The sequence below is a fragment of the Halictus rubicundus genome, chromosome 13, assembly GCF_050948215.1.
Source record: "Halictus rubicundus isolate RS-2024b chromosome 13, iyHalRubi1_principal, whole genome shotgun sequence".
In the NCBI taxonomy this organism is placed as follows: Eukaryota; Metazoa; Arthropoda; class Insecta; order Hymenoptera; family Halictidae; genus Halictus; species Halictus rubicundus.
In genome coordinates, this window is record NC_135161.1 from 6,616,940 (window position 1) to 7,162,269 (window position 545,330).

The following is a 545,330-nucleotide window of genomic DNA, read 5'->3' on the forward strand; positions in this document are numbered from 1 at the left end:
AATGACCGGTTCCAGATTTTGTATTTTACAATTACTCAAATTATAAAGATGATTTCGTGGGAAACGACTAACTGCTAACACTAATTTAGTAGAGCATGGATTATATTAGGTCGTCCCATAAGTTCGTGCCGTGGATATGTTTATATTATTCACCGTTGAAAAGTAATTTTAATGAAAAACCGCAGATATTTTGTAGTGACGCCAAAAAGGTCAGAAGAGGAATGAAAGGGTGATTACATATTTTATTTTTAGAATTTCAACGGCACAAACTTATGGGACGACCTAATAGTACGAACCGCACAAAATCCAAATAAATTCAATCTAATTTTTATAATACAACATGTTACTTTTAAGGCTCGGTAGGTTTAGTGTTAATACACGCTAGGGCCTCGAGTCGCGCGAGTAAGAGAACACGAGGTTTTTAGTTTTGGGTGACCCAGAACCGGAAACGGTTTTCCTTCAACGCTTTCTCCTTGAAGGTTCTCTCGGAATAGCCTTGCCTTTCGTGGAACGACCTGTACCAGCGGGTAAATCCTTCGGTCACGGAAGCGGGCATTCCGATCGCATGCGACTCTGCGGTAAGAGGGATTAGGCCCGCGGACTTCTCCTCGCTGAAGTCAAATTTTTGCGCGCACGATTCCACGATTCTCGGTTATGCAATCGCGCGAGTCGTGCAAACGGAAGAACGAACAGCAAATCGTTCTCGTGGAAACAACGGTGGGACAGATACGTTCACCGAAATAGCGGGTCCCCCACGAGAACGATCGTGCTCAATGATCGAATGATCGCGCGACCCTTCCGCAAACGCCGCGCGTCTTCTTTGGGGAGCCGCGCACGCGAACGGCAACGAAATTAATTGCCCAATTGTAAACAATGTCTCGTTATTAATAAAGTTCGCGAATGAGGATGTGACGTTAGACGCTCGACGAGAGGGCTGCGCGAGAGCAGCACGCTTATGCCCGGCCGCTGCTTCCGTTTATTCGATAATTTATTTATCAATCGTTCCATGACCGAGTTCTTCCCGTAGAACCGTGGACAGGCCGGGACGCCTGGCCATCGAACGATAACAAAGTCAGAAAGCCAAAAGCTCTCCGATGATTCGCAACATGTATGTTTACGCATTCCGTAAGGAATTACTTTTTCTACGTTTCAGTTTTCCGCCTGTGCCTATTCCGAGAATTTCTAGATTGAAAAATAAAATCTCTACTCTTTTTAAAATCATACATTTTCATAAAAACCGTCGATTTTCCAAAACTGTGCGGTGACGGAGCAATTCTGCCGGATTTGATTATACCAGGTCTATACTAGTCTATAGTCTACTAGGATTATACTAGGAAACTTTATAAACTGTTTCATTCAAGAAATACTATTACTAAATAGTATAGTATATTTTTATAGTATATTTTTTTACTAGGAATACTATTATAATCTACAGGTTTATTATGTATACCAATTGAAGGTACAAACCAAACATTTCAAGTCCTACCTTCAGTTTGTATCTGTATATCCAACTACGCTTTTAAATGAAATTTTGTTTCATCATCGGTCAAAGTGACCGACGTGTATTCTGTTTATATCAGCGAAAGAGCAAACGTATTGACGACGACATATTATGAAATGGTTTGCCAAAATGTTTGCAAAAATATAGATCATAATCTAATAAACGAGGAATAATAATATGGTATAATCTAGTATGTAGTAATCTAATATATAGTAATCTAGTATATAGTATAATCTAGTATATAGTATAATCTAGTATATAGTATAATCTAGTGTATAGTATAATCTAGTATATAGTATAATCTAGTGTATAGTATAATCTAGTATATAGTATAATCTAGTGTATAGTATAATGTAGTATATAGTATAATCTAGTATATAGAATAACCTAGTATATAGTATAATCTAGTTTATAGTATAATCTAGTATATAGTATAACCTAGTATATAGTATAATCTAGTATCTAATAATCTAGTATATAGTATAATCTAGTGTATAGTATAATCTAGTATATAGTATAATCTAGTGTATAGTATAATGTAGTATATAGTATAATCTAGTATATAGAATAACCTAGTATATAGTATAATCTAGTTTATAGTATAATCTAGTATATAGTATAACCTAGTATATAGTATAATCTAGTATCTAATAATCTAGTATATAGTATAATCTAGTATCTAATAATCTAGTATATAGTATAAAATAGTATAAACGAAAAACTTGTCATTTTTTGGCAGAATATAACAACGACCTAACAGAATGAGAAACTCTACAAGACTCAGCCAGTGAAAAATTTGCAATATTCAAGTGGTATTAACACTAGGTTTACGGAGCACTAAAAGTGAATATTTTGCATCATAAAAATAACAAGAACGTGCTACCCAAAATTTTAGCAATATTTTTAAAGTAATATATACCCAAAGAAACAAAGTACTAAATAATTTCTTATCTATACATCCTTACAATCTTAATATTTTTAAATTAAAAATATTAAAACCCGTCATTTTGACGGGTCCCGTAAACCTAGTGTTAAAGTTAAGTTATTACTAGACTGCGGATGTTTATGCACAAAAATTTTCTATCCTGCACACATTACACCTACTCATTTTTGTCATAAATGCAGAAAATCCGCAGTCTAGTTATCACAGTCGTTATTATAGTTAAGTAGTAGTTTTTGTAGTACTCAAGTTTGCAATATTTGTACGTTCTGAGAACGTGCAAATCTGTAACTTTGCTGCGACTGAGAAGCTGCGACAAATTTTCGAGAGAAATTAGACCCAAGTAGGGTTGTCGGCGTAGAAGGGTTGAAGTTACCGATTTCCAGGGCAAGAGGAGAACGCAGCGAACGCGAGGATCGTGGAAGCAATACTGGTAGCGGAACGAGGTGCAGATACACAGAATTGCAGAATGAAAAGGCAATCCGCCTTTATCGGCTGGTAAATAGGCAACAAACGAGGGGAAAATGAGCCGCGACAGCCAAGGCTAATTTGTGCGGCAATTGCGTAGGAACGCGCGTCGGAATCGGCTGTGCCGCGATAGCTACGTGCACGGAGACATTCGACCGGCGAATATTTATTAAACAGGTTGATTTCTTCGCAGTGATTCGACACGATTCAACGCGATTCGACACGATTCGCCCTTGACATCGTTGTACCGACACGATGATGGTTCTCATGGAGCGATCGCGCCGCGTAACAAGGAAGAACGGACGCTCTCTCGGAAACCTGTCGCTCAGTCCTCGACAATGCTACTCGCGGACAAGTATACGACCCTTAAAACCATCGAGCCGGACGGCGTGGCCGCACGATAACTGGATGAGAATGAATTAAGACGAGATCGCAGCCAAACGGGTCAGAGTGCGACCGATACCGACGCTATTTCCGAGCTGTTGCTGCTAGTTCATGGTCCCGCGAGTTATGGAAACGGTCTTCCTGTCTTATTTATAGCCTGTGGGAACACGCTTCCTAGTTACTGTCTCGGCATACATAGCTTTTAATTAGTAGACTGCGGATAACGCGCGTAAACAGATGATCCACAACGCTGGGACGGTTCTGATCCAAGGTACCAAGCGGTTATCATACGGAAAACGTTATGAATACCATCATTTCACTATGAGATTGTGGCAACTACAGTGAATTCTCATTACGAGTCAGTGCCAACCTTACAATTTGGAGTCAGTGGAGCTACCCATACCACCGCGGCGAGAAAGACATTTTCTCAGTCTTCTTGTCACTATCGCTCAGTAGTCGTAGGCTTTTATGACTTGTAGACGGATATGACTCTTAGGTTTCCAGCGTGCACAACCTCAGATTTCGTCTAAGAGTCAGTCACCAGAACGGCGCAACCGACTCGTAACGAGAATTCACTGTGTTGATGGATCGGTTGGTGCATTGATGTAAATCTGTTGCAAACGTGTGTACCGAGCGTGGCTCGACGCAGGGCCGGAAAGGGCGAAGAGGATTCCGGTCAAGCCGAGTCCGGTAAAAAGAAGAAAAATACAGAATTATTGCTTACAGCTTGCATAATAAAGGTCATACTGGAAATGTTAAAACTTGATTTTCACGCAAGACAATATTGCGATTCTTTTATGAGTCTAGCTGAAGCTAATCTAACCCCGCAAGAAGATCCGTTTGATCGTTCGATAGCGATGACAAGCAGAATTTGTGACAGAGGGTGAGAACAGCGCGCGAGGGAGGATGTAGTCGCGCGAGATCGTGCGGCAATCGCGTCAGGGACGCGAATGCCGTGGATTGGCCGGCGGGTAGATCGATGTGCAGGAGACGGCCGCGCGTGCTCTCCGCAGGACACAGTCGTCATCGTTGTGCAGGGCAGAAGAGGGAAGAAGACCCTCGGTTAGAGAGGGATGAGCGTACGAACAGCGGGAGCGAGCGATTTGCCAGCTCTTCGAGGTCAGAAGAGATCCGAAAAGGGCAGAAGACGATCATCTGGCCCGCTATAGGGGGATGTTTACGAACAGCGGGTTGGATTATGCCAGTTATCCGGTTTCGGATGTACATTCGGCTTCTAGGACCGACGAATTCCTGTCAGTGGAAATTCGAGCGCGGCAGGGGCTCGCAGGGTATGGTTGTTGCGAGGCGAGTAGGCTCGCGCGCCATATGCTGGCAATTACACCGGCCAATCGGGGATTGAAAGCGGCGGAAAGCTTTGCCGTGCCGCGTCGCAAGTTCCAGGGCCCGCTTCGACGGTTGGTCGACTTCTGCATGCGTGCGCGAGGCCGCTCCGAGTCGAGTAGAGTCGCGTATGGTCGCTTCGAATCGCGTCGCGTCGCGTCGCTCGTCGAATCGAGTAGAGAGACGAGAGAGAGAGAGAGAGAGAGAGAGACGAGTAAAAGACGCGCGCGCGCACACACGGCCGCGCAACGGTGGTTGGGTTCAGTTGGATATCGACGTTCGCATGCACGGGGCGCGTAGCCGAGGCTCTGTTCAAGCCAGTAGGGTTCTTCGGCGCAAGAGACAGCGTAGCAGAACGTAGCAGAGCGTACGACACCGAGCGAAACGATTCGCGCGAATCTACTCTCGGTACGCGATCGAACGACAACAAATCACGGTTGGGACGAACGAACGCGACGAATCTCCAGGACGCGACGACGTGCGAGGAAATCGAGAGCGCAGAAAAAATAGCCGTTCGTCGTAGAGGAGGGAGGCTACGGGAGCCGAGGCTACATGGCTCCGAGGCTCGATCGGTCCCTTCGCCGTCCACGCGCCTCCTGTCCACGTTTCAACGATCAGCGGACCCTCGGATCGAAATAATTCCGTCCGATACATGTACAGCGGGGCTGTCGGTCGCGGAACGAGCGCGCTCATAGTCGGCCACCAACGTGACAGAGAAACGACACACGAGACGAGAACGATGCCGTTCCGATAAGTCTCTGCTGCTGCTGATCATCTCCGGATCTATTCGCCGTTTTCGAAACACGTCACGCCACGAGGCTTATGTCCGACGAGTCCCGGAGGACCGTCAGCATCTACGTAAGACGCAAGAGGAGGAAAGAGAAAGAGCGAGAGAGAGAGAGAGGGAGAAAGAGAGTGTCGAACAGCGTCGCGGCGAGTCGACAGAGGGTTGAACGGAGTCAGCGAAGGGATGCTCCATGAACGACGCTCCTGCCGCGCGTCGACGTGAAACGTGAGCTTCCTGCGAGTCGCCCAGTGATCCTAATACTCTGTGCATCGTGGTGGCCTCCTCGACGATTAGTTCCACGGGGAACCGACTAATGCTCGCGCGGACGCTCCCCTCGCACCCATCTTCCTGCGATCGGTCCCCTGCACCCTTGTCTCCCTTCGGAGACGTCTCGCGCCACCCTCGCGTCCCCCTCGCCCCGTTAACGAACCACGCGGCGAGGAACAATCGATACCGATCGATCCTCTGCTAAATTAGATCGATCTCTCTGTGCTAACCCCGGGAACGACCTTCGTGAACGCGTACAACCGCGTCTACGTCGTCTACGTCGTCGTCCGGCCTTTCCGTTTGTTCGGCCCGCGCGATTTTTACCGTTGGAACGCGCGATCGATCGGGACTCGGCAGGCGAGAACAATAAGAACATTCGGCAACGCGAGCGTGAGCAGGGTGGCAGAATAGGCCGGCGATCCGTTCGTCGGGTTGCGGGCTTGCGACAAGCGCGTCGTCACCCGTTACCGTTCGCTCGGTTCGCAGAAAACGTGATCCTGAGCCCGCGTGGGTGACGCGAATCGACGCGTACACGGGACACGCACGCATACAGAGACGGGCACGTATATAACGCGTTCCTCCTCGCACCACATATGCCTTCCGCGTTACCCTAACGAATTTTCGTCTATCCGACCGCGATTACACCGCTTCCGTCGGCCCGCCTTTCGCCGAACTGCCGTCGTCGATCGACGAATAGTCGCATCCGTCTTCGTTTCTTCTTGTTGTCGCTGCTGCTACCGCTGCTGATATTTCTACCGCTGTTGTTGTTGTTGTTGTTGCTGTTGTTCTTGTCGCCGTCGTGACCGGTTCGATTCATTCCACGCGTCCGTTCGAATCCAGGATCGAGTCCAGGGGAAATCGTGCGCCCCGATAACCTGAGGAACAGGGGAGAAGGTGAATAGAGGAAAGAGAGAGAGAGAGTAGATAGAACGGAAGTTGAGAGAGGTTTCCGCGTGAACCGGGAACACCGGCGCGAAGAATGGTAGTCAAGAACGAGACCGCGAGGAATGGGCACGAGCTGGCTCCGTTGAACGAGAACCGTCAGCCAGGCCAGAACGTGACGATCGTCGTCTCCGGGACGCAAAATGCCGCCGGAAGCCAGGAGACCAAGGAGGACAACAGGGCAGCATGGAGCGGGAAGATGCAGTTCTTCCTCAGCATCATCGGCTACAGCGTGGGCCTCGGCAACATTTGGAGGTTCCCCTACCTGTGCCAACAGAACGGAGGAGGTAAACAATCCGCGACACCCTTTCGCGCCCTAACTTGCGACGATAATCCGTTTCAACTCATTGCCGGCTATAATGGGCGCGCATAGTTGGAGCGAATGCTCGGCCGCTTCGAAAAAATTCGTAACACGAGACGAGCTCTTACGGTGCGTTTAGACCAACCGAACGAATGCTCGCTCGACCCCCACTCCGTTTACGCTCTTAAAGTATTCGCCGAACGTTCGGAATATACTCGAAGAATGCTTACACGAGTTTATAAATATAAAATATGCTACGTTCGCCGAACGTCACGGTATTTCGACATACCGCGAATACAGCGATTTATTATAATTATGTTGTATTAACAGTTTCACACGTGATCGTTATTTGACACTGAATGTACCGAGATATAAAAGTAACCAGGTACATGTTGCCTTATGAAAATGACAAGATTTCATTTATTTAGACTTTGCGCTAGATATCGTTGCTCATGAAAGCATCTTCACAATTTCAAAAATTGGCAAATAAAAAATGTAGAACCGGTCATTTGACCGGCGGTGGTACGTTTGGTGTTAAACTAGAATTTTTTGAAGTGGCGGGCGAAGGAGCATTCGTTCGTTTGATCTAACCGCACCATTATACTTCTAGTGCTAACACATTCGCGACCGGTGTTTATTCTAGCAGTCGCCGCAGTCATGGTTGAAATAATTTGTTTAATGCAACGTGCTCTTTTGTGAAGTATTTTGTACTTTATGTTGCAAGTATTGAAATATGTCTTGCGGACGCGCTTTTATTTCATCGGGCGTGTTTCGTAAAAGCAATTATGCCATATAATATAATTAACACTTTGACTGCCAAACTAGAAACCTCAAAGATTCCATAAAATCAACGTAAGTTATTTAATGAAATAAAAATTGAAAAAAATTAAATGTATGATATTGAGTAGTCGTCCAACTGTCTTGCATTTTATAGATCCTAATTAAATTTTGTACAATGAATATATTAACGTAAAAATTCATTTTAAAACATGGACAAATATTTCCGTCACCCACATATGGGTGACATGGCGGTCAACGTGTTAAAAGGCAATACCGATTAGCCAGCTTTTTAATGCTCTGTTAGTCTAACGCTAATAATCGCTTACACAGGTTTCGTGGCGATTTTGATTATGCGTACGTCGCTCGTAATAGGTTTACGCAGCGCTAAAAGTGTTTTACATTACTTTATAAAAATAACAAGGCTGTGTCTATCCAAATTTTCAGCCATTCCTGCTACAATATATACCCAAATAGTTGAATAATTCCTCTTGGATGCGTCTTTACAATAATAGTAAATTAAATATATTAGAACCGTCATTAAACCTATTGTTAATAGAACTCGAAGAATTTCGAGAATCGGCGAATTTTTTTAAAGCGAAGAAAGGCGCCATTAAAGTCGATAACGATCCCCTGCGATAACTTTTAACACTCCGATGGCGGAGTCCGGGCCTGCGTTGACCCAGGGTATCAAAATCGACATTTAATTATACTGAATTTCCGGCGAGCTACCTGAACGAACAGATTAACTACGCGCCTTTGAAAAATTGACGAATAAAGCAGCGAATTAGTTATAAAAATGGTCCGCCGTTCGAGGGTCAAGCTGTGCCCGATGTCGTTGCTATGTCGCGATGAACTGGAGCTGGCCGTAGGAGTGCGGGGGATTAAAAGAATACTCCGATCGGCTGATAGAAGCCTTAGTGGGTTCGGGAAGATCCGGTGGTCGTCCGCCGGGATGATCTCTTGGCCAGTGGCGCTTATTACAGCCGTGGTTCTGCGAAAGTAGGAGCCAGAGGTTAATTAGGTGGTTTCAATGTCGCCCAAAATGAAACAGCGATCGTCGCCGGCGACCGAGTAAAATGTTGGACGCTATTTTCGTCGGCCGTGAGCGCCGCTTAAAAATATATGTCTTCGCGCAACATCTCGGAAATTCCATGGCAGCCGAGTCATCTCCTCCGGCTAAAAGGGGATACTTCCGGTTGTTCGAGCTGGTCCCCTCCCCCCCCCTCGTTTCCCGCCCCTTCGTCCGTCCGGCGGAAATCCAAGGAAACCTGGGCAAACGGTAAAATCCTATAAAATTCGGCCTTGAACCCCGCGGCGGCTGCCATCTTCGCCGCGACCTATACCACACGACGATCGCGGTAACTCGATTACATTCCGACGGGAACGTCGCGAGCGGGGATCGTGTTATACTGGCAAGGTAAAACACGAGTGATCCGCTTGCATTCGATACGAGCGACTATAGCCGGCGAGATAGCCAGTCGACGCGTTCGTTTCGCTCCGGATAGAACTATAGCTTTCATAGCCTATAGAGTTCATAGAAAAGACTGCTGACCCCCCGCCCCATAGTCCACGGCGCCATACCATTATCTGCTAAACCGGAATCGAATTCCGGCTCCCTGTTATCAGTAGACTGGGGATCTTTATGCAAAATAAACATTGTCGATTACAAGAAATATAAATCAAGTGGAATGTTGGTTCTTCACTTGCTGATTATAATAGATGAGAAATCGACGTTTGAGATTTTTAAAATTTTCCTACAATCTCCAATTTTATCTACTCAATTTTATCATAAATGTACGAAGACCCGGAGTCTGGTTATCGGTTATCGATAGATTGCAGATTTTATGCATTTATGATAAAACTGAGTAGATGCAATTCAAAACAGTAGACAGATTTAACAAATTTAAGAACATCAATGTACTAGTTCCAGCTTGTGAGCATCATTAAAGAATGAAACAAATTTTTATGCGACCCTTGTTTGCTGTGGTTGATGCAAACAATGTTTACTTTGCATACAGATCCGCGGTCTGGTCATCAGTTATCGATAGACTGCAGATTTTATGCATTTATGATAGAAATGAGTAGATGCAATTCAAAACAGTAGACAGATTTAACAAATTTAAGAACATCAATGTATTAGTTCCAGCTTATGAGCATCATTAATCCATTTGCATCATTAGCGTACATATACGCTCAATTTTCCTGGTCACTATCACCGGAGCGTATATACAGGGTGAGTCACCAAACGTTAGCACCTCAAATATCTTTGTTGTTTCTAAAGATACGTAAAATATGGTAAGGACAAAGTTAAATGGTACAATGGGGCTGAAACGATGCAAAAAAAAATTTTGTTTTTATGTCATTTTTTTGGAGATATCAAGGTCACCTTGACTTTTTAAAATGGAACCACCCTTTTTTAAACACCTACAATGATAGTCCCTTTCATTAGGAATTCAATGACTATAATTAGTCCAAGGTCATTCAAGGTCAAGGACAGAAAAAACTTATAAAATATAATATGGAAGCAGAATACGTTTATCACGGTTGAGACTTGTAGGAAATAGTAAACATACTATGGTCGTAGTTAAAGTAAACATACTAAGGTCCTTCAATATTATTCAGCATTCTTATTTACTATCAGTATGTTTCCAAACGCGATTCCGCTATGTTATATTCGATGACTGAAAAGTGTGATATGATCACGATTTACTGTGAATGTAGAAAAAATGCTACTTTATGAAGAAAAGTACCCCGATCGAAACACTCCTTCTAGACATACTTTCACTAATACGTACCGGTTGTTTCGAAGTACTGGAAGTGTACATGCTAGACAGTACAAACGGAAGAATCCCACGACTAACGAAGACAATGAAATTAATATTTTAGCAGCTATAGCTGTCAATCCTCACGTGAGTACGAGAAAAATTGCCCGGGAAGCAGGCATAAGTTAAAGTAGCGTAATCGTAATACGAATTCTGGCCCGACATCATCCGTTCCACATATCGCTCCATCAAGAATTGCACGGGAATGATTTTCAAAATAGAATTAACTTTTGTCAATGGGGATTGCTTCAAAATCATTCATTTTTTTCTAATGTCTTGTTTACGGACGAAGCAACATTTACTAATCATGGCTCAATTAATCTACGGAACGCCCATTATTGGTCTGTGGATAATCCGCACTGGCTGCGAGAAATTGATCATCAAAGACAATGGAGCGTAAACATGTGGTTTGGTATTTTGAACGACAAAGTAATTGGACCATATTTCGTTAACGGAATGATGACGGGACAGAAATACGCTCAATTTTTGCAAGAAGATCTGCCAATTTTGTTAGAAGATGTCCCTTTACAAAATCGCTACGATATGTGGTACCAACATGACGGTTGTCCTCCTCATTATGCACGAGTAGCAAGAGAAACGTTGGATTCTCGATATCCTAACCGATGGATGGGACGAGGCGGAACAGTTTCATGGCCAGCACGTTCGCCTGATTTAAATCCACTGGATTTCTTTTTATGGGCTCTGCTAAAAGAGACCGTGTACACGGATGCTCCAACAACAGTTGAAGATATGCGTCAGCGTATCATCACAGCATGTACGAATATCACGTCGGATACACTTATCAGAGTTCGACATTCCTTCAGAGCTCGTTTACAACAATGTATCGACGCAGACGGCCATCATTTCGAACATTTATAAAATACAGGTATTCTGCTTCCATATTTTAGTTTTATACGTTTTTTCTGTCCTTGACCTTGAATGACCTTGGACTAATTATAGTCATTGAATTCCTAATGAAAGGGACTATCATTGTAGGTGTTTAAAAAAGGGTGGTTCCATTTTAAAAAGTCAAGGTGACCTTGATATCTCCAAAAAAATGACATAAAAACAAAATTTTTTTTTGCATCGGGTCAGCCCCATTGTACCATTTAACTTTGTCCTTACCATATTTTACGTATCTTTAGAAACAACAAAGATATTTGAGGTGCTAACGTTTGGTGACTCACCCTGTATACGCTCAATTGATTTTTTCCCATAATGCTGAAATATGAAGTTCTTTTACGTGTAGTCACTTTTGTACTTAACACTAGAACGACCGAGCAATAAATGCGACTGACGTATATTGCTTTGTAACAGTGACAAGACTGTACCCATTCAGACTTCATACAACTTTTATTGTAATATGTGCTTCAATGAAGAGGTTCATTAAAGAATTTCCGATGAAAACATTTTTACAATTTCAGTAATTGTAAAAGAAAAAATTAGGAACCAGTCATTTTGACTGCTCCGGTCGTTCTAGTGTTAAATAAAAAAAAAAGTTCGGTGACAAAGGCCTTCTTTTCATATTTCCTTATGATGCAAATGGTTTAAAGAACGAGACAAATTTTTATAAGACCCTCGTTTGTTGCAGTTGATGCAAACAATGTCTATTTTGCATACAGCTCCGCAGTCTAGTTATCAGTGTTTAATTATTGGATCAAATTGGACCAAGCGCGGGTTTTTACAAGTCTTCTGGAAGCTAGACGAGGTGTAAGGGACTAACAAAGGTTGCTGATAATGGCCAGATAAAATAACAGGACCTGCTTCTTTGTGTCAAATCATGGACAGAGAAGTTCTGACGGTTGTAGGCGTAGATCGCAGTGCAGGGGGTGGGACACGCTTTTGCTAAATGCTGGAAGATCCACTGCGCCCCCGGAGTCCTCGTAGTCTCTTCATCCGAAGATCCCCTATCACTCCCACGCGCGCAAGTGGGGGTTGGCATGACTGAATGGTGGAAACAACGAGGACACCGTGTAGAGCGCGGCTAGCTGCTCTTGGGGTGGGTGGTGGATCAAGAAAGAGAGAGAGAGAGAGAGAGAGAGAGAGAGAGAGAGGAGGGTGGCGAATCCCGGTGCGAATGAAATCGCGACCGTCATACGTTACGTCATAGACCAGCCGTGAGGTTTACGCGACCGCTAAATCCGAGCACGCCCCCGCGAATTTTCGCCGCGGAAGTTTCCACCGTTCTCTCTTTCTACAAAGAGAGAGAGAGAGAGAGAGAGAGAGAGAGAGAGAGAGAAAGAGAGAGATGGGCGCCCACTGCGCAGAACCCGCGACTCAATTCGTTTCTGGCCGGCTGATCACGTCAGTGATTCGCTGAAATGACCCCCTATCGATACTAGAGCTGACCGGGTACCCGCGTTTCATCTTCCTCTTCGTCCCCCTCTCCTAACTCAAGAAACATATTCGCGTATTCTTTTTTTAAAGACGCTTTAGAACAGGTACAGTGATTCCTCTATATACAGGGTGGCCCACATAACTCTGAACAGCTCAATATCTCGAAAACTATGCCATCGATTTTAAAGTTCTTAGTCTTAAATTGCATGGAACTGAAGGGCCTTTCTGACTACATAAACGTGAAGTGGCCTCCCTTCCCCTTTAACGGGGGAGGGGAGGTACCTTTGTAATTTTAAATGGAACCCCCTATAAAATGTTACATATTTAGATTCTACCGGAAAAAACAAGTCAATTTTGTCTGAAACATTTTTTTGTCAGATACTTCCATGATGAGGTATAACAGTTTGAAGTTTCGAGTTGTAGGTACTTGAAGCGCTCGGAAATAGCGTTATGGAATTATACGCGCTTGAGTCCTTTGCTTATTCCTGAAGAAACACAAACAATAATATTTACAATTCTTGAGTTTGACTCACTTATCTATGAAAACGTTTTCTGTTTAGAGCTGTTATTCAAGCAGTAACATTGTGATTATGGCTACTTTTGACACAGAAGTGAATATGTTATTAACGTTAGGTGAATGCCAAAAAAATTATCGGCGTGCAGCAGTGATGTTTTTTGAACGTTATGGGATCAAAAAATGTCATGCAACATTTCATAATTTAGAAAAGCGGCTTCGCGAGCACGGTGAATTGTGTAAAAAAACTCACAATAAACCTAAAGCTGTCACCAATGAAAATAATAGTGCCAGTATTCTTGCTGCAATTACATTAAATCCTCATATTAGTCAACGTACACTTGCACAAACATCACATATTAGTCGTTCATCAATTCAACGAATTTTGAAACGGCAAAAGTATCATCCATATCACATGGTTTTATCACAAGAGCTTTCGATAGCAGATTACGATCACCGCGTAAGATTTTGTGAGCGGCTGCAGGGTGTTGTGGAAAATGACTTTTTGTGCAAAATACTTTTTTCCGATGAGGCCACTTTTATGAATTCAGGGCATGTAAATAGACATAATCTGCATTATTGGGCCGTGGAAAACCCAAATTGGATGCGATGTGTTCCCTTTCAACATCGATGGTCTTTAAATGTTTGGTGTGGCCTAATAGGAGATTTTGTGATTGGACCTTATTTTTTTCAAGAAACTGTAACATCTGCAAGTTATTGTGATTTCTTAAAAAATCATTTGCCTGCGCTTTTGGAAGATGTGCCACTGCACGTTAGAAGAGAAATGTGGTTCCAACAAGACAGCGCTCCCCCACATTTTGCAATCATCACCAGGCAAATTTTGAACGAAAAATTTGGGAACAAATGGATAGGTCGTGGGGGACCTCGTCAATGGCCTCCTCGATCCCCCGATCTAACAAGATTAGATTTTTTCTTATGGGGATATGTAAAGGACAAAGTTATGTTTGAACCACCGACGACAAAAGAGGATATGAAACAAAGAATACGTGACGCTTGCGCTTCAGTGACTCCCGAAATGTTAAAAAATGTTAGAACAACTTTGATGTTTCGAGTAAATAAATGTTTACAAGCCCGTGGTGGACATTTTGAACATTAAATTTAAAGTACATTTTATTTCTTCACGAATAAGCAAAGGACTCAAGCGCGTATAATTCCATAACGCTATTTCCGAGCGCTTCAAGTACCTACAACTCGAAACTTCAAACTGTTATACCTCATCATGGAAGTATCTGACAAAAAAATGTTTCAGACAAAATTGACTTGTTTTTTCCGGTAGAATCTAAATATGTAACATTTTATAGGGGGTTCCATTTAAAATTACAAAGGTACCTCCCCTCCCCCGTTAAAGGGGAAGGGAGGCCACTTCACGTTTATGTAGTCAGAAAGGCCCTTCAGTTCCATGCAATTTAAGACTAAGAACTTTAAAATCGATGGCATAGTTTTCGAGATATTGAGCTGTTCAGAGTTATGTGGGCCACCCTGTATGTCGCCAAGGCCTGAATGACAAACGTCGCGGAATTATTCCCACTACCGCGGGGTATACCCCTAAGAGAGGTCTCGGACGCAGAGGAGTGTGAACGTAACACGGCTATGTCTCCTGGACGATATACGACGCTGGCAAGAGCCGTGTTGTTGACATATATCGAGAATTCACTGTACCCCGTTACGAAAACGCTTTCTCTGCTCGGGACGCGTTATCATCGGTCCGTATCACGCGCTGAGCCATTGCTTCTCCGGCATTACCCGCTCTACAATTGAAGATACATGGTCAGTGTCGGACGCGAGCTATGCGCTTGACCTCACGGCAATCAAACGCAGCGATCGCGCAACGGTCCACGCAATTGGGCCGCGAGATAATGCCTCGACGAAATGGCCACAGGTGACCGAGCCTCGGCCATCCACGGTTCTACAGAGACTCGGTTCCATCCGAGATTCGCGGCTTTCACCCCGGTGGTGGGCTGCGTGCTTGCGACACGTTGGGAAACAGTTCCAAAAGGTCACGGTTTCGAGCGTCCTCGCGTTGTCTGTAGATGGAGGAACGTTGCCCGATTACCAGATACGACACCAGTTTTCTGCTACACTTGGTGTTAACACTAGATTGCCGGATGATAAAGAAGGTATCAGTTAGTGATTCCCTCTGACTGATTGGTGGTATTGTATGATAACGAGGGTGATCAGTAGACTGCGAATATTTATGCAAAGTAAAAACCTGAATTGAAACAAACTAGGGTAAAATAAATATTTAATTTCCTGCTTAATGTGTTTTATAGGTCGGAAATAATATAATAGTATATCAAAATACTTCAAATGCTTTTGCTGTATTAAATTGGGCCCACCCATTTTTATCATAAATGCATAAAATCCGCAGTGATCTATCTTCATAATTCTATTAAAAACTAAAATATGTTTTAAAAAGAATGATTTAAGTTATATATATATAGCAATAAAATCGTAAGTGAGTCAAATTGGCTCGCTCCGGCAATCTAGTGTTAATTAAGCGCATAATCGGGTAGCATTAACCCCCCGAGGACGACGGCCGATCGTACATTTAGACTCTCCGACATTTCCCATAACTATGTTCAAATAGACTGCGGGTTCTTATGCAAAATAAACATTTTTCTCCTGAATTGCAACAAACTGAGATAGAAATCTTCGTTTCATAGATTGAAAAAAGTATAGAATTAATGTTTGTACCATTTTACACCTATTAATTTCTGTCATAAATCCGCAGTCTAGTGATACAGTACAAAAGTGTCTAATTATAACTTCTAACTATTCGTGAGAGAGGGGAGAAAAGAAAACAGACAATACGGAAACGCTCGTTACAGAGGCTGATCGTTTAAGATCAAGATTAGACGGCGGGTCTTCGCAGAAGATGAAGGGTGGTTCGCATATCGATCGCTGGAAGCAGGAGGCGAACAGAAATGTTTCTCGAGGAGCGTTAGGCCGCGGGTAGCAAAAATTCGGGCGGAAAAGTAGGAATCTATTCCGGTCCCGCTCGATATCGCGGGCACCGTGTTCGGCGTTTGCCTCCTTGTTCGCGTCTCCGCGGGGATATCTCGGGTTCCCGGTTCGCGAATCAATAGCCGTGCCCCGCGTCGAAATCAATCAGCCGGGGTCTCCTCAACTTTCAATGGAATTTTCCCCTGTGCCACGCGACATGGCACGACGCGGACGCGGACGTCGAGGCCGACACGTTCAGAACCGACGCCGACGTCCGACGCGCGCATCGATCGATTTTTACCATTCTGTCGCGGCGGAGGAACAGGGAGAACATACACGTAACCGTTTAGCATCCGTAACGCGTTGATGACGGTCTCCGCCGTTCACGAACCGTGCCTTCCCATCGATACCGCATCGCGATTATCTACTGAAAAATATCGCGCGATTCCTCACGGGAACAACAAGGGTGCGAACGATCGTAACGCCGTCTCACGATCGTGTACATTTACAAATTATCTTTATCATCGATTTCGATACGACTCCGCAATTATCTGTAGTCAAATATCACGCAGGAACATTATATTAACCCATTAAGTACCAAATCTTGATTTTTAAATCTGTGTTCTAAATGATAAGCATTTGGGGCGATTTGTGCCAAAAGTTGTATTAATTATTGTTATGACCAATTGAGAAAATATACCCGTTCAGAGATAGTGGCATTGCACTCCTTAGTGCATTCCATGTGCCTGATCCCAAATTGAGATTATGGTGCGTAATGGGTTAATGGGAAAGTATTCAAACCGAGTTACATTCACAGATTTTGTCTTCCCATCAATTCTGACGCGACTTTGCGATTATCTACAGTCAAATATCACGCTAGAAACATTATTTTAACGCATTAAACACCAAATTTTTATTTCTAAATGTTTCCTCTAAATGATTAGTATTTAGGGAGATTTATGCCAATAGTTAAATTGTATTGTATTGCACTCCTTAGTGTAATCCATGTGCATGATCCCAAATTGAGATTATGGTGCGTAATGGGTTAATGGGAAAGTATTCAAACCGAGTTACATTCACAGATTTTGTCTTCCCATCAATTCTGACGCGACTTTGCGATTATCTACAGTCAAATATCACGCTAGAAACATTATTTTAACGCATTAAACACCAAATTTTTATTTCTAAATGTTTCCTCTAAATGATTAGTATTTAGGGAGATTTATGCCAATAGTTAAATTGTATTGTATTGCACTCCTTAGTGTAATCCATGTGCATGATCCCAAATTGAGATTATGGTGCGTAATGGGTTAATGGGAAAGTATTCAAAACGAGTTACATTCACAGATTTTGTCTTCCCATAAATTCTGACACGACTTTGCGATTATCTACAGTGAAATATCACGCTAGGAACATTATCTTAACCCATTAAGCACCAAATTTTAGGGCGATTTATGCCAAAAGCTAATTATTGTTATGACCAATTGAAAAAATATACGCATTTAGGGATGGTGGCATTTGGTGTGTATTGCACTCATTAGTGTAATCCAAATGCATGATGCGAAATTGAGATTATGGTGCGTAATGGGTTAATGGGAAAGCAGGGGTTGAACATTCGCAATGAGTTGCATTCACAAATCTTCCCATCAATTCTGGCACGACTTTGCGATTATCTGCAGACAGACATCAAGAAGATTGTCCACATAATGGGAAAGCAGGGGTTCAACTTGCATTCGTGTCTTCGCCAACAATTTTGATATTACCTATAACTTTGAAATTGAAACTTTGAAATTACCTAGAAGAACATTCCACGTCGGATAAATTGTTTGCTTAGAATTCTTGGGAAGACAGAGGTGCAGCAGTCGCGTCGAAATTATGAAGCGGAACGGCCGGGGGAATTTCCATCGGATTAATTTAGGTTGGGCGTCAGCCATGTTGCAGCCCTGCACCCTCGCCCTTGCGCGACGTTGCATAAAGACGTTGCACCGGCTATCGCTTCGGTTATCGCCGTAATGAGGACTGAAGGGTTGATAAAAACGCTCGGTGTCTGTCCGGTAATCGATCCCGGCGACGAGGAATCGCATTCATGGATGAAACATGGACTCTGTTACCCTAATTACCATAGGCAGCGTCATAGTTAGCCTCGACCTTTCCGTATCCGTAGAGGAATCTACCGCTCGACGTTCAGAAGGTCTAAATACTTTAAAGATCGAAGGGGTCCCTCTTCTGCGATCGTTTCGCGCTGTTTTCCTGATGCCTCGCGATGCTATCATTCCACGGAGTATGCACTCTGAAACATAGTAAAACACTTCAGTTATACTTCGATTAGAATGATTCAATTTGCGTTTCTAACACTTAACCCTTAGGATAGCATCGGTGACCACAATCACTCATCTTTGCACGCTCGCTGCACGCCATCGGTGGTTGTTGTTAAACTGCGGACCTTTATGCAAAATAGAAATATTATTCACCAATTGCGACAAGTAGAAACCAAATAGAAAATTCTCTTTGATAATTTTGATAAATTGAAGTATCGCTTCAGGCCTTGTAATATTCCCAAATTTTGTGATAAACACGTAAAATCCGCGGTCCAGTGATTATAGTCAGCTGTTCGAATTTCACAGTGATTCGCAACTGTGGTCGATTACGGCACAGCTATAGTTATTATTCCCATGGTTACCGAGTCGTATTTGATATCTTTATAGCCACCGATTCGTATCAAACAACCTATTCACAGGCCAAAGCGATTAACCGCCTCTCGAGGTTTCTTACATTGTGTTGCTGAGGCAGTCGATCGATTCTTAACTTTTCCCATTTAAAATAAACTCCCTTAACCAGTTGGCTGCCTTTGACGAGTATAATCGTCACGAAGAAATGGCAATATTTTGACGAGTATACTCGTCATAACAGCTGACTGGTTCATTTTTGCGACGCAATTTAGGTACACATTTTTCGCAGAGGTCGCAACACCTAACTGGTTAATATCAGGTCGTTGCATATGAAACGTCCGATTCGTAACAGTAACTCTAAACAAACATAATTTTCTCTAAATAAAACTTATTGATTACAGAGAGCATCACTGTAGTCGTCATTTTCGATTATACTATTTTATACTATATATTAGATTATACTATATACTAGATTATACTATATACTAGATTATACTATATAGTAGATTACTATATACTACATTATACTATATAGTAGATTACTATATACTAGATTATACTATATACTAGATTATATTATATAGTAGATTACTATATATTAGATTATACTAGATACTAGGTTATACTATATAGTAGATTACTATATACTAGATTATACTATATACTAGATTATACTATATACTAGATTATACTATATACTAGATTATACTATATACTAGATTATACTATATAGTAGATTACTATATACTAGATTATACCATATTATTCCTCGTTTATAAGATTATCATCTATATTTTTGAGCTTTTTCTGTCATTGACTACTAGTGCGTTTATTTACTACCACAGTTTGGCAAACCATTGCACAATATGTTGTCGTCAATATGTTTGCTTTTTCGCTGATGTAAACAGAATACAAGTCGGTCTCATTGACCGATGTCGAAATAAATTTCATTTAAAAGTAAAGTGGTATGTACAGTTAGAAACTGAAGAAAGTTCTAGAATGATTAGGTTTGTACCTTTAAATGACATACATAATATGTAAACCTGTAGATTATAATAGTGTATCTTGACTGAAACAGTTTATAAAATTTGCATTCTGAAATCGGTCATTTCATATGCAGCGAACTAATAGCTAGACTGAAGGGGGAGTCTCGTGCGACTGGTCCAAAAAATCGATTTTCTATAAATCGTATTTTTCCAAAGTGGATCGAACCTTGAAGATACTTTTCCAAACTCCATACGCATAAAAGAATGAATACAGAATTTCTTCACGCTAAACCTACCAAGCCCAAAACATACAAAAGTGCCCTGTAGAAGAGTGCCTTACAGAAGGTAGAAGATTGAGTTTACATAAACTTTGTACGATTTTCATTATAATGTGCGCTTAACACTTTGACTGTCAAACTAGAAACCTAAAAAATTCCATGAAATCAAAGCAAGTTATTTAATGAAATAAAAATTGAAAAAAATTAAATGTATGATATTGAGTAGTCCTCCAGCTTTCTTGTATTTTACAGATCCTAATTAAATTCGGTACAGTGAATGTATTAACGTAAAAATTCACTTTAAAACCAGGACAAATAATTCCGTCACCCACATGTGGGTGACGTGGCAGTTAACGTGTTAAATAAAGAAGTCAATTCAATAATTCCCTATGGAAACGTTTCTATACTTTCAATAATTGTGAAACAGAAAACCGGGCATTTTGACCGTGGTAGGTTTAGCGTTACATAATAAAATGTCTAAAACTAATTAGCCTAGTTTGGAGTAAATTGCGTGCGTCGTAGGCATCCGGTAGAGAAAGTGTCAACGCCGAATGACAGAGCTTGGCGTACACTATCTCATCAATATCCTCTGTCTTTTACTTTCTGTAGTTAATCGATGTGGCAAAATTAGGGCCAAGAAAAAGACACGTATCCAGCATATCGAAAGGGTTGGAAAGGACGGTTCGGGTATGAATCGGGATGTGCAAGGGTCGGTTGGCAAGGTATCAGGGAGTCGTTCGGTCGCGGGATCGAGGCCTTGATGGAACGGCTGGGCGAAGCAGTTTCCTCGGTTTCGCCAGAGCAGAAAACAAGGCTCTCTCGGTGCACGTCGTGGCACGCGTCGCGTCGCGTCGTTTAGGAAAATTGCGACACGGCGTGCGTCGCGGTTGATCGATATCAGGGACGATGCTTGCGAAACGACGCTCGCTTCCTCGACGGGAGGAGGAAGAAGGAAAGACGAACGTGGACCGAGCAAGATCGGAAGGGTACGTACGGTACGGTACGGTACGGTACGTACCGTACGTAGAGCAGGCACCGCACGGCACGGCACGAGATATACGAGATACGAGGGTATGTCCGTGTACGTGCACGCGTCACACGATCAATACCGAACCAGACACTCGGGCTGCGGCGGTCGCGAACTAGATTGCCACGAAAAAACGGGGCGGGGGGGGAGAGAAACATTCTCTCTTAAACAGAGACACGGCGAGAACGAGAGCAAGACAGTCCGAGAGAGAGAGAGATTCAAAAAGTTTCAGGGAGAAAAAGAGATAGAACACCCCTGGGGACGGGGGGATCAAAAGGGAACGGTAGCCCGCGTATTCATTCGATAATAAGGGGTCCGAGGAACAAGAGAGGAGCTTTCCGGACCCCCATATTATTTTCCATGAATGAATCCAACGAATCGCTTTTGATAAATAAATTTGTACAGACGGGTCCGAGGAGAGAGCAAGTTTTTTAAGGGGCCCCCGCGGGACTTTGTTCGTTCCAGGTGCCTTTCTCATCCCCTTTTTCGTGATGCTAATCCTAGAGGGTGTGCCCCTCTTTCTGATCGAGCTGGGCCTCGGTCAACGGATGCGCCAAGGCGCCCTCGGCGTCTGGAACACGATACACCCGTGGCTCGGCGGCATCGGCATCGCCTCCTGCATCGTCACCTTCTTCGTCGCACTATACTACAACGTGATCATCACATGGTGCTTCTTCTACCTGTTCAACTCGCTCGAGGTGCGTGTCCGACCACGCGGTGCATACCACTTTGCGGCAACACGACCGCGGGACTATTAACATTAGACTGCGGATTTTTATGCGGAATATGAATTTGTTGCATCCACTGCAAGATACAGAAGTTATCTGTTTTCTCAAGTGTTGCAATTAAACGGAAATAATAGCTTTCTTCGATTTTTTGAACGTCTTTCTCTGTTTTGCTATTCGATCTATTCATTTTTAACACGTTGAACGCCACGTCAGCCATATGTGGCTGACGGAATTATTTGTGCAGGTTTTAAAATGAATTTTTACGTCGATATATTCATTGTACTAAACTTAATTAGGATCTGTAACATGCAAGAATGTTGGAGGATTACTCTGTATCGTACATTTAATTTTTTGCAATTTTTATTCCATTAAATAACTTACTTTGATTTTATGGAATTTTTGGAGTTTCTAGTTTGGCGTTCAAAGTGTTAATTGTAAATGCATTAAATCCGCAGACTACTGATTAACACGGGACACGTCCGTGCCGCTTACTCGCCGAACGATTAACAACCTTTTCTGTCTTTTTAGGTAGTAGTTCTTTGTAAATGTTGATGAAATTCTCAAAGCAAGAGCCGTTATTGTTAACACTAGGTTTACGGAGCAGTAAAAGTGGCCAGTTTGGATCATTTTATAAGAATATTAAGAATATATCCAGCCAGATTTTTAGCAGCTTTTACCATCTGTTCCAAAGAATAAACGTGTTAAATAAATTTCCTATAAATATACTTTTACAAGCACAGTAATTGTAAATTAAAGAATGTACAACCCGTCATTTGGACGGGTCCCGTAAATCTAGTGTTAATTATGTTTCATCGACGAATTGTAAATTTCGAAATTGTATTACGGTACAAGTTGAGATTTTTTGGTCAGAACAGTTGTCACGTTATTCGTTTACAAGATCGGCATTTTCAGTTTTCAGTATTAGACGCGGTACCAGCGAAAGACAAAAATGGAATTCATGGAAGAAGTTCATGTACAATAATTTCTCTGTATATGTCGCCAAGACCTGGATGATAAACGTCGCGGAATTATCCCCACTACTGCGAGGTACACCCCGTGAGGAGCCATAAAGCTTGTATGTCTCCTGGACGATACACGACTCTGGCAAGACCCGTGTTGTTGACATATATCGAGAATTCACTGTACACTGTTCTGTCAATCTTCTGTATTTTTTATTCGGCGTTGTTAATCGATTTCGCAAATGAGCGGCACGTTCAATCCTGCAATGACACGCTGTCCTTCGAACTGCAGCGAGTTTACTGTCATCTTTCGCCTTGTCAAATAATTGCAAATATTCTAAGAAATTTTGTAGGACATTTTTCGAAGACAGTGTGCTTTATGCAGGGTCGAACGAGATCTATTCCGCCGGCAACGGTCCAAATCCCGATCCATAGATCACGATCGTCGGCGGAATACGCGTGACGTGTTTGGTCGAAACCTTCCTGACAGTTTTACGAGACTGGTTCCAATAACTATATACAATTTGTGTTTCACGCTGCCCGCTCGATTAGGCCGTCACGATTAAACTCGGCGTAAGTTACTCCACGACTATTCGGACTGCGGATGTTTATGCGAGCGGCGCGGTAAAGCAAGAGCACCGTCGCGTCGGTTTAATTAAATATTGTTTTTGGAAGTAGTCGGTGCCCGCGCGGTATAAAGATCCACAGTTTTGTTATTGTTCCACTGCGTTATCACGGTGTGTACGATTTGCATGCGGCAACCATCACGTAGAGAAAGATAGATTGCTCGAACGCGGGCACTTCTGGTGACAGCATGCGTACAATAATGTATATACATATCCTTCGAGCGATAATCACGGACGCCTCGAATAGAATCATGTGCTCGAACAGCTTCGAACGAGGGTAGATCCGTAGACTGCGATCTTTATGCAATAATAAACTGCCCGGGTCGATTCCAGGAAACAGAACTGGACGGATCGGAAATGTTTTCACGGTTTTGGGAAAATTGCATGGAGTTCGTAGTCTGAAGATCTCTAGCGGAATGATCCTCGCAAGTCTCTACAGGTTTTGCACTCCAAATGAATCCGTTTGTAGATCATATTCACCTATTTGCACGCCAAATGAACTCTTTTGCAAATCAAATTCGCCTTATCACGGGTCAAATTAAGTGAACCATTCGCTGGGACACGCAATATAATTGAAATAAATTTAAGGGAACAAATTTGTAGGAAAACCTGAGTTCTGCACATCACCAGGGTGCATTTAGTCAGCAAAAAGGGCGAACTTGGTTTGCGGAAAGGGTGAATTTGGTTAGCAAAAAGTTTGCAAAATGGTGAGCTCGGAACGCAAAACCTGTGGTATTGGCGCGCCTCTAATTGGATAATTTGACCGCGCAGGACCCGTTGCCTTGGGCGAAATGTCCGGAACTCGACGGCAAGCCGGTCGAGGAGTGTGTGAAAAGCTCCGAGACCGCTTACTTCTGGTACAGAACGACGCTGGACGCGGCGCCCTCGATCGAGGACGGTCAAGGCCTCAAGTGGTGGATCGTGCTTTGTCTACTGCTCAGCTGGATCGTCGTCTTCTTCATCGTGATGAAGGGAATACAGTCCTCGGGAAAGGTAAAGGGACGCGGGGCGATCCGTTCGCTTCTTTCTTTTCCTCGCGCGTTTGCTTTCTCGAACCGCCCACGCCTCTTCTCCCTCCAATAGCGGTCGTGCCGAGTCAGAAATTCTGAAAAATCCGATTTTTGTCAGTATAGAAAAATGATACATAAACGCTCAACAGTCGGTGCTCCGAACGAGCTACAAAGCAACAACAAAAATTTTAATACAATACAGTGTCTCTACGAGGATCAGTTTGACTCCACGGACCGGTTAAACACGTTCGCTAACAGCGTCACACATGTATAGAACTCTTATGCAAAATAGAAATTCTCTTACATAAACAGCAGCCATATTAGAGCTTTAATGTTTCTGTTTTAAATTGTCTGCACATGTGAGATGGCCACGATTTTGTTTAGCACATAAGAAAAATCAGATTGGCTTTGTGCTTGCCGTCTTTACAGAATTTGTAACTTTTCTGTAACAATTTTCTATTGTATTGTATTGTAATTGTGAAGGCTGTTGCTGAGATAAATGCCGGTAGCGGACGTGTTGACCAGCGTTTTTGAGGCACCGAACGATCAACAGTTGCGACAGATAAAGATCTATCGATCGGAGCAGCCCGTTGCCAAATTGTACGGCGGGTCAGAGCTAAAGTTCGCAAAAATCCAATTTTTTCGCGCTTCCTGACCGAGCACGGCCGCCGAACAAACTTCTCCACGTAAACGTGGCCTTAGTCAGATACTGTGTCAACGACTTATTTCTTTGCTTGATTTAAAGGTGGTATATTTTACATCCATGTTCCCGTATTTGGTGCTTACTATCTTTTTTATTCGTGGAATAACGTTAAAAGGTGCCAGCGCTGGATTGGCCCATATGTACACGCCAAAGGTAACCGGACCACTCCTACTTCCTCTAATTTCGCCTGGCTGGTGTTGACCTAATTCTAATTCGCTTTTGTTCGGACCGTAGATCGAGAAACTGTTAGAGCCGACGGTCTGGCTCGACGCAGCGACGCAGGTTTTTTACAGTTTCGGACTAGCGTTTGGCTCGTTGATCGCGTTCGGTTCGTACAACACGCCGGACAACAACTGCGTCCGGGACGTGATCCTGGTCAGCGTTTGTAACGCCTTCACCGCGATTTACGCGAGCGTCGTCATTTTCGCCATTCTCGGCTTCAAGGCGATGACCAACGTCGACAAGTGTCTCGCAGGGTAGGCGAACGATTCGTCCTAAGTCATCGGCAAACTCCGGATCATTATGCAACATTTAAACTTCATCGCTTACTCTTGAGAACCTAGAACAATCAACTAGTTCAAGTTATCAGTTAGAAAATTCCCTCGAGCAAAGATGTCATCGATAGACTGCGGATCTTTATGCAAAATAAAAATGGTCTGCGATAATTCTTCCTTTGATAATTCCGACAAGATGAAAATAATACAGTCATTTTTTAAATAAATGGTATATAACGGCATAACGGCATAAAGATCCGCAACCTGTTCATCAACCGCATAGATGAAGCGCTAATTCCGACCTTGCAAAGATCCACGCTTAACAAGCGCTATTTCCCCGCAGCAACAAGGACTTATTGTACGAGAACGGGTATATAATGCACACGAACATCACCACGGACGAGTACGAGAACGTTATGAAGAAGTTGAACATGTCCGCGCTGAACTTCACGCTAGGCAGGTGCAGCCTGAGCGAGCAGCTGGACAACGTGAGTACTCGGCCTCTTCGTCGTTAACCCTGGGAAGATTGATATTTATCTTTATCGTCGCAGGCCGCCGAAGGAACGGGACTGGCGTTCATAGTGTTCACGCAGGCGATCGTCGAGCTGCCCGGCGCGCCATTTTGGTCCTGCATCTTTTTCATGATGCTGCTCGCCCTCGGTCTGGGCTCCCAGATCGGTATACTGGAGGGTATGCTATGCGTTATCTTCGACATCGACCTGTTCAAACGAATCAAGAAGCAGTACATGACAGGTACCGAGGTCCTTCGATAGATAATTTACACTAACAAGGAACAAAGTGACGTCACCGGATTTTAGGGAAACTGTGGGAGGGTTCTTGCCAGAGCTACCATCTTTAACCCTTTGTATGTCTGCTCCCAGCCACCACAGCAAAGAACCATACTGATCTTATATTACATTAAGTCGACAAGCTTCGGAGATACGTAGAAATAATATTTTACAACTTGTGTCTAAGTGTAATTAGCCATTTTCGCGTCCTCCCACCAGCATGACACCTATGTGTAAACTTAGTACGACTGCAAAGGGTTAATACTCGAAATTGTCAGTGATGTCACTTCGGGACCGTCCGTAGTAAGCGGAATTTTCATCTTGAGCGATCATGTGTCATCGTGATCATCGTGTCTCAGGGGTGGTCTGCACCGTCTGCTTCTTCGTCGGGCTGATCTTCTGCACCGGCGCCGGAGAGTACTGGCTGAAGATGTTCGACAGCTTCGCCGGCACCATAGGCCTGGTGATGGTCGCGCTCATGGAAATGCTCTCGGTGGTCTTCATCTACGGCCATGAAAAGTAATGTTTACTTCCAGCACGAACACTATTAGGTCCGATTTTAAGCAGTTAACATTTCTTACAGATTTTTACCAAAGATCAGCTTTGTTTCTTAAAGTGGTCTGAACATAATGGTGTAAATATAAAGGGCACAATGGGCTTCTTAACGTTCGCGTTCTAAAATCGGACATTCCGTCAACCTAATGCAAGACTTTCTGGAAATTGTTAATCGAATGCTCCTGTTGCTCGTTCAGGTTCAGCAAGGACATCGAAGAGATGACAGGGTATAGACCAGGGCCGTATTGGCAGGTGACTTGGCGGTTCCTCGCTCCCATAATCATGGTGTGCATCCTGGTGTCCAGTATAGCGTCGATGTTCATCAAGAAACCTCAGTATTCCGCGTGGGATCCCAACCTGGTGAGAATAAATTACAAATCCTGCTGAGAGCTATTCGTATCGAGTTGGTTATAATGATTTTCTTTTTTCTCGTACGTTTCAGGGAATGGCCGTGCCCACTAATTATCCCAGCTGGGTGCTGGCCATAGCGGCGATAATTATTTTCGCGGGCATTGCGCCAATACCGATCGTCTTTCTCCTGAGGCGGTTCCAATGCGTCAAACTCGACGTGGACATCCATCAGGGCAGTATACGACGCATCGACACCACGGTCTCCACCAAGGAAATGATGGGCGACGTCGATGTGAGTCGAGCCAAAACGAAACTCGCTTCGCTCCGCTCTCGTTTCACCGACATCGATCACCAGCTCCTCTCATCGCTCCGCTCATCGCAACGGTTTCCGCTTAACGACGCAGCTAAACGATCAATGCCAAGTGGAGATGACTCGGCGAATATTAAGCCTTGCAACATTTTCCCAAAGTGTCTTCAACATTCTACAGCTTTTACGAGAAACGTATTTTTAGAGATACTTTACGTAAACGCGTCCCTAAGCTGAAACCGCTGTGTCTGGTACACGATTCTAGCGATAGAGCGAGGCAGTGAACCGAAGGTCACCATAAACAAGGGTTCACTGCCTTGCTTTATCGTTTCAACCCTCGGACGGTGGAGGTTCTTCAGTAATAGTGATCTTACATTTTTCTCCGTTTCACCTTTCATAAAGTTCATAGAATCATAAAATGAATTCATAAAATCCTTAGTTTACTGAATTCACTTGGTATACCTATCCGAGGGTTGATCACACGTTTCTGTACACGCATCGATTTGCTTTCTATCCCGATGTCCCGCGGCTTCTGTGCCTCCACCAAAGGGATCTTACGAGTGAAATGTATGCTGGTTGGTCCAACTGTGTAGAGGAATCGTGTCGTGTCGCTGTTCACGTTGTACCTTGTCTATGATCACACACGATCCGCAACGACGGTAGAACCGCAAAGCAACCACGGTCTTTCCGGTTCTATCGTAATCGCCGAGCAAATTCTTCGGCAACTGCTATCGCAGGACACACAAAGCACGCTCATCAGCTGTCTTAGACATTGTAGCGATCATGGGAAACGACTCGATCCGATTGGCGCACTCCGAGCCATCGAAACGCATTGATTACAGTTTCGTCGCAGGCTCGGACAAAAAAGTTGACGAAATTCTACTTCTTATCTCGCAACTCCGACCAGTAGCAATCTTTTCAAAATTTTGGATAACCGTTGTTCAGTAAACTGGTTCTTCTAATATGTCAAGAAAACTGAACTCGTTTGGTTGAATTTGAAATCTGGTCGAATACCTTTTGCTAGGGCTTGTAGAATTTTATAAAAAGGAGTATATACTGATCAGTAGACAGCTGAATTTTGTCTCAGTGCAAAATAAAAATTGTCTGCATAAATGACAAGAAACAGGAGTTGAATAGAAAATTGTTTCTTTCTTGAATAAATTGGAAATATATCGATACTCTTAACTTTACTTAATCTTTTCAGTATTTGAAATTTTATTCTCTACTGATCAGCCTCGTTTGATTCTCCAAGCTTATCCAACGTTCTAGCGTTGATTAATGGGACCGGAAGGGTCTCGCGAATGCGTCTTCCCTTCTCGAACGTACCCAGCGTAATAGTGGGAGATCATGGTGCCTCGGGGTGCGCCGATTCGGATCGGACGTGCACAAAAGTGACTCACGTTGGACGTACCGGCAGTTATAGGTAACCGTCCGTTCGGTGTGCGGTAACGTCGATTAAATCGCTTCTTCCGTAGCTACCCTACACACGTGAGTCCGTAGAAACTACTACGTATTACGGAATGCCTGTAGCTTCTGTGTGCGCGCGCTTCGCACTATGTCGTTCGCACTGTCGCGGAGCTGTTCGTATTCGTGCACGGGAGCGACTCCGTCTCCATAGAGCTTCAGTGTTTCGAAGGAACGACGTACGCAAGCCTGCGATTCCACTCGCAATTTTCGATCGAAACATGTTAACCACTGGACGCTTAGAGACTCTACTTTCTCGAAACGAGACTCACCGATTTAAACCATCGAGTATCAAATTTTTGTTCTTTTGCTCTAAGTGCTCTACCAATTGAAAAGATATCCCCATTTGATCATAAAATGAATGGCATTGAGCATTACTTGATTGTTACCAAAATTAAGCAGATTATAAAGTGGGGACTTGGTTATCCAGTAACTAACGATTGTCTTCAACACTAGGTTTACGGAGCATTAAAAGCGAGTATTTTACATTACTTTATAAAAATAAGAAGTATGTGTCTATCCAAGTTTTCAGCCATTTTTTAAAATAATATATACCTAAGGAAATAAGTTTGTTGAGTAATTCCACGTAGATGGATCTTCACAATCTCAATAATCGTAAATTAAAAATATTAAAACCCGTCATTTTGACGGGTCCCGTAAACCTAGTGTTAGCACTAGAACTACCGGATGAGTCAAAACGACTTGCTCCTAGTTTCTTCTTTTAGAAATTTTGTTGTTATTATAAGGCAATGTATGCGAGTTGCGTCCAGTGCTTGGGGTAGTTCCAGCGTTAAAGATGCATTGGAACAAGCGCGGCGACCAGTAGAGTGTCGCAGCGATCGAAAATCGGGTGCAGTGGAGCCGCAGTCTCTGTCGCAGCAGATATGTTCATCGCCTGCAAGATTAAAGGAGAAGGAATAGAGAGATATCTGTATAGAGGGAGATTAACAAAGGAGAAAGAGTTTCCAAATCACAAAGCTTCCAGCTTCAATTTCTCACCGGCACCGCGCTATATATTGTTCTCTCACCGGCAAACGCTAGCTCGGCCTCGTTTCGAAAACGATCTCACGCCCTAGACTTTGTTTAGCTGAGTTTTGTTCTGGTTCACGGAATCGATCGGCCTGAAACGAAAAAAAAAAAAAAAAGAGAACAGTGAACGGGTTAGGAAGACGATCGCCGTAGATTAATCGTTACGTGAATCTGTTCTTCCAGCTGGACGAGTATCACGACAGGCTCGAGGACTTCCCGGAGGAGGACGAGGACATCAACAGCGACGACGACAACAACAGCGCGCCGCCGATCACGAAGATCGTGTCGAACAAGCTGCAGGGTAAACCGTTCAAGATGGAGGTGATGGACTTCTGAGCGGGCGAACCGAGTCGATGGGTCCGCAGTCTTCTCTCGCGCGGTGGCCAGCAGCGACCGGCGGAAATCGAATGATCAAAAAATCGACGACAAAGCGCGATGGGTGTGCGATGGCGTGTGTGGCAAGCGCGCGAGTTAAATACCAACCGACAGACGGCAGCCGACACGGGATCGGCGCTCTGTTCCGAAAGCAATACTTCACCTTCCGTACGGAGGCCGTGCGAATCAAAACGCCGAGTAAAAACGGGCCGAGTACAAACGGAGAGTAATCGAGCGTGGACGAAACTAAGAGGAGACACAGAGTAACGCGGGAAACCACTACGGCGCGGCAAGCAGAACGCGTTATGGTCGATTTATCACCGATTTATACCATCCGCGCAGACACGGATCCTCGATCCATTTGAATACAGTGAATTCTCGATATATGTCAACAACACGGGTCTTGCCAGCGTCGTGTATCGTCCAGGAGACTAGCGGTGTATACCCCGCGGTAGTCGGGATAATTCCGCGACATTTATCATCGAGGTCTTGGCGACGTATATAGAGAAATCATTGTACCACGAATTTTCCTCTCCATCGAGACGTTGCGAGAAGACCGGCGAAGTTTCAGAATTTTTTTAAGAGAGACCGTCGAATGTATCAGTTGCAAACTTTGTGAACTTTGTTGGTACATGTTCCGAGACTATACATGATTTTTTTCAAGGGAAAGTAACCATTCGACGGGGAGTTATAGTGACTCTTTGGGAGTACAGTGAATTCTCGATATATGTCAACAACACGGGCCTTGCCAGCGTCGTGTATCGTCCAGGAGACGAGCGGTGTATACCCCGCGGTAGACGGGATAATTCCGCGACATTTATCATCTAGGTCTTGGCGACATATATGCAGAAATCACTGTATTACGTAATACAGACGCATATCGTAAACCAGGCGAAAAAGGTATTATTAATGTACAGACTGCGGATCTTCGTGCGAAAGAAAAATTGTCTGCATTTGTTATAAGATGTAGGAAAAGGACGCTGATGTAGTCGCTTAACCGTTTAAGCACTGTACGCCACTATAGAGGCTTCCATCGAAAGCATTTTGGGATTTTTTCTCATTTGATTCGCCTGAACCACATTCTCTGACAATATCTAAGCTGTCGTTGAAAAGTACACGTGTCAGAGATTAGGGCGCGCCGTCCCTGATAGACAAAGTTGCGGACGACGCGCCAAGGACGCTTTCCTTTCTTTAATACATATATATTGAAGTTAACATGAATACATCATATTGAAATTAATTACCAGTATATTGATTCAATTCTTTCGATCTTAACACCGTGTCAAATTGCAGCTACTCGTTGTCATAAACGCATAAAATCCGCAGTCTATCAGTGTATACTGGAACCGTTCCGTGTCTGTGCGGATGGTTTAAATCTGCGTTTACCCGTTCGAGTGCCACGGGTCGACGCGAAAACACTTTCACCCGCGGTAAAAATGAGCGAGTACAATAGCAAGTGACTTGCGACCTTCCTTGCAAAATCAAGAAACAGCTGAGACAGCGGCCAGCAAGTTGAAGATATTTATAATATTTGAGGACATGTGGACTACGCTCCCGGAAGTTGCTCTCGCTGGAGAATGTGTCGCGAGTCACTCGCGCTAGTGTACTCGCACCGCAAACGTTTCAGACAGATAGCGCTTTTCCAGTGGGCCATCGAACGCGCCAAACAAGCTGCGACAGTACAAATTTCAGTTAACTTCTGTAAACGATACCGATAATGACGAGCATTGACAAAACCCGGACCGACGGTCATGTTGAACACTTCAGCCAACCGGAAGTCTGTTAACAAAAATGTTTGAACGACATCACTCCAGATTGTTTATCGGTGTGAATTGAACGCGCCGTCGCAACTGTAAAAATCCGCTAGAAACTCCACACTAATCCTCGATTCTCGAGGGATTATTAAGTCAACAGATAAAGCGTTAAGCACCAAACAGAAGATACGCGATCGCGCCGCGTGGTACTCGGAACGAGCGTTCTCGCATTGTTCAGTTTTCTCAGTTCGATCGACCAATCAATTTTGGCGAATCGCCAGCCGGTGTTATGCTCGTTCTCGACTTTCCTGTCTATTCTTTTTACTATGCATCCTCGATTGTACGCGGAATTAACAAAGTGGAGAGCTGGCTTTAACGCTCCGTCTTGTCCCTATTCATTGCACAGTCGTTAAGTATTTCTTTCCTTCCAGGTTCAGGGACCCGATAACTGTGTGGGTACCAATTACTGTGCCTATAATAACTACAAGGTGGTCCACCTAAATATTTTCTTTATTTTTGATAACGTAACAAATGTTTTTAATGGAATGTAAATGGTATCACAAGGTGAATGCTTTGCACATGTTATTTTTTTCTCAAGGTCATTTTGTCCGGAGTTTCGAGATTATCGATATTTTTTATCCTTGTACATTCTAGTTGCCATTAAAACGCACTTAGACATATTTATAATACGACCTTGAAGTAACCTCTAACTTCTAAAATTGAAGCTCGACATGATACTCATTTCCATCGATATCACTGACGTTAGTAGCGGTCACAGTTTTATCACTGACATTGTTACAGTTTTATTGTTACAATATTACCAGTTTCGCGACAGGTTTTCACAACTTTTGACCACTTTTCGCGAAATTTTTGTCAGTAAATTCGAATTGCTTGACTTTGACCATAAATAAGAACCATATCAATTAGTGTCACGTATTCAGGTGGACCACCCTGTATACTTATTTTTGAGGCGTAATGAATATTGAAAAAGAGATATATAACATATATATATTAACTGATTTCAATGGAAAAAGATTTAATATCTCCTCTTTAGTATTATGATTAATATAGGAACAGTAATTGGTACCCCCACAGTAATTTGATCCCTGCAATAACTTCAAGAAGCTAAAACTTTTTTCCGTTTTGCATTGCAACTTATCATTGGGCGAGCAAAAGGGACGATAAGATGGAGCGCGTGGTGATCGACCAACGTTTGTCAACCGGACAATGCGAAAACGGTCTTTACAAAGCAGGGGGAGGAGTGTGCTAACACAGCTCCGCTTCGTCGATTCGTTTGCTCAACTGTAGGCGAGACGCGACACGTTTCCAACCGGCCTGAACGTGATCCACGGTTCGTTCTCTCGCGATCGTGCGATGTTCTCGATCGCTCGGATCCGATGATTACGATAAAACGTCCTGACCAGTTGTTCGTTCTACTTGATTTCCAATTGGATCGGTCCACTTGCCGTACGAATTGTTACGCAGTACACTTCCCCGTGAAATTAATTTTCTGTCTCTATTAGGTTGTCGCATATGACGCGTCCAATTATGAACAGCAACTTTGAATAAACATATAATTCCAAATGAGCTCATGGATCACAGTAAGCATTGTTCTAACCAACTTATTCGGTCAAAATTGATTCTTATTCGATAGAAATTGAATTTTCTTCATTTAAAGTATTGTCATCTCTATTTTGCGTTCGAAGAACAGTGTGTTAAAATTATTGACAGGAAAAGTATATTTTTATTTCGTTTCTGGTTCCTACAAACGACTTGAGAAATTTTATATTTTGCATAAAAATGCGTAGTCTTACAATGAACCGTTGTAATATGTACTGTTCCGTAATTATCGAATTTCCATTCTGAAATCAGACATGTCATATGCGACGACCTAATGATTAAATTCTGTTCAAAGTGCGTTTCGACTGTATGGCTTTACATTGTATACGGCAAGCGATTAAATTCGAGTTCGTTCGAACGCGAATTCATTTTACATTGAAATTCGAACGTCGATCTTTCTTTTTTCGAGAAAAGCGCCGTCTGCGTTCATGTGCCGATGAAAACGACACGTTTCGCTCGGTCTTCCGCGTTGTCCCGATTCAGTGGCTCGAAATGCACAGGATGCAAAGCGTTTTAGGGCTGGGAAAGCCGCGGCGAAACGTCCAAGGAGTGACGAATTACCGTTCGGGAGAACGAGCTGCGCTGCAGCTTTCCCAAGCCTGGTCCCACCGTTGGAAGATCGACTCGTAAACGACGCGACGGTGCCCAACGTTCCTAATTGCTTCCAAACCTCAGGGGTAACAGAGACGTCAGAGACGACAACCTAAGCTAGAGGCGAACTCGCCTGCTCGTCTAATAGCGTTGTACGAGTAGGGCATAGAATACGATAGACGGTATCTCGTTGCGACTACGTATTCGTAGTGATAGTCGGTGGAGGCGGTTACAGTGTGCGATCCCGAATTCGCGCTCGTCTTTGCAGAAATATTTCACCGCTGATTCCCAATTCTACTTGAATCCTCTCAGACAGCTCCATCTCTTCTTCATCTTCTTCTTCTCTTCACATTCCATTTTTTTTCTGAAATGCATGGTCGAAGCTGAGAAACATTTTCCGAGCGACGGCGCTAACGTCGAACGGACTTCGACGAGTTTCTTTGTAGCCTTTGTCTAAATATTTCACCGCTGATTTCCTATTCTACTGAAATCTTCTCGGACAGCTCCATCTCTTCTTCGATGTCCCACGTGCACCCCCTTACCTTCGCTTCTTCGTCTCTCTACCTTCATTCGATTTTGTTTTCTTCTGAAACAAATAGTCGAAGCTGTGAAACATTTTTGGATCGACGGCGCGAACGTCGAACGAACCCCGAGGAATTTGTTTGTAGCCTTTGCACGTTGCTTTTAGCAGCGAGAGCTCTCGCCGAATTTCTAGAGAATTACAAACGCGGTTTATACGAAAGCAACCGAGCCGAACCGGTTCGTGGAGACGTTATACGTATATAGTTTGATTACGTCGGGCTTTTAGACGAACGGCAATTGTTTCTATGTAGGTGTAGCAACACACACATATATCCGTTGTCGATATTGTTACGGTACTGCGAATATTACCAAGCCGAGCGAGTAAACGCCTCGTAAAAATTCCATTAGCGTCCCAGGTCCGATCCCCAAAACGAGCACACTGTACGCCGTCCTTGTCCGCCGAGAGTACTTCCGACTCGCTAGAAGAAACAAAAGTAAAATGAGAAAAAAGAAAAAAACCCGATTACTTAAAAAAGAAAAAGGAGAAAAAAAGGCGATGGTAGACCGCGAAAATGTTCCGTCGAATTTTCGAAGATCGCCGTACTTAAAAACGAGAACGAACGAGAGAGAGAGAGAGAGAGAGAGAGAGAGAGAGAGAGAGAGAGAGAGAGAGAGATTGAGAGAGAGAGAGATTGAGAGAGAGAGAGAGAGGTCTTCGCGGAAACGTTTCTCCGTTCGGCAAACCGGAGATAAAACGGACGGGTCGACGTTTTGCAGTCCTATCGAGAGCCGTTGCGCTCTTCTGTTCCGATAACCTGTACGAAACTTTGTTGTTTATACCCTATACATACCACTGTAAAAAGATGCTACTAAAGTTAAGAGTTACCGAACTGCGTTTTAATTGTTGCGTTCACCGAAAAGACAACTCTCCTTCACAGACGACGCTCTCGCTGCTCGCTTTTCCTCCGGTCGTTTCACCAGTTCGCATCCTAAGCGGACATTTAATTACATTCGAGAGGAACAATTTCGAAGACATTTCATTATACAGGGTGTTCCAAAAATGTTCTACTTCCTTGAAAGGCCTGATTCCTGAGGTGATTTGAAGCAACTTTTTCCTTTGCGGAAATGTTCTCCGTGGCTTCGTTAAGGAGTTATTAGCTAAAAACACGGACCAATCAGGGCGCGGCAATGCGCGTTAAGCGTAAGTCCCGCTGAGCGTGGCGTTGCCATTGGCCGACCCGCAATCGGTCCGCCATCGCCGCGCCCTGATTGGTCCGTGTTTTTAATTAATAACTCTTTAACGGAGCCGCGGAGAACAATTCCGCAAAGGAAAAAGTTACTTGAAATCACCTCAGGAATCACCCCTTTAAAGGAAGTACAACATTTTTAGGACATCCTGTACCTCAGTGGTTTCTATATGTTTGTTATATTCATATTAAGCAATATCGGTCATCCTGTATTTCAGTGCTTTCTATATATTTGTTATATTCGTATTCCAGAAGTCAAACTCTATTTTGCTCCATCAAACACGGTCGTACAATACAAACACGATGATACAATTATTATCAAAGCTGCCAGATAAATTGTACGATTCTCTGAAAGTCCGCTGAAATGCTTCGGTACGAATTTAAAGCCGTAATATCGCAGCTTAATTTCGGGAACCGATAAGAGGTATTGATTACGTGGAATTGAAGTGGGAGAGCGAGAGCGTCGACGGGCCGCAAAGCGTTCGAAATTCGGTCTCGAACATCCTGTTCGAACAAACGACGAGATAAGAGAGACAGAGAGGGAGAGAGAGCGAGAGAGAGAGAAAAGCGAGAGAGATAAACCAAAGAAATGGCCGCGAATTTCCGTCGAGAACGGCGCACGCTCGGCCGTCGATACTTCGACGGCGTTTTCCGCCCCGTTCACAGAGAAACACCGGAAAGTTGCACGTCCCGTCCTGACGACGACGACGACGACGACGAAGACGACGATTACGCTCGAAGAAACGCTATATTTTTGGCAGCGCGAATGCTCGGGACTACGCTCAGAACCACCGTGTCCTCTTGCCATTTCCGCATCCGTGGGTCATTCGCCGGAGAAGGAACGAAGCACGACCGCTGCCGCGTTTGTAGACTTTAACACATAGATCGTATACATAGCGGTGTATTGTATACACGATTATCCAGAAAGAAAACAAAAAAAAAATACGTTTAAATAAAAGCTTATTTATTGCCGAGTACGAGGAAGATCTCTACGATCGATCGATCCCGTTATCCCCGTTATCAATTCACGCGACGCACACTGGTCCAGATCGAGGGATTAGCTGTTCGCAAAAATTTTAGCATTGTCTCAAGACTTAAGGCCATTGTACAGTAGGTCATTGGATTCGTCTTGACGTCAGCTATAACATTATTAAGTAAAAAATATATAGTCACAATTAAAAAATGAAGGTGACATTAATGTTTCATTTACAAAAAAATTTTTTTTTAATTTTTTATATTTAAATTCTTGGAAGACTGATTCATTTTTGTTTGAAACATTTTCTTGTCGGAGCACCGGGAATGCCCGAGAGATTGCGATAACATGTGAATAATGAATGATATTTAGTATATTATTGAAACAAATGGTGGTATTTGAAATCTGTCTTCGCAGGTGTATTTCTTATAAAAAGACACACAATTTTGCCATGTACACCATTTTCCTACGTGCAGTAGTTTCCAAGATATTCGTGGAAAATGTTCTTTACCCTCGACTTTAGCTGTTGCCGGGTTATGAAATAACAAAATAATTTTTAATTCTGGAGATAATGTACTTTTTTATCTGAAATTGCGATTATTTCGCCGTCTTATCGTAAAAGAATCATACGACAACCTTAAGAACCTCTTAACGCTCCGTGCGGTTCCGGTCACAGAGGCGGTTTAAACAATAATAACTTTTGTACCGAGACCGAATGGGATATGAATCTTGCATGATTTTATAGAGAAAAGTGTACTGAAAATAATGCACTTTGGTACAACGCGGAACTATATGGAACTCAAAACATATCCTTTACCAATGATAGAGAACTTTGAAGATTCTCTGTAGTTTACCAAGCATTGTTATGTCAAGAAATTATAAATATTAAACACTATTCATTTGAAACAAAAATGAACGCGTAATATTAAATCGGTTCTCCAGGTTTTCAATAAGAATTGAGGTAATTTTTTCGAAAAACAGGGTTCATAAAGTGTTGATTTTTAAATGCCTGTTCTAATCAAAATTTTGAATAAATCAGACATTTAGGAAGCAATATATATTCGACAAGCATCGATATTAGCAAGCTTCTTTTTTATCAAATGGACAGCTATTGTAATTCCTCGATCTGGACCACTGTGCGACGTCCCGCGTCTACCGCAGGTAAACCAGGAAAGAAAGCCGACGGAAACAGGTAAGTCGTGGCAAGATAACAATACCAGTACACCCCTGTCCATAAGTATTCCGACACTCTTCAAAATACGAATAACTTTTTTCGAAAACGATTTCTTTCTCTAAAACGGCTAGAATGACAATATCATTGTTTTGAAGATGACACAGTTTAAGGTGAGTCAAGGATGAAGTCACGCGTTTGTAGAGTATTTTGAGAAGCAGGAAGCCGGGCATCTGTGTGCAACAAATAATGACGTTGGTATACAAGATTCCCGTTGTACCGTGTAATAACATTTACCGATTCCGGATAAAAAACCAGAGGAAAAAGGTTCGACGATGGTGTCACCGTATAGACAGAAACTTATCGGCGTAGATAACAGTTTTCAAAAGCGATACACATCGTCGGACTATTCGCATAGTGCTCGCACGTCGTTCGTCGGCGGAATCTTATCAAAAAGATTCGAAGTGGGCTACGATAAAGCGTCGTTCGAATCGTCGGCTCGTTCCGAACAATTCGCTTTTTGTCGCGGCACCGATTCGGGCAGCGTTCGATCGCCGTGATAACCGGTGCGATGGGCGAACCAGTGATGAACGGTGATCGTCGATCGGCGACCGCCTCGGACCGATCGAACGTCGGCGAGAACGAGTTCTTAGTGAAATATCGGGACCGGTCCTACAACATCGGCCAGTTCCTCAGGCATCATCCTGGCGGGAAACGAGTGCTCGACCACTTTGAAAATCGGAGCCTGGACAAAGCTTTCGCGGAGAACCCGCACTCGAAAGCCGCCTTCCACATGTTCGAGGAGTTCACTGTCAACGCGAAAGAGAAGTACCAGGAGTACGAAGTGAGTGACTCGGGGCCGTTCCTTCGCGACGTTTCCGGGACCGTTTCAACCCCCGTTCAACGCTCCTATATGGTTGCGTTTACGTTGGAGCTGCGGTAGACGATCAAAGCCAGAATGAAATAGAATCGTCCGGATACAGCACCCTCTAAAATAGAATAACATTATTCAAATGGACCCCCACAAGTTCAGAATTCTACCGTATGAAAGTGTTTACAAATAAATGTATACTAAATATTCCCTTCTCTTCGCTACTATCGTGGTTTCTATCACTGACTCGTAATCCTATTGGCGAAAGATATAGATAAACTAATCACGAAACTATTACTAGCGTGTTACGCTACAAATTATAAATACACCAATGATATTCTGACGAAGCTTTTACCGCTTCTACCGTGGCTCGAACGTAAACGTGTTTCCAGGTGCACACGATACACTGGTCCCATTGTCTAGCCAAATAATCCGTGACATCGAAAATGTTAATTGATATCTTGCGTTTCCGGAAATCGCGGCAGACGCAGAGATAACGGTGCGGGATGCGGCGATTAGTGTCCGTGGATCGATAAACGATAGCGTGATAGTGGCGATAATTCTCGCGACCGCGATTCTTTTAGAAAAAACAAAAAATTCGTTTAAATAAACATCCGCTGTCCGGCGATAAGAATTGCAAAGTTTGTGCTGTCGTACTGCCGGCCTTCGCGCGGAAGGTCCCGCGTTATCGTTATCGGACCTTGAACCGCTCGCTCTTCCCCAAAGGTATTCCTCTAAATTCCGATTCTTCAGCTTCGGTAAGCCCGGATTTGACGCGGGCTCCGCGCAAACACCGTGAATTCGCTATTCATCGTGAATTACGCGCTCTCGGCTTCCAAAGAAATACTTATTAGAATCCGATTGTAATGTTTCTTGGAAGCAACCAGCCGGCTATCTTCAACGGTAATCGCTCCGACGGTAATCTTAGCCAGGTGACAAATCGTGCCAACACTTGTTTCGAATTTCTGGTACGATCGATCTCCTCGAGTTTCCTTCTTACGCGACGTTTCCCCGTTAATCGTTCGTTATCGCAACGAGATCGTTCCTGTGAAATAACGATAATGATAATTAAGAATGTCGTCTTTATTACACAACAAAGTAAAATCAGTGAGAGAAAGTAACGGGAGGACGGTTCCTCGACCTCCTTTGCCTTCGCGCAAAGAGAGTACCTTCGATTCTTGGAACAAGAATGGATCCTTCGCGATTCACGTGCGACCACCTGATGATTTGATAGGATCTCATCGATTGGGACGCGGCTATACTTGGACAAGTAGGAGAATTGGGTGATCGGTACTGGGAATGGGCGAACCTGCCGGTGAACCGTGAGATTCGAATGTTCAAGTCGGCCCTGTTGGAGGTCCTGTCGATCACTCCATGGTACCTGATCCCGATCGTATGGATCCCGGTGTGCGTCTACTTTCTTTGTTGCGGCCTCGCGAACATGGCCGGCCATTACACTGGTAATTATTATCTCTTTTCATTATTCCTGACTCATTTGTCACGCCCGCGATTATCTAATCTCCGACTTACACGCAACGCGAGCGTAAACATTCTCCATGCTCTCGACCGGCGTTACACAATTGTTATCTGCTCGAAGATTTCACGCTTCCGCGTAATTCCTCGAGACGTTTCCGTGCATCCGAGGTCGCGTAGTATCAATAACGCGTCATGCAGTTCCCGCGTCGCGTTAGAATCGTTCACAGTGAAATACACCGGGGAGAGTAGGTCTTGGAAAAATGTTTCACGCGTGTTTCCTCTTTGTGTCGGGAAACGTCCATGTTAGAGGGATGAAAACAGCAAAGTTCAGGACGGAAAGCGTACTTTCTTGGAGATATTTTTCCGAGAACTATCTCTCCCATAGTTTCATCTAAATCGGTATGTCTAGGTCCCCGGCATGCTCATTGTAAGGCAAACCAACGTTCGAACTTTCAGGACACGCGGTAGCCGAAGCTTTCGTCTCGTACGCATTCGGTATCATGCTATGGACTATACTGGAGTACGTGCTTCACCGGAAACTGTTTCATTTTAAGCCGCCGGCCACGTCGAGACTACTTATTTCCCTGCACTTCATACTTCACGGTATCCATCACAAGGTAAGTACTCTGAAAAGTAATTGTTACATGTGTATAATCATTCGCTCTGTAGCCAGAAAAAGGAAAAGAAAAATCTGGTGTCGGTGTCTGTGGCTCTGATTACATCATCTAATCAATTTCCCTTTTATTTCCTTCCACAAGGCTCCGTTCGACAACAGGAGGCTAGTATTCCCGCCAGTGATCGGTCTGCTTATAGCTAAACTATTGTGGAACATTTACCAAGCAACATTTCCTTCGACAGTGGTTTATTTCCTCGCCGCCGGTACTACAACAGGTACTTCTCGCAGACATGTTTTGCCTCTAATGTAAATTACCGTGTTCTAATACAATAAGTTAATTTCGTTCGCAGGGTACCTCTGTTACGACTTAATTCATTATTATTTACATTATGGAGCACCGAACAGCAGTTCCTATTTCTACACCTTGAAAAGGAATCACAATTATCATCATTTCTCGCATCACGAGCTAGGTAATGATTCGTTTACCTTCAAACACTGCTCTAATTGTCATTGAATGCTAACGAAAGGGTTGCTCCTACAGGTTTCGGTATCAGCAGCAAGCTATGGGACCACGCGTTCGGAACGAACATTTGCTTGCGGAAATTAACAAAACCCATAGAATGGTGACAAACAACGTGTCGCTGTTGCTTGTATTTGTACCAATAGTCGCTTCTTCTCATCGATCTCGTCTCTGTCCAATGGACAATATTTAAGTACAAAAAGAAGGAACAGAAGACGCACGAGATCTCAGCATGAGAGAGAGAGAGAAGGAAACGATGAGAACGACTCATGTTCGTGCGTTTCGTTACTACTAGATATTAAGTACTGAACAAAAGGGACCGGTACTCCAGTTACCGGACAGTAAATAAATAAGTTTAAGGCGCATCGACTTTGACATTCTTTCTACCCATGCTCAGCTGTGGGAAAGTGCTCTTATTCGCGGGAGGATTCAATCGAGAAGACAGATGAACGAACGCTTCGAACAAGCTGGTTCTGTCCATGACATTTAGTTCATAGTGTTTCAGTTTCTCTCTGGTACACCAGTTGGCTGCTTTGCTGGCCGTGTTCTCCAAACTGTGAGATTCTTCCTCCTTGGTCCGGTTACCAACAACGATCACCGTTATCTCTTTCTTGTCCTTGTTCCGGTCGATGTCCTTCTTCAACGGGAACAGTACATCCAAGGATTCTGGCTTAGCTGTGTCGTAAACCAGAACATAGCCATCCGCGAAACCGAGATAGTGTCGTGGCATTTGTTGATTATTCGCGTTGTTTTGCAGAGATTCCAGTCCAGCTGTGTCGTAAAACCGCACTTTTTCTTTGGTGCCGCGATCCGTTTCAATGTTCGCGACATAAATGTCCTCGATAGTAGGATGTATTTCCTGTCGCATCGAATATTAATCTTTTATACAATTGAAGGATAAATGTACACGTTAAGTTATATTGTTATGTGTCAATAATACACGAACGCATTTCCTTCCGAAACATTTGAAACGAACATAACCTCTAAACGCTTACTGTTTTGGCGTTGATGGTCCCGTAAATGAGTTGTTCCAACAACGCTGTTTTTCCCACGCCTTTCATTCCGCAGACAACCACCTTCGTTGTTTTTCCCATATTCGATTCTTGTATTTCGAGAACACTGCTAAACTATTGTCATTCGAACGTAAACGTCAAAAGTAACGTGCAGGCGGAAAATATGACATTTTTCTATGTGTCATGTCACCGAGGTCAACACTGAGTCTAGTGACTCGATAGTGACCGACACGTTTCTAGGGGAAAAAGTGTTACTTTCGATCGAATTAATTAATATTCATTTCATTCGATTTATTTGATTTACAAATTCTTTCGATAGCTTAAAAATATCGAATCTCTTAACAGATATTTTCTGTTAGTTTTGCACTTCTGTAAAATGTTTGTACGTGTTTCCTACTTCCAGTCCTAACGTATCTGTGCAGAGACGTTGTAATGTAAAAACGTCTAACAAGTGGAAAGCTAAATTGGAATGATTCGAGCAAAGCTGTTATAAACAATTCTAGCAAGTGGTGTCAGCATTTACCCAAACTGTATTTACTGTTAATTAAAATGTCTTCACTGTCCGGTCATAGTGTCTGATGTTATGAATAGTTCTGAATGTGTCACTCTCCCTTTTGTCCACCATTCTGCTCCCCTTCCCAAGCAGTGTATGTACAAAATTTACATTTGTATTATACTCTACTGTCATTGTGATTCGGTCTTCTCGCAATTATATAATAATCATTCACATTTTCAATTTTGTACACTTTCACGCTCGTTACCCCAAATTTAAATGTTGGTAAATCTTTTAGCACGACAAGGTGCATGTAAGATCTCCATACAAGTTTTTATGAATCAATTATAGATAGATATCTTTCCAAGATATCTATTTTAATGATGGAATTAGACGAACCAACATCTTCATCTCAAATTTGATCTGTACCACGTTGCTTCTCTACGTGGAACTTACTGTAGCCTATAGTTCAGATCCATCCTTTTGTTCTTCCGATTTTGAGTCATCAGCCAGAAGAGCATTCAAATCTATATCTTGAAAGTTTATAGAATGTTGACTGGATCCTGAAATAATAAATGCTTCATGTATTATATCCATTATACATAATGGAAAATAAAATATGTAGAGGTATGCAGACATACCAGCATGCGCAAGAAACAGATCTTTCAAAAATCCAAGTTCTTTGGTGAGCATCTTAATTTTTTCTTCGAGCAACTCATTCTCTGTCTTCAACTGGTTCACCCGTTCTAAAGTCTGCTGAGTACGTAATTTGCTTTTGACCCTAGAACGTTTTACAGCCTATAACAGTACCAAAGAATTACGTAAAATAATACTAAAATACATGATAACTAACTTACGCAGTATACAGAATATAGATTCAATTCCGCTACCTGATTATTTCGATCCCTCCTCCTTCGATAATCTTCATCGTCCTCTTCTTCAGAAATTTGCCGCTTCTTTTTGTTTTCCTTATTTTTCGGTGCCATCTAAACATATTCAACAGCGCATTAAGTTTACAGCTTCTTTACATAGTTGCGCATATTTACTTGATGAATTATTCGTTTTGTATTGCTTTTCAACGTTGTTTTGTGATTACTTTTTATCATTATGTTTACGTAGCAGCTCGCGTAATATACGTCACGTCACAACGCATTTGTATGCAATGCATACTATGCACACGGTGTGTAGTACACCCACTAATGCAACGGATAAGTCAGGGTCAATGTTTTTACAGCGTGTAGTATGATTCGAACGTTTAGAATACCGAGAAACACCGTCGAATGTCGAGAGATGTCGTATTTCGTACGCGTCAATTTAACTTACATCATACGTTTCATGAAAATCCTTACATTCACGAATCAGTGTTTCCGTGGAATCCTCTAAACTGACACTTTTACACTCGGTGAACCACCACAGGTGACACAGTAGAATATAATTCAGTTACGTCCTGTAGATGATGAAATGCTATTTAAAGCGAGCTTGCAGGTGATCTGCGATGTGTAGTGGTGGAGAACAGTCGATTGTGCTATCGATAGTTATCGGTGATCATCGCTATCGAGACCTATCGATGATCATCGCTATCGAGACCTATCGATAGTCTATTTGCACTATCGATAATTATCGATGATCATCGCTATCGAGACCTATCGATAGTCTACTTGCACTATCGATAGTTATCGATACTCGCAATTATCGCGCATGCGCAACTAATTTATCCTCGGAAAATTAAATATTTCGATCAAATGGGGTACCTACATAATTTTGCGAAAGTTGTTATGATTTCATTGTGAAAAATGAATGTATAACATGCGTATGTGCATATATATCGTATATTTATTGTATATCATATCGTATACGAATATATTTGTATAATTCTATTCGAATTTGAATGCATTTGAATTCGCGCGGCTGCAGACCTGCGTACGGCGCGTCATTATGTGACGTTTTCATTTATCCGATTTGTGGAGGGGCGAGGCCATTGAACATTCTGGGATTTAATATACGAGCAGCATGATGGCCGTCATGTTGTTATGACAAGGGATACGTCAAATGTGTATCGTTTTTTGTAAATAAACTGGACCGGCGCCCATCGTATCCTCCGATCTGACTTCGGTAATTAAAATCGTTTTTGGGACTTTCATGTACACACAGACAGTAAAAATGCCGGTCCAGAAGGATTCGAACATTGTGAAAATTGCTGTGGAGATGACGGATCAAGTTGCACAACTTATTGAATTTAATCAAAAGCATCCACTGACCGGAATCATTCAAGTACGTAGAACAATCTTTCTGATCACTACATTGTAAAAATCGAATTGTTACAAGGTTTTCTTTCTGTTTCTCTTGGTGATTGTTGGTCGAAAAATAACGGAGCAATTGTTCTCCAAACACAAAGTTGCACTGCCGATTAATTGAATTTTTTACTAGGAATTATGCAATGGATGGGGTCTATCAGATCCTGAGACATACTCGTTACAATTTAATGAAAGTAACAATCAAAATTATATCACGGAGAAAAATCGTAATGAGGTAAAGAACGGCAGTATTTTGAAATTGGAGTTCTCCCCTTCCAAAACAGCCAGCGACATTTTGGCAAAGCTTAATAATGGAACTCCGGAAGAAAAAAATACTGCTTTACAAAAGTTAAGCACACTTAGCACAGACATGACATTCGCCCTAGAATTTATTAACAAGCAAGGACTAGCTTTGATCATATCGCAGGTAATCAATATCGTAGCAAACATTTACTTCCTTCGAATTGCATTGCTATGTACACTCCCCTGCTTTCTGTCCCTTTAACAGGTAGAAGGAGAGAAATATAAAGGTAGCGCACTCGCCTATTCGCTTCAGTCGTTTGTTGAACTGATGGACCATGGAATTGTTTCATGGGACATTCTGGAAACACCATTTATCAATAAAGTGGCAAGCTATGTAAACAACCAGGCTATAACTCAAGACATCAGTATTGTTGAAGCTTCTCTTAGCATCCTTGAAAACATAGTACTCAATTCTTCTGGAAAGTATGCCCAAGTTGAGAAAGAAGTAACATTCCAAAACTTAGTAAATCATTTGCAAAGCATCAGCCCACAGATTCAACAGAATGCAATAGCCTTAATAAACGCTTTGTTCTTAAAGGCTGATTTATCCAAACGCAAATCAGTTGCACTGATCCTCCAGTCAAAGCACGTTAGAAATATTTTTTTAACAAACATTATTGCCGAGTCCACCTCCCAGGTATCAAATACAGATTATTAATTCTTTTTATAACACTCTTTGAATAATTTTCTAGAGGATTAATTAATACTAGAGTTAATGAATTATTCAGGTCGGTGCTGAAATGGCACATCAGCTGTACGTATTGCAAACGTTAATGTTAAGTCTATGGGAACAACGAATGATGACAAAGATGGATCCCCAAGATCAAGATGCGCACGATAAAATCAAAGAACTTCGAAAAATAGCTTTCGACACTGAAGGAGCGCTCAGCGTAGACGTAACTGCTCGCAAGCAGGGTTTATATGCCAAAGATTATAAGAAATTAGGCTTCAAGTACGACATCAATCCTGCTCTGGATTTTACTGAAACACCTCCAGGAATGCTTGCTCTGGATTGCATGATTTATTTTGCGCGTAATCACACCGAAGGTTACACAAAAGTTGTTCTCGAGAATTCTTGTAGAGCGGATGAACACGAATGTCCATTCGGTAGGACAAGCGTGGAGCTCGTTAAGCTGCTCTGCCAGGTATTACGTATTGGAGAAGCACCCAGTGAACAGGGTCAATCGTATCATCCTATGTTCTTCACTCACGATCATCCGTTCGAGGAGTTCTACTGCGTGTGCATAGTCCTTTTGAACAAAACTTGGAAGGAGATGAGAGCCACTACCGAAGACTTTGTTAAAGTATTTTCGGTTGTAAGGGAACAGATCACTCGAGCGCTTCAGAGCAAACCCACAGGATTGGACAAATTCAAAAATAAGCTGCAACAGTTGACCTACTCGACGATCACTAATCTTTGGCAACAAGAAAGAACTAACAGGGAGGAGGGCGAGAGTCACGCAAGACCGATAGTCGAGCTCAGGGAACAAATTACACCGGAGATTCTGGAGCTGATTGAACAACAGCGCTTAGGGTTTTTGGTAGAAGGCACTAGATTTATGAAATACAGCGCCAGAGGACAAAGAATCAAAGATAAATTTTGGTACGTTCGATTGTCGCCCAATCATAAAGTATTTCATTACGGGGACTGCGATGAAAAGTCGGTGCCGACGATCGACGAGCTCCCCACGAAATTAGCTGTCGTTGAAGTCCGTAGTTTGCTCACTGGGAAAGACTGTCCTCACATGAAAGACGTACAACGACGGAAAAACACGCACCATTTAGCCTTTTCCTTGATCTTGGATTCCGTAGATGTTAGCAGCTTGGATTTCGTTGCTCCGGATGAACAAGTTTTCGATTACTGGACCGATGGCATTAATGCTTTACTGGGTATGTGATAACTCATTACTACATCATTGGTTTTCGCCGTTTCTTACGGAATTAGAAAAGCAATCATTTCTTTCAGGTAAGAAAATGACCAGTAAAGAGGCGGAGAACGATTTGGAAACATTATTATCCATGGATATTAAATTGAGACTTCTGGATGCAGAAGGAATCGATATTCCTCAAGATCCACCTGCTATTCCAGATCCACCACCGAATTACGATTTTTGTTACGAATTGAAGTGAGAACTTCTTCTCGTTTTTAAATGGTATTTTAATAATTCGATGAGAGTCTATGCGAGTTCAGGCTTGAATATCTGCCATTATTAGGACTACAATCGCAATTTTTATACAGCTAATGAACGTTAGCATTTTTTACTGATATATTGACTGTACCGTACACACGGTTTTCGTATTAGATTGAACCGTGTTAGTATTGTAGCTGAATTATACAAGGAAACGCAGTGCATTTTGCCAAAGATATATTTTAAATTTTACATACAAACAGATTCTCAAAAAATCTTTTAAAATTATTTGTATATATGAATTTGATATAAAAGCTAACACTGCTTCTTTACCAACGCTTCTGATAATTTCACTGTAATTAATAATGAATTGTAATGCAACATTATTTAAAGTCACGTTTTATAGTACGATCATTTTATAGATATTTTATAAAGATTATTATATACATATTAGAGGTGTAATAAATTAAAATGTGTAAGTTAATAAATTATTTATTGAAACATGTTTCATGAATAATATTATAGATAAAAAGTGATAATATTAGAAGCAGTAACGATGTAGATCGTGTGCAGGTACATACGTTGTAATTAGTCCAAAAAATAGTACGGATTGTATAATTAAGAATATTTCTCATTTTCTAAGCGTGCAAAGGCGCTGTAAAATTGTGATCACAATTTGCAATATCTCACATGATATCTTCTGAAAGTATATGATAACTTTGGGGGTCGTTTGTTTGATGATTTGGTGAGCAAAAGAAGAATTCGATAAAATTGAGTACTGGGCCCCTGCTAAATGGATTCAAGTATCTGCCCTTCTTGTCTCTCAAATACGAATACCGTTTGTAATTAAACATTTCGTTTGTAGTTAAATTCATACACGCGTGCAACACCTGGATAAATGAAACACGGGTCATTCGTCTTATTCGATACAATCGGATAGAAGTTGGTATATTTTATATTTACCGAAGTGCACGTCAATATCCATCCGAGTCCACAGAACACTAAAGCTTCTAGCACACCTAATACATATAGCAATTGAATTCCTTCCATCGCCATACAGTAACAAGCGAAGTAAATGGAAAACGAACAATTTATCGCTACGCACATAACAAACAGAAAAAACCACATCCTGGAACAAAGAATTATCGTTCAATGAAAAATTGATTTACGTGCAGATTCGAAAAGGGACTCTCCGTGAATTACCGATTTCTTAAACCAACACAATTGTATATAAAGGGGCAATGATGGTCAAAATACGTGACACATCTATTGCAGATTCTGCAGTGCTTCGCTCTCAATGGTCTGAAACATCTGCAACTGTGACACAATCGAGACAGCAACACGTTTCTTTTTTTCCATTTATCAAAATACGGAATCTGCAAAAGAACATAATCTCATTGAAAACTGTGTATGTAATATTTTTCAACGAAACATTCTCAAATTCCAAAGCTGTACTTGTTTAATGGCCCTATAGTAAGTCTCGCTGTTTTGAGGTACGTAGCCGGGATCCCTTCTGTTCGCTACAATCCAGGAGATCCACATAACAACGTTCCAATAAATAAAGCAATAATGACTGCCGCGTAAAAGATTCCACGTCAGTGGAATACATTTTAATAGATACATCGGATATCCCCATAGTAAAACGGATATCATAAAGAGCAGTATAGGACCTTTACTGTTTCCAGCTCCGCCGAATAGTAGTGCCCTGTGAAAAAAATAAACGGTCGATAAATTAATAAATCGATGACAAGCGACATGAATGATTTGTACCAAAGTTCGTTGATAGGAGGAATCCATCTAGCCCGTCGTTTCTGTTCAGCCTGAAGTATTCGAACGATTTCCGAATGCCTGTGACTCTTCGCCAGCTGCAACGGTGTCTTCCCGTTCTTGTCGCGAGGCTCTAATTCGATTTTACTTTTCTCACATAATATCTTAACGCAACTAATATTGCCGGAAAGGCACGCTAAATGCAATGGAGTGGACCCAAAGTAATCTGGCTTTTGTAGATCTACTCCACTGTATATAAGTAATCTGATTAATTCCGCATGGCCCTTGTAAGCTGCCCAATGCAGAGCAGTATCACCGTTTATATCTGTTAAATGTCCCAGCGCGCCAGACCCTAACAGAAATGCGGCTGTCGCAAATTTCCCAAACATACAAGCAGTCATCAAGGGTGTTAAACCTTTGAAGTCCGCTGCGTTCACAGCAACTCCTGCCTATAAAGCAAAAACAATGCGAACTTGATTAAGTTACATATTATAAATCTATAGACATTCGTCTCGTTAAGTTGTGTATACCTTTAACAGCAATTGGACTATGGCACTGTGACCTTTTCTGCAAGCCCAGTGTATTGGTCTAGGTCCTTGTGTTCCGAGGCAGGAAAGATCAACTGGTCCATTTCTTTCTATCAAATATCTCATCACCTATTGAACAAATCAGAGATCTTAAAGATAGCCAACGCAGTTTATACCTTTCTTCTTCTTTTATTTAATCAGAATATGAGAACCGACCTCCATGTTTCCATCCAATGCGGCCCAATGGGCAGGAGTATAGCCCCATTCATCTCTTGCGCTTAATACACACAATCCATTTTTGTCTACTAATTCGTCGACTGCTCCAATCTCGCTGTAATGATCGATTTTCGTTATTTATATAATCGAGATCAAAATAGTGAGAGTGACTGTGTTTTTGACAGTGAATCGTCTCACCCAGATCTGAGAAGTTCAAAGATCCTTCTAGTTTCGTCGGATGGTGTCTGACCTGACGCATGTTCGTCGGCATAAATATTGTCATCGGGGCCGTTTCTTGGTTGTAAATCGGTGCCCTTCGACGATCCATGGCTTTGATGAGCGGTGCTAGAAATTGGAGTGTTTGGTAGATGCCCGACCATGTCGGGATCGGGACTTAGTTCCCATACGGACCTCGCTGCACCGGGCCCTGTTACAGGGCTCACAGGATACACCTAAATCAGTCCAAACAGTTGATTTATAACTTCAACGATTGACATTCATATCTAGGTAATGCTGGAAGCTCGATCGCCGAGAAACGTTAACAAGATTTAATATCAAATATACAGAATGACACGCGTCCAATTCATTTGATCCGCATTCGTTTTTCGAACCCGCCAAAAATTCGAAACTTGGCGGTAATTTCGAAGGTGCTATTATTCGCATTATATGTCGCCAAACTTCCCGCAACTGGTACTCAATGATATCCAGATTTCCAATGATGTTCTTACGATTTGTAATTATTGCATTGTTCGGAGAAATCTGTTCCGTTTCGGTTTACCTTGCAAAGCGTCGCGAGTTCCGTATTTGCACGTTCGTGTTCGGAAGGTGTCCTGAAGGATGCGCCCTGCGTGGAGGTTGACCCACCTTCCGGAACGGTTAGTCACAAGGAAATGTTCGGTCCAACCATTTTTACCGATTCTTTTCGCTCTGTACAGCCTTTTCTTTATGGTGAACACGATTTTTCGACGGATAGCCTGGTTACTGGGCGACGCGACCAGACACGGGCACCAACGTCCGCATTTCCGAATGGGACCAACTATCGTTATTTGGCATTGCGCATTCAAATCAATACCGTGGTTGAATGAACGCCTGCGTACTAAAACCGTGCAACACGCGAAACCTTAGGCATTAACTACGATCATTTCTGCAAAAACATAACATAGAATAATTATTCTATACAGGGTGGGGCAATAACTAATGTCCACTTTGAATATTGTCGTTATTTGTAATAATATGAAAAAATGTTATATAGAAAACTTACACGGTATAGAGGGGGACATTTTGTGACACAAACATTTTCTGCGTGGGTGGAGGCATAGAGGAGATTTCAAGGTCAACTCTATTTTTTTAAATGGAATGCTATGTTTTTTTTTATCACGATGTGATAGCCAATGTTGAGACGAATTCAGCGAGTTATCATTGAAGTTCATGCAAGGTCAAATATGGTAGTAAAATAAACTATAGTTAGTTAACAGTCTCTCAAAATGTAGATCGCTATATTATTAAGAGCGATTTTATTCGTAAATCTCTTTCGAAGAATATAGCTTAATATTTTCGAACTTACTTACTTCCTTTTATATATGATACAGACATTAAGGAACTTGTTAATATTGACAAGTAAAGTATTCAGAACAAACCGAAAATTTCATATATAGGATTACGTATAATAACTAAAGCTACGCTACATTGGAGTACTCTTTTTGCTCACATGAAAGATCATTTTATATAAATTTCGAGTGTAAAGAATTGTTTGAAAAATAAATCGTAGGGCTTTTTGAACATATATTGAATTAGCGCTTAAAATGAAAATACATGTGCGAAACTATGTATACATGTGTATGTAATTAAATAACCAACTAGATGGCGCCAAAACTTTCATACACAAAGTGTGGTTTACGCTGGCAAGTTACGGTGTCGACAGATAATTTGCTGTGATGTTTAAAATATTGTGTTTTATTCATTAACGTGACATGGCTCCTACAATTCAAACAAATGGCAGCACAACAGACAGAGATAAACGGACCGCTAGACCGGCAGAGAAAAGGTAAATTATTGTTCCATGTTATAACCTAAAAATTGAATGGTACAGTGCGTTCGGACACTTCTTAATTATTTTAATTTTAGGTCTGAGCTAATCTGCCGAGTGAAATATTGTAACACGCTGCCCGATATACCGTTCGATCCAAAATTTATTACATATCCTTTCGAATCCACTAGGTAGGTCTTGAATATATTAACCCTTTGCACTCGAGTGGTGACTCTGAAGCACTACTAGAAATTGTTGTGGCATTATTTCAAAGAAATTACAAAAAAATATTACAAAATATTTGTTACATTACAAAATTTGTATTTAATAGATCACTAAACATTTAAATATTATATGTGGAAATCGTATCAGTTTCGTATGAATAAAATGAAAATATTCCAAGACGAAAGAAAAATTTAGTTTTAGAATGAAAATAGCGGCGAGTGCAAAGGATTAATGTGTGTTCGCGTAATTTTTCGAACAGCGTATAACGAAACGATATTTTTCAGGTTTATACAGTATAACCCAACCTCCCTAGAACGTAATTATAAATACGAAGTATTGACAGAGCATGATCTAGGTGTGGAAATTGATTTGATAAACAAAGACACTTATGCCGGAGATGTTAATGCTCAGTTGGATCCAGCCGACGAGAAACTCTTGGAAGAAGATGTTCTTACTCCGCAAGATTCCAAGAGATCTAGACATCATGCCAGAAGCGTTTCATGGCTCAGACGTACAGAATATATTTCTACAGAACAAACCAGGTTTCAACCACAAACCGTGGATAAAGTCGAGGCGAAAGTTGGCTACAGTATTAAGAAGAACTTTAAAGTATGTTCACATTGTTGTAGCTGTTATTTATTTTACGTTGTGATTGTACGTTGGAACGCTAATTATTTATTTTCACATTTAGGAAGAAACGTTGTACATGGATCGCGAGAGTCAGATAAAAGCTATTGAAAAGACCTTCGAAGATAACAAGAAACAAATCGAGAAGCACTACAGTAAACCCAATGTGGTGCCCGTTGAAATTTTACCAGTATTTCCTGACTTTAAGGTATTTCTATATTATTTGGACAACGAAGTTGTTAAATGTTGTATTTTATTAACACGATTCTTCACTACTTTCAGTTATGGAAATATCCTTGTGCACAAGTCATATTCGACTCGGATCCTGCTCCAGCAGGACGTTCGGTGCCTGCTCAAATTGAAGAGATGTCCCAAGCTATGATCCGGTAAGTTATCAATAACCTCACGGTTGCGCTAATCGAATTACACTGTAATCTATATCTCCGTAATACTGCGCAACTTTACATTGCACACGTTGCTTATAGATAGTCCTAGACGTTACAACATCGGTATTTTTTCAGGGGTGTAATGGACGAGAGCGGTGAACAATTTGTTGCCTACTTTTTGCCGCTCGAAGAAACGCTGGACAAACGTAGACGTGACTTCGTGGCTGGAATCGATTACGCTGACGACGAAGAATACGAATATAAAATGGCTAGGGAATATAATTGGAACGTTAAGAGTAAAGCTTCCAAAGGATACGAGGAGAATTACTTCCTTGTTATGAGACAAGACGGAGTATATTACAACGAGCTGGAGACGCGTGTGCGGCTTAGTAAACGTCGTCAGAAGGCAGGACAGCAGCCAAATAATACGAGACTAATTGTGAGACACCGGCCACTCAACGCAAACGAGTTCAAAATGCAGAGGTACAGAGAGAAACAATTGGAACCACCTGGAGAAGAAGATGAGGAGGAAGAAGAAGAGGAAGAGGAGGAGGAGGAAGAAGAACCTCAGCAAGAAACTGAGAAAGCAGATGATAAAGGTCAGTAGTGTATGCTAAAATTTGAACACGAGTTGCTCACAGTTTTCAGGAACGACTAAATTCTATCATTTCAACAGGATCTGAAAACGAAGCTGAATCCAGAGCATCGTCCAGAGCTTCCTCTCGAGCATCCAGCAGGAAATCTAGATCCCGTTCGAAGTCTGCCTCCAGATCGAAGTCTCGATCTCGTTCACCAACCAAATCTAGATCTGCTTCTCGTTCACGCTCCGAATCACGATCTCCCTCGAGGTCTCGCAGTAAATCGAAATCGAAATCAAGATCAAGATCTGGCAGTCCACAGTCAAGGAACTCTTCTAAATCGAGATCCCGGTCAAAATCGGTCTCCAGATCTCGGTCTAGGACTCCGGCTAAATCTCGATCAGGATCTCCGTCGAGTACAAAATCGAGATCAAAGTCAAGGTCACGATCAAGGTCTAGATCGAGGTCGGGCAGCGGTAGCAGCAGTGGATCTGGCAGCGGCAGCGGTGAAAGTGGTTCCGAAAGTGAATAAGTATTAGAAGACTTTCTAATTAAATCGCGGAAACGAAAGTTTTTCTGAGGCCCACAATCGGATTGTTATAGTCCTGAAAATATTCGACACTTGTATGTATATAATGATGAATATCATAAATGTACGGTTTATTTCGATACGATTAAAAAGTTGACTTTAATAAGAAATAATGTGTCGACAGGGAGCGAAAGTGTTCATTTCCAGATCGGGTTTTAAACAGTTTTGTACAGCTCGCGCGTGATTGTAATTAAATTAGTTAGGTGAAGAGGGAATAGGAGCAGTTAAAGAAACTTCAGAATCAAGTATTATTCTCATATTTAATGAATTCGTTTTAGAAAATATTTCTATTCTTCCATATCAATCGTTTATATTGAAAATTGATATACAATGTATCAATAATAGTCATATAATATTCATAACTTGCAAATACTCTGTATAAAGTAGAATGCAAATCGACCTATCAAGAACTAATTATTTGTTTTGAACTATTAACTATTTTGTTTTTTCCTTATTCTCGGTCCATTCAAACTTGTCAGAAAAATATCATGTATCATTTTATATCGTTACTTCATCATCTGTACAATACATATTAACTTTACTTTGTACAATCGTTCGATGCAGTTATTCTAATAATTGGTACAAAGTTAAAAGTATGACAAGAAAACGCTCGCGAACATTTTCAATTGGAACTCAGAGTTTCCAGTCCCAGGGTATACATAAGACACCATCGCTCATAACAGAGTAATAGTGCGTTACCCAAAGCATCACGCCTTCTAATAGAGGAGCTAACACACCTTTGTGCAATAATAAACGTTCACAGCATTGTATCATCAGATCTGGAGTAATACTATCATCCTTATTAAGATCGATTAAGCCTAATTCTTTCACAGCTTTATCATGAAGCGCACGTTCTACGTATTTTATACTGAAAAAAAAAAAAAATCTTGTATATTTATATCTAACAAAAAAAAAAAATAACGCTTTAAGGCCACCTGATAAGACAATCTTACTTGTTATAGTGATGTAATCTTTTAGTAGCTTCTTCTAAGTTTTCTGTAATAAAGTTGACTAACAGAAAACTTGGACACGAGGATGGTACTATAAATTGTCCAGTAGGAGAAAGCATTAAAGGACCAGCTTCCCTGCAAAACAAAGTTTCTTTCAGTGTTTAGATTTTCGTTGAATTTTGCGCTATAGCATACTCACAAGCAATGTAATTGAGTTTACCTGATACTTACGTAGGAACCAAAAGTTAATATATTACATAGAAAATGTTAAGTATTGCAGATAATACTAACGCTTCAATGACTATTTCGTAAGATGACAAACTGGTCGGCCACACCTTCGGATAGCTTCTTCTCCCGCGATAGTCCGAGAGGGTTGTTGTTAGCTGACGAAGTTGTTGCTCATACTGGCTAACCATTACCTTGGGCATGAATTTCCTGCACATATAGAGCACCCTGAGCCTTACCGTCACTCAATAAATATTTTGTATTACGCACCGTCGACCAACTTTTATGTCAAGAAGTACTTGTGAAACTGCCTTCTCGAAAGCTGGTAATCTCAACAGTACAACATCGTGCTTTTGAACATTTTTGATTAGCTATAAAAAAAGACTCTTTTTAATAAGCAGAACACGATCGCACTACGGAATTTTTGTTTTTTTTTTAGCTCAGCTACAGATCCTTACATCGAGCCAATTGTGTCTGACTTCGCCGGAATTTAACATAACGCTTCCCTCTAGACTAATCCCTGTGTCATTGGCGAATACTAGCGTCCTATCTCTTAATACTTCCATCGGCAGAGGATGATGTTCGGCTAACGCCTTGAAGGCTAACAAACAGCCTCTATAATGAGCTATATTCCATCCGCAATCCCATGTAATATTTTTTAAACCTAATTCTGAGCATAATATTCTTTCTAGCTTTTGTACTTCCTCTCTCATCGGCCTACATGCTTCCAACTTCACATGTACTTCGTTAATATGTTTATCTAAATATGCCCTAATCAACAATATTCAATTAAAATCCCTGTAACAAAGTTGCGACTATGGAAATGAAAGAAAAAAAAACACATTCAATGTTCGTCTTACTTAAGAGTGTCGGGCTCTATATTAATCTTTCTTTTCATCAAAATAGACGCGTAGATAGGATCGTCTTCTAATTCAGAAAAATCTATGTTTTCACCCGCGTATCCTTTTCTTTGCCAGAACCTTGATTTATATTTTGCATCTATGCTTGTCGGCTTTTCCTCCTCAATTTTGTCTACGAACGTGGTCGGTAGATCGCACGTTTTCAAAATCGAAAGGATTGTCTGCTTCAGATCTCTTTCTTTCAATTGTATCTGCACTAGAGTGAATTTACCAGCCTTAACTTCTTTCTCGTCTTTCGAGCGTAAATAAAACGGTAACGTGGTGGGCCTTATGGGTCTGTGTTGCTGCAAACATTCTATGATCGAGCTTAGCTGCTTTAACGAATTTTCATTCACTGTCTGGAAAATCGAAAGTAACATTCGAGGTAAAACTTAGTTCAGCTCCGGATCCATAGAAATCGAAATCAATGCGAGCAGATATCTAATTGCAACACAGCTGTTTGTATAATAATCATTGCATTTTCTTCGTTCTAAAAATACTCTCCGAGTATAATCGGACTGAACTGCGTTGCCGATGACGTTCGGAACCGTGCACGGTACATATAAATACATAAGAGTATTATTTAACAGTTGAACATACTCACTCTTTGCGTTGGATATTGACCGAAAAGGTCCGGATGAACCGTAAAATAAAAGGGTCGAAGTGCAGTTGACACTTCGCCCGTGCTCAGTGCTCTCACAGCATCCTTTTTGCATAAGCTGTCAAAGAAACGAGCCCGTTACGTTATACGATTTAGTTGTGTTGTTGTAATTCGACGAAACCGACCAACTCACCATCTTCCCAGCGCACAAAACATTCTTGCGGCTCACCGTAATGTCATCACACGTCTGTACCGCGCGCAAGTTTACCAGCTAAAACCCGATAAACATCACATTTATCACAGATCCAGCTTACCAAAACATCCTACTGTATCATGCGAATAACAACTCCGTAACTGTCCGTAACTCATCAGCCGTGGAACACGACGCTTCAGACATATAATCCTCGTAAAGTATTCAACGCGGAACCTGCTAGCAACGACCGCGTTCGTTCAATGTCTATATGCAAACTCGATGTAACATTGGACTTGAACCTCTTTCTTTTTGTCTAATCGATGGCAGGACCTATTGTGGTGTGCGTGCACGTACACGGTGTCCTAGTATTCGTAGTAAAACTGAATGGGGATTTCAGGTGAAAAACCAAGCGGAAACTGTAGAGTCAAATTTTTTCGCACGAGGATGCGTTTCTCGGAAAATCGAATTCGAAGATTTGTCGAACGAAAGCCAGGAAATACTGTCGGCCATGAACAGACAGAACTCGTTTTTCTTGAAAATAAAATTTATACTCACACCTTGTACATTAATTGTTAAAAATAAAGGCACGAAACAATTGCGCTTCATTAGTCCGGTCGTATTTTTTTTTTAGTAGGTTGCGTTTGCTCGAAACGGAATAATACATTTATATGTATCTTATTCGAGGTCATATCCCGTCATATCATATTATTTTACACAAAACATTGACGCTCATATATGTAAAAAGCAATAAAAAAAAAGGAGCGATACAACTTATGGGAAAGTCTAATATTAGTCGAAGTGTCATTTTGTTTACAATTTGATAACGCCGTCAATAAACTCGTTTTTGATATCGTTTATCGTAAATACGTCAACAAAGATCTACATTTGGAAAAACATCCGTGATGTATATATATATATTCGTGATAATCCCGAATTGCGATTTTGAGTCCAATCTCGATCCGAGCATACAATAGATACGATGCATCGCTGTGCATCAGCAACACGTCATGCACTAGCGCCTCGCATTCGATTGTGTAGGACGCCAGCTGTTTCCGCGTCTGTATGCGTGAGAACGGAATGGAGAAAGGAGTCGATTAGGATTACTGTAATACTACTGACGCGGTACTGTGTTTTTCTATCTGCGTTTAGTCACAGATGGCCAGCGAGATGATTAATGCATAATGTAGAGTCTCTTGGGACTCTGAAACAATAGAAGATTTGGAACAACTCTGTCATCACTCCTTTCGCAGTTGTCGTTCGTAGAAGATGCTCTACACAGGATTCAGTATACAAGTGACACGTGGTAACATTTAATACTAGTTGCTGTCAAAATGTAAAGATTTATTTGTCCTCCAAGCACAAGGAAAATAATTAATCGACGACTGTGGGGATCTCTTTGTACAATTTCGTAAGTGATCACGATACGTCTGATCAGTTTTAATCGATCGGAGGATTGCTGAAATTTTTCGCGTGGAAAATGACGAAAGAATTTTTGTGCTAATGACTGTTCTCGTTTTTGTAGTATTATAATGTCGTACTCCATCAATCGACGTCCCTTATTGGGAGGAGCATCTGACAGTGAGTTCGAAGATGATTTGGAAACCGAAGTTGACGACCTCACTGTTTCTGTCCCAGATGAGAAACCATTTTTAAAACAACACGAACCTCGCGATAGGTAACAGATTGTTTACTTCAAACGAAACGATAATTCGTGTTGTTTCATTCACTTTTCGTCTCTGCAGGTATAATCTTGCGTACATAGTCTTTTATTTACTTGGAATAAACACATTGATACCATGGAGTTTTTTTATTACTGCCGATGATGTGAGTAATGTATATATTATTCTTCGATTGAATTAATGATGTTAATCTCTACGAATGTGTTTTCTAGTATTGGATGTACAAGTTCAGAGAAATATCACAGAACTCGACGAGTCACTTGAACTATACCCATTTAGAGAATTTAGAAAAAAGAACCGACTTGCAAGCCAGTTTCACATCGTACTTAAATGTGGCGAGCGCATTTCCGAACACATTTTTTTTAATTATAAATGCATTTATTAGTAAAAGGTAGGCGAAAGTATAAGGTTCTCAATGGAACCGCAAAACAATTCTTCTCTGAGTTACAAAGTAATTCGATTAGCAACATATTTGTATTGGCAGAGTTCCTCTGACGATACGAATGGTGGGATCTCAATGCACAATCTTGCTGCTCTTCATTATGACAACAGCGTTTGTTAAGATAAACACGGACGTATGTAAGTTGTAAGAGAGACAAGAATGTTATCTGAATTCAAGAAATCTTTGTATTATTTTGGTAAAGTGAAGAACGCATATCTTTTCAGGGCAAGACAGATTTTTAGCAATCACCTTGACCACGGTGGCATTTGTAAATGGTATGTACTTAACACTTAAAGTACTAGAAAATAAAAAAATTTAGGGCTTAACAAGAGAGGGTGAGAAAGAGAGAATGAATGATAAGAATGCGCGAGGTAAAATATGTACATGGTAGGGGCATTGTAAACGAAGTCAAAATTTCATGGCTGCAAGGCTGAAATGAAGTATATTCTAATCTAATGTAAGCACTAGAAAATATTGTAATAGCTGTATAACGATTTTGCATTGCAGCTGCGAGTGCAATATTCGGAGGTAGCTTAATGGGAATTGTCGGTCGTTTTTCCCCGAAGTACATAACTGCTATGCAAAGTGGCCAAGCTCTAGGAGGAATTTTTACAGCCATAACAGAGATATGTTCACTGTGGATCGGTGCTAGTCCTGTACTCTCAGGCTTAGTTTATTTCATCATAGGAGATATTATTTTATTTTTATCTTTGATCGCATACATCATTTTAGAAAAGGCAGTGAGTATCATCAATCTAATGAATACAAAGTCGCTTGCGATACAGCTGTTTTGTAACATATGATAAGTAGCTTATGATAATGACTCTGACACTCGATAAATTGCCTTTGTGTAGGCATTTTTTAAATATCATATGTTGGAAAAATCATCCGGAGCTATAGAGAGAGAATACACTGTCACTGGAGAAGTAGCTTTTCCTCAAGGCACTACAATTTCCTATACTCGTATTCTCAAAAGGATTTGGCCGTACGGTGTTAGTTTATTTTTGGTATTCTTTATATCTCTTTCTGTGTATCCAGCAGTCACTGTGTTAGTGGAAAGTCAGTACAAAGGAAAGGGTCACGCATGGAACGGTGAGTTTAATTCAATAGAGAATTCCATTGAAGGATCTCAATGATTAATACTTTCGAATATATCTTGCAGATATCTACTTTGTGCCTGTGGTCACTTACCTCACTTTTAGCATGGGAGACTATGTTGGCAGAATATTGGCTGGAATTTTTCAATGGGTTTGTAGAATATGCATACTGTAATTCTATATCTTTCATGATTCAATAATTAATATCGCATTATTTTTCTAGCCAAGAAATAAACCATGGTATGTCATGCTTCTAAGTTTGATAAGGGCAGTCTTCGTGCCCGCTCTAATGTTTTGTAATGCGCAACCCAGACATCATCTTCCCGTTTATATTAAGAACGATCTTTGTTATATTTTATTAACTATCGTATTTGCCGTTAGTAACGGCTATCTGTGCAATTTGACATTTGTTCTAACTCCTGTGTAAGTATTGCTGCTTCAACTGGAGATATTTTATGTTCGCACGATTTAACACGTATTTCGAGCGTAATTCTTTTTTTTTTTACAGAGTCGTGGAGTCTCAAGAAAGGGAGATTGCATCTGCTATGATGGGTGCTTTCCTTGGACTGGGATTAACATCGGGTGCTGCACTGAGTCTAGTCATGGTTAAAACACTTTAATCTGTGTTATGAAAAGAGAACAGATACTATACAAGCGTTGATCTCACTGCCGGTTATACAGTTGGAGATAAATAGGACCACGGGACGCAAGGAGTTTAAATGATATTAAACCGATAAGTAATGGATTTACTTGATATCTTGCGACGGACTTTGCAAATGTGACGTTTGAGACATCACATAAAATTATTTTCTACATATTCTTTTTATGAATTATGTAATTTATATTTTAACATTCCATGAACGTATAAAATGTTTTTAGCATAAAATAAAGATTGTATGTTAAATTGTATCACAGATCTGAAATGACTATGTAAACATGCATAAAGAATTAACTGATTAGATACGAGATTAGCGGTGATACAGTTTAAGAATCTTTTTATTTTTAAGGACTCGGAAGTACAATAAATTATAGCGCATATTTTAACATTCGTGAAAAATAATTGAGGAGATTTCATAAACTGTAGTACAATACAATATTTTACGACTAGAGATGCGTTACTTTTCTAACACGATATATATTCGTTTGTACAATTGTTCAACTTTAATGCAAGAAAAAACAAGTTTCTCCAATTATACAATGATTTGTCAGTTGTGCAAACATGCTATGTTCTAGCAATAACGCACTTAAAATTATGTCAACATCGGGTACTTGGTTGCGATAATATCCGAAGAAACGATGCTCCCTTATTGGAGCAAGCATGAATCTCATGAAGGATATTGCTTATTTTTACTAGTGAGTGGTACAAACACAACACTAGTAAGAGACCTTTTCTTAATCTTTCCATCCATTGTCTTATCGATTTGTACTAATGTTTGATCTGAGTTTTCTGGGCCCATTGGCAATACTAACCGTCCTCCTGGAGCTAGCTGGTCTACCAGCTGCAAAGATAATATACGATAAATTTAGGAAATACAAATAGAATTAGTTTCTTATTTTAAAAAACTTTTCTTACAGCCTGTGGCATTTCTTTAGCTGCTGCCCCTACATGAATAGCATTGTACGGTGCTTTCTCAGGGTATCCCAATCTTCCATCTCCAACTAGAATATTGCATAGTATTTAATATAACAAGAAGAGAATGTCTTCAACATATTCATGAATCGCTTGAATTGTAATTACCAACTAATTCAAGATGACCGCTTCCAAGAAGTTCTGGTTGATCCTTCCTAATGTTTTCTTCGGCATATGCTTTAAGTTCAGGAATATGTTCAATACCTACAACTATTCCATCCGGCTCTATCATCATTGCCATGCATGCGCTCAGATATCCAGAGCCAGATCCGACATCTAATGCTCTGGCACCGCTTTTTAATTTGTCTTCGAGTAACTCTAATGCATATGCATGCTAAGGTGTTTTAATCCATTTCATCATATCAGTGATATGCAACAGGTAAACACGAGAGAAGTAAAAACATTTAAATGTAAATGAATATTAACAGTAAAATTTTTAAAATTGTGTACGGTTATACCATATGAGGAGCACTTATAGTTGCACCGTATCCAATTCCTTGTGGAGAATCAACATATGCATAACTCGGATGGGTATAGTTCCCTCTGTCTACAGCAGACATTGCTTCATAAACTCTGTCAGATTTAATTATTCTTGATTCTAACGCAAAAATCGAAATATGTATATTGAGATTCTTGGTTACGCCTATCTGCAACAATTCTGTTTATACAACTTACGTTTAAGATGCTGTACAAGTTCTTTATTGTTTCTTGCATGAAATCTTCCAGACCAAGCCATTTCGTATGCATTCGCCGAAAACAATAAACTTGTTAGAATGCAAATAAGATATGTCGAGCAGTGGGGCTGAATTTTGAGGCCGTGCGTTACAACTTATTAAAACACCGGGCAACCGGTCCTCGCAAGTGTTCACAATACAATCGAAAATTGTTACTGTAACGAAATGCTGTTAACGAGTTCTTAATACGAAATATTTATCGTATTTTAACAAGAATTCATTTGGAATTACGATACGATACGACTAACAGTAGAACTGCAGCGTGAACGTTGTATGTACACAAGGTTTTGCAGAAACGATATTCGCAACGTTAGCGTTAACGTAACTATTGCGTTGCCTGTTGCAAACGATATAGTATGTATAAGCAGCTATTTTACGATCACGCTAACATACGCTTTATTCCCGCAACGACTGACCAAATTGAACGGACTGCAATAGACTGTCATGTGTATATAGCGAACTGCAATTTAGTAAATTGTCGATTGAACTTGATTGACCAGCACCCCTTGTTGCATGTATCCCGTTATACTCATTTATACTGTTATTATTACAACCTGTTACAACAGAAACCAGATGCAATACTAGACCTACAATCTTATCCGCTTTCGTAGCTGAGTTGATCTTCTTATCGACATAGAAATTCGAGCTCGGGAAAGGGTAGGAGTAGATCAGTCTCTTACTATATTTTTTAAGGAATACAACGATAGGGCAGGAAGAAAAGGTTGACGGACTTCAGGATACTGATAATGACAGTGCAACTGTGCTCATAAAATTGATCGCATAAATTAGATCGATACTCTGCAAACTGAACGGATTGCATTAATTCTGTGCAATCTTTTGCAGTTTTGTGCGTAACATTTTAGCGCAGTTTTGTGAGCATCTTTGTTGCGCAGATTTGTGAGCATCTTTTTTGCGCATGTCAAAAATGGATGCGCAGAAACCTGTGCAAAAATCTAGCAGTGATGGGATATTGTGTGGTTTTGTGGCGCATATAAAAAAACAGAATTATAAACGCGTATAGAAGATTATTTATTATTAAATAAAAGATCCGACTTATCAGATTACAACACTGACACTTGTTCCGATGATACTGAAGATGAAGTATTGTAGTGCCTACACATATTATTTAATTATATGTTAATTAATCTATTAATTAGTTCATTTTATTTATTTTTAGGTAAACAAAAGGAATTCTTAAGGATCCCTAAGTTTTGATGCCTTCGCCTGAAGATTTAGACAAACAATAAATCAGATCCTACAATTTTTACCTAAGTTTGTTTTATACATTTTCGTTATGAATTCAAAAAATTTCACGAAGCCCCCTCTAAGTGATTGATCAATTCAAAAATTCGCGGTGTTTTCAAATAAGATACTCTGCTGGTAACACAGCTAGAAATATTACATCGATTATCGTATCTATTCCCATGCATAGTTCATGGTGATAATCAGCGGGTGGTTCGAACAAGACCTTCCTTATCGACAAGAAGCATCTGCTGTACCGGCCGGCGTGGACGCAGCTTGATCCATCTGGCGGAGAAAATGCGTTCGAACAGGGCGTACTCGCCTGATTGCGTCATAAGAGAAACTGATTTTCCTAGGCGGTCGGCCATATTGACTCCGCGCGTAAGAACATCGAAAGCAGTCCCGTGTTCGGTGTGCCAGCGGCTCGTATTAAATGCTCCGTTATTATCGCGAGGATTCTCGTGGACGGCCGCATTTTCCATGAGCTGTGATTGATCGTCGCGCGAGGGATTCAACGAAACAAGAAGGTAGGCAATACAGATTTTTATGGCAGCGCGAAGGGACTATTTGGAAAAACGATGTGCGCGAGTATGGGCCGTGGCCGCATCCAGCGTCGCCCCGCGATTCGACGGACCTGTTTCGTGTTCGTGGTCGTAGCCGTCGGCGGAATTGGAACGAGAGTTGTTTACGTGCTCGCAGTAGGAAGTTCTCCGTTACTCGCTCGGGAGAAAAATACGGTCGGCGTTTCGCGGCCCTGTGCGTTCTCTCCAGTTCGAATTCTCGTTTGATACGCGTATTTTTTTATTTTTGTTTCAATCGCGTACCGTGGTGCGTTATCCAAGGGAACGTCGGCGCGTCTGCATCCGTAGGTGAGTTTACTACTTTTCCCATTTCACCAACAACCTCCGGTCGTGTGACACGCTCCACCGAGATTTCGGTCGAATTTTCACCGAGCACCCATTCTTTTTTATTCAAACAAATCACGAACAGCACAGAGTGTTCGGTGCGCTTTCGAGTTTTCCCGATGGAATGGACACGACGTAAATACCGTCGGTGGTGTACTTGTAAATAGGAAAGTGTACGGTCACAACAATAATGTTGTTTGGATTTCGATTGTTAATATTATTCTAGAACGTTTGAGGGACGTTACGTCGCATGAGAGAATTTTCTGTCGTTCGTTTAACCTACAGCAAAAATCAACCGAAGTAAATATCCCGATGTTGTATTCACGGTTGCACGTATCGAATTACTGGAAGCTGTGTAATGTAAAACTAGCGTGTTACGAGTCGTAACTTGTTACGTATTGCTGATCAAGTATTCACGGAAACATCTGTTTGGCCCGGTTTGACAGAACTCGTTTCAATGCATCGTGTCGTGTTTGTTCGTGAATTTGCATGTATGTTACAGCGAATGTACTCTACGATTTTCACCGAGATTCAATGACGACTGTTTGACACAAGTCGAACATTTGTACCAGAATAGAATCGGCGTAGTCCTGATCGAACTTCTCGATGCATACCCCGCGTACCATGTATCATATTTCATTGGAGGGAGAGAGACAGACGGAGAGAAAGAGTATCTCCCATTCCCTGAAGCGAGACGCATAAAGAGACGCGCAGAATCCGTTAAAAAACGAAAACGGAAACAAATAGAAAGACCGGCCGACGCGAGGGGAAACAATCGACAAATTTGACGGGACGCGTTTTCGCTGTTCCCAGTCTATACGACCCTGAAGGTGTTGCTGCGAAGTGTGCCACACGCTCTCTCCTTATACATTCGAATCAGTCTCTCGGCGGAGAATCTACAGAATGATTTATCGCATTTTAACCTTCTCGACCGGCTCGTGAATCGATCGAGTGTTCAACAAGGTTCAAGATCGTGCTCGATTCGTACGTGTCACGCGTTGCCCCGGGACAGAGAAGTATTTGGTGGGTCGAAACGGACCCGGCTGACCGACGGTACGGTGTAGGTTATGTCAACATTCGTGTTTTATCCTCGCCGAAAGTAATCACCTGACAACGCCGGCTACACGTAATCCGGATTTTGTCATACTTCTCGCGAACACGCTTATTACGATCAATTAGGTCAATTATGTGGTTCGCCACGAAGATTCCAGCATTTTCGAAAGACGCGTCAGCCGGGTCGCGCGCTTCTGCCCACTGACAATCGATAAAACAGTTTTTTCTTCGTCTGCCCCGGCGCTTTTATCACTTTTCTCGGGAAACACTCGCGAAGCGTTTCAGTTATTTGTTGCGTCACTCGAGGTACTCCGGATTCCAGGCGTTCCGAAACCATTACTGCAGTTGAAATTTCAATCTTCGATATTTAATCGCGGATTAGGGATTCCAACCACAGACTTTTTATTTTCGAATTTCTGCGAAATACGCTGTAGATCAGGATAGTATTAAAATCTAGCAAATGAGCGTTTCAATGTGTCACAAATACGTGACGCTCGGCTCTCAACGGACATCGGTGACGTCATGTGTCGCTGGTACGCGTTAACACTTTGAGTGCCAAGCTGGAAACCTAGAAAATTCCATAAAATCAAAGTAAATTATTTAATGAAATGAAAATTGAAAAAAATTAAATGTGTGATATTGAGTAGTCCCCCAACTTTTTTACATTTTACCGATACTAATCAAATTTGGTACAATGAATATATTAACATAAAAATTCATTTTAATACCTGGACAAATAATTCCGTCACCACGTATGGGTGACATGGCAGTGAACGTGTTAATATTTCATTCGTTGTAGGAACATATCTGAAATGGGTAACCATAACTTCTAAGATGTAGCGAGTCTGAAGCGATAACATAATAGAGTTCTGGCAAGTAGAGCGTTAATAATGCGATTGCTATTTTCTCTGCAATCTAATCGTGTTTTGGTCGGTTTTAGCGATTGTCCTGCGAACGTCCCGCGAAATAAGCGAAAAGGGAACGCTGCGGACCGGAAATCGTTAAGAACTGGAGGTCTCCGCGGACAAAAGCGGAACGGAATGAAATTGAAAATGATCGCAGGGAAGGTTAGGCGCGAGAAGCTCGGCCCAGGTGTAGATCGACCGGCGAGCAGATAGCGTGTATTCGAGATTATGATTACAAAAGGGTGTAGTGTTAACCAGGACAAGGAAGTGTACCTATGGTCGTGTGTCCAGAGAGGCGTGGTGTTGATAGCAGTTGATGCCACGATATCGCCGAAGTTACAATGAACTTGGGGGAGCATGCTCGCCGGTGCAATAACGCGCCTTTCACCGTTTCACCTACCGGGAACCTGCGTACTCTGTGAACTATGACACGAGTACCGCTGGGATTCTCTAGCCCCTTTACAAACCGAACTTCGTTCGCTCCACGGACAAGCACCGGTATCCGAATTAATCCAGCAAACGCAATTAACGGCAGGGATTCTTTATACTTGCCGTAGGTTGCGTGCGAGCAAGAAAAATGGCGGAAATAGAAAATAGGAACGGCCGGAACTCCGGAGGAAGGTTAAAACGATCCTTTTCATATTAAAAACGAGATATTAACCGTTAAGTTATACAATCCCGCAGAAATTATTAGATGAGGTTGCTGGTTGCGACTCGTTGGCTCACGATTGAAATGGTCATTGTTATTAATGAAGAAGAATATAACTGCAAGGAAAAAGGAAAAATCGAAGGCTTAAGAATGGCAGCCCACACAAAAACGGAACATAAATGGAATTTTAGTAGGTTGCGTGCGAGCGGACCGGAGCGGTCGGAAAAATGGCGGAAATAGAAAATAGGAACGGCCGGAATTCCGGAGGAAGTTTGCAACGATCCTTTTCATATTAAAAACGAGATTAACCGTTAGTTAAGTTATACAATCCCCGTAGAAATGATTAGACGAGGTTGCTGGTTGCGACTCGTTGTCTCGCGGTTGAAATTGTCATTGTTATTAATGAAGAATATTCTTGAAGAATATAGTTGGAAGGAAAAAGGAAAAATCGAAGGCTTAAGAATGGCATCCCACACAAAAACGGAATATAAATGGAATAAATATGAAAAGATGATTTCAGTGTTAATTTATTCGGAAGCCCTAGAGCTACGAAGATTTTTGGAAACCGTGTAAGTAACGCCGCCGATCACTCGGATGCTTAATGCATATCCGTTATTTATTTGAACGCAGAAACGCAATTCATATTTCGAATTCGATTTTTTCTTCACAGGATAATAATTCGAAATCTAGAGGAATCGTAGACTGGCCATCGGAACCGCAAAATGTTTACCCGCCTACCGGTATATTATTTTCGGAATGAGGGGATCCGTTCCCGTGGGCGAATTAACAAATATAATAATCAACGGCGTAAAAAAGACCGGGGATTCGCCGTTGCGTAGAGAAACCACGCGGCCTACCGACGATTACGGCCGTCAAGCGGCCGTGACGGAAATAGAAAAACCGTGGAAAAAGGAGTAAAAAGAAAAAAAGAATAGAAATCACGTTGATTACATGCATGATTTAATCGAGGCACGAGTGCCCGGCACAGTTACAATCCGCGAACACGAACACGAACGCGGACACGAACGCGAACGCGGCTATAAAACAGTTTCGGCCGTAAAGACCAGCACGGCTGGATGCCAACGGGAATTAAACGAGGAACGCGATATACACCCGGTACTCCCTCGATATATGTGTACACGCTATACTATACTTTCTTTCGGGATTTCTTGTAATATCGATCCGGAAAGTGGTAACGCAGGATACGAGGAGCAGAGCCGGTTAATCAGACTGTGACGATTTGCATTTGATTTACAACGGAAGACCCTGCACGCGGAACCTCGGAGAATTATGTGAAACTTTGGGGCTCTCGGAGCATGCGTAGATAGAATCGCGCAGTTTTCCTCGCTGCCCAAATTCGGTTTCACGCGGTCGCTGCAACCTGGGAATTTCTTTCTAATATTCATTTTTTCCCAGTAACTCCTTCCACTACATGTTGTAGTTATGATGGATTGAAATTCTTCATCGTTCAGAATTTCATAGAAAAGGAAAGATAGTTTATCTATTGTATGCCACTGTTTTCTCCAAAGGATATATATCAACTACAACAAAATAGAATTTTATTCCGGTTTAAAGGAAATTAATAATATACATATTTATTAGACCGTTCAGAATCTTCATCACGAATTTTGATATTGTAGGGCAAGGGATTAGTGCAATATTCCAGAAATTAGTGTGAACATAAACGACCCAGTCGCATACGACTGACAGTGATTTTTGACTGGGTTTTGAAATTCATTTTTATTATGAGATACCCAGATAAACCGAATTTCATTTGAGTCTTTAGAATTCAAAAGGATTGAGACAGCATCCCCTATAATACATTCTAAATTTCTAGTTTTGGTTTCATTAATTAAATTAATTTGTAAGAATCTCTGGGGCTGATATTTGGCATTCCGTATAATACATTTTATATTTCTAGTTTTGGTTTCATTGATTACATTAATTTGCAAGAATCTCTGGGGCTGATATTTGGCATTCCGTATAATACATTTTATATTTCTAGTTTTGGTTTCATTAATTAAATTAATTTGTAAGAATCTCTGGGGCTGATATTTGGCATTCCGTATAATACATTTTATATTTCTAGTTTTGGTTTCATTAATTGCATTAACTTGCAAGAATCTCTGGGGCTAAATTACTACCCTTTGGATTTGCCAGATACTGAACGAATTGATAGACAATTCTCGATAATTTTCCGAGTTTCCGGGTTGCTGTTCCCTTGCGAGCGGAGCGGAGGACGTGTCAGGATCTTGGACAGGCCGGGGCAGGTCCTTGTTAAGTCAAATTTAGGCCAGATTAGATATACAATTAGATTAGGTCTGCAGCTCGGCCTCCCTTGCGTTGCGTTTGAATTTCAGATTGATTTTAGGTCCCGATAGACCGTTGAATTCTAAAATTAGAAGGCCAAGGGGGAACGAGCATCTCGAGAGAGTCAGGTTGAATTTAACCATGAATGGAGAAAGTAACGCGCTCGGACACACCCACGCGTCCCGTTCGCATCCATCTTCCGAGTTTCGCATGCGGCGCCCGGCGCATTATCGATACTTCCGGTCTGCGGGCAGACACCGGCAGCCCGGGTAGGGTGCACATCAACGGCTACGGGGGAACAATAAAATTTCACGTGAATTAAACTCGCCTCGTGCAGGCCAGATACGCTTACTACGCTAACAGGTGTCGATGTCTCTCGCCGCGTTTTAATTCGCCTCGGACTCGGCCCTCGATAACGCTATCGATACAGTTATCACCGTCTATTTACAGTCCCCGGAAACTGAAGCAGATCAGATAGAAACGGCTGGAATCGTCGCGAACTATACTCCAACGAGCCTGCGCGCGAACGGCGATTGTTGTTCGCGAGGTTGACAATTTCGTTCAGTATGCAGCATTCGAAGCGTTTTCTTCCGTGTCGTTTAATACAACTGTTTCTGAATGTTTGAACTTGCACCAGTGGGCCACAATACGAATGTCATATTTGAAACTTTATAATGGCAAGGAACTGCGAAATATATTAACCCTTTGCGCTCGAAGCTACTTGAATTCTAAAACTAAATTTTTCATTCGTTTTAGAATATTTTAATTTTATTCATACGAAACTGATCCGAGTTCCACGTATAATGTTTAACACTAGGTTTACGGAGCATTAAAAGCGAGTATTTTACATTACTTTATAAAAATAAGAAGAATGTGTCTATCCAAGTTTTCAGCCATTCTTTAAATAATATATACCTGAGGAAATAAGTTTGTTGAGTAATTCCACGTAGATGGATCTTCACAATCTCAATAATCGTAAATTAAAAATATTAGAATCCGTCATTTTGACGGGTCCCGTAAACCTAGTGTTAAATGTTTAGTAATCTATTGAATCAAAATTTTGTAATGTAACAAATATTTTGTAATATTTTTTGTAATTTCTTTGAAATAATGCCAGAACAATTTTTAGTGTCGCTTCAGAGTCGCCACTCGAGTGCAAAGGGTTAAAATAATGGTCCCATGGGACCACCATGGCAGCGCAAGGGTTAAACTGGCATTCATGCTACACAGGGTGTCCCGCCATCTTGATTCAGCGAATGGTAACAATGACAATAAGTTGGCAATACCTGGCGAGACACCCAGTATAATTTGTAGCACGAATGCTAGTCTAACCCTCGGACTCCTGCGAGTTCTAGGCCTATGCCGGAGTCATTTCTGACCCACGCCGATATTTCAATTTTCTTTCGATATAAGGCGATGGCTCGGGACCGACTTTCGTCGAATTTCGGATGAAGAAGGAACAGAGGGGATAGCGATTTTCTTATTTCGAAATAAAAAGCGCCATCTTGTATTGCACTAAAATTATACATATGGTCGCGCTTATTCCCGCGACGGGTCAAGAATGACTCCGGCATAGCATACCGAGAGTTAATGCTAAACCTATCAAGCACAAAACATATGAAAATGAAACATCTCATAGAAGGGAGAAGATTGAATTTATTTAACCATTAGTAAGGCGCCAGTAAAAATTGCTGTATCGTTATTAAAAATATTTTTTACAGTATTAAATTTGTTTGTATGTAATAAAGTACTAAACACTTCGGTATTGTACGAGTAAATCGTACAACCATTTTCATATGTATAACATATAAAAAATATATACAAGGGAAACATTCTAAGTCGGAGGAAATGTTTCGTTTTGGAGTTAAAATATCTTCGAGTACAAAGGGTTAAACTTTGTACGATTCTCGTTATAATATGTGCTTAACACGTTCGCGGACGTGAATGCTATAGCATTCATTTTTACAGTGATACAAAATGACATGAATCCTATTGCATTCAAATTATAAAGCCAATTTTTATTCATTTAATTTTATACAGCCTTAAGTTTCTGTAATTAATATACATTTCAAAGTAATGACCAACTGTCATTACTAATGACAGTTAACTTATTATTGTCGTTTATGTCTAATCAGATTTCGGATAGTACAACTAGTTTCACGAAAAATTGCCTGTCTATTTATGCAGCTCACTGAAATTTTTATTGTCCGTGAACGTGTTAAATAAGCCAGTCAATTCAGTAATTTCCTGTGAAAACGTTTTTATAATTTCAATGCAGTGATTTCTCTCTATATGTCGCCAAGGCCTGGATGACAAACGTCGCGGAATTATCCCCACTACCGCGGGGTATACCCGTTGAAGGGCCGCGAAGCTCGAGAGGCCTCGGACGCCGAGGAATGTAAACATAACTGGCGTGTTGTTGACATAAATCAAGAATTCGCTGTAACTGTGAAATAGAAAACCGGTCATTTTGACCGTGGTAGGATTAGTGTTAACAGATTCGCGACCGGCAAATTTTTTCCGTTTCTAACACTGAGTACCGGCGAAAACAATAAAATTCTCAAGCTGGTTGCCGCAAACTTGTATCGCTAAAGCATTATTAAATTAATTAATGATTTAAATTTAAATCCAACCCCATTAATGCGCCGCATTCAGAAACAATAATTGCAGGACGTGAATTCACGTCAGCGGTAATCAGGAATAGAATTTAAAATGACGTGAATTCACGTCAGCGGTCGCGAATGTGTTAACCCTTAGCACTCGAGTGGCGACTCTGAAGCACCACTAGAAACTGTTGTGGCATGATTTCAAAGAAATTGCAAAATATATTACAAAATATTTGTTCCATTAAAAAATTTGCCTGTAATAGACTACTAAACATTTAAATATTATATATGAGCCGTTCAGTGCACACATCGATTAACTCCATAAAACAAAAAGTTGAGAAATGCGATGAAGTAATGTATATTGTTTTTTAAAATTCCTGTTATAATATAAATTCAAATATATAATGTAGAATGCATAAATACAGTTAATACAAAATTAATAAGAAAGAATAGCCAAAAAATAATCGTCAGTAAGGTTACAGTTTTTATGTGACTGGTGGAGTTAACCGATTTGGCAACTGAAAAAAGTAATAAAGTTAAATTCATTCAGTCTTTAAATTTTTAAGTTTTTTATTACAGAAAAAGTTAGTTATTATATATTTTTATTACAGCTTTTCCATAAAAATGAATGTTGACAGTTCTGTTATAATATATTTTTTGTGATTAATTCATAGCAGATTTATTTTAGCAGCATTATACTTTGGGATAATTCAGCAATATTATAAATAATGTCTTCTTCATCAGCTGTATGTGAGGATTCGTCATTTCGATTTGTTGTCAAGTTTTTATAGTAATCATGTTTAACAGGAGGAATGAATTTTAGCAGGTCCATCATGTCTCTCCATTTTTCCCTTGTCACGGTTCTACCTTTAGGATATAATAAAGGCTGATCTATATTTTTCAAACTTTGCGGCCTACCTACTACAGATTTTCTTATATTAATGGCTTTAAATTCTGTATCTTCATTATAGTCACATTTGAATTGCATGAGATGGGGTTTGGACCTTTCTAACTTTATCCAGCGTATTTTAAGCCAATTTACTGGAAGCCCTGTGACGGTTACTTTTCTGTTAATGATTGATTGTCCTAAAGGTTTTGTTGACAAAAAATCTTGGTGGGTCATTTGGATTAAGCGTTGATGCACGGCCGGAACAGATACAGCGTCATTGAAACGATTTACATTAGAGTATGGAGTTAATCAAAATGGCTTCTGAAATAAATTACTTATTATTCAATGGCCAACAAAATTTTGCCGTTTAACGGTGCTAATCTTTATTATTCAGGAAAGTTATTATAAATATAAAAAGTTATGACTATACCAAGTGCTTTGACACTTAAATTTAAGACTTTTCAAAAAGTGGAGTTAATCGATGTGCGCACTGAGCGGCTCATATATGGAAATCGGATCAGTTTCGTATGGATAAAATGAAAATATTCTAAGACGGAGGAAAAATTTCGTTTTAGAATGAAAATAGCACCGAATGCAAAGGGTTAATGTCTGCGCCGATGCTTCTGTTCTTGAGGATGTAAAATTCGGAAAATTTCTATGGTGGTCCCCCTCCACCGAAGAGCGTGCTTACGTTGCTTATTGATCCAGAAGAGAGTGGGGGTAGCATTGTTTATTAGGCGATCAATCGCACCGTAATTTGGTGGTAGGAGCCGCGCAAGTACATTTGATTTTCGTTTCCCTTGGCACGCGATGCTCGCGTTTTCCACGTTGTTGCGCGGGTTACGAGCACGGGATCTGCGAGTTTAAGGACGATTTTCACGAACGAACGGAACGGAACGGAACGAAACGGCGAGTCGTAGGAGCGGCCACGCAACGGGAACAAAACGATTTAGCCATGAAAAAGCAGAGCGCAATAACAACTCGCTCTCGGACTCGGCGTGCACGTACTATGTACGTATGTACGCGGTGTGCCGTGTGTTACGGTAGGACACGGCCAATTATCTCGGTCCGAGCGGTGAAAAACTGCTCGTAAAACGTCGCTCCATTGTTATCCGTTGTTGGATCGCAGCGGGAGACGCTCGACCGCGAAAAGAATGTTCCACGTTTGTTATTTGTTCGCTCGTCCCTGGCTGGAAAGAACAAAATCGTCTGCTCTTTTGCAGCGAGCTTTCCCACCGTCCAGTGAAAACGCGTTGCGCGACGTTTCCCTTTTTTTCCCCGACGCTGGATGGAAACGGACCGAGGGAGGAAAAAATTCGGAAAAAATCGGGAAATCTCGAGAAGGGTTGCTTAACACCTTCATAATTTCAAAACCAGCATTTAAACAAAATTATTTACGTTTCTCCGTATATACAGGGTGTTCGACTACCGGCGGAAGAAAATTTAAGGAGTGGTTCTCCGTGACGATGTAGGACGAAAATGAAGAGTAAAGAAATGATGATTTCGGCTTCGTTTTTTAGTTATTAACCCTTAACGGTCCGGAAGTATTTCGAATTTACTCCCCACCAGGTCCAAGCTATTTTTCATACGAAGAGAAACTGTGGACTCGACATTTTTATATCAAGTGTAGAAACGAAAATATTGATATTTCATTTTATTTTTTATTTTTGCCGCCATATACGCGGCATTCGATCCAGTAAGTAAAAGTGCCATGCCGTTTACAAGACGGCATTGGTCCGTTTAGGTTTAACAATTAAAAATCCGCCTGAATGCGGCAACCCGACCAACGTGTACGTCATAGAGGCGCGCGACAGTGACGTATCAAGTGACAAATACTCCTCCTGCCTCGCAGGAAGTCAAGAACTCGTAAACCGTCCGATTGGGTCATTCCACGCGCATTTTCGGTCCTAGTCGAATTATTGTCCAAAGTGTGTGACGTCAAACCCTAATCATTGGGTGGATCGAGCGAGGGCCCCCTTTGATACGTTACTGTCGCGCGCCTTTATGACGTAAGCAACGTACACCTCTGTCGGCCGGGTTGCCGCATTTCAGGCGATTTTTCAACTGATAATAACTAAGAAATGAAGCCGAAATCGCAATATTTTTATTCTTCATTTTCGTCTCGTATTGTCTCGGCGAACCACCCCTTAAATTTTCTCCCACCAATTTTTCCCACCTTACTCGAACACCCTGTATAGCAATAAAATCGTAAATGAGTGTTTTTCAAATCTAGTGTTTTTTTTTTGTTATTCAGGAAATCTCATAAGAGATTTATTACAACTTTAGGAACAAAACAAAATATACAGAGCAAGGAATCTATACAAACTAAAACTAAGGGTACACATATCACTTTTTTCGCTACTTGCTTTTTCTCAAACACGCAGGTTACAGTTTTTAAAAAATGGCAAAATATGAAGGCTGTGACATTGGGGCCAGCCGGAACAGATTTTCAGATTTAAACAGATTTTCCAATAATAGTGTTCTTTGAGTGTCGGTAAAGATACAATCTAGTGCTAATGGTTGTTTGTATAGTAATTGCCCCCTTCGTTCGTTCTCTTTCTGTTCGACCAGTTCTACCCTCAGCGGCTCGATCGGGTGGCAATTAAACAATACAAGGAGGAGCGAACGGTGAAAAAAAAAGCAAGAAGAAAGCGTATCGCTAGCGAAATCGAGCAGACTGCTCTCTATAATTGCCTGGTTGAGCCGGAGTGGCGGGACTACGCGAGACTATAGAAAGGAAATACGGTGCTCTCGATGGTATCGGTGGCTCTCCAAGCGCCGCCCTTCGAATTGTTATAAATTATAAAGTAGTCGGTGTGAGTCACGGTGCGTGCCGCGATCGAAGCCTGCGATCTCGAAACCGCCGCGCCCGACGGACTCTATCTTCATCTTTCGAGCTTGCAACCTGTTAATCGACGAATTTTCCAATCGCCAACGCTCGGTGCCAGGCCCTTTAACGATACTCGAACTAATAAACTGTTGGGAAATTAGGGGAGGGATAGGGGGGACGTCGTTATAACTTGATTCCCCAATCCTTGTCGCCGTTTTCGCTCGCGACAACTCGGAACAGCCTCCCTCTTCCCCCCTGGCACTCGCGGATGCATCCTAGCGTTAAATGCGCGGCTTAATTAATGCTGCGAACCGCTTCGACACTTCCGGCTCGGTGCTCGCGTATCGTCGGCGTGATTCGCGTATCAACGCGTTGACCGCCCCGCCCCGCCGACTCTGCAATCGCTGAGTTTTACGCATTTTACGCGTGAAAGAGAAATTTATTTCTAGTTATTAAAAGAGAGTTTAATTATTTTTTAACACGTTGAACGCCACGTCAGCCATATGTGGCTGACGGAATTATTTGTGCAGGTTTTAAAATGAATTTTTACGTTGTATTAATATTCATTGTAGGATCTGTAACATGCAAGAAAGTTGGAGGATTACTCAGTATCGTGCATTTAATTTTTTGCAATTTTTATTTCATTAAATAACTTACTTTGATTTTATGGAATTTTTGGGGTTTCTAGTTTGGCGTTCAAAGTGTTAATAGAGGATTTTATGGATTTATAAAAAGAAATTGATTTATTAACACTGAACCTACCACCTGGTCGGTCAAATTGAGCTTTTCCATACTTCTGCGTACAATTTCGTGCACACAACATTATCGCATCGCTATTTATCTTTACGACTTTCCTTGAAATATGTGTACAATATGTTGTTCAGTATATTCATTTCTCGTTTTATTTTCTTTCCAAGAAATGTTTGTAGCCTGTTCTGCCTACCGCGGCCGGTCAATTTGACCGCACGAGATAATATATGATATTCACTCTTCTGAACCTGAACAATCAGTATGACAGAAGGGCTATTGTCAATGTGGCAAAATAAATGAGCCGCCTTATTGTATGAGACGCTATCAAATTACGCGCATGCCTGGTTGATAATACTGTATCATGGCAAATACAGTGATTTCTCTATATATGTCGCCGAGGCCTCGACGATAAACGTCGCGGAATTATCCCCACCGTACATCCGAACCGCAAAGGTGGACGACACAGTACAATTTTGTAAATCGAGGAGAGAGCATCGCAGTATTTTTCTTTAAATTATATAAAAAGGAATTTGTTCATATAGTAATTCATTCAGCAACAAATTGACTCTTACCTACGTTTAATTATATTAACAATAACTTTTTTTAAGTACCGCTCACGGTAGGAATAGGCATACAAGTGTCGGTAGGTTTAGTATCGTAGTTTTATGGAAATTGTCCATCTAGTAACTCATTCAGCAACAAATTGACTCTTATCTACGTTTAATTATATTAACAATAACTGTTTTTAAGGACCGCTCACGGTAGGAATAGATATACAAGTGTCGGTAGGTTTAGTATCGTCATTTCATGGAAGTTGTCCATCTACTAACTCATTCAGCAAACAAATTGACCATTATCTACGTTTAATTAACAATAACTTCTTTCAAGGACCGGTCATTTTGACCACGGTAGGAATAGGTATACAAGAAGCGTCGGTAGGTTTAGTATTAATGTTACTTTTTATTTTTTAAAGAGAAGTATCATATTTCTGACACGACGTTAACTAGTGATTTACTTCAAGGATCTTGGGACCTCGAGATCCTGAAGGACCATAAGCAAACCTCGGTGAAGGTTACTCGACGAGACAGAGTTCCTTCGGAGTATGATTTTTGGTCGAAGAGAATGCAAATGATTGCGTCGCAAAATAAGGGTAACTCCGAGACCGTCGATTCTATTATGCACGCGTACTCGCCGAGCAAATCTTCAAGTATTATGCAACTCAACAGGTTAGCTAGACTATCGATTACCTCTTGGGCTATCGATATGGCTCTCATTTCCGGGGAGCAGCAACTTTCCTCGAGGCTGTGCTTCGCATCCAGGACTATACGAGCCCATTTGCATCGCTAATGTACGTGCTATTTTCCTACTCGGTATCAGCCGGAGTGCCATTTCCCTGGTGATTGTTTCCAAAGCGCATTGTTGACTGACATTGCGAACAGTTGTTTCTGGAAAGAATTAGTCTATGCAGCAAGTACAAATGATTGAAATACTAAGTTCCCTTCAGCTGGAACGTAATAAGAAAGAGAAATGGTACCGCTCTATCTTGATTCAGCGAATGGTAACAATGACAGTAAGTTGGTAATATCTGGCGAGACAGCCAGTATAATTTGCAGCACGAATGCTAGTCTAACCCTCGGTCTCCTGCGAGTTCTAGGCCTATGCCGGAGTCATTTCTGACCCACGCCGATATTTCAATTTTCTTTCGATATAAGGCGATGGCTCGGGACCGACTTTCGTCGTATTTCGGATGAAGAAGGAATAGAGGGGATAGCGATTTTCTTATTTCGAAATAAAATTGTTGACTGACATTGCGAACAGTTGTTTCTGGAAAGAATTAGTCTATGCAGCAAGTACAAATTATTGAAATACTAAGTTCCCTTCAGCTGGAACGTAATAAGAAAGAGAAATGGTACCGCTCTATCTTGATTCAGCGAATGGTAACAATGACAGTAAGTTGGTAATATCTGGCGAGACACCCAGTATAATTTGCAGCACGAATGCTAGTCTAACCCTCGGTCTCCTGCGAGTTCTAGGCCTATGCCGGAGTCATTTCTGACCCACGCCGATATTTCAATTTTCTTTCGATATAAGGCGATGGCTCGGGACCGACTTTCGTCGTATTTCGGATGAAGGAATAGAGGGAATAGGGATTTTCTTATTTCGAAATAAAATTGTTGACTGACATTGCGAACAGTTGTTTCTGGAAAGAATTAGTCTATGCAGCCAGTACAAATGATTGAAATACTAAGTTCCCTTCAGCTGGAGCGTAATAAGAAGGAGAAACGGTACCGCTTTAATTTTTCATTGTTCCTTCCGACGCAGGCGGTCTGAAAGCCCTGTCCGCGTAAATGAATTCCGTACAATTCATTTCCGCCGACAAATGGGACTCTGGAACCGTTAAAACGACGACGTGGACGGCGAGTCCGCGTGGGTCAGAGTCGCAGAAAGCTGGGCGAAGTTCGTGTCTCCGTTAATTATACATTATCCGTTAGAAACGGAGCTTTAGGGGTCGTAGAATTGAATTCTGGCATTTCTATTTTATAGAAACGGTCCACCGCGCCGGAGCCGTTTGTTGGCGCAGAATTATCGCTCGCGCGTCGCCCCCGCGATAAATTCCGTCCCGCAATCAGCGAAATGAAACAACGTCCGCGTCGACGGGAGGATGAAGAGGGCGAGAGAAAGAGAGAGAGAGAGAGAGAGAAAGGACGGATAACGAGCACGAGAAATCGGTCGGTCTCGAGCTTGTGCTCCCACGAAAATCTGCGGGGGCGGTTTTCGCAGCTTCGAAACCCTTTAATTTCACGCGTCGAGGAATCCTCTTCGCCACCCCCGTGCCACCCCCGTGTTACACTCTCGGGTTCTCCCGCAGCTCGAACCCTCGCGGAAGACCCGCGTTTTCAATGGAATCGCTGCACGCGCGATGAAAGAAAGGGTTCAACGACAAAAAGAAACGGTCCCCTCGCCCCCGGCCCTCGGCAACCCCCTTTGATTGGTAGCGACGCGTCTGCAACCGACGATAAAAAACGCGCGGAATCACGGTGTTTGCTCAGCCAGGAGAATCAAGGCGGAAGGGTCCCCGGGGCACCTCGGGATTCTCTCGTTTTCATGCTGACGCGATCCTCCGACGACGGGGGGTGGTTTCATTCCGATTGATCGAGTTGCCTTCTGCTATCCGCCTAACGAGAACCGTTTCACTTTTGAATATTCTCCGGGACGAAGCATCCGACGAGTGCCGTCTCAGACGTTCGCAGATTAGAGCGAGCACATCCTCCTTCAACGCAAAGATCCTCAAGTCCTGAAACGTTCGAAAATTCTAAACCTAAACACGACTCGAGGAACCCTCCCAAATTCGAGTCAACTTTGACCGAGTTAACAGTCTAATTTTTTCAAGTATAATTTCGAATCACTCTATTCTCAACACCGTTAACACTAGCACTGGCAAGCCTCGAGCCGTCACGCGGATTCCAGGGGGTGGGGGCTCCTCGAATACATATTCTTCTTTACTCATTTCCCCAAAAAAAATTGTTTTTTAAAGAAAGTTTTGTAATATTTAAGTGCCTGTTACTTTATGAAAATTTTACATTGCATTCAGATGTATACAGTAATTTCTCTGTATATGACGCCAAGACCTGGATGATAAACGTCGCGGAATTATATTCAAAGTCATTCGAAGGTCATGCTACACTAGGTCGTTGAATTCGTCTATATACGGACTATAATACTGTTAAGTCAAAGATACAAAGTGCCATTTAAAAAACTGAAGGTGACCTTAACAATACTAAAAAAAATTTTTTTCGAACTTTTTTTATTGCAATGTATAGCCAATCGAAAACTGATCAACTTTTGTTTAAAATATTTGTTTGTCAGATTATCGCAAGTACTTGAGAAATCGTGAAAAGTGTTACGTGGGACACTCTGTATATGTCGTCAAGGCCTGGGTGATAAACGTCGCGAAATTATCCCCACTACCGCGAGGTATACCCCGTGAGGGGCCACGAAGCTCGAGAAGTCTAGGACGCCGGGGAGTGTAAACATAACACTGATCGGGTATGTTTCCTGGACGATACTTGACGCTGGCAAGACCCGAGTTGTTGACATATATCGAGAATTCGCTGTATATATAAAATGTAGATACACTACCGCTCGAAAGTATCCGGACACTCCGCGGTGGATATGTCGATGAATCTCGTATTTAATTTTAGTGTAGTATTGGTAAGTTCCACATACCTAATTTTTAATTTAAAACGTTAGATATTTCATAAGAAACTAATAAAAATCGATTTTTAGTCACTATTTTAGGCACTGAAATAACTTTTATAATACATATTTTGCAAGTGTCCGGATACTTTTGAGCGGTAGTGTATATAACTCTCTTCTGTCGGAATAAAGATTCACTTCTGACTGCATTGGATGCTTGACTGTAACTGAAAATGCTGCATCGTTCGTTGCCAATCAGTTCTGTGATTCAATTCTTAGTTCTGGGATTATTTGTTATTCTTTGGAGATAATTGCGCCGCGATGCGTAGTCTAGTTTTTCCTTTCTGCAATTCTTCTCCTATAGCAACGGGACTTCGGAATATTAAACTTAAATGTCCAAACGACGGTAAATAATTTTTTGAGAATTTTTCATCCAAGAAAAATGCAGTGAATTCTCGATATATGTCAAAAACATGTCCAGGAGACATATCCGAGCTGTGTTATGTTTATACTCCTCGGCGTGCGATGCATCCGAGCTTCGGTAGTGGGGATAATTTCGCGACGTTTATCATCCAGGCCTTGGCGACATACATAGAGAAATCGCTGTAGTCCCAATTTAAAGTTTTCCAAGCTATGGGTTCGAGGATCCTCACTCGGGAATGTTAACCGTTGTCCATTTACCATTGTACCATTTACCGGATTTCTTTCAACAATTGTTTAACATTCCTCCAGAAAACAAAACTGCTATGAATGTCCATTGTTCCTTCACATGTGGATTTATAGTCTCGAAATCGAAATTTGGGCAAACAGTGTTAAATGCTGAAGTGTAACAATGATCCATGCAATCTAGAGTGAGTTCCCGATATAAGTCCCTACAATCCCAGCGTTTAAAGGTTCCTGGAACTACCCACACCACCGCTATATATATATATCAAGTATATTGGACCATAAGACCACTACTAATCCAATAACAAAACTTCTTTATTTTCCATAATTTTCTTATGGGACTCTCACCAACGTGGCATTTTTGTCATGAAAATGATACCAATGATGTTCGGAGCATATAGACGAGTGGGGTCATTTACGTTTCCAGCGTGCACCGTGCACTTGAAATGCAACGTTCGGCGGGAACCGCAGATTTCGCCTAAATGTCCCTCGCCAGAACCGCGCAAGTGACTTATATCGGGAATTCACTGTACACGATCAATTTCTTCTCACAGAGTATGCTCGTTTCGCGGAGTAGTCGAACAAACATCCGTGGTCGGAGGATTAACGGCGGTAGAGCCGGTGTCGTAACAGTTTGGCGGGCCGGTTGCAGGCGGCGTGCATTCGTCGCACGTGCAGGTCGTTGGCCCTGCAACCCGGAGTAAACGCGACGTCCCGATACGACGCCAATGAAGCGCCGATATTTCTTACCGGCGGGCGGCGTCGCGCTGAAAATACCGCAGGTGAAAATACACCAGGTGTATTACTGGACGTTAGCGCCGCTATAAAAATACAATGGCGACAGCATCGACCCGTTCGACGTCGGCGACACGGAAGGGAACCTGGGGGGAAACGTGCTCGATTCCTCGAAACTCCGAACAATCGCCTCGGCCGAGGAGGAAACTTTCGACCGGAGAAATTACAACGGCCCTGACCGACACGCTCTCTGACAACACACCGGCGCGGCGGATTATTCAAATCGAGTCGCCGCCTGTCCGCTGGTGTGCGCGAGCAAACGCCTTACGCAACCACACCCGGGCAAATAGTAATTCAACCTCAATTGCGCGGAATCAAAGCCGGCACGGGATGCTGTTCAAACAGCATTAAGGCTCGCGGCTCTCGGAGCAACCGGTCGAACGAATCGATTCTCTTTGTCTTTTTATTGCACCCATGAATCGATGCTGTGCCAGCAATAGAGTCCGCCGGCTGCGCGAAAAGGAGCTTTAGGGGCCACAATAGGGACGGAAAAACCGGAGAATCGCGGAACGGAAATCATTGTTCAGCCGGTCCAATCGGCCGCGGCACGCAACCGATGATTGCCGAGATCGTTGTGCAACTCGTGATCGAATCGAAACGACACGAAGCGTTCCTGTCGGAGTCTACGATTTTTTATGCTTACCAAAGCTGTTGCAAAGTGGTTACATAGGCCCACGCGCCGAATATTTCACGGTAACGTACGATACTACAGTGAATTCTCGTTACTAGTCTGTTGCAAGGTTCTGGCGACTGACTCTTAGACGAAATCTGAGGTTCTCACTGAGCATCGCATTTGAAATGCATAGGGTACGCTGGAAACCTAAGACTCACATCCGTCTATAAGTCATAAGGCTATGACTACTAGCCGATAGTGACAAGAAGACTGAGAAAATGTCTTTCTCCGATACAATGCCGCACGTAGAAACGAACAGCGAAGCTCCAGAGCGGGGTATACCCCGCGAAGGTTGGGGTAGTGCCACTGACTCCAAATCGTAAGGTTGGCACTGACTCGAAACGAGAATTCACTGTACATAGGCCCACGCGCCGAATATTTCACGTTACCGTACGATTCTTCAGTGAATTCTCGTTACTAGTCTGTTGCAAGGTTCTGGCGACTGACTCTTAGACGAAATCTGAGGTTCTCACTGAGCATCGCATTTGAAATGCACAGGGTACGCTGGAAACCTAAGACTCACATCCGTCTATAAGTCATAAGGCTATGACTACTAGCCGATAGTGACAAGAAGACTGAGAAAATGTCTTTCTCCGTTACAATCTTGCACGTAGAACGTAGCTATCGAGCTTCCGGCCCCTCGCCGCGGTGGTGTGGGTAGTGCCACTGACTTCAAATCGTAAGGTTGGCACTGACTCGAAACGAGAATTCACTCTACATAGGCCCACGCGCCGAATATTTCACGTTACCGTACGATACTACAGTGAATTCTCGTTACTAGTCTGTTGCAAGGTTCTGGCGACTGACTCTTAGACGAAATCTGAGGTTCTCACTGAGCATCGCATTTGAAATGCATAGGGTACGCTGGAAACCTAAGACTCACATCCGTCTATAAGTCATAAGGCTATGACTACTAGCCGATAGTGACAAGAAGACTGAGAAAATGTCTTTCTCCGATACAATGCCGCACGTAGAAACGAACAGCGAAGCTCCAGAGCGGGGTATACCCCGCGAAGGTGGGGGGATTGCCACTGACTCCAAATCGTGAGGTTGGCACTGACTCGAAACGAGAATTCACTGTACATAGGCCCACGCGCCGAATATTTCACGTTACCGTACGATACTACAGTGAATTCTCGTTACTAGTCTGTTGCAAGGTTCTGGCGACTGACTCTTAGACGAAATCTGAGGTTCTCACTGAGCATCGCATTTGAAATGCATAGGGTACGCTGGAAACCTAAGACTCACATCCGTCTATAAGTCATAAGGCTATGACTACTAGCCGATAGTGACAAGAAGACTGAGAAAATGTCTTTCTCCGATACAATGCCGCACGTAGAAACGAACAGCGAAGCTCCAGAGCGGGGTATACCCCGCGAAGGTTGGGGTAGTGCCACTGACTCCAAATCGTAAGGTTGGCACTGACTCGAAACGAGAATTCACTGTACATAGGCCCACGCGCCGAATATTTCACGTTACCGTACGATTCTTCAGTGAATTCTCGTTACTAGTCTGTTGCAAGGTTCTGGCGACTGACTCTTAGACGAAATCTGAGGTTCTCACTGAGCATCGCATTTGAAATGCACAGGGTACGCTGGAAACCTAAGACTCACATCCGTCTATAAGTCATAAGACTATGACTACTAGCCGATAGTGACAAGAAGACTGAGAAAATGTCTTTCTCCGATACAATGCCGCACGTAGAAACGAACAGCGAAGCTCCAGAGCGGGGTATACCCCGCGAAGGTGGGGGGATTGCCACTGACTCCAAATCGTGAGGTTGGCACTGACTCGAAACGAGAATTCACTGTACATAGGCCCACGCGCCGAATATTTCACGTTACCGTACGATACTACAGTGAATTCTCGTCACTAGTCTGTTGCAAGGTTCTGGCGACTGACTCTTAGACGAAATCTGAGGTTCTCACTGAGCATCGCATTTGAAATGCATAGGGTACGCTGGAAACCTAAGACTCACATCCGTCTATAAGTCATAAGGCTATGACTACTAGCCGATAGTGACAAGAAGACTGAGAAAATGTCTTTCTCCGATACAATGCCGCACGTAGAAACGAACAGCGAAGCTCCAGAGCGGGGTATACCCCGCGAAGGTGGGGGGATTGCCACTGACTCCAAATCGTGAGGTTGGCACTGACTCGAAACGAGAATTCACTGTACATAGGCCCACGCGCCGAATATTTCACGTTACCGTACGATACTACAGTGAATTCTCGTTACTAGTCTGTTGCAAGGTTCTGGCGACTGACTCTTAGACGAAATCTGAGGTTCTCACTGAGCATCGCATTTGAAATGCATAGGGTACGCTGGAAACCTAAGACTCACATCCGTCTATAAGTCATAAGGCTATGACTACTAGCCGATAGTGACAAGAAGACTGAGAAAATGTCTTACTCCGATACAATGCCGCACGTAGAAACGAACAGCGAAGCTCCAGAGCGGGGTATACCCCGCGAAGGTTGGGGTAGTGCCACTGACTCCAAATCGTAAGGTTGGCACTGACTCGAAACGAGAATTCACTGTACATAGGCCCACGCGCCGAATATTTCACGTTACCGTACGATACTACAGTGAATTCTCGTTACTAGTCTGTTGCAAGGTTCTGGCGACTGACTCTTAGACGAAATCTGAGGTTCTCACTGAGCATCGCATTTGAAATGCATAGGGTACGCTGGAAACCTAAGAGTCACATCCGTCTATAAGTCATAAGCCTATGACTACTAGCCGATAGTGACAAGAAGACTGAGAAAATGTCTTTCTCCGATACAATCTTGCACGTAGAACGTAGCTATCGAGCTTCCGGCCCCTCACCGCGGTGGTGTGGGTAGTGCCACTGACTTCAAATCGTGAGGTTGGCACTGACTCGAAACGAGAATTCACCGTACATAGGCCCACGCGCCGAATATTTCACGTTACCGTACGATACTACAGCGAATGTACCGAGTATCGTTGCGAAATCAGCTTGCAGATTGTCGCGGTAATTTCAAGTTCTGCTCGAGTCTGGGTCAGGCGGATTCGCGTCCCGCGAACCTCTAATCGGACACTCCGACTGCTGGAATGCCGGCGAGATCCTCGAAACGGCAATCCAGTTTGTCCGCTGGGGCTAACTCGATTCGTTGCATTAGCGTCGCGTACATGTATGTACCGTGCATATCATGTGTGTACGATATTGGCGGTCGCGTCATCGTGCCTCCTAATCGGCGTATTACTTCATCGTCGCCGGAGACCGCGGCCGCGGCAAAGGACGTCTGCTTACGGCGATGACGGCATCCTACATTCGGCTGGAAGTTCTCGCAAACACGCGAGGACAACAGTTCCTGAATTCAACTACAGCGAATTCGAGCTGTAAATCCTTTGCTCGGTTCTGGCGAAAGACATTTAGATGAAATCGTTGCATTTGAAATACATAGTGCACGCTGGAAATGATCCTGGCTTCTATATGACCAAAACTAGGGACATATAGACGGATAGGGACAGGAAGGCTGAGAAAATGTTTTTCTCTGATACAATATTGCACGTAGAAACGGACAACGAAGCTAGTGAGCGGGGTGTACCCCGCCGGTGGTGGGGGTATTTCCAGGGACCGGTAAACGCGAGGCTTGTAGCGACTTATAGCGGAAATTCACTGTAATCGCCATTCAAGTTTTCTTATATTTTCCTGTCAAAGAACTTGATTCTTGCTTAACTCTTTGTATCTTAAAACAAATTTAATTATTACGCTTCAACGACCGAATCAAAAAGATTGAAAGAACTTCGAAAAATGCTTACTATTATTTCATCAATTTGTTCTGGTTTTATTTCTTGGGGTTAATCGATTTGGCAAACGGACGGATCAAATTATGTTCGGAATATGTATAATTGATCTGCGGAACGTATTTTCCAAAGGGTTGTGAAGCTAAGAAATTACATACACGCGGCCGCACGGGACACCGTTTCTTTTTTGTTAACAAATTCGTGAGAGTTTTCTCGCAACTTATATTTTTCGACTCGAGTTTGAGCGCCCCAAAATTTTTACCGCTCGGGGCCACCGCTTGACTTGAGCCGCCACTGCGTACACGGACCTCTATACAGGGTGTCCGGATATTGCTGGTACAATCGCGAAGGGGGTGATACTACATGAGAAAATGAGTCGAGAATAAAGAATAAAATGTTTTCAAGTGTCGTTTTCGAGAAAATCGAGTTTGAAAATGCAGCGAGTACGCGTGTTATTTGATAGGAATCGTCTGACGCGTCTGATCATGACCAACCAATTCTACTTCCGGCATATACTAAATATAAATGATGAATAAATTCAAGCAGACTGTCATTTCTTGTTGAAATTTCCATTTCTTTGTCTTCAAGGTCATCCAAAGGTCATGGTATACTAGGTCGTTGAATTCGTCTTGATACAGGCTATAATACTGTTAAGTAAAAAATTCAAAGTTCCATTAAAAGAAATGAAGGTGACCTTGACAATACTTTAAAAAAATTGTTTTCGAACTTTTTTTATTGCAATGTATAGCCAAACGAAAGCTGATGAACTTTTGTTTAAAATATTTGTCAGATTATCGCAAGTACTTGAAAAATCGTGAAAAGTATTACGTGGCGACACCCTCTACATTATTTAAATAAAAAATGGCTAAAAACTTGGATAGACACATTCTTATTTTTATAAAGTAACTGTAAAATACTCGCTTTTAGTGCTCCGTGAACCTAGTGTTAAAAACCCGGATCCTCAATTCGCGGATACACGATTCACGGATTGCGTCTACACGGTGTCCTTTCAGTATAAAAATCCAGAATCGACTCTAGCGTGGAGGCTGAATATTTAAGAATTTCTAAAAGCTCCCGTGGCTTGGTGATGCAGCGTGCGGGAGAGGGGACGATCCTGGTTTCGCGAATGACTCGCCGGTGTTAAAGTTTAAAGAGCCTGGAGCCGTGGTGAATGAGGCGAGCCGGTCTGAAAGAATCTGTTTTTTCCGTCGCCGGGAGGTGATCCTTTCAAAGGGAAAGAGAGAGAAAGAGAGACAGGGAGAACGCGCGTGGGTTTTCGTTTGTTCGTGTGTCAAAGGGCTGATTGTGAGCGGGGGTCGCGTGATCCATGGCACACGCCCACGCGTGTCCGTATACGCACACGGGACGCGAGCCGGCGTGAATCGTGATCGTGGATCTTGGATCGAGGCCCGTCGCTCTGCCAATGGATGAATTTCTGCCTCGAGATCCAACGGATCTTGTTGCCAGATTCTGCAAACGAGCTTTACAAGCGTTCTTAACATTGGGTTTATTACTGGACCCGTCTAAATGACGGGTTCTAGTATTCTTCGTTCACAATTATCGAAATTGTAAAGGTGCACGAATGAGAAATTGTTCAACAAATTTATTTCTTAGGGTATACAGTGGTTTCTCTATATATGTCGCCATGAAGTAGGTTAACCCTAGCACTCCCAAGGTGGGGCCCCTCGAACCCATAAGTTGGAAAACTGTAAATTGGGACTACAGTGATTTCTCTATATATGTCGCCACTAGGTTTTGCCTAGCACTCTCAAGGCAGGGCTACTCGAACCCATAAGTTGGAAAACTGTAAATTAGAACTACGGTGATTTCTCTATATATGTCGCCATGAACTGGGTTAACCCTATCACTCCCAAGGTGGGGCCCCTCGAATCCATAGGCTGGAAAACTGTAAATTGGGACTACAGTGATTTCTCTGTATATGTCGCCAAGGCCTGGATGATGAACGTCGCGGAATTATCCCCACTACCGCGGGGTATACCCCGTCAGGGGCCACATACCGAAGCCCCTAACTGTCTTTTCAGCGTGAATCGGTGAATAGTATCTCCTGGCCGATATATGTCCTCGGCTAGACCCGTGTTTTGAACATATATCGAGTAGATACTGTACATTGTAAAATAAATGGCTAAAAATTCGAGTAGATACATTTTCGTTATTTTTATAAAGTAATGCCCCGTGAACCTAGTGTTAAGAACTATTCAGCTCTAAACAAGATTGTATATTCCTCTGCAATAATAACAGGATCGAGTTTGTTCAGGTATCATAGGATTTCCTACTCAAAAAAGTCATGTGAAAAGTTTCTGTGACTTCAAAAATTCTGAAAAACAAAATTCGTCGGAGCTCTGTGGTTCCAGCGATGAGAGGGCTTGTGACACGGGGTCAGTGGTAGCACGATTAACATTTTCTGAGCGATAAAAATCTGGCAACTCAGCATGACGCTTTGAAAACGTCGAGTCGGCAGTTATGTCGGAAAATGTTGATCGCGCTAGAACTACCCGTGTCTCCCCTACGCTCGGACAAAAGCTTGGAAAACTTGACTGGTTTGAGTGAAAGGTTCCAGCGCACGTCCAGGTCGCTGACATAACAGTTAGTAAAATTACAGCCGGGCCGTCCAGTCGTGTTAGAAGTAACTTGTACCATTAGCGCTGTGGAAATTGGCCGGAAGACGGGTGGAAGATGCAACGTGTTCGCGCCACTATGCCAGGACTTCGCGACGCGAATTAAGTTAATGAACTTGGAGCAAGCTCTCGCCGCGTTCCTTTTCCCGTTGATAACGAGATAGGAGCCGCGTAGTCTGCGAAGGGTACGAGCAACACCGACGGAGCCAGGCAAATATTGATTATTTCTCTGCATGGCACCGTCCAGTCTAGACAGGATCTATACTATACGCTGGAGAGACACGCGATCATTCGACGACGCGCGAATCATTCAGAAAATAGACTCTTTAGCAAGGCTAGCTAGCTCAGCTATTCTTCTCGAAAATCGTGCGCGGAATGTTGTTCGTCCAACTGATGATTTTTCATTGTTTCATTTTCAGCACAGGGCTGGGACATGCCGGAGGAACAGAAGTCTGCTGGCGGCCCACCGGAAGTTGCCGCGGAAAATGGGACCGGAACGAACTCGCCCACGAAGAGTCCGGTTAGCAGGGGCAAAATGGCCGTTGCGAACATCACTCTTCTCGACGGGACCGTCAAAGATTTCCACATCGACGTGAGTAACTATCGCTGATGTTTCACGACAACGATTCTTTGAGATTTCATAATTCGAAAGTTGTAGCATTGTCTCGAACACTGAATCCGCTGATCGAACGAATCCTTTTACAGAGAAAGGCGAAGGGCCAGGATCTGCTCGACATGATCTGCCAGAGCATGAACCTCCTGGAGAAGGACTACTTCGGCCTCATCTACGAGGACAGACACGACCCGCGAAACTGGCTGGACCTCGACAAGAGGATTGCAAAGTTCATAAAAAGTACCGATCCGCCGTGCATATAGAATCAATGCGAATTTTCCTCCATGTTATTCCAATGGCGGTGCAGCACAAAACGTACAATTAATTTGTACCGTTTCCGTGTTTCGTCTTTGAAAAATATTAACGCATCAGTTAGAGACCGATTGAAAATCTGTGGTACACGGTCACGGATCTTTTAACCAGTTAACTGTGTTTGACGAATATGCTCGTCATGAAGAAATGGCAATATTTTGTGTCACGACGAGTATACTCGTCAAAACAGCTATAATTCAGACAGCGGTTAATTTTTGCGACGCAACTTAGGTACACATTTTTCGAAGAGGTCGCAACAGCTGACTGGTTAACAGATTCTTTAGCAATAGTAACTAGACTGCGGGGCTTCGTGCAAAATGAAGCGTTTACATTGGTTGCAAGAGATAGTAGCCAAATAAAAATTTCTTTCACGAAAGAGTTAGTTTGGAGTGCAAACCCTGTACTCTGCGTGACTCACAAGAAGTCCCCTGGCAGGAATGCGGCTGTAAGCCGTCCGATTAGGTCATTTCACATGTATTTCCTGTTGCAGTTGAAGTAGGGTCAGATTATACTACGTCAGGCGCTGAGGGTGTATAAACGGTAGATACAAAAACAGGGTAACCAAATTTTGTCGGCAGAATTCGTCTGACCTGCCTAGTACAATCTGACCCTTATTGGTAAAGTGTGTGGCCCTTCGAGCGAGTTCTTGCGAGGCAGGGACAGTACATGCTTTTGCACTGATACTATGTTTAACGTGCTAATAGACAGATAAAGCGTTGAATGGAAATTCGCATTGTTTCTAAGATACATTTTGCGTTGTCTCTCTCTGTTTTACGCCTCCGGGTGGTTGTTCGTTCAATTGCAGACGAACCGTGGAAGTTCAATTTCGAGGTGAAGTTTTATCCGCCGGACCCGGCCCAGTTGCAGGAGGACATAACGCGTTACCAGTTATGCCTTCAGATACGAAACGACATAATCACGGGGCGATTGCCCTGCTCGTTCGTAACTCACGCCCTCCTCGGCTCGTATCTAGTGCAGTCCGAGGTCGGGGATTACGACGCGGACGCGCACGGTCGCACCTACTTGAAGGACTTCAAGTTCGCCCCGAACCAGACGCCAGAATTAGTGGAAAAAGTAATGGAGCTGCATAAAACGCATAAGTCAGTCTCCCAACTGTTAATCCGTTCGCTTCGCATCCGAGAGCGGCGTGCGAACCTCTGCGTTCCCTAAAATTGATCGACGATCACGAACGATGGATTTTCAGGGGTCAGACGCCTGCCGAAGCGGAGCTCCACTATCTCGAGAACGCGAAGAAGCTGGCGATGTACGGCGTCGATCTTCACCCGGCTAAAGACTCCGAGGGAGTCGATATAATGCTAGGCGTATGCTCGTCGGGCCTGCTCGTCTACAGGGATCGATTGCGGATCAACAGGTTCGCCTGGCCGAAGATCCTGAAGATCTCTTACAAGAGACACAATTTTTATATAAAAATCAGACCGGGCGAGTTCGAGCAGTTCGAGTCGACGATCGGCTTCAAACTAGCGAATCACAGGGCGGCGAAGAAGCTGTGGAAAGTTTGCGTCGAGCACCACACTTTCTTCAGGTACGCATCAGACAGCGGATCTTCGTGGGAAAGGATAAATTTTTAACTAATGTCATTGGAATTGTTTGTAGGCTCATGAGTCCGGAGCCTGTTAAGAAAGTAGGTCTAATACCGCACTTGGGATCCCGTTTCCGGTACTCCGGGAGAACCCATTACGAAACGAAAAAAACCCCGATCGACAGGCAACCCCCGCAATTCGAGAGATCATTGAGCGGTCGTCGGCCGACGTCTCGCAGCATGGACGGTAACAATAGTTTTCTTCCTCTACTTCTTCCTTAACACTCTTCGAGGTATTGCCTTTGATTTTCTCCTGACCGACTTTATGGGAATCGCTCGTTCGGTGCTTACGTGTGCATGAAGACCGTTTAATAACGCGACTGCTTTACACAGCGTTAGGCGGACCTAAACAAGTCGAGAGTTACGGTTCCGAACCCAGCAAGAGACACACGATGAGCTATGAACCGGAAATGATTCCCGATATGGAGCATATAGATCAACGGCCTAGTCCAATTAAAAAGCAAAAGGAAAAGGTAAAACGAAAAGTGTATATTTCTTTGTCTACTTTTCTTTTCTTTTCTATTTTCTTTTCTTCTTTTTGTTCTTCATTATTGAATCGATATACATAGCGATAGTTCGTAGTACGTGCATGAATTGTTCATGCAGATTGAGAGATTTATTTCACGAAGAGTCCATCTGAAGGAATCTCCGATTTTTACCTGCGGTCTACGCTTTCAAACGAAACTGATTCTCGAAACTAAAAATCCAACTAATTAATTCAGTCGTACCATAATCATGAGATTAGTAACATTACCATGTCGAGAATGCCATACCATGAAACCGGGAAATTGTGGAACACCAATTGGATCACTCTGACAAAAGCAAGATTAGAAAATATTTCCTAGACATTGCAGGATCGATCACTAGTACACACTATGAAAATTGAACAGACTCGTAGCCGTAGCATGTTAATGATTCACTGTGTACCATGTATTAGACGTGGTTCGTATGCATTAGATATTTTAACGTATCCGAAATTGTTCAGACCATATAATTCGAATGCAAGTTAATTAACAACCGGTACGATTGGTATCCTGGAGAAAAAAAAGGATAAAAATTGCAGGGGATACCGGTCGATGCTTCGTCCTGTTTTTTTCTTTTCACTCGGAGAACAAATATCGACGACTCGTTAATTAACTTGTATAAGATTCTGAAGACTTGATCGAACATCCCCACATGCAAGAAACGTAGAGACTCGTAGACTTCTCCAATACATTGTCCGATTGATTTTTGTCAGAACGCGTGAACACATTGGCATTTTGTATGGCTCGAATTCAATTGTCACGACTTAACGCTTCTTTATCATGAGAGAAAGAGAGAAAAAAAAGAAACTAACTGACACCATTAACCTAACACCGGTAGCTCACACGCAAAACAAGTGCTGGAACAACATCAGCTAGCAGTACCAGTAGCCTGGAAGGAGAGTACGATGCAGATCGTGGCAAAAAGGTATAGAAACTCACCTGGGACCATTCTATCGTACATTTAACAGCAGACACCCACCTCCGCTGGTCTTGTTGTATGTGACCATTTGGTGTTTTCCTCTATTCGATATATGCATGCTGCTATCTTTTTTTTTTCTCTATTATTTTGCGAGCATCATACGGCCATCGCCTCAAAGCTGATAAATCATTCGAGTTATCCCCGACGACGATAATCATCCGCAGCGCAAGCATGTGCAAAGAACTCTGTCGCAAACATTAATGCAAATTACGCCAACGATTCTCATATATATACATATCTACATATAGAATTAAATATTTTTCTATCTTCACCGTACACCGATTTGTCCGCATGTAAAATAAATAACCATCGTGAGCGGCACGTTGTTGCGAGGAGTGCTATTGGAAGAGAAAAAACCAAAAAAAAAAAAAAAAAAGAATCAGAGTACATAGAAAAAATACACAACCAGGGAAGTATGCTCGTCGTAACCGATTCTAACCGATCAACGACTATACATTATATAATACTATTTTGAGAGCGCAGACCGTACTTAGTTGTCAAGCATGAAACATATGCCGGCAGACCGTGATACTATATTTATGATTATACATATCTATTGTGTACAGTAGACCGTAGCTTAGCCGATAGAGTTTTCCATTCGTGCTTATTGCATGAAGCGATGTGTGACTATAAATTTACTTATAGAAACCGGTCGGAGGAATCGCGGTCCTACCGCCCGGTGGTCTATCTAAGAAGAAAAAGGATAAGCAAAACGAGAATGAGAAGGAGAATCATAACGATCTAAACAACTCCGATCTGATTAACGAAAACGCTGTCCTCGACAGCAACGACGTAAAGTCGCCGAGTAAAAAAGAACTGAAAAAGAAAGACAAGGAAACGCCCGAGAAAAAAGATAAAGAAAAGAAAGAGAAAATAAAGGTAAGTGCTTTCAAACGTTCAGGTACCGACGCGCTGTGCTAACGCAGTGGTCTATCACTGATTAGAGAGAGAAAGAACCAAAAAAAAAAAAAGTTAGTCGTAATGGGATGAGATACATTCATTTGAAAACGATCACAATCGATAGAAACTGTTCACCTTTGTTATACGCATTCCTACATTTCAAGTATATACATACGTATAGCTATCTGCACGATCGTTAGTTTGCTCTATAGTGAGAGAGAGAGAGAGAATAGCAATGCATCGACGTATCTACGTAGTTTCTTCTTAGCTTCGTTAGTTTCTTTTCTGGCGTACAGGGTGTCCCAAAAATGTACTTGTTCGAAATGGGAGATTCCCGACAAACTTTTTCCTTTGCGAAAAGTTATTGAAACAACCTCGGAAATCATCGGTTTCGAGGAAGCGCAACATTTCTGGGACAACCTGTATATTTTCACAGTGTACGGAGTCTCGAGAAACCGCCTGTGCCGTTTCTCGCGACTCACCCCTGTGTATTCAGATAGATGCAGTGGATCGAAAATGATTGGCACACTCAGTTTTTCTATCGTAGAAAATTGTTGTCGACCGATTCGTTCGGTACGTTCTTTCTAATCCACTGTGTTCGGCATGTTTCTGGAATTTTGCATGTTTTTGTTTGCCACGAAAGAGCTCGGTCGGTGGCTTCCTATTCGGCAAAAGGGAAAAGGACACGAAGCAGAAGAAACAGAAGAAGAACAAGGAGCTGGAGGAATCTCTGGAGAAGAGCGACGCGGAGTCGAATCTCTCGAAGTCGGAGAAGCAGCCGGCGAAACCGTTGACCGAGACGTCGAACATCGAGAAATCGAAAACCGCCCCGGAATCGCCGCAGCCGCCGGGTTACACGAAGCCGTACGACTACGAGGAGACGGAGACCTCACCGACGAGGAAACCGTTCACGCCGCACGGGTTCTCGTACGAGGACAGGCCGGCGTCGTCCGGAGTGCAGAGCCAACAATCGCCGACCGCCGCGAGTCGCAAGGCCACGGGCCTGGCCTTTAATTACGCCCCTGGCGAGGAGAAGAAGGTGGCGGAATCAGCGGAAAAGAGGAAAACCAAAGAAGCGGACGCGACCAAGCCCGGATTAAAGACTCCGGGTCTGAATTACGTGGAATCGGCCGGATTAAAGGAACAACAGAAAGCTGTTTCCCGGCCGGAAGTAGCGGAGAAAGATCTATCGGCAGCCCTGATCATTGCTGAAAGGCAACAAGGACAAGCGGATTGTGCCGGCGCCGTTCCACCGTCGTCTGCGACGGAGTCGAAACCGGAGCACCACGTTCTACCGCTGCCGGATGGATCGAAAGTTATCGGAGGTGTGATTTATACCAAAGATGGCAAACCGGTGGATCAGCACAGCATTCGTCCGGACAGTAGCAGAGCGATCAACGACAAGATGGTGCGGTACGGATTGGTGTGCGGCAACGACGGTAAACCGTTGAAACATGGTAATTTCGATTCGAACGGCAACGTCGTGAAAAACGGAAGGATTTACGACCGCGCCGGGCAGCCCCTGAACCAGGCAAACTATAAAAACGACGGCAGCTATGTGAAGGATGGCCTGATCTACGGGAGCAACGGGAAACCAGCGACGCATGGTGTGTTACCATCGGAGACCGGTTTCATCAGGAACGGAAAGATCCACGATTCGAATGGACAACCGCTTACACAGGAAGCATTCGGTCCGGAGGGTTTGAAGGTAGAGAAGGGCGTGGTGGTTGATAAAGCAGGAAAACCACTGAAACAGGCAACCTTCGACTCCGATGGGAACGTCGTGAAAGATGGCGTTGTTTGCTCGGCGGCTGGCAAGCCTGTCGATAAATACTTCACCGTGATCACCATCACTTCGGTGCGCAAAGGGTTGCTGTGCGACAGGGACGGCAAGCCGGTAAGTCAGGCAGCGTTCTCGAACGACGGTAGTTACGTCAAGGATGGGAAGATCTACGACAAGTCCGGTAAACCGATGAACCAAGAGATCTTCGGGGAGGAGGGCGCGTTCGTGAAGGACGGCATGGTGTTCGCCAGCACCGGGCAACCGTTGAACAGCGAAACGATCATGAAAGAAGTACAGGACGCCAACAAAGTCGTTGCCGTCTCGAAAACGAAGAAACCGCCGGCGCTTCCGAGCACCGCTCCGACCATTGTGAAGACAACGACCAAGCAATCGGTGGTGAAGGATCAGGAAGGCGTCACGCAAAATATAGAGGAGAAAATCGAGGATCTGACGCCAGGAGGGACAGGCCAAGTAACCGTTTCCACGCAGATTAACAAGGTGATATAATTTTGTCAAGTAACACGAGATACTCTAAAGCCCAAATCACACTTCTGCACTGATCACAGAAGGTAAAAACGGAACGATCCGAACGAGAGGGGGTTGAACCGACTGACGACTTTACTTGGGACGCGTTCAATTACACAGTTTTGCCCCACCCACCTACCGTTTGAATTTTTGAAAGATATTTGAATATTCGTTGTGTAGCGTATTTACTTAGTTCGACGGAGATATATATATATATGTATCTGTGTGTGTTGCAATGTTGATCCCTCCAGTAGTATTTGTGTACCGCATGCTGTAAATGTTTATTCGTCGGTATAAGTTGCAAATCGAAAATCGTACACCTGTAAAAAGCTGCAATCATCTTGAAACCAGTGCATAAGAAAGAAAAAAAAAAAACGTTCGATCGAACATGTACACGTTCTCCTTATATCCGTTTCGAGTTTTCATATGCACACACATGTCGTATCATATGTACCGGTTCTGTTATTATGAGACACTAGTCACCTTGTAGTTGTATTTAGGCAGAGGCACCGGATGACGGTAGAGCTCCCTACATGACAGCGACCGCTGTCACCACGCGTACCGCTACCATGCACGAGGACCTCGAAAAGAACCAAAAGACCAGCCAGGTTTGTACCAATTGTTCACGCACTCTACGTACCGTACACTTGACCGACCGTTCGGTCACCGAGAACCTCTTTCACGGTACTCTCGGAAAAATTCGTCTACAGAGTTGCTGCGAGATTTACCGTTTTTTTTTACAATTTTTTTTTGTCACATCAGGTAGAAGAAAAGACTGTAGCGCACACGACTGCGACCAGCGCGACCCGACAGGAGCAGAGAGTGGTCACTCAAGAGGTTCGAACGACGAGCCACGTTCTTTCCGGTGAACAGGTAATTTGCGGACTCTGAACTCTGCGATAGCGTACATAGCTCACTAATAATGGTCGAAGCATGTAAGCATTCATGGAATACACCACCATATATATATATACAGGGTGAGTCACCTAACGTTTGCACCTAAAATATCTTTGTTGTTTCTAAAGATACGTAAAATATGGTAAGGACAAAGTTGAATGGTACAATGGGGCTGACACGATGCCAAATTTTGTTTTTATGTCATTTTTTTAGAGATATCAAGGTGACCTTGACTTTTTTAAATAGAACCACCCTTTTTTAAACACCTACAATGATAGTCCCTTTCATTAGGAATTCACTGACAATAATTATTCCAAGATCATTCCAGGTCACAGACAGAGAAAACGTATAAGATTTAGAATATGAAAGCAGAATACGTTTATCACGGTTGAGACTTGTAGTAAATAGTAAACATAGTATGGTCGTAGTTAAAGTAAACGTACTAAGGTCCTTCAATGTTATTGTTATTCAGCATTCTTATCTACTATCAGTATGTTCCCAAATGCGATTCCGTCTTATTCAATGACTGAAAAGTGTGATATGATCACGATTTACCGTGAATGTAGACAAAATGCAGTGCAGGCCCGATTACTTTATGAAGAAAGGTACTCCGAGCGAAACACTCCTTCTAGACAGGCTTTCATTAATACGTACAGGTTGTTTCGAAGTACTGGAAGTGTACATGCAAGACAGCACAAACGGAAGAATCCCTCGACTAATGAAGACAATGAAATTAATATTTTAGCAGCTGCAGCTGTCGATCCTCACGCGAGTACGAGAAAAATTTCCCGGGAAGCAGGCATAAGTCAAAGTAGCGTAATACGATTTCTGGCCCGACATAAATTTCATCCGTTCCACATATCGCTCCATCAAGAATTGCACGGGAATGATTTTCAAAATAGAATTAACTTTTGTCAATGTGGATTGCTTCAAAGTCATTCATTTTTTTCTAACGTCTTGTTTACGGACGAAGCAGCATTCACTAATCATGGCCCAATTATACATTTATAAAATACAGGTATTCTGCTTCCATATTATAGTTTCATACGTTTTTTCTGTCCTTGACCTTGAATGACCTTGGAATCATATAGTCACTGCATTCCTAATGAAAGGGACTATCATTGTAGGTGTTTAAAAAAGGGTGGTTCCATTTAAAAATGTCAAGGTGACCTTGATATCTCTAAAAAAAATTACATAAAAACAAAATTTTTTTATGGCGTCGTGTCAGCCTCATTGTACCATTCAACTTTGTCCTTACCATATTTTACGTATCTTTAGAAACAACAAAGATATTTGAGGTGCAAACGTTAGGTGACTCACCCTGTATAAACAAATACAGTGTTTACTCGATATATGTCCAAAACACGGGTCTGGACAGGGACCTATATCGGGAGGTACTATTCTTCTTTTCACGCCGAACGTAGAAAACCTCGGTTCAAAACCTGCGGCAGTGGGGATAGTTCTGGGACTTTTATCGACTAGGCATGTAGGACATATATAGAGTAAACACTGTACACATCATATTGTTTTGGTTGTGATCGGCGCAAGAATAATGACCGAATTCTCTTATTGCTTTATCTTATGGTAAAGAACCTAATTTCTGTTATTCTTTCGCCGATCAAACAGGAGGATATCATTCGTACAGTGTTGCGTCGTTAGGTGTACAAGTTCCAACAGAATTAATTATTTTACGAGTGGATTACCAGCGTGTACTATCAGTAATACTCATTCATAACGCTGATTAATTGATTAAATTTAACCCATGCTATGTATCATTCGATTTAATTTTTTTTTTTATTTATTTTTGTAATTAATTTTTGCCGGCTTGGTTAACACATTGCATGGTGTAGCTGTTCTCACGAAGGCTCAGTACATCCAGTTCAAGCAGCGATGATTCAGGTACTCCAATTGACCTTGAAGATGATCAGCAGGCTTTCTACAATCAATATTATCAGGTAAATCTTCAAGGATCGTATAATTTTATTAGCGGATCTTGTCGAAAGTTTTGTCAGAGATGTTTGTTTTTTTATTTCTGCGAGATTAAACGTTGAAATATAGTCGCAAGAACGTTTTAAATTGTGTTTCTGAGTGGATCAGCGTTCAGGTACATGTTTTCTTTTTCCATCTATTCTCATATCGCACAACGTGTAACATATGTCTAAAACATTACTAAAAAAGAAAAAGAAAAAAAGAAACGATTGAGAATTATCGTACAGACGCTATTACCGCTGATTGGATTGATTGTTTCAAATGTGTTTGTCCCATTGGTTCTCATCGGTTAACATTCATCGATACTAAAATTAAAAAAAAAAACATAACATTCCCATAAACAGTCGAGAAAAAGTGTAACGTATCATTATCTCGAAGGCACTGGTTTTAAGGTATTAATTAATTAATATTTCACGAGAATAACAAGAAACTTACAATACTGAAAACTTTGGTTCATCGTTTGTCGTCTATGTCTCTTCCTAGCGCATTAATCGTTATCTGTACATTGTAATATATCGTGTACAGTGTTTACTCGATATATGTCTATAACACGGGTCTAGCCACGGACATGTATCGTCCAGGTGATACAATTCTTTGATCCACGCGACCTTACACTTCTCGGTGAAGTGTCCCCGCGACAGTGGGGATAGTTCTGAGACTATTATCGGCTAGGCATTTGGGACATATACAGAGTAAACACTGTACAATGAATTCTCGATATATGTCAACAACACGGGTCTTGCCAGCGTCGTGTATGAGCTTCGCGACCCCTCAAGGGGTATACCCCGCAGTGGTGGGGATAATTCCGCGACGTTTATCATCGAGGCGTTGTCGACATATATAGAGAAATCACTGTATATCGTTTGCGTTAAGTATACCTCGCGAGAAGTTGTTGCTATCCGGTCCCTCGTACGAAATAAATGTCAGTGCTGGAAAATTTGATTCAGGGCGATCCGGCTAGTGTCGAGACAACCGAGACGAGCGATCAGAAAGGAGAACCGGAAACAAACGTAACAGCGACTACTACGGTTCCACTGGTAGCAACCGAAACTAGGAAAGTAGCTGTTGAGAGCGAAGACGGTTTGTATAGCGCAACGGGAGAGATTGTCAGCTCTCAAACAATATCCAGTAAAACTCGTACCGTTGAAACGATCACGGTAAGATTCTCCAGTCTTCCGAGGAACCTTTAGTTTAGTAATTACAAATAGATAGAAGCTGTTGTAACTCGACCATTTTCATTTTAGTACAAAACGGAGAGGGACGGGGTTGTAGAGACCCGGGTAGAACAGAAAATAACGATACAGTCGGACGGCGATCCCATCGATCACGATCGTGCTCTAGCAGAAGCGATCCAAGAAGCCACCGCGATGAACCCGGACATGACAGTCGAGAAAATCGAAATCCAACAGCAAACGGCGCAGTAATCGGCGTTTAAGAATAATTCTGTAAGAAATAGAGGGCACTCATTGTCTAAAAAGATTTAACGCTGGTAAGTTAAGCTCTAGAGAATTAAAACGATATTTCACTGTTAATATATTACCATTGCATTCGTAAAGATGCGCGAGAGGAACAATTGAACTGATTATTTATATTGTCGAAATTAAATATCTTTCCTGTAAGAAGAATTGGAAATCATTATTTCTTATGGCAAACGTTGCCCGCTAACATGAGCTTTGAACTTGATTCAAAATCAAGTTGTTTACTAGAAGGAAGAACATCGTTGGCGATGTTGTTTCTTTTAACGAGAAATAAAATCGCGGTACCTTGTACCATAAACTGCAGTGTTCATATTCAGAGTGTATGTGTCGTTTACATACACGAAGCATAAATATATATTATACATATTATGTATACATAGTCATGTATGTATTCACGTGAACAAAAGATCACGGTCTGTTCATATAGGTAGAAAGATAAGAGTGCCCTATAAACTTACATCGTTTCGCAGCAAGTGAAATATCGCGTTGCTGATATACATAACAAAAATTTGTTCGATATTATACTCCGAAACCGTTGGCGATGCTATGCTTAATTGTCTGTTCTTTTTTTTTTGTTTTTATTCTTCCGCGAACGTGCTTTCTGTTTCGATATAAATTTCTATTTGGAAAAAGTTCATCCACGAGCCTAACGTATAATGAAGAACGAAAATAACTTTGAAAAATATTACAGTTTAAAAGTGTTTTGTGAAGTCGAAGATATTTAAAATATATTATTAATACACAGATGAATTATGCAACCATTATAAACATATATGTCTAACAGATACAAAGACTATAACGAGCATACACACACAAATATATATATATATGTATATGTATATGTATACATGCATAAATTACACACGTGTAACGTGATGTTATGAATCTGTTGATACAAAGTAATTATTTCAAACTGAATATATGAAAACTAATGGTGGAAGGTATATAATACATAAGTGACAACAGGAACACAAGAATTTTTTCAAATATAGTAGCTTTCATGCAATACTTTTTTTACATTTTGATTATTTGTAATATAATTTTCTTTTTTAATCATTATTACATAATGTTTGTTGTGTGACAAAGTCAAAGTCTTTTACATATGAAATATTAATATATACATAGAAATAAATAAATATATGTATAGATTTATATATATACATATACATGTACACATGAAACACTTATGTTTATCCGACGGAAAATGTTGGAAATCTACAAAGTTTTCTCCGACTTTGAAGTATTAGTATCAGCAATGTAGAACAAAAAGGAGAATATGTATTATTCGCATTGCTGTTACATACACTTTTATTTAATAATTTAAAACAAGCATTCGGAAACTGTGCAGATTTCCTTGAATTGAATTCTATACTTTGCGAACGATAAGAGTTATTAGTATAATGTATACTAGTAAGATGATAAATTATATATGTATATGTAACTTCATACCAAGAGCTATGATGCATTGGTCAGCGTATGTGTCTAAATTTAGCTGTAACTTCTGTAGTTTTAAGACTACAATGTCAAATAAGATTTCGTTTATTCAATAGCTTATTTAATTTTTTTATGAGACGCGAAGAATTATGCTAAGATTGAGAAAAGGCTGATAACCTGAATCTACAATAAAATTATTAAGATTTAAATCACCTTTTTTCTTTTTTTTTATTTTGAAGAAAAAAAAACAAAGTTATATATAAATAAATTTATATATATTAGAATGTACCGCAGCTTTATATATTTATGTATGAATAATATAATATACATATTGTACATGCGGCAATTGTGACACAGCATTAAGATATGCATATCTCACTGTAGGAGGCTTGTTTATACCTTTGTTCTCTGAAAAATGCATTATTCGAGGATACCTGTTAATACACTATATGCATATATATTACGCTTGCATTCTGCACAAAGCATTTATTTTCTAACGATAAATATTTTCACGCATTAATTATAAACTAATCTTTTTTACTTTTCTACCTTTTACATGAACAAATCAAATTTTGATACATCCATTAGTTTCGGAGAAAAGAGTTAGATTTAGCTGCTTACGTTCGATATATCTCACCAGAGAGTAAACGATTTCTTCAAAGTTCTGGTAATGTTAACACCCACATGATAATATACGTATATATATATAGAGAGAGAGAGAAAGAGCGAGAGAATCATCATAGTTGATCTGGAACAAAGGATAATCATTGTCCATCTACGTGCGAGCTGCATTGTGTCTTTTAAGTTTAGTTTGTTATACGCTGGCAGCTAATGTTTCAAATATATTGATTCATTAATCTCACCTTATTTCGAAGTGTTAACTGATATTTTAAGATAATGCTCAACCATTACAGTAATTGATTCTTTCTATTCCCGAACATATTATTCGTGAGAAATTCGCATACAACACTTTCGATAGAACAAGGCTTCGTTTTCGGATATAATAGAAGACCGAGTACATAGTTACGATGAACAAGAAATTCATTTGCTACTCGTATCTTTTATACCGTGTAATTTTATAATTTATGTACTTGTTCTTATCGTGTAATCTAACATTCCATGCTTATAGTGACTAACAAGTATATATTGTAAATGCCTGCGCCATGTCAAAGTTATTTATTTAATTCTTTATAAAGTTATCAGAATTTTATGATGCTTTAGCTCTGCTTGAAGAATTTGTTGCGCAATTTCATCCGAGTTCGCCATGCGTGAACAAACATTTTCCACATCTTGTATCAACTTCATATACTTCTATTCGCGTTTTAGTTGGTATAGAAAACTGATTTTGAAAGATACAATGTGCATAAATCTTCAAGCAGTGTACAAATGTAGTTAATAGTATTTTGTACTTTGATATTTCTGTTGTTCATTCAGTGATAACATAATATTATACTTTTATAATGTCATAATTATAATATCGTACAGTGATCCCCGCGCTAGGTCTGGGTTTTACTTTATGCACGTATTCGTTCTATATTTAAATTAAACAGTTGTTTCACCCGCATGAACTTCAATGTACTTTTTTTAGTTCAGCTATACAAAAGAAAACTGTCACTTTACATGCACATTCGCATGATAGAAATACCGCCTTAGTGCTAGAAAGTTGTACAAAATATCGTTGTAATTAGTTCGCCTTCAGTGTTTCTTTTTACATGTTTCGCCATACATATATTTTCGTTCAACGCAATCTCGATTGTAGGATTTTATTTTTACTTTTTGTACACGACTTTCCGGCATGCAGGCATTAACGAGATAGTTTACGTGGTAGTTATTTAATAGCATATACATACATACATATAAAACGACTAAACCTGGATGAGAACCGTACAATGAATTATAAATAATTTTTCTAAACAAGAATATTAATAAATATAAGAACACATCTAATCTCAAAGGAATCTGTTTCTTTGCATGCATATATGTATAATTTGTTGTTGTAACGTTATGAAAGTTAATAATGACAAATGTATTGAATGTTACACAAAAAAAAAACAAAACTGTTCTTTTATTTTATGTTAGGGGACAGCGTGATTGGTGGTAATTGAATAGCTTTGCTCTTTATCAACGATCGCACAACATGAGGCTGTTTCGTTTTAATCACGTTACTCCAGAATGGCCTTGGTGTCACATGGCCTTGTCGTATAGTTTTTGTACCTGGCGCTAAATTAGTTAAAACAATAGATTTAGCGTATATATACATATATTGTACGTATTACGATACCTCGTGCGGTTTTTCTCCCCAGTTATACCTGTTTTCCACGGTGGAAACATTTGTGGTGGCATGTCGTCAATGGTTGATGAAATTGTAACGGATAATTTTGGACCTGGATGCTGAAACATTGCCCTAGATATTGATTTCTTCAGTGCTAGCGGTAGATCCAATGAACCTAGAAAAACAAGTTGCGGTAACGAATCTATACCACCTAGAACGTCTGTAAGGGATCTAATTAAATGGTTACTTGTAATATCTTCATCCAATGTAACTCTAGATGACTTCTTCTTGCGGTATAGGTGTTTCTCTATCTTGAATCTTTTCATGAAACATCGGCACACATCCGTGACCGTTTTCCCATTGAAATTTCCTGTCAATAATATAACAATAATAATAATAATCACAATAATATCTATAAGTATGAATCGTAGATATAAAATAGAACCGTCTAACAAATAAACAAACTTATTGTATCATTATTGGCGATCAGATTTTCTTTGTATCTGTAACACCGAGTTACAGGATTGCCTTGCAAAGACAAGTCTCTCAACGAGATTAAGGTGCTCATGGTCTCGGTGAGATCGTCGATATCTTCCAATAGATTGTTTCTGGCGTCTAAAATCTCTAATTTCTGTAAACTCTTGACGTCTTTTAGAGATGTCATTTTGTTACCGGAGATGTTGAGTACTTGTAAACAAGTCTAAAAGGAATGTAACAAAGGGTTCTCACGCTTGTACGTGCGCGCGCGTGTGTGTGTGTGTAACGTCGCTCGACTTAAACATAATCAAGCACTCACGGATAAAGTATGTACACTTCGTGGATCAAAGCACAATGATTCTCCAAGACTCAGCATTTGATTTTCTATGTCCAAAGTAGTTAAGTTCCTCGCATTATCGAGTCCTTCCACCACAACTATATTGTTGTATCCCAAGTACAGAACTTGAAGTTTGTCGAACGCGTCTAAATTTTCCATTTTCCGAATCGCATTGTGTTGTAAATACAGATGGGTCAGATTGGATGCAAAGTCCAAATTCTCTATGCTCGATATATTGTTGTTTTGCAAGTATATCACTTTAAGGTTTTTATAATCGTTAAAATTCCCCTGTGACAAAAGAAACGTGTGTTGTTAATTAGTATTGAAATTCAACGTACAATCGTTACCAGTGTGTCGCGAGGATGTCTTACAATGCTGCTTATAAACATATTGTTCATACGCAAATGCGTTGTATTGTACAGTTCCTGTTTCTTTATTTTCTTGCTGAGAGATTTGCTTAACAATGCTTGAGAACATTTTCTGTCGATGTACTCGGTAGTTAATCTCACCATAATTCGGGAATTTCATTAAACGAGTGAGGAGAAACGCGAGAAGCTTCACGGATACATTTCATCATTGATCAAACATTACTTGAAACACGCGCCTTTTACCTGACAGTTTTTCTGGCCCAGTGGCGGCATCTGTGACGAAACTCGGAAATTGTGATGGTAAATAAAAAATAAATAAAAATTATCACAATATAATAAACTCTATCATATTGTGATATGATACCACAGGACCTGGGACCCACTTTGAGGCTTGCTGTTTGAGACGGGGGCTGGCAGTCTTTCTAAATATCTCGTCGGTAATCTCGTCTGTGATGATACCGACAGTGGACTGCGAAGGTAACAGAAAATTAAAGTGAGCCGTCGGTATCGTTTGTCTAGCAGTTTCAGAGTTTCGCCACGGATGGCGCCACTAGGCGCACGACTCGATTATTGCTATCCTCGTCGCACATTAGAGGTATAACAACTCAAGTGAACAATTGTTAATAACTAATGAACCACAACGCAAGTCCGTCTGTAATTGCTATAGAAATGTTGCTCAGAGTCTAGAGTGATTTTCTTAATCATAAAAGCGCATTAATTGTGCCCGTAAAGTTAAGAAATTAATTGTCGAATTTGTTGAGGATACCCAGTAAGCAAAATGCTTTGAATCTGCCACTAAAATTTGACACGGAAGTGCCATCCATCTGCCGCCGCATTGCCATATGTATTCCAGTAGAAAATCTGCCACGCCATATTCGTGCCTGTTCGTGCCACACTTTTGCTTCGATCAGCCTTCGTTATAGAGGGCAGGTCCGTCGCAATAAGAAAGGGGTAACCTTGTTCTGAAAGTAAATATCGGGAAAAATCGGAATAAACGACGAGAGGGAAAATTCAATTTACAAATGTATTTATTTTAATCTTAATTTATTTTTATTTTACATATATTTGTATTATATAAATTTATTTGTTTCATGTTTATAATCTTAAGAAAGAAAACGAATAGACAATAAAATTTAAAAAAATGAACTGTACAAGTTACACGAAGGAAATAAAAATAATATAAAATTCAATTATCATAACAAAACTGTTATAAAATAAAAAATAAATATTCAAATCTTAAAATAATGGAAATAAAACCCTCGAATGGAAAATAAGGTATGGGGGCGCTTAAGAAGAGTTTATTAACAATATATTTATTTATTTATTTTTGTTATGCTTCCTCTCATCAGCGGACACGGACAGCACACCACTCTTGAAGTTTCTCCTTCCTACAAACAAAAAGGGCCTTACATTAGAACGTGATATGGATATGTGTTCTGTTCTCATTGTACAATCGATATATTTGGAAGAAAAAAAATTTTTTTTAATTCTAGGATAATGTATATACTCACTTTGCCATTTCCACTTATGAGATGAAATGTCTTCAATTATAACTACACAGCACAGTGCAGACAGGATCTCGAAGCAAATAAAGATGATAGATGATAGGCATCCAACCAAGCCTGTGTTCCTAACTGTTCATGTTCTGTTATTAAGAATATAATATCCTTTTGTTTACCTTTTTTCTTTTTTGTTTACCTTTTGTTCTTGGAATAGATATATTAATGAAAAATTATGTATGTAGACATCTAATTGAAGCTGATTTAATTTAGCTGCTAGCCAAGGATACAGCATTGTATCGGGGTAACATTTCATTTCATTAATCAACTCATAATAATACTGTTTTGACATTTGTTCCAAATTACTTTCGGTGGTAATCCTGGTAGTAAAGCATTCTCGGAAAAATAGGTATCTGAAATAATTAAAAATATTTGTGAGTACTATATAAAGTTTAGAGTACTAAAATAATACTATACAATACTGCACGGAAGATATTATTGATTATAACATAAAGTTATTTGTTTTCCATGCGTATCATGGAATAAATTATACTGTTTCACAATGAACCAGCACAGCGATAACCCACTGGGACATTCCCAATATGTTATCGTCTTCTTCATCTGTCGACGATTCGTTGGAAACGTTCATGGCCTCCAATGGCATTCGGTAACATTTTGCCCTAACATCTTCCTGGCTAACATATGTTATTTCAGTGCTCAAAGTATCGCATTTAAAAATTTCTAGTGCTGGAGATAACAAGGCGATATCATAGAATACATCAACTTGTAGAAATCTTTGTACACCTAAGCGAAAAGAATTTTCATGGGGACTAATAGATGAAATTATACAAACTGTGCCATCGTGTAAAATGCAGCAATTATCGTGCTCGTCTGTGCCAAGCAATAAGCTGTGAATTTGAAGTTTGCGGTAAGAAATAGCACCACAACTATTATGAAACATCATAGATGCCTGAATGGTGGTTGAAGAATCACCTCCTCCCTTATTACTGCCATGATGTTCTATCTCACTCATTCTATTAGAAAATTGTTGAAGGGGTTGTCCTGGCTTTCTGCAATATTTTCTAAAAATGGACATGTTGCTTTCATACGGGAAAGCTGAAAATGAATCTAATGTACCAAAACGTCTGACGTCATCGGCCAAGTGGAGAAGACCGTGGACATTATAAGAATTAAAAGTTGGGCCATAGAACTTTTCACAACGACGAACAAATTGTTGCAAAGCTGCTCCTGCAAACTTTAAATATTTGCTAACAAAAACCTGTGAAACCATTATTCTTATCGCACTGTGCAGAAACAAGAAGTGTCGATATACATTATCCTTCAGCACTCCATAGGTGACAACTGGACCAGTATACAAAAGAAATTGCCGAAATTCTGTTGCTTTAAATTTGGAAAATAAATCTATTGATCTAGGACGCCTTGCAAACTCGGATGGACAATATTTATTGATCCTTCTCATTCTCTCTGAGATTGTGAAAATTTGTCGAGAAGATAATTTTGAAAATGGAGAATATTTGCCACACACCCAGGCAGATAATAATTTTTTAATGACACCTAGACATACGAGATGCATATACTCGAATGGCACCTGTGATACCATTCCTATTGGCATCAAAGCTAATGGACTTTGACCGTCTTTATGATGATCCTCATCGGAACACCTGGTATATTCTTCATCACTTCGTAAAGGATGTGTAATACCATTGAAAACCTGACGTCCTCTTTCCTGTGTACCACAAACTTTGCACTTGGAACAAGGTCGATGAGACATATGGCCTTTGTGATGAAGTATAAAGGCTCGAGCTGGTGCATCAGCAATAAAACACCTTAATACGACTGGAATTTTTTTCTCGTGGAACGTAATGCCTCCATTTGAAATTATCAAGTTTATGTCACAGACAAATTTTTGAAGATAACTGTTACAATCCTTGGGTTTTTGGGTGCCTTTATAAATCCCTACTACAATGGGTTTACTATTTAAGATATTTACAATTCTGACTTGAATAGGCCAAATTTGAATTGTATTGGAATTATCTAAACTACATCCGTCCACATGAAAATCCAATTGCAACTCTTCAGGAATTACTGAAGAACATTGAGATAACTGTTTAACTATTTTCAACTCTACATCAAAATGAACATACTCTCCTGGTTCTACCACAGAGGTGACCACACTGGTACGTGGTGTACCAATGAGCGTTCTTATATCTTTCGGCAAACTAGAAAAACACGAATGGGTACGTAGAAGAGATAAGATGTTGTTCCCCTGAGTGTGCGTTAAATTATTGTCCACAAAGCAAGATGCCAAACGATCACGAAATGATACTTCTGAAACAGTACCAGCGGACTCCCAAACCACATCATCGCATGAAGAGGTAGAAGAGGAATCATGCGTAAATGAAGATGTGGTGGGAATATTAAGAAGACTTTCATTATTATTATTATTACTGACAGGCACGGATAAGGAAGACGTGCTGGGAATGTCCTGCAGATTATCAACATTAGGGGGACTTTGTAATTCATTGTCACGTGAATACTTCCTCAAATTTAAGGTTATTTCGCGCCGAATACTTCGTTTTTGCCTATCGCTTAATTTATTATACGGTTTTCGCGAAACCGAATTTTTCAAATATCTACGATCCATGGGGGTAAAAGAAAACTGAATAAAGAATATACAAAATATATAATAATGTGTTACGTGTATTGGTAACAATACCACGTGGCAATACTTATCTGGCGTCTTCTCTGCTTCTATCCTTCCTTCCTTCAAATCCACTGCTCATCCAGTCTTCACTGCTTCAGAGTGAATTCACGAACTTAACAATTAGTAATTAACTAACAAAGTAATCACTAAAAACAAGACGGAATCAGAGCGCGTGTCGAAACACCGACACCTTCGTCGTGAGAGGTGTTGTTTCCGGTCTGGTGTCGCAAACTGCACTGCGCATGATCCCGTAACGCGCAACACCTAACATACGCGCATCATAAATTAAAAGTTATACATATTATAGCTTTAAAAGAAATTAATGAATTAAAATTAAAAATTAAGAATTAAATTAATTAAATTAATAATGTGTGCATTAATATTTACGCGTATTATTGTGTTAGATCCTTAAGGGCATGCGCACAGTTGGCGCGGAATTTGAATGTCATTTGTTTATAACGACCGCATGCAGAAAAATGCAACTCGCTACGGTCATTCGCTATCGTGCATCCCATCAAGACGATCACATTTCGAGAAGCGAATTTCGTTGAAAATTGAGGCAATGGAAAAGGTAAGTTTCAGTCTCCTGTATCATATAATTAATCTAAAATATTGTATATATTATCGGTATATCATTATATTATTTTTCATATGTTTTTCAGATTCCAAACCGTCGTCCAGAGAGGACAATCCAGAAGCCGGCGAGGTATAAGACCACCTCGTCGGATGGGGAGCCTCGGCGACGGAAACGCCCTTTTGAACCAGCGAGTGCTCTTAACTCCGATGAGGAGCTCCAGAGAGTTCTGGAGGCCGATTCGCCGGAGAGTCATGGAGCAAAGTCGACATCCTTGCTCAATCCTCCTCCCATACCACCACCAACCTCCTCCCCAATAGATTTGTCTGCTTCCTCCACGTCCTATTTACCACCACGTCCTATAACACCACCTCCTATAACACCACCAAGTCCTATAACACCACAGACCCCCGCAACCATCACAACCATCACCCAATTTGAGCAACTGATGTCGCAAAACGCGAAACTGATGTCTCAGAACGAACACCTCGCAAGAAAGCTGGACCTGCTGGATAAGAAAATGGATCAGTATGTAATTTAAGAAATTGAAATTACAGTATGATGGCAATATTTAACAAAATTTACTTCTTCTTTCTAGAATATTGGAAAAAAGGGAGCAACCTCGTACTTATGGGAGAAAGCCGGAATGTCTACCTCTTCAAACGAGGGAAGAGGTAGACAACTTCGAAAACTGCTCCGAACAGGAGTACAGTAATGTGGTAAGTGTATGCATTTATTCCATTGCTATATGCGCACACACGTGTGAGTATATATATTAATGATATAACTTATTATTTTTTAGGTTGACTTCTTTGCCCAGGTAGGAGGGTATAATCTAAAAGAGGCACTGAGTGCCTCTTTTAGAGAGGCTGTCTGCGACAGCCTCCTACCCTCATACACGTGGTTTGGCACGGACAGTTGCCAACCATTGTGTCCCACGAAAATTGTGCGGGCCCTTTTCGGTAAGAATTATTTATTGCTTAATACATTAACTTAATAAGCTTAATATGACCGTGTAAATAATCTTTCTTAAATAATGTTGCAGATGCAGTTTGCGAAAGCAGATCTTTCGCAAGGCCCACTCGCCTCGAATTTCAAGATTCGATGCGAGTGGTCCTGAAAGCTCGCAAAGAAAGGGTCCGGCACAAGAAGCCGTCGGGCAGTACGGCGAGATATGTTAACCCCTGGCAGCAGGCAGAGTAACCGGGGGCGCAAGTGGAGGGAGGAGTTTTAGTGGGTAAACCCTCGCTGTCACATCGCCCCTCTGAAACGGGGGGCGATCGCTTGGGGAGTCCCACACTTTCTCGGGGTTGGAATGGCCCCGAGAAGTTGTGCGTAACGCATTTAACCTCCCTCCACTGAAAATAAGAAAAATAAAAAATAAAAAAAAAAAACACCAAACAGCACTTTTCAGTGCTCCAAACAGCACTTTTTAGTGCTAATTTTAAATTATATTAAATCATATTTTAAATTAAATTGGCTTTTTTAATTGACTTTTTAAATTAAATTATATATTTTAAATTATATTATATATTTTAAATTATATTAAATTATATTACAATTATACTAATTGTAACAATTTGAAAATAAATTCAATTGAAATAAAAAATTAATACACATTAAAAATATTCCGTCATCCCTTTCCATATTCTTCTTTCAATCTTCTTCGAATTCACTTCCTCTCGCACGCACACTCTTCGCGCTCTTTTCTCTCTCTGTCTCGCACGCATACTCTTCGCGCTCTTTTCTTTCTCTCTCGCACGCACACTCTTCGCGCTCGTTCTCTCTCTCTCTTTCTCGCACGTACGCTCTTCGAATTATACAACACGGCGCTTTGTCTTTCACGACACATTGTGGTGTTTACGCATCACTTTATCTTTATTACGCATTGAAACTTAAATAAAATACCTTTTCCCACCCTACACAGGAAGATTTACTTCAATTTTTACCGATATTTACTGTTAGAACAAGGTTACGTCCGTTCTTAGTGCGACGGACCTGCCCTCTATAACGAAGTCAAAGTTTGGCTCCCATGCCGCATGATGCCGCATGGAATTTTACCTGTAGGCTTCGCATGGATGTGACAACCATCTGCCGCCGCATTGCCTTATGAATTCCACGACACACTTTGGTGTCACAATCAAAGCACAGGAGTTCCAAATTCTGCTTCGAGCAGGGTTTGGTACGAAATACATAACTCTTCTGCTTCGAGCAGGATTTGGTCGAGTAGGCATTTGGCTATCTGGGTAGTTTAGAACAAGGGTTTGAATAATTGTTAATAGCTCATTAATTCGGAAGAAAGCAGGACGAGAAACTATATGCGAAAACTGCTGTAGGTCTGTTCTTTATTCTCCGATTGCAAATATTCATAAATTATTCCTAGTTATTTACGTTGATAACAAATTTTCAATTTTACGTCGATTGTGTGAGGAGGATGGCACTGTCTAGATTCGTAAAGCCTACTTTTTAAACTATTTTGTCATGCGGCTCCTAATACCTGCAGAGCCAACTTTGTATTGGGAACTAGGCCTGCAGCCAAGCTCGCATATGCGAGCCGAGCTCGGGTCGAGTCGAGCCGGGACTCGCTTTTCGAGTCGAGTCGAGTACTCGCACGATGCGAGCTGCTCGCACCGATGCGAGCTACTCGCAACGATGCGAACTACTCGCACCGATGCGAGCTACCCGCACCGATGCGAGCTATCCGCACCGATGCGAGCTGCTCGCAACGAAGCGAACGGCTCGAAATAAAATCAGGCGTAAAATGACATGATGCGAGTTACAGCGGGAAGATCAGCACATCGATATTATCAAGCATTTTAGTATATTGACAATGCTAAATGTTTGCGATGTTTTATTATATATTTTGATAGTGAAATGTTGATTCAGAATTTGTATAACCCTTATTGAAAATAATTATGCAATAACAACTATTTCCTAGATTTATGTAAATAACTAGATGTGAAGAACGGTATTTTATATATTCCTTTATATTATACTCCGGTTCAGTGTACAGTCGTAAAAATGTATTGTCGCAAAATTGTTTATAATGTTGAAAATTAACGTTAAACTTCGTTAAATAGTTTTTGAAAGGAATGGATATATAAATATTGTATAATATTGATATATATTTGTACGCATTCGTGCCAATATGTGCCAGTCTACAACCTTTCACACAAGTTGGAAGTTCCAACAGCCTGTCATTCGGTACTGTGCACGTATAGGTGATAAGATTTAAAAGGGCATAGCCGATTAAGATGGTCAAAACAATTGGAACCGCAAAAAGATTCCATTTCAAACAGTATTGATTTCTTGATTTTCTGGAAATGACAGAAGTGGATTTCAAAATTCTTTTCACGGAATCTTACCAATTTTCACAAGCAATTTCATATCTGGCGGAAATCGTGGACGAACACAATAATATAAATATTCATTGCCTAATCAATGTTACTTCAATATTTTTAGAACATTAAAAAAATATTGTTAAAATCACATGAATAAATAATATAAGAAATTGAAAAAATAAAAATGATGTATGGGAAAAAACATTGACCACCGACGGGATAAGAACCCCAGCATATCCGCTCCTTAGTTCGACGTCTGGCGATGTTACAAAACTTTACGAACATTCTGGTATATATCACACAAAATACAATTTATTCTTTCTCTTAAATCACATTTCTTAGGTCAAACAATTACTTGTTTCAATTTAATAATGCTAAAAATTACTTAATATATATCTGCGATAAAACCAACAAATGTAACTTTCCTCCTAATAGCAAAAACGTCGAAAAAATTTGGTTTTTATTGTTTTTTGACGATGATGTCTCACAACAAAAAATCTAAAAAAAATTGACGACACTGCCTGTTATAGTACTTTAACAAGGAACTAAACAGTAGAATAGTATGTTTTCACATTTTTGAAGAATCTGCATTTTTCCGATTTTTTGGAGGTTTTTCATTTTTTTACGACCACAGTTTGTAACAAAAAAATCTGAAAAAATTATCAAAAGTCAGCCTTAGAATCCAAAATATGTCACATTTTTTCAGAATTTTAGGAAGCATCAGAGTGCGGAAAATACGCGGAGAAGCGCGAAATCTAATTTACCCTGTAACCAACCTCATGGGCAAGATAGGGGGTTGAAATTTTACTCAGAGGGGTTTTTCTTAGTCAGCTTTCGAATTGTTCATTAATCATTGAAAAACCTCTAAGGGCAGTTTTGACCATAAATCGGCTAGGTCCTTTTAAAAGGATCTGATGTCTACGTTCAACACTCGTCATACTTTCTGTTTAGTTAATATTTTAATGTTTGTAAAAAGTTTACCGATTTTCATCTCGAAATCATTTTTCAATTTGCAATTGTTGGCTCTTCTCCGTGGATAACAGTCGATCTTTTATACGATGGTCCAAAATCATGCTAACTACCAAATAATTCGTAGTGGCAGCAAAGTTCAATCTACTTCCTAGCTAGACAATTAACGCAATTATATAACGCAATTTTTCCTGAGTTTTCATTACATGTCATCTAGTAGCTGTCACGCCGACCAAAGATCACGCCGATCAAAGAGCACGCCGACGAACCGCCAGCATACATTGTAGACGCGGCGGCGACCTCGTATAAATACACATCAATATTATACAATATTTATATATCCATTCCTTCAAAAACTATTTAACGAAGTTTAACGTTAATTTTCAACATTATAAACAATTTTGCAACAACACATTTTTACGACTGTACACTGAACCCCGGAGTATAATATAAAGGAATATATAAAATACCGTTCTTCACATCTAGTTATTTACATAAATCTAGGAAATAGTTGTTATTGCATAATTATTTTCAATAAGGGTTATACAAATTCTGAATCAACATTTCAATATCAAAATATATAATAAAACATCGCAAACATTTAGCATTGTCAATATACTAAAATGCTTGATAATATCGATGTGCTGATCTTCCCGCTGTAACTCGCACCATGTCATTTTACGCCTGATTTTATTTCGAGCCGTTCGCTTCGTTGCGAGCAGCTCGCATCGGTGCGGATAGCTCGCATCGGTGCGAGTAGCTCGCATCGTTGCGAGTAGCTCGCATCGGTGCGAGTAGCTCGCATCGGTGCGAGTAGCTCGCATCGGTGCGAGTAGCTCGCATCGTGCGAGTACTCGACTCGACTCGCACAATCGAGCCGAGCTAAGCTCGGCTCGCATTTTCGGGTACTCGCACAGCCCTATTGGGAACATATGACAAGTTTGGATGGTACTAAACAATGACAGATTTATAATCCATTGCGGGAAAGAAAGGGACAGGTAACAGGTTTGCGATCATGTTGCCATCTACACTGCACACCCGAACTAAGTGGCTTCTATACAGTGACTTTCCAATTGCGAAATGGAGCATGTAATCACCTGTATATTATTATGAGTTGTCTGCTAGTGCATAATTTATGATATGACAATTAAATTGACATAATACTATCGAAAAAATGACACTATACCATTTCGGAAATTGTTTAGCTTTAGTTTACGTCCCATATTACCTCACCTACAAGTATTCCGGCTTGTGAGTACGATCAAGAACATTCTAACCTAAATGCGACTGCGGCCGTGCCTCTTGATAGAAGTATTTTACGATGAAACTAACGCATTAAAAACTTTCAGGTCTGAATACGGAGCATTTTGGAAATGCATTCAAGCAGGAGGCATTTACATTTTCACCCAACTAGTAAAAATGCTGGCATTCGCCACATTTTTCCCGACAGCTGATACTGTGGGTGAAGGAGGCTTCGATTTAGTAGGCGTACGTATTTTGATTGTTATTCCGTCGAGTTCTGTTAATTATTGATGATATTACGTTTCAGGAATTCTTAAAATCGTCGATAGATTTAGCTGATTTAGTAGGAATCCTTCTAGTGCTGAATAGTATTCCTGGTAAGGGACATGCTAAAGTTTTAACGGCTGGAATTGGATGGGCAGGAGCCGAGGTACTCCTTACCAGATTCCTTCTATTGTGGGTTGGTGCGAGGGGGGCAGAGTTTGATTGGAAATACATTCAAGAGAGTCTTGAATCTAACATTAACCTAGTAAGTATCGAATGCTACTAAATTCTATGTTAACACATTCTTCGTATCATTCACAGGTGTCGAACAAAAGTCTTACTCTATATATGTTCCATTTCTGATGCATAGGTACAGCATATAACGACAGCAACGCTCGTGTGGCTGTGGTCAAGGCACGATTTGAAACGTGGTTTAGTTCCTGTAGTAATTGGCATGCTTGTGCTCACAATCTATAGATCGCTCATCTTGGACTTCCTAACTACACTTTTCCTAACTGGCCCGTGGTTAGCACTCATTGTTAAAGCTGTTACTACTTTTATAATAGGTACCACGACGTTGCACATATATGCAGCTCTTGCTCATTCGATTGGTATCTTTTAAAACACGTTACGTCCTTTGAAAATCTTTTTATTTCATGTTATACATTTACTACGTAATACATTACATTTCCATATTTAAGACTAACGTTCTTTCTTTCTTAATTTTTTTTTTCGACCGAATTACTTTCACTTGTACGGAACGAATCATCTAAGAACAATGCATTGCTGTACATTAAGCTGGTTAATGGTAACAAATAAATATTTTAATATATGAAAGAATTAGTGACGCAGTTTTGAACACTTTAATGGATTTTTATTTACAGTAATTAAATGTACACACTAAAGTTACAAAACTGAACAACTTATTCGAAGTATAGTTCCAATTTTTTACCTGTATCCGACGGGCAAAAATAAACATGTATGTTCAACGAAACTTTAGTAGATAGAACTGTATTGTTCCTTACTATCACTCAATACTGTACACGTTCTTAACAACAGTCTTTATACAGTTTTATCACACACTAGATCTTGCAACTACAGAAATATTATTAATAATAAGAAGAAGAATTTATGTGTATAACGTATATAAGTTACCGATCTGATAAAAAAAAAAAAGAAAACAAAAACATAAATCGAAGAAGGGTCATAGAACTGTTTTAGTTCGTTTTCGGTATGTATTTCACCATAATTTTAATGTTTAATTATCTCTGAAAATATCGTGCAGATGTTAATTTCACGAACATCAGAACAGTCTCATTCGATACCTCTAATATGGAGAACATTGCAGTCTTTGTTCTATGTGGACGATTATCGCTACCGTTATCGTCGTCATCGTCCTCACCGGCATCACTATCTTGAATGCGCTATATTTCGTAATATAAACGGATACAAATTAATTTAACTTCAGTATGAAAAGACAAGTCGTTATCGACTTATATTCGTTAACCGATTACTTCTTCTACTACATACTCTCGGAAGTTTCGTAAAATTAATCTACAAATAGTATCACAGGATGATCTTCGTATTCTATATACAATGTGTTCTCCCCGAGGCGTATTGTCCTTTTTGCACCCCGCAAATTCATGACCTAAAAGAAAAAAATCTCAAGTGTGAAATTGAAATTGACTACTATTCGTTCGGATACATTGTTTAGTATGCATACAGAGGACGAGTGTTCCCAAATGGTAGGAGAATGGTCGTTGGACGGAGCCCATATTTTCACATCGTACCTTAGCCCGCTTGTGGCAAGAACGGGTATATGCGGATGTGGTTCTAAGCAATTGACCTGTTTAATAAGATATTATTAAATAACTATTTATCGTTCCAAATCGATTAAATTGACGCAGGTACGTACGACTCCTCGTTTGCCACCCGCCATCGAATTGATAATCACTTCCGATTCCTTATCCCAGACAAATATGTCTCTAGTGTCAGATCCAGATATAACGAACTCACTTTTCGGTCCGAAGAAAGACACGCCCTTTACTGTAAAACACGTAAATAAAGTTTTTATACATAGTACATATATCGAGCGTAAATACTTGAGACTGGGCACAGTGTAGTTCTTAACATCACCGTCGTTTTATGTAGAGGGCGTTCATAGTAATTTTCCAACTACTCAAAACGCATTGTATAACATACCAGTAATAGTATTACTGTGGCCATCATAACTATGCACAAAATCTCCGAATTTCGGTGAGACTGCATCAAATAAATATATCAGTTCGTCGCTGTAACTTGCCAGAATTTCGGTTCCATTATAGTTATATACAGCTGAAGTGACAAGTACGTTTTCCGGGCATCCAATCTGCAATTGATCACAAACTGGTTAAACAGAACTAGCAATAGAGAGTTTCACTTGGAATCGAAATGCTGTACCAAATGTGCAGGGCAAAGTTTATGCAGCTGCGAGGACGCTTTTCGTCGATCATAAATTCGAACTTCAGGCGCGACTCCACCGACGCAAAATTCATTACTGTTCATAGGATGCGATTGAACGCTGTACAGCCTCACATTATGGATGCCATCCTTCACGACTGTCAGTCTACGCAATCAATCTCATGTACGTTGCGAAACCGAAGGAACAACTTAAAAAAATATTACAAAACAAGAGTTGTTTGAATGGTAACACGTACTCCGTTGCTTCATTTTCTCTAATATCGATGGACAGCACTTTGGCATCTTCGCCGGCAGATAGAACGATGTGCGGCGTGTCTGGGTGAACATCTAGTTTATGAGTCGGTGCATCATGGGTTGCAACGTTTCGTGATGCACCGCGATTCACATCCAATAGTCGTACATGGCCGTCACGAGCACAAGTTATTAAAAAATTATCGTCGAACGAAAGCCACTTGGACTAAACATTTAAGATATATTATTAGAGAAACACATTATTCTATAATTGAAACACAAATACAGGGTGCACCGAATATAGAAAATATTCAGCACATCCTATAAAATTTAATTAATATACGCTCGTACATACCTGAAATACATTACTTGTATGACCTGTGTCGAAAATATGTTGTTTCTTCCCTACTGCCCAATTCCATACAATCACGGCTAAATCATCGGAACAACTAGCTAATAAATTTCCTTTTTGATTAAAATTTAGGCCATTCACGCAGCCCTGTAAAAATATGTCGCATTAGCATATATAAGCTTCATGATAGAATTTCTGGTTTCTCTTTTCATCAAATATAACTACCCGATGTTCATTGAGCTCTTGCATAATTTTCAGACGTTCCGCAACATGCAATGAACCGTAGCATCTTCGGTGGAACAGTGGGTTGCAACCTCGTTCGCGAGAAGTAAGCTCAGGCACCACGGACCACTTAGGTTTCGGTCTGTTTGCTTTAAAATAAGCCAGAGTTTTATTTTGGGAAGTAAGTATTCGTACATTAAAATAAAATATAAACACAATGTACCTACCTATACCTACCTATACCTACCAGTTTACATCTAATTAAAAAATATACCTATACGCATATATAATATATGTATATATACATATATACCTATTGAATCATCGTCAATGTCGCAAAAATCATTATCTGAACATAGAAACTTTCTGAATCTTCCTCCACTCCCTGCACCCTGCTCTGTTTCTACATTTACATATATATCATTAAAGGACCTTATATAGATTCTATAGATCTTGCAATTCCTTACTATGTCTCAATTGAACAGCATCCAAGTCATCCGAAGAACTGTCGCTAGTGGTGTCATCGTCTTCCTTCATATCATCCAGCCAGGATTTAATTTTATTAAATTCCGTTGTACTGTCCATGCTATCATCTTCGGATATTGATGGACTCGATACACCTTGGCTTAGCCTCTGTCTACCGGAATCCTCGTCTGAACTATTTCCAAGACTTTCCATCGAAACTCCACCGCTATCGTCTATTCGATCTGTAAAATAAACTTCACCTGTTACAACCAATTAAGAATACGATTGTGTTTGGCAACAAGTGTAATACATATATTTGTATATATGGGATTTTGATAATACCTTTGGTTTCATTTCGTTCTCTACTGCTCGATCCAACATTATCAAAGGAAGTTAAAGTGTTGCCTTGCGAAGTGGATGGTTCTGTTAACATGGCTGAATCGAGATTAGCAAATTCTTGTTTTCTATTCTCCTCGGAGGCATCTTTCTTGTCTTCAACATTTTGTTGTACTGCTTTGTCTTCGCTTTCAATTTCATTTGGCATCTCCACTGTTTCTATTGTTACGTTCGCTTTGTTTATACCAACTTCTTCATCCTTCCAATCAACACTAGTTTCATTCAAGATACTATCTTTTGAATTTTGTGTTATATCATCATCTATAAATGTGGATAAATATACATTTAATGCATTTGAGTAAATATTAAAAATTTTAGGAATTCTTTTCTTTATCGCTGACAGTATATTCGCTACAGACTAGAGAAAAGATTTAAACAGCGATGTACACGTAAATGATCGCAAGAAGTAAATAAAATAATAAATACGTAAACGTAAAGAAAAGTTTCGATTTATCCGATTTGTGCAGCTCGGTGGAATTATCTAAAATTATACTTAATTCGTATAGTTACGTAGCACGAACGTAGCGGCGCAGAAATAACATAACATTTACGAAATCCTGACGCGGCTATAAGTCTTATAGATTTTATAGCATTTCACAATGTATACGTATATAGTAAATAACTATCGGCGAACGACACGATTAGAACATCGCACATTGCTGTACGGACTGTTCTACTGACCTGTCATTTTCGAATATCGAATGTTACTTCAGAAGTAAATGTCCAAAAATACGAATAAAAGGTTCGCACACTTACGCGTTACATAAATTTACTATCTGTTTCTTTTTAAATGACATTACCTGACCGAATGGTTGGTACTTATGATGAATGCTATTCTTTTCAACTATTAGTTCGTCAACGAAAAGAGGAACAACGATCGACGAAATTATGCGAATCGATTAACTAAATACGGTGCCTACTTCTGCGATTTAGAAATAATAGTTGAAAAAGCTACACGTCTCGAATAGAAAATGTTGCACACACCGCAATCCGTGCTAAAAGAACTAGGCTGCTCATAATTTCTGATTGGTAGAATATTCGTCGTAGTTGCACATACTATATTTATACAATCTAATGTTAAAACAATTAGAAGAAAACAAATGTATTCGATAACTTTTGCGCACCCTCTTATACAACGAATCAAACTTTACCGTTCAAATCGTGAAATACCGTTTAATTAATTTGTGTAACCTTTTTTTCATAGCATTTGGTATTCGGAGTACGTTCGTGGTTCGTTACACAAATACATACATACATACTGCATCATTAAAACCACGTGGTTCCGTATAGAATATTAAACAGTCGTCGAATTATTTCGACTCGATCAAATACATGCTCGTATTATTTTTGTAAAATGCAGCGTTACGTTTATGATTCGAAAAGCAAATTGCACGATTGAATATCTTAATTTCCACAGAAAGGAGATGAATTTAAACGTTATCGATGCGAAGCAACTCAATGATTTATATAGGAAAGAAAGTTTTCCGAAATAACAGTACAGCGTGATATTTATGTATATGTTTGTACATATTGTTTTGTCAGAAATAGAAAAATGGCGAAGATATTAAAGTTTCTTCAGACCATAAGAAATAATTGGAAGAAGTCTGTTGTTGGAGCTGCAGCCTTCTCTTATGGAGTTTCTTACAGCAAAGATGCGTTTGAGTAAGATCAAAGTCTTCTGTTAAAAAATTATTTTTACCATGTTTATTTGTTAACTTAAATAACGCTGATTCTATTCCTGTTGATATTACCGATAAATATCTTATTTGTTTTAGAACGGATCAATTAATGAGACAATACTGTGAAACTGCATCACGGTACGGCGATGCTCCATGTCCGACAAACATAAAACATCGACGTGTAACAGTTATTTTAAATCCAAATGCCAAGAACGGGTTTGTCATTTATGTACCAATAAAATATTCATTGCTCGTTCGATTGTTAACAACCATTTCTATTTGTAGGAAAGCTAAGAAACTATTTACAAAGTACTGTGAACCATTGCTGCACTTGGCAGGAATAGCTGTGACGGTGATACAAACCAAGTCGGAAAATGAAGCTAGGAAAATTGTAATGGACTTGGATACGCCGACTGATGCCATCATAGTAGCAGGAGGAGATGGCACTTTGTCAGATGTTTTAACGGGACTAGTTAGAAAATGTAATTCCAATATCAATTCAGTTAAACAATGCCCTATCGGTATTTTACCTTTGGGACAGGTGAACAGGGTTGCAAAGTCGATGTATGGTGAATACGATAGTTTGAATCGTGAATCGGATCGTTTATCCGATGTGAGGCAGTTAGCAGAGGCTACAATGGCAGTTATACGTGAAAACTCTAAAATGATGGATATGATCGAAGTTGAACCAATCGAAGTACGTTCAACATGCGTAGATTTAGTAGTTATTCAAGCTGATCAAATTAGCTGAGACACCCTGTTTATAAAATATTAAAATACATAGTGTATACTTATGATTGTAGGAAAATGCTGAAGAGCCAGTGAAGCCAATTTATGCAATGGGCATGATTGAATGGGGTGCATGGAAAGATGCGCATACTATTGCCAAAAAATATTGGTACTGGGGACCCTTAAAAAAGTAAACACGAATATTTCGAGTTCATTGATAATTTTGCCAATGTTTGTTTTATTTGCATTACGCTCATTACAGATATGCAACTTATATATTCAATGGTTATAAAGAGCAGTTAAATTGGAACTGTGATGCAACAATAAAGTATACAAATCCATGCGATGGCTGCAGCCGTTGTCATCAGTCTGTTATTCTTACAACAAATAAAAGGTGGTGGCACGCATTCGTTCCAAAAAGACCGAGCACACCAGGTTTGTTTAGACATGTTTACTAATATTGAAATATTAGAGATACGACAATTTATTTTATAATATTGATTAATTTTTCCAGTGATTGATTATAGTAAAATAGTAAATGAACAATGTGGTGTTCCTCATGAGTTGCCTATATCAACGAACGAACTGCATATAGAAAGTTCCAATGTAGAGAAATCGGAAATATCGTCGTCGCCACCGTCTTTGAAATTGAAAATAGGTAATTGAAAAGATATATAGCATTTTATTAAAAAAAAAAATGAAATAACTATAAAATGCTATATTTGTGGTACAGGTCCAAGAGACATTGGGTACTTTAATTTTGTGCTTGAAGGATGGAAACAAGAGAACGATAACAAATTATTATATAAGCAGGTATTAGAAGCAAAAGACATTGAAATAATACCTGAAGAGGTAAACTTTAATTACTGGGATATTTATATAAGCTATATACAGTAAATATTCGATTTAAGAAAACGGGAACTGTACGATCTACGAAGCTTGAGCTGCCTCGGTCGACAATTACAAAATTTCTTTATTTTTATTATTTTTTTATGGGACTTTCACAAACTTATTTGTGACATTTTTTCTGATTAAAATGGTAGTAAATACAATATAATTTGAACTGTATTTAGTGATTTAATTGACTGTATGTAGTGCGCCTTTGGCCACGCGCTGTCCTTTTCGTTTGGCCCGGTCGGTGAAGTCACAAAAAAATAGTATTTAGAACTGTGCAATCTAAGAAACAGCACGAACCCGAGGGTTTTTCTTAGATCGAACCTTTACTGTATATTATAGCTAACTATTCATATATTATTTTTACACTAAATGTGTTTGTAGGTAAGTAAAGAAAAAACATTGTACATCGACGATGAAGAGTACGAACTAAAGTCAGTTAAAATTAAATTACTTTCACGGGCAGTGAAAGTGTTTACACCCGAACTGAACAGTTAATAAAAAGGTGATGTATAATTTAAATAAAATGGTGATCTATTTATTGTACTTCTGTTTCTTTGATATGCCAGGCACATTATTAATAACGGTAGAAAAAATTCGCTATATCCCCTTCATGGTTGAATAATATATTTTTATAAGAAATAATTTATTATCGTATATAAAAGATACCTTACGCTATTGTCATCTGTACATGACATTCTTGAGTATATAATCTATTTTTTTACATATATTTATATTGTAATACTCACACGGTTATGCTAGATGTACCTATATTCTACACTACAAAGTTCCATTACTGTTTTACATGATTGCTGTACTGCAAATGCACTGGAATTTTTATCACATTCGTTAGTCCCCGCTTTGAATGTAATCTTACGCTAAAATTATAAAAATATATTTCTAGAGTTGTGGGTACGGGACAATCTTGCTTTTAAGACTTTGTAGAAGGTACACTGTTGACGCCGTCGTAACACGCATTCGTTTCACTATCCTTCCCCGTAATTTTGAAGAAGTTCAACAACGAGGGTACCGAGCTTTTAGACGATTTTGATACTTTCTGCGGTTCCATAGATCGTGATCTACTGTTTCTTCTAGCGGGTGTCGCGGCAACGCCAGTCAATTTCTCCGACACTGATTTTCCTGATCTGATCTCGAATTTTTCTCTTCGTATTCTGGTCAGCCAATCGACGTTTTCTTTGTACTTTTCCGGGGACATTTGAAGTAGATGTGGCGCCGTCCCGTCGATCACGAAATTCGGGAGATTCAATGTGGGAGAAAAGTTCTTACTCTCCACGGTAGACGAACTTGTGCTTGGCTCGTCCGATTCGTAGCCTTTGTGCAATCGACTATTGTCGTTGTACGGACTAAATAATCTTCGCGCACCACGATTTTCTAAATGAGCTCGTTTCGCGATCAATTCATTGTTCTCGTGTATCGGTGACAAAAGCGATGTGAACTTTCCTTCGGACCGCGATCCCATCATCATCTGACAGTAAGTTCTCTTCACAGAATTACTGAGTCTGTAACTAGTTCGATTAGCTTCGGTCTGGTTGATAAAATCGCTGGGACCAGGGGTGGCACCTAGCAACGAAAAAATTACCATTCAAGTTATGTAAAAATATTGGCATAGAAATGTCTGGGTCTAGAAAGACCCAACAGTGACCGTGCGAGTGTTAATATATCTATAGTCTTATGAATACATACTAGGCGTGGTGTCGGATCCCGGAGTACGTTCCTCGGACACAACCCAACGTTGAGAAACTGTTGGCGTTGTTTCTAATTTTAAACTGTCTAATGGATTCTTCGTATTAACGATTTCGGCGTGACCGCGTATTTGTATTTCCTCGTTCTCTATTTTATGTTCATAGCCAACTCTCCAGATTCGATGGCAGGAATCGTCGGAACATGTTACTATCTAAAGAAAAAGGGAAATACATATGTAAATAGAATGAACGTTTATGGCATAGGAAAATAGACAGTGAAATTTCTATTTGTACTTTGGTTTCCCCAACGTTGCACCACGTTATACAAGTAACTTCTTCCGTATGTCCGGAGAGTTGAACTACCGGTGAACCTGGTTTGTTTGTCCGCCATATATACGCAAGTTCGTCGCTAGAACCACTGGCTATGTAACGTCCATCGGAGCTTAAACAAGTCTTAACATAGTACGTGCGATTCTGATGGCCATAGAATTCTGCAACTAATGTGTAAAACATGTTAACCTTTCATTTACTTTAATATGAAGAACCCGTCGCCGCGAATCTTACTTGGATTGGGATTATATGATGATATGTTGTATGCGTATATAATGTTATCCATACAACTTGCGTATAACGTGATTCTGGCAGGACATATTAACAACGACGAGAACCCATTTCTTTTACTGTGCCCGCTATAGTTCATTGTATGCTTAGCTATTGGTTCCTTTTTGTGAACGGTATAATTTTTACGCAAATCCCACACCTTAATTAAACTGTAATATAAATAACAGTTGTTAACACACTGTATTCCTATGTACAAGGAATGTTAATATCGATAAATTTACCCATCGCCAGCTGCACAAGACAGTAAAGTAACATCATCTTGGAATGCTAAACCAGTAATACTTTCTGCTCTGGGTGCACGATTGATTGCTCTTCTCTGTCTCACATTGCCAATGGATCCATTGTAATGTGCGTTGGCAATACAATTGTCTGGTTTATGTTGTTCATGATGGTTGGCTCTAATATCCCATAACATTATACAGCCATCTCTAGCTCCTGTTGCGAACACAGCTGAAATGAAATGGTATCGATGAATACTTCTGGGAATACATTTATTATATGATCATGAAATAATTACCTTGATCTTGATAACGAAACACAGCAGTCTTAAGACTCCTCGTATGACCATAAAAATAATCAATCTGTTTTATTTTAGAGCCAGACAAATCCCATAATCTGGCGGTATGATCTCCAGATGCTGTCACTAATTTTAATTCGCCAGGCATCCAGGCAACGTCAAATATTGCATTGTAGTGCGCCTGGAAATAAAATTAAATGCCTTTATTTCTATGTAATTAATACAATATTTTATAACCAAAATTTCATGCAGAAATATTTCTTTTAATTTATCGATTTCATGCAAAATACATCGCTCGTAGAACATTGCACTCATTTTCCAATTACATCCGTACTAATAGTATAATAATATCACCTGTGTTTTTCCCAACGGTCGATCGCACACCGCATTAACATTAGTATTTTGAATCGCGATTTCTCCATCCTCGTTCGCTAAAGCAAGTATTTCCTCGTAGCCTTCCGTAGTGCAAAATCGGCACGCGAAAACTGGCGATTCCGGATTGTAATCGAGTGCGTTCGTATTCGGGGTAATACCACGATAGACATCATTCTGATAGCACTTTAAACGATACAGAGCGATATCGTAGTCACGTATCGATGCTGAAATATGATTTAACGTATAAAAATTCCTGGCAGAACCTGGAGGTATTTTAATTGACAATTCGGTTATGAAGACGCTATGTGGGTTATATATAACCTATCAACAGATATCTAGATTTCACTCGATTTTCTTGCGGTTTTTAATATATTACAATGAATTTACCTGATCCTTTTTCACGTTCCACAATGGAGCGCACCAAAGTCATCCTGAAACTGCATTAAATTGATGTTTTGTTGTTACACATTCGACAATTGTTCGTACACGCGAGTTTGTACGCGGGAAAAATCTGTCAGTTTTCCCGCACATGCGCACTCGGGTAATCGTACTTGATCGTACTGTACTGACAGAGTGGGGCGAGAGGCCATGTGCCTACCTGTGGCGTTGCGCCGCACAGTGGGCAATTTGGACAAAATCGGATTCAAAATTGTTCAAAATCAAGGAACTTTCGATAGGAATGAGGTAGAGCGATGAAATTTTTTTTAAATGAAAGCTGCAACTTTGTAGAATATGGGAAAAATAGAGAGATGGATGGGGATACCGTGAGGTACGAAAGTGTTGTTTTCGTGTTTTCATGTTATAAGTGTATTTTTTGTGTTACAACGCGAAAAATCTCTTCTATTTCGATTAGTTAATTCGGCAAGTGCTCGGTGTTTCATCGTAATATTATTTCATGAAATTTCTTTATTATAAAAATTCGTATACATTGAAAACAACAAACGACTCTCAAATTTACCGCCAACATTGTGAACCATTGGACAGTCGCTACTGTGGGTCAAAGTACGTAATGTCAATTGTTCCGTGCCAGTTCCTGTTATTCCAAAGAAATAAAGTGACATATACAGTGGCTGCCTAGAAAATAAGAAAATAGTGATTTATTTTTATTAATTATCAAAAATGCTTTCGCTCGTGAAGAATAGCGTCGCGACGACACAAGGATTCACTAAATATGGTACGATTAATTAATTCATAATTCAAATAAATTATATTTAATCGAACACGATCTAGTAGGCGTGTGATATGGTTTGATATTTTCAACAATACGGGTACAAAGTACAGTATCGAAGGCTTCAGTGGAATAATTTTATAATTATTATTACGAAATGTTTGATTATGTTATGTATGCCCAAATATTTGAATAGATGAAACAGTATTTTTTTTTCTTTCGGAGATGAAAAAGATATAATTACTTTTTCTCCGTATTAACGCTGAGTACTAATTGTTCTATGCCTTAGGAGCTGCCATAAATTATTGGAATGTAATCGTAAATAAATCATACGCGACCAAAGACAATGCTGCCAAGAACATTGTGTACGTCGATGGTGTTAGGACACCATTCTTGCAATCTGGAACAAGTTACAAAAACTTAACGCCATATGATCTTGCGACACATTCACTGGTGTAAGTTACGTGTTACTGGACTATGGATTTTAAATATTTATTTTTCATAAGAATTCATGATCTACTTATTACATATTATATTGTATAAATTAAGAAAGTAAATAAAATTATTATATAGGGCCTTACAAAAGAAAATTAAGTTTCCTCAAGAAGTGGTCGAATATATAGTTTATGGAACTGTTATGCAAGAAGTAAAGACATCCAATATCGCCCGAGAAGCTGCTCTAGCAGCTGGTTATAGCGATCGTACTCCTGCACACACAGTAACAATGGCATGCATCAGTAGCAATCAAGCTCTTACAACTGGTATGGGATTGATTGCTTGTGGTGTATACGATGTAATTGTTGCTGGCGGAGTTGAATTTATGTCCGATATACCGATTAGACACAATCGACGTATGAGATCTTTGATGCTGCAAGCTAACAAAGCAAAGACCATTGGGCAAACGTTGTCTCTGCTTGGTGGTCTTAGGCCACAGCACTTTGTGCCAGATGTGAGTCAACTCGTCACAAAATAAATTTCTAAAAAGTGTCGATTGCACTGTATTATCTTCTTACAATTACAGTTACCTGCTGTGGCAGAATTTTCCAGTGGGGAAACAATGGGACACAGTGGTGATAGATTAGCTGCAGCATTTGGAGTATCGAGAAAGGAACAGGATGAGTATGCCTTACGTTCGCATACTTTAGCTGCTAATGCGCAAAGACAGGGATATCTTACAGACATAACTCCTTACAAAGGTAGTAACAGTCTAGTAATAAATGATAAAGTTGGTTAAAACTATATTTTACTATTTTCTGCAGTTCCAAATGTGGACAAAGTAGTTGACAAAGATAACGGAATTCGTGTCTCTACACCTGAACAGTTAGCCAAATTGAAACCAGCTTTTGTTAAACCATACGGTAGCGTGACTGCTGCTAATGCTTCCTTTTTATCTGACGGAGCTTCTGCAGCTTTGATTATGTCAGAACAAAGAGCTCTTCAGCTTGGCCTAACTCCGAAAGCGTACTTAAGAAATTTTACTTATGTTTCTCAAGATCCGATCGATCAGTTGCTATTGGGGCCAACTTATGCGATACCAAAGGTTACAAATTTTCGGTTTTTGTGCGTATTTGATATACTCGGTATTCGAAGTAAAATTATAAAAATTTTTTGTAGGTATTAGAGAAAGCTAAATTAGGCGTGAAAGATATAGGAGTATGGGAAATACATGAGGCTTTTGCTGGACAAATTTTATCGAATTTGAAAGCTTTGGACTCCGACTGGTTTGCACAGAATTATCTAGGAAGATCCACGAAAGTAGGAACTCCGGATCTTAGTAAATGGAATGCATGGGGCGGATCTTTGTCGATCGGTCATCCATTTGCAGCAACTGGAGTTCGATTAGCAACTCACACAGCTAATCGACTTATTAGAGAAGATCAACAGTTTGGATTGATTGCTGCTTGCGCAGCTGGTGGACAGGTAAATGAAATTTTATACTGATGTTTTCTGCCAATTAAATTCTTCTCAGTAACCATGTTCTGCATCCTTCAGGGAGTGGGAATGATTATGGAAAGGTACCCTGGTGCGAAAGTGTGAATAACTAATTATCTTCAAGACCTGGTCAATTTGTACAGAGTAAGCATAAAGTATACAACAGTGAGGAAAATCTATATATACATATTTTTTCTAGGAAAAACCTAATTTTTTAGAATATGTTTTTTATAAAATGTTTTATAAGAAAAGTTGTTTAAATATATCGTTCGTAAAATTGTAATTTCACATGCAATCGTGTTTTATTACATCTAATCCAAGGTAACATGAAAAAGGGAAGGAAGAGATTGTTCTGTTAAGTGGTGCCTCACAGCATTGTCTAAAATGGTTTTGATGTCCTGACAACCGCACAGGACACGTTTCTTTAAAGATTCGAGGTTCGATAAATGTAATCGTTGACCTGCTCCTTGAGCTACCACTATGAAACCATCTTTGGATATGCTATCACTGTCTGGCAACGCAACAACGGATAAGGTAACACCAGGAGCACATTCTTCTACATAATTTGCATCTAAAACTCCTGTTCCTAGCGTTTTATCTTCATCTTCTACGGTTGGTCTATTGATTAGGGTTACGGTGCAACCCACAGCATAATTCTATAAAATAAATAATTTAGCTTAGAGATTTATTGCGACAAACGAAATATAAATTTTCTTTTGTATCATACGACACCTTGATAGGAATTCCAGCATCTATCAATGCAAGTGTGGCTGCGTTTACAGATGCACAGTATTCACTTCCATCTACTTGCAACACCTCTACATAAATGTCGATTTGCGAGCGTGGATATAATTCTAAATGTATTATTGCTTCCATAGCGTGTTTCAATTGGAGCGATCTTTCTTGCGATTTCCTATCACCTCTTGGTCTTCGTTTACGTTCGCCAGAGGACAAACTAAACACTGCCATGCTGTACTGACAGTTCACTATGCCTTTGGTAACATTGCTCGAAGATCTTCCAGTAGAACCTCGCGGCTACATTTGTCAAATAATTCGTTAAACAACTAACTTCTTAAACAATACGTAAAAACGAAAAATATGAATCCTAACCTGATGAGGTCCGTACACCGTTGCCAGAACCTTAGTGTTACCGTGCTCGATGTATGCACTCCCATCAGCTTGTCCGAAAACTCCCATTTTCACGCGTATTTGTCGTAATTCTAAAGCGCGTCTACCATCGGATCGCAATCCATTTTCGTCCTCGATACTTTCAGCTTCGATCATTTTTCCTTTCAAAATTTACTTCCACGAGTTAACTGTACCATAACCTAAAAATCGTCTATTGAATACATACATATGTACATAGACGAATTTAATCGAGACTGCCACTGACTGCCACGCTCCCAAGCATTTCTTTCCGTAAACAGAAAAATCGAACTTTATTTCGTCAACGTTTATTTAAATTTGAAAATTAGATCGAATGAAAATGAATATACAGGAATATTGATTGTACAAGTTTCTTACTTTATTGCATTTGTATCAATTTACACAGAAAAGGACATTACTGAGACAGTTGAGCTTGTTTCTCTACATTTTGTTCTATCTCTAAAAGCCCTAATTTCTTCAATAAATCATTCTTATCTGCGAAGAATTCTTTGTACCACATGATGGTGTCATATTTTTCTTGAACCGTCATGTATGGGTTTTTTGACATTCCTATACACACTAATTCCATAAAATGCCGTATGGGTCCTTTAGTGGGACACCATCCTGCCAAATGTCGTTCCAAGAACACATGTTCCGAAAAATGTATGCTATGTTCCTCGTCCATTCCTGCGTGATTAAAAAATAGATTTTTTCACAAAATATATTACGAGGAAGAAATTCATTATTCTTATAATAATACCTTGCTCATTGTCGATAGGGAAGTTCCACATTTTTCCTTCCTCAGTCCATTGAGCCATTTCTTGAAATGCATTTTCTGGATAGTGCGTTGTAATCATTTTCATATATTTCTTCTCGCACAAGTTCCATGTTTCGAGCTCGGCAGTCTTTGAAGGGGTTGCATTGGTTTCACCAAAAATTTTATAATACTTATTCATATCCTCTTCATTCCTAAAGTTAAGTCAATATTATAATTGTGAATAAATGTATTTATTTATTTAAAATCGAACCTTTTTTCTTCTCCTACATCGTCGTCGAATAGAATCCAATGCAGAGATGATACACCAGTCTCTCTTTTCATATAATGCGGTCTCTTTGGCTTTCTAGTTCCAGATCTGGACTTTCTTGTGTTAGAAACATTGTTTAACATCATTCTGCTTATAGACGGCTCTTGTGCTCTCATCTTTTGTCTCTCTTGTTCCTCTAGTCTTTCTTGCCCCTTTTGACCCTCTTGTGTCATTTGTCCCTCTTGTTTCTTTTGTCTTGATCCTCTCTGCTCTCGGTAATCCTTTAACAATGTCTTAATTACTGACAACTGCTCCTTTTGCTTTTGATCCTCCAATGACTTAGGGGGTTGACTCTCTTGTTCTTCACTTTTTGCAAATAATTCTTTAATTAAGGATAACTGCTCGGTTTTTTTTTGTAACAAGGTTTTAGACTGTTGTTCTCGTAACTGTTTTATCACAGATGGCTCCGCAGGTTTCTTCTGTGGCAAGGTTTTACTTTTAAACGATTGTTTGTCTTGTTCTTTTAATAATTGTTTAAATATGGATTGCATTGGAGGTTTTGTTTGTGTCTGACTCTTTTTCGAAGCTTGTTCAGTTACGGATAAGTCCTTTTGTAACAACAATTTACTTATAGACGGTTGTGCTTGTTCTTCGTGTGTTTGTAGTAGTTGTTTAATTATGGATGGCTCTTCAGGTTTCTTTGATTCCTGACCCATTTTTAACAATTTCCCACTTATAGAGTTTTGTTTCATTTTTATATCTGCTGTTCTACTTTTGTTTTCATTGTTCATCCTGGTCTTCATTCTCTCATTTTTTAATGTGTCCTTTTCTGCATTCCTTGATTTAAATTTACTTGGAAATTCCTTGCTGTGAAATACATTACGCATATGTTATACTATAGAAATATTATTCTGTTTACAAATATTATATACTTACATTGGCTCTGTAGATTGTTTCTCACTTTTGATAGCGGAAAGACTAAATAGCAACGACGAAACGACTTTCTCTTTATCTCCTCCGACAGATGAAGTTAATATTTCAGCTGCTTTCGTTATACGATACTCTAAAATAAAATGTTATTTATTATTAATTCGCACAAATGACATACCATAGAGTAAATTTAACAAATCAGTTTTATTAATTCTGAAATAGATTACACACCCACCTAACTGTTCTGCTTTATCCTTTTCGCTTATCTTGATATCTACTTGCTTCGAAGGTGTTTTCTTTAAAAGCAATACATAGAATTACTGTGCATTTTAACAGAAACTAAATTGCTTTAATTTATCAAACAGAAAGGTATAAAGTATTTACTTGCACATAATAATCTATTAATTCGTACAAATCCAAATCCTTTTTCTGTGTCACATTACTATTGCTATTAGTCGTTTTCACAGTTTGTTTCTGGGGTCTGGTGTCTAAATCGCTATCAGAATCAGATGAATCCGATGAAGATGAAGATGAGTTAGAACCTAATCGAATTGTATTATGTGCAATGCTTATCCATTTGTGGGGCATCGCAATTTGCGTTCTAGTATGTACAAAAATTATTAATACCAGTTGTCACGATGAATGTTAAGGTTAGCTGATATTAACTATTACAAATAAGTTAATAAACATTAACATAATTTGCATCAATACTTACCTTGGAATATGTCGTATGGACAACATCTTTTTATTATTATTTAATACTATTTCTACTGCCGGTGCTTACAATTGTGTAACGCAAGTGTGGCGATGCAATAAATCATTCATTGAATTATACTGGTATCGAGTGAAGTTGTATTGCAGCATAACGACATTAAACAGTTTTACCACATATCATTTAATAATGATATGTTTATTTTAATGTTAGTTTCTCAGAATTCAGAATCCGACACAGTTTCTATACGCATTTATAAAAGCATAAATGTGAACAACTGAAGTATGATACAACACAACTGGTAGAACATCCTTGAAGTTAGGAGTGAGTGATAAGACTACATAGTTGAAACATCTTTCGAAGTATTCGATTCAAATTAATGAACGCGTGTAGTCTTCCACCTTTATTTATTTTGTTTCAATTAATGCAAAGCGAAACGTGTGGGCGACAGAGAATGAAACGTTGGTTTTTAAGTCCTTTAATGCATAACGTATCTGAACGTTTATTAAAAAAATGTTTTATTTTACAGATTCATAGTATTCGAAGCTAGTTTATTGCATATACATAACAATATAATATAATATTATATATATACACATATGTATATATACACACACACACACATATATATGTATATATATATGCATATATATATGTCTTATTTTCTCCCTTACTTTATCAGGCAAAACACGCGACTAAAGGTGTTTCGTAAAATCATGCGCCTGTTAATGGGATCTAATAACTCGGAAACTGTGAATTTAAGATACAATTATAATTTATAAATTTTCATTTACAAGGCTTATACTATAATCTTTAATATTAAAATAAACTTACATAATAATGCTATCTCGAAAATTTTAATCGGGTTACGATGAACCCCAACACCCCGCCAATCACATAATTAAGAGCTTACATGGTAGATTAAACGTAATCGGTAGAATTTTGGAGAATTTATGCGTTATCTTACAGCAAACGTATTTAAAATCCGACAAAATGCCTTACACTTTCTGTTCCCGTTGTTTCTCGTCGGACAAATCTTTCAGCAAAAATAAAACAATACGTGATCGATTTGCTAAATCAGTTAATCGATAATAATACATACACGCCAGCCAAGAACTTAAGTAAGCCGTATGCGTAATTACAAAGCGCGTCTCTTATGATATTAGTTTCTCTGCGCAATTAATTAACAACTTACACTTAATGTCTAATTGTGTTACTGCTACTAGGGGGAAATAAGTCAATTTAATGAAAGGTACAGCAATAAATTACGTAAGTGAATAAATATATATCAAAATATATGGTCAATATGAAACAGGTCCATCCATACTGCGATAGAAATTCCCTTCGTTGGACACATAGAACTTTGGCTCTCTTTGCTTGCCAGGGTAATAAAAAACGTGACGTGGTTGTAAAAGATATCAATCAAGACGAAGATAAATCAAGCATTATGTTTGGATCTTCTAATGCTGGTAATGGTAATTCGTTTTTCTCTTCCTCGACTCTGGCATCCGACATCTTTAGGAACTTAATCACCTTTTCGGTAGCGGCGATTCCGCAACTACTTACTTCATTCTAGAAAAGCAAACAACAAAAATTATATCCGTGTGCTCGGTTCGATTCGATTACGAACGATATTCGTTAAATAATAATTCGAGTAGTTACCGATGCCGTTAGATTCATGAAATTGAAAAATTTCTGAAGTACAGACACCATAGCGGTAAAATTATTATCTGGAAGTCTACTGCGCACCAACGATTCGTAATCCTAGAAGTAAACAATTTTATTAGTATGTCATGTACACAACGAATCGGTGTTGGTACTTTTCCAAGAGTTACTCACCTTATTATCCATTATTAAGTAACCAAGTAGGAGTACGACGTACGCCCCTATTAAAGTATGTTCCATATGACGTCCCGCTTTTTGTAATACTGGAGAGTAAAAAAATATATGTTATACTTAATACGCACTGTACACATTACAGTAACTTCAAAGTATCGTCTAGTAATGTTTATACAAACATTTTGTAACAGTTTCTTCGATAAATTCCTCCTGAGATTTAGTTGTGGTCGACACGGTCTCAGTTTGCTCGCAATCTTTTTCCCCATCCAAAATAGCATCTGTCTTTTGCTCTTCGGCGCGTGCTAATTCCTCTTGTTTGTAAAAAAGGTCGATTAAAGATTCTACTCCGCTTTCCTCAGACGCTAAACAAAAGAGATGAATTACAATATAATTTCAGCATCACCATAAAAAAAGAACACGCTGGATCCACGCGATTTATTCAATATTTACCGTCAAAAATATTTTCTGGAGACGGAGGAGCTCTCGACTCGATAAGAAGTTGTTTATTATCATCACATTGTTCTACTAAATTTATCAACATAATCAATGCCAACATCATCATATCGAAACGCTTCTCTTCGGGAAGTGACTCGGGAACGCGTAACAAAAGGTACAAACTACAATCCAAAACACCTGTTTGCGATCCTACCGATTTGCTTCCGAAAGCTAAAAAAAAACATCATAAACAGTGTAAAACATATAAGCTCTCTAAAGATCACAACATCTAAAGACTACAACAACGCGTGGACTTACATTGTCTATTGAATCGATGTGTAAGATTAATGAGAACCTTAATAATAGCAAATAGACACTCTCTAATAACAGCACCAGTAGAAGTTTTATCACTCGGATCTATGGTTGGATAAATAGGAATTTCTTGTCCGCAAAGATGGTACAAATTCGCTAATGTGCTGACTAAAACTCCGCTCTCGTATTTCAATAAATATACTTGATTCTCCTCGTTCATGTGAGTAACCTGGAATAATTGAATACATTCAGAATTATTCTTGGCAGCGGAATCTGTCTGCACCGTTTTATCATTTACTCACATTTTCTAATACACGTAGACATCTATCAACTTTACGTAATTTGTCTAATAAAGGATCTGACCAACCAGATCTCGTAATATCCTGAGCATTAATATGACGGTGACAATCTCTGATTGTTTTAACAATGTGTTCTAATCCTCCCAATTCTCTAAGTTCCTCTTTAAACCATTCGCCAGCACGTTTCGATGTAAGACTGAGAAGTGTTTCCATAGCAAGTTGACCAACCTAATGAATAAATGAACAAATAAATAGATAATTGGGCTATTATCAGTTTTGTATCACAAATCACAAAGAATAATATACTTACGGTTATATTATCAAGATTTAGATGTTTCGCGTGTCCTTGAGCTTGAATATCAGCACACAATTGGCGCACTTTCTCTCTATTTTTTAATAATTCTGCCCCGCTAAGGCCACAATCATCGAGTGCATCTTTGTGACTGGCATCAGATTCTAACAAACTTAACATTAATTCCAAGCAATCCCGATCTAAATCCATAGCTAAACGGTCTTGACTTAATACAAACATTACTGTTGCTGTACACAAAGCAAGGCTCTGAAGAAAAGAAATATGTAATAATATTCCTTGGACTTTTCGAATTTGAAAATTTTATATTTATAACATATGCAAGCGCATTTCATGGAACTGAATTTATATACATATATACCTGATCCTTGGTCGCGTCGTGAAGTGCTTTGAAGAACTTGGCAACAGTTCCATGAGCACGTACGTGCATCCGAAACGCAGGTGCCATGCACTTGCTCGCTAATCGTATAGCTGAAAGACAACGAGTAGCATTCGGATTGTTCTCCCTTAAAGTGTCTAATATATATTCAACATCGTCATTAAACTCTTGAAACTCTCCGCTTTCTTGAATTTGATGTGCTTTCTTCACATTCTTTACTACGGTGTAGAACTGAAAGATAAATCTTACATTAACATTTTCTTTTGACACAGCAATCATCTCGTTCACCAATACTGTACGATCAAAAGCATCATCCTTATCGAATATATACGTACACCCTTGACTTTCTTGCCACAACGTACGCTGGTTATAGCATCGGATTCATCCTCAAAACCCGCAACAGCTTCAGGATATGTGACAACTCTGGTCAGTTGCGAAGGATCGAACTCTTCCTCGTATTCTACAGGTCCTGCGTTGCTATGGGACCCTGAAGCAGTGGTCGGCGTATTGCTACCAGTAGTAGCAGTGTCCGTGGTGTTCGATTCTTTGTCGCTATCGCACCATTTATGTTTGTACAATGCCCTCCTCTTGTTTCCGTTTGTCGCGCCTGTGGATCGACTTTTAAAAATGCTACCCTTTTTGGTAGCAGGCTTTTGAACAGTTGCGGACGGTGCATTCTGGGGCTGAGTCTCCGCCACCGTGCTCGTTACATGCAAAGCTACGTCACTCTCCGCGTTACCGCTGACACCTTCGCTATCGTCGCTACCAGAAAACCAATCTTGATCGACTAAGGCTTTAGCTGTGGCTGTGTCGTTATCAGTGACCCGGGCCGGCTGTTCGATTTCCACATCGTGATCCGGTTCTGCTTCTGGTTCAGGTTCCGGTTCTGGCTCCAGCTCGTGTTCCGGTTCCGGTTCTGGTGTCTGAACCGTTTCAGAACCTTGCGAAGCAGGTTCTGGCTGCGGAGCAGGCTCCGAGATCACCTCGTTCGTCGGGATATCTATTGAACAATGTTGAACCTCGTCCGGAACGGCTTCTTCGACGGCTTCCTCGGTTTCTGGCGCGTTTATTATCATTGGTCTCGTTTGCATAGGATCAGAATCGCTCGACAGTATGTCGATCAGTTCTTGGGTTGTGGTTGGCAGTGGTTGATCACGCCCAATCAATGGTTCGATCGCTGGCTTACAGGCATACGTGGAACCACAATCAGTCTTAACGATATCGTAATGAGATATTAAGGTGTTGTTCGAATCGGTGACCGATTTTCTAAGGGTTAAAGAAAGACCAGAACTATGCGAATTCGGTGTTACCGGTGTGGCCGACACGGCGGAGGATGGTGTTAAGTCTAAATGTAGATTTTTCGCTCGACTACGAGTGGTTCTTCTCATCTCGGAATTTTCTAAAGGTATCGAGACCGTCGAGATAATAGGTTGATGGGAACGGACTGTTTTATGGTCAGATTTGATCACGTCCGTGGCGATGCTCTTACGTTCGACGTCTGCTTTTGTCGGACTCGTAAGCGGCGTCGAAATTCTGTATGTCTCGGGCTCGGGCTCCGGTGCAGCCTGAACGTTCGCGCACACTAATCGTGCTGTGCCTTTGCATATTCTCAATACGATTGGTGGTTTACCTTCCTCCCTGCTGGGAGTTACGTCGTTATTGGCTGCATCTACAGTTTCCGCAACCACCTTTTTAGCCGCGGCGTTCGACACTTTCGTCAAAGATTGTTTCGGTGGCGGCGGCGGAGGCGGCTGCGGCTGCGGCGGAGGCTGCGGCTGCGGAGCGGATTTCTGCGGACGAGCTCGCCCGTAATGTGAATCAGGTACTTGTTTGTATATTGCCACATCCTGGCGAGATTCTTCTATCGGAGGTGGAACATTTCTACTCTTAAAAAACTTCTTAGGTTTAACGACCGGCGGTGCTACGTCCGGTTTATTGTCTGGATCAGTTTCGAACGAAAACGGATCTTTCCCGGAATTAACGCGGGCATTCTGGTTCCCATAATCAAGCTTTATTCTCTTCGCACCGAACGTGTTGTGAATATCATCTCTCCTTCCTACGAACAAACGAATACTCATAATATTTGAGGAAAACTTCGAAGGATGCCTTTCCTTAAATACTACAATTATATGTAAGTATATATCAGGGTGTTCGGCAACAATTTTAGTATTCTCGATCTTCACCTTGTGTTCTCCTAAAGGATTGTCCCTTAAATTTTCTTCCATCTGTTGCCGAACGTTCTGTATAAACATTGTATAAAAAATAAATTCTACAAATTCGCATGAATGTCCATATTAATTGAATGTTGACGCATCAGAGATAATTGTTAATCGATATATGCATATATGTGATACGCAGACTATAGAATTTTTATGCGAAATAAACATTTCCTAATTATTTCCTTTCTTAACACATTGCAGACCAGTCACGAGTATACTTGTTTTTTCGTGTTCTAGTGTTGCTCACGCGAAGAAGATGCAAACAAAGCTTGATAGCAATATAAGTGTTAATAGCATTTTAGGTATTCTTAGTTATTCTTAGTTTAGGCTGAAATACATACAAGTCTTTGGTTTTGCATTCAAATGAAGAGCAGCAATGACTAGTTTTGATTCCAAGTTGCTGGTGTAGCAAAGTGTGTATAGGTTTAATAGTTTGGAAACAGTGCATAAAATCTATAGTCTAACGATACATATTTATACAAAATATATATACATATACATATATATGTGTGTCTGCGATATACAATGTAATGATACATGCAACGGCGATTGATAATGGGAAAAGCATACCATTGATATTTGTGCTTCTGATAGATGTGAAAGATGTAATACCCCATTTTCCAACAGTGCCCGCTGATTTAGCAGCGGAAGGTCGATTGCTGTTTTCCCTAAAAAGCTTATCAAATTGAATGCTCCCAGGCGTCACACTGGTGACCTTACGGCTGTAAGATTTTGTGTAACTACGGGACGTCATGTTGTATTCCTCGGTATCTCAGAAACGTTCCACATCTCAATAGACACAGGTAAGTATATCCATCTTCATGTTCCCCAAATGTTATCAGGCATGTATGGTAAATAACCATTGACTGTTCTCGCACGGTTGCGGTGAAATGTTGCGAAAGAAAAATGAAGCTTCAGCGCATCGGAACCCCGTTCGCCGTGATTAATTGGAAATTCGTAAGGAAAAAAATCAAGAGCCAATATCTTCGGAACATATGAAAGAAACAAACGCCATGTTTCATTCGCTATTTATCCCGATGCACAAATTTACGAAAGTATAACTCTCAAATTCGATTTCGATTCGGAAACATTGTCGTTATGCTCATTATTCTCAGTCTCGTGTTCACACTTGTTCCTTCTGTATGCAAGATTTTTATATATCTGCATAAGTACAACTAAAAATATTAGTCATAACATGATCTTGAGCCATCTGTCGATGTTTTTCGTTTCAAGATTTAGATACATACCATACACAAAAAAAACGAGCAATACAATACACAAGATTGTATGTAATATGTGCTTGTCGTCCTATCCAGTAGGTAGAGCCAACAAGCAAAGTTTCCTACCTTACCAATAGACAATCGTCCAATCAAAATCTATTTTATACAACAAATGAATCACCTATCTTTCCGCTTGAATTTCTGACTTGCGAATCTCTATTCTCTGCAAGCGTTTCATATATTCTACGCCCAGATATAATTCTTTTCTATACCTTCTATTCCATAAAGTTTCCTCGCTTTATGAACTATTCTCTCTGTTTTAGAATACAGTCATTTTTTTCTGAAAAATATCTTTCCCGAAATTTACTGTTACAACTATTTACCGAGAAAAAATGATCATTTCTACTATTATTTCAAGATATATTTTATCCTAATATAATATTAATACTGTTTTAGAATACAGTCACTTTTTCTGAAAAATATCTTTCCCGAAATTTACTGTTACAACTATTTACCGAGAAAAAATGATCATTTCTACTATTATTTCAAGATATATTTTATCCTACTATAATATTAATACAATCGAGTTCCTACATAACATAATTTCGTAATAAAACCATTTACTATAGGAATATATTCATAGGGAGAAATAAAGCACCGTTCCTAATTTATCAATGTATATCAAATATGACTGTATCTACGTGACCAATAGAAATCGTGCTAGCTATATACATGGCGGTGCGTCTACCTGTCAAATAATATACATCCAAATGTCAAAGTTTATAATATGTACATGGATTTTATAATATCAACAATTTGAAAAACTATGTATAATTTTGCACTTGATCGTGCGTTTTTTACACATAACATATAAGATGAACGACTCTCTATCGTAATTAAGGTTAAAAAAATACATGTGAGATTTTACTTTCTCTTTATTAGTTCTCAATTATAGGACGTCGATAGCGTATAGTAATCTATGAATTTAGGCGTATTTAATAGAGTTAATCTTAAGGTAATTTTTCGTTCCATATTATTTCTTTTTTTTTTGCAATCGTTTTATAATATTATATATTAATGTCCTACGTATGCATATTTTAGGACTCCCAAGGAGGAATGTATTCCGAATGGGCTTCTCTAAGCATTTTAGTTCAACAAGGTTCGGAAGACAGTCAAAGCGTCCTAGAAAAATTCTCTCCTGGAGCAGGAAAAGAAGTAGCTTTGTCGATTGTGCGTCAACTAGCAGCCAATCTTGGTATAACCCAAGCCGCTGAACCTAGTCCGTTGTGCTCAGACAAAGAAGTTCAATGGTGTATGGAAGTAATATGTTTTGGTTTGTCCTTACCCCTGGCTGAACATGACACAGTCAGAGATTGTGTTAATGTGTATTGCGAATGGCTATCAGCATTGTACTCTACACCAAAGATTTGTGTACCTACACCAATCATAGACGATCCGAATTTCTATGCGAGGAGAATAATAAGCCATTTCCATAATTTATTTGTGCCACGAAAAGGAGAAGGTAAAAACAATAACTTTGCGCTTCTTCTCTCTTCTTCTGTACGTAATATCAATTCGAAAGCCATTGGCACTAGCAAAAAATATTTATCAAATTACAAAGTATCACCATCTAACAATCTGCAATGATCTTTTTTTTCATAGTCTGGCCATTTTTATATCAGGATCTAGGTAATTTCTATTTAAAAGAACCATATCTTACCTAATCGATTAACATTTCTATATATTTATCGTAACGCAGGGTGCATCTGTGAAATATTCAATATTATTTATAGGAACCGATACAATTAATAGACAGGCTGTTTTGTGTCATAGAGTACTTAGAACACTACAACAGATTGCAAGAGGTCCTGCAAATTTAGAAAGAGAAACTTGGGAAAGCCTACTATTATTTCTTATTGGAATTAACGATGCACTTTTAGCTCCTCCTGCAACTCGAGAAGATGCTGGAGAACAATTATGCGAAAGAGTTCTAGGTGTACTCTTGGAGGTATATAATGCATCGATGAAAAAATATTATTTTGAATACATTCTTACATAGAAAATTCTTTTAGGTGTGGCTAGTGGCATGTGAACGTAATTTCCCTTCTCCACCGTTATGGCGTACTCTACGCGAGTCCTGTCTTCGATGGAGGCACAGATTAGCGTTGGTAGAACAATGGAATCGCGTCTGTCTTGCTCTCACTGCAAGACTATTGCAAATTATGTATGGTCCAATGTTCCCAGAACTAAAAATAAGTTAGTCAATCTGTTGTTAGTAATCAATTGTAACGTTGATATTAACAATTTCTAACATATATAATGATACGTTTAGGCGAAGAAGACTCTCAGCTCGTACCGCCTACGATGTCGGATGAAGCGGTCGCCCAAGCATGGTACCGACTTTTAAGAACTATAGGAGATCCGGTCGATTTATGCAGACCGGCCGTTGTTTCGCAAACTCAAGCATTTTTACAGTACGCCATTGCCAGCCCGAATGTTATAGACCCATGTCAACATCCTTGCTTGCAAAGTTTACCGCAAATATTTCTGAAAGCCATAAAAGGTATAGCGGGTCAAGTTGACGCATTTCTTGGTAAGTAAATATGCCGTCGATTGAATTCTGTATAATATTGTAGTACACAGAGACGCGGGATCAGCGTTTACATGAACTGTAAGAATAAGTTGTACATTGATTCCATGGATATCGTGGATAAAATAGTTTTCTTGATCTGCTCCGATTTTCAAAACTAGCACATTTATTTCTACAGCTTACTATCTCTGGTGATGGTTGCACGCAGTCATAAATGTTTTAGGAGTTTCACAGGCATGTTGCTGGGAGGAGTGTTGTGTATCCTCTATGGCATCTGGATCTGCCAGTATTGGCAGCGGGGGTATGGGGTGGGACAAATCGAGTGGCAAAGACCTGACACAACCTTCTCCTACACCTCCAACACAGCGCAGACTTGCCAAAAGTTTCAGTGTTACACCTTCTGCCGTCACTAAGGGTATTCAGCACTTCTCTTCCGATCTTCTCCGATAGCATCTCTTGAGATGCAGTAACGTTGTACATTAATTGTACATATATATACATAGTTAAACAATTATTCCTTAAACCTTTTCATAAAGCAAAGCTTTTCTCTTAGCAAATCATTAGAATCTTAAGAAGATAGTTATACCTGTAAAATAAATTTTACGTATACGTGTAAAATGAATTAGCATTGCTCTTTCCAATTGTAGGAATCCCAAAAGCCTCTTTAATCGGTTTAACGACGAGTCGTGTTTCGAGTACACCACCCACGTTGATATCCAATTCCGGACCTTCCTCTGCTTCGAGTACAACTTGTAAGATCTTATAAATATTAATTCTATAAAATACCGAACCTACTGTAATACGATTTATTGTTTTACTTTTAGCTATGACTTCCTTAGTTCAAGATATCAGGCCTCCTTTAGCTCCAGGGCGTCCAAAGTGCAACAGTATACTCCACCTTTTTGGGGAATGGTTGTTCGAGGCTGCATTTATAGGCACCGACGGATGGTCGCAAAATTTACCACGTAAATATCGACTAGCTAAATGTGTTGAGTAGATGAGAAATAATTAGTACGTTTATTATCGTACAGAACCATCGGGTGCGACGAAACGACCGTCTTCTGTACTCGTCGAAGGTCCCAGTTCGTTGCAAGAACCAATTAACGATGTCCCGCCAACGCTCTGCATAGATCGGTACGAATCTGGGAGAGCAGAAGCTTTGGGTGCATTGTGTAGGATATTTTGCGCTAAAAAGACTGGCGAGGAGATTTTACCCGTGTATTTAGCCAGATTTTATCAAGCGATGCAGCACGGTCTCAAAGTTGACGAGGTAGTCATCTATATTTACAGAGCATGGTTCCTATAAAAATGTACATGATACCTAACACTGTTCTTTATTCGTAGTCTCGAGAATGCGGCGAAACGTTAGCGAGCATTCTCTTAAATTCTGCAGACTTGTTCCGTTTAGATTTAAACGGAGTACAGGTGTTGGTGCCAGCGGTGATATCGGCATTGGAGACTGTCCTTCCGGAAAAGGATTTGAAATTAAAGTCCAACATAGTTTCGAAACCAGATCTACGTAGAGCCTCCATACATTTATTAATATCGATGCTGGCGCTACCCCTTCACTTCCAAGTAATTAGTATATGTATTATATCGTTAGGCATCATGTGTAACAATTATTTACGACCATTATCTTTGTAGAATTTGACTATCAAAGAGTTGCCGATCACCTCGAATCCAATCATTTCGGACAAAGGTCACGTTACATTCGCACAATTAAAATCAAGACTTATGAATTTACTTATAAACGCGTTACAAGTTGAAACGGATCCTCAGAATACTCATATGTTATTAGGTGAGTTGGAAACTCGATTTATTGGGGCATTCGCAATTTCAATTGTTAATTCTTACTCTCATTTGCTTTTCTTAGGGGCTCTATTATTAAGCGTGCAAGATTCTGCGGCAGCAGAAGAAGTAGAACAAGTTACTCAGCCCGACACTGTCGCCCACGATTCCACTGTGAATTTGTTATCATCAGGTTCGTTTCCTTTTCCAGTTCAAGGAACACTAGCTTGTATACATATATTAGGTCGTCCCGTATGTAGTGTCGTGTACAAACATTTATATTTTGTTTACACCATACAGTTAGCGTTAAAAACACGTCACGACTTATGGGATGACCTAACGTATACAGATACTGAATGCACCGTTTTTTCAATCTTCCGAGATTAATTATCAGTTTGTATTCGAATTCGAGAAGTAATTGTAAGCAGCATAATTCCAGTAATAGTTCATGCGGAGGTTAATGTTCTGTTGTTCGATATGGCAGCTCATTAACATCTACCAGTCGCTTGCAGACGAAAGTCTAGAAACACAGGCATACTTATGCGATTGTAAGATCATGATGCTTTATTTTACTTTTGATCGTACTCTCGATTTGCTTTTACGCGTGCGCTTGTGTGAGATGTCATTCGTTTTTATTATTATGAGTTGTGTTTTGTTGTGCATTCGCCATTGTGTACCGTCTCATCATCGCTTGATAGTCACCAGCGATTCAGCCAGTCAAATAAGTATATCCAGTGATCAACGATCGCTCGGCGAGGCCTCTGATATTGCGACTCTTCAAGAGGAGTGTATTGCATTCGGTAAATACAAGTACATAATATCTAAGTAGTTCAGCAGTCTATTACTGTGCTCATACGAGACATCGTTAAACATCATCTTATTTTACTCATTTCTGTATTTCTGTTACACGTTCAAGCTTCTTTCGACAGTTTTGTATACAGGCTTGCATTTTGAGAGACTTTTCTAAATACATCTAAATACACGATGATACCTTCGAAAATTGTATAGTTGTGATTAAAACTGTGAGGTGTGTTATTGCAGATTCGGCTCACGCGCTCTCCGTGCGCGCGACATACTTGGTTTGCCATAGACTGATCTCGTCGTGGAAAACGGATCTGAACATTTCGTTGGCAGCTCTCGAAATACTGTCTGGATTGGCAAGAACGCGCATACGTGAAACAGGTGAGACACATTTTGTCAAGACAATTTTGCAAATTTGCAAATCTTCTAACTCATAATAGTTGAAATACTCTGTATTACATGCAGCGAGGAAGTTAACAGGTCATATTGTATTTCCACGTGTAAATATACGCATTGAAACAGCATTATTAAATTGTACAAAACTTTACAGATGCACTGGAATGCAAACGTGCTGTGAAATGGCTCTGCGATTACATTGCGTATCAATGTTGGCGGCCTCCTCCAGCTCATTCGAAGGACCTTCATTCATCCATTGTTGCTGCTTTCAGTTGTTTAACTATTTGGTTAACGGCCCACTCACAATTATTACAAGTTAGTACTTAAAAGCATACAGAAAAAAAAATGATTAAGTACAGAGGTGCGCATTCTCAAAATTAAATAAAACGCTTGACGAGGTCGACAAGGTGCTTAGTCGAAAACTAAATTTTCAGGATAAGGATTGCTTAACAACAGTTTTGGAGGTAGTCGAGCTTGGCGTATCAGGGACGAAAAGCGTGGGAAAACCCGGGGAGCCTATCAAAATGAAAGACGAAAAGGAACTGAAACCGGCTTCTATGCGCGTCAGGGATGCAGCTGATGCACTGCTCACTGTTATTCTCGAACAAGTATAGCGAAGCTTGTCAATCGCTGGAGATGTGCGAGGACCCGAAAATTCTCCGCACACTTCTATAAATTACATTATGCCAGAGTATTTGTTTCCTAGCACAGTAAAAATCTGTTCAATGCGATTACAGGTTGGCTACTTCCCAAGCGCGTGTGGAGCACAGTCACTGTCATCTTTATTGGACGAGGTGTCGCTTCTTCGACATTGCAACAGCTGGACAGGTGGTCGCGTACCTCGTCAAGCCGCCGTTGAAAGATTTCGATACTTCGTTGCCGAGAACGCCACTATACTAGCTTTGTTGGAAGAACCCCTTGGAAATGATCAGGATCCGCAGCCCACTGTCACAGTGTTGATACGCGGGCCATTTGGTAGACACGCGTGGACAATGCAGCTTCGACATTTGCCAAGACACAGATCAAGTATAAGAAGTATAACCACAAATCCTGGCCGACCATTGCCACTGGCAGAAGCCGCGCCAAGGACCGATTACAAACCTAAATTCTTTCCCGACAATGTCGATCGAATTCCTCACTGTAAAGTGTACGTATCAATGTCTCTCTATCGAAAAGTCGACGGAAGTCGGATGTCGATTAAGTCCGTTAAATTCTTTTTCTCAGGGACGAATCGATACCGAGTCTCGAAGCGGTGATGAACAACAACAATGTGGTCAGAAACGAACACCAAACGTTGTCCCAGTTGTTGGAACGTCAAATGAACATCGAATCGAAGTACGGCGACGGAAACGAGAAAACGTCCGATGAGAAAACGGAGGAGTGCGTGCCGCCACAGATCTGTCATGAGTTCCAAACAGCGCGTCTCTTTTTAAGTCACTTCGGTTTCTTGAACATGGAGCCTAAGGAGGATGACGAGTCCAGGAACAGTGGCCTGATCGCGTTGGATCCGACCATTCCAGGATTTTGCCTGGATTTGGAAACCTTGGACAACATTAGTCCGAGAATGTGCGACACAGTGTACATTTTCTACGTTAAAGCGGGTCAGAAAACCGCGGCAGAAATATTATCTAACGTGGTACGAATATTATTCTTATTTCAATCACGCCGGTCCGACAAGCTGTTAACTTTTTGCGTCTTGCGCAGCTGCACGAGGCAAACGTGTCACCAAATTTCTTGGAATTTTTAAATTCCCTCGGATGGCCAGTGTCGGTATCGGCGCACGCTGGTTGGACGGGTCACGTTTCCACGTCGTGGAGAGTGACTCCGCAATTAAATGTACCGCAACCAGCCCACAGTGATCACGGCGGTGCTCTGTACAATGGCGATACCCATGTACTTTATTGGGCAGACGTTAGTTCAGAAATTGCATTTGTTGTGCCAACTCAATCGAATAATACGTTGAGTTCCGACTCGTTGGAGGAAGCGAGTTATTCCAGCGATATCAGTGCCAATCAAGGTATTAAATATGCTATTTAAAGTCCAATTCATTTCGTACTACACGCGTAACAATTGCAGTCTGGTTCGAGAAAAGTATCAACGATAGCAGCAGCTGCCGTAGTTATGGGACAGGGCAGAGTAATATGCAAAATTCGCGAGCAATGTCGCTGGATCTGGAAAAGCAGCCCCCAAGCTTAACAGGATCTAGTCCTTCTAGTTCTTCCAGCGCCGATCCAGTTAAGCCGAGAAGAACCACGAAACAAGTTCTGCCTGTGCAAAGCGACATCAAGATCATGGTTGTTTGGCTGGAGAGTTTAGAGGACTATGCCCAATTTCCAATTGGTACGTCGATGTTTAAATTGTGTCGTAATTGAAAGGAAAATTACGCACACGGTACTTTTTACAGTTGATCTCCTCTCGTGTACTTATACCGGTCTCGAACAGGCCAGAATAATACAACCACCGGACGTACAAGTGATTTTTCTTCAAGCTCTCAGTAGCGGGTTAATGAGAGTTAGATTACAAGGTCCAGCTTCTAGAATCAATTTGGCTACCCCGTTAATTGATGGGATGGTCGTGTCCAGAAGGGTATTAGGAACGCTTGTTAGGCAAACGGCGTTAAATATGGGACGCAGAAAAAGGCTCGATAACGATAGGTATGCAGGATTGATAGAATCTTTGTTTATCGAAGAATTCGTTAACCATATTTGGTGTTCGTGATGTGTTGCAGTTATCATCCGCCACATGTACGCAGGCGCTTGAAGATCCAGGAAATGGTACAAAAGTATAGGAAAAATTTAACCGATCCAGAATTACTAACGCTATTATTCAGCAGCACTCAAACTTATCAAGTCTAATAGAATCGATACACGTTCGATGAAATTTCAATTAAATCGTATATGAATGTATATACATATGATTTAATTTACATATATACATTGATATATGTATATAGTATAGAATTCTATTTATGAAATAATTATTAGCACAATATTAAATTTAACATTTCCACAAAGGGAACATCAATAAATCTAACGAAGAAAGATCTAAAGAATTTTTTAATAAAGGATAGGAATAGTGGAGAATTATTACGTTATACAATCAATAACAGCTTTAAAGATGATTCTATTATATGTATAAGACATATATATTATTACATGTTTAAATATGTATTCTATGTATATATCAACTACATGTATACCCATGATAAATATACAATAGCTTTTATTTATAGTTGAAAGAATCATTTTGTACTGTAGGGTATACATAGAATGTATACAGTCGTCGAGCATGTAAATGCATCAATGTAAAAAGATATGCTCATACATATACACTGGAAATGTTATCTAGACAAGAACAAGGTTGAATAGAGAAAAATTAAATTATATACATAGGTGTAATAATGTGTAATTATATGATTATGTCATACTCTATTATGTCCGCACATACGGAATAGATTGGAATAATTCGAAAATGGTACATTTTGCTTGCATCTGTATTGTCGCGTAACAGCTGAAGATGATTGATAAGTTGCAATAAAAATAACCAGTGGTAACTGATAAACAATGTCGTCTCCAACGGCAACAGAAAAGTTGTACACGGAAATGTGCGGAATATAAAGGAATTACGTCATAATATCGATAACACTTCTGATAGTAAGTAAGAAAAAAAAGATTCAGCAGAAATTTTACTCAAGGTTTATCGTGTATGCGCACGTGTGTGTGCTATCTACAAGACGTTTTCATCGTATATCATCGTCAAATTTTCGCTACGTCATTCTGTTATGCTGTTACATTGCAATAGTTGAAATTTTCGCGCAGCGAGACAAATGTTGAGAGCTGTTTCTTATCGCCGTAAAAAAATAGAATCGCCGTCCAAGATCGTGTAAACAAAAGTACAATTATGTTGCCTAATACTACCTTCGACAATAATTCGAAATTATTTTTTAGCACAACGCGTTCATAATGAACGCGACATTTTTATTTTGATTTTGTAATCGAGCTAATCCCGAGTCTCGTACGCAAAGAAATCACGGATTTTTTATCTACATATTCTTAATGATGATGCATATATTGCTATACCATCTGCATTTTGGATTAACGATCAATCAACCGACGTTCCTTTCATTTATCACAACATTCAATACCAATACAGTTCCATTAATTTTCTTATCGTATCAGACAAAGTAATAGATTACGATATGAAAACGTGCAATGTAATACAGAGGCAATCATTGTCTGTTAGAACATTGTATGCTTTTCTGAAAAAAAGGACACGATAGAGTCGCGTCTATTTGTTGATCTCCCATTAATTGGTTCAAGCTATTCACGTCATATTTTTTCAAGCAGCGAATTGATGGTTCTTTCGAATTATACGAATGTGATAGCGTGACGCAATGTATTGTAATTGGTCAAATAAGTGGACGAACACTAAGGTCGAATGGGCAAGCTTGGAGGATTTACCCTCTCCAGTGACATAAATTCGAACTATCATCTACTATGTCATGTTTTCTAGATGTGTTCCCCTACTTCGTTGCACAGACACAAGCAACGGTTCTCATTGCCATTGTCCATACCATATCTAGATTCCTAGATTCCCTGTATAAAATAGTTTCTTCGTATGTATGCAAAACTTTGTATAAAACCGCGCGCTCCGCACGTGCATGAGTCGGCCTAACAGCTGGACAAAAGTTTGTAGTTTCAATGGAAAGGTACATAAAACCAAAAAATGTTTTATTAGCGACACACGATCGCGATGCTTATTGAAATCATTTTATTGTCGCATAATTAATACAAAGTAACAAATGTCTCTTTTATTCAGTCGGTACATATCACGACGCTCGCGCGCGCCATACAGTGAGAGATTTCAACATTATTTTTAATTCTACAGATTCTTGGTCGCGTTTTACTCGTTTTCACGGTGTAAATAAGCAAGGAAGATCGAACGAAACGAATCAATATTCTACAATCGATCTGCCGAATGTTCGAGGAATGTCTCTTAGGAAATACATATAATGTTCAGAATATTTTCGATTCCGAGCGGTGCTCGGTGTACTCGTTCGCCGATTGCTCGGCGATCTTTCGTTGACAACTTGTTGACAAAGCCGTGACCAACATTTTCGCTAAAGAAGAAGTACATTACATCTTTCTTGGAACAGCCTGTATGTAATTGTACAAGATACAATTTCAGATTGCGACACGTCTTCCGGCAATGTCGCACTGTAGCAGAGCGACGGTTGCACGCGTTAGGCTTCTTCTGCGCAAAAGGGGAATATTGTCAGTACCCCTACATAGGTACAACGGGTATCCCCACAGCCCGTCCAACTATGTGCTCCCGCCGGCCCGACTTTATAATGTGAATCCGAGTCAGTTTCGGGCACAGTTTGCGTTCGTTCGAGAAAACGGTCGGTTGGTAGTTGCACGGTCGGCATTGGTCACATGCCAATACATATCGTAACGAATTGTGTGTTTGTTCGGTCGAGTGCCCTGCGAATAGTTGCAACCGTTGCGACCGGATTCAAAAGTGTTCGCCTCTGTCTATACTCAATTTCCATTACTGGAAAAGGCCCGACCACGAACGGAAAGCCAGAACAAGCGAAATCACGGGAAACATAATCGACCGACAAGTTTATGTAGTAAATGTATCATTATGGAGGATCCAGCTATAGATCAATTTTGCGGTTCCAAGTTCTGGGTGAGTAGATTTCTTTCCGTCTTCCATCGTTCCGATACTTTCGACATTTCTTTTTAAATAAACACGTATCGGGCTAACGTGTTCGTTCCGACTGACCAGCATCCATTCCAATCTCCTGTTTTTCTGAAACGTGAGATTGAAATGACTATGCCGCCGGACGACTTTCCAGCACAGCGGACACGATATCTGCTTCACGTTTTATCGTTCGCGAATCTTAACGGTTCACCCTAACCAAAAGCCTGTTAACGCGATTTTCAATGACCGTGCTGTGTCGAGGGAACAAAAAATGTCAGTAAAATGATCATTCCCGGAGAAATTGCTAGACTTACGTTACCGGGGATGACTTGTTGATTCACGAAAATACATTGAGAAATTTTTCAACAGCATTTGAAACGATCGAATCGATGGTAGATAATTTTTTGAGATTGTGTGATTTTGTAAGCAAAAAAGGAACGTACCAAAATGTAAGGTGTTTGCTCTTTCTGTTTATAGGATGATAAATTGACATGGAACACAGATGATCCAGACATCTCAGAATGTTTTCAAAAGACAGTGTTGGTATGGGTGCCATGTGCATTTTTGTGGCTATTCTCGGGGATGGAAGTTTATTATCTTATAAGTAGCAAGAAGAAGAATATTCCGTACACATGGTTATATATTTCTAAACAAGTACTTCTAGCGTTGCTGATTGTACTTAGTATCGTTGATTTAGGATTTGCTATAAATAGAAGTACTTACGAAGATGTTTTTAGCGTTGAATATTGCACACCGTGCGTGAAAATAGTTTCTTTCGTGAGTATTGTTCGAAACGATGTTATACAAAACCCTGAAAACTCGATAACATTGATTTTAACCATTATTTTCTATTGTAGGTTCTAGCATTTATTTTAGTAATATATAATAAAAAGCGTGGAATGCGCACTTCTGGACTACTATTTTTATTTTGGTTTCTTCTTGCAATATGTGGAGTTGTTCAATACAGAAGCTTATTAAGGCTGTACATTGAGAAGGTACATTTGATATTTATACAACTATATTTTTAAGAGAGAACAGAACTTACCTTTCACATGTATTATCATTTCAGGGGGATGTCAATTATTCGTTTGTATCCTATATGATATATTACCCAGCAGTTGTACTTATATGCTTGTTGAATTTTCTGGTCGATGCAGAACCTAGTTATACCGGATATCCAAAGGTAATTTTATCTACGAGGTCTGTCCTGAAAGTATCCGACCGTTGCAGGCCTACCACTGAAACACGACCATTTTTAAAACGTCTAAACCACTCTTGCAGTTGCGTATCACTTGTGCAGTCATCCGCATAAACTTTACGTAACATAGTCATAGTTTCAGAACATGAATGACCAAGTTTTTGGCAAAATTTAAGACATTCTTTGAAATGCAATTCTCACGATTTGTGATTCGTATAAAAAAAGGTGTACTGCTTTACAACTGACGCTCTGCAAGGGGTCATAAATGTCCCTCCTACTTGGGGAATGTCCACGTTTCGTGATAGTATACCTATAGAAAAAGATTTCCCGACAGAACTTGTATATTATATTAATCTTACGTTTGAGTATTGCGTTGTTAACTATACAAATTAAATTTCACAGGCGGAAAGACCATGTCCGGAGCAGAACTCTTCCTTCCCAGCAAAAATATTTTTCACATGGTTCGATCCAATGGCGTGGAAAGGCTTCAGAAAACCTTTGGAAGCTACAGACTTATGGTCTATGAACGTGGAAGATTCGGCTACAGAAATTGTTCCAAAATTCGATAAATACTGGAACAAAAATTTGCAAAAAAACAACAAGTGAGTGCGACATTTATAAACATTTCACGTTACTTATTAAAATGATAATAATAATAATAAGTATTTTAAAATGCTGTATCAAATTACATTAGTAATAAAATATCAATCCACTTTTGCTAACAAGAGTATTTTGGATTTGCTTTAGGTAAGTTCGGATGCACAGAGAGATAGTAGTTGTCTATATCCGTAATTAAATCAAGCTCTAGTGTAGTTTCTTATAGTTGAATGGAATTTATAAATATTACTTTATTTTGATTTCAGTGTACATAACACTAAGGCATCTTTTAGAAAGTCTTCTGGACAAGTAGATTTTAATAGTGGGTATAAAAAGAATGAGTCGTCGATTTTGCCACCTCTTTGTAAAGCTTTTGGTGCTACGTTCTTGTTTGGCGCCATACTTAAAGCCATACAAGACGTTATGACTTTTGCTAGCCCGCAAATATTAAAGTAAGTATCACAGCACATTCCGGCATGATCTTTTCTACTTTGAATAAATTAGTTTGGTATTCCTGAAATTAGTAAAGTCATTAGGAATCACAACTGTATAGATTATAATTGTTATTATTTTTAATTTAGACTACTCATTCATTTTATTGAGGAACGCGAGTCAATGTGGAAAGGCTATTTGTTAGCAGTTTTACTCCTAGTTACAGCCACATTTCAAACATTAATTTTATCTCAGTACTTTCACCGCATGTTCTTAGTTGGATTACGTGTACGTACTGCATTAACAGCTGCGATTTATCGGAAGGCATTGAGAATGTCCAGCTCCGCTCGAAAAGAATCGACACTTGGTGAAATAGTAAACTTAATGTCCGTGGACGCACAGAGATTCATGGACTTGACAGCGTACATAAATATGATTTGGTCTGCACCACTACAAATCGTTTTAGCCTTATACTTTTTGTGGGAACAACTGGGGCCGGCAGTGCTCGCTGGTTTAGCTGTTCTACTTATTCTTATTCCAGTAAATGTATTGATCACGAACAGACTGAAAACATTACAAATCAGACAAATGAAGTACAAAGACGAAAGAGTGAAGTTGATGAGCGAAGTTCTCAATGGCATCAAAGTGTTGAAATTGTATGCCTGGGAACCTTCATTCGAAGAGCAAATACTAAAGATACGTACGAAAGAAATCAAAGTGTTGAAAGAAGCAGCATACCTTAATTCCGGAACAAGTTTCATCTGGTCGTTTGCTCCGTTCTTAGTAAGTCTCTTTCAAAACTTACTTGAAGCTTTTCAATACTGAAACGAACTTCTATTGTTATTACTATTCTCTGATTATTTTCTTTTTAGGTATCCTTAGTATCCTTCGCAACATATGTACTTATAGATGAGAAGAACCATTTAAATAGCACCGTTGCTTTTGTTTCGCTTAGTCTGTTTAACATTTTAAGGTTTCCTCTATCTATATTACCCATGATGATTGGTAACATGGTTCAGGTGATTAAAAACTCGTTAAAATTCGATTAGTATATCGTATTTGACTGTCTACTTAATAATCGCTTTAATGGTATTCAGACTTGGGTTTCCGTGAAACGTATTAACAAATTCATGAACGCAGAAGACTTGGACCCTAACAATGTTCAACACGATCCATCCGAACGTAAGTGTTAAACAATTCAATGTAAAATATACTACTCAATGAGTCGAACTGGGTTGGACACACTATAAATATACCAATGTATTATTTATACAGCACATGCACTACTAATCGAGAATGGTACTTTCACGTGGGATGCCGATAACATCGAGAAACCAACGTTAAAGAATATCAATTTACAAGTGGATCAGGGACAGTTGGTAGCTGTTGTGGGTACAGTGGGATCTGGCAAAAGCTCCCTTATATCAGCACTTTTGGGAGAAATGGACAAGATCAGTGGCAGAGTCAATACAAAGGTTTTAACACAATTTTGTATATTTAAGAGCCCACATACACTTCGAAGCATAAAAAACAGAATCAGACAAAAGAATTTTTATTTCCTGAAAAATTATTTGTATTATAAAATGTGTATGTACATCTCAAAGCACATACTTTTGCGTATATACACTGCAATTTTTAAAGAAAAATATCAATAAACGAGTCCTGTGGGTCTTGCGAATGCTGTTTCTGAAAGAAATAACAAAAATTTTCTCCAAACCAATAGAAAGTTTCTGTCATTGCCGTTTTTTAAAATACTGATCTTTTGGAAAGTTGCAGCTATGTCAATTCTGAAGTTTGATCACCTTTTTTTATTCGAAAAAAACTATAACATTTCAACTTTTGGCAGAAATTGTCTTAAATATATAAGTGCTAACCATTTAGAGCAAAAACTTTAAAAATTTGGTACTTCATGGGTTAATCAGAGAGATTATTTGGTTAATAGGACAATATGAATTCGTTTCTCTGTCTTACAGGGCTCCATTGCGTACGTGTCCCAGCAAGCATGGATCCAAAACGCATCGTTGCAAGACAACGTTCTGTTTGGGAAACCGCAGCATAAGAACTCGTATAATCGTGTGATCGAAGCGTGCGCATTGAACCCGGACTTAAAGATATTGCCTGCTGGCGATCAGACTGAAATCGGAGAGAAGGGTATTAATCTGTCTGGTGGACAGAAGCAAAGAGTGGCCTTGGCGAGAGCAGTGTACAATGATTCGGACGTGTACTTCTTGGACGATCCTTTGAGCGCGGTGGATTCGCACGTTGGAAAACATATCTTTGAGAATGTGATCAGCAACACTGGTCTCCTAAAGAAGAAGACGAGAATACTTGTCACGCATGGCATCACGTACTTGCCAGAGGTCGACAACATAATTGTTCTGAAGGAGGGCGAGATTACCGAAGTCGGAAGTTACAAGCAGCTACTCGAGAAGAAAGGAGCTTTCTCAGAATTTTTAGTCCAACATTTGCAAGAAGGTATACATCAATTCTTCTGACCTATCTCTTCCTCACTCTTATTCTCTTGATTAATCTTCGTTTATATTTTTCATGGTTCTAAGTTGGAAATTGTAAGTCAGTGAAAAAAGTAATTACGATTCCTTTCTCCCTAAGTCAATTTGTTTGCGATTGCTCGGGAAATGGTTTACATTGCATGTTGGTTTTCGATATTCGTGGTATCGGGGATTAGTAATATTTTTTTGCGTCCTTCTATCGTAGAGATGTATGACAGGCCAACTTGTATTGTGAAGCCGCTTTTCGTGCAATTCTTTCATTCCACTTAGTATGACAGAGTATGGACATGCATGCAGGACTTTGTTTCGCATAACGCATGCCCCATTTGAACCAGAGCATTGCTGAAACATTATCTAGACACATATAATTGTTTAGACTTTCCGTAACTAGTGTTTCAAATATTGCCATTAACGTTCTTTTCAATAGCGAAACGAATTGAGAACATTCTAATGTAGAGTAATAGATCTTTCAGTTACTAAATTCTAATATTAGGAGATTATTATGTTGTGATACTATGATGATATGTTTTCTTTTCTTTTTTTTTTTGTACGACGTATTATTTTTGATATCTATTATGATTATGATAAATTTGAAACAGTGCATGCTGATGACGGCTCAGAAGAAGATTTAAATGAAATTAAACAACAACTGGAATCGACGATAGGCTCGGACGAATTGCAACAGAAGTTGACAAGAGCCAGATCAAGAGTGTCCGAGAGTCAAAGCGAGTCTGGTTCTATTGCTGAGAAGAGATCCTTACGTGGCTCATTAAAGAAGTAAGATTTTTTCGTTGTTATCCAATTTTTTATATTTCTCTCCCTCCCCTCTCTCTCTCTATTTTGATATGATAATTCTTAACAAATTTTTAGACAACATTCTACAGACAGTCAACAATCGGACAGTTATGTACGCAGTAACAGTATGACAGAAAAAATTGCACAGGGTAAAGATAAGTTAATAGAAGTGGAGAAAACTGAAACTGGAAGTGTAAGTTGTTTTTTTTTTCTTTGCTTTTGTGGGATGAAAAAGCTGTTGAAAATATAATTGTTGTACGTTGTTGTTTTTCTTCTTTGAAATCAAGGTTAAATGGCAAGTGTATTCGCACTATTTGAAATCGATTGGATGGTTCTTGTCGATAGTGACCATTATAATGAACGTAATTTACCAAGGATTCAGCATTGGTTCGAATTCATGGCTGAGCATTTGGTCGAACGACAATTTAACAGATAGCAATAATACATTCAACAAAGCACAACAAGATTTGTATCTCGGAGTGTACGGTGGACTTGGACTTGGCCAGGGTATGTTCTCAAAATTCTACGATTAATATATATATAAATATATATATATATATGCTACTTAGCACTTGTTCTCTACCGAAATCGAGTGCACTAGCTGTTTTTGTAAAACAAAACCATTTGTAAGTTTAATAAGGTAAGCTTATTAGGCTTGATCGAAAGTTCTCCAAAAAGAGCATGTTCCTTCACAGATTACACGGTCTTGAGGCAATTTAAATGAGTATATATAAATATGCACATGTCTTAGTATATCATCATCCATACATTGAATTCACAAAATGTCTTTCGTTTCTAAAAACAATTTTACTCGTTAATTAATAATGCTCTAATATTAACAACATCCCACTGGTATTTTACGATGCTAGTGCGAGTGTGGTTTGCTGTGTCTGTAGAACTTTTATATATTATTATATTTATTCTACTCACAGTAACGGCTTTTGTAGTAATAAATGTTTAAATGCAACCATTTCGATTTTTTCTTTGATACTCGAAAGTATATCATTTGTATTTCGCATGTGTTCGTCTTCTGTTATTCATTCAGATGTATATATATATATGTATATATATCTTGTAACTGATAAAGTAGAATTATCAGAATTGATTAAACAATCGTACTAACATTCAATATGATGTTTAAGCATGGATTAATAATATTAAGCTTTTTCATTACTTACACATTACTAAAACTTCGAAGCTTAGTCGTTGAATTGTATCTAGAGTTTTGAGGAAAGTAAACAAAGTTAGAACTAAAGATGATTCACTTTGATGATTAACTGTCTAACGGTTATTTGATTGACGAATGCGAAGCCACGCAACAATGATAATACAATAACGTAGCGCATGTTCACCACTTGGTTTATGTTTTCTGGACAAGCTATGATAGGTAGTCATGATTTGCGAATAATGTACCTATGTAATAATCTTTTCGTTTTTAATTATAAATGCACCTCGACACATGTGTGACTGCAATAAGGAACTTGCAGAGTGGTGTTAGACACACACGGTGAGCTCAGACTAAGATGAATTAATATAATACCATTAAATCAGTTGGTTTTCTTTTCCTAAAACTATTTAGATTAATAAACGAATGCGATTGTTGCAAGAAGAGATGCAAAAATTCTTCATATACAGGGTATCCCAAAAATGTCGGAAAACCTTGAATAGGTTGGTTCCTGGGGTGATTTGAAGTAACTTTTTCTTTAGCAAAAATTTTCGCCTCGGCTTTGCTAAGGAGTCATTAACGGAAAACACCAATGCCACGCTCAGATGGGTCAGCGTTTTTTGTTAATAACTTCTTAACGAAGCGGAGGCATAAATTTTCGTTAAGGAAAAAGTTACTTCCAATGATCTCAGGAATCAACCCTTTCAAGGATTTCCGACATTTTTGGGACACCCTGTATATTTATATTTATATATATATATATAAATGTATCGGGATTAACGATGTATCAAAGTTATCACGAATCGTTGTAGGCCTGACAACCTTTGCTGGGACGTTAATTATGGCAAAAGGAGCAATATACGCATCCGTGCGTCTCTTCGAGTGTATGTTGAAACGTTGTCTCCACAATCCAATGTCATTCTTTGACAGTACTCCGATCGGTCGGCTTCTCAGTCGATTCGGTAAAGACACCGATGTCATTGATAACGTTTTGCCACAAATACTACGTTCTTGGATTACTTGCCTCTTTTCGGTATGCTATTTTCTTCATGTAAATGTTGTGCTTAACCAGTATTGAAAAAGTCTTTAAGTTTACCACATTATATTCATATACCTGAACGGTTGCATTTAACGATGCTTGTTGGACCGTTCGCTCATTGCAATCACGACTTTGATATTATACACTTCACCTGATATTTTATTGCAAGCTAGACTTTTGAAGATATATACCTATGGTAACTATGCGAAGAAGGTATGGAGAAGTGACATAAAGAAAATGTTGTTTGCATGTCGAAACAAAGTTTTTATGGTCGTGTACGGACAAGATCGGTTTTCTCCGAATTGATTTTTCATTTTGAAAAACAAAGAGAGAATGCGTTAGTTTGAGTTTGTAGAGCTTCAGTTCCATTATCATCGGTGCATATTCTTTTCTTTTCAGCGATCTTATATGAAACTATTCATGATTTATCTTCGTGAGCAATAATACTAAAATAAGTAGTATCTGTTTCAGGTAATTGCCATCTAAATTTTCTTTCGAAGAGCCAACTCTCAGACAAAAAAAAAGATCGATTCCGTCTTTTGTTTTCTTTATTCTTTTTTATATAGTCACTAACAATCTACATGCACAACTACTGTACAATAGAGTAACGTCATAATTAGGTAATGGACACAATTATACCATGACCTTTCGTCTATGCGGACAGTGTTGCTTGTGCTTGGAAATTCTCTGCATATTTTGCATAAATCTTTTAAGTATTCACTAATTAATTGCCTAGCTTAACGTGCGCCGTAATCCGTTATGTGTGCCTAGCATGATGTATTGCATATTTGTATATACCCCACAGCAAACTTCACCCACCTCGCATAACATGAGACAGAACAGCATTTTTTAATTTTTTCGTATGACAAATTTATTTGTTTGACAATATAGATATATCTACTATATATACATACATATATCTCGCTCTCTCTCTTTTTTGCTGGTTCGTGCTGTACTAGAAGCGAATAGATAATTTCTGAAATCTGAAAAATATTTCTTGACCTTTTTTGTCGCGGAGAGAAATTCATTGTAACAAACGAGACTTTGAAACGTAGAAACATTGAATGGAACGAAACATGTTGTTTGACGATCGGTAAAATGCTTTGTATAGCATATTTTTCTCTGCTTAAGGTTCGAAATTCCTTTTTTCTTGTTTTTTTCCTTTTCGATACGGTTACAATGAAAGCCAATCATGTCTGATGTTGTAGCGATGGCGAGTTTTTTCTGCGATTTGGCACCGCAGCTGGGCTGCTGGCTGGCTGCTCGCCAGATGCACATAGTGTTGCTGCGTGCTGTGATGCGTTCTCCATTGACCTTCTTTGATACGACACCTACTGGTCGTATTATCTCCAGGTTTGCTAAAGACGTCGACATACTGGACACATCTCTTCCCCAGCAAATTTCTGATAGCATCTATTGCTTGTTCGAGGTAATTGTTGGAAATGCCTGAACCAAACTATAACCATTGGTTTTTATTATTTCTTTCCCATATCTTCTTTGGTCATTGTTTATCGTATGGGTCTACCTGGGTGTACAATTCCATTTTATCAAACGGTTTGTATTGGTTTTGGACCTTGAGTATTTCTCGTTTAACTATAATATCACCGTCAACCCTTTATTTTAAGTGAGCTCATAGTTTGAAATTCTGTGTTGTGGTGGTCCTCGTACTTCAATAATATATATACAGGGTTTTTTCATTTAACTCTGCCACTCCTAATCACTTTGTTATTTATGCAGATACAAAAGAAAAAAATGTTTGGGGAAAAGTTATCGTATTTGGACATAAGTCTATGGTGAAGGTCACCTCACGGTCATATTTTCAGATATCTTACAAACAGTAATGTCTTTTTAAATGGAATTACTTATTTTTTATGCTAGGAAATATGACTTTGAGATGATTTTCATCCACACAGACTTATGTCTCCCTCCAAATACGATAACTTTCTCCCGAAACATATTTTGGTATCTGCATAAATAACAGAGTTATTAGGGGTGACAAAGTTAAATGAGACACCCTGCATATATATATAGCTTTTCAATAAGTTGTTGATCGTACGAGAATATACATTGAATTTCGAAACGAGTAAACGTGCGTGAAATGCCGTTGTGTAAGCTGTAATTGTGTATAATTGTGTCCGTTCCAGTAAATTAGTTGTTTAATGGCAAACTTGAGAAAAATATGGTAGAATATCAACTGAGACAATGAACGATGGTAAAAAAGAGGTTGTGCAGGTATATACGAACAGTCATTTCCATAATTGTGTGTAGTACATGTTTGTTTTAAGATAATAAAGTTATTATCGGTCATATTATATCGTATCGATGGAAAGAAGAAATATTGTTCACGTTTGGTTTCTATATTGGTGTTCAAAACAATATATATGTATACACGCGAGTATCTCTTTAAACGAGTTGCATGATCACTGATTTTCAAATAATTTCTTCACAGTTATTATCATTTTATGATTGCATACATGAACATACGGGTATATGTTATCTACGTACGGTCGTTTATGTTTTTGACTTTTTTGTTTACAATGTTGCATACGATTACGAACACGAAGAACGTTTGTTGAAATATCGTTTACTAAACAACACTTTTACGTTACAGGTCATAGCGACTCTAGTGGTAATAAGTTTCAGTACGCCAACATTTATGGCAGTAATAATACCGATAGGTGTAGTCTATTACTTAGTTCAGCGATTGTATGTTGCTAGTTCAAGACAATTGAAACGCCTGGAATCCGTTTCAAGATCTCCCATATACTCGCATTTCAGTGAATCTGTGTCTGGTATGTAACGACACGAAACCTATGATTCATCACCATCATTCAAGTATTTAATACGCACATGATACATGACATCGATATATTTTTTCTCTTGCTCTCTCTCTCTCTTAGGGTCACAGATTATTAGGGCGTTTGGCGTGCAAGACCGATTTATCCATGAATCTGAAAACAGGGTAGATTTCAATCAAATTTGCTATTATCCTAGCATGATTGCGAACAGGTATAACTTTCATTTAAACTAACAGATAAAAAAAAATGAAGACATTGTGGTCACATAAGAACATTATTGTTTCCCATAGATGGCTGGCGGTGCGTTTAGAAATGGTTGGAAATTTAATCATTTTCTTTTCGGCACTTTTCGCTGTGTTAGAAAGAGATACTATGGCGCCGGGTATGGTTGGTCTATCCGTTGGCTATGCCTTACAAGTAGGAGAAACACATGTTTAGCTTTACACGATAATTACTGGTGTCGAGGAGAGTAAGTTGTAATTAACGACGCCTTTTTGCTCAGGTAACTCAAACGTTAAATTGGTTGGTAAGAATGACGTCCGACGTTGAGACGAACATAGTCGCGGTAGAGAGGATAAAGGAGTACACGGATACAACTCAAGAAGCTCCATGGACGAATCCTAATTACGAGCTTTCCAAGGAATGGCCTACGCAAGGACGCGTCGAGTTCAAAGATTACAAAGTTCGTTACAGGGAAGGGCTGGACCTTGTGCTTCGCGGAGTCTCGTTCTCTGTCAAGGAGGGCGAAAAAGTTGGCATTGTTGGTAGAACCGGCGCTGGAAAGTCATCTCTGACGCTGGCTCTGTTTAGGATAATAGAAGCGGCCGAGGGACGAATCACCATCGACGGCGTCGACATCTCCAAACTGGGACTCCACGATTTAAGATCCAGACTTACTATCATACCGCAAGATCCTATACTGTTCTCCGGAACTCTGAGAATGAATCTAGACCCATTCAACAATCACACAGACGACGAAGTTTGGAGGGCGTTGGAACACGCACATCTCAAGTCTTTTATCGAAAGTAAACACATTTTAAGTTCCATTAACGCTTAGCTTACCAACAGCTGTACGGTTGTTAACCCTTTCAATTAACCCCATAAAGCTTATTAGCGGGTTAGGCAAAGTGTTCAGTTGTATCAAGGGGGTATTCTGGTTTTCATTTTCGCACGAATTTTTAACAATTTAAAAAAAAAAACTATCGAACCTTTTATATTGGGATTTTGTACACGTATTTATTGGTAGTCAAAGTACATATGTGATTTTTTTCAAGTGAAATTAATCAAAATTACTTGAGTTGTATATAGTTTGGTTTTAAAAATCAGAGTACTCCCGAAGTAGCTGCTCAAACGATTCGTAATGCTGTTGCGCCATCTGCAAATAAAACCGGTGATGCAAGGAACTATACGTAACCTAATCGTCGAAACTAGGTGAAGATACATAACGTTGTTGCAATGCATTTCAGATTTGGCTACCGGTCTTCTACATGAAGTAACCGAAGGCGGAGACAACTTAAGTATAGGTCAGCGACAATTGATATGCTTGGCGAGAGCTTTACTGCGAAAAACGAAAGTACTTATTCTTGATGAGGCAACAGCATCGGTTGATCTCGAAACCGATGACTTGATACAGTCAACGATTAGACGAGAATTTAACGACTGCACGGTCCTCACGATAGCTCACAGGTTCAATACAATCCTTGATTCAGACAGGTGAGTTTCGCGAATCGTAATAGAATTTTTCGAACGTCTCGATTGGTACTCAATATACTTAATACTTTATAGGGTCATTGTCCTCGATAATGGACTCATTATGGAATACGATTCTCCGGAAGCGTTACTTCGCAATTCGTCAAGCTTGTTCTATGGTATAGCTAAAGATGCAGGCCTTGTAAATTAAATGAAATGTCAATATTTTATGAGCAATGCGATCAATGAAGAAGGTCTTTAATCTACGAGGAAACATTTAAACAGGAAAAAAAAGAGTATAGCGGCAATTTATTTGCATAGAGTAAAAAACAAAAATACGAAATATTCTTAGACTTGAAACGATCACAAATTTTTGTAGAACAACTTTTTTCGATAAAATTCTACGGCATATATAAAAATTATCAAGTACAGCTCACTTACGAAGTAGAACGAAAAAAAATCTGTTACTTAAAGTACTGCCATTTTAGTAGCACGTTCTGTGCTAAGTAGCATAAGTTTATAAATCTGTGTACAGTGACTTAAAGAAATCGTTTTAATAGTTTTTAAAAAAAAAAGCTGCCTTCAGGCTTACACTTGCATGTGAAACCTGTGCGACGTACAAAATAGAACAGTATTTTTTTAATTACCCTTAACTTACATTCAACTTTTATTTGTACCGTCTAGTGTTTTTATCTCTTCTCACGGAGGAAAATAGTTACCCACGATTTAGCATTATTTGCACAAGTTGTTCAATCGGAGTTATTTAATTCTGAGAGGTTTCATTGATCGAAATCAAACACCGAGATATATACGTTTAGTGAAACTTTGCACTTTTAAAGATGGACACGATGCATTTCTCTAGGTTTTGTAAATGTGTTCTTAAAAAGCAATAATGCTTCTAAGTGTACGCAACCACGAAGATATACTTCTGATCATTTTTCTCTGTCACCATGTACTCGATACTTTGATTGATATTATAATTGTTTAAATGCTATATTACTAGATAGTATATTGTACATGAATTATAGATAGATAAACATACACACATATACAAGGTGTCTCTGAAATCATGGTGCCAACGGCCGAATGATGATTCTACATGCAGAAATAAGTCGAGAAGATCCATAACACTCTTTCATTATCGTTTCGTTCTCGAGAAAAATCAGTTTAAATATTCGCGTCTGTTCATAACTTTACCGGTTCTACTTGTAAATATTAGGGCACGCGAACCTGACGGATCTTCAAACTGATTTTCCTCGAAAACGAAGCTTTCGATAAACAAATGTTATTCTTTTTCCCCCGACTTATTCCTAAACTTAGAATCAAAAAATCACTCAACCGTTCGTACGATAATTTCGAATATGTCCTGTATAAATAGTACTTGAATTCCTGTAGTGCCATGCAACCTGTACGACATCACAGAAAATGATATTAATGCACATTTAAAGTACTTTCCTTATGGTCTTTCACAACTTAAATAAAAACTGTTTACGGTGCTATTATGCAATAAGATTAGTATTTTTAATCTTTCGATGATCAATGTTTTATCACACTTCTCGAGTATGATTACTTTTTAACAACTACTTACCTTATATAGTATACAATGACGCAGATACAGCTGGTGTGGCGCTAAACAGGATACTATATAAACAATTGCAAATAAAATGAAAACAAAAAAACATCTAGGTTTCATCTTGAGATAATTGTATTTTTTGAGCATGGTAAGGAAATAATGTATATAAAAATTTGTACCTTAGACTGTTTATACACCTCTAGTACATATTCACTATTATACTGCTTTTGTACAAAAAAAGGATAGCCATTGCAGATTCTTCAAACAGTATATAAATATACTGCTCCTCGATAACAGTATAACATTAAATTTGTGAGATTTTATAACTGAAACCAGTGATAAATAGACACTACGTTAAACATCAACTTCTGTTAAAACCGATAAGTTCATATAAATACAAAAGATGTGACTTTTTGGTCCACTATTCAAAGTATTATTGTTCATTCAACGTGGAACGTAATAATAAAAACTTTAATCTTTATTTTGGAATATTATGTAATGTATATCTTAATAAACAGTTATATCGATATTACCCAACATACGAAACCCAAAACACGGGACTACAATATTTATGGTTCCTTCCAAGTTTGTTATCGTATCGGTTTACATAGATTCCAGTGCGTGTTGGAATTATGCTAAGTATATGAAAAGTACTCGCATGAAAAAAGTAATAGAAAATTTGCGAACATTATTTTTTAATTCATAAAATTCGTCATTGTTATACGACAAAGATATTTCGACAATATACAAGCCAGAAATATTTAAAGTATACAAGTTACATAAAGTAAAACTTAAAAGTAATATATGAACGAGCGTGACGTAAATTATATTAAATATTATTTATTGTTTAATTTAAATTTTTAAAGTTTAATTTAACTTTTAGCGTTTGTGTTACACCAACCTTTGTTCGTCTAGAATTTACACATTGTCTGCAAAAATATTTTGCCTTAGTTTTCTATGTAAACAAGATTTATCGCAAAAATTCAACTTGACTGCTAATGAACAAATAGTGAGAAACAGGAGTATTCGTGAAGCAAAACGTGGAAATAAAAAATATATATATATATTTTTTTATATCAGTAATTATATATTGAATTGTTTGGAATTTAATTTAATTAGTAAAGGAATGCACCTCATCGATTATGTTTAGTGTATATAAAATAGTTTCTACATTAACAACATTAATAATCCTACAGTGGAATGGTCGAAAGTATTTATCAAAAATGGTATCGTTATTAACAAATAATAACAATATTATCATGAACTATATATAATTCAATACAAAAAATATAGCTCGTTTTATTTCCACAGTCTTGATATAGGAATACTCGACTGAATTACTAAATACTTGGTTAAATTATTCGGCCAAATACTTCCATACGTACGCGTGTGTAATTCGCACGATTAATTTTATTCTTCTGTGTATGAATAGGGTAATCGTAGTTTGAGGTATTTCCTAAATATTGAAATAAACTTTATATTTGTTGAATATCGTACAGGACGATAACAGTTACAAATCATCGAAATCGAGAAGTTAAAGACAAAAAGTCAAAACCTAAACACGATGACAACAGTTTTCACTAGAATAAGAAACATCTTATTTAAAAGAATAGACGAGATTTTCGATGGCTCGTACTAAACTTATCCCGATGATTATTCGCCTGGTGCAACGTGTAAGGACATCCTGAGTTGTACGGATGTCGATATCTTTTGCCAGGTTCTTTTCATTGGACTAAATCTCAAAACCGAAAGAATATATACATACACACACATAGTTATATCAAATTTACCGAGTTACACGTAAATGCGTGTAGATATATCCTTTGGTACTAATAAGTTTATTAATTTCAGATAAAGTTCGAATAATACAGTCAACGCTAACATTATGTACCGGATGTTAATCGTCCTTCTTAGCTTCCTCATCTTTCGGACGATCCTCAATAGCTTTTTGCTTTTTATCGTCGGTTACATTGGCTTCCATTTCACCGGAGAAGCCGAATTCGTTCATTCTAGAGTGATCGGTTTTGTATATCCATCTTTGGTACAAAAATATGAAGAAAACTATGTCGTCGCGGAAACAGCTGATTCTGTATAGCGTTGGCATTTTGATAACGAAGGCGAAAATGTCATCGATGAACGTGTTTAAAAATTTATAAGACATCATACGCCATGGAAGATGCGCCACGCTCTTTAATTTATAATTAATAAATAATTGCGGTGTCATCATGATGAATCCGAACGTTAGTAAAAATCCATAAAGCATATTAAGCACCCAGGAATACCATCCTTTGTGTTCTAAATACATTAACGAATAAATCGCGTATCCTATTAGAAGAGGATACAGGGCCCGCGAGAGATATTTAAAAGCGATTCTGTCGTACTCTTTCGTGGAAGATTCAACGTACGACCCTTTATCGTGGAAACTAATTTTTGGAAAGACGCCGAGAATTTTCGAGTTCCTATTTACCCTAATATCTATCACCTTATTAATTTTCCATATTTCTATACATAAACCTATTATGCAACTGAACCGAACAACTGCATTCGTTTCGTTATCAAGAATGTATAGTAACACAACTAACGACTGGAACACATTGAAGAACACGGATCGAACCGATAGACCCTCCAAAGAGTTGCGATTGTTCCAGAATTGGATATCTGAAAAATAATGAACAATGAAAGAATACAACGCGAATTCAAACCTGAGTTCATACTTGTGAAAAGATTGCACCTTACCATTCTTAAATGCTAAGAATTCAAATACACTGTGTAATACTGATACAACTATAATCAGATTCAACAAATACGGATTCGTAGTCAATAGTGTTTCTTTGAAAGTGTCTTCATCGTTTTCATCTTCTTCCGCCGTTTCTCCATCGCCTTAAAAATAAAAGTGTTACTATCATCCGTTTACGTTTCTACCAATATTAACAAATAATACAATATACCCATAAGCATGGACGTCAATTTGGTTCTCTTTGATTGAGCCGAATAAATTTGCCATTTAAATAACGACAGAGGCTGATAATTTAATCTGAGTTCAAGTTCCTTTACGGTATCGTTGAGAGGTTGATAGTCCTTTTGCATATTCCAGAAGTCGTTCAAGTATATTACAGGCTTATAGAACATCCCACCGGGTGAGAATTGAATATCTGCAAAGCGAATCAAAATACAAAGTCAAACAATATAAATATGAATTTTTATATTTTTCTATTATTCAATGAACTCACAGGTATCTAATGGTGGTGGAACTTGACCGTACACCCAGTGATTTTGGTCGGTTACCAAATTGATAGTTAAGTTGGGATGCCAATGGGACACAAGTTGATTTTTTAATTCAGCTTTCTGTAATAAACATCGATGCATTTAGTCATATGCTTGCAAAGTCCATCTATAATTAAATTTTGCAATTATACACACTTCGATTTCGTCTTTACTGGCAGCTGTTTCTCCGGTCAACAAATTATGTTTTTTCTGGAATTTAAGCTTCTTAAATTTATTCAACAATTTTTTGGAATACGACATGTTTTCTCCCGCATAAATGTTCTTTCCTGCTCTCGGATTAGGAGACTTTCCGCTCTTTGTAACGTACACATGAAGGAATATTTGTCCGTTGTTCTTCAAATTATCAGATGGAGTAAATTTATATTCTAAATATCTCTGGCCATCATTAGTTGGTCCGCCATACCAATCCCCGTATATCAATCCCTCTTCCTTCCATACCAATGCTCTTGGGTCATCAAACTGATGGAAGTTCTCGCTTTCTGATAAATAGACATGCAGATCGAACAGTGTTCCATTTTCGAATATGTTAACAGCTTGTACGGGTGTTGGATTAACAGCAGTGGGTTGAGGACGTCTGAACAAATAGCTAATGAAATAGATAATGAGGCCACGGATGATCAGTGACTTTGTAATTGCAAAAAAGGATTCAAGCCTCGTGGGCTGATATTTTTTCCTTTGCTCTTCTACTTCTGCGTTTACCTGTGCAACGAAAATCAATGTTAAACAATATCTCGATAACGAATTTTTTTCTTCAGAATATGCATTATCATCATCGTCGTCATCTTTGAACAGAACAGGTTGCTGTGATTGACTGTGATCACATTTATCGCTCCATTAAACAGTCACGGACACGTTATCAAACGAATTCACGAATCGAACAAACGACGTCTTAAATCGAGACTCTCGTTAAACAACATTTCAATAACAAAAAGCCGGAATTACAGAACGACGAAGTTGAATGCATTAATTCTTTCGGATAATATACGACAAATGTTTTTCATAGAGAGACCAAAGGACGAAACAGAAAAAAATGTATAAAGCAATGTATAATTCACACACATCTCTCTCCTCGTTGTTCTCCGCATTAACTAGTTCTCCGTTTTGTTGATTGTCATCCATATTTTCGGCTTCATTTAGTTCCTTGGGCTCTTGACTATCATTTTCCGCACCCACCATTTTTGTCTCCGGATTGTTTCGGTTCGGTTCGGGTGTATTCTCTGGTATTCTCTGCGGCGCAGAGTCTGCGCGTTTCCAGAGGGAGTCACATAGAACCGGATGTTCGATACACGTCTTGAATTACATACTTCATGGTAATGAACTTGAAACTCATTGAAATCGCTTTAATTCGAAAGACCTACATGCCGATACAGCTATACGAATTTTTAATTATTAGACACGATATAAAAAAAATTATTCTCGAACTGTCATTATTTACACAACGAACGAATAATCTTATACATAGTGCCCTTCGGTCAGTGATTCCAATAATTTGAATAATTTGAATCTTTCAAGTTTCAATACATACCGTACGCGCGCGCCGGATGATGGCTAGGCAAAGTGTATTTGTTCTAACTTTAAGATGATTCTCCGGCCAATAGCGACGATACGTGCGATGGTGGGGGATCGCTATTGGCCGAAGAACAACAAAGTGTACTCGTGTAATAGTAAGTGCGTAATAGTAAGAATCGTCTTGGAGTTAGAACGAATACACTTTGCCTAGCCATCATCTGGCTCGAATTCAATTGGCAACAGCTAGTTGACTGTGATTGGACTTGAAAGGTTGTCCCATTTTGGCGGGAATAATGTGACACCTTGAAGGTTAGACGCTGTCGTTCCCTTCGTTGTTATTGTTATTGTAGTTGTACGCGATCGTCTGTTATAATTGTTGATTAACATTATGTGGTGCACGACTCCCGAAATTTCATGGCACAATCGTGATCCAGTCCTGAGCATCGATGTACAGACTGGAATTTATGAAACATCGAAAGGTGAAACGTTTTGGCGCCTTGCGACCGGCGGTGCGGATTCTCACGTTCTGGTAATGTTTTGATTATTACAGTAAATGTATATTATAAATAATTAATCGTGTGATCGTCTGCTTCTTTCGCCAGATATGGTATTTAACGACAAACAGTACCGGTGGTGCAGTTGTGAAATGCGTGGCGGATTTGGAACGACATCAAAAAGCAGTGAACGTCGTCAGATTTTCACCCTCGAAAGAGATTCTAGCTTCCGGGGACGATGGTTTGTATTTATATAGTTAATTGAATTAATTATAGATTTACCAGGATTTAATTATGCTTTATACCATCAGAGTCAACCATTGTTTTGTGGAAACGAAAAGAAGACTGCGAGTTTCATGTTATTTCCGAAGAGAATACAGAGCAATGGGCTTCTTGGAAGGTATTAAGGGGACATTTGGAAGATGTCTACGATATCAGTTGGTCCCCAGACTCTAACATGTTGGTCTCAGGATCTGTAGATAATACAGCTATCTTATGGGACATTTATAAAGGACGTTCTACAGCCATATTGGCGGAACACAAAGGTTTCGTGCAAGGAGTGTCATGGGATCCTTGCAATCAGTATATATGCACGATAAGCACGGACAGGTGTGTTGTAAGTTTTCGTGGAGACACGTTTATTTACTTTCCAATGCATCTAATGCGATTACATTTTCAGAACGTGCCGCTTGTTCGATATAAGTACAAAGAAAACAGTGCAGAGGGTTTACAAAGCCAAAATTCCAACACCGTCGGATCATCCATTGAAAGACAAGACAGTAAGACTGTTTTACGACGATACGTTCAAGTCTTTCTTTAGAAGACTGACATTCTCTTTGGACGGACAATTAATTATGGTACCATCCGGTATAATAGATCCATTGGAGACCACGGAGAGGATATCCAATGCGACCATAGTCTTCTCAAGGCACAATCTGAAAGAGTATGAACACATTTTACAGATAAATTTTACTGTTCCCCTTCCAGAGTTTTATCGACGATTTTACTTTTAGGCCTCTTATGCTCTTACCGTCTTTAGATGAAAGCACCATAGCCGTGAGATGTTGTCCCATCTACTTTGAACTGCAAAAGGATGGTCCAGTCCCCCTGATAACGCTACCCTATAGGATAGTGTTCGCTGTTGCTACACAGCATTCTGTGTTGATATACGATACGCAGCAGGTATCACCGATCGCCGTGATATCGAATATACATTACACCAGATTAACCGACGTCTCTTGGTGAATAATAATCATTTTCTTTATAAGCACGAGCACTCGAGAGTACCCGAACTTGAATCTGATAAAGCTGTATCTTTGTAGGTCAAGCGATGGTAAAATACTGGTAGCGTCGTCAACAGATGGCTACTGTTCTATCATACACTTCCAAAAAGGAGAGCTTGGCGTCGAGTACAAAGACGAAAATAAGATCCCGGTGAAACGCATCGACAGTAGCGATTGCAAAAAGTCTTCCGTATCGAGTAATACCGATAACGGTGCAAAACGTCCATCCATAGACACAGATTCTAACGCGATGGACATTGATATCTCGGTTTGCGCGAAAGCTGGCGAGCTTAGCAAGAGTTCAGAGAATGCGTCTGATGGAAATAACAAAACAGAGAAGGTCTTGGAACAAAAGTTGAAGGACGTGACGGTGACCGAAGAGACCGAGGATATTCAATTAGTGTATAGCGAAGATAGCACCAGTAAAAGTGTGAATACAAAAGCTGACGCTGAAGGTTCGCAGAAAAAATCAGACACACTATCGGCCGTGCCCGCTAAAGTCCCACGAAGGGTGCAGTTAATTACTCTGTCGAGTCCGAAAGGCAATAGGAAATAAAAATTCCAGAATGAAACAGTAAACAAAGTCATTCTATGCAATGCGAATGTTATTTTTATACTATCGTCTTTTTATATTGTATAATAAAATATCGTAGACCAATGTCGGGATTTATTCTCGATTTTATTGTACAATTTCCCAGAACTCGCGGACATGTTTCGCTTGGCCTGTTTCGAACCAAATCCGCTGGATGTGCGGCGGTACATTCGTGCCAGTTAAACTGAAATCAAAATCTATTTCCCTGTTATCTATACAGAATCGTTAGTAAAAAGATAATGTACCGAACAACTGCGCATTTAGTCTAAGTGAGAACTGTTCTATCTCGGTGGGCGAGTCACGTTTGTTTTGCCTTCACCAACGTAATCTTCGTGCACGAGTCTATACACTAATTCGTGCGAATGCTATAGCTTCGGGTTTGTCACCTGCGAAGGCTGGAGCTGGTATTATATACTTGCGAGTATTAATATGGCGTATCGCAGTGATCTGACTGTCCGCTAATGCAGACAGTGGTTGCATCGCGGCACGTCCTGACACGTTTCCTATCCTCACATCAGCAACGATGGTGAGTGGTTTCTACTAGAATTTATTGCAAATTTTGAAACTTCGCCAATAGGCCCTGTAAAATTTGTATTTCATATTTAATTCGCAAGTTGAATAATTTATAATTAAATTCTCTTTTCGAAGTGGCGCGACGTTTATTACTCGGAGATAGTAATACCAACGATCCTGTCAAAGATGTAATTGTGTATCGGTAAACTGCCTATAGCTTTTGTAATAACGGCTAAAATACCTCGGGTACTTAATAGTAAATTATATGGCTCGAGCAGGTATAGCCAGACGCCGAGATTAAAATGCATAAGTGTATCCTTCTAGCGTAATCGACCGATCAAACAACTGTCGATAATAAATCGCCGGTTATACCGAATGCTAAGATTTCTTTTTAGAAAACGCCGTAAATGTCAAGGAGTTTCACTCGCAAAGTTTCATTCTGGAGAACCGAACGCGGTCGACAAAATCTTGTCCATCGAATCGAACAATTTGTGTAGGAGCTAATCGGCGGATTAATTGTTCGGAGAACTGGAAACGATTCGGAAAAAAATGTTTACGTCCCGGGAGGCCATTGTAACAATTAGAACACGATGGTTTCCGTGGAATCGTTAGGAAACAGCGCCCTTTTTTTTTCTCGCGAATTTGAAAAATGTTATCTATCGCAAAATCATGCCACGCACTCGTCGGTGTTCGATCAAGCTGCTATGGTTACAGTGTGTCAACCTGTATAAAATCGATTTTTCGCGTGGCATGTTCTAAAGGACGTGATATACATATCGGAAGTCTGTAGGACAATCGGTGTCGTCTATGCGCAACGCGCGGGCCAGACGCGGCCGTAACACGATGAGACGTTCGATTTTAGGACATGGCTGAATTATTAATCGGAGACATTGGCAGGTCAAGGCGGTAAGGCTTAGCGACTCGATGACAGGCGTAACAACGCTTTATGTCGACAAGATATCAACATGTCAGTTTACGATCATCCCTTGGCTGACCTGGGGCACTCGGCAACTCCGCGGACAATTTAATCGGTCCCAGTATTTCTTGTGGGATTTTCTCGGAAATAACCGAATTCGTCCTTTGTGCCTTGGAAAGGAAAAGATAATTAAATTTTACCTTGTCGGTTGTCAATACACGCTACGTTCTACAAAAACTTTATTTTCCTCTCGTATATTATCGGCACAACCTTCTGAAGAACGCGTCGATCGAGTTCCTTGCGCGTACAATAAAAACGAACCATAAATTTTCAACCGACTGTTTGTGCCAATCATTCAAGCTGGAGGAACTAGACAATATCAGAATTGCGAAGATGGTATGCTATTGGAAATAAATACGATCAAAACTAGAGCTGTGATTCATGAGATACTCGCGGGTACTCGGGTACCCGAGTACTCGGTTCTGCCTCGGGAAAGCCGGGTACTCTAGTACTCGGTTATCTTATGAGATAGTCGGGTACCCGAGTACTCGGTTTTGCCTCGAGAAGGCCGGGTACCCGAGTACTCTGTTCTCACATGAGATAGCCGGGTACCCGAGTACCCGAGTACTCGGTTCTGCCTCGAGAAAGCTGGGTACCCGAGCACTCTGTTTTCTTACGAGATAGTCGGGTACTCTAGTACTCGGTTATCTTATGAGATAGTCGGGTACCCGAGTACTCGGTTTTGCCTCGAGAAGGCCGGGTACCCGAGTACTCGGTTCTCACATGAGATAGCCGGGTACCCGAGTACCCGAGTACTCGGTTTTGCCTCGAGAAAGCTGGGTACCCGAGCACTCTGTTTTCTTACGAGATAGTCGGGTACCCGAGTACTCGGTTTTCTTATGAGATAGTCGGGTACCCGAGTACTCGGTTTTGCCTCGAGAAGGCCGGGTACCTGAGTACTCTGTTCTCACATGAGATAGCCGGGTACCCGAGTACCCGAGTACTCGGTTCTGCCTCGAGAAAGCTGGGTACCCGAGCACTCTGTTTTCTTACGAGATAGTCGGGTACCCGAGTACTCGGTTTTCTTATGAGATAGCCGGGTACCCGAGTACTCGGTTCTGCCTCGAGAAAGCTGGGTACCCGAGTACTCGGTTATCTTATGAGATAGTCGGGTACCCGAGTACTCGGTTTTGCCTCGAGAAGGCCGGGTACCTGAGTACTCTGTTGTCACATGAGATAGCCGGGTACCCGAGTACCCGAGTACTAGGTTCTGCCTCGAGAAAGCTGGGTACCCGAGCACTCTGTTTTCTTACGAGATAGTCGGGTACCCGAGTACTCGGTTTTGCCTCGAGAAGGCCGGGTACCCTAGTACTCGGTTCTGCCTCGAGAAAGCTGGGTACCCGAGTACTCGGTTATCTTATGAGATAGCCGGGTACCCGAGTACTCGGTTCTGTCTCGAAAAAGCCGGGTACTCGGGTACTCGGTTATCTCATGAGTCACCTGGGTATTTTTGTTCTACTCGATTGTCTCATGGGTACTCGGGTATCTTACATACTCTGGTAGAAGGTACTAGCTCTAATAAAAACTAGGGACACACGACACGGTTTGAAATGGTTTCGGAAAAATAGGAACCGTTCTAGAACTGTTCTACAACTACCGTTTCGGTTATGATTTCTGGTTTCCATATCGGCTCCGAAACGGTTCCAGAATCGGTTCATTATTTTGTTTTTATCATCCTAGAAATTAGGGGCCGTCGAATCACCCGACTTTTGCAAATGTTCGCAGCGGGAGTGTATATCTATCCACATCGGGCAAGCGGGGGTGCAAATGGGCAACGCCTGCTGGGAATTGTATTGTTTGGAGCACGGAATACAACCGGATGGACAAATGCCGAGCGACTCGACTGTGGGCTATGGAGATGACTCTTTCAACACGTTCTTCTCCGAAACGGGCAATGGGAAACACGTTCCCAGGGCGGTGTTCGTCGACCTGGAGCCGACAGTAGTAGGCAAGCTCCTTCAATCTATCGCGCGGCTTCCCTATGTATACTAACCGAGGGACATTTCTGACGTTTCAGACGAGGTCCGAACCGGCACGTACAGGCAGCTGTTTCATCCGGAGCAGCTGATCACCGGGAAAGAAGACGCCGCGAACAATTACGCGCGGGGACATTACACGATAGGTATTTACTAGAGCTGTGACTTATCAGATACCCGGGTACCCGGGTACTCGGGTAAGCCATCAGATACTACCCGAGTACCCGGGTATCTCACGAGTAGACTGCGAATCTTTGTGCAAAATAAAAATTGTTCGCTCCAATTGCAAGACACAGAGACTAACTAGAAATTTCGTTCTTTCTCTAACGATTTCAACAACTTCGAAATAATAAATCTATACTTTTAAGTTCTCTTAATCTTCCTATTCTTTCAAATTGCACCCACTCATTTTTGTCATAAATGCACAAAATCCGCTGTCTACTCATGAGATAGTTAGCTACCCGAGCACTCGATTATCTCATGAGATAGCCGGGTATCCGAGTACTCGATTCTGTCTCGAGATAATACGAATATTAGTCGAGTCCTCCTGGGTCCGCCGGGTGACCAAGTATTGGACAAATGGACAATATCCCAATATATTTTACTCGATTATTTATTAGTAGCCAGTTGTGAGATCTCATGAGGTACTCGGGCACCCGGGTACTCAGGTATTTTTGCTCTACCCGAGTGTCTCACGAGTACTCGGGTATCTGATATGTAAGATACCATATCTACCATATCTTATATGTACCTTTGCCTCGGGCAAAGGTACTAGCTCTAGTACTTACGCGCTTCCGTTTGAATCTCGAAAACGAAGCAAAGGGAGCTTTTAATGCATAGGGTACGTTGCGCTTTGTACAGGGAAGGAGATCGTGGACATCACACTGGACCGGATCCGTAGGCTAACGGATCGTTGCCGGGGCCTGCAAGGATTTTTAATCTTCCATTCGTTCGGAGGCGGCACCGGGTCCGGGTTTTCCAGTTTGTTGATGGAAAGGCTGTCAGCCGAGTACCCGAAGAAAAGCAAACTGACCTTTAGCATCTACCCGGCGCCGCAGGTAATATCGAAAGCGCAAGATTTTCAGTCGTCGTCGAGCGACCACACAGCACATAACATTTCTGTAAAAAGTTATTTCTAATTCGTGCAGGTATCGACCGCCGTCGTGGAACCGTACAATGCGATTCTTTACACACACCCGACCTTAGAGCACTGCGAAGTGGCCTTCATAGTTGATAATCAAGTTCGTATACTCGTTCGATACTTACCCCTCCCAGTGAATCTCGATCGTAAACCCCGCGGACAAAGATAACTCTGTCTCCTGTTATGGTTGATTAATGATTCATCGTTCACCGCAGGCGATTTACGAGCTGTGCAGGCGTAACTTGAACATAGACAGACCGACTTACACGAACTTGAACCGTTTGATCGGACAGATCGTGTCCTCGATCACGGCCAGCCTGCGATTCGACGGCGCCCTGAACGTCGATCTCACAGAGTTCCAAACAAACCTGGTGCCCTATCCGCGAATTCATTTCCCTCTCGTGAGTTTTCCGCATAACGTCGGGTCATCATTTTATTATCAACTGTGAAATAAATCATAGGGTTGTTGATCGACAATGTTGCTCGTTTTGCTCGTAGGCTACGTACGCGCCGGTCATATCCGCCGAGAAAGCCGGTCACGAGAGGATCACCGTGGCAGAGATCACAAACTCCTGCTTCGAACCTAATCACCAAATGGTGAACTGCGACCCCCGTAGGGGAAAATACATGGCAGTCTGCATGCTCTACAGGGGCGACGTCGTTCCCAAAGACGTGAACGCGGCGATCGCCATGATCAAACGGCAGAAACACGTCCATTTCGTCGAGTGGTGTCCCACTGGCTTCAAGGTTCACAAGACCATCATTTTTACTAGGGGGAGGCAACGAAATTTCGAATATTTCTTCGGATAACAATTCGAATAACATTTTGTAACACTACAAACATGCTGTCCCTTCCCCTTGTCAGTCTACTCTAAGCTTTCAGACGGAACAGATCGTTTCAAAGCTTGTCAAGTTGTCTTCTGTATACTGGACTTTCGTTTCGCATTGTTCAGGTGGGTATTAATTATCAACCGCCAACCATAGTGCCGGGAGGAGATCTCGCTAAGGTAGAAAGAGCCGTGTGCTGTCTTTGCAATACCACGGCCATAGTAGATGCCTGGGCTCGGATCGACCATAAATTCGACCTCATGTACGCCAAACGAGCGTTCGTTCATTGGTAATTTTTGATCGTTTTTATCTCTGAAGATACAGATTTAGATGTACTTTTGGTATTTTAAAGTTGTGCAAATTGTTGTGTAGGTTCGTGGGCGAAGGTATGGAGGAGGGCGAGTTTTCTGAAGCCCGGGAAGATTTGGCAGCTTTGGAATTGGATTACCGTGAAGTGCAAGAGGATGCTGCGAACACCGAAGACGAAGAGGAATATTAAGTTACCGTCGTGTGAATTCTACCAATTCGGGAACGTGTTGTGCACGCGATATCATAAGACGACGTCCGTGACACGAAACTGCCTATTTTACAGCGAAAAGACGCGTATCTATTTCCATTTTTCATCCCTCGGTATCTACGGAATAATCGAACGATTACTATTGTGGGATTTATATAGTTACGATGTAATAAAGTTAATCGATAACAAATAAAACACTGTTTGACCAACAATTCTTGAGTACAATTCATTTTTTAATCGAATGTATGCGGCGCGAACTTGTACATTTTTAATATAAAATAAAAATATATATTACAACATCACGGACTTAATTATTTAAACACCCTTACCCTACTTTTAAGTTGGCAAAATTTCAGAAATCTGAAAATAGATCAAATTCTAAAATTTTTGAATGTCTGACTTATCATTGGGTTGTACTACTAAGTGTCGAAAAATTTCGAGCGTCTTTAACTTTCGAGATTTTTGGAAAATTTTTGAATTTCTATTAGGCAAATATGATCGCAAAAGAGGTGGCATGAATTTTCGAATTAAGAATTTTAATATCTAATGTTAATATACAGGTTTGGGAAAAAAGAACACACGAATTGTTGTAACTAACATTCTTTATTCTTTATCAAATAAATTACCATATAGGGTGTGGAAACACGATACATATTCTTTATTCACTGTACATTAAATATGAAATAAAAATAAGCAAAATACAACAATATGTAGCTTGGCAGCGGCTGTTCCGGATGCAGGTGGAGTGGCAGTATACAAATTTCTATACATTATAAAAATTTATTTATTTAAAAATTGTTTAAATAATAAATAACGTTTTTGTTCATTTCTTCATCTGCGCGCAAATGATTCTTGCCGTAAATGTCATAAGGTACAGTGCAAATTCCGGCAATATTCATTTGCTTTTGCTAAATCGCCGTATAGCGCCAATTCGTGCAGCGGCAAAACGCTCAAACTGTTCGCCAGTTAACTTACCGTACAAAAATTGACAGGGCCAACTATCGCAAATAATCATGGAAACTACTCAGCCCTTGTATCTTAACCTCTTCAGCGAAGACAAGGTTCATGTCTTGAAGGAGGTAGGTATGGTTCAAGACGGTTCTTAGTATTGTAAGTGTATTATTTTTAGTGACAATTAGTAGATAACAAATGACGAATATAATAATAGTTGTTGCATGCGTGCGTGGACGAAATATGTGGTAGACCAGGCCCGTCTTATCATCGATTCGCAAGTAGTATAGATTGGAGCAGAGAAGAGTACGATGAGACCTACAAATTAATATCTTCTCTATTACGGAATCCTGCTTGTTTGTACCTGTCCGAGGAGAAGGTATAGTTTCATATTTCTAGAAACGTAATGCCTATCTTTTATAAAACAATTCCACTGTTGTTTAGATGCCTCAAGAGTACCATGAGCTACCAGAACACATTCAACAAAGCATACTAACTTGCCTGAAAGTGCGAAGGGACCAGCTAATGAATGCTTTATTAAAGGAATATTCCAAAGAAGAATATGAAACGTTAATAGACTTTGATTGGAGATTAAAGGTAATAATTTCGTTAGTTTCTATTGCAAGAACAGCTCTGCAGCGAATAACATTGTTGTTACCTGTTTGCAGCTCGTAATGGGATCGAGTAAATTGGCTTCTGTGAGAGAACCTCTTCTTCAGCTGGATCTTATGGTCGAGAACAAGGAAGGACGACGTACATTGGGATTAGAATTAAATAAAGACGAACTGGAGACTTTTATAAACACTGTGGAATCCATAGTGAAATGATTTTTCAAGGCGATGAAGGGTTTTCATTTGATGAAGGGGTTGATCATTTTACACTTGTTTCACAGTTTATTATAGGTTATAGATAAATGTAGAATAGTTTAATTACTATTATAACTGCTCATCGAAGATACTGAAGACTGTTATTCTCTGTCCGAGGCGTCTTCGACTCAAAGATCTCATTTATAATTTTGTAGTTCTTTTTTTCCTTCTTTCCGGAGCGCAAAATAAATAAACGAGGAAGCTTGCGTCGGCGACGCCTCAGGATTCAACGATCGATAGTTTTTGCGAGTGTGATCAGTCGGTTGTTTCAAGGATTGTTTTTTCTTTTTTTTTTATCTTCCATTTCTCTCTCTCCCTCTCTCTTCGTTTAAATAAAAAAGTTCGCTCTCGTCGCCAAAACTTGTCTCGAAAAAACGATGTAATTTCGTTGTAAAGATCATTTCACGGACAACATATTTAATGAAAATGGTTTACTATAGAATTTTTAATTTTACCTCTGTAAGAAAATGTAAGAGAATCCGTACAATACATGGAGCCCTACATTATCGACATGCGAAAAAAGTGACTCGTTATTAACCAAGGGATGTTATAAACAATCGAAGCAATTGTATGAAAAATCGAAAAACGATCCGAGAAAATATTCACATACACAAAAATTCAATGGGAAGTGTTTTAATTGCGTAAAAATAGGGCATGTGAGTCGATATTGTAAATCAAAACAAAGCGAATCGAGTAGTGTTAGTGATGCGATGACAGCGGTTGCGTGTAACGTCGAACCGATCGAAAAATCGAAAGTTTGGTATACAGATAGCGGTGCCACGAGGCACATGTGCAATGACGAGAAAGATTTTGTGACGCTTAACGATAAAGAACAAATGCGTGTATACACGGCCGCGAAACATTTTGAAAAATCAGTAGGTGCGGGCGATATCAATTTAAAAGCTAAATTGAACGAACGTACGACAAAGTCTATTCAATTAAAGGATGCATTATGTGTTCCGGGGCTGCGTAATAATCTTTTATCGGTATCGAGGGTTACTGACCACGGTTACACGGTCACATTCGATAAAAATCGTGCAACGATCAATCGTAGAGATGGTTCAACGGTTCTCACGGCCATGAAACACGACCAGCTGTACGTAATAAACAAGAGCAATGAACAGGCGTCGTTAGTTAACGAAAACCGCGGAAAAGATATCTATAAATGGCATCAGAGATACGGGCATTTAAATGTTAGCGATTTAAGAAAAATGAAAAACGGAGAAATGGAAACCATACGTTGGATTTTTCCGAACATTCGGAAGTAAGGTAATCGCTTTAAATAAAGGTCGTAGGACAGGAAAATTTCAACCAAAAATGCAGATACACCAAATGGACGTAACATCGGCCTATGTACAAGGTGAACTACATGATGAAGTCTACATGGAACAGCCCAAAATGTTTGTCGAGCCCAGACACGAAGAAAGTGTGTGCAAATTGCTCAAGCCACTATATGGACTAAAGCAATCAGGGCGAGAATGGTATAAAAAGTTGGATAATTACATACAAAATATCGGAGGCAAGCGCACGGCTGCAGATCCATGCGTATATGTCATAGGCAAGAATGAAGACAGAGTTATTATGGTAGCATATGTAGACGATTTAATCTTGGCATCAAAGAAACTCGAAAAGATTAATATAATTAAATCAAAAATGAAATCTGCGTTCAAAATAGTGGATCTTGGTCAAATCCATAATACCCTTGGAGTGAACGTGCAACGAGAAGGATCAACCGGAAGAATACGCCTTTCACAAAAGAAATATATTAAAGACTTGATCGAAAAATTCAACATGGAACATGCGAAAAGTGTATCAGCCCCGATTGAATCAAACCTGAAGATTACGAAGGAAATGTGTCCAACAACGGAAGATGAAAAACGCGAAATGGAAAATCGACCGTATAGGGAACTGGTCGGTGGTTTAATTTATCTGGCTAATGCTACGCGGCCAGACATAGCGTTCGCGGCAAATACATTGAGTCGTTTCTGTTGCAACCCGGGTAAACAACATTGGTTAATTGCGAAGCGAATTTTGAGGTATTTAAAGATTACGTCTCATTACAGTTTAAGTTACGAGAAAAATAAAGAAAGCCTTAGGGGTTATACAGACTCTGACTGGGGTGGAGATTGTGACGACCGTAGATCTTGTTCGGGTTGTGTTATGACATTAGCGGGAAGTCCGATTAGCTGGAAGTCAAAAAGACAAAATTCGGTCGCATTATCCACTATGGAAGCTGAATATGTCGCACTTTCAGAAACCTCACGAGAAATTATTTATATTAAACGATTGTTAAGCCATATGGGTTTTGAAAAATATGTAAAATCTCCTATTACTGTATTTTGCGACAATCAAAGCGCAATAGAATTATCAAAGAATGCTAAGTTTCATAAGCGCAGCAAGCATATTGATATAAATTATCATTTCACTCGGGAACTAGTAGAAAAAGGGGACATTATTATTTAGTATTTGCAAACGGATCGCATGCCTGCTGATATATTAACTATGTCGTTGAGTAAATGCAAACACGAACAATGTATAAGAATGTTAAATTTAAGTTAAATTGTATTTGTGTTTGGAAGCAATGCAAGATGACATTTGTGTTTGAGGCACATGTCGATAGGAGGGGTGTAAGAAAATGTAAGAGAATCCGGACAATACATGGATCCCTACATTATCGACATGCGCATATGTGTAGTAGACGGGTGCGTGCGTGTCGCATAAAATTCAAACAGTTCTTTTGTTCGTCTTTGTTCAGATGAAGGCAGTCACATTTACGCTGTCGCGCAATGCACATGTAATACTTAACCATTAATATATATTTATTCAAAGTGTGATAATAATATATTTCATTTATTATCCCGAATCTCCTGTCAACCTCTTTCTCCTTATCATTAATAATAATAATATATATCGTTTAAAAATCAATGCCGGTCGCGGGCACAAAGAAAACGCTCGCTCCATCTTTTATCCTTTTTCGTTTCTTTATTCCTTTTTTTAACACTTACAAGTTATTCTGAGATTTTTGAGCATTTATATGTAATGCGCATTTTCGTTTCTTTTTCATTTTTTTGTTTAACTTTACCTTAATTATCATTTACACTCGATGGGCGCATGATCCGTACGCGAACGAATCCGTTGTTTTCTTTTTTATCTCTCTCTTTCTCTCTCGGCTGGTAAAATTGTGCAATGTCTTATAAATCGTAGTTAGGCGATACAGTTTTTTTTTGTTTTTTTTAAAAATTAATGATTACAATAAAATTACGAATAGGCTTCCTCGTAAGTAGTTTCTCATATGGAGAAGTAGCATTTCGAACGAACGCCGAATTTACACAAACGCTTCCTCTATGTCTAAGAGAGATTATATATCACTTACATTCTTGTCTCAACTTACTGTGTATGCTTTCGTGTGTGATTCTCTGTCTGTACGCGTGTGTGCGTGTCCGTCAGCGTGTGTGCGTGTGTGTCTGTGTTACCTTTTTTTCCTTTTTAAATTATTATTATCATTATTATTAATTATTATTAATTACTATTATTCATACCATGCTTTTTTCATTTTTATCTCGCGTGTGTGATCGTTTTCTGTGGCCGCGTACGGGTGTGCGTACGTGTCAATCTCTTTCTCTCTATATCCCCGCCTGTGAAAAAAATCGTCCTTGTATAGTTGTTCGCGGACGTGTACCTCGTTCTCTCGTGTGTATGCGTGTGTGTGTGTGTGTGTGTGTGTATATGTGTGTGAGTGTGCTCGCGCGTACCAAAGTCATACGTAGAAAGTGTGTGCGGTTCCTCGTTACAATGTAAAAAACCTCTCTCGATTGTACAATTACCCAAAGGAAAAAAAAAAGGAACCGAGGACTGCAAATGAAATACGAGCAAAATAATCGTCGACTGTCCTTGAGAATCGCGATCCGAGTGTTTCATTACTCGTCCGCTTCGACGTTATTCTTTTAATTCATCTTTTTTTCCTCACCCCGCCCGTCACTATCTGTTTCTTGCCCTCTGTTCACGGCGTCCACGTGTCTTGGCGAAGATAACACACACACACCGAATTCTCCATTCTATTCTCCGTTCTCTCTCTCTCTCTCTCGTTTCTCTCATTGTCTCAGTTATCTCTCTCGCGCGCTCTCTCCCCCTTACTCTTCGATTCTCTCACACACGCACGACTTACCCTTTCAGTCCTTGATCTTTGTTACATTTCTCTCTCGTTCCTTGCACTCTCTTTCTCTCTCTCTCTCTCTCTCTCTCTCTCTCTCTCTCTCTCTCTCTTTTACCCTCTCAATCACACACTCGTTACCGCATCAGGAGGAGGCGATCCGACGAGTACTTCTTCCTCGAACAATGTTCTTCTCGTGTTTCCTTCGAGATCTGCTTGTTGCGCGACGGCCGCACGCGGTTCGACTTAGCTTAGTTAACAATGGCAGAGATTTGTTTTTTCGATTTGCGCGAGCGCGCGCGAAAATTTTGTTCGCGCATAGGATAAATCGCGTCGGATAAAAAATTGTATAATAGTAGAAAATCACTCGGCCCTGAACCTACTACCAGCAACAACACTGATCGAAAGACAACACACATTCTCGGAAGCGACCGTTTCATTCTTGTTTCGCCCTACGCGAAACCTCGTTCTCACTCTCTTTCTCTCTATCTCTCTCTCTCTCTCTCTCTCTCTCTCTCTCTCTCTCTCTCTCTCAATCCTCGACGATACACGACCGTAGCCATTTTCGTGGACATTCTCCCTCATTCGCCCAGCCGTCGAACTGCCGTCTAATAATTATTAATAGGCCTACTTATAAAGTGTCTTTTTTTTTTTGTTTTTTATGGTTGTTGCTGCTCGTGACGAAAGAACATTCATTTGTTTTGCTGTTAGGTTTGCAGGAATGGTCCAAATATACACATCTATATAATATACTTTTTTGGTTTTAACGTGACAAAAAAACATTCTTCTCCCCATAAATTACAATTTGGTTGGGCGGGGCGTTTATTCGTTGACGTTGTTCTCGTAGGGCCCGTCCGCGACGATTTCCTGCGAACAATCGAAACGAACCCATTGAAATCAGCAACCATAATCTCGTCGGTCGACCGCGGATTTCATGCATCCATTACAAAAACTCCCATCTATGTATTGAACGAAAAAACTAAAACTGCAAAGGATCAACACACGAAAATCGATCGTTGGATAAAAATGTTCTGTTACAAAATTAGACAAAGGGTCAAGAAAGTCTCACAGGACTTTTAATCTCCTTCAGGATACACTGGGAATCCCGTACAACGATCGTTCTGGTAAATTAGTCCTTTGCGCTGTAATTGTCTCGCTACGGAGCCTTGTAGGAAACTAGTTAGCGACTCCCGGGGTGACCTCAAAGGAAATTTATGGTTGCATGAAAGATCCGCAGCCTAATGATCATCATCCAGGAACACTTACGGTTGTGGCGCACTCTATTGTCGCCGCCGCGACAGCCTTATCGCTGATGTCCAACTCTTCGACGGCCTGCAACAGAAGCAACGCAACGGGATCAGTTAATGCCTGCGTCACGATCGGATCTACACGATCCATGAGGAGGACCGGCGGATCAGATGGCCCCTCGCACTCTATTCTTCGTCGGACACTAACGGAGAATCGTTAATGGCCTCGGAATCGCTCGCGCTAAACGCAGCGCGAACGATTTGCTGGCGATCATCATTTGCGACGACATAACAAAATGGCCGGAAACCATGGAACCTAGGAGCAGCGCCATCACTACTTTCAGCTTTCAGTTTTCCGTACTTGGAATTACACTTGGACTTTTCCTGTGCTGCTAATTTCCGTTTACGCACCGGTAGAATCGTTATGTATCATTACTGGACTGCGGATTGTTATGCAAAATAAAAATTACCCGCAGCACTTGCAACAGACAGGGGCCACTCAGGGATTTCCTTTCTTCTTTAATCATTCTAGAAGGTGGAAACTAACGTATCGAGACGCTGCAATTCTCTTATACTTCTTTTCGAATAATAAAATCCGCAGTCTAGTAATCGCATAAATAACTGAACATAATGATAACACGAGGGACAAAAGTAGCCCCTGAACATTGAACCTCGAAGAGAATTGTCGCGTAGCGAAATTTCGGTTACAATCAATAGTGTCCGAGGAACCGTTGCCGGCCGAGGATTTAGTTTTTTATTAGCATGTAGCACAGGGTCTTAGGCCCGAACCATAAAAATTACAGTCACACCTGCGTTGGTCATTCGAAGATGCGCTTCGGACGACCGTTAGGAAAATTCGGGATTTCCCATTTATTTTTACGACCCCTGCTCCCACCCTAAAAATTCTGGTTAATGATTGTCAACTCCACCCTCTTTTTCCAACGAATCAAATTCCATAGTTCAGTTGTGTAAACGCCCCAGCGTATGGCATAAATACTAAGACGGAGCGGCGGGACGAGAGCATTTTTTCTTGATTCTGAACTAGCGTAACATTGACACTAAGCAAAGGTCACTCTTGTAAATATCTTGTCGGTTCGATCCTACAGTTTCTTGTAATCAAATATAATATACGCTTGACCCTCCGGTTCATCATCATTTAATACAGTCCACTCACCGAAGCATAGAAGTGCGAGTTTAACTATAGCAAGTAATAGAAAACGCGTACACAACAAGAATAGTTCTCTATACTTTTGTAGCGTCCGGTCGCACGCACGCAAAAGAGTCTTTCTTTCGTGCAAACGGCCAACGCAATTTACGACTCTCGTTCGACGAAGCTATTTTTGAGTGGACATTTTCCAGACCTACACTGATGGACAAAATAAAGGTCGCCCCAAACAAGACGGGCAAGATGCCGAAGTTGTTTGGGCGGCCAGATTCAAGAATACGGGCTAGAAATTTGCCGGTCGGGAATTGGTCTTCGTGCTCGAAATCTTTCCGGCGTCGCCCCGACGTCGTTGGGGCCATAACTTTGAACGTCCAGATGGCCTTTCGAGAGCACGTTGACACGTTCCCTGCTGTGCATGGCACAAAAAAATGTTTTTAGGGGCTCCACAGCTCCTTAGGTAAACTATCGGTATCTCTCCTCTACAACATCATGGGGATAGGAATCGTCGCTGTCGTTTGGGGAAACAGCATCACACATCCTTATGTTATACGTAAATTACACATGTTTTTTTAAGGAAATATCCAAATTAGGAAGGGGATCATTCCATGTGAATTCAATCTTTTTTTTTGGGACCATGTTTCGAATTTGGATGAAACTGAAAGATTGAGCCATCATTTTGTAATCTTCGAAATTATTTAAAGGATACGGACCATCAAAGTTTGCTATTTGGGATGAGTTTTACGAAAACTGCCTACACAACACATTTTATACCACAGTTATTATTAAAGATAAAAAACATTTTCTTTTTTTAATCACCATCGCAAAAGACTGTTCTTTTTAAATAATTTATCATTTTATATTAGAATGTGATTTCCTAATGCAAAAATATTACTAATATCTTTGTTTTGCAAATTTTCCCATCGGTTGAAGTGTTAAAAAATTTGAAAAAATATGGCCACATTTTACGATTCTTCCTGTTTGAAATTCCGTTTTTTTCCGAACTATTTATTGTTTTGTGTCCATTAAGTTGCTGGATATTCTTTAGACATTTTGAAGTGAGGGTCGACAGCGTCTGTCCTAAAATAAAAATTTTCACGTAGTGAAAAGAAGAGCACGGGGAAGGTCATTTACATATTTTACCTAAACTGTTGTTAGGGTGTTGTACACTCCGAGTGTACAGTAAAGGTTAATGCCATCCATAGTACAAAGGACATTGGTTTTTCGAAGCCTGCCGGTGAATAGCGGTCGATCAGTCGGTGCACTTGCAATTAGCTACCTGAATCGCCGAACGCCGCGTACTTCGCCGGTCTTACCTGGCCGCAATTTTTTAATTTTTGCCTTGCAAAATTGTTTATGCATAGAAATTATTATTATATGATTATTAATAACAATTTCCATCCTCATATACATACGCATTTAGTATCATACGCATTCTATGGAAAAGGAATGTATTTCATATCGCGATATACACGAATATTGAATTTTTCCAGTAAATTCTGCACCGTGACTGCGTCCGTATCCGCAGAGATTTCTAACGCTGCTCAATCATGTATGTGGGTTGCCCGTGGGCAACACGCTCCAGCATAGGCATCTCGGGGGTGTAGAGGGGAGTAAACAGTTCTACGGTTTTCGGCACTTGGCCTTTGTTGCGAGGACCGTCGAGCGCCTCTCGAGTGGCCTGTCAGTACGCTCGGTCCTTATGGACAGCGACTTCGGCCGTTCGAACAACTTCGGCATCTTGCCCGTCTTGTTTGGGGCGACCTTAATAAGGCACCGTTGTACACATAAGAACCTTTTAACCCAAAATTAAATTATGGGACGAGGAAAAGCGTTAAGCGAAGATGAGAAGATTAAAATACTCCAGTTAAAGTCCAATGGAGAAAATCAAGTACAGATTGCAAAAAAACTAAAAAGAAGTCGGTGTGTTATACAGAATTTTTTACAAAACCCCGAAAAATATGGGAAACAGAAGTCGAAGGGAAGACCTACAGCCCTTTCTTCAAGGGAAAAAAGATTAATTTTGAGAAAAGCATCGAATTCTGGACTTGCGCCTCGACAAATTGCAGTGGATTGTGGAGTTAACGTATCCATTGAAACAGTGAAAAGAGTAATTCAAAAAACAAGCTACTTAAAACGGAAGAAACGGAAGAAAGACAAACATAAGAATGTCCGATTAAGTTTTGCAATAGAGCATATTGAATGGAAAAACCAGTGGAAACGAATTATATTCACGGATGAAAAAAAACTGAATTTGGATGGTCCAGATGGATATAAATACTATTTCCACGATTTAAGAAAGGAGCAAAGGGTATTAAGTCGGCGACAATGTGGTGGTGGTGGAGTAATGATATGGGCAGGTATCGGCTATAGAGCAAACACGAAAATAGAATTTATTCAAGGCCGTATGAATAGTACTGATTACTTAAATTTAATTAAGAGACACATAGAGACTTACGCTCGCAGAATTGCTGGGACAAAATATATATTTCAGCAAGATGATGCAGCTGTGCATACCGCTCGCATAGTAAAAAATTATTTTGAAACGGAAAATGTAAAGGTTTTAAATTGGCCAGCAAGGTCTCCTGACCTAAGTATTATCGAGAATGTTTGGGGAAAACTCAGCCGAACATTATATGAAGGTGAAAAGCAGTATAATACAGCGTTCGAATTGAAATATGCAATTTCAGAAGCTTGGGAAAGCTTGGATCAAAATTATATAAAGGATCTGTACAGAAGTTTACCAAGAAGAATGATTGAAGTGGTACAACGTCAAGGGCAGTCGACACATTACTAAAACGTAAAAAAACTATGTAATCTTATCTCATTTTAATACTTTTGTTATTTTATATTCAAAGTGCCTTATCATTTTGTCCACACTCAATTTCATTTTCGTTGTATAAATAATAAATGGATTGAACGATTTATTTAATTTTTTCACATATTATGTCAAAACTAGTACCTTATTTTACCCAATTTCTGCAATACACAATAAACCAAATTCAGAGAATCAAGAGAACATTGACTTACAGGAACGTATGGAACCCATTATAGAAACTGATTCTATATATACTTACACTAAGTTATTGGATACCCGCTTTTAACACCCAAGTTTTACATGACTTTCAGAGATACAGAGATTCAGAGATACAGTCAGAAGATAGCTCGCGTAATTTGTACAGTCGCGAACATTACATGTACATATAGAGATTAAAATAAGTTCGCCACCAAAGTGTAGTTGATTATAAATAGACCCTACCCACATTGGTCACTATCCGACGTGATCCTCGTGCTGTGCGAATTAGACATAGTGTTCGCGGACAATTTTTTAGTTAGTAGTGTAATATAGTGTTTATTTTCTTTGGACACAAAGTGCTGATAGACATTCGATATGAATCCTGACAACGCGAATAACAATAGTGCGATGCCGGAAGTGTGCCGCCGTTTTGGCCGGAACAGCCAAGCCGTCTGGTTCCATCAGATAGAGTCTCAGTTCGCGCTGAATGGCGTTACGGTAGACAGTTTTTAACAGTTCAAGTTCATACTAACGAAATTGTTTCGGTTTAGAGTCTGCAGTCTACTCGTAAAGCTACGTCCACACCGAAGCAACGTCGAGCATCGTCCACCTTCTTAAAAGAAGAACCAGAGGCGGCGAAAAGTTGCTTCGGCGTGGACACAGCTCGGGGAAGCGTCCTCGCCGATTCCAGAGGTGACACTGAAAGCTGATGGCGCGAGCGCAACGCCACTGCTCGCTAACTAAGAGCCGTGTTCCATGGTTTCGTCGAACCGGAAGAGTTAATTATCAGAATCGAGCGAGGAGAATGTTGTATTTACTTTGGCCACCGAGGCAACGTCTTCGGTGATGGCTGGCGGAGGAGTAGGCGTCTCCACGAGGTTGGAGACGGGGACGGGTACGGCTGCAGGCGCGACGACGACGACCTTCTCTTCTGCTTTCTCCGTCGTCTCGTCCTGGGCCAGATTCTTTTCGACCGATGCCTCGGACTCGGTAGTGCTCTGCAAAACACAGGTGTGCTGGTTAGAGGATTGTCGCATCGACTACTATCATAAGGAACGCGACGATCGCGGCAAGTCCAAAGCCCAGCATGCTACGAGGACAAAAAACGTAAAGGTCGATTCCGTCGGGTCACTCGCGGGGAACCAACGGGGTCCAAACACGATCCCCTAAAACCACCCCCCCCCCCGGGATCCGTTAACCGTTTCTCTGCGTTCCTCGATTAGATTCCTTTGTACAAGAGGTGTTTATATACTATACTATTCCCTTTCCGGACCTTCGTACTGCAAAACCAAAGTATGGGAACGATTTAGACTTCGGGAATCGTCGGTTTGGTACCACAGTGGCGTGCGATCGAATTTTCAGAGCCACGCGACAACGCGTTCTACACAGGGTGTTCAGTAGTTCTTGGAAGCCTGTGGTACGCTGCTAAGCATTTCTTAACGAATCTCAAGCGTGCGCCAAGAAATTACTTGTAACGTCTAATGTTACTTCTAATAACATAATCGAACCGATTCTTCTGGGATTTGAAATCATTTGGAGCCTTGCGGCAACATGTTCTTTGCCTGTAGCTCTTGAAAATCTGTGGATTGAAAATTGTTTCGAAGAATATTTGCAATCCAATTAATGGTACGTAACTCAACGGATAACACAGGCTTCCGATATGCAGTAGGTCACTGTCGTCCAATGTTCCTACGTAATAATAACAGTTTGCTGGAATCGCTTGAACACTGGGTTCACGGACAGGTGACTCCTTTACGTTACTTTATAAACATAACAAGGATGTGTCTGTCAAAGTGTTTAGCAATTCTTCAATATAATATATACACACAGAAATAAAGTTTTATCTTTACAATAATCGTGAATTAAAAATAGTAGAACCCGCCATATTTAACGGGTCCCGTAAACCCAGTGTAACGACGCTTGGACAAAGTTTGCTTTTTGCTTTGTGTCTTCTGGAAATCGTCGACGAAATGGCGAACATCGGGTCGAGCGGCACTAATAATTCTGATTGGACGTTCACTGCCGGATCGTTACAGGAAACATGGTGACCGTGAACGGGATGGTTGGTTTCGCAGACGAGGAATCGCAGAGGAAACGGACGAGAAACCGGACGGAATCGTTCCTCATGCTTCGGACAGCCCAAAGAATCGTGGAAACCCTCTGCTCGAGTTGAAACCCCGCGTGTAAGAAAACTCTGCATGCGCAATACAAGATGCTGACGACACAACGGATGCAATTACGGAAAAGAGCATGATAGTTATCGATGGCTAGGGTACAGGACTACAATCACTGCGGGGGTACCAATTACTATGCCTATATCAATTATACTTATTTTTAAAGCATAATTAAGAAAGAGATGTCTAACATGTGCAATATTAACTGATTATAATGAACAAAATTTCATATCTATTTTGTACTTTTTATACTCATTTTTAAAGCATGGCGAATATTAAGAAAGAGATGTCTAACATATGCAATATTAACTGATTATAATGAACAAAATTTCATATCTATTTTGTACTTTTTATACTCATTTTTAAAGCATGGCGAATATTAAAAAAGAGATATCTAACATACTCGTTAACTGATTATAACGAACAAAATTTCATATCTATTTTGTACTTTTTATACTCATTTTTAAAGCATGGCGAATATTAAGAAAGAGATGTCTAACATATGGAATATTAACTGATTATAATGAACAAAATTTCATATCTATTTTGTACTTTTTATACTCATTTTTAAAGCATGGCGAATATTAAAAAAGAGATATCTAACATACTCGTTAACTGATTATAACGAACAAAATTTCATATCTATTTTGTACTTTTTATACTCATTTTTAAAGCATGGCGAATATTAAAAAAGAGATATCTAACATACTCGTTAACTGATTATAACGAACAAAATTTCATATCTATTTTGTACTTTTTATACTCATTTTTAAAGCACAATGGATATTAAAAAAGAGATGTATAACATATTAACTGATTATAACGAGAAAAATGTAATATTTCTTTTGATTATGCTTTAAAAATACAGTCAAACCTTTTTTTGTGCGGTCCTTTTCTGTGCGATTTCTTTTTTGTGCGATTTTTTGTATTGATGTTGTAAAAAATGATTTGTTATAGCTATTTATGAAATTGAATATTTTTTTTTCGTGCGGTCCCTATCTACCGCACAAAAACAGGTTTGACTGTAAGTGTAATTAATGTAGGCACAGTAATTGGTACCCCCACAGTAATTGGGTCCCTCAGCCTAGATTGTGCGCGTCGAACGTAGTAAAAACGAGAGAACACGGCCGAGTACGTTTCGCTCGACGGCTAAACACTTTCGGATACATCGACAAACATGTTGAAACGAAATTTTCGAGCGACCATGATCAACGTTCAGGCGTTCTCTCTAGTTCGACACGCACGTACAAGTTATTCGTCTATAATGATGCCGTATTATTCCGATATTAATATTAATCGTAGTCGTTAAAGCGCGTCTAAGACGCGTGACAAAAGAGAAGCTGTTTACGTCTATCAATGAGATTCACGCTAAGAGAGATTATTATTCGTTTCTAAGGTCGAGCGGGCTCTAAAACAGGATACTTCGTGTGATATATTAGTGACAGACAGCGGTTCCAGCGTTAGAGAGAACGTGTGAGATTTTCTCTACGGAAACTGGAGTGTTCTAGGTTCTCGACTATAGTTACGGTGACCATAAGCGTCCTTTCTTCAAGAGGACAGTCCTTCGCTGCTCTGCTCTTTATATTTTCCACCTCCAAATCGACCATTTTGTTCTTTGAAATTTCAAATTGAAATAAATTCGAACCTTGGAGCACGCAAATCAGTGGAACGTATATTAACAATTACGTCAGCAGTGAAAAGATCCCAAAATGGCGATACAAAATGACAAGTCCTGTCAACATCGTCCATTTTTGCTTACGCCTATTTAACACTTTGACTGCCAAACTAGAAACCTCAAAAATTCCATAAAATCAAAGCAAGGTATTTAATGAGATAAAAATTGAAAAAAATTGAATGCACGATATTGGGTAGTCCTCCAGCTTCCTTGCATTTTACACATCCCAATTAAATTTGGTACAGTGAATATATTAACGTAGATAAAAATTGAAAAAATTGAATGCACGATATTGGGTAGTCCTCCAGCTTCCTTGCATTTCACAGATCCCAATTAAATTTGGTACAGTGAATATATTAACGTAAAAATTCATTTTAAAACCAGGACAAATAATTCCGTCATCCACATATAGGTGACATGGCAGTCAACGTGTTAATGCGGTCACTGAACGAACATTAATGAACAATACGTGGACCAGTGAGAAAACCCAATTAGAAATCGAATCATTGAAAGCACGCATTTAAACCAAACGCAACGTCCACACACGAATTACAGTTTTACGATTTTTTAAAAGAATTACAAAGTACAAAACTTGAATTTTAGTTTTTGTGAAACAAAACAATTTCCGTTTTGTCGTTCCTCCAAGGAAGTATGGCCACCGTAACTATAGCGCACAACGCACAGCGATACACAATGATATCCGCTCGTGGTCTCTCTGGTATCTATATTATGTGTCGAGCTACGATCACCAACAATCAATGACAGAAAAAAAAAAGACAGAAAAACGGATTACGCTCTACTTTTCAGCGCCTCGATTCGAATAACAAGTCGTGGTTAATAATGATCGTCAAGAAAACCAAGAGGCAAACAACACAGGTGATATGGTGGCAGTAATGGTGGTTCGTTGTTTGGTGGTGGTCGATGGAACGGAAGCGTCGGAAGGATCGATAGATTATACATGTATATATATACATATATATATATATATATTTTCTTTTTTAGGTAACTATGTGTGCGTGCACGAGTGTCAGCCAACAGAGTATGAAGAGGGGTTTTTCTTTGTTAATCACGAAGGAGATGCATTTGACGAGAGACCCATGTGGACGACGGCCGGGAAACGTGTTGCGATTTTGCTCCGAGATCATCGGGGGGTAGAAATGATGCGTATCGGCAGACACGATGATACCCTTTTTTATTTTTCGCCGCGAGAGGATGATCGGTAGGAGAGACGAGATTGTACACGGTTGGTTTTTGTGGTGCGGGCAAGGTCAGCCGATCGGATTCGATCGGCGACGGTGTTTTTCATCCCTTTTGGCCGTGCATTCGGAGTAGCAACGTGCGTGTGTACGTTACTCGTTCGGATGAGATTCGTGCAAAAACCCACATACGTCGACGTCAGTCTCGTTCTCGTTCCGCGTCGTCGCCGAATAAAGAACGGGCGTTCGTTCCGTGTCGATTTTTCTTTTTTTCCGTATCGCCGAACGATATATACATATCGAATCTTTTTGGGGGTCGGAGAGACGGGGGTGTGGAAGAAACAGAGACAGAAAGAGAAAGAGATCAGGTTCTGGATGGTGAATAGGATAAACCGGGATCATCCACGTCTCTCTGAGAGAGAGAGAGAGAGAGAGAGAGAGAGAGAGAGGGGGGGGTGGGAGAAAGAGAGAAAGGTAATTGGTATATATACGTCTGTCCGGAGGACCCGTAATGACGAGATACTTGGAATGAGACGCCACCAAAAATTTTATTCGATTGGATCCATGCCAGGAGGTTGTTACATGTTTGTCACCTGATGGTTTTTCTTCTCCACCTCGCCCTTGACCGTGGGTTCCTCAGGATCGATCGGGATCGCTTCAATTTTCGCGGAGACCTCCTCCTCGAGAGGCTCCTTCTCCGCGGGCACGACGACCACGTCGTCGTCCATCTTCTTTAGTTCCGGTTTCTCCTCCGTCTCGGGGATCGTTTCCACGGATTTCCTGTACAACGGCTCCTCGTCCTCTGGGATGATGACGGCCGGTTTCGCTACGACCAGCGTCTCCTCCGACAGCGGCATGGGACCCTCCTCCGAGTCTACCACCGAATCACAGATCGAGATCGACGGTTCGATCGCTGGTTCGATCGCTGGTTCGATCGCTGGTTCGATCGCTGGTGCGATCATTGTTTCGGTCGCTGGTTCGATCGCTGGTTCGATCGTTGTTTCGATCGCTGGTTCGATCGCTGGTTCGATCGGTGGCTCGATTATTGGCTCGTTTGCTGGCTCCTCCTGGGAGACCTGCTGCTCCTGTGTCGCGACGATCTTTTGCTCGATCGGCTCCTCGACGTCTCTGGTCGGTGTCTTTTCTTCGTGAACGTGTTCTTGCTCGGCGGGTTTCACAGCGGCGTTACCTAGCTCGCAGGCTACGTACTGTATCGGCTGCTCGACGACTTCCTCTTTTTGTTCCGCGGAGACTGTCTTCTGTTCCGGTGATTTTTCCTGGAGCGGGGGCCGCGCCTCTGCCATTTCCTCTTCCGGTGGCACTTGCTCTTTCTGCTCGGCCGGAGGGGAGGTAATCTGTTCGACGAGCTTGTTCTGCTCGCGGTCCGAGAACGATTCTGGGACGTTATCGACGAAGACGAACGTGTCTACCACCGGCAGAGCCTCTAGCTTCGCGGGAGCCGGGGTGGTTTGTTCTGTTCGGGATTCGTCTAGGGGTGAAACGTGTGGTATTTGGGGTGCAGCGGTGAGATCGCGAGATTCTGCGGACGGCGGTGACGGAGGTGACAGAGGTGACGATCGTGACGGTGACGGTGGTGATGGTGATGGTGTTGTCGAGGGTGGTGATTCGTCACGCTCAGGTGGACAGGTGGAGGATAGGACGGGTAGTGTTGTTGTTATCGGCGGTGCAACGAAATTGTCTGCGCCGGCAGCAGCCTCGGCAGGCAACTTGAGGGCCTCCGCGAGCAATGTTGCGGTAGCCGCGGCCTGCTGAGCCTGCTGAGCCTGCTGCAACGGCGACGGGTCTATGGGCGTCGGTGGTGGACTGGACGGTGGCAGGGAAGGAATGTCCTCACTGGTTTTCCTCTCAATGATAGACGACGGCGTAGTAGCGACTGTCTGAAAACGGAAAACGGAGACTTCTACCGGGTCCGGTATGAACTGACCACCGGCTGGACTGACCTCAACTAATTTTTCTTCTTTCGTTTCGTCGATAGGGACGGGAGTGGGTGCAGGGGGAGTGGGTTCCTCTGGCTCTGCCTCTGCCTCTGCCTCTGCCTCGCCCAGGCTGCTAACCGCCGTTGCTGCGGTCGGCGACGAGGAGACGTCCTCCTTCGTCGACGGAGACGCCGACGACAACTCCTCCACCGGACTTGACTCCGCTTCCTCGGCACCCTGAAACATCACCGATCACAATTAGCAATCGATCTCACAACAGTCGCCGAGAATCACGATCGACCGAGACCAAAGCTCGTCCACCGTATTCGAAACGTCGCACCAGCGTTCGGATTCTTATTGGAGGGGCCGGAATATTAACGCTTTATTTAACGATGGGACTTGTAAGTCCCATCTGTTTTCTCGTGTACTTACAGAGCGGAAATGAGAGTGCTCACGCTCGGGGTTTTAGCGTCACCAACAATTTTCTGCATCTTTTTAGCAAGGAACAGAACCTGCGTCAACTTTTTAGCCCGGACCAGAGGCTGCATCATCGTTTTAACCTGTATTAGAACCTGCATCGTCTTTTAGGCTGGATCAGAGTCTACATAGGAGAGCCTCCTTTAACATAGAAGTAGCATCCACTCTGGCATTATTTGGAATCCGCTGGTAATGACGCAGGTTCTGGTCCAGGCTAAAAACACGATGCAGGTTCTAGTCCAGGCTAAAAATTAGACAAGGGGGCAGCAATATATCGGGGACACTAAAATCCCGGGCGTGAGCACTCTCATTTCCTCTCTGGTACTAATTTGAACGCTTTGAGACCCACTGGGACTTTCAAGTCGACTTCTGTGAAGTTTGTTCCTGAATTGTTGAATGGCAGCAGAAGCTCACTTCTCTTTGGAAGCTTGCTAGAGACAACTATATGTATAATATGATCTAAGGCCAAGATGGATGATAGGACGGATTCTATAAGATTGAAAATCGTCCATGTGTTTGCATATAGAAAATACGTATTTGTTTTGCATTTTAGTAAGTTACTATAGTAAGTTTTAGTATAATATAAAATTTGATATGTTATGAACAGACTGCGGATCTTTATGCAAAATAAAATTTGTATACATCAATTGCAATCTACGGGAGCTACGTAAAAATTTATTTTGCTCAATAGTCATTTTTATATGTTAACAATGGTATGTTGACATTGTTAAACTCTTTTAATCTTTTTCATGTTTTGAATTACACCTACCCCTTTTTGTCATAATGGCATAAAATCCGCAGTCTAGTTATGAACTTTATGCGCCCATGTTATAAAATTTATTTCATGGTTGGGACTTCGAAGTCCCAAATTATTTTCCAGGTGATTAATGACCTTGGTGATGACTTGTAATGAAAATTGTGCTGTAGGGTTTTCGCTTGCACCTGAATGAAGTATTTCAAAAACTTTTACGAAATTCAGTAAGTAAAGGGTTAATAACTTATACACTAATCCGTTTTGCAACTAAGAACCCTGATACCTTTCTAAAAAGGACACAAAGGTACATCGATTAATTAATTACGTTTGTTTTTTTTTAGGTAAAGAAGCCGTGGTTTGACCAACTTTTGCTTGATAAATTTTTTTATCAGGGATGCGATGCACTCTGTTTCGATCACTCGGACAGCAACATGATCGATTATGGTAGAAAACGTTGCCTATCGAAACGCAATGGTTAAACGAGCATCTTCCCCGATCGGAGGGTGGTTTTCTCGCGTAATCAATCGTCGAATGAAAATCAATCAGGAGTTTTACGACGGGGGCAGTGCTCGCTGACACAGTGACACGATTGGCCACCCCTGAAAGGGTGACGTCGTTCGGTCCGCAAGCACCCCATGGGGTCTATGGTTTTTGTACCTCCTCGCTCTTCCCCTCCCCTCCCCTCACCGTCCTTGTTTCCACGTGTACACCAGGGGTTATCCACCCTCCTGCGAACCCCTCTCTTGTCTACGTGTCGCTAGGCTCTGTCGGTTCACCCTCCTTTCTATTCTGAATCGCTTAGAGAACGCGCAGCGCCTGCCTGCCCGCCTAACCCCGGCTCGACGAGAAAAGAAAACCGGCGACAACTGTCAAGTTGCTCACCCTTCGCGACGAACAAAAACAAATAATATCGCGCTCGAACGGACCGGCAACGACAGCCCCACGTTCCAAGCGCATGTCCGGCCCTGTTCGAAATTAGTTCCTACGGACTAGCTTGAGCAATCGTCTCGAAGGGACACGGCAACGTCTCAATACGAGACTCGTTTATGTCCTCAATAATTTCTCCATGGAACTTTTGCCACGGTATTCGTGACATTTTGCGGATCAAAACGACACCGAACCATTTCGATCGTGCTTACTTGTTCGATCCAACGGAACCTCGATTATCCGAACTGATCACTCTGAAAATGGCAGGATCTTTTAGTGGATCCTTTACCCAATTCGGACCGTACACTGCAAACTTAATGGGTCGCTAAATTTCTGTTAAAAAATTGCCCACGTTCAAATTATTCGAACGTCATGAAAAAAGTAAAATATTCATTCTAGCCTGAATTTAAAGCTTGAACCCCTTCCAATTCGTGCCTTCTTGTGGACAGAACTTTTTACACTATACAAGTGTCCGTACCGGACGTTGAAAAATTTGTTCAATCACGGAAACCAACGTAGATTCGAAGTTTCGCCATGATAAATTTGAAATACAGTGAATTTTTTCGTGTCATTAATGAATTTGAATAAAGTAGATTTGACGACTACTCGACGGTCGATACGCCGGATCAATTGTTGAAACCGAAGAGGGAGACGGAAACCGGACGCGTGCTTTATCGTCCCCAGACCGGCTCGTATCGATCGGCCAGCTAAGTGAAACCCCTTCCCGGTCCCTGTTCCGCCATTTTCATAAGGGGCAAGCCGTTCGCTTAAAGAATTACAGCCGCTGAAGGGGCCAGTCGGCACGAGGGCTTTCCAGATCCCGAGTGTTTTTTCTCCGACGTTCCTGTGTTTCGCCAGCAGGACCGTTGACGAACGAGATCCTCGACCCGGGGCCACGCATTGCCCCGTAGGGCAGCGCTCCGTTCAGAGAGAAACCGACGGGAAAAAGTTACCCTCTCCATGCCGCTACTGCTTTAGTCACGTGACCCTGTGACGCGAAACGCGTCACGTGACCGGGCCGTGGCGGAAGAGTGGGGGAATACCGTCGTGGAGGAGGAAGGGTGGAGTGGGAGACTTAACATGGCGACTCTGGCCACACGGAGCCAGCCAACCAGAAATTCAAAAGAAAAGAAACGCGATGAAACGAAACGCTTCCATTTTGGAAAAGCCTTTCAATTTTCGTGAGCTACCCGAGCAAGGGTTAAATATGGACAAAGTTCGTTCATCGTTACGTAGGCGACCTGGTGCTCTAGGCATTACTGTAAGAAGAGTTTCATTGTAGAAAAGGTAGTGTTTACTCTGTATACAGTAAGGAGCCAAACTGAACACACATACGACATTTTAACAAAAATAATGTTTTATTCAATATTTGCATGTAGAATACAAACGAAACAAAACATTTGGTATTATCTACAATGTTTTGGCTTTTCAAAACAAACTTAACATTTGTGATATTATTATTATTTCGCTTCATACAATTTTCTTTTTCGTGTATTCGGTTTTGCACCGCACTAAGATTCTCGGGATTAGGAACTGTAAACACAGATTTTGTAAACAACTTGGTAGTCCATCACGGTCAATGCCACGACCAGGAGTGCAGTGGTTATTAGTTTATCGTTGTTCATGCGTCAACACGCATCAATATAACATCATGAAGTAATTATCTAACGATATGAAGAATAATATCATTTTCCAATTAAAATCGAGTTTACCAACGCGAGTAATTGCTAGAAAATTTGGGGTCGAGCATCGATCAAGCTGGTGAAACGCGAAGAAGACCTGTTTGGCTCCGGGGCAAAGAGCGTTCGCCTCCTCGTTCGCCTCGTGTTCGTTGAAGGAGGTTGCCGCCCGATTCATGGTGTCGAGTGTTGGCTGACAACGGGACGCACGCTCGCGTTACGAATTTGGCGAAAGTCCGCGCGGCGAAACGTGGGGCCAAAAGGGCAACGCGAGAGCTGGCCGGTGGCCAGGTGGAGAACAGTCTCGGGCCATTGTCCGGCTTGTTCGAGGTCGACGGAAGAAGAGGATCGTGTCGCGGTAATAAACTTCCGATTACCCCGGGGCCTATCAATCGATCGCGCTGCCAACAAACTTGGCTGCGTCGCGCTCGCTTTGGCCAGCCGTTCGCTCCGCAAAATTAGAGGATCACCGTCGAATTACCACCGATCTTCTAAACTTGATTAACCTCGTCCACGAGTCTCGCTCTCCGCTTTCACGCGGAGCGAAATTCATTGTCCGGTGATCGACCGTGGCAGCTGGTGCCCGGCCGCGTCACGACCGATACAGGAATCAATTTCCTGTCCGAGGGAGACACGGAGGAGAGCAGCCAAAAAAAAAAAGAAACCGGACCAGACATCGACGCGTACAACCAACTGTCGTCGAAATTTCAGAGGGGGCCGATGACGATCGGAAACGCGACGTTTTCGGGCCTCGGACACACTCGGTGATCGCTTCCGGTGTATCCGTTTACATTCGCGTCGATTGGTCTCCTCGATTTTCGAAAAAGAACGCGTGTATCGGGACGCGCGCGGAGCGTCGCGGCCACGCCCACCCCGGGCAGGCCACGCCTACTCCGCGCGGAATCGCTCCGAGAGCAACGCCTCGGGCCAAAGAGCGCCCGGATTCGGTCTGCTCGATCGCTCCGTTGTTTCCACGGATCTCTGTCTCTTTACCGAGCACATTTTTCGATTTGTTTCGCTGATTCGCTGTTTGGCCAGCTTCCCCGGAATCGAATTACGACAGCTGCATTTATCCGGTTCACCGGAGCGTGTCCGACGACGACGGTAATATCGGTCGCCGGCATGTAAACGGTCCGGGTCGGAAAAGAAGTCGCATTCTAATGCCCCTGTCACGTCCGGTGGTTCGATCGCTCATGAATAAGACAAATAAAACTTCAAATAAAAATTATGCCACGCGAGGAGAGAAGAATAAATAAGATTAAGATAAGCCTTAAGATTCTAGGAAGTAAGACGGTGTCATGTCCGGTGATTCGACCGCTTAAGAATCAAACGAATAAAACTTGAGACAAAGAATTATTATGAACTATTGTTGAAACCCAATAATGTCACGCAAGGAGAAGGAAATAAATAGGATTAGGATAGGCGTTAAAATTTCTAGAAAATTAGATAGCGAACAAAACAATTCCAATTATCCTCCTGCGAGAGACGCAGCAAAGATCGATGTCACCCCGAAAAATAAACAGAAAGTGTGTCTAGTTGCACCAAGTTCCAAGAAGGCACACTAATCCCATGGTAAGAATGATGCGCATTAGATAAAAGATCAAATCAATATCCTATTGAAACAATGGACTGTCCATCCTATAAAAGGGAACCAATACTTCAAAGATCAATTCATTCCGTCATAAAGTTTTGACCGGATCAGTCCGTCATAAAAGTGTCAATTCAGTTTTAATAAAGTTTCAGTAAAGTCTAAGTTTAGTGAAAGTTTTATAAAGTTTAAAAGAAGCGACAATTGGAATTAGTGAAATCCGCGACCTGCGGCTGCGATATTGGAATTGGTGGAACCTGCAACCTGCTATCCGCAGCAACTGCGATTTACGGGTCCAGCGACTTGTGGACTTGCGGTGTCCACTTAGCGAAGCGAACCCAACAACTCGGTAAATTAACATTACTATTATTGAACGAAATATTTGTAAGCTATCTAGTTTATGCGTTAACTACACATAATCTCTATTTGTCAAATCATGTTTAAAACTTCTGATTCAGCACCTAATTTTGAATAAATCAATAATTTTGTTTGTTTCGGAAAATAAGAATACAAGTTATTTAAACAATCCTCAATTTCCCGAACCGTAGCCGGTGAATGCAGGTAGGTTCAAAACTGCGTCCTATCTCATAAAAATCATAATCCGTCCTACCTGGGACGTAACACCCCCAACGAAAGTCAAAAGAATGCTATGTTTTGGTAGCTGTTTTCTGATAGCGGCTGTTGAGACGAACCCAACGAGGTGCAACATTAAGGTCTTTGAAGGTCAGTGAAGGTCATAGGACGTCAAAGGACGCCATCCAAGAAAAAAAGATTAACGCCATATTACAGCCCCTGTTGTTCCATGTATCTTTTGTTTCGAAAACATTTCTGCTGCTGTCATACTTTCGGTGTTATCGTAGATGGCAATAGTTAGTGCCTCACCCAGTATATACGCTCAACATTGTTAGTCACTATCATTATTCGTTAGCTGAAAAATAGAAATGGAGGCTGTTGTTGGAGACGAAATTAATGATTCTGATCTTTTCTTATAATGCTGAAATATGAAGTTCTGTTACTTGTAGCCATCTTTCTACGTAACACTAGGTTTACGGGACTCCGTCAAAATGACGGGTTCTAATTTGTTTAATTTAAAATTATTAAGATTCTAAGGATGCGTACATGAGAAATTATTTAGCAAATTTATTTCTTTGGGTATATATTATTTTTAAAATATCCCTAAAAACGTGGTAGCACATTCTTGTTATTTTTATAAAGTAATGCAGACTAGCGTCGATTTTTAATGCTCCGTAAACCTAGTGTTAAATATAATAAAGAAAAAAGTTTGGCGATAAGGGCCTTCTTTTCATATTTTCTTGTGACTCAAATGGGTTAGTGACTGTTAATGGTCCCGAAGCGCGCGCGCGCACGCATACTTTTCGCGGGATCTTTGAAAAAGTTTGGCGACGGAGAACAGGATGGCGTGACTCGGACCGGTGGCCGTTCTCGCGAATTCGTTTCCCGTTTTGTCGGAACGATTACATTTCCCGTTGCCGGCGGCGCGACCAATTTGCGCAGGTATTAATTTCCATTCCGCGCGCATGGCACGGTTCCGCGTCGATTAACAGGCAACCAGTTGCATCGCGCGCGTTCATTACGCTCGTCGAACTTGATACGCGAAACCTCTGGGACCTGTTCGGCGCTTCCGGAAACCGATTCCACCGGAGCCGTTTCTCAAAATCGCACCTTCCTCATCTTCTTCTCATTTTTTAATCAATCTTTCAATCTTCGCGTTCTAGTTGAAAATATTTTTGCGATCTAAGTACGCGGGTTTGAGGATGACTTGAGATGGAGAGAGAGGGGAGGGGGGGGTTGAAAACGCACGTGGGGCATATGGCGGCGAGGCGAGACAAGACGAAAACGAAGAGAACGAGGCGAGAAGACTATTTTCGGTCGTCGACTGCGATTCGCCTCTCGCGAAAGCATCTCGCGGCTCGAGCTTGTAGTCGCGCGACTATTTTTGTGCTCCGATCCACCCCGAGTGTCGGTTTACCTTTGTTTCCGGAGGCGCGTTTTCGATCCGGCCGAACAATGGAACCGTTACGTAAATAACGGTGTCTACACCGTTACCCTTCGGAAACCGATGATATAGTCGCAGGAATCTAACCACGAGGAAGCGTTAACGCGAGATACGCAATGCGCAAACGTAATTGCTGTCGGCTGCTCGATAAGCGCGCAGGGTTTCGGGGCTCCGGCCGTGCCGGGCGTCGCGGTGGGCGTGGCAGGAGCCGACCAATACGCGCCGCGGGGCGTTCCGTAAACGGAACGGTTCTGTAAATAACGGTGTCTAACCTGTCACCCCTCGGAAACCGATGATATAGTCGCACGAACTTAACCACGAAGATGGGCCCGTGTAACTTCCAGGTCACATGCTAAAATATCGACCGTATTCCAAATAATTTTAGCTTTTTCACAAAATGACGTATATGTCTTAACACTTTGACTGCCATACTAGGAACCTCAGAAATTCCATAAGGTCAAAGTAAGTTATTTAATGAAATAAAAATTGAAAATAATTGAATGTACGATATTCGGTAGTCCTCCAACTTTCTTGCATTTTACAGATCCTAATGAAACTTGGTGCAATGGATATATTAACTTAAAAATTCATTCTGAAACCTGGACAAATAATTCTGTCACCCACATATGGGTGACATGGCAGTCAACATGTTGAGTATATAATGTCTCTGAGATCATCAATAACAATATTGGTGACGGTTCGCAGCGCCATCAACTTGAATTAACGAAGTAAATGCAAGTTGTCTGCGGATAGATACCAACGGAACAAAATTCGGCCCATAGAGGGTAAACGTAGAATAGGTAACGCGCAAACGTAATTGCTGTCGGCTGCTCGATAAGCGCGCAGGGGTTCGGGGCTCCGGCCGTGCCGGGCGTCGCGGTGGGAGGCGTGGGCGTGGCGGGAGTCGACCAATACGCGCCGAGGGGCGTTCCCGAGCATGCGCGTTCGAAGCCCGAGAGCGTCGTACCACATCAAATCCTGGCTCCTCGGCTTCCGGTGGGACCGCTGTCACGCCGAGAAGCGGCACGTAAGACAAAACCCTCCTGGCCCCGCGTGCGAAAACGCCGGCCACTCTGTAGACACCGTTGCCGACGCTTCGGCTCGCCCTCGACATAGACTCCATCCTTCTCGTGGCTTTCGGTCAAGCACCGTTCGTCGAACGTCCTTGAAATAAACACTTCGCCGATGTAATCGCGATGATCGCGCCCGGCCTCGGATCACAAGCCGGGGTCGGTCCAACAACCGGGATCAGTCGCGGGGTTATCACATCGAAATTCCGTTACAGAATTTTTCCGTCGACAGAGTCCGATTCGAAACCCTTTATCTGTGCTCTCTTCTCTCGAAAATTATGCTAAATCTGACTGGGCTGCCTAGGCCCGGCAATTAGAAATTTAGACGGATTTTAGAAATTTACACGGTGGGGTTAATAGCGATGTCTAAGCTGTAATAATAACATTCGCGTCCGGCGAAAAGCGATACTCTGACTGTGGCTAAATATGCTCGCCATTTTGTCGCGACTCGATTTTTCCGAGTGAAAGTTTCACGAGAAGTACAGTTCTTCGGACCGGGGAAAAACACTCTAGATTCTCTCTCTCTCGAGAAAAATTGGCGAAGATCATGGGGAAGGTCTCGTCCACGACAAACGAAGAGAGATATAATCGAGCGAAGATGGCTCCTCCTTGACGTGCACAGGGTGTTCCAGAAGAAACGTTACACAGCGACGCGTAGACGCGTTCGCGAGTTTCTCGGTCCTGCGCCGTGCTCGTCTTAAAATAAATGGACAAAGCGTCGGGGCAGCGCTAATTTCTCTCCGGACACGTTACGATAGATGTTCTAGGAACCGGGTATAGTAATCGGCCGGAAGTACTGGCAGGTTTTCTCTCAAGATAAGGCAAGTTCGCAAGGCGAGCCGGCAACCGCGTCGGACTCGGACTCCGCGCGGACGCGTTTCGATCGTTCGTCGCGGGAGCATGTTTCTTCCCCGTGGAGACGGATAGGGATTCCGAGAGACACCGTGTAGATTGGCGACTGGAAGGAGCCCGTTTCAGCCAAGCTATTCGGCCGCTGACTATTAATAGAGCGGCCGAGTCGCGACGTACGATTGATACCACGCGAAAAACCCGAACGGCCGTGTATCCGCTTCGACAAAATCAACTGGGTCATCGACGGGTCCGATAGCACATCGAAACCGAGAAACAAAAGAACCGTCGATGTCGTTTCCGAAATTACGTGGATCGTCGCGAAGAGAAAAATCGCTTTTATACGCGGGGATATTTCTTCCCTTCTTTTCTCTCTATCTCTCTGTTTCTGCAGCACAGTTTTCGATTTCCCGTGGATCCCGGTCGAGACCGACTCTCCTCTTCAGGCTTCTCTCCCCTCTCCTCTCTCTTTCTCTACCTTTATCGCGCACGCACTAAGCACGATCACTGACGCGTCGAGTGAACAGAGAATGATCCGCACGGACTCAGTTCGCCGTTGGCGAACTACTCGGGCCAGACTGCGAGTTCACGCTGGTTTATATAGAGTCCAACGAGAGGATCGTCCCACGTCTCGCCGAGACAGAGAGACAGAGAGACGCAGAAGAGAGGAGAGAGCAGTGTGTGCCACTAGAGGGACACGTGGACAGCGGCGGAGCGAAGAGGGAAGCCTCTGACCGCCGCACGGTGGTCCCAAATCGCCAAAACATTATCTAAACCTCGCCAAAACCTCATCAAAACCTCGCCAAAATCTCATCAAAATCTTGCCAAAGCCTCGCCAAAACTTAGTCAAAAGCTAGTCAAAAACCTCGCCAAAACTTAGCCAAAACCTCGCCAAAGCCTCATCAAAACCTCGCCAAAAGCTTAGTCAAAACCTCGCAAAAAACTCGCCAAAACCTCATCAAAACCTCGCCAAAATCTCATCAAAATCTTGCCAAAGCCCCGCCAAAACTTAGTCAAAAACCTCGCCAAAGCCTCATCAAAACCTCGCCAAAACATCATCAAAACCTCGCCAAAATCTCATCAAAATCTTGCCAAAGCCTCGCCAAAACTTAGTCAAAACCACGCCAAAGCCTCATCAAAACCTCGCCAAAACTAAGTCAAAATCTCGCCAAAACTCCACCAAAATTTTACCGAAACCTCGCCAAAACCATACCAAAACCTCGCCAAAACCATACCAAAACCGCAGAAATGAATTTTTCGTTGGACGTACCTAGGATAATGACGACGGAGGAACAATGGTCTTGCCATTTATGCCCAGAAAACGTCCTGGTTTAAACTATTGCCTTCGATCGTCACGTCACTCATACAATCTCTTGTAATGCAGTGCATACTGCAATCTATTCCACCCTGTCTCACCAATGTTTACGAATTTTTTCCAGAAGAACCACTAAGCTATTAGCAATAGAATTTTGCACACATATCCGCGGGTTGACGTCCAGAAATGATTAATTTCGAGAAAAAACAATCAAAATTACACGAGTCGTCTATATTTGTATATTGTGAAAAACATTTTGCCATGACTCCTGTTCTCCCGCGGATCGAAACCGAGGGAGATAAAATGAAAATTCTCGACATACAAAATGGCGGCATTGTGAACACGCGGAGGTCGCATGAAACGAACCCATCCGCCATATTGGGTCGGCAAGTTCGTGTTTCTGGAAGCTTTGAGCACAGATTCGTTGTTGACGATGTCGAAAGAACCACGAGTCAGACATTTTCCAATGAAATGCGGGAGAAAAGAAAAACGTCGTAGCTGGATTTCCGTGCGTCGCGCATGTTCCTTCTCTCGTTTCTCTTTTCCACGCGGATTCCACGTTGATCGGGCGCGAGAACTCTGGAGAAATCCCTCGCGAGAGAATTTCGACCCAGGAGAAGAAGAAGAAGAAGAAGAAGAAGAAGAAGGAAAGTCTCGAGCAGAAGTTTTCGAGCGGAGAGGAGAGAGTGTTGCGGCAGACCGCCCACGAGACCAGGAAGATAGAGAGAGAGAGAGACGAGAAAGAAGCTGAGCGGATTACAAGCCGGTAGAGAGCTTTGTGCTTTCGAGGGGTCCCCCGTGTGTGTCCGTCACACGTTTCATCTTCGAGACGCTTGTGTGCACCGGGGATTCGAATTCGATCCGCGGGACCGGGGAGAGAGAGGAGAGAGGAGAAAGCAGAGAGAAGAGAGCAGAGGCGAGAAATCGGCGCGCGGGCGCGGTTTGCTCGTCGACGCGCCGCCGGAAAAAATCCGCGCCGCAAAACCACCGTGCGTTTCTATTCTTAGACGATCGAAAGAGAAAGGCGCCCCCGGCCAGAGGGAAAAACGGAGGCGAGTCGACGACGAAGACAACGAAGACGACGACGAAGACAACGACGACGACGGGAAAGATAACCGTTGACAAAGGCAGAAGGGATACTCTCTCTCTCTCTCTCTGCGCGCTCGAAGACCACGAAAACCCCGCGAACCAGCGAGAGAGAACACCGAGAGAACATTTTTGAGACCGTTCCAAACTTCGAACGCCGCACGCACGCTTGACCTTTACCGAGCCTGTTAGTCACGGAGTGAGTCAATCGGCGGCGCGAGGTGTCTCGGAAGAATTACTCGCTCGCTCGAATTACGCACCGGAGAATTTCCGGCCGACAGAGACACGCGAATCGAAAATCACTCGCTGGAGGGGAAGCTGGCGAGCCGGAGCATGCTGGCTCGACCATCAAGTATATGGCGCTATGCAGGCCCTTGGTGAAAGCCCTTCTTCAGGTACATCGACAGAATGCTGTTCGCAGCTGTCGCAAATCCTTCATCAGGCTACTTTAATAGCAAGTTCCTCTGGCATTTTCTATTCGCGAACAGAGACAAAGGCTATTGTCTATCCGTTGCCTATCTATGTCCTTGGTGGACGCCCTACTTCAGGTACATCGACAGAATACTGTTCACTGTCGTCACAAATCTTTCGTCAAGCTATGATACTCTAACAGCAAGTTCCTCTAGGAAGACATTTTCTATCAGCTAACAGAGACAAATACTATTATCTGCTTGTTGCCCATCTACGCTCTTGGTGGGCGCCTCACTTCAGGTACATTGAAAGATTACTATTCATAGTTGTCCCAAAAACTTCATCAAGCTATGCTACTCTAATAGCAAGTTCCTCTAGCAAGATCTTCTGGCATTTTTTATTCGCGAACAGAGACAAAGGCTATTGTCTATCCGTTGCCTATCTATGTCCTTGGTGGACGCCCTGCTTCAGGTACATCGACAGAATACTGTTCACTGTCGTCACAAATCTTTTCGTCAAGCTATGATACTCTAACAGCAAGTACCTCTAGGGAGACATTTTCTATCAGCTAACAGAGACAAATACTATTATCTGCTTGTTGCCCATCTACGCTCTTGGTGGGCGCCTCACTTCAGGTACATTGAAAGATTACTATTCATAGTTGTCCCAAAAACTTCATCAAGCTATGCTACTCTAATAGCAAGTTCCTCTAGCAAGATCTTCTGGCATTTTTTATTCGCGAACAGGGACAAAGGCTATTGTCTATCCGTTGCCTATCTATGTCCTTGGTGGACGCCCTGCTTCAGGTACATCGACAGAATACTGTTCACTGTCGTCACAAATCTTTCGTCAAGCTATGATACTCTAACAGCAAGTTCCTCTAGGAAGACATTTTCTATCAGCTAACAGAGACAAATACTATTATCTGCTTGTTGCCCATCTACGCTCTTGGTGGGCGCCTCACTTCAGGTACATTGAAAGATTACTATTCATAGTTGTCCCAAAAACTTCATCAAGCTATGCTACTCTAATAGCAAGTTCCTCTAGCAAGATCTTCTGGCATTTTTTATTCGCGAACAGAGACAAAGGCTATTGTCTATCCGTTGCCTATCTATGTCCTTGGTGGACGCCCTGCTTCAGGTACATCGACAGAATACTGTTCACTGTCGTCACAAATCTTTCGTCAAGCTATGATACTCTAACAGCAAGTACCTCTAGGGAGACATTTTCTATCAGCTAACAGAGACAAATACTATTATCTGCTTGTTGCCCATCTACGCTCTTGGTGGGCGCCTCACTTCAGGTACATTGAAAGATTACTATTCATAGTTGTCCCAAAAACTTCATCAAGCTATGCTACTCTAATAGCAAGTTCCTCTAGCAAGATCTTCTGGCATTTTTTATTCGCGAACAGGGACAAAGGCTATTGTCTATCCGTTGCCTATCTATGTCCTTGGTGGACGCCCTGCTTCAGGTACATCGACAGAATACTGTTCACTGTCGTCACAAATCTTTCGTCAAGCTATGATACTCTAACAGCAAGTTCCTCTAGGAAGACATTTTCTATCAGCTAACAGAGACAAATACTATTATCTGCTTGTTGCCCATCTACGCTCTTGGTGGGCGCCTCACTTCAGGTACATTGAAAGATTACTATTCATAGTTGTCCCAAAAACTTCATCAAGCTATGCTACTCTAATAGCAAGTTCCTCTAGCAAGATCTTCTGGCATTTTTTATTCGCGAACAGAGACAAAGGCTATTGTCTATCCGTTGCCTATCTATGTCCTTGGTGGACGCCCTGCTTCAGGTACATCGACAGAATACTGTTCACTGTCGTCACAAATCTTTTCGTCAAGCTATGATACTCTAACAGCAAGTACCTCTAGGGAGACATTTTCTATCAGCTAACAGAGACAAATACTATTATCTGCTTGTTGCCCATCTACGCTCTTGGTGGGCGCCTCACTTCAGGTACATTGAAAGATTACTATTCATAGTTGTCCCAAAAACTTCATCAAGCTATGCTACTCTAATAGCAAGTTCCTCTAGCAAGATCTTCTGGCATTTTTTATTCGCGAACAGGGACAAAGGCTATTGTCTATCCGTTGCCTATCTATGTCCTTGGTGGACGCCCTGCTTCAGGTACATCGACAGAATACTGTTCACTGTCGTCACAAATCTTTCGTCAAGCTATGATACTCTAACAGCAAGTTCCTCTAGGAAGACATTTTCTATCAGCTAACAGAGACAAATACTATTATCTGCTTGTTGCCCATCTACGCTCTTGGTGGGCGCCTCACTTCAGGTACATTGAAAGATTACTATTCATAGTTGTCCCAAAAACTTCATCAAGCTATGCTACTCTAATAGCAAGTTCCTCTAGCAAGATCTTCTGGCATTTTTTATTCGCGAACAGAGACAAAGGCTATTGTCTATCCGTTGCCTATCTATGTCCTTGGTGGACGCCCTGCTTCAGGTACATCGACAGAATACTGTTCACTGTCGTCACAAATCTTTCGTCAAGCTATGATACTCTAACAGCAAGTACCTCTAGGGAGACATTTTCTATCAGCTAACAGAGACAAATACTATTATCTGCTTGTTGCCCATCTACGCTCTTGGTGGGCGCCTCACTTCAGGTACATTGAAAGATTACTATTCATAGTTGTCCCAAAAACTTCATCAAGCTATGCTACTCTAATAGCAAGTTCCTCTAGCAAGATCTTCTGGCATTTTTTATTCGCGAACAGGGACAAAGGCTATTGTCTATCCGTTGCCTATCTATGTCCTTGGTGGACGCCCTGCTTCAGGTACATCGACAGAATACTGTTCACTGTCGTCACAAATCTTTCGTCAAGCTATGATACTCTAACAGCAAGTTCCTCTAGGAAGACATTTTCTATCAGCTAACAGAGACAAATACTATTATCTGCTTGTTGCCCATCTACGCTCTTGGTGGGCGCCTCACTTCAGGTACATTGAAAGATTACTATTCATAGTTGTCCCAAAAACTTCATCAAGCTATGCTACTCTAATAGCAAGTTCCTCTAGCAAGATCTTCTGGCATTTTTTATTCGCGAACAGGGACAAAGGCTATTGTCTATCCGTTGCCTATCTATGTCCTTGGTGGACGCCCTGCTTCAGGTACATCGACAGAATACTGTTCACTGTCGTCACAAATCTTTCGTCAAGCTATGATACTCTAACAGCAAGTTCCTCTAGGAAGACATTTTCTATCAGCTAACAGAGACAAATACTATTATCTGCTTGTTGCCCATCTACGCTCTTGGTGGGCGCCTCACTTCAGGTACATTGAAAGATTACTATTCATAGTTGTCCCAAAAACTTCATCAAGCTATGCTACTCTAATAGCAAGTTCCTCTAGCAAGATCTTCTGGCATTTTTTATTCGCGAACAGAGACAAAGGCTATTGTCTATCCGTTGCCTATCTATGTCCTTGGTGGACGCCCTGCTTCAGGTACATCGACAGAATACTGTTCACTGTCGTCACAAATCTTTCGTCAAGCTATGATACTCTAACAGCAAGTTCCTCTAGGAAGACATTTTCTATCAGCTAACAGAGACAAATACTATTATCTGCTTGTTGCCCATCTACGCTCTTGGTGGGCGCCTCACTTCAGGTACATTGAAAGATTACTATTCATAGTTGTCCCAAAAACTTCATCAAGCTATGCTACTCTAATAGCAAGTTCCTCTAGCAAGATCTTCTGGCATTTTTTATTCGCGAACAGAGACAAAGGCTATTGTCTATCCGTTGCCTATCTATGTCCTTGGTGGACGCCCTGCTTCAGGTACATCGACAGAATACTGTTCACTGTCGTCACAAATCTTTTCGTCAAGCTATGATACTCTAACAGCAAGTACCTCTAGGGAGACATTTTCTATCAGCTAACAGAGACAAATACTATTATCTGCTTGTTGCCCATCTACGCTCTTGGTGGGCGCCTCACTTCAGGTACATTGAAAGATTACTATTCATAGTTGTCCCAAAAACTTCATCAAGCTATGCTACTCTAATAGCAAGTTCCTCTAGCAAGATCTTCTGGCATTTTTTATTCGCGAACAGGGACAAAGGCTATTGTCTATCCGTTGCCTATCTATGTCCTTGGTGGACGCCCTGCTTCAGGTACATCGACAGAATACTGTTCACTGTCGTCACAAATCTTTCGTCAAGCTATGATACTCTAACAGCAAGTTCCTCTAGGAAGACATTTTCTATCAGCTAACAGAGACAAATACTATTATCTGCTTGTTGCCCATCTACGCTCTTGGTGGGCGCCTCACTTCAGGTACATTGAAAGATTACTATTCATAGTTGTCCCAAAAACTTCATCAAGCTATGCTACTCTAATAGCAAGTTCCTCTAGCAAGATCTTCTGGCATTTTTTATTCGCGAACAGGGACAAAGGCTATTGTCTATCCGTTGCCTATCTATGTCCTTGGTGGACGCCCTGCTTCAGGTACATCGACAGAATACTGTTCACTGTCGTCACAAATCTTTCGTCAAGCTATGATACTCTAACAGCAAGTTCCTCTAGGAAGACATTTTCTATCAGCTAACAGAGACAAATACTATTATCTGCTTGTTGCCCATCTACGCTCTTGGTGGACGCCTCACTTCAGGTACATTGAAAGATTACTATTCATAGTTGTCCCAAAAACTTCATCAAGCTATGCTACTCTAATAGCAAGTTCCTCTAGCAAGATCTTCTGGCATTTTTTATTCGCGAACAGAGACAAAGGCTATTGTCTATCCGTTGCCTATCTATGTCCTTGGTGGACGCCCTGCTTCAGGTACATCGACAGAATACTGTTCACTGTCGTCACAAGTCTTTCGTCAAGCTATGATACTCTAACAGCAAGTTCCTCTAGGAAGACATTTTCTATCAGCTAACAGAGACAAATACTATTATCTGCTTGTTGCCCATCTACGCTCTTGGTGGGCGCCTCACTTCAGGTACATTGAAAGATTACTATTCATAGTTGTCCCAAAAACTTCATCAAGCTATGCTACTCTAATAGCAAGTTCCTCTAGCAAGATCTTCTGGCATTTTTTATTCGCGAACAGAGACAAAGGCTATTGTCTATCCGTTGCCTATCTATGTCCTTGGTGGACGCCCTGCTTCAGGTACATCGACAGAATACTGTTCACTGTCGTCACAAATCTTTTCGTCAAGCTATGATACTCTAACAGCAAGTACCTCTAGGGAGACATTTTCTATCAGCTAACAGAGACAAATACTATTATCTGCTTGTTGCCCATCTACGCTCTTGGTGGGCGCCTCACTTCAGGTACATTGAAAGATTACTATTCATAGTTGTCCCAAAAACTTCATCAAGCTATGCTACTCTAATAGCAAGTTCCTCTAGCAAGATCTTCTGGCATTTTTTATTCGCGAACAGAGACAAAGGCTATTGTCTATCCGTTGGCTATCTATGTCCTTGGTGGACGCCCTGCTTCAGGTACATCGACAGAATACTGTTCACTGTCGTCACAAATCTTTCGTCAAGCTATGATACTCTAACAGCAAGTTCCTCTAGGGAGACATTTTCTATCAGCTAACAGAGACAAATACTATTATCTGCTTGTTGCCCATCTACGCTCTTGGTGGGCGCCTCACTTCAGGTACATTGAAAGATTACTATTCATAGTTGTCCCAAAAACTTCATCAAGCTATGCTACTCTAATAGCAAGTTCCTCTAGCAAGATCTTCTGGCATTTTTTATTCGCGAACAGAGACAAAGGCTATTGTCTATCCGTTGCCTATCTATGTCCTTGGTGGACGCCCTGCTTCAGGTACATCGACAGAATACTGTTCACTGTCGTCACAAATCTTTCGTCAAGCTATGATACTCTAACAGCAAGTTCCTCTAGGAAGACATTTTCTATCAGCTAACAGAGACAAATACTATTATCTGCTTGTTGCCCATCTACGCTCTTGGTGGGCGCCTCACTTCAGGTACATTGAAAGATTACTATTCATAGTTGTCCCAAAAACTTCATCAAGCTATGCTACTCTAATAGCAAGTTCCTCTAGCAAGATCTTCTGGCATTTTTTATTCGCGAACAGAGACAAAGGCTATTGTCTATCCGTTGCCTATCTATGTCCTTGGTGGACGCCCTGCTTCAGGTACATCGACAGAATACTGTTCACTGTCGTCACAAATCTTTTCGTCAAGCTATGATACTCTAACAGCAAGTACCTCTAGGGAGACATTTTCTATCAGCTAACAGAGACAAATACTATTATCTGCTTGTTGCCCATCTACGCTCTTGGTGGGCGCCTCACTTCAGGTACATTGAAAGATTACTATTCATAGTTGTCCCAAAAACTTCATCAAGCTATGCTACTCTAATAGCAAGTTCCTCTAGCAAGATCTTCTGGCATTTTTTATTCGCGAACAGGGACAAAGGCTATTGTCTATCCGTTGCCTATCTATGTCCTTGGTGGACGCCCTGCTTCAGGTACATCGACAGAATACTGTTCACTGTCGTCACAAATCTTTCGTCAAGCTATGATACTCTAACAGCAAGTTCCTCTAGGAAGACATTTTCTATCAGCTAACAGAGACAAATACTATTATCTGCTTGTTGCCCATCTACGCTCTTGGTGGGCGCCTCACTTCAGGTACATTGAAAGATTACTATTCATAGTTGTCCCAAAAACTTCATCAAGCTATGCTACTCTAATAGCAAGTTCCTCTAGCAAGATCTTCTGGCATTTTTTATTCGCGAACAGAGACAAAGGCTATTGTCTATCCGTTGGCTATCTATGTCCTTGGTGGACGCCCTGCTTCAGGTACATCGACAGAATACTGTTCACTGTCGTCACAAATCTTTCGTCAAGCTATGATACTCTAACAGCAAGTACCTCTAGGGAGACATTTTCTATCAGCTAACAGAGACAAATACTATTATCTGCTTGTTGCCCATCTACGCTCTTGGTGGGCGCCTCACTTCAGGTACATTGAAAGATTACTATTCATAGTTGTCCCAAAAACTTCATCAAGCTATGCTACTCTAATAGCAAGTTCCTCTAGCAAGATCTTCTGGCATTTTTTATTCGCGAACAGAGACAAAGGCTATTGTCTATCCGTTGCCTATCTATGTCCTTGGTGGACGCCCTGCTTCAGGTACATCGACAGAATACTGTTCACTGTCGTCACAAATCTTTCGTCAAGCTATGATACTCTAACAGCAAGTTCCTCTAGGAAGACATTTTCTATCAGCTAACAGAGACAAATACTATTATCTGCTTGTTGCCCATCTACGCTCTTGGTGGGCGCCTCACTTCAGGTACATTGAAAGATTACTATTCATAGTTGTCCCAAAAACTTCATCAAGCTATGCTACTCTAATAGCAAGTTCCTCTAGCAAGATCTTCTGGCATTTTTTATTCGCGAACAGAGACAAAGGCTATTGTCTATCCGTTGCCTATCTATGTCCTTGGTGGACGCCCTGCTTCAGGTACATCGACAGAATACTGTTCACTGTCGTCACAAATCTTTCGTCAAGCTATGATACTCTAACAGCAAGTTCCTCTAGGAAGACATTTTCTATCAGCTAACAGAGACAAATACTATTATCTGCTTGTTGCCCATCTACGCTCTTGGTGGGCGCCTCACTTCAGGTACATTGAAAGATTACTATTCATAGTTGTCCCAAAAACTTCATCAAGCTATGTTACTCTAATAGCAAGTTCCTCTAGCAAGATCTTCTGGCATTTTTTATTCGCGAACAGAGACAAAGGCTATTGTCTATCCGTTGCCTATCTATGTCCTTGGTGGACGCCCTGCTTCAGGTACATCGACAGAATACTGTTCACTGTCGTCACAAATCTTTCGTCAAGCTATGATACTCTAACAGCAAGTTCCTCTAGGAAGACATTTTCTATCAGCTAACAGAGACAAATACTATTATCTGCTTGTTGCCCATCTACGCTCTTGGTGGGCGCCTCACTTCAGGTACATTGAAAGATTACTATTCATAGTTGTCCCAAAAACTTCATCAAGCTATGCTACTCTAATAGCAAGTTCCTCTAGCAAGATCTTCTGGCATTTTTTATTCGCGAACAGAGACAAAGGCTATTGTCTATCCGTTGCCTATCTATGTCCTTGGTGGACGCCCTGCTTCAGGTACATCGACAGAATACTGTTCACTGTCGTCACAAATCTTTCGTCAAGCTATGATACTCTAACAGCAAGTTCCTCTAGGAAGACATTTTCTATCAGCTAACAGAGACAAATACTATTATCTGCTTGTTGCCCATCTACGCTCTTGGTGGGCGCCTCACTTCAGGTACATTGAAAGATTACTATTCATAGTTGTCCCAAAAACTTCATCAAGCTATGCTACTCTAATAGCAAGTTCCTCTAGCAAGATCTTCTGGCATTTTTTATTCGCGAACAGAGACAAAGGCTATTGTCTATCCGTTGCCTATCTATGTCCTTGGTGGACGCCCTGCTTCAGGTACATCGACAGAATACTGTTCACTGTCGTCACAAATCTTTCGTCAAGCTATGATACTCTAACAGCAAGTTCCTCTAGGAAGACATTTTCTATCAGCTAACAGAGACAAATACTATTATCTGCTTGTTGCCCATCTACGCTCTTGGTGGGCGCCTCACTTCAGGTACATTGAAAGATTACTATTCATAGTTGTCCCAAAAACTTCATCAAGCTATGTTACTCTAATAGCAAGTTCCTCTAGCAAGATCTTCTGGCATTTTTTATTCGCGAACAGAGACAAAGGCTATTGTCTATCCGTTGCCTATCTATGTCCTTGGTGGACGCCCTGCTTCAGGTACATCGACAGAATACTGTTCACTGTCGTCACAAATCTTTCGTCAAGCTATGATACTCTAACAGCAAGTTCCTCTAGGAAGACATTTTCTATCAGCTAACAGAGACAAATACTATTATCTGCTTGTTGCCCATCTACGCTCTTGGTGGGCGCCTCACTTCAGGTACATTGAAAGATTACTATTCATAGTTGTCCCAAAAACTTCATCAAGCTATGCTACTCTAATAGCAAGTTCCTCTAGCAAGATCTTCTGGCATTTTTTATTCGCGAACAGAGACAAAGGCTATTGTCTATCCGTTGCCTATCTATGTCCTTGGTGGACGCCCTGCTTCAGGTACATCGACAGAATACTGTTCACTGTCGTCACAAATCTTTCGTCAAGCTATGATACTCTAACAGCAAGTTCCTCTAGGAAGACATTTTCTATCAGCTAACAGAGACAAATACTATTATCTGCTTGTTGCCCATCTACGCTCTTGGTGGGCGCCTCACTTCAGGTACATTGAAAGATTACTATTCATAGTTGTCCCAAAAACTTCATCAAGCTATGTTACTCTAATAGCAAGTTCCTCTAGCAAGATCTTCTGGCATTTTTTATTCGCGAACAGAGACAAAGGCTATTGTCTATCCGTTGCCTATCTATGTCCTTGGTGGACGCCCTGCTTCAGGTACATCGACAGAATACTGTTCACTGTCGTCACAAATCTTTCGTCAAGCTATGATACTCTAACAGCAAGTTCCTCTAGGAAGACATTTTCTATCAGCTAACAGAGACAAATACTATTATCTGCTTGTTGCCCATCTACGCTCTTGGTGGGCGCCTCACTTCAGGTACATTGAAAGATTACTATTCATAGTTGTCCCAAAAACTTCATCAAGCTATGCTACTCTAATAGCAAGTTCCTCTAGCAAGATCTTCTGGCATTTTTTATTCGCGAACAGAGACAAAGGCTATTGTCTATCCGTTGCCTATCTATGTCCTTGGTGGACGCCCTGCTTCAGGTACGTCGAAAGAACACTGTTCACAGTCATCCCAAATCCTTCATCAAGCTACGATACTTTAATAGCAAGTTCCTCTAGCATTTTCTACTCGCTGAGAGAAATACGGTATATTATTGTCTACCGGTTGCCTACCCAGGCCCTCGGCAAGGGCCCTACCACAGGTGCATCAACAGATTATAGTTTGCAGACCTCCGAGATCCTTCATCAATCAACGATACTCTAATAGCAAATTCCTCTAGCGAGTCATTTCCTATTCGCTACCAGAGACAACGGCTATTCGTGGTATCCCCTTACTGTTTCCTCTGTGAAGGGATTTTCTATTCGCGCTAGGGCTTTTGTCCATCATTTGTCCATCCACTCGGCGAAAGCCCTACTTCCTCTAACAGCAGAAAATATACTTACCGAATTCCCCTTTAAGCTAGCTTAATAGCTTCCCTAACTTAATAGCTATGCTACTGTAATGCCCTCTGTGCCCACCGTTTGCCTACATGTTTGGCCCTTCGGCGAAAGCCCTACCTGGCGTAAAATAATAATTCCTCGACTTCGCCCGAGACTGGGAAATTTCGTTACCGGGACTACCTGAAGAGCGGAATCAATTGTCCCGAGTGATTCATCCGAGATAGGGCTCTCGCCGAGGGACACCGCGCCCTTCGAATCTCGAATCGCGGGGAGCTTCCACGAGCTTCGACCGGGAACTTCCAAGTTTTCGAGTTCCGTGAACGATCGACGGTGGCAGCATCGACCCTGAAGCCGTCTTGGAATTATTCTTGGACCGGGCAAGGAAGGAGAGGCTGGTTACCAACCGAGAGAGACAGAGAGAGAGAGAGAGAGAGAGAGAGAGAGAGAGAGAGAGAGAGAGAGAGAGAGAGAGATGAAGAGAGTCCTTCGTCGCACGCACCGGATGTGCGTACAGATAGAGACGCGCTCTCGTTACGACCGACGTATTAATCGACGTTAACAATGGAAAATATGCGCGGCGCTAACGCGACCGAACCTTTCTCTGCCGGTTTCTATTTTTCCCGTCGACTCGAAATTTCAACGCCGATCTCTCTCGCGCACGACGTTGACCGATCATGTTCAACCGTACCACAGACGTCTACGCTTCATCTATAATATTTCTTCAATTTGAATAATCGATTTCTCAATTTTTCAATCTTTCAATTGAGGAAAGTGGACTTTTTATATTCAAAACGTGAAACTTACCTTCGCAATTTTTGTCAGACTTCTGGTACAATCCCGGCGCATACCAACTTCAAAAAACTTATTTACTAATGATTTATGCTACTGCGTGACAATAATGGTTGCACTGACGAAGGGAGGAACGACAATTGTATGAAACTCTCGATGTGACGAAAAGTGAATAAAAATATGTTTTTGTAGTTTTCGAACTTACCCTTGTACCTACAAAATAATAAACTACTATAGCTAATAGTTTTCTAGAGGAGAGAAAAGTTAAAACAGTCGATTTTCCTGATTTATACAATCCAACCCTATTTGAACACCGAACCTCCTACCGAGCCTTAATTAATAATAATTAGTAACTCGTATGTTGTCTTATAAAAATGGGGAGATTGAATTTATTTGGATTCCGTGCGATTTTATTATAACATGGAAAAGGATATATAGAAGGGAAATATTCTAGGTCGAAGAAACGTTTCGTTTTGGAATTAAAATAGCGTCGAGTGCAAAAGGTGAAAAGTAACTCATATGTTGTCTTATAAAAATGAGGCGATTGGATTTATTTTGATTTTGTGCGGTTCGTATTATAATACAGTGATTTCTCTGTATATGTCGCCGATCGTTATCGGTTCGTAAATCACGCTTATCGGTGGTCCCCTTTCGTTCTGTCGTCCGTGACGAAACTGATTTCGAAATCGCCGACGATCCCGGGAAGAGAGACGTCGTTGAAGAGAGGCGCAAGAAATATTCAGGAGCTCGTAAACGACGAGGCGAGACGATAAAAGGAGAGAAGGAAAGAGTGGAAACCGGCGAAAAGGAGGTCTCGGACCGGCTGATCGTAAAATTTATTATTTTTAAAGCGGTCCCAAGGGGATGGGGCGGGGGGTGGGAAGCCTCGTTGTTTCGTGCAACAGGAACGAGCCGACGGTAGACGGAGGCGGCGTCGACGACACGCTCCGAGGAGCACGCAACGCACTCTCGTATACTCACCCTCTTGTCCGCTCTCTTCACCCTTTGAAGAGGGTCGCGGAGACGCAACACGAGGGTGGTGCGTGCCACGAGGGAGAGAGGCAGGGGTGGCTATCGATTTTATTATCCGCATACGCGCGCGGATTCGACCGCACGAAAGCCGAACGGAGGCGCGGTCAGCGATAATCATCGCTCGGTCGCCGGGTGTCCCTAAGTTTCCGCTTTTTCTTCCTGCCCCGCTCGGTTTTCCTTTTCATTTGCATGGCTCCCTTTTGTCTTATGTGCGTATGCGTGCTTTTGTGCTGTGGAATCGAATTTCGCACCCTCCGTACTCACAGGATATTGCTCCCTCTGATCTTTCCAGATGTCTGAAGCATTATTTAAGAAATAAAACATTCTGTAGAAGATGTAAGGAGGCACCTTGAGTCATATTTTACTTACCCTTGGATTTCTATGAGAGGGGTATTGAAAATTTGCAGGAAAGCTGGCAAACTGTCCTCGATAATGTTAGAAATTATATAATAAATTATAAAAAAAGAGACTTGAATTTACTACAAAGTTTGTTTTAGATTTCAAGATAATTGATCAGTTATAGGTCCCGCTAATATAATATTTATTAGTCTCTGTCCAGAATCTTCATCACGAGTCTGATTCGATGTTACAGTGCGAGGGGTTAAGAGACGCTGCTGATGGGGCAAGCTGACGCACCAGAGCTCGGAAAAATGAAAATGGCGAAATCTGTTTCAGAGGACTTCTCGGAAACTATTATTCTTCAATTACAATTTGTAACCGGAAATCCTCTCGCCGATACGCGAAATATTCCAAACGTGCTCGCATTCCGGAACGATGGAACGGGGGAAGAGAAAGAGAGAGGATTTCCGTGAACCCGTTTCCTCGACGCTCGTGAATCCTTCGCCCCGGCAAATGGAATTCTTACGTGCCCCGAAACAGAGCGAGCATTTATTATTATTCCGCGGTATCGGCAAAGCGATTCCATTTCTCGCCGAATTCGAATTCCGTGGGGATCGTTCGCTGTTCGTTCAACCGAACGCGAGAGACGTTTCTCTTAATTGTATCAGGTTCGTGTCTGCGATATTCGTGAATTTATCGTCAGGAAATTACTCGATCTTTCGGGACGAGTCCACTGGAATTTGGGAGAGCATGCTTTCGTGAGATTCTCGTGAAAATTTCGTCGAGGAAAGTCGATTAGTATTGAAATGGCGAGGGTTCAGAGACGAAGTGCCATTTTTCGATTTTGTGCGAACGAGATCGTAGCGAATTTTTTGGCTCAGTCTTTTCGTATTTGGAAGAGTATACTCCCGTGCCCGTTTGGTAAAATTTTCATTCGGGAATATCGCGACAAAATGGCGGACTAGACTTACTCTGAAAACCTCCAAAACCGTTCTGTTTATAATCAATAATGTGTCGTTAACAGAAATAGGGAATTTTGCTCAGCTTTTTGGCGAAAAATAATGACGGTTTTTCTACGAAGATCCAGAGAATAAAATTGTGTGCGATCCGAGATACGGTGGGGATCGACGTAGCACAGTGTTCGTCGACGGCTCGGTGAAAAAAAGGGGTTGGCCGCAATGGACACCGACGGGGTGAGAAGATAATGAACGGAAAAACTCGTTATCGGGCGTCTTGTCCTCTTTGGACGGTGTCCCACTGGTTAGCTTCCACCGGACAGGTACTTCCACCTGGGAAATCACGCGATGCGTCGCTCGCGCCCGATGATCCTCAATTAACGACCCGGAGCTTTTTAGAACACGAGACTAAACGACACTGGCCGCCTTCGCGCCATCTTCGTCACGCGACGGCACACCATATTACCATTTTTACCATTTTCGCTTTCCAACGACTACGAAAATACGGGTCCCACCCATTTTCGAGGCCAAATCGATTGACAATATATCTCAAGGTCATTGAAATCAACGAGGAGGATCCTTTCCTGAATATTTACCTTTTCTTTTCTTTTCTTTTCTTTTTTAGCACATTCTATGCCAGCTAACACTTCGGAACAGTTAGGATCAGATTATGCTAGCCAGGTCACACACCCTCAGTGTCTAACCTAAACCGTACCACGATGTCACATTTTTCATTTTGTCATTATTAAAATTAGACGCTCCAATTAATTAGAGATTCGACCAGTTTGTGCTCGGCACACGATTACAGTTCGAGAAAAATGGCCAAGGAGTGACTCTCGCCGAATGGAACATTGACATTAGATAATGTACTTTCGCAGAAAACAAACAAGAGATAGTTTCATACTCTTCTATGACGGTTACAAAAAGAAAAAAAAAAGGTTGACTCACACCGAGTGGAAGATTGACATTAGATAAAGTACTTTCACAGAGAACAAACAAGCGATGACTCTACTGCGGATGTTTATGCAATTTGCAATTTTTGTGGACGAGTGTCAAGAAAGTGGAATCAAATAAAATCTAGTTTTCAGTGGTAGTGACCTTTGCAGATCTAAAATAAATAAAAATTAACCCTTAGCACTCGATTGGCGACTGTAAGGCGCCACTAAAAATTCCTGTATCATTATTCAAAATATCTTTTACATTATTAAATCTGTTTGTATATAATAAATTACTGAACATTTCAGTACTGTGCGAGTAAATTGCACCATTTTCGTATGTATAGCATGAAAAAATATACAGCGACTCCTACTAATATTCGGACGCTTTTCAAAATCGTGTATCTTTGTTAAAATTGGACCATACGACTTGGATTTTTTTTAAAGATATATATCCCCCCTTCGAAATTAGCCGAAAGGGTGATGATCACGTGTGACGATTTCGGAAACGAAAAATCCAACAGACCCGAATCCTCCGCGGGCCAATAGAAAGGGCCAGAACGGTTCCGCGTTTTTTTATGTCAGGCCGGGTCGATTCTACTGCGATATCCCTGTGGCAACCTTTTTTTTTTATCCTGCTTACACGACTTCCGCTTTCGCCGGATCAACCGGAACCCCGCTATCAATAAAACGGGCTAGCCACCGGTCGGGGCTTGCTTTTATCGTTCCCAGATCCCAAACCCCTCGCAGACGTCTTCAACCTTCGGGAAAAGCCGACTACGAACCTTTCCTGATCCGCTTTTCGCGTTCCCGAGTATTCCCCCCACCCCCGCAAAATCAAGTCGTCCGATTCTTCGCGAAATCCTGCCTGCAAATCCGGACAACTCCCTGTTAAACAATTTACTATATGCATATGTATTGCACCGACTAGTTTGCTGGACAATGAGCGAAGAAGAATTGCTTTAGATTGCAATCGGTTGGAGTGAGAGAAAAATGAAGAAATTATGATTTTTTAAGTCTTTTATCTGAGCCTGTAACGATAATTTAAAAAATGCGTTTTGTAGATTTTTTGTAACTTGTGTGTATACTGAAAATTTCATTGAAATCGATCAACGTTGGAATCAGCTATAAACGCTTCAAGACGTGAGCTTAGGGGTGGAGGTTGAAGACTTTCGACCTTGACAGGGAATCTTGCCATTATGTGATCATCTTTAAACGTTTGTAGTTCATTGACCGATTTCGAAATTTTCAGAATACATGTAAGTTAGCTGAATCCACCAAACACATTTCTTATATTATCGTTGTGGGCTCAGATAAAAAAGTTGAAAAATCATAAGTTTTTCATTTGTTTACCATTCCAAAGAATTGTAACCTAACAAAATTTTCGTTTACTGATTGTCTAGCAAACTAGTCTGTCTAACATTTAAAAAAAAAATTCAATTCATTTGGATGAATTTTTAAAAAAGTTATGCGATTTTTAAGAGTGCCCACTTAATATCGTCCCTGACTGTACATATAATGCTCATTTTTTCCAAATTTTTCAAATGTTTGCCAGGCAGTCTAGACTAACTAATTGCCACACAGCAACAGTAGACAGCGGATCTTTATACAAAATAAAGAATTTAACCTGCAAACAAACTGGAGCTTTTTTTGCCGTTTTCAGATTTCAAAGGAATCTGACAAAATTCTGGAAAACAAACGCAAGTCTCTGCTACAGTACTGTTATCAATGGAAGCTACAAATATTACGGATTAAATTCGCAAAAAAAAAGAGGGACCTTTGAAAAGATTTAAAAGTGAAACTTTCGTACGAACGACCCAGTATGCCCAGGGGGAGGGTTAAGTACGACCTTGGCAAGTCACCCCTAAAGAAAACGTTCCAGAAGTAGATTGATTTCATGGGGAATTCTTGTTCGCGAGTCGTGCGAGTCTTACGCTCGACGGCAGGCCTGGTGAATGCGAAAAGGCCTGGTAGCCCCGTCGGTCGGCATGGCAACAGCTCCGCGCGTCCCGGCGTCGGGACGCTCGATACTAGACGACGACGACGACGACGACGACGACGACGACGACGACGACGCCTAAATCCAAAGGAAGCGGGGGGGGGGGGGAGAGAGAGAGAGAGAGAGAGAGAGAGAGAGAGAGAGAGAGAGAGAGAGAGAGAGAGAGAGAGAGAGAGAGAAGCAGTGCACAGTGGTTTAATATGCGATTCTAGCCGAGCAAAATTACTTCCACTATTCTTCAATGGTTCTTACGTACAAACTACCAAGACAGCCCGGTCTACGATTGCTATTACCGACCAATATTCATGGTCTTTTCGTTTACAATGTCTTTCATATCCGAAGCCCTTCCATCTCTTGGGGATTAGAAATCTCTGTGCAGAACAGCCACCTACCCTCCGATTTCCACGATTTTTGGATGCATTGTAGAAATCGATATTTTGAACAACTTTTTCCTGTTTAGGGTAGCGGCCATCTCGCTTGGTTTCCGACATATTCGCGATAAACTGTCTATAAATACACCGGAAGTACATAAAAGTGTCTAGGAGTGTCTACAAATACCTAGAAGTGTGTGTAACGACCTAAATGTATTTAGACGTACCTAGAAGTATCATGTACCTAGAAGTATCTAAAAATAACCAGAAGTGCGTACAAGTACCTAGAAGTACTTAGAAGTGCTTGGAGTACTCCCAAGTGCTCGGACCCGCTTTAGAACCAAAGGAGCTTCGAAAATTCGAGTATCCTGAGGCAGATTTCGATTGCTAAAAGGAACGGAAAAATTCTGAAGATACCTGGAAGTACATGGAAGTGCTCGGAAGTGCTCAGAGTATTCCCAAGTGCTCGGACCCGCTTTAGAACCAAAGGAGCTTCGAAAATTCGAGTATCCTGAGGCAGATTTCGATTTCTAAAAAGAACTAAAAAATCCTGAAGATACCTGGACGTACCTGGAAGTGCTCGGAAGTGCTCAGAGTACTCCCAAGTGCTCGGACCCGCTGTAGAACCAAAGGGGAGCTTCGAAAATTCGAGTATCCTGGGGCAAATTTCGATTGCTAAAAGGAACTAAAAAATCCTAAAGGTACCTGGAAGTGCCTGGAAGTACCCGAAAGTGCTCGAAGTACTCCTAAGTGCCCGGACCCGCTTTGTAACCAACGAAGCTGGGAAAAATCAAGTTTCTTGGGGGAGATTTCCATTGCTGAGAAGAATAAAAAAATCCTGAAGGTACCTAGAAGTGCCTAGAAGTACTCGGAAGTGCTCGGAGTACTCCCAAGTGCTCAGATACACATCGGAACCAATTGAGCTGGGAAAATTGTATTTTTTTCGAGCAGATTTCATTTGTTGAGAATGAACCAAAAAATCCTAAAGGTACCTAGAAGTGCCTGGAAGTGCTCGGAGTACTCCCAAGTGCTCGGATCCGCTTTGTAACCAGGAAAATTCGATGGCTTCCGCCGCGGTAATTGACAATAGGATGGAATCCTAACTATCTGGAGGCCATGCATCAAGAAGCGTCTGTAGGAGAGCAAAGTGATTAGCATATTCCAGTGTGCCACGGTCCGGTGGAATTGTCCTCGTCGTCGCGGGATAAAAAAAAAATTCGGCGAGATATCGCAGCTCACGAAGACCGATAATTCCGTGGTCGCGGAATTTTTGATAAACGCGTGACAGTCGAGTGTCGCGGGTTTATATTTAGCCTGGTCATTTTTATCTGCGGTTCGCGCGATTCGTGTTTTTTTTTTTAATATGCTTATCCGAAGTGTGTCAGCCCCGATACCGACATTTATAAATAAAGAAAAGGGAAGCAGCCGGTCGTCGCCACCGACGACGACAACGGCGACGCGCGACGAAAACCAAGACGAAGACCAAGACGAAAACGACGTGTATTCGTCGCTCGTATTTTTAATACAATGGCATCCCGATGACGTCAAGTGATAAATAGGTAGATCCGCGGCCACGAGGTCTTTCAACCGGCACACTTTGTCTCGGCCTTTGTCTATAAAATCGGTGGAATTAATTTTCAAAAATGTTCTTCCCACCAAATAAGTTCAAACTGGGTCTTCTTCTCGTGAACAGATGCTCGATTCAGATTAAAAAGGACACAGACCTATATATCTGATCTAATTTTTTAAATAAGTAATAGTCACGTTCAAGTCTCTTGGGGGAAAGAATGTGTTAGTTTTCTTCGCGTTTAGACACATACTATAAGGTTAGTTACAGACAGATTCTCGTTCTAGCAAATATGTAATACCAGAATTCGATTCTACGTACCCAAAAGCCCCTAAAACCGAGTTAATTCAACGGGTCCCGTTAAATAATGTATCATTAACAGAGACAGGAATTTTGCCTAGCTTTCTGCGACTCTGTCCCTCTGTGCGGAGCTGCGTCTCGAGACGTCTCGTAGACTTCGTCGGAAAGGACTTTTCCCTGCAGATAGATCCGGACGGCTGATCCGAGTCCAGCGAGAGGAAGGTCGCCGAACCGATTCCGACGGGATCGATGACAGAGGCTCCTCCGGGTAATCCGTTCTAATCCGGACAGCCTCCGAACACGTCCGAGAGAGGAAAACGTTCAACAGTTCTGGCCGGTGGCCAACAGCTTTGCCCGCCCGGTTGATTAGCTTGTAATTGCGTATTGTTTTCCCCGGGAACGGGGCAAGACGTCGGAGCAAGGAAACGAACGAGAGAGAGAGAGAGAGAGAGAGAGAGAGCACACGCTGGCAGACGTCGGCCGCCTCTAGACGATCCAATTTATGCGTAAAATAGACCGTTCCCGATCGAACGAAATAGTCTGGGCTCCGGGTTGACACAGGCGGGCGGTAAACAAGATAAACGGTCCGCCCGAGGCCGGTTTTTCCGTTTGCCCAGCGTCTCCAGACAACGGAAACGTCTCCGAGGAGCACGTGACCCGATATCACAGCGGAAAACACCGAGTCGATATCCGCGAAACGGAGAGAACAGGTCGGATTGCCCCCTGGGGCACTGGCCCGGCTCCTCCGGGGAGCCTCGGAGCCACGCCTACTCGGGCCACGCCTACCCGAGGCACGCCTCCTCGGTAATTGATAAGTAATACAGTTCTATAACTGTAAAGGATAATAGGTTAAGTTAAGTTAGCCGTAAGATGATGTAATGTAGATAGATGCAACTGGAAGCCGAAAGAAGGCAAGGACTATAATAAATAATAAGGCTGAATTTTTTCTACGGTACCGGTCACAGGTTTCTTTGCAAACCGATCGAATTTAAAGCCATCGGAGACGAGCGGGCAGAACATTCGTTTTCAGCAGTGAATGCTTCGATGTCGAATCAGCATGCTCAACGATCTCGGAGTGGGCGTGGCCAACAGTCCAGCGAAGAAACGGGGACATGTTCGTGATTCGACGATGACATTTCACGAGAATATCGCTGCGTAGATTCCAGGGGATATCGGCGAGTTTATGGACAGTACCTGGCGCCTCGCGATTCAAAGGACGGTGGAGATCGAAAGGATCAAGAGATCACCGCGCGGCCGCTTCGTTACGATCAAACGAATCCTTTATCCTCGGGCGAGTCTCTCGAGGCGGCGGTGACTTTAACTGAATTTAAATCGAAGACGACAGACGACGGGGCTCTCTCTCTCTCTCTCTCTCTCTCTCTCTCTCTCTCTCTCCTCGAAGGCTGAAAGGCGATTGTTGAGAGGCCCTCTGGCTCGTTAACTTTCCATCTTTCACGACTCGTTAGGAGAGACACCCTCGAGACCCGCGGGGCCGACACGTGCACGCTCACGCACGCTTCTATCGATTATTTTCCCGCGTTTCGAACCCGACGCCGACACCGGCGGAGACAGACGAAAACCTCTAGCCCGCGAGAGCGCGCTGCTCTTGTTCTCACGGCCTCCGCCTCCGCCGAGGACAAAGAGCAACGTTCGCTACGACTCGTAATCCAAATAAGAAGATTACGTGCGTCCCACTCGAGCGGGAAACTCGCTTTCCATTTCGACGTACTCGCGCGCGCGCACGGCGTGCCCCGTCGAGCTTTGTCCTTGCTCCGCGGGAGCGTCGGAGCCACGCCTCCCGCTCACAAGCCACGCCTACTAAGCGTAAACCACGCCCCCTCGCGGTGCGTTCCAACGTAGCCGAATTTCGCACTGGTTTATTAACCCTTTGACTACTGTGGGCGCCTATAGGCGCTCAGAAATTTTGCGTTTGTGATACGGAGAGCGCCTATAGGCGCTCGACGTAGTTTGGCTTTCTGACACGGAGAGCCCCTGTAGGCGCCGCGCAAAATTATATCGGTATTTATTCCCATAAGTCATCTAAGTTAACGCTAATTTCTTTGGTACATACTCCGGTAGTCACCTGCTACTTAAATATTTAAATATGAAATAAAAATCAAAAAAGGAAAGTTAGAGGGAGTGGAGGCATGCGCACTGCTATTCGTATCCTCAGACGCAAACAATAAGCGAATTTTGAAGGCATAACTTCGTACTGTGGTAATTATGGTCTGCTCAGTGAATCATTCCATACCGCCTGATCCCACAATTTAAATTTAAATTTTAGAATTATTTTCTTGTTTTATCCCTAGAATGAAAAATTCGAATACCAAAATGAACAAAAAGAGTTCGCCGTTCTCGGCGCACATCGTAACTTAATTCCTGCCGTATGGTACGATCGGTGCATGTCTAACGATAAACTTCGCCGTACCCAGTGGACGTCGCGAGTGAATTCGTACCGTACCGTACGGCCGGTGCGTGCCAAAGTCTGCCGTAGCCGAAGGGTTAACACTACGGTGCAACTGCAGCATTATTAACTTCTCACCCCACATACTTTAATAGTTTTTCACTCAGTATTTGATACTCCTTCAAACTTACTCTTCATGTCTCGACAACAAAGTGAAATATAAAAGAAAAAAGAAGTAATTATGACACTGTATGCACTGATTAATGTTTAACAGTTTTCTTGTCAAATATTTGTGGGAATTGGAATTTATTGGGAAGATCAAGGGTTAACACTACGGTGCAACTGCAGCATTATTAACTTCTCACCCCACATACTTTAATAGTTTTTCACTCAGTATTTGATACTCCTTCAAACTTACTCTTCACGTCTCGACGACAAAGTGAAATATAAAAAAAAAAAAAGAAGTAATTATGACACTGTATGCACTGATTAATGTTTAACAGTTTTCTTGTCAAATATTTGTGGGAATTGGAATTTATTGGGAAGATCAAGGGTTAACACTACGGTGCAACTGCAGCATTATTAACTTCTCACCCCACATACTTTAATAGTTTTTCACTCAGTATTTGATACTCCTTCAAACTTACTCTTCACGTCTCGACGACAAAGTGAAATATAAAAGAAAAAAGAAGTAATTATGACACTGTATGCACTGATTAATGTTTAACAGTTTTCTTGTCAAATATTTGTGGGAATTGGAATTTATTGGGAAGATCAAGGAATGTATAAGTAAAGCAACGGGAAATATATGCATATACTTTATCTATAACGGACTTCCGTTTCCGGTCGCATGAGTATTTGAGGTGCGAAAAAGAGTGTACGGAAACTTAGGGTGAAAGTGTTGAGAGAAAGAGGTGTGTGGGGAGAAAGTGTGCGGAGAAGGGTGTCTGGAGGTTAGGGTCAGGTGTTAGAGAAAGGGATAAGGGCGGGATAGTGAGATAGAGAGCATTGGTGGAAGGATAAAGTGAGTGAGAGAGAGGTTAGGTCCGGGTGACGGCAGAGGGGAGTGCGCAGGATTACATCTGGAAGGAGTGGAAGGTAGCGCGATCTAGCGGGAGAAGAATAACTCAAGGAGGCGGAAAATTTGAAAAGAGAGGCAATTACAAAGTAGGAAAGGGCAGAAGAAATGAGTGAGAGAGGGGATGAAGAAAAGGGGGTGGGGAAAATAGAGGAGGGGGCGGGAAAAGGAAGAGTAGGAAGGATGATGAAGGATGAGAGGTTAGAACGGTGGTTTAGTCTAGATAATTTGGGGAATGTGGAAAGTGTGGGGAAAAAGAGGAGCAGAGAGGAATTGTTAGGAGAGGGGAGGGACGAAAGAGGAATGTTTAAAAGAAGTGACAAAACAAAAAGATCGCCAGAGAAGGGAAAGGAGGAGGCGGGGACAGAAGTTAGGAAGATAGAGGAAGTAATAAGAGGGCTAATAGGGGAAGTCGAGAGGATGAAGGAAAGGTTGAGGGAGGAAGGGGAAAGGTGGATGGAGGAGTGGAGGAACGAAAGGGAGAGATGGAGGGAAGAAAGGAACGAAGAGAGAAAGGAGGAGGAAAAAAGATGGGAAAGGATAGAAAAATGGTTAGAAAGAATAGAAGGAAGGGTAGAGGAGATAGAAAGAAGGGAAGAGGAAGAGGATGAGAGGAATAAAGGGGGAGAAGGAGGGATAGGGAGGGAAATGTTAGAGGAAAATAAGAGAAGAATTAGGAGAATAGAGGTATTACAAGATAGGAAGGAAAGGGAAGAGAAGCGGAAGAACATTATAATAAAAAAGATACAGTTAGAGGGAAAGGATGTGAAGGAGGAAGTAAAAAGGGTGTGGGAATTAGTGGGGGTGAAGGAAGAGGGGATAGAAGAAGTAAGGAAGATAGGGAAAGAAGGAAAAGATGGGTGTGGGATGGTGCTAGTTAAAATGGCGAATTTAGAACAGAAAAGGATAGTAATGGACAGAAGGAGGTTACTCAAGGGAAGGAAAGAATGGCTGGATGATGATTTAACAGAGGAAGAAAGGAGAGCAAAATGGAAAATAGAAAGGGAAGCGGAGAAGGAAAGAGAGAGGGGAATGCATGTACAGGTAGGGTACATGAGAATGTGGGTAAATGGAAGAATGAAGAGATGGAATGAGATAGAGGAAGTGTGGTATGGAGAACAGGGAAACGGGAAGAGGGAGAAGGGAGAGGAGGGGGAAAGAGGGGGAAAGCAAGGTACAAAATAACCTTCTGGAATGTGGCAGGATTAAGGAATAAGGACACGGAATTCTGGAAAGGGTTAGAGGGGTGGGACATAATAGTATTAATGGAAACGTGGATCGAGGAAAGGGGGTGGAGCGGGGTAAGGAGAAGGCTACCAAAGGGGTACATATGGGAAACGCAGTGGGCAAGAAGAGTAGAAAAAAGAGGAAGGGCAATGGGGGGCATGATAATAGGAGTAAGGAAAGAGATCGAGAGGGAAAGGGAGGAGGGAGGAGATGAAGAAGGTATGATGACGGTAAGGGTGAAGATAGGCGAGAAATGGTGGAGGGTGGTAGGGGTTTACGTAAACGGAGATCTGGAAAGAAAGTTGGAAAAAATGGGGCAATGGACAGAAGAAAGAGGGATCCGGGAAAGAGTAATTATAGGGGGGGACTTCAATGCTAGGACGGGAAGAGAAGGGGGGGAGGAAGTGGGAGAGGAGGAAGAGGGGGAAAGAGGGGAAGGGAGTAGAAAGTCGAAGGATGAGAAAATAAACGTAGAAGGGAGGAGGCTGATCAGATATCTAGGAGAGAGAGGATGGGGGATATTAAACGGTAGCACTAAAGGAGACGAGGCGGGAGAGTGGACATATGTAGGGGGGAAGGGGAACTCAGTAATAGATTATATTATAGGGAATGAGCAAACAAGGGAAGAGGTGGAAAGGATGGAAATAGGGGAACAGATTGATTCGGATCACATGCCAGTGACGGTTTGGATAGAAGGAGTGAATAGAGGGGATCTTAAAAAGGAGGAAAAAGGGAAAGGAAGGGGGAATAAGGGGGGTCGCTGGTCAGAGGAAGAAATAAAGGGCTTCAAAGAAAGATTTGGGGCCTTTAGGGGAGGAGAGGAAGGAGTGGAGGAAGAGTGGAAAAGATTGAAGAAAAGAGTAGGAGAGGCGTTGGAGACGATGGGGAAGAAAGAGAGAAAAAAGAGGGGCGGATGGTGGGACGAGGAGTGTAGGGAAGGGAAAAGGAAAGTGAGAGAGGAACTAAGGGGATGGAGGAAGAAGGGAGGGGAGGGTAAGAAATTTAAGGAAGAGAAGAGAAGATATAAGGAGTTATGCGAAGAGAAGAAGAAGGTAGAGAGAGAGAGATGGGAAAGGATGGTGGAAGGACTAAAAAATGAGAGTCAGATATGGAAAGTGGTGAATATGGAAAGGAAGGGGGGAGCGAGGATAGACGAAAGGATAAAGATGAAACAGTGGGACGAATATTTTAAAAAAGTATTAGGAGGAGTAGATAGGTGGGAAGGAAAGGAAGGGGTGGGTAGAAGTGAGAGGGATGGGGAGAGGAAGCTAGATAAGTCGGAGGTTAGTAGGGTGATTAGGGGTTTGAAGGAAGGGAAAGCTGCCGGGGGGGGGGCGGTATACCGAATGAAGTATGGAAATATGGAGGGAATGAGATGGAAGAATGGTTATGGAGAGTCTGTGACAAGGTTTGGAGGGAGGAGGGATGGCCGGAAGACTGGAAGGAAGGGATAGTGGTGCCAATAGCCAAAAAGGGAGACAATAGTAAGGTGGAGAACTATAGAGGTATAACGCTCACACAGACAGGGTATAAAATATATGCTGCGGTATTGGCGGAGAGGATGAGAGAGGAGATAGAGAGAAAAGGGTTACTACCAGACAGTCAGGCAGGTTTTAGGAAGGGGATGGGGTGTATAGACAATGTGTATGTGTTAAATTATTTGATAAATAGACAGATTAGAAGGAAAACAAAAAAGTTGATCATTATGTTCATAGATTTAAAAGCGGCCTTCGACTCGGTAGACAGAGAAGTGCTAATGAGGGCAATGAGGAGGAGGGGGGTAAGGGAGGGGCTAGTGGAGAGGTGCGAGGAGCTGATGAAGGAGACGAAAAGTAAAGTCAGAGTGGGGGAGGAAGAAAGTAATTGCTTCTGGACGGTAAGGGGAGTGAGGCAAGGGTGTCCACTAAGCCCACTACTATTTACATTATTAATGGCAGATGTAGATGAAGAGTTGGAGAGGGGCGGATGGGGGGGGGGGGTAAAAGTAGGAGGGAAGAAAATTTATACGCTAGTATAACAAGCGAACGATGACGGATCCACGGAACAACTCTTCGGGATCTACGGGTCGTGAGACGACGTCCGCGATCGTCACAACGATGCGGATTCCGCCGTTCTGGCCGGAAAAAGTTGCACTTTGGTTCAACCACCTAGAATCCCAGTTCTTGATCGGAGGAATAACCAAGGACGAGGTGAAGTTCGGTTACGTGGTTTCGCAACTGGACTTGAAATACTCGGAAGAGGTCGAAGACATTATTTGCAAACCTCCCGCCGACGACAAATACGAACAAATAAAAACCGCATTGATAAAGAGGTTGTCCGACTCAGACGGCACAAGAGTTCGTAAACTTTTAGAAGCCGAAGAAATTGGTGACAGGACTCCAACACAATTTTGGAGGCACATCAAGAAGTTGGCGGGCACCTCGGTCAATGACGAATTCCTGACCGAGATATGGAAGAATCGTCTTCCTGTCTGGACACAACAAGTATTGGCGGCAACTAAGGGGACGTCAGGTGACGCGTTGGCTGCCATAGCAGACAAGGTCCACGAGATCCAACCTGGAAGGAACAAGGTGGCAACAGTGTCGGAGCACGAGGGAAACAACGCGGATATGAAGATGCTCCTAGCAAAAATGCAGGAAATGCAAATGCAGATTAATGCATTGTCCCGTGGACGGGACAGGGAGCGAAAGAAATTTTTCCCAAGAAGACAAAGGAGTTCCTCACGATCTTCCATCCGCGAGAAAATGAAAACCGATAAATGGCTATGCAAGTACCATTTCAAGTTTGGAAAGGACGCACACCGTTGCATCAAACCCTGCAATTGGCAGGAAAACTAACGGGACCGTCGTCATTTGAGGCGGCTGCGTGCGGTGGTCCTAAGAGCGGCCGGATATTTGTAAAGGACTCCATTACGAAGACACGTTTCTTGATAGACACTGGTGCGGATTTGTGTGTTTTCCCGCGTTCAGGTGTGGACCGGCGCGTGAAAGAAGACACGTATGAACTTTGTGCCGCAAATGGGTCGAGAATCAAGACGTATGGTACCATGGCCATGCGATTGAGTTTCTCGCTACGTCGGGAGTTCCTATGGGATTTCGTGATCGCGGATGTGGAAACCCCGATCATAGGAATGGACTTCCTGGCGCATTATAACCTACTGGTGGATCCACGACATCAACGTTTGATCGACGCGACAACGTCATTGTTCGTGGCAGGAGCACCAGCACCAGGGAGCGAGCCGACAATAAGGACCATCACCGGGGATTCGAGGTACCACGGCCTACTCAGGGAATATCCAGAGTTGACCCGCCCGCCGGTCTTCAGGAGAAAAGCGGTAAGACACAACGTGGAACATTATATCGAGACAACGTCGGGACCGCCGGTTTATTGTAAGCCACGACGATTGGCACCGGATCGTTTGAAAGAGGTGAGGGCGGAATTTGACCTCATGCTTCGGCAAGGCATTATCCGTCCCTCCAAAAGCCCATGGGCCTCGCCGTTACACGTAGTTTTAAAAAAGGACGGGACATTGCGTCCGTGCGGCGACTACCGAGCACTAAACGCGAGAACCGTACCTGATAGATATACGCCTCCACACATCGAAGATTTCGGGCAGAGACTTCACGGGAAGTCAGTTTTTTCGAAAATCGATCTAGTTCGGGCGTATCATCAGATTCCTGTCGCGACGCAGGACGTGGAAAAAACGGCAATCGCGACGCCATTCGGGTTATTTGAATTTCTAGTTACGCCATTCGGGTTGAGAAACGCGGCGCAAACGTGTCAGCGTTTCGTAGACGGAATCATACGCGATTTAGATTTTGTTTACGCGTATGTCGACGATTTCCTTATTGCATCGAATAACGACCAGGAACACGGAAAACATTTGAGAATTTTATTTGACCGGTTTTTAGAATACGGTGTCGTTATTAACCCGGGAAAATGCATTTTCGGGGTCGAGGAAATATCATTCCTGGGGTATTCGGTGAATAAGGAAGGCGTCAAACCGATGGCTGAACGGGTCGATAGCATTAACAAATTCCCGCGTCCGCAAACAATTAAAGAGCTACGTAGATTCCTGGGTATGATTAATTTCTATCGCCGTTTCATACCAAACGTAGCAAACATTTTGCATCCGTTAAATAATTTACTGAAGGGATCAAAGAGAAGTTCGGAAACTACAGCCTGGTCTAGCGAAAGTGAAAAAGCATTTGCATTAGCTAAGACGACTCTTGCTGATGCAACTTTGCTAGTGCATCCTGCTCCAGGGGCACCGATTAGCATCGTGGTAGATGCATCGGATGTTGCTGTTGGAGCAGTGATTCAGCAGAAGGTTGACAAAATTTGGCAACCATTGGCATTCAGCGCAAAATCCCTTACGGAAGCACAGAAAAAGTACAGTGCATATGATCGAGAATTGCTGGCAGCTTACATAGCGGTAAAAAGATTTAAGCATTTTATAGAAGGCCGAAATTTCATTTTGTTTACCGATCACAAGCCTCTTACGTTCGCCTTTCAACGGAATTTGGATAAATGTTCACCTCGACAATTTAGATATTTAGACTTTATTGGACAATTCACTACGCGGATATTACATATTAAAGGTATAGACAACAGCGTTGCAGATGCATTGTCGAGGATAGAGGCAATTACAGCAATTCCCGATCATAGTGTTTTAGCAAAAGAGCAAGAGAGCGATCTTGAATTAACAGAAATGCTTAATACAAATTCAACATCCCTTCAGTTGAACAAAATATATTTTCCGGACCAAAATGTTTATTTAGTATGCGACGTTGCTAACGGATGGGTCAGACCGTACGTTCCTAATTGTTTGAGACGCAGCATTTTTGATGCGCTGCACGGGATGTCGCATCCCGGGATTAGGACGACGCAGAAATTAGTTTCGCGACGGTTCGTTTGGCCATCGGTTAACGTCGACTGCAGAAAATGGGCGCGTTGTTGTATCCAGTGCCAACGCGCGAAAGTATCAAGACATGTGTCCGCTCCGGTTGGAAAATTCGACACCACCGGCAGCAGATTCGAACATGTACATATAGATTTAGTTGGTCCATTACCCTATTGTCGCGGTTTTAGGTATATTTTTACTATGATCGATCGTTTTTCGCGGTGGCCGGAAGCCGTACCGATTGCAGAAATCGACGCGAAAACCGTTGCGAGCGTTTTTATTAGTACATGGATTGCACGTTTTGGGGTACCTTTGAGAATTACAACAGATCAGGGACGCCAATTCGAGTCGCACCTGTTTAAAGAGCTCGCACAGATAATAGGGACAGACCACTTTAGAACGACCGCCTACCATCCGCAAGCAAATGGTATGGTGGAAAGGTTTCATCGTCAGCTTAAGACAGCAATAAAATGCCACGCGACCGATGATTGGGTAGAGACCTTACCTGTGGTCCTGCTCGGTGTACGGTCAAGTGTTAAAGAGGATTTGGGAGCAACGGCCGCAGAAATGGTTTATGGGACAGGTATCAGGTTACCTGGCGAATTTTTCGTTTCGTCCAGGATTGAAGCATCGTCGGTATGGGTTGAAGAGTTTCGGAGACGAATGTCGAAAGTGAGACCTTCCCCAGTGATTCGACACGGCGAGCGCAAAACATTCATTTTTAAAGAATTGGATACTGTCCCATATGTGTTCCTGCGGCACGATGCGTTAAAAAGCTCATTATATCCAACATATGATGGCCCATATAAAGTACTGCAACGTGGCGACAAAACTTTCGTAATAGATATCGGTGGAAAACGAGTAACGGTTTCCATCGACAGGATTAAACCTGCATTTGTATTGGCTGACGATGACAATAATAGCAATATCGAGCAAAGCCCCCATAGTCAGGTACCTCACAGCGAAATTATTGTTTATACCGAAAATAGAAGTAGAGTCAACAATCGAGATCAAGCGCCAACGGATGCGCGATTTACAACTCGCAGCGGTAGGCGCGTTCGATTTCCGGATAGGTACCAGGCCGCTTTTTAGAAATAAGAGTTTCTGTATATACTCTATTCGTTATTCTGTATTTAGGTAGTTACCCAACAGTAGTGGTTAAGTTTGTATTATTGTAGGTTAGGGTTAGTACTTTGATTTATATTCACGGTAGAATACAGCAATAGTGTAGAATATAGGTATATATATTATCTCGTTTATTAGGGTCGTTGGCACTGGTAGGGGGGTGATGTGGCGGACCCCTTGGAGAAGGGTTCATCGGACCCAGGTAGGAGCGTCGTTTGCAGGCTGGGACCTTGGACGCACTTGGTCGCCAGGCCCAAGCTTTTCCCGAGCGCACACTTAGTCGCCGGAAGTCAGTTCCTACCTGGGGTGCACATTTGGCGACCAGGTTCGGGGTTTTCCCTTGGCGTGCACATTTGGCCGCCAACCCTTGACTTTCGCCAGGACACGGATGTTCGGTGCAAGGACACGAACTTTCTCCAAGGGGCACGTACAGGAAGCGACATCCCCACTCCAGAAGTTTCCTTGTTCGAAGGAAATTTCTGGAGGCGCGGGGGACTAGATATAAGCACGGATTCTGACGGATGAAGAAGTCAGTCTGTAAGGTCAGTTAGTTCAAGTCAGTCTGTAAAGTCAGTCAGTCAGTTCATTCGCCGTCAGTTGTTTCATTGTTATTTCATTTGTTGTTCCTTGTTACGTCGTTAAGTTTTTGTTGTTTATTAAATAAATGTTTATTGTTATATTGGGTGAATCATTTATTGAACAACCAAACAAGAACATATACCAAATATACTTTATCTATAACTATAAATATTACTAGTTCTGTTCCTTTTTCCTCAACTCCTCCTCCTCCCTCACCTGCCTCAGCTGCTCCAGCACCTCCTCAACCCGTTCTTTCGACAAATATCGGCGGGGTTTGTTGGGATAATAACGTGCTACACGATCAAGTGGCACCTGGGGGGGTAAAAGTAACATATATATGTTTACAGCACCGGTCCAGCCAGGGACATATATCGGTCAAGAGACACTATTCACGGCCGCACACGGGGTATACCCCGCGGCAGTGGGGATAGTTCTGGGATATTTATCCTTTAGATGTTTGCGACAAATATCGAGAAAACGCTGTAATTAATCGCGACTGGAGAGAGGCGCCCGGGAGTGCAGATCGAAGTCGAAAGGGTTGGTCTCGCGTGACTCCACTCCGTCGGCCGCGCCGCAAAGGGAAAAAACTCCGAGTGTTAGTTAAAGGCGGCGTCGACGAGCCACCGCGAGTCAACGAGCGAGAAAGACTTTCACTGGTTCCTTTGTCCCCGTCGTTTCACGGCCACGAACCGCGCCGCGCGTCGTGTTCTCCTTTCTTTTTGGCACGCGTTGCTCGCCCCGTATCAAGCAGCTCGATAACACTGTCCAACAAAATTAAACTTTTTTCGAGTTTCGCAATACCTGTTGGGTGATTCTTATACACTTTGTCATCCTAAAACCGAATCTGAAAGTAGAATTGCTCCATCACGCAACGTTTTCGAAAAATTTTGGTTTTTGTAAAAATGCCCGATTTTGATACGAAACGACGTGTTACGCAAAAACTAAATACGCGAGAAAGTTCAAATTTGAGTCAAGAGATAGAGGGGACTCTCCTCTACATATTCATATAGTCAATTATATTTTTATGTACTTCCTAATAGTTGTAAATGGTTGTTAAAGTTTGAAAATGTGCCGACGCGGGTACTTTGTACGCTCTATTTTTGTATTTATGTGAAAAATCCTTTATCTAACAGGAATTTACTATACAGGAATGCATTCTACAGACATTTCTGGTAAAGAAACCATTCACGAAAAGTATTTGGTTCCCTTAATGTACGAGAAGGATCAGAAAATGTTAATTGACAGCGTGTGCGCGACGCGTTCGCGCCAGACGGCCATTGCAGCCTTTTCGCGACTCGCCAGGGCCGTCGCTGTGCGTAGTCGACGTTGGTACCACTCAAGTATGTCTTTGCTTACTATGCTTAATTAAATACATTTTTTTTTGCCTTTTTGGGTGCCAATCATTACAAAAGATTATAAAAATACGAGTTATATTCACATTTCATTGTGGAAATGCTTAATAAAGAAAATTGACCGCAGCAATGCGGTGACTGGAAAATTTTATTTTCAGTAATTGTTGTCTTATCTTTATAATTGTAATACCAATGGACATTCAAGATTCTTCCGATTAAAATAAGTCCAAACACTATGTAAATGGGACTATTTTTATCGATTTTATTGATCGAAGTACATAATTAAGACATAGATCGCTCTATATTAAATCGATAAAATCTCGCGGAAGTGTATAAATCAGCCGGACTGTTTTTGTTATATTCATGACGAAATTATTTTAAAATCAAAACAAGGAATACAGTTCCAGCATTAATCTTTCATCAAGATATTTCAACAATGGAAAAACGTTACAAAGGAAAAGACTTATGTGCGGATGCTTGCTGATTACTGCTGGATACTTATTATTGAAAATCGGGATACCAGGAACAAACGGCAAGCTAGGCGGAAACATTTTTAATTTGTTTACATCAGAAATAGGTAAGTTTTTGTATTCAATTTTCTTTATTAAGCATTTCCACAATGAAATGTGAATATAACTCGTATTTTTATAATCTTTTGTAATGATTGGCACCCAAAAAGGCAAAAAAAATGTATTTAATTAAGCATAGTAAGCAAAGACATACTTGAGTGGTACCAACGTCGACTACGCACAGCGACGGCCCTGGCGAGTCGCGAAAAGGCTGCAATGGCCGTCTGGCGCGAACGCGTCGCGCACACGCTGTCAATTAACATTTTCTGATCCTTCTCGTACATTAAGGGAACCAAATACTTTTCGTGAATGGTTTCTTTACCAGAAATGTCTGTAGAATGCATTCCTGTATAGTAAATTCCTGTTAGATAAAGGATTTTTCACATAAATACAAAAATAGAGCGTACAAAGTACCCGCGTCGGCACATTTTCAAACTTTAACAACCATTTACAACTATTAGGAAGTACATAAAAATATAATTGACTATATGAATATGTAGAGGAGAGTCCCCTCTATCTCTTGACTCAAATTTGAACTTTCTCGCGTATTTAGTTTTTGCGTAACACGTCGTTTCGTATCAAAATCGGGCATTTTTACAAAAACCAAAATTTTTCGAAAACGTTGCGTGATGGAGCAATTCTACTTTCAGATTCGGTTTTAGGATGACAAAGTGTATAAGAATCACCCAACAGGTATTGCAAAATTTTTTTGGTGTTGGACAGTGTAATCTCTCGAACGAAACACACGTCGTCGTGCCAGACGAAACCACATTTTCCACGAGAATAGACTTTGAACAATGATCGATACGCGTGGAAGAGGAGTGTCAAAGGTGACGCCTGTCTCGAGCGTGCAAAAAGACCGGCACGAGACTCCGGCGGGATGACCTAATAGCAAATAGTCCGCGAACAGGTTCGAGACGGGTATCGGACAAGAAAACTGGCGGGGGGACGATTTGTTCCGAGGCTCCGCCGGGAAGCTACAAATTTATGTGACGCGTGACGAGATACGGCGGACTCGGTGCTCTTAAAATATGTCGCAGACGGCGATTTGCACATGCAACGGTACCCGTGGCCCCGTGCATGTGCAGAAGAGTACGTCGCAACAGTGGCAAGAGATCGGCCGGACGACCAGCCGGTTGGCAAACCGGTTTTGTTTCGTCGCGGAAGCCGCCTCTCTCCGTAGTTTCTACTGGCTTCGATTTCATTCCTAATGGCCCCGATGAAATTCATCCCGCGTCTCTGTATCGTTATGCGCGATTGCGTGCCCGTACCCCTCCTCCCCACCCCGCCATCTATCTCTCAATCCTCCCCTGATTTTCCCTCAGCCGAGGAAACGAGAAGTCGTCGCCCCGATTGGAAAATCCCTCCCCCTCGAAGTGCTGGACGCATTCATTTTTTCAATCAAACATCAACCAACTTACAGTCACTTCTCGATATTTGTCCAAAACATGGGCGGTGCCGGCGACATATATCGTCCAAGAGACATACCAGAGCAGTGTCACGTTTCTCTCGAGCTTCATGGCTCTGCGGTAGTGTACAGTGTAGATAATTCCGTGACGTTTATCATCCAGGCCTTGGCGACATATATAGACAAATTAAGCTTTCATATTGGGGCCACGCAGAAACATAGAAATGTCCAGAGGCAGCTGTTGTCTACTGATAAAAGAATAATAGATCGAATACAAAGAACGGTTCATTGTAAATCTATGTAAGAAATAACAAATACATCCCACGACCTGATATTGTTTGATTACTATTGTTAAAGTATACATTTAGAATGCATCTATGTAGGAATGAAAAAAGGCTCCTCTATCCCTTATACCTGGGTTAACTTATTTTCATAACCTACAGGATAATTAACAACTATGTTCAAGTATTTAACATTGCGTTCGTTGCGGCTCGCGCGTGGTACAGTGAATTCTCGATATATGTCAACAACGCGGGTCTTACCAGCGACATATATCGTCCAGGAGACATACCCGAGCCGTGTTTACACTCCTTGGGGTCCAAGGCCTCTCGAGCTTCTTGGCCCCTGACGGGATATACCCCGCGGTAGTGAGGATAATTCCGCGACGTTTATCATCGAGGCCTTGGTGACATATACAGAGAAATTCACTGTATTCGCGACATTTTCCTGATCGAAAAGACACCGAACGGGACCCAATTTCGATCACAATCAGCCACGAACCGGAGTCGCCAAATTAAGACTTGTCTCCCCACTCCATACTTCCCCTCTCACGGCGCTGTTACCCCTCGGTCCGGTCACGTGACGCGTTTCGTCACTGTGTCGTAATGTCACGTGACTGATCCGGTACTGGCAGAAAGAGAGAGAGAAAGAGAGAGCTTACCTTTTTCCCCTCGATTCGCGTCAGTACTCCTGATGTGGTGATTCTGGTAGAATCCATCGACCTGGCGCGACCGTTCGGATAATCGAGGTTCTATCGTGGGTCAGGCAAAGATGATCGAAAGTGTGTCGTGTTTGGGCTCGTTTTAATGGAAAAAATGTCACGAATGCGTTGGTAAAAGCTTGATGAATAAATCATTGAAGAGAAACAATGAAGACACCAGAGGAGGCGTTAGTTTTCGGGCGAGAATGACGTTGGAACATCAACAAAAGTAAGTCGAGTGTTGAAGGATACTGAGAGTGTCCTGGTATATTTTAACGGTCCTCGGGTATTTATTTATTTTTAAAGTCCTCTTTATTTATTGACCCTGGTCAGAAGTGGAAGGCCTGCAACCTTACACTTAAAAGAGGCCCTGAGTAATAAATTAAGGGTCCTCCTCCCACATCTGTTTTCCCGAGTGGACCCAACAGAGGTTTCTTTTCTTCCCCCTAAAACTTTCTCTGTATACACGTTGCATTCTAGTGCGTTATTTTCTTACATTATAAATACCCATTTCAATGGATTAGGTGTGAGAGATATGCGAAAGAGGTCTGGAAAGTGAACTGTTTGTATATTGCCCTTTCAATGGGCTTGCTCACGGAGGTCTCGCAGTGGTGTCCGACGACACTCCAAATCCTTTGCCGCGACTTTCGTCTCGCGTCGCTCCCGTTCGTTTTCGATTTAACGAAAAACTGAACTCATTGAAATGAATAGAGGGCGTTGTTGATTTTATGCCACCCCCCTTGAACGATATGTTCAACGTTGATGCAATGCTAAATAACTACGATAAGATTATGAGTAAGATACGGTATGATACAAAGAATGATGAAGATTTACATTGGCGAATGAAATGTGAGTGATGAAAGATTAAGTTAATCCATTGGCAGTGGCGCGAGACGCTTCATGGAGCGTTTGTGTTCACCGCGCGATGTCCGTACGGTTGCTGCGCGAATGACGCCGTCTTCGCCAGGATGAATTGCGGTGACTCGTCCCAAAGGCCACTGCATGGGTAGTGTGTTGTCTTCCTGGACCGGAACCATTGTCCCAATCGGAAGGTCGGCTGTTTCGTTGGTGTGGCATTTTTTGCGGACTGTCAGCTCCTCCTGCAAATATGCGTTTCTCCACCGTTTCCAGAAGTGGGCCTTAATTTTCTGTCTATGTTGCCACGACGAGAGTCTACCATCGGGCAAGCTCGTATGGTCATGGTCAGGCACGCTGGTCATTGATTCGGATCGTTTGGATCAGTGGATACCGAGGTTAAGGGACGCGTGTTTAGAATTGATTCTACTGGCGCTGCAAGGGTTAGGAGACCTTCGAAGGATAGCAACGTGTCACCCATTACGCGTGTTAAATGGTGTTTTTTGGGTGATAGTACGGGATGCTTTTCTCCGTACAATATCTGTGACTTCGATAATCGTCCGCCTACTCTCAACATTCCGTCGGCGTCCAGAAACGTAGATAATGATAATACAGTGACTCCCAAAAATATTCGGACGCTAGCTATAGAGTAGAAAGGTCGCGAGTTATATTTTGCGTGTCGTGAGGCTCACATGCACGTTCTTCGTGAGACAAAATGATTTCTTGCGGTGCTTGTTCGATCTCCCGGAACTTTGAGCCCCGATCGTCTAATAAGTTGCGCACCACATGACAGTTTCCAGAACTCTGCATCGGTTATGTAGGAAATCTAACAGTTGTTCCATGGTCGGAGGACCGGAACCTTGTGTCTTTTCCTTCCACCGCAGCCGCGTTTGTTCATCCAGTTTGCTCGTTATCGCGTAAATCGGGAATGCCTCTAAAAATGGCTTGTTGAGAGCCTGTAACGCGTTATAGTGTTTCATCGCTTCGTCGGTCAGTTCGCAAAGCGCTGAGGAGTTGAGTCGCGAACACGTCGGTAGCTCGAAAAAGGCCTGAATTCGATGATTAATGACGATGCTTGGATCGTTGTAATGCCGAAAAATGCGAAACTGTTGTCGTCTGCGTTCAATTCTAGAGCTTCTTCGATCGAGTTCAAGGTCGCGAAGTCGTGTTCGATTTGCGCGATGCGTAACTTTAGCTGATCCATTGGGATCTCTTCCGACTCGTGGATTGCCGATACGAATAATTTAAAGATCGATAACTTCGTTTTTATCGTGGCGCGTTTGCGTATAAGATCGCGATCTACGTTGTACGCGTTTCCTTCGGAGGCCATTACGATAGGATTGATGAGGACGGAAAGAAAGGAAAATTAGCGAATATGACGAGTGCTTGACTCACGAATTACGATGATGGTGTCTCGAAGGAGCGGTGGACTCGTTCTCGTGTCGTTGCCGAATCCTTTGATGATGAACCAGTGGACGTTGACTCGCTCCTGGTTGACGATTTGGATGTTATCCAGAATGCCGGCGCTCTCGATGAATCTCGAACTCGTTGGGTTGGTGGTTCAAGGTGGAAATCCCTGCTGCAACGTTGTTTGATGCCGTCTGCCGATTTCCCCTTGATGAGTTGATGGTGGAAGTTAGCAGCAGTACTTGTATGCTGCCTTCCGATGATGGATACAGTGAATCAGCTGATTACACGTTGCCACTGCCACGGGGACGCATCGTCTTCTCGTACGATTACGTGATAATCTGCCGATCGGCGTTTCGCTGAAATCGTAATCTGGCACACTTGTTAAAGTTTCACCAACAATGAAGTGACCAGGAGTGATGTGATGGGAATTCAGAATGGCTTTTAACCGGTTTATGAACGTTAATAACCTTTCATACGAAGGCAACGCATTACCGATCGTCCTTAACGAATGATGTGTAGTTCGGCGAACTACTGCCTCCCCCAAACCCCCAAAATGCGGTGATCGTGGTGTAATAGACTTCGAATTTATGCCTTCGTTGGCCAACGTGGTCGAGATTGTGTCGTTTGTCGTTTTAGCTTTGAAAAATGCGTGTAGTTCTTTGAATTCCCGATTCGCGCCTACGAAATTCGTTGCGTTTCTCCGAATAAATATCGGAACTAATACTTCGCCGTGCAAAGTATCGCCGTAGCGTTGCCAGAAATGCATTTGCGGTCAAATCACCGACTGTTTCAACGTGTACCGCCTTGGTACAAAAAACTACGAAAATGACTAAATAATTTTTATCTACTGGCCTTTCAATAAAAATATCGCTCCCGAGCGGAGATTGTTTAGAAACATCGCTTGTTATGGATGTTCTCATTAATACGTTTTCTGCATTATGTGATTTTTCTGTCCGAGTTTCTACCTCGATAATTTGTTCGTGTTGCATAGATTGCTGTGTATCCTTTACCCTTACCAATTGATTTTCATTTGTTTCGCATTGAGACTTCGACATATGCATTCTTTTCTTTCCCCTTTCAATATTTATATTTTCTGCCGATTCAGATGATTTTTTGACTTTGTCAACTAAAACAAATTCAACATTTTTATTTTCACTCTCGTTTTTCAACCTCTGCGTTGGCATCGAGTGCACAGAATTCTTCTGAGAATTTCTTTCTTGCCACTCATCAGCTGGCACATCTTTAACTAAGTCTACATCTATATGTGCATCAGAAAGATTTTCGTCGACTTGCATTTTTTCTTCCTGCCTTTGAACAGTTTCAGGAATTTCATTCTTCGCTACGTTATTTCGCGAATTCGAATCAATTATAGATTTTTCCTCTGATGCCAAATAGATATCGAATTTAGAAGTATTCTGAGTTACGTCTACCCTTTGCAATGTTTTATTGATAGCTTCTACCGAGGAATGCGCCACATTAGAAGAGTGACTTTTTTCAATCGTATTAGTTACATTATTTTCGTTTTCATTTGCAAGTTCAAAATCATGTGACCGTGTACGAACATCGAAAGATTCCTTCATTATACTTTCATGACTAGGAACTTTAGCAGACATTCCTGCCTCTGGTAAATCGTTTGTAATAGATTCCCGCATAGCAATTTCTGTCTCTTGTAAATCATTTAACCGCGGCTTATCGCGTACAGTGAAAAGAAATTGGTCGGCGATGCCTGGCCAATCCGTGGAGGAGCCACAAAATTTTGGAAGATGCATAGATTCTAACGTTACTGGCGATTGGTTATTCTTCACCGTGTTTTGATTGAAAGTAACATTTAACAATTGCGGTTGATCGATTCCTTCTAGAATTTCATGTGCCTCACCAATGTTCGCGTAATATAAATCTTCAAATTCCGTGCGCTCGCTAAGACGTGTGTTACAGATGGAAATGCGTATTTTTGTTTCTAACTGCAGAATTCATGTATGCGAAATTGACACGGAATGAGATGGGGAATATTGTAAGAGATTAGTGGAGGATGGCTACTGCTAGTCATTTTGATGCGAAAATTGTGTATACCACAAAGAGTAAACACCCGAATCTCGTTGACTTTGGCGACTACGCGATAGCGTTTGTTGCATCTCAAGCCAATAGCGTGTAAAGATAGTCACAATGTGTCTAGCTTAGGCCGCAAAAACACCTCAATTTGGAGAACTTTCTCACCTGAAGGGTTTCTAGCGAGCACGGAAAAACCGAAAGGTGGATCCGGGGCCGCCAGGCTACAGAGGGTCGCGAGGTTCGGGTAAAAGGAAATATGATTGTAAATTAAAGCGATTAGCCGTCTGGTGAAAGTCATTGCGCATGTGGCATGCAAGGATGAGCCCAGAATTTGTATACCTGGGACGACGGTTTGAAATAAACAGTACAAAGCGACAGCTTTAGCCTTTTCCACGAATCTCAGTTTAGTTGATAAAAGTTAGGGGAACAGTATGTAAAGCGCGCGAGCGAACGTTCAGTTGTTGTCCATTCGTCATCGAACCGCCACGAAAAATCCGAATTTGTTAAACGGGTGAAAAATAAAGTTGTGTTCAGATACATTTTGGTGCCGAAACCCGGGAACTTGCTGTCCGGTAGACTTTCACCCGTGAAGTAGTGGATACGACGATGGCGGGAAGAAAGAGAAAAATACCGTCGGCTGAACCCAGTACGGATGCGCCACGGAAGAAGCAGACTCGAGCAACTGCGATGGAGGAGCCGAGCCAGGAACGGGAGCCCCCTAATGACGACCAACCGGGACCATCCAGAATGGTAGGCGTTTCGGAAACCACACCGTCCAGGATGGGAATCGTCGAGGAAGAGGAAGACCATAATCCGGACGAAGACATCGAACTGCACGCTGGGGCACACAGTACCCCTCAGCAAGAATCGAGTGAAGGTATACTTCATACCCTGCGAATCGGAGACGCGGCCGCACATCTCGCTCAAGCGATTGAGAACACCTTAAAATCGGTGCGGGAAGCGTCGATGGGAGAGGGAAACTCGCGTTTCGTGAACCGTTTAACTTCAGCAGGCAAATTACCCACGTTCTCGGGAGACCCGCTGGAATGGATACATTTCAAGGAATCGTACCGTCTAACAACAGAGCTCGGTGCGTACAGCGATCGCGAAAATATGGCTAGACTTTTCACTGCGTTAAAGGGAGAAGCGCGCGACGCTGTAAGCACATTGTTAGCCACGAGCCAGGACGCGGACACAGTGATGCGTGCTTTGGAACTAAATTTCGGTAACAAAAACGTAGTTGCGCGGAAAATTATAAACGACATCAAAGGTTTGCCTCACCTTGACGCGGGCAGTGTCAACATAGCGCAATTTGCGACAAAACTTCGCAATGCGGTCGTTGCCTTCCGATCTTTGAAACTCACCGGATATTTGCACAGTCTCGAATTAATTCAAAACGTGGGAAGCAAATTGCCGTCCGCTCTAAAATATGCGTACAACAGATATTCCGTCGAATCATTATCTGAAAAATCGCAATTGGAAAAGCTATCGGATTTCCTGTACAAAGAAGCGGAATTGGCAGTGGAAGCGGGGGTATTCAATATGGATACGAATCTCGCATCTTCGTCGCGGACGACGCCGGCGTCGCGACAGCGGGTGACATTCAAGGGTCGGAAATTTTCAGATAAAGGTGTGTTCGCTATAAATACAGTGGAGAGCCGCGAACAAGATGTCGAGAAATGCGTATTTTGCAACAGATCAAATCACGGTTCGGAACACTGTCGTGAATTTGCCCGAGAAACGATAGCGCGTCGATGGCATCTGGTGAAAAGACATAGATTGTGTTTTAAGTGTCTACGCAAGGGACACCCGCGTGACAAATGCAGGGGGGTAAATTGTTCGACGTGCAAAGCCAGGCACAATAGTCTTCTCCATAATTTCAAATTCGGAAATGAGAATAGCAAAGCAAAACAGAGCTCAAGAAAGGGCTCGGGAAATCGCGAACGAAACGCTCCCGACGCGAGTGCAGAGTCAGGAAACCCCCCTAGTAGACCGTGGCTAGAAGTAAGGTGTTCGTTGTTAAAGATTCTGCCGGTCCGAATTTGGGGACCGCGTCGAGACGTAGAGACATACGCGCTGTTAGACGAAGGATCGACGATCACGTTAATCGATCAAACATTGTCGCGCGAAATAGGAGCGCGAGGGACGCGTTCAAACATGTTCTTGAAGGGCTTACTAACCCACGAAAAATTAATATCCAATTGTGAGAGGGTTCAGTTCGGCATTCAAGGGGAAGGAGGTCGATATGAAATCAAGCAGGCTATCACGATTCGAGATTTGAACCTCCCTACCCAGTCTATCTCCGATGAGACCGCGAATCACGTTGAGATTATGACAAAAATAAAATTAAAATCGTATTTAAATGCACCTCCCAGAATCCTTATAGGACAGGATAATTGGCCCTTTATAGTAACTCGAGAACTACGTGAAATAAAAAACGCGGATTATGTATTGTCGCGTTGTCTGCTGGGTTGGACCTTACACGGGAATACTAAAAGTCACTCGAAAAGAAAAGAACTCTTAAGTTCACATGTGACGTGGCAGAGATCTCACGAAAACGTGTTAGACGACCCGGAGAGTCTTGACGAACTTGTGCGAAAATATTTCTGTGTAGACACTCTCGGTATCGACTATTTAAATAAAAATGAAAATAAACAAAACCGGGCTGTGAAAATTTTGCAAGAGGCCTGTCACCGCAAGGGAAATTTCTGGGAAATAGGACTCTTGTGGAAAGACGATAGGGCGCGGAACGTGAACAGCAAGGGGTCCGCTCTGAAAAGACTTATTTCGTTAGAGAGGAAACTTGATCGCGATGCTGAGTACGCAGCCCTTTACTATGCGGAAGTAGATCGATTCATAGAAAAGGGCTACGCGGTAAAGATTCGAGACGATGAAATTGGGGAGAATTCGTGGTATCTGCCCCACTTTGGAGTGCAAAACATTAACAAGCCAGGCAGAATTAGATTGGTTTTTGACGCTGCGGCGAAGTCAAAGGGTATCAGTTTAAACGATCAGCTTGACCCGGGGCCAGATTTGCTGAAATTTTTACCGGGAATTCTATTGCGTTTTCGTTTACACAGGTTCGCGTTTAAAGCAGACATTAAAGATATGTTCTTACAAATAAGAATTAAAAAGGAAGATCAGATTGCTCAGAAATTTCTTTGGCGTGGACGAGACCGAGTAAAATCTCCTGAGACGTATGCAATGACACGTTTGATTTTCGGTTCAAAATCGTCGCCATGCTGTGCTATATACGTAAAAAACAAAAATGCTGAGGAATACGGTGAGTCAAAACCGGACGCGGCAAAGAGTATTATTGACGACAGCTATATGGACGATTATTTAGCCAGCCGGAAAACCATTAAGGAAGCGACAGAGTTGATTCGCGATGTCATTCAAATAAATTTGGATGGAGGTTTTGAAATGCACGGTTGGGCTAGTAATTCGAAAAAGATTCTAACCACGGTAGCGGAAGGACGGAGACCAAAGGGTCAAAATGAAATGCGTTTAGGCGATCAGGGGGGAGAGAGAGTGTTAGGACTTATTTGGGATACCGAAACAGATGAGCTTCGCTTTAATTTGGGTATACGAAAAATCCCGGAAACCATTTTGACAGGCAAAGTAAAACCTACGAAACGCGAATTTTTGCGAATAATTATGTCCATTTTTGATCCGTTGGGTTTTCTTTCCCCGTTTACGCTAAAATCGAAAATACTAATGCAAGCAATATGGCGCAGTGACGTAGGATGGGATCAAGAGATAAGGGATGAGGAACATCGGGTATGGATGTCGTGGCTTAAAGGACTCCGTGAAATTAAAATTTTTCGCATTCCGCGATGCTACGCGCCAGATGAAATCAAATACCTAAAAATACAATTACACGTATTTTGCGACGCAAGTTTAAAAGGATGCGCAGCGGCTGCATATTTGAGATTTATCGGTAAAGACGAACGAATCTGGGTATCCTTTGTGATGGCTAGAGCTAGAGTAGCGCCATTGAAACCGATGACGGTACCCCGACTAGAATTACAAGCCGCGGTAATAGGGGCGAGATTAGCGAAAATGGTCGCGAAAGAACTGGGTAGCGAGATAGATCGGCGTTTTCTATGGTCCGACTCCAGCACGGTAATTCACTGGATAAGGTCGGAGCCGCGAAACCGCCAAACATTTGTTGCAAATCGTTTAGGAGAAATTGGAGAGCTGACATTGAGTTCGGAGTGGCGCTGGGTCCCATCTGGTTTGAACCCCGCGGATGATGCAACGCGGTGGTTAAACGAATCTTTAAATACAAACGATCGCTGGTTCAGCGGTCCGGGATTTTTGCAACAACCCGAATCAAAGTGGCCGGTAGAAAAAATCATGAGTGAGGTAGATAAACGTGAAATTGACAACATAGAATTGCGTAAAACACAAGTGTACGTTGTTCAATCGAGCGAATACCACATTCCGAGTGTCGCAAGGTTTTTAGGCTGGCCAGGGTTGCTCGTAGCGGCGAGAAGGGTGAAGAAAGCTTTCGATCGCTGGAGGGGAAAACAACAGACGCCTATAACGGTAGAAACTATATACTCAGTGGAGATGTATTGGTATCGGACCATTCAAGGAGAAGTTTTCGCGCGAGAGATAGAAGCCTTAAATACCGGGAAAGGGATAAACAAAGGGAGTAAAATCATTGGCTTGTGAAACCATTCATGGACGAAGTCGGGATTCTAAGAGCACGCGGAAGAATCACCAAATTCCGTGACGGGGTGTTTAATAACCAACCTATAATCTTAGACAGTAGACATCCCGCGACTATGTTACTAATACGAGCATATCGTCAACGGTTCTTCCACGGGAGCAGTAACACGGTGGTAAACGAAATACGCCAAAAATATTACATAGTGGGTGTTAGACGAGCGCTCCGCTCGCTAATAAGTAAGTGTCTTATCTGTAGGTTTCGTCGAGCAAAGCCGCGAAGTCCGGAAATGTCGAATTTACCACCGGGTCGTGTAGCGTACAGGCAACGACCATTTAGCCATTGCGGAATGGATTATTTTGGTCCGATGCAAGTCAAGATAGGAAGACGTAGGGAATAAACGTTGGGGCGTACTCTTCACGTGCCTTACAACACGGGCCGTTCATTTGGAATTGGCAGATAGCTTGACCACAAGTTCAGCTATAATGGCTTTGCAGAGACTAGCGGCACGGAGAGGTTCGCCTTTAGTCGTGTACAGCGATAACGGCACCAATTTTAAAGGAGCCAGCAAAGAGTTACGTGACGCTGCAGCAACGATTGATGAGAAAAATCTACGCAGTTACGCGTTAGAAAAACGAATGAAATGGATTTTCAATCCACCGGACGCTCCTCACATGGGTGGAGTATGTATGGGAAAGGCTCATCCGTTCGGTAAAAAGTGCACTCCAGGCCATTCTACGAGATCAAATACCTAGTTCGGAAGTTTTCCATACACTATTGGTAGAAATAGAACATTCCGTTAACTCACGACCTTTGACGCATATATCGGTAGACCCGGGCGATGAGGAAGCATTGACACCGAACCATTTTTTGCTGGGTACGTCATCAGGGGAAGTTCATTTAGGAAGATATGACGCTCAAGCCACGTGTCCTAAAAGACAGTGGAAAATCGCGCAGTCTTTTGCGGAATCGTTCTGGCGACGTTGGCTGCACGAATATTTACCCACCTTGATTTCGCGTCCGAAGTGGCATAAATCAGATACGAACTTAGAAAAAGGGGATCTCGTGCTAATCGTCGACTTCCAAATGCCGCGAAACTCGTGGAACACGGGAACTATCGAAGAAGTATACCCTGGAGCGGATGGCGTGATTAGAATCGCCAAGGTGCGTACGGCAAAGGGTGAATTGATACGACCCACCAGAAAATTAATCACACTAACAAGCGATACCGATGACAAACACCATTAGTAAATAAACTGTTTCGTTTAAGCGTTTCATTATATCGTTTACGTTTGTAAATAAAGACAGGTGCGATTGTATGTAATCTAAGGTAAAATTAAAAAAAAAAAAACCTTTAATTTTAAGGGGAGAATGTTACAGATGGAAATGCGTATTTTTGTTTCTAACTGCAGAATTCATGTATGCGAAATTGACACGGAATGAGGTGGGGAATATTGTAAGAGATTAGTGGAGGATGGCTACTGCTAGTCATTTTGATGCGAAAATTGTGTATACCACAAAGAGTAAACACCCGAATCTCGTTGACTTTGGCGACTACGCGATAGCGTTTGTTGCATCTCAAGCCAATAGCGTGTAAAGATAGTCACAATGTGTCTATCTTAGGCCGCAAAAACACCTCAATTTGGAGAACTTTCTCACCTGAAGGGTTTCTAGCGAGCACGGAAAAACCGAAAGGTGGATCCGGGGCCGCCAGGCTACAGAGGGTCGCGAGGTTCGGGTAAAAGGAAATATGATTGTAAATTAAAGCGATTAGCCGTCTGGTGAAAGTCATTGCGCATGTGGCATGCAAGGATGAGCCCAGAATTTGTATACCTCGGACGACGGTTTGAAATAAACAGTACAAAGCGACAGCTTTAGCCTTTTCCACGAATCTCAGTTTAGTTGATAAAAGTTAGGGGAACAGTATGTAAAGCGCGCGAGCGAACGTTCAGTTGTTGTCCATTCGTCATCGAACCGCCACGAAAAATCCGAATTTGTTAAACGGGTGAAAAATAAAGTTGTGTTCAGATACAACGTGATTCATATTGTTCATCGGAAGTGATAAGCTCTATTGCTTCTTGAATCGATTCGAATGATTCGAAATCGCGTTCTAATTTTGCCAAACGTATCTGTAATTGGAGAATGTCACCTGGGCCTGATTCACCGAATTCGTTCAAAAATTTGATAAACCACGTCAATCTCGATTTTATTGACCCACGTTTTCTGACTAGTTCGTTTTCAGTGTGTGCGTTGCCTCCGCTTGCCATGGTTACGTTCGGAATGGCACGGAGGGGAGAAGAGAAAGAAAACGGATGCGAAGGAATGGTGAATTTAACAGTGTGACTTACCGCACCGTTGCAAGGTACGCCATGACACCTGGGATGGCACCTGGTTTGCGCTGCTCCTGCTTCGATCGTCCACTGGTTTGTCAGCTCGGTGTAGGTGTGATGTGCACGAAGCACAAATGCGTTGCAGATGTGGACGATCAGTTGTCCTCACAGGTGGTGACTCCTTGCGTTGCTGTTGTGACCCCTGGCGCTTCCGTGGCAGGTAGCTGATGCTCCCTGAGCGCAGGGAGTGACAGGTAGTTCGACAATAAACAGCCCGTGGAGGTACACCCCTGGTGTAATGGTTGACGTTGCGCCTTGTTGGCAACGATGGCCGAGTCGCCCGACGAATGTTGTGTCCTCGCACAACCGACTGTCATGTATTTTGCGGATGCTGCAGAGCTAGAGCTCCAGGCGCTACCGACTCCACTGTGCCGATGGTCGATGCCAGAAGATGTTGCACTTGCTGTGCAACCGAATCTTCCAGTTGTAGAAAAGTGTTGTTCGGAGGTGCTGCTTCCAGACGTCGAATTCCGTGTGATGATGGACTCAGGTACCACAGTCTGGGCCCGGTTTAAAGCACCAAAAATGAGACGTTTCCACAGTCTAAATCCGGTTAAAAGACCAAAACTGAGGCGTACCACAGTGACACTGAATCCGGCTCGGAGGACCAAAAAATTAGGCGTCCGAAAGTGTCGTCAGTCTAAAATGTTGTGGCTATTGCAGCCGACCGTGTTTATCGTAACTCACGTTCGGTCTGTGCGGGACCGAACACGGGGTGAATCCGCGCGAAAAAAAGCAACCCTTGGAACGCGCGGTTGCGTTCCGGAGGTTTCGTTCTGTTGAGGAACAACCTCGAAAGCCGAGATCTACAGTACTGGACAAAATAAAGTACGCACCCCGAATATTTTTACAATTACGTTTATAACTTCGTAGTTTTTACAGATATAATAATTATGTATTTGCACAAAAAGAAGGTTTCTTAGTCTACTTTTAAACTCAATGAGACATAATTCGAAAAACATGAAACATCGTACATTATTCAAGCCCGTTACGTCTGTTGTCATATTTTCCTCGGACAAAATAAAGTACGCACTGGAGTGTTTATTTACTTTCAGCAATAATGGCATGTAGGATACCTTTTCTTGCCGTTGGAGATACAAGAATGTTTACAAATAAACGTATTAATACAGTTTCAGTTACCCATCAGTGCTCTTAGAGGCAAGATTGTATCATTCAATTGCGAATAACATAGAAATGAAACAAATTTCCGTACAAATTCGAAAATTAATAGTTAACGACCGGAAAAAGGGTCTCTCGAATAGGAAAATCGGTGAAAAGTACAATGTTAGTGAAGCAGCGGTCAGAAAGATCTACAAAAAATTTGTAGAGCTTGGCACAGTAGCCGATAAGATCGGTCGCGGATGGAAGAGGAAGACAAATTCAGTCGAGGATCGTAGAATTATCCGGGAAACGAAGAAAAATCCGACTGTTACTAGTCGTGTAATCAGGGAAAATGTGCAACTCAACATTTCTGAACGAACCGTGCCCAGGAGACTTCGGGAAGCTGGGCTGCGGAGCAGTTTTGCACAGCGTCGCCCTTTAATTCGAAAAGTTAATCAATTGAAACGTCTCCAATTTGCAAAAAAATACGTCGATAAGCCAGTGGACTTCTGGAAAAAGATTATTTGGAGTGATGAGAGTAAGTATGACTTGTTTGGTCATAAACAACGAACACGGGTTTGGCTGAAGCCCGGCGAGAAGCTTCTGGATAAAAATGTCCAAACAACTGTCAAGCATGGAGGAGGCAGTATTATGGTGTGGGGGTGTTTTGCGTGGTCGGGTGTGGGAAATCTCGTCAAAATCGATGGTATTATGACAGCAGACAAATACATTGACATCCTCAACGAGAATTTAGAGGAATCTCTGCTAAAGATTGGTCTGGAAGATGACTTTATCTTCCAACAAGATAACGATCCTAAACATACCGCGCATAAAACTGCTGCTTTCTTCCGTGCTTCGAGGATCAAAGTGCTAGATTGGCCAGCACAATCGCCGGATTTAAATCCAATCGAAAATCTGTGGTCCATTTTGGACCAGAAAGTTGACCACAGTGACGCAACCAATAAATTAAAGTTATTCGAAGCTTTGGAAAAGGCGTGGGGAAACATCGACGAACAGCACATCCGGAATCTCGTCGAGAGCATTCCTCGGCGTTTGCAAGAGGTCATACGAGCAAAGGGCGGCCATACAAAATACTAGTTCTCAAGTAGAACTTAATTTTGACTGTTATTATCACATGCGTACTGTATTTTGTCCAAAGAAAATATCCTTATAAATGTAACGGACCTGTCTATTGAAAAATGTTAAATGTTTTTGAAATTATTTTTGTTAAAACCTAAAAGTAGACTAAGAAACCTTCTTTTTGTGCAAATACATAATTATTATACCTGTCAAAACTACGAAGTTATAAACGTAATTGTAAAAATATTCGAGGTGCGTACTTTATTTTGTCCAGTACTGTAACTCTCAGTACGACTGAGGCAGAGTATGTTGCGGCGGCCACGGCAGCTAAAGAGGCCGTTTGGCTGCGAAAGTTGTTAAAAGATTTGGGGCGGATGGGAGACGATCCTATTGTTTTGTTTTTGGATAATCAGAGCGCGATTAGATTAGTCAAAAACCCGGAGTTCCATAAGAGAACAAAACATATCGACATAAAGTACCATTTCATCCGGGAAAAGGTCGATCAGGGGGATTTGATCGTCAAGTACGTGTGCTCGAATGAACAAAGAGCGGATATATTCACTAAGCCTTTTGCGAAGCAGCGTTTTTCTTTCCTACGACAGAGTCTTGGTATGATTACGCGCGCAGAGTATTCAAGCGGAGAGGCTGTTGGAATGTGAGCTTTTCATACTCTGTGCCGTGACAATAGCCAACGAGAAGGCGCCCACCGATTTGTCTAATCGGTGTGCTCTCTTCGTTGCTTTTTTGTTTTTACGAGGCAACCGATGTTCGTTTTGCGATGCCACCGATGCTCAGTTGAAACTCTGACCGGGCAACCGACACGACGTGTTGCTACCATATTTAACACCTTTTTTGTAAAGCGGAAAATAAACCATATTATTAAAATATAAACGCGTTATTTTCAATAGGGCCAAAAAGGGACTGCAAGGTTTGTTCTGACCGTAACACGCCTGGAGGTAGGCGGGAAATTTCGTATTACTGTGATACGTGTCCTGACAAACCAAGGATGCATCTGGAACTTGTTTTACAAAATATCACACCAAAACTAATTACAGGGGCGTTAAGAAATTTTTATTAGAATCATATATAAGGGCATATTACGTGAAAGAATATTATAGAAAAAATCAATGCTGCTGATTCTTCATACATGTTTATTTAAAGAATAAGTAAACTTGCGTGTTCAAAAGTTCCCGGCCAGTTTAAGCCGGGATTGTATTTCAGTCTGTAAAAGGTCAGTAAGTGTTTACATTCAAATAATATTACGTGTTGTTAGTCTTCAGTTGGTAGTCAGTCGCTGAAACGTAAACATTGTTCGAAAGACATCTGTCGAAGTACGCAAAATTGTGATGGAATTGTCGTTAAAGGGAAAGTCATCTCGCGAAATTGCATCAGTATTGTCTATCGGGAAAAGTACAGTGAACGATACAATTAACAGATATCGTGCAGGGCATGGCGTGAAAGATCGACCACGGAGTGGAAGACCCCGAAAGACCACTAAAAGAATTGATAGAATTATAAAACGTAAATCAATTGCGGACCCAAAGAAGACAGCTAGAGCAATATTGCAGCAGAACTACAACAGGAAAACGTTGCTAATATTAGTCGATGTACGGTAACAAGAAGATTACATGATGTAGGACTGTTCGGCAGAGTTGGTGTTAAAAAACCACTAATCAATAAGAAAAATAAAGTAGCCCGATTAAAGTTCGCCAAAAAATATTGTGACTGGACTGTTGAAAATTGGAAAGCTGTTCTTTTTTCGGATGAATCTAAATTTAATCTATTCGGCAGCGATGGAAGACAATATGTATGACGTTTAGTTGGCACAAGAAATGATCCCAGGTACCAAATACCAACTGTTAAACATGGTGGAGGGAGCATTATGGTATGGGGAGCTTTCTCCGCTCAAGGAATTGGTCCTCTTATAAAAATTGAGGGTATCATGACTGGTGCCACGTATAAAAAAATTTTAGAAACTCATATGCTACCATATGGTGAAAAAGAAATGCCAGAAAATTGGTTTTTCCAACATGACAACGACCCCAAACATGCATCGAAAATCGTAAAAGGGTGGTTGTCTACAAATAAAGTACAGGTTTTAGACTGGCCTTCTCAATCTGCGGACTTAAATGTTAAAGTAATTCTTACTTTTTAAGAAAACTCGCCATCTGGCAAAAAGGAAAGTTTTTGCTATGTCCAAATGGTCAGGATGGCAGGACTTGGGAAATACCCAAGGACAAGGTTTTTATGACAAGCAGGTAAAAAGCCTAGACTGGTCAAAACGCTAGGACACCAAGGCAGTCAGTCTCAGCAAAGGAACTGAACCGTGCGGACATGGTTTAAGCAGACCGAATACTGTAATTCTTTTTCTAAATATATCCATTCAATCTTTTTCTGTTACACATCTCCACGCGTCTCTTTCTATTCAAACCAATCCTTTAACATTAAATCCAATAGAGCATCTTTGGGGAGAGATGAAACGTCGAATGAAAAATCATAGAAGTTCCAATAAAACACAATTTTTTCAAAATTTAATAGAAGAGTGGAACAACATACCACACGACTACATTACTCGGTTAATTGAGTCGATGCCTCGTCGCTGTGCTGCAGTTATTGCTGCAAAAGGCATGACAACGAAATATTAATTACATGTAACATATTAAATAATGTACTGCAAAATTGTTACAAAATGAAAAACAAGCATAATTTTTTCGTTAAACATACTGGCCGGGAACTTTTGAACACGCAAGTTTACTTATTCTTTAAATAAACAAGTAAGAAAAATAATTAGTGTTGATATTTTTTGTAATATCCTTTCATGTAATACCACCTTATTTATGATTCTAATAAAAATTTCTTAACGCTTTTTTTTTTTTTTTTTTGAAGAAAAATAGCAAAAACCACCTGGCCGGGAACTTTTGCACGCCACTGTATATAGCAGCCCGTCGAAACAGAGCTAGAGCTTCTTCTTGCATATTTCGAAAGTTACACGGGTCCATAGAGGGTTAAGTGTACCAAGTTACCATTAGTTGACCGATCCAAAACATTAATGTTTTATTTTACATAAAATTTATATTGTACTTTTTTTTTTAATTTTTGCCGTCATATACGCGGCATTGGATCCAGTAAGTGAAAGTGTCATATGCCGCTTATATGGCGGCATCGGTTCGTTAAGGGTTAATTTCTCCAAAAAATTGTGAACTTCAAATTCAAGTTGGTTTAAGTTAAACTAATACACGTATGTGATATATTGTATCAGCGGCGAATAACACGGCGCGTTCTAGGTAAGTGTATCCGGGAAGTTTGGGCTATTGAACCGCGTTCGCCAGTTGGCACAATGAGCCCTGGCAGAAGCGTCGAGTACAATGTGTATATCGAGTAGTATACCCGGTGCCGATTTCTCGGCCAGATACGTCTCATTTCCCGTAGGAAATCGAGTCGATGCTCGCGACCGGTGGGAACACCGACACGGCCATTTAATTGCCCACTTCCCTTCTCCGAGAAGCGTTAGGCGAACCGACTTCGCGGCCAAAATTATTTTTACTTCGATTGCTGGTTTCGTTTGATCGACTCATCATCGGAGGAGTGTCTCGTTTTTTTTTTTTTTCTTGCTTTCGCTTGACTAGAATCGCACGTTCGAAAGCGATGTGGGACACGTCGCGACAGGCGAGCGAGCCACGATAATGCGCGTTCAACGATCTCGGACGTTTTAACGGAACTCGGAGGAGCTGAGAAAGAGAGAAAAAGAGAAAGAGAGAAAGAATGGAGGAGAGAGGAGCCCGTGCGAAGCGCGGGATAACGAGCCGGAGAGCAATAACTCATTCCTCTTGTCGGTGTCATAACACCGGGCGCATAACACAATCGCATCTCGCTGTTGTTGCGAGCACCGATCATCGGGAACGGGCTCTCTTTAATGACTCGGAATGCCGACTCTGGGGAGAGAGTAAAAGTCGCCGCCATAGCGATAGCGGCTCCGCTTCGAGGACGATTTTGCCCCACGGAGCCGCGGCCTGGCCCCGGGAATCGAACGTCCTCTGCTCGATCATCTCCCCGAGAAAACCGATGTCAGGGAAAAATTGGAAACGCAATTGGAAATCATAGTACGAAAATTGTTTCGATACAGTGGTTTCTCTATATATGTCAACAAGGCCTGCATGATAAACGTCGCGGAATTATCCCCACTACCGTATACCTCGTGAGACGCCATGAAGCTCGAGAGGCCTCGGACGTTGAGAAATGTAAACATAACACGGCTCGGGTATGTCTCCTGGACGATGTATGTCGCTGGAAAGACCCGCGTTGTTGATATATATCGAGAATTCACTGTAATTCGCAAAGCTGGTGAGCAGCATTTAATAAAATATTTCAATAGTGGAGGTAGGCAGCGAAATAAATGCTGGCAGATGTTAATTTCCTTCGAACTGAAATTAAATTCTGTTGTATCTGCGTATATAGACACTGGAGAGCCTTAGAATGAATATAAATTTTCCTCTTCTTCTAGGAACGTATGCAACAGGTTGAGAGAATAAATTTCTATTTCTGTCTTATTCCAGACTGAGGCCTACACCTGAGTAAATCGATTGATGGGTCGCAGATAAGTAAAATCCTTATACAGGGAAATTCAACTCGTACAATTTTAAGTATTTTGACTTGGAAAAAATAAGTTTTGTGCTCCAAGCAGTAGTACACATGTGTGCAAAATCCTAGGAAAACCAGTCGCCTAATTTCCCTTTAAAAAAATTGCAAACTGAGGCCTACATCCTAGTAAATCGTATGATGGGTCGCAGGGAAGAAAAAATCTGATATAGGAAAATTTACCACCTGCAATTTTAAGTATTTTTACTTGGAAAAAATAAGTTTCATGCTCCAAGCAATAGTACAGATGTGTGCAAAATCTTAGGAAAACTAGCCTTCTAATTTCTTTTAAAAAAATTCCAGATTGAGGCCTATACACAAGTAAATCGTTTGATAGATCACAGCAAAGTAAAATTCTGATACAGGCAAATTTAACTCGTACAATTTTAAGTATTTTGTCTTGGAAAAAATAAGTTTTGTGCTCCAAGCAGTAGTACACATGTCTGCAAAATCCTAGGAAAACCAGTCGCCTAATTTCTCTTTAAAAAAATTGCAAACTGAAGCCTACATCCTAGTAAATCGTTTCATAGGTTCCAGGTAAGTACAATTCTGATACAAGGAAATTCAACTCGTACAATTTTAAGTATTTTTACTTGGAAAAAATAAGTTTTATGCTCCAAGCAGTGGTACACATGTGTCCAAAATTCTAGACAAATAAATCTTTTAATTTCCTTTAAAAAAATTCCAGACTGAGGCCATCATCCTAGTAAATTGTTTGATAGGTCGCAGGTAAGAAACATTCTGTTACAGGAAATTTTAACTCGTACAATTTTAAGTATTTTGTCTTGGAAAAAATAAGTTTTGTGCTCCAAGCAGTAGTACACATGTGTGCAAAATCCTAGGAAAACCAGTCGCCTAATTTCCCTTTAAAAAAATTGCAAACTGAGGCCTACATCCTAGTAAATCGTTTGATGGGTCGCAGGGATGAAAAAATCTGATATAGGAAAATTTACCTCCTGCAATTTTAAGTATTTTTACTTGGAAAAAATAAGTTTCATGCTCCAAACAATAGTACAGATGTGTGCAAAATCTTAGGAAAACTAGCCTTCTAATTTCTTTTAAAAAAATTCCAGATTGAGGCCTATACACAAGTAAATCGTTTGATAGATCACAGCAAAGTAAAATTCTGATACAGGCAAATTTAACTCGTACAATTTCAAGTATTTTGTCTTGGAAAAAATAAGTTTTGTGCTCCAAGCAGTAGTACACATGTCTGCAAAATCCTAGGAAAACCAGTCGCCTAATTTCTCTTTAAAAAAATTGCAAACTGAAGCCTACATCCTAGTAAATCGTTTCATAGGTTCCAGGTAAGTACAATTCTGATACAAGGAAATTCAACTCGTACAATTTTAAGTATTTTTACTTGGAAAAAATAAGTTTTATGCTCCGAGCATTAGTACAAATATGTGCAAAATCCTAGACAAATCAGTTTTCTAATTTCCTTTAAAAAAATTGCAAACTGAGGCCATCATCCTAGTAAATGGTTTGATGGGTCTCAGGGAAGAAAAAATCTGATATAGGAAAATTTACCTCCTGCAATTTTAAGTATTTTTACTTGGAAAAAATAAGTTTCATGCTCCAAGCAATAGTACAGATGTGTGCAAAATCTTAGGAAAACTAGCCTTCTAATTTCTTTTAAAAAAATTCCAGATTGAGGCCTATACACAAGTAAATCGTTTGATAGATCACAGCAAAGTAAAATTCTGATACAGGCAAATTTAACTCGTACAATTTTAAGTATTTTGTCTTGGAAAAAATAAGTTTTGTGCTCCAAGCAGTAGTACACATGTCTGCAAAATCCTAGGAAAACCAGTCGCCTAATTTCTCTTTAAAAAAATTGCAAACTGAAGCCTACATCCTAGTAAATCGTTTCATAGGTTCCAGGTAAGTACAATTCTGATACAAGGAAATTCAACTCGTACAATTTTAAGTATTTTTACTTGGAAAAAATAAGTTTTATGCTCCAAGCAGTGGTACACATGTGTCCAAAATTCTAGACAAATAAATCTTTTAATTTCCTTTAAAAAAATTCCAGACTGAGGCCATCATCCTAGTAAATTGTTTAATGGGTCGCAGGGAAGAAAAATTCTGATATAGGAAAATTTAACTCCTACAACTTTAAGTATTTTTACTTGGAAAAAATAAGTTTTATGCTCCGAGCAGTAGTACAAATATGTGCAAAATCCTAGACAAATCAGTTTTCTAATTTCCTTTAAAAAAATTCCAGACTGAGGCCATCATCCTAGTAAATTGTTTAATGGGTCGCAGGGAAGAAAAATTCTGATATAGGAAAATTTAACTCCTACAACTTTAAGTATTTTTACTTGGAAAAAATAAGTTTTATGCTCCGAGCAATAGTACAAATATGTGCAAAATCCTAGGAAAACCAGTCGCCTAATTTCCCTTTAAAAAAATTGCAAACTGAGGCCATCATCCTAGTAAATCGTTTGATGGGTCTCAGGGAAGAAAAAATCTGATATAGGAAAATTTACCTCCTGCAATTTTAAGTATTTTTACTTGGAAAAAATAAGTTTCATGCTCCAAGCAATAGTACAGATGTGTGCAAAATCTTAGGAAAACTAGCCTTCTAATTTCTTTTAAAAAAATTCCAGATTGAGGCCTATACACAAGTAAATCGTTTGATAGATCACAGCAAAGTAAAATTCTGATACAGGCAAATTTAACTCGTACAATTTTAAGTATTTTGTCTTGGAAAAAATAAGTTTTGTGCTCCAAGCAGTAGTACACATGTCTGCAAAATCCTAGGAAAACCAGTCGCCTAATTTCTCTTTAAAAAAATTGCAAACTGAAGCCTACATCCTAGTAAATCGTTTCATAGGTTCCAGGTAAGTACAATTCTGATACAAGGAAATTCAACTCGTACAATTTTAAGTATTTTTACTTGGAAAAAATAAGTTTTATGCTCCAAGCAGTGGTACACATGTGTCCAAAATTCTAGACAAATAAATCTTTTAATTTCCTTTAAAAAAATTCCAGACTGAGGCCATCATCCTAGTAAATTGTTTAATGGGTCGCAGGGAAGAAAAATTCTGATATAGGAAAATTTAACTCCTACAACTTTAAGTATTTTTACTTGGAAAAAATAAGTTTTATGCTCCGAGCAGTAGTACAAATATGTGCAAAATCCTAGACAAATCAGTTTTCTAATTTCCTTTAAAAAAATTCCAGACTGAGGCCATCATCCTAGTAAATTGTTTAATGGGTCGCAGGGAAGAAAAATTCTGATATAGGAAAATTTAACTCCTACAACTTTAAGTATTTTTACTTGGAAAAAATAAGTTTTATGCTCCGAGCAATAGTACAAATATGTGCAAAATCCTAGACAAATCAGTTTTCTAATTTCCTTTAAAAAAATTCCAGACTGAGGCCATCATCCTAGTAAATCGTTTGATGGGTCTCAGGGAAGAAAAAATCTGATATAGGAAAATTTACCTCCTGCAATTTTAAGTATTTTTACTTGGAAAAAATAAGTTTCATGCTCCAAGCAATAGTACAGATGTGTGCAAAATGTTAGGAAAACTAGCCTTCTAATTTCTTTTAAAAAAATTCCAGATTGAGGCCTATACACAAGTAAATCGTTTGATAGGTCGCAGGTAAGTAAAATTCTGTTACAGGAAATTTTAACTCGTACAATTTTAAGTATTTTGTCTTGGAAAAAATAAATTTTGTGCTCCAAGCAGTAGTACACATGTCTGCAACATCCTAGGAAAACCAGTCGCCTAATTTCTCTTTAAAAAAATTGCAAACTGAAGCCTACATCCTAGTAAATCGTTTCATAGGTTCCAGGTAAGTACAATTCTGATACAAGGAAATTCAACTCGTACAATTTTAAGTATTTTGACTCGGAAAAAATAAGTTTTGTGCTCCAAGAAGTGGTACACATGTGTGCAAAATCCTAGACAAATCAATCTTCTAATTTCCTTTAAAAAAATTGCAAACTGAGGCCTACATCCTAGTAAATCGTTTGATGGGTCGCAGGGAAGAAAAAATCTGATATAGGAAAATTTACCTCCTACAATTTTAAGTATTTTTACGTGGAAAAAATAAGTTTTATGCTCCAAGCAGTGGTACACATGTGTGCAAAATCCTAGACAAATCAATCTTCTAATTTCCTTTAAAAAAATTGCAGACTGAGGCCTACAACCTAGTTTGATAGATCACAGCAAAGTAAAATTCTAATACAGGCAAATTTAACTCGTACAATTTTAAGTATTTTGTCTTGGAAAAAATAAGTTTTATGCTCCAAGCAATAGTACAGATGTGTGCAAAATCCTAGACCAATCAATCTTCCAATTTCCTTGAAAAAAATTGCAAACTGAGGCCTACATCCTAGTAAATCGTTTGATGGGTCTCAGGGAAGAAAAAATCTGATATAGGAAAATTTACCTCCTGCAATTTTAAGTATTTTTACTTGGAAAAAATAAGTTTCATGCTCCAAGCAATAGTACAGGTGTGCAAAATCTTAGGAAAACTAGCCTTCTAATTTCTTTTAAAAAAATTCCAGATTGAGGCCTATACACAAGTAAATCGTTTGATAGATCACAGCAAAGTAAAATTCTGATACAGGCAAATTTAACTCGTACAATTTTAAGTATTTTGTCTTGGAAAAAATAAGTTTTGTGCTCCAAGCAGTAGTACACATGTCTGCAAAATCCTAGGAAAACCAGTCGCCTAATTTCTCTTTAAAAAAATTGCAAACTGAAGCCTACATCCTAGTAAATCGTTTCATAGGTTCCAGGTAAGTACAATTCTGATACAAGGAAATTCAACTCGTACAATTTTAAGTATTTTTACTTGGAAAAAATAAGTTTTATGCTCCAAGCAGTGGTACACATGTGTCCAAAATTCTAGACAAATAAATCTTTTAATTTCCTTTAAAAAAATTCCAGACTGAGGCCATCATCCTAGTAAATTGTTTAATGGGTCGCAGGGAAGAAAAATTCTGATATAGGAAAATTTAACTCCTACAACTTTAAGTATTTTTACTTGGAAAAAATAAGTTTTATGCTCCGAGCAGTAGTACAAATATGTGCAAAATCCTAGACAAATCAGTTTTCTAATTTCCTTTAAAAAAATTCCAGACTGAGGCCATCATCCTAGTAAATTGTTTAATGGGTCGCAGGGAAGAAAAATTCTGATATAGGAAAATTTAACTCCTACAACTTTAAGTATTTTTACTTGGAAAAAATAAGTTTTATGCTCCAAGCAGTGGTACACATGTGTGCAAAATCCTAGACAAATCAATCTTCTAATTTCCTTTAAAAAAATTGCAGACTGAGGCCTACAACCTAGTTTGATAGATCACAGCAAAGTAAAATTCTAATACAGGCAAATTTAACTCGTACAATTTTAAGTATTTTGTCTTGGAAAAAATAAGTTTTATGCTCCAAGCAATAGTACAGATGTGTGCAAAATCCTAGACCAATCAATCTTCCAATTTCCTTGAAAAAAATTGCAAACTGAGGCCTACATCCTAGTAAATCGTTTGATGGGTCTCAGGGAAGAAAAAATCTGATATAGGAAAATTTACCTCCTGCAATTTTAAGTATTTTTACTTGGAAAAAATAAGTTTCATGCTCCAAGCAATAGTACAGATGTGTGCAAAATCCTAGGAAAACTAGCCTTCTAATTTCTTTTAAAAAAATTCCAGATTGAGGCCTATACACAAGTAAATCGTTTGATAGGTCGCAGGTAAGAAACATTCTGTTACAGGAAATTTTAACTCGTACAATTTTAAGTATTTTGTCTTGGAAAAAATAAGTTTTGTGCTCCAAGCAGCAGTACACATGTGTGCAAAATCCTAGGAAAACCAGTCGCCTAATTTCCCTTTAAAAAAATTGCAAACTGAAGCCTACATCCTAGTAAATCGTTTCATAGGTTCCAGGTAAGTACAATTCTGATACAAGGAAATTCAACTCGTACAATTTTAAGTATTTTTACTTGGAAAAAATAAGTTTTATGCTCCAAGCAGTGGTACACATGTGTCCAAAATTCTAGACAAATAAATCTTTTAATTTCCTTTAAAAAAATTCCAGACTGAGGCCATCATCCTAGTAAATTGTTTAATGGGTCGCAGGGAAGAAAAATTCTGATATAGGAAAATTTAACTCCTACAACTTTAAGTATTTTTACTTGGAAAAAATAAGTTTTATGCTCCGAGCAATAGTACAAATATGTGCAAAATCCTAGACAAATCAGTTTTCTAATTTCCTTGAAAAAAATTGCAAACTGAGGCCTACATCCTAGTAAATCGTTTGATGGGTCTCAGGGAAGAAAAAATCTGATATAGGAAAATTTACCTCCTGCAATTTTAAGTATTTTTACTTGGAAAAAATAAGTTTCATGCTCCAAGCAATAGTACAGGTGTGCAAAATCTTAGGAAAACTAGCCTTCTAATTTCTTTTAAAAAAATTCCAGATTGAGGCCTATACACAAGTAAATCGTTTGATAGATCACAGCAAAGTAAAATTCTGATACAGGCAAATTTAACTCGTACAATTTTAAGTATTTTGTCTTGGAAAAAATAAGTTTTGTGCTCCAAGCAGTAGTACACATGTCTGCAAAATCCTAGGAAAACCAGTCGCCTAATTTCTCTTTAAAAAAATTGCAAACTGAAGCCTACATCCTAGTAAATCGTTTCATAGGTTCCAGGTAAGTACAATTCTGATACAAGGAAATTCAACTCGTACAATTTTAAGTATTTTTACTTGGAAAAAATAAGTTTTATGCTCCAAGCAGTGGTACACATGTGTCCAAAATTCTAGACAAATAAATCTTTTAATTTCCTTTAAAAAAATTCCAGACTGAGGCCATCATCCTAGTAAATTGTTTAATGGGTCGCAGGGAAGAAAAATTCTGATATAGGAAAATTTAACTCCTACAACTTTAAGTATTTTTACTTGGAAAAAATAAGTTTTATGCTCCGAGCAGTAGTACAAATATGTGCAAAATCCTAGACAAATCAGTTTTCTAATTTCCTTTAAAAAAATTCCAGACTGAGGCCATCATCCTAGTAAATTGTTTAATGGGTCGCAGGGAAGAAAAATTCTGATATAGGAAAATTTACCTCCTGCAATTTTAAGTATTTTTACTTGGAAAAAATAAGTTTCATGCTCCAAGCAATAGTACAGATGTGTGCAAAATGTTAGGAAAACTAGCCTTCTAATTTCTTTTAAAAAAATTCCAGATTGAGGCCTATACACAAGTAAATCGTTTGATAGGTCGCAGGTAAGTAAAATTCTGTTACAGGAAATTTTAACTCGTACAATTTTAAGTATTTTGTCTTGGAAAAAATAAATTTTGTGCTCCAAGCAGTAGTACACATGTCTGCAACATCCTAGGAAAACCAGTCGCCTAATTTCTCTTTAAAAAAATTGCAAACTGAAGCCTACATCCTAGTAAATCGTTTCATAGGTTCCAGGTAAGTACAATTCTGATACAAGGAAATTCAACTCGTACAATTTTAAGTATTTTGACTCGGAAAAAATAAGTTTTGTGCTCCAAGAAGTGGTACACATGTGTGCAAAATCCTAGACAAATCAATCTTCTAATTTCCTTTAAAAAAATTGCAAACTGAGGCCTACATCCTAGTAAATCGTTTGATGGGTCGCAGGGAAGAAAAAATCTGATATAGGAAAATTTACCTCCTACAATTTTAAGTATTTTTACGTGGAAAAAATAAGTTTTATGCTCCAAGCAGTGGTACACATGTGTGCAAAATCCTAGACAAATCAATCTTCTAATTTCCTTTAAAAAAATTGCAGACTGAGGCCTACAACCTAGTTTGATAGATCACAGCAAAGTAAAATTCTAATACAGGCAAATTTAACTCGTACAATTTTAAGTATTTTGTCTTGGAAAAAATAAGTTTTATGCTCCAAGCAATAGTACAGATGTGTGCAAAATCCTAGACCAATCAATCTTCCAATTTCCTTGAAAAAAATTGCAAACTGAGGCCTACATCCTAGTAAATCGTTTGATGGGTCTCAGGGAAGAAAAAATCTGATATAGGAAAATTTACCTCCTGCAATTTTAAGTATTTTTACTTGGAAAAAATAAGTTTCATGCTCCAAGCAATAGTACAGATGTGTGCAAAATCCTAGGAAAACTAGCCTTCTAATTTCTTTTAAAAAAATTCCAGATTGAGGCCTATACACAAGTAAATCGTTTGATAGGTCGCAGGTAAGAAACATTCTGTTACAGGAAATTTTAACTCGTACAATTTTAAGTATTTTGTCTTGGAAAAAATAAGTTTTGTGCTCCAAGCAGCAGTACACATGTGTGCAAAATCCTAGGAAAACCAGTCGCCTAATTTCCCTTTAAAAAAATTGCAAACTGAAGCCTACATCCTAGTAAATCGTTTCATAGGTTCCAGGTAAGTACAATTCTGATACAAGGAAATTCAACTCGTACAATTTTAAGTATTTTTACTTGGAAAAAATAAGTTTTATGCTCCAAGCAGTGGTACACATGTGTCCAAAATTCTAGACAAATAAATCTTTTAATTTCCTTTAAAAAAATTCCAGACTGAGGCCATCATCCTAGTAAATTGTTTAATGGGTCGCAGGGAAGAAAAATTCTGATATAGGAAAATTTAACTCCTACAACTTTAAGTATTTTTACTTGGAAAAAATAAGTTTTATGCTCCGAGCAATAGTACAAATATGTGCAAAATCCTAGACAAATCAGTTTTCTAATTTCCTTGAAAAAAATTGCAAACTGAGGCCTACATCCTAGTAAATCGTTTGATGGGTCTCAGGGAAGAAAAAATCTGATATAGGAAAATTTACCTCCTGCAATTTTAAGTATTTTTACTTGGAAAAAATAAGTTTCATGCTCCAAGCAATAGTACAGGTGTGCAAAATCTTAGGAAAACTAGCCTTCTAATTTCTTTTAAAAAAATTCCAGATTGAGGCCTATACACAAGTAAATCGTTTGATAGATCACAGCAAAGTAAAATTCTGATACAGGCAAATTTAACTCGTACAATTTTAAGTATTTTGTCTTGGAAAAAATAAGTTTTGTGCTCCAAGCAGTAGTACACATGTCTGCAAAATCCTAGGAAAACCAGTCGCCTAATTTCTCTTTAAAAAAATTGCAAACTGAAGCCTACATCCTAGTAAATCGTTTCATAGGTTCCAGGTAAGTACAATTCTGATACAAGGAAATTCAACTCGTACAATTTTAAGTATTTTTACTTGGAAAAAATAAGTTTTATGCTCCAAGCAGTGGTACACATGTGTCCAAAATTCTAGACAAATAAATCTTTTAATTTCCTTTAAAAAAATTCCAGACTGAGGCCATCATCCTAGTAAATTGTTTAATGGGTCGCAGGGAAGAAAAATTCTGATATAGGAAAATTTAACTCCTACAACTTTAAGTATTTTTACTTGGGAAAAATAAGTTTTATGCTCCGAGCAGTAGTACAAATATGTGCAAAATCCGAGACAAATCAGTTTTCTAATTTCCTTTAAAAAAATTCCAGACTGAGGCCATCATCCTAGTAAATTGTTTAATGGGTCGCAGGGAAGAAAAATTCTGATATAGGAAAATTTAACTCCTACAACTTTAAGTATTTTTACTTGGAAAAAATAAGTTTTAAGCTCCGAGCAATAGTACAAATATGTGCAAAATCCTAGACAAATCAGTTTTCTAATTTCCTTTAAAAAAATTCCAGACTGAGGCCATCATCCTAGTAAATCGTTTGATGGGTCTCAGGGAAGAAAAAATCTGATATAGGAAAATTTACCTCCTGCAATTTTAAGTATTTTTACTTGGAAAAAATAAGTTTCATGCTCCAAGCAATAGTACAGATGTGTGCAAAATCTTAGGAAAACTAGCCTTCTAATTTCTTTTAAAAAAATTCCAGATTGAGGCCTATACACAAGTAAATCGTTTGATAGGTCGCAGGTAAGTAAAATTCTGTTACAGGAAATTTTAACTCGTACAATTTTAAGTATTTTGTCTTGGAAAAAATAAATTTTGTGCTCCAAGCAGTAGTACACATGTCTGCAACATCCTAGGAAAACCAGTCGCCTAATTTCTCTTTAAAAAAATTGCAAACTGAAGCCTACATCCTAGTAAATCGTTTCATAGGTTCCAGGTAAGTACAATTCTGATACAAGGAAATTCAACTCGTACAATTTTAAGTATTTTGACTCGGAAAAAATAAGTTTTGTGCTCCAAGAAGTGGTACACATGTGTGCAAAATCCTAGACAAATCAATCTTCTAATTTCCTTTAAAAAAATTGCAAACTGAGGCCTACATCCTAGTAAATCGTTTGATGGGTCGCAGGGAAGAAAAAATCTGATATAGGAAAATTTACCTCCTACAATTTTAAGTATTTTTACGTGGAAAAAATAAGTTTTATGCTCCAAGCAGTGGTACACATGTGTGCAAAATCCTAGACAAATCAATCTTCTAATTTCCTTTAAAAAAATTGCAGACTGAGGCCTACAACCTAGTTTGATAGATCACAGCAAAGTAAAATTCTAATACAGGCAAATTTAACTCGTACAATTTTAAGTATTTTGTCTTGGAAAAAATAAGTTTTATGCTCCAAGCAATAGTACAGATGTGTGCAAAATCCTAGACCAATCAATCTTCCAATTTCCTTGAAAAAATTGCAAACTGAGGCCTACATCCTAGTAAATCGTTTGATGGGTCTCAGGGAAGAAAAAATCTGATATAGGAAAATTTACCTCCTGCAATTTTAAGTATTTTTACTTGGAAAAAATAAGTTTCATGCTCCAAGCAATAGTACAGATGTGTGCAAAATCCTAGGAAAACTAGCCTTCTAATTTCTTTTAAAAAAATTCCAGATTGAGGCCTATACACAAGTAAATCGTTTGATAGGTCGCAGGTAAGAAACATTCTGTTACAGGAAATTTTAACTCGTACAATTTTAAGTATTTTGTCTTGGAAAAAATAAGTTTTGTGCTCCAAGCAGCAGTACACATGTGTGCAAAATCCTAGGAAAACCAGTCGCCTAATTTCCCTTTAAAAAAATTGCAAACTGAAGCCTACATCCTAGTAAATCGTTTCATAGGTTCCAGGTAAGTACAATTCTGATACAAGGAAATTCAACTCGTACAATTTTAAGTATTTTTACTTGGAAAAAATAAGTTTTATGCTCCAAGCAGTGGTACACATGTGTCCAAAATTCTAGACAAATAAATCTTTTAATTTCCTTTAAAAAAATTCCAGACTGAGGCCACCATCCTAGTAAATTGTTTAATGGGTCGCAGGGAAGAAAAATTCTGATATAGGAAAATTTAACTCCTACAACTTTAAGTATTTTTACTTGGAAAAAATAAGTTTTATGCTCCGAGCAATAGTACAAATATGTGCAAAATCCTAGACAAATCAGTTTTCTAATTTCCTTGAAAAAAATTGCAAACTGAGGCCTACATCCTAGTAAATCGTTTGATGGGTCTCAGGGAAGAAAAAATCTGATATAGGAAAATTTACCTCCTGCAATTTTAAGTATTTTTACTTGGAAAAAATAAGTTTCATGCTCCAAGCAATAGTACAGGTGTGCAAAATCTTAGGAAAACTAGCCTTCTAATTTCTTTTAAAAAAATTCCAGATTGAGGCCTATACACAAGTAAATCGTTTGATAGATCACAGCAAAGTAAAATTCTGATACAGGCAAATTTAACTCGTACAATTTTAAGTATTTTGTCTTGGAAAAAATAAGTTTTGTGCTCCAAGCAGTAGTACACATGTCTGCAAAATCCTAGGAAAACCAGTCGCCTAATTTCTCTTTAAAAAAATTGCAAACTGAAGCCTACATCCTAGTAAATCGTTTCATAGGTTCCAGGTAAGTACAATTCTGATACAAGGAAATTCAACTCGTACAATTTTAAGTATTTTTACTTGGAAAAAATAAGTTTTATGCTCCAAGCAGTGGTACACATGTGTCCAAAATTCTAGACAAATAAATCTTTTAATTTCCTTTAAAAAAATTCCAGACTGAGGCCATCATCCTAGTAAATTGTTTAATGGGTCGCAGGTAAGTAAAACTCTGTTACAGCAAAATTTAACTCGTACAATTTTAAGTATTTTGATTTGAAAACAAAAATAAGTTTTATACTCCAAGCAATAGTACAGATGTGTGCAAAATCCTAAAAAAATTAGTCTTCTAATTTCTCTTAAAAAAATTAGTCTTCTAATTCCTCTTAAAAAAATTTCAGAGTGAGGCGTAGACCCTAGTTTGATAGGTCGCAGCTAAATAAAATTTTGACAAAAGGAAGCTCGTACAATTTGAAGTATTTTTGTGCAAATGAAATAGGCAATCAATCAAACATTTCAATAATGGAGGTAGGCGGCGAACGTGTTAATTTCCTTCGAACTGAAACTAGATTCTATTCTGCCGACGTACATAGCCACCGGGGAGCATTACAATAAATATAAACTTTCCTCTCCTTCTAGGAAATTATGCAAGAGGTTAATAAATTCCTATGTCAGTCTTACTGCAATTCAGGTAGGAAATATTGAAGAAATTCGAATCCGCCGTCTGTTAACAATGAACAGGGACCGGTGAATTTTGTCAAGTTTTCTGCGATTCTGGCCCACTGCGCGCAGCATCGGGCTCCTCCCCGGTCGGGAGTAATAAAGGACTAGTTAACGGAATACAACAGGATAATTCAGTGAGCCGAAGCCGGTTTTCCATGGCGGCCTATCACGAAACTCGCGAGGTACGACGAACCAGAAGGATGAGTCACTGCTCTCTTCCCACTCTCCAAGAAGAGGCTGAGGATGAGGAGGCTGGTCGCGCGGCGAACTCGCTAAAAAAGAAAGGGAGTCTGCGGCCAGCAGAACGCGACGAACAGAGACGAGGAGGAAGATGAAGAAGGTGGCGAGGAAACGAGGAGGATTAGTACCGAGGCTGCGGATCGCCTACACGCGCAGCCTAAGCTCGACAGCCGGAGTAACGAGAAACAGTCTCGGCCCGACCCGACCCGGCCCGACTCTGCTACTCGTACGAGCTGTGACGGAAAAATAACTGGGACTCTGTCATTTTTTAACATCTAAACTCGACATTTGGACAGTTTATTTCGAAAGAGGTGCGAGTCCACATTTTTTGTTGACAAAAAAAAAATACAAATATAGAAATTATGTGATATCTCATTTCTTTTAATGGACTGACACCACTGTCAAAATAAACGGTCCATTTTTCTGATCAAAACGAATCCAAACACGGCACAATTCGGAGCACTTTGGCTTGTACGGTGGGACCTCGATTATCCGAACTAAATCAAATTATATCTAAATCAAAAACAGAGTCTGAATCTCCAAAATTCTGAAATCTCCAAAGCGTGTCGTTATTGGAGTCATTTTAATCGGGAAAGAGTTGCAAATACTGTGGAAAAAGTTACTTTGAGAAATAATTCAAGACAAAAAAATTTCTCACAGAGAACTGACAGAGGAAGAACGATCGACAAGGAGAGGGCCGAGAAAAATTGAAAACTAGGAAGCAGTTGAACGGTGTAAGTTGTAATTGACTCGGTCCTCGCACGGATTCGCTCCGGTGTTCGCTTATCATTTTTCTCGAATAAATCTCTGATAACCAGCGGAGGCCGCGGAGAATTTATTGGACGTCTCGAGGCCAATTAAACACCGGCGCGCGGCTCTCGATCCGTGACGGTTATCGCGCGGCCGTTCTCGATTATACTGCTATAGGCAGATTGCTATACCTCGGATCGAGGAGAGCACAAATCACGGCGCAGCTGCCTTCGTCGCCCTCTTGGACTACTTCCATTATTCCTCGATGATGCTAGTCTGTTCTGCTCGACGCGTAGCATCGCCAGGAAGAATGGAGAAGAGTCCCCTTATCACCGATCGTTTCTGTCTCGTATTTCAACAGAAACATTTCGAAAATTAACACACTTCACATTTCAGTGGTTCAAGTACCTAAGAAAAGCAGCTTATGCAATCCTCAATTTTTTTAGGAAAATATGCTCCAATAGTACATATGTGTGCAAAAGGCTGGACAAACCAGTCTCCTAATTACCCTTTAAAAAAATTCCAGACTGAGGCCTACACCCGAGTAAATCATTTTATAGGTCGCAGGGAAGTAAAATTCTGTTACAGGAAAATTTAACTCGTACAATTTCAGGTATTTTGACTTGGAAAAAATAAGTTTCATGCTCCAAGCAATAGTAAAAATGTGTGCAAAATCCTAGACAAATCAATCTTCCAATTTCCTTGAAAAAAATTCCAGACTGAGGCAATCATCCTAGTAAATCGTTTCATAGGTCGCAGGGAAGTAGAATTCTGATACAGAAAAATTTAACTCGTACAGTTTTAAGTATTTTGACTTGGAAAAAATAAGTTTTATGCTCCAAGCCATAGTACAAATGTGTGCAAAAGCCTAGGCCAACCATTTTTCTAATTTCCCTTTAAAAAAATTCCAGACTAAGGCCTACATCCTAGTAGGAAATTCTACAAGAAATTCTCAAACACAAAATTTTAACTTGTACAATTTTAAGTATTTTGACGTGGAAAAAATAGGTTTTATGCTCCAAGCAACATTACACATGTGTGCAAAATCCTAGGAGAACCAGTTTCCTAATTTCCCTTTAAAAAAATTGCAAACTGGAAAGCTTACACCCGAGTAAACCGTTTTATGGTTTGCAGCGAAAAGAAAATGTTGGTACAGGAAATTTTAACTCGTACAATTTTGAGTATTTTGTTTTGGAAAAAATAAGTTTTCTACTCCAAGCAATAGTACAAATGTGTGCAAAAGCCTAGTCGAATCAGTTTTCTAATTTCCCTTAAAAAAATTTCAAAGGCCTACACCCCAGTTTGATGGGTCGCAGCAAAGTAAAATTCTGACAAAGGGAAGATCGTACAATTAGAAGTATTTTGGTTGGAATGACATACGTCTTCGAGCAGCAGTAAACATGTGTGCAAAAGTCAAGGCGAAACGGACTTCGGATTGCTTTCGAAAAAATCCGAGACAAAGAACCGCAGAATACACTCTAGACAAAAATAGCCGGCCGATCCTTATCGTTGTCAATGCACCGGGCGAAAAAATCGTCGGTCGAGTCGGGACCAAGTAAAATTCCACTACCCAAGAGTCCGTAGTGCAAGGGTGAATCGACCCCACACGGGTCACGCGATGAATCAACGGGACGCTGCTCGAAGCAACAGGTGGACGGTCCATTTCTGTGTGTTTCGTGCTTCGAGATTGAAACTTGGCTGTCAGGAGTCCTAAATAAACGAGGGAATCCATAGCTCCTCGACCAACTAGTTTCATTATCTTACAATCGATCCAAGGTCAGCGAGCTTATTACTTATTTAACCCTTAACAATATTTTCTACGATAATCAACGGTGTTGCACGAGGAGAATAGAACGAAGTCTGCTCTACTAGTGATTTCTCTTGAATGTTAATAACAACAACTGTGGATTTTATATATTTATTGTGAGAGGTTACATTCGTTGCAGGTCGCTTTTTTTTCCTTGCTAAAATCGCAAGGTAGGATGAGACATCCGTGGCAAAAGCCATGGAGTATAGCCCCGTAGGGCTGTAAAAGGAACTTTTTGCCCTTGGTTCCGGGAGGGCTCGTGGTACAAGCCCAGGGAAGAAGTCGGGAGTGCATCTATCTATAAGATAGGATAATATAATTGACCTTTTTTAAGAAGCACCGGAATATTGGTGACATTATGTGGATAGCACCCATAAAAAGGGGGGGGGGGGGCATGCAGTGATAGTTGAGCTACGAGCACAGAGCATGGATTTTGTTCGCCGTGCATTGGTAGGAGATTAATTTAAATGAACAATATTACAAATTAATATAATGACAATAATATGAAATATGGTAAAGTAATACCAAAATAGTTTTGGAAGAACGTGGAGCGTAACCACACGGACTATAATATTTAATTCTAGGATGAATAACACCTAGATGTATATACATAAAAGTTATGATAGTGAGAAAAGAAGATAACGTAAAATAAAGATATATATTTTATCAAGAATAACAAAATAAAATAGTAAAAGAAGTATGTTGAGTATTGTATGACTATTACCTATTGTGACGAAGGTTATGTTTCCCACGTATTCAGTGGGATAGCAGGATACATAAATTATCAGTATAACTGAATAATAACGTGATGTTTAATAATGTAGATAGAAACATAAAATAAAGGATAGAAGATAATAAATTTTTGACTCCACCAGTTCGGTAGAAAAGGCACTTCAGCACAATCTTTAAGGTGTGAAAAACACCCGCGATGGAATGAACCTACCCCTTTTAGTCGCCTCTTACGACAAGCAGGGGATACTGTTGGTGAATTCTGTTCCCCACCAACAGGGACGTTGCTGCGTTACAGGTCGCTTTTCAAATGTCGCGCGTTTTTATAGACGAATCGTCGATGTCGGGTATTATCGGGTGTTGTCGGCTCTCGCCGTCGTCATTGTTCTCGTGAACCGTTTTTCTCTGTTCTTAAGTTATGTGTCTTGCAGATTTCTGCAGAGATCTGACTCCTGTCTTTTGCAAACGCTGCAGAAGATTTTTATTTTGCATTAAAATTCACGGTCTGGTTATTACTGGACTGTGGATGTTAACCTATCCCCTTACGAGAACAACAAGATTGAATTTGTTTAGGCTACATACGATTTTTATGGTACCAGGTACTCCAAAGAAGAGATATATTAACCCTTTGCACTCGAGCGGCGCCGATACGGCGCCCGCCAGATTTGAATCGGATTAAAAATCAAAGAACTTTCGATAAAAATGAGATAGAGTGATGAAATTTTGTTTAAATTAAAGCTGAAACTTTGTAGAATATGGCAAAAATAAGGAGATTATGGTACGAAGGTTTTTTAACCCTTTGTACTGGACAAAATAAAGTACGCACCTCGAATATTTTTACAATTACGTTTATAACTTCGTAGTTTTTACAGATATAATAATTATGTATTTGCACAAAAAGAAGGTTTCTTAGTCTACTTTTAAACTCAATGAGAAATAATTCGAAAAACATGAAACATCGTACATTATTCAAGCCCGTTACGTCTGTTGTCATATTTTCCTCGGACAAAATAAAGTACGCACTGGAGTGTTTATTTACTTTCAGCAATAATGGCATGTAGGATACCTTTTCTTGCCGTTGGAGATACAAGAATGTTTACAAATAAACGTATTAATACAGTTTCAGTTACCCATCAGTGCTCTTAGAGGCAAGATTGTATCATTCAATTGCGAATAACATAGAAATGAAACAAATTTCCGTACAAATTCGAAAATTAATAGTTAACGACCGGAAAAAGGGTCTCTCGAATAGGAAAATCGGTGAAAAGTACAATGTTAGTGAAGCAGCGGTCAGAAAGATCTACAAAAAATTTGTAGAGCTTGGCACAGTAGCCGATAAGATCGGTCGCGGACGGAAGAGGAAGACAAATTCAGTCGAGGATCGTAGAATTATCCGGGAAACGAAGAAAAATCCGACTGTTACTAGTCGTGTAATCAGGGAAAATGTGCAACTCAACATTTCTGAACGAACCGTGCGCAGGAGACTTCGGGAAGCTGGGCTGCGGAGCAGTTTTGCACAGCGTCGCCCTTTAATTCGAAAAGTTAATCAATTGAAACGTCTCCAATTTGCAAAAAAAATACGCCGATAAGCCAGTGGACTTCTGGAAAAAGATTATTTGGAGTGATGAGAGTAAGTATGACTTGTTTGGTCATAAACAACGAACACGGGTTTGGCTGAAGCCCGGCGAGAAGCTTCTGGATAAAAATATCCAAACAACTGTCAAGCATGGAGGAGGCAGTATTATGGTGTGGGGGTGTTTTGCGTGGTCGGGTGTGGGAAATCTCGTCAAAATCGATGGTATTATGACAGCAGACAAATACATTGACATCCTCAACGAGAATTTAGAGGAACCTCTGCTAAAGATTGGTCTGGAAGATGACTTTATCTTCCAACAAGATAACGATCCTAAACATACCGCGCATAAAACTGCTGCTTTCTTCCGTGCTTCGAGGATCAAAGTGCTAGATTGGCCAGCACAATCGCCGGATTTAAATCCAATCGAAAATCTGTGGTCCATTTTGGACCAGAAAGTTGACCACAGTGACGCAACCAATAAATTAAAGTTATTCGAAGCTTTGGAAAAGGCGTGGGGAAACATCGACGAACAGCACATCCGGAATCTCGTCGAGAGCATTCCTCGGCGTTTGCAAGAGGTCATACGAGCAAAGGGCGGCCATACAAAATACTAGTTCTCAAGTAGAACTTAATTTTGACTGTTATTATCACACGCGTACTGTATTTTGTCCAAAGAAAATATCCTTATAAATGTAACGGACCTGTCTATTGAAAAATGTTAAATGTTTTTGAAATTATTTTTGTTAAAACCTAAAAGTAGACTAAGAAACCTTCTTTTTGTGCAAATACATAATTATTATACCTGTCAAAACTACGAAGTTATAAACGTAATTGTAAAAATATTCGAGGTGCGTACTTTATTTTGTCCAGTACTGTAACTCTCAGTACGACTGAGGCAGAGTATGTTGCGGCGGCCACGGCAGCTAAAGAGGCCGTTTGGCTGCGAAAGTTGTTAAAAGATTTGGGGCGGATGGGAGACGATCCTATTGTTTTGTTTTTGGATAATCAGAGCGCGATTAGATTAGTCAAAAACCCGGAGTTCCATAAGAGAACAAAACATATCGACATAAAGTACCATTTCATCCGGGAAAAGGTCGATCAGGGGGATTTGATCGTCAAGTACGTGTGCTCGAATGAACAAAGAGCGGATATATTCACTAAGCCTTTTGCGAAGCAGCGTTTTTCTTTCCTACGACAGAGTCTTGGTATGATTACGCGCGCAGAGTATTCAAGCGGAGAGGCTGTTGGAATGTGAGCTTTTCATACTCTGTGCCGTGACAATAGCCAACGAGAAGGCGCCCACCGATTTGTCTAATCGGTGTGCTCTCTTCGTTGCTTTTTTGTTTTTACGAGGCAACCGATGTTCGTTTTGCGATGCCACCGATGCTCAGTTGAAACTCTGACCGGGCAACCGACACGACGTGTTGCTACCATATTTAACACCTTTTTTGTAAAGCGGAAAATAAACCATATTATTAAAATATAAACGCGTTATTTTCAATAGGGCCAAAAAGGGACTGCAAGGTTTGTTCTGACCGTAACACGCCTGGAGGTAGGCGGGAAATTTCGTATTACTGTGATACGTGTCCTGACAAACCAAGGATGCATCTTGGAACTTGTTTTACAAAATATCACACCAAAACTAATTACAGAGTGTAATATTTATCAAAGTTTGTTGTTTTCGACTTATAAATGAATAAACTGGTGAAATTTTATTATTTGTATACGTTTGTTTGTTTATAAATGTTTTTAAAGTACTTGTAAAGTGTTTGCCGAATTTGGCCGAAATCGTCTCGAGTTGCTGGTTCGCGCAAGCGAAAAAGGCCTCGAGTGCAAAGGGTTAAAAAATTTCTTGTGGATATGTAAAAATCCTATCCTATCACATATCCTACATGTAAAAATTTCAAGTTTTCAAATTTTCATGGATCAGTCGTTTTGACTAGTAATTCTAGTGTCAATGCAATTTTCAATTTCTGTCGACAAATTTGAAGAGACATAAATAAAATCCTATTTTCATTGGCAGTAGTATTTGCAGATCCAAAATAATTAAAAATCGCAATAAATTCTATCGAATTTGATACTCCAGCATTTTTAACAAATTTCCATGAGCCATAAATGCATACAGATCCGCAGTCTAGTTATTACTCCCACGGAAACAATAGTAAATATTCAATCACCGAGATTCCAGCGAACGAGCTGGGAATTACAGTTCCGGACAAGCATAAGCGATAAAAGCTTGAGCACGCGCGATCGGCGTGTTGTCCGCAGATAATCGCGGTCTCGCGGAGAGCTTTTTCTCTCACACCCGGGTGTGCCCGTTGTCGACGATTAATCAACGAGACGGCTCCGTAATTAAAAAACGGACCGCGTTCAAGCGGCCAGGACCGACTACGAAGTCGCCGGAGAGTCTGGGGAACAGGGCCGACCGTCGCGATCGTCTTTATCACGACACCGGGGAGAATCCACCGTGGGGAAAAAATAACGCAAGAAACAAAACAACACAACAACGACCTGGTCAATTAACGGAATATCGTCGGTTTTATTCAGGGCGCGACACGGCTCCCGATAAGGTAAGACACTCCTGACTCACCTCTGCGAGGGTATCCTCCTTGGTGACATCTTCAGGATTCGGCGCTTCTTCGCGCGTTGGTTTATTCTTGTCCTTCTTGCTAAAACTGATGGACCTGAAGGACCATTTCTTCTTCATCTATGAACGAGGAAACGGTATCAATAATGATCGTAAGGACTCTCGTTACGAGGTGCTACTCGCGTCTTCCTCTCCTAAGGGGGTTACACGCGCGATTCACCCGTCAACAGGTCGTGTGGTTCACTTGTCTCCTTGCGCCCCATTGCAGTCTGGAAACCCGTTCTTCAGGGCCAAAACCGAATTTTTCAACTTGCATATTACCAACGAATTTTTCTATACATCCATCGACAACTCTTCCACGACACGAAATCCAAAATACAGTGATTTCTTTATATATGTCGCCAAGGCCTTGACGATAAACGTCGCGAAATTATCCCCACTACCGCAGGGTACACCCCGTGAGGGGCCTCCAGGCTCGAGAGGCCTCGGTCGCCACAGAGGACGATACATGACGCTGACAAGACCCGCATTGTTGACATATATCGAGAATTCACTGTATTAGCCATTTCAGTCAATTCAAATTCAAAGGGAAATTAATTACTCTAATTCGTTATAGGGTAAGGGTGGTCCCAATTACTGTGCGTATATTAATTATTTTTTAAGCATAATGAATATTGAAAAAGAGATATATAACATCTATATTAACTGATTTTAATGAAAACATTTAATATGTGGCGGACCCCTTGGAGAAGGGTTGATCGGACCCAGGTAGGAGCGTCGTCTGCGGGCTGGGACCTTGGACGCACTTGGTCGCCAGGCCCAAGCTCTTCCCGAGCGCACACTTAAGGTCGCCCCAAACAAGACGGGCAAGATGCCGAAGTTGTTCGAACGGCCGAAGTCGCTGTCCATAAGGACCGAGCGTACAGTCGCGTGTTGACGTTCGAAGAGTCAAGACGTCCGTCTTGTTCCACGAGGTACGCGTGTTATGATCTGCTATTGGTTACAGTGAGTGTTGTGTTTCCTTGTACCGATGCTCGTCGCGATTGGAATCGCGAGTTTGTATTCCTAAATTCTAATTGTCGAGAGATATATTCCTGTGTACAGGAATCTCTCCCACAGAAATCATGATCACAGAAAATGTACTGCAAGTTAAGAACGCCACAGTAGCTACATACGCCAGTGTAATGCAAAAAGTTTGTTTTCCTTCGAAAGAATATGCCATAGTTCTAGACGCACATGATGACATCACCATCAAAGAATACATAATTGCAGTGGCAAAGGTCACCGATCCTATCAGTATAAGGTTTGGCTCAAGAATCTCTAATAATAGAGTATGTATATACTTATCTGAGAAATCCTTAGTAGCCGAGATCACGTCAAAAAATGACTGTATAAATATTAAAGGCCGTCTAGTATCTGTTAGACCTTGTATCATGAAATCTAAACGCATTACTCTTTCTAATGTGTGCCCTGGCATCCCACATTCTGTGATATTGGACTCTTTTAAACAAATGGGAATTAGAACAGTTTCACCCATGTCCTTCATCAGAGTGGGGATTCTCCGAACCAGGATTCTCACATATTCTCAGTTTTCGTCGACAAATCTACATCCATCCAGATGATGTAAGCAAACTTACAGAGAAAATACAAGTTAACTTCGAGGATACTTCATACTGGATTTTCATCTCAACGGATAGTCTAACTTGTTTCCTGTGTAAGAAGGAAGGTCATGTGGCTAAACACTGCCCGACCTCTATCTATAATCCAATTCAACGGTATAACGCTCCTTCCTTATTGACTCGTGTAGAGGATCCTGACGTGGACACGATGAACTGTCCTCAATTAATCAGCCAAAAAGACTTGCAAGAAACCTTTCCTGATCCTGGTGAAGCTAAAAATCTTGGGTTAACCAAAGGTTTTAGTAAAAGACCTCTCTCCTCTACCATGTCAAATACTTTACACGGCATCTCGGAGAAACCTAAAAAAGTACACTCTACTGTTTTTTTGAACATTACTTCAGGTAATGACTTAGCTGATGCAAACTTCTCAAATCCTATCTCAGCTAAAAGTTCAGTCGTTCCAGTTAAGAAAAAGAAAAAAATTGAGAACTCTAGTGAAATGGTTAGCTCTAAGACAATGGATGAATTGTACCAAGCTTTGGATCCAATTAGGCATATTCTTAGTCAACATCCTGATACATATATCTTACGATACGATCAATACAAAGAATTTCTATCAAAAGCCAAGGGTAATTCAAACATCGTTCAACTGGCCCACTCCTTCACTGACGACCTATCTCAACTTGTGAAGATGCATCGGGAAACTTACTCTAGTCTCTCTAGTAGATCTATTAAAAATAGAACCTCTAGAATTATCAAGAAATTGGAACTTAACAACAGCTGGTCCGAAGATAAGGAAAAAGATATCTCCAACACATCTCTAGACCTTGGAACCGACTCCGATGTGACCCTCTCTCTCGAAGATCTTGCTCACACTCCACAGAAAACTTAAGCTTATCTACACTATTCATGAATATTAATATTTCGAGCTATCGCATTAACACTAACCTCAAAGCTGTCTTTGGAATTGCAGAGGCATTTCTACTTGCAATGTTAAACTCCAAAAATATTTAGAGGATGTTGACATGTTTATTGGCGTGGAAACTATGCTTAATAGTAACAAAAAATTCGATCTTTCTCATACATTCATTTCTTTAGTCTCACTGTTTATATCCTTAGTGTTATTATTGTATTCGAAAACGTTCATACTATTGTTTCAATCCTAGTTATAAGCCACCTACGTAATATCATCTACGTAAATCTACGTGTATCTACGTAAAATCATATAATAATAATTTCTATGCATAAACAATTTTGCAAGGCAAAAATTAAAAAATTGCGGCCAGGTAAGACCGGCGAAGGACGCGGCGTTCGGCGATTCAGGTAGCTAATTGCAAGTGCACCGACTGATCGACCGCTATTCACCGGCAGGCTTGGAAAAACCAATGTCCTTTGTACTATGGATGGCATTAACCTTTTCTGTACACTCGGAGTGTACAACACCCTAACAACAGTTTAGGTAAAATATGTAAATGACCTTCCCCGTGCTCTTCATGTCACTACGTGAAAATTTTTATTTTAGGACAGACGCTGTCAACCCTCACTTCAAAATGTCTAAAGAATATCCAGCAACTTAATGGACACAAAACAATAAATAGTTCGGAAAAAAACGGAATTTCAAACAGGAAGAATCGTAAAATGTGGCCATATTTTTTCAAATTTTTTAACACTTGAACCGATGGCAAAATTTGCAAAACAAAGATATTAGTAATATTTTTGCATTAAGAAATCACATTCGAATATGAAATGATAAATTATTTAAAAAGAACAGTCTTTTGCGATGGTGATTAAAAAAAGAAAATGTTTTTTATCTTTAATAATAACTGTGGTATAAAATGTGTTGTGTAGGCAGTTTTCGTAAAACTCATCCCAAATAGCAAACTTTGATGGTCCGTATCCTTTAAACAATTTCGAAGATTACAAAATGATGGCTCAATCTTTCAGTTTCATCCAAATTCGAAACATGGTCCCAAAAAAAAAAAAGATTGAATTCACATGGAATGATCCCCTTCCTAATTTGGATATTTCCTTTAAAAAAATGTGTAATTTACGTACAGTGACTCCCATAAATATTCGGACACTAGGTACAACTAACTTTATGATTTAATAATTCGTTTGTTGTTAAAGCAATCGCCCTGGAAATTGTTTTTAGCAATAAAACATTTATTAAGGATGATAAACATGTATGATTTATTTGAAAAATATACATACGTTTCGTAATAAAAATTATTAAACGAAATAATGGACCATTTGTGGCTCACAAAAATATTCGGACACGTATTATATTTCTCTGGCAATCGCCTTCCGGGGACGCGATATTCGAAGATCGGGAAAACGTTTGTTTATAAACAGAATCTCGTTGATGTCCATGCCACCTCACTGCTGTCAGTAGTAAACGCGAATTCGTTCAAAATGGGTCGCAAAGGAAAGAATACGAGTTTCGATGTGCGACAGCTTGTAATTTTTCATCGAGAAAAAGGAAAAACCTATCGCGAAATTAGTGCAATGCTTCGTATAAGTAAGAGTACTGCTGCAGATATCTGTCGACGATTTTATATTGAGAATCGCATTGATTCTATTCCGCAAACTGGAATACCAAGTCTCTTATGTACGAGGGAGAAGAGCAAAATTATTCGGAAAGTGAAAAAAAAATCCGCGCTTAAGTGCTCCAAAACTAGTTAGTGAACTATTAGGAGAAAGCTCCAAAAATGTTTCAGCCGAAACAGTTCGGAAAGTGCTGAGGCAAGCTGGTTACAATGGGAGAGTAGCTAGAAAGAAACCATTTATCAACGAAAAGAATATTGATAAACGAAAAACCCTTGCAAGAGAGCTAATTTCTAAGGATGAGGCATGGTGGAAGGATGTCATATTTGCTGATGAAAGCAAATTCAATCTGTACAATTCCGACGGAAGAACTATGGCGTGGCGGAAAGCGAATAAAGAGTTTAATTTTGAAAATACAAGAGGTACAGTGAAACACGGCGGAGGCAGCGTAATGGTCTGGGGTTGCATTTCGTCATATGGAGTCGGTAACCTAGTGTTTATTGACGGTATCATGGACAAAAATCATTATTTAAATATACTTAAAAATAATTTAATTCAAAGTGCTAAAAAGATGGGGCTTAATAATACTTCTAAGTTTTACCAAGACAACGACCCCAAGCACAAGTCACGTATTGTGCAAGAATTTTTATTATACCGCTGCCCCAAAATTCTTCATTCGCCGCCCCAATCACTGGACCTTAATCCTATCGAGAATTTATGGGATGAATTGGATAGAAAAATTCGAAAAACCCCAATTACATCGATAGCTGAATTAAAACAAAGACTTGCAACTGAGTGGTCGAATATAACTGTTGAATATTTAAAAAAAATTACAAACAATATGCCAAACAGGTTAAGACATGTTCTTAAACAAAATGGTTATGCCACGAAGTATTAAACAAATGTTGTAATGCTAAATTACATTATCTAAATTGAAAAATTAATATTGTCCGAATATTTTTGTGAGCCAAAAATGGTACATTATTTCTTTTACTAATTTTTATTATGGAATTTATGTATATTTTTCAAATAAATTATTTATGTTTATCAACATTAATAGATCTTTTATTGCTAGAAACAATTCCCGGGACGATTGCTTTATTAACAAAGGAATTATTAAGTCGTAAAGTTAGTTACAGCTAGTGTCCGAATATTTTTGGGAGTCACTGTATAACATAAGGATGTGTGATGCTGTTTCCCCAAGCGACAGGGACGATTCCTATCCCCATGATGTTGTAGAGGAGAGAGATACCGATAGTTTACCTAAGGAGCTGTGGAGCCCCTAAAAACATTTTTTTTGTGCCATGCAGAGCAGGGAACGTGTCAACGTGCTCTCGAAAGGCCATCTATACGTTCAAAGTTATGGTCCCAACGACGTCGGGGCGACGCCGGAAAGATTTCGAGCACGAAGACCAATTCCCGACCGGCAAATTTCTAGCCCGTGTTCTTGAATCTGGCCGCCCAAACAACTTCGGCATCTTGCCCGTCTTGTTTGGGGCGACCTTTAGTCGCCGGAAGTCTGTTCCTACCTGGGGTGCACATTTGGCGACCAGGTTCGGGGTTTTTCCTTTGCGTGCGCATTTGGCCGCCAACCCTTGACTTTCCCCAGGACACGGATGTTCGGTGCAAGGATACGAACTTTCTCCAAGGGGGCACGTACAGGAAGCGACATCCCCACTCCAGAAGTTTCCTTGTTCGAAGGAAATTCCTGGAGGCGCGGGGAATAGATATAAGCGCGGATTCTGACGAATGACAGGGTCAGTTCAAGTCAGTCAGTCAGTCAGTTCAAGTCAGTGAGTTGTAGTCAGTCAGTCGTTATCAGTTATCGTCAGTTGTTCGTAGTCGTCTATCCGAAGTTTTTGTTTCATTGTTATTCCGTTTTCTTTGTTCTTGTTACGTTGTTGAGTTTCGTTTTGTTAATAAATGGTTATCGTTGTATTGGGTGAATCCTTACTTAACACCCAAACCACAACACATACCAAAAATATTTCTTTTTTAATATTCATTATGCTTCAAAAGGAAGTATAGTTAATTAATATACGCACAGTAATTGGGTTCCTTACCCTAGTTTCAGTCATTACACTTTTTTATAGATTCGAAAAATATTTTTGACTTTGGAAGGTCACCCGGATTTTTTGCAATATTTTTGAGTTCGTGCGGGTGTCGAGACGAGTTCAACGACCTACTGTAAACCCCCCAAATAATGTTGAAATAATTTTGGCCCGATGAAAACGGGGTTCCAGGACATTGTGCGCTCTGGAGTCCACGGACGTGGTAACATTAGGGTTGAACGAGAACCTCACCTTTTCCTTCTGTTTGGTCTCCTTGCTGTCTGGGGAGGTGACAGCGTCCGAACTGGTGGGGCTGGTGGCATTTGTGGCTGTCGCGGCCTCAGCCGATTCCGCGGGCGAGTCTTCAGCAGACTCTTGCTTGGTCTCCTCGACTTTCACCTCTTCCGGCTGAAACAATGCGAGGTCAATTTAGTCGGTTGTCAAGCGCACCAGGTCATTTCAGAGGGAGTTATAGGGAACCTACCTCCAATGATTTTTGGATCCACTATAAATCTCAAGATTTTCAGAAACTTTCTCCTCTGCATGACCATTTTAACCTCTTAAGCACTGTACGCCACTATAGTGGCTTTCCGTGGAAAGCATTAGTTTGAACGGTACGCCACTACGTTGTGGACGAGCGCGCCGTGCTTGAGAGGTTAAGATGAATAATAATAATCACAATAACACTAAGTATAATCATTCTGTATGTAACCTTTACTAACACGTTCGCCACATTTTTCCGGTCAAAATGAGTCCAAACATCGCATCGTTCGGAGCATAATTGCTTGTTTAACCCTTTATTTACTGAGGCGACTTATAAGTCCCTTGAGACCGGTTAGGACTTAGAAGTCTACTTCTATGAAGTTTGTTTTTCAATTGTTGAATGGTAGCTAAAGCTTATTTGTCTTTGGAAGCTTACTAGAGACAAGTATATAAGATAATGCAAAGCTTCCAACATGGATGCGACGCTGGAGTCTGGAAAATTGAAAATGGTCCACGTGTTTGCATATACAGTGAGTGTAGAAAGTATTCGTACACCAATAAATTTGACACAAAAGTTCGTAAAACTGTTATTTACTAATTATTTTGTTATGAACAATGAGTATTAACATATTCTAAAATATCTATAGAATAGATGCAGTGCTGAGAAAAATGATTTACTTGTATAACTTACAAAATTAACAAGAAAAAACACAAAATCGACGGAAATACACAAGCAATAACTATTCGTACAGTTCTTAAGTTCCCAGAAATTGACGAAACAAATGCAATTTAAATTAATTTAACATTAGAAAATTATAGAAAAGAATTAATTAATACTTTGTAGGATATCCTTTTGAGTTTATAATTGCTGCAATCCTTTTAAGCATCGAATTAACTAAATTCGATGTTACGTGTGGCGGGATTTTGTTCCACTCCTCTATGAGAGCATTTTTTAGGTCTTCTTTTGCGGAAATTTCATGTTTTTTGATCTGACGATCCAAGTAATCCCACAAGTGTTCTATGGGGTTGATGTCGGGAGATTGCGGAGGAGTTTCCAGCACGCGGGAGTATTATGTAGTATCCACATTCTGGTATTGTACGCAGTGTGCTTGGGATCATTATCTTGCATGAAAACAAAATTATCTTTAATGCCCATTTTTTCTGCACTGAAAAGAAGATTGCACTTTAAAATGTCAACATAAACCCTGTGGTTCATTATTCCGTCGATAAATTGCAATGTGCCAACACCAGCTGCACTCATGCAGCCCCAAACAGTTACGGAACTTCCACCGTGTTTCACTGTAGGCCGTAAGTTTTCTGGATTCAATTCTGTATTTTTTTTTTCTCCAAACAGTACAGTATCCATCTGATCCAAAAATGTTGAATTTTCTTTCATCTGTGAAAATCACTCTATTCCAGTACTCCATTGGCGTGGTGACATTATTATTTGCGAATAGTAATCTCTTCTTTCTGTTCGTTTCACTTACGAAATATTTTATACGGGCTACCCGACCATGATATTCTTGATTTCGTAAAAAACTACGCACAGTACTGACAGATATATCCGTATTTAAATTATTTTTAAGGTGTTCAACTATTTTTATTGCACTTATTTTTGGATTTTGTTTTACCGTTTGAATAATAACTCGGCCAGTATGATCATTAAATTTCCTTGGACGTCCACTTCTTGCGTTATTTTTCAGTGTTTCTCGAAGTCCGTACCTATCAACTATGCTTTGTATCGTAGATCGAGGTCTACTTGCAATGCGTGAAATCTCTGCCAAATTTTTACATTGATTATGCAAATTAACAATAATTTTTCTTCCTGCTATTGTAGTTTCCGCACGCTTTCGTCCCATTTCTAAACTGTAACTGACAATACTACGAAATTTTCAATGCTACTGATATCACCAATGTTGACAAACATACTGACGATCCACGAAGGACCATGATCGACGGTCCACGATCATCGATATTGTATGTTTACATTATAAATACTCCTGTGAGCAGTTCAAATTGAGAACTGTACGAATAGTTATTGCTTGTGTATTTCTGTCGATTTTGTGTTTTTTCTTGTTAATTTTGTAAGTTATACAAGTAAATCCTTTTTTTCTGCACTGCATCTATCCTATAGATATTCTACAATATGTTAATACCGATTGTTCATAAAAAAATAATTAGTAAACAACAGTTTTACGAACTTTTGTGTCAAATTTATTGGTGTACGAATACTTTCCACACCCACTGTATAAAATACTCATTCGTTTTGCATTCTGGTAATTTATTGTTTTTAGTTATTACTATCATTTACATGTAACGTAAAATTTTATACATACATGTAAAATTCTCTATATATGTTGCCAAGGCTTTTTTTTTTTTTTTTTTTTAGTAAATGTATTTCCTATATTTTAAACTTTCTCTATACGATGCTTAAATTTATTAGTGGCTGTCTATCCTTATTAATTAATCTAAATTTAATCTAAAACGTTTCGCTTATATCTAACTTCGCATCTTAATCTATACTATTGACATTTAAATTATCTTCTATAGTTTGTGGATTGGATTTTTGCCGAGGATGGGTGTCACGGGGCGAAATAACGAACTGCGAAACTTCCCAAAAAATATCTTTACTCGTCGAAGTGCTCGAAACGGAGGTTGCTCGGAATCTGTCGAGTCTACGGTTCTCCTTAATTTTCCTAGAGGCTATGGAGGGGTGAATCCTAGCTTGCCCCGGCTGCCTGCCGGGGTGCTGGAAAAACCCAAGGGTTGTAAACTTCGGGGGCCCCGGGCACTGCTCGCCACATGGCTTGGACCCATCCACATTTGGGTTGCAGATTCCCGGGAGTCCCGCTCCATGAATTGGGCCCGCCGAAGGTCTCCGGTTTACGATCCCGGCGCAATAAAATGTACCCTCGTAGGAAATATGCCCACAAGTTATTACTAAATTATTTGCTTAGTCTATTTCTTTCCTCCTATTTATTATCTTCTTCTTCTCTCTCTCCCTTTCTCTTACTCCTAAGTTTTCTCTGGTTCTCTTATTTTAGTTTTAATTCGGGCCTGTTCGGTCCCACACAGACCGAACGTGAGTTATCATAAACACGGTCGGCTGGACTTGATCCCAGGATTTGGAGTGTCATCGGACACCACTGCGAGACCTCCGTGAGCAAGCCCATTGAAAGGGCAATATAAAAACAGTTCACTTTCCAGACCTCTTTCCCATATCTCTCACACCTAATCCATTCGGATCATCGAAACACAATTCACATAATACATCTAATTTTATTTATTTTACATCTATTTATGCTAACCAGCTACCTAACTTTCTTGTTATTGTGTAGTACGCTAATTAATCCTATCTTCTAAACGCTTTAATTGACTTATCTACCATCTAAGTGTTAAAAATCCGAGAATTTTCCAGTTTATTGGGTGATCTCAAGAGGGAAGTGGGGGTTTTTGTATTACTACCCCCCCCCCTTATTTTGGTGGCTCTGGATAGCCCTGGGGCTACCCAGCAATCGTCCCTTGTTGAGTTTTTTCGAGACTCCACTCCTTCTCGAAGTGGCTGCCGCTATCTCGAAAAAGGGGGGGGGGGGGCTAGGGAAAGATTTTTTTACCTGGGGGAACTCCGTTCCCCAATACCAAGTAACTTCTTACACTACCCCACTGAACCTACCCACGTACTCAGAAAAAATTTTTTCCCTGGGTTACTTATGGGTCACCCGTTAGATGTCAAATCTGAAAGTTATCCGAATGTATCGTGCGGCAGCTAGTTGCAAAGCTCTTACCGAGCACCAGACTTTCCTCTAAACACTTTGTCGAAATTCCTAAAAACTGATCAAAAATTTCTTATATATATAAATATATATAAATTTTTTTAGGGGGGAGAATACTTCTCCCAATCTGCCCCTGTACACTCGCCACCCTCTGAAATATAACCCTACCAATTTTCACCTCGATCGGGGTATATGGGTATTCCTTTCTTTCCTCTTCTTTTCCTTTTTCGTCCTTTTTTTCCTTTTCCAAATCCAACCAACTCCTTGTCTTAATCTTTTTTCTTTTTTCTCAGCCTTCGCCTCTGCACCAGCACTTTTTCACTAATTCACTCTATTGTTCACCCGGACTCTAACTGATTAATTGTTGAAATTTATAAGAATGAAAGTAAAAAATGAAACCAAAATTGCAAACTGTTTATAGAATTAATTATTACTATTGAATATCGAAATTGTATTATTGAATTGAATTGAATTGTACTGACTTCAATTGAGCTAAACTGTGTACTATTGTTGAACTTAATCGATTGATTGAAATAAACTGAATTGAAAACTAACTGTTCGAACTGTTCTGTTCTGTTCTGAATTTATTTTCCCTACACTCCGATTCCTAATCTATTAACTACTTGGACTTTTGAAACCGAACTGTTCGCTATCGCTTTCCACGTCTTTCATGTCTTTCATGTCGCCAAGGCCTGGATGATAAACGTCACAGAATTATTCCTTCTACTGCAGCATATACACCGTGAGGGGCCCCAAAGCTCGAGGGGCCTCCTGCTGGCAAGACCTGTGTTATTGACGTATACCGAGAATTCACTGTAATTAATAACCTTGGGGACGACTTACAATGAAAATTGTGCTACAGGGTGTTTAGTTGCGCCCACATTAAGTATTTAAGAAAGTTCGCAGACATTTTAAAATCTTTTAAGACATTCAGTGAATGAACGGTTGATCCACGATTGAACGCTCGTCTGTTGGTTCGGATAATCGAGATTCCACTATATTGGGGATTAAGCGGGTAAAAATGATCGGAATTGTGTCGTGTTTGGTATCGTTTTAAACAGAAAAACGCGACAAATGTGCTAGTGAAGGTTTCGTAGAAAAAAACGGAAAAAAATTTCCACTGAATCAGCATTGTTCGTTTACTCGTGGCGTGTCTACACGCGACACGAGTGACATTTCGGTGGCGAAAAGTTTTCGCGTATATCGGGACATAACTGCGGTGTCAAGTTGCGGAACAGCGTCGAGACTGGTGACCGCTTTCGCATCGGCTTCGATTCGCTCCGCGTCACTCGTAAACCGCGGATCGACGGTTGGGAAAGCTTCTTCTCCGAACGGAGCGTTTGTTCTTTTTATTGTTCTTTTATTGTTCGACGCGCGGCACCGCCCTCTTTCCTCTCGCAGGAAGCGTTTCTGTTGTTCGAGGAGATGAGCGTCCACCGTTGGAAACGACTTCACCGTTGTTTTCAAAGCCGGGGGCAGAGAGAACTGCTCGACAATTTTCCGGGTGAGAAAACGCTCGCGGCCCTTCCGCGTCTCCTTTCCAAAGAAAAGATCGTCTACGTTTCGCGGCGGATGGATCGCCTTTCGAGCTGATATCGAGCAGAACGAAAAACCAACGGAGAACCGCTCGCCGGCGATAACGGTCGAGAGACTTATGCGAATCGGACAACCACGTACGAGAGGAAACCGCGAAACTCTCGGATTACAGAGGACGAACAGTGGTTCTCCGACGGGGACCTGTCTTTGCTCCGCGGTTTCTGCAAGGGAGCCACAACGAAGTCGATGAACAACGTCTACTTTTTTCGATTAATAATTATTTAATGCGAATTTTGTGCATTCATGAGAGAATTGATTAGATAAAATATAAAATTGCCGGGAGATTACAGAAGATTTTGAGCGCAATATATTTTCAATTTATTCAAACGATTAAAGAGAGAATCAATTTTCAAGGAACGACGAAGATAATTTTCTAAAGCTAGCTATACGGAGCATTAAAAGTGTTAAACTAAATAAATAGAAAAATAAATTTATTAAATTTTCAATCTCAGTAAATGAGAAGTATTAGAACGCGTTCCGGTGAAGCTACCGTTAAAAGATTTGAGTTGCTTGTCGCGGACCACCGTGCGCGCGAGGTAGGCGTGGCGCGAGCCGAGTGGGCGTGGCCTCGTGGCCCTCGGTCCTCTCGGAGCGGCTCGCAGAGCGATTCTTCCCTGTCCGGCGAATTATTAAACGATTCCCGGCGTGCGAAAGGAACGCGTTATCATCGTTCGGGCGCACACTGTCATCGGGTCAACGTTAGCGAGAATAAGGAGCGAAAGCTCGCGTCACTCGCTCGATCGGTTAGTAATTCCGAGAGGCGTTCGTCAGAGTCGTGAGCAAACAATCGGCGAACGCGTTATCATCGGATTATGCGGCGACAGCGATCGTCATACTCGCGTCGTCGCGTCGCGTCGGCCAAACAGAGATTCCAGCTAATAAAACATATACACTGATGGACAAAATAATAAGGCACCGTTGTACACATAAGAAATTTCATACGTATTCAGTAATATCTTAAAGTTATTAGCAGTAAACTACGTTATAAGTGAGAAACTTCCTTCCAAGGCCACGTACCAGTGTAAACAAACGAAGCACGGAGCACTGTGGCCTTAAGCTTCATTGTTTCGAAATTTCAAGTGGACAAAATGTTAAGGCACTTGAAGCAGTCTGTTGGAAAACGTTGAAGTGTGCAGTTCTGTGCAAGTTTATCCGATAGAAATTACTTATTAATAGTTAGTTTATAAGTGTTTAAATACTTTTTAACCCAAAATTACATTATGGGACGAGGAAAAACGTTAAGCGAAGATGAGAAGATTAAAATACTCCAGTTAAAGTCCAATGGAGAAAATCAAGTACAGATTGCAAAAAAACTAAAAAGAAGTCGGTGTGTTATACAGAATTTTTTACAAAACCCCGAAAAATATGGGAAACAGAAGTCGAAGGGAAGACCTACAGCCCTTTCTTCAAGGGAAAAAAGATTAATTTTGAGAAAAGCATCGAATTCTGGACTTGCGCCTCGACAAATTGCAGTGGATTGTGGAGTTAACGTATCCATTGAAACAGTAAAAAGAGTAATTCAAAAAACAAGCTACTTAAAACGGAAGAAATTTGCTATAAAGCCGCCGTTAACAGACAAACATAAGAATGTCCGATTAAGTTTTGCAATAGAGCATATTGAATGGAAAAACCAGTGGAAACGAATTATATTCACGGATGAAAAAAAAACTGAATTTGGATGGTCCAGATGGATATAAATACTATTTCCACGATTTAAGAAAGGAGCAAAGGGTATTAAGTCGGCGACAATGTGGTGGTGGTGGAGTAATGATATGGGCAGGTATCGGCTATAGAGCAAAAACGAAAATAGAATTTATTCAAGGCCGTATGAATAGTACTGATTACTTAAATTTAATTAAGAGACACATAGAGACTTAGGCTCGCAGAATTGCTGGGACAAAATATATATTTCAGCAAGATGATGCAGCTGTGCATACCGCTCGCATAGTAAAAAATTATTTTGAAACGGAAAATGTAAAGGTTTTAAATTGGCCAGCAAGGTCTCCTGACCTAAGTATTATCGAGAATGTTTGGGGAAAACTCAGCCGAACATTATATGAAGGTGTAAAGCAGTATAATACAGCGTTCGAATTAAAATCTGCAATTTCAGAAGCTTGGGAAAGCTTGGATCAAAATTATATAAAGGATCTGTACAGAAGTTTACCAAGAAGAATGATTGAAGTGGTACAACGTCAAGGGCAGTCGACACATTACTAAAACGTAAAAAAACTATGTAATCTTATCTCATTTTAATACTTTTGTTCTTTTATATTCAAAGTGCCTTATCATTTTGTCCACACTCAATTTCATTTTCTTTGTATAAATAATATATGGATTGAACGATTTATTTAATTTTTTCACATATTATGTCAAAACTAGTACCTTATTTTACTGTGTATTCATTTTCCACGTATATGTACAAATAGATGTTCGTTCCCAAAAATGTTGAGGTGCCTTATCATTTTGTCCACCAGTGTATATATATATACAGTGACTCCCATAAATATTCGGACACTAGGTACAACTAACTTTATGATTTAATAATTCGTTTGTTGATAAAGCAATAGCCCTGGAAATTGTTTTTAGCAATAAAACATTTATTAAGGATGATAAACATGTATAATTTATTTGAAAAATATACATACGTTTCGTAATAAAAATTATTAAACGAAATAATGGACCATTTGTGGCTCACAAAAATATTCGGACACGTATTATATTTCTCTGGCAATCGCCTTCCGGGGACGCGATATTCGAAGATCGGGAAAACGTTTGTTTATAAACAGAATCTCGTTGATGTCCATGCCACCTCACTGCTGTCAGTAGTAAACGTGAATTCGTTCAAAATGGGTCGCAAAGGAAAGAATACGAGTTTCGATGTGCGACAGCTTGTAATTTTTCATCGAGAAAAAGGAAAAACCTATCGCGAAATTAGTGCAATGCTTCGTATAAGTAAGAGTACTGCTGCAGATATCTGTCGACGATTTTATATTGAGAATCGCATTGATTCTATTCCGCAAACTGGAATACCAAGTCTCTTATGTACGAGGGAGAAAAGCAAAATTATTCGGAAAGTGAAAAAAAAATCCGCGCTTAAGTGCTCCAAAACTAGTTAGTGAACTATTAGGAGAAAGCTCCAAAAATGTTTCAGCCGAAACAGTTCGGAGAGTGCTGAGGCAAGCTGGTTACAATGGGAGATTAGCTAGAAAGAAACCATTTATCAACGAAAAGAATATTGATAAACGAAAAACCCTTGCAAGAGAGCTAATTTCTAAGGATGAGGCATGGTGGAAGGATGTCATATTTGCTGATGAAAGCAAATTCAATCTGTACAATTCCGACGGAAGAACAATGGCGTGGCGGGAAGCGAATAAAGAGTTTAATTTTGAAAATACAAGAGGTAAAGTGAAACACGGCGGAGGCAGCGTAATGGTCTGGGGTTGCATTTCGTCATATGGAGTCGGTAATAACCTAGTGTTTATTGACGGTATCATGGACAAAAATCATTATTTAAATATACTCAAAAATAATTTAATTCAAAGTGCTGAAAAAATGGGGCTTAATAATACTTTTAAGTTTTACCAAGCCAACGACCCCAAGCACAAGTCACGTATTGTGCAAGAATTTTTATTATACCGCTGCCCCAAAATTCTTCATTCGCCGCCCCAATCACCGGACCTTAATCCTATCAAGAATTTATGGGATGAATTGGATAGAAAAATTCGAAAAACCCCAATTACATCGATAGCTGAATTAAAACAAAGACTTGCAACTGAGTGGTCGAATATAACTGTTGAATATTTTTAAAAAATTACAAACAATATGCCAAACAGGTTAAGACATGTTCTTAAACAAAATGGTTATGCCACGAAGTATTAAACTAATTTTGTAATGCTAAATTACATTATCTAAATTGAAAAATTAATATTGTCCGAATATTTTTGTGAGCCAAAAATGGTACATTATTTCTTTTACTAATTTTTATTATGGAATTTATGAACATTTTTCAAATAAATTATTTATGTTTATCAACATTAATAGATCTTTTATTGCTAGAAACAATTCCCGGGACGATTGCTTTATTAACAAAGGAATTATCAAGTTGTAAAGTTAGTTATAGCTAGTGTCCGAATATTTTTGGGAGTCACTGTATATATATCGGAGACCGAATTACTTCGATGCTGAAACCGCGGTTTCGCTCTCTTCGTAATCGTTTATGCAATCGTCGCGGCAAAATCCATCGATTTCTCGGCTCGATCGCTGTCAAGACAAAGCCGGCTGGTGTGTCGCAGCTGCGACACACGCCTTTCTTTTTCGTCTGGACACGCGAGAGTGTCGAGTGGCCGAGAACGCGCATTATATTATGTAAATATCCGGTTATTTTCGTTCTGCCCGGCCAGACGAGACGTCCGCTCGTCCGTTCGTCTTGGATATCGCGGTATCGCGACCGATACCGTGCAGAAACAAAGAGGAGAGAGAAGAGAGAGCGCGGGAGAGACACGCTCGGCCGTGGCGAAATGAAGAGAACAGGATCGTTCAGACCGCTTCGGGGAAGCCGTTCAATCGGATTACTTGTTTGCAATTCCAAATCGATCGCGGCGAGTCTGCAGGCGAGCACTGGGTCACTCCCGACCCGTGAAAAACGAGACGAGGGATCACTGATATTTTAATACTAGAACTACCGAGTAAGAAGTACAACTGATGAACATTGCTTTGTAATCATGACGAGACTACATCTATTCGAACCTAATACCATTTTTATTCTAACACGTGCTTCAATGAAGAAGTTCATTCAAAAAATTCGGATGAAAACATTTTTATAATTTCAGTAATTGTGAAAGAAAAAATTAGGAACCAGTCATTTTGACTGGTTCGACAGTTCTAGTGTTAAAGATGCGCTCCTAGGACATTACCGATTGTCAAGCTTATACAAATTGTCTATCGAAATTAATTCAATGTTGCTATTTTTCGAAGCCAACGCTGACCAGTTTTAATCACTATACTGCGGATTTTATGCTAAAAAACGACTGAAATGCAGAAAATATTTTAAAAAATCTAGAAATCTTACTGTATTAGTTTCTGCTCACTGAAATTATTGGAAAACGAAACGTTTACGGCAGCCCCTGCGTCTCGTGATTTGTATAATTTGTATTTTGCATAAAAATCTCCGAGTCTGTTAATCGCTATCGATCCTCGGTAGGTCCAGCGTTCGTTGGTTACGATAGAATCTTTCCTTGAAAATCGCTGAACATCGGAATCCACGGTGCAGCGTCGATCGACCAATGATTTATCCCGGGTTTGATATGCGTCGGCGGACCCCGATGAAAAATCTGCGCTCGCCTATCGCACGATATCGGAATACCAAGAAATTCGCGACTCGAAGGATGAGCTCTCGCAGGTGCAGCTGCGACACCGAATTCCCGAGGCTTGAATCACCCGCTCGATCGGACAGTGTTTCCCTCGAATTTCGCGGGAGTGCGAATCCCCAACCCGGAAATAAGGACGGTTCGAAAGTTGTGGAGCAAAGCCAGGTATGTGTCACGCAATTTTATTTGCTGAATGCACCCCTGGTGCCCGGATTAACGGAACGCTAAGAAATGCTCACTGGAAAAGAGGAGCATCTGCGGGAGCAGCGTCTGGGAAAAAGACTATAGCTTGGGCGATTTTCCAGATTTTCCAGTGAAAAAATTCCTAGGGGTAGTAGAATGTATGCAATTTTGAGCAACCTGCTTGTTGAAACGAAACCTCCATCGATTTCTCCGGAAAAAAATTCTTACTCGCGCTCAACGAGGCAGAGACGCATCTATGAGAGCAGTATATGGAAGAAACACTACAACTAGAGCAATTTTCCAGATTTTCTTGTCAAAAAATTCCTGGTGGTAGTACAATATACGTAATTTTTGAGTAACCCGCTCGTTGAAACGAAAGCTCCATCGATGTCACCGGAAAAAATTCTTAATCGCTCTCACTGATGGCAAGGCGCATCCAGAAAAGCAGCGTCTGGGAAATAGACTATAGCTTCGGTAATTTTTCAGATTTTCTTGTGAAAAAATTCCTACAGGTAGTACAATATGCGTAATTTTGAGCAACCTGCTCGTTGAAACGAAAGCTCCATCGATTTCTCCGGAAAAAAAATTCTTAATCGCGCTCAATGAGGCAGAGACGCATCGACGAAAGCAGAGTCTGCTAAAAATACTATAACTGGGGCAACTTTCTAGATTTTCCAGTGAAAAAATTCCTACGGGTAGTAGAATATTTGTAATTTTGAGTAACCCGCTCGTTGAAACGACAGATCCTTCGATATTTCCAGAAAAAATGTCTAGGGAGACGCTGTCGTGTGCTCGCGTGGAATCGGATGGAAGTCGGAGGCCGAGGCAGAGATCTCTGACAAAAGACGCTTCTCGACGTGGAGCGAGAAGGACGGAACAAAACTGACGAAACGGGACGGGAACAAGGACGCGGGATCGTGCGGTTTCGTGCGGATAATCGCGGCGGAACGTTCCGTGATCGATTCCGTTCCCGCGAGCGGATAGCCTTCGTTTCCTCCGCGTCCGAGACCGGCCTTTCGAGAACCATTAACAGGCATTCTACTCGCGTTGCTTTCGTTTCCCCGCCAGATCGCGATGAAGTGAAAGAAAGAGAAAGAGAGGATCCTCCAAGCCGAATCGATCTCTCGCCGGGAAAAAGAGATTCTTTCGGTCGGGAAAGCCTCGCCGATGGAATTCGAGCGGCTGCCAGCTGTAATTAGCGGAGGCAAACAGATGACTCGTGCCTCGGATTAATTAATAAACCGACTCGATCGCGTCCCTCGCGTCCCTCCCATTCGTCGCGCGCGATGATTCATGCGGAAACAACTCGTCTTTTCTTTCTCCATATCTCTCTCTCTCTCTCTCTCTCTCTCTCTCTCTCTCTCTCTCTCTCATACTAACTCTTGTTATCTCTCTCCCCACCCACTAACTCTTGTTATCTCTCTCTCTCTCTCTCTCCGCCACTAACTCTTGTTATCTCTCTCTCTCTCTCCCACTAACTCTTGTTCTCTCTCTCTCTCTCTCTCTCTCTCTCTCTCTCTCTCTCCTCGCATGACCGGCTCACGCTGCAAAGCCATGTCTAACACTTTGACCGGCGACGTAGGTCGTTCGCGAATATCCTTTGTCTACGCGTGTAAGCTCGTTTTAACAGCGATATATACATATATACACGCAAGAGTTAGTGGGAGAGAGAGAGAGAGTGGGGGAGAGAGAGAGAGAGAGTCCTCCGAGGTTTTCATTGTGTCGCCGCGACCACGTCACACGCGAATTTTTCAACGTGGTAGCAAGAATGCACTAAACCGGGGATCTCTTCATGCAAAATCAGCATAGTTTACATTAATTGCGCGACACAGCAGCTACGCAGACATTCGTTACTTTTCTTAATCATCGTAGCCGGATGAAAACAACGCATGCGTTCCGTGAAAATTCACGTTTCTTGCGTGTGTAGGAATAATTGATCTGTAGACTGAAATTTCTTATGCAAATTGAATAGTATCAGTAGACTGCGGATTTTATGCATTTAGGACAAAATGCGAGCTGGTGTGATTTAGAACAGCGAAGAGATTAGAGCAATTTTAAAACATTGTCGCATTATTTTCAGTCTGTTGAATATATTAACACTAGAACTGCCAGCGATTTAAAACTATTGTCGCGTTATTTTCAGCCTGTTGAACACATTATCAACAGTAGAACTACCGAAATGACTGGTTCCTGATTATTTATTTCACAATTACTGAAATTATAAAAATGCTTTCATCAGAAATTTTTGAATGAACTTCTTTACCAAGGCGCATGTTAGAATAAAAATAGTATGAGTAGATGTGGAAGAATAGATGTGGTCTTGTCATTATTGCAAAGCAGAATACATCGGTTGTATTTATTATTCGGTAGAGAATAACTATTTATTTCGCTGCAGTTTGTTGGAACTCAGGTAGAAAAGTTTTATTTCGCATAAACATCCGCTGTCTAATTATCCGTATAAATCGCAAGGTAGACGTTCATTTCCTCTCTCGGCGACTTTGTACACTTGATAACAGAGGAGCAATATTTTTAGATTCTTCAAATGTTTCGCATTCGGTCCGCTCATTTTTATATGCATAAAATCGGCGTGCTGTCGCGACCGTGCGTTTATCGCGCATAATTTTTCGAAATTTCGCCGCGGGAAAAGCGGAGGAAAAGAAACCGACCGGCGTTTTACGACCGAGGGAATGGGGTTTTAATTGCAGGCGGCCCGCAAGAGTGCACGCGATGCACGCGCGAGCTTGTGCATCGCATCGTGTTGCGCGCGTGCATCGGCGTCGTTAAATCACACGGTCAAGGCTGCCGAGGTGAGGTCCGACTCTCTCTTCATCGTACGAAAATCACAAGCCCCGATAACTGATCGAGATATCTATGTTCCACCTGTATTTAGCCTCGCCACTGCGTAGCCTGATTTTTCTGGCGCCTGCGCACAGTGCAATTCTAGCGAGGAACAATGCAAAAATTAAATGTCCTTGGAATCGGAAAAATCGTAAATGGAATCGTAAAAATTCATTTATGGAAATTAATGGAGTGGTTACTTTTGTCCAAGCATCTGTTTATATTGTATATTACGGACATTCACAATAAATTTAGTGTTGCCATTTTGACAAGTTGACGTTCACCAAATAATTTTAATGCTTCGTAGGTTTAGTGTTAATTTCGTCTTTCGCGAAAAAATTGCTATGTCGATTTTTACCGAAAAGCAGACTCCGAAGCTTCGAGCTACACACCTGGAAGTATCCGAGGAGATTTTTACAGAATTTTTTTCTACGATTTTCTATTTTTACAGATTTTTTCAACGTGGATTTTTCACGGGGCTCTTGCTAGAGAATTCTTTGGTATCTGCGAGCAACCTGACCGGACCCGCGAGAAAATAAAAGATCACGGACCAAGAGGAGAACCATCGAGAGGCAGGTGTTCGCCGCGAGGAGCGAGAAGACTTGCAAGTGGCTCGCGCACCTGCCGTCTAGAGATTTTGCAAGATCGCAGCCGAGAGAGAGAGAGAGAGAGAGAGAGAGAGAGAGAGAGATCTTCGTCATTCGCTGTCTCTGTTGTCTGGATTCGATCTCTCGACTCAGACAAACGAAATCGTCCGTCTGGGACAGTTAGGTATGAGCGAAGCGCAAGACGGACGCGACTACAGTTAGCCACGGCAACGAGTGACCGGTACGCGGTTCTCTCACCTGTGCAAACTCGCCGGCGAACGGTACACTCGTTCTTTCCCACCGGAGAGACACCACCGTTCCCAAATGTTTCCCTCTGCCTCAATACGTTCAAGAAACGAGAAAGAAATCCTCCGGGCTTCGGTGCCACCAATCTCCGATAATTTTTGCAATTATTGTATGAAAAAATTACTGAAATTACAGCAAACGTTATCAAATCGAATGCGAAAAACTACATGATGATAGCTTGTTCGCCGTTCTGAGAGAAAAATCGCAGATATCGCGAACTTCGAGTGGCAAAAGATTTTCCTCCGCTGGAGAAACGAGACCGGCTTCGACGCGATCGATGAACTGCAATTTTTGCAATTTCTATACCATAAAGAGTACCCTAATTCCATGTTCCTGATACGCCGTTATACAGTACTGGACAAAATAAAGTACGCACCTCGAATATTTTTACAATTACGTTTATAACTTCGTAGTTTTTACAGATATAATAATTATGTATTTGCACAAAAAGAAGGTTTCTTAGTCTACTTTTAAACTCAATGAGAAATAATTCGAAAAACATGAAACATCGTACATTATTCAAGCCCGTTACGTCTGTTGTCATATTTTCCTCGGACAAAATAAAGTACGCACTGGAGTGTTTATTTACTTTCAGCAATAATGGCATGTAGGATACCTTTTCTTGCCGTTGGAGATACAAGAATGTTTACAAATAAACGTATTAATACAGTTTCAGTTACCCATCAGTGCTCTTAGAGGCAAGATTGTATCATTCAATTGCGAATAACATAGAAATGAAACAAATTTCCGTACAAATTCGAAAATTAATAGTTAACGACCGGAAAAAGGGTCTCTCGAATAGGAAAATCGGTGAAAAGTGCAATGTTAGTGAAGCAGCGGTCAGAAAGATCTACAAAAAATTTGTAGAGCTTGGCACAGTAGCCGATAAGATCGGTCGCGGACGGAAGAGGAAGACAAATTCAGTCGAGGATCGTAGAATTATCCGGGAAACGAAGAAAAATCCGACTGTTACTAGTCGTGTAATCAGGGAAAATGTGCAACTAGGGATTGCAATGCCGGTATACCGGTATACCGAATACCGGTATTTCGTGCTATTTTGCAATTTCGTGAAACCGGTATTTGCTAAGCTAAAATACCGGTATTTTCGGTATTAGCTATAAATAATAAATATTTTTTTGGGGCATTTGCTCTTATTTGAAATACGTTCGCCGCTCATGATGTGTGTATCTGTGCTTGCCGATCAAAGCACATTGCCGCGGTGACTGCTGAAGCCACTGCGCTCTTTTCGGTGTGGTACCGATGCCGCTGCGCTCTTTTCGGCGTGGTATCGATGCCGCTGTATTCTTTGCAACATTGTGGCGATGAACGACAACGTTTGAGGCATTTTTCTGCCTGTAAAGGCGCGTATCTCGATGAACACAGTTCAGTTGTCGCTCGACTGCGAACGAATTGTCTCTTCCGTTTGTCCTAGTGAAATTGTGCGCAGTGTTTTAAATATTTATATTATACATTTAGATATTTTTTAAATTGGTGAGTTTCTTTTTCATAGGTAAGGACACATTATATATTATGCTTCATTGTTCAAAATATTTACACGTGTAACGTATGTATATGTTTTTAGTTTCATTTATCCGTAATGAATAATACGAATGACTTCAAAGAACATAGAAAATCTGCCGATAATACTTCGGCTTGGTTTTACTATTTATATGATGAAAAAAGTATGCTGGCGAGATGCAAAACATGTTCGAGGATAATTAAAGTTTTTGGAGGAAGTACAAGCGGACTACATACACATTTAAAAACACTACATAATATTAATTTATTGAAAAGAAAAGAATCCGAGACAAATTCTAACTCACCTAAAAATGATATTACGAAACCAAAGACATCGCAAATTACAGATTTTTTCAATAGAAAAACCGACTGTTTCGATGAAGTTCTGTCTAGAATGACAGCATTAGATGGTTTGCCGTTCAGAGTGTTTTGTACTTCAATTGAATTGAGAAAGTCACTGATTGCAAGAGGTTTCAAAAATATTCCAAGATCTATTAATACTATAAGAAGAACTGTTATAAACTATAGTAACAGTGTTCGCAATTCTCTGAAAAAAGAATTAACAGAATTAAAATTAAATGGTACAAAATTTAGTCTCACATTTGATGAATGGACAAGTGTACGAAATAGACGTTATTTAAATATAAATATTCATTCAGAAAAGAAAATTTGGAATATAGGACTCACACATGTCTCAGGAAGTATGCCAGCTACAAAATGTGTAGAAGTAGTCAACTGCAAATTGGAGGAACATGGATTATCTCTAAAAGAAGATATTGTCTGCATAACTACTGATGGAGCAACGGTGATGAAAAAAGTTGGGAAGTTGATTGATGCAAATCAGCAATTGTGCTATGCTCATGGAATTCAACTTGGAGTAATCAGTGTGCTATATCAACAAAATCAAGAGCAGAAGAAGCAAAATACTCTGGATTTAGAAACTTCTGATTCTGATTTCGAAGAGAGTGACAATGAAGAAAATAGTACTACAATTGTTGAAAGTACCTCATTTGAATATGACGAAGATAATAGTAACGAGGACGAAATATTAACCTACCAAGAATTGCTTCCCATAATTAAGAAAATTCGAAAAGTTGTTAAAATATTTAAACGTTCCCCTACTAAAAGTGCTGTTTTACAAAAATATGTACTTACTGAAATAAAAAAAGAACTTATGCTAATATTAGATTCTAAAACACGCTGGAACAGTTTGTTATTGATGATGGAACGATTTTTGAAATTAAAAAATCCAATTCAGAAAGCATTAATTGACTTAAATTTACAAATTAATTTTCCCGATAATGAATTCGATTTAATATCAAAAACTGTATCAGCTCTGCATCCAATAAAACTGACTGTGGAAGCATTATGTCGGAAGGATTCCAACTTATTAACAGCGAATGCAGCAATAAATTTTATGTTGCAATCACTTAAAGATCAGGACACGCCACTGTCTGAGGAATTATACAGTGCATTGAAAATTCGTATACAGGAAAGGCATAGTGACCTAGAAAATATTTTAAGGTATTTACATAATTATAACGACTTTAAAAAAGAAAACGGAAAGGAAGAAAAGAAACTAACAAGGTCAAATTTAATTAAGTTCGTCGTCAATTTCCACAAAAACATTTATGAAAACCAAACACAAACCTATCCAGAAGAATTCGTTGAAGATGATGTTGATGTTGATATCGAAAAAGAATTATCTCTCGAGAAGAAATTACAATTAGCTATAGATAAAAAAATTGCTACGAACAATAATACAAAAATAATACAAAAAATAGATTTATCCAAAACCATCAGACGAGAGACCGAGTTGTTAGAGGATGAAGGACATCGAGGCAAATATTTAGAGCAAGTATATCGCTCATTATTAACAGTACCACCAACCAGCGTGGATGCGGAAAGAGCATTTTCAACTGCAGGTAATTTGTGCAGAAAAATACGTTCAAGGCTTAATGACAGTTCAATAGATGCATTATGTTTTTTACAATCACATTTCAAAAATATCGAATCAATAAATTAGTTATTTTTTTTTCCTATTAAACAACTGAGTTTTTGTACCTTCATGAAAATTCCTAGTACCGGTATTAATACCGGTATACCGGTACAACGTTTAAAAAAATACCGAATACCGGTATTGCATTTTTGGTCCGGTATTGCAATCCCTATGTGCAACTCAACATTTCTGAACGAACCGTGCGCAGGAGACTTCGGGAAGCTGGGCTGCGGAGCAGTTTTGCACAGCGTCGCCCTTTAATTCGAAAAGTTAATCAATTGAAACGTCTCCAATTTGCAAAAAAATACGTCGATAAGCCAGTGGACTTCTGGAAAAAGATTATTTGGAGTGATGAGAGTAAGTATGACTTGTTTGGTCATAAACAACGAACACGGGTTTGGCTGAAGCCCGGCGAGAAGCTTCTGGATAAAAATGTCCAAACAACTGTCAAGCATGGAGGAGGCAGTATTATGGTGTGGGGGTGTTTTGCGTGGTCGGGTGTGGGAAATCTCGTCAAAATCGATGGTATTATGACAGCAGACAAATACATTGACATCCTCAACGAGAATTTAGAGGAATCTCTGCTAAAGATTGGTCTGGAAGATGACTTTATCTTCCAACAAGATAACGATCCTAAACATACCGCGCATAAAACTGCTGCTTTCTTTCGTGCTTCGAGGATCAAAGTGCTAGATTGGCCAGCACAATCGCCGGATTTAAATCCAATCGAAAATCTGTGGTCCATTTTGGACCAGAAAGTTGACCACAGTGACGCAACCAATAAATTGAAGTTATTCGAAGCTTTGGAGAAGGCGTGGGGAAACATCGACGAACAGCACATCCGGAATCTCGTCGAGAGCATTCCTCGGCGTTTGCAAGAGGTCATACGAGCAAAGGGCGGCCATACAAAATACTAGTTCTCAATTAGAACTTAATTTTGACTGTTATTATCACACGCGTACTTTATTTTGTCCAAAGAAAATATCCTTATAAATGTAACGGACCTGTCTATTGAAAAATGTTAAATGTTTTTGAAATTATTTTTGTTAAAACCTAAAAGTAGACTAAGAAACCTTCTTTTTGTGCAAATACATAATTATTATACCTGTAAAAACTACGAAGTTATAAACGTAATTGTAAAAATATTCGAGGTGCGTACTTTATTTTGTCCAGTACTGTATGTATGGTAGAGTGCAGCTGGAAGTTGGAAGAAGATTTGATCGATCCGGTGTGAATCGTTGCAGCCGAGGGTCCGCGCAGTGGTTTCGGCGAAGATCGTTATCGCGCGGCGAGCAAAGTGGTACAACGGGCGTAATGCGCGTGTAAAAATAGCCTCTTTCCAGGAAACAAAGTGCACGCCGCGTTTTCCCGCTCTAGAAACGCAACGGGGATCGATAAGGCTTGGCTATGTAGGCGCGAACAAGTTCGCGGATCGCGTACCGTGCAGACACCGTGAGTCACCGAGCATATATTTTCTGAAAGCGCTTATTAACTCCGATACACTCGTATTGTTAATCCCTGTATCGTTTTTTATCGCGTAGTGTGGGCGAAATTAGGGGGACTTTGCTTCATAGTTTCGCTGAGTATCTCTATGTTCGCGAAGCACGAGCCTTCGAGTGCAATTCTGCAGTGTTCCCCAACCATCATGAAAGCGGGCCGCGCTCGTTAATTAGAGTGATTCTCGGATTTCTACGAACAATGCTGACCACTCGATGATTCTTATCGCGTAGTGTGGGCCAAATTAGGGGGGGTTTAATTCATCGTTTTGCCGTGTTCCCTGTCGTTCATGTGTTACGAGCGTTGTACAGTGAATTCTCGTTACGAGTCAGTTGCGTTGTTCTGGTGACTGTCTCTTAGACGAACTCGAGGTTGTCGCCGAGCGTCCCATTCGAAATACACAGCCCTAGCTGGAAAACTAAGAGTCATGTCATTAAGTCATAAAATTCATAATGAACGTATGACTAATGAACGACAATGACATGAACACTGCGAGAATGACAGGAAGACTGAGAATATGTCGCAAATACCTGGCTGATAAAAGTCCCAGAACTATCACCACTACCGCGGGGTACACCTCCAATTTCCCGAATTTTTCACTTGCATCAAGGCATTCGTTGTCTTCCATATACAGTGACATCTCTATTTTATATTTCTCTATTCTATTATATATTATACACGGACGGGGCAAGGTATACACGGTGTACACGTATAATACGGGTCAGGTACGACAGTTAGCGTGGATCAAAGTATCTCCTGGACGATGTATGTCGCTGTCAAGACTCGTGTTGTTGACATGTATCGAGAAAAACGCTGTACATGGGACGAGTATCGGATCGAAACGCGACGCAACCGTTGAAAGAAGCGTGGCAGAGCTTCTCTCGGTTTCTTTTCCTCTTTCCGGCCGCTTCCGTCGAACGGAAACGAAAGGAAGAGGCTCTCGCGAGCAAGACCTAGCCACCGAGCTCCGGTCGGCGTTCTCTTTCTCTCCAGTCGACTGTTTTCTCCCGTTCGCGTGCTACTGTGCCGGCGCGGCGTATCTGGTGCATGACAGCTGCCGGGGTTGCTCAATCGAGGAAATATCAAGTTTCGTCTAGCTCGCAGCATTTCACGATAATACGCTGACACGATTACGCGACTCGTCGAGAGCGACAGTTCGAACTTTCGATGCTCGAGACAAGCCTGCGCGCGACCGACCACGTGAGCCGCGAGAACTTGGCCAACGACACGCCGGATCATCCGGGTAAACAGAGTCGTTCAACCTCCGACAATACCGAACTCTCGATTTATGTCAACAACACGGGGGTCTTGCCCGCGACATATATGGAAACCCGTTTCTCCTGGACAAAATTGAATTTTTCAAGTCCGGTAGACGGTCACATAATATTCAAGCACTCTTAAAGAGACGATAACATTTTTAACACGCGAGGTTCATTGATTTCCTTCGTAGAAACGATCAGCGTTATTAAGGACAATTGTTAGTTAGCGAATTTCTCGCCTTATATTGTGATCCAGTTAACTTCGACGGTACTAAGCTGCGGATTTTATGTCAATTGTAATAAACTGGAGCAAAGTACAGTGAATTCTCGATATATGTCAACAACAGGGGTCTTGCCAGTGACGTGTATCGTCCAGGAGACATACCTGAGTTATGTTTCTACTCTTCGGCGTCCGAGGCCCCTCGAGCTTCGTGGCCCTTCACGGGGTATACCCCGCGGTAGTGGGGATATATACGCGACTGTTATCATGCAACTCTTGGCGACATATATCGAGAATGTACTGTTTATGGAAGACAACGATGTCTTGATTCAAGTGAAAAATTTGGGAAACCGGAAACCGTTTCTCGAGAGCGTATCCGTGAGACAATACTGATTCGAAAATGTAAATTGTTGTACGGGCCAAAGGCTGGTTCAAACGGCTGCGTTATCGTGCACTATCTTTAAGTTTCATTTTTTTCGACCATCCTAAACGCGTCAAACACGTAGCATATCTCCTAGGTCAGGCTCAGAATAGTACGCGCACGTGCACGGCCAGCCGATTGTGTAACGCTAAGCTAGACGCGCGGGCCTCATGCTCTTTCTGCGCTCCTTGTACCGGAGCGGTGGTCGGAGATGGCAAAAATCTATATTTTGATATCTTATTGTGACAATATTACAGCCTCTGTCCCGTAATAATAGTAGCGAGTGAATATTGAAACGATAACGTTTGGCGAACACAGCTATGAGTTATGCTGTAGCGCAACATTGGCGAACACAGCTATGAGTTATGTTGTAGCGCAACATTGGCGGACACAGCTATGAGTTATGTTGTAGCGCAACATTGGCGAACACAGCTATGAGTTATGTTGTAGCGCAACATTGGCGAACACAGCTATGAGTTATGTTGTAGCGCAAAATTGCGAAGCCTTCGATCAAAGTCAATGGAAGTATTCAAACGCCCTTTAAAACAGTATAAAGAGTAAAAGTCCTGTCTTTTTTCGAGCAATTAGAAGAATTGGTTTATGATGTGCAAAAAAGATTTTGAAAAAATTGCAACTGGTGAGAATTACACGAGAAAATAAATATGGCACTTTCTACAACTTTTTTTATTTGAGCCTGTAATGAAAATTTTAAATGTGCGTGTTGTAGATCTATGTTGGTTATACACGTACCTCAACTTTCATCGAAATCGGTTGACGCAGATAAGAATGGCACACATCGGAATGAAAAACTACGATTTTCAGCGCTTTTAATTATTTACAACTCGTGTGTATATTAACCGATTTCGACGAAATTTTCAGCATGTGTCAAAAAGTTGTAAAAAGTGCCATTTTTATTTTCTCATGTAATTCTCACCAATTGCAATTTTTTCAAAATCTTTCTCGCACATTCTTTAGAAAACCAATTCTTCTAATTGCTACAAAAAAATCAGGTCGTTTGAGCTAATTTAAAAAAAGTTGTACTGTTTTAAAGGATAATACTTTTGTGAGCCTGTGTATACAGTGACTCCCACTAATATTCGGACGTTTTTGAAAATCGTATAACCTTGTTAATATTTGACCATACGTCTTGGATTTCTTTAAAGAAGTTAGCACAATTGGTTTGCTACATAAAGTGAAAAAAATTTGTTACAAAAATTGCAATTGGCCGAAATTGCAGAGAAAATACTAATAGTTGTATTTTCCAACTTTTTTCCGTGGACGTACATTGAAAATTTAGAAAGTACGATTTGTAGTCTGTATGAATTATACGTATTCTGAATATTTCATCAAAATCGGTCAACGTTGCAATGAGCTACGGATGTTTCAAAATGATCACATAAGGGCGAAATCCCCTGACCCTTAAGCTTTCATCGTTAAACGTTTGTAGCTCATTGCAACGTTGACCGATTTAGATGAAACATTCAGAGCATGTATAATTGAAACGTACACTTTAAAATTTTTATGTAGCGATTCAATTGTTCTAACTTCTCAAAAAAATTCAAGTAGTAGCGCCCAATATTGACAAAGTTATGCGATTTTTAAAAGCGTCCGAATATTAGTGGGAGTCACTGTATATCATTTCGTCACGCTTCAACATTTTCGGTTTTATGGAGTTAAGGACCCGGGTTAGTCACGTGACTTTTTAATTAATAATTTCCATTCACACCCTTCAGACACAGACTTAACATCCGTCTTGGTCTCTATCCGACGGGTCTTAAGTCTGTGACTAAACTTGTCACACATTTTGCTCTGTATTATCGATATTTTTCGCTTTACTTAGCAGAGTCAATTTTTGGCATACTTCTAACGCTTATACACTCGCCGAAATTTCTATAAAGTCATCGTCATTTTCATAGATATTTTTAAAATATTACAATTTCTGTTGCTTTATCGTATCTGGCCTTGTGCTTTGTTGACACTCGGATAGAAGGACCGCACACTCAAGACCGCATTGTTTACTATTTACGTTGTTTTTAAATTATTTCTGCGTGGTGCAGAACGCAAGTGCGAAGTTTCTATAAAGTCACTTAGTGTTTCTCTGGATTCTGAGCAGAGAACTACGGGAAATTGCAAACATTCTAAAAGTATTAGTTTTAGAACTTATAGAAATCCTGTTTTTTATAATTTGATTCGCGTGTAGTGCAATGCCGAGAGGAAAAGTACTAACAATTGAAGAAAAAGCATCGTGAAAATTACAGAAAAAATCATTTTAAAGGTATAGCCGAAATGGAGGAAGAATTCAGGAAAGGACTGGTGGGAGGAATAAGAGTGGGTGAAGAAAGATTCTGGTCCCTAGCCTATGCAGACGATGTGGTGGCGGTAGCAAGTAAAGAGGGAGATTTGAAATGCATGATGAAGAGGCTGGAAAGGTACTTGGACAAAAAGGAATTGACGCTAAACACGGAGAAGACTAAAATAATGATTTTTAAGAGAGGGAGAGAAAAAAAGAAGAAAACTGCACGGAACTGGAAGAGGGAAACGGTAGAGGAAGTCAAGGAATTCTGTTATTTAGGAATAAAGTTTGAAAGCAACGGAAAGATAGCAGGTCGCGTAAAGGAAAGGATAAAGAGAGCGAACGTGGTCCTAAATCAAGTATGGGGAATCGGCGAAAGGAAACTTAAAAATGATTTTAAAATGAGAATGTTTCTCTTTGATACGTTGGTACTGGGGGTACTCCTATACGGGGTAGAGCTATGGGGCTTTAAGGAGAGAACAGAAGTAGAAAGGATTCAGCTGAAATATATAAAGTGGACACTTGGTTTGGACGTGCGTACCCCAGGATACTTGGTACTGGAAGAAACAAAAAGGGCGAGGCTTAGAGTAAAGGCAGGAATTAGGGCATGGAAATACACGGAAGGAGTAAGAAACAGAGCAGGGAGGAAGATAGTCAAGGAATGTCTGAAGGAAAAGGAATCAGGGAAAGTTCAGGGCGAAAGCGGGAAAGAAAGGGAGGAATACTTAAAGAGAAACGGATGGAGCCAAGCAGGGGTGGAAGAGATGATAAGGCTAGAGATGGAGGTAGCGGAGAAGCTAAAGGAGAGAGACATTGAGGTACAACGGTAAGAACAATATACAAGGATAGAGCAGTCAAAATATAAGAAAAGGTACAAGTTTATAAGAGTGGCAGAGTTACCAGAATACCTAAGTAAGGAGGGAAGAGGGGAAAGTCAAAAGTTAGTAGCCCAAGTAAGATGCGGAAATGCAGAAAACTGGAACAAATACTGGCTGGGAGACGAAGCAAGAGGATGCGACCTGTGTGGGGACAGGTATGGCAATCTGGAGCATCTAACAAGAGAATGCAGGGAAATGGAGGGAAGGATCAGGATGGAGGACATAGTGAGTGGGAGGATAGATACAAATGTTGAAGCGTGGCTTCAAAAGCTCAGAAAGAAGAGAGATAAGCGAGCAGAAATATAAAGGTAATATAAGGAAGCGTAAACCAAAGATAACAGAGTAGGAAATGGTGCAAAAATCGGAATAAGAATAGGAACAGGCAGAATATAGGTAGAGTAGTCAGGGTAGGGATGGGTGAGTCGAAGAGAGAAGGAGAGAGAGAGAGAGAGAGAGAGAGAGAGAGAGAGAGAGAGAGAGAGAGATTAATGTGTGGATAAGATAGTTATTTTTTGTAATCATAGGTTATTGTAAACCGAGTCCAATTCTTGGCCGTGAGGCTGAATAAAGCAATGTTATTATTATCATTTTAAAGGTGGTAATAAAAAATTGTCAAAGAAACAACATTCATTATTAATGAGGTCTGCGGCTAAGGAAACGAAAAATGCAGCACAATTGCGAGCTGAATTGGAGCTCCCAGTAACAAGAAGACGTGTGCAACAACTTTTAAATTATTCTGGGCAATTTGTGTGGACAAAAATGCAACGTAAACCAGGCCTTAAAGAAACACATAAACAGGCCCGTCTTGATTTCGCACGGGCACACATGTCCTGGACGAAAGAGTGGGAGTCTGTCATTTTTTCAGATGAGAAAAAATTCAATTTGGATGGGCCTGATGGCTGTAAATATTATTGGCATGATCTGAGAAATGAGAAAAGTGTGACAACGAGTCGTAACTTTGGCGGTGGTTCCCTAATGATATGGGCTGCGTTCAAAGCTGACAAAAGGACTCCAGTGTGTTTCATAAAACACAAAATGAATTCTAGAAATTATACGGATTTGTTAGACATGGTTCTAATACCCTTTACAGAAAATATTGAAGATGCGAATTTTATTTATCAGCATGATAATGCTGCAGTGCACGCGTCGAAGCACACAAAGCAGTGGCTTCTTGAAAGAAATATCAATGTTTTGCCATGGCCTGCTTGTTCTCCGGACATAAATCCTATTGAACATGTTTGGGGTATCATTGCGCGACAAGTTTATAAAAACTGCAAACAATACAACTCCATTAGCGAACTAAGGGATGCGGTGACTGAAGCATGGGCGTCTGTTAAAACAGAAACGCTACAAAAGTTAGTTTCGTCAATGCCCAATCGCATTTTTAATGTAATTCAAAAAAATGTAGGTTACACTAAATATTAAAATAGATATAATAAAAAAACAATTGTTAATTTCAACTTTATCCGTATAAAACGAAACTGACATTATAGAAATTTCGCAGTCTGTTCTGTGTGTAAAATTATATTTTTGTTTTCTTTTATCAATAAATGTTATACTTATGTTTTGAAATCGGCGTGTATGCTTTCTTTATGTAATCCCGAAATGCTACCAAATACAAATTTTTCATCGGTAATGGTATAATTATAAGAATTCATTACAAAACACAGTGACTGTATAGAAATTTCGGCGAGTGTATTACCAAATATCTGCATAATCCTGTAAGCTCATGACCAGCGCGCACTAGATCGAATCTTCCTCTTTCGAACGAGCCCTTTCCCAGCCAAAAATATTCTTCTATAAGGACGAATACTCGAGGCACGTGAAACCATGTTTTGACGGTAACGTAGTCACTCTACCTTATCGCGAATCTACGAAGACCGGGCCCTTAATCGATTTGACAAATGAGCTGCTCAAATGTGCATGTACCGAGGTACTACCGGTGTGTATAAGTTGATCGTGTCTTACCTTTATAGGTTCTCTGGGTCTATGATCCGAGCAATTGGGTTCGTCCCTTTGCCTGGATCGTCCATTTGTTGCATTATTCGGCATTCTTTGAGGCCCTGGTTGATTTTCCGGCACGGTAATATCGACGGACTTCTTGCTCGTTTTGGATCCCATTATTTCTGTAATCACGTAACAAAAAAGTATGCCTCGAGAAAATACGTTCAAGTTATAGTTAGTTTACTCCATGGACCCAAAACGTACCAACTTGCCCCACCGCGGGGGAAGCAATTTGAGAACGTAATATGATAAAATAACAATATTAACACTAGACTTTTCGGGACCTGTCAAACTGACGGAATCTAATATTTTCAATTTACGAACGTTGAGATTGTAAATATTTAACAAATTAATTTCTTTGGGTACATATTATTTTAAAAATGGCTACAAATTTTGATAGATACGTTCATGTTATTTTTATAAAGTAATGTGAAATAGACATTTTTAGTGCATATTTGTTATAAAAATGACGAGATTGAATTTATTTGGCTTTAGGTATCTTTATGTATTGCAATACATGCTCTACTAAATATACTTGTTTAATCGTTTCCCACGAAATGTATATTTATAATTTCAGTAATTTGTAAGATAAAAACTCTGGAACCGGTCATTTCGACCGGCGGTGGTAGGTTTAGTGTTAAGGTATATTAATAAAAAAAGAAATTTCGTGAAATTTTGTGCCTGATTTCAGTTGCATGTGCGACCGACGCGTTCTCCAAGTTAGAACTGGAGCACGCCCGGGCACCGCTCTTTCCTTGACCCGAAATGGCAGCGCATGGGGATCGATTTCAACGATTCTACACCATCCACGGTGGCACCGTAAAAAAACTGTTTACGATCGCTGATAAGCGGCCGCGAGACTTTTACGGAGCCTCTTATCGGATCTTCCAGTCGCCGTTGATACCGTCGCGCTTTGAAAACTTATTCGTCGTGAACACATACGTCGAGTACCTCGTGTCAATGATACGCAGACGTGGAAGAATTCTCCAGAATGTGCATCGCGATACGTAACGTAAACCGAGAATCATTAAAACTAGGTTTACCGAACACTAAAACTGGCCAGATTGGATTATTTTATAAAAATATCAAGAATATATTCAGCCAGATTTTTTGCAAGTAATATATGTTCCAAGGAATAAATGTGTTAAATAAATTTCTTATAAATGCATTTTTACAGTCACAATACAGCGATTTCTCGATATATGTCGTCAAGGTCTGCATGATAAACGTCGCGGATTTATCCCCACTACCGCGAGGTGTACCCAGTGACGGTCCCCGAAGAAGTAAACATAACACGGCTCGGGTATGTCTCCTGCACGATACACGACGCTGACAAGACCCGCGTTGTTGACAAATATCGAGAATTCACTGTAATTGTAAACTAAGGAATGTAGAAACTGTCATTTAAATCTAGTGTTAATCCCTTGCCCTACAATATCAAGTCATGCTCGTGACGAAGATTCTGAACAGAGTCTAATGAATACAGTGTTTTCTCGATATTTGTCACCAAGACGGGTTTGCCAGCGACATATATCGTCCAGGAGATACTATTGTTCTTCGACCCACATGAACGTCGTACTCGACCTCACGATAGTTCTGCGACTTTTATCAGCCAGGTATTTGCGACATATATCGAGAAAAGACGGTATGTACGTTACTAATTTCCTTTAAATCGAAATAAAATTCTATTTTGCCGTTGTTAACACGTTAACTGCCACGTCGGTCACATATGACTGACAGTGATTTTTGACTAGGTCTAGAAATTCATTTTTATTGTGACATATATAAACCGAAATTTGTTAGGATCTTTAGAATTCAAAAGGGTTAAAAGACAGCCTCCCCTGTAATAAAGTAGTCCCATTTTAAATTTCTAGTTTCGTTTTCATTAATTAAATTACACTGATTTCGTAAGAATCTCTGGGACTGATTTCTGGCATTTAACGCGTTCATGTACTGCTACAATAGATACAAATTTTCTCCTTTTTTAAAGGAAATTACGAGTTACAAAAAGGTGCTAATCACTGTGACCGTAAAATAAATCGTAGTGCAAGGGGTTGAGGCTTGTCGGGTCTAAGAATGCTGCAATAGTGATGGCTGATGGCCGGCCATTAGCGGCGGGGATCAGACGCGGCTTTTAAATGACAGTAGAAGGAAAATGTTGTCAAAGCACAGCTGAACTCGGCAAAGCAGTCGATGCATCCACCACGTTCGTTCCACGTCAGAAATTTTCCTATCCGGTCGCGTGCACGTTCCGAACGGAAGTCGCGGTTGCTCGTCCCCGGGTTACGTCACTCCCGAGGAGAGAAATCGTTCGAAGAAAGGACAAAAGAAACGTCGTAGCGGAGGAAAAATCAGATAAAGAGCTGCCTTCATGCAGGCCTGGACTCTCCAATTATCGCCGAGGAAAATGGTCCGCGGACCGTTTAGCGGACGCGAACCGATGGCTAACGGTTCCGAGGTCGGTCCCCCATGCTATTCTCACGGCGAGAAGAGGAAACGACCCGTTGTTCGTGCGGGTTGCGAAAAAAAAAACCGGAACACGGAGGGGGTCGACCTGCGTTCAAAACCACTGACAATCGAATGCGAAAAACCGCGCGACAGCTTTCTCTTTCCCCGCAGAGAAAAATCTCGGGAACCCTGGTGTCGGTGACTGATCATTCTTGATTTGTGAGGATTACTTAGGACATTTTTAGCTTGAGAAACTACCGAAATTTTTAGGAGGTAAAAGTTGTAGAAATAGGGGTGAACAATGAGCAATCGAACGAGGAAAACTGTATAAATGTGAAAATGAAATATTGGGTCCCAATTGAGTTTCGAGTCCAAACTGAATTTCTGGTCCCAATTGAGTTTCGGAAAACGATACCGACTTCGAAGCCACATATTCCCGACAATTTTCGAAATCTTTGCACGAAAAAAATCTCAAAGCAAGCCCAAATAGTGTCTAATCGAATGCAGGAAACTGCGTATCGATAGCTATTACTGTCTCGGCGGAAAAAATCTCAACGTTACGAAGATCAGGTGGAGATAGATTTTTCTCGGTAGAAAACCAGGACCGACTTCGAAGCCAGATATTTTCGAGAATTTTCGAAATCTTTGCACGAGAAAAAACTCAAAGCAAGCGCAAATAGTGCCTAATCGAATGCAGTAAACTGCGTGTCAATACTTCTGTCTGTTTCGGCGGAAAAAATCTCAACGTCACGAGGATCAGGTGGGGATAGATTTTTCTCGGTAGAAAACCAGAACCGACTTCAAAACCAGATACTTCTGAGAATTTTCAAAATCTTTGCACGAAAAAAATCTTTAAAAAAGCCCAAATAGTGTCTAATCGAATGCAAGAAACTGCGTATCGATAGCTGTTTCTGTCTCGGCGAAAAAAAATTTGAAACGTCGCAAAGTTTAGGTGGCAATAGATTTTTCTCAAGTCCTAATTGAGCCTCGCGTTCCAATTGAGCCTCGGATTCCAATTGAATATCGGGTTCTAATTGAGTTACGAATCCCAATTGAGATTCGGATCCCAATTGTGCCTCGAGCTCCAATTGAATATCAGGTCCCAATTGAGTTTCGGATCCCAATTGAGTACCGAGTCCCAATTCAGTATCGGGTCCCAATTGAGCCTCGGGTTCCATTTGAATATCAGGTCCCAATTGAGTTTCGGATCCCAATTGTGCCTCGGATTCCAATTGAATATCGGGTTCTAATTGAGTTACGAATCCCAATTGAGATTCGGATTCCAATTGAATATCGGGTTCTAATTGAGTTACGAATCCCAATTGAGATTCGGATCCCAATTGTGCCTCGAGCTCCAATTGAATATCAGGTCCCAATTGAGTTTCGGATCCCAATTGAGTACCGAGTCCTAATTCAGTATCGGGTCCCAATTGAGCCTCGGGTTCCATTTGAATATCAGGTCCCAATTGAGTCTCGGTTTCCAATTGAATATTGGGTCCCAATTGAGTTTCGGATCCCAATTGAGCCTCGGATCCCAATTGAGCCTCGGGTCCCAATTGAGTTTTGGATCCCAATTGAGCCTCGGGTTCCATTTCAACATCAGGTCCCAATTGAGTTTCGGATCTCAATTGAGTACCGGATCCCAATCGAGTATCGGGTCCCAATTGTGTCTCGGTTTCCAATTGAATATTGGGTCCCAATTGAGTTTCGGATCCCAATTGAGCCTCGGATCCCAATTGAGCCTCGGATCCCAATTGAGCCTCGGGTCCCAATTGAGCCTCGGGTCCCAATTGAGTTTTGGATCCCAATTGAGCCTCGGGTTCCATTTCAACATCAGGTCCCAATTGAGTTTCGGATCTCAATTGAGTTTCGGATCTCAATTGAGTACCGGATCCCAATCGAGTATCGGGTCCCAATTGTGTCTCGGTTTCCAATTGAATATTGGGTCCCAATTGAGTTTCGGATCCCAATTGAGCCTCGGATCCCAATTGAGCCTCGGGTCCCAATTGAGTTTTGGATCCCAATTGAGCCTCGGGTTCCATTTGAACATCAGGTCCCAATTGAGTTTCGGATCTCAATTGAGTACCGGATCCCAATCGAGTATCGGGTCCCAATTGAGTCTCGGTTTCCAATTGAATATCGGGTCCCAGAATCGTCGAATGCTCGAAGAATATGTCGAATCGTCTCGGCGAAAACAATCCGAAACGTCTCAGAGTTCAGGTGGCGATAGATTTTTCTCGGTCGAAAACCGACACCGACTTCAAAGCCAGGTATCACCGACAATTTTCAAAGTATATGTACGAAAAAAATCTCAAAGCAAGCCGAAATAATGTCTAATCGAATGCAGAAAATTGCATATGGATAGCTTTTCCTGTTTCGGCGGGAAAAAATCTGAAATGTCACAAAGTTTAGGTGTAGCGATTTCTCAATGGGGAAGTGCGCCGGTTTCTCTAGTCTCCAGACGATCATGTTGACAATCATGTTGACTGCCGTTTTCCGTCGGCGTTGACGGTCAGCCTAAGGACGCGAGTTGCGCGAGGAAGGCAGCCAACACAATCGTGTGTGTCCGACGATGGGAGTTGCCTGTTTTCCGAAAGAGAAGTTCACGCGGTCGGCCGCGCGTATCACTGTCACCGAATAATAGCGTTCGTCTCTGGCAGCCTATTCACGGTGCATTGCACTTTCGTGTCGGCGGTGCGCAACAGCTTTGCTACGCTCGCGTTAATGCGTTCGACGCGGTCCGCGTTCCACGTACCGGGTGTGCTCGGGTATCCGTCGAATCGATACACGAGGACTCGCGCGCGCGTTTCATTTGCCGAACGGCCGCAGACAATTTCCTGATTTTCCACGGGGGTGGGGAGGGAGAGAGAGAGAGAGAGAGAGAGAGAGAGAGAGAGAGAGAGAGAGAGAGAGAGTTTTCACAGCGAGAGGACACCGCCCGGAGACACTGGAACACGTACTGTATCCACTCCGGCGTCCATTATCCGTATCGGCGGCTACGAACCAAACACAATGGGAACGTCTCCTCCGACGCCATTATTCTTACGTGACGTAATAGAACGGGACGCGGACGCACTCGGAAACAACCCCCGCAACATCCAACCGAATTTCCCGAACAAATTGGAGCAAATGCTGTGCCCGGACAAAGGATCCCCGCCAGTAAAATGGTTTCGCTTCGTTTCGTACCCCTCGGGTTCGCCGAATTAAGACGAGAGCATTATCGAGAGGTGAGAGGTGGCCTAATCTCCTACCCCCGGCAGTCAATTTCTTCAAAATCGCTGCCGAAAGACTATAAACGAGACTGTGATTAGACTACAAGACACAGAAAATATATGGGCATTCGTTTCTTTGCATCATTGAAATCAAATGAAAATAAATAATACTTTATGTTAGAAATAAGGGTAAAAGCGGTGCCAGGAGGGAAGGATGTTGTTATTATAAGGATTGTAACCCCGATGGGAACGAATAATCTAATCTAATCTTCAAAGAAAATAATACAACCGCGTTTTCAAATTCTTTAAATGCTTCTCCTATTTTGCGTTCGATTCCGTTCCCGGACAATTTTCGAACATACAGCTGCTCGTTCTTTTGTCGCAGATGAAACGCGCTGAATTTTTTTGTGCCGAATAAGAAATTTTTTTAGAGAAGTAGACGTAGGGACATGACGGATTCTAATATTTTTAATTTACAATTATAAACCCTTTGCACTCGAAGCGATTTCACAACTCCAGAACGAAACATTTCTTCCGACCTAAAATATTCTCAATATTTCTAAAATATTTCCTAAAGTATTTCTTCCATATACATATATTTTTTTTAAATGTTCAGTAATTTTTGAAATACAAACAAATTTGATAACGTCAAAAATGTTTAGAACAACGATGCAGCAATTTTCAGCGGCGCCTTACGGTCGCCAATCGAGCGCTAAGGGTTAACCCTTTGCCCTCGAAGCTATTTGAACTCGAAACATTTCTTCCCACCTAGAATATTTCCCTTCTATACATATACAGGGTGGCCCACGTAACTCTGAACAGCTCATATCTCGAAAACTATGCCATCGATTTTAAAGTTCTTAGTCTTAAATTGCATGGAACTGAAGGGCCTTTCTGACTAAATAAACGTGAAGTGGCCTCCCTTCCCCTTTAACGGGGGAGGGAAGGTACCTTTGTAATTTAAAATGGAACCCCCTATAAAATGTTACATATTTAGATTCTACAGGAAAAAACAAGTCAATTTTGTCTGAAACATTTTTTTGTCAGATACTTCCATGATGAGATATAACAGTTTGAAGTTTCGAGTTGTAGGTACTTGAAGCGCTCGGAAATAGCGTTATGGAATTATACGCGCTTCATAATTTAGAAACATTTCATAATTTAGAAAAGCGGCTTACATTAGTAAAGCTGTCACTAATGAAAATAATAGTGCCAGTATTCTTGCTGCAATTACATTAAATCCTCATATTAGTCAACGTACACTTGCACAAACATCACATATTAGTCGTTCATCAATTCAACGAATTTTGAAACGGCAAAAGTATCATCCATATCACATGGTTTTATCACAAGAGCTTTCGATAGCAGATTACGATCACCGCGTAAGATTTTGTGAGTGGCTGCAGGGTGTTGCGGAAAATGACTTTTTGTGCAAAATACTTTTTTCCGATGAGGCCACTTTTATGAATTCAGGGCATGTAAATAGACATAATCTGCATTATTGGGCCGTGGAAAACCCAAATTGGATGCGATGTGTTCCCTTTCAACATCGATGGTCTTTAAATGTTTGGTGTGGCCTAATAGGAGATTTTGTGATTGGACCTTATTTTTTTCAAGAAACTGTAACATCTGCAAGTTATTGTGATTTCTTAAAAAATCATTTGCCTGCGCTTTTGGAAGATGTGCCACTGCACGTTAGAAGAGAAATGTGGTTCCAACAAGACGGCGCTCCTCCACATTTTGCAATCATCACCAGGCAATTTTTGAACGAAAAATTTGGGAACAAATGGATAGGTCGTGGGGGACCTCGTCAATGGCCTCCTCGATCCCCCGATCTAACACCATTAGATTTTTTCTTATGGGGATATGTAAAGGACAAAGTAATGTTTGAACCACCGACGACAAAAGAGGATATGAAACAAAGAATACGTGACGCTTGCGCTTCAGTGACTCCCGAAATGTTAAAAAATGTTAGAACAACTTTGATGTTTCGAGTAAATAAATGTTTACAAGCCCGTGGTGGACATTTTGAACATTTAATTTAAAGTACATTTTATTTCTTCACGAATAAGCAAAGGACTCAAGCGCGTATAATTCCATAACGCTATTTCCGAGCGGTTCAAGTACCTACAACTCGAAACTTCAAACTGTTATATCTCATCATGGAAGTATCTGACAAAAAAATGTTTCAGACAAAATTGACTTGTTTTTTCCTGTAGAATCTAAATATGTAACATTTTATAGGGGGTTCCATTTAAAATTACAAAGGTACCTCCCCTCCCCCGTTAAAGGGGAAGGGAGGCCACTTCACGTTTATGTAGTCAGAAAGGCCCTTCAGTTCCATGCAATTTAAGACTAAGAACTTTAAAATCGATGGCATAGTTTTCGAGATATTGAGCTGTTCAGAGTTATGTGGGCCACCCTGTATATATTTTTCGTGTTATACATATGAAAACGGTGCAATTGACTCGTACAATACTGAAATGTTCAGTAATTTATTAACTACAAACAAATTTGATAACGTCAAAAATATTTAGAACAACGATGCAGCAATTTTCAGCGGCGCCTTACGGTCGCCAAACGAGCGCTGAGGATTAAATTAGTAATTATCCGGAGGGAGGGTGTCTCAGCGGATCCGTTTCGACAACCGAGATCGATATTGCAATAGTTTTTCCAAGCCCCGAGAAAGATTAGACAGGCTTCCAAGGGCCTCGACAAATATTTATGTTAGTGCACGTTCATCGAGAGCGTGCAACCCCAGGAGAGGGTGAAGCAGACAGACACACACGCCGGTAAAAAATAGATTTAGCGTGTCGAACGGAGCGCACAAAGTGGCGAGGAGGAGTAGCCGGGACACACGTGTCGAAGCGCCGTGAGTCTCGTGGGAAGCGTGTGAGCGCATCATCCCGCGGAAAAAAAGTGGCCCTTCCTGTCGTAACTCACTCGCACCTACGATTTATCTCGTCGCCGTAGTTCCTATATTTAGCGTATCAACGTGCAACGCCGGTGTCGATCGCGCATCGTGAGACAAACGCGCGATGAAACCGCTTCTTCCGGTCGGTTCGATGATCCGAGGATCGAGAGTCAGAGGCTCTGAATCGATAGAATCTCTCTCAAAGTCACGGTTGCCAACCCCCGGAACCGCGACGGTCAGCCTTTTTCTTTGCACACTAATAACGCGCCACCGCACCGTGCGGACAAATCGCCTGTTTTCGGCACTTCTCGTAGTTCGGTTATTAATGCATATATAGAGGAAATTGTTTACAGACAATTATATTTACCAATATAGTTTATAATTTTAACAAAAAAAAAATTTATTATTAAAAATTAACAAATTTATTTTTAAAAACTAACAAGTTTAGAATAAAATTAATAATAAATGAACCATATGTAAAGTTAACAATAATAAACTTAAACAAATTATAATATTAGTGAATAAAATGAATAAACTCAACAAAATGCTATCCGAGCATGCTGCTGCTGCTTCGCTATCCGAGTCATTCTCAGTACTTTGATTGCGACTCAAAGTCATTGACTATCGTGATCTTGCACATTTCGATCTATCCTTACATTCTTATTACTTTTTCAATAGTTATAAAACATATATTAAAAACAAATTAAAAAGACATAAAAATGATTGATATATAATTATTGCAAAATTGTATTATGCATAAAAATGGTTATTATATGATTATTATTAACAATTTCCATCCTAATAGGCATGTTTTGCAAAAGAAATGTATTTCATATCGTGATATACACGAATATTGAACTTTCCCAGTAAATTCCCCACTGTAACTGTGGCGAACAAATGGCAAAATTTTTTACAACCAAATTTGTTTACAAATGTATACTTATTGTTAATTATTCACAGAAAATGAAATTTAACAATACAACTAATACATTTAAAAAGAAAATAACAAATTTTCCACGATAAGGAAAGGAAAGGAAAGGTATGGACACTTCTTAAAAAGTTTATAAAATTGAGAGTCGCAAAAAGTCGCAGACAAAACTATGAAATTCTTAAACTATAATAAGTAATGTATAAGAATATGCATGAATCTCAGGATATATTTTGCCGTTTTTATGTTAATTTGAAGTTTTATATGTAATTAACAAATAAAACCACCGTTGAAAATTTGTACAAAAAATAAATCTACTTTATTAAATGTATAAAGAATGCATATTCCTTGGTAAGAACTTCCATTACACAGAATTATTATTGCACACTCATTTACAGTTAATATAACGTTTTTCGATTTTTGGCACTTTAGAGAGTGCCTCCATTGCCAAATTTTTTTACAAAAATCTAAATTTGGTTACTAATGCATATGCAATGGTAATTAGTCACAAAAATTAAATTTAACAATAAAATTAATAAGTTGAAAAAAAAGAAATTATTTTTATGCATAAAAAAAATTGTTAAATGATTTTTAAACGAATAATAATATGCATTTCCTGCTAAATAAAGAGTTCTGCCAAAGGAAATTTTTGTGTATCGTCAAATAAAAATGTAGTGAGATGTGCCGACTTGTCCGCACTGTGCACCGTGGCGAAAATTCCGTTTTCTTCCGAGACGGCCGTTCCCCCGGGAGCGACTTGGCCACGCCCACCGGGCGCCAAGCCACGCCTACTCGGGGCTACGAGCATTCCAAATTCGATGTGTCTTTTGTTCTGTATGATATAACCCGTGAAACTATGACCACTAGACTGCGGATCGACGTAGCCACGCCCACCGGGGCGCCAAGCCACGCCTACTCGGGGCCACGAGCATTCCAAATTCGATGTGTCTTTTGTTCTTTACAATATAAACCCGTGGAACTATGATCACTAGACTGCGGATCTTTAGGGATTTATGGCTTCTGAAAATTTTCAAAAAATACTGTAATTTAAAATTCCACAGAGTTTAGTACGATTTTTATTTATTTCAGATCTACAAATATCACTACCACTGAAAATTAGATTTTATTTGATTCCGATTACCTAAAATTTGCCTAGAAATATTGAAAATTGCATAAACATCCGCAGTCTAATGATAACGCTGAAGCAACAATCAGCAACTTTTTGTCCCCTGCTTTTTTACCGAATCGAAGTGATTCGGGGAATAGTAATGAACTCGTAGAAGAAATTCTAGTTGAACACCAGGTTTACGGAGGAAAATGGTCAGTTTAAATTATTTTATAAAAATATCAAGAATATATTCAGCCAGATTTTTAGCAGCTTTTACTATAATACAGTGAATTCTCGATATGTATATCCCGATGTATCATCCAGGAGACCTACCCGAGCCATGTTATGTTTACACTCGCGGTGTATAGCCAGCGGTAGTGGGGATAATCCCGCGACATTTATCATCCAAACCTTGCGACATATACAGAGAAATCGCTGTATACGTTCCAAGGAATAAATGTGTTAAATAAATTTCCTCTAAAAGCAGTTTTACCATCAAAATAATTGTAAATTAAAGAATATAGACGGATAATGGATGCGTTCGTAATTAAAAATGACTAGGCTCACGGAAGCTCGCCGTTTCGCGAATTCCGGTCGAGCTGCTTTCAGGGGCGTGCGATTTCCAGGAAACCGGACCGGAATCGCGTCGACGGTGATTCACAGAACGATCGGCAGCCCGATTAGATTAGCCGGCAATCGGTGGCCGGGAACAATCAGCGATTAACCGGATTGCGAAAAAAAGGTATCTGTTGCGAAACGCGACCACTTTCGCGCAAAACGTGCGGCGACTCGAGTCGCGGAAAGAAAGCAAATTATCTTCGACGAGCGGCCGTGTTGGCTAACCGTGCAAACCTCTGCGATCTCAATCCCGAGAGCATAGCGAGCCACCGACTAATTATCTATTCATCGCAGCCGTACAAACGAGACGCTGCCAGCCAACGGCCCAACAGCTAACAGCCCACAGCCGGCGCGCCACATTTCTTTCTGCAGATCCGCTCAATAGATTAATAAGCGCATTCAGGGGTCACTGCCGTCGAAGACTATTAAGGGTTTAACGACAGTGTCGCGGCAAGATCGCTCGCTGCCAGTCTATGGGAACTGAATTCCGGCGACAACGCCCGCTGGCCACGATCACAAGGTACAGCAAGACCTCGATATAAGCGTCAGAGATGCCCACGATACTTGCAACGAAACTCCGTCCTACCGCAAGAACCTCGAGGGTCGGTGTTTTTCAATTTTTCGACGTGATCTCGAATTTTCCCGCAAACCTAAATGGACCCATCGTTAAGTGCGAGCTTCCAGCTTTAATTTCCGCCCTCGAAGATTCAAAAATTCCTACGGGAACACACTTTAAAATTGACTCGAAGCTGCCCCTAAAAATCGAGTCAATTTCGTCGGAACTATCGATCTTAATTTTTCCACATGTTTTAGAATTCTCCGAAACTCCGCCCTACCGCAAGGACCTCGAGGACATTTTTCAATTTTTCGGCATGATCTCGAATTTTTCTGCAAACCTAAATGGATCTGTCGTTAAGTGCGAGCTTCCAGCTTTAATTTCAGCCATCGAAGATAAAAAATTCTGAATTTCGGCGACAACGCCCGCTGCCACGATCACAAAGTACAGCAAGACCTCGATATAAGCGTCAGAGATGCGCACGATACTTGCAACGAAACTCCGCCCTACCGCAAGGACCTCGGTATTTTTCAGTTTTTCGACGTGATCTCGAATTTTCCCGCAAACCTAAAAGGACCTATCGTTAAATGCGAGCTTCCAGCTTTAATTTCAGCCCTCGAAGATTCAAAAATTCCTACAGGAACACACTTTAAAATTGACTCGAAGCTGCCCCTAAAAATCGAGTCTATTTCGTCCGAACTATCGATCTTAATTTTTCCACATGTTTTAGAATTCTCCGAAACTCCGCCCTACCGCAAGGCCCTCGGTATTTTTCAATTTTTCGACGTGATCTCGAATTTTCCCGCAAACCTAAATGGACCCATCGTCAAGTGCGAGCTTCGAGCTTAAATTTCAGCTCTCGAAGATTCAAAAATTCCTACGGGAACACAATTTAAAATTGACTCGAAGCAACCCCGAAAAATCGAGTCTATTTCGTCCGAACTATTGATCTTAATTTTTCCACATATTTTAGAATTCTCCGAAACTCCGCCCTACCGCAAAGTCCTCGAGGATATTTTTCAATTTTTCGGCATGATTTCGAATTTTCTTGCAAACCCCAATGGACCAATCATTAAGTGCGAGCTTCCAGATTTAATTTCAGCCCTTGAAGATTCAAAAATTTTGAATTCCAGCGACAACGCCCGCTGCCACGATCACAAAGTACAGCAAGACCTCGATATAAGCGTCAGAGATGCGCACGATACTTGCAACGAAACTCCGCCCTACCGCAAGGACCTCGGTATTTTTCAATTTTTCGACGTGATCTCGAATTTTCCCGCAAACCTAAATGGTCCCATCGTCAAGTGCGAGCTTCCAGCTTAAATTTCAGCCCTCGAAGATTCAAAAATTCCTACGGGAACACACTTTAAAATTGACTCGAAGCTGCCCCTAAAAATCGAGTCTATTTCGTCGGAACTATCGATCGTAATTTTTCCACATGTTTTAAAATTCTCCTGCAAACCTAGACACAGCTATCGCGCGAGCATCAATTTGAGCCCTCGAGCGTTCGAAAAATCCCGTTAACGATTCCCGAGGAACGTGGGAATTTATGGAAACTTCAGCGAACGGCGCTCGCTAGGCAGAACGGGTGAAGCGAATCCCAGCGACGAACGACACGCGGATGAATCATCGAAAATTCTTGGCGATTCGTCGAAACGGAAAGTCGGCCGAAATAATAATGGGTTCCGGAGGCGAGCGTGTCGCGGACGTTTTTATGCGACTTTAACGACGTCGCAACGACGAGACCGGACGCGATCGCGGCACGGACGAAAACAGCAGACATTCTCGAGCGTAGAACGATAACGCGCGTAACGCGATTTCCGCGGCGATTATCGCGTGAGTCAGAAAATTCCACGGACTCCTGTCGATCGGCGATCGAGAACGAGCCGGAACGAGACGCTTACTCGCTCGGGAGCGTAACGATCGAAATTTCGCAAGATCCGTGGAAACGCAGCCGACCGGTATTTTTCTAGCAGAAGCCTCGGAGAACCGGTCGCTTTTAGCGCTCGGTTCAGCTGTAGCGTGAAATCAAGGCCGTCCCGCGTTATCGCTCCGGTGTCAGAAACGAGCATGAACGCCGTCCACCGCTGGCACTGGGTCACACAAGCTCGCATAAGCACGCACACACACGCACCCGTTCTGGATCCTTCGACCACAATTTCAATTGTTAACTAACAATTTACGTCCAGTAACGTCATCTAAGAATTTCGTTTCAGATTATAATGTGCAAGAAAATTTCTAAGCTCCCTTTCTCTGTACAGTACAACCTCTGAAAATCCTATTGATAGGATTTGGGGGGGGGGGGCTGGCTGTTCATAGAGTTGACCATTTTTCAAAAATTCGTGCGCAGATATTGTTCGGTGCAGCTCAATGAAAACGGGATCAGATTCGCTTTTCCCTTATGGTGGTGCCTTATGGTGGAGAAAGGACGTGTGCCGTTCGATTCCCACGCGACACAATGTACACAGAGAACCGATCGCGTCCATTATTTTCACGGGACGAGTCAGTCGACAAACGCGGCCGAATTCGAGGCCTAGGCCAATCGTTGGTCCTCGAAAAAAGGACATCTGCTCCTGGCGGGCCACTGTTCTCCAAATTGAGAGTTACGAGCATTCTGACGGGGCCGCGTGTCCCGCATACTAACTTCCCGAAGCTCGTGGCCACCGTGAGCCGCGCCACGTGCATCCCCCATTTTTTCCCCTCCACTCGTTATATATTCTATTCGTCGAATTGTTAGAGCCTCGAGGAATACACAGAGATTTTTGGGAGAAACAGGGGTGGGATATTTTCACATTTTAATACATGTGAAAATTAAATATAGGGGCTCGAGCGAGTTTCGGGTCCCAATTCAGTTTCCGATCCCAATTGGGATTAGGGTCCCGATTGAGTTTAGGGTCCCAATTGAGTTTCTGGTCTCAATTGAGTTTCGAGGGACCCAATTGAGATTCTGGTCTCGATTGAGTTTCGAGGGTCCCAATTGAGTCTCGGATCTCAATTGAGTTTCAAAAAACTTCGAAAAATTTTGAAAACCTTTGCACGAAAAAAATCTCAAAGCAAGCGCAAGCAGTGTCTAATCGAATGCAAGAAACTGCGTATCGATAGCTGTTTCTGTCTCGGCGGAAAAAAATCTACAACGTCGCAAAGTTTAGGTGGCGATAGATTTTTCTCAATGGGGAAGTCCCAATTGAGTCTCGGGTTCCAATTGAATATTGGGTTCCAATTGAGTTACGAATCCCAATTGAGACACGGGTTCCAATTGAGCCTCGGGTTCCAATTGAGTTTCGGATCCCAATTGTGCCTCGAATTCCAATTAAATATGAAGTCCCAATTGAGTTTCGGATCCCAATTGTGCCTTGAGCTCCAATTGAATATCAGGTCCCAATTGAGTTTCGGATCCCAATTGTGCCTTGAGTTCCAATTAAATATGAGGTCCCAATTGAGTTTCGGATCCCAATTGTGCCTTGAGTTCCAATTAAATATGAGGTCCCAATTGAGTTTCGGATCCCAATTGAGCCTCGGGTTCCAATTGAGTTTCGGATCCCAATTGTGCCCCGAGTTCCAATTAAATATGAGGTCCCAATTGATTTTCGGATCCCAATTGAGCTTCGGGTTCCAATTGAGTTTCGGATCCCAATTGTGCCTCCAGTTCCAATTGAATATCTGGTCCCAATTGAATCTCGAGTCCCAATTGAGTCTCGAGTCCCAATTGAGTCTCGAGTCCCAATTGAGTCTCGGGTCCCAATTGAATTTCGGATCCCAATTGAGTCTCGGGTCCCAATTGAATTTTGGGATCTCAATTGAGCCTCGGGTCCCAATTGAGGCTCGGGTCCCAAATGAGTTTCAGATCCCAACTGACTTTCGGAACCCAATTGAATCTCGGATCCCAAAATCGTCGGATGTTGGAAGATATTTATAGGTCGGCCAAAGTTTCGGGATCGAGCCCGACCCGATCCGACCCGAAAATCATCCAGCCCGACCCGGTCGAAATTTTGGGATCTCGCAACACCTCTAATAAAACTACGTTGAAACTATAAAGTGAAAAATCATGCGAATACTCGCAAGGTAGAAACGACCAAAGCAAAGCAATCGAATTCGCAGGGAAACTGACTAGATCGCATAATAGGGGCGGAGCGAACCTAACAATGATCGCGCTCGATCGTGATCGGGGCCGCGGGACATTCGGGGGTTCCCGTTCCTGGTTGCGAGTCGCACGCGGAAGTTTGTTCCACTTTATCCAGCGTTTGCCATGGTTCTCGTTCCCTATCTCGCGGTGTTTACACGAATCTTTAGGCGGGCAAGGTCCGTTCCCCATGTGTTTACACGGGGTCGAAGGGTGCACGCGTGCTGCACCCGCCGTCCAAGAATAGATCATGCGCTGCGGATGCCTGCGTGTGCTCCGGGTTCTGTCATCTTTCTCTGGACGTTTGTTTCTCCGCAATAAGAGAAATATGTTGCACGAAGCTCGTGTACGCTCGGTAGCCATGTTACAGGCGAACGTCATTCTCATCGCCTACGTCTCTCGACATAACGTGCACAACTCTCATGATTTTTTAATGAAACTTTCAACAAAGTACTCGCCATGTTTCCCCGATTAAAACGAGCCCAAGCACGATACACAGTACGGGTCACGTTTGCTTGTTTCATTCACGATGGAACACCTCGATTATCCGAATTAATCGGTCGAACATGATTTATTCGGATAACAGAACGGCTACCTAGGTACAGCGTTGGATTGAATCTTGCGCTGACCGCGAACCATGTATTGCATGCGGATCGCTTTAGATCGAGTTCATGACAGTTGTTCATAATATTTATAAAACCTTTGTCAACATGTTGGCGATACCATTCCGATCGGAACGAGTCCAAACACGATATCGTTCGCAGCGCATGTGCCTGTTCCGTCCACGATTCGTTGGAACGTTCCACCGTTCGGATAATCGAGGTTCCGCTATATCGTGGATTAAAAGAGCAAGCAAGACCCGAAATGCGTCGTGTTTGGAGTCGTTTCAATCAGAAAAATGTCGCAGATACGTCGCCGAATATGTTTCGTACAAAAATGTCGACGTTTCGTTCGCACGAGGATGTTTTCGCGCGATAAATAATCGAGGAACAGCATGTATCGAGACACTACTGTGATGGTTCGCGTAAAGGAAGACGAAACGTTTTCCAAGAGCAAAGGACCGGCAGGATCGAGGCAGAGGGCACGGGAGAGGAGAGAGAGGGGCAGTTTCCTCGTGAAAAACCGGTCGAGCCTCGAAGCGTTTCGAAGGCGCGCGTCTGCTTCGCACGGAACGGAACGGAACGGAACGGAACGGAACGAAACGAAACGAAACGAAACGAAACGAAACGGCTCCTCTTTTCTTCGTTCCCGTAAACGTGAGAAAGGCAGATGTGGGCAAGTTAACGACCCGTTATCGCGTGGACGGCGCGTACTCGCCGTTCCTGAAACTGGTTGCCGCCGATATTGCAGCAACCGGGGAAAAAGAGGGAAAAAGAGAGGCGGCGGCGAGGCACGGCGAATCGCGAAACGTTGACCAATATGCGAACGCAGGTGCACGAGGCTGCGAAAACGCCGAGACCAGGCTCCAGAAGTCCTCTTTCCCCTCCCACGAGCCGGAGAAACTCGAATTCTGCTCGCGAGAACGCAGCTGCCAGGCTTATTCCCCGTGTCCCGCTACCATATTCCCCTGGCGAGGAAACACGCGTTCGCGGTTTCCAGTCCGGGATAATATTTATGTTCGTCGTGGGCTTCCTTCGAGATAGAGAAGTGTGCGTCTTTCGGGATACAGAAGTGTGCTTCTTTGAAAATAAAGAAGTGTGCTTCTTTCGAAATAGAGAAGTATGCTGCTTCTTTCGAAATACAGAAGTATGCTGCTTCTTTCGATATAGAGAAATGTGCTGCTTCTTTCAGGATAGAGAAGTGTGCTGCTTCCTTCAGGATAGAGAAGTGTGCTGCTTCTTTCGAGATTGAGAAGTGTGCTTCTTTCGAAAATAGAGAAGTGTGCTTCTTTCGAAAATAAAGAAGTGTGCTGCTTCCCCCGAAATAGAGAAGTGTGTTTCTTTCGAAATAAAGAAGTGTGCTTCTTTCAAAATAAAGTAGTGTGCTTCTTTCGAGATAGAGAAGTGTGCTTCTTTCGAAATAGAGAACTGTGCTGCTTCCCTCTAGATGAAGAAGTGTGCTTCTTTCGAAATAAAGAAGTGGGTTTCTTTCGAAATAAAGAAGTGTGCTTCTTTCAAAATAAAGTAGTGTGCTTCTTTCGAGATAGAGAAGTGTGCTTCTTTCGAAATAGAGAAGTGTGCTTCTTTCGAAATAGAGAAGTGTGCTGCTTCCCTCTAGATAAAGAAGTGTGCTTCTTTCGAAATAAAGAAGTATGCTGCTTCTTTCGAGATAGAGAAGTGTACTTCTTTCGAAATAAAGAAGTGGGTTTCTTTCGAAATAAAGAAGTCTGCTTCTTTCAAAATAAAGTACTGTGCTTCTTTCGAGATAGAGAAGTGTGCTTATTTCGAAATAGAGAAGTGTGTTGCTTCCCTATAGATAAAGAAGTGTGTTTCTTTCGAAATAAAGAAGTATGCTGCTTCTTTCGTGGTAGAGAAGTGTGCTTCTTTCGAAATAGAGAAGTGTGTTTCTTTCGAAATAGAGAACTGTGCTGCTTCCCTCTAGATGAAGAAGTGTGCTTCTTCCGAAATAAAGAAGTGGGTTTCTTTCGAAATAAAGAAGTGTGCTTCTTTCAAAATAAAGTAGTGTGCTTCTTTCGAGATAGAGAAGTGTGCTTCTTTCGAAATAGAGAAGTGTGCTGCTTCCCTCTAGATTAAGAAGTGTGCTCCTTTCGAAATAAAGAAGTGGGTTTCTTTCGAAATAAAGAAGTGTGCTTCTTTCAAAATAAAGTAGTGTGCTTCTTTCGAGATAGAGAAGTGTGCTTCTTTCGAAATAGAGAAGTGTGCTGCTTCCCTCTAGATTAAGAAGTGTGCTTCTTTCGAAATAAAGAAGTGGGTTTCTTTCGAAATAAAGAAGTGTGCTTCTTTCAAAATAAAGTAGTGTGCTTCTTTCGAGATAGAGAAGTGTGTTTCTTTCGAAATAGAGAAGTGTGCTGCTTCCCTCTAGATGAAGAAGTGTGCTTCTTTCGAAATAAAGAAGTGGGTTTCTTTCGAAATAAAGAAGTGGGTTTCTTTCGAAATAAAGAAGTCTGCTTCTTTCAAAATAAAGTACTGTGCTTCTTTCGAGATAGAGAAGTGTGCTTATTTCGAAATAGAGAAGTGTGTTGCTTCCCTATAGATAAAGAAGTGTGTTTCTTTCGAAATAAAGAAGTATGCTGCTTCTTTCGTGGTAGAGAAGTGTGCTTCTTTCGAAATAGAGAAGTGTGTTTCTTTCGAAATAGAGAACTGTGCTGCTTCCCTCTAGATGAAGAAGTGTGCTTCTTCCGAAATAAAGAAGTGGGTTTCTTTCGAAATAAAGAAGTGTGCTTCTTTCAAAATAAAGTAGTGTGCTTCTTTCGAGATAGAGAAGTGTGCTTCTTTCGAAATAGAGAAGTGTGCTGCTTCCCTCTAGATAAAGAAGTGTGCTTCTTTCGAAATAAAGAAGTATGCTGCTTCTTTCGAGATAGAGAAGTGTACTTCTTTCGAAATAAAGAAGTGGGTTTCTTTCGAAATAAAGAAGTCTGCTTCTTTCAAAATAAAGTACTGTGCTTCTTTCGAGATAGAGAAGTGTGCTTATTTCGAAATAGAGAAGTGTGTTGCTTCCCTATAGATAAAGAAGTGTGTTTCTTTCGAAATAGAGAACTGTGCTGCTTCCCTCTAGATGAAGAAGTGTGCTTCTTCCGAAATAAAGAAGTGGGTTTCTTTCGAAATAAAGAAGTGTGCTTCTTTCGAAATAAAGAAGTGGGTTTCTTTCGAAATAAAGAAGTGGGTTTCTTTCGAAATAAAGAAGTGTGCTTCTTTCAAAATAAAGTAGTGTGCTTCTTTCGAGATAGAGAAGTGTGCTTCTTTCGAAATAGAGAAGTGTGCTTCTTTCGAAATAGAGAAGTGTGCTGCTTCCCTCTAGATAAAGAAGTGTGCTTCTTTCGAAATAAAGAAGTATGCTGCTTCTTTCGAGATAGAGAAGTGTACTTCTTTCGAAATAAAGAAGTGGGTTTCTTTCGAAATAAAGAAGTCTGCTTCTTTCAAAATAAAGTACTGTGCTTCTTTCGAGATAGAGAAGTGTGCTTATTTCGAAATAGAGAAGTGTGTTGCTTCCCTATAGATAAAGAAGTGTGTTTCTTTCGAAATAAAGAAGTATGCTGCTTCTTTCGTGGTAGAGAAGTGTGCTTCTTTCGAAATAGAGAAGTGTGTTTCTTTCGAAATAGAGAACTGTGCTGCTTCCCTCTAGATGAAGAAGTGTGCTTCTTCCGAAATAAAGAAGTGGGTTTCTTTCGAAATAAAGAAGTGTGCTTCTTTCAAAATAAAGTAGTGTGCTTCTTTCGAGATAGAGAAGTGTGCTTCTTTCGAAATAGAGAAGTGTGCTGCTTCCCTCTAGATAAAGAAGTGTGCTTCTTTCCAAATAAAGAAGTGTGCTTCTTTCGAAATAAAGAAGTGTGCTTCTTTCAAAATAAAGAAGTGGGTTTCTTTCGAAATAAAGAAGTGGGTTTCTTTCGAAATAGAGAAGTGTGCTGTTTCCCTCGAGATAGAGAAGTGTGCTTCTTTCGAAATAGAGAAGTGTGCTGCTTCCCTCTAGATAAAGAAGTGTGCTTCTTTCCAAATAAAGAAGTGTGCTTCTTTCGAAATAAAGAAGTGTGCTTCTTCCTCACCGATCAAGCACAGCTCAAGCTCGAAAATTAATGAATATGAAAATGATAACAATCAAATAGAAATGTCTAACAAAATCGTAGGAGAACACATCTATGACCCAACTCTTTGCGCTCGGGGTACTCCTTGTTCTTGGATTCGCAAAAAGGCGAATTGCAGGGCTCTTTAGCCAAAATTTCGAAACTGTGAAAGCCTTTGGGTCCTACGTTCTGTTGAACCTTCAAAGATCGACCAGCGCGATCGGATAGGATCCACCTCGAGGACACCGTCCCTGGAGAAATTGTGCGATCTACCTGAGAGAAGCAGGGAAAAGGAGCTGGGAACGAACCTAAGCAAAGAGCAGACGAGTGAAAGAACGGGCCAAGGTGCACGCGGAGAGTGGCCTGCGAGCCAGTCAGCCAGTCAGCCAGTCAGGCCAGCATTTTCTTGGCCTTTCTCCACCGGTTGCCATTCCCCGACCGACAACAATCGCTTCCGTGGAAGCCTTGACTGCGTTTTAAATGCGCGGCAGGTAGAGGCCTGCTATGCAAAATCGGCACAAGGGAGCGAGAAAGAGGGAAGAAGACGGACAGAGCGAGAGAGAGAGAGAGAGAGAGAGAGAGAGAGAGAGAGAGAGAGAACTGTAGGCAGGCCAAGCAGGCAGAAACGTCGCCTCTGTTTAAGGCACCCGGGCAGGCAAGAACGTATCTCCTTTCTATTCGTCTCTCCTCTCCTTTTGCCATGGTAACAAGGGAACGCCGGTAAATCTGCGAGCGGACAAAGCCGCGTTCTGAAAGCATTCGATCCCCTAACTCCGGTACTCCTAATTAAATTTGTCGTACGTAGACACCGTCGAAAACCAATCGCGATCTAATACCGATACAACAGGATATGCCTCTCCTCGTCACGCAATTAATTCGCACCGCGATAACCCCTTGCACTACTATCTATTTATAATGATTAGAGAAATTCTTCATCATTCAGAATTTCATAGAAAACAAAAAGATAAGTTTATATCTATTGCACGCCTATGTTTTCTCCAAAGGATATATATATCAATCACAACAAAAAAGAATCTTAATTCGGTTGAACATGTTGACTGCCATCTCAGCCATACGCGAGTGACGGAATTATTTGTCCAGGGTTTAAAATGAATTTTTCTGTTAACATATTTGTGGCACCAAATTTGATTAGGATCTGTAAAATGCAAGAGAGTTGGAGCTCAATTTTCATTTCATTAACGCTAAACCAACCAAGCACAAAACACGTAAACGTGAAACGTCCTATAGAAGGGAATAGATTGAATTTGCTTAAACTATGAACGATTTTTATTATAATATACACTTAAATGCAGAAGTCGGTTCAGTAATTTCCTATGAAAACTTCCTTATAACTTCAATAATTGTGAAAGCCGGTCATTTTGACCGTGGTAGGTTTCGTGTTAAATAATAATATTATTAGTTTGTTATGAACTTGATAACAAACTCGAAACTAGTACAAATCGGTTCGAATTAAATTGAATTTGACACAAATCGCAATGTTTGCTCCGCGGCACAAGAGCACCGCGATTTATAGTACTCCAAAAACACGGCTCGAGTAGTTCCTACGTCTGGACAATTCGCGGTTCCCTAGTACAATTACGGGAACAGAATTAGTATTGTTCCCAGATTCTACATATTCAACACCGTATCGCTACAGAACGAGTCTCCCTCTCCGTCTTCCGAAGATCGGTCGCCGTGGATTTTCGGAATCGTTGTCGACGGTTCCGCGAGGGCCGGAGGATCCCGAAGAGATTGTGTGCGAGTCCCGATCGATAGCGAAGAGGAGAGCCTATTGGAGAGAGGATCGTCGGTGATCGCGCGAGATTCCTTCGGAGCTCTCTCGGTTCTCTGTCGAGGAAAGGTCACCGGTCGCGGGTCTCGAAATCGTGCGTACCTGGTCGATCGTTCGGTGGTTAATACCGGGAGGGGAGGAAGGTACACCTGGTGGGGGAAAAAGGGGAATCAAGATGGCGCAACCGGCCGCCGTTCACAACGATCCTGCGATCGCGTCGGCGCGCCGAACGAGACCGGGGAACAAACGCACGGCGAGGTGAAAAGATCGATTCGGCTACCGACGAACCGATCCCAGGAACGTAGCAAGCAGCGAACCCGAGAGGGAGAGAGAGAGAGAGAGAGAGAGAGAGAGAGAGAGAAGAAGAAGAAGAAGAAGACCGTGAGCGAGAGAGCCGGCTGGTCTCTAGCTCGCCGGCTACTATATCGATTGACGGTGGTGTGTGCCCATCTTCAAAATGGCGCGCGGGGATACATGCTCGAAATCCCGTCGCCGTCGAGAGAACTATGCGTCCTCGCGTCGTTCCCTCTCTCTCTCTCTCTCTCTCTCTCTCTCTCTTTCAGGACTAGCGAGCGAGCGAGAGGGAGGAAGGAAAAAAACTCACGGCCCCCGGACGAGCGGTTAGGCGGATCTCGTCGCGGATAAAGACGACGAAGAGCGTGTGTACGGGGTAACGATCTAGAGACACCGGTTCGAGGGGAGTCGGTAGAGGGCTGACCACGCGGCGACTGCTTTTCCGCTTTCCTGCGCGTTTGCGGAAACGGAAACCCCCCGGGGGGAAGAACAAAAAGAAAAAAAGAAAAAGGATCCGACAGAGTTCTGAAGCGCAGCAGGCCGGTGCGTCCCAGGAGTTCTTTCTTTTTGGGCAGCGATGCCGGTTAGGCTCGGCGGTACTCACTTCGATGGTCGAGGGCGTCGTCGTGGCGAAATTTTCCCTTGCAGAGCGTCCCTCGTCGCTGCTCGCCACAAGAAACACACACCACTGGGTATAGCAGTAGCAACAGTATTATTATTATTATTATTCCGCGAGGCTGTTCCGATCGCCGTGAAGACCGCGCGGCGGCGAACACGTAGAAGAGAAACGAGACGAAGCAGACTCGAAAGAAGACGACGCAGACGACGACGAAGACGAGGACGTAAACGTGAACTTAGACGTAGCCGTAGACGTAGACGCAGACGACGACGGCAACGATGGCGTCTAGACGGACACGAGAGAGAGCGGTGATGGCGACGATGATCGGCTCGAGAGGAGTGACTCGAGTTTTCTCCGCGTAAACTGGCAGGCCGGCACATGCACACACGAGGTTCCGTTTCGCGTGGGCGTCGAAGACGACTGATATCGCGGACAACTCGGTGGGATCTCGGGGGCTCGAGGCACAATAGCGGCTTGGAAGCGGGAGCGAGCGCGATCGCGAACACATCCACCAAGCTCGGTAACTCGCGACGGACTGAACAGAGCGAAGCGGAGGGGAAGCGGCGTCAGTCTGTCGGCCCCGTCTGTCCGTCTGTCTGTCACCAGCGGGTATTGCTCCTTCTCCTTTACCTTTCCCACTTTCTCGCTCACTCACTCACTCTCTCTCTCTCTCTCTCTCTCTCTCTCTCTCTCTCTCTCTCTCTCTCTCTCTCTCTCTCTCTCACTGGTTTCCTTTCTTTCTTTCTTTCTTCGCTCGCTTGTTCCCTCTCTTTCTTTCTCGACCGTCCGTCTTTTTCCTCTTCAACGCTGCTGCAGCTGCGCCACACGGCCTCACTCTTTCTCTCTCTCTCTCTCTCTCTCTCTCTCTCTCTCTCACTGGTTTCCTTTCTTTCTTTCTTTCTTCGCTCGCTTGTTCCCTCTCTTTCTTTCTCGACCGTCCGTCTTTTTCCTCTTCAACGCTGCTGCAGCTGCGCCACACGGCCTCACTCTTCTCTCTCTCTCTCTCTCTCTCTCTCTCTCTCTCTCTCACTCGATTTCTCCTCGGAACCTCGTGTACGCACGGACACACTCGCAACCGCGCAACACAGACACACACACACACCGTCGAACGAAACCGACGGACGGGATCGCGACGATCCAAGGAGAGAAGACTCAAACCCCCCGCGACCAGGGAAGACCAGGATCGATCGATCGGCGAAGAGATACACTATCGCGGGCCGAACCGAGCCGATAAGATGCTCGTCGACGAGGAGGTTCCCATGCGTGCGCGAGAATCTAGATAGAGAGCGAGAGATACCGGCTGGACCCGATCGATCGTTTTCGCGTTCCTCCTCTCTCTTTCTATCTCTCCGGAGGAGGATCTCTTCGACGTATGCGTGCGTGTCTCTCGTTCCTTTGTTCCCGCCGTCGAGGAGAGAGTTTCCACAGGGCGTAGAGCCCCGGTCACTCCTCTCTTTGTCCGGAGAACGTGCGGGGAGCCGGTCGATGCAACGGACGAGAGAAATCGTCGTGCACCGAAAAATTCTACCCTCCGTTGAAAACTGTAAACCGATTCGACGATCGTTTCGTACCCCCTGATTTTCTCTTTCTCTCTTCAGCTCCGATTTTCTTTTATCTTTTTCTGCGCCGCGTATATCCCAGAGGAGAGCCGAGAATGATCGCGGGGATGCGGTTCTGTGCGGTCAGTCTGCGTTCTACACTGCTCGACGATCGGTGAAAGAATGAGCTTCGGGAGCCAGGCAGGAGCGTATCGGCCGAGCCCGGTGCCCCGGGACTTCTTGCGCATGGCGGCGGCCCTCCCTCGGAACAGAGAGGGGCGGCTCGAGAGCCTCGAAAGACTCCAGGGCGGGGTCTCGCAGCGAGGAACACCAAGGGCTCTCCATCTCCCTACCTCGAACCGGTGAAACCGCGTCGCCAACAGAGAAAGTATAGTATGCCCGTTTTCAAGGTCAGCTATTTTTCCGACCCATCTCCCGCGACCCCCCTCGTCACGATAACCGACGATCCGATCGGATATTGATCGATCGGAACAAGCGTTTCGAGCAGATTCGTGTATTCCTACGGAAGACCCGATCGAAAACGAAACCGGACTCTCTCGGTTTCCTTTACCGATCGCTGAAACGAATTCTCGTTGCACGTCGCGGTTGAGAGTCACTGGAACTACGATTTCTACGTGCAACAGTGTATCAGAGATTGAAATTTTCTCAGCCTTATTGGCACTGTCCGTTTCTATGTTATAGGTTTATGACGTAGAGACATTTGCGGATAGTGACATTTGCAACGTTCGGCGAGAACCTCGGATTTCGTCGAAATGTCTCCCGCCAGAACCGCGCAACTGACTTATTGTTTCGGCGTCGACCGACGGTCGGAGCAGCCTGCTGCCGGGACCACTCAGATTCGAGCGCGCAAACGAATCCACAGGATGGGTCAATGAGAGGTTGAGACAGAGAGAGAGTGAGAGAGCGAGGATTGAAGGTGGAACTGCACTTTTAATAGAGTACTCGCACTTACAATGCGCCGTGAGAGGCGCGAGCCGGCGGACGAGCGGAGATCTTGAGCGAGCCAACTTCTGTCGTCGGATCGCGAAGCGGAGATCTTGAACGACACGAAACACGTGCCGTCGCGAGGCGGAAATCTTCGACGCGAACGACGGAGATCTTGGCGCGAAGCAGAAGGCTCGTAACGCGGCGCGAAAGAGCGCGAGAAAAATACAAACGAGTATTTTGAGAGCGCGAGAGATCAGCGAACGGGCGCGAGAACTATTACCGTACGATTAGAATACACCGTGACGATTGACGAAAGTTACCAGAGCGATGCGAGAGGCGAACATGAAGAGAGCGAGAAGGCACGCGCAGGTGCCTTAAATAACAAGGACCATCGAATGTGGAGCACCGTGATTGGTGCTCCCGAATCGGATAATCCTTGTTTGTCTCGATTTGAAGGATTCAAGCGTTGAAATCCGGTCAATGAGAGCGACACGCGTTCTTGCCGCGTGTTGACATACGAGACAAAAACCGTATGAAACAGCGGTCGCCCGCCAAGACAATAGCCGCCGAATTCCAACGCTTGAATCCTGAACACTTATAACGGGAATTCACTGAATTCTCGATATATGTCAACAGCGCGAGTCTTGTCAGCGTCATGTATCGTCCAGGAGACACTCTTCGATGTCTAAGGCCTCTCGAGCTTCCCCTCACAGGGTACACCCCGCGGTAGTGGGGATAATACCGCGACGTTTATCATCCATGCCTTGGCGACATATACAGGATGTCCCATATAACACCTTTCAGGATTTGTCAAGTACTTGTGATGATCTGACAAACAAATATTTTGAACAAAAGTTGATCAGTTTTCGATTGGCTATACATTGCAATAAAAAAAAGTTCGAGAAGAATTATTTTTTAGTATTGTCAAGGTCACCTTCATTTTTTTAAATGGCACTTTTTGTATTTTCGAGTTAACAGTATTCTAGCCCGTATCGAGACGAATTCAACGAGTTAGTATAGCATGACCTTCGGATGACCTTGAAGGCAAAGAAATGATAGTCTGCTTGAATGGGTGATAATTCCGCGACGTTTATCGTCCAGGCCTTGGTGACAAATATAAAGAAATCACTGTATACGGGTTTTGTAACGACGAATTATGTTACCGTCGACTTTGTGACAGTTCCACAGCACACATACTTGTTATATTGACATACTACTTTTTAAAAATGTCTATTTTCTAGCTCTTCGATGTGTCTTTTGTTCCTTATTCTCGCAAGAGAAAACGTTTATATCAGAACCCCTGAGAAACTATGACCACGCTGAAGCAACAACGAGCAACTTTTTGTCGCCTTTTGCTTTTTTATCGAATCATACTTTTTCGAGAATAGTAATTAATTTGTAGAAGAAATTGGTGTTTAGCACTAGGTTTACGAAACACTAAAAGTGGTCAGTTTAGATTATTTTATAAAAATATCAAGAATATATTCAGCCAGATTTTCAGCAGGTTTTACCATAATACAGTGAATTCACGATATATGTCACCAACGCGGGTCTTGCCAGCGTCGTGTATCGTCCAGGTGACATACCCTAACCGTCTTATGTTTACACTCACGGGGTATACCTCGCGGAAGGGGGATAATTCCGCGACGATTATCATCCAGGTCTCGGCGACATATATAGAGAATTCACACTGTACTGCGTGTCCTTGAGTCGTTAGACATCAGTCGCGATCTGACTAATCTGAACGTGAACTCCTGACGTACAGCGCCTGGTCGATAAGAGATGCGAAACGAATGAGTCACCGAACCCAAACAACCCTAAGCTTTCTCCATCGACACGTCACTCATCCAGACACTTTCGCGTTTTCCTCCGCGTCATCCATTGTCCCCTCGTGTCGCGTCGTGTTCGAAATTCTCACGCCCGCATTCCGAAAATCCTCAGACACTTCGGACTTTGCAACAGACGATGCCTAAGTCATCAGTCGGACCGTTCTACAGGGTGTTCGAAAAGTATAGCCAGCAACGCTAGACAGTCTTGAAAAAGTTGCAAAATACAACTATGCAATAGCGTGTATTTTCTCTGCAATTTCGACCAATTGCAATTTTTGTAAACATTTTTTTTTTTCACTTTATGTAGCAAACCAATTGTGCTAACTTCTTAAAAAATACCCAAGTCGTATGGTCCAATATGACAGTGATTTTTGACTAGGTTTAAACATTCATTTTTATTGTGACATATCCAGATAAACCGAATTTTATTAAGATCTTTAGAATTCAAAAGGGTTAAAACAGCATCCCTTATAATACATTTAAAATTTCTAGTTTCGTTTTCATGAATTAAATTACTCTGATTTCGTAAGAATCTCTGGGAATGATATTTGGCACTTCACGTGTTAAAACAGAACTATTTTTTCAAAAGTGAAAGCCTCTTTCAGAAGCCAGATTAGTTTACCATACTGAATCTTAACCCTTTGACCTCGGAACTATTTTAACTGGAAAACTATACTCTTCTGCCTACCTAGATAATTTCTTTTCATTTTATGCAAATGAAACTGATGCAGAAAATATTTTGATACAGTAATTTTTAGTGGCGTCTCAGAGTCGCCATTCGAGTCCTAAGGGTTAATTCATCAACAGCAACTTTGACCGTGACCTCACACCTAGTAACGAAATCCGGTAACTCCGTTTTAGGATTATTATGTAAAGCATGATCTTCCCGAGCTTCCCATTTGTTACAGTACGATTACTGAAAATCCTATTAACGCGTTCGCTAGCAGCAGTTGTTGCGTTGCTCGTCTCCTTTGTTGAAACGTTTTATCGAATGCGACGTACCTCCTTCACGAATTATTGAAACAATCTAGCAGAAGAGTATTGAAATTATGCAGTACGACTTCGGACAACAATGCGTATGCAATTGCAACTGATCTGTAGATTGCGGATTTTTGCGGAAGTAGCTACAATTTAAAATAGAGAAAAATTTACAGTAAAATTTATAGTAAAATGATTAAAGAGAGAGTTCCTTGCTTGGCTCCTATTTCTAACATTAACCCCCTACCCTACAATATCGAGTCATACTTGTGACAATGATTCTGAACAGAGTTTAATAAATATGTATTAACCCTTTGCACTTGAAGCTATTTTAACTCGAAACATTTCTTCCGACCTAGAATATTTTCCCTAGAATATTTTTTCCAATGTTACACATACGAAAATGGTGCAATTTACTCGTACAATACTGAAGCGTTCAGTAATTTATTAAATACAAACAAACTGAATAATGTAAAAAATATTTTGAATAATAATACATCAATCTCTAGTGGCCCCTTAACACGTTCGCGGACGTGAATGCCATAGCATTCATTTTCATAGTGATGCAAAATGACACGAATGCTATAGCAATCAAATTTCAAAGCCAATTTTTGTTCATTTAATTTTATACAACCTTAAGTTCTTGTAATTAACGCCTTAACGCACAGTTTTTTTTTTAACCGGCAAAAAAAATCAATTTTTGATGTACTGCGCTTTTGTTCCATGGAAAAAGGCTATACTTTATTCTTGAATAAATAAGTGTTATAGCTTACAATCCCATGTAAATGATAAATGTCAATAAAACGATTTTTTTCCTTTGCTTTCACATTGTTACTTTCAATTCTCGATTACATTCGAGTGTGAAAAATTGTAGCAGCATAAAATACAACTCCGCTCGAATTATCTCGAGTGTGCACAGTTTGGCCTGTATAGCGCGCTCGAATTAACTCGAGCGTACAAGTTAAGGGGTTAATATACATTTCAAAGTCACGACCAACAGTCATTACCAACGACAGTTAACTTATTATTATTGTTCATGTGTAATCAGATATCGTATAATACAACTAGTTTCAAGAAAAATTGCCTGTCTTTTGCAGGCTCACTGAAATTTTGACTGTCCGTGCACGTGTTGAAGTCGCCATTCGAGTGCCAAGGGTTAACAAAGTTACACGCTTATTAAAAGCGTCCGAATATTAGTGGGGGTCGCCGTATGTGTATCGGTGACGCTGATAATAATAATAATTCGCGGGATTGGTGTACGCAGGACCGGAGAGATTCGCGAGCTCGGTGAACGACCTACCGTAACACGGTGTGCTCGCTTCGAGAGCGGGAGGGGAGCAAATCGATTCGCGAAAGTCATCCGGCGTTCGGCGCCGAGGGTATCGAGAGTAGCTGGCCTCCCCCGAAGAAGAAGCTGCAGAGAAAGAGAGAGAGAAATAGCACACCGTGTATCGAGTGTGCATCGTAGTCACGAAACGATTATCTGGTGGCCGTTGTCGCCGAGTGATCTCCGAGCGACCGGTGCGCGTTCTACCTGGAAATCGTTGGTTGTTTGGGCAACGACGACGAAGACGGCGACCGCTCGAGCGGAACAAAATACGCGCGTGTATAAACCTGAAGGCGGCGCGGAGTTGCTCTTGCCTACAACTGGTCTATGCGCGAGGCGAGCGGAGCAATCGCCTTTCGCCTTTCCCGTCTCCGTTCCCGTGTCCCTGTCTTGTCCTGGCCCCGGATGACTAATGCGAAAAGCGGCGGGTGCACGCCGAGAGAGGAACGACGCCGCTCTACGTGCCCGCCAAGGCAGACACGTCGGGTTAGATAACAACTCGGCACGCCCGGAATTTCGGAATTTCGACCGGCCACCGGGCGTACTACACACGTTCAACTCTCCTCTCTCGCTCCCGCTCTCCCTCTCCTGTCCTCGGGAGACTTCGATGCATCGAGTCGCGTCGCGTCGCTTTTCGTCGGCGTGCAACATCCAGCCGCTCACTCGGCGATACATCGTATCGATTTCCAACTGTGTCGCCCAACTTCGCCGTGCTTCGAACCGGCCGGCTGCGGCCACGGAATTGCCCCGCGGGCCACTGCCTACGGCTCCGGGGCCACGTTCCTGTTCTGTGCCGACAGAGTCGTCTGAACGAGAGACGCATCTGTTCTCAACGAACAAAGTCGTCTGAGCCGGGGCCACCACGCCACGCCCCTATTCTAAGCAAAAAAAATTGCCTTGGGACAGAAATACGAAGTCACGCCCCTCTTCTACGGGAACAAAGTCGTTTGAGCCAGGGACATCAACTTCTGGCCCTACTCAAGGCGGACAACAAAGTTGTTCGGGGCCAGGGCCAGGGCCACGGAGCCACGCCCCTATTTTACGCGAAAAGAATCGTCTTGAGACAGAAGCACCAATTCACGCCCCTCTTCTTCGAGAACAAAGTCGTCTAAGACAGGTGCAAGAACTTCTGGCCCTGGTTCAAGGCGGACAACAAGGTTGTTCGGGGCCAGGGCCAAGAAGCCACGCCCCTATTCTACGCTTATAAAATCGTCTTGAGACATAGACACCAAGTCACGCTCCTCTTTCACGAGAACAAAGTCGTCTAAGACAGGTGCAAGAACTTCTGACCCTACTCAAGGTGGACAACAAAGTTGTTCGGGGCCAGGGCCACGAAGCCACGCCCCTATTTTACGCGAAAAGAATCGTCTTGAGACAGAGATACGATGTCACGCCCCTCTTGCACGAGAACACATTGTCTGAGCGAGGGACACGAACTTTTGGCTCTACTCAAGGCGGACAACAAAGTTGTTCGGGACCAGGTCCACGGAGCCACGCCCCTATTTTACGCGAAAAGAATCGTCTTAAGACAAGGACACCAAGTCACGCCCCTCTTCTTCGAGAACAAAGTCGTCTAAGACAGGTGCAAGAACTTCTGGCCCTGGTTGAAGGCGGACAACAAGGTTGTTCGGGGCCAGGGCCAAGAAGCCACGCCCCTATTCTACGCTTATAAAATCGTCTTGAGAAATAGACACCAAGTCACGCCCCTCTTCAACGAGAACAAAGTCGTCTGAGCCAGGGACACGAACTTCTGGTCTACTCGATGCAAACGAAGTTTTTCAGGGCCAGGGCCACAAAGCCACGCCCCTATTGTACGAGAGCTAAGTCGTCCAAGCCAGACGCACGATGTCACGCCCCTATTCTACGCGCACAAAGACGTCGCACAGCTAAAACGATAATAAATGCTGCGATTCAAAACGAATAGCAGGGCAGTGAACACGTCGAGTGCCATTTTGAATTATACTTTACTCATGTTGTGCTTGAAACTGTTGTCTACAGTCATGTAATGGTGATAAGATTGAAGTCATTTAGATTCCATACGATCAATTTTATAATGCACGTGAAAAATTGTGTTGATGATTCTTAATTTCGTAGAGTAGGCGTGGTCTGCGTCGGGGAGGGCGTGGCTTCGTTGCGCTCCGCCTCGCCGGAGCCAGGTAATTCTACGTATAATAATACTACGCATTTAATTTTCCTATTTCTCAATTCAACGAAACCGCGGTATCTGCTCGAGCAAGTTCGATCACTTCTCGAATATTCTTAGGTTCTCCGGAAGGCAACCCGAGACCGTGCCGACGAATCGGTAATCGGCCAGGAATGTACACAGCTCTCGGGATCGTCTCAGTTGTCGTCGATCGATACTGGGCACCGCGCGCCGGAAATCGGTTATCGATTTCCAGACCGGTTGCAACGTCGCATACCGTGCCGAGGACGCTTTTGTGCGCGTCGAACAATGCCCGGATAAGGATTTTCCGCGAAACAAAACCAGATTACGTGCTTCCGGACTGGTCGACCTCGACCTTCTGCGTCGCAAGCCTCTCTTCCTATCTCTCTCTCTCTATCTCTCTCTCTCTCTCTCTCATTCCCATGCTGCTCGCTGCAGAGAAGAATTCGGTTCTTCGTCGTTATATTCTCGTGCGATAGCGTTATCTATCGCGAGAGCGAAAACCGAAGAAGTCTCGACGAAGGAATGTTTGCCGAAACGATAAACTACTCCGATCTCTTCGGGGAAGTTGCTGTTTATGTTCTTAGTTGTTTCAATTCGATAATTCGTCGCGTGTAAATTTCTTCACATCGATTTCTCCGGCGCACAGTGGTCCAAATCGAGAAATTCAGTGACTTTTTGTTATAACTTTTGTACCATAAGAGTTATCGGGATGAAATTTGCACTAAAATTCATTAAAAAAATAGTCAATTTGAACTAAAGAAAAATTAATGTTTTTTAAATTTGTTATACAATAATTTCTTATTAATTTTCATTGATATTTTTCACTAAAACAAAAATTGTTTAAATACAATCTTCCAAACCATTTTTTCTTTCTAAGTGTGTATTTTATATTTGTTTCACACATGCAATGTTTAATGAATTGGGAAAAATGTAAATTTGAGGAGTCGGGTAAGGTAAAAACGTCACATAACTGTGTCAAAAGATATTTTTTATAATAATTGATAATATTTGTAATATTGTATATAATATAAAATAATTTAGTAACATTTTTGTAAATCTTTTGTGATAAAAATGTGATAACAATGATGGTTTTATAATATAATAATAATAACATGAAATATGAAAAAATAATATTTGTTTATACTTTGTCAGTCTTCATTCTCAAATGGCTTTGTCTAGCATTATTTTTTATAGTCCATCCATGTCAAAGCCTGCCTTTTCTATTATTTAATTATTAATAATTCAGCTTCTGGTTCTAAATTTTGTATTCTTTTCTTACATGATTTCACTCGCATTGCTGACATGTGCGGGTCCGATGTCAATAAAAGTCTATAAAATACATCTTCATTTGTTAATATTCTGTCTGATTTTCTTGTATGTTTGTATCTAAATTGTTTAAAGTCTTTGTGACGTGTTTCTTGAGCCTCCTCCGATAATTGTCCGATTGGTGTGTTTTATTACATCTGCACCATGCATTAATAACTTATGGACTGAAGCAGGCATGGGATACCAATCATAATCGTAACATTGTCAGTTTTAAACTGCTATAATTTGCAAAGGCGAAAGAGTGCGGAAATAATTTTTATACCATCATATAGAGGAAGGTGTACTGAAAATAGTCCAATTTGTTAGAAACTGGGACTTCCTGGGACTTTAAAGATATCTCTTACCGAATATAAAAAAATTTTTTAATTTTCTCCATTCAGTCCAGCATTAACTTTTAATACATTGTGCAGACTAATTAATAATGTAAGACACGATTTCTTATCGCAAAAATCTGCTCTTTAATTAAAAAAAAAAGCGCGAGAAAATATTAAATAGGAACGTCAGGGCATCGCATCGAAGTGAAGCAATTTTTCTCGTGAAAAATACTCTTCTTAAAATGTCCAACTTTCAATATTTATTACAACTATAATATTTAATAAATTGTACTAATTTCTCCATTTCCGAGGTCTATGGACATTTCGGAAGCAATGTTCATTGATCAGGTATCGATACATGAAAGTTCATTTTCGGGCCAAAAGTCACTGAATTTCTCGATTTGGACCACTGTGCGACGTTTCGATGATCGAGAGGGAAACGATTCTTGCTATACCGATGTCCGTTCTATTCCCGCGATCAAACAGGTGGAGCAGTTCGCGGGAACGTCTGAATCGCGATCGTAAAACGAGACGTAGAATTCTCGGAGCGTAGTTACTCACTCGCGACGACGAAGAAACCGTAACGACGCGCAGCGCTTCAACCGTTGTTCCTGTTCCCGCGAGAGCTAATAGGCGACGCGCTTCATCGCGCGGCAGACAACGGAATCGCGCCGACGCGATATGCACGCTTCACGCGGAAAACCGCTCGACGAACGATACGGAGAGCGTGCATGTGTACATGTGTTTCCGGCCACCGGAACGTAATGGTTTTCTTCGAATTATAATGGAAATCGATCTCGACATACCGAGCACGCCGTGTGCACCTTTTCTGTTTCGAATGTCCCGAAACGGTCCCGAAGAGTTTCGATTGAAAGAGTTGAATAGTGCAAAATAAACGAAATGAACAATGAAAATTGTATAGCAGTGACAAATTCTTCTGCATAATCCAGATTCGTATGGTATTGCAATCTTATAGTATTGTAGCAGCTTAGAAAAAAGAATTCAGTGATTTCTCTATATATGTCGCCAAGGCCTGGATGATGAATGTCGCGGAATTATCCCCACTACTGCATACCCACGTGGGGGGGGGGGGGGGGGCAGGAAGCTCGAGAGGCCTCGAAGTGTAAAAATAACACGGCTCGGGTATGTCTCCTGGACGATATATGTCGCTGGCAAGACCCGCGTTGTTGACATATATCGAGAATTCACCGTATACAGCAATAAAATCGTTAATTAGTCAAATTGACTCGCTCCGGAAATCTAGTGTTAAATAAATGTATTTAGTAGAGCATATATTATAATACGAACCGCACAAAATCGAAATAAATTGAGTGTCGTCATTTTTATAAGACAAAATGTATCAGTTGCTTTTAAGGCTCGGTAGGTTTAGTGTTAATAACAAGTTGGAGACTTTTCCTATTGTCGACATTACCGCGGGACAATAAAGCTCGAGAGGCCTCAGACGCCGAGGAGTGTAAACATAACACGGGCCGATATATGTCGTTGGCAAGAAGCTTGCTGTTGACATATATCGAGAATTCACTGTACTTCGCACGGGCCGCAACGAAAGCAATATTAAATACTTAAACGCACTAATCGAACAATATTAGTTCGTGGGATGTATTTGTTACTTCTTACATAGATTTACAATAAAACGCCTTCTTTATTTCATCTATTATTTTGTAGCAGTAGACAATACCTGCCTCAGGACGTTTCTATATTTCTGCCTGGCCCCAATGTCAAGGTCTGCGTCCATGTACAATAATTTCTCTATATATGTCGCTATGGCCTGGACGATAAACGTCGCGGAATTATCCCCACTACCGCGGGACAATAAAGCTCGAGAGGCCTCGGACGTGGAAGAGTGTAAACACAACACGGCTCGGGTATGTCTCCTGGACGATATATGTCGCTGACAAGACCCGTGTTGTTGACATATATCGAGAATTCACTGAATCGTCGAGCGTTTACAACCCGATCGGAGGGAACGAGAGACAGAAGTCATCGAAGAAGAATATCGAGGGAGGAGGAGATGGAAGAAGTATGGTGTAGGTGGTTGGGAGGTCTTTCGAGCGAATGCTCTACTTAACGTCAATTATCTCGGATCGTTCGAATCACGGCTTTTTGTTGGCTGCAATCGACGCGACAATCGGCGATATTCGTTCGGAGCTGCGCCGCAGAAAAGCGAATCGCCGCGGAACGCATTAACCCAATTAGGGACGGGACAGCGACGAATCGGTGTTTCTACGGAACGATATCGTTATCAAGGAACAATGTGTACCGGTCGGTGGGACCACAAAAGCTTTGTTCGCGCGACACTACCACCGGCGGCGGTTACTCTTCGATGTAAGCTCTCGCGGTGGTCCCGCCGTCCGAAAGAGAGAGAGAAAGAGGGGAAGAGGAAAGGCAGGGGAGGGGAGGAGGAGGGGAGGAGGATAGTTCCTTTTCATTTCTCCGTAATACTTCGCACCAGACGTTATTACCGCAACGGTTTCCGCTCTGAAAACCGAGCGACGCGGTCGACTCGTGACCGATTAACACGTTTCGCTGATCGCGCGCGCTCTCCGCGGAATCTCTCGAGCACGGTCGAACCATCGTCGACTCATTGGCATAAAAACCATCGCATGCTCCCAGTCAGAATTCAAGAATGTCCTGACGCCTTTCTGCGATCGTTTACACTACAGGACGAAACGATAGCACACTTTCAGATTTACGTAATTTCTGTTTATTGCACTCGAAGCTATTTTACCTTGAAAACGAAGCATTTCTTCCGACCTAGAATATTTCCCGTCTATATATTTTTGTTTCATGTTGTACATACGAAAATGGTGCAATTTACTCGTACAATAATGTTTAGTAATTTATTAAATACAAACAAGTTTAATAATGTGAAAAATATTTTGAATAATGATACAGCAACTTTTAGTGGTGCCTTCGAGTGCTAAGGGTTAAACGTTACAAATTCAATTTTTTTATACTATGTTCAGAGTGTCCTTCCTGACATATATGAGGAGAAATGAACCTATTTATTTTTACTTAAAGAAATAGAATTATTAAGGAAGTATAGCGGGACAGCACGTTTAACGAAAAATTTGTAGTATAAAACAATCGATAAAAATCAAAGCTCAATATTTTGTAGAACCTCTTTTACATCTAATGACTTCAATCACTCCGTTTGGTAAAGATTTATAGAATTTTGTAATTCTTTTTTTTTTTTTTTTTTGGCTAACATATTCCCACTCGTCCAGAATACATTGTTTTAAATCGTTAATATTTTGAAATTGTTTGCCATTTTGGTATACGCCCCTGGCAAGATGTCCACAACAATTTTCGATAACGTTGAGGTCGGTGGAAAAAAAAAGAATATTCTTCGAAGAAATGTATTTCTTTACTACTTTTGCTGTGTGCATCTTCCAGCACATGTGTTTAATTGTTCATTTATCATTTCAATATGACGTTCACTATTCATTCGTTCTTTTATAAATTTGATTTCCGTTTTACCCCGGTGTATCCAATACAGTGATTCCTCTATATATGTCGCCAAGGCCTGGATGATAAACGTCGCGGAATTATCCCCACTGCCGCGGGGCTACCCGTGAGGGTCTGGAAAGTTCTTTTTTCCGTAATTTTCAGGACTGTTTAATAAGTTTATAATCTCTTTTCGGCTCCTGTTTACAACGTTTGAGAATTTTGTAACTGGATATTGTTCGTCCTTTAACTTTAACTTCATTTAATCTTTTTCCACGACCCATTCCCAACACTGTACCATGTTCTTTTTATCAAATAAGCGCGAACAAACGACGTACACACTTTATCAATTAGGTTGTACATTGCATGTATCCACTTCAGTATCTTACACGCAACTGAGAATCGAAAATCTGCTAAATATTGTGGACGATACTCGGTACGTTATACATAAAGACATGTCCAAGAATGTTCACATATTAACCCATTGGCTGCCATGATCCCCAATTGGGAATTTTGGAATTTCACGTACACCACTCGGCGTCAGAAATATATTTGGTACGCCTGACAGTTTAGTTTAACCCTCTGCACTCGAAGCTATTTTAACTGTAAAACGAAACATTTCTTCAGACCTAGAATATTTCTCTTCAATATATATTTTCTTTTTCGTGTTATACATACGAAAATGGTGCAATTTACACGTACAATAATAAAGTGTTTACTAATTTATTGAATACAAACAAATTTAATAATGTAAAAAATATTTTGAATAATGATACAGCAATTTTTAGCGGCGCCTTAGAGTGTTAAGGGTTAATTCTTTCATTCTAAAGTTTGGCGGTTAATGGGTTAAGATATCTATTTTCTTCGGTTTATGGTGTTAAACGAGACAACAATATGTGACGCTATCTTCTTGTCCCGGAGCGTACTTCTCCAGAAGATTTTCCAAGAGCCGTTTGGCTCCGAAAATACCACGGAACGACGAACGTCCCTCCGAATGGACACGTCCGAGGAACACACGCTTTCGAACGTGCCGATTCTCGTATACGGCACGTCCGTTGCCGGAAACGGAAGCTCCACCTTCGACGCTGACTACGACAACGTTCGTGTGTGCGAACGTACTCGAAGAATGTCGTGATCGTACACCGGCGCACTTGAGAATCCGATCGGCTGTCTAGCGAATGATAAAGATAGAGGGAGAGGGAAGGAGAGAGAGAGAGAGAGAGAGAGAGAGAGAGAGAGAGGAGAGCGCGTGCTAACAGTTTGCTCGGTGAACGGCCGTATGAATCGCCGCAGTTTGCGCCAATTAAGCACTAATAGGAAACTAGACTACAATCGATCCGATTCATCGCTGAACAGAAGCGATTCGACAGGTAACGCGCCACAATGGCTCCGTGCAAGCCTAGACACGCGACTGAACACCGAGTTAGCTCGGCAATATGGTGCATAAAATAATGATCGTACACGTTGCAAAATGATCTACGGCTCTGGGAAAGCCCCGTGGGGCACCACAGTGGCCCCAAGTCTGTATAGAAGGGTCCCATGTGGATTTCCAAACTATTTTTGCTTCCATGTAGCAATTTTAGAATCTTTTACAGTCAGTTTGCGAGACCACGTTGGAAAATGATCTACGGTTCTCGAAATGCCCCGTGGGGCACCACGATGGCCCCAAGTCTGTATAGAAGGGTCCCATGGATTTCCAAACAGTCTTAGCGTCCAGAGGTTGCTATTTTAGAATCTTTTACAGTTAATTTGCGAGACTATGGTGGAAAATGATCTACGGTTCTCGAAATGCCCCGTGGGGCACCGCAATGGCCCCGAGTCTACATAGAACGTTCCCCATGGATTTCCAAACTATTTTTGCTTCCACGTTGCAATTTTAGAATCTTTTACAGTCAGTTTGCGAGACCACGTTGGAAAATGATCTACGGTTCTCGAAATGCCCCGTGGGGCACCACGATGGCCCCAAGTCTGTATAGAAGGGTCCCATGGATTTTCAAACAATCTTAGCGTCCAGAGGTTGCTATTTTAGAATCTTTTACAGTTAATTTGCGAGACTATGGTGGAAAATGATCTACGGTTCTCGAAATGCCCCGTGGGGCACCGCAATGGCCCCGAGTCTACATAGAACGTTCCCCATGGATTTCCAAACTATTTTTGCTTCCATGTTGCAATTTTAGAATCTTTTACAGTCAGTTTGCGAGACCACGTTGGAAAATGATCTACGGTTCTCGAAATGCCCCGTGGGGCACCACAATGGCCCCAAGTCTGTATAGAAGGGTCCCATGGACTTTCAAACAGTCTTAGCGTCCAGAGGTTGCTATTTTAGAATCTTTTACAGTTAATTTGCGAGACTATGGTGGAAAATGATCTACGGTTCTCGAAATGCCCCGTGGGGCACCGCAATTGCCCCGAGTCTACATAGAACGTTCCCCATGGATTTCCGAACTATTTTTGCTTCCATGTTGCAATTTTAGAATCTTTTACAGTCAGTTTGCGAGACCACGTTGGAAAATGATCTACGGTTCTCGAAATGCCCCGTGGGGCACCACAATGGCCCCAAGTCTGTATAGAAGGGTCCCATGGACTTTCAAACAGTCTTAGCGTCCAGAGGTTGCTATTTTAGAATCTTTTACAGTTAATTTGCGAGACTATGGTGGAAAATGATCTACGGTTCTCGAAATGCCCCGTGGGGCACCGCAATTGCCCCGAGTCTACATAGAACGTTCCCCATGGATTTCCGAACTATTTTTGCTTCCATGTTGCAATTTTAGAATCTTTTACAATCAGTTTGCGAGACCACGTTGGAAAATGATCTACGGTTCTCGAAATGCCCCGTGGGGCACCACAATGGCCCCGAGTGTACATACGGGTCTTGAACGTTCCCCACGGATTTCCAAACGGTTCTGGCTTCCAGGTTGCAATTTTAGGATCTTTTACAGTTAATTTGCGAGACCACGTTGGAAAATGATCTACGGTTCTCGAAATGCCCCGTGGGGCACCACGATGGCCCCAAGTCTGTATAGAAGGGTCCCATGGATTTCCAAACAGTCTTAGCGTCCAGAGGTTGCTATTTTAGAATCTTTTACAGTTAATTTGCGAGACTATGGTGGAAAATGATCTACGGTTCTCGAAATGCCCCGTGGGGCACCGCAATGGCCCCGAGTCTACATAGAACGTTCCCCATGGATTTCCAAACTATTTTTGCTTCCATGTTGCAATTTTAGAATCTTTTACAGTCAGTTTGCGAGACCACGTTGGAAAATGATCTACGGTTCTCGAAATGCCCCGTGGGGCACCACAATGGCCCCAAGTCTGTATAGAAGGGTCCCATGGATTTTCAAACAGTCTTAGCGTCCAGAGGTTGCTATTTTAGAATCTTTTACAGTTAATTTGCGAGACTATGGTGGAAAATGATCTACGGTTCTCGAAATGCCCCGTGGGGTACCGCAATTGCCCCGAGTCTACATAGAACGTTCCCCATGGATTTCCGAACTATTTTTGCTTCCATGTTGCAATTTTAGAATCTTTTACAGTCAGTTTGCGAGACCACGTTGGAAAATGATCTACGGTTCTCGAAATGCCCCGTGGGGCACCACAATGGCCCCGAGTGTACATACGGGTCTTGAACGTTCCCCATGGATTTCCAAACGGTTCTGGCTTCCAGGTTGCAATTTTAGGATCTTTTACAGTTAATTTGCGAGACCACGTTGGAAAATGATCTACGGTTCTCAAAATGCCCCGTGGGGCACCACAATGGCCCCAAGTCTGTATAGAAGGTTCCCATGGATTTCCAAACAGTCTTAGCGTCCAGAGGTTGCTATTTTAGAATCTTTTACAGTTAATTTGCGAGACTATGGTGGAAAATGATCTACGGTTCTCGAAATGCCCCGTGGGGCACCGCAATGGCCCCGAGTCTACATAGAACGTTCCCCATGGATTTCCAAACTATTTTTGCTTCCATGTTGCAATTTTAGAATCTTTTACAGTCAGTTTGCGAGACCACGTTGGAAAATGATCTACGGTTCTCGAAATGCCCCGTGGGGCACCACAATGGCCCCAAGTCTGTATAGAAGGGTCCCATGGATTTTCAAACAGTCTTAGCGTCCAGAGGTTGCTATTTTAGAATCTTTTACAGTTAATTTGCGAGACTATGGTGGAAAATGATCTACGGTTCTCGAAATGCCCCGTGGGGCACCGCAATTGCCCCGAGTCTACATAGAACGTTCCCCATGGATTTCCGAACTATTTTTGCTTCCATGTTGCAATTTTAGAATCTTTTACAATCAGTTTGCGAGACCACGTTGGAAAATGATCTACGGTTCTCGAAATGCCCCGTGGGGCACCACAATGGCCCCGAGTGTACATACGGGTCTTGAACGTTCCCCACGGATTTCCAAACGGTTCTGGCTTCCAGGTTGCAATTTTAGGATCTTTTACAGTTAATTTGCGAGACCACGTTGGAAAATGATCTACGGTTCTCGAAATGCCCCGTGGGGCACCACGATGGCCCCAAGTCTGTATAGAAGGGTCCCATGGATTTCCAAACAGTCTTAGCGTCCAGAGGTTGCTATTTTAGAATCTTTTACAGTTAATTTGCGAGACTATGGTGGAAAATGATCTACGGTTCTCGAAATGCCCCGTGGGGCACCGCAATGGCCCCGAGTCTACATAGAACGTTCCCCATGGATTTCCAAACTATTTTTGCTTCCATGTTGCAATTTTAGAATCTTTTACAGTCAGTTTGCGAGACCACGTTGGAAAATGATCTACGGTTCTCGAAATGCCCCGTGGGGCACCACAATGGCCCCAAGTCTGTATAGAAGGGTCCCATGGATTTTCAAACAGTCTTAGCGTCCAGAGGTTGCTATTTTAGAATCTTTTACAGTTAATTTGCGAGACTATGGTGGAAAATGATCTACGGTTCTCGAAATGCCCCGTGGGGTACCGCAATTGCCCCGAGTCTACATAGAACGTTCCCCATGGATTTCCGAACTATTTTTGCTTCCATGTTGCAATTTTAGAATCTTTTACAGTCAGTTTGCGAGACCACGTTGGAAAATGATCTACGGTTCTCGAAATGCCCCGTGGGGCACCACAATGGCCCCGAGTGTACATACGGGTCTTGAACGTTCCCCATGGATTTCCAAACGGTTCTGGCTTCCAGGTTGCAATTTTAGGATCTTTTACAGTTAATTTGCGAGACCACGTTGGAAAATGATCTACGGTTCTCAAAATGCCCCGTGGGGCACCACAATGGCCCCAAGTCTGTATAGAAGGTTCCCATGGATTTCCAAACAGTCTTAGCGTCCAGAGGTTGCTATTTTAGAATCTTTTACAGTTAATTTGCGAGACTATGGTGGAAAATGATCTACGGTTCTCGAAATGCCCCGTGGGGCACCGCAATGGCCCCGAGTCTACATAGAACGTTCCCCATGGATTTCCAAACTATTTTTGCTTCCATGTTGCAATTTTAGAATCTTTTACAGTCAGTTTGCGAGACCACGTTGGAAAATGATCTACGGTTCTCGAAATGCCCCGTGGGGCACCACAATGGCCCCAAGTCTGTATAGAAGGGTCCCATGGATTTTCAAACAGTCTTAGCGTCCAGAGGTTGCTATTTTAGAATCTTTTACAGTTAATTTGCGAGACTATGGTGGAAAATGATCTACGGTTCTCGAAATGCCCCGTGGGGCACCGCAATGGCCCCGAGTCTACATAGAACGTTCCCCATGGATTTCCAAACTATTTTTGCTTCCATGTTGCAATTTTAGAATCTTTTACAGTCAGTTTGCGAGACCACGTTGGAAAATGATCTACGGTTCTCGAAATGCCCCGTGGGGCACCACAATGGCCCCAAGTCTGTATAGAAGGGTCCCATGGATTTCCAAACAGTCTTAGCGTCCAGAGGTTGCTATTTTAGAATCTTTTACAGTTAATTTGCGAGACTATGGTGGAAAATGATCTACGGTTCTCAAAATGCCCCGTGGGGCACCACAGTGGCCCCAAGTCTACATAGAACGTTTGCCATGGACTTCCAAACGATTTTAGCTTCCATGTTGCAATTTTAGGATCTTTGACAGTTAATTTGCGAGGCTATTATGGAAAATGATCTACGGTTCTCAAAATGCCCCGTGGGGCACCACAGTGGCCCCAAATCTGTATAGAAAGGTTCCCATGGATTTCCAAACATTTTAGCTTCCAGGTTGGAATTTTGGAATCTTTTATAGTTAATTTGCGAGACTATGGTGGAAAATGATCTACGGTTCTCGAAATGCCCCGTGGGGCACTACAATGGCTCCGAGTCTACATAGTACATTCCCCATGGATTTCCAAACTTTCTTAGCTTTCAGCTAGCAATTTTAGAATCTTTTACAATATCTTATTTACATCTTTTTAATTCGCGACACCACGTTGCAAAATGAAGTACAGTTCTGGTACAGGGACACAATGGAAGTTTAGGAACACGCTCGGGACAGCCCATCCTTCAAACAGTCTTCCCCATTCTTTATTTATTAATCTCCATGCCTTCTTTGCTTTCCCCTATTTCCCGTAAAAGTATAGGCACACGCGACTCGGTTTCCAAGTGGGAAGTACGAGAAACGTAAAATTTGTAGAACAGCGGGTTCAATCTCGGGCTTTCATCGATCCACACGCGTCGTCCGATAAAACAGCGTGTGGTCATTATCACTGTTGTTATTTTAAATTCCCGGTCTGGAACGAGCGTAGCGGCTCGTTGCAGCGTGAAAAGCGACGCGCACCGGTCAAGAGCGGCTTTCGAATCGTTGTACACACAGATATCCCGGGTCGGGCCGGGCCGGGCCGGGACGGGACGGGCCGGGCGGTAGAGCGGCGGCGTAAAACGGCCTGCTAGAAATTCACCGAGCATTTCCTGCAAAGCTCTCTCGATCGGCCATTCCGACCGCAAATATTTACTCGTGTCGCGGTAAGCCGAGCGCGATACTATTTGTCCGGGGCTATTTTATCGCAGCGCTTTATCGTTTCGAACCCGGACACCGCGCCTTCGCGCAACCTTTTCCGCGAATTTCGCAACTTCCGCGGCCAGTTCCTTGCGAAAATCGGCGGACAAGCATGAACGCTCTAATCGTCGAGCGAAAGAATTCCGGAACTCGCTGTCCCGAGGTAAGCGCCGGCAGGTCTGCGAAATTTGCATAATTCTCACGTTCTTCGTTAAAACTAGGTTTACGGGACCCGACAAAATGACGGATTTCATTATTTTTTATTTTCTCCGCGAGGAAGTATTCAACAAATTTATTTCTTCGGGTATATATTATTTAGAAAGCGAGTAATAATTTGGATAGAGACGTTCCTGTTATATTTATAAACTAATGTAAAACATTAGTTACCAATACACAAACTAATATAAATTAGAGCTGAATTTGTAGATTTGTAGGAAAAATGCGAAAAATTTTTGAGAAATTCCGATCGGACAAAATTGACTCGACTTTAAGAAAATCTAGTTTTAAAATGTTCCAAATGATCAATCACACTCTTCAAAGGTGGAAGAGAAATCCCAGGGGGCGTGGCCTCGTGGCTCCTGAATCTAACCGAGCATGCATCGTGCCCCGTGAATCTTGGACACACCTAACAATGTAGTTCCGAAATTTTCTAAATGACCAAATACGAAAGGGAAATCTCGGGAGGCGTGGCCTTGTGGCCCTCGAATTTAACCGTGCTTGCATAGTGCCCCGTGAATCCTGGCTATTCCTAGCAATCTAGTTCCGAAATTTTCTAAATGACCAAATACGAAAGGGAAATCTCGGGAGGCGTGGCCTTGTGGCCCTCGAATTTAACCGTGCTTGCATAGTGCCCCGTGAATCCTGGCTATTCCTAGCAATCTAGTTCCGAAATTTTCTAAATGACCAAATACGAAAGGGAAATCTCGGGAGGCGTGGCCTTGTGGCCCTCGAATTTAACCGTGCTTGCATAGTGCCCCGTGAATCCTGGCTATTCCTAGCAATCTAGTTCCGAAATTTTCTAAATGACCAAACACGAAAGGGAAATCTCGGGAGGCGTGGCCTTGTGGCCCTCGAATCTAACCGTGCTTGCATAGTGCCCCGTGAATCCTGGCTATTCCTAGCAATCTAGTTCCGAAATTTTCGAAACGATTAAGTACGAAAGGGAAATCCCAGGGGGCGTGGCCTCGTAGCCCTCGAATCTAACCGCGTTTGCATCGTGCCCCGTGAATCCTGGCCACTCCTAGCAATCTAGTACGAGTAATAATTTGGACAGACACATTCTTGTTATATTTATAAATTAATGTAAAACGGTCACTCTTAGTACCTCGAAAACCTAGTGTTAAGGGGAGGCTTTAAATAAATTTTAAGATGTAATGCCGAAGAAATTTTAGGGCATGCGAGAGCTTAAATGAAAGCTGAAAGCTTGCATTTTCTGGCAGTTCCATTAAGATTCGTAGGAAAAGTGCTAGAAAAATTTTGAAAAATCCCGATCGGACAAAATTGACTCGACTTTGAGAGGATGCTTCGAGTTAATTTTGAGCTGTGCTCCCGACTAATAGCTCGGAGGAAATTGAGTGGCTCTTACAGGGTTACTGTCGGTTGTGGCCGCTGTACACGCGAAAGTATCCTCGAAGAGGTTATTTTCCGAATGGTTTTTGGCCGCGGTGGAAACTGTCGTCGACGTTTTCCAGGGGCGAGGAACGAATGTCTTCTTGATGGTGCTCGTTGCGCATCGGGAATCGGGCAAGAGGAAACGGAACGGGTCGCAGCGTAATTACCCATATCCCAATCCGGGACGATCCGGAGAATCGTTCCATTGAGCCGGCCGAGTAAATTACGGATCGGTCCCTGGGCCGAGGAGGAGACCTTCGTGACTTCAAAGCGACCAACCATACCGCTAATATTATATTATTCGTCGCCGGTTCCGGCGGCCTTAAACGCGATCACGGTCCACGCACCCACGAATCGTGCCACCCAACAGGACCCGGCTGACCCGTCATTTCAATACGGTTAAACCTCCACTTCCGAATCAAGGAAGAGAGGCTGCTGTCGGCAGAGCCCCCGCATCCGTCGGAACTCTGGACGACTGGCGCCCGAAATTATTTTCGCGTGCAATCCGCTCGGAACCGCCGGAAAATCCGAATATTCGCGCATGAACAAGTCCAGGGGGCGTGGCCTCGTGGCCCCTGGAGCCAACCGAGCATGTATCGTGCCCCGTGAATCGTGGACACTCGTAACAATCTAGTTTCAAAATTTTTGAAATGATTAAGCAGGAAAGTGAAATCTTAGGGGGCGTGGCCTCGTGGCCCTCGAATCGAACCGAGCTTGAATCGTACCCCCTGAATTGTGGACACTCCTAGCAATCCAGTTCCGAAATTTTCTAAATCACCAAGTACGCAAGAGAAATCCCAGGGGGCGTGGCATCGTGGCCCCTGCATCGTCCCCTGTGAATTGTGGCCACTCCTAACAATCTAGCGTCGAAATTTTCTAAACGACTAAATGCGAAAAAGGGAAATCTCAGGAGGCGTGGCCTTGTGGCCCTCGAATCTAACCGCGCTTGCATACTGCCCCGTGAATCCTGGCTATCCCTAGCAATCTGGTTCCGAAATTTCCTAAATGACTAAATGCGAAAGGGAAATCCCAGGGGGCGTGGTCTCGTGGCCCTCGAACCTAAGATGGCCCTCGAAAATCTAGCAGCTTCGAAACTTTGAGAAGGACCAAACACGATAGCATCTCGATCAAAACGGAAACGTGGCTTGGAGTGTTGTCGCGATCCCGATTCCCGTCCAGGTGTTGCGCCTAATTTGCGCGGCGACTCGCATGTGCCTCGCTTAAAAGGCTAATGATACGGCCATTGTGCCATTGTGCCCCGGTGGGCCCCGTGGTTGTCGCTGTTCCAGCAAGTCGGTAAATCACCGACCTCCCGGCAATTAAGTTCTAATTAGACATCGCGGCGTGTCGGGCCGGGTCGGGCACCTCGACGCTGATTTGATTCGTCGAACGGGGGGTGCGGTAGCGAGTGGTCGACTGAAACCCGGGCCGAATGGAAATACAAAATGGCGACGAAAAGACACGGGACACGTACATACAGGTTTTCTGGTAACCGAGCCCGGCGCGAGAAGAAGGTGAAGAAGCGTTTAACGGAACCCGACGAGAGACCGTGAGAGACCGTGGGCTCTCGCACCGGCCAAGCTGATTGCTCGTTAAACCTGGAAATATGAGTTCTAAGCCGGATGGCTCCCGCTTTTAACGAGGCCGTAACTCTTCACCGGTGAAAAACTGTCGTTTCCGTAATTACGCTAGACACACCGGTGGCCGAAAGTCACCACCGGTGATCGCGCGCGCGCACGGGTTCACGTGCGACGGGTTAATTATTTTCCTCGGAGGGAGGTGGGTAGCGTGAAAGGGAACAGTTTCGGGAAGCCCGGAAACATAACTTTCACCCCGCGCCCTCTCTGTCGCCAGCAATTATCGCCACGAGCTCGGCCTCGACTCTCTATCGTCCGTTTTCCCCGTGATAAATTCGCTCCTCCCTCTCCCTCCTCTTCTTGCGGCCCGCCGAACTGCCCCGGGGGCCACGCTGTCGGGGCAAACAGAGCCCGAGAAAGAGCCTCGAGACCGCCCATTTTACCCCCTCCCGCGGAATAGGCGTGGCTTCGTAATCCACGTAACTCAAGACACACGGACGAATTTGCGATCTACAAAAGCAATGTTAAGTAGACGGAATAGAATTTGCTTGAAGACCGCCCATTTTACCCCCTCCCGCAGAATAGGCGTGGCTTCGTAATCCACGTAGCTCAAGACTCACGGTACTACGATTTGCGATCTACGAAAGCAAGGTTACCTAGACGGAATAGAAGTTCGGGGCAAACAGCGCCCGAGGAAGAGCCCATTTTACCCACTTCCCGCGGAATAGGCGTGACTTGCGTAGAGTAGGCGTGGCTTCGTAATCGACGTAACTCAAGACTCACGAATCTACGATTTGCGATAAACGAACGCAAGGTTAAGTAGGCGAAACATAAGTTCCGGGCAAACAGCGTTCGAGAAATGGCCCGAAGACCGCCCATTTTACCCCCTCCACGCGGAATAGGCGTGGCTTGGTCGCTCCCGGTGTCTGCAGAACGAGAGCATGTCGTTCCAGAAACGAGGATCGCGTCTACTCGAGTAAAATTGAGTAGACAGACGAAAGAGGAAGAAGACTACCGGTCTTACTCTTGCACCGTGCAGGGTGGTGGGCGTGGCTTCGTGGCTCTCGGTTTCGTTGAAGGCGCTCTCAGGGTCCGCGAAAGCAGGTTTCAGCGGATACTAAGGAAGTTGCCGTGGAAGTTTAGCGGCCAGGAGAGAGAGGGAGAGATAGAACGGTGGAAGATCGACACACGGTGTTAACAGATCACGTTTGCGAGCATGGTAGATCGTGTCGGCCCTCTCTGAAGAGGAGCACGCAACGGCCCCGGCCGGCGCGGCGTCTTGGCACGTAAGTGAAACTGAATGGCGGTCGGAATTACGTTTTGTCGGGTCGTTTAATCCATTCTACGTCAATCTCGGGTCGATTAGCTCGCCGTGCTCGATGGAAGAGCTGGATGACTCGATCTCTAGGCGTAAGCGCGCGAACGTTCACCACTTTTACCCGCGGCGTGGACTCGTTAGGGCTCGTCCACACCGACGAGCCCGGAATATCGATAAGACGCCGGGCAAGAAACTGAAACGGGATTAGAAGATAGAATCATCGGAGAAACGAGGAGAACAACCGCGAACGAGAGTGCCACGAAAAATCATTTCGACGTCACCGTCCGGGGAAACGGAAGCCTCGCGCACGACCCCCGGTCTATTTCTGAGGGTGAACGATAGAAGCCGCAGTCGACGAACTCGCCGAGGACGCCTTCCGTAGGTTTACTTTAGCCCGCGGGGGCCGTTCGAAGTGCAATAAACGAACGCGGCCTTTTACTCAAACAGCGGAGCGTTTATCGCGAAATCGTTCGGCGATATCCGGCCCGTGGCCACGTCGGGACGACGTCCACCCACCGACCGGACAGACAGCGCCGAGCCTCGTGTGCTTTTATCTATAGAAAGAACGGAAAACTAAGGCGTGTTCGTTCGCTCCAACGTCGACGCAATACCCTCTGACTAATCGATCGAAATTTACGGAGCATCGCGCCCGCCGATCTTTCGTCGATCTCTTGCGACGCGCCGGCGCCATTGAAAACGCCAGAGTCGCTAGACCGAGGGACTCGAATAGTAGGGATGTGCGAGAACCCGACATTTTTTCGGGTTCGGGACGGGTACCAGAAAATTTCGGGATTCCCGAAAAAGTCGGGATTCTCGTATTTATCGTGATTTTCGAAATAATCGGGATTCCCTAAAGAATCGTGATTTCCGAAAATTTCGAGAACCCAGTAACCATTTATATTCGTTTTAATGAATACATTCATGATTTTGGATCTTTTTATTGTAGGTGTTTTCGGCAAATTACGTTATTGTACTTTTTAGTCATTTAATTGATTATTGTAAATTTATACAATTCGGAATATATGGAATAGGAATGGGGCACAAATAAATAGTAGGTATAATTATTTATTGTAAATTGAAAGAATGCTGTCTATCACGAATTATTTTCAAGAGTGTCATATGTTGTATTCTCGAAATTTTCGGGAATCCAGATTCTTTCGGGAATCTCGAAATTTTCGGGAATCCAGATTCTTTCGGGAATCTCGAGAATTTTCGGGAATCACGATTCCTTCGGGGAATCTCGAGAATTTTCGGGAATCACGATTCCTTCGGGGAATCTCGAAATTTTCAGGAAACCCTATTCCTCCGGGAAATTTCGAAATTTTCGGGAATCCCGATTATTTCGAAAATCTCGCAATTTTCGAAAATCTCGCAATTTTCGGGAATCTCGAAATTTTCGGGAATCCCGATTCCTTCGGGGAATCTCGAGAATTTTCGGAAATCCCGATTCCTTCGGGGAATCTCGAGAATTTTCGGAAATCCCGATTCTTTCGGAAATCTCAAAAATTTTAGGAATCTCGAAATTTTCGGGAAACCCAATTCCTTCGAGGAATCTCGAGAATTTTCGGAAATCCCGATTCTTTCGGGAATCTCAAAAATTTTAGGAATCTCGAAATTTTCGGGAAACCCGATTCCTTCGAGGAATCTCGAAATTTTCAGGAAACCCTATTCCTCCGGGATATCTCGAAATTTTCAGGAATCTCGATTCTTTGAAAATCTCGAAATTTTCGGGAATCTCGATTCTTTGAAAATCTCGAAATTTTCTCGAATCCTGATTCTTTCGGGAATCTCAAAAATTTTAGGAATCTCGATATTTTCGGGAAACCCAATTCCTTCGAGGAATCTCGAGAATTTTCGGAAATCCCGATTCTTTCGGGAATCTCAAAAATTTTAAGAATCTCGAAATTTTCGAGAAACCCGATTCCTTCGAGGAATCTCGAAATTTTCAGGAAACCCTATCTCTCCGGGATATCTCGAAATTTTCAGGAATCTCGATTCTTTGAAAATCTCGAAATTTTCGGGAATCCTGATTCTTTCGGGAATCTCAAAAATTTTAGGAATCTCGATATTTTCGAGAAACCCAATTCCTTCGAGGAATCTCGAGAATTTTCGGAAATCCCGATTCTTTCGGAAATCTCAAAAATTTTAGGAATCTCGATATTTTCGGGAAACCCGATTCCTTCGAGGAATCTCGAAATTTTCAGGAAACCCTATTCCTCCGGGATATCTCGAAATTTTCAGGAATCTCGATTCTTTGAAAATCTCGAAATTTCCGGGAAACCCGATTCCTCCTGGTAATCTCTCAATTTTCGGGAATCCCGATTCTTTCGAAAATCTCTCAATTTTCAGGAACTCGACCCGACCTCTTCCCGACTCGTCCCGACCATCGGGTTCCCGCACACCCCTATCGATCACGTAAAAATCTCGAGAAAAATCGGTTCTGACGAATTCGCATTGTCTCGCGCGTCGAACGACAGAGGATGTTTCTTCGAGTATTATTTCGTGGCGCGTTCGATTGTGACATGTTCTCGTCGTGTCGAGGGGGGACGCGTTTCGTCCGGCTGCGGTTGCGATCGAAGTAACGATCCGGTTCCAGGAAACTCGAAAATTTGCAAGGACGCAAAGCCGGCAGGCTAGCAGTCAGTCATCGCTGTTCCCCGTTCACCGCGCAGGACGTGGTCGTCCACCCCGGCATTCACTGATTCGCAGGCGAACTAAGCTTCCAACCGTTTCGACGGTGGCACTCGACAAGAGAGGGTCGGTCGTCGCCGCTTTGGTATTGATTGTACACCGTCGGATGATTCATGGGGGTCTCTGCCTCTACCTCTCTCTCTCTCTCTCTCTCTCTCTCTCTTTCTCTCTCTCCCCCTATATCTCTCTTGATCTGGCTCTGTTTGCAACGGGAGCCCCCCCCCCCCCGCGATATTCTAAGCCGACAGACACGAACAACCTCCGTGCCTCGAAGCTTCTACACGTGCTGCAGGAACACACGACTGAGAGAGAGAGAGAGAGAGAGAGAGAGAGAGAGAGAGAGAGGGCGCACCAGTTGCTGCCTGAAAAGGGGAGATACTAGACAGGCAAGACGAAGGCCACGCCAGAATGGCCCCCCATGCTAGAACCCCCGGTTCCCGCGGCTTCCTCAAACAATCACCCACCGGGCTGACTCATTAACGCCCGGAGTCATCAGACTCCTCGAAACTTTACCTATTTTTCCAGTTACCGTAGCCGGAAATCTTCGATCGACGATAAAGCAACTTTTACGCGAACCTACTTCCCGCTCGAACCCGACGTTTATCGACCCATTTTGTAGAACAGCATCTCGCAACCCTTCACCCTCGTTCGGGCCAATCTCGGCCGAAAGCAGGGGGAACGCTCCATAAATCTGTATCTCGGGGCCACGCATCGATGCAACAGAGCGTGTGGTACTTCCTCGATCTGGCCGACCAGTGTTCTGTTATATAATTAAGACAGAGAATGCAAAATGAAGATTGTCCCCGTCGATCGCGAGAAAATTCTCTTTTTCTTTAACACTAGCACTTACCGAACCAGTCAAAATGACCGATGGATATGGTTTCTTCTTTCACGGTTACTGAAACTATGACAACGTTTTCACGAGAAAGGGCCTAGCAGGATAAGACTGGTCCAGCGGCCCCAGTACGATTTCTCTCGATATTGTAAACAATGGTACTGGAAAACAATGGTTTTAGGTTGAAAGACAATCCCCCAAAATTTTAAGTCGCTAACCCTTCGTTTAAGGATAATATGAGGGTAAATACCATTAACTGTATCATTTTTTTTTTCTCGGTTGTTAATTAAGACATTCGGATGGAACAAAAACGAAAATATTCGAACGTACCTCCTTCATATCATATATTTTTCTCACAATTGTGATCAAATTATTAAGGGTGGAAAAAAATTATTTAATTTTTTAGGGGTGCGGTTTGCAAGCAACCCCTCGATTGACCACTTCCAAAAAATTCAAGAACAATCTTCTGTTACCTATTTAATATATACAAAAGTTTCAAGATCCTTAGATTGGTGGAACATAGTTAAATATTGAAAAACAAATGAAATTACGCCATTATAATAGTATAATGTATAGTGCAGTGTTTCTTACGACTCTAATTCCTAACTCCTTGATCAATTATTACTTTTTAAATGCGACGCGTCGTATTATATTCTATTTTTATCTTCCTGAATTTATAAATAGACATTATGTAGGTGTAAAAGAGAATTTTAGGAATACCAGTCTTATCCTGCTAGGCCCTTTTTTAACATATCTCTTCTTTGGAGTACACGTTACCATAAAAATCGTATGAAATCTGAGCAAATTCAATCTTGCTGTTATTATAAAGGGATAAGTCTTAAGTCACGTTTAGGGCTCGATAGTTCTAGTGTTAATAATCGTGGCAAGTTGAGCATAATGCATTGGCGTCCTCAAATTCTTTTAACACATTCGCGACCTCTGACGTGAATTCGTGTCATTTTAAATTCTATTCCTGATCGCCGCTGACGTGAATTCTCGTCATTTTAAATTCTATTCCTGATTGCCGCTGACGTGAATTCACTACTGGAAGCAGTGTTGTCAGATCAAGTCTTGTTCCCCCACTCTAATTTCCCCTTCTACCGCCCTATTCCCCATGCTTCGGTACTGGCAGAGAGGGAGGGTAACTTTTTCCCCTCATCTGGCGACACTAGTTGCCAGAGTAAGACTTGTTCCCCCACCCTAATTTCCCCTTCTACCATCCTATTCCCCATGCTTCCGCCACGATACATATGTCGCTGGCAAGACCCGTGTTGTTAACATATATCAAGAAAACACTGTATTTTACAAGTGAACGTAAGCAACAAAATAAATTGTAGTAGGCGAACGTGTTAAACCTTGCAGTACAGCTAAAATAATTTTTGTTACAAACAATATCCGAGCCAAAGTCGCCAAATCAATACTTATCCCCCACTCTAATTTCCCATGCTTGCCAGTCACGTGACGCGTTTCGTCTCTGTCGTGCATAGCCCAGTATAGGCAGAGAGGGGGTAACTTTCTCCCCTCAATTCCTGCTCCCTCCCCTCATCCGGCCAATCAACCTAGATATTTTCTCGTTTTTCTTTAGGGTAACAATATCTACCAAAAAACTAGCAATTGATTCGAATCAGTCCGAAAAATTGGGATCTTTTTATTGTCGGTGTTTTCGGCAAATTACGTTATCCTAGTTTTTGCTTATTTAGTTAATTGTTATAATTTTATACAATTCGGAATGTATGGAATAGGAATGGGGCACAAATAAATCTGAATCTAATCGATCCAGAGTCGCCAGATCAAGACTTGTTCCTCCACTCGAATTTCCCCTTCTACCGCGCGTTTTTCTTTAAGCTAACAATATCTGACAAAGAACTAGCAATCGTTTCGAATCAGTCCGAAAAATTGGGATCTTTTTATTGTCGGTGTTTTCGGCAAATTACGTTATCCTAGTTTTTGCTTATTTAGTTAATTGTTATAAATTTATACAATTCGGAATGTATGGAATAGGAATGGGGCACAAATAAATCTGAATCTAATCGATGCAGAGTCGCCAGATCAAGACTTGTTCCTCCACTCGAATTTCCCCTTCTACCGCGCGTTTTTCTTTAAGCTAACAATATCTGACAAAGAACTACCAATTGTTTCGAATCAGTCCGAAAAATTGGGTCGTCCGACGGGCCGAAAAAGAAAAGGTTTTTGTCGAGACACGCTTGCCATCTTTGTGGTAACGCGATACCGAAGCCAGAGTGTGCCGGAACACGCGGTGTGCATCGAGTCGAAACTTCGGAAGATTTCGCCGATCGACCAGCTTTTGCGGTCTCTTGTTCCGCGCTATTTGCGTGGACTATGAAAACTGTGGGACATGGTCGAGTGGCACGACGCACGCGGAGGGGACGGAGGGGCAAGGTTTGCTCGGCTCGCATTATCATCCTCAGACAACACTCGCTCCCGTGCATATTTACATTTTAAGTAGCAGCGACGGGATGAATGGTCGTCGTAAAGTCTGCTCGCGAGGAGACGCGCAACTGCGAACAAGACGGACACTCCTCTCCCGAAAGACGAGGCCCGGAACGAAAATTTACCCGACAAAATCTAATCCCCGAGCAGCAATGTTTATCCGAGCTGTTCGATATGGAAAATCGGCGCAAGTCAATTTACAGAACCTTCGTTCTCGTACAAGGGCGAACAATGTCTTACATTAACGAAATTCGATTCGATATTGCGTAACTCGATTATTTACTAATTTTTAATCGGTGTTCACGATTACGAGTATATTTTTCATACTACAATAATAAAACAGTTCTTAACACATTAATAGGAGTACATGTACGAGTATGTTATTTTATTTGTTAGAATTTTTCAAATATTGTCCAACTTTAAACCCGGACTGACTGGAACGAAATGGCATAAGTTGCTAAGACTGCAAAAAGTTAACAAGTTCACCACGTGTAAATATTCGTTTGACATTTCAACAGCTGTGCTCTTAACCTTCCTCGGATCTTTCTTTCCAACATTAATTTTTTTTTATTTACGCTTTTAAACCAGTAATGAGCAACAGTGGTGGGCCAAAAGCGGAAACCTAATACAGTGATTTCTCTATATATGTCGCCAAGACCTTCCACGATAAACGTCGCGGGATTATCCCCACTAAATAAACTTGACAAAAACTTGTCTGCCAAAACAATCGCCTAGTTACATTATTCAACCACGGTATTATCCAAATTCATTTGGCACACGCTGCCACATGATATAAAAAACTGCAATAATAAAACAGTCCTTACCACATTAACCCTTAGCACTCGAATGGTGACTGTAAGGCGCCACTAAAAATTGCTGTATCATTATTCAAAATATTTTTTACATTATTAAATTTTTCCGTATTTAATAAATTACTATAGAAAAATATATATACTAGGGCAATATTCTAGGTAGGAAGAAATGTTTCGTCTTGGAGTCAAAATAGCTTCGAGTGCAAAGGGTTAATAGGAGTACATGTACGAGTGTAAGCATGTTATTTTATCTGTTAGAATGATCAAAAAATTGTCGAACGTTAAACCCGGACTGACTGGAACGAAATGGCAAAAGTTGCGAAGACTGGAAAAAGTTAACAAGTTCACGTGTAAATATTCGTTTGGCATTTCACCACCTCAATCGACTATACTCTTTCTGTACAGCCTAAAGAGAGACCATGGTTGAGGCATGGGACACCGGCAGCCAGGGGTTAGATTCGAGAATTCTGCGCGGCAGGATCTCCTCGGTGCCTCGAAGACGAGGTGTCTTCGGGTTTCCAGCGAGATATAAGAATTATAAATAACGCCATCGGGGGAACAGTTTGTCCTTGGGTATCATACGAGAGGATCGTGTACGTATGCAACCGGGTGCACACGTCGGAGAGGAGAGGTCCCTCTTCCACGCGAAGTTGATTGTCCGGCCTTGAATCTGCGCGGCCAGATGCGCTACGAGGGGCCGAGCCTGTACACGCCGCCTGTACACGCTTGTGCGTACACGAGCCGCGCGTGTCCGTATATCCACCGCGCGCGATTCGATCCAAAAACCTGTTGCACCGGTATCCAAAAAACCTCGAGACCGATTTGACAAACTGCCGAGAGACCGTCGACAACCGGCGAAAGATTCGACCGTCCGAAACGGAGACGACGCAACACCCACGCGCAGCGTCCCGCGACCCTGAAATCACGTTTCTTCCACGAGGAAAATCCACAGACGGAATGTCCGAAATTCCACCGCCTGGAAACTGGAAACGTCGACTCCCGAATCTCTGGAACGCGAACTCTCCTTCAGAACACTCCCTCCGAGCATTTCCAGACCGGACAGCTATCGTATACGATCATAAAATGGCACCAAACAATTTCTTGTGTTCTTCGTGCGCGAGAAGACGGCACAAATTTCGGGTGAGGGGAAATAGGGGAAATACGACGCCTCACTATTAATGCTAGCGTAGTAGGGAACTAGAGTTCGAGAGGGGCAGTGGGAACAGTGTCGCCAGATCAAGACTTGTGCCCCCACTCTAACTTCCCCTTCTAACACGCTATTCCCCCACTCTTCCCTCGCGGCCCGCTCTAACTATTTCCCCTCAATTTCTGCTCCCTCCCCTTATCTGGCGACACTGGGCGGACACTGATCAAGACTTATGCCCCCACTCTAACTTCCCCTTCTAACACGCTATTCCCCCACTCTTTCTCCGCGGCCCGCTCTAACCATTTCCCCTCAATTTGTGCTCCCTCCCCTCATCTGGCGACACTGGGCGCCAGATCAAGACTTATGCCCCCACTCTAACTTCCCCTTCTAACACGCTATTCCCCCACTCTTTCTCCGCGGCCCGCTCTAACTATTTCCCCTCAATTTGTGCTCCCTCCCCTCATCTGGCGACATTGGTCGCCAGATCAAGACTTATGCCCCCACTCTAACTTCCCCTTCTAACACGCTATTCCCCCACTCTTCCGTCGCGGCCCGCTCTAACCATTTCCCCTCAATTTGTGCTCCCTCCCCTCATCTGGCGACACTGGGCGCCAGATCAAGACTTATGCCCCCACTCTAACTTCCCCTTCTAACACGCTATTCCCCCACTCTTTCTCCGCGGCCCGCTCTAACCATTTCCCCTCAATTTGTGCTCCCTCTCCTCATCTGGCGACACTGGTCGCCAGATCAAGACTTGTGCCCCCACTCTAACTTCCCCTTTTAACACGCTATTCCCCCACTCTTCCCTCGCGGCCCGCTCTAACCATTTCCCCTCAATTTGTGCTCCCTCCCCTCGTCTAGCAACATTGGCCGCCAGATCAAGACTTGTGCCCCCACTCTAACTTCCCCTTCTAACACGCTATTCCCCCACTCTTTCTCCGCGGCCCGCTCTAACCATTTCCCCTCAATTTGTGCTCCCTCTCCTCATCTGGCGACACTGGTCGCCAGATCAAGACTTGTGCCCCCACTCTAACTTCCCCTTCTAACACGCTATTCCCCCACTCCTTCTCCGCGGCCCGCTCTAACTATTTCCCCTCAATTTGTGCCCAGAACTACTAATCTTGTAACAAAACTTCTTTAATTGTCATTATTTTTTTTTAATGGGACTTTCGCCAACATGAAAGCAGTGTATCAAAGAATAGTATCTCCTGGCCGATATATGTCCCTGACTAGACCCGTGTTCTGGACATGTATCGAGTAAACACTGTGTCTACAAGTTTTTCCGTGCCATCGGCTCTCCTCGGACGCCGCGGCGAAGATGCTAGAAAGGGGCCTAAATCTTCATTGTTCCAGACTTGACGAAAATCTGCAAAAATTCCGAGACACTCTTTGAAGTCTCTAATTCAACGTACGAGTGTTGCTCACACGACTTGTTCGATCAATCTCACCAGGACAGTAAAAATTCGAAGGGAAAGATTTCGGTCGGTGCTATCGTTTGCAAGAAAAATCGCAACGAATCGCAGGGGACCATGGTATTCTGCGAAATGGTGGTGGCTAGAATTACTTCGCGACGTTAATATACAGCGTATAGAAATTAGTAACGGTCGACTTATCTGCGTAAAAATGAATTTCCAAGTGGAAATTGCTCCGTCACCGAGATACGGATGACACACGGCAGTCCGAAGCAGGCTGAAGTGTACGGATAAACAAATACATATTGCTCACGCATGAGTAATACGGAGCGAGCGTTACGTAACCGTCGCTGCAGCAGAAGAAGTTGCGACTCGATAGCATTTGATAACGATTACTGTTATCCGCGCGGGCCGTGGGAGAAGCATCGTTTTCAAACCTTAACTAAACAACGAGAATGATTTTTCCGCAAATCCTGGCACGCGATACTGGATGCACCGGAGCAGAAAACGATCCGCGATCAATTTTTAATCGGCGCCGATAAGCGACGATAACGAGGCTGCTCTCGGGCGTGGCCCCGTGATTTCCAGGGGCCATTTAGGCGCCGATAATCGTAAAGAGAGATCGGAGAATCGTCGATCCTCCGAGGCGAGAGATCGTCGAGCTGTCAGACCGAACAAAGCCCCGCAACAAAATTACACGTTCAATCCCATAGACACGAACCGAGAGAACCAGCGAAGACCGATTCATTCGTGGTTACCTAATCGCTCTGGCAAGAAAGTTTTCTTGGAAGGAGGGCGCTAGGGGGGGGGAGAGAGAGAGAGAGAGAGAGAGGCTGCCCAGTCATGCGAGGATGGGCCAGGGTCGATTAGAATCGAAACGACACCCTTTCGTTCGTTAAAACTTTTCAAATTCGACGTGGTTTTCGAGTAATCCGAATGGGCGTGGCTTTGCTGCTCCGATTCCAAGACCGATGCCCCACGGGGCAATCTCTGTTCTAAACTCGATCAAGCTGCAGCAGTAATCTTTTATTGCAACTTCCTTCAAAAGAGGACTGTAAAACTCTCCGCGATTACCTCGCGTTTTCTGCGAAGTGGGCGTGGCTCCGATTTCAACGGAGCAAGGCTAGTGCTCCGGAGGGCAACTTTTACACTCTAGAAGTAACTCTGAGAGCAATGCTTGATAGCAACTTGCTCCAGAAAAATCAGACAGAACCATTTGCGTTACTCCCTCCGCGTTTCTCTTTGTAAAATGGGCGTGGCTTCGATTTCGACGGGGGGCAGGGCAGTGGCCCGCAGGGCAACCTCTCTCTTACACTCTGCACCTCTCGATAAAACACCGGAAGCAATCGTTCGTAGGAATTCGCGTCGAGAATAGACAGAGAGAGACTGATCCCGTCGCTCTTTGTCTCTCTGCGTGTGAAGTAGGCGTGGCCTGATCGCTCGGATCATCACGCCAGTGCTCCACAGGGCAAACTATGCTATTTAAAAAGAAGAACTGACCGGGTACAAGGCGGAGAGTAAAGCGTAACGACGCCAGAAAACTGAGAGCCGACGAGAGTTCAGAATTCTTATCCATAATTACTTAAAAATGATTTACGTCCTCCGTATTTTTATTTTCGTAGGCCTTTCCACTCGGCAAAGTATGGTACGGACGGCAATAACGCAGGCAATGCCACCGAATCTTAGCAATTTCTCTGTAAGTAATTTCCGGGATTTATTTCTTTCCTTGCAATTGTCGCGAGGAATATCGAGAAGCAGATAGTATAGTATTTCTCGACTGTACATATTGTGCAATGCGTTATTTAACCAATCCCGATATTATCTGCTGTCGATCGCTGTCACAGTCTTGCCCGCCGATTTGTTTATGCTCGGAGTACTCGAATACTGTGGGCCAAGCTGTTCAACAATTACCGCCCACTCCTATACGATTGTAGGGGATGGCAAGGCACCATTTTGTATGGGTGCAAGGCGGTGACACAGTAATGATGCGAGTAATGAGGCTGCGATGAAGGTTCCCTGGACGGAATGCGGTGACGTGTCTATACCTTGTCCAACGAGACGAGACAGTAGACGTAAACATAGCCACTCGAGTGCGACAGAATTCGTACCTTACTGCCTCGTCTCGATGGACAAAGTACAGGTACAAATGCGTGGCTGATTGGATCAGAGTGGAAGAGGCAGTCCTTGTTTCGCACGCATTTCTGGCTACGGTCGAAATATTGGCTACAGCCGTCACACATACTATGTAGCGTGTGACGTCGAAACCAAAAACACTGGGACTGCGGGCGCGGCTGAGATGGGCACAGACAGACCTAACGATAGACTCCCGAAAAATGGTGACACTTGAAAAAATGGCGAAATGAAAATTATTCTCGGACGGCCGACGAGTTTACACCGCGTCTTTATACCGTGCACACAGATGCGCGACCGCCGCTGGATTTAACACCGTTATGAATTAATAAAATATAAATTGTTGGAAACATTAACCGTCATTGCTCTATGGACATCGCGAGAAAGTAGAGGAGGATTCGTTTCATTGGGAAACGACGAAACAGAGTATAAAGGAAGTGTAGATTCAAGACCTAAGAAATAGGATTATTTCGGTAATATGCGGCCGACGTAGAAAATATTCGTACAGGTTCGGATAGGTATGAAACATATAGTAAAAGCAAATTGAGAGTAAATAAAAATGATTGACATATTATTATTGCAAAATTGTTTATGCATAGAAATGATTATTATGATTGTTAATAACAATTTCTTACTTGTCTTGGTTGGGGCGGTGTAAAGAAGAAGCGCTCGATCCACAGGTAACGCCGTTCGCCGGAGGTTGAACGGTTCGTCTTTTTCTCTGGCCTTGGTGATCTACAATGAGACAGGTCTGGGTTTGAGTTTGCGACAAACGGCCCCGGAATTCGCGAACGGATTTTTCGCGAAAGCACGAGAGACCGGAGAGCGACGTCACGCTCCGTCCATCGGTCACGGTACCCGTGACCCAGAAAAATCAGACAGAACCATTTGCGTTACTCCCTCCGCGTTTCTCTTTGTAAAATGGGCGTGGCTTCGATTTCGACGGGGGGCAGGGCAGTGGCCCGCAGGGCAACCTCTCTCTTACACTCTGCACCTCTCGATAAAACACCGGAAGCAATCGTTCGTAGGAATTCGCGTCGAGAATAGACAGAGAGAGACTGATCCCGTCGCTCTTTGTCTCTCTGCGTGTGAAGTAGGCGTGGCCTGATCGCTCGGATCATCACGCCAGTGCTCCACAGGGCAAACTATGCTATTTAAAAAGAAGAACTGACCGGGTACAAGGCGGAGAGTAAAGCGTAACGACGCCAGAAAACTGAGAGCCGACGAGAGTTCAGAATTCTTATCCATAATTACTTAAAAATGATTTACGTCCTCCGTATTTTTATTTTCGTAGGCCTTTCCACTCGGCAAAGTATGGTACGGACGGCAATAACGCAGGCAATGCCACCGAATCTTAGCAATTTCTCTGTAAGTAATTTCCGGGATTTATTTCTTTCCTTGCAATTGTCGCGAGGAATATCGAGAAGCAGATAGTATAGTATTTCTCGACTGTACATATTGTGCAATGCGTTATTTAACTAATCCCGATATTATCTGCTGTCGATCGCTGTCACAGTCTTGCCCGCCGATTTGTTTATGCTCGGAGTACTCGAATACTGTGGGCCAAGCTGTTCAACAATTACCGCCCACTCCTATACGATTGTAGGGGATGGCAAGGCACCATTTTGTATGGGTGCAAGGCGGTGACACAGTAATGATGCGAGTAATGAGGCTGCGATGAAGGTTCCCTGGACGGAATGCGGTGACGTGTCTATACCTTGTCCAACGAGACGAGACAGTAGACGTAAACATAGCCACTCGAGTGCGACAGAATTCGTACCTTACTGCCTCGTCTCGATGGACAAAGTACAGGTACAAATGCGTGGCTGATTGGATCAGAGTGGAAGAGGCAGTCCTTGTTTCGCACGCATTTCTGGCTACGGTCGAAATATTGGCTACAGCCGTCACACATACTATGTAGCGTGTGACGTCGAAACCAAAAACACTGGGACTGCGGGCGCGGCTGAGATGGGCACAGACAGACCTAACGATAGACTCCCGAAAAATGGTGACACTTGAAAAAATGGCGAAATGAAAATTATTCTCGGACGGCCGACGAGTTTACACCGCGTCTTTATACCGTGCACACAGATGCGCGACCGCCGCTGGATTTAACACCGTTACGAATTAATAAAATATAAATTGTTGGAAACATTAACCGTCATTGCTCTATGGACATCGCGAGAAAGTAGAGGAGGATTCGTTTCATTGGGAAACGACGAAACAGAGTATAAAGGAAGTGTAGATTCAAGACCTAAGAAATAGGATTATTTCGGTAATATGCGGCCGACGTAGAAAATATTCGTACAGGTTCGGATAGGTATGAAACATATAGTAAAAGCAAATTGAGAGTAAATAAAAATGATTGACATATTATTATTGCAAAATTGTTTATGCATAGAAATGATTATTATGATTGTTAATAACAATTTCTTACTTGTCTTGGTTGGGGCGGTGTAAAGAAGAAGCGCTCGATCCACAGGTAACGCCGTTCGCCGGAGGTTGAACGGTTCGTCTTTTTCTCTGGCCTTGGTGATCTACAATGAGACAGGTCTGGGTTTGAGTTTGCGACAAACGGCCCCGGAATTCGCGAACGGATTTTTCGCGAAAGCACGAGAGACCGGAGAGCGACGTCACGCTCCGTCCATCGGTCACGGTACCCGTGACCCTGAAAAATCGGCTTGACCCCGTGAGAGGCTAGGGTCTAGGATCATTAATTATTCCTGCGAACCCTCCTTTCCCTGGGGTTAGGCGATTTTCCCATGCTCGCCCTCTGAATTCCATTGCTAATTTCTTTCTGGGCGATTTTCGGTGCTCTCGAATTATAACAACTCGTGTGCATGGTATACAGGGTGTTTAAAAAAGCATTCAATATTTATACGGTATATAGAACGCACTGTGCTGGGTAAAAAAGTTTTAGTGGAGATAGGTCGAAAGGTCAACCGTTGCGGAGATACGAACATTTTTGTTTGTTAGCGGTGTGATCAACTTTTGAACACCCTGTATACAGGACTTTTTTTTAACACCCTGTGCACAGGGTGCGACAGTACAGGGTCATTTACGTTTCCAGCGTGCACTGTGTATTTCAAATGCAACGTTCTGCGAGAACCACGGATTTCGTCTAAATGTCCCTAGCCAGGACCGCGCAAGGGACTTATATCGGGAATTCACTGTATTCTGGTGTTTTAAGTCCCTTGCGCGATTCGGGCTAGGGACATTTAGGCGAAATCCGTGGTTCTCGCCGAACGTTGCATTTAAAATACACTGTGCACCCTGGAAACTTAAATGACCCTACTCGTCTATATGTCCCGGGTGTGGGACGCTTTTCTTTTTTGAGTCAGAAACTTTAATCACTCGTTACGCAAGCAAACATCATCGGAGTTATTATTAAAATTTGGTATCATTTTCATTAGAAAAATGCCACGAATATGTTGATGGAAGTCCCATTAAAAAATAAGGAAAAATAAAGAAGTTTTGTTATTGGATTAGTAGTGGTCTCCTGGCTCACACCGACATAACCGACCGTGTTATGTTATGGTACATATGGTTATGCTGTGTTGTGTTATGTATAGCCCACGATGGTGTGGGTAGTTCCAGGGACCTTTAAACGCTAGGTTTGTAGGGACTTGTATCGCGAATTCACTGCAACTCACTTGTCTTTGAAGGGAGAAGAAAATGCATCAGACCAAACCTACTCGCTATCGAGGGGCTCATAATCTGACATTATTGATCTTTCTATACGTGCAGGCGTCAAGGAGATATGAAGGTCAACTCTGTTTTTCTCTTTTAATGGAACGTTCCATATTTACATTCTGATAGCCTGTCCCAAGACGAATACAACGATCTATTATGAGGGTCGTACCGCGTTCCATTAAAAAAAAAAAATAACAGTTGACCTTCATATCTCCTCGAGGCCTCCACCGATTAAAAAGTGAGTACAATACAAAAGGTAAAAAGCTGAAATCACGAACATTTGTGACAACCGCACAAATTCTTCCGTATTTCCGGAACGATCGTGGCAACGGTTCGCGTTGCGAAAGATCGAAGGGGGCAAACGCGATCGAGGAACACGTTCGCAGGAATCTTGTTGAAGCGAATGGAAGTCGATTTCGTTCGCGGTCTGCCCGTTGTTCGGAGCAACGGGTGCTTAGCCGGGATAAGAAACCAGCCGCGCGTTATTCGCGTAAAAACCGAATATTTCGCTGGCTGATGGACGAGCGGATTATCGCGGCAGCTCGTTCCGCTAGCCGATTCTATAGCTGGCCGCAATTCGAGTGAGTCATACGACTGACGACCGATAATCTTTGCCGGTCTCTCCACGTGAATAGACCGGTCGCTGTTCGAGAACGAGAGAGAAAGAGAGAGAGAGAGAGAGAGAGAGAGAGAGAAAGAGAGAGAAAGAGAGATATACAGGGTGGCCCACATAACTCTGAACAGCTCAATATCTCGAAAACTATGCCATCAATTTTAAAGTTCTTAGTCTTAAATTGCATGGAACTGAAGGGCCTTTCTAACTACATAAACGTGAAGTGGCCTCCCTTCCCCTTTAACGGGGGAGGGGAGGTACCTTTGTAATTTTAAATGGAACCCCCTATAAAATGTTACATATTTAGATTCTACCGGAAAAAACAAGTCAATTTTGTCTGAAACATTTTTTTGTCAGATACTTCCATGATGAGATATAACAGTTTGAAGTTTCGAGTTGTAGGTACATGAAGCGCTCGGAAATAGCGTTATGGAATTATACGCGCTTGAGTCCTTTGCTTATTCATGAAGAAACACAAACAATAATATTTACAATTCTTGAGTTTGACTCACTTATCTATGAAAACGTTTTCAGTTTAGAGCTGTTATTCAAGCAGTAACATTGTGATTATGGCTAATTTTGACACAGAAGTGAATATGTTAGTAACGTTAGGTGTTTCTTGAACGTTATGGGATCAAGAAATGTCATGCAACATTTCATAATTTAGAAAAGCGGCTTCGCGAGCACGGTGAATTGTGAAAAAAAACTCGCAATAAACCTAAAGCTGTCACTAATGAAAATAATAGTGCCAGTATTCTTGCTGCAATTACATTAAATCCTCATATTAATCAACGTACACTTGCACAAACATCACATATTAGTCGTTCATCAATTCAACGAATTTTGAAACGGCAAAAGTATCATCCATATCACATGGTTTTATCACAAGAGCTTTCGATAGCAGATTACGATCACCGCGTAAGATTTTGTGAGTGGCTGCAGGGTGTTGTGGAAAATGACTTTTTCTGCAAAATACTTTTTTCCGATGAGGCCACTTTTATGAATTCAGGGCATGTAAATAGACATAATCTGCATTATTGGCCCGTGGAAAACCCAAATTGGATGCGATGTGTTCCCTTTCAACATCGATGGTCTTTAAATGTTTGGTGTGGCCTAATAGGAGATTTTGTGATTGGACCTTATTTTTTTCAAGAAACTGTAACATCTGCAAGTTATTGTGATTTCTTAAAAAATCATTTGCCTGCGCTTTTGGAAGATGTGCCACTGCACGTTAGAAGAGAAATGTGGTTCCAACAAGACGGCGCTCCTCCACATTTTGCAATCATCACCAGGCAAATTTTGAACGAAAAATTTGGGAACAAATGGATAGGTCGTGGGGGACCTCGTCAATGGCCTCCTCGATCCCCCGATCTAACAAGATTAGATTTTTTCGTATGGGGATATGTAAAGGACAAAGTTATGTTTGAACCACCGACGACAAAAGAGGATATGAAACAAAGAATACGTGACGCTTGCGCTTCAGTGACTCCCGAAATGTTAAAAAATGTTAGAACAACTTTGATGTTTCGAGTAAATAAATGTTTACAAGCCCGTGGTGGACATTTTGAACATTTAATTTAAAGTACATTTTATTTCTTCACGAATAAGCAAAGGACTCAAGCGCGTATAATTCCATAACGCTATTTCCGAGCGGTTCAAGTACCTACAACTCGAAACTTCAAACTGTTATATCTCATCATGGAAGTATCTGACAAAAAAATGTTTCAGACAAAATTGACTTGTTTTTTCCGGTAGAATCTAAATATGTAACATTTTATAGGGGGTTCCATTAAAAATTATAAAGGTACCTCCCCTCCCCCGTTAAAGGGGAAGGGAGGCCACTTCACGTTTATGTAGTTAGAAAGGCCCTTCAGTTCCATGCAATTTAAGACTAAGAACTTTAAAATCGATGGCATAGTTTTCGAGATATTTAGCTGTTCAGTGTTATGTGGGCCACCCTGTATATATAGAGAGAGGGACAGCAACGTACCGTTTTCTATGACACGTACACGGTCGATCGAGCGAGAGGAAACCCTGAAGAGAAGGGGATCGGCGAGCACGGTAGTATTGTAGCGTCGAGTAGAGTAGATCGGTTCGCGAGAAAACGGTAAACCGCTGGTCGGTGGAACCCGTTCGACGTTCGATCGCAGTATCCCGGCTCTCCCCGAGCATAATGTCAGCGATTGCATCGCTCGTTGCACTCGAGGATGAGCCCCGAGCCGAATCCACCGATCGAAGCCTTCGAGAACGCGGGAAATTCGCGAAACATCGACTGCGTTATCGCACTTATCGAAAACTACCGAGCTCGCTTCTTTCATCGCGACGGCAAACCAGACATTCGATGCGATTCCACCTAGGGGGCTCGATTCGTACGGCCCTGGGTCCTTTCCTGCCTACACGTCGCCGGATGAAGCGCGCTAATGAAGTTTAGAGTACTGTTTCTGAGAGGAAATTTTACTTGAAACAACACGGCTTCGAAACGATTTTCCCCGTGAAATGATTGGCGCGCACGGCCATTGTTCTTGTTGGCTCGGGTGCTTGACCGGAAGGGCAAGAAGCAAAAATCGTGCAGGGCCAACGATCTCTCCTTACTCTCTCGGTGGACAGGCCTTGGGGATCCATCGGTACGGTCCTGCGAGGCTCGAAGGATCGAGAAAGAGAGGCGAAAGGACGTGCAGAGGTCCTGGTAATTAAGGCGTTTCGACAAACGTACATCGCGGGGAACCGGTTATCCCAGCATCGGCATCGGCATCGGTATCGACTTGTTTCGTTCTCTCTCTCTCTCTCTCTCTCTCTCTCTCTCTCTCTCTCTCTCTCGCCGTATACCTGCCGGGAGGTGGCTCGCAAGGTTGCTGCTCGATTCGCTGGCCCTGACGGTCCTTTGAGCCACGAATATGCGTAATCCCGCTGGCACAGGTAGGAAAAGAAGGAAAAGGGCCGGGAAGGGGCCTTCTTGGCTCGTGTTTCCTCGAGCCTACTCGAAATCTCGAGCCGCTTCCTGGTCGCGAACGCTAGCTTACTTCGTCGGCGATTATTCCAGAATTTTTTGAAGACCCATGGCTGAGGATTTTTTTAATAGACCCTCCGACACCAACAGAAACTTGAAACGAACAAAACTCTCGATAACGCAATCTAATCACAGGTTTGAGATTACTATGTAGAAGAGGTATAAGCCTCTGCGCGGTACAGTACAGTTATTGCAAAGCCTATTAACAGGTGGATAACGTGTTAACGCTTTCCACGAAACTTTCTCGCAGCGTCGTTTCAGCTGAGCTCTTAACCCTTAACGGTCCGGAAGTATTTCAAGTTTATTTCCCAACAAGCTATTTTTCACACGAAGAGAAACTGTGGACTCGACATTTTTATATCAAGTACAGAAAGGAAAATATTTACATTTCATTTTATATATTTTTTAATTATTTTTTTTTTAACCCTTAGCGCTCGAGTGGCGACTGTAAGGCACCACTAAAAATTGCTATATCATTATTCAAAATATTTTTTACACTATTAAATTTGTTTGTATTGGGTAAATTACTAAACATTTCGGTATTGTACTAGTAAATTGCACCATTTTCGTATGTATAACATGAAAAAAATATATGCAAAGGCAAAATTTTAGGTAGGAAGAAATGTTTCGTTTTGAAGTTAAAATAGCTTCGAGTGCAAAGGGTTAATTTTTGCCGCTATATACGCGGCATTGGATCCAGTCACTAGAATTGCCATGACGCTTATATGGCGGCACTGGTCCGGTAAGGGTTAACCCTCCTCGGGTCCTTCTTTCCAGTATTCATTTGTTCCCATTTATGCTTTAACCCTTTGCACTTCTCTATTTATGTCGCCACGGCCTGGACGGTTAGCGTCACGGGATTATCCCCACTAAAAATACTTGACAAAAAACTTGTCTGCCAAAACATCACCTGGTTACATTACTCAACCACGGTATTATCAAAATTCATTTGGCACAGGCTTTCATATGACATAAAATACTACATGTCCATTTGAAAAATTGAAGGTCACCACCAGTCCCAGAAAAATAATACAGATAAAAAAAACATTACAGACACCATTACATTGCTTGCTAAAAACAGTACATATATTATATCGAGAATTTATTGTACTGTCTTTCTTAAAAAATTGTAACCTGCGCGTTTAAATGCAAAAACGGAAAAGAAATGTCGTATAGCCTTAGTTTAAGTGTGTGTGTGTGTGTCTTTCGCTCTGTGCACCACGATTTTGTTTGTTCCTAATGTTGTAATAAATCTCTTACGAGATTTCCTCAATAAAAAATAGTAGCACAATATTCAGCTAACAAAAGAATTATGTTAATGACAATTTGCATGAACGTTAAAATTCAATCAAAAATGAACACTACAATTTTAATTTTGTGACTACAATTTTTGTTATGAAATCGTATAATCTTTTTTATGCAAATCAATGCATCTTTGTATTCTGTTTGAAAAATGTATTAAGGTACTTATGTCGAAAATTGATTAGTTTGCAAGTTATGATTTTTGTCCCGAACGACCGCGGGCCGCAAGCGTTATGCTACAGTGGTTGCGGGGCACTGATCTACATACATAGAGCTATTTCATTGTGTTATTTAGTAAAAACATATACGTATTATTGGAATTTATGTATTTGCAAGCTTTTACTTGTGGTTTGCCGCGAAACTGTCGAAAAAATGTTGGTGTGGCGTGGAAGATAAAAGGTTTGCGGAGCACTGTGCTACAAGGCCAAGTGTGGCCCGCGGGCCGCCGGTTGCTCACCCCTTTAAAGTTTAAACTGTTCACATTGCAACGATTATTACATTTAAAAAAGAACTTGAATATCTATTCCAGGACTTTTCTAAACTTTCTTAAAATCTAGAACAGTAACATAAATTCGCCGTGAAGGTGAACTAGCCAGTACGCAGCCGGCGTCGATGAAATTATGTTGCAGGCGAAGGGTTAATCATGTTCTGTAATTAACACTAGATTTACGGGACCCGTCACAATGACGGATTCTACTATTTTTAATTTACGAATATTGAGATTCTAAAGATGCATCCACGAGGAATTATTTAACAAATTGATTTCTTTGAATATATATTATTTTTAAAATATTGCCAAAACTGTGAGTAACACAGTCTTGTCATTTTCATAAAGTAATGTAGAATAGTAATGTTTTCTGCTCCGTAAGCCTAGTGTTGACCCTTAGCAATGGAAGGGCGACTCTAAGGCGCCACTAAGAATTTCTGTATTATTATTAATACATTATTAAATTTGTTTGTATTTAATAAATTACACACTTCGGTATTGTACGAGTAAATTGCACCGTTTTCATATGTATAACATGAAAAAAAAAATACATAGAAGGGAAATATTCTAGGTCGGAAGAAATGTTTCGTTTTCGAGTTAAAATAACTTCGAGCGCAAAGGGTCAATAGCGTACGACTAACACTTTGACTGCCAACCTAGAAACCTCAAAAATTCCATAAAATCAAAGCAAGTTATTTAATGAAATAATTGATATTGTGTAGTCCTCCAGCTTTCTTGCATTTTGCAGATCCTAATCGAATTTGGTACAATGACAAATAATTCCGCCAGCCACATGTGGGTGACATGGCAGTCAACGTGTTAACCCTTTGCACTCGAGTGGTGACTCTGAAGCACCACTAGAAATTATTGTGGCATCATTTCAAAGAAATCACGAGAAACTTTACGAAATGTTTGTTACAGTACAAAATTTGTATTCAATAGATTACTAAACCTTCGAATATCATATGTGGCAATCGGATCAGTTTCGTATGAATAACATGAAAATATTCTAAGACGGAAGAAAAATTTAGTTTTAGAATGAACATAGCGCCGAGTGCAAAGGGTTAACAGAGAGATGAATTTTGTTGCAGCTGTCAGCGAGACTCCACTGTTCGAGGTCTCCGGATCGAAACGAGGAAAGCGAGCTCGTGCGAGCCGAGGTCGAAATTGGCAAGTCGCGAATTTTGAACGGAACGTTACGCGAAACGGTATACCGCGATCCCGTTGGGAGGATACGAGGTTTCTCGGAGTCGGCTCGCAGAAACGCGGCCTTAAAATAGTGTAGGCGCGCGCGAGCGCGAGCGCGAGCGCGTGCCACCGTGCGCAGTCGTCGCTCGAGGTTAAGGTTAAGGTTGCGAACGCGGCGGTGCAGCGACTGCAAGGTCGAAGCCGAAGACGAACGAGGAGCACTCGATGCAGAAGTGGATCGAGCCTGGGACCACCCCAGACTCGAACGCGATCGGTAAAGAGGGGGGGGGGGGTCGCTCGTGCGCAGCCGTAAAATCGAAAACTGCGAACGGAGCCGTTAAATGGGGAAAAAAATGGAACGAGAATCGATAAATTCGGAAATTTCAGGGACTGCGAGACGCTGAAGACGACGAGGAGCACTCTTGACCCTCTATGGGTCAGTGTCACTTTCAGGTCACGTGCCAATATATCGACATTTTACCAAATAATTTTAGTTTTTTCAGAAGCTGACGTCTTAACCCTTAACGGTCCGGAAGTATTTCAAGCTTACTTTCCACCAGGAAGCTGTGGACTCACCATTTTTATGTCAAGTATAATAAGGAAAATGTTTATATTATAAATTGAAATATTTATATTATTAATTAATTTGATTTTCGCCGCTCACACGGCGGCATGGACCCAGTAAGTAAAAGTGCCATTCCGCTTATGTGGAATGAAGGTTGAAGGTTGAAGGTTGAAGGAGGCCGAGGGTCAGTGGCTGCAGGTTGTGGACGGAAATTATACAGCAGTTACCGACCTGCCTGCAAAAGTCACGTGACTACCCGCTATAAGTCAGTTGCGTGGTTCTGGCGAGAGACACTTACAAGGGAACATATTCAGATGCGAAAATCCGATTTTGATGAAACTTATGGGAGCTTCTAGTTCTTTGAAAAATATTTGACACGTATTTTCTTTTATCGGCAGACATCCACTTTGAAGGGGTGAAAACAGCCCTCAAAGTTGGGGTTCAAAACCACATTTTTTGAGATATCTCGGAAACCAGAGATCGAAAAAATTTGAATTTTTTTTTAAATTGTGTGTTTTTCAATGGGAAATGTAGTCGCGCAAGAAAATTTTAACAAAAGCCAGAGTTCCTTCCTACGCACGTCAGGTGCAAGACTATCTTCCATTATGCATAACTATTGTTAAATGGCAAAAAAAAAGAAAATCCTGAAACATGTATCCCCTATTTTGGATCAAAGATCACACACCCAAGTTTACATTAAAATGAACTAACAATAAATAAAAGAAACTGGAAAAAAAAAATCAAAATTTTAATATATTGTTTAAACAAAAAACTTTTGTTAAAATTTTCTTGCGCGACTACATTTCCCATTGAAAAACACACAATTTAAAAAAAATAATTCAAATTTTTTCGATCTCTGGTTTCCGAGATATCTCAAAAAATGTGGTTTTGAACCCCAACTTTGAGGGCTGTTTTCACCCCTTCAAAGTGGATGTCTGCCGATAAAAAAAAATACGTGTCAAATATTTTTCAAAGAACTAGAAGCTCCCATAAGTTTCATCAAAATCGGATTTTCGCATCTGAATATGTTCCCTTGTTAGACGAAATCTGAGGCTCTCGCCGAGCGTCGCATTCGAAATACACAGTGCACTCTGGAAACGCAAATGTCACTGTCTCTATGTCGTAAACCTACGTAACCAACGTGACAAAATTCAGCCCAGGGAGGGTTAATTCGATCGCGATCGCTGGATCGCTCGAGAAATGGCACCAAATTGGAAACACCGTTCCGAGCGGAGTTCTCTCTGGTCAATGGGACAAAAAGGGGATGAAAATGGGAAAATTCTGAAGTTGTGCACGGATCGGCATAGTTAAGGGTCAAAATGGCCGTCGGTAAAAATTGTCCGGCGCGCCCCGAGGTCTGCGGACGGATTTCCATTTCACGGCGGCTACGTTCGACTGGCTTCTACACCGGGATGGAAGTTAAATGGCACCGAGCCTGATATATTCAGGTTCCGGTTTCGCTATGCTCGGTTGACTATGGGGTTCAGGGGGGACACGCCTAATGTGTATCCTCTGTGTGCTCGTAAACGCGCAACATTTCAAACTTCTGCTGCTTGCTGCTCGAGAGCGGTTCTTCTTCTTTTTTTTTTACCATTTTATTGTTGGCTGTTTCTATTTTTCTCTGTATAGTCCGGATACTTTAGTGGATACTCTCGTAATTTACACGGTCCGGCTTCCGGACTCGCAAACTGCCGAGTCCCGACGATGGAATTAGTGTTTCTAGATCATCTTCCGGGCCCGGTGGGTCGCCGCGGGCCGACCACCTCTTAAAGGGGGAACCTCGTGTAAAATTAAATTTTTGAGAATTTTTGTTTTTGTTTCAATCGATAAGTTTCCTCAGGAATACGATAAAGAAGTTGGAAAGTGATCGGAAGTGATGTTCTTGTACGTTATTTTCGAAAATCATAACAGAAAATCCGTTTCTTTTTTCGAAATCTTGCCATTTTTGCAAGTTTGCAAATTTTAATAAAAGGAGAATGTCGTGTTGTGCGTGTTTGCATTAACTAACCATTCCATTTTGATTTTTATGTTTCGGATCATTTTTGTGCATTGTTAAGCTGCACGGTGCATTCACAGGATGCCATTTCCGAGCCGCCATTGCACCACTGATATTAACGATTAAAATTTATAGAAAATATTTTTGTTTACATTACAACGTTAACACTTTAATGGCCGCGCGTCTACGCAGCCAAACGTCGCCGGGGACCGGCAATATTTTTCAAGAATTCATTTAAAAACACTATTACATTCACGAAATAATTCAACATGTGCGAACATACACACAAAACATCGACAATTTAACAACAAATTTAATATTTTTCCTTTGTGTGATAACTATTAATCACACACATTTGTCAGCGGCCATTAAAGTGTTAATAAATGATACCTCAAATTTTAAATCAATCTACGCATCACATTTCTCAAAAAAAAAAAAAAAAATTCTTAAAGAACAGGCCATTGACACAAGGTTCCCCCCCTTAAAAAGACGATAACTTTATCAATATTGGACTAAAGGACTCTGATTTCTCTGATGTCAATTAATTTATCGAGTGAGATGGAAAAGAAATTTTGTGAAAATTGCAACTGGTGGGGATTTCTGACTCAAGAATTGATATCGAAGGATCTTGTGTATGCGTGTGTGTATCGGGTTCACGGTGGCAGAGTGCGGGATCGATTTTTCGACGCGAGTCACCCCTTCGACGGGGACTTCAATCTGTCGGCGCGTCACCCTCCAGAACTCCAACCTTCACCTTGAGAGCACGGGCTGCGTGCGCGACAACTATTTTAGGGTGACGTGGATCACCCTGAAAAGACGTTCACGGCCGTAGCCGAGGCAGACGTGGTCGAGGGTCTAATGTCTAATCTTAACACACACGTTTCGCCTCGGCTCGCCTCGGCTCGCCTCGTCGAGTTGATCCAGTTAAAACGGCCACAAAGGCGCGACCGCATCGCACCGTAATCGCGGCATTGTGCTCGAGTTGAATCGTCGCTGTCCACCAGTCATTTATTCATTCGCGAGAACGTTGGAAATTGAGGGAAAAGGAAGATAGAAGGAAACGAGCCAACGAGCCGTCCCACGGTCGCCGCTCGGGTCGAAAGTAGCAATTTCACTATGCACTACGATTCCGCGAAAACTATCATGTTCTCAAGAAAAAACTTGTCCGCCAAAATGTCACCTAGTTGCATTATTCAACCACGGTATTATCCAATTTCATTTGACTGCAGTGGAAACCTAATACAGTGATTTCTCTTTATATGTCGCCAATAAAAAATCCCCACTAAAAAAACTTGACAAAAAACTTGTTTGCAAAAATGTCACCCAGTTGCATTATTCAACCACGGTAATATCCAATTTCATTTGACTGCAGTGGAAACCTAATACAGTGATTTCTCTTTATATGTCGCCAATAAAAAATCCCCACTAAAAAAACTTGACAAAAAACTTGTTTGCAAAAATGTCACCCAGTTGCATTATTCAACCACGGTAATATCCAATTTCATTTGACTGCAGTGGAAACCTAATACAGTGATTTCTCTTTATATGTCGCCACGGCCTGGACGGTAAGCGTCGCGGGATTATCCCCACTAAAAGAACTTGACAAAAAACTTGTCTGCTAAAATGTTACCCAGTTACATTATTCAACCACGGTATTATCCAATTTCATTTGACTGCAGTGGAAACCTAATACAGTGATTTCTCTTTATATGTCGCCACGGCATGGATCACAAACGTCGCGGGATTATCCCCACTAAAAGAACTTGACAAAAAACTTGTCTGCTAAAATGTCACCCAGTTGCATTATTCAACCACGGTATTACCCAAATTCATTTGACTGCAGCGGAAACCTAATACAGTGATTTCTCTTTATATGTCGCCACGGCATGGACGGTAAGCGTCGTGGGATTATCCCCACTAAAAGAACTTGACAAAAAACTTGTCTGCTAAAATGTCACCCAGTTGCATTATTCAACCACGGTATTACCCAAATTCATTTGACTGCAGTGGAAACCTAATACAGTGATTTCTCTTTATATGTCGCCAATAAAAAATCCCCACTAAAAAAATTTGTCTGCAAAAATGTCACCTAGTTACATTATTCAACCACGGTATTATCTAAAAATTCATTTGGCACTCGGTTTGATATGATATAAAAAAAACTGCACATCTATTTAAAAAATTGAAGGTCACCTCCATTCCTAAAAAAATAATACAGATAAAAAACCAGGTGTGAAAGATCAGAAACTTCGGGCGGTTCATGCTCCTCGCTGAAACCGATCTTTAACAGTTTATTCTACAGGGTGTCCCAAAAATGTTGTACTTCCTTGAAAAGGATGATTCCTGGGGTCCCTTACGGCAAGCTTTGCGCAGTGGCTATGTCGTAAGCAATGAGGTTCTATCGAGGTGCGATTATTATTGCTAGTGGGGTCCCTTGGGACAAGCTTTGCGCAGTGGCCATGTCGTAAGCAATGAGATTCTACCGAGGTGCGATTATTGTTATTGGGCTCCCTTGCGGCAACTTTTTCCTTTGCGAAAATGTTCCCGGCGGCTTCTGTTTATGTTTTTCTAGCATACTGTTTTAATACCATTCCCTTGCATCCCCGCTATTTTCTGCACTATTATTACTGGACTGTGGATTTTATTTATGAGAAAAATACAAAACTTAAGAGATTGGAAGATCTTATATTATTTGTAACTCACTGAAATTCTCCAATGTCTGTGCCAATTTCTTCTAATCGATATGGAAAAGTTTGATTTTCCATCGAAATCCGCAGTCCAATTATAATAAAATATGAAAACCATAAAACCGGGTGTTACTCGGTGTCGTTTTTCGGCTTCGAAGTAAGGAGACGCGGAGACCCTTCCACAAGCGGTAGACCTTTGAATCGAGTGACCAGTGTCCAACCGCTTCTAATTAATTACAGTTAATTACAGTAATTGGTCCCGGCTAATGCGATCGCACGACTACACCGCGTCGCATTCCCCGTCTCTCGTGTCAGCGTGTGTCGTCGCTCGTTACGACTGGCCTAATAAATTCCGAGAAGAACCGAGAAGACAATTTTTCTCGAACTGCTCCGGAAAACCGATCTGGCTCGGCGAAGGGCCACGAGGCCACGCCTACTCGGCCCGGGCCACGCCTACCGTCAAGGTTCTACACAATCGTGCATTAAACGAGTAAATACGAATCCGAAGTATGTCGTGTTTGGTGTCGTTTCAATCGGGAAAGCGTCACGGACACGATGCTGAAGGTTTCACGAAGAAATTGTTCGATAATTTCATAGATCGAGGAATAGATCATTTTAATCACCGACTAAACGGCAATCCCTGCCTCTTCCCGAGCCTCCTGTCGCATATAATTTTGAGATTTCATATCATAACTGCACATTTTCTTGCACTAATGATAATTTCTATTAATAATCCACCGGATTTCCAAGACAGTACTCCACTAATATACAAATCAGAGGCTGTTCAACACAGTGCGCTAGGGGTAAGGGAGATTGTCTTTTCCATGGATGAATTTGCGAGAGAGAGGGGCAGGGAGGGTGGGAGGTAGAAGGGAAATTCGAGGTATTCGAGCAGGAATTTCGATGCCTGGCCGAGCGAGAGGCGGGTCGGTCGATCATCGGAATCCTCGGGACACGACCCAGGAAAGAGTCCTGTCGCGAGCCCGCCTCGTCAAGGCTCGAGGACCTCGGGCAAGATTTATGTTCGCTCGGGCAAATACGAGCACAGCTCTCTTCGGCTATATTCCGACCACGTGTTCAGGTTGCGTAATAAACGTGACCACCCCTGTATCCCGACTACGTGAATCGCTCTGCGTCGCCTGAATGGACACGGATCCCCGAGACGATAAACGTCTCGACGACATTTTTCCGGTAACAGTCGCCACCCGCACCTTGACCGGAGACAATCGGCGGCGACAAGAGATCGGTATTTCTAAAGAGTGCAACCTACCCACGTCAAATAAACTTAAGGACGCCTGACGAAATGAACAATAACATTCCCTGTTTAAAACCGTGAAAACTGTTGTACCGAGTATTTGTTCCCGGCGTTGTTCTCGTGATGTATTTTAGACGTTCTCGAGTACAATGCCGATGGCCGAGCGTGGTACGCGCTCGGAGGAAAACGTGTTCCCGGAGGAGGAAACGTACTCCTCGGGGAGAGAATTTTCGGCTCGATCGGACACGCAGATTAGCAAGGGAGAGAACAAGCTGGTAGAGTCGCAGGGGCGGGTCGCGAGCGCGCCTTTATTCTTTGCAGCCGAGGAGAGCTCACAGCCGGGGATAGATGGATGACTGTATACACGAGGGCTTACCGGTCGCCACTGCTGCGGGAGCGAACGGGAACGAGAGGGAACGGCCGTAAGGGGGAGTATGGGGGTTATGGGGGCACGTTCACACAAAACGGCCACCATAGGCACTGGCAGCTGTTCACCATCCGTGCCCTACTCTCCACGCTGCTTGCTGTACGCTCTCTCCCCCGCATTCTTAGCTCGGCTTAGCCTCGCCCTTCCTCCTCTCGATGCTGATCGTTCAAAAGTTCGTGGCTTCTGTGCTCCTCGATGTTCTCCGCAGCCTCTCTCTCTCTCTATTTTCCTCTCCCTCTCTTCCTCTCTGCCTCTTTCTCCTCCCTAGGACGCTTTCCAGACGGATATTCCCGGGCTTTCGACGGGGTTGCGTCTTCCAATCTTTCTCCCCTTTTTCTCGTGCTTCAGACGTTCCGGTCACACAGACAAAATAGCTCACCGTGGCTCCACCGCGAGACACCATTCATCCGAATCGAAATCGATTCCGTTTCGAAAGGTATTCCAGAGCTCACAACCGCCGCTGCCAAAGATCCTCGAAAGCAGTCCTCTTTCCCGTCAGTCCAAGCGGTGCGAGTACGCTTGGAGAAAAAACCGTAACAACGGGGTGCGAAAGTAGAAGCTTCACGCTTCGAAACGAGCCCAGAACGATCGTCGTACGATTCTTTGTAGCGGAGTTATGGCAACTCGAAGAATATACTGAAGAGCTCTTTTATTGACTACAGCGGACTCGCGTGTAACACAGTCGACGAAATTGTTTATAGAAAGAAGTATGTGTTTTTGGTGACGGTAAGTGTAGGGGGGGTTCCCCTAAAACCGGACGGCACCTAGAACCGGACAGTAGCGATATCTTCAAGATTTGAAATGCAATGCGATCGTCATTTCACGCGAGCAGTAGTGGGGATAGATGCAAGCACAATCAGGTTTCGACACGTTCCAGTCGCATGTGCATAGCTGGGAATATCAGTCCATTGTTGCGTTTAAGGGGGCCGGCAGGGTTTGAAATCCATATACGTATGCATGGGTCAAAACCTTTTTAAACTATCGCTTCAATATTGCAATGAGCAGTTTCGAAGTGGTCAATTGTGTTTCCTAAAAGTCCAATCTATGTCTGTATAGAGCCCAAATTGCGAATTTCTACCTCATCGTGGAGTAATTTGTAATATTCGGCAGAAAATTCGAATTCTGAAGCAAGTGAGACGTCACAAGATGGCTGCCGCTGAGAGATTCTCTTAATTTCGCGAGATTTAGTGTTCGTATCGAAAAAAGGGCTCTATACAGACATAGCAAAGTCATGTACAAACACGGTGGTATGCATTTTTAATTGATTACTTACTTATTTAAGACGTAAAATGTCTAGAAAAAAAGGCATAGCATAACATAGCGCGACAGTCAAGGCCAAATGCCTGCCGGCCCCCTTAAGTACAAGCTAGTGTATCATACAAATTATAAAGTGTTACATCTATCAATTTTGGTTAGTAGAAAAACTTATGAGTGGCATTATTATGTCTTTTGGGAAGCAGTTTTTTTAATTACCTCTGTATTTTGTATATACAGTGCACTGGTTGATACGAAAAATAATTTTTTTTTATGGCTTCGGTGTCCCCTGGTTCCGGACAGATCATTGTCCCCTATCACCGGACAATACAAATCTGAATTTTACTTATTCATATACGTATTAATAATAATTATTCGGGAAGTAATTATTATTATTTTGTTTTCAGTGGTTAAAAATCACTTAAAAATTTTTTTTTAAATAATTAAAAAAAAAATAAATAAATGACCGAGGAGAAAGAAAACAAAAAGAGAATGACAGAACAAATCAAAAATTCGGGAAATAAGCGTAAGACAACCAGAACATTAAAACTACGTGAGTCAAACTTGAAAACCAGTTGCGTGGTTTGTTTAGAAAACAATGAAGAAGATTGGATTCTGTGTTTCAGCTGCAAAAAATGGGCACATGAAGCTTGTGCCGATATCCCGGAATGTGCAGATAACTATGTTTGTGATCGCTGTACATTATTTTGAAACTATTTTTAAGCTACACAGTGCAGTCGCGAGGCGAGAACAAAAGAAACGCGAAAACCAGGTGTGAAAGATCAGAAACTTCGGGCGGTTCATGCTCCTCGCTGAAACCGATCTTTAACAGTTTATTCTACAGGGTGTCCCAAAAATGTTGAACTTCCTTGAAAAGGATGATTCCTGGGGTCCCTTACGGCAAGCTTTGCGCAGTGGCTATGTCGTAAGCAATGAGGTTCTATCTAGGTGCGATTATTATTGCTAGTGGGGTCCCTTGGGACAAGCTTTGCGCAGTGGCGATGTCGTAAGCAATGAGGTTCTACCGAGGTGCGATTATTGTTATTGGGCTCCCTTGCGGCAACTTTTTCCTTTGCGAAAATGTTCCCGGCGGCTTCTGTTTATGTTTTTCTAGCATACTGTTTTAATACCATTCCCTTGCATCCCCACTATTTTCTGTAAAATTTTATTTTAGGTTACGGAAATGTCTAAAATAGGAGGAGACAAAATGTATTCCTTCGTGAAGAGAGTACTGACGACCCTCCTAACCAATGATGTTGCTCTGCAGTACAGTTCGATGAGGAGGTAAGGGAAGAAACCCTTCCACTGCTCCAAGATCGCGGAGCTCGTAATGTGTAATTGTTACCCTTAATTTGGTGTTACCATAATAACGATGATTCGTATGCAAATCACTAAAAAAAGAAATTCTTATTCAAGGTGCTGCAGAAAGGGCCAATATCCACGGCAGTAAAAGAGATTCAGAAACGTCCATACAATTATGGCTGAAGAGGGCGTCCGACCGCATAAACGTTACTAAGAAGCTATTTTAAGTTTAATTTTAATATTAGTTGTAACTGTAATTTTCATTCTGATTTTGATTTTAATTTTAATTGTAATTTTAATTTTAGTTTCAATTGCCATTCTAATTTCAATTTCAATTTCAATTTCAATTTCAATTTCAATTTCAATATCAATTTCAATATCAATTTCACTATCAATTTCAATATCAATTTCAATATCAATTTCAATATCAATTTCAATATCAATTTCAATATCAATTTCAATATCAATTTCAATATCAATTTCAATTTCAATTTCAATTTCAATTTCAATTTCAATTTCAATTTCAATTTCAATTTCAATTTCAATTTCAATTTCAATTTCAATGTCAATGTCAATGTCAATGTCAATGTCAATGTCAATGTCAATGTCAATGTCAATGTCAATGTCAATGTCAATGTCAATGTCAATGTCAATGTCAATGTCAATGTCAATGTCAACTTCAATTTTAAGTTTAGGTTTAGGTTTAGGTTTAATTTCAAGTTTAATTTTAATTTTAATTTTAAGTTTAGGTCTAATTTCAAGTTTAAGATTGTTTGTTTAATTTTAATTTTAATTCTAAGTTCAAGTTTTATATATAAAACTATTCATTATAATGAATAAAATCATTATTTTGAACTCGTTCTTCACGAAATTTGTTTTTTTCCCTCCCAATTCCTTTTTGCATGACTTATGTCATATCTATATTTGTTTGCATTTTAATTAACATTTATGAACGTCTTAAAGACGTCTTAAAGGCGTCTGTTTCGAGACGTCTTAAAGACGTACAGTTTTGTAACAAAGACGTTCCAGAGAGGTTCCAGAAACGTTCCACAGACGTTCGGAAGCTGTTCGTAGGATATTCAAGGCGTCTTTAAGACGTCTGTGTGCTATCTGGGCAGGGGGATGCTGTCTTAACCCTTCTGAATTCTAAAGATCCTAATAAAACTCGGTTGTCACAATAAAAATGAGTTTCAAAACCTAGTCGAAAATCACTGTCAGTCATACGTGACTGACGAGGCAGTTACCGTGTGAAAATTATACAGATGCTTTCAGAAGAAAAGTAGAAAATCCGAGTAACTTCAATCTCGTAATTTTTGCGAGGCGCAACGCGTGCCTGTTACTTTTTTTCGACTCGGCAGGTTTAGCGTTGAATAAAACCGTCCTATTCGGGAGAATTGTGCGGGATCGTTAGTAAACGTCCCGTAGAGAGACTGTGTCACGAGACGCGACTTGGTGTCGTCAGGGTCGACAATGGGCGTCATAAAACCGTGGAAAATTCGTGGGCCGTTCCACTGATGTGCTCGGCGATCTATGAAAAAGCAATCAACGCCGGGTAATCGACGCGATCCGGTCTCCTGCGTGTCTCCTCGTCGAGATACCGAGTGGCGACAGAACGGAGACGAGGGCGCGTGTTACTGGAGAAAGACAGAGCCCGAAGAGTGGGAACGAGAGAGAGAGAGAGAGAGAGAGAGAGAGAGAGAACGCACACCGGTTCCGTAACGGTAAATCAATGCACTCGCATCTCTTCAACCCTCTTTTCCATTAAGGCGACCGCCTGCGATCCGATCGACTAGACGTTCCCCGCTGAACGACCTCGCTCGATCAAACGATACGATCCGCGAACGAGCGCTTGTCGCGGCCCGGGACCAAATTAAATATACCCAGTTCGTGGTAGTCCATCGATCCCGAAGAAACAGTCGGTTTCAACGACTACGTCGAGTTTTAGCTCCGGTTGGTGCTCTCCCGTTCAGCTGTCGCCCGTGCGGGCAGACAATTTGGCACGAGAGAATTGGCGGGCAAGGAACCATGGCTCCTTTCGATGCTTAAGCCTATGACAATATATTTTCCCGCTGACGTTAGCTTGCTGAACGGGATTGGTTTAGAGCAGTGCCGTTCAGTTATTGCCCGTGCGGGCAGAGAATTTGGCTCCCCGGACATAAGAGATTTGACGGGCAACGACTCCTTTCGATGCTTTAGCCTATTACAATGTTTTTCCCACTGAAGTAACACTGCCCTCAGTTATACCCGCGGGCATCGTAAAACTTGCTGAACGGGACTGTTTCTAGACCAGTCCCGTACGGACAGAGAATTTGGTTCCTTGAGCATAAGCTACTTTTGAGGGTAAGGAACCATGGCTCCTTTCGATGCTTAAGCCTATGACAATATTTTCCCCGCTGACGTTAAATTGCCCTCGACTATGCCCGCGGGCATCGGCGGGCACTCTTGCTTACCGCAAGCCTTACTAAACGGGATTGGTTTAGAGTCTGAAGAAAGGTGCATAAAACACCAGAGGCCGTCTTCTCAGTGTTCCTCGAGCAGTTTCGGTGAAATACTGGGTCAAAGGGGACTCGGACCCCGGAGTTCCCCGTAGTAGGGGGAGTTCCCCTAAAACCGGACGGCACCTAGAACCGGACAGTAGCGATATCTTTAAGATTTGAAATGCAATGCGATCGTCATTTCACGCGAGCAGTAGTGGGGATAGATCCAAGCACAATCAGGTTTCGACACGTTCCAGTCGCATGTGCATAGCTGGGAATATCAGTCCATTGTTGCGTTTAAGTACAAGCTAGTATATCATACAAATTATAAAGTGTTACATCTATCAATTTTGGTTAGTAGAAAAACATATGAGTGGCATTATTATGTCTTTTGGTAAGTAGTTTTTTTAATTACCTCTGTATTTTGTATATACAGTGCACCGGTTGATACAAAAAAGAATTTTTTTTATGGCTTCGGTGTCCCCTGGTTCCGGACAGATCATTGTCCCCTATCACCGGACAATACAAATCTGAATTTTACTTATTCATATACGTATTACTAATTATTATTCGGGAAGTAATTATTATTATTTTGTTTTCAGTGGTTAAAAATCACTTAAAAATTTTTTTTTAAATAATTAAATAAAAAATAAATAAATGACCGAGGAGAAAGAAAACAAAAAGAGGATGACAGAACAAATCAAAAATTCGGGAAATAAGCGTAAGACAACCAGAACATTAAAACTACGAGAGTCAAACTTGAAAACCAGTTGCGTGGTTTGTTTAGAAAACAATGAAGAAGATTGGATTCTGTGTTTCAGCTGCAGAAAATGGGCACATGAAGCTTGTGCCGATATCCCGGAATGTGCAGATAACTATGTTTGTGATCGCTGTACATTATTTTGAAACTATTTTTAAGCTACACTCTCAATGTATGTAATGTCCGGTACTAGGGGACACTTTACGAACTGTGCAAATTCTATACCAAACGTCAATCAAAGTTTTAATTAATTGTGAGAAGAAAATTATTTCTTTTCTTGGTTTCTACTGATTGACAATGCTGTTAAGTTATAAATAAAATGGTATAGAAGACATGAAATATTTTATTCTTTCATTTATTTAAGAAAAACCTTAAGTGTCCGGTACTAGGGGAACTCCCCCTACTCGCCGAAAATGGTCTTGAATTTAATAGTTGTTGCACTAGGAAAAATGTGATGTATGTTGTAAGTTGGTCATCTAATTATCACAAGATATACAAATTAATTAGTGATTCTCAGAAATGGCCAATTATAATTTTATTTTGAATTCGAATCGTTCCACTACTGTACCAGTTACTTGTAAGATGTAGTAAACGCATGGACTACGAAGGACATGTATTTTGTTTACAAGTAAATGAAGAAGGGGCTGCGAATTAGGTTGTAATCCTAATAGATGCGGTGTCAGAAAATTGGCAGCGACATGGAAGCTTCATTAATTTCATTTTGAATTCGAATCGTTCGACTACTGTATCAGTTACTTGTAAGATGTAGTAAACGCATGGACTAAGAAGGACATGTATTTTGTTTGCAAGTAAACGAAGAAGGGGTTGCGAATTAGGTTGTAAACCTAATAGATGCGGTGTCAGAAAATTGGCAGCGACATGGAAGCTTCATTAATTTCATTTTGAATTCGAATCGTTCGACTTCTGTATCAGTTACTTGCAAGATGTAGCAAACGCATGGACTAAGATGAAGATGTATTCTATTTGCAAGTAAACGAAGAAGGGGTTGCGAATTAGGTTGTAAACCTAATAGATGCGGTGTCAGAAAATTGGCAGCGACATGGAAGCTTCATTAATTTCATTTTGAATTCGAATCGTTCGACTACTGTATCAGTTACTTGCAAGATGTAGCAAACGCATGGACTAAGATGAAGATGTATTCTGTTTGCAAGTGAACGAAGAAGGGGCTGCGAATTAGGTTGTAAACCTAATAGATGCGGTGTCAGAAAATTGGCAGCGACATGGAAGCTTCATTAATTTCATTTTGAATTCGAATCGTTCGACTTCTGTATCAGTTACTTGCAAGATATAGCAAACGCATGGACTAAGATGAAGATGTATTCTATTTGCAAGTAAACGAAGAAGGGGTTGCGAATTAGGTTGTAATCCTAATAGATGCGGTGTCAGAAAATTGGCAGCGACATGGAAGCTTAATTAATTTTCTTTTGAATTCGAATCGTTCGACTACTGTATCAGTTACTTGTAAGATGTAGCAAACGCATGGACTAAGATGAAGATGTATTCTATTTGCAAGTAAACGAAGAAGGGGTTGCGAATTAGGTTGTAAACCTAATAGATGCGGTGTCAGAAAATTGGCAGCGACATGGAAGCTTCATTAATTTCATTTTGAATTCGAATCGTTCGACTTCTGTATCAGTTACTTGCAAGATGTAGCAAACGCATGGACTAAGATGAAGATGTATTCTGTTTGCAAGTAAACGAAGAAGGGGTTGCGAATTAGGTTGTAAACCTAATAGATGCGATATCAGAAAATTGGCAGCGACATCGAAGCTTAATTAATTTTATTTTGAATTCGAATCGTTCGACTACTGTATCAGTTACTTGTAAGATGTAGCAAACGCATGGACTAAGATGAAGATGTATTCTATTTGCAAGTAAACGAAGAAGGGGTTGCGAATTAGGTTGTAAACCTAATAGATGCGGTGTCAGAAAATTGGCAGCGACATGGAAGCTTAATTAATTTTCTTTTGAATTCGAATCGTTCGACTACTGTATCAGTTACTTGTAAGATGTAGCAAACGCATGGACTAAGATGAAGATGTATTCTATTTGCAAGTAAACGAAGAAGGGGTTGCGAATTAGGTTGTAAACCTAATAGATGCGGTGTCAGAAAATTGGCAGCGACATGGAAGCTTCATTAATTTCATTTTGAATTCGAATCGTTCGACTTCTGTATCAGTTACTTGCAAGATGTAGCAAACGCATGGACTAAGATGAAGATGTATTCTGTTTGCAAGTAAACGAAGAAGGGGTTGCGAATTAGGTTGTAAACCTAATAGATGCGATATCAGAAAATTGGCAGCGACATCGAAGCTTAATTAATTTTATTTTGAATTCGAATCGTTCGACTACTGTATCAGTTACTTGTAAGATGTAGCAAACGCATGGACTAAGATGAAGATGTATTCTATTTGCAAGTAAACGAAGAAGGGGTTGCGAATTAGGTTGTAAACCTAATAGATGCGGTGTCAGAAAATTGGCAGCGACATGGAAGCTTAATTAATTTTCTTTTGAATTCGAATCGTTCGACTACTGTATCAGTTACTTGTAAGATGTAGCAAACGCATGGACTAAGATGAAGATGTATTCTATTTGCAAGTAAACGAAGAAGGGGCTGCGAATTAGGTTGTAAACCTAATAGATGCTGTGTTAGAAAATTGGTATCGACATGGAAGCTTCCGGCGAAGAAATGCGCGAGAGATGTTGCCGTTTAGGGGCGTGCATAGCCGAGGATCGAATTTTCGACGGTAACCAGCCAGAATAAACTGAAACGCGACATACCGTCGAGGGGCAGTACACGTAAACATCGGAGCGGGTCGTTTTGTTCGGGAAAGGTAACATTGTTGTAACACGAGAAGATATTGTCCACTTGACAACGGAGCCACGGCATGGGGGAGAATCACTCGCGTTGCACGTGATGCCCGTCCGACCGATACTCGTTCCAGGCTCGTAGGAAATGCTCGAGAACAAGCGCGCTCATGCTCGCCCCGCGTCGAATTAAAAACGGCGCCAACCAAAATGAAAAATTCGCCGTTTTACTGCACTTTTTCCCGTGAGATGTTGCGGCTGTGACTCCTCCGCAATCTTTCAAAGAAATTTCCCCGCATCGACCTTAACAACCAGCTGGGGACACCACCTGTTCCTCGAGCTGGGGACATGAATTTTTACGAAATTTTTATTCAAATCGGAGAAATGATTCAGACTCCTTTAACCTTTTGCGGTCGAAGCTATTTTAAAAACTAAACCTATTAAGCATTAAGAGTATCTGGTAAATCTTGCCTTATTAAAATGGCAACAATAAATTGATTGAGATTGTCCGTAATTTCCCATGTAATAAATGCTTGGACAAGGAAAGTTATTCCATTATTTTCCATAAATGAATTTTTATAATTTCAATAATTGTAAAATATAAAACCGGTTATTTTACCGTGGTAGGTTTAGTGTTAACTCCGAAACGATACATTTCTTCCGACCTAGAATATTTCCCTACCATATATTTTTTCCATTGTTACACATACGAAAATGGTGCAATTTACTCGTACAATACTGAAGTGTTTAGTAATTTATTGAATACAAACAAATTTAATAGTGTAAAAAATATTTTGAATACAGCAATTTTTAATGGCGCCTTGCAGTCGCCATTCGAGTGCTAAGGGTTAATATTCCTTTAAAATTCATTTAGTATTTAACCAGTTAACTGCGTTCGTCAATTCGAAACTCAATTGCGGTACGGTTGAAGTTAACCCATTTGCATCATCCTTTGCATCAGCCTTTATCACCAAACTTTTCATTTATTATATTGAAGTACAAAAATGACTAGAAGTAAAAGAACTTCATAGTTCAGCATTATAAGAAAAAATCAGAATTACTACTTTCATCCCCAACAACAGCCAACAAAATTGTGAGCAGGAAAAAGTAATCCGGAAAATCGAGCGTTTATATACGGCAACGATGCAAATGGGTTAATGAATTCTTCATTTCTGATCGAATAAAAATGTAATTCTTTCTCACTTTGCTTCACTTTTTTCGTAAAATTTATAATAGCGACATTTGGCCCGCGTTCGACGTGTATACTCACTGCTTTGATTTTAATTCCGCGCCTGTGGGGGATTTTTTAAATTAAACTCCGCAGTTAAATCATTAAATTCCTTTTTTGGATTCTCTCGGCGTGTCGATAATCCAGCTTGACCTACGCCCCCAGTCCCGGAGATATTTTTAAAAAATACGCTTCCCACGGGGTTGTTTCCACCCCCGTACAGCAGACGGTGGAAAACGGACTAATATCGCTCGGTAAACTATTTCCTATATTAGTTTCCGAGATTGTGCTCGAAGAGAGATTGAGCTGAAGCTAGAGAGAGAGAGAGAGAGAGAGAGAGGCCGTGGTCGCATTCTAATTTCTATGAAAATTCTCGCGAGCCAGCGACCGTGAAACCGGGACGAAAGAAAAAGAGGAGCGAATCGGATCGGGTCGGCAACATCGATCGATTGTTTCGGCGGGCTTGCCTCCTGTTCTTCTTTTTCGAATTTCCGATTTTGTTGCCCCTCCACTTCCACTCACTCTCTCTCTCTCTCTCTCTCTCTCTCTCTCTCTCTCTCTCTCTCTCTCTCTCTCTGTTTCGTCGATGAAATTCCAGCTCGGATCTAAAACGATCGGGGCGAACGTTTCGTAACGTTCGGGGGACCAGGTAGGCAACCGTGGAACGAGAAGAGGAAGAAGACGGAGAAGAAACAAAGCAAATCGAGGAAAAGAATCGAGGGTGGCCGAGAGAGCGAGCAGCGCCGAGGGAGAGGAGGGGAGGAAGGGCACGTTTCGAAGGAAGGACCGAAGGAAGGGCCGAGAAAGGGCGGTCTCCTCGGCTCCTTGTCCCCGACGTTTAATTTCAGCCAGTCGAAAGGAGCTCGTAACATCTCTGCCGTGTTTAACATCGTCGAGAGGAGCGGGCCTTGGGAAGAAGATGCCCGCGATCAGCCCAGAACCAGTTCTCGCGCCTTAAACGGACGGTTCTCACGCGTACCGGCCCTTCGTCATCCTCTCCGGGCGACCTAATTGCCGGTAGAAGCCACCGACCATGCCCCTCGGAGAACCACTGACGACTATCCGCTCGAACTTTTCCCGCGGATCAGACAGTTTTCCGGCAAATTAGAATACCCGACGCGATTACTACGCGGAAAAACCGCCGACGCAACCGCGCGGATAATTCGCGCGGTGTTCGACCTCCTTCGCCGTAGGAGAGGCCTATCGACACTGAGATTGTGTATGTACAGTAGCGGACATAAATTTAAGACGATGATACGCGATTTCGATTATACGCGTAATACACAAGTACTGTCTTTCTATTCTGTTTGATATTTCAAAGTAAGACAGGTATATGTTTCACCTCCTTCATCTCAATGTTGTGATCGTCAAATGTACACAATGTAGAAGTTTCAGTCGTTTGTTTCCTCTGAACGTTTGTGCGCAGCGGACATTAGTTTAAGACGATCTGTCTAACAAGCAACATCTATTACGTTCTTTCTATAATTTGCTATATAAATTTTGAAATCGGAGTCTGGCATATCTTTCGTTGGTTGAAGTTTATATACAGGGGAGAAAAGTATGGGTAAAACTCGGAGTTTGCTACCAAACGAAAGAGAGCAAATTGTAAGACTACGAAAAGAAAAAATGATATTTTCCAAAATAGCAAGTCTTGTAAATAAATCAGAAACGGCTTGTAAGCAAGGGTGGTACACATTTTTAAAGACTGGTCAATATTCTGATCGATCAAGAAGCGGAAGACCTAGGATATCAACTGCGAAACTGGATCGTCGGATTCACCGCTTATGCGAAAAGGACCGCTTTCGTTCTGCAAGTGATATTGCAGTTGAAATAAATGCGAACAGTGACACAAACATTAGTGCTAGAACTGTTAGAAGACGTTTGGAAAACTTCGATTTAAGAGGACGAAGACCCCGGAAGAAACCAATGCTCAGTTCCAAAAATCGGAAAATGCGACTTGCGTTTGCTAAAGCTCACGAACATTGGACGAGTCAAGATTGGCAAAAAATACTATTTTCAGACGAATCAAAATTTAATCGTGTTGCTTCTGATGGGTTACAATATGTAAGACGCCGAATTGGTGAAGATTTGAAACCACAATGCGTTTTACCCACAATTAAACACGGGGGTGGTAGCGTTATTGTGTGGGCGTGTTTCTCTCGCAACGGGCCTGGACCAATACGTCGTATAGATGGAATTATGGACCGTTTCCAGTATATAGACGTGTTGAAGAATACCATGTTACCATATGCACACAATATTATATGACTCATAGTTTCACATTCCAACAGGATAATGATCCAAAACACACAGCCCGAGCTGTGAAAAATTTTTTTCGTGAAGAAAATATTAACGTACTACCCCGTGGCCTTCGCAGTCACCAGACTTAAATCCAATAGAAAACTTATGGGGTATAGTAAAGAAAAGTGTGGCAAATTATAAACCAAAAAATCTTAATGAACTTTACTCTATAATACAAACGGCTTGGAATAACATTCCTGTTGAAAAATGTCAAAAATTAGTAGATTCGATGACGAAAAGATGTACCGAGGTGATAAAAAAAAATGGATTTTGGACAAATTATTAAAATAAAGCAAATATTTCACACATTTTTCGAATAAAATGTTTCTTTTATACATAGTCTTAAACTTTTGACCATGAAAATATAATATAGATTTGTTTTTCTTTTGCATATTATTACTATTATGCTCAGAAACATAATAAAAATTTTTGTTGTCAATATGTGAACAAACTATTCATCTGTTACCACCAAAACAAAACCACTGTATTTATGTTTTTCATGTCAATTGAATTATTACTTCCTTCTTTTCTTTTCGTCTTAAACTTTTGTCCGCTACTGTATGTACTTGGATAACGAAGTATACATCCAATCCTCTTTTTTACACGATTTTATATACAGCAGATCCGAAAAATATTGGAATATTAAATTTCCTAAGGAAGATGTTTGATGATGTTTGAACAGTCATATGGTGGAAAAAATCGTAGGAATATAAACTTAGGTTTACTTTAAAGCTTCAAGCCGATACTTTTGCACACCATCACTAATTTGCCACATGAAAGAATTATGCACGTTGGGGAAATGAAGTTGGGGAATTGTTGCACAGGTGGGGAAATGAAGACACTAAATTTTTGCAATTTTTAGAAAATTGTCTATGACATTTGAACTGTTGTGATTTCGTGAAAAAAACCATGTGGTGATAAATTTAGGGTTATTTTAAAGCTTGAGGCCTCTACATCCATAAACTATCAATAATTTGTCCCGTAAAAAATGTATGCACGTTGTAACAGGTGGGGAAATGAAGACACTAAATTTTTACAATTTTTAGAAAATTGTCTATGACATTTGAACTGTTGTGATTTCGTAAAAAAAAAAACATGTAGTGATAAATTCAGGCTTATTTTTAAGCTTAGGGCCCCTACTTCCATAAAGTATCAATAATTTGTCCATAAAAAATATATGCACATTGTAACAGCTGGGGAAAGGAATACACTAAATATTTGCACTTTTTAGAAAATTGTCTATGACGTTAGAACTGTAGTGATTTCGTAAAAAAAATCGTGCGGTGATAAACTTAGGCTTATTTTATAGCTTGGAGCCCCTACTTCCATAAACTATCAATAATTAGTTCATAAAAAATGTATGCACGTTGTAACAGGTCGGGGAAATGAATACACGAAATTTTTCCAATTTTTAGAAACTTGTCTATGACATTCGAACTGTTCTGATTTCGTGAAAAACATCATGCGGTAATAAACTTAGGCTTATTTTAAAGCTTGGGGCCTCTACATCCACAAACTCTCACTAATTAGTCCACACAAAATGTTTTGCATTATATAACAAGTGGAAGCGTGGGGACACTAAATTTGCAACTTTTGGAAAATTCTCGATCACAATCGTTATAATTTCTTAAAAAAAAAAAAGGTAGAATCGTTAAGCTTAAAAACGAGTCGAAACTTATTGCTGTACGATCCTTTTTCACGAAATCGCAACAAATTAAGTATCGCCAATTTCTCGAATGAGAATTTTTATGCTCAAATTTTGGATCCACTATTATTATACCGTAAAGAGTTACGAATTCCGGCCACTCCATGTAAAGTAAGATCTAGCCAGAGCTGTTTCAAAATTTTCGGGATAATGGAGAAGGAATTTCGCGGAATCGAGGCTCGCATTTAGGCGGAAGAAAAGTACGCGTAACGCTGGTTGAGAATTGCTGAGTGGCGATAGGATCGGGTCGAGTGATCGATAATGCGATCGTAACGGCCCGAAGGAAGGAAGGCGGCGCACTCGGCCCGATTCGAGCGTTAATGAGTCATTCGAGAGGCCGTGTTTGACACGTATCTGGTTCCTAATTGCTTGCTCGCGATCGGCTTAGAGCGAATTTCCCGGCCGCGCGCCAGCGAAAAATTACTCTCGATCGTTGCACGCCACTGTCGATCCTCGAGGAACTCGAGAAAATTCACAATACAATCACTCAATGATCTTTCAAAAATCAACGACAAATAACTGTTAGCTTCCTGAGGAAATTGTTTTCACGCTCGTCCGGAGTACCACTTTTATACAGGGTGTCCCACGCAACAGGTTGTGTCTTTTAAATAGTTGGGAATGGAAGATGTTATCGGTAAAATTTGAATGGTGCATAATATGCAACTAATTTTGTGCCCTTTTGTGCATATCGTTCTATCAGAAAAATGCAACTGCGCCTTCTTTTTTGTAATGGAAACCTATGTCTTTGAATGCACCAATCGATGCAGTTTCTTGTGCTCTAGATAAAAGTACTGACATACTTATGCCCTAAACTTATTCGTTAGGAAGTTATCGAAACTAAAAGTTTTCTGAATTATTTCGGTCTCTCGGCAAGTGTCCCGAAGTACCAACGTTACAGGTGTAAGTTTCAGCTTCGATAAATTCCTAACGCATAAGTCTAGGGCATAAGTTATGTTAGTACTTTTATGAAGAATTTTTTTCATTAAAAAAAAAAGTGCCGTTGCATTTTTCTGATGCAACGATGCACAAAAATGCAGAAAATTAGTTGCGCATTATGCACCGTCTGACACCATTCAACTTTTACTTATCACTAAACCTGCCGAGCCTTAAACGTACACGTTTCCGTGTAAAAATGACAAGATTGATTTTTTATTTAGACTTTGTGCGGCTCCTACTGTGATACATGCTCCACTAAAGATATCTATACAATCATTTCTTATGAAACGATTTTGTTTATTTAGATAATTGTCAAACAAAAAATCTGGAACCGGTCATTTTGACCCGGGGATGGTAGGTGTAGTGTTATAACATTTATTCCCAACCGTTTAGGAGGTGAAGCCTGTGCCAGTCGTGTGGTACACCCTGATAAAAAATTGTTTCATCGTATAAGTTTTTATCATATAAATAATAAAAATTTGAGGACGTTTAGAACCACTCAACGCTTCATTCGTCAATTTTTTGAAACATAGTTTTGAAGGTACTTCTCGCAGTTAACCCTTAACGGACCAATGCCGCGTATATGCCGGCAAAAATCAAATTAATTAATAATATAAATATGTAAATTTATAATATAAATATTTTCCTTTCTATACTTGATATAAAAATGTTCAGTAAAAATACCTTCGACCTGGTAGGAAGTAAACTTGAAATACTTCCGGACCGTTAAGGGTTAATCTACAGTACCAGTAGAGAGATGGAAACCTCTTTCCCCTCGATTCGTGCTCCCTCCCCTCATTTGGCGACATTGCTTACCAGCACCACTCGAATCACCGGTCTCGGACTTTCCATTCAATATTGGTTACATTGTAAAGACTCGTTTTACACAGAGCTGAATCAACTTCCGAATGTAACAGAGAAGTCTTGTTAACTTCGCGTTCCCGCACTCGGAACACGCATTCCGTGCACGTATACGGTGCAAATATTTCCAACGACGTCTTTAACCCTTTGAGTGCCGGGAGCCGATATATCGGCTCCTGCTACACTCGCGAGAAGTGCCAGAGACGATATATCGGCCCGCGCCTCGTAGCGCTTTACTATTCGCATTGCGGGAGAACTCTATCTCAAAATAAATTTGTAATACGTTATAAATGATCTAATTTCACTATGAGAGAATTAAAAAAAATAGTTTTTCGTTTTAACTCTTTGTGGACGACGACCTTTTCCTATCGCTTGGAGGTACCGAAGTCTAACATAAACACCGATGGTCGCCACTCAGGCGATATTCGATCTGCGGCGTAAATCGCTGTGGATTTGGACCCTTATCGGTACTTGTCGACAGTGTTTTATATAACACAAAATAACATCGCATTGCCGCAGACAATAAATAAGTGCAACAAAGGATTGCATGGAGTGTGCATTAGTAGCCACGAATGCTAAATAAATTATTTGTGTGAGTTGCAATAACAAAATTTTACAGATTTGCAATATATATATAAATATTTATGACAACATAATTTTGTTTCAGCAATGTTATATTACCGATAACAATTACATATTTCGAAAGAGATAATCCGCCTGGCGCCTACCGTGTACCTTCAAGTTATGTTTTATTTTTGTTATGTAATATTGTTTATCTTGTTACAAAATATATTGGAAATACAAAGTATATGCTTCATTATAATTGACCCATATAAAATTGTGGTGAAAAGATGGCTGTTTGTATGCGCAAACACGTTTTGTACGAGAGAACTCAACTTTAACTTCATTTATAAACATATATACCTTTGTTTTTTCTATAATTCTCAAATGAGTACAAAAAAACTAGTGTCATTGTTTCGTTCTGTATTTCATCTATAATACGCAGCTTTTTGAATCATGTAAATATCGTTTCTCGTTTGGTTTTTATAAGCATTTTCCCGAACCCTTGTAAAACTGTGAAATTCGGCCGGTTTTTCTCGCATAGGCACCTCCATTTCGCCCGGCACTAAAAGGGTTAACTGTGCAGGCCTTTTAAAATTCATACTGCACGCGATATCGAAAATGTAGCTCTCGTCAACGCTCGTTCATTGATCGGTGTAACGCTGGACATGCCAACGCCGCACAGTGGACTGAGAACGCGATTTTACTGGCGAAAAATCAATTTTCGAAGTTCAAGATTTTGAAAAACTTGCAAACGGAAAATAAATGCAGCAAGGGGTGCCAAAAAAGAGATGGAATGTTAAAAACACTAATAGAGCAGAACCATTTGACGAGAGTTCTGCTCACAAAAGTAATAGCAGAGGTGCGAGCACTGAAGGAGACAACACAAATCAATAACGCAGGAGGATCACGCAGCGTGTCGTTTCTGACCGCGTCCGACCGCATAAACGTTACTAAGAAGCTATTTTAAGTTTAATTTTAATATTAGTTGTAACTGTAATTTTCATTCTGATTTTGATTTTAATTTTAATTGCAATTTTAATTTTAGTTTCAATTGCCATTCTAATTTCAATTTCCATTTCAATTTCAATTTCAATTTCAATTTCAATATCAATTTCAATATCAATTTCAATATCAATTTCAATATCAATTTCAATATCAATTTCAATGTCAATTTCAATTTCAACTTCCACTTCCACTTCCACTTCCACTTCAACTTCAACTGCAACTTCAATTTCAATTTCAATTTCAATTTCAATTTCAATTTCAATTTCAATTTCAATTTCAATTTCAATATCAATATCAATATCAATATCAATATCAATTTCAACTTCAACTTCAACTTCAATTTCAATTTCAATTTCTTTTGGATTTTACTTCATAAATAGAACAAAATGAATCTGTTATTTCTTTAGAAGCAAGGATCGTTTAAATCGGCTTTTGATATGCATTGTATCTGCAGTTAATATACATTGTATGTTGTCCCGGGCATGGGACCCTCCGTCCTCAGTTGTTCATATTAGACTGTTGCTCCTCTGTTTCATTTCCTTGTTTCATTCGCGACGTTTCTCTCAAACTGTGAAGACGTGTCTGACGACGTGCTTTTAGAGAATTGATTGAAATATAAGAATTATTTCGTATACAGATAAAGAGTGTGATTTCATTATAAACACCCATATCCCAATAGGTTATGGGCCCAGTTAACATTTAAATATTTTAATTTAGTGAACTGTGTTTATAAATTACACCTAAGTTATTTTTTTTTTATTAATACGTATAAGCATATATAGGACTAGCGACGTTTAACTAAGTGATATTTAATCAGTGACATTTAACTTAGTGACGTTTAATTAACAATTTAAAATTCTTCGTGTAAATACATATTGTGTTGAGTGCATTTGAAAAATGGAAAACTTGAGAATGAAAAGGAACATCAAACCTTTTGATGGTGACCGATACAGCATTTGGAAATTAAGAATTCGGGCACTACTGAACGAACTGGACGTTATAAAAGTACAGTGAAGATTCGAGTTTTGTCACTCCCGACGTTCCCAGCTATTGTCACCCGGACACCTCACACCACTCGAGAACCGGCGCGACGCGGCCACACATTGTCGCGTATATCGGTGTGAGGCTAGAAGACCACTACTAATCCAATTACAAAACTTCTTTATTTTTCATTATTTTTTTATGAAACTTTTACCAACATATTCGTGGCATTTTTCCGATTAAAATGACACCAAATATGATATAATTCCGATGATATTTACTTGTGTAACAAGCATTAAAAGTTTCGAACACAGAGAAGGACAGCGTATGAGGAAGAAAGAGACGCGACGAGTCGAAGCGTTCGGAAAAGATCAAAGCTCGCGTGAGCGCAGGCCTTTAAATGAAAAATGTAACTTCTTTATTATTAATTATTTTTTGTAATTGTATTATTGTGTTTTATTGTGTAAGTGTAATTATTGTGTTTATTAATTGTATGTTGTCCCCGGCATGGAACCCTCGATCCTCTGATGTTCATATTGAACTGTTGCTCCTCTGTTTCGTTTTCTTTTCGCGACGTTTCTCTCAAACCGTAAAGACGTGTCTGACGACGTGCTATTAGAGAATTTATTGAAATAGAATCTCTATTCCGTGTGCTGCAAAAGAGTGTGCTTTCATTATATATATACCCATATCCCATTAATATTTATTTATGATTACATAAATATAATTATAAAATAAATCATATAATTATATTATACATGTTAGTTATATTAGTTACACTCAATAACTGAAATATATTGAAAAAAATGTTAAAAAATGTAGATATGTGTGTGTGTCTTTAATTTTGAGACCGCGAAAGGCGAATTTCCAGACTACATGTGCGCAGTATTGAATCCGCCATTTTGAATTTTGAATTTTTGATATCAGATTCGTTATCAGTGACCTCAAAAACACGTGATTACCAACTTTTAGAAAGTTCCAATGACATTTTGATTTTTGGCCAGTAAAATCGCGTTCTCAGACCACTGTGCGCCGGTCAGGTCACCGGTCTCCGACTTTTTCTTTAAACATTGTTGGAATTATGGAGACTCGTTCCATAGGAAATAATCGAATAAATTGATGCAAGCATATATCGTAAGAGAAATAGCGAAACATCCAGATAAATGCAATCTTGTTCTTCCAAAGCGCTAAGCAACAATTCGGCATTAATTAGGTTTTCTATTTTACCGCAATTAGTAAATTCAATACAATTAATAAATTCAAAACAATTAGTAAATTCAGTACAATCAGTAACGTTCCGAAGATCTTTCGATGGGAAATCAATTTTAAATAGATAACGACGTAAAATTCCAAAACGAAGGTACTTCGAACAAAAGTTAGTGATAAAAAAATTGGAAATTGTTATCAAATTATTATCAGTTGCTTCACACCCTCTTCTGCATATTCCGAAATTATTTTCTCAAACTGAAAATTGACTAGCCTATTTTATAATACACTGTGGGTCGGCCAGATCACGCGATTTTGGCATTCGAGACATCTCGCGGCGATTTGTCGACGAGATGACTGTCCCGTGGATGGAAACCTGTTAATGCTCGGCGGAAACGGTCCTTTCGAGGAATAGGCCGGCCAAATGGCCTCCTAGGAAGCTATCGGGCCACGGAACGGTAAGTATGTATATCTTGGGACGGTGGTTCGAGTGATCGCCGATGAAGACGAATAGGAGAAAGACGGTAGACGCGACGTGGAACAGAGGGACACAGAAAGAGAGCGAGAGAGAGAGAGAGGATACACCGCTTGAATAGGAACCGGAACTCACGGTCCGTGCTCGGAATTGACTACACGATTGCACATGTACGCCCGTGCATATGAATCAGATAAAAGAGAGCCGGAGGCTTTTCTATCCGCGCGCTCGCCGAGAGCGACTGAGAGAATGAGCGAGAGAGAGAGAGAGAGAGAGAGAGAGAGAGAGAAAGTTATCGGTGCCCCCGTCATTGATTTCTTCGTCGCACTGGAAATAAATCTCGGCGTGTATCGAGGAGGAAAGGAAAGAAAACGGGCACCGGCGCGGGCGCTTTCAAAACCACAGGGACGCCTCGAAAATGGTACGGCAAGAATACCCGGCGAGCACCGGGTACGTGGTCCCCCGAACGAACAAATTGTTTATCTCGCTGCTTGCCTTCAGTGTTAAAATGTTTTACTAACACCAGGTTCACGGGTTCTAATATTTTTAATTTACGGTTATTGAGATTGTCCGGGGTTGTCCGGAAAGTTCTGTTTTTCTCTAGGTGGCACTAGAATAGGTCTGAATATGTCAGAATGATTGAAAACAAATGTACATAGTCCAAAAATGTGATCTTTCAGGCATTTTTAGAAAAAAGTTTGATTAGGATACATTAATTTTTGTTAGTTTTGTACGCTCTTAAATATGGAAGGAAACAGAGTGAATTATAGGCATTTAAAAGCTGTTGGAGCTTGGTTGGGATGTGCTATCCCATTCACCCTCAGATTTTCATCTCTTTAGGTCAATACAAAATTCTCATGATGACAAAATCTTTAACTGTTTGGTCGACATAAAAAAAATCATATTTAAAAGTTTTTCGCCGAAAAAGGCAAGTTGCGTGAAAGACGGAGAGAGATTATGGAACAAAATGGCACTTATAACCATTCAATAAATGTATATCGAAAGGGCCTAGCAGGATAAGACTGGTCCAGCGGCCCCAGTACGATTTTTATCGGTATTGTAAACAATGGTATTGGACAACAATGGTTTTAGGTTGAAAGATAATCCCCCAAAATTTTAAGACGCTAACCCTTCATTTAAGGATAATATGAGGGTAAATACCCTTAACTGTATCATTTTTTTTCTCGGTTGTTAATTAAGATATTCGGATGGAACAAAAACGAAAATATTCGAACTTACCTCCTTCATATCATATATTTTTTTCACAATTGTGATCAAATTATTAAGGGTAGAAAAAAATTATTTAATTTTTTAGGGGTGCGGTTTGCAAGCAAGCCTTCGAGTGACCACTTCCAAAAAATTCAAGAACAATCTTCTGTTACCTATTTAATATATACAAAAGTTTCAAGATCCTTAGATTGGTGGAACATAGTTAAATATTGAAAAACAAATGAAATTACGGTATTATAATGTAGGGATAATACTATTGGTAGTAGATTTGATTAATGATAATATGTATTTATTATTAATTCTAAGATAGTGTGGCTACGATTCTCAGTGTGGCGCTCTTAGACTCGTTCGGTTTCTCTGCGACTCGCTCTTAAGACTTGCACTTAAAAGTCCCCAACACTCGCTCGGTCTTGAACCCAAAATCACAAACACCCGCTGCATCGCGCTCGACTGTGAAACAAGCATTAATTATATTTTTATTTAAACTTAGAAGTGGCAGTTCTAAAGTAATGATTAAAAATATATTCGGTCTGCAACATGAACAACAAGTGTCAGGATATTTCCATCAAATAATTAACGCATTTGAAAAGGATATTTTGGGAAATCACTTCGGAATAAATGCAAAATCCAGAGCCGATCTCATTTTAAATGAAACAGCGTACGCACCAAGAAAACTTTTTGAAATAAAAGATTTTGAATTAGTAGTCATTTTTGATGAAACATATGTTAGACACGAGAAAAGTAAAAATAATGTATAGTAGCGGACATAAATTTAAGACGATGATACGCGATTTCGATAAGCGAGGTTCAATTTGTTGAACACGTCGCTTTGTGAATGATAATTGTATTTTCGCAACAATTTGACGTGCAACTAATCTATTTTTTGTAGCTTCATAGAAAATAATATTCTTCACCAATTCGGCGTCTTACATATTGTAACCCATCAGAAGCAACACGATTAAATTTTGATTCGTCTGAAAATAGTATTTTTTGCCAATCTTGACTCGTCCAATGTTCGTGAGCTTTAGCAAACGCAAATCGCATTTTCCGATTTTTGGAACTGAGCATTGGTTTCTTCCGGGGTCTTCGTCCTCTTAAATCGAAGTTTTCCAAACGTCTTCTAACAGTTCTAGCACTAATGTTTGTGTCACTGTTCGCGTTTATTTCAACTGCAATATCACTTGCAGAACGAAAGCGGTCCTTTTCGCATAAGCGGTGAATCCGACGATCCCGTTTCGCAGTTGATATCCTAGGTCTTCCGCTTCTTGATCGATCAGAATATTGACCAGTCTTTAAAAATGTGTACCACCCTTGCTTACAAGCCGTTTCTGATTTATTTACAAGACTTGCTATTTTGGAAAATATCATTTTTTCTTTTCGTAGTCTTACAATTTGCTCTCTTTCGTTTGGTAGCAAACTCCGAGTTTTACCCATACTTTTCTCCCCTGTATATAAACTTCAACCAACGAAAGATATGCCAGACTCCGATTTCAAAATTTATATAGCAAATTATAGAAAGAACGTAATAGATGTTGCTTGTTAGACAGATCGTCTTAAACTAATGTCCGCTGCGCACAAACGTTCAGAGGAAACAAACGACTGAAACTTCTACATTGTGTACATTTGACGATCACAACATTGAGATGAAGGAGGTGAAACATATACCTGTCTTACTTTGAAATATCAAACAGAATAGAAAGACAGTACTTGTGTATTACGCGTATAATCGAAAACGCGAAACGCGAAACGCGAAACGCGTTTTCGATTATACGCGTAATACACAAGTACTGTCTTTCTATTCTGTTTGATATTTCAAAGTAAGACAGGTATATGTTTCACCTCCTTCATCTCAATGTTGTGATCGTCAAATGTACACAATGTAGAAGTTTCAGTCGTTTGTTTCCTCTGAACGTTTGTGCGCAGCGGACATTAGTTTAAGACGATCTGTCTAACAAGCAACATCTATTACGTTCTTTCTATAATTTGCTATATAAATTTTGAAATCGGAGTCTGGCATATCTTTTGTTGGTTGAAGTTTATATACAGGGGAGAAAAGTATGGGTAAAACTCGGAGTTTGCTACCAAACGAAAGAGAGCAAATTGTAAGACTACGAAAAGAAAAAATGATATTTTCCAAAATAGCAAGTCTTGTAAATAAATCAGAAACGGCTTGTAAGCAAGGGTGGTACACATTTTTAAAGACTGGTCAATATTCTGATCGATCAAGAAGCGGAAGACCTAGGATATCAACTGCGAAACTGGATCGTCGGATTCACCGCTTATGCGAAAAGGACCGCTTTCGTTCTGCAAGTGATATTGCAGTTGAAATAAATGCGAACAGTGACACAAACATTAGTGCTAGAACTGTTAGAAGACGTTTGGAAAACTTCGATTTAAGAGGACGAAGACCCCGGAAGAAACCAATGCTCAGTTCCAAAAATCGGAAAATGCGATTTGCGTTTGCTAAAGCTCACGAACATTGGACGAGTCAAGATTGGCAAAAAATACTATTTTCAGACGAATCAAAATTTAATCGTGTTGCTTCTGATGGGTTACAATATGTAAGACGCCGAATTGGTGAAGAATATTATTTTCTATGAAGCTACAAAAAATAGATTAGTTGCACGTCAAATTGTTGCGAAAATACAATTATCATTCACAAAGCGACGTGTTCAACAAATTGAACCTCGCTTATCGAAATCGCGTATCATCGTCTTAAATTTATGTCCGCTACTATACATTATTTTTACTTTTCTCGTGTCTAACATATGTTTCATCAAAAATGACTACTAATTCAAAATCTTTTATTTCAAAAAGTTTTCTTGGTGCGTACGCTGTTTCATTTAAAATGAGATCGGCTCTGGATTTTGCATTTATTCCGAAGTGATTTCCCAAAATATCCTTTTCAAATGCGTTAATTATTTGATGGAAATATCCTGACACTTGTTGTTCATGTTGCAGACCGAATATATTTTTAATCATTACTTTAGAACTGCCACTTCTAAGTTTAAATAAAAATATAATTAATGCTTGTTTCACAGTCGAGCGCGATGCAGCGGGTGTTTGTGATTTTGGGTTCAAGACCGAGCGAGTGTTGGGGACTTTTAAGTGCAAGTCTTAAGAGCGAGTCGCAGAGAAACCGAACGAGTCTAAGAGCGCCACACTGAGAATCGTAGCCACACTATCTTAGAATTAATAATAAATACATATTATCATTAATCAAATCTACTACCAATAGTATTATCCCTACATTATAATACCGTAATTTCATTTGTTTTTCAATATTTAACTATGTTCCACCAATCTAAGGATCTTGAAACTTTTGTATATATTAAATAGGTAACAGAAGATTGTTCTTGAATTTTTTGGAAGTGGTCACTCGAAGGCTTGCTTGCAAACCGCACCCCTAAAAAATTAAATAATTTTTTTCTACCCTTAATAATTTGATCACAATTGTGAAAAAAATATATGATATGAAGGAGGTAAGTTCGAATATTTTCGTTTTTGTTCCATCCGAATATCTTAATTAACAACCGAGAAAAAAAATGATACAGTTAAGGGTATTTACCCTCATATTATCCTTAAATGAAGGGTTAGCGTCTTAAAATTTTGGGGGATTATCTTTCAACCTAAAACCATTGTTGTCCAATACCATTGTTTACAATACCGATAAAAATCGTACTGGGGCCGCTGGACCAGTCTTATCCTGCTAGGCCCTTTAAATGTACTGCGTTTGAGTTTCCCTTAAAAATCGGCACGAATTTTCCGGACAACCCAATACGTGCAATTACTCAATAGAGGCTATAGCCGGTTTTGGGGGCCAAAAAAATGTTAAGTAGATAAGTAATACAGCCCGTAGATGACTAAAGGCCGAAAGTACTCCAAAAATATTTTTCCGGAAAATTATTAAAAAATAGTTTAAACATAGTTAAAAAAAGTTTTCACAACAGCGTAACAACAATCATACGGTTAGAAATCGAAAAAACATCTGATTAAAGAAAAAAAAAAATATCCTGCGTAGTATAATTGTTGTTTTTTGTATTACGCAATTTTTAAAGTCTGGACGATGTTTCTCTGAACTTAGAGATGTTTAATATTACATAATATATTTTTACGATATTCATAACTTAGTTTTTCACGGAAAAAACGCCGAAAAAATAATCGCGTTTGCACATAGAGAAATGCATGTTACGAAACTATCGAATTGACCGCGTAAAACCGCTCTCCCGGCGAGTGAAAAACGGTAGAAATAATGGGTTTCACTGACCGTCAGCGATATTGTTTTGGTTGGTTGGTTTGGATGGTTGGCGATATCACGATATACCACGCACTCTCTCAGTCACCAGTTCACTGTGCCGCTGTCACTGAGCGTCTGCGTTCAAAGTGGTCGTCCTACGACTCAACGATGCCGCTATGTCGTGCGATTGCGCGGCAACCGATCACGCCTCCTAGTCGGTGTCCAATGACGCAACTATTGTCCAGGGCCTCGTACACTCTGCGCAGGCCAATTGAAAATCGAAAAATAACGTCACTTCAGAGATCCGGGGAGAACCAGCGCGAATAATGATAAACCTAGCGAAAAGGTCAAACGAATGTGGCCTTGTTAGCCAATGGTGGATTTACTGGCGGCGGGGGGTGGTGTGGGCGAGTAGCACCGATCGGTAAAATCCAGGGTAGGACAATTTTGGGAAAATACCGAAGCGCAACAAGAAAAACAAGAAAACCGCTACCCCATCCCTTCTTTTTCATCCGGAATACAACGAAAGCCGGTCTCGAGCCACCGTTTTAAATGGAAAAAAAGAAACTGTAATAAAATATCGGCGTGGGTCACAAAGGATTGTTGCAATCATCCCCCATGAATGCAACCTTTAATTCCAGCGTAGTCAAATAAAAACTCGACGATGGTAGATTCAATATTAACCTTAAAAATCTAATAGAAACCGCGATTATTTCGGAAAACAGTAGTCAGGAAACGGTTGTCGAAAATACAGGCGACAATGATTATTCTTTTTCAAACACTCGACGCACTTATCGGGTCGATTCAAAACAGACGCATACCAGTCTAATGCATGCACGCAGGATACTTTCTTCGCCACAGTCAACGACTGTACCGGGGAATAAACAATAAACAGTCCGACGTCACAGTCGCTGAAACGCCAGTCCTTCGACCTACGATAGGAAAACACTTTCTAACACTCTCAAGTCGTTTAATCGAACATGATACAATTGACACGGAGCAGGATCAATGTTATCTTGAAAAGCCTGATCCTTCCTCCTCTCAAACCATGAACACGACGTCCAAGTTCTTTTTCCCGTGGCCGAAATACAGGTAGCCGTGATGCGGGCTGTTCATTTTATGATAGAAAGTCATACCAGGCCAATACAAGCTGTGCAACAATACCAAGTTCTTTTCGTGCAGTACTTGCGCAAATGTGCGATAGCGAACAGCGATTGTTTATAAACTAATTGATCTTATATAGGTTGTACAATACCTTGCGGCACGTCCAGATCGATCGTGTCGCGAAACGCGTTTTCGATTATACGCGTAATACACAAGTACTGTCTTTCTATTCTGTTTGATATTTCAAAGTAAGACAGGTATATGTTTCACCTCCTTCATCTCAATGTTGTGATCGTCAAATGTACACAATGTAGAAGTTTCAGTCGTTTGTTTCCTCTGAACGTTTGTGCGCAGCGGACATTAGTTTAAGACGATCTGTCTAACAAGCAACATCTATTACGTTCTTTCTATAATTTGCTATATAAATTTTGAAATCGGAGTCTGGCATATCTTTCGTTGGTTGAAGTTTATATACAGGGGAGAAAAGTATGGGTAAAACTCGGAGTTTGCTACCAAACGAAAGAGAGCAAATTGTAAGACTACGAAAAGAAAAAATGATATTTTCCAAAATAGCAAGTCTTGTAAATAAATCAGAAACGGCTTGTAAGCAAGGGTGGTACACATTTTTAAAGACTGGTCAATATTCTGATCGATCAAGAAGCGGAAGACCTAGGATATCAACTGCGAAACGGGATCGTCGGATTCACCGCTTATGCGAAAAGGACCGCTTTCGTTCTGCAAGTGATATTGCAGTTGAAATAAACGCGAACAGTGACACAAACATTAGTGCTAGAACTGTTAGAAGACGTTTGGAAAACTTCGATTTAAGAGGACGAAGACCCCGGAAGAAACCAATGCTCAGTTCCAAAAATCGGAAAATGCGATTTGCGTTTGCTAAAGCTCACGAACATTGGACGAGTCAAGATTGGCAAAAAATACTATTTTCAGACGAATCAAAATTTAATCGTGTTGCTTCTGATGGGTTACAATATGTAAGACGCCGAATTGGTGAAGAATATTATTTTCTATGAAGCTACAAAAAATAGATTAGTTGCACGTCAAATTGTTGCGAAAATACAATTATCATTCACAAAGCGACGTGTTCAACAAATTGAACCTCGCTTATCGAAATCGCGTATCATCGTCTTAAATTTATGTCCGCTACTAGAGGCTATAGCCGGTTTTGGGGGCCAAAAAAATGTTAAGTAGATAAGTAATACAGCCCGTAGATGACTAAAGGCCGAAAGTACTCCAAAAATATTTTTCCGGAAAATTATTAAAAAATAGTTTAAACATAGTTAAAAAAAGTTTTCACAACAGCGTAACAACAATCATACGGTTAGAAATCGAAAAAACATCTGATTAAAGAAAAAAAAAAATATCCTGCGTAGTATAATTGTTGTTTTTTGTATTACGCAATTTTTAAAGTCTGGACGATGTTTCTCTGAACTTAGAGATGTTTAATATTACATAATATATTTTTACGATATTCATAACTTAGTTTTTCACGGAAAAAACGCCGAAAAAATAATCGCGTTTGCACATAGAGAAATGCATGTTACGAAACTATCGAATTGACCGCGTAAAACCGCTCTCCCGGCGAGTGAAAAACGGTAGAAACAATGGGTTTTACTGACCGTTAGCGATATGGTTTTGGTTGGTTGGTTTGGATGGTTGGCGATATCAGGATATACCACGTCCTCTCAGTCACCAGTTCACTGTGCCGCTGTCACTGAGCGTCTGCGTTCAAAGTGGTCGTCCTACGACTCAACGATGCCGCTATCTCGTGCGATTGCGCGGCAACCGATCACGCCTCCTAGTCGGTGTCCAATGACGCAATTTTTGCCAAGGGCCTCCTACATCCTACGCAGGCCAATTGAAAATCGAAAAATAACGTCACTTCAGAGATCCGGGGAGAACCAGCGCGAATAATGATAAACCTAGCGAAAAGGTCAAACGAATGTGGCCTTGTTAGCCAATGGTGGATTTACTGGCGGCGGGGGGTGGTGTGGGCGAGTAGCACCGATCGGTAAAATCCAGGGTAGGACAATTTTGGGAAAATACCGAAGCGCAACAAGAAAAACAAGAAAACCGCTACCCCATCCCTTCTTTTTCATCCGGAATACAACGAAAGCCGGTCCCGAGCCACCGTTTTAAATGGAAAAAAAGAAACTGTAATAAAATATCGGCGTGGGTCACAAAGGATTGTTGCAATCATCCCCCATGAATGCAACCTTTAATTCCAGCGTAGTCAAATAAAAACTCGACGATGGTAGATTCAATATTAACCTTAAAAATCTAATAGAAACCGCGATTATTTCGGAAAACAGTAGTCAGGAAACGGTTGTCGAAAATACAGGCGACAATGATTATTCTTTTTCAAACACTCGACGCACTTATCGGGTCGATTCAAAACAGACGCATACCAGTCTAATGCATGCACGCAGGATACTTTCTTCGTCACAGTCAACGACTGTACCGGGGAATAAACAATAAACAGTCCGACGTCACGGTCGCTGAAACGCCAGTCCTTCGACCTACGATAGGAAAACACTTTCTAACACTCTCAAGTCGTTTAATCGAACATGATACAATTGACACGGAGCAGGATCGATGTTATCTTGAAAAGCCTGATCCTTCCTCCTCTCAAACCATGAACACGACGTCCAAGTTCTTTTTCCCGTGGCCGAAATACAGGTAGCCGTGATGCGGGCTGTTCATTTTATGATAGAAAGTCATACCAGGCCAATACAAGCTGTGCAACAATACCAAGTTCTTTTCGTGCAGTACTTGCAGGCTCCAACCACCTGCGCAAATGTGCGATAGCGAACAGCGATTGTTTATAAACTAATTGATCTTATATAGGTTGTACAATACCTTGCGGCACGTCCAGATCGATCGTGTCTAGAAAATCGGTGGCGTAATTGTAATCAGGCCTGGTCAACAAATTGGTGTTCCATTTTTGTTGCGGAGGACGCGCGTGCATAAAGGACTTGAAGAGGACGCAGTCCGCGGTACCGAGTCCTTCGAAACCGGGATTTTCAATTACGTCGCCGCTCGGACATTTGAACCATGCACCACGCGGGATCAGCGCGGCGTCTTCTCGAATGAAATACACCGTAGCGGCGAGCCTGTCTTCTTCTTTTAATTCCCTCGGTATAGGGCCCTGGTATACGCTCATCAAACTACGTTTGACTTTCTCGGCGATACGGTAACGTCACCGGAACGAAATGCCACTTTACAAGAGACATTACCGTACCCCCTTTTTCTTCGAGTTTGAAAACACGTTTATTTACTCTGTGGTGCCATCTTACCTCGTAATACTTCTTGGGATCCTCGTTCGGCGGGAACGGAGGGTTCGTGTTGTAAACGTTCGTAACTACCGACGGATCGCCCTCGAATGTATTGATCGCGAGCGGCGTTAAAAATTGGGCGCATTTGTCCGCGTTCGGCAGAAGGAACCAGTCGAAACAATCGGTGCTGAATTAGGGTCGATGCATACCTCACAGGCCAGGCCGCCGGACAAAGTATTACAAACCTGGTTTTGTATCTAGCATTTAGGAGCGGACGGCTTGTCCGCTAGACACAAAATCAGGATTGTAATATTTTGTCCGCCGGCCTGACTTGTGAGGTATGAGTTAAGATGGCTGAAGAGGTATTCGTCGTTACGAATGGAACTCGTTGTTACAAGATGGAAGCGGACTGAAAACCGCTGCGACATTTTCTCACCTGTAATAATAAACTTGCCCGTCCATGCAATCCCTCTCGAAGCCGTAAGCGATGTGATAATCGTTTCGAGTCCCGTAGATTTTTCCCCAGTAATAACATCTTCGGAAATGATTCTCTTTCTGCAGTATCGTTAGAGAATTACGCAACAACTGGGAATGCTCGGTTCCCACGCAAATACCAGCTTCGCCCAGGACGTCCAAACTATCCAGCAATTTTATACATTCCATTTTCTCATGGAATGCGTAGCGAATATTAGACGAATCGTGTATTGACAGAGCAGGGCAGAGTTGGGCAGTATCCGATGAAATAATTATTTGAACGGCTTTCGGATACAAATTCTTTGTTCTTTTGTTTCTATTTGAAGTCTGATGAATCGCGAGAAGTTATTTGTATCTTTATTCGTCGAGCGTCTGGTTTCGAGATTTGTATTCGACGTGCCTCCGGATGATTTTCTGGCTATCTTCAGGATTTATTCGGATGGTCGGATACAACGCCACCATTTATTCGACGGATTTACTTGTAGATACTCGGCGTCGCCGACTATCCGAACGATTTTAGGCGTCGAATAAAAATAAAGGGTCTAGGTGGATAAGACAGGTCTAGCGGCCCCGGCGGGAATTTTATTGGTATTGTGTGGAAAACCATCATTTTAGGTTGAAAAACAATCCCCTAAAATTTTAAGTCGCTAACCCTTCATTTAAGGGTGATATGAGGGTAAACACCCTCAACTTTAACATTTTTTTTCTCGGTTGTTAATTAAGATATTGAGATGAAATAAAATCGAAAATATTCGAACTTACTTCCTTCATATCATATATTTTTTTCATATATTTTAAAAGTCCCCAACACTCGCTCGGTCTTGAACCCAAAATCACAAACACCCGCTGCATCGCGCTCGACTGTGAAACAAGCATTAATTATATTTTTATTTAAACTTAGAAGTGGCAGTTCTAAAGTAATTATTAAAAATATATTCGGTCTGCAACATGAACAACAAGTGTCAGGATATTTCCATCAAATAATTAACGCATTTGAAAAGGATGTTTTGGGAAATCACTTCGGAATAAATGCAAAATCCAGAGCCGATCTCATTTTAAATGAAACAGCGTACGCACCAAGGAAACTTTTTGAAATAAAAGATTGATTGAAAATGTTAAAGTTGAGGGTGTTTACCCTCATATCACCCTTAAATGAAGGGTTAGCGACTTAAAATTATAGGGGATTGTTTTTCAACCTAAAATGATGGTTTTCCACACAATACCAATAAAATTCCCGCCGGGGCCGCTAGACCTGTCTTATCCACCTAGACCCTTTCAGAATGTATTCGAAGGCAGATGTCGCGGCGAAAATTCGTAACTTTTATTCGATATTCGAAGCTCGATTTGGCCAGACGATTTATTTGAGGATTTATTCGTGACGAGTATTTGGCAGAGATGAAAATGAAATGTATCTTTTATTCGAAATTGTATTCGAAGTTCGGATGGCCGACTTTTTTATCCGACGTTTGCCAAGCCATAATACGTGAATACGTACCACGGTACAGTGACTGCCATTAATAATCGAACACTTTTTATCGTTTAAACTTTAAACGCTTGTTTACATAAATAAATTTTTATTATTTAAACAATTGTTTAAACAAATAAATTTTTGTTATTGAAACAAATGTTTACACCAGTACATTTTTACTAGTTAAACGCTAGTTTACACAAATAAATTTTATTATTTAAACAATTGTTTAAACAAATAAATTTTTGTTATTGAAACAAATGTTTACACCAGTACATTTTTACTAGTTAAACGCTAGTTTACACAAATAAATTTTTATTATTTAAACAATTGTTTAAACAAATCAATTTTTATTGAAACAAATGTTTGCACCAGTACATTTTTACTAGTTAAACGCTAGTTTACTAAGGAAATTCTCGTCGGTAAGAAGGTGAATCATCACGGAACCATATAGATTACACTGTCCAACAAAATTAAACTTTTTTCGAGTTTTGCAATACCTGTTGGGTGATTCTTATACACTTTGTCATCCTAAAACCGAATCTGAAAGTAGAATTGCTCCATCACGCAACGTTTTCGAAAAATTTTGGTTTTTGTAAAAATGCCCGATTTTGATACGAAACGACGTGTTACGCAAATACTAAACACGCGAGAAAGTTCAAATTTGAGTCAAGAGATAGAGGGGACTCTCCTCTACATATTCATATAGTCAATTATATTTTGATGGACCTCCTAATAGTTGTAACTGGTTGTTAAAGTTTGAAAATGTGCTTTGTACGCTCTATTTTTGTATTTATGTGAAAAATCCTTTATCTAGCAGGAATTTACTATACAGGAATGCATTCTACAGACATTTCTGGTAAAGAAACCATTCACGAAAAGTATTTGGTTCCCTTAATGTACGAGAAGGATCAGAAAATGTTAATTGACAGCGTGTGCGCGACGCGTTCGCGCCAGACGGCCGTTGCAGCCTTTTCGCGACTCGCCAGGGCCGTCGCTATGCGTAGTCGACGCTGGTACCACTCAAGTATGTCTTTGCTTACTATGCTTAATTAAATACATTTTTTTTTGTCTTTTTGGGTGCCAATCATTACAAAAGATTATAAAAATACGAGTTATATTCACATTTCATTGTGGAAATGCTTAATAAAGAAAATTGAATACAAAAACTTACCTATTTCTGATTTAACAAATTTAAAATGTTTCCGCCTTGCTTGACGTTTGTTCCTGGTATCCCGATTTTCAATAATAAGTGTCCAGCAGTAATCAGCAAGCATCCGCACATAAGTCTTTTCCTTTGTAACGTTTTTCCATTCACCGACATTTCATGAGATAAAACGCGAAGCTGCAGGTTACCGCAGTATAATTTTGGATTTATTATTTACTTAGACATCTACAAACGTGTTTTTAGCATGCGCACGTTGGCACACGTTGGCGCAAGAGAGATATCACTTTTTAAACTTCATTAACACTCTTTTCCACGTTTAATGGCATTACATGTAAAACTACTCGAAGAAATTAAAAATAAATAGTTTCCACGATTGTTTCCGAGTCTTAGTACTCGAAGTAAGCCAGGAAAAAAAAATATTTTTCGTATTTCTATTTTTACAGGCGCATACGGTTTCTTCAAACATGCGCTTGAGTTCATTCTGAAACCTAGGTATGCTTAGCATGGCCGAATTTAATTCATTTTTATGGAATTGCCGAATTTGATTCATCCTTGAAACGTTTTAATTTAATCACCTACTAGTAAAAAATATAACAAATTTCATTTTATAAGACACTTGAAAATATGGAGTTTTAGCCGCTCTCAGACCACTGTGCGGCGGGGTAAGGGTACCGACTTTTATAGCCAATTCGCCTGTGAAATTCCGCAATCGTTGGGCCTTCGGTCAAAATATACCTGCAGCCTTTTTAAACTGTGAATCCTCGAAGCTGGAGTTTCCCTCGTCGTTTATGGTAGCTCTGAAAAGAGCTGATTTCGAAAGAAGAGCTGTCCGCAAAGATTATTCTACATAATTCTGGCAATATTGATATTCTGCGGTTGTTGGGCCTTCGGTCAAAATATATCTGCAACCTTTCTAAACTGTGGATCCTTCAAGTAATCGAAGCTAGAGTTTCCCTCGTCGTTTGTGGTAGCTCTGAAAAGAGCTGATTTTGAAAGAAGAGCTATCCGCAAAGATTATTCTACATAATTCTGGCAATAATGATACTCAAGGATAAAATGAGAAAAACATAAATGTTCTTTGCACCAAGAACATTTAAGTACAACTACATTTGAGCAATGGAAACACGTTAGACCATCTAATTTTGTAAAGCAGAACTCTACGGGATTTTCAAATTCTCCTGGCCGCTCTTCTATATATCCACTGCGGAACCAAGCATATTGAAACAGCCGTTTATAACGCGCAGCTGATAATTGGTTGTGGATTAATGAGTGTAGTTTAATAATATTATCTCTTGCGTATAGATTGATATCAATATTTAATTATATTGCAAGATCGGAAGATCGGCCCTCTGGCAGGGCGTTACGTATGATCTCGTCGTTATATCCATTCCATGAATCAAGAAGTAAAATAGAATTTTCTGGAGCAGATGCGAGAAATACTTCAGTCAACCACGTTCTAAATAATTCTTTCGTTAGTTTACCCGATGTGGAAGCTTCAATGTGGACATTAGGTGCCGTGAACACACTTCTTCGTACACGAGGTCCTAACTGCCCTTTGACTTCTTTCAAAACTATATACAATGGCGATAGCCGTTGATTCATAAGCACTTACATAGAACGGTCAGTTCGGACAAAAGGTTGACTTCTCTCTTCAAATAAATTTGTTTACGAACAAAATACTGCGAAATTCTTAGATAAATCTAATGAACACTTGTGCAAAGTATTCTACATTAATATTGATTGTTTGTAGGGAGGGACATCTTTCAATTTCTTCGAGATAGAAATAACATCTGTGCGTCTAGTAGTGTTGGTGTCCGAAATTCAATTTATGAATATGTGGCTCAGACATGTAATTTTGAAAATTTTGATAGACGTCAGAAGATTTTGTTAGAAAAATAATTAAACAATTTTCTATCAATTTAGTAAAAAGATGGAAGAACAACAAAGGCGATGTTGATAGATTTCTTTTAATATGTCCCGATTGGTTTGAACTACCACTGTTTGAATTTGAAGGACGCAGTGAAGGTGGACGACCAAAAAAAGGGTTTTATGAGGCAAGTGACATGATAAATCGCAGGCAAATAGAAAGCCTGTTGACGCAGTACACCCCGGACGAGTTGGAGTACATAGCACGAGTTGCACACAGAGCATCGGGGAATGAATTTATATCCATGGTATTATATATCGGTAACTGTCCACAAAGTGCTCATACAAGGTGATGATGTGGTAGAAAGCATCCTATTATCCATCGGAAATCTTTCAGAAGATACCCAGGAAGCAACGCATAAGGAATTACGATAATTTCGCGAGTACCACACTCGGAAAATTTCTCGACGGGCCACCAACCAAGATCTCAGTGACCCAAAAGAAGCCATCTGGGGATGTTTTAAACATTTCGGATAATCTGGCAGAATAATGTTTCCAACAAAAGTTAATCGATACTCAGTTATCTATAAATCCCAATAGACAAAAATTTTTTTGATAAAAAATGATGGTCATCTTAATTTTTTAAGTAAATATAAAACTAAGTATTTTTTATTACATATTGTTGTAGCTGATGTTAAGACGAATCTTTTATTTATTGTTAACAAATATAGTAATAATTGGTGTTCAAATTTCAAAATTACAAAAGGTTATTTATATATAACCAAGTTACGTTCAAAGCTTGGCTTTGTAGTTTTTAGTAAGTTATTAAAACATTTGTCTTGTAATGTTCATGAAAATTTTCATAAAAACCATTTAAAAAATATTTATATAATAATTACTGTTCAAAGCAATGTAGTTAATTAATAATAGGAACAAAATGATATCATCCTCTAACAATAACAATACAGTTCTGAACAATGAATTTATTCGCGTATACGTTACATTTATAAAGTACATATTAATATTTGGCTGTTTACAACATTTCGAATTTTGCAGTTAAACATATTCTTTATTGTACGTACAGTTTCATTCATTTGTTATTTATACCCAACATAAAGTTTAACTAATCATAACCGAAATTAGTATTTGAAATCGTTATAGCGTTTCAGAAAACAATATTCTATTGTATTCGCGAGACTGCAGTGACTATATATATAGCTATTTTTAATTTTAATTCCTACCACTAACGACGCTGTCAGCAGATTTTAGTTCCAGTTGGTAATACAGGATGTGACACGAAAATGGTAATGGGGTTACGTGACCCCAAAAACGTTGGACACGAAAATGCATTGGATGATAGGTCTATCCTTATACCTCGTCACCGACGAGATATATATAAAGACTGGTCAATACGAGTATTTGTCCATGCCGTTCGGGCTTCGTAATGCACCTTCGGTATTTCAGAGGGCCATAAACCAAGCCCTTTCTGGACTCGTAAACACATTTGTAGTTTGTTACCTAGACGACGTTATGATTCCGGCCAACTCTATACAAGAGTCCTTAGAGAGGCTACAAATAGTACTAGAAAAATTAAAGTCAGCGGGATTCTCACTCAATTTGAATAAATGTGCGTTTCTAAAATCAAGTGTAGATTATTTGGGCTTTGAAGTGACCGCGGGGGAAATCAGGCCAAACCCACGGAAAGTAAAAGCATTAACCGAATCTTCTCCTCCATCAGCTTAGGCAATTCATAGGCCTTGCTTCCTATTTCAGACAGTTTATACCTAAGTTTTCTCAGATCACTTCCCCACTATACAAATTGACTACGGGAAAAGGAAAGATAGAATGGAAACAGCAACACGAAAAGATCCGACAAGACATTATTGCAAATTTAATAAACGAGCCCACACTAATGCTATTCAATCCGTCATACCCAATCGAATTACATACTGACGCCAGCTCGGATGGTTACGGTGCTGTCCTAATACAAAAAGTAGATAGTAAATCTCACGCGGTCGCGTATTATAGTAAGAGAACCACTGACGCCGAATCGCGATATCACTCATACGAGTTGGAGACGTTAGCGGTAGTCAATGCCATAAAACATTTCCGCCACTTCTTGCAAGGAAGACAATTCCTAGTCGTCACTGATTGCAACTCGCTTAAAGCCTCGCGTACAAAAATGGACCTTACCCCGCGAGTACACAGATGGTGGGCATTCCTACAGGCATACGATTTTGACATTGTATACCGAGAAGGAAAACGCATGAGCCACGCGGATTTCTTCTCGCGAAACCCTTTACCGATCAAAGACAGTCATAAACGGATTGAACAGAAACGGGTTAATTTGGCCGAGATATCGGAGAACTGGTTACAAACTGAGCAACTACGAGATGATGAACTGAACAAGATCATTTCCCAATTGGAAAACAATGAAATGGATCCTGATACCGCCAAAACATATTCGTTGAAATCAGGAGTTTTGCATAGAAAAATACAACGTAAAAATCGCAGTCAACAATTACCCATAGTCCCCGTACATTTTCGCCTAAAGGCCCCTAAAAACATTTTTTTTGTGCCATGCACAGCAGGGAACGTGTCAACGTGCTCTCGAAAGGCCATCTGGACGTTCAAAGTTATGGCCCCAACGACGTCGGGGCGACCCCGGAAAGATTTCGAGCACGAAGACCAATTCCTGACCGGCAAATTTCTAGCCCGTATTCTTGAATCTGGCCGCCCAAACAACTTCGGCATCTTGCCCGTCTTGTTTAGGGCGACCTTTAGTCGTAAGCCATTATTCCCAAACCCAGTTTAGCTGGTAAAGGAGGCGGGGCGATGTAACGGCAGACGATGGATGTATTGGGTCGTGTTGATGACTGCGAAATGTGTGACCACGTGATTGGTCAGGAGTCGTATGAGTCGACTGAAAAAGGTGTGACCACGTGGTTGGTCGGGTGCCACATGGGTGGCTTTGTTCTGCTGTGTCCAGTAGTGGACTAAAAGTTCGTGTTGTTGTCTTGAGCTCACGGTGTGTCAGAACCGCTTGGCCGAACTGTTTATTCCGTGGCACCGAATTATCTGAATATGTTTTTATCCAGAATTGGTTAAGATTGCCCGCATGACATCGAACGCGTGTATAGTGCTTCGACATAGAGTACATGGCAAACATGGCATTCAGAGCTCAATCGATATTTTGTCAGAATGGACGAACGGGAAACATAGATGGTATTTCTTTTCCAGACGATGTATAAAGTCGTTGCAATTCCACACGAGGACGTGTGACAGTCAGGAGGGCCGTGTCGGGGCGTGATGGCAGCGTTTGACTTAGTTTAATTGTAAAATAACGATTTACCGTACCCTGATAATTGCCCTGCGAAGGGGCAATAAAACAGTCCCTGGGGAGATGCGAGACAGGGTACCTGGAATGATGGGCTGGGACCCTGTTGAACGTGACCACGGGCGACAGAATAGTTTCCGGGACGGTAGAGAGAAGACTAGCTTTGAGGAAAGCGACTTCTCGAGAGTAAAAGAACAAAAAGACGTACGCGAACATTCTGTGCGGCCCGTGTGCTCGTTGACGTGTCTCTCGTTGCGCTACGCGATCCGGCATCGCGTGTACGTGTAGAGTCCATACGACGTTCGCGTAAGCGCGAAAGGAGCGAAACGATGGAGAACGACGACGGACAATCTCCGACGGGTCCGAGGACGGAAGAGTCCGCCCAGCCTCCGACATATATATATATAATTGGGAGACCATATTACCACGTTACCAAGTTACCATGTCTTTCTCTCTATTACATTCGACATATATCATACATACATAAATAAATATTACTAACAGCAAATTCATAGTATAAAACGTAACTTACCTTTCTCGCCACTTTTTATTTTTAGATGCGCGGGTCCCAAATGGTGTATAATGGTTTTTTCTTTTACGCCCCACGTTGCTTTGCGCTTCATCACCTTGTATTCTTCCTTCCATGATTGTAACACCCACACAATGACACTTTACACTATATTCACATTTACACTTTACACTTTACACTATATTCACGCAATTACACTTTACACTTTACAAAATTATTAACAAACCGCGTTGTAATAACGAATCGCTTCGTACTTTCGTACTGTAAAGCGCGCGACGGTGAACTGGTCAACCAATTTTGTCACACATCGGTTACAAATCGGTGAGAGAGCAAAAGATAGTGCAAACATATGATTGAAGTATTTCTCTTTCTTTCTCTCTCTCGCTCTCACCCCCGCTTTCTCTCTTTTTCTCTCTCGCTCTCACTCCCGCTTTCTCTCTCTTTCTTTCTCACCCCCGCTTCCTCTCCCTTTCTCTCTCACTGTCACCACCGCTCTCTCACTCTCACCCCCCACTCAAAGACAAATGAATGCAACTGGCGCCCTGGGCCTTGGCGATAGGAACTAGCAAGGGTGCGATCGTCAGAAAGAGAGTTGTCGTCCAGCTGGAAACATCGTAAGTACCCTTCACTCTTGCTACGCCTGTCTCTTGCAGGAAATCTCTTATTCTTTTTTTCGTGTCACTAATTTTAACGCGGCTTTTCTATGAAATCAAATATTTTGATCGAAAGCATCTTCATATTTTAAATTGGTTTTTGTACAGTTTGCTTTGGTTTAATACAAGTTTCCTATTTATTTGCAAATCTGTTTTCACGCGGTATGTATATTCTGCGTACATGGTTCCTTTTTTACACAAGTTTTGTATTTTTATTCCATTCTGTTTCCTTATTTTGCACGGTCTTTTTATACGGTACGTATCCACCGTGTAAAATGACACCGACGTGTATCTGATTTTGTAACCTTCACTGAGCATACAGTGAAGCGCAAAACTAGAAGTAGAATAAAAATAAAGATATTTGTGCAGAAACAGGAACAATGCACGCAGAATAAACTGTGTGCAAACAGATGTACAGAAAAGTAGGAAAGTTGTGTCAAACCAAGGCAAACTCTACAAAAACCAATTTAAAATATAAAAATTCATTCAATCAAAATATTTCATTTAGCAAACATATTTCAAGATATAGATATGTAGAGTTTTGTAGAGTCTGCTACAATAATTTTTGTAATTTTTTTCAGATGCCAACCGTAGCGACACAAACGGAAAGGAGGCTGACGTCGCGCTGCTCGCCGGCATATTCGCGCTGGAGCTCGCGATCGCGATGCTCGCGGAACGAGTCGCGTTCTCCGAGACGCAGGTCGCGATCGCGATGGTCGCGGCCCGAGTCGCGATCGCCGAGACGCGGGTCGCGATCGCGATGCTCGCGGAACGAGTCGCGTTCTCCGAGACGCAGGTCGCGATCGCGTTCTCCAAGACGCAGGTCGCGTTCTCCGAGACGCAGGTCGCGATCGCGATGCTCGCGGCCCGAGTCGCGATCGCCGAGACGCGGGTCGCGATCGCGATGCTCGCGGAACGAGTCGCGTTCTTCGAGACGCAGGTCGCGATCGCGTTCTCCGAGACGCAGGTCGCGTTCTCCGAGACGCAGGTCGCGATCGCGTTCTCCGAGACGCAGGTCGCGATCGCGATGCTCGCGGCGCGGATCGCGGTCGCGGTCGCCGACATGGCGGTCGCACGCGTCTCGAAACCAATATTCGGACGAGAGTCTTTTGTTCGCAAAGAAGGTACGTACAATAGTTTTGTGATTAGATCAAATGACTTGAATGTTATTGAGAAGTTAGAAGGATTAGTTTATTAGACGAGGTGTAACAAATTTTTGAAAAAAGTTTCAATTGGTCGGAATCGCAAAAGAAATAGTAAAAGTTGGTTTTTTTTAGCTTTTTTATCTGAGCCTGTATGGAAAATTTAAAAAATGTGTTTGATTTTCTTGAATAAATTATATCCATGCTGAATATTTCATCTATATTGGTTAATTCGTTTACGAGTTATAAACGATTAAAAGTGCGGCCGAAAATCGTGAAAAATGGCAATTTTTCCACTTGCGTTTATAACTCGTAAACGAATTGACCAATATCGGTGAAATTTCCAGCATGGATATAATTTATTCGACCGAATCAAATACATTCTTTAAATTTTCAATACAGGCTCAGATAAAAAAGCTGAAAAAAACAACTTTTACTATGTCTTTTGCGATTCCGACCAATTCAAATTTTTTTCAAAAATTTTTTACACCTCGTCTAATAAACTAATCCTTCTAACTTCTCAATAACATTCGAGTCATTTGATCTAATTTTTAAAAAGTTATGTTGCTTCAAATAGTGTAGACTCAGTTTTGCTCGTTACTGTATATGAATGAGAACATTTAAAAAATTGTCCGTTTAATAATGTTTGTTTTTAACGTTACAGCTGCAGCAAATACAAAAACAACTAAAGTCAATGAGACGAGGAGGAAGTGGCGGCAGGGGTGGCAGTGGCGGCTGGGGCAGCAGAAGAGGCAAGGGTGGCAGAGGAGGCAGCGGTGGCATGAATGGCAGAGGCGCCAATAAGAGTGGAAAAAAAAATTATTATATATTTATAAATTAATTTTAAATATATAGGACAAAAACTGATATGTTTAATCTTTTTTGTTATATTCTCCATCTTGCCTTTGCGTTATTCCTTTAAATTCCTAAAATCCAATATATTCCTTTTTCAATTAAAATTATTTTTATCATTATTCTACTCTCGTGTGCCTACTGTATGCACCTAAAAGATTATTTTCATAGACTTGGTAGTTCAATTGTTATAATTTAATGAAAAAGGTTGACACTTTATTTTCAAGACCTGTAAAAGTAACCCTTTGCACTCGGCGCTATTTTCATTCTAAAACTAAATTTTTCTCTACTGTCTTAGAATATTTTCATTTTATTCATACGAAACTGATCCGATTTCCACATATAATATTTAAATGTTTAGTAATCTGTTCAATTCAAATTTTATAATGTAACAAATACATTGTAATATTTGTTGTAATTTCTTTGAAATAATGCCACAACAATTTCTAGTGGTGGTTCAGAGTCACCACTCGAGTGCAAAGGGTTAACAATTTCTTTTTCTCTTTTGTATAATGTGGTACTTTATGTAAGCTCATCGGTATACAAATGTGATCGCAATTTCATATGATACATGAAGCTACAGCTACGACTATGCTATATGCGTATATGGACAACTGCACATTGCTTGCATGAGTCCGAAACATCAAACTAGCGGAGTATTTGCATGTATAGGAAAATTATATACATATACACACATAAACAGACGCACGTTGCCGATGAGCGAATAGGCGTCGAACATAACCACAATCTACGCTTGCAGTTTCCTCCAATCCCACTTCGACAGTCCTTCTACTTAGGCGCCACCTGATGAGCTCCAGCTCAACTAAACTTGTCACATTTTTTGCTCTATATTATAGATATCATGAATTCTGACGCTAGAAAGCCATGCCGAAACGGAAAACAAGTTTTCGCCTTTATTTCGCAACAGAATCAAGACAAATTATAGCTCAATTTGTAGCTGGAGATATTTTCTAATGCGGGCTGGTCTCGACATCATCCAGAAAACTCATCTAATGGCATAAAAATGCTTGAATTCCACGGCACGTGCATCGTCAATGTTTGGCCTACTTCTAACGCTCATATTTCTAAATATCTCCATAATCTCGTCAGCTCATGACCAGCCCGCATTAGATTGAACCTTCCTCTTTCGAATGAGCCCTTTACCAGCGACAAAATATTCCTTTTTAAGGACGAAAACTTGATCCCCGTAAAACCATATTTTGTCGGTAAAGTAGTCACTCTACTTTTGGCAGTCCGGGCCCTTAAACCCGCGTACACGGTAAACGGTGACGAGACCGTACGATACAAAGACTCGCAACCGACGACCGAGCCGGCCCCCGCGCAGGTACCTGTCCACACGCGCGCAGGTAGACGCGTCAGATTTCCCGACTACCTGCAGGTCGGAACGTGAGACAACCTTGCCACGTTGTATATATTGTACATTTTGTAAATAGCCAGCTACAATAAGAATAGGTATAGATTATCCGGTAATTAGGATTAAGTTAAGCTAGCATTAGCACTGGTAAGGGCGTGATGTAGCGGCTAGCGGGGCGCCGGAAGAGAAATCTTCAGCGCACCAGCACCAAGAAAGATTTATGGTTTGCACAGCATAAGACGCTATTTGTGAGAAAACGTCTTTAACGTTTTTGGCCACTTAGCGGACAGATGTGTCCTTGTTGTTCCTAGCGACGAACTCAATAGCGCAAGTGGACGCCATAAATTTTGGGTAGTCTAAGGGTCTCCAGCCTAGAGTGTCCCAGCGACGCGTGCCTGGTTTCTATCACCCGGGAAAGCTGGGCCCGTTCACGTAAGCCAGCAGTCACGTACCGCACTTAGCACGGGGCCCGGAAGACACCCCGCTGCATCACCAAAATTAGATTTTTAACAGCACGACACGCTCACCTTTCTCACGCACGAGAGGCGTGGAACGTGGGCGTGTTATGCAAAATGCACGGATTGGTGGAAGTTCCTCGCAAGGACTTCCACCAATCAGCCGACAAGCATTTTCGATAATATAAGGCAGAGACTACCGACGAGGAGAGAGTCACGAAGAAGTCACAGCTGATTCTCCGCCGAGTCACTTAGAGTCTAGTCCGGTCGTTGCTAAGTCGCAATAACAGTTCAGCCGCGAGTCGAAGTGAATCGCCGGTTTTAGCTGAACCACCCCGGACGCTCTCGCGACATCACTCTATTTATAAATAAACGACTCAGTCACGTACTCCTGATTTGAACACTTATTCTAAGGCACCCGCCTTATATAACCCTGTTCCTTCATATCTTTATTCGATGTGTATCGAATAATTTTATTCGACGAAAAAAGATAATTTTTTTATTCGAAGCGGATTTATTCAAACTTCGAATAATTTTTTCATCTTTTATCTGTATTTTCTATTCGAAGGCTTCTAATAAATCTTCAAATTACTTTTACCGAGCGCCGAGCTTCAAAGACCCAGCGACGACAGACGACATACAATGTAAGCGGATGGAGAATCGCGCACTTATGAAAGTTTAAACTTTTAGATTTTTCAATATATCCTCATGAAATTGTGACGAGCGAATGGAGGGGATTTTCCTGATGAAAATAAGTTCAAATTCGAGTGTAATCGAACAAGTTTCATTGATACGTAATGTTACAATAAAAATTACAATCTAATTAAAGACAGTCCAAATGATGTCGTGTTTGCACTCATTTTGATCGGAACAAGCTCTACAACTCATTCGTATAAACAATATTGTTCTGATTAAAAATGTAAAAGCATAAATTGCCAATAATGCTCGATTCTCAATCTGCTTACATTGTAGGCTGTTTGGCAGTCGCTGGGTCTTCGACGTTCGGCGCTCGTCGGCCCTCCGGTCCGACCGGTTTATTCGTCGAGCTGGCAAAAGTTAGCCGAAGATTTATTCGAAGCTTTCGAATATATCTACAATTAAAAATATTAAACACAGTCCAATTTGTACCGCGTTTAGTGTCATTTTAATCAGAAGAATGCCACGAATTAGTTGGCGCAAGTCCCATAAAAAAAATAATGAAAAATAAACAAGTTTTGCAAGTTTTGGTAGTTGTTTCACACCGATATCTCGCGACTCTTCGAGCTCGGGACTTCAAAGACCAGCGACCGACCAACGGCCTACAATGTAAGCAGATGGAGAATCGAGCATTATTGGCAATTTATGCTTTTACATTTTTAATCAGAACAATATTGTTTATACGAATGAATTGTAGAGTTTATCCCGATGAAAATGAGTCCAAACACGACATCATTTGGACTGTCTTTAATGAGATTGTAATTTTTATCGTAACATTACGTATCAATGAAACTTGTTCGATTACACTCGAATTTGAACTTATTTTCATCAGGAAAATCCCCTCCATTCGCTCGTCACAATTTCATGAGGATATATTGAAAAATCTAAAAGTTTAAACTTTCATACGTGCGCGATTCTCCATCCGCTTACATTGTATGTCGTCTGTCGTCGCTGGGTCTTTGAAGCTCGGCGCTCGGTAAAAGTAATTCGAAGATTTATTAGAAGCCTTCGAATAGAAAATAAAGATAAAAGATGAAAAAATTATTCGAAGTTCGAATAAATCCGCTTCGAATAAAAAAAATTATCTTTATTCGTCGGATAAATTCTCGTCGAATAAAATTATTTATTCGATACTCGTCGAATAAAGATAATTTTTTTATTCGAACCTTCGAATAACGAATAAAAATTTTTTTATCTTTTATTCGTAATTCGAAATTTTTATTTAGATAAATATTTTGCCCAACTCTGTGTCCTCGTTACAGCATTCGAACGCGCCTCCGAAAATTATTCGAAGTCGAATAAACCGCCGAATAAAGACAGTTGAGAATGCACATGTGGCGGCCTGGGCATCGAGCAGCAAGGAGCGCGCCGACTAACCGCCAACACATATTGTATACGCGGCGGCGATCCTCCTCGGGAAGCTGCAGAGAAACACGCGGAGATCGGTAACGAGGGCGGTCGCCGTCTGTTAACCAATCGACTGGCGACAGAAACAATGGGACAATGGAAGGAATGCCATCGAACATTCGCTCGCGAGCGTCGGCCAGTAGTAACCTCAGAGCAGACATTCGTGTCAGTGCCGTGTGTTGTGAGTACGTATTATGGCGATTAGGTTTGAAGTATACATTTTGATTAGTTTTCTCGAAAACAGGCCATTTGTCCGCACAGTACGGCGGTCTTTTTATTTTCCGAGATATTCGCAAATTCTGCCTATTTTGAATGACCGAATTTGTTCTTTAGGTGGGGGGGGAGGGTTCTTTGGTTAAAATGTACAAGGAGATTTTTATTATCCACCCTATGAAATTATCGAGTTGATGTTCTCCCATTTTGCAATCAAATTCACAGAAGTTATTTATTCATGATCACTATAAGTTGTTTCTATATATGTATTCATTGAGTGATACATGTTATTATTTATTTTCAGTGTTTTCTAATGGGTGAGGTTCGCCAACTGATGCAGTGCTGGTTCGCCAACTGATGCAGTGCTGGTTCGCCAACTGATGCCGTGCTGGTTCGCCAACTGATGCGGTGCTGGTTCGCCAACTGATGCGGTGCTGGTTCGCCAACTGATGCGGTGCTGGTTCACTCTTTACCTCACGGACTGGTTCCTCGGTCACCCCAGGACCTTCTGTTTTGTTTTCAACAGTTAAGAAGAAATTTCGCAGTTATTTTCTCATTATTTCTTTATCAATGTTTTAATTTGAATAGATCTTGTTTTTTTAATTTGGAATTTATGGGATATGGGTCGTAGGGATTGGTGTTTACTTATGACTTCTGTGAAATATATTCTTTACCTTCCTTGAGTTTTAGCGCCTTATATATATATACATTAATATATGAAGCAAGGTATGAAATTATTGAGTCAAAGTGGTCAATGTTTTTTTACTTTGCAATCAAATTCACAGAAGTTATTTATTCATGATCACTGTAAGTTGTTTCTATATATGTATTCATTGAGTGATACATGTTATTATTTATTTTCAGTGTTTTCTAATGGGTGTGGTTCGCCAACAGATGCAGTGCTGGTTTGCTCTTTACCTCACGGACTGGTTCCTAGGTCACCCCAGGGCTTCATGTTTCGTTTTCAACGGTTAAGAAGTAATTTTGCAGGTATTTTCTCATTATTTCTTTATCAATGTTTTTATTTGAATAGATATTATTCTCTTGAATTTGGAATTTATGGGTTATGGGTCTTAGGGATTGGTATTTCCTTATGATTTCTGTGAAATATATTCTTTACTTTCCTTGAGTTTTAGCGCCTTTTATATATATACATTAATATATGAAGCGAGGTATGTTTTTTCACCTTGCAATCAGATTCACAGAAGTAATTTATTCATGATCGCTATAAGTTGTTTCTATATATGTATTCATTGATTTCATAAACGTTGAATGAAGTCGTCACAAATGCAAGTATTTCAGGTACAGACAATTTCTAATTGCAACGCAAACGATCCCTTCATTTATTCTCAATTTGTCCCTAAAATTTATTTTCCTTACCGCGTGCAGTAGCTTGAAAACTTTACCTTCTGCCCTTGAATACATGTTATTATTTATTTTCAGTGTTTTCAAGTGTGTGAGGCTCGCCATCGGATGCAATGTGGATTCGCTGTTCACCTCACTGACCGGTACATCAGTCACCCCAGGGCCTCGTGTTTTGTTTTCAACAGTTAGGAAGTAATTTCGCAAGTATTTTCTCATTATTTCTTTATCAATGTTTTAATTTGAATAGATTTTGGAATTTATAGGATATGGGTCTTAGGGATTGCTATTCCCTTATAACTTCTGCGCAATATATTCTTTACGTTCCTTGAGTTTTAGCGCCTTATGTACATACACTAACGAGCAAAACTGAGTCTACACTATTTGAAGCAACATAACTTTTTAAAAATCAGATCAAATGACTTGAATTTTATTAAGAAGTTGGGAGGATTACTTTATTAGACGAGGTGTACAAATTTTTGAAAAAAGTTTGAATTGGTCGGTTTGGTATGTGTTGTGGTTTGGGTGTTCAGTAAATGATTCACCCAATATAACAATAACCGTTTATTAAATAAACAACAAAAACTTAACGACGTAACAAGGAACAACAAATGAAATAACAATGAAACAACTGACGGCGAATGAACTGACTGACTGACTTGACAAACTGACTTTACAGACTGACTTGAACTAACTGACCTTACAGACTGACTTGAACTAACTGACCTTACAGACTGACTTGAACTAACTGACCTTACAGACTGACTTGAACTAACTGACCTTACAGACTGACTTCTTCATCCGTCAGAATCCGTGCTTATATCTAGTCCCCCGCGCCTCCAGAAATTTCCTTCGAACAAGGAAACTTCTGGAGTGGGGATGTCGCTTCCTGTACGTGCCCCTTGGAGAAAGTTCGTGTCCTTGCACCGAACATCCGTGTCCTGGCGAAAGTCAAGGGTTGGCGGCCAAATGTGCACGCCAAGGAAAAACCCGGAACCTGGTCGCCAAATGTGCACCCCAGGTAGGAACAGACTTCCGGCGACTAAGTGTGCGCTCGGGAAAAGCTTGGGCCTGGCGACCAAGTGCGTCCAAGGTCCCAGCCTGCAAACGACGCTCCTACCTGGGTCCGATGAACCCTTCTCCAAGGGGTCCGCCACATCACCCCCCTACCAGTGCCAACGACCCTAATAAACGAGATAATATATATACCTATATTCTACACTATTGCTGTATTCTACCGTGAATATAAATCAAAGTACTAACCCTAACCTACAATAATACAAACTTAGCGACTACTGTTGGGTAACTACCTAAATACAGAATAATGAATAGAGTATATACAGAAACTCTTATTTCTAAAAAGCGGCCTGGTACCTATCCGGAAATCGAACGCGCCTACCGCTGCGAGTTGTAAATCGCGCATCCGTTGGCGCTTGATCTCGATTGTTGACTCTACTTCTATTTTCGGTATAAACAATAATTTCGCTGTGAGGTACCTGACTATGGGGGCTTTGCTCAATATTGCTATTATTGTCATCGTCAGCCAATACAAACGCAGGTTTAATCCTGTCGATGGAAACCGTTACTCGTTTTCCACCGATATCTATTACGAAAGTTTTGTCGCCACGTTGCAGTACTTTATATGGGCCATCATATGTTGGATATAATGAGCTTTTTAACGCATCGTGCCGCAGGAACACATATGGGACAGTATCCAATTCTTTAAAAATGAATGTTTTGCGCTCGCCGTGTCGAATCACTGGGGAAGGTCTCACTTTCGACATTCGTCTCCGAAACTCTTCAACCCATACCGACGATGCTTCAATCCTGGACGAAACGAAAAATTCGCCAGGTAACCTGATACCTGTCCCATAAACCATTTCTGCGGCGGTTGCTCCCAAATCCTCTTTAACACTTGACCGCACACCGAGCAGGGCCACAGGTAAGGTCTCTACCCAGTCATCGGTCGCGTGGCATTTTATTGCTGTCTTAAGCTGACAATGAAACCTTTCCACCATACCATTTGCTTGCGGATGGTAGGCGGTCGTTCTAAGGTGGTCTGTTCCTATTATCTGTGCGAGCTCTTTAAACAGGTGCGACTCGAATTGGCGTCCCTGATCTGTTGTAATTCTCAAAGGTACCCCAAAACGTGCAATCCATGTGCTAATAAAAACGCTCGCAACGGTTTTCGCGTCGATTTCTGCAATCGGTACGGCTTCCGGCCACCGCGAAAAACGATCGATCATAGTAAAAATATACCTAAAACCGCGACAATAGGGTAATGGACCAACTAAATCTATATGTACATGTTCGAATCTGCTGCCGGTGGTGTCGAAATTTCCAACCGGAGCGGACACATGTCTTGATACTTTCGCGCGTTGGCACTGGATACAACAACGCGCCCATTTTCTGCAGTCGACGTTAACCGATGGCCAAACGAACCGTCGCGAAACTAATTTCTGCGTCGTCCTAATCCCGGGATGCGACATCCCGTGCAGCGCATCAAAAATGCTGCGTCTCAAACAATTAGGAACGTACGGTCTGACCCATCCGTTAGCAACGTCGCATACTAAATAAACATTTTGGTCCGGAAAATATATTTTGTTCAACTGAAGGGATGTTGAATTTGTATTAAGCATTTCTGTTAATTCAAGATCGCTCTCTTGCTCTTTTGCTAAAACACTATGATCGGGAATTGCTGTAATTGCCTCTATCCTCGACAATGCATCTGCAACACTGTTGTCTATACCTTTAATATGTAATATCCGCGTAGTGAATTGTCCAATAAAGTCTAAATATCTAAATTGTCGAGGTGAACATTTATCCAAATTCTGTTGAAAGGCGAACGTAAGAGGCTTGTGATCGGTAAACAAAATGAAATTTCGGCCTTCTATAAAATGCTTAAATCTTTTTACCGCTATGTAAGCTGCCAGCAATTCTCGATCATATGCACTGTACTTTTTCTGTGCTTCCGTAAGGGATTTTGCGCTGAATGCCAATGGTTGCCAAATTTTGTCAACCTTCTGCTGAATCACTGCTCCAACAGCAACATCCGATGCATCTACCACGATGCTAATCGGTGCCCCTGGAGCAGGATGCACTAACAAAGTTGCATCAGCAAGAGTCGTCTTAGCTAATGCAAATGCTTTTTCACTTTCGCTAGACCAGGCTATAGTTTCCGAACTTCTCTTTGATCCCTTCAGTAAATTATTTAACGGATGCAAAATGTTTGATTTAAAAAATGTGTTTGATTCGCTTGAATAAATTATATCCATGCTGAAAATTTCACCGATATTGGTTAATTCGTTTACGAGTTATAAACGCTTAACCCATTTGCATCATCGCTCTACTTAAGCTGCCGCGTTGAAACATCAGCGACGTTTTACTGACGAATGAGTCGTATCACCGCGTGCGGTCGATCGTATGTGCAGTAACGGACATCCAAATTATTCATGGAGTTTATTAACAATGTACTGTTTAAAACGATTGTTACACAGTTTTATATCGCAAATATCGCATTTTACATTTTTTTTTTACAAAAAAGGAAAAACAAATATTTTTTTATACATAAAATAAAACTATTTAAATTAAAATGAAAAATTAAATAAATTAAAACGAAACGCTTCCACAAGTGGTTAAACGTGGTCTGTCGCAACCAAAGAATATTTTGCAATTGGAAAAAAAAACAGTCGCAGGCTCGCGGATTATTCCGCGCTCGGTGACAGCTGACAGTCGTAGGGTCGCGGATTATTCCGCGCTTGGATGCAAATGGGTTAGAAGTGGAATAATTGCCATCTTTCACGATTTTCGACTTAAAATCACTCTTTTAATCGTTTATAACTCGTAAACGAATTAACCAATATCGGTGAAATTTTCAGCATGGATATAATTTATTCGAGCGAATCAAATACATTCTTTAAATTTTCAATACAGGCTCAGATAAAAAAGCTGAAAAAATCATCTTTTACTATTTCTTTTGCGATTCCGACCAATTCAAATTTTTTTCAAAAATTTTTTACACCTCGTCTAATATATATATGTCGGAGGCTGGGCGGACTCTTCCGTCCTCGGACCCGTCGGAGATTGTCCGTCGTCGTTCTCCATCGTTTCGCTCCTTTCGCGCTTACGCGAACGTCGTATGGACTCTACACGTACACGCGATGCCGGATCGCGTAGCACAACGAGAGACACGTCAACGAGCACACGGGCCGCACAGAATGTTCGCGTACGTCTTTTGTTCTGTTACTCTCGAGAAGTCGCTTTCCTCAAAGCTAGGCTTCTCTCTACCGTCCCGGAAACTATTCTGTCGCCCGTGGTCACGTTCAACAGGGTCCCAGCCCATCATTCCAGGTACCCTGTCTCGCATCTCCCTTTGCCCCGCGCGCGAAGAGGGGTAGCGCAGGTACGCAGGGACTGTTTTATTGCCCCTTCGCAGGGCAATTATCAGGGTACGGTAAATCGTTATTTTACAATTAAACTAAGTCCTATAGGCGTTACGCGTTGTTGCCGACGGGGTGCATCGCTGCCATCACGCCCCGACATATATATCATTTATTGATTCCCCTCGGGTTACAATTTTGACCCTTTTAGTGCCGGGCGAAAAAGAGGTGCCTATGCGAGAATAACCGGCCGAATTTCACGGTTTTACTAGGGTTTGGGAAAATGCTCATAAAAACCAAACAAGAAACAATGTTCAAAATTCAATATTCAATATTCAAAATTCAATATTCAATATTCAATATTCAATGTTCAATATTCATGATTCAAAAAGCAGTATATTAAGGACGATATAGAGAACAAAACAATGACACTAGTTTTTCCATATTCATTGAAAATTATATAAATAACAAAGGTATAAAAGATCATAAAAAAAGTAAAAGTCCAGTTCTCTCTTACAAAATGTATTTGCACATACAAAAAGTCATCTTTTCATCATAATTTTATATAGACCATTTATTACAAAGTATATACTTTCCATTTCCGATATATTTTGTAACAAGATAAAGAATATTACATAACAAACATAAAAAATAACTCGAAGGTATATGGTAAGCGCCGGACGGATTATCTCTTCCGAAATACGTAATTGTTATAGGTTGGTGGCAAAATTTTAGAAATCCTGTCTTGCTAATTGTTGGTTTGTCAAAAACAAAAATGTTTGACACAAGCGGAAAACAACGGCGATAACAAAAATGACGCTTTCAGACTGTCACTGGGGCAAAACGAAATATACTGCTCACGACAACGATCGAAGAAAAACGAACTGATCCTACGTCTCGCTGCGGCAATGCGATCTTATTTCGTGAGAGTCTTTAAACAGTCGTTTATAAAACGCTGTCGACATGTTCCGATAAGGGCCCAACGCCACGGCGATTCACGCCGTAGGTTGGATCTTGCCTTAGCGGCGACCATCGATATTTATGTTAGATTTCGTTAGCTCCAAGCAATAGGAAAAAGTCGTCGTCCACAAAGAGTTAAAACGAAAAACTATTTTTTAAAATTCTCTCGTAATGAAATTAGACCATTTATAACGTCTTATAAATTTATTTAGAGATAGAGTTATCCCGCAATGCGAATAGTAAAGCGCTATAAGGCGCGGGCCGATATATCGACTCTGGCACTTCTCGCCAGTGCAGCAAGAGCTGATATATCGGCCTTCGGCACTATAAGGGTTAATTACATCTCCAGCTTTCGCTCGCTCTTACCCTAATCTTAACCTTAAACTTATCCTAACTTACCCCAACTTAATTAAACTTATCCTAAAAACACGCCATAGAGGGAGAGGAGAGAGAGAGCGATCTTACACTAATATCCGCCGCGTTCTTATTTTTCTCTCTCCCACACACACATGCTTCTCTGCTCTCCCTCCTACCTGCACCTCACCCATCCTTCCCGCGCCTCCTGGACCTCCTCTTCCCGCTGCTCTCTCCTTCACTCCATTCCTATGCATTCTCTCCATTTACTTCCTCTCCCATACCTCTTCCATTCCTGCTCTTCCTCCATTCATCCACCTTCCTCATCCATTCCTCTCCTTCTCCTTCATCCCCTAATACTTCCCCCACCATCCCATGCCAACCTCCCCCTCATCATCACCCATACACATTTCCCACACATGCTCCCACGTTTCCTCCTCGCACCCACAGACCCTTCATACTTTCTTCTCCGCCAACCAATACTTTCCACCTCTCATCTCGTTTCCCAACCTGTACCTGGCCACCTGCTCTCTCCCAACCCTTTCTTCAGATACACTGGTATCCCCTCTCCCTTCACCCTCCCAAACCACATGTTGTACCTTGCTCTTCCTATCTTTTCCCATCTCTCCCCCTGTTGCTTCTTCTTTTCCCTTTTCACTATCTCCTCACTCACTGCCTCTATCCTCTCCTCCATCATCTCAGCCGCCTCCTCCGCTGCCCAGCCCCTCTCTTCCCAAAAACGCTGTCTCACCTTCTCCCAACCTACTACCTCCCCTCCCCTTCTAAACCTTCTCATACCTGCTCCCAGCACAACCTAGCTAGCTCCCCCCTTCTCCCGCCCTCAACTTCTTCTGGTACCAACCATGCCCTTAACCCCGTCCTCCCTCACAACAACTCCCTCTGCAGCTCTTCCCTCACCATATTACCCCGGTGTGCACCGCTCTACTCTTAGGACCCACCTCAGAAACCTCTCCTGCAACCTTTCCGCCCCTTCCCATTCCTTCCTACACCTCCTCTAATAAACTAATCCTTCTAACTTCTCAATAAAATTCAAGTCATTTGATCTAATTTTTAAAAAGTTATGTTGCTTCAAATAGTGTAGACTCAGTTTTGCTCGTTAGTGTACATTAATATATACATTAATAATCAAATTACGACAAGTGCCCAAAGACAGGTCGTTTGTCCGCACTGTACGACAGTCTCTTTATTTTCCGAGATATTTGCAAATAACTGTCTATTTTGATGTGAAATTCTGCCTATTTTGAATGACCGAATTTGTTCTTTAGGATGGAGGAGAGTTCTTTCGTTAAAATCTACAAGGGCATTTTTATTATCCACCCTATGAAATTATTGAGTCGAAGGGGTCAATGTTCTTGAACTTTGCAATCAAATTCACGGAAGTAATTCAACGGTGGTTCATCAACGTTGAATGAAGTCATCACATGTGCAAGTATTTTAGGTACAGACAATTTTTAATTGCACCGCAAACGATCCCTTCATTTATTCTCAATTTGTCCCTAAAATTTATTTTCCTTACCGCGTGTAGTAGCTTGAAGACTTCACCTTCTACCATTGGATACATGTTATTATTTATTTTCAGTGCTTTCAAATGGGTGAGGTTCGCCAACGGATGCAGTGCTGGTTCGCTCTTTACGTCACGGACTGGTTCCTCGGCCACCCCAGGGCCTCGAGTTTCGTTTTCAACGGTTAAGAAGTAATTTTGCAGGTATTTTCTCATTATTTCTTTATCAATGTTTTATTTGAATAGATCTTGTTCTCTTGAATTTGGAATTTATGTGATATGGGTCTTAATGATTGGTATTTCTTTCTGACTTCTGTGAAATATATTCTTTACGTTCCTTGAGTTTAGCGCCTTATATATATACATTAATATATGAAGCGAGGTATGAAATCATCGAGTCGAAGTGGTCAATGTTCTTTAACTTTGCAGTCAAATTCACGAAAGTAATTTATTCATGATATACTATTGTATATGTATCCATTGAGTTCATCAACGTTGAATGAAGTCTTCACAAGTGCAAGTATTTCAGGTACAGACAATTTTTAATTGCACCGCAAACGATCCCTTCATTTATTCTCAATTTGTCCCTAAAATTTATTTTCCTTACCGCGTGTAGTAGCTTGAAGACTTCACCTTCTACCCTTGGATACATGTTATTATTTATTTTCAGTGTTTTCAAATGGGTGAGGTTCGCCAACGGATGCAGTGCTGGTTCGCTCTTTACGTCACGGACTGGTTCCTCGGCCACCCCAGGGCCTCGAGTTTCGTTTTCAACGGTTAAGAAGTAATTTTGCAGGTATTTTCTCATTATTTCTTTATCAATGTTTTATTTGAATAGATCTTGTTCTCTTGAATTTGGAATTTATGTGATATGGGTCTTAATGATTGGTATTTCTTTCTGACTTCTGTGAAATATATTCTTTACGTTCCTTGAGTTTAGCGCCTTATATATATACATTAATATATGAAGCGAGGTATGAAATCATCGAGTCGAAGTGGTCAATGTTCTTTAACTTTGCAGTCAAATTCACGAAAGTAATTTATTCATGATATACTATTGTATATGTATCCATTGAGTTCATCAACGTTGAATGAAGTCTTCACAAGTGCAAGTATTTCAGGTACAGACAATTTTTAATTGCACCGCAAACGATCCCTTCATTTATTCTCAATTTGTCCCTACAATTTATTTTCCTTACCTCGTGGAGTAGCTTGAAAACTTCACCTTCTGCCGTTGGATACATGTTATTATTTATTTTCAGTGTTTTCAAATGGGTGAGGTTCGCCAACGGATGCAGTGCTGGTTCGCTCTTTACGTCACGGACTGGTTCCTCGGCCACCCCAGGGCCTCGAGTTTCGTTTTCAACGGTTAAGAAGTAATTTTGCAGGTATTTTCTCATTATTTCTTTATCAATGTTTTAATTTGAATAGATCTTGTTCTCTTGAATTTGGAATTTATGGGATATAGGTCTTAGGGATGGGTATTTCCTTATGACTTCTGTGAAATATATTCTTTACGTTCCTTGAGTTTTAGCGCCTTATATATATATATATATATATATATATATATATATATATATATATATATATATATACATTAATATATGAAGCGAGTTATAGAAGACGCGTTATAACTGTTCGGTTCGAGATTTCTTAAATGGTACTTGGTGGTTCGCGACATATGTTTATTTCGGAGAGTTCGTCTCGTCCGTCTGCCTGTTCGATTTGTTTTCTGATCTGTCTTGTCGTGTCCTGTCTGTCGTCAGTTCGGTTTTATCGTGATTGGATGATTTTGGATTTAGGTGGGAAAATATAGTGTTTTGTAATTGGACGTGGGTGCATTGGGAGGAGTTTTGAGTTGATGGGAGTGGGAGACTGTCAGGGATTCCTGGTTTTGTCTTCGTTCGTCAATGGCGTGATTTATTACTGTTTTTCGTTCGTCGTTTCGTTAGTTTGGTCGCATGTGCTGTTCGTCTGTCGGGGTCTGGATTGTCGAATTGCGGTGGTCGTAAACTAATTTTCTTGGTCGTTTATAGCTATTTGGCACGTTTTTAATGAGACATCCCTTTCAGGTATGTCCCTTTGTCGCCTGGAGGAACGGTACGGTACGACCTTCGGTGTTGCCGTCGCAACATGCCGGCCCCCTTGAATGACTCTGTTCAACTGCTTCGATGGTCTATATCAATTCGTCTATATGGTAATGAAATTTACAATGAATCTACCTTGCCTCTTATATGTATATATATATATATACAGGGTGAGTCACCAAACGTTAGCACCTCAAATATCTTTGTTGTTTCTAAAGATACGTAAAATATGGTAAGGACAAGTTGAATGGTACAATGGGGCTGACTCGATACAAAAAAAATTTTGTTTTTATGTCATTTTTTTGGAGATATCAAGGTCACCTTGACTTTTTTAAATGGAACCACCCTTTTTTAAACACCTACAATGATAGTCCCTTTCATTAGGAATTCAGTGACTATAATTAGTCCAAGGTCATTCAAGGTCAAGGACAGAAGAAACGTATAAAACTAAAATATGGAAGCAGAATACCTGTATTTTATAAATGTTCGAAATGATGGCCGCCTGCGTCGATACATTGTTGTAAACGAGCTCTGAAGGAATGTTGAACTCTGATAAGTGTATCCGACGTGATATTCGTACATGCTGTGATGATACGCTGACGCATATCTTCAACTGTTGTTGGAGCATCCGTGTACACGGTATCTTTTAGCAGACCCCATAACAAGAAATCCAGTGGATTTAAATCAGGCGAACGTGCTGGCCATGAAACTGTTCCGCCTCGTCCAATCCATCGGTTTGGATATCGAGAATACAACGTTTCTCTTGCTACTCGTGCATAATGAGCAGGACAAGCGTCATGTTGGTACCACATATCGTAGCGATTTTGTAAAGGGACATCTTCTAACAAAATTGGCAGATCTTGCAAAAATTGAGCGTATTTCTCTCCCGTCATCATTCCGTTAACGAAATATGGTCCAATTACTTTGTCGTTCAAAATACCACACCTCACGTTTACGCTCCGTTGTCTTTGATGATCAATTTCTCGCAGCCAGTGCGGATTATCCACAGACCAATAATGGGCGTTCCGTAGATTAATTGAGCCATGATTAGTAAATGTTGCTTCGTCCGTAAACAAGACATTAGAAAAAAATGAATGATTTTGAAGCAATCCCCATTGACAAAAGTTAATTCTATTTTGAAAATCATTCCCGTGCAATTCTTGATGGAGCGATATGTGGAACGGATGAAATTTATGTCGGGCCAGAATTCGTATTACGCTACTTTGACTTATGCCTGCTTCCCGGGCAATTTTTCTCGTACTCACGTGAGGATTGACAGCTATAGCTGCTAAAATATTAATTTTATTGTCTTCATTAGTCGTGGGATTCTTCCGTTTGTACTGTCTTGCATGTACACTTCCAGTACTTCGAAACAACCTGTACGTATTAGTGAAAGTATGTCTAGAAGGAGTGTTTCGCTCGGGGTACCTTTCTTCATAAAGTCGTCGGGCCTGCACTGCATTTTTTCTACATTCACAGTAAATCGTGATCATATCACACTTTTCAGTCATCGAATATAACAGCGGAATCGCGTTTGGAAACATACTGATAGTAAATAAGAATGCTGAATAACATTGAAGGACCTTAGTATGTATGTTTACTTTAACTACGACCATAGTATGTTTACTATTTCCTACAAGTCTCAACCGTGATAAACGGGGTTACCCTGAGATCGTCGACAACTCATTTCACCGACACTGTTTTCATCGACACGATTTGACCGACATTAACTTTCGTGGACAGTATGTTTTCATCGACATGGTCAGATAGCCGACAAATATTTTCATCTACACGGTTTGACCGACACTATGTTTTCATTGACACGGTCAAATCGTCAACAAATGTTTTCATCGATAGTCTATATTTAGCGACAGAATTAAGTTCATTCGTTCCTCTGATATAATCCGCTGCATTTCAAATTACATAAGTCTTGGCTCAAAAAATGTTTGACTTATAATCCTCATACAGGGTGTGGGCTTGGGGGGCGACGCGCCTTCACTACCGGGAAAGTAAGGGTTCAACTTGAAAAATACTGTCTACGCTCGGTAGTCTGCCATGGAAAAGGGGATGGTCATATTTTTGTATATTTTTTAGGCCATTATCTAGATCTAGAATATGGAATCGAAAAAATAATAAGAATAGGTCTGGGTCAGATTTGAAATTGTGGCTGTCGATAAAGTACACATGATATAGCAAAGGTACAAATTGGGAAGTATAATAACAATTTCTTAAGTAGCTATCAGTTCGTGGAAACGAATGAACTCAAACCCGTTGGTAAATACGGACAGTCAATGAAAACATTTGTTGACGATTTGACCGTGTCAATGAAAACATAGTGTCGGTCAAACCGTGTAGATGAAAATATTTGTCGGCTATCTGACCATGTCGATGAAAACATACTGTCCACGAAAGTTAATGTCGGTCAAATCGTGTCGATGAAAACAGTGTCGGTGAAATGAGTTGTCGACGATCTCAGGGTAACCCGATAAACGTATTCTGCTTCCATATTTTAGTTTTATACGTTTTTCTGTCCTTGACCTTGAATGACCTTGGACTAATTATAGTCACTGAATTACTAATGAAAGGGACTATCATTGTAGGTGTTTAAAAAAGGGTGGTTCCATTTAAAAAAAGTCAAGGTGACCTTGATATCTCCAAAAAAATGACATAAAAACAAAATTTTTTGCATCGTGTCACCCCCATTGTACCATTCAACTTTGTCCTTACCATATTTTACGTATCTTTAGAAACAACAAAGATATTTGAGGTGCTAACGTTTGGTGACTCACCCTGTATACATGCTATTTACATTGGTCTTAATATTATTCGCCTATTTACCTAGTTCCTTGATCTGATTGTTAACTATATACAGCGTCCGTATTTTACAATGTTGTTCTTTATATCGGTAGCGGCGCGAGACATTTTACCGACCGTTTGTATTCGCCTTTCGCGGTTCTTATTGTGACTACCCTAACTATGTCGTCTTGTCCGGGATGAAGTTTGGTTACCCGTGCGAGGGTCCATTGCATTGCAGGTAAATTGTCGTCCCGCACTCTTACGATACTGCCTATTTCTATTTTTTCGGGTTTATGTTTATGCCATTTTTTACGTGTGGTCAACTCGTGGAGGTATTCCTTCCTCCATCGTTGCCAGAAATGATGTCGCATTTTTTGCACATGCTGCCAGGACGACAATCGACCGGATGGAATGTTTGATATTTCGTAATCGGGTATGCCATTTAACGTATCACCAATCAAGAAGTGTGCTGGTGTCAAAACGGATAAATCGTTTGGGTCGGAGGACAGAGGTGTTAACGGCCATGAGTTGAGAATCGCTTCAATTTGATTGATATATGTTAATAACGCTTCGTATGATAACAAGGTGTCGCCTATTACTCGTGTTAAATGAAACTTTAGTGATTTTACGGCAGCTTCCCAAAGTCCGCCGAAATGCGGGGATCGCGGTGGGATGACGTGCCATTTTATGGATTCGTTGGCCAATATGTTCCCTGATTATCCGCAATCTTAATCAACGCGGTCGATAACAATACTTTCGAAGGAATATTAATCGAGTTTAATGAGGTTTTTTGGAGATTGTGTGGCCTGATTCGAATTCTGCGTGTCTTTTTTGAAAATATCTCGAGATCTAATAATTTTTTTGCCATGGTACCCTAATCATTTTTTACGTAGAATGAACGGAAGAATCGATATGTGCAAAAAAAAATATGCATTTCTATTTAAAGAAATGATGCAATTGTTAATTGCACATGCACTGCTGCATCTAAAAAAAATTTAAAGGGCCACAGATGTAGTGCTCTTCGAACCATTTATCTTTCTCCTTTATCATTTTTTGTAAATGCAATAATAACGGAGTTATGACTTAAAACAATTGCGTGGATCACCCTGTATATACAGTGAGTGTAAAAAGTATTCGTACACCTCTTGTAGGCTTAAAAAAACCATGTATTTCTCTATGTAATTGCACACATGTTTATAAAACGAAACATAATTGTAATTTTTATATATTTTAACTACATACTGTCACATAAATACACTTGAAAAGGTTTAACGTTAACGAGAAAAATTAGAAACTATGAGACGTGTCTCTAAATTGGCGCGCAAAAAGTATTCGTACAGGTACTAGAATGTACTCGAAAGGCGTCCGATTGTTTATATTATGGTTTAGCGGGACCCGACAAATAATCAGACAGGGTCTTTGATGAACAGTCTAGTGGCAACCTTCTGCAAAACCAGTCAATTTTTGTAACATTCGGTAAAATGGGTCATAAAGATAAGGAAACAAGTGAGACTGAAAGAAAAATTATTATACAACTGCATAATCAGTGCAAATCATTGCGAGAAATAGCAAAAACAATGAATAGGCCACACAGCACTATACAAGGAATTATAGATCGATATGGCGAACGAAAAACCAATAAAAATAAAGCGAAATCTGGTCGCCCTCGAAAACTTAGTTTACGCGATGAACGTTTTATAGTGCGTGAAATAAAAACAAATCCTACAATTAGCGCCCCTAAGATCGCTGCTGAGCTTGCAAACAACGCTGGAGTAAGTGTATGTGTCAGCACTATTCGTAATTGTTTACGAAATAATGAATACCACGGCCGAGTTGCTCGCGAGAATTATTTCGTAAATGCCGCAAATAGAAAGAAGAGACTTGATTTCGCGAAAAATAATATTAATAAGCCTATCGAGTTTTGGCGAAGAGTCATATTTACTGATGAAAGTAAATTTAATGTTTTTAGGTCTGATGGCAAGTGTACGGTCTGGAGGAAGAAAAATACAGAGCTACAAAAAGAAAATCTACGTCCCACAGTAAAACACGGCGGAGGTTCGGTTTATGGTTTGGGATTGTATGAGTGCTGCTGGAATGGGGTCATTACACTTCATCGAGGGAATCATGGACCACAAAATATACCTAAACATACTAAAAACCCATATTGTAAGTAGTGCAGAAAAAATGGGTATAAAAGACAACTTTATCTTCACTCAAGGCAATGACCTCAAACATACAGCACGCAACACAAGAAAGTGGTTGCTTTATAACACACCGCAATATTTGAAAACACCTCCACAATCACCGGATATTAATCCGATCGAAAATTTATGGGATCTGCGTGATAAAAAAACTCCGAACCCGGCATATTTCAAGTAAAGAACAATTAAAACTTTCTGTTCAAGAGGAATGGTGCATTATTACAGACGAAATCCCATCCAATTTAGTGGATTCAATGCCAAGAAGACTGGACGCAATTATACAGTCGAAAGGCTATCCAACGAAATATTAATTTAATTTATTTTCGCAAATTATAACACGTTTATTGCTAAATTTGTTACGTGTACGAATACTTTTTGCATGCTAATTTTTAGAGACTTCAGACTGTTTTTAATATATCTCATTAACGTTAACTTTTCGCTAATTTATTTATGTCACATTTTGTAGTTGAAACATATAATAATCGTAATTGTGTTTTTGTTTTATAAAAGAATGTACAATTACATAAAGAAATATATGGTTTTCTAAATCTATAAGAGGTGTACGAATACTTTTTACACTCACTGTATATAAATAATTGCGAGAAGTGCACGAAAACAGGCCATTTGTCCGCACTGTGCGGCGATCTGTTTATTTTCCGAGATATTCGCAAAAAACTGTCTATTTTGATGAAAAATTCTGCCTATTTTGAATTACCGAATTTGTTGTTTAGGGCAGGGGAGGGTTCTTTCGTTAAAATCCACGAGGGCATTTTTATTATCCACCCTATGAAATTATCGTGTCGAAGGGGTTAATGTTCTTCCACTTTGCAATCAAATTCGCAGAAGTAATCTATTCATGATCACTATAAGCTGTTTCTATACTATATGTATCGATTGCCAAATGATTCCTTCAAATATCTCGATGCTTTAAATTTGACTGTGATTTCGGACCTGACATGAGTATAGAAATGCCGCGAGTGGAAATACTGGAACATTTCGGCAAGAAAAAAACGTAGATAAAGCGAATATATACGAAATAGACATAATAAAGGATTTATTTTGTACATATTAAGAAGCAATATTTTATTCACTATATTGTCTTTTAATCTATTTCTTTTTTTTACTAATTATTTCGCCAGTCTTTGAGATACTCTTTCGGAAGGAACAGATGTTGTCATAACACAAAGATACTCCTTTGCAAGCTTTGATAGTGTTACGTCCGAAGTGGTATGAATTACGATCTTAAGAGGATAGGACGCAGTTTCGAACCTACCTGCATACACCGGCTATGGTTCGGGAAATTGAGGATCGTTTAAGTAACTTTGTACCCTTATTTTGAAAACAACAAAATTATTGATTTATTCAAAGTGTGGTTCTGAATCAGAGATTACAAATTTGATTTTACAAATATGGTGTATATAGCGCATATACTGGAGTGCTTACAAATAGTTTGATTATAATAATAATAATAATATTAATATTACCGTGATCACGGGTTCGGATTCGGTTACAATATACTTCGACTGCTGACACTGGTCTTTGAAACGGTTTGTCGCGAAACAACTGAACGAACTATTTTAACTTCACAAGAGACTACTGTACTATTGACTATGACTGAATAACTGATTGTTCACGATTGCCTGACTGACTGACTGACTGTTTATAACTGAATTTTAGGAGTTGGTCCCCCTTTTTATAAGATGCACAATCCTTTGTTTTTCAAAGATGCTGGCACAGGAGTCTCTACCTTGCATCTTTTTATCTTCTTGATGTCTCCTGACTAGTCAGCTGTATGCCGACAGGATCTTTTTACCGTGAAGTCGGCGTCTTTTCTTATAATTTGGCATAATTGGACACCTTTCCTGTTTGTTCTCAGCGTGTAAACTGAGAACTTCATCTGCGTGTCTTGCAGGAAGAAAAGTTGGAGTCGTTTCTCGTGCTACCTTATTGCGTAGAATTTTTAACATATATCCTAATCCTATTTTTACTTCTCCTCGTGCGACATCACCGGTTGTCCATGATAATTCATAATAATTCTTCATCTGAGGGTTTATTCGTTGGCGGTCGAACCACCGGACGTTCACTGCCTCTGTCTGCTGGGACTGTGATTGACTGCAATTCTGTTCCCCGCGGGGGAAAAAAAAACAGTAATAATCTATCTATCTATTATAATGTATCTATCTATTATAACGTATCTATCTATTATAATCTATCTATCCATCTATCTGTGCATTGTGCGGCCACTTCTTACTTACAGTAACAAGCAAAACTGAGTCAACACTATTTCAAGCAACATACCTTTCTAAAAATTAGATCAAATGACTTGAATTTTATTGAGAAGTTAGAAGGATTAGTTTATTAGACGAGGTGTAAAACATTTTTGAAAAAATTTGAATTGGTCGGAATCGCAAAAGAAATAGTAAAAGTTGGTTTTTTCAGGCTCTTTTATCTGAGCCTGTATTGAAAATTTAAAGAATGTATTTGATTCGCTCGAATAAATTATGTCCATGCTGGAAATTTCACCGGTATTGACTTATTCGTTTACGAGTTATAAACGATTAAAAATGCGATTTTAAGACGAAAATCGTGAAAAATGGCAATTTTTCCACTTTTTGTCTAAAGGGTGTGTGCCTGGATCACGCGAGTACTCAACAGCACAGAACGCTTCACGATTTTGCGTGTTATCCTTGCGCAGGGGCCATGCTAATCTTCTCTGTATCGTTCCAAATTTAGTATATGTGCTGTCGAAGCAATTACATGTCAGACACAACCTCCATAATTTCCAACCAGGGCGTTTGATATGTCCCACCAGATATCTGGTGCAGTGAACGGACGATTATTGTCTGTGATTTATGCACGATCTAACCACGAAATTATACTAAAGGCATAGAACATGTCAAGACACATGTTCTACATATTTCATCGTCCATTACACAAGTATATATCATCGGAATTATATCATATTTGGTTTAGTTTTAATCAGAAACATGTTGGTAAATATGTTGGTAAAAGTTTCATAAACAAAATAATGACAAATAAAGAAGTTTTGTAACTGGATTCGATTAGTCTTCTGGTCTCACACCGATATAGCCGACAATGTGTGGCACACTTCTCGGCGACGACGGCTCTTGACCTTTGCTGTTTTCGCCGTTTTCACGTCAGTAGCGTTTTCAAGTTATAGGTTTCTTATGACTTGAAGAGGGTACGACGGTTTCCAGCGTTCCCTGTGTAGTTCAAATAGGACGCTCGGCGAGAACCTCCGATTTCGTAACTTGTCAGTAAAAACGGCGGACTGACAAACAACGAGATTTCACTGTAATAGGCAGTCCTTATAGTAATAGGTATATATTATCTGTAGGGAGTTTTCTATTTTTTAAATATTTACCTCTTTATGTATGTACAGGATCACGAGCTGGTTGAACCCATTGACGAGCAGACCCAGGAGGGAGCACAGCAGGATGGGCACGTCAACAAAAGAAGCGGCCATCTTCGAGTCTCTTGCTGAAACACGTCATTCGTAGCATTATCTTAGTATTAAATAACGAATTTATACGGTGTCACGTTGCCCTGATTTTCGGCCCGTCCGACGGGAGAAAAACCCGGGCAACGGCGGGTTTTTACAGACCGCGAAGCCGGGCCACGTTCGGCCGCGCGAAACGTGGTCCACCCGGGACAAACGGCGCACAGTGGTGCCAAGGCGGCAAAAAGTCCATTTTATAAATTTTCGATTTTTATAAAAAAAAATTATTTGAGAGAAACGTCGCGAATGAAACAAGAAAACGAAACAGAGGAGCAACAGTTCAATATGAACATCAGAGGATCGAGGGTCCCATGCCGGGGACAACATACAATGTATATTAACTGCAGATACAATGTACATCAAAAGCCGATTCAAACGATCCTTCCTTCTAAAGAAATAACAGATTCATTTTGTTCTGTTTATGAAATAAATTCCAACATATTCCTAAAAAATTTCACCTGGAACATCAAATAATCGTAACGTCCGGAAAATTCACTCTTGGAAATTCTGAAAGTTGATATTTAAACTTAAATTGTGGCGAAAGGGTCTCGAAGGGTCTCATGATTTTTTGCACAAAGTTAGATCAATATTACACCTTGCCAAAACGATTAGTTCCAGACCAAAATCTATTAAAGGATTTATTTTTTGCTTCCATAAATAAAAAATGAGCAGAAAACAAAGATTTCCGATTGGCCTGTATTAAAGAATCAGTTCAACAACTGTTTCCAAAAATCATTTTCTCAATTAAGCGTTAGACCTGTGGCAATCTCTCCACAAATTTTCAAACAAATTCGTTGGATAGTTTCGTTTTTACAGATTTTTTGCCGCTTTTTGGCAATTTGGCACCACTGTGCGCCGCGTCGTGTCGGCTTTCCCTTGATTGTGCTGCAGCTTGTTGGAATGCTTGAAATCCCAGTCGCGTGTCATGTATCGTTAGATACAGAGCCCGCTGAGTGGAATCGCGGGCTGAACGTTGCCGGAGATCGATAAGGCCTGTCGTCTGGTCTGCAACCCGACAGTTCTAGCACAGCTGCTACATTCTTTGTAATATCCCGAACGCAGAGAGGATAGTAATTCAAAGAGAAGAAGGGACTTCAGCTCTCTGCTTCTCTCTCCTTTTCATTCGCCGACCTTTTTCACGCGTATAATCATGCAAATAAATTATTTTATTTATAAGAAGAAGTTTTTGAAGTACTATTTAAAAATAGTATTTTATTTGGAACATATTGAAAAAGTGAGACTTATTTTAAGGAGTGTGTAAAATAGTATTTCAAATAGTTGATTACTGCGACATTGTCGTCTGTTTATTAACATGTTACATGAAAATATTCGTAATTCACCTACAACAAATACTATGTTAACTATTATAGTATCTTATGTTAAAAATTATAATTTATAATATTATCTATTTGCTCAACTTATTTTCATTGTAAGGAAATATTTGGAATACATATTTGAAGTACAAGGATGGGAGAATGAGACGTGGGAGCATGTGTGGGAAGTATGCATGAGAATGGATGAGGAAAAAGGGTGGCAGGAGAGAATGTGGGAGGTATTGGAAGTTGTGGGAGGAGGTGAGGAATGGATGAGAAGAGCGGAAGAGTGGAGAGAGGGGAGAAAGGAAAAGAGAGGAGTGGGAGATGAGCGAACGGAAGGGGGGTCCAAAGGGTAGGGGGGTAAATGTAAGACTAGCAATATAAGGTCTTTTGTATATACAATTCTCTCTCTCTGTCTCTCTACATAGCTCTACATAGTTCATAAGCATAGATAAGTTATGTATAAGCTAGGTTAAGTCATAAATATAAGGTCTATTGTAAATAAACTCTCTCTTTTCTCGCTATATAGTATATAAGTCTAGTTTAAGCTAAGTATAAGTATAAGTTAGGTTAAGTTAGATTAAGATAGATAAGGTATAAGTTAGGGTAAGCGAAGATGGAAAGACGGCGATAGAAGGAGGTGGTGTAAGGGAAAAGGAATTGTAACCCTTAGGGGAGGCAAAATAAAAGTATATTTGAAGTACAACAGTAAATTATTCTGTGTATCTGGTTATCAAAAAAAAATATTTTATTTGCCGAAATTTTTCGTTCTATTAAAGGTAGTATTTTATTTGAACCACATTAAATTATACTATTTAAAATAGCATTTTAAATATTTTTTCTTGAAATTTCTCCCAGGTCTGATTCAAAAGGTAATGGGCCGCTGGATAGTGCGTCAAGAAAAACCATGTACAAAATTTTAATCGTATATCTTAACCGGGAGGGTAGTTATGCCATTGTAAAGTGATCAAAACAAGAGAGGGGTCGAAAGAAAACTCCTGAGAAACGCAGGAACTCTTTATTTAGTAATTGTTCTATACGGGACTGCTCGGGAAAAGGCGCTCAGACCAGACTGCTCGAAATCGTGTATTTTGCCAAATTTAGTCGCTCCCCTCTCCAGGATCCGATCCCCTCCGAAAAGGGAGGGGCCCTCGTATTTGCTTTGTAAGGCCAACGCTGCTGGTTTATTGCCGGTAGCCTACGCGTCCCGGGAAGACCTTTTCTTCCTGCACACGTTTTTTGACCTTATTAATCTCAGGAGCCTATCTCCTGAATGGTCTACAACGGCCTCAAGTCGACCCTGTGTCGACACTAGCATGTGTATGGCTTGACGGCCACAAACAACACCTGTTGTTGTTTGCGCACGTTGGGCTATACCATTGAACGTTGGCACTCACCAAATAGCATAGACGGAAATAATCAATTTGTCTCTCGCCATGCCCGAAACAGCCTTACATATCTTTAAATTCCTTAATATTATAATTCTCGCGATCGCAACAAACATCAACAATCTGAAACTTATCAATTACAATACATATACATTACACATCGGAAAACAAAGAAGGATGTAACAGAAACGATACAGTCGCAGGTCGCATACCACCAACTAACCTGTGGTTAACAGCCATAAAACGGAAAAGATTAGTATTTCTTAATTTCTTCATTTCTAATTTCTTTTATTAGTATTAGTATTTGTATCTAGAAAACCTAGATACATATACTGTAATTAATTCAGATTTTTAGGTAGAACATTCTATTGTAAGAAATCAAAATCCTCAAAAAAGAACAGAAAATATGCAGATTACCTAAACCAGACTTTCATATGTTCTAAATCTAATATATTTAATAAGATATTATCGAAATAATTTTTTACAACAAAACGGTCAGGAATCGATTTTGTCCAGTTAATAAACGTCTACTCTGAATCAAGGGCCGGATTAAAAAGATGAGACACGAAGTACGCCGACAAATGATAGGCAAAAACATGCCAGCGGGCGCTGGTCGAAAACCGAAGGGCGACACGTGTCCTCGAAGGCTGAATGGATGCGATCAATAGGGAGAGGACAAACAAAGGGGTCCGCACCCCTGTATCTTCCGACGCGAATTAAATTCTCAATTTGATGCACCGTGTAGTCGTCCGGAAACAAGCCGGGCAAAATTAACAACAATCGAACGAACAAGATAGTGGCGAAAATGAATAGAAGACAGCCCTCGGGTGTATGAACGACGAGAAGAAAGAAGCAACGTACATACACGCTGCTCGCGCGATCACCAACGGGGGTGGGTTGGATTAAGGAATCCTGACTATTTCGAAGAAACGGGGAACGGACACATCGAATAATTGTAATCTGTGACCCAGAAATCGTGATCGAGATGGATCGACAGGCAATTTTAACTTCCTGCAAAATTTTTGCATTCTTGAAATTGGAACCTGGGCTCCCGTGTGCTACGTCATTTCAAGAGTTAGCGGAAGCAATTCGTTCTACACGAAAATTGTCAAGAAGAATATTTTTTAATGGACAATTTAATCCTTTAAACGTTCCCAAATATCGATCTGTTTAAAAATTACGTAAAATAACACTAAAACGGCGGGACCCGTTGAAACGAGTCTAAACAATGTTCTCAAATCTTCATTTGTCTAAAAAGCGCGTGAATAGACACTGGAACTAGAGGCCTAAAGATTAAAAATTGTATAATTCACGAGCGTCGACAGACTGCGCAAACGCATTCACGGAAGATCGTTCAATAAATATATTTCAATATGTTTACGATACGTTTATCAAAACAAAACACTCGAATGGGTATTCATGCGTCTGGTACTTAAATAACGATATAAAATAAAGCAATTGAGTTGCTGAAGAACCTGCTGTCAAAACACGGAATTGATTTCTCTCACTCAGCAGCTACGCGGTGTTGACGGGAATAACACGATTTTCCCTCTGTAGAAATGTTCCAGCGTGGAATGACAATTTCGTGTTCGTTCGTGCGTCACTGCATCCTCTTGAAAGCCACTCGAGAGCCATTCAGACCCGGTCACATTTTCGCCGTCAAAATAAAATGCAATAATAACCACAGTAAAAGCAAACGTTTCAGGCGATGCACCTAAAAATTTCGAAAGTCCCGACCAATCGTCTTACATCGAAAGAAAATTGTAGGTGGTATGTAATAAATATTGATTTTGAAGTTCGATAAAGAAATATCACGTCACTAGCATGTGACCGACGTGTTAGTCCAAGTTAACGACAGAGATAAAATCGTAATACAGTGAATTCTCGATATATGTGACAGGTCTTGCCAGCGTCAAGTATCATGCAGGCCTTGGCGACATATATAGAGAAATCACTTTGTATTACAAAATACTAGAAAGAGAAAAGGGAAGATGAACAGAGATAAAATGATGTTCATTCAAAGTTAACAGACATGGGTTCACCCAGCGGCGCGCGAAATTGACAAAGCCCGCCCGGGAAACAATAGTTATGAAACTGCGAAACCGAGAGGGGCGAGTCTCGTTCACTGGGAAATTGAATGATCGCTCGTTATGCACTTTATACAAGCAACAGAGGCTGATGAGACAATTAGTCGATTCCACCGAGATCGGATTAATTGATTTGTAAGTTTGCGGACCGGCGAGAACTCTGCACAAAAAAAATTCTATCTGCATTCTATCGATGCGACTTGTCAATAAACGGACATTTTAGTTTTATTCAAGTATATAAAATCGTGATTTTACAACACTCTGGTCATTTGTTGTCCAATTTTTTCGCTGACTTGCAACTAGACTTGTAGATGACTAAAATACAGCAGTGTGCGAATTAACGCGAACATACCGATATTTTGAATGTCTTATTAGTTTTCTAAATTTGGCAACATGACTATGTCAGTGGTTGCTGTGATGACCTGTTAGGTATTGACGTGTCGTTAGTGGATAAGTCTGTGACAAATTACATAATTACATAATTATTTCATTTCCGCTAACGACGCGTCAATACCGCTCGGCAGGTCAGCGCAGACTAATTCATCAAACGTACAACAAAATGGCCGCAAGCGCTGACAAAGTCATGATGCCAATTTCATGTTGCAAGGTCCAATCAATTTACTCTGAATTTTAGAAATTTTCGAAGATCTTCTCACACTATAAATGTGTAAAGGTTCACAATTTAATTACAGTAAATTCAATACGGTCCCAAGGAACAGCAATCTCTTAATTGCGCTCGTACACAAGCTTGTAAGTACTGGCTGCTGAGGGATGAAAAGCATCGTTCATGGTCTCGCATTTTAATATCCGCGAATCGATCAGCAAGACCCTCTGTCCGGCTCTGCGCGGATAGACTGCGAGTGAAATTAGCCAGCAGGCCATCAACGTGTAATAAAGTTTGTTTAATCAGTCACGATTACAGAGAAAGAGGCATTGCGAACGGTAGTCGAACCGGAAACGCGCTTCAATATCCGCGGATCGAATTTTCCACATATCAGGGATGCTGAACGCACTTCATTCCGTTTCTTAATTTCCATTTCTACAAACCGATTGTAACCTCGTAATGACTATTGCCTGTGCCCGCTTTAGGGGGGGTGGGGGGTGCGCGGGACAACCCGGGCACTTGCCCGGGGCGCCAAAATTTAGGGGCGCAATTTTGGCTGTAAGTTTGCAATTTGTTTTTTTGCCCGAGGCTTCGTAACCGCTGGAGCGGGCCCTGCTTTTGATCATCCCAAACTTTCATATGGAGAAATGCTAACAAATCGTTCGAATGCATGACGAACATGTAATTAATATACCGTCGATGTTTATTGGCAAATACAATTAGCTAGAACGAAATATGCGCTCACGTCGTTGCTCGTTATACTGATATTCCAGATAAGCCGTAGGCTATGGATTGACGATTCTCATTAATTTAACGGGATCAAATTCCTGTTGCAGTAAAAATCTTCCAAAAGGAGTTCGCGTTGGAACAAAATGGCGCGTGTTCTATTTAAAATCGATGGACAAAAAATGTAATAACGACTGCCTGAGAACCTCGCTGGTTCTAAATTTTAATAAATTTTATTTTATTATTTGCCTACTAGGAATATCGCCATTTTCGTTATCCCGAGGTAACAACTTTCTCTTCCACAACCAGCTATGTAACCACACTGTCAAGCAATCGCAGTTAAATTATATCCCCGCGAACCCTCGGGAAATGGAAAACTTTCGACATCGAAGAGGCGAGAAGTTCGCACAGGACACGTGCTCGGACACGAGAGATCCTAAGAGCGTGATTGCGGCTCGTTCAGCTGGAAAAGATCCTAACCACGTTCTTATGCTCCCTAACACGGCTATCTAAAGTCACGCATAAACGCCTCCAAGATCAAGGCGGATTTATTTGTCCCTTTGTCAACCGCTTACCCGACTTTTCCTTTGACGCGTGTTGCATAATGTCCCGTGAAAATTGAGTTGTTGCGACGAGTGCCATTTCGCTTTGTTCTATGCAGTTTTTCCGTTCTTAACGCAACGACCTCGTTCTCGAACCCTTCAACGAAATAGCCGATGCCCTTTGTCCCGGAAATGTACCTTCGATTTCCTCTGTGCGCGCAGACCGTCGCCAGTATAATGAATCAAAGATAAATTGTAACAGATACGCCAATTTGGTCTTACCATCTCGTAATTGAAATAGTGGAATGACATTTCTCCCTTTCCTTGTGTTTTATTCGAATTACTCTTTCTCTTTCTCTCTTTCTTCCTCTCTCCTTCGTTAAGGGAATTCAATTACCTCTGCTTGCTCGCCAAACTACATTGCATTTAAGAGCCAAGACTCCGCAGATTCGCGATAAGGTACAGTGACCACATTACCGACAAAAATAGGCGAAAAATGGTTTTACGTGCCTCAACTTTTCGTCCTTATATGAGAATATTTTTCGCTGGGAAAGCGCTTCTTTGAAAGAGGAAGGTTCAGTCTAGCGCGCGCTGATCGTGAGCTGACGAGATTATGCAGATATTTGGTAATATTAATATAAGCATTAGTAGTAGGCCAAAAAGTCGAGAGTAGCGCGCGCTAGATAATATCACCTGCTACAAATTGAGCTATATTTTGTCCTGATTCTCTGCGAAATAAAGCGAAAAACTTGAAGCACGTTTCCGCCGTCAGAATTCATGATATCGATAATACAGAGCAAAAAATGTGACCAGTTTAGTCACAGACTTGAGATCCGTCGGATCAATACCAAGACGGATCTGAAGTCAGTGCCTGAAGGCTGTGAACAGAAATTATACAACAGTTACCGATCTGCTGACTCTGAAAAAGTCACGTGACTACCCTCGGCTCTTAATTACAATTTAATTCGCGGTAATTCGTAACCCAGTTGTGAACTGTACTGAATCCATCATTTTGTCGAAGCTGAAGTTAGTCTAGTCAACTTTACCAGTCTGGAATTGCAGATTGATGCGAAAGGAGCTCTGCAAATTTGTTTATAACATCCCAAAAAGAGAGATTCGTATATATTCAAGTTTTCCATACGAGCAGTTGACCCTGCAATATTTTCTGCCATTACCATCTTAAAAAACCTCAAAAAGCGTTCCAGTCTGGTTCGACCAGTGACCCGCAAAATGGTGGTTGTCAAGGGCTTCGTTGCAAGGATGCGCGACAGGTATTGTGCTTGATGCATCGGTTACCTCGTACTGGGGGTCGTTAATGGATTTTAGTTAATGCGTTTTCCTCAGCCATTAGTGCTGGTCCCCATTAGCAAGTTTAATTAAAAAATGTTCTCCGGACGCCGCTCAAGCGTCACCAACGCAATTAACAGAACGGTCGAACGGAAGGAAAAAGCCCGACTGCAACAAATAATTCAGCCATCCTGATGCGCCCGAGCACTATAAATATTCGCCGAACTACGCGCTTCGGGAAGAAGACGCGGGAAATACGGCAATTTCCGTCGACGTATTTTCAGCGAACAAAGACCACCTAACCTAACCTAAAGTCCACCTAACTGCACCGGACCAATACACCGATTCGTTCCCATCAAAAAGAGGAGAAACGAAGAAGAAAATTATCGAATTATTATTATCAGTGCTGTTGCAGATACGTAGGTGCATGCATTCACAATTTGAACGACGCGTGAAGGGCTCGAAAGTCGTTCAGTGTAAATCCAATTTTCTTATTTTAATTTTTATAATTCTGGGATTGTTAATATTACATATATTCTTCCGAACGTTTATGCACACATCTTTTGACATCGTCGATTTAGAAAAATTAAAGGAACTGTTGCTCAGTGATTTTTATGCAAAATAAAAATTTTCAAGCCTTGGAAGCTACATTGAAATTTATTTCTTTTCTCAGTGTTCGAGCAATCAGCTGTTCGGTGCCGCTGTGCGTCGGCACGCACACACAGCAAATTAGCGACTGCCGAACTTTGTTTGTATTGAGGACTCGGCCGTCGTCGCGGTTCGTCTCCCTCTCACCACGCACACTTCGGGTGGCAAGGGTAGTTTGGGGTGCGTGGCGAGGGGAGAGAGCCGCGTCAATATACACGGCAATCCGTCGAGCCCTCGCTCTCTTTTCCGAGAATCGCAGTGGTAACAATAATAAATCAGTTAGCTCTCCCACAAATCACATTTTATTTCTCAAATCATTCGGATCGTAAGTTAAAGGTTCCTCGTTACGGAACCCAACGAAGATCCAAAACACTCCGTAACAATGAGAAGCTGAAAATAATTTTCAAAAAGTTATCTATTCGATCGATTCATTTTCGTTATAAATGCGTAAAATCCCATAATGCAAACGCGTTGACGTTGGTGTGGTGTCGTCCATGCGCGGTGCTTTTAATTGAGCCTGAATTCGATTACTCGGCTGTGGCGTTTACAACCGATATTTATGTAATTACAACCGCGGTTTAATTCTGACACGGCCTTATTGCGGAAAGAGCCCTCAGTAAATATCGATTTGCCAATAATAACTTCAACAGTGTTCGTTCGTTGGTCGGGTCACCCTAACCCCTTCGTGGAATCGAATTCCGACGCGAGTTGGTCGCGACAAACGGGAAGACAAAGCGGTCGGAGCGGTAGCTGGTAGGCCGACATGTGCCTCGGAAAGCCACCCTTCGGCTGACATTGAGGGCCAGAGTACCTTCTTTGGGTTCAGCTTCACCCATGATGTGCAAAATTAAAAAATGTGACAACAAATTTTCTCCGCGGTTGACATAAATTTTTCAAAAAAATTGTTTACATCAGCTAAGAAACTAATTTAATGTCTCGAAAAAATTGAAGCCCAATGAGTGTTATCGTCTTTTCGAAAGTGTCCGATTACTGCCGTTTCCTGCCCAATTCGAACAACCTAGTGTCCGTAAATATAAAATAACACAGTTTTCGTAAGCTAATGATTTTACCATTGGTTATCACTCATTCCCAAATTTTGGGATCACTGTACGAAAGCCCTTGGGAAACAGAAATTCTCGAATCAAGACACTTCCATTTTTCCACATCTGCCATAAGCTAATGATTTTTCTTTTCACTGTTATTCGTCCCGAAACTTTGAGCTCACTATACTGACCCTTAGGCAGACCTTGAAAAATTTTAGTTAAAAGAAGAAATAGCTATTCGAAATAATTTATTTCCCACCTTTATTTCCATATTCCTGTTTGCAGATAAAAATAGTATTGATTCATTTGATACATTAGCAATTTCAAGTATTATATTATTTCAATATTTATATTTCTTTATTTCAAATATGTCAAAAGAGGGTCGGTATAAAGTATACTCAAACGCGACAATCTCGGCACCAGATATAATTTTGAAAAATAACTTCACAATTATCTCAAACAATTATAAAATAAACTAATTATGTTATTGAACACGTATGGGAAATGTGTATGGGAGGGGATGACGGAAGAGGATGGCAGGGGATGGTTTGGGCAGTGCTCGGGTCGAGGGGGAAGGGGAGGAATGGTTGAGGAAGGTGGGCGAATGGTGGGAGAATATGATTGGAAGAGTCGATCGATGAGGTTAGGGAAGGGGGCGGAGGTGTGTGTGAGTGTGTGAGAGAGAGAGAAAAGACAGGTATGCTGTGTATTATTATTTTTTCTGTGATAAGTTGCATAATGTAACTTATTGTAGGTTAAGTTATTGTATTTCTGGCGTTGGTTATTTTATTTTTATATTGTTACTTTTATCCTATTTTATGGAAAGTCGACAAGATATCTCTCTCTCTCTCTCTCTCTCTCTCTCTCTCTCTCGCTTGTGTATAAAGCTGTGTGCGGTTTTGCGTGGTAAGGTAATTGTTAAGTTAGCAATTATCTGAAATAATTATAAAATAAACTAATATTTTATTTGAAATAATGTTTCAAATGATGTCACTTCTAAAGCAACCACCACACTCCGGGTTTTATCCGTTTATGGAAAAAATGAGTAGGTAAAGTTTAAATTATGGTTATTAGCGCGTGTTATAGGTGAGCAACAAGTCCGTACAGTGTAGCGAAGACGGAATAACAAATGCATCTAGGCCGCGCGGCTGCCGTAGCTTCTGATTATCAGTTGTAAAAGATGGAGACAGGCCCTCGAGGTGTTTGTCTTTTGCTGCAAACTACTTACAACTTGTCCTTGATATAATATTTACAAACAGTCTTGTATTCTGTGCAGCAATTCTAACGATTTTTAGTTGACCATCGGCAATGTAGGTTGCACTTGAGTTGATTCGATGACAGAGCACCTGCGTTTAAGTCACTCAACGGTTAACAAAGTTGCAGCCAGTAATCAGCACTGACCTATTCACCGCGGGTGTGTGTATGCAAAGTGTTGGTTCTCTATTACTGTTGCCATCAATCTCACTAAAATAGTTCTCTTTAACTTAAGGGTATATGCAACCTCGTAGACCTCATAAAATCGAGTGAATCTAACATTTTTCTCTCGCGTACAAAGATACTGTAAACAAAAGACATTCTTTTAGAGAATATTAAGCAACATTTTAGCTTTATTCTCATATTTTTGTTTTTACGTAAAATTGCAAAATGGAGGAGTTATATAACATGTAGCTGTCTAAGGATGAATATAATTGCTTCAATTAAAAACTGTGTTCCCCGTAAAATATAATATAGCTACCAGGCCGTTGCAAAACCGCTGTAATTTATCTCGGCGAATTTTTATTTTGCAATTCCTACGCAGTGGGCATTCCATTACACTATGCACCGAAATAGATTGAACGGTTAGACGGAAAAAAAATCCACCCTCGCCAGAGGCATTCCAATGTCCTGTAAAGAAAAAATCTGCGGCAAGTTTGATTGAATAATAATTATCGGAATTTCTTTCGGGGCATAGTCCGGGCTCCGATATCGGGAAACCATCCCACGATTAGGAATAATCTTTTTGGCTATCGAAAGTTTTTGAGTATTTCCGATATTATCGCGAACCGATTTACGCTTTGATAAATTATAATTAAATTACTCTTTTAGACGCTCTTTCAATTACTAAAGAGTCAGTTCGTCATACCGAACCGTAAGATTTTTCTGGATGAATTAGTTTACTACGCGAAGGGAAAAAGAAATTTCGAAAGAATTGCGGGGAAAATACTAAAAGTTCTTTTGTACGAGAGAAAACACACAGAAAATGAAAATTACTTGCATAGCAAAATTTTAAAAATTCGGTTCCGACCAATTGCAATTTTTTTATAAAAGATTCTTTTATTTCAGAATATTCATTCTTCTAACATTTCGAAGAGGGCAAAGTCGTTTCGTACAATTTTTATAAAGTTGCCATTTTAGAAGTGTCCGAATAGAACTGTGACAGACCGTATGTCTTCAGACACTATAATTATGGACATTACACGACGCTGTAATATTGGTACGAAACTATAATCAAATAGGGCGTGGCGGGGGGGGGGGCAAACGGAATAACCAAGTAGCATTGCAACCCCAGTATATTTCATCCCACCGTTCGTGTCACGGCTGAATGAAAAAGAATGTCGCTCGACAATGTTGCTGGAAAAATGAGCACAAGATTGACGATGTATACTATACAGCACGTTGCGAGGCAGCCTTAGGTATTTATCGACCGTGGCCGGTCGACATCCGATAACGAAAAAAAATCGAAGTGGAGGTGCTGCCGCGGTGAAAGTAGCCACGACCCTGCCGAGAAGGGGTGCAACTTAAAACAGAAAAGCAATTTCTTTCCATAAAGAACCCGTTAGAAACTCCTCACAATTCCCTTACATTATCCTAGCAAGAAAACTCCGACCCAAAGCATACGCGAAACGAAGAAAATAAATATACTGACGAGAAAGTGTCCCTTTAACTAGAATCTTCCTGGAAGCATCCGTTTGCACTCGAGCGAATACTCCTCCTGACATTTTTCACCGTTTTCTACATAGCGTGCAAAGTATACTATTATAAAAATATTCTTCACTGTTCAGGGTAATTGTTTACGCCCCCTTGTATTTCATAATGCACCGCTGAGCATTCCTCATAACAGGCTCCGCCCTAAAAGCAGAGGAAAATATTATTTCAGTAAATGGTTCATTTTATTCCAAATCGTTTGCACACTTCGGGAATAACGCGTTCGACTACAGTGACATTCTTTTATTATTTCATTAAGTTCTTCCTCGCGAAAAGTCGCTTCTCCTTCAAAATACCATTTCATTCGAACTGTGTAACAACGATCGCGTTCCGAACGCTGCAAATAATCTTGTTTTATCTGCTTTTCGTTTGTCTTATTTGATTTTCCGCAAATGAATTCACAGAGTCGGTCGCGGAAATTGTCGCGCGTGTATGGCAATCGCGATTTCATTCGTGCAAGAAAAATCAAATTAATATCCCCCGCGTAGACATTCGATATTACATACGATGCGAGAGAAACTCTTCGCGTTTTTGTCACCATTTGTTTTTCACATTTCGTACGAGGACGTTTCACGTTCGATAAAATGGTACAGCTGAAAAAGGCTATTGCCGAAATTATTTCTCTCTCCGTGGTCGTGCGTTCTATCGTCGTAGCAGTTGGTCAGATATTAAATCGGAGTGACGAGCGACGGTCGAGGGATAAATCGTAATCAGAAAAGTGTAAATACACGAACGATCAAACGTACAGCGTTAACAGACAGGGTAAACCAACGGTTCGGTTCGGTCATTTGAGCAGGATCGATCTTTGTCTACGTTTCACAGTGGGATTTCGATTGCGGCATCTGATTCCCGGGTCTCTTTCCTCATCTCTGACGTTCGCGGGGGTGGGATAGAAAGGGCGTCGCGTGCATACGGTTTCGCTGTCAAAGGGACGATACGTGGTCTCCAGCGAGTTTTGGAAAGGTACACCACAGGTTGGCGAAGATATTGTTACCACCGGGGGTTCTCCTGTTCCGATTGAAGAGAAGGGTGGTATTTGCTGACAGCAGGTTGGTGGTGCACACCGCAACACGGATTTTGTGCAAGAGACTCTTGAAAACCGTGCGCACCCCTGTCGCGCGAAAGAATTCTCCCCTTTCCACGGGCGGCGTTTTATTTCCCGAGAAATCGTTTGTCCCTGATCCGCGTGGCTGGAAAAATATCAGCAGCGAACCTAATAAAAGTGAGAACACCTCTCCTCGCCTGTGACGAAATGCGGAAAATACGAAGCGGATACCGTTGCTCAACGTATCCTCTTCGAAACGGATTTATATTATTTAGTGATTGTAAAATCGAGGCAGCCAATCGATGGGGGCAGAAATAAAATAAATCAGCATACGAGAAGCATGTAACAATTTCTGATATTTCGCAGCCGATTGAACAACCAGCGATCGAGCAGTGGCTCCTGAAACTTAGTACTCTGACGCAACGGCGAAGGGCAGACGGGGTGGGGCCGACACGAACGTGAACGCTACCAAGCAGAACCGGGGGTAATGTAGAATGAAAAACGAGGAAAAGTCGAAGATAAAATTTCAGTGTAGCTGGAAAACGCGGAGTATTTAGCCGATTTTCTCCTTACGGCGCTGAAAACGTAACAATGAAATTATTCCAATACCAAACAATTATGCGACTTAACGAGCAGGTGGGTAAAAAGTACCGACGAGTATAACGCTGTACGTGAATTACATGGAAATTCGTAACTGCTCGAGCATTGTGCCACTCTCAATGACAGGGTGCTTCGGCGGCACGATTATTGATGTTCCTCGAAATGTAAAATGTAAAATGTAAAATGTAAAATGTAAAATGTAAAATGTAAAATGTAAAATGTAAAATGAACTAAAACGTAACGAAGTCAGTCAATCAGTTTAACAGCTACCCCGGGAACGAATCTTAAAGCAACGCGGTACTATACTCAAAAATTAATCGGTCTTGAAACTCAATGCTGGAAGCGAATGCCATATTCAAGAAACAACCCTTTTCTGCGATTATCTTTGCATCGAATTGAAATGTATAAATACTATGAACGCATACAAACCCGCGGTATACATACACATACTATTTTTAACCTCGTAAATCGTATGTGCAAACCACATCCCTTAACGATCTCTTTAACGATCGTTATATAACTCTCCACGAGCTGCGAAGATCATCGACTTTATCAAAACTGTTGCAACGGAAAAATCGTGTATCGCCATTGTACAACAGGATATTTTCGTGCCAACCCACTCGAATCTATCCGTGTTTGTATACTTCAAAAAAGTGTTGAGCATGTGAAAAATGATTAGTTTAGCAGATATTTCAATTTATATAATGATAAACGGTCCCAACAAGCTTCGCAATTGTTAATCCGGCTAATTTTCCGAGAACCGGACATCAACGAATGAATTTGTTAGATTAATGGCCGTCCAGGAAGGTGATTTCATACCCTTCATTCTACACGGGGGCTAAACAAGTGGCTCGGACGTCGAAACAGAAGACAAGCTCGCCGATGAATAATACCGCAGCTAAATAGGGGCTGGAGGGCAACAGTTTGTCGAGATAATTAATCCCGGACGGAGGAGTCTTTGGAGCAATTGGAAGCCATTCGACTGTCGGCGATCGTGTTCCGGTAAATTCAAACATTCTGGTGGACTACGGTCGGGGATTCCATAAATTCCGGCGAGAGCGAGAGAGAGGGAGAGAGAGAGAGAGAGAGAGAGAGAGAGAGAGAGAGGGAGGGAGAGAGGGAGAGAGAGAGAGGGAGAGAGGGAGAGAGAGAGAGCGAGGGAGAGAGACGGAGGGTGTAAGATTTAAGAAAGGTGTCAGGAGTTCAAATAACAGATGGCCTATCGAGGAAAACGGTCTTTATTTGGTCGTGGCTTCGACGAGACTGTCCTCCCGTCCCAAAAGTCGTTCGGTCCCCGCTTCTCGCATCGTCGCGCCTTAACCTAAACGGTGCGTGCGCCTCCTTCTAAACACTTAGCTGTATCCCGATACGAACCGTGGCTATTACTAATCGAAGAAATCTACGCGACGCGCCGGGAACCCTTGGTAGATTCTCCCATATGACCTTGGCACCCTTGGAATAGTCTACCTGGCGGCTTGTACCTTCTGAACGGTTTAAAGTACCTGTATCGATAGCGAAAACTCAAATTACAACTCGCGAGCTCGCCAGACCCGTCTCTCGAATCTTCTGGTTTCTCTAAAATTTTCTAATTAAACAAAATAATTTCTCAATCATTTCCTCTCTTTTATTTCGGAACTTCCTACAGGCAAACGATAGGGGAAAATATTGATATAGTCTCTGAATAGTTATAATTCAGTTTCGAACATTAAGTACTCGAACATTAACTTAACAATTATTTTGTAATAGTGTGTATAATACACGAGTATTCTCGGGCTTTTAAGTTAAGAGATTAAGGGTTGTACTAGTAGAAACGGACTACCTTGTGGTGACTGATTAGAAAAATTCTCGATATTCTACGGAAATAAATATGGCTGATAAATTAATCGATTTAATTCTGGTATTATTGCAAAGAGTACACTTTATTGTACATTTAAAAAAATCCTTGCAATTGTATAAATACAAATATGGCCGAAAAACTGATTTCCGTATTACACAGGCTCATCCTTCCCCTTTATTGTGAGCTCTTAAAAAATTGATTTTAATTGGTACACACCTTGTTGATTATTTTTACAACATTGTCGCAATTGTGTATAAAGAAACAAGGTCCATAAAATATTTCCGACCTACATCCGCCGCCGTTTCGCCTATTTCTTTCCAATCAATACCTGTTTCGTCAGACGCGGCGTACCTACCACTTGTTGATTGTTTGAAAATCTATTTCCGCGAAAAGTGCAGCACGACAGTGGCTGGTAACCAAACAGAGAGAGAGAAAAACCCTCAAAATGATTAAACGTGGAACAGATTCGCGAAGGAAAACGCACGAACCGCGCAACAGGAAACCGCCATTATTCTACCGACACGAAATGTTTCCCAGCGCTCCAAGGACACACTATCACATATTGACATATTATCGTCACATAAATTGACATACCATGTATTTTTGCTCGTGTGAACTCGGAATTGTGTACTACGCAACATAGCGCCGAGGAAACCCCGAAAATTCTCGAAAAATAATCGGCAAACTTCGGCGCGAAGTGCCCGCCATTTTGGCTCGCGTTATACTCTTAGTTATTCTGCAGTCAATGTTTCATGTTTTTAAAAGTTTTATTTATCTCTGTCGCGATTATCTAACAGTTGAAACAACTAATCTATAACTGTAAATTTATAATTTCTTTTAAGGTATTAATAATATTGTTTGTAATCATAGAAAATGATATAATGTATTTAATGATTTGTGACGGACGTATCCCGAATTAATAATGAACCGAAAATAAATTACGGGAGATAGGAAATTCTCGCATAACAACTTCTTGGGGTACTCGTCTTCAACTACTGTAACGTTGTAAAGGAAACGATACTTCCTTCTGACTTCGTTTGTCTCAAGTTTCGAGCGTAAATTAATTTAAGAAGCCAGAAGACTTGTTTTGCAGACGCCGGATTAATCGTACTCTGTTCTACTTGCTTCAATATCTAACAAACAAGAGAGGTTGGCAGGTCACAGGATACTGGTTGATACATTCGAAGTGGCCCTAAAAGTCCTTCAAAAATCCCTACTGTCTCAAAATCTTTGTCGGTGACAAATAAACAATATTATTTATTTGACCAATTTTTGATAAACGAATCACTGCTATTTCGTTGCACATCAAAAACTTGTACACTCACTCGAGTAAATAATTACTTGGGTAAGCTAATTTTATTTTTCTGAATTTCTCTTAATTTTCAAAAATACGTTAAAAAATGTTGCAACGGAAGCGTTAACAGCTCCACTCTGAAAATCTAACTGTCTTCGAATATTTCATACACATGATTAAATGTTTATAAGGTTCCCACGGTGCGGATAAATTTTGGACAATTACGGTAGAGATCTTTTCGACAGTTACGGAGAGAATACGGCATTCGACGAACGGGAAACGAATTAATGACGAATTTGACACGAATAACGGGGAAACAACTAAAATTTTATTTATTCTTCGTTATTGCGAATAAACTTTAGTAATTCAAGTTTATTTTTAAATTATTTTAAATTAGTTTCGAATTGTTTGACCAATACCGAACTTTGATACAGAGGCAGACAAGCGAATTCCAGTTACAATCCGAAACGCGCCAATCGCGAAAGCATTGTCTGTTGATAGTACTGTTGTTAGTCTGTTGATAGACAGACGCGCGTCGGTCCGGGGAACGCGTAATCACATAAAGGACCGCAGAGAGAAAACTACGCGATTGTTGTCAAAAGACGAAACTATGCTGAATGTAGACCGCGGACTGTTGCAGGAGCAAGCCGCAGTGGGTGTAGGGAAATCAAAGGGCGGGCTGCAATGTGCGGAGCGAATCCAGAGAGTTCGAAGTTAGATAATTAAAGGCCACCAGGATGGTGCGTTCGGTGCAGCAACAAACAGCGAAACTATGTGTAGCAATCGGGGGTTGTAACTTATTAAGCTGCAACTAGCGCCGAGAAGTCAAATGGAAATGCAGATTCACATTTGGGGGAGATTTTATAAAGCCAATTTTTCCTAATTGTAAGACCCTCCCGAAAATAATTCTGACGTCTTGAAATTTTCATCGGCAGACCCCGATTGTTCAAACAAAATTTATGACGCGCTCAAAAATTTGATTTTGGGTGAAGAGGACTTTTCTAAACGAAGCCGAGCAGAACATTTTCGCGGAGGAAAAAGATAACTTTTAAAAAAGTAAAACAAAAACTTAACCCTAGTCTGTTTTAAACTTTTAAAAACTTAAGTAAACTTAAAATTTATTGTAATGATAAAGGTTATTATAAAAAGTATATTCTGCAATGACTACACATCGACTTTTGTTCTCTGCAATTTTTTTTTTTTCATTGAAAACTGCAGAGAACAGAAGTTAACTAAAAATGTATTCCTTCTTTCAACAATTCTAATGAACAGAGAATAATGTAATAACTAGACTGTGGATCTATATCTTGTATTTTTGATTTTTATTTAGTGACGACAATCTATAATTTTAACCATTTGTCCTGCTTTAACCGCAAAAGATACGCGAACTCTTTTCACACGCGACGATTCTTTGGACTCGCCCGAGTTGAATGGCGTATTTATTGTATAACATTTTTGTATAAAATTAATAGAATAATATAATATTAGATTTTCTGAAGATTTTTGGAGGATAAATTAATTTTTTTGTTTCTTCGGACATACGCTCGAAATCGTTGAAAATCTGACTGAACGTGTTCTCGATATTTCTATAAAGTGATGTGAAATCATCATTTTAACGTTAAAAATTAAGGGTTGCAGGCAAAATCTACCTACGTCATAGAGTGAACCGTCTCCCTTTGGGCATATCGTGAAAAAGCTGTTACAGGTGATACAGACGTAGCGTTTGATGAATCAATTTAAATAGTGCCGCAAGGGACAGGAGAAGATATTGTTGGACACTGTGAAATTTACTGAACTTTCGGAATTGCTTTCCCGGAGACCGTGCGTCCGATTCTATTGAAACTTTTAGGGCGATTCGTCATACCGTTGACGTAACGAAAATACACGTAAATATAAATTGCTTTGACAGGAAAATATTGTTGCGGAGGCTTCGGCCCCGCCTCGCCGGCAAACACATCCCTCAACCAAACAACAGACCGAACACTACCAACAACTAAATAACTGTTTATTGGCTGTCAACGGACAATGTTAAAAGATGCGATACAGGTGCGTGCTCTCGCTTCGACGACTCGAGAGATTCTGTCGTCTGTCTTCTTCTTAACAACAACCCCGTTGGCCGGATACCACAATATCGATACGACGGCCAACTTCTCTCGATCGCCGCAATCGACAGCTTCCATCGTAACACTGCTGCCCCTCTCGAAAAAACGGGCGTCCCGACCGCGGCTAAATTCGTCTGCGGTAACGTCCCAACCTTCACGCCTCGTAATCGAAAGACGGCTCCTTGACATGTTAACCTCTGTCTGAAAAGTCGGTGAAAGAAAAGAAATTTTCTTTAACCCGGTGGCCTCAATCAGACAGTAAACGTCCCGACATTTGTCCTCTGTCTCAGGGGAAAACCACCTAAAAACCCTGAGCAGGACGCTGGCTTAGGACGCTAGTTACTGTCGATATAAAAGCGTCATTTCTGACGTCTTGTGTCTATCTAAAAGTGACAATTCAAAGTGACCTGATATTTTTCATGATTTCCTTTGTAACAGTGAATTGAGCTTGTGAATCGTGAACGTTCCGACAGAAAGCAATTTTTACGGAAAATCCCATGAAACAATTTATTTTAATAGTATCATCGTTTTTAGAAATTCTAACTGTTAATAGAGATTTTCTACGTGTCGTGCTGAGTATCGTAGGAGCATGAACTGATCGCGTGCCATAGCTCTGTTAATTTTACGGAATTTTTAATTAAAATTCCGGAGGGCCAGACAACGGTATTCGATTACAATATTTCTCGAAATCAAGCCACGAAATTCTATCGTATTCTAACAATAATTATTCTGATTATTAAATAGATTAAGAAATAATTTAATAAATAATCAAATTGTTTGACGAATACTTCGCGTTTGCTTTAAACCTCACAAGAACACTTCGATTGACTATTTCGCCGAGGGATTTTTCGCATGTTCCGGGAAGTTCATATTTATTCATCGAGTTGCATTGGCGTTTGAAAAAAACGGAAGAATGGGATGAAAAAGTTCTTGTTTGCATATCCGACATATGTAGATATTCTCGTTGAAATCGCGTACGTGACGGGCTTTCTTGATTATCCGTAAAAATTCGAATTTCAGTCTCCGCTCGAAAAATTTGCGTCACAGAGGGGAATCATTATTCCCGCAGGGTATTATATCCCGTCGGCCGGGATCGTGTGCGCCCGAATACGAGGCGCATACAATAACACGCGATCCGCTTCTTGTTCCATATTTCACGGTGGGTCCAATAAGGGTCACAATTAAGCCCGCAGTGTTCGTCTTCCGCCATTTGACAGTGTCTAACTCTCCTTACGCAAATTTATGCGCGGTGACTTCCGGCCCGTGTTAATTGCGACGTGGAATCCGTGGAACACCGTATCGAACGCGATTGTCGAGAGTGGATTGTCAAAAATGGAATTGAACAACGGGCAATAAACAAACATCGTTAAGTGCTAATTTTTGTTCGCTGTGGATTTTATGCATTTATAGAAAAATGGAAACTGGAAATCTAAATTGTGAAGGTGTTAGAAAAATTGGAGAATATTATGTTCAATTTATGAAAGTTGTTGTAAGAACAGGCACATTTTCATCTAGTTTTTATTTTTTACGATCAACTTATTTATTTAGAACAATTTTATTTTCTATAAAGGTTTTCGATACAAGAATCAAAAGTTTCTTATCGAAATGCAACAATGGTGTCGAACAATGTCCTCAACGGAGCTTTCCCCTTGCAATTTCGTCCGACATTTTGGTCTCGGAGTGAGTCGTGACTTCGCCATTTTGAAACTCTGTTCCGACAACATCGATCGCGAAAAGGGAAGCCCGTGACGCGGCAATAGTTAATACAATGTTATACATCGACTGACTGTTGGACCAGTCAACCGGAACCACGTCGGCGTGAGGCGTGGAGACGTCCCGCGAAGCGCTGCGTTCTCCAATGACGATGCGCGGCCCTGAAAACAATAAAAAGATAACCACGCCTAGTCCCGGGTTCGCCTGGGAACCATTCAATCTCGCCTGGGGTTGATCGATATTCGACGAGATATATGTTACAAATATTATTTAATATTCCAGACTGTATTTCGCTTAAAAAAAAAAAGAATAATAATTTCAATGGTTCCTTTTTAAACCGAGGACCAAGGTTTCAGAATTTCTGAATAAATGGTACAAAAGCGGCGACAATTTCATAGAATTAGGCTGCGGATTTTAGGCGTTTATGGCAAAAGTAGGTCAAAAATAGGTCAAACACAAAACCATAAAGACATCAGAAGAATTTTTACGTCATGTTCGACACTTTCAGGTGATTAAAAACGAAAATATATTTTCATTTAATTTGGGTCAACGAGTGACCCGATTCTTCGATGGTGAATGTTCGGAGCGAGGCGAGGGGCTATTCGAGATTTTGGCCGCCATGATGTTCTTCATCGAACGGGGAACTTCCCCGGGATCGTTCGAGCCGAAACCAGGTCATGCAGGTGACCTGCCTCCGCCCTCGATGGATTTATGACGATGCGTGACCTTTTACTGATAACGTTAATTGTTTACGTTGTTTATTCGGAAGGTACTACTTCCTACAAATTTCAATTATCATTTCTGACGATCTTTACGATCTTGAAATATCTTGTCCACCAGACGAGAAGCCACCCCTCAATCTTTGGAGCTTCGTTTATTTTCCCTAGGGGATGCAGGTGACCCGCCTCGGACATCGATGGATTTATAACGATGAATGACGTTTCACTGTTAACGTTAATTGTTTACAGGAAGGGAAAACAGTGATTTGTCTATATATGTCGCCGAGGCCTGGATAATAATCGTCGCGGAATTAAGGCCTTTGCACACTAGACCGCACCGCCGCCTGACCAGCACCGCACCGCCGCCGCCGTTTTGACTTTCTTCATAGGCCTCCTTGGGAGTGCGCACACCTACCGGCAACAGCACAGCATGGGATCGCCTCTCTATCGCCTCGACAGAAGGACATTCTCGGCGAGAATGTCCGAAAAAGTCAAAACTAGATTTGGTCGATCTAGTGCGCCGCACTATGGTCTGGAAACTCGCTTTTTGTAGCCAAAAGTATTTTAGCGTTATTTCAAGATTATTAAGGTTATTTGTTTCGACACCAACTATAATATTATGAAGTCAGAAATATATAGTAATATTTTAAAAATCGAGGTGATCCCTATTTTTTATAAAAATCTGTGCGGTGAAACAATTCGTCATTATTTATTTAAAAAGCTGTTGACTAGAACATTTCAGAGTTACTCGTGGTCACCGTTTTTTAAATTTCTCGGGTGTAGCATTTGTACATTCGTCGAAGAGGTTGGGGTCTACAAATTACTTTACAGTAAACAGATGTTGTTCGACTCTGCCGACTTCCAGCTCAATAGTAATGATCTGTCATAAACCGCTCCATACAGAGCAGCGCCGGGGGACGGTACCTAAACAAACCGAGTCTATCGTAGGTATGCCTATCCCCATCTCTGCCGCGGCTGTTGGCCCAATTTTTGAGGCCGAAGGTCGTCGCGTTACACAATATGTGTGACCGCTGCAACCAATATTTCGAATTCAGTCGAAAATGCGTGTGAAACAAGGCCTGCCTCTTCCACTCTGAACCAATCGGCCGCGCATTCGTATCTAGATACGTCACCGCAGTCCTGCCGGGGAACCTTCTTCTAAGCTTCGCATCAATACAATGTCACCACTTCGAACCCATACGAAATGGCGTCTTGCCACCCCCAACAATCGTGTAGTAGTGGGCGGTAACAGTTTAATATCGTAGCCCACTCCTATAACTCACAGCTTACGTCCTATATCATGGAGTTAATCACACGGGAATTTCTTAGTAAAAATAGTATCTATTGAGTCATTGGGAAACAAGAATGCACAGGTCACCTGAAAGATGGCAACAAGTCCTTACAAATAAAGGAAATTATATCATTGAATAATATGAAACATGTATTTTTATAAATTGATTCAAATGTTTTCTTTGAAATACGGCAGAACTTTCCCTCCAATCTAATATATTTTTATAACAGTTTCAAGTACTCAATATTTGCAATTTTTGATGCTCCGCGAATTAAAAAACTGAATTTCAAACAGGAAGAATCGTAGAATACGACCGTATTTTTAAAAATATTTTTACACTTTAACCGGTGGTAGAATTTGCAGAACAAAGATGTTTCCAATATATTTTCATTAAGAAATTACATTTGCGATAACATGATGAATTATTTAAGAAGTATTTTATATGTATAATTTACATATGATAAAATACATATAAGGATGTGCGATCCTGTTTCAGCGTTTTGCTTAATCTGAATTTCACGATTTTGTCTTCAGAATGATATATCCTAGGACAAAATAATCTGAAATGAATAATAATTTGGATTTAGTAGCTTGGAAGAGTTCTTAGTCTGTTGCAAAAAAAATTTTTTAATATCTCAATCTGGAAAAATCGACTTTTGGCGCTAAAAGGCGGCTTCCCTACATATGCTTGACTTTACGATTCCCTAGTAGCATTTATAGTTGTCATTTTGTTGGGCATTGATTGCGATATTGGTTGGCCAACCATTAAAAATGTCGCCTTTTTATGCAAGTGGGCCATCGGTCATCATGTACGTAGATGCTACGATCTGAGCTACTAGATACGTCAACAAATTCGCTTCGCCCCCTACTCGCTTCGCTCATCAACCCCGCGACTTCGTCACTCGGAGTTTTTGCGTGACAGAACTATCCTATACAATAGAGAGATATCTAAAACACGAGATATTCGAGCGTTTAGAAACGCGGTTTCCAGACCGTATAATATCACGTTCATTATCAGTGACATTAAGAACCTTTGATTATCAATTTTTAGAAAATTTCGATGACATTTTGAATTTTGACCACAAGTGAGCATTGTAAAGGGAGCATTGTGAGCCTTAAAATAATTCTACAATAGTTTTGGCAATAGATTTGGTGCGGTGCTGGTCAGGCGGCGGTGCGGTCTAGTGTGCAACGGCCTTAATATTCCAGACTGTATTTCGCTTAAAAAAAAAAGAATAATAATTTCAATGGTTCCTTTTTAAACCGAGGACCAAGGTTTCAGAATTTCTGAATAAATGGTACAAAAGCGGCGACAATTTCATAGAATTAGGCTGCGGATTTTAGGCGTTTATGGCAAAAGTAGGTCAAAAATAGGTCAAACACAAAACCATAAAGACATCAGAAGAATTTTTACGTCATGTTCGACACTTTCAGGTGATTAAAAACGAAAATATATTTTCATTTAATTTGGGTCAACGAGTGACCCGATTCTTCGATGGTGAATGTTCGGAGCGAGGCGAGGGGCTATTCGAGATTTTGGCCGCCATGATGTTCTTCATCGAACGGGGAACTTCCCCGGGATCGTTCGAGCCGAAACCAGGTCATGCAGGTGACCTGCCTCCGCCCTCGATGGATTTATGACGATGCGTGACCTTTTACTGATAACGTTAATTGTTTACGTTGTTTATTCGGAAGGTACTACTTCCTACAAATTTCAATTATCATTTCTGACGATCTTTACGATCTTGAAATATCTTGTCCACCAGACGAGAAGCCACCCCTCAATCTTTGGAGCTTCGTTTATTTTCCCTAGGGGATGCAGGTGACCCGCCTCGGACATCGATGGATTTATAACGATGAATGACGTTTCACTGTGGACGTTAATTGTTTACAGGAAGGGAAAACAGTGATTTGTCTATATATGTCGCCGAGGCCTGGATAATAATCGTCGCGGAATTATCCCCACTACCGCGGAATTATCCACGAACCTGGAGAGGCCTCGGACGCCAAGGAGTGTGAACATAAACGACTCGGGTATGTCTCCTGAACGATTCATGACACTGGCAAGACCCGTGTTGTTGACACATATCGAAAATTCACTGTACTTCCAAATTTCGGTAATTCGGAAAATGTCCGGCGATCGACAAACCAGCCCTCGATCGCTTGTGACTCATCTCAACTTCGATGAACTTATGAGAACGACGAGAGACGTTTGATCTTAACTGCCGTGTCCTTCTATTTTGGGGGGTGCTTAACGAGATATTTAAACAGACAATTGTTTAAACAAATAAATATTTATTATTAAAACAAATGTTTGAACCAGTACATTTGTATTATTGAAACAAATGTTTAAACCAGTACATTTTTATTACTTAAAGGATTGTTTAAACAAACACATTTTCATTACTTAAACAATTTACGTCACGTTTTGCAGTGAGTAAAAGTCTTTATAATAAAAGGAAATGTCATTGGGTTTCACCATTGGTACTCTGCTGGATGTTAAGTTATTAAGACAATTTTATAAAGAACTCTTTAGATTGCGTATTATGTACAGGTACACGTACGGCGCACAGTGGTGCCAGGGCGACAAAAATCCATTTTATAAATTTTCGATTTTTATTTAAAAAAAAATTATTTTTGTATAGCCTAATAGTGCGTGCATGATGTGCCAAAGTCAGATTTTTGAAAAAAAAATTTTTACGAAGATATACGCATGGTAAATAACCATTTCCTCGCTCCTGGGAGTTCATCAGTTTTCAGTGCGATAGTTATGTACTTACTCCGCCTATAATTGAATACTTAGGGGTCTACAAATCATATGGGTTATTGCAAATGACTTCAACTATTGACTGGCAAAAAAAATTTTCCAAAACAAATTGTTTAACATTAAGTAATATGGACTAACCTGAAGCCCCTTTGCGTTACGCTCATTTTTTATTTATGGAGGAATACAAAAAATCCTTTGAAAAGCTTCGACCTGAAACTAATCGTTTTGGCAAGATATAAGATTGATCTAGCTTTGTGCAAAAAATCACGAGATACTTCGAGATGCTTTCGTCGCAATTTAAGTTCAAATATCAACTTTCGGAATTTCCAAGAATGAATCGCGCGGAAGTCACGATTATTTGATGTTTCGGGTGAATTTTTTAAGGGATACATATCAGATAATTAAAAAAAAAATGACATTCATACATATAAAAAAATATTTAATAACAATTTGGTATGTTAAATAAACAAAGTTTTCGTTCACTGGACCACTGTCGTAAAAATGCAACAGGTATTTTTTGGTAGTGCTCCAATGAACGCTATAAAAATAATTTATGTAAGATAAAAAAAATTGTTATTTGTCGTAAACAATGTAAGCGCGGCTTCTTGAGATCTTCTCTTTGAGCGATACCGAACTGGTGACGGCGCACGTGGCGCGGTTCAGATGTTTTGGACTGTGTGCCCTACCGGCGAGTCGAGATTTGACAGTCGTTCGGAAACCACCGTATGGTCCGCATGTATATTGTATCGTGTTATAAATATATATTCTGTTCAAGCCATTAGAACGCCATCGCGTCTATTTACTTCTTTCACGCAATAATCACCTGCCCCTGCACGCTGCTACAATTTTCACTAGCAGTATAACTAACATTATTAAATATTTTTTTATACATAAAAAATTAATAAATCATATGCACTTCACATTTTTCTTTATTAATTAGAAATATTCCTAAAAAATTTCACCTGGAAAATCAAATAATCGTAACTTCCGCACGATTCACTCTTGGAAATTCTGAAAGTTGATATTTAAACTTACATTGTGACGAAAGGGTCTCATGATTTTTTGCACAAAGTTAGATCAATATTACACCTTGCCAAAACGATTAGTTCCAGACCAAAATCTATTAAAGTATTTGTTGTATGCTTCCATAAATAAAAAATGGGCAGAAAACGGAGATTTTCGATTAGCCCATACTACTTAATGTTAATAACATTTTACACAAATTTTTTTTTTGCCTAATAAGCGTTCTACCTGTGGCAATCTCTCCACAAATTTTCAAACAAATTCGTTGGATAGTTTCGTTTTTACAGATTTTTTGCCGCTTTTTGGCCATTTGGCACCACTGTGCGCCGCGTCGTGTCGGCTTTCCCTTGATTGTGCTGCAGCTTGTTGGAATGCTTGAAACCCCAGTCGCGTGTCATGTATCGCTAGATACTTGTTGCGGCGCAGAGCACTTTACACACCGAGCCCGCTGAGTGGAATCGCGGGCTGAACGTTGCCGGAGATCGATAAGGAAACGACTTCAATTTGTGTAAACTACAGCGATGGCTGCGTAACAGGCCTGTCGTCTGGTCTGCAACCCGACAGTTCTAGCAGAGCTGCTACATTCTTTGTAATATCCTGAACCCAGAGAAGGATAGTAATTCAAAGAGAAGAAGGGACTTCAGCTCTCTGCTTCTCTCTCCTTTCCATTCGCCGACCTTTTTCACGCGTATAATCATGCAAATAAATTATTTTATTTATAAGAAGAAGTTTTTGAAGTACTATTGAAAAATAGTATTTTATTTGGAACATATTGAAAAAGTGAGACTTATTTTAACCCTTTTAGTGCCGGGCGAAAAAGAGGTGCCTACGCGAGAATAACCGGTCGAATTTCACGGTTTTACTAGGGTTTGGGAAAATGCTCATAAAAACCAAACAAGAAACAATATTTACATGATTCAAAAAGCAGTATATTAAGGACGAAATAGAGAACAAAACAATGACACTAGTTTTTCTATATTCATTGAAAATTATATAAATAACAAAGGTATAAAAGATCATAAAGAAAGTAAAAGTCCAGTTCTCTCTTACAAAACGTATTTGCACATACAAAAAGTCATCTTTTCATCATCATTTTATATAGACCATTTATTACAAAGTATATACTTTGCATTTCCGATATATTTTGTAACAAGATAAAGAATATTACATAACAAACATAAAAAATAACTCGAAGGTACATGGTAAGCGCCGGACGGATTATCTCTTCCGAAATACGTAATTGTTATAGGTTGGTGGCAAAATTTTAGAAATCCTGTCTTGCTAATTGTTGGTTTGTCAAAAACAAAAATGTTTGACACAAGTGGAAAACAACGGCGATAACAAAAATGACGCTTTCAGACTGTCACTGGGACAAAACGAAATATACTGCTCACGCCAACGATCGAAGAAAAACTAACTGATCCTACGTCTCACTGCGGCAATGCGATCTTATTTCGTGAGAGTCTTCAAACAGTTGTTTATAAAACGCTGTGGACATATTCCGACAAGGGCCCAACACCACGGCGATTCACGCCGTATGCCGTATGTAGCCTGAGCGGCGACCATCGATGTTTATGTTAGATTTCGTTAGCTCCAAGCGATAGGAAAAAGTCGTCGTCCACAAAGAGTTAAAACGAAAAACTATTTTTTTTTTAATTCTCTCGTAATGAAATTAGACCATTTATAACGTATTATAAATTTATTTTGAGTTAGATTTCTCCCGCAATGCCAATAGTAAAGCGCTATAAGGCCCGGGCCGATATATCGGCCTCCGGCACTATAAGGGTTGAGGAGTGTGTAAAATAGTATTTCAAATAGTTGATTACTGCGACATTGTCGTCTGTTTATTAACATGTTACATGAAAATATTCGTAATTCTATTCTCGATATCTGATGTTCTGACTATAGGTTCAAATTATATTTTTTTATTTGATGTCATTATGTTATATATCTACAATTATCTTTATCAATACAATATTAATAAATATAGATACTACGTTTCCAAATTATATGTTAGCGCCAATATGTTTCGGGCCCAATCAGGGACGGCTGCCGATGCTTTGAGCGGCGACCTCTGAGAGTCGGCCGATGCTTTGACCGGCGACCTCTGACAGTCGGCTGATGCCTTGAGCGGCGACCTCTGAGAGTCGGCCGACGCTTTGAAATAGGTGACAGAGACACCGATCCCTAATTGCCGATTGCCGACGCTACCGTTGACGCGACGTCATCGGTGACGTGTCGGATGAAGAAACAATCGAGATGATTTCGGGGCGGATCTGGCCACGGAGTGGGGAAGGCAAGCATGCCTTCCGGTAAGAGGACTGTGGGAGACCGCTCAGCACTTACCCCAGAACCGCTGGACGATACGGGTTTCGATAGACCTCTCTGACATATAGAAATACAATTTTCATAAACCTTGAACGTAAATAACAATTCTCCATACGTATAATTATTATTCGCATTTCTACAATTTTTTAACACTATTAATACGCAACCATTTTGAATATATTTTGTAACTGAACTTGAAAAAGAAATTAAATTTGTAGCATGTATAGAAAATTCGAGACGGAAAAGTAAAACAAAACGCGGAACGACAAGCTTCTAGAAGTTTCGCGAAGGGAGTTTGTAGGCAATCACGCGGGGAAGCGACGCGAGGGGAGCGCTCGAAAAGTCGAATCACGCTTAACGACCGGGTGTTGATTTCACGTTCGCGGATAGCAACGAATTTATATAAATAGAGGGATCACGGAGGGACTCGGCCTATTTGCTATTCCGAGAGAGAGGACGAGGTAAGGACCACGGCCGCTCTTGGTTAGCATTAGCACGCCGGCAGGAGAGTACGGTGATAATACCTGGACGCCTGTCGGGAGAACGGGAGAGGACGGGAGTCTGTTCCTGGTCGCTCGTTCGACATGGAGAGTACGGCGATAATACCTGGACGCCTGTCGAACGAGAGAGAACGGGTCAACTCCTGGCCGCCCAGGGCTCGGCAGGAGAGTACGGCGACAATACCTGGACGCCTGCCGAGAGGGAACGGAAGAGTGTTCCTGGCCGCTCGTCTCGACAAGGAGAGTACGGCGATAATACCTGGACGCCTTGTCGAGCGAGAGAGGACAGAGCATCTTCGGATCGGTTGCGAAAATACCACGGAACCTAGCTAGAGTATACGTGTGATGAGAGAAAGTTTGCATGATTGTGATTTATAATGCGAGCAATTGAATGAATTTATACATATACCTCACTTTCCTGTACCCCTGTTCCTAACCCAAAAATAAATTCTTTTATCCAGCATATCCTGATTAAATCCTTACGCATGGCTACAAATTGAAATTTACTATATACTTTCATGTATATTTCATTTAAAAAACATAAACTTTAGCTTTAAAGAATCATCCAAAATATCAATTAATATTAGTTGTAAAATTCGAAAGAGTTAAGAATTAATAAATCAATAATTATGTAGTTGATCTTTTTTGCAAGATGTCAATCTATTTCACTACTGACTGAGAACGTAGTTGCATTATTTTCTTTCACGTTTGTAGTGAGAAAATAAACGACGAAGGCAACAGTACGTCTCCTTAAGCTGCGTACAGACCTGAACATTACGACGAACATTGCGCCGTACAGCGCGCCGAACAGCGAACGAAACGCAAAGTCGACATTCATTTCGGCGCGATGTTCGTTGAAATGTTCAGGTTTGTGCGAGGCTCACCCGTTTGCGTTCGTGCGCGCGGTCGATCCATCGCTTGTCGGTTTTTCGACATACATCAAAGGCCTCGTACAAACCTGAACGTTTCGACGAACATTGCGCCGAACATCGCGCCAAACGGCGCGCCGAACAGCGTCCGAAACGCAAAATCGCGCCGAAATGAATGTCGACTTTGCGTTTCGTTCGCTGTTCGGCGCAATGTTCGTCGAAATGTTCAGATCTGTACGCAGCTTTATGTTGCTCCTACTACGCACGCGCTACACGCAAGCGTACCTCTATTCTGTCCGTGTGAGATGCCAGCTCGACTGTTCGACGCGTTCCGCCGAATTCACGTTACCGAAGTTTCGAGCGCCTGAGCCGCAATCGATTCCCGGTTCGGCGAGGCGCATATTTTGCTATAACTTTTGAACTAAAAAAGATATCAAAGTGAAATTTAAACTGAAAAAATTAAAAAGAATCGGATTTAATGGTATGCACTGAAATATATTTTGTATTTTTAAATCATTCTTTTTGTTTTTTAAATTTAATTACCCTTAAAAAATGTTCAAAACTAGTTATTATAAATATTGTTGTTCAATCTTTTATCAATCCCAAATAATTAAATTTATTAGAATATATATGCTGCAAATGAAAAGCAATATCAGAAGTAGATTGAATAGGTAGCTATTAAATAGTCAAATGAAATTAGTGATATCAACGTCGTATTTTTTAAAATTAAATTTAAACTACGTTCTTACTTTTGGCTAATATTGAACTAATTTAGTTTCTTATAATTATGTTATTACACTGTTGTAGTTGTAATTGCACAGGAAAGAAGACTGACGTAGTAGAAAGAACAAGAAAAAAGTGTTTAACAAAAAAAAAAAAAAATCATTCCATGCGGGATTCGATCCGGGACCAAAATATTGTCAGCCGGAAACGTTACGTTATTATTATTATTATTACATTACGTCTCCTTCGATGCACTCGCGTGTCAGCCGTAATGGAATTAAGAGGAAACAACATTCTTTTGTTTCATTCATCATATGAATCCTCGACATGAGATTTAAAATTATATCAGCATCAGGGCCATTGTAGAATATCGGTTCGACAATATTAATTCTGGATAATACGGTAGGATGTGACACCGAATGGTACGGGGGCTCTAGAGCCCCCCGAGCGTGAGACAGAAAAATACATTGGGTGATTGGTCTACTCCTATACCTCGGCTGTGCTAACACTCTCCCTCGATGTTATGATTCCTGAAGGGAGTGCATGACATTGCATTTTTGAGAGGCATTACGCCGAGTTCGCTCATGCACTTATGGTGCTTTGGTCCTGAGAGAGCTATTGTAAGTACGTCGGCGACCATGTCCTCTGTTGGAATATATTCTATCTTCAGGGGATGATTTACCTTCGTTCGGTTTTCCGCTGGTTTTTCGATGGATTTCCTCTGCATTTTTCGATGGTTTTCCTCTGCATCGGTAATTCTTGACAAACACGGCGTTGGATTCGTTTCCGGTCGTTTTCTGCTTTCGTGCGTCGCTTTCCTCGATGATTTTTACCCGTAGCGATTCAGCATCTGGTACATCGTCGCGCGTCTCGATCGCGCACCGGAAGTTGTCGAAGCTGTCGGGCAAACTATATAATAGCATCATTGATAGCAACTCACCATTGATGTTTATGCCCATTGCTTGCAATTTATCGACTACGTCAAAGAATACAGTCGTATGTTCTCGAATATCCCCGCCTTCCTGCATTTTGTGCAGGGTTAATTTTTTGAGTAATGTCGCTTTACGTGCAGGTCCCTTCGAAGCGTAGACGGATTCCAATTTTTCCCACACTTCTCTTGATGTGTTGCAGCCGCGAATCTGTTTTAATTCGGATGGATTTATCGAAAGTATCAGATCCGACATAGCTCTTCCATCCTGTCTCAGCCATGCTTGTCACGTTCCCATGCATTAACACATGTGCACGTGCCCGCTCCCTTTGCAGAATCGTACGCTTTCCCCCTATCTCCGCCGCACGCACAGGTAGATCCTGCAGCGGCGCGCTCTCTCTCCCTCGCACGGACGGCCAGCATAAGCCTAGCGCTCCCCCTCTCTCTCTCACGCACAGGGAAAACCCAAGGCGATGCGCCCGCACATCAATTAGCCTGCAAAAAACCCACCCTCAATAAACACCCCGTACAACAGTTCCGGAAATATCCGTCAGATGCTACTTGAGACGAAGACTTTCTCGAAGTCAAAAGTATGCTCTGACGGATATACCTCCCCCGGAAAAAAACAGGAAAATCGGAATTCACTCCAACAAGTACTTGGCTTAAAAGTGAAACCCCAGACACCGTGCAAGAACGCTTAGCACTGTCTGCCCACACCTTCCTACTCAGTGCAAGAACGTTTAGCACGAGTTTCCTCATTTCCGCCTAAACCCCCACCAATGAAAACCACCTCCGCGAAGAAGGATACCGGACCACCAGGACCACCCACGAGAACCAAGAAGATTCGGAGGGCAGGACGGAAGGTTCAGGAGAACCGCCGCTTCAAAATCCAGAGACGAGCCCAGCAGCTGGAAACCGGATCATCGCCCAACCCACTCCCCTCCCCGCACTGGAAACTCATCCCTCTCACCCCTTGCTATCCGAGTTTTCCAGAGTTTTTCAAAATCACCGAGACAGATCCCCGCTTCACCTTTTACGCGAACAAATTGTTCCCCCAGCCCCCTAGCAAGCGTTAATATTTATCCATAGCTACAGTTACATTTATATCTCGTTTCCTATTATTGTTTATATTCTCACTCTCCGTTATATTTATTATTTTTGTAAAACTTTCATTATTCCAAAGAATATATATACGTTGTTTTCGTTACTCCTGCTACAAAATCGTTTCAAAATCAATTTATTTAGCGAAATAACCTAGAACCTGCAGCACCTTCCCTCTCCTTACGACACGGGTTTTCAACCCTTCTCCATAAGCGATACCAAGCGATCCCCGCCTCGAGACCGGGTTACCGCTCGTCCGTTTTCGGCTCTAACGGCTTCTGATCAATCCCAAAGGGAGTCGGAGGACGTAACATGCTTTGTGCGCTTGCTGCGATGCTCGGAGGGCATCGCCTTCTCCACCTACGACGGGGGGCTCGCTTTCGCCACACACATATTCCCAAAGGTCACTTTGCGTCAAGACAGCTCGTGCTTGAATTTTCCAAGTGTCGTAGTTTTCACGTGTTAGCACTTCTAACCTCACGGTGTTCGAAAATGCCATTTTTCTTATTCGATCGTTCACTGGCGGCACGGCGTCACTTTGTTTTTCGTTGGCACGTGTATACGCGTTCGCGACGATTTGCATTCACTTATCGATTCACGGAACTGTACGCGAGAACAGATCTTCGATCGATCTCTGGCGTCACTTTTCGCAATTTTTGCGCGTCGCGTAGCCGTATAGGTCAAGTTGCGTATTTCGTTAATTTCCTTCTTTCTGCTCTGGGCCCATAACCTGTTAAAGGAGGTTAGGATCGTGGTTGAAATTAACTGTACGCAGAGCTTTTATTGCACACACTTAGAATAGTTTTATTATGAAAAAATAGTGTCTAGATACTACTTTCATATGTTCTAAATCTAATATATTTAATAAGATATTATCGAAATAATTTTTTACAACAAAACGGTCAGGAATCGATTTTGTCCAGTTAATAAACGTCTACTCTGAATCAAGGGCCGGATTAAAAAGATGAGACACGAAGTACGCCGACAAATGATAGGCAAAAACATGCCAGCGGGCGCTGGTCGAAAACCGAAGGGCGACACGTGTCCTCGAAGGCTGAATGGATGCGATCAATAGGGAGAGGACAAACAAAGGGGTCCGCACCCCTGTATCTTCCGACGCGAATTAAATTCTCAATTTGATGCACCGTGCAGTCGTCCGGAAACAAGCCGGGCAAAATTAACAACAATCGAACGAACAAGATAGTGGCGAAAATGAATAGAAGACAGCCCTCGGGTGTATGAACGACGAGAAGAAAGAAGCAACGTACATACACGCTGCTCGCGCGATCACCAACGGGGGTGGGTTGGATTAAGGAATCCTGACTATTTCGAAGAAACGGGGAACGGACACATCGAATAATTGTAATCTGTGACCCAGAAATCGTGATCGAGATGGATCGACAGGCAATTTTAACTTCCTGCAAAATTTTTGCATTCTTGAAATTGGAACCTGGGCTCCCGTGTGCTACGTCATTTCAAGAGTTAGCGGAAGCAATTCGTTCTACACGAAAATTGTCAAGAAGAATATTTTTTAATGGACAATTTAATCCCTTAAACGTTCCCAAATATCGATCTGTTTAAAAATTACGTAAAATAACACTAAAACGGCGGGACCCGTTGAAACGAGTCTAAACAATGTTCTCAAATCTTCATTTGTCTAAAAAGCGCGTGAATAGACACTGGAACTAGAGGCCTAAAGATTAAAAATTGTATAATTCACGAGCGTCGACAGACTGCGCAAACGCATTCACGGAAGATCGTTCAATAAATATATTTCAATATGTTTACGATACGTTTATCAAAACAAAACACTCGAATGGGTATTCATGCGTCTGGTACTTAAATAACGATATAAAATAAAGCAATTGAGTTGCTGAAGAACCTGCTGTCAAAACACGGAATTGATTTCTCTCACTCAGCAGCTACGCGGTGTTGACGGGAATAACACGATTTTCTCTCTGTAGAAATGTTCCAGCGTGGAATGACAATTTCGTGTTCGTTCGTGCGTCACTGCATCCTCTTGAAAGCCACTCGAGAGCCATTCGGACCCGGTCACATTTTCGCCGTCAAAATAAAATGCAATAATAACCACAGTAAAAGCAAACGTTTCAGGCGATGCACCTAAAAATTTCGAAAGTCCCGACCAATCGTCTTACATCGAAAGAAAATTGTAGGTGGTAATAAATATTGATTTTGAAGTTCGATAAAGAAATATCACGTCACTAGCATGTGACCGACGTGTTAGTCCAAGTTAACGACAGAGATAAAATCGTAATACAGTGAATTCTCGATATATGTGACAGGTCTTGCCAGCGTCAAGTATCATGCAGGCCTTGGCGACATATATAGAGAAATCACTTTGTATTACAAAATACTAGAAAGAGAAAAGGGAAGATGAACAGAGATAAAATGATGTTCATTCAAAGTTAACAGACATGGGTTCACCCAGCGGCGCGCGAAATTGACAAAGCCCGCCCGGGAAACAATAGTTATGAAACTGCGAAACCGAGAGGGGCGAGTCTCGTTCACTGGGAAATTGAATGATCGCTCGTTATGCACTTTATACAAGCAACAGAGGCTGATGAGACAATTAGTCGATTCCACCGAGATCGGATTAATTGATTTGTAAGTTTGCGGACCGGCGAGAACTCTGCACAAAAAAAATTCTATCTGCATTCTATCGATGCGACTTGTCAATAAACGGACATTTTAGTTTTATTCAAGTATATAAAATCGTGATTTTACAACACTCTGGTCATTTGTTGTCCAATTTTTTCGCTGACTTGTAACTAGACTTGTAGATGACTAAAATACAGCAGTGTGCGAATTAACGCGAACATACCGATATTTTGAATGTCTTATTAGTTTTCTAAATTTGGCAACATGACTATGTCAGTGGTTGCTGTGATGACCTGTTAGGTATTGACGTGTCGTTAGTGGATAAGTCTGTGACAAATTACATAATTACATAATTATTTCATTTCCGCTAACGACGCGTCAATACCGCTCGGCAGGTCAGCGCAGACTAATTCATCAAACGTACAACAAAATGGCCGCAAGCGCTGACAAAGTCATGATGCCAATTTCATGTTGCAAGGTCCAATCAATTTACTCTGAATTTTAGAAATTTTCGAAGATCTTCTCACACTATAAATGTGTAAAGGTTCACAATTTAATTACAGTAAATTCAATACGGTCCCAAGGAACAGCAATCTCTTAATTGCGCTCGTACACAAGCTTGTAAGTACTGGCTGCTGAGGGATGAAAAGCATCGTTCATGGTCTCGCATTTTAATATCCGCGAATCGATCAGCAAGACCCTCTGTCCGGCTCTGCGCGGATAGACTGCGAGTGAAATTAGCCAGCAGGCCATCAACGTGTAATAAAGTTTGTTTAATCAGTCACGATTACAGAGAAAGAGGCATTGCGAACGGTAGTCGAACCGGAAACGCGCTTCAATATCCGCGGATCGAATTTTCCACATATCAGGGATGCTGAACGCACTTCATTCCGTTTCTTAATTTCCATTTCTACAAACCGATTGTAACCTCGTAATGACTATTGCCTGTGCCCGCTTTAGGGGGGGGGGTGGGGGGTGCGCGGGACAACCCGGGCACTTGCCCGGGGCGCCAAAATTTAGGGGCGCAATTTTGGCTGTAAGTTTGCAATTTGTTTTTTTGCCCGAGGCTTCGTAACCGCTGGAGCGGGCCCTCCTTTTGATCATCCCAAACTTTCATATGGAGAAATGCTAACAAATCGTTCGAATGCATGACGAACATGTAATTAATATACCGTCGATGTTTATTGGCAAATACAATTAGCTAGAACGAAATATGCGCTCACGTCGTTGCTCGTTATACTGATATTCCAGATAAGCCGTAGGCTATGGATTGACGATTCTCAATAATTTAACGGGATTAAATTCCTGTTGCAGTAAAAATCTTCCAAAAGGAGTTCGCGTTGGAACAAAATGGCGCGTGTTCTATTTAAAATCGATGGACAAAAAATGTAATAACGACTGCCTGAGAACCTCGCTGGTTCTAAATTTTAATAAATTTTATTTTATTATTTGCCTACTAGGAGTATCGCCATTTTCGTTATCCCGAGGTAACAACTTTCTCTTCCACAACCAGCTATGTAACCACACTGTCAAGCAATCGCAGTTAAATTATATCCCCGCGAACCCTCGGGAAATGGAAAACTTTCGACATCGAAGAGGCGAGAAGTTCGCACAGGACACGTGCTCGGACACGAGAGATCCTAAGAGCGTGATTGCGGCTCGTTCAGCTGGAAAAGATCCTAACCACGTTCTTATGCTCCCTAACACGGCTATCTAAAGTCACGCATAAACGCCTCCAAGATCAAGGCGGATTTATTCGTCCCTTTGTCAACCGCTTACCCGACTTTTCCTTTGACGCGTGTTGCATAATGTCCCGTGAAAATTGAGTTGTTGCGACGAGTGCCATTTCGCTTTGTTCTATGCAGTTTTTCCGTTCTTAACGCAACGACCTCGTTCTCGAACCCTTCAACGAAATAGCCGATGCCCTTTGTCCCGGAAATGTACCTTCGATTTCCTCTGTGCGCGCAGACCGTCGCCAGTATAATGAATCAAAGATAAATTGTAACAGATACGCCAATTTGGTCTTACCATCTCGTAATTGAAATAGTGGAATGACATTTCTCCCTTTCCTTGTGTTTTATTCGAATTACTCTTTCTCTTTCTCTCTTTCTTCCTCTCTCCTTCGTTAAGGGAATTCAATTACCTCTGCTTGCTCGCCAAACTACATTGCATTTAAGAGCCAAGACTCCGCAGATTCGCGATAAGGTACAGTGACCACATTACCGACAAAAATAGGCGAAAAATGGTTTTACGTGCCTCAACTTTTCGTCCTTATATGAGAATATTTTTCGCTGGGAAAGCGCTTCTTTGAAAGAGGAAGGTTCAGTCTAGCGCGCGCTGATCGTGAGCTGACGAGATTATGCAGATATTTGGTAATATTAATATAAGCATTAGTAGTAGGCCAAAAAGTCGAGAGTAGCGCGCGCTAGATAATATCACCTGCTACAAATTGAGCTATATTTTGTCCTGATTCTCTGCGAAATAAAGCGAAAAACTTGAAGCACGTTTCCGCCGTCAGAATTCATGATATCGATAATACAGAGCAAAAAATGTGACAAAAACCTCAAAAAGCGTTCCAGTCTGGTTTGACCAGTGACCCGCAAAATGGTGGTTCTCAAGGGCTTCGTTGCAAGGATGCGCGACGGGTATTGTGCTTGACGCATCGGTTACCTCGTACTGGGGGTCGTTAATGGATTTTAAATAACGTGTCTTCCTCAGCCATGTGCTGGTCCCCATTAGCAGGTTTAATTAAAAAATGTTCTCCGGACGCTGCTCAAGCGTCACCAGCGCAATTAACAGAACGGTCGAACGGAAGGAAAAAGCCCGACTGCAACAAATAATTCAGCCATCCTGATGCGCCCGAGCACTATAAATATTCGCCGAACTACGCGCTTCGGGAAGAAGACGCGGGAAATACGGCAATTTCCGTCGACGTATTTTCAGCGAACAAAGACCACCTAACCTAACCTAAAGTCCACCTAACTGCACCGGACCAATACACCGATTCGTTCCCATCAAAAAGAGGAGAAACGAAGAAGAAAATTATCGAATTATTATTATCAGTGCTGTTGCAGATACGTAGGTGCACGCATTCACAATTTGAACGACGCGTGAAGGGCTCGAAAGTCGTTCAGTGTAAATCCAATTTTCTTATTTTAATTTTTATAATTCTGGGATTGTTAATATTACATATATTCTTCCGAACGTTTATGCACACTTCTTTTGACATCGTCGATTTAGAAAAATTAAAGGAACTGTTGCTCAGTGATTTTTATGCAAAATAAAAATTTTCAAGCCTTGGAAGCTACATTGAAATTTATTTCTTTTCTCAGTGTTCGAGCAATCAGCTGTTCGGTGCCGCTGTGCGTCGGCACGCACACACAGCAAATTAGCGACTGCCGAACTTTGTTTGTATTGAGGACTCGGCCGTCGTCGCGGTTCGTCTCCCTCTCACCACGCACACTTCGGGTGGCAAGGGTAGTTTGGGGTGCGTGGCGAGGGGAGAGAGCCGCGTCAATATACACGGCAATCCGTCGAGCCCTCGCTCTCTTTTCCGAGAATCGCAGTGGTAACAATAATAAATCAGTTAGCTCTCCCACAAATCACATTTTATTTCTCAAATCATTCGGATCGTAAGTTAAAGGTTCCTCGTTACGGAACCCAACGAAGATCCAAAACACTCCGTAACAATGAGAAGCTGAAAATAATTTTCAAAAAGTTATCTATTCGATCGATTCATTTTCGTTATAAATGCGTAAAATCCCATAATGCAAACGCGTTGACGTTGGTGTGGTGTCGTCCATGCGCGGTGCTTTTAATTGAGCCTGAATTCGATTACTCGGCTGTGGCGTTTACAACCGATATTTATGTAATTACAACCGCGGTTTAATTCTGACACGGCCTTATTGCGGAAAGAGCCCTCAGTAAATATCGATTTGCCAATAATAACTTCAACAGTGTTCGTTCGTTGGTCGGGTCACCCTAACCCCTTCGTGGAATCGAATTCCGACGCGAGTTGGTCGCGACAAACGGGAAGACAAAGCGGTCGGAGCGGTAGCTGGTAGGCCGACATGTGCCTCGGAAAGCCACCCTTCGGCTGACATTGAGGGCCAGAGTACCCTCTTTGGGTTCAGCTTCACCCATGATGTGCAAAATTAAAAAATGTGACAACAAATTTTCTCCGCGGTTGACATAAATTTTTCAAAAAAATTGTTTACATCAGCTAAGAAACTAATTTAATGTCTCGAAAAAATTGAAGCCCAATGAGTGTTATCGTCTTTTCGAAAGTGTCCGATTACTGCCGTTTCCTGCCCAATTCGAACAACCTAGTGTCCGTAAATATAAAATAACACAGTTTTCGTAAGCTAATGATTTTACCATTGGTTATCACTCATTCCCAAATTTTGGGATCACTGTACTAAAGCCCTTGGGAAACAGAAATTCTCGAATCAAGACACTTCCATTTTTCCACATCTGCCATAAGCTAATGATTTTTCTTTTCACTGTTATTCGTCCCGAAACTTTGAGCTCACTATACTGACCCTTAGGCAGACCTTGAAAAATTTTAGTTAAAAGAAGAAATAGCTATTCGAAATAATTTATTTCCCACCTTTATTTCCATATTCCTGTTTGCAGATAAAAATAGTATTGATTCATTTGATACATTAGCAATTTCAAGTATTATATTATTTCAATATTTATATTTCTTTATTTCAAATATGTCAAAAGAGGGTCGGCATAAAGTATACTCAAACGCGACAATCTGGGCACCAGATATAATTTTGAAAAATAACTTCACAATTATCTCAAACAATTATAAAATAAACTAATTATGTTATTGAACACGTATGGGAAATGTGTATGGGAGGGGATGACGGAAGAGGATGGCAGGGGATGGTTTGGGCAGTGCTCGGGTCGAGGGGGAAGGGGAGGAATGGTTGAGGAAGGTGGGCGAATGGTGGGAGAATATGATTGGAAGAGTCGATCGATGAGGTTAGGGAAGGGGGCGGAGGTGTGTGTGAGTGTGTGAGAGAGAGAGAAAAGACAGGTTTGCTGTGTATTATTATTTTTTCTGTGATAAGTTGCATAATGTAACTTATTGTAGGTTAAGTTATTGTATTTCTGGCGTTGGTTATTTTATTTTTATATTGTTACTTTTATCCTATTTTATGGAAAGTCGACAAGATATCTCTCTCTCTCTCTCTCTCTCTCTCTCTCTCTCTCTCGCTTGTGTATAAAGCTGTGTGCGGTTTTGCGTGGTAAGGTAATTGTTAAGTTAGCAATTATCTGAAATAATTATAAAATAAACTAATATTTTATTTGAAATAATGTTTCAAATGATGTCACTTCTAAAGCAACCACCACACTCCGGGTTTTATCCGTTTATGGAAAAAATGAGTAGGTAAAGTTTAAATTATGGTTATTAGCGCGTGTTATAGGTGAGCAACAAGTCCGTACAGTGTAGCGAAGACGGAATAACAAATGCATCTAGGCCGCGCGGCTGCCGTAGCTTCTGATTATCAGTTGTAAAAGATGGAGACAGGCCCTCGAGGTGTTTGTCTTTTGCTGCAAACTACTTACAACTTGTCCTTGATATAATATTTACAAACAGTCTTGTATTCTGTGCAGCAATTCTAACGATTTTTAGTTGACCATCGGCAATGTAGGTTGCACTTGAGTTGATTCGATGACAGAGCACCTGCGTTTAAGTCACTCAACGGTTAACAAAGTTGCAGCCAGTAATCAGCACTGACCTATTCACCGCGGGTGTGTGTATGCAAAGTGTTGGTTCTCTATTACTGTTGCCATCAATCTCACTAAAATAGTTCTCTTTAACTTAAGGGTATATGCAACCTCGTAGACCTCATAAAATCGAGTGAATCTAACATTTTTCTCTCGCGTACAAAGATACTGTAAACAAAAGACATTCTTTTAGAGAATATTAAGCAACATTTTAGCTTTATTCTCATATTTTTGTTTTTACGTAAAATTGCAAAATGGAGGAGTTATATAACATGTAGCTGTCTAAGGATGAATATAATTGCTTCAATTAAAAACTGTGTTCCCCGTAAAATATAATATAGCTACCAGGCCGTTGCAAAACCGCTGTAATTTATCTCGGCGAATTTTTATTTTGCAATTCCTACGCAGTGGGCATTCCATTACACTATGCACCGAAATAGATTGAACGGTTAGACGGAAAAAAAAATCCACCATCGCCAGAGGCATTCCAATGTCCTGTAATGAAAAAATCTGCGGCAAGTTTGATTGAATAATAACTATCGGAATTTCTTTCGGGGCATAGTCCGGGCTCCGATATCGGGAAAACATCCCACGATTAGGAATAATCTTTTTGGCTATCGAAAGTTTTCGAGTATTTCCGATATTATCGCGAACCGAATTACGCGTTGATAAATTATAATTAAATTACTCTTTTAGACGCTCTTTCAATTACTAAAGAGTCAGTTCGTCATACCGAACCGTAAGATTTTTCTGGATGAATTAGTTTACTACGCGAAGGGAAAAAGAAATTTCGAAAGAATTGCGGGGAAAATACTAAAAGTTCTTTTGTACGAGAGAAAACACACAGAAAATGAAAATTACTTGCATAGCAAAATTTTAAAAATTCGGTTCCGACCAATTGCAATTTTTTTATAAAAGATTCTTTTATTTCAGAATATTCATTCTTCTAACATTTCGAAGAGGGCAAAGTCGTTTCGTACAATTTTTATAAAGTTGCCATTTTAGAAGTGTCCGAATAGAACTGTGACAGACCGTATGTCTTCAGACACTATAATTATGGACATTACACGACGCTGTAATATTGGTACGAAACTATAATCAAATAGGGCGTGGCGGGGGGGGGGGGGCAAACGGAATAACCAAGTAGCATTGCAACCCCAGTATATTTCATCCCACCGTTCGTGTCACGGCTGAATGAAAAAGAATGTCGCTCGACAATGTTGCTGGAAAAATGAGCACAAGATTGACGATGTATACTATACAGCACGTTGCGAGGCAGCCTTAGGTATTTATCGACCGTGGCCGGTCGACATGCGATAACGAAAAAAAATCGAAGTGGAGGTGCTGCCGCGGTGAAAGTAGCCACGACCCTGCCGAGAAGGGGTGCAACTTAAAACAGAAAAGCAATTTCTTTCAATAAAGAACCCGTTAGAAACTCCTCACAATTCCCTTACATTATCCTAGCAAGAAAACTCCGACCCAAAGCATACGCGAAACGAAGAAAATAAATATACTGACGAGAAAGTGTCCCTTTAACTAGAATCTTCCTGGAAGCATCCGTTTGCACTCGAGCGAATACTCCTCCTGACATTTTTCACCATTTTCTACATAGCGTGCAAAGTATACTATTATAAAAATATTCTTCACTGTTCAGGGTAATTGTTTACGCCCCCTTGTATTTCATAATGCACCGCTGAGCATTCCTCATAACAGGCTCCGCCCTAAAAGCAGAGGAAAATATTATTTCAGTAAATTGTTCATTTTATTCCAATCGTTTGCACACTTCGGGAATAACGCGTTCGACTACAGTGACATTCTTTTATTATTTCATTAAGTTCTTCCTCGCGAAAAGTCGCTTCTCCTTCAAAATACCATTTCATTCGAACTGTGTAACAACGATCGCGTTCCGAACGCTGCAAATAATCTTGTTTTATCTGCTTTTCGTTTGTCTTATTTGATTTTCCGCAAATGAATTCACAGAGTCGGTCGCGGAAATTGTCGCGCGTGTATGGCAATCGCGATTTCATTCGTGCAAGAAAAATCAAATTAATATCCCCCGCGTAGACATTCGATATTACATACGATGCGAGAGAAACTCTTCGCGTTTTTGTCACCATTTGTTTTTCACATTTCGTACGAGGACGTTTCACGTTCGATAAAATGGTACAGCTGAAAAAGGCTATTGCCGAAATTATTTCTCTCTCCGTGGTCGTGCGTTCTATCGTCGTAGCAGTTGGTCAGATATTAAATCGGAGTGACGAGCGACGGTCGAGGGATAAATCGTAATTAGAAAAGTGTAAATACACGAACGATCAAACGTACAGCGTTAACAGACAGGGAAAACCAACGGTTCGGTTCCCGGATTTGAGCAGGATCGATCTTTGTCTACGTTTCACAGTGGGATTTCGATTGCGGCATCTGATTCCCGGGTCTCTTTCCTCATCTCTGACGTTCGCGGGGGTGGGATAGAAAGGGCGTCGCGTGCATACGGTTTCGCTGTCAAAGGGACGATACGTGGTCTCCAGCGAGTTTTGGAAAGGTACACCACAGGTTGGCGAAGATATTCTTACCACCGGGGGTTCTCCTGTTCCGATTGAAGAGAAGGGTGGTATTTACTGACAGCAGGTTGGTGGTGCACACCGCAACACGGATTTTGTGCAAGAGACTCTTGAAAACCGTGCGCACCCCTGTCGCGCGAAAGAATTCTCCCCTTTCCACGGGCGGCGTTTTATTTCCCGAGAAATCGTTTGTCCCTGATCCGCGTGGCTGGAAAAATATCAGCAGCGAACCTAATAAAAGTGAGAACACCTCTCCTCGCCTGTGACGAAATGCGGAAAATACGAAGCGGATACCGTTGCTCAACGTATCCTCTTCGAAACGGATTTATATTATTTAGTGATTGTAAAATCGAGGCAGCCAATCGATGGGGGCAGAAATAAAATAAATCAGCATACGAGAAGCATGTAACAATTTCTGATATTTCGCAGCCGATTGAACAACCAGCGATCGAGCAGTGGCTCCCGAAACTTATTACTCTGACGCAACGGCGAAGGGCTGACGCGGTGGGGCCGACACGAACGTGAACGCTACCAAGCAGAACCGGGGGTAATGTAGAATGAAAAACGAGGAAAAGTCGAAGATAAAATTTCAGTGTAGCTGGAAAACGCGGAGTATCAATCCGATTTTTTCCTTACGGCGCTGAAAACGTAACAATGAAATTATTGGCCACACCTAACACTGATTCCTACCGTGTCCCTGCTGGCCAATCCCGCGAATGGAAACGGTAAAATCGGATTCGTTACGTTCTGTCGAAAGCTCTTGATCGGGAGATTAAATATATATATACTTTTATTTTGCCTCCCCTAAGGGTTACAATTCTTTTTCCTTTACACCATCTCCTTCTATCGCCGCCCTTCCATCTTCGCTTATCCTAACTTATCCTTATCTATCTTAATCTAACTTAACCTAACTTATACTTATACTTAGCATAACCTAAACTTATATACTATATAGCTAGAAAAGAGAGTTTATTTACAATAGACCTTATATTTATATCTTAACCTAGCTTATACATAACTTATCTATGCTTATGACCTATATAATGCTATGTAGAGAGACAGAGAGAGAAAATTGTATATACATAAGACCTTATTTGCTAATCTTATATTTACCCCCCTTCCCCCTTTGGACCTCCCCTTCCGTTCGCTCATCTCCCACTCCTCTCTTTTCCTTTCTCCCCTCTCTCCACTCTTCCACTCTTCTCATCCATTCCTCACCTCCTCCCTCATCTTCCAACACCTCCCACATTCTCTCCTGCCACCCTTTTTCCTCATCCAACCTCATGCATACTTCCCACACATGCTCCCACGTCTCATTCTCCCATCCGCACACTCTACACGCTTTCCACTCTTCATTCATCCAGTACCACTCTCCTCTCATCTCGCATCCTAACCTAAATCTCGCCACTCTTTTCCATCTACTTTCCCCCTATCCTTTCTTAAGGTACCCCGGCAGTCCCTCCCCTTTCACCATCCCATACCACTTGTTTGACTTTGACTCCTCTATCTTACCCCTTCTTTCCTTTGTTTGTCTTTCCTTTTCCTTTTTAATTATTTCCTCGCTCATTTTCTCCCTTCCTTCCTCAATCATTTCATTCATTATCTCTCCCGACCATCCCCTCTCCTTAAAGAACTCCCACCTCTCCTTTTCCCACCCATCTCTTACCCCTCCCACCCTATCCCTTCTTCTTATTTCTTCCCAACATAATCGTGCCAGCTTTCCCCCTTTCCCTTCCGCTAATTTTTTCTCGTATCCCCATGCCCTCAGTCCTGCCTTTCCCCTCAATAATTCCCTTTGCATTTCCTCCCTCACCATGTATCCCGGCGTTGTCCTTTCCACTCCCAGGACCCACCTTAAATATCTCTCCTGTAGCCTTTCCATGCCTTCCCTCTCTTTCCATCCCCAGATTTCCACCCCATAACTTATTACCGACCATACCAATTTGTCAAAAAGCCATACTCTCCTACCCCAATCTTTGCCGAACCTCCTTTTTCCTATCCCCCACACCTTCCCCATTATTGCTGCTCCTTTCCTCACTCTTTCCTCCACTTGCGCTTCCTGTCCACCATTCCTTGCTATCACGTATCCCAGGTACTTGTACTCCCTTACTTCCTCAATTTCCCTGTGCTTCCACCTCCACTTCATCTTTTTCCATCTCCCCCCGCCCTTCCTACATCTCATTATTTTAGATTTGGGAGATTAAATATCTTCACATTCAAATTCGTGGAATTTAAAAGGTTTTTGTATCAGCCCATTGAGAGCATCGAATTTAAAAAATTATATTTTGAAGGATTATTCATCCCAGGCTAAACGAACAATGATTAACAAGACCGAGGATTTTATAGATTCGTGTTAAAAATGGATGGATCAAACGCAAAACTATAGAAGCATTTAGAAAATCTAGAAACGCATAAACGATTTAAAAGGGAAATAAATTTGGTCTCTGTATTTTTCAACGAACGCAGGCGATATTTATTTCGCATTAAAATTCGCAATATATTGAATAATATTTCGCCCGAACGACTCGATGGCTCTTCTCTCTCCGTAAACATGTAATCCTTTAATTTTCGATTTTAATAAGCGCGGACATGTCCGGCCAACGGGCAAATAGACCACCCACGCGATTATACACAAAACGCGATAAAATAAACGCGTCATTTGTTGCGAACGTGATTTTTATTTTATTTCCAATCTCGCGAAATCCCATGGTCATTTACGGAAGAATTGAAATAAATATGTTTTTAAATTTTCAATGTACTGTTCAATGACCCGCGTTTTCGTTAATAACTCCTTAACGAAGCCGAGCAGAACATTTTCACGGATGAAAAAGTTATATAAAATTTATTGTTATGATAAAGGTTATTATAAAACGTATATTCTGCAATGACTACACATCGACTTTTGTTCTCTGCAATTTTTTTTTTCATTGAAAATTGCAGAGAACAGAAGTTAACTAAAAATGTATTCCTTCTTTCAACAATTCTAATGAACAGAGAATAATGTAATAACTAGACTGTGGATCTATATCTTGTATTTTTGATTTTTATTTAGTGACGACAATCTATAATTTTAACCATTTGTCCTGCTTTAACCGCAAAAGATACGCGAACTCTTTTCACACGCGACGATTCTTTGGACTCGCCCGAGTTGAATGGCGTATTTATTGTATAACATTTTTGTATAAAATTAATAGAATAATATAATATTAGATTTTCTGAAGATTTTTGGAGGATAAATTAATTTTTTTGTTTCTTCGGACATACGCTCGAAATCGTTGAAAATCTGACTGAACGTGTTCTCGATATTTCTATAAAGTGATGTGAAATCATCATTTTAACGTTAAAAATTAAGGGTTGCAGGCAAAATCTACCTACGTCATAGAGTGAACCGTCTCCCTTTGGGCATATCGTGAAAAAGCTGTTACAGGTGATACAGACGTAGCGTTTGATGAATCAATTTAAATAGTGCCGCAAGGGACAGGAGAAGATATTGTTGGACACTGTGAAATTTACTGAACTTTCGGAATTGCTTTCCCGGAGACCGTGCGTCCGATTCTATTGAAACTTTTAGGGCGATTCGTCATACCGTTGACGTAACGAAAATACACGTAAATATAAATTGCTTTGACAGGAAAATATTGTTGCGGAGGCTTCGGCCCCGCCTCGCCGGCAAACACATCCCTCAACCAAACAACAGACCGAACACTACCAACAACTAAATAACTGTTTATTGGCTGTCAACGGACAATGTTAAAAGATGCGATACAGGTGCGTGCTCTCGCTTCGACGACTCGAGAGATTCTGTCGTCTGTCTTCTTCTTAACAACAACCCCGTTGGCCGGATACCACAATATCGATACGACGGCCAACTTCTCTCGATCGCCGCAATCGACAGCTTCCATCGTAACACTGCTGCCCCTCTCGAAAAAACGGGCGTCCCGACCGCGGCTAAATTCGTCTGCGGTAACGTCCCAACCTTCACGCCTCGTAATCGAAAGACGGCTCCTTGACATGTTAACCTCTGTCTGAAAAGTCGGTGAAAGAAAAGAAATTTTCTTTAACCCGGTGGCCTCAATCAGACAGTAAACGTCCCGACATTTGTCCTCTGTCTCAGGGGAAAACCACCTAAAAACCCTGAGCAGGACGCTGGCTTAGGACGCTAGTTACTGTCGATATAAAAGCGTCATTTCTGACGTCTTGTGTCTATCTAAAAGTGACAATTCAAAGTGACCTGATATTTTTCATGATTTCCTTTGTAACAGTGAATTGAGCTTGTGAATCGTGAACGTTCCGACAGAAAGCAATTTTTACGGAAAATCCCATGAAACAATTTATTTTAATAGTATCATCGTTTTTAGAAATTCTAACTGTTAATAGAGATTTTCTACGTGTCGTGCTGAGTATCGTAGGAGCATGAACTGATCGCGTGCCATAGCTCTGTTAATTTTACGGAATTTTTAATTAAAATTCCGGAGGGCCAGACAACGGTATTCGATTACAATATTTCTCGAAATCAAGCCACGAAATTCTATCGTATTCTAACAATAATTATTCTGATTATTAAATAGATTAAGAAATAATTTAATAAATAATCAAATTGTTTGACGAATACTTCGCGTTTGCTTTAAACCTCACAAGAACACTTCGATTGACTATTTCGCCGAGGGATTTTTCGCATGTTCCGGGAAGTTCATATTTATTCATCGAGTTGCATTGGCGTTTGAAAAAAACGGAAGAATGGGATGAAAAAGTTCTTGTTTGCATATCCGACATATGTAGATATTCTCGTTGAAATCGCGTACGTGACGGGCTTTCTTGATTATCCGTAAAAATTCGAATTTCAGTCTCCGCTCGAAAAATTTGCGTCACAGAGGGGAATCATTATTCCCGCAGGGTATTATATCCCGTCGGCCGGGATCGTGTGCGCCCGAATACGAGGCGCATACAATAACACGCGATCCGCTTCTTGTTCCATATTTCACGGTGGGTCCAATAAGGGTCACAATTAAGCCCGCAGTGTTCGTCTTCCGCCATTTGACAGTGTCTAACTCTCCTTACGCAAATTTATGCGCGGTGACTTCCGGCCCGTGTTAATTGCGACGTGGAATCCGTGGAACACCGTATCGAACGCGATTGTCGAGAGTGGATTGTCAAAAATGGAATTGAACAACGGGCAATAAACAAACATCGTTAAGTGCTAATTTTTGTTCGCTGTGGATTTTATGCATTTATAGAAAAATGGAAACTGGAAATCTAAATTGTGAAGGTGTTAGAAAAATTGGAGAATATTATGTTCAATTTATGAAAGTTGTTGTAAGAACAGGCACATTTTCATCTAGTTTTTATTTTTTACGATCAACTTATTTATTTAGAACAATTTTATTTTCTATAAAGGTTTTCGATACAAGAATCAAAAGTTTCTTATCGAAATGCAACAATGGTGTCGAACAATGTCCTCAACGGAGCTTTCCCCTTGCAATTTCGTCCGACATTTTGGTCTCGGAGTGAGTCGTGACTTCGCCATTTTGAAACTCTGTTCCGACAACATCGATCGCGAAAAGGGAAGCCCGTGACGCGGCAATAGTTAATACAATGTTATACATCGACTGACTGTTGGACCAGTCAACCGGAACCACGTCGGCGTGAGGCGTGGAGACGTCCCGCGAAGCGCTGCGTTCTCCAATGACGATGCGCGGCCCTGAAAACAATAAAAAGATAACCACGCCTAGTCCCGGGTTCGCCTGGGAACCATTCAATCTCGCCTGGGGTTGATCGATATTCGACGAGATATATGTTACAAATATTATTTAATATTCCAGACTGTATTTCGCTTAAAAAAAAAAAGAATAATAATTTCAATGGTTCCTTTTTAAACCGAGGACCAAGGTTTCAGAATTTCTGAATAAATGGTACAAAAGCGGCGACAATTTCATAGAATTAGGCTGCGGATTTTAGGCGTTTATGGCAAAAGTAGGTCAAAAATAGGTCAAACACAAAACCATAAAGACATCAGAAGAATTTTTACGTCATGTTCGACACTTTCAGGTGATTAAAAACGAAAATATATTTTCATTTAATTTGGGTCAACGAGTGACCCGATTCTTCGATGGTGAATGTTCGGAGCGAGGCGAGGGGCTATTCGAGATTTTGGCCGCCATGATGTTCTTCATCGAACGGGGAACTTCCCCGGGATCGTTCGAGCCGAAACCAGGTCATGCAGGTGACCTGCCTCCGCCCTCGATGGATTTATGACGATGCGTGACCTTTTACTGATAACGTTAATTGTTTACGTTGTTTATTCGGAAGGTACTACTTCCTACAAATTTCAATTATCATTTCTGACGATCTTTACGATCTTGAAATATCTTGTCCACCAGACGAGAAGCCACCCCTCAATCTTTGGAGCTTCGTTTATTTTCCCTAGGGGATGCAGGTGACCCGCCTCGGACATCGATGGATTTATAACGATGAATGACGTTTCACTGTTAACGTTAATTGTTTACAGGAAGGGAAAACAGTGATTTGTCTATATATGTCGCCGAGGCCTGGATAATAATCGTCGCGGAATTAAGGCCTTTGCACACTAGACCGCACCGCCGCCTGACCAGCACCGCACCGCCGCCGCCGTTTTGACTTTCTTCATAGGCCTCCTTGGGAGTGCGCACACCTACCGGCAACAGCACAGCATGGGATCGCCTCTCTATCGCCTCGACAGAAGGACATTCTCGGCGAGAATGTCCGAAAAAGTCAAAACTAGATTTGGTCGATCTAGTGCGCCGCACTATGGTCTGGAAACTCGCTTTTTGTAGCCAAAAGTATTTTAGCGTTATTTCAAGATTATTAAGGTTATTTGTTTCGACACCAACTATAATATTATGAAGTCAGAAATATATAGTAATATTTTAAAAATCGAGGTGATCCCTATTTTTTATAAAAATCTGTGCGGTGAAACAATTCGTCATTATTTATTTAAAAAGCTGTTGACTAGAACATTTCAGAGTTACTCGTGGTCACCGTTTTTTAAATTTCTCGGGTGTAGCATTTGTACATTCGTCGAAGAGGTTGGGGTCTACAAATTACTTTACAGTAAACAGATGTTGTTCGACTCTGCCGACTTCCAGCTCAATAGTAATGATCTGTCATAAACCGCTCCATACAGAGCAGCGCCGGGGGACGGTACCTAAACAAACCGAGTCTATCGTAGGTATGCCTATCCCCATCTCTGCCGCGGCTGTTGGCCCAATTTTTGAGGCCGAAGGTCGTCGCGTTACACAATATGTGTGACCGCTGCAACCAATATTTCGAATTCAGTCGAAAATGCGTGTGAAACAAGGCCTGCCTCTTCCACTCTGAACCAATCGGCCGCGCATTCGTATCTAGATACGTCACCGCAGTCCTGCCGGGGAACCTTCTTCTAAGCTTCGCATCAATACAATGTCACCACTTCGAACCCATACGAAATGGCGTCTTGCCACCCCCAACAATCGTGTAGTAGTGGGCGGTAACAGTTTAATATCGTAGCCCACTCCTATAACTCACAGCTTACGTCCTATATCATGGAGTTAATCACACGGGAATTTCTTAGTAAAAATAGTATCTATTGAGTCATTGGGAAACAAGAATGCACAGGTCACCTGAAAGATGGCAACAAGTCCTTACAAATAAAGGAAATTATATCATTGAATAATATGAAACATGTATTTTTATAAATTGATTCAAATGTTTTCTTTGAAATACGGCAGAACTTTCCCTCCAATCTAATATATTTTTATAACAGTTTCAAGTACTCAATATTTGCAATTTTTGATGCTCCGCGAATTAAAAAACTGAATTTCAAACAGGAAGAATCGTAGAATACGACCGTATTTTTAAAAATATTTTTACACTTTAACCGGTGGTAGAATTTGCAGAACAAAGATGTTTCCAATATATTTTCATTAAGAAATTACATTTGCGATAACATGATGAATTATTTAAGAAGTATTTTATATGTATAATTTACATATGATAAAATACATATAAGGATGTGCGATCCTGTTTCAGCGTTTTGCTTAATCTGAATTTCACGATTTTGTCTTCAGAATGATATATCCTAGGACAAAATAATCTGAAATGAATAATAATTTGGATTTAGTAGCTTGGAAGAGTTCTTAGTCTGTTGCAAAAAAAATTTTTTAATATCTCAATCTGGAAAAATCGACTTTTGGCGCTAAAAGGCGGCTTCCCTACATATGCTTGACTTTACGATTCCCTAGTAGCATTTATAGTTGTCATTTTGTTGGGCATTGATTGCGATATTGGTTGGCCAACCATTAAAAATGTCGCCTTTTTATGCAAGTGGGCCATCGGTCATCATGTACGTAGATGCTACGATCTGAGCTACTAGATACGTCAACAAATTCGCTTCGCCCCCTACTCGCTTCGCTCATCAACCCCGCGACTTCGTCACTCGGAGTTTTTGCGTGACAGAACTATCCTATACAATAGAGAGATATCTAAAACACGAGATATTCGAGCGTTTAGAAACGCGGTTTCCAGACCGTATAATATCACGTTCATTATCAGTGACATTAAGAACCTTTGATTATCAATTTTTAGAAAATTTCGATGACATTTTGAATTTTGACCACAAGTGAGCATTGTAAAGGGAGCATTGTGAGCCTTAAAATAATTCTACAATAGTTTTGGCAATAGATTTGGTGCGGTGCTGGTCAGGCGGCGGTGCGGTCTAGTGTGCAACGGCCTTAATATTCCAGACTGTATTTCGCTTAAAAAAAAAAGAATAATAATTTCAATGGTTCCTTTTTAAACCGAGGACCAAGGTTTCAGAATTTCTGAATAAATGGTACAAAAGCGGCGACAATTTCATAGAATTAGGCTGCGGATTTTAGGCGTTTATGGCAAAAGTAGGTCAAAAATAGGTCAAACACAAAACCATAAAGACATCAGAAGAATTTTTACGTCATGTTCGACACTTTCAGGTGATTAAAAACGAAAATATATTTTCATTTAATTTGGGTCAACGAGTGACCCGATTCTTCGATGGTGAATGTTCGGAGCGAGGCGAGGGGCTATTCGAGATTTTGGCCGCCATGATGTTCTTCATCGAACGGGGAACTTCCCCGGGATCGTTCGAGCCGAAACCAGGTCATGCAGGTGACCTGCCTCCGCCCTCGATGGATTTATGACGATGCGTGACCTTTTACTGATAACGTTAATTGTTTACGTTGTTTATTCGGAAGGTACTACTTCCTACAAATTTCAATTATCATTTCTGACGATCTTTACGATCTTGAAATATCTTGTCCACCAGACGAGAAGCCACCCCTCAATCTTTGGAGCTTCGTTTATTTTCCCTAGGGGATGCAGGTGACCCGCCTCGGACATCGATGGATTTATAACGATGAATGACGTTTCACTGTGGACGTTAATTGTTTACAGGAAGGGAAAACAGTGATTTGTCTATATATGTCGCCGAGGCCTGGATAATAATCGTCGCGGAATTATCCCCACTACCGCGGAATTATCCACGAACCTGGAGAGGCCTCGGACGCCAAGGAGTGTGAACATAAACGACTCGGGTATGTCTCCTGAACGATTCATGACACTGGCAAGACCCGTGTTGTTGACACATATCGAAAATTCACTGTACTTCCAAATTTCGGTAATTCGGAAAATGTCCGGCGATCGACAAACCAGCCCTCGATCGCTTGTGACTCATCTCAACTTCGATGAACTTATGAGAACGACGAGAGACGTTTGATCTTAACTGCCGTGTCCTTCTATTTTGGGGGGTGCTTAACGAGATATTTAAACAGACAATTGTTTAAACAAATAAATATTTATTATTAAAACAAATGTTTGAACCAGTACATTTGTATTATTGAAACAAATGTTTAAACCAGTACATTTTTATTACTTAAAGGATTGTTTAAACAAACACATTTTCATTACTTAAACAATTTACGTCACGTTTTGCAGTGAGTAAAAGTCTTTATAATAAAAGGAAATGTCATTGGGTTTCACCATTGGTACTCTGCTGGATGTTAAGTTATTAAGACAATTTTATAAAGAACTCTTTAGATTGCGTATTATGTACAGGTACACGTACGGCGCACAGTGGTGCCAGGGCGACAAAAATCCATTTTATAAATTTTCGATTTTTATTTAAAAAAAAATTATTTTTGTATAGCCTAATAGTGCGTGCATGATGTGCCAAAGTCAGATTTTTGAAAAAAAAATTTTTACGAAGATATACGCATGGTAAATAACCATTTCCTCGCTCCTGGGAGTTCATCAGTTTTCAGTGCGATAGTTATGTACTTACTCCGCCTATAATTGAATACTTAGGGGTCTACAAATCATATGGGTTATTGCAAATGACTTCAACTATTGACTGGCAAAAAAAATTTTCCAAAACAAATTGTTTAACATTAAGTAATATGGACTAACCTGAAGCCCCTTTGCGTTACGCTCATTTTTTATTTATGGAGGAATACAAAAAATCCTTTGAAAAGCTTCGACCTGAAACTAATCGTTTTGGCAAGATATAAGATTGATCTAGCTTTGTGCAAAAAATCACGAGATACTTCGAGATGCTTTCGTCGCAATTTAAGTTCAAATATCAACTTTCGGAATTTCCAAGAATGAATCGCGCGGAAGTCACGATTATTTGATGTTTCGGGTGAATTTTTTAAGGGATACATATCAGATAATTAAAAAAAAAATGACATTCATACATATAAAAAAATATTTAATAACAATTTGGTATGTTAAATAAACAAAGTTTTCGTTCACTGGACCACTGTCGTAAAAATGCAACAGGTATTTTTTGGTAGTGCTCCAATGAACGCTATAAAAATAATTTATGTAAGATAAAAAAAATTGTTATTTGTCGTAAACAATGTAAGCGCGGCTTCTTGAGATCTTCTCTTTGAGCGATACCGAACTGGTGACGGCGCACGTGGCGCGGTTCAGATGTTTTGGACTGTGTGCCCTACCGGCGAGTCGAGATTTGACAGTCGTTCGGAAACCACCGTATGGTCCGCATGTATATTGTATCGTGTTATAAATATATATTCTGTTCAAGCCATTAGAACGCCATCGCGTCTATTTACTTCTTTCACGCAATAATCACCTGCCCCTGCACGCTGCTACAATTTTCACTAGCAGTATAACTAACATTATTAAATATTTTTTTATACATAAAAAATTAATAAATCATATGCACTTCACATTTTTCTTTATTAATTAGAAATATTCCTAAAAAATTTCACCTGGAAAATCAAATAATCGTAACTTCCGCACGATTCACTCTTGGAAATTCTGAAAGTTGATATTTAAACTTACATTGTGACGAAAGGGTCTCATGATTTTTTGCACAAAGTTAGATCAATATTACACCTTGCCAAAACGATTAGTTCCAGACCAAAATCTATTAAAGTATTTGTTGTATGCTTCCATAAATAAAAAATGGGCAGAAAACGGAGATTTTCGATTAGCCCATACTACTTAATGTTAATAACATTTTACACAAATTTTTTTTTTGCCTAATAAGCGTTCTACCTGTGGCAATCTCTCCACAAATTTTCAAACAAATTCGTTGGATAGTTTCGTTTTTACAGATTTTTTGCCGCTTTTTGGCCATTTGGCACCACTGTGCGCCGCGTCGTGTCGGCTTTCCCTTGATTGTGCTGCAGCTTGTTGGAATGCTTGAAACCCCAGTCGCGTGTCATGTATCGCTAGATACTTGTTGCGGCGCAGAGCACTTTACACACCGAGCCCGCTGAGTGGAATCGCGGGCTGAACGTTGCCGGAGATCGATAAGGAAACGACTTCAATTTGTGTAAACTACAGCGATGGCTGCGTAACAGGCCTGTCGTCTGGTCTGCAACCCGACAGTTCTAGCAGAGCTGCTACATTCTTTGTAATATCCTGAACCCAGAGAAGGATAGTAATTCAAAGAGAAGAAGGGACTTCAGCTCTCTGCTTCTCTCTCCTTTCCATTCGCCGACCTTTTTCACGCGTATAATCATGCAAATAAATTATTTTATTTATAAGAAGAAGTTTTTGAAGTACTATTGAAAAATAGTATTTTATTTGGAACATATTGAAAAAGTGAGACTTATTTTAACCCTTTTAGTGCCGGGCGAAAAAGAGGTGCCTACGCGAGAATAACCGGTCGAATTTCACGGTTTTACTAGGGTTTGGGAAAATGCTCATAAAAACCAAACAAGAAACAATATTTACATGATTCAAAAAGCAGTATATTAAGGACGAAATAGAGAACAAAACAATGACACTAGTTTTTCTATATTCATTGAAAATTATATAAATAACAAAGGTATAAAAGATCATAAAGAAAGTAAAAGTCCAGTTCTCTCTTACAAAACGTATTTGCACATACAAAAAGTCATCTTTTCATCATCATTTTATATAGACCATTTATTACAAAGTATATACTTTGCATTTCCGATATATTTTGTAACAAGATAAAGAATATTACATAACAAACATAAAAAATAACTCGAAGGTACATGGTAAGCGCCGGACGGATTATCTCTTCCGAAATACGTAATTGTTATAGGTTGGTGGCAAAATTTTAGAAATCCTGTCTTGCTAATTGTTGGTTTGTCAAAAACAAAAATGTTTGACACAAGTGGAAAACAACGGCGATAACAAAAATGACGCTTTCAGACTGTCACTGGGACAAAACGAAATATACTGCTCACGCCAACGATCGAAGAAAAACTAACTGATCCTACGTCTCACTGCGGCAATGCGATCTTATTTCGTGAGAGTCTTCAAACAGTTGTTTATAAAACGCTGTGGACATATTCCGACAAGGGCCCAACACCACGGCGATTCACGCCGTATGCCGTATGTAGCCTGAGCGGCGACCATCGATGTTTATGTTAGATTTCGTTAGCTCCAAGCGATAGGAAAAAGTCGTCGTCCACAAAGAGTTAAAACGAAAAACTATTTTTTTTTTAATTCTCTCGTAATGAAATTAGACCATTTATAACGTATTATAAATTTATTTTGAGTTAGATTTCTCCCGCAATGCCAATAGTAAAGCGCTATAAGGCCCGGGCCGATATATCGGCCTCCGGCACTATAAGGGTTGAGGAGTGTGTAAAATAGTATTTCAAATAGTTGATTACTGCGACATTGTCGTCTGTTTATTAACATGTTACATGAAAATATTCGTAATTCTATTCTCGATATCTGATGTTCTGACTATAGGTTCAAATTATATTTTTTTATTTGATGTCATTATGTTATATATCTACAATTATCTTTATCAATACAATATTAATAAATATAGATACTACGTTTCCAAATTATATGTTAGCGCCAATATGTTTCGGGCCCAATCAGGGACGGCTGCCGATGCTTTGAGCGGCGACCTCTGAGAGTCGGCCGATGCTTTGACCGGCGACCTCTGACAGTCGGCTGATGCCTTGAGCGGCGACCTCTGAGAGTCGGCCGACGCTTTGAAATAGGTGACAGAGACACCGATCCCTAATTGCCGATTGCCGACGCTACCGTTGACGCGACGTCATCGGTGACGTGTCGGATGAAGAAACAATCGAGATGATTTCGGGGCGGATCTGGCCACGGAGTGGGGAAGGCAAGCATGCCTTCCGGTAAGAGGACTGTGGGAGACCGCTCAGCACTTACCCCAGAACCGCTGGACGATACGGGTTTCGATAGACCTCTCTGACATATAGAAATACAATTTTCATAAACCTTGAACGTAAATAACAATTCTCCATACGTATAATTATTATTCGCATTTCTACAATTTTTTAACACTATTAATACGCAACCATTTTGAATATATTTTGTAACTGAACTTGAAAAAGAAATTAAATTTGTAGCATGTATAGAAAATTCGAGACGGAAAAGTAAAACAAAACGCGGAACGACAAGCTTCTAGAAGTTTCGCGAAGGGAGTTTGTAGGCAATCACGCGGGGAAGCGACGCGAGGGGAGCGCTCGAAAAGTCGAATCACGCTTAACGACCGGGTGTTGATTTCACGTTCGCGGATAGCAACGAATTTATATAAATAGAGGGATCACGGAGGGACTCGGCCTATTTGCTATTCCGAGAGAGAGGACGAGGTAAGGACCACGGCCGCTCTTGGTTAGCATTAGCACGCCGGCAGGAGAGTACGGTGATAATACCTGGACGCCTGTCGGGAGAACGGGAGAGGACGGGAGTCTGTTCCTGGTCGCTCGTTCGACATGGAGAGTACGGCGATAATACCTGGACGCCTGTCGAACGAGAGAGAACGGGTCAACTCCTGGCCGCCCAGGGCTCGGCAGGAGAGTACGGCGACAATACCTGGACGCCTGCCGAGAGGGAACGGAAGAGTGTTCCTGGCCGCTCGTCTCGACAAGGAGAGTACGGCGATAATACCTGGACGCCTTGTCGAGCGAGAGAGGACAGAGCATCTTCGGATCGGTTGCGAAAATACCACGGAACCTAGCTAGAGTATACGTGTGATGAGAGAAAGTTTGCATGATTGTGATTTATAATGCGAGCAATTGAATGAATTTATACATATACCTCACTTTCCTGTACCCCTGTTCCTAACCCAAAAATAAATTCTTTTATCCAGCATATCCTGATTAAATCCTTACGCATGGCTACAAATTGAAATTTACTATATACTTTCATGTATATTTCATTTAAAAAACATAAACTTTAGCTTTAAAGAATCATCCAAAATATCAATTAATATTAGTTGTAAAATTCGAAAGAGTTAAGAATTAATAAATCAATAATTATGTAGTTGATCTTTTTTGCAAGATGTCAATCTATTTCACTACTGACTGAGAACGTAGTTGCATTATTTTCTTTCACGTTTGTAGTGAGAAAATAAACGACGAAGGCAACAGTACGTCTCCTTAAGCTGCGTACAGACCTGAACATTACGACGAACATTGCGCCGTACAGCGCGCCGAACAGCGAACGAAACGCAAAGTCGACATTCATTTCGGCGCGATGTTCGTTGAAATGTTCAGGTTTGTGCGAGGCTCACCCGTTTGCGTTCGTGCGCGCGGTCGATCCATCGCTTGTCGGTTTTTCGACATACATCAAAGGCCTCGTACAAACCTGAACGTTTCGACGAACATTGCGCCGAACATCGCGCCAAACGGCGCGCCGAACAGCGTCCGAAACGCAAAATCGCGCCGAAATGAATGTCGACTTTGCGTTTCGTTCGCTGTTCGGCGCAATGTTCGTCGAAATGTTCAGATCTGTACGCAGCTTTATGTTGCTCCTACTACGCACGCGCTACACGCAAGCGTACCTCTATTCTGTCCGTGTGAGATGCCAGCTCGACTGTTCGACGCGTTCCGCCGAATTCACGTTACCGAAGTTTCGAGCGCCTGAGCCGCAATCGATTCCCGGTTCGGCGAGGCGCATATTTTGCTATAACTTTTGAACTAAAAAAGATATCAAAGTGAAATTTAAACTGAAAAAATTAAAAAGAATCGGATTTAATGGTATGCACTGAAATATATTTTGTATTTTTAAATCATTCTTTTTGTTTTTTAAATTTAATTACCCTTAAAAAATGTTCAAAACTAGTTATTATAAATATTGTTGTTCAATCTTTTATCAATCCCAAATAATTAAATTTATTAGAATATATATGCTGCAAATGAAAAGCAATATCAGAAGTAGATTGAATAGGTAGCTATTAAATAGTCAAATGAAATTAGTGATATCAACGTCGTATTTTTTAAAATTAAATTTAAACTACGTTCTTACTTTTGGCTAATATTGAACTAATTTAGTTTCTTATAATTATGTTATTACACTGTTGTAGTTGTAATTGCACAGGAAAGAAGACTGACGTAGTAGAAAGAACAAGAAAAAAGTGTTTAACAAAAAAAAAAAAAAATCATTCCATGCGGGATTCGATCCGGGACCAAAATATTGTCAGCCGGAAACGTTACGTTATTATTATTATTATTACATTACGTCTCCTTCGATGCACTCGCGTGTCAGCCGTAATGGAATTAAGAGGAAACAACATTCTTTTGTTTCATTCATCATATGAATCCTCGACATGAGATTTAAAATTATATCAGCATCAGGGCCATTGTAGAATATCGGTTCGACAATATTAATTCTGGATAATACGGTAGGATGTGACACCGAATGGTACGGGGGCTCTAGAGCCCCCCGAGCGTGAGACAGAAAAATACATTGGGTGATTGGTCTACTCCTATACCTCGGCTGTGCTAACACTCTCCCTCGATGTTATGATTCCTGAAGGGAGTGCATGACATTGCATTTTTGAGAGGCATTACGCCGAGTTCGCTCATGCACTTATGGTGCTTTGGTCCTGAGAGAGCTATTGTAAGTACGTCGGCGACCATGTCCTCTGTTGGAATATATTCTATCTTCAGGGGATGATTTACCTTCGTTCGGTTTTCCGCTGGTTTTTCGATGGATTTCCTCTGCATTTTTCGATGGTTTTCCTCTGCATCGGTAATTCTTGACAAACACGGCGTTGGATTCGTTTCCGGTCGTTTTCTGCTTTCGTGCGTCGCTTTCCTCGATGATTTTTACCCGTAGCGATTCAGCATCTGGTACATCGTCGCGCGTCTCGATCGCGCACCGGAAGTTGTCGAAGCTGTCGGGCAAACTATATAATAGCATCATTGATAGCAACTCACCATTGATGTTTATGCCCATTGCTTGCAATTTATCGACTACGTCAAAGAATACAGTCGTATGTTCTCGAATATCCCCGCCTTCCTGCATTTTGTGCAGGGTTAATTTTTTGAGTAATGTCGCTTTACGTGCAGGTCCCTTCGAAGCGTAGACGGATTCCAATTTTTCCCACACTTCTCTTGATGTGTTGCAGCCGCGAATCTGTTTTAATTCGGATGGATTTATCGAAAGTATCAGATCCGACATAGCTCTTCCATCCTGTCTCAGCCATGCTTGTCACGTTCCCATGCATTAACACATGTGCACGTGCCCGCTCCCTTTGCAGAATCGTACGCTTTCCCCCTATCTCCGCCGCACGCACAGGTAGATCCTGCAGCGGCGCGCTCTCTCTCCCTCGCACGGACGGCCAGCATAAGCCTAGCGCTCCCCCTCTCTCTCTCACGCACAGGGAAAACCCAAGGCGATGCGCCCGCACATCAATTAGCCTGCAAAAAACCCACCCTCAATAAACACCCCGTACAACAGTTCCGGAAATATCCGTCAGATGCTACTTGAGACGAAGACTTTCTCGAAGTCAAAAGTATGCTCTGACGGATATACCTCCCCCGGAAAAAAACAGGAAAATCGGAATTCACTCCAACAAGTACTTGGCTTAAAAGTGAAACCCCAGACACCGTGCAAGAACGCTTAGCACTGTCTGCCCACACCTTCCTACTCAGTGCAAGAACGTTTAGCACGAGTTTCCTCATTTCCGCCTAAACCCCCACCAATGAAAACCACCTCCGCGAAGAAGGATACCGGACCACCAGGACCACCCACGAGAACCAAGAAGATTCGGAGGGCAGGACGGAAGGTTCAGGAGAACCGCCGCTTCAAAATCCAGAGACGAGCCCAGCAGCTGGAAACCGGATCATCGCCCAACCCACTCCCCTCCCCGCACTGGAAACTCATCCCTCTCACCCCTTGCTATCCGAGTTTTCCAGAGTTTTTCAAAATCACCGAGACAGATCCCCGCTTCACCTTTTACGCGAACAAATTGTTCCCCCAGCCCCCTAGCAAGCGTTAATATTTATCCATAGCTACAGTTACATTTATATCTCGTTTCCTATTATTGTTTATATTCTCACTCTCCGTTATATTTATTATTTTTGTAAAACTTTCATTATTCCAAAGAATATATATACGTTGTTTTCGTTACTCCTGCTACAAAATCGTTTCAAAATCAATTTATTTAGCGAAATAACCTAGACCTAGTACCTGCAGCACCTTCCCTCTCCTTACGACACGGGTTTTCAACCCTTCTCCATAAGCGATACCAAGCGATCCCCGCCTCGAGAACGGGTTACCGCTCGTCCGTTTTCGGCTCTAACGGCTTCTGATCAATCCCAAAGGGAGTCGGAGGACGTAACATGCTTTGTGCGCTTGCTGCGATGCTCGGAGGGCATCGCCTTCTCCACCTACGACGGGGGGCTCGCTTTCGCCACACACATATTCCCAAAGGTCACTTTGCGTCAAGACAGCTCGTGCTTGAATTTTCCAAGTGTCGTAGTTTTCACGTGTTAGCACTTCTAACCTCACGGTGTTCGAAAATGCCATTTTTCTTATTCGATCGTTCACTGGCGGCACGGCGTCACTTTGTTTTTCGTTGGCACGTGTATACGCGTTCGCGACGATTTGCATTCACTTATCGATTCACGGAACTGTACGCGAGAACAGATCTTCGATCGATCTCTGGCGTCACTTTTCGCAATTTTTGCGCGTCGCGTAGCCGTATAGGTCAAGTTGCGTATTTCGTTAATTTCCTTCTTTCTGCTCTGGGCCCATAACCTGTTAAAGGAGGTTAGGATCGTGGTTGAAATTAACTGTACGCAGAGCTTTTATTGCACACACTTAGAATAGTTTTATTATGAAAAAATAGTGTCTAGATACTACTTTCATATGTTCTAAATCTAATATATTTAATAAGATATTATCGAAATAATTTTTTACAACAAAACGGTCAGGAATCGATTTTGTCCAGTTGATAAACGTCTACTCTGAATCAAGGGCCGGATTAAAAAGATGAGACACGAAGTACGCCGACAAATGATAGGCAAAAACATGCCAGCGGGCGCTGGTCGAAAACCGAAGGGCGACACGTGTCCTCGAAGGCTGAATGGATGCGATCAATAGGGAGAGGACAAACAAAGGGGTCCGCACCCCTGTATCTTCCGACGCGAATTAAATTCTCAATTTGATGCACCGTGTAGTCGTCCGGAAACAAGCCGGGCAAAATTAACAACAATCGAACGAACAAGATAGTGGCGAAAATGAATAGAAGACAGCCCTCGGGTGTATGAACGACGAGAAGAAAGAAGCAACGTACATACACGCTGCTCGCGCGATCACCAACGGGGGTGGGTTGGATTAAGGAATCCTGACTATTTCGAAGAAACGGGGAACGGACACATCGAATAATTGTAATCTGTGACCCAGAAATCGTGATCGAGATGGATCGACAGGCAATTTTAACTTCCTGCATAATTTTTGCATTCTTGAAATTGGAACCTGGGCTCCCGTGTGCTACGTCATTTCAAGAGTTAGCGGAAGCAATTCGTTCTACACGAAAATTGTCAAGAAGAATATTTTTTAATGGACAATTTAATCCCTTAAACGTTCCCAAATATCGATCTGTTTAAAAATTACGTAAAATAACACTAAAACGGCGGGACCCGTTGAAACGAGTCTAAACAATGTTCTCAAATCTTCATTTGTCTAAAAAGCGCGTGAATAGACACTGGAACTAGAGGCCTAAAGATTAAAAATTGTATAATTCACGAGCGTCGACAGACTGCGCAAACGCATTCACGGAAGATCGTTCAATAAATATATTTCAATATGTTTACGATACGTTTATCAAAACAAAACACTCGAATGGGTATTCATGCGTCTGGTACTTAAATAACGATATAAAATAAAGCAATTGAGTTGCTGAAGAACCTGCTGTCAAAACACGGAATTGATTTCTCTCACTCAGCAGCTACGCGGTGTTGACGGGAATAACACGATTTTCTCTCTGTAGAAATGTTCCAGCGTGGAATGACAATTTCGTGTTCGTTCGTGCGTCACTGCATCCTCTTGAAAGCCACTCGAGAGCCATTCGGACCCGGTCACATTTTCGCCGTCAAAATAAAATGCAATAATAACCACAGTAAAAGCAAACGTTTCAGGCGATGCACCTAAAAATTTCGAAAGTCCCGACCAATCGTCTTACATCGAAAGAAAATTGTAGGTGGTAATAAATATTGATTTTGAAGTTCGATAAAGAAATATCACGTCACTAGCATGTGACCGACGTGTTAGTCCAAGTTAACGACAGAGATAAAATCGTAATACAGTGAATTCTCGATATATGTGACAGGTCTTGCCAGCGTCAAGTATCATGCAGGCCTTGGCGACATATATAGAGAAATCACTTTGTATTACAAAATACTAGAAAGAGAAAAGGGAAGATGAACAGAGATAAAATGATGTTCATTCAAAGTTAACAGACATGGGTTCACCCAGCGGCGCGCGAAATTGACAAAGCCCGCCCGGGAAACAATAGTTATGAAACTGCGAAACCGAGAGGGGCGAGTCTCGTTCACTGGGAAATTGAATGATCGCTCGTTATGCACTTTATACAAGCAACAGAGGCTGATGAGACAATTAGTCGATTCCACCGAGATCGGATTAATTGATTTGTAAGTTTGCGGACCGGCGAGAACTCTGCACAAAAAAAATTCTATCTGCATTCTATCGATGCGACTTGTCAATAAACGGACATTTTAGTTTTATTCAAGTATATAAAATCGTGATTTTACAACACTCTGGTCATTTGTTGTCCAATTTTTTCGCTGACTTGTAACTAGACTTGTAGATGACTAAAATACAGCAGTGTGCGAATTAACGCGAACATACCGATATTTTGAATGTCTTATTAGTTTTCTAAATTTGGCAACATGACTATGTCAGTGGTTGCTGTGATGACCTGTTAGGTATTGACGTGTCGTTAGTGGATAAGTCTGTGACAAATTACATAATTACATAATTATTTCATTTCCGCTAACGACGCGTCAATACCGCTCGGCAGGTCAGCGCAGACTAATTCATCAAACGTACAACAAAATGGCCGCAAGCGCTGACAAAGTCATGATGCCAACTTCATGTTGCAAGGTCCAATCAATTTACTCTGAATTTTAGAAATTTTCGAAGATCTTCTCACACTATAAATGTGTAAAGGTTCACAATTTAATTACAGTAAATTCAATACGGTCCCAAGGAACAGCAATCTCTTAATTGCGCTCGTACACAAGCTTGTAAGTACTGGCTGCTGAGGGATGAAAAGCATCGTTCATGGTCTCGCATTTTAATATCCGCGAATCGATCAGCAAGACCCTCTGTCTGGCTCTGCACGGATAGACTGCGAGTGTAATTAGCCGGCAGGCCATCAACGTTTAATAAAGTTTATTTAATCAGTCACGATTACAGAGAAAGGGGCATTGGGAACGGTAATCCAACCGGAAACGCGCTTCAATTTCCGAGGATCGAATTTTCCACATACCAGGGATGCTGAACGCACTTCATTTCGTTTCATAATTTCCATTTCTACAAACCGATTGTAACCTCGTAATGACTACTGCCTGGTCCCGCTTTAGGGGGGGGGGGGGGGCGGGACAACCCGGGCACTTGCCCGGGGCGCCAATATTTAGGGGCGCAATTTTGGCTGTAAGTTTGCAATTTGTTTTTTTGCCCGACGCTTCGTAACCGCTGGAGCGGGCTCTGCTATTGATCATCCCAAACTTTCATATGGAGAAATGCTAACAAATCGTTCGAATGCACGACGAACATGTAATTAATATACCGTCGATGTATATTGGCAAATACAATTAGCTAGAACGAAATATGCGCTCACGTCGTTGCTCGTTATACTGATATTCCAGATAAGCCGTAGGCTATGGATTGACGATTCGCATTAATTTAACGGGATTAAATTCCTGTTGCAGTAAAAATCTTCCAAAAGGAGTTCGCGTTGGAACAAAATGGCGCGTGTTCTATTTAAAATCGATGGACAAAAAATGTAATAACGACTGCCTGAGAACCTCGCTGGTTCTAAATTTTAATAAATTTTATTTTATTATTTGCCTACTAGGAATATCGCCATTTTCGTTATCCCGAGGTAACAACTTTCTCTTCCACAACCAGCTATGTAACCACACTGTCAAGCAATCGCAGTTAAATTATATCCCCGCGAACCCTCGGGAAATGGAAAACTTTCGACATCGAAGAGGCGAGAAGTTCGCACAGGACACGTGCTCGGACACGAGAGATCCTAAGAGCGTGATTGCGGCTCGTTCAGCTGGAAAAGATCCTAACCACGTTCTTATGCTCCCTAACACGGCTATCTAAAGTCACGCATAAACGCCTCCAAGATCAAGGCGGATTTATTCGTCCCTTTGTCAACCGCTTACCCGACTTTTCCTTTGACGCGTGTTGCATAATGTCCCGTGAAAATTGAGTTGTTGCGACGAGTGCCATTTCGCTTTGTTCTATGCAGTTTTTCCGTTCTTAACGCAACGACCTCGTTCTCGAACCCTTCAACGAAATAGCCGATGCCCTTTGTCCCGGAAATGTACCTTCGATTTCCTCTGTGCGCGCAGACCGTCGCCAGTATAATGAATCAAAGATAAATTGTAACAGATACGCCAATTTGGTCTTACCATCTCGTAATTGAAATAGTGGAATGACATTTCTCCCTTTCCTTGTGTTTTATTCGAATTACTCTTTCTCTTTCTCTCTTTCTTCCTCTCTCCTTCGTTAAGGGAATTCAATTACCTCTGCTTGCTCGCCAAACTACATTGCATTTAAGAGCCAAGACTCCGCAGATTCGCGATAAGGTACAGTGACCACATTACCGACAAAAATAGGCGAAAAATGGTTTTACGTGCCTCAACTTTTCGTCCTTATATGAGAATATTTTTCGCTGGGAAAGCGCTTCTTTGAAAGAGGAAGGTTCAGTCTAGCGCGCGCTGATCGTGAGCTGACGAGATTATGCAGATATTTGGTAATATTAATATAAGCATTAGTAGTAGGCCAAAAAGTCGAGAGTAGCGCGCGCTAGATAATATCACCTGCTACAAATTGAGCTATATTTTGTCCTGATTCTCTGCGAAATAAAGCGAAAAACTTGAAGCACGTTTCCGCCGTCAGAATTCATGATATCGATAATACAGAGCAAAAAATGTGACCAGTTTAGTCACAGACTTGAGATCCGTCGGATCAATACCAAGACGGATCTGAAGTCAGTGCCTGAAGGCTGTGAACAGAAATTATACAACAGTTACCGATCTGATGACTCTGAAAAAGTCACGTGACTACCCTCGGCTCTTAATTACAATTTAATTCGCGGTAATTCGTAACCCAGTTGTGAACTGTACTGAATCCATCATTTTGTCGAAGCTGAAGTTAGTCTAGTCAACTTTACCAGTCTGGAATTGCAGATTGATGCGAAAGGAGCTCTGCAAATTTGTTTATAACATCCCAAAAAGAGAGATTCGTATATATTCAAGTTTTCCATACGAGCAGTTGACCCTGCAATATTTTCTGCCATTACCATCTTAAAAAACCTCAAAAAGCGTTCCAGTCTGGTTCGACCAGTGACCCGCAAAATGGTGGTTCTCAAAGGCTTCGTTGCAAGGATGCGCGACAGGTATTGTGCTTGATGCATCGGTTACCTCGTACTGGGGGTCGTTAATGGATTTTAGTTAATGCGTTTTCCTCAGCCATTAGTGCTGGTCCCCATTAGCAAGTTTAATTAAAAAATGTTCTCCGGACGCTGCTCAAGCGTCACCAGCGCAATTAACAGAACGGTCGAACGGAAGGAAAAAGCCCGACTGCAACAAATAATTCAGCCATCCTGATGCGCCCGAGCACTATAAATATTCGCCGAACTACGCGCTTCGGGAAGAAGACGCGGGAAATACGGCAATTTCCGTCGACGTATTTTCAGCGAACAAAGACCACCTAACCTAACCTAAAGTCCACCTAACTGCACCGGACCAATACACCGATTCGTTCCCATCAAAAAGAGGAGAAACGAAGAAGAAAATTATCGAATTATTATTATCAGTGCTGTTGCAGATACGTAGGTGCACGCATTCACAATTTGAACGACGCGTGAAGGGCTCGAAAGTCGTTCAGTGTAAATCCAATTTTCTTATTTTAATTTTTATAATTCTGGGATTGTTAATATTACATATATTCTTCCGAACGTTTATGCACACTTCTTTTGACATCGTCGATTTAGAAAAATTAAAGGAACTGTTGCTCAGTGATTTTTATGCAAAATAAAAATTTTCAAGCCTTGGAAGCTACATTGAAATTTATTTCTTTTCTCAGTGTTCGAGCAATCAGCTGTTCGGTGCCGCTGTGCGTCGGCACGCACACACAGCAAATTAGCGACTGCCGAACTTTGTTTGTATTGAGGACTCGGCCGTCGTCGCGGTTCGTCTCCCTCTCACCACGCACACTTCGGGTGGCAAGGGTAGTTCATCATGTTCGTTTAAGATGGCTTTCGTTACAAACCGCCGACTCGAATGTCCGGCGGCAACGCGCCCGGGGAAATACGAAACTCCGATGAAATAGAGGAACTGCCGACGACAGTTTACCGTGTACGTAGCTAACCGGAACGGTGCTCACCCCATTATAACTGAAAATAACAGCGGTCTTGAGCCCTTTTCCTCACTCTACCGAGTTACCCCCTCCTCGCCGGGTCGTCGACACCCCTCAATGCCACCCTTCGGCTGACATTGAGGGCCAGAGTACCCTCTTTGGGTTCAGCTTCACCCATGATGTGCAAAATTAAAAAATGTGACAACAAATTTTCTCCGCGGTTGACATAAATTTTTCAAAAAAATTGTTTACATCAGCTAAGAAACTAATTTAAAGTCTCGAAAAAATTGAAGCCCAATGAGTGTTATCGTCTTTTCGAAAGTGTCCGATTACTGCCGTTTCCTGCCCAATTCGAACAACCTAGTGTCCGTAAATATAAAATAACACAGTTTTCGTAAGCTAATGATTTTACCATTGGTTATCACTCATTCCCAAATTTTGGGATCACTGTACTAAAGCCCTTGGGAAACAGAAATTCTCGAATCAAGACACTTCCATTTTTCCACATCTGCCATAAGCTAATGATTTTTCTTTTCACTGTTATTCGTCCCGAAACTTTGAGCTCACTATACTGACCCTTAGGCAGACCTTGAAAAATTTTAGTTAAAAGAAGAAATAGCTATTCGAAATAATTTATTTCCCACCTTTATTTCCATATTCCTGTTTGCAGATAAAAATAGTATTGATTCATTTGATACATTAGCAATTTCAAGTATTATATTATTTCAATATTTATATTTCTTTATTTCAAATATGTCAAAAGAGGGTCGGTATAAAGTATACTCAAACGCGACAATCTGGGCACCAGATATAATTTTGAAAAATAACTTCACAATTACCTCAAACGATTATAAAATAAACTAATTATGTTATTGAACACGTATGGGAAATGTGTATGGGAGGGGATGACGGAAGAGGATGGCAGGGGATGGTTTGGGCAGTGCTCGGGTCGAGGGGGAAGGGGAGGAATGGTTGAGGAAGGTGGGCGAATGGTGGGAGAATATGACTGGAAGAGTCGATCGATGAGGTTAGGGAAGGGGGCGGAGGTGTGTGTGAGTGTGTGAGAGAGAGAAAAGACAGGTATGCTGTGTATTATTATTTTTTCTGTGATAAGTTGCATAATGTAACTTATTGTAGGTTAAGTTATTGTATTTCTGGCGTTGGTTATTTTATTTTTATATTGTTACTTTTATCCTATTTTATGGAAGGTCGACAAGATATCTCTCTCTCTCTCTCTCTCTCTCTCTCGCTTGTGTATAAAGCTGTGTGCAGACAGAGGGTAACTTTTTCCCGTCAATTTGTGCTGCCTCACCTTATCTGGCGATACTGACAAGGGATCATATTCAGATGCGAAAATCCCATTTTGATGAGACTTATGGGAGCTTATAGTTCTTTGAAAGAAATTTGACACGTGCTTTTTTATCAGCAACCATCCACTCGGGCGTTAAAACCATATTTTTTGGGATATCTCGGAAACCAGACGTCGAAAAAATTTGAATTTTTTTTTAAATTGTGTGTTTTTCAATGGGAAATGTAGTCGCGCAAGAAAATTTTAACAAAAGCTTTTTGTTTAAACAATATATTAAAAATTTGATTTTTTTTCAGTTTCCCTTATTTATTGTTAGTTCATTTTAATGTAAACTTGGGTGTGTGATCTTTGATCCAAAATAGGGGGTACATGTTTCAGGATTTTTTTTTGCCATTTAACAATAATTATGCATAATGGAAGATATTCTTGCGCCTGGCGTGCGTAGGAAGGAATTCTGGCAGGTTTTATCGAAATGTAAGCATTTAGTATAAACCTGTATAGTATTTTAAACAATACCACTGGGTTATGTGTCGTTTATTATTTTATTAGTAGCGAAAGAAGGTGGCGCAGGTAGCAGCGTGACGCGGTGCTAATTATAATTACGGCGCGCCGCAAAAAAATCAAATTTTTAATATATTGTTTAAACAACAAACTTTTGTTAAAATTTTCTTGCGCGACTACATTTCCTATTGAAAAACACACAATTTAAAAAAAAATTCAAATTTTTTCGACCTCTGGTTACTCCTTCAAAGTGGATGGTTGCCGATAAAAAAAAAACAAGTGTGAAATATTTTTCAAAGAACTATAAGCTCCCACAAGTTTCATCAAAATCGGATTTTCGCATCTGATTATGTTCCCTTGTGAGTATGAAAGGGACGAGGAGTTCTAGCAATAAATGACGGTCGACGAAGCGAGGTTCTACTGTAATTATTTCTCTTTCTATCGATATTTTACCGACCGTATATGACACCACATTTTAAAAAAGGACATCTTAAACAATATCATATGATGAAGTCTATTGCCAATACAACCGCTGGTAACCAATGCGTTAACTATTTCTCTCCCATCATCATGTTTTCTATCATCCTACCAATGAGTCACAGATTAAATAGGAGTCGCGAGTGACCGACGAGGAATAAGTCGTAGCCAGAAGAGAACAAAAACACGAGGGGTCAACCGTATGGCGATCAGACGTATTAAAAACGCCGTAAGCAATTCTCCCCCTAAATTCTCTTCCCTTGGCGCGGTTCTCATCTCTGACGGTCGCAGGGGTGGGAAGAAAGGATGTCACGTATATACAGTTTCGCTGTCAAAGGGACGATACGTACTTTCGCACGAATTATGAAAAGCTACACCACAAGTGGGTAGCGATATTGTTACCACCGGGATGCTTCTGTTCTCACTGAAGAAAAGGGTGGTATTTGCTGAGAGCACGTGGGTGGTACACACCGCGACATACATTCTGTGTAAGACTCTAGCAAACCGCGCGTGCCTGTGTTGCACGAAAAAATTTGCCCTTTCCGGAGGCGATGCTTTATTTCCAGAGAAACTGTTTGTCCCTGAGCCTCGTGGCTGGAAAAATTATGATAGTGGAACTGGCAAAAGTGGAGCTAACACCTCTCCTCACCTGTGAAGAAATGTGGAAAATACAAAGCAGGCACTGTTGCTTAACGTTTCTTCGTAAAAACGGATTTATATTATTATTTATTACCTAATTCTACGATTGCACGTTGAAGCAGCCAAGCGATGGAGGCAGAAATCGCAGCCGGTAGAAATAAAATAAAATTAATCAGCATATTAGGAGGTAACGATTTTCGATATTTCATGGCCGATTAAATGACTAGTGATCGAGCCGTGGGTCCTGTAACTTCTTACTCTGACACAACAGCGAAGAGAAGTGAGGGTTAGGCCGACATAAACGTGAATGCTGTCAGTAGAACCGGGGTAATGTAGAACAGAAAAGGAGAGAACGTCCCTGGTAAACACAGAATAACAAGCCGACTCTTTCCTTGTGCCGCTGAAAACGTACTAATGAAATTATTCGCCACGCCTAACACTGATTACTGCCGCGTTCCCGGTGACCAATCAATAATTTCGTGGAATTTGAAAGTTTTCTGTAACAGCGCATGGAGAGTGTCGAATTACAAAAATTATATTTTAAAAGATTATTCATCCTAGACTAAACGAACAATGATTAACAAGACTGCAGATTTTATAGATTCCTGTTAAGAATGAATGGATCATAAGTAAAACAGTATAGAGGCATTTAGAAAATCTAAAAATGTTTAAATGATTCAAAAGGGAAATAAATTTGGTTTGTGTATTTTCCAATGAACGCAGGCGATATTTATTTCGCATTAAAGTTCGCAATCTAGTGATTGATCTTTCACCCGAGCGACTCGATGGCTCTTCTCTCTATTTGAACGTGTCATCCGTTATATTTTTCGATTTCAATAAGCGCGGATTACGTCCCGTCAACGCGAAAAAGCTCATCCATACGACTATACACGAAACGCAATGAAATAAATGCGTCATTTCTGGCGAACGCGATTGTTAATCTTTTTTCCAATCTCGTGAAATCCCATGGTTATTTGCGGCCATTTTGTCGACAGACACATCTTGTTACCTTGTGTGTTGTATTTAGCCCTTCCACACGCACTAGACCGGGACAAGGATATGCAAAATGAGGGGAAAATACCCCGTCTATACAATCGTGCCTCACGAACGCTGTCCGCTTGAAATATCTTTTAACGATTCGCAAAAACAGTGAGGACAAGAATTGTTGGATTTAAAGGCATAATATGGTATAGGATGTAAAAATATGAAAATATGAAATATAAAAATGTAGAGATAGATTTTGTTTTATTTTTTTTTATATGAAATCCGAAGAGATTCATAAATAAGGCTTATAACTTCTGCATCCATTTAACTACAATCTTATTTCTCCTGTCGATTTCTGTTTTGACGCTCACATTTGGATATTATCTAATTACTTAAAAAATTGATGTCTCAAAATTTTACATAAATATTTGAAATCTGGTTACAGTGAATCCGCTTTATATGCCAAAAGTTCGGGTCTTGTCGTGCTCGGGGCACTATTCTTTGATGCAGTGCCGAACGTTGAAAAGGACAGCGATATTCACCGCCATTTACAGTTCGCCGCAGTCCAAATATATGATTCCGATGATATTTACTTGTGTAATGAACGATTGAAGTTCCGGAAGCCAAAAAAAGACAGCATATGGGATAGAAAAAGACGCGGAGAGTCGAAGCGTTTGGGAAAGATGAAAGAAAGACTGGCCTTTAAACCAAAACTTAAAGTTTTTTATTATTAACTTTTTTTTACGGGACTTTCACCAATATATTTGTTGAATTTTTCTGATTATAATGATACCAAACACGATACAATTGGGATCATATTTACACTAACTTTCCGTTAATATAATTGTAATGGGAAGTAACTTTCATCGTTCATTACACAAGTAAATATCATCGGAATCATATCATATTTGGTTTCATTTTAATCAGAAAAATGCCGCGAATGTGTTGGTGAAAGTCTCGTGAAAAAGTAATGAAGATGTGGCGGCCCGCGCAAAGAGCACGCCGACCACCGACAACATACAATGTATACGCGGCGGCGACCGTCCTCGGAAAGCCGCAGCGAAACACGTGAAGATCGGCTTAGGGGACGGTCGCCATCTGCTAAACAATCGACTGACGCGAGGGAGAATCGGTCGGTCGAAGGCATGTGATCGACACTCGCTCGCGAACGTCGGTATAGGACGGTTGAAGGTCCACCGACGAATAAAGACGTATACCCGCGAACACGGCCTCAGTCATTTCACCCGACTCCCACATAATTGGTGACCCCGACGTGATCTGTCGCGCAAAGGCAGAGCGAACCGCGGTAGTGTGCAGTTCGGGTGCATAAAAAAATTAATTACGGAACGCAGCGATGACTGACCCGCTAGCGCCCGGTAACGCCAACGTCGTACCCTTGGCGGGCGTAGCACGAGTGGCCATAAAAATCCCACCGTTCTGGGAAAAGAACCCGCGAATATGGTTCCAGCAATTGGAATCCCAGTTTGTCCTGTCTGGGATCACGCAGGACGTCACAAAGTACCACTACGTCACAGCGAACTTGGAGAACAGGTACGCTGACGTAGTGGCCGACATTATCGGCAGCCCGCCGGAGGGCAATATGTACGAAACGCTCAAGACGGAGCTCATACGGCGAATCGCGGATTCCAAGGAACAGGACATCCGAAACCTGCTGGAACGCGAGGAGATCGGGGACCGGAAGCCTTCTGTCTTCCTGCGACGCCTGCAGGGCCTCGCCGCCGGTGCCGTGACAGACGAGTTCCTGAAGACGCTGTGGATGGCGCGGCTGCCAACGAACGTACAAACTGTGCTGGTGACGAGACGGAAGGACCCGCTGTCCGACCTCGCGGCCCTCGCCGATGCCGTCATCGAGGTGTCGTCTCGTCCGCAGGTCAACGCCGCATCGACGAGTCGAATGGACGAGACCCAGGCGTTGATAGCGGAACTCCGCCGCGAAATCGCGGCCCTTCGCGTCGGTATGGACACCCGCCGCGCGCGGTCCAAGTCGCGCGGTCCTCGCGAAAGAAGGGCGTCGAAGTCGCGAAGCCGAAGCGACGAGGTATCACCTGGTGACGGCAGATGCTGGTACCACTGGAAGCACGGTCCCGCCGCGAGGAAGTGCCGCGACCCGTGTTCCCAAGCGACGGAAAACCGGCGGGACGGTCGTTGATGGCGGCGAACGACTCTGCGCCGGCTACAAGCCGCCTGTTCGTGACGGATCGGACAACAAAAATCACCTTCATGGTGGACACAGGATCCGACCTGTGCGTTTTCCCGCGTTCGCGTGTGAGTGGTGCACGCGAAAGGACGGCATATGAACTTTACGCCGCGAACGGTTCAACGATCACAACGTACGGCTCCGTGAGGTTCGCGTTGAACTTCGGACTAATAGACATATATATATATAGACTAATAGAATAGAAAAAACTAATAGACGGTGTCACGACGCTGTCGGCGGCTGGTCGTATAGTGACGTGTTGTGCCGATAGCGTGAAGGCGATTTCCGGTGAGTCCACCTACCACAGGATCCTCGCGGGATTCCCGGACCTCACGCGGCCGTCGGGAGGACACCGCACGGCCAAACACGCGACGGAGCACCACATCCGGACGACGCCAGGCCCGCCGGTATCGTGCAAGCCCCGTCGGCTGGCCCCGGATAAACTCCGCATCGCTAAGGCGGAATTCGAGGCGATGGTGAGGGACGGAACAGCGCGCCGATCCGAAAGCTGTTGGCCATCGGCCCTACACCTGACACCGAAGAAAAGCGGCGAGTGGCGACCGTGCGGGGATTACCGCGCATTAAACGCGAGAACAATCGCGGACAAATATCCGGTGCCGCACATCGAAGATTTCGCGCAGCGCTTGGGGGGAAAAAGCGTGTTTTCTACGGTAGACTTGGTGCGCGCATACAACCAGATACCGGTGAACCCGCAGGACATCGCGAAAACCGCGATCACGACCCCGTTTGGTCTGTTTGAATTCCCCTGGATGTCTTTCGGACTTCGAAACGCAGCGCATACATTCCAGCGGTTTATGGACGAAGTGTTACGCGGCCTCGACTGGTGCTACGTTTACATAGACGATATTCTGGTCGCATCGAGCTCAGTCGAGGAACACGAAGAGCACCTACGCGAACTTTTTTCCCGCCTAAACGAGTACGGGGTGCTCGTCAAGTGTGCGAAGTGTGTGTTCGGTGCGCCGGAGGTGACGTTTCTCGGCTACGCAGTGTCCGCGCACGGTACCCGACCGCTTCCAGAGAAAGTCGAAGCGATTCGAACTTTCCCGCGCCCGGAAACGGTGAAAGAGCTTCGACAGTTTCTGGGCGTAATCAACTTTTATCGACGATTCGTGCGAACGGCCGCCGAGATGCAGGCGCCACTCAACGCGGCCCTCCAGGGTAACGCGAAGGGACGAGCACCGGTGACATGGACTCCGGAGCGAATCGAGGCTTTCGAGAGGTGCAAGGAAAGCCTGGCGCACGCAGCTCTTCTGGCCCATCCCGACACCACGCTGCCCCTTGCGATCTTCAGCGACGCATCGGATTTCACGGCGGGCGCTGCGTTGCAGCAGCGGTCACGCGACGGATGGCAGCCGTTGGCTTTCTTTACAAAGAAGTTAACGGCGGCCGAGCGCAAATACAGTCCGTATGATCGGGAACTGCTCGCGATATACAAGGCTGTACGGTATTTTCGGCATATGGTCGAGGGTCGCGAATTCACGGTTTTTACCGACCATAAGCCCATAACTTTCGCGTTCGCGCAGCGCCCCGAAAAACATACGCCGCGACAGTTCCGCTATCTGGACCTCATCGGCCAATTCACAACCGACATTCGACATGTGGCCGGTCGAGACAACGTGGTCGCCGATGCTCTATCCCGGATAGCGGAGATCTCTACCGCGATAGATTACGCGAAACTCGCGAAATCGCAGCGAGAGGACGAGGAGCTCCGAACGCTCCTGCGATCACCCGACTCCTCTCTTAATATCAAGAAAATAGATTTACCGAGCGACAACACCGAGTTGTACTGCGACGTTTCGACTTCCGCGTTACGACCATTCGTAACGAGGGAGTTCCGAGAACACGTGTTCACGTCGCTACACAATCTTGCGCACCCCGGTGCCAAGGCGACCGCGAAATTGGTCGCACAAAGATTCGTTTGGCCAGGTATGCAAAAAGATTGCAAAGCCTGGGCACGAGCGTGCGTACCATGCCAACGGGCGAAAACGGGTAGACACGTGTCTGCTCCGGTCGGTACTTTTCGAATTCCTTCGGCGCGTTTCGAGCACGTCCACGTGGACATAGTAGGCCCGTTGCCGATGTCGAGGGGATATCGATACTGCGTGACGTGCGTCGATCGTTACACGCGCTGGCCGGAGGCGTTCCCCGTCGGAAACATCACCGCCGAGACGGTGGCGTACGCGTTATTTTCGGGGTGGATCGCCCGATACGGTACACCCCACCGAATCACTACCGATCAAGGGCGACAATTTGAATCTGCGTTGTTCAAGCAGTTGTCGCACCTTATCGGTACGAAACACCTCCGTACGACCGCGTACCACCCGACGGCAAACGGCATGGTGGAGCGATTCCACCGCCAGCTGAAAGCGGCAATCGTTTGCCACGCGGACAGCTGGGCCGACGCGTTGCCGATCGTCCTTCTGGGCATTCGAGCCGCCTGGAAGGAGGACATTCAAGCGACCTCCGCCGAAATGGTTTACGGCGAACCGATTCGCCTACCGGGCGAGCTTCTTTTAGACCGGCGAGACGCGAACGTTAACGACGAGGCGTTCATCGCGAGATTACGCGAACATTTCCGTGGGTTGCGTCCGACGCCGGTAACGCGCCACGGAAAAAAGAAAACATTTGTATTCAAGGACCTCAATACGACGACGCAGGTGTTCGTGAGGCACGGCGCACTGAAAAGTGCTTTGCAGCCTGCGTACGACGGTCCTTACGAGGTGATTGAGCGGCACCCGAAACACTTTAACATTCGTGTTAAAGATCGAGTGGTTCCGGTGTCGTTAGATCGCCTCAAACCCGCGTACCTGCTAAACGACGACGAGCAGGGTACACCTGGACAGGCCCTCGCCGCGGGGGGTCAACAGCGATGCTCCGGTCCCCAGTACGGGGGAGCGAATCGAACGCTCGACAAGATCGGGAAGGCGCGTTCATTTTCCCGACCGCTATGCGGCGACTCCTTAGATTTAGTCATTAGTATAAGTAGTTTGTAAGCAACAATGTATATAGTATTGTAAATAGTAAACTTGTAGCGGTAAATAAAAGCGAGCGAACCCCTAATTTCACCAAGGGGGGTGATGTGGCGGCCCGCGCAAAGAGCACGCCGACCACCGACAACATACAATGTATACGCGGCGGCGACCGTCCTCGGAAAGCCGCAGCGAAACACGTGAAGTTCGGCTTCGGGGACGGTCGCCATCTGCTAAACAATCGACTGACGCGAGGGAGAATCGGTCGGTCGAAGGCATGTGATCGACACTCGCTCGCGAACGTCGGTATAGGACGGTTGAAGGTCCACCGACGAATAAAGACGTATACCCGCGAACACGGCCTCAGTCATTTCACCCGACTCCCACAAAGAATAAAGAAGTTTTCTTATTGGATTAGTAGTGGTCTTCTGGTCTCACACCGATACACCCGACCCGTGTTATGTACACTCCGCGACAAAAAGATAGCACATTATACAGATAAATGGTATTCAGCTTTTCAAGTAGTATATTGCATTGTTTGTGACCTGTATACTGCGTAATAAGAATAACCAATTGCTTCAATATGTTTTAACGCATTTATTACGCGAAGAAAGAACTTTATTGGAGAATGTGTAACATTAAACGAAAAATCGGTCCGTCAAAATGATAGCACAAATTTCTTAAAATAACTAAAATATAAGAATATGTATAAAAAAAATAATGTTTCAATATTTCGTAACTCCGCCTTTTGTTTGTATAACTGCCACTAAACGTTGTGGCATAGATTTATATAATTTTTTAATAAATTTCCTGTTTAACGCTGCCCAGTTTTGTTCAATGCAGGTTCTTATTCGTCAAGGGTTCGAAATTGTCTTCCACCGGCATATACTCATCTGGCTAAATAAGCCCAGCAATTTTCCATAATATTTCAATCTAGAGACCTGGCTGGCCATTCCAAGATTTTAATATTTTTCCGGGTAAAATATTCTTTTGCCAAGCTGACGCAGAAATAACGGCGGTGGGCGGAAATAACACCCACCACCGCCATTGGCTGTGGAGGAGGGTGGGTGTAATTACCCAACCATCTCGGGGGTAGTTAAAAAGTTTTTCTTGTTAATTTTAAAGTTTCTCTTGTTAATAAATTTATATAAAGAACTGTTGTTCCATGAAATATATTGCCATAGCATGACTTAATAAGAAACTGATCCAATAGAATTGATACCCTCCTTCACTAAATGGCCAGGGCTGATACCGTTCGTGAGCAAGCAGAAAGGCACTCGAAGGTGTTTCCTAGAATCGTCTTGAACAAATAGAGAGTGAAAGAGAGATGCGGGTGGATCAATGTCAATCAAACTGGATCTCATGGGCCAACAGGTTCTTCAAAGTGTTTTTATTTGCCAGGAGAAAGGGGAAAACATTGAACGAGGCGTAAGGTAAGATGCCGCGTCGTGTCGGCTTTCCCTGGACGGTGCCGAATCTTGTTGGAATACTTGAAATTCCAGTCACGTGTCATGTATCGTTAAGGAGTTGTTGCGCAAATATAGTGCTGAACGTCGGCGTAGATCCAGACATAATCGTAGCGTGTTGTGGAGTATTTGTCTCGAAAAGTTCTCCAAAATACGATATCTATTCTATTTTGTTATTTTATTATGTATTATTTTTTAAGAATTTCTGTTAGGTTAATGATAGTCAATTAATAACACTATCCAACACCAACATTATTTTGCAATACCTGTTGGGTGATTCTTATACACTTTGTCATTCTAAAACCATATCCGAAAGCAGGATTGCTCTATCACGCAACGTTTTCGAAAAATATTGGTTTTTGTAAAAATGCATGATTTTGATAAATAATGACGAGTGTTACGCAAAAACTAAACACGCGAGAAGGTTCAAGTTTCAGTCAAGAGATAGAGCGGACTCTCCTCTGCATATTTATGTAGCCAATTATATTTTTATGTACTTCCAGTTCGGGCTCAACCGTCAGCTGACCGAAACGACCTGCACCATCCCCAAACAAGCTAGCGAGCCCGCCAACGCAGACCGCACCGGATGCATTCCAACCGAGGTCGCCCCAATCTTGATGCAAGGCTGCGGATCCCATTCTTACGCTTTACTCCCGGCGGGGATTCTCATTAACCGTGAAGACTGCAGTCTTAAATTTAATTAAAAAAGTCCTAAATTTCAAGCGTGGGTTGATGGATCCTTGCTGTGCATGCAAGGAAAATTGGTTTCCATGGACCTGTTTGCCGTGCCCGCACAATAGAGTTACGCCAACGTTCTGAGCTCAGCGTTGCGTCGCCGCGCGACATCGCTCTGTTGCAGTCACACTCAATACGCTCGTTTGCTGTCTTCGTTGAGCGATTCGGCCAATCGCGGAAGACGTGTAGCGCGTAGTGGGAGTACCACGTAGTACCAACGAGTTTCTCGTGCCAACTCTTCTCGTTTCTCGTCTTTGCTTACTATGCTTAAAAGGGGGCCGGCAGGCTTTGAAATCCATATGCTTATGCATGGGTCAAAACCTTTTCAAACTATCGCTTCAATATTGCAATGAGCAGTTTAAAAGTGGTCACTTGTGTTTCCTAAAAGTCCAATTTATGTCTGTATAGAGCCCAAATTTCGAATTTCTACCTCATCGGGGAGTAATTAACAATATTCGGCAGAAAATTCGAATTCTGAAGCAAGTATGACGTCACAAGATGGCTGCCGCTGAGAGATTCTCTTAATTTTAATAAATACTTACTTATTTAAGACGTAAAATGTCTAGAAAAAAGGCACAGGATAACATAGCGTGACAGTCAAGGCCAAATGCCTGCCGGCCCCCTTAAGGGGGGAGGGTCAAGCAAACAAGCGTTTCTTCTCGAATTTGTTTTGAAGAGAGCACAATATTTCTTTATTTACAAAAAATTGCACGTTATTGTGTAGCATCTAGACAACCTATATCAATTTTGAGATTATAAAAATATTCATAAATAACTGAGCAGCAGCTGCTTGGATTTGGCTCCTCTAAAATGCGCTGTGCAACACACAGGTCGTTCTAATTATCTGAAATCACAAATCCAAAAGTTTTTCGTTAATATATAATAATACGCTTTGCATGAACCTAAATTTAAAAAAAAAAATTAAAAAATTACAAATTCTGCGCCACTTTGAAAAGAAGTCACAATTTTTTTTTATAAAGAAATGGTTATAAACATTGTTAATTTCAATTTTTAAAAAAACTTTTAGGTACTAAAAAGTAGAATAGCATGTTTTCATATTTTTGAGAAATCTGCATTTTTCCGATCTTTTGACGTTTTTCATTTTTTACGACCACAGTTTGCAACAAAAAAATCTGAAAAATTCTCAAAACCGCACTTTAGGATGTAAAATATGCCACATTTTTTACAGAATTTTACGTGGCATCGAGGTGCGGAAATTGCGCGGCAAAGTGCGAAATCCAATTTACCTTGTAACTACCCTCACGGGCATGCTAGGGGGTTGCATTTTATTCAGAGGGTTTTTTCTGCTTTCGACAGTTTTCTAATAGTTCATTAATGATTGAAAAACCCCTGAGGGCAGTTTAACGCCAGGACTATAGGTCCAAATGCCGTGTTACCGATTATCTGTCGTAAAACGGGCGCCGTCGTCCCGGCGTTAAAGCAATCCCACCGGCCGCCGTTGCCCGTCGGCCGAGCAAGCGGCTGATCATTACCAGATGGCCTTTCGAGACCGCGTTGACAGTTCCCTGCTGTGCGTGGCACAAAAAAAAAAAAGGTTTCTCGGGGCTCTACAGCTCGTTAGGTAAACTATCGGTATCCCTCCTCTACAACATTATGGAAATAGGAACCGTACCTGCCTCTTCGTGAAACAGCATCACAGATCCTTATATATTAACCTAAATTGTACATATATTGTAAAAACGAGAATAGTTGTTTTTTTTTAAGGAAGTATCCACGTTAGGAAGGGGATCATGCCTTGTGAATTCGATCATTTTTGGGGGACTATGTCTCGAATTTTGATGACATTGAAATATGTTGTGGTCCAAGTGAAAGTGGAAGAAATCCTCAGGACTCAATCACATGATAATTTGTAGAATAAGAAGAATTAATTCCACATAAATTGCATCGTTTTGTCTTACGACACGAAAAAATGTACACATGGAAAACTTCTGAATTCTTGTCCATAATGACTTAAAGATGATTAGATGCAAGGTTCCCGGGCAGGAATGCGATGGCGTATCTATATCTTGTCCAATGAGACGAGACAGTAGACGTAAACATAAGCGCTCGAGTGCGACAGAGTTGAAGTTACCCTTACAAGACAATTAGCAAAGGACGCACGCTGGGTGCTTCACTGCCTCGGTCTCGTTGGACAGAGCATAGGTACGAATGCGCGGCCGATTGGATCAGAGTGCAAGGGACAGGCCTCGTTTCACACGTACTTTCGGCTATAGTCGAGATATTGGCTACAGCGGTCATATATACTATGTAGCGTGTGACGTCGAAGCCAAGCTACTGGGTCTGCGGGCGCGGCGGAGATGAGCATAGGCAGATCTAACGATAGACTCCCCAAAAATGGTGGCACTGAAAGAATGGCGACATTAAAATGGTTTTTTTTTTGGGTTGCGTCGTAAGACCTTACGTACGACGCGACAAGCACGCGACCAAGGCCAGGTATACAAATCCCTGTCGACGACCTACCGACCATGGACGTCATAAATCAAAAATCCTTCCGATTGTACCCAGCACTTTCGTAATTTTTAAGCCAGCCGAATGCACCACATGCGGAACCTTGTACACCGTTAGCGTACTAAGATTTACAACCGTAGATGCTTGCGAACCAAATGTTATACGTATATTTCCACTTTTCCAATTTTCCACTATTTCCACCAGCTTTCGAACACACCTTGCAAACCAATGAATTCTAATCATTTTAAACTTGTTCTCCGGAGTTTTGACTTATATAATCACTTATAAGATATAAGATATAATTTAACTATGCTAAAATTGATTTGTGAAGCTGATTTTCATCGTTCCATCGTTAAATTACATTATAGTTTGAACCATTACTTCTTAACATTACAACTCAGATGAACAATATTCTTTTCTCTACTTCGAACATGGATTGTGTGCGGATGCTGTCGTGGCACCGGCTAGGCCCTTTCATCGGGAACAAGCGTTAGTCTGGTGACTACGTCCATAATATCGATTACCGCTACGAGTTGCTAGAACTCGTTGCGCACGCTTGATTTTTACAACTTTTTTTTTTTATTTTTTAAGTATATAAGATAAGTAATAAGATTTTTATAACTTTTAAGCTGTAACAAATTGTGAACTCTTTGCACTCGGCGCTATTTTCAATCTAAAACTAAATTTTTCTTCCGTCTTACAATATTTTCATTTTATTCATACGAAACTGATCCGATTTCTACATATAATATTTAAATGTTTAGTAATCTATTAAATAGAAATTTTGTAATGTAACAAATATTTTGTAATATTTTTTGTAATTTCTTTGAAATAATGCCACAACAATTTCTAGTGGTGCTTCAGAGTCACCACTCGAGTGCAAAGGGTTAAACGGAAGACGTCTTCTTACGAAATGTGAGAAACATACGGTTACAGCAACATGAAGAATTTCTCTCTGAATCGTTCGACGCTTTTTAATATCGAATGAATACGTGTGCAAAATCAATTTGAATTTTTTATTGCACGAATGAAATAGTGATTGCCATACACGCGCGACAATTTCAGCGAACGTCACTGTGAATCTATTTCCGGAAAATCAAATAAGGTAAATGGATAGTAGATAAAACAAGATTATTTGCAGCGTTCGTAATGCGATCGTTATTACACAGTTCAAATAAAATAATATTTTAAAAGGGAAGTGAATGTTGAATGATTAAATTGTTTTATTGTTCAAATAGAATAGTCTGACCTTTCCTGGATTTATCAAAATAAAAAAAAAAGTCGAATGATTTATTCTCGAAATATGAGTTCCAGACCCCGCGGTCTCCCTCAAACCGCCGGGCACGCTGCCTCGGAGCAATTCTTCTGTTACATCGGGGGAGGGGGGTCTCGACGCTTTATCGTTCCTCGTCCCGTAACAAAATCAAATAAAAATACGAATAAAAGAAACATGTGATTTTCATCTATTCCAAATACTCGTCACGAATAAAGAAATTGGATAAATCATCTTCTTACATCGAGCCTCGAATAAATCTCAAAGTTACGCTGAAAATCATACGTCGAAAATCAAAGATACATTTCCGTAGCGAGTATCTGTCGGGATTCACCGTAAGATAAATGGTGGCGCTGCCTTCGGCTCTCGAATACAGTGAAATCTCGTTGTATGTCAGTCCCGCTGTTCTTTTTACTGACACTGATACGAAATCGGTGGTTCTCACCGAGCGTCCCATTTGAGATACACAGGGCACGCTGGAAACCTAAGATTCATACCGTTTGAAAGTCATAAGAAACCTATGACATACAATCGCGACTGACGTTCAAACGGAAGGAATATCCGTCTCCGATATAAAGTTGCACGGAGAAGCGGACAGCGAAGCACGAGAGCTGTCGTCGCCGAGGAGTGTGCCACACATTGTCGGCTATATCGGTGTGAGACCAGAAGACCACTACTAATCCAATTGCAAAACTTCTTTATTTTTCGTAATTTTTTTATGAAACTTTTACCAACATATTCGTGGCATTTTTCAGCGTGATTCGGGCGGGCGTCCTCCAGGGGATTTATTTCTGTTGGTCAGGGGTGCTGTGCGAAGTGGGTCAGTGGAGCGAGGGTGAGTCTGGTCATGGACGAATGGTGGGGTAGGAAGCGTTAAGGCAAGGAGAGGGAATCGAGGGACACGATGACCTACTGCCGAGCGTCGCACACTGGGTCATTTGGACGAAATCGGATTCAAAATCAAGGATCTTTCGATAGGAATGAGGTAGAGCGATGAAATTTTTTTAAAATGAAAGCTGAAACTTAGTAGAATATGGGAAAAATAGAGAGATTGTGGTCCGAACGTTTTTTAACCTCGAGAAAATTCGTTAAACGCGCACAAATTCAAGAAAATGTTAGTTTTTTCAATACCACGCCCGGAAAAAAATTTTTTCTAACATGCTATACATCATTTCCCATAGATTTTTTCACGCTGATTTCAAATCTGGTCTCAAAATTTGTCTTCGATCTCAGGATTTTGTAAAAAATAGATTTTTGTGACACAAACTAATGAAGTCATTTTTTCGTTGAAATGATTGGATGGTAATAATCTCCCTATTTTCCCAATATTCTACAAAGTTTCAGCTTTCATTTAAAAAAAATTTCATCGCTCTACCTCATTTCTATCGAAAGTTCTTTGATTTTGAATCCGATTTCGTCCAAATTGCCCACTGTGCGTCGTCGCGCCGTTTAGGGTGAGGTGTTTAGCGGGATATTATGAGTGCGGGAAGGTACGTGTGATGGTAAAGTGGATTGGTAACTTAACTATCGGATTGTTCTTATGTCCTGTTGTGTTTGTGTTACATTAAATGTGTACTTAGAGCTACGCAAACATAAGGCCGAATAAATAATTTTATTTATTTATCACCGACAAAGATTTTGAGACAGTGAGGTTTTTTAAAGGACTTTTAGGGCTATTTTTAATGAATCAACCTGGATCTTGGCCTACCAACCTCTCTCGTTTGGTGGATATTGAAGTAAGTAGAACAGAGTACGATTAATCCGGCGTCTGGGAAACAGGCGTTTATGAAACTTTACGGTCTATAGTATTAACTCTCGAACTTACCGCGGAGAGTTCCGCGAAGTCTTCTGGCTTCTTAAATTATTTTACGCTCAAAACTTAACACAGAAGAAGTTAATAGGAAATATTGTTTCCTTTACATCGTTACAGTAGTTAAAGCAAGTATTGCGAAGGGGTTGTTGGTGTGAAACAGTTTCCTACCTTCCATAATTTATTTTCGATTCATTATTAATTCGGAACACGTCCGTCAAAAATAATTAAATACATTAATATAGTTATCTATAATTTAAAAAAAACGTTCCTTTTTTCAGTTTTTTGTTATTAGATAATGTATATCATTTTACTTACATATAGTATTAATGTTTGTTTAATGAGTCCCATTAGATAATTGTCGTTATTTTTTCCTTTATTCCTTATATTCATGTTTGGAATTTGAAAAATTTGTAACGCAGAAGTTATTTCTGTTCAGATATTATAAATTTATAAATAATAAATTCCTTCTGTTTGAAACCTTCGAATGGATTGTTCAACGTCTTATTACTTATTACATTATTATTTTTTAATTTTTAATTATAATTTGATTACATCGTAATTCGTAATTGATGTAATTTAATTACAAAGTATTTTGTAATTGTACTCCATTGCAATTCGAAGATCTGAATTATAAATTACAATATAATTTAATTACAATGTAATTCAATTACTTTGTAATTATAATTCCTGGAATAATTCAATTGTAATTCAGCATAACTCTGTATGTAGGTCTCTGTATTACGACTGCACCGGCGAGTGCAATACAGCGCATATGAAGAACTGTTAAAAAAACGATTGCAGTCGAAGGTCGCAATTG

The 545,330-nt window shown here is 41.3% G+C and overlaps 30 protein-coding genes, 2 long non-coding RNA genes and 2 other non-coding genes across 57 annotated transcripts; 15 read left to right on the plus strand and 19 right to left on the minus strand.

The window, feature by feature from the left end:
- Positions 1-4,881: 4,881 nt before the first annotated feature.
- On the plus strand, positions 4,882-37,662 carry LOC143360470 (sodium- and chloride-dependent transporter XTRP3). 3 transcript variants are annotated; one of them, XR_013083284.1, is made up of 13 exons: positions 4,882-6,917; positions 21,774-22,006; positions 23,548-23,568; positions 24,393-24,614; positions 25,377-25,487; positions 25,569-25,810; positions 26,172-26,316; positions 26,380-26,581; positions 26,976-27,135; positions 27,369-27,531; positions 27,614-27,814; positions 29,247-29,317; positions 30,506-30,646. XR_013083284.1 is itself a non-coding variant. In XM_076799366.1 (12 exons), the coding sequence occupies exons 1-12, from the start codon at positions 6,668-6,670 to the stop codon at positions 30,656-30,658; spliced, it is 2,103 nt and encodes a 700-aa protein (XP_076655481.1). In that variant the 5' UTR covers positions 4,882-6,667; the 3' UTR covers positions 30,659-37,662. The 3 variants fall into 3 exon arrangements, 2 of the variants coding, with proteins under 2 accessions (XP_076655481.1, XP_076655482.1); XM_076799366.1 differs by lacking the exon at positions 29,247-29,317 and having other exon boundaries at positions 30,506-37,662; XM_076799367.1 differs by lacking the exons at positions 23,548-23,568; positions 29,247-29,317 and having other exon boundaries at positions 30,506-37,662.
- A 948-nt stretch (positions 37,663-38,610) lies between these two features.
- Fa2h (Fatty acid 2-hydroxylase) lies at positions 38,611-42,423 on the plus strand. Its single transcript, XM_076799460.1, has 6 exons — positions 38,611-39,419; positions 40,681-40,906; positions 41,379-41,539; positions 41,681-41,813; positions 41,889-42,008; positions 42,080-42,423. The coding sequence occupies exons 1-6, from the start codon at positions 39,147-39,149 to the stop codon at positions 42,163-42,165; spliced, it is 999 nt and encodes a 332-aa protein (XP_076655575.1). The 5' UTR covers positions 38,611-39,146; the 3' UTR covers positions 42,166-42,423.
- Positions 42,414-43,199, minus strand: Kappab-ras (NFKB inhibitor interacting Ras like 1). Its single transcript, XM_076799461.1, has 2 exons — positions 43,054-43,199; positions 42,414-42,917 (listed from the first exon to the last, which is right to left on the minus strand). The coding sequence occupies exons 1-2, from the start codon at positions 43,150-43,152 to the stop codon at positions 42,414-42,416; spliced, it is 603 nt and encodes a 200-aa protein (XP_076655576.1). The 5' UTR covers positions 43,153-43,199.
- A 142-nt stretch (positions 43,200-43,341) lies between these two features.
- Positions 43,342-45,074, minus strand: Irbp18 (Inverted repeat binding protein 18 kDa). 2 transcript variants are annotated; one of them, XM_076799463.1, is made up of 4 exons: positions 44,914-45,074; positions 44,455-44,550; positions 44,206-44,362; positions 43,342-44,127 (listed from the first exon to the last, which is right to left on the minus strand). In XM_076799463.1, exons 2-4 carry the CDS (start codon positions 44,548-44,550, stop codon positions 44,027-44,029), a joined length of 354 nt encoding a protein of 117 aa, XP_076655578.1. In that variant the 5' UTR covers positions 44,914-45,074; the 3' UTR covers positions 43,342-44,026. The 2 variants fall into 2 exon arrangements, with proteins under 2 accessions (XP_076655578.1, XP_076655577.1); XM_076799462.1 differs by having other exon boundaries at positions 44,888-45,074.
- Positions 45,075-45,534: 460 nt separating this feature from the next.
- Ced-12 (engulfment and cell motility Ced-12) lies at positions 45,535-48,715 on the plus strand. The gene is made up of 5 exons (XM_076799457.1): positions 45,535-45,835; positions 45,992-46,285; positions 46,367-46,798; positions 46,890-48,051; positions 48,128-48,715. Exons 1-5 carry the CDS (start codon positions 45,704-45,706, stop codon positions 48,289-48,291), a joined length of 2,184 nt encoding a protein of 727 aa, XP_076655572.1. The 5' UTR covers positions 45,535-45,703; the 3' UTR covers positions 48,292-48,715.
- A 51-nt stretch (positions 48,716-48,766) lies between these two features.
- On the minus strand, positions 48,767-51,848 carry Patsas (palmitoyltransferase Patsas). Its single transcript, XM_076799459.1, has 9 exons — positions 51,579-51,848; positions 50,999-51,252; positions 50,801-50,915; positions 50,588-50,713; positions 50,061-50,506; positions 49,746-49,995; positions 49,494-49,666; positions 49,254-49,419; positions 48,767-49,180 (listed from the first exon to the last, which is right to left on the minus strand). The coding sequence occupies exons 2-9, from the start codon at positions 51,178-51,180 to the stop codon at positions 48,977-48,979; spliced, it is 1,662 nt and encodes a 553-aa protein (XP_076655574.1). The 5' UTR covers positions 51,181-51,252; positions 51,579-51,848; the 3' UTR covers positions 48,767-48,976.
- Positions 51,849-52,647: 799 nt separating this feature from the next.
- Atms (RNA polymerase II-associated factor 1-like protein antimeros) lies at positions 52,648-55,344 on the plus strand. Its single transcript, XM_076799433.1, has 7 exons — positions 52,648-52,844; positions 52,925-53,017; positions 53,336-53,660; positions 53,743-53,886; positions 53,961-54,064; positions 54,200-54,663; positions 54,741-55,344. The coding sequence occupies exons 1-7, from the start codon at positions 52,771-52,773 to the stop codon at positions 55,172-55,174; spliced, it is 1,638 nt and encodes a 545-aa protein (XP_076655548.1). The 5' UTR covers positions 52,648-52,770; the 3' UTR covers positions 55,175-55,344.
- Positions 55,345-55,470: 126 nt separating this feature from the next.
- On the minus strand, positions 55,471-58,321 carry LOC143360502 (T-cell activation inhibitor, mitochondrial). Of its 2 annotated transcripts, none has more exons than XM_076799434.1 (8): positions 58,100-58,321; positions 57,910-58,024; positions 57,267-57,664; positions 56,865-57,177; positions 56,677-56,777; positions 56,473-56,634; positions 56,185-56,316; positions 55,471-56,099 (listed from the first exon to the last, which is right to left on the minus strand). In XM_076799434.1, exons 1-8 carry the CDS (start codon positions 58,120-58,122, stop codon positions 55,865-55,867), a joined length of 1,479 nt encoding a protein of 492 aa, XP_076655549.1. In that variant the 5' UTR covers positions 58,123-58,321; the 3' UTR covers positions 55,471-55,864. The 2 variants fall into 2 exon arrangements, with proteins under 2 accessions (XP_076655549.1, XP_076655550.1); XM_076799435.1 differs by having other exon boundaries at positions 56,473-56,616; positions 58,100-58,319.
- Positions 58,322-58,492: 171 nt separating this feature from the next.
- Positions 58,493-59,084, minus strand: LOC143360505 (uncharacterized). The gene is made up of 2 exons (XR_013083289.1): positions 58,983-59,084; positions 58,493-58,630 (listed from the first exon to the last, which is right to left on the minus strand). It is a non-coding gene; the product is annotated as an uncharacterized LOC143360505 (long non-coding RNA).
- A 72-nt stretch (positions 59,085-59,156) lies between these two features.
- Positions 59,157-62,226, plus strand: Ent1 (Equilibrative nucleoside transporter 1). The gene is made up of 11 exons (XM_076799436.1): positions 59,157-59,507; positions 59,622-59,774; positions 59,842-59,923; positions 59,991-60,169; positions 60,263-60,357; positions 60,445-60,495; positions 60,728-60,960; positions 61,075-61,312; positions 61,383-61,468; positions 61,541-61,740; positions 61,826-62,226. The coding sequence occupies exons 2-11, from the start codon at positions 59,629-59,631 to the stop codon at positions 61,935-61,937; spliced, it is 1,422 nt and encodes a 473-aa protein (XP_076655551.1). The 5' UTR covers positions 59,157-59,507; positions 59,622-59,628; the 3' UTR covers positions 61,938-62,226.
- Positions 62,227-62,295: 69 nt separating this feature from the next.
- Positions 62,296-64,198, minus strand: LOC143360504 (protein-L-isoaspartate(D-aspartate) O-methyltransferase). Of its 2 annotated transcripts, none has more exons than XM_076799439.1 (6): positions 63,923-64,198; positions 63,623-63,836; positions 63,406-63,545; positions 63,056-63,281; positions 62,891-62,976; positions 62,296-62,816 (listed from the first exon to the last, which is right to left on the minus strand). In XM_076799439.1, exons 2-6 carry the CDS (start codon positions 63,681-63,683, stop codon positions 62,643-62,645), a joined length of 687 nt encoding a protein of 228 aa, XP_076655554.1. In that variant the 5' UTR covers positions 63,684-63,836; positions 63,923-64,198; the 3' UTR covers positions 62,296-62,642. The 2 variants fall into 2 exon arrangements, with proteins under 2 accessions (XP_076655554.1, XP_076655552.1); XM_076799437.1 differs by having other exon boundaries at positions 63,913-64,198.
- Positions 64,199-65,299: 1,101 nt separating this feature from the next.
- Cora (erythrocyte membrane protein band 4.1 like coracle) lies at positions 65,300-105,804 on the plus strand. 8 transcript variants are annotated; one of them, XR_013083232.1, is made up of 16 exons: positions 65,300-65,450; positions 90,978-91,150; positions 91,264-91,411; positions 92,289-92,583; positions 92,688-93,026; positions 93,098-93,270; positions 93,417-93,556; positions 94,446-94,532; positions 95,232-95,465; positions 96,130-97,767; positions 98,295-98,402; positions 98,557-98,667; positions 100,542-100,646; positions 101,628-101,837; positions 101,925-102,169; positions 105,672-105,804. XR_013083232.1 is itself a non-coding variant. In XM_076798849.1 (15 exons), the coding sequence occupies exons 2-15, from the start codon at positions 90,992-90,994 to the stop codon at positions 102,102-102,104; spliced, it is 3,927 nt and encodes a 1,308-aa protein (XP_076654964.1). In that variant the 5' UTR covers positions 65,300-65,450; positions 90,978-90,991; the 3' UTR covers positions 102,105-104,459. The 8 variants fall into 8 exon arrangements, 7 of the variants coding, with proteins under 7 accessions (XP_076654964.1, XP_076654970.1, XP_076654969.1 ...); XM_076798849.1 differs by lacking the exon at positions 105,672-105,804 and having other exon boundaries at positions 101,925-104,459; XM_076798851.1 differs by lacking the exon at positions 105,672-105,804 and having other exon boundaries at positions 65,311-65,450; positions 90,983-91,150; positions 101,925-104,459.
- On the minus strand, positions 78,040-95,225 carry LOC143360215 (uncharacterized). Its single transcript, XM_076798870.1, has 3 exons — positions 94,547-95,225; positions 79,068-79,265; positions 78,040-78,327 (listed from the first exon to the last, which is right to left on the minus strand). Exons 1-3 carry the CDS (start codon positions 94,566-94,568, stop codon positions 78,203-78,205), a joined length of 345 nt encoding a protein of 114 aa, XP_076654985.1. The 5' UTR covers positions 94,569-95,225; the 3' UTR covers positions 78,040-78,202.
- LOC143360342 (uncharacterized) lies at positions 105,658-107,320 on the minus strand. The gene is made up of 6 exons (XM_076799075.1): positions 107,050-107,320; positions 106,661-106,966; positions 106,330-106,564; positions 106,112-106,234; positions 105,902-106,039; positions 105,658-105,806 (listed from the first exon to the last, which is right to left on the minus strand). Exons 1-6 carry the CDS (start codon positions 107,188-107,190, stop codon positions 105,658-105,660), a joined length of 1,092 nt encoding a protein of 363 aa, XP_076655190.1. The 5' UTR covers positions 107,191-107,320.
- Positions 107,321-108,178: 858 nt separating this feature from the next.
- Positions 108,179-109,052, minus strand: LOC143360489 (uncharacterized). The gene is made up of 3 exons (XR_013083287.1): positions 108,745-109,052; positions 108,558-108,680; positions 108,179-108,434 (listed from the first exon to the last, which is right to left on the minus strand). It is a non-coding gene; the product is annotated as an uncharacterized LOC143360489 (long non-coding RNA).
- A 40-nt stretch (positions 109,053-109,092) lies between these two features.
- On the minus strand, positions 109,093-111,768 carry LOC143360343 (uncharacterized). Its single transcript, XM_076799076.1, has 2 exons — positions 111,658-111,768; positions 109,093-111,534 (listed from the first exon to the last, which is right to left on the minus strand). Exon 2 carries the CDS (start codon positions 111,208-111,210, stop codon positions 109,093-109,095), a length of 2,118 nt encoding a protein of 705 aa, XP_076655191.1. The 5' UTR covers positions 111,211-111,534; positions 111,658-111,768.
- A 5,421-nt stretch (positions 111,769-117,189) lies between these two features.
- LOC143360214 (BOS complex subunit TMEM147) lies at positions 117,190-118,853 on the plus strand. The gene is made up of 4 exons (XM_076798869.1): positions 117,190-117,405; positions 117,504-117,642; positions 117,704-117,925; positions 118,031-118,853. Exons 1-4 carry the CDS (start codon positions 117,329-117,331, stop codon positions 118,280-118,282), a joined length of 690 nt encoding a protein of 229 aa, XP_076654984.1. The 5' UTR covers positions 117,190-117,328; the 3' UTR covers positions 118,283-118,853.
- LOC143360208 (DDB1- and CUL4-associated factor 8) lies at positions 118,656-122,958 on the minus strand. 4 transcript variants are annotated; one of them, XM_076798859.1, is made up of 13 exons: positions 122,468-122,600; positions 121,733-122,047; positions 121,393-121,650; positions 121,239-121,328; positions 120,929-121,074; positions 120,707-120,850; positions 120,357-120,577; positions 120,100-120,265; positions 119,863-120,028; positions 119,576-119,706; positions 119,384-119,506; positions 119,191-119,308; positions 118,656-119,084 (listed from the first exon to the last, which is right to left on the minus strand). In XM_076798859.1, the coding sequence occupies exons 1-12, from the start codon at positions 122,472-122,474 to the stop codon at positions 119,210-119,212; spliced, it is 1,866 nt and encodes a 621-aa protein (XP_076654974.1). In that variant the 5' UTR covers positions 122,475-122,600; the 3' UTR covers positions 118,656-119,084; positions 119,191-119,209. The 4 variants fall into 4 exon arrangements, with proteins under 4 accessions (XP_076654974.1, XP_076654976.1, XP_076654977.1 ...); XM_076798861.1 differs by lacking the exon at positions 122,468-122,600 and adding an exon at positions 122,938-122,958 and having other exon boundaries at positions 118,656-119,308; XM_076798862.1 differs by lacking the exon at positions 122,468-122,600 and adding an exon at positions 122,771-122,931 and having other exon boundaries at positions 118,656-119,308.
- Positions 122,959-123,020: 62 nt separating this feature from the next.
- Mulk (acylglycerol kinase-like protein Mulk) lies at positions 123,021-125,634 on the plus strand. Its single transcript, XM_076798866.1, has 8 exons — positions 123,021-123,448; positions 123,562-123,681; positions 123,751-124,162; positions 124,269-124,384; positions 124,457-124,629; positions 124,709-124,852; positions 124,928-125,046; positions 125,473-125,634. The coding sequence occupies exons 1-8, from the start codon at positions 123,339-123,341 to the stop codon at positions 125,584-125,586; spliced, it is 1,308 nt and encodes a 435-aa protein (XP_076654981.1). The 5' UTR covers positions 123,021-123,338; the 3' UTR covers positions 125,587-125,634.
- Positions 125,635-125,675: 41 nt separating this feature from the next.
- L(2)dtl (WD40 domain-containing protein denticleless) lies at positions 125,676-128,858 on the minus strand. The gene is made up of 8 exons (XM_076798858.1): positions 128,692-128,858; positions 128,284-128,528; positions 127,930-128,110; positions 127,634-127,862; positions 127,356-127,561; positions 127,086-127,288; positions 126,793-127,003; positions 125,676-126,669 (listed from the first exon to the last, which is right to left on the minus strand). The coding sequence occupies exons 1-8, from the start codon at positions 128,732-128,734 to the stop codon at positions 126,020-126,022; spliced, it is 1,968 nt and encodes a 655-aa protein (XP_076654973.1). The 5' UTR covers positions 128,735-128,858; the 3' UTR covers positions 125,676-126,019.
- A 447-nt stretch (positions 128,859-129,305) lies between these two features.
- Positions 129,306-131,866, plus strand: Mtpbeta (mitochondrial trifunctional protein beta subunit). 3 transcript variants are annotated; one of them, XM_076798865.1, is made up of 8 exons: positions 129,306-129,478; positions 129,762-129,927; positions 130,046-130,421; positions 130,494-130,668; positions 130,732-131,012; positions 131,087-131,392; positions 131,465-131,548; positions 131,726-131,866. In XM_076798865.1, the coding sequence occupies exons 1-7, from the start codon at positions 129,424-129,426 to the stop codon at positions 131,507-131,509; spliced, it is 1,404 nt and encodes a 467-aa protein (XP_076654980.1). In that variant the 5' UTR covers positions 129,306-129,423; the 3' UTR covers positions 131,510-131,548; positions 131,726-131,866. The 3 variants fall into 3 exon arrangements, 2 of the variants coding, with proteins under 2 accessions (XP_076654980.1, XP_076654979.1); XR_013083233.1 differs by lacking the exon at positions 131,726-131,866 and adding an exon at positions 131,604-131,687 and having other exon boundaries at positions 129,307-129,478; positions 131,465-131,569; XM_076798864.1 differs by lacking the exon at positions 131,726-131,866 and having other exon boundaries at positions 129,307-129,478; positions 131,465-131,570.
- Positions 131,716-132,847, minus strand: Ski6 (exosome complex component Ski6). The gene is made up of 3 exons (XM_076798867.1): positions 132,515-132,847; positions 132,137-132,439; positions 131,716-132,060 (listed from the first exon to the last, which is right to left on the minus strand). The coding sequence occupies exons 1-3, from the start codon at positions 132,686-132,688 to the stop codon at positions 131,716-131,718; spliced, it is 822 nt and encodes a 273-aa protein (XP_076654982.1). The 5' UTR covers positions 132,689-132,847.
- Positions 132,848-132,907: 60 nt separating this feature from the next.
- Positions 132,908-135,535, minus strand: Mrps31 (mitochondrial ribosomal protein S31). The gene is made up of 7 exons (XM_076798863.1): positions 135,221-135,535; positions 134,890-135,106; positions 134,741-134,801; positions 134,512-134,638; positions 133,579-134,442; positions 133,311-133,519; positions 132,908-133,237 (listed from the first exon to the last, which is right to left on the minus strand). Exons 1-7 carry the CDS (start codon positions 135,244-135,246, stop codon positions 132,966-132,968), a joined length of 1,776 nt encoding a protein of 591 aa, XP_076654978.1. The 5' UTR covers positions 135,247-135,535; the 3' UTR covers positions 132,908-132,965.
- A 947-nt stretch (positions 135,536-136,482) lies between these two features.
- On the minus strand, positions 136,483-142,274 carry Wapl (cohesin release factor wings apart-like). Its single transcript, XM_076798857.1, has 11 exons — positions 141,581-142,274; positions 139,127-140,847; positions 138,774-139,022; positions 138,413-138,661; positions 138,106-138,330; positions 137,810-138,032; positions 137,507-137,722; positions 137,236-137,418; positions 137,057-137,145; positions 136,880-136,981; positions 136,483-136,789 (listed from the first exon to the last, which is right to left on the minus strand). The coding sequence occupies exons 1-11, from the start codon at positions 141,762-141,764 to the stop codon at positions 136,640-136,642; spliced, it is 3,591 nt and encodes a 1,196-aa protein (XP_076654972.1). The 5' UTR covers positions 141,765-142,274; the 3' UTR covers positions 136,483-136,639.
- Positions 142,275-142,936: 662 nt separating this feature from the next.
- LOC143360275 (ral GTPase-activating protein subunit beta) lies at positions 142,937-152,358 on the plus strand. Of its 3 annotated transcripts, XM_076798975.1 has the most exons (23): positions 142,937-143,245; positions 143,332-143,752; positions 143,893-143,919; positions 144,024-144,238; positions 144,303-144,486; positions 144,563-144,823; positions 145,044-145,235; positions 145,468-145,572; positions 145,645-145,785; positions 145,852-146,090; positions 146,165-146,395; positions 146,465-146,618; positions 146,694-146,801; positions 147,307-147,408; positions 147,650-147,790; positions 147,960-148,120; positions 148,240-148,413; positions 148,543-148,952; positions 149,030-149,441; positions 149,510-149,822; positions 149,882-150,145; positions 150,210-150,459; positions 150,534-152,358. In XM_076798975.1, exons 1-23 carry the CDS (start codon positions 143,210-143,212, stop codon positions 150,658-150,660), a joined length of 4,668 nt encoding a protein of 1,555 aa, XP_076655090.1. In that variant the 5' UTR covers positions 142,937-143,209; the 3' UTR covers positions 150,661-152,358. The 3 variants fall into 3 exon arrangements, with proteins under 3 accessions (XP_076655090.1, XP_076655093.1, XP_076655092.1); XM_076798978.1 differs by lacking the exon at positions 147,307-147,408; XM_076798977.1 differs by lacking the exon at positions 143,893-143,919.
- A 599-nt stretch (positions 152,359-152,957) lies between these two features.
- Positions 152,958-168,861, plus strand: Mrp (Multidrug-Resistance like Protein 1). Of its 4 annotated transcripts, none has more exons than XM_076798980.1 (22): positions 152,958-153,496; positions 153,989-154,288; positions 154,369-154,506; positions 154,581-154,694; positions 155,112-155,311; positions 155,436-155,456; positions 155,573-155,758; positions 155,888-156,521; positions 156,611-156,757; positions 156,836-156,920; positions 157,014-157,213; positions 157,712-158,213; positions 158,848-159,025; positions 159,119-159,236; positions 159,331-159,550; positions 162,456-162,676; positions 163,859-164,039; positions 164,148-164,256; positions 164,336-164,462; positions 164,548-165,070; positions 165,512-165,758; positions 165,831-168,861. In XM_076798980.1, exons 1-22 carry the CDS (start codon positions 153,452-153,454, stop codon positions 165,943-165,945), a joined length of 4,611 nt encoding a protein of 1,536 aa, XP_076655095.1. In that variant the 5' UTR covers positions 152,958-153,451; the 3' UTR covers positions 165,946-168,861. The 4 variants fall into 4 exon arrangements, with proteins under 4 accessions (XP_076655095.1, XP_076655097.1, XP_076655094.1 ...); XM_076798979.1 differs by lacking the exon at positions 162,456-162,676 and adding an exon at positions 161,021-161,241 and having other exon boundaries at positions 152,961-153,496; XM_076798982.1 differs by lacking the exon at positions 155,436-155,456 and having other exon boundaries at positions 152,959-153,496.
- LOC143360277 (putative lipid scramblase CLPTM1) lies at positions 166,303-171,847 on the minus strand. Its single transcript, XM_076798983.1, has 6 exons — positions 171,652-171,847; positions 170,728-171,291; positions 170,538-170,652; positions 170,256-170,459; positions 170,044-170,187; positions 166,303-169,965 (listed from the first exon to the last, which is right to left on the minus strand). The coding sequence occupies exons 1-6, from the start codon at positions 171,766-171,768 to the stop codon at positions 169,205-169,207; spliced, it is 1,905 nt and encodes a 634-aa protein (XP_076655098.1). The 5' UTR covers positions 171,769-171,847; the 3' UTR covers positions 166,303-169,204.
- A 500-nt stretch (positions 171,848-172,347) lies between these two features.
- Caf1-105 (chromatin assembly factor 1, p105 subunit) lies at positions 172,348-174,548 on the plus strand. Its single transcript, XM_076798984.1, has 6 exons — positions 172,348-172,630; positions 172,704-172,836; positions 172,907-173,204; positions 173,275-173,538; positions 173,609-173,836; positions 173,918-174,548. The coding sequence occupies exons 1-6, from the start codon at positions 172,490-172,492 to the stop codon at positions 174,432-174,434; spliced, it is 1,581 nt and encodes a 526-aa protein (XP_076655099.1). The 5' UTR covers positions 172,348-172,489; the 3' UTR covers positions 174,435-174,548.
- A 310-nt stretch (positions 174,549-174,858) lies between these two features.
- Positions 174,859-180,633, plus strand: LOC143360279 (tubulin alpha-1C chain). 2 transcript variants are annotated; one of them, XM_076798986.1, is made up of 9 exons: positions 174,859-174,996; positions 177,685-177,907; positions 177,977-178,081; positions 178,797-178,993; positions 179,084-179,176; positions 179,292-179,477; positions 179,575-179,823; positions 180,030-180,193; positions 180,277-180,633. In XM_076798986.1, the coding sequence occupies exons 1-9, from the start codon at positions 174,994-174,996 to the stop codon at positions 180,401-180,403; spliced, it is 1,347 nt and encodes a 448-aa protein (XP_076655101.1). In that variant the 5' UTR covers positions 174,859-174,993; the 3' UTR covers positions 180,404-180,633. The 2 variants fall into 2 exon arrangements, with proteins under 2 accessions (XP_076655101.1, XP_076655102.1); XM_076798987.1 differs by lacking the exon at positions 174,859-174,996 and adding an exon at positions 176,219-176,295.
- Positions 180,634-181,390: 757 nt separating this feature from the next.
- Positions 181,391-182,744, plus strand: LOC143360542 (COMM domain-containing protein 8). Its single transcript, XM_076799487.1, has 4 exons — positions 181,391-181,500; positions 181,590-181,751; positions 181,817-181,969; positions 182,041-182,744. Exons 1-4 carry the CDS (start codon positions 181,435-181,437, stop codon positions 182,197-182,199), a joined length of 540 nt encoding a protein of 179 aa, XP_076655602.1. The 5' UTR covers positions 181,391-181,434; the 3' UTR covers positions 182,200-182,744.
- A 3,744-nt stretch (positions 182,745-186,488) lies between these two features.
- On the minus strand, positions 186,489-340,896 carry LOC143360541 (uncharacterized). Its single transcript, XM_076799486.1, has 9 exons — positions 340,237-340,896; positions 316,929-317,086; positions 289,996-290,151; positions 283,533-283,649; positions 198,820-199,032; positions 197,452-198,756; positions 192,632-192,811; positions 187,655-187,720; positions 186,489-187,255 (listed from the first exon to the last, which is right to left on the minus strand). The coding sequence occupies exons 2-9, from the start codon at positions 317,079-317,081 to the stop codon at positions 187,211-187,213; spliced, it is 2,235 nt and encodes a 744-aa protein (XP_076655601.1). The 5' UTR covers positions 317,082-317,086; positions 340,237-340,896; the 3' UTR covers positions 186,489-187,210.
- A 55,669-nt stretch (positions 340,897-396,565) lies between these two features.
- On the plus strand, positions 396,566-396,629 carry LOC143360746 (U4 spliceosomal RNA). Its single transcript, XR_013083338.1, has one exon. It is a non-coding gene; the product is annotated as a U4 spliceosomal RNA (small nuclear RNA).
- A 26,799-nt stretch (positions 396,630-423,428) lies between these two features.
- Positions 423,429-424,780, minus strand: Rsph9 (Radial spoke head protein 9). The gene is made up of 4 exons (XM_076799485.1): positions 424,512-424,780; positions 424,097-424,262; positions 423,660-423,948; positions 423,429-423,589 (listed from the first exon to the last, which is right to left on the minus strand). The coding sequence occupies exons 1-4, from the start codon at positions 424,736-424,738 to the stop codon at positions 423,429-423,431; spliced, it is 843 nt and encodes a 280-aa protein (XP_076655600.1). The 5' UTR covers positions 424,739-424,780.
- Positions 424,781-458,021: 33,241 nt separating this feature from the next.
- Positions 458,022-458,124, minus strand: LOC143360747 (U6 spliceosomal RNA). The gene has a single exon (XR_013083339.1). It is a non-coding gene; the product is annotated as a U6 spliceosomal RNA (small nuclear RNA).
- Positions 458,125-545,330: the final 87,206 nt, after the last annotated feature.

Bases quoted from the DNA above. Each gene is read 5' to 3' on its own strand.
- Mrp (XM_076798980.1), top strand. From the start codon at position 153,452: ATGGAGGATCCAGCTATAGATCAATTTTGCGGTTCCAAGTTCTGG. The intron at 155,457-155,572 runs GTAAGTTCGGAT...TTTTGATTTCAG, and splicing joins GTATTTTGGATTTGCTTTAG to TGTACATAACACTAAGGCAT. The intron at 165,071-165,511 runs GTAAACACATTT...AATGCATTTCAG, and splicing joins TCTCAAGTCTTTTATCGAAA to ATTTGGCTACCGGTCTTCTA.
- LOC143360343 (XM_076799076.1), bottom strand. From the start codon at position 111,210: ATGGATCGTAGATATTTGAAAAATTCGGTTTCGCGAAAACCGTATAAT.
- LOC143360542 (XM_076799487.1), top strand. From the start codon at position 181,435: ATGGAAACTACTCAGCCCTTGTATCTTAACCTCTTCAGCGAAGACAAG. The intron at 181,501-181,589 runs GTAGGTATGGTT...ATATAATAATAG, and splicing joins AGGTTCATGTCTTGAAGGAG to TTGTTGCATGCGTGCGTGGA. The intron at 181,752-181,816 runs GTATAGTTTCAT...ACTGTTGTTTAG, and splicing joins TGTACCTGTCCGAGGAGAAG to ATGCCTCAAGAGTACCATGA.
- Ced-12 (XM_076799457.1), top strand. From the start codon at position 45,704: ATGTACACACAGACAGTAAAAATGCCGGTCCAGAAGGATTCGAACATT. The intron at 46,286-46,366 runs GTAATCAATATC...TCCCTTTAACAG, and splicing joins TAGCTTTGATCATATCGCAG to GTAGAAGGAGAGAAATATAA. The intron at 46,799-46,889 runs GTATCAAATACA...TGAATTATTCAG, and splicing joins TTGCCGAGTCCACCTCCCAG to GTCGGTGCTGAAATGGCACA.
- Fa2h (XM_076799460.1), top strand. From the start codon at position 39,147: ATGGGCGAACCAGTGATGAACGGTGATCGTCGATCGGCGACCGCCTCG. The intron at 41,540-41,680 runs GTAAGTACTCTG...TCCTTCCACAAG, and splicing joins TTCACGGTATCCATCACAAG to GCTCCGTTCGACAACAGGAG. The intron at 41,814-41,888 runs GTACTTCTCGCA...TTTCGTTCGCAG, and splicing joins CGCCGCCGGTACTACAACAG to GGTACCTCTGTTACGACTTA.
- LOC143360214 (XM_076798869.1), top strand. From the start codon at position 117,329: ATGACACTATACCATTTCGGAAATTGTTTAGCTTTAGTTTACGTCCCA. The intron at 117,406-117,503 runs GTGAGTACGATC...AAAAACTTTCAG, and splicing joins ACCTACAAGTATTCCGGCTT to GTCTGAATACGGAGCATTTT. The intron at 117,926-118,030 runs GTAAGTATCGAA...TCTGATGCATAG, and splicing joins TTGAATCTAACATTAACCTA to GTACAGCATATAACGACAGC.
- LOC143360342 (XM_076799075.1), bottom strand. From the start codon at position 107,190: ATGGTGAGATTAACTACCGAGTACATCGACAGAAAATGTTCTCAAGCA. The intron at 106,235-106,329 runs GTTTGTTTATTT...TATTATTGACAG, and splicing joins CGCCAATAATGATACAATAA to GAAATTTCAATGGGAAAACG. The intron at 105,807-105,901 runs GTATAACTGGGG...ATTTAGCGCCAG, and splicing joins GTTTCCACCGTGGAAAACAG to GTACAAAAACTATACGACAA.
- Ski6 (XM_076798867.1), bottom strand. From the start codon at position 132,688: ATGATCGAAGCTGAAAGTATCGAGGACGAAAATGGATTGCGATCCGAT. The intron at 132,440-132,514 runs GTTAGGATTCAT...TGACAAATGTAG, and splicing joins CGGTGTACGGACCTCATCAG to CCGCGAGGTTCTACTGGAAG. The intron at 132,061-132,136 runs GTGTCGTATGAT...TTTATTTTATAG, and splicing joins ATGCTGGAATTCCTATCAAG to AATTATGCTGTGGGTTGCAC.
- LOC143360279 (XM_076798986.1), top strand. The intron at 177,908-177,976 runs GCAAGCTCCTTC...CTGACGTTTCAG, and splicing joins CCTGGAGCCGACAGTAGTAG to ACGAGGTCCGAACCGGCACG. The intron at 180,194-180,276 runs GTAATTTTTGAT...ATTGTTGTGTAG, and splicing joins AAACGAGCGTTCGTTCATTG to GTTCGTGGGCGAAGGTATGG.
- Mtpbeta (XM_076798865.1), top strand. From the start codon at position 129,424: ATGCTTTCGCTCGTGAAGAATAGCGTCGCGACGACACAAGGATTCACT. The intron at 129,928-130,045 runs GTAAGTTACGTG...ATTATTATATAG, and splicing joins CTTGCGACACATTCACTGGT to GGCCTTACAAAAGAAAATTA. The intron at 130,669-130,731 runs GTAGTAACAGTC...TATTTTCTGCAG, and splicing joins AGACATAACTCCTTACAAAG to TTCCAAATGTGGACAAAGTA.
- LOC143360215 (XM_076798870.1), bottom strand. From the start codon at position 94,568: ATGTACGATAGAATGGTCCCAG. The intron at 79,266-94,546 runs GTGAGTTTCTAT...AATTCTTTCCAG, and splicing joins GTACGATAGAATGGTCCCAG to AAACAACTGTTCGCAATGTC. The intron at 78,328-79,067 runs GTAATCGATAGT...TATAATTTAAAG, and splicing joins CCATATCGATAGCCCAAGAG to AAAAATACTGCGATGCTCTC.
- Irbp18 (XM_076799463.1), bottom strand. From the start codon at position 44,550: ATGGCACCGAAAAATAAGGAAAACAAAAAGAAGCGGCAAATTTCTGAA. The intron at 44,363-44,454 runs GTAGCGGAATTG...GTACTGTTATAG, and splicing joins GGAGGGATCGAAATAATCAG to GCTGTAAAACGTTCTAGGGT. The intron at 44,128-44,205 runs GTATGTCTGCAT...TTATTATTTCAG, and splicing joins TCTGTTTCTTGCGCATGCTG to GATCCAGTCAACATTCTATA.
- LOC143360275 (XM_076798975.1), top strand. From the start codon at position 143,210: ATGAATTTAGGCGTATTTAATAGAGTTAATCTTAAG. The intron at 143,246-143,331 runs GTAATTTTTCGT...TGCATATTTTAG, and splicing joins TTAATAGAGTTAATCTTAAG to GACTCCCAAGGAGGAATGTA. The intron at 148,121-148,239 runs GTTAGTACTTAA...CTAAATTTTCAG, and splicing joins CCCACTCACAATTATTACAA to GATAAGGATTGCTTAACAAC.
- LOC143360470 (XM_076799366.1), top strand. From the start codon at position 6,668: ATGGTAGTCAAGAACGAGACCGCGAGGAATGGGCACGAGCTGGCTCCG. The intron at 25,488-25,568 runs GTAACCGGACCA...TTCGGACCGTAG, and splicing joins CCCATATGTACACGCCAAAG to ATCGAGAAACTGTTAGAGCC. The intron at 27,136-27,368 runs GTAATGTTTACT...TTGCTCGTTCAG, and splicing joins TTCATCTACGGCCATGAAAA to GTTCAGCAAGGACATCGAAG.
- LOC143360208 (XM_076798859.1), bottom strand. The intron at 120,578-120,706 runs GTATGTACGAGC...TTAAATGTTTAG, and splicing joins ATACAAGTAATGTATTTCAG to TCCAAGTGGCTTTCGTTCGA. The intron at 119,707-119,862 runs GTATGTTATACA...CGTGTTTTACAG, and splicing joins CCACAGTAATACTATTACTG to TAAAGGGCGTGTCTTTCTTC.
- Cora (XM_076798849.1), top strand. From the start codon at position 90,992: ATGCCGGAGGAACAGAAGTCTGCTGGCGGCCCACCGGAAGTTGCCGCG. The intron at 91,412-92,288 runs GTACCGATCCGC...GTTCAATTGCAG, and splicing joins GATTGCAAAGTTCATAAAAA to ACGAACCGTGGAAGTTCAAT. The intron at 97,768-98,294 runs GTGATATAATTT...AGTTGTATTTAG, and splicing joins TTTCCACGCAGATTAACAAG to GCAGAGGCACCGGATGACGG.
- Atms (XM_076799433.1), top strand. From the start codon at position 52,771: ATGGCTCCTACAATTCAAACAAATGGCAGCACAACAGACAGAGATAAA. The intron at 53,661-53,742 runs GTATGTTCACAT...TTTCACATTTAG, and splicing joins GTATTAAGAAGAACTTTAAA to GAAGAAACGTTGTACATGGA. The intron at 54,664-54,740 runs GTCAGTAGTGTA...TCATTTCAACAG, and splicing joins TGAGAAAGCAGATGATAAAG to GATCTGAAAACGAAGCTGAA.
- Caf1-105 (XM_076798984.1), top strand. From the start codon at position 172,490: ATGTGGTGCACGACTCCCGAAATTTCATGGCACAATCGTGATCCAGTC. The intron at 172,631-172,703 runs GTAATGTTTTGA...TTCTTTCGCCAG, and splicing joins GTGCGGATTCTCACGTTCTG to ATATGGTATTTAACGACAAA. The intron at 173,205-173,274 runs GTGTGTTGTAAG...TTACATTTTCAG, and splicing joins TGCACGATAAGCACGGACAG to AACGTGCCGCTTGTTCGATA.
- Rsph9 (XM_076799485.1), bottom strand. From the start codon at position 424,738: ATGGAATGTATAAAATTGCTGGATAGTTTGGACGTCCTGGGCGAAGCT. The intron at 424,263-424,511 runs GTGAGAAAATGT...ACCCTAATTCAG, and splicing joins GGGCAAGTTTATTATTACAG to CACCGATTGTTTCGACTGGT. The intron at 423,590-423,659 runs GTATTGTACAAC...ACATTTGCGCAG, and splicing joins CGATCTGGACGTGCCGCAAG to GTGGTTGGAGCCTGCAAGTA.
- LOC143360502 (XM_076799434.1), bottom strand. From the start codon at position 58,122: ATGTTTTGTGCGCTGGGAAGATG. The intron at 58,025-58,099 runs GTGAGTTGGTCG...TTTCTTTGACAG, and splicing joins TTTTGTGCGCTGGGAAGATG to CTTATGCAAAAAGGATGCTG. The intron at 56,100-56,184 runs GTAAGATTGTCT...TTTTTTTTTCAG, and splicing joins AGATTACATCACTATAACAA to TATAAAATACGTAGAACGTG.
- Ent1 (XM_076799436.1), top strand. From the start codon at position 59,629: ATGTCGTACTCCATCAATCGACGTCCCTTATTGGGAGGAGCATCTGAC. The intron at 60,358-60,444 runs GTAAGTTGTAAG...ATATCTTTTCAG, and splicing joins TAAGATAAACACGGACGTAT to GGCAAGACAGATTTTTAGCA. The intron at 61,469-61,540 runs GTTTGTAGAATA...TTATTTTTCTAG, and splicing joins TGGCTGGAATTTTTCAATGG to CCAAGAAATAAACCATGGTA.
- LOC143360541 (XM_076799486.1), bottom strand. From the start codon at position 317,081: ATGGGATCCAAAACGAGCAAGAAGTCCGTCGATATTACCGTGCCGGAA. The intron at 283,650-289,995 runs GTGAGGTTCTCG...CCTCGTTCATAG, and splicing joins AGACCAAACAGAAGGAAAAG to ATGAAGAAGAAATGGTCCTT. The intron at 198,757-198,819 runs GTCAGTCCAGCC...TTCCGTTTTCAG, and splicing joins AAGAAGAAAAATTAGTTGAG to ACAGTCGCTACTACGCCGTC.
- LOC143360504 (XM_076799439.1), bottom strand. From the start codon at position 63,683: ATGGCTTGGTCTGGAAGATTTCATGCAAGAAACAATAAAGAACTTGTA. The intron at 63,546-63,622 runs GTAAGTTGTATA...TTTTTGCGTTAG, and splicing joins ACTTGTACAGCATCTTAAAC to AATCAAGAATAATTAAATCT. The intron at 62,817-62,890 runs GTAAGAAAAGTT...TTATCTTTGCAG, and splicing joins CTAAAGAAATGCCACAGGCT to CTGGTAGACCAGCTAGCTCC.
- Wapl (XM_076798857.1), bottom strand. From the start codon at position 141,764: ATGACGTCCCGTAGTTACACAAAATCTTACAGCCGTAAGGTCACCAGT. The intron at 138,662-138,773 runs GTATATATGTAT...TCTTTTCTTCAG, and splicing joins ACGACGCGACCAAGGATCAG to AGCCTTGCTTTGTGTACAGC. The intron at 138,033-138,105 runs GTGAGTAAATGA...CAATTATTCCAG, and splicing joins GTCTACGTGTATTAGAAAAT to GTTACTCACATGAACGAGGA.
- Patsas (XM_076799459.1), bottom strand. From the start codon at position 51,180: ATGGTCGGGCATCTACCAAACACTCCAATTTCTAGCACCGCTCATCAA. The intron at 50,714-50,800 runs GTCGGTTCTCAT...TTTGTTCAATAG, and splicing joins CATTGGATGGAAACATGGAG to GTGATGAGATATTTGATAGA. The intron at 49,420-49,493 runs GTAATTCACGGA...TCTTTGTTCCAG, and splicing joins TGTGTTGGTTTAAGAAATCG to GATGTGGTTTTTTCTGTTTG.
- Kappab-ras (XM_076799461.1), bottom strand. From the start codon at position 43,152: ATGGGAAAAACAACGAAGGTGGTTGTCTGCGGAATGAAAGGCGTGGGA. The intron at 42,918-43,053 runs GTAAGCGTTTAG...TCGATGCGACAG, and splicing joins GGACCATCAACGCCAAAACA to GAAATACATCCTACTATCGA.
- LOC143360277 (XM_076798983.1), bottom strand. From the start codon at position 171,768: ATGGTGGGTGCGGAAAATGATAGTCAAGAGCCCAAGGAACTAAATGAA. The intron at 171,292-171,651 runs GTGTGTGAATTA...TTCGTTGCACAG, and splicing joins AGAACAACGAGGAGAGAGAT to GTAAACGCAGAAGTAGAAGA. The intron at 170,653-170,727 runs GTGTGTATAATT...TGTTTATTACAG, and splicing joins CCAGTAAAGACGAAATCGAA to AAAGCTGAATTAAAAAATCA.
- Mulk (XM_076798866.1), top strand. From the start codon at position 123,339: ATGGCGAAGATATTAAAGTTTCTTCAGACCATAAGAAATAATTGGAAG. The intron at 123,682-123,750 runs GTTTGTCATTTA...TTCTATTTGTAG, and splicing joins AATCCAAATGCCAAGAACGG to GAAAGCTAAGAAACTATTTA. The intron at 125,047-125,472 runs GTAAACTTTAAT...ATGTGTTTGTAG, and splicing joins TTGAAATAATACCTGAAGAG to GTAAGTAAAGAAAAAACATT.
- Mrps31 (XM_076798863.1), bottom strand. From the start codon at position 135,246: ATGTTGTCCATACGACATATTCCAAG. The intron at 134,639-134,740 runs GTGGGTGTGTAA...ATTTTATTTTAG, and splicing joins GGATAAAGCAGAACAGTTAG to AGTATCGTATAACGAAAGCA. The intron at 133,520-133,578 runs GTTCGATTTTAA...ACTTAACTTTAG, and splicing joins GATGTAGGAGAAGAAAAAAG to GAATGAAGAGGATATGAATA.